This window comes from Schistocerca piceifrons, chromosome 9 (genome assembly GCF_021461385.2).
Source record: "Schistocerca piceifrons isolate TAMUIC-IGC-003096 chromosome 9, iqSchPice1.1, whole genome shotgun sequence".
NCBI classification, from domain to species: Eukaryota; Metazoa; Arthropoda; class Insecta; order Orthoptera; family Acrididae; genus Schistocerca; species Schistocerca piceifrons.
The window spans coordinates 87,930,320-88,507,035 of NC_060146.1; the positions used below are offsets into that span (position 1 = coordinate 87,930,320).

The 576,716-nt window shown below is 42.2% G+C and overlaps 2 protein-coding genes and 1 non-coding gene across 5 annotated transcripts; 1 reads left to right on the forward strand and 2 right to left on the reverse strand.

The window, feature by feature from the left end:
* The first annotated feature begins 103,799 nt into the window (after positions 1–103,799).
* Trnal-caa lies at positions 103,800–103,874 on the forward strand. The gene has a single exon. It is a non-coding gene; the product is annotated as a tRNA-Leu (tRNA).
* Positions 103,875–112,734: 8,860 nt separating this feature from the next.
* LOC124717054 (4-coumarate--CoA ligase 2-like) lies at positions 112,735–381,847 on the reverse strand. Of its 2 annotated transcripts, none has more exons than XM_047243732.1 (11): positions 381,732–381,847; positions 270,312–270,425; positions 257,589–257,725; positions 244,649–244,856; positions 223,559–223,945; positions 213,729–213,892; positions 182,935–183,109; positions 169,433–169,605; positions 148,715–148,870; positions 120,658–120,834; positions 112,735–113,027 (listed from the first exon to the last, which is right to left on the reverse strand). In XM_047243732.1, the coding sequence occupies exons 2-11, from the start codon at positions 270,409–270,411 to the stop codon at positions 112,920–112,922; spliced, it is 1,785 nt and encodes a 594-aa protein (XP_047099688.1). In that variant the 5' UTR covers positions 270,412–270,425; positions 381,732–381,847; the 3' UTR covers positions 112,735–112,919. The 2 variants fall into 2 exon arrangements, with proteins under 2 accessions (XP_047099688.1, XP_047099691.1); XM_047243735.1 differs by lacking the exon at positions 381,732–381,847 and adding an exon at positions 324,058–324,078 and having other exon boundaries at positions 270,312–270,423.
* A 67,620-nt stretch (positions 381,848–449,467) lies between these two features.
* On the reverse strand, positions 449,468–477,095 carry LOC124717117 (NPC intracellular cholesterol transporter 2 homolog a-like). 2 transcript variants are annotated; one of them, XM_047243839.1, is made up of 4 exons: positions 476,825–477,095; positions 475,291–475,404; positions 453,060–453,235; positions 449,468–450,040 (listed from the first exon to the last, which is right to left on the reverse strand). In XM_047243839.1, the coding sequence occupies exons 1-4, from the start codon at positions 476,901–476,903 to the stop codon at positions 449,957–449,959; spliced, it is 453 nt and encodes a 150-aa protein (XP_047099795.1). In that variant the 5' UTR covers positions 476,904–477,095; the 3' UTR covers positions 449,468–449,956. The 2 variants fall into 2 exon arrangements, with proteins under 2 accessions (XP_047099795.1, XP_047099796.1); XM_047243840.1 differs by lacking the exon at positions 476,825–477,095 and adding an exon at positions 476,618–476,779.
* Positions 477,096–576,716: the final 99,621 nt, after the last annotated feature.

Sequence of the window (576,716 nt, forward strand, 5' to 3'; positions counted from 1 at the left end):
TAAGTTCACACCCTTCTTAATTGCTCTGTCTTCTTTCTAAGGTTATTTTTGTCAAAATAAACTGGAGATTCTTCACTAAATAATTACTTTCCTTCCGGGAAGGAAACACGAAAGATATTCAATGACTTTGTTCATTTCCATTAGAGTTATGAAGAAATAAAAATAATATGTTGTTATAAGTATTAATATTTCTCATTATTTTTCTTAGAAATCATTTTCTGGGACTCTTGACAGGCTAATTTTAAATTGCACAACAACATCAACATCATCTTTGCGATCCTGTCGATTTGCGCTTCATTGTTTGTCCACTGGGCATTTACGAAAGAGAACAACCTTACAACGTTGGAATTGTAGACGAGAATTGCAAAATAATATTCTGCTGGTTGCATTTACTCCTAGTAAAATTCTTCATTACGCTGTGGTATGAAATTAAGCATGTGGCAAATGCTATTTGAAGCCAGAATCATCTTCTTTTTCTTGCATGAATTCTGTGAAATTTTGCAGCTGATCAAAGAATTCGTAGCGACGTCGGGCGTCAGCCGAAACAGGTGCCAGTGAACCAGCGGCCGGCTCTTGTCAACAGGGTTCATGAGGGTGTTTTTGATCCATCCTTGCAACTACAAAAATGAGTGGTTTTTTTCACCACACGCGTTTCGCTTTATTGAGGTAAAGCATCATCAGTGGTCTGTAATTAAGTTTACTTAAATTTTGATTTGCTTTTTAGATCGAAGGGTTCGCGCTGTGAGAAACTTTCTCCTTTCTGCAGCGAGCGTTCCATGGATTTAATAATTTGCTTTGACTTTTTTAGTATTCCTGTTACTATTACCGTTTTCCTCTCTTAGTTGCCAAAAAGTGGTATTATTTGATGCACTGGAAATGTTTCATAATGTTTTTCCTGCTGTTATGTAAGCTTAAAATAAACTTCTCGTCTACATAAAGTGCTGAACAGAATTACACTATGTGATCAAAAGTATCCGGACACCCCCAAGAACATACGTTTTTCATATTAACTGCATTGTGCTGCCACCCACTGCCAGGTACTCTATATTAGCGACCTCAGTACTGACTAGACACCGTGAGAGAGCAGAATAGGGCGCTCAGCGTAATTTCCGGACTTCGAACGTGGTCAGGTGATTCGGCGTCACTTGTGTCATACGTCTGTACGCGAGATTTCCACACACCTAAACATCCCTAGGTCCGCTGTTTCTGATGTGATAGTAAATTGGAAACGTGAAGGGACACGTACAGCACAAAAGCGTACAGACCGACCTCGCCTGTTGACTGACAGAGACCGCCGACAGTTGAAGCGGGCCGTAATGTGTAATAGGCAGACATCTATCCAGACCATCACACAGGTATTACAATCTGTATCAGGATCCACTGCAAGTACTATGACAGTTAGACGGGAGGTGAGAAAACTTGGATTTCATAGTCGAGCGGCTGCTCATAAGCCACACATCACTCTGGTAAGTACCGAATGACGCCTCGCTTGGTGTAACGAGCGCAAACATTGGACGATTGAACAGTGGAAGAACGTTGTGTGGAGGGACGAATCACGGTACCCAATGTGGCAATCCGATGGCAGGGTGTGGGTATGGCGAATGCCCGGTGAACGTCTGCCAGCTTGTGTAATCCCAACAGTAAAATTCAGAGGTGGTGGTGTTGTGCTGTGGTCGTATTTTTCATGGAGGGGGCTTGCACGCCTTGTTGTTTTATGTGGCACTATTGCAGCAAAGGCCTAAATTGGTGTTTTAAGCACCTTGTTGCTTCTCACTGTTGAAGCGCAATTCGGGGATGGCGATTGCTTCTGTTCAAGCTTCACTCAGTTCTTCTTCCAATCGCAAATGGTTGCTTTACCAACACCCAGTTCCGTTGCCGGTTTAGATACATTCTCACCAATATCTATCTGCTTCAAACCATTCAGTTTTTCTTTGAGAGTTAACGTTGTATGTTTCCGTTTACTCATGTCAAAAACGAATACAATTCAACTGTCACGCGTGCAAGTGATTGATAATTAACGTAACCAGGTGCTTTGCGAGCCCACTGGCAGTGCACTGACCGCAGGCACTATGGAGGTCTCAAAAATGAACAACAACATGGGCAGCGAATGAGATTGAGCCATTGTTCCCACACTTGCTACCATGGTGTACCTACTTATCTGCTTGGTATAATTCATTCTAGAAACTCGTCACCATAATTCCAGTTAATCCGAACAAGTCGGTAATCCAAACAAGGTCCGGTCCCAATTAGTTCAGATTAACGGGGCTCTACTGTATTAATGTAGCCCAAAACCTGATCACCACTAAATATAATCCAAAGACAAAGGTGACAACTCCAATAAATGAAAGGACAATGTACCTATACCTCGTAACATCCAAAGGAGTACAATCGGCTATCAGTAAACTAAAGAGTAAAATGTCCTGCAGATTTAATGGTATCCCTCACAAAATTATTAAATATAGTATTGATAATGTTGTCTCTAACTTGTGGACATAATCAATGACTCCATCGAAACTGGTGCATTATCAAGTAAACTTAAGCAGTCAACAGAAACACCAGTTTATAAAATGGTGACAAGTTTGACATTAAAAATGTCTCTCTCTATCATTATTGTGACAAATAAATAAAAACATGTATAGCTGTCCTTAAGTTTTTATTTTATTTTGTTGGTACCAGTTTCAATGCTTCATTATCTGTATTTTTGAAAATAATTGAAAGAATAATGTATGACAGATTGCTAGACTTCCTAAACAAAAATAAAATTCTTCTAAATGCACAGAATGTTTTCAGAAAAGGCAAGTCTGCAGAGATAGCTCTCTTCTGTTTCCTAAAACTTGTTTACAAAGTTATTGAGGACAAGGAACTGATCTGTGGGTTGTTTTTGAACCTTTCCAAAGTGGTTGACCTTATAAATCATAATCTACCAATGTTAAAACTGAATAATTATGGTGTCCGTGGTATTTCCTACGAGTGGTTCAAGTTATATTTAACCAAAAGGAAACAAAGAGTGCAAATTACTCAGGATAGAAATGTGTACAATTCTGAATGTAAAAAAGTTAATTATGGAGTGCCTCAGGGCTCGGTATTAGGACCATCATTATTCTGTATTTTTATTAATGACCTATCCTCAACAGTGTTCAACAGCTGATACCATATTATTTGCTGATGATACCAGCTTCATTATAAAAGGGAAGAATGATTACGAGATGCAGCAAAAAATCGACAAAATAGCAGAACTGGCAGAAAAATGGTTGAAAGATAACTGTCTAGTTGTCAATGACAAGAAAACTGTATGGATGAACTTCAACCATATAAGGAACAAAAATAGGAATAATGTAAAATTCACATTATTGAATAGCCAAATCCAGCAAAGAACGACATAACATTTTTAGGATTATGGGTGGCTGAGCATCTAAGATGGGAAAAACATGTAGAATTGCTTAACAAAAAATTAAGTGAGCACTGTTAGATATTAAGAGTTTAAAGATTGCTGCAATACCGAAACAGTGTTAAGTGCTTATTACACATGCATGCGTAGTCTACTGAACTATGGAATAGTGTTCTGGGGAAATACCTGTTTTGCAAAGCAGTCTTTTAGGCTCTAAAAGAAAGCTTTAAGATTAGTAAGTGATTTTGCTTACAGAGCACCATGTAGAGGTATCTTTAAGGAATAAAAAATCATAACTTTACCATCTATATTTATATTTGAAAGCATATGCTTCATTAAAAACCATGAAGTTTCACCTTTGAGATCCACCATTATCAAACAAGGAACAAGGACGAATATCATAAGGATGTGCACAGAATTCAATATATCGGGACAGTGCTGTTTACAAACTAAAAATTCTGTACAATGCATTGCCAGGTTGCAGCAAAGAAATACTAAACAGTAATACATTCAGAAAAGAACTAAAAAATCTACTAATAAACAACAGATTCTACAGCATTAACAAATACCTGGAATTTTGCTCAGATCTGTAGATCTACTTCATAACTCTCTAAACAAAAGTTCATAATTATCAACCGTACCTAGATAAAACCAAACTCCTTTCATTCATATATGTATGTAATTATACACCTAGCTTTTGTGCCGTATGTTACCATGCCTAGTTAATTGAAGTAGTGGTATTTAATAGCTTTAGTAAAATCAACCAAGGGGTTTCGCAAGCTTTTCTTCTATCTGTATGTACATGAGCAGAATAATGTTTTGTTATAAAGATGTGTTGATATCAATGATAAGATTTTGTACATGATGTAAATATGTAATATTTTATACCATTTTGTACTTTGACAAGTCCAATATAATGAATGTGATAATACGGGCACTAAATAAATAAATATTTTTGGTGAAATTTTCTTATATTTCAATAAACTGAGAATTTTCAAAGTTTCTTTTGATTTTCCAGATTATTTTTGATGTTTCTTTTCTTTGTTGTCTGAATTGTTCAAGGTCTTCCTGTTTTTTCAAACATCTCCATTTACCCCATTTTTGAGCTCTTTGTATTAGTGCGTCTTCACACTCATCATTCCACCATGTCTTCTTTTTATTCTTGGCTTATCCTAAAGTTTTCTTTGCTGCTTGAGTTATTTGCATATGGTGTTCACACCAATCATCTACTTTACTTGTCTCAATTTCTTCTCTAAATTTTGTCTATATTTTCTTTTGTAATATTAGCTGTAGTGGTGTTGTATCTGATAACTTTCTTGGTTGCCTTTTTTGTTTTAGATGGGAAAAATTTTATTTTAATCTTAGAGAGAGAATGATCTGAATCACATTCCCCATTTCTGATTATTTTAACATTCATAATTTACATTATATATCGTTCAAATAGCTTTGGGCACTATCGGACTTAACTTCTAAGGTCATCAATCCCCTACATGATATACCTTTTCAATATAGCTGTGTGATCCACTTGAAATTCTCCTAGGTTTGGATTTGGATGTCTCCAAGTTTTGACTTTTCTTGGTAGTTTGTGAAAATGTGTGGACATGAGTTTTAACTGGAACATTTTATACATATTGATCAGTCTTTCACCATTTCTGTTTGTTCTTGAGTGTGCTGGATATTCACCTACAATAGTCATAAATTTCTTTTCCCTCCCAATTTGTGCATTGAAGTCGCCAAGACGTATTTTAACGTTCTTTTTAGGTATGATAGAAATTTCAGATTCTAAAAGATCCCAGAATTGATTTACTTTCTCCAGATTTCTTTTGTTGTCTGTATTTATAGGTGCATGACAATTTATGAGGGTGTAACATTTATTCTTGCACTTGATTGTTAACATGGACACACTTTCTGAATTTGATCTAAATTCTGTTACACTGTCTACAATTCTTTTGTTTGCATAAAATGCTGTTTGAGACATCAGTATGTTTTCCATTATTCTCACTGCTGGTTTTCCTGTATAAAGTCTATAATGTCATGTATCAACTACATTGTCAGCTAATAATCATGTTTCCTGGACTGATATAGCTTGTATATCATTCTTCTGAAGAAAGCCTTCTTAGTAAATAAATGTTTATATACATTCAGTGAATTCTAATCTACTTGCCCTCTCTTGTAACACATAATATAATTAGAATACTAAGACAAATGTATGTACCATTACCGTACGTAATTGCTATCTATAGTAATCTGCTCACCTGTGTATGACGTTTGCAAAAGGCATCAGCTTGATGGCCTACACGTGAAAAATTTAAATAAATAAATAAATAAAAATCAAAAAATGAAATTCATTTGGCTGTCAAGAGAGCAATGTGTGATGCCTTCAGTGACTACTGTAGCAGAATATTGTCAAATGACATTTCATAAAATCCAAAGAAATTCTGGTCATGTGTAAAGGATCTTCATTGCACCAAAATTAGCGTCCACTCCCTAGTGAATGAGACAGGAACTGAAATCGAGGATAGCAAGGCAAAAGCAGAAGTGCTTAATTCAGTTTTCAAATGTTCCTTTACAAAATTAAACCCAGGAGAATTGCCCCAATATAATCTTCATACTACAGAAAAGAAGAATGAAGCAATCATTTGTGTCAATGATGTTGAGAAACTGCTGAAATTGTTAAAACTGAACAAAGCTCCAGGCCCCAATGGCATCCATCAGATTCTATGCTGTATTTTCAACTGAGTTAGTTCCTCTTCTAATTATAATCTATCATAGATCCTCAAACTGCAACCTGTGCCCAGTACTCAGAAAAAGGCACAGGTCACACCCATCTACAAGAACAGTAATAGAAGTGATCCACAAAACTACCATCCAGTATCCTTGATATCAGTTTATTGTAGAATTTTAGAACATATATTAGTTCTAACGTAATGCAGTATCTTGAACAGAGTGACCTCCTCAAAGCTAACCAATACAGATTTCAAAAACAACTCGCAGTTTTCCCACATGGCATACTGAAAGCTTTGAATCAAGGCAACCAGACAGATGCAGTGTTCTTTAATTTCTGAAAAGCATTTGACTCAGTACTGCACCTATGATTATTGTCAAAAGTACAATCATATGGGGTATCAAGTGAAATTTGTGACTGGGTTGTAGAAGTAGCTTCGGGTGTGTCCCAGGGAAGTGTGCTGGGATCCTTGCTGTTCATTTTGTTTATTAATGACCTTGCAGACAATATTAACAGTAAAATTAGGAACTTTGCAGATGATGCAGTAATAGAAGTGATCCACAAAACTACCATACAGTATCCTTGATATCAGTTTATTGTAGAATTTTAGAACATATTTTAGTTCAAACATAATGCAGTATCTTGAACAGAGTGACCTCCTCAAAGCTAACTAATACAGATTTCAAAAACAACTCGCACTTTTCTCACATGGCATACTGAAAGCTTTGAATCAAGGCAACCAGACAGATGCAGTGTTCCTTAATTTCTGAAAAGCATTTGACTCAGTACTGCACCTACGATTATTGTCATATCTTAGAGAAGCTGGATAAATATTCTTTCAGATCTTGATAAGAATTCAACATGGTGCAAAGATTGGCAACTTGCTCTAAATGTTCAGAAATTTAAAATTTCGCACTTAACAAAATGAAAAAAACATAGTATCCTAGGACTATAATATCAATGGGCCACTGTTGGAATTGACCATTCATACAAATACCTGGGTGTAACACTTTGTAGAGAGATGAAACAGAATGATCACATAGGTTTAGTCATGGGTGAAGCAGGTGGTTGACTTTGATTTATTTATTTTATTTATCCATCCGTTGACGACAAATATTGTATGGACGTTGTCAAGGGTACATGTAAGCCATTTCAAAGAAATGGGATACAAACAATATATATGTGTAAAAAAGTACAAAACAAATTAATACAATGAAGTTAATAATAATGCAATGAAATTAATATAGCCTATATACATCCCTGCTTGTTAATTTAAATGCATAGTCTGTTTTTCATAATGCTTTAGTTTTGTCCTCCCTAAACGGCAAGTCCTTATATACACAACACTGCTGAAGTATATATTTACATCACACAACAGCTGTCCTTTAAGTATGTAAATGTAATGAATGATTAGGTACAGATAGAGTATTTTCCATTAAGCCTTTATAAATATCATCAGAAAAAATTTATTGACCTACATAGTCATTTACAGAATAAAAACATTGTTCTACTAGAAATTTTTTAAATTCTGTTTTAAATTTATCATCTTCTAACTGCCTGATCTTGACTGGCAGTGCATTGTACAGTTTTGCACTTATATGGCTCACATGCCTTTGTGTATTCTTTCTTTTTGTTCGCTGAGTATGGAGTGCTGTGCTATCGCGGGTATTGTAGTTATAAAAGTCGGCATTTGTCTGAAAATCTGCAATGTGGGTCCTGACATACAATACATATTTGTATATGTATAATGATGGTATAGTAAGTATTCTAAGCTTTTTGAATATGGGTTTGCAGTGTGTCTGTGGATGACTGTGATTTATTATTCGGATGGCCCTCTTCTGCAACAAAAAAATTTGTTTTAGATGCCCTGTTGTGGAACACCAAAATATTATTCTGTATGTGGCAAGAGATTGAAAATAGCCAAAATATGCCATTCTGGCACCCTCTGAGGTACAAACATTTGCAATAATTCTGAGGCTAAAACAGGCTGAATTAAGTTTCTGTGCAAGCTTTATTACGTGGTCATTAAATTTAAGTTTTCATCCACATGAATCCCCAGCAATTTTGTGGATGTCACTCTGTCTAAGGCTTTGTCATCCCCCACCAGATCGAGATTTACATTTTGACATCTTTTCCCAAACGGCATATAATTTGTTTTATTTACATTCAATGTCAACCTGTTTGCATTGAAGCAAGAGTGGATGTAATTTAGTACTTTATCAGCAGTTGTTGGTAGCAATTGCTTTGGTGCACTTATTATCACATTAGTATCATCTGCAAATACGAGGGCGGTTCAGAAAGTAACCTCCGATTAGTCACAGTACGGGTTGTGGGGGGAGTAGCAACGCCATCTGTGCGTTCACGCACTCAACAGGTCAGTCGGCATCAAGCCGTTGTCGAGTGAACGTCGTACCTGCGCTAGTTTAGTTTTTGTGGCAGTTTGAAATGTGTGCTGCAATAGAAAACCCCGCCAAATGTGAAGTGCGTGCTGTCATAAGGTTTTTTACAGCCAAAGGATATTCTGCAGCAGCTATTCATCGTGAGCTTTGTGCCGTGTACGGACCAAGAGTTATGAGTGAAGGAGTTGTCCGTGAATGGGTACGTTTATTTAAAAGTGGACGAGAAAACGTTCATGATGAAGAGAGGAGTGGTAGACCATCATTGGTGACTGACGAACTCGTTCAGACAGTTGATGCAAAAGTTCGTGAAAATCGACGTTTCTCAATGTTGGAGTTGTCTACTGGTTTTCCACAGATTCCTAAGACTCTCTTGTACGAGACAGTGACAGCAAGATTGGGTTACCGTAAGTTCTGTGCACGATGGGTGCCCAAAATTCTTACCGACCACCACAAAACTCAAAGAATGGCCTCTGCATTAGACTTTCTGTCACGTTATGAGGACGAAGGAGAACCATTGTTAAACAGAATCGTGACCAGTGACGAAACCTGGATTAAGTACGTGAACCCTGAGACAAAAGAACAATCAAAGATGTGGGCACATTCAAATTCGCCTACCAAACCAAGAAAAGCCTCGCAAGATTTTTCTGCCAGAAAACTGATGGCAACGGTGTTTTGGGATGCCAAAGGGCTGTTGTTGGTTGAATTCATGGAACGTGGTACGACCATTAATCAAGACGTGTACTGTGAAACAATAAAAAAGTTACGACGGGCTATACAGAACAAACACCGTGGTATGCTGACTTCCGGTATCGTTTTTTTGCACGATAACGCCCGTCCTCACTCTGCTCGCGGAACAACGGCCCTTCTTGAGTCCTTCAAGTGGGACGTTATCAACCATCCACCTTACAGCCCAGACCTGGCGCCAAGTGATTATCACCTCTTCATGCATTTGAAGAAATGGCTCGGGTCACAGCAGTTTGATGACGACGAACAGCTCAAAGATGCGGTCACAGGCTGACTCCAGGCACAAGCGGGTGATTTTTATGCAGAAGGAATTTCAAAGCTTGTGAAGAGATACGATAAGTGCCTCAATCGCTATGGAGACTATGTAGAAAAATAGTGCAAAGATGTAGTTGTAAGATGTATATATTAAAATATTTTTATTTAACTTGGTGTATTTTTTTAAATCAACCGGAGGTTACTTTCTGAACGGCCCTCGTATTATTGCTTTGGCTGCATCATCTGAGGTGTGAAAATCATTTATATAGACAAGAAACAATACGGGCCCTAGGATGCTGCCTTGTGTACTCCTATTTCTACAATTTTTGCCTCTGATACTGAATTTATTTTGTGGTTGGAGTAAGTTGATGTCAGTCCTACAACCTGTGTTCTGTTTTTTAGGTATGATTCAAACCATTTTTTTCCTATCCCATGTATACCAAACATTTCCAATTTTTCTAAAAGAATGTCCTGGTTCACAGTGTCAAAAGCTTTGGAGAGGTCTAAATTTACTCCTACTACACTGTAATCTTTTTCTAGATTTTTGATTATTTGTTCAATGTAGCACATTACTGCTGTTTTGGTATTTTTACGTGCTTGAAAGCCATGCTGATTTCTGTTTAGTAAATTATGGTCACTTAGATATTTGTTGATTTGGTGCTTCATCAGTTTTTCTAATATTTTTGAAAATGCTGGGAGGAGAGATATTGGGTGATAGTTTACCTTATACTTGTCGCTGTTTTTAAATAATGGTTTCACTTTTGAAATTTTCAGCCATTCTGGAAAAGCTCCTTCACTGAATGATATATTGGCTATGTGTGCAAAGGGCTTTGTGATTTGTGGTGCTGTCCTTGTTGTGATTGACACAGGCACCTCATCTATGCCAGCTGACATTTTGGGTTTCGGCTATGTATCACTTTCAACACTTCATCCTCATTTGTTGGATCTACCCTCATCCTACAAGCTGTTTTTGGATATTCAGGTTTTTCTTTGTTTGTAAATTTTAAGCTTACTGAAGTTGTTGTATTTATGAAACAATTGTTAATATAATTTGGCAAATCTTGTTTATTAATATTGACATTTTTAAAATTTTTGAGGCTAGTGACCTGGTTTTCACAACTCTTCCCCGTTTCAGTCTTCACAATACCCCATATGGCTTTTGATTTGTTTTCAGACTGTCTTATAAAACTATCATTACTCATGAATTTTGTTTTAGCAATTACTTTTCTATATACCCTCTTGTAATTCCTGACATATTCTATGAATTGTGGGTCTGTGGATGTTTTCTTTTTAGAAATTAGTCTCTTTGGAGTTCCACAGGAAGTTTTGATGCCAGCTGTGATCCAAGAACTTGGCTTTGTATTGCCATGTGACCTGATTTTTGACAGCTATTTTGGAAAACACATTTCAAAATATCCCATGAAAATGGAAGAAAATGTGTTATGTGCATCATTTGTATTTTTTAGGGATAGTACTTTTGCCCAGGCCTCATTAGTTGGCGTATTTATGAATTCTACACAGTTTTCTGCAGAAAATTTTTTTATACATGTAGTGTGTTTTTTTCTCTTTCAGTGGTCTTGAAGGAATGTTAAGGACAAGAGCATTGTGGTCTGATAATCCCAAATCAGTATTTGTTACTTCAACTTCTGTACATCCTACATTTGAAAATATATTATCAATAAGACTGACTGTATTATTTGTTATTCTTGTGGGTGTGTGTATGTGTGGAAGCAAGTTGAAACTACATAACAGATTTAGGAACTGGTCTTTTAGCCTACTTTCACTCATAAGATTAATATTGAAGTCACCACACACAACTGCAGTGGCTCTATCAGTGAACAGAGTGTTAAGCAATATTTCTAATTGGTGAAAGAATATGTCTGCATGGTAGAATACTGGGGAAGTGCAATCAGTCTGCAAAAGAGATTGCTTACATATCACTCATGTATCCCATCCTAGAATATTGCTCTAGTATGTGGGACCCATACCAGATAGGACTAACAGGGATATTGAACACATACAGAGAAGGGCAGCATGAATGGTAACAGGTTTGTTTATTCCACGAGAGAGTGTCACAGAGATACTGAAGGAGCTGAACTGGCAGATTCTTTGAAGACAGACATAAACTATCCTAAGAAAGTCCATTAACAAAGTTTGATGATGTTGATGATGATGATTTGGTTTGTGGGGCACTCAACTGTGTGGTTATCAGTGACTGTACAAATTCCCAACCTTTTCTCAGTCCAGTCTTACCACTTTCGTGAATGATGATGAAATGATGAGGACAACACAAACACCCACAAACAAAGTTTGAAGAACCAGCTTTAAATGATTACCCTAGGGGTATACTACAATCCTAGAACCAGCTTTAAATTATTACTCTAGAGATATAGTACAACCCCCTATGTATCACTCACGTAGAGATTGTGAGGGTAAAATTAGAATAATTACTGCATACACAGAGGTGTTCAAACATTCATTCTCCCTGTACTCCATATGTGAATGAAACAGGAAGAAATACTAATAACACATACAATGCCGTGCACTTCACTGTGGTTTGCACAGTATATATGATTAGTTGTTTTGGAGATGTATCATCTGTATGTGATATTTCTAGATGAGTAAAGTACCCTGTAATGATATGATTTTGCAGCTATTAATAGACTTTTTTATTGTGTGTGCTTTCAGTAATGTAATTTGCTTTGTTCTATTTTTTCATGTCAGTTTCTCATTTAGATTTTGTGTTGTTATATCACCTAAACATTTAAATTTATCAAAAATTTTGATTTCTGCTATTGCAATTTATTTATCAGGTGGTTGATGAATTAGCATAATATCTGTTTTTTCAAACAATATTCTACAGACAATTTTTTGTGCTAATTCTTGTAGCATTTTAGCCTCTTATCTTATTTCTTGAACATTGTTGATTAGGAGAGCAAGATCATCTGTAAATACTAAGCAGTTTGAAATTATGTCAGGGAACTCCCATTATTATGTTGTTTGGTTTATCCTCCTTGTACATTCTCTTCTGTGGCTTCTCAGAGTCTACAAATGTTATTTATTGTTCTGTTTCCTGTAAGAAGGCATGATTAATTTTAAACTAATGATGTCCTCTGGATAGCTTCTCCATGGTGTAAAGCCTCCTTGGTATCCCCTAATTCCCACTCCAGTTGTTCCTTGACTCTTCCACATAGGAGCTTGAATAAAATCTTTTGTGTACAGTGCAGAAGAGACATTCTTCCGTAATTGTCAGCATTGCTCTTATTCCTCTTCTTGTATAGTAGGGTAGATGATCGCCATGGTCCACTGTTCAGGGAATTGTTCAGTTACCCAAATCTTTGTTAGCACCTTGTGTAAGCAGGTCTTAACTGTGTCACTTAAAAATGTCTGCTTATTTGAATAAAACCTGATCTCTACTTGTCTCACAATTTTTTTCTCTCTCTTTAGGGTGCTTTTTCTACTTGTTTGCAAGTTGTGGGTGAGGGTGGGGTTATGATTTATTGGGTTTGGTCATTTTTCTTTTTAATATTTTCATTTCAGCATTTTCTTCATTACTGTGTGTCATTCTTCCAACATCACTTTTCAGCATTAGCATAAGGGACCATTTTTTTGTAGCTGTTTCCCAAAGGTTTTGTTGTTGTTCCTGGAACAGCTGAGGTAATTACCTGCTTTAGTTTATTACACCTTTATGAAATCCTTTTTAGTTTAATTTATGCATCTGACAGCATTATCTTCTGTTCAAAAAAAAATTAATCATGCTTCCTTGTCTTTCTTCATGGAATCTGTGATACTATGGTGTCCAGAATGCATGTTTTCTTTGTGGGTTCATGGGACATTGAATCTCAGCTTATTAATTTAGTGGTTTATGTTATTTGTTGATGTCTATCACTTTTATCTAGCTGATGTGTCTCATAGTTCATATTTGTTTTATTGCTTTTTTGAATTTTTTGAATGGAGTGATTTTCATTTTAATTTATGTCCCCCCATTTTAAGCTTATTTAGCTTCCTCTCAAAGTATGCTGATTCAGATATGAAGCTGTGTTCTCTGCACTGTTCTACAAGTTTTTGGCCATTGCTCTTTGTAAAATTACCTGCACCCCATTTTACAATAATTGTATCTTCATGTTTCATTTCTGTTCGCAAATGGGCATTGAACCTCCCACTACCATTTTTACATTTCTGTTACTTATTCTGTCCACTGTTTCTTCAAGAAGGTCTCAAAACTATCTACCTCTTCCCATGTTATTGTTAGAAAAATGTTTACAGGAGCATGAACATTTATTAATGAGCAAGTTTTATTTATTGCATTAAAAGTTAAAGTCACAAAAAAATTCTTTGTGACATTGCTTGAAAATCAATTACTGAATCTTTTTCACATTTACATTTACTACAAATCTTGTTTCAAATTGAGGACATTGCTTCATGACCTAATGCCCCAGTTTCCCATTATAAATTCTGTATCCTTGTTGTTCACACATGTCTTTTATGGTGTTTCTCATTTCCTGGAGCCCCACTTTTAAATTTTTTTGTTTATCTTATCATCTGTGGAAAATCATGAGGTTTCCAGTCTTAAGTAGTGAATTTATTGGCATATCGCCACATGGTTTATTTTGTTTATGTTTAATCTCCATTTTGTGCATTAATTTGCATCTGGGAGATTGCAAACCCTTCAATTCATTGCTGTCTTCTAGTTGGTTATCCTCTTGATCTGTCACAGGCTTTACGTACCTTTTTGGACAGGACAGTGATATTCTTATCATAACAGAACTTTCCACATTTTACCTCCAAGGTAATTTACCTTAATTGGATCAAGCTTAGATTTGTAATTCCAGTTGTTAATTGTAGAGCATATGTTTGGTCCTGAAGAGCTATTTTATTTCATTAAAGTCCACTGGCAAATCAGTGAGGAATCGTATGTGCACCACCTAGGACATGCTTTCTGCTATGACAGTGTAGTGGCGATGGCGATGGTGATGATTATTATAACACGAATATCAAACAAAATGTATCTATTTAACATCATCAACACCAAAATTAGAGGCTAAAATGCACAAAGTAATGCTGTCTAGGGAAAGTTACAAACAAAATAAGAAAACCAAAAACTTCTAGCAGTTCAAAAAACTAGACTCCCAGAAGAAAATGTAACTGATGCTTGTAACTACAGACTTTGTAAAGGCAAAGAAGCAATCAGTATTATGAAAAGGATGTCATTATTTGGTACAATTTTTTATATTCATAAAAATATAATATAGAATGTAAGGAATGGGATGTCATTTAAATCTACCTCAGAAAGACTATCTGTCCTATCAACAAACTGCAAAAACTAAAAGCTCTCACTTGTTAATACAGACAGACTTTCCACCAGAATCAAAAAGGCTCGTATCATAGCACAAAACAGGTGAATATATCCTAGGCAGAGTAGGGATGTAAAAGAAGGAACCTAATTTTTCAACTTATCTGGTAGCTGCAAAGACATTTAAATGCAAATATCATGACATAATCACACTTTCAATCCTATGCCAAATAAGAAATTTCACCCCCCCCCCCCCCCACCCTCAAAAACCTTTTTAGCTATTACATGTCCGCTCTTCAGCCAAATGATATTATATATTGCTTACTATGGCCGGTGAATCTTCTGGGCTATAGGCACAAGATTAGGGACTTCAGCAAGATGCATGTGTGCCAACACCTTGCAGCTATGACAGCTCACTGTGTTGGAGAAGTAAGATTAACTCATAAAAAAGCCTGAATACATCAAGATGTTTTGATTTAAATGTGTTTGAAGATGCTAGATAAGTCAAAATGGTAGTTCCCTTCTTTGACATCCATACCTCTGTCCAGTACATATTCACCTTTTTTGTGCTATGATGCAGCATTTTTCATTCTGGTTCCTAACTCTACCATAATGATGACTTTAGACCATCATAGCTTGGCAACTAATGTTGTTTTTTGTTGTCTCAGGTGACGACTGATCCCGGTGCAGGTTTCTTTAGTGTCTTTCGAATCGTGTCATTTATATTGTGGCAATGGATAAAGATTTCACAAAACAATAGGACAGCAATTAATTGTATGTATTTGCCTACCTTCTTACAAAATTTGAACCAGTTTGAACAAGCCTGAAACACAGAAGTGGTGTGCATAGAAAAACATACAAAACGTGTTCTTTGCACATAAGATCCACATTAAGCTAGGTTTTTGAAAGTGAGTTTTCAATTTTATCATAAGAATGCATTTTTTTTTATTTATTTGATTCACTTTTAACTGTTTCCATGCATGTGTGCTACATTCAGCTTGACTTTAAAACACTGTGTCTTGACTATGAAGAAACATTAGGCTGAACAACAAATTTGAAGTGAAAGTGTGTAAATTGCATGATTTTGAATTAGTTCTGTTTATTTCAGTATAAAATGATACAAAATCACCATCTTCATAAACATTTAGCTCTAGTTTTTTTAAAAGTAATCTACATTTTTGTATAAATAACTCACTAACTAAATATGCTTTCATGTTCCAAGATTCAGCATAACAAATTTTAAATGAACAATTACTTGCATATAGAGTGAATTTTGAATTGTCTTTGTGATATTCATGATCAGCACATTAGAATTGATAGGAATTGGCTATTTTCATTCAATTTACATTTTCCTTTGTTAGTAGATAAAATATTTTATTTTTATTTTATTCATTTACCTACCTTTGTGCATTTACCTACCATTGTACAAAATTTGAATCAAATCATACAACTACAGAAATGGTGCGCTTCAGAAATATATGCCTCCCCCCCCCCCCCAAAAAAAACCATGTTTTTTGTTTTTTGCACAGTAAATACGAACAGTGCATATACAAATGGTGTCATTAGTGAGAATTAATTTTAGCCAAATTAAAATCTTTCCCAAAAGGAATTAATCAATTTGCAAGATCTGTCTGTGCACCAGCACCGGTTCATCATTCAAAGTTTGCCTAATCTGTAACATAGCTACAGTAAGACAGAAGTTCAAATGGCAGTACAAATGGCTGCTGGTCCAGGCTAAACCAAAAAAATTTCTCTCTATGTTCCTAGCTCAAAGAAGAACTGAGCACCAAGAACCCCCCCCCCCCCCCCCCCCAAAAAAAAAATCACGAATCTGTGTGTGGCTTTTACATACAAGTTTGTTACACTGCTTCTACACTGTGTCGATTTTCAATTCAATCATTACAGTTTATTGAACAAACAATCCATGGAACATAAAACTAACTACCTAACTGTAACAAAAAAATTAATTCAAAAGTACAAATTAAAAAAGCAAGTTTTTCAAATATTTTAGATAGGACTGGGAGGATTGAGATAGGATGATAATTTCCCATGATTTCTCTTGATCCCTTCTTGAAGAGTAGTTTGACTTCAGCATATTTCAGTACCTCTGGGAAATAGCCCTCTTCAGAACATTGATTTATTATCTGAGCTAGTGGATTTGCAATTCTATTGTGTACCACTTTAATAACTTAGGTGGGTATTCCATCCCAACCTGTAGATTTTTTTGTTTCTTAATGTTAGAATAGCATTTTCTACATCCTCCACAGAAACTTTTGAAAATTTTGTAAAGTTTTCAGAGTTTTCACCTAGGCCAAAGGGATTTACTTGGTTGAGATAATCTGTTACATCTACATCAGATTTTGCTACATTTATATGGAATTCATTAAAGTAAACTGGTATTTCAGTTGAACGTACAATATTATTTCCTTCTATGTCAATTTTTGAAATTTCTTGGTTACAGGCTTTAACTCCTAACTCAGATTTAATGACTGACCACACAGTCTTTGTCTTATTTTTATGTTTTAAAATTAGCCTGTTATTTGCTAGTTGTTTTGCTGTCTTGAAAACTCTTTTAAATATAGTTTTGTAGAGTCTAATATATTTAATGAAATCAATATCTTTATTATATTTTAGTTCTCTGTGCAGTTGCCTTTTCCTTACACTGGAAATTTGTATGCCCTGGGTAATTCACTTTACTGTATTTGTTATTTTACTGCTGCAGAGTCTAGGTGGAAATGTTTCATTAAAGTCTCCAAGAAAACTATTTAGAAATTTCTCACAGTTTTTGTCACTTGAGTTACAATAATCAAAAGGCCACATTTTATGTCTTAGCTTTTCACTAAATGTTAACAAGTTTTCTTTGTTAAAGTTCCTGCTCATATGGGTTCACATACGTGAAATGTTCCTGTCTGTCTGTGGCAGCTCAATGAACAATGCACAATGATCTGAAATACCTAGATCTAGACAAAATTTATAAACATCTTCATATACATAATTAGTTGGAACATTATCAGTGCATGTTGCTGATTGTCCGTTATCTCCGGTAGATTCAAAAAAATTCAATTTGTTATCATATTTCTTTACTAAGTCAGTGAATCTTGAAGTGTGTCTACTATCACATGTGATATCAATATTAAAATCAGCAGCTGTTACAACTTTTTTCTTTTTTTCTCTACAAAGGTCTTCCAGCATAATTTGAAGCTTAGATAAGAATAATTCTGTTGTTGACGTCCCTGGAATTCTGTATATTGAGATTATTATAACATTTTCTAGTGAGTCCACTATTTCTATACAACAGCTCTCGAACACACATTCTTCATTTAAATAATTAAAACAGTTTCTGGTCTCATAATTTATATCACCATGTAGAAGTATACATGAGCCTCCACGTGACTTGTTTCTTCTAGCTAATCTGAAGTTCCCTATTTTGTTCGGAATTTTAATTGTGTCCTTAGTAAACTAGTGCTCATTTAAACAAACAACTTTAATATTTGCACATTCTGACAGGGTGATTTCCAGTTAATATATTTTGGAGCTTTTATTGTTAGAAGCATCAGTGTTTAGGCCATTTGTATTCCAGTGGATAACATACCTACTTTGACCATCACTTACAGGCTTTAGCAGATTTCTTGTCAGATAATAGGTTGGTTCTGTCTTTCTTAATGCTGCACAAGTTTTTTCACCCTCATTACTACTTATAAGCTTCCCTTTTTTTTATTATCTGGCAAGTATCTATGAACATCTTACTGAATAATTTTGAACCCAACCTATTCAGATGTAGACCATCTTTGGCTTTCGCTGAACATCTTACTGAATATTTTTAATGCCAACCTATTCCAATGTAGACAATCTTTGGCTAAAATCGATCTTCTACAAACTCTGGCAAACAAAAAAAATTTCAGTAGGGTGGAAGATAGCTTGATACACCCACTACATAAGAAACATGATAACCAAGAGCTTAACTAGTACAGAGTAATTTCTTTGCTACCAGTTTTATACAAAATATCGAAGAGTCTACCACACAGAGTAGAGATAACCCTGGACAGTAATTTAGGTGAATGTCAAGGTGGTTTTTGGGAAGGCTGACCATATTCTGAACAAATATTTAATCTAGTAAGTCATTCACTGAAGATTACTGAATTCCATATATACTTTAGTAATGTCTGTTGGTTTCAAAAATGGCCTTTGATTCTGTTGACAAACAAACTACAGATAAAATAATCAGAGAGTTTGATGTAAAATCTGAATTAGCAAATTTCATTTGTGAAACACATACAGACACAGTATCTGAAGTGGATTTATGTGAAAAATTCTCAGGCCTGAGAAATAAACACAGGTGTGCACACAAGTTGTGGTCTATCACCAATTCTTTTTAATTGTATTACAGAAATAATAGTGAGAATCTGGAAGGAAAAACTGAATAAACATGCAGTTTTGCCAAAAAGATTTTCAAGAGTAAACAAAAATCTTGGAATAAATTGCCCCACATTTGTAGATGATTTTGCTATACTTTCTGAAAATGTGGTATTTGCTATAATACAATTTAATATTTTAGAAGAAACAGATAGTAGAACTGGCTTATGAGCAATATTTTTAAGAAACATTAAAAATGCACTGAAATTTTTAAAAACAGATATTGGCACAAATAGAGACGGTTAAAAAAATAAATTACGTGAGGAGGCAATGCAAGAAAATGATTTGGAAAATGCTGCAAAAGAAGAAATGCTACATAACTTGGGAAGGGAATGTAGTATCCTTAAAGACATTTATTAACAGCTCTGCAGCCGGATCATGCTGACTTCTTACCACAATATTTTGGCTGGCAACAGTTCAGCCATCTTCAAGTTTCTGCCACTGAAGACTGCTAATTCACAGTGTTGCCATTATAGCAAAAATCGGTGCAAAGATGCATGTGCGTTGGCAGCTCTCATATGAGCGTCCTCTACCAAAGACCATGCAGTCATGATTTATATGATCTTTCCTACAACTAGCATCAGATCTTGTACATCGTGATGGTGGTTTTCTGATGGAAAAGGTTTGGAACCCACTGATCTTTCTAATTTCTTCTGAGAGGAAACATTTTATTCATAATGACACATCTGGCAACATCTGGCGTTTGTTTTTAGTACTGCATATATGCATTCTGTTAGAGGGCAGACATGTAGTTTCACCATTACATATGCAACTGTGTGCCACAGATGGAACAGTACTTGCAGATGGTGTGGACTTCGATAGAGTATGCTCCTGTGAGGGTCGCCAATGTGCATTGTTTTGCATATGCCAATATTTGCTATAAAGCCGGCACTGTGAACTTGTAGTATTATAAAGAAAATATTAGGCACACAAAAATCTGTGGAAAGTTGGAAATTACAAAGCAATGATGAGATTTATTGAAACATAAAAACTGATCAGAAGAAATGACAAAAAGAAGATTGGAGTTTCTTGGACATTTATACCGAAAACAAAACATCAGATTAACCAAAAAGATTTTCAAATATTTGTGGGATAAGAAGCCACTACATGTTGAATGTGTAAATTAAAAAAAAAAAGGATTTAGAAAAGATAATATAAAAGCATAATGAACACAGGAGGGTCATTCCATACTAAGTCATCCAGGACCCTACATCCACCTGTCACAGATATTTATGAATATTTATATTTGAATTGTATGTATAAAGACAAGAAAATATTCCACATTTCATCCAAATCTAACAAGCAGTTTCTGAGTTATAACCATTTAAAGGTTTAGGCTAATTGTATTTCTGAGGGCAATTAAGACGTAACTAAAGCATGCATGCTTTTACCAAATTTGAAGCAAAATCATTAGTTTTGAAGCTAGAGCCTTGAAATTTTCACTGTTTTGTTCTAAATTAAACACTGAAACTTATAGATCTACAAAATTCTGATTTATAATGTTCATTGGTATTGAAAAACTCTACTGAAAATCAAAATATTGTTAATTTCAAAATTGTGACATAGATGTAGAAAATTATGAATAGCTAAAATCTCTCTCCAAATAATCCAATACAACCATTTATTTTTAAAAACAACATAAAATTACCTTTCAAATGGTGCAAAGAACTTGGTGAGGTTCTGAGCTGTAAAAATTTTATAACAAATTGAAGTCAAATTTTGTAATTTACTTTGTAAAATACATGTTTGATTCAATAATTAAATATTTGAAGTCAACACAACTGTGAAAATAGCAGATCAACTCATGTTTTATGTATCAATTATTTTAAAATAAAAGATACATACATTGAGAATTTTACAAAGTAGGTTTGCTTACATTTGTATACATGAGTTGGCAAATATTCATTTTCAAACAAATCCTTTGTACAACAAGTTTTTGATGACGTTAAAGTTTAATAATTATTCGGCTGAAGTATTATACTAAATTTATATGAAGCAGTATGTACAATAATTACATTTAAATGTCCATTAAGGGGTTTTTTACAACAAAGCATTGAAATTGCTCCATTTTTTGATGATTTTCTTTCGGGAATTAGCATCAGTCTTATGTGATCTGCTGAACTGAGATGCTACCTCTGGAGGAGCTATTACGCATAGAAGATGGGCAGGTGAAACAGGACATCTGTCCTCTTTTTGAGGCTGAAAGAAAGTTTCTGCTGATCTGTGAGGGTGCATAAAAAGAATGTCATAGTCCCCTTCTTCTGCATTGAAACCCATAACTATTCCTATCCACCAGTTTTGCTCATAAATGAATGCAATGAAAGAATGTAGGTTACATTTAATAATTAGGATAGTCATAAAAATATTTTGTTTCAACAAAATTTCCGAGTCTGAACTCACTCATTTGGCTGTAATTTCTTCACAAGAAGCTGGCTTAAAATAATGGAAACTTCATGTACCCAGTATCGTTTGACACATTCGAAATCTAGTTTCAAGCATTGTTCTTTTAGTTTCAATTTTTCTTCCTTTAAAAAGAATAAATATATTTTTGAGAATAAACTTTTGCAAAAATTTTACATTTGTTCAGTGTCTATTATCTTCTCACTTTGCCTGCTGCTCTGCAATTATTTTTTTTTGGTAACAGTTCTCTTGACTGTACCCCCAATCTCATCACATGTTCTTTTACTATGACTCATAGCATGAAAGGACTAGCTTGCATTTAATTTAAAATCTTTATACTGAAAACACAAATTCATCATGCTTTTGAAGTTTTTGTTCTGAGCACTGCAACCATCTGTAATATACTCAACTGAATAAATAAATGGTACATCATGCTTTAGATCATCTGAAATGAAACACAATGATGTTTCTTTTATGGTGGAATCTTCATTTTTAGAAAAAATCACTACTGGATGAACTGAGCAGCTCAAGTGACCCCAGTGGTAGGATTGCACTTCATTTTGCAGCATTAAATGCCAGATTTTCTTTTCTCTGTATCATGTAAGAGTTTTGAGTTTTTGTGATGTAAGAATGAGGTATCAAAGTATAGTACTTACTTTATAGTAAAGTCAGCAAACTCCTTGCAACATAGTAGCATTGTTTGTAAAGTGATTCTGACATCACTTGAAACCAACTGTGAAAATTTAATGTCTTCATCTTCATCACAGTCTTCTAGTATTTCTCTTAGATATAGCTGCAGTGATTGACTTGTTTTTGGTCACACATCACAACATCTTAACATACAGTCCCTGTTTTGTCTGGTATAGTGTGTATTGATTCTTTATCATGCTGGTTCAGAGCATTTCTCAAAAGCTCATTGTTTTGGTGGCACAAGCAGACACATGCACTGTGAGTTACAGGTGAACCAACAAGCACACACTATTTCGATCCCAAGGTGCAAAATTTGGAAAATTCAGTTTTAATATTTGGGTGTTTTCCGTTAAACGCAATAAATAGTTCTTCTAAGCTGCATAAAAGAATTCTTTTCTGCTTGTAAGTAATTTTTTTGTCCTCAGTAGCTGCCAACATGTAAGAAAATTTATCATCTTCATAAAACAGTTGTCTATTGTTTCTTGGGGAAGGGTTCTGCTATGTTTGGGTTCTGTCAGAGCCAAAATACCTTTCTCGCTAGTGAGCATTCTGGCTTTTCACACAAAATCTTCTGATACATTATATTTTTCCACTGCTTTTCTGCAACACCAAGACTTTGGAGTGATTGTTAATATCTGTATTTTTTCCCATTTGGTAAAATTTCCTTGAATTTTTCCTTTATAGCATCCATAAATGATCAAGATCCTCAGATTTTTTCTTCAATTCATTACCTTGAGTTGTACTGTCAGACTCACTTGAATCATTGAATTCTTGTACTTTCAAAACAAATGACAACTTTTTTTAAGCTGGTCCTTTGCCTTTTTAAACTTCTTTTTAGTATATTTTTTCTTCGATTGGGTAGATTATGACTGAAGTTTAAGTGGTGTCACATCCAGCCCTAAAAGAATTTCATTCAACTTTTCTCTCTCTACTACTCTTTTTGCATTGGTTAATTCACTCTCATTTGCTTCATCACTTTAAAGTAGAGCAATATCTTCATGATCTAAAGCAGGTGTTGCCTCATTCAATAGTTTTCTACATGTACTGCACAACAACTTTCCTGGCACTAAAATAATGTTCTTATTTTCCTTAACATACTTTGCTTTTTCCAGAGTAATTATTCTCAAACCTTTCTTCTTTGTTGACGTTACAGAATGTTTCTTAAATGGATCACAACAAGATTTTTGGTTCTTTATAAAAACTTTAAAAAATAACACAAATGATGGCAACAAATATCATCTGTTTCACTGTACTGTTTATTAGTATGCCGAACTAAAATTTCTACCTCTTCTTTAGACAAGTTTTCCAAAATTAAATACATTTCTTTGCTTTTTGTCAGTGAAGTATTTTCATGTGAAAAATTTAGAAATGAACCTACTGAACACTTAAAATTAGTTTCATCTTTACTTGAACTTGTTCTTATCTCCATGGTAAGAAAGAAAAACACACACACACACAAAGCAATAGTTTTAAAAATAAAGTTATAACAGTGTTTATATAGAAATTATTCAGAATGTCACAAAACACTAGGCAGTTAACTTGAACAGAGCCAAATGCACACTGATAGACTTACACTACAGGCAGGCTGTGGGGGGAGGGGGGTTTCATGTCCTGACTTGAATTTCATGTCTTGATGGAAAACAGCAGGTAGACGGCAGACGGGTGAATTTTTCTTGTGCATACTTGCATAGTAGTACTGCCTTATCTGAACTTCAACACACTTCTCAAGACTCAAAAAATGTTGTATGTTTCTTGACTTTAACTTCAGGTAAATAAAACAAAAAAGATGAATAAAATTACAACTACAGTAAAATCTTGGTCTCAATTTAAAAATACATAACAAAAAATGTACCAATAAATTACTATTTTAAGTAGCTGATCTTCCAAATTATAGTTTTAAAACCTTCTACATAACCGCTACTATGACCATATTGAATCTTAAAACAGCTTTTCTACACGTTTTGAATAGATAAAACTTGTTTTGACTTAAAAGTAAGGTTAAAATGTTACAACTCAGAACCCCACCAAGTTTTTGCACCATTTGAAAGGTAATTTTATGCTGTTTCCAAAAATATGTGGTTGTATTGGGTTATTTGGAGAGAGTATTTAGCTATTCATAATTTTCTATGCCTACATCACAATTTTGAAATTAACAATATTTTGAGTGTCAGTTTCAATATGAATGAACATTATAGATCGGAATTTGGTAGATCTGTCAGTTTCAGTGTTTAATTTAGATCATCATCATCATCATCTTGGACAATTTCCAGCCTCTGGCCAGGTCTGTATGGAACATACTGTTTTGCCACCCCCTGTCCATCTCCACCTTGGTCCAGTCTTCTTTCTTCTGGAGGCATTCCTCTACCCCTTTCAACTATCTGTCTCTCAGTCTTCCTCTTGGTCTCTTTCATCTTGTGTATCCTCCTGGATATCCTCTTCTCCTCCTTTCTCTTAACGTGTCTGTGGTGTGCGTACTGTAAGACCTTCGGTACACACACCATCAGATTATTTGACTTGTCGCTCTAACAAAGTAGGCGAGTGTCAGCAATATGTTTTGTGGTCTTATCGTGGCATGTTTATCTTCTGCCATTAGGTCAGACAATAGACATGCCACTTGCCCGCTTAGAGTAGCAGATTGACAGTGACCAACTTTAAACAGAACTTGATTAATTTTCACACACATTTATTAAAATAGTAACAAGCGTAGACGTTATGTAACTTAATTCTGGATGCTATTTACAATTGACAATCTGAAGTTCCCTTGGTCTTGGTACGTTAATCTTATTCTCACATATCTCTGATACTTCACAAAAGTGTCTATACATTTATCTTCATGGCTATGTACAGGAATATGGTAATCTTATTAGGCACAGACTGAAACTTGACTACAGACTGGTACAGACTAATGTAGACTGGTACAGACAGGTGCAGATAATTGCAGACTGAGTAATCGGAGGTCTGTACACTCGTTGCAATACCTCGCAGGTTCGTGTATCACTGCGCGAGTGTGATCCGCAAGGAGAAAAGGTTCTACATTAGCAGCAATCTCATTGGCTGCGTTACATATTAATACACGGATCAGCGGAAGCAGAATTTGGTCTATCTCTAAGGCAGCGCCATCTCATAGCGTGGAGATGGACGAGCGCTGCGCCTGCACTATTGTGCTTAGCAGGGCGCGCTCTAGCGGGAAAGTTGTGTACGCGCTGACTACGCGGAACTATGTACACAACAGTGTCCATACAATCTCAGCCTAGATTTCTCTATCTCCTCCTGTAATGGTTCCACCCTCATTATTTCTCTGATCCTCTCATTTCTTAACCTGTCTATCTTTGTCACTCCAATACTGTTTATCAAGAATTGCATCTCACTACTTTGCTTTTCTCTCTTCCTTTCATAACCCGGGTTATTTTTTTATTTCAGAGATATGAGATCATCTTTGGTTTTTTTAAAATGGAACCCTATGTTAAATTTTAGCATAACATGATGGGTTTAAAAAGACGGTTTCAGATATGTGTATATCATAATATTTAGGTGAATAGTTTTTGAGACACAGATATGGTCTCGTATCATGTTCATCCTTCAAAGCAGTGTTGAATGTGACCTTTCCTGTTGTGTAGAGTTCACGGTAAACATTGCAAGTCCATTCTTATACAAACATGCCCATTTACTCCACTAAAGTAATACATACTGTGATATTTTGTGCAAAAATTAATGGATAATGTCACGTAAATATTATTCAGTTATTTGAGAACTATGATACCAAAATAGAAGACAACATACAGTATTAAAATACTTCAAGAAGAAGGAAAGTAACGCCTTCCCTGTTAATTTCCTCAGTGGTCAACAGAAAAGGTCACATTGGACAAAGCTGCTTCGAAGGATGAATACAATACGGAAACATCTGTGTCTCAAAAATTATTCATCTAAATATTATGATATACACATACTTGATAACGTCTTTTTAAGCCCATCATGTTATGCTAAAATTTAACATAGGATTCCATTTAAAAAAAACCAAAGATGGCCTCATATCTCTGTAATAAAAAATGGCACAAACATGAAATGTGATGTATTCAAGTAGCCTCTGCCCCTGCAATTCACTGTCCAAACAGCATCTTTCTATCTATTACGGTTGGGGAGATACAAACGATTTTGCTTCAAATTCTGTAAAAGCATGCATTATGTCTTAATCACCCTTGGAAATACAATTAGCCTAACACTTTAAACAGTGATAAAACTACTTGATAGAATTGGATGAAACTTTGGATATTTTCTTATCTTTATGCATACGTTTCGTATATAAATTATGGAACAAATCCAAAAACCTTGGGTTTTATATCTACTTTTGGCTGGATTATTTGATGTGGAATGACTCAGAATTGAAATTGGTGTGTAGTTATCGGTTGACCCATTCAAGAACGGAGAGGGGAAATCACAAACATTTAGTGTTTCTGTTTCTTACTGCACCAACTTGATTCATTAATTGAAAGTAGTCCCTCTTATAACAATAATGGAATTATGCATATGCTAAGGGTGTCAGCCACTAGCTCAGTTGAAATGATTTACTAGTACAGGGAATTTTTCCAGACAGGTTAATATACAAAATTATTAAACCACATCAAAACAAAAGTGATAAGACAGACTTAAACAATTATCGTCCAATTTCCTCCTTGACATCTTTTCCCAAAATATTCGAAACAGTAATGTACTCAAGAGTAGTCAGTCACACACTTAAGCGGAAACAATTTACTTCACATCTGTCAGTTTGGACTCCATAAAGGTTGCTTGACTCAAGAGTGCTATTTATATATTCACTCAACAAATAGTACGATCCTTAAGTAATTGTATTTTCTGTGGTCTCTCCAAAGCCTTTGATTGTTTAGATTATGCTATTCCCTTAGAAAAACCTCTTCTTTTATGGAATTGATGAGTTTACACACTGCTGGTTGGAATAATACTTGACAAACAGAAAGCAAAGGGTTGTCCTGAATAATTGAGACAATGTTGAAAAGGTAGAAAATTTTAGTGACTGGGATAAAATCAAAAAGACTGTCCCACAGTGTTCATTTTGGGGTTGACTCCTTTCCTTATACATGTGAATGACCTTCCTCTTAACAGTCAGCAAGTGAAATTCATACTTTTTGCAGACTATACTAGTTTTGTAATAAATCCCATCAGAGAAAGCAACAGAGGAGTGTGTAAACGATATTTTCCAAAGAATTATCAAATGGTTCTCTGAAAATTAATAACCCACAAATGTTGAAAAAAAAAATTACGCTACAGTCAGTTTTGTACAACAAATAGTAATACCAGCAACTGACATGGCACATGATCACGAGTCAGTAAGTAAGGCATAATGCTTCAGTTTTTGATTGTACATATTGATGAAACTTAACTGGAAGTAGCATATTACTGAGCTTCTCACATAATTAAGTTCAGTTACTCTTGCTCTTCGTATAATAACTAACCCTGGAAACAAACTTATAAACCTCCTGAGATATTTTGCATATTTCCACTCCATAATGTCATACTGAATAATGAATAATTTTCAGGGGTAAGTCATAACCTAGAATGAAAAGTATTGATTGCATATGAGTGAGCAGTACGTGGTGTTCATCTACGGACATCATGTAGGTATCTCTTCAAAAAGCTACGCATTTCAACTGCACCACTACAATACATATTTTCGCTAATGAAATTTGTCTTAATAATTCATCACAATTTGAGAAGAATAGTGATGTACATACTTAAAATACTAGAGGGAAAAATGACCTTTATTACCCTTTATTACAGCTGTCAGTGGTTCAGAGAGGCGTTCAATATGCAGGAATAAAAATTTTTGGTCTGTATCTATCTACCACTATATCAGTTGAAAGCCATGAAGTGAGATTTAGAAAATTTATTGATATGGCTTAATGGAAGGAAGTCAAGAGGAAACAGTCTCATATCAAAATAATCCCATTCCCAATCATCACCTTGGATGTGTTTCCAGAAATACTGTGCATATGTGCCCCATTATCTACATATTTACCAGGGAATTTGAATGACTCAATGTCAGTGTTGCTTTCTCAAGTGACGCTAACAGACACAAAATTGTTACTTAAAGTTTTCTTCCAACCACATGATAGTGACACTGAATACATTTCCAAATTACAAAATCCAATTCCATATTCTTTTGCTATGCTATGACCCTGTAACTAGGAACAGGGAAATTTCACAAAAACAATAATGCGGAAAACAACGTGAAATTAGAGATTCTGAGAGAAATAACACAAAATTGATGATGTTTATGAGTTGTTGCAAAATTTGTAATTTTTTTGTATACAGACATTATAAATCTGATGACTCTAGTTCACTATTATCCATAAATGATAGTTATTGAATATTAAAACTGTATTTTGACTTATAATGCTCTCAAGGCTGAGATTTGTGTATAATCTTAAACTGCCAGTTCATTTCCTGTGCAACGAATTTTGATATGACAAAAAGGAGCCATAATTAGGAAAAATAACATGTAATTTGGCAAAAGACCCACCAAATTTGCCAAAATATTTCAAATTTGACAAAAAACAGTGAATTTGACAAACTCCAATTTAGCAAAATAAACATCATCAAATGATTTGATTAAAAAAAGGCATTGAATGTGGCAAAGGAGTAGCAATGAATCTGGTTAAAAAGCACCGGAAATGCAAAAAATGAAACACAATTTGGCAAAAAACACCGATTTTGGAAAGAAAATGAGTTTAGTAAAAAAACATCAAATTTGAAAAAAGATACAATGACTTTAGCTGAAAATGATACCACCTGTGGCAAAAAGAGACAGAATTTGACAAAAAATACACCAATTTTTGGTAAAAAATAACACCTAATGTGAAGAAACACCAAATTTGGCCATAAAATAAAACACTTTTTTCCTGTAACAAAGATAAATACATCTACATCTATATTCTGCAAACCATTGTTAAGTGCATGGCAAAGAATACACTGTATCAACTGTATTACAATTACTTGTGATTCCATTCACATATGCAGTTCAGGAAGAATGACTGTTTGTCTTTCTGTACTCTATCATCGGGTTTGATCTCTCAGTTAATACTAGTCCTTGGGATTTTATTGGTAGGCTTTTATGGTTTGATTCACTTATGTCTTCAAGCATCTGTCAGTGAAGGTCTTCAGAATTTTCACAGTACTTTTCTGTGAGTCAGACAAGCTTATGAAAAAAAGGATTCTGACATATCCTATTAATCCTATTTGGTGTGGGTCCCATGCACATGAGCAATATTCTAGACGGGGTTACGTAAGCTTTTTGTGTGCTTTCTTCTCTGTTCACTGACTATATTTTGCCAGTATGCTATCAATGAACCAAATTCTGCTGCCTGTTTTACCAACAACCAAATTTATGAGATCATTACATTTTTTATCTCCACTAATTGCACCCAGGTAAATCATTTATTTCATACATGACAAGAGATTTGAATGGTTCAGGGGAAAAAATAAAGCCATTCACCTTTCTCTTCGAAGAGTTTAAAGTACTATTCATTTCTCCATCAAGGACATCTTTTAGAGATACAAAACAGAAGCAAAAACAGCTTAGACATTGGTTTATTTGCCACTAATGTTTTGGTATACTGGAAAAGAAGCAGTTAAATCAACTGGTCCAATGTAAGACCATACAAGTCATTTACATAACAGATGGTTGTGTAAATACTGAAATAACCAGCCATTATCTCTTTGTCACTAATCTGTCTTTCTAGGTGTAAGACAATAATTCGGTATTGTTTAATAAAGTGGACTGTGCAGATGATATGTCCATATAGGAAAATGAAGATGGTATGCTACAAAATGACACTAAAAAGCTGATATAAACTGGACTGGTGGCAGATGCCACTATGAAATTAAGGTGGGCAAGGGTTACTGAAGGTCTCATCCAGGCCACAGACAGACACTATCCCCCACATCCAGTCTACAAACAGATATCCCATGCCATTTCGCCACACACTCTCAACCTTCCCACCACCCTCAAGAACAAGTTACAAAAGAGTATCCCCTTTATCACCCAATACCACCCCCCACCAGGCCAACTGAACCATATCCTTTGCCAGGCTTTGATTACAGTAATCTATTCTCCGACACCCTCCAATCAACAATTTCCAGGTCCCCCTCCCCTCCTCCTTCTTATTACCTTCTCCCTATTCATGACTTCTCACCCTCATTATGTGCCACCCTCTGCCAACACACCCAGCCATCTTTTTCTGTCCCTGCTCATCTCCTTTTCTACTCACCATCATCCTACCCGCCTCCCACCTGACACCATCTTCCTGCCCCACAGCCTCTTGATGCTGCACCGGGTTGCCGTCTTGTCATGCCTCCACCTATTCCCTGCACGATCTGCCAGGCAGCCCTCTTCCCTCCTCTTCCCATACCTTTCCACGCCTTCTCCTTCCCCTTTGGAATTGATGGTTTTCTTCATGTGACACCTGAATTCTGGTCCGAGCTGCCAGATATGGTGTGTGTGTGTGTGTGTGTGTGTGTGTGTGTGTGTGTGTGTGTGTGTGTGTGTTTTCCTTTTCTAAAAAAGTCTTTGGCTGAAAGCTAAATGTGTAACAGTCTTTTAGTTTAGCCTGTGTGGAACACAGAGTATGGTGAGTAGCAATCTATCCTTGTCCTTATGTCCTTGATAATTGAACCTGGAGTTTCCATTGTTTGATCTTTACAGAAAGCTCTATAGATGTATAAGATTTCTGACATATAATCAGATAGACTGTTTTGAGGACAACAAAGACAGTACAGGTTGAGTGGTTCAAAAATGGCCTATTTGCTGTAATACTGGAATATGAAGGTGCTTGTGAATTTTGAAGAACTTTGACATGCAGTTTATGTTTCCTATGAAACCCACAGGGAAACTGTGAACATGAATTTCAACATATACACTCCTGGAAATTGAAATAAGAACACCGTGAATTCATTGTCCCAGGAAGGGGAAACTTTATTGACACATTCCTGGGGTCAGATACATCACATGATCACACTGACAGAACCACAGGCACATAGACAGAGGCAACAGAGCATGCACAATGTCGGCACTAGTACAGTGTATATCCACCTTTCGCAGCAATGCAGGCTGCTATTCTCCCATGGAGACGATCGTAGAGATGCTGGATGTAGTCCTGTGGAACGGCTTGCCATGCCATTTCCACCTGGCGCCTCAGTTGGACCAGCGTTCGTGCTGGACGTGCAGACCGCGTGAGACGATGCTTCATCCAGTCCCAAACATGCTCAATGGGGGACAGATCCGGAGATCTTGCTGGCCAGGGTAGTTGACTTACACCTTCTAGAGCACGTTGGGTGGCACGGGATACATGCGGACGCGCATTGTCCTGTTGGAACAGCAAGTTCCCTTGCCGGTCTAGGAATGGTAGAACGATGGGTTCGATGACGGTTTGGATGTACCGTGCACTATTCAGTGTCCCCTCGACGATCACCAGTGGTGTACGGCCAGTGTAGGAGATCGCTCCCCACACCATGATGCCGGGTGTTGGCCCTGTGTGCCTCGGTCGTATGCAGTCCTGATTGTGGCGCTCACCTGCACGGCGCCAAACACGCATACGACCATCATTGGCACCAAGGCAGAAGCGACTCTTATCGCTGAAGACGACACGTTTCCATTCGTCCCTCCATTCACGCCTGTCGCGACACCACTGGAGGCGGGCTGCACGATGTTGGGGCGTGAGCGGAAGACGGCCTAACGGTGTGCGGGACCGTAGCCCAGCTTCATGGAGACGGTTGCGAATGGTCCTCGCCGATACCCCAGGAGCAACAGTGTCCCTAATTTGCTGGGAAGTGGCGGTGCGGTCCCCTACGGCACTGCGTAGGATCCTACGGTCTTGGCGTGCATCCGTGCGTCGCTGCGGTCCGGTCCCAGGTCGACGGGCACATGCACCTTCCGCCGACCACTGGCGACAACATCGATGTACTGCGGAGACCTCACGCCCCACGTGTTGAGCAATTCGGCAGTACGTCCACCCGGCCTCCCGCATGCCCACTATATGCCCTCGCTCAAAGTCCGTCAACTGCACATACAGTTCACGTCCATGCTGTCGCGGCATGCTACCAGTGTTAAAGACTGCGATGGAGCTCCGTATGCCACGGCAAACTGGCTGACACTGACGGCGGCGGTGCACAAATGCTGCGCAGCTAGCGCCATTCGACGGCCAACACCGCGGTTCCTGGTGTGTCCGCTGTGCCGTGCGTGTGATCATTGCTTGTACAGCCCTCTCGCAGTGTCCGGAGCAAGTATGGTGGGTCTGACACACCGGTGTCAATGTGTTCTTTTTTCCATTTCCAGGAGTGTACTTCTGATACACAAGCACACTTTGTGATGAGCTCTCAGCCCAACTGGGAAGGCTGCCCCAGAATAGGATAAAGAAGAAATTTAAAAAGCTGGCGAGAGGGAAAAACGAAAGGATGTGGGTTTTAAGAGAGAGGGTAAGGAGTCATTCCAATCCCGGGAGCGGAAAGAGTTACCTTAGGGCGGAAAAGGACAGGTATACACTCTCACACACACACACACACACACACACACACACACACATATCCATCCGCACATACACAGACACAAGCAGACATTTGTAAAGGCAAAGAGTTTGGGGAGAGATGTCAGTCAAGGCGGAAGTACAGAGGCAAAGATGTTGTTGAATGACAGGTGACGTATGAGTGGCGGCAACTTGAAATTAGTGGAGGTGAGGCCTGGTGGATAACGGGAAGAGAGGATATACTGAAGGGCAAGTTCCCACCTCCGGAGTTCTGACAGGTTGGTGTTAGTGGGAAGTATCCAGATAACCCGGATGGTGTAACACTGAGCCAAGATGTGCTGGCCGTGCACCAAGGCATGTTTAGCCACAGGGTGATCCTCATTACTAACAAACACCGTCTGCCTGTGTCCATTCATGTGAATGGACAGTTTGTTGCTGGTCATTCCGACATAGAAGGTTTGACAGTGTAGGCAGATCAGTTGGTAAATCACGTTGGTGCTTTAACACTTGGCTCTGCCTCTGATCGTGTACACCTTCCGGGTTACAGGACTGGAGTAGGTGGTGGTGGGAGGGTGCATGGGACAGGTTTTACACCGGGGGCGGTTACAAGGGTAGGAGCCAGAGGGTAGGGATGGTGGTTTGGGGATTTCATAGGGGTGAACCAGGGGGTTACGAAGGTTAGGTGGACGGCGGAAAGACATTCTTGGTGGAGTGGGGAGGATTTCATGAACCACCATGATAAAGAGACAAGAGCTTAAAATGTTTTTTGACTCTGCTAGAGGGCAAAACAAGAATTTCAAATTTTTCATCTCATGCACTATGTGGTTCATAACAAAATCCATTTTCTGACAAATACCAGTAACACCTTTCCAGGACGAGACCATTCATACGATTTGCAACCAAATATGGAAACCCCAGAAGAAAGGCATTATGCAGTTACAGTATCTAGCATCATATGAAAGCCTGACAAAGGTGCTTCAACACACCAGACAGGAGAATTTGAGCTACCTTCTTTGTCCTACTCAAGCAATTTTCAGAGGTGTTAATGATATTGTTGAAATTTTCCCTTAAAATTGGGTATTACAAATACCTCTATCTTCCACACGTCTCCTGCATATTCCCGGTGAAAAGTGTCAGGGTACTATGTCTTTCATGAAGATATGTGGTTGGTCGGGAGAGAAGTTTTCCCATGGTTTGCCATATGGTTGATAACTTGCAAGATAACAGAGTTTCCATGGTTGTAGTAATAATAAATAATGTAAAAAATGATGATAATCTTACGGTCATAATCATACATATAAAATCTAAAGTAGCTAACATGTCTAGTTCTCTTTCTGTTTCAGGAGATTTACCTGTTTTCTTTTGGCTTTGTTTCATATTATTCACATTAGACACACTAAGCACCATTTCATTTGATCCACTACAAATAAGACTCCAAAATTCCATTTGTTTTGAAGTAATAACTGCGTAAGAAGTATCTACTACAGTTTAAAATAAAAAAATTCATTTTGTAGTCCTCCATGATAAAAGTGACTTATCTGTCTTCTATCTCCACCCCCTCTCCTGATCCTTCATTCAAGTAGGCACTCCAGCAGATACTGAGATAATTCAGAGAGGCTCTGCTATGATGGTTAGGGGTTTGTATAGCCAAGTAAGACATTGTTCTCGCAAAATTTTGTTGGGTAAATTTAAAGGCCCAGTATTTGAGAAACACTGTACAATGGTCCTGTTGCCACCATTGTACACATTTTGTAAGGACAGTGAGATTCAGGTGAGAAAAATTAGGGTGCTTAGAGAGGTAATGTAAGGAACTGGTCAGGGCATGTAGGACCGCTTCTGTGCAAGTTGAGTCACAGTGGTGTGGCGAGATCATGGGAACAGGCCATTGGTAGCTTATACAAACATCAGAAATTAAAATGTTTTATTAACATTAGTGTGTCTACATTTGCAGCATCTCACTGGAGGTGGCAACCGTGCCCCATCACAGCACACGGTGACAAGCTGACTGCTACTGAGCCGTGACTTTGACGTCCAGGCATGCTGCCTCCAAACCTTATGCAGCAGCATGCGACTACATTAGTGGGACATGGCCGCTCACAGATCGAGCTAGCAGCACTGTAGACTGTCAGATGGCTTGCAGCAGATGCAAGTCTTGTGAAGTGGAACTCATCCCAACAAATGTCAGCACCTGTTAATTTTTTTTTCCTTCTAAGCATTCCTGTACCATTCAACTGATTGTGATGAAACTTTGGTGTGTTGCTATGTGAAAGCCTATGAAGGTTTCTGTGGGGTAAGATCAATCTCCTACACATAGGGATCCAGGTAAAAAGGGATGACATAGAAGGCTTTATTGGGGAATGTTTCGGGTAATTTCAATCAATTTTTTTATGTAAGTGACCCATTCTTTGAAAGGAAAAAAAGAAGAGGAAGAAAAAAAGAGAAAGGAAGTGGGTCATATACCCCAACAATCCTTAGAGGTGGGCACGGAGAAAAGAACACATGACATGTAAAAATATTCAATAATGAACAATATTAGTATTATATCTATAGTGTTCAGGGTTTCTAGACATACTGGTGATGTTCTTAATGACGTTTCACTAATAGAGTTTGGGGTAGTGGGGAGAGAGGGTGTGCAGAGACAGTGCAGCATATGTGTGTAATACCTGAAGCAATTTTTACCAAGATTAGTGCACATATCACTCACTATCTGGAAATTCTACTGTGATAGTAAAGCACCCTTATGGCTGAGTATTTGAGATGAGAAGGAGTGATTAAAGCACAACTCAGAAATGTTGGAAGCAATACCAACCATATTTAGTTTATATATGACTCAATATTTGTGCAGAAATAGTGTGAGAGTAAAATACCCCTACTACCCCTAAGTGTGTTTCTGAGCCAAACCTCATGCAACACAGCTCAAAACAACAGGTACATTTAACATCACATCTAGAGTCATACAATACAAAACAGAGGAGACTCAGACAATTCTCAGTGACAGTCCTCTTTTGGGAAACAATGATCAGATAGTGGCAGAATTGAGTTCCCTCAGGATTCAAATGGAACCGTAGGGAGTATATATATATATATATATATATATATATATATATATATATATATATACTTTTAACAAATTACACAAATATTTCATCCACACATCTAGCAAATTTCTCCCTACAGTATATATATATATATATATATATATATATATATATATATATATATATATATATATATATATATATATATATATATATATATACACACCTGTGTGTGTGTGTGTGTGTGTGTTAAATATATGTGAGATGCACAAGCAGACGAAGTTGTGGGCAAAAAAACCCTCAAGCTTTTTACACAGTTAATTATACCTTCCATGCTCAAGAGCAGTACAGCTGAAAGATTTGTTTGTTTTTGCAGAAGGCAGAGAGACCAAAAATATTTAATATACAAAAGCAATTAAATAAACTTTTTGTAGTCTAATTTAATATACAAAAAACATTGTTTTTCATTTACTCTGTATATTTAATTGTGTCTGCATTGTATATGTGTATCTACTTGGAAAGAAAGAGAGGCATTGCCACATGTGCAAGGCACAACTATAATAGCATTACAATTTTTGACTGATGTTGAATTTGAAATAATTGTTTGCCTTGCAAACTCATTTTTAACAACATTTTTAAAATTTAGAAATGCCAATGAAGATGACTACACAAAAGAAGTAAGCTGAAAATTACAACATGTCTTTTCTGATTCAGATAGTGTTTATTTTTGGCATTAATCATTAATCTTAGTGGAAAATAGTGAAATGGACACAATTATTATAAACTTGAGCCAAATCTTAACCTCTGTTGTCCACAGTTTATTTTTCTCAAAATGAATGTTTATCTGGTCTGGCCAACTTTGGGCACTGGAGTAAAACACTCTGTATAGCAGTTTTTGAAAAGCTCTTTAATACTTGTGATACACAATTTGTGAAAGTTAAAAACAGGAGCAGAAAAAGTACTGAACTTTTACAGAAATACAGTTGATAGTAAATTAATATTTATTTTTTTCCTGCAACACAGTCAGTTAACCCTGTATCGGCAATATTGCTCTGGAGATGCACTAATTTTTGTGGTGGCATATTGCACCACTGCCATAATGGGATAGCTTGCACTGTCTGTCAGATGGCACTTCTGCACCCACAGCAAGTCTAGAACCATCTGCCACTCCTCATCACCTTACATCAGCATCTGTGTGATTCAGGAAAAGAAATATTTTATAAAATACCAACCATGCACCACCTGCAGACAGTCTTTGTGTCCACTTCACATTGCACTAATGCTTCTGGTTGCCTCATATTACTTTGAACTTGTAACTTGTAAGACCAAGAAACAACATCATGCAATTACTGATCCAAGACTGATGACTGGCCTGATTCATTACAAGTGTATAGAACACACATGCTACAGCTAACTGCTAACAACTTCACTCAGTCACCACTTGGATATGAGCTTTACAATTACTATGCTGTCATGTAAGCATAATTGTGGTTTTCAATTAATTAATTCTTATGAAGATATACTTACATAAAGTATTCTAGGAAAATCACTTTATCATAAGTTCCAAATCATGTTTTGTTGTTATTCATCTCACAAATGTTGCCACAAATAATATTCTACAGTATACACACATTCTGTGCTAAAGTCAGCATAAGAAATAGCATTTAAATTAAAAAATAATTAAGAATAATTGTTGTGATATGACTGTTTGAAATTACTCATTCATTAATTTACAAGTTAAAAAGATAAACCAGCCAACATCAGAATTATACAGTATGACAAGTTTTCTTTGGTTTTATGAAGTACTGTACTGCACCAAACTATTTTGTGAAACTTTAACTTTTAACTGTAATTTGAATTATGTAACTGACCTAATAAAATCTTGTAAAATTCTGTTACACCTTACGTATGTTCACATGACAGAGTGTGCATGGAGGGAGTCAGATGTAGCCAGTGGCGAAAAATCACTCGATACAGTAACAACCGTAAATTATCTGGAAGTATCCACTTGGAGTGACTTGAAGTGCAACAGTCACTTAATATTTATTGTGTAATAAAAGTATGCTTGGTTGATGTTCACTGAAGAAACCCTGAGGAAGTGCAATCCATTTGTACAAGACCTGACTTACATAACACTCCTTAACCCAATCCTTGAGTGCTGAGTTGCAGCATAGAGAGGTTTACTGTTACAGCTCTGATAGTGGGTGTTCTTTAAAAAGGCAGGCAACATATTATTTCCTCACACACATATATCTTTTGAAACAATAATGATAGGACAATCAAAGAAATCTGAGATTATACAGAGGCTTACCAATGGCTGTTCTTCCACACACTTTTTGTGAAAGAATCAGGAAAAGATTGACATGACAGTGATGATCGTACAGCCCCTCACTGTTAGGTGGCTTGTAAAGTCTGATGTGTACTCAGTAACACACTGTACACGAGTGTTTAAAGAATGGGATATACAGGCTACTGGTTCTCCCAATATTATTGCCTAATGCAATTTGTTCTACAAAAATAGGACTCATTTTCCAATCAACACATTGCTTTGAACAATCAAAATTAAAAATAAAGCTTTAAATGCTTCAGTGTTATTATTTTGGTTCCAGAATATGTCCATTAGTTCAGTATTGTTCCAGTGGCTGTAAAAAGTATAGCCACTAATAAAAGTACAGTGTAAGAGGAAGCTGACAGATTTATCAGTAGAGAAGCTAGCTACTTCTACCAAATCAAAAACTTTTATAATGGTGTTTTTGACAAATATGTTATTAAGAGTATTACATAGTACAGTGTTCAGTGTAATATTTGTGTTACATTGAGGACCATATCAGTTAGGTTCTACAGAGTGAATTTTAAATTTAGTCTTGCCAATTGTAAAAAATATGTATTCTACATTTTGCTTTTGTAGTACAGTTCATATTATGGAAGATGTTCTCACTGCAGATCTATGGAACAAATAATGTACATAATCTAACAACTCTTTCATATCTATGGGCATGTATGTATTGGGGGGGGGGGGGGGGCACCAAACAGTGAGATCATTGGTTCCACGATCTAAGGCAACAGTAACTAGGGAGGAACAACACAAACAGCATAGTCTAGGCAATGGGAAAGGACTAAGGGCAACAAAAGAAATGCTGGGGTGGCAGGAAGAGTAAAGTCCTGGAAGATAGGCTGGGAGGGCATGGATAGGGGGGGGGGGGGGGGGCGGAGGGGTCGAGTGCATGAGATGCCCCAAGGGCGCTATTCACAATGGGGATGCTGCACCACCACCAACCTGACCCGATCCACCAAACCATACCACAATTGAGACACAAACAGGACAACAAGACAGAAAGAAGACACAAGAAGAGTGAAAACAATAATGGGCCAAAACACCAGACAAAATGTAGCGAAAAGGGGAGTAAAACCTGTCCAGTGTGGAGACAACACTGAAGGCCTCCCAAGCCAATGTCAATGCTAACTGAGGGATTATAATTACAGAAGGAAATTCAGGTATTTAAATCTGGGAGGACAAACCACCTTTCCAAAGAAAACTGAGGACATATAAAACCATGCAAGGGTTGTCCACTAACACCAGGGACAAGAAAGGTGGGAAGGCATATTTAGTGTGAAGGGCCAAAAGGCCATGGTGGTCCAGCAAACTGTGGAATATCATCAGGGCAGCCCCACAACTACAAAAGGGAGGGGGTTGGAACCTTGGGAGATACTGTCATTGTGCAGGACTGAGATATTGAAGCAACTGATTACATATGGGATCAGGATGGCGACTGAATCGTGGGAAGAGGAGAGGACTGGAAGCAGTCCCCATTCAGTAAAATATTCATTGTAGGATTTCACTCACAAGGAGTAAACTGCAAGTGGTTAGCTTCAGCCCATTGTCTCCAGAGGAGGAAGATAGCTGGATAGGAGGCTGACACTAATGTTGCAAAATGGGTCACAATGTGTTCCTTGAGAATTGGTGGATCTATATTAATGCCACCCAGAAGGGAAGCCCCAGGATGGAAGACTGTCATTGCCAATCTCAGAGTATGGACAATAGCCCACATCCATGATGAAGGGACAGAAGAACCTAAGGAGGACACAAAAGTGTTCCCAACACACCCACGTGCTCTGTCTGATTCAGTAACAGGCTTTGGTGCAAAAATGTCTGACAGCAGTAAAGCCGATGGATGACAGGTACCACTTCAGGTAGCAAGGCTCAATGGCAATTACGGATGGTGATGGCAATGGAAATGGCAATGGCTGTGGCTGTATTTCACCATGGGACCAACCAATGGCAGAAGGGGCCTGTTGAGTGGTCAGCAATGCTGGCAGTGCGAATAATTATATCAGACATGCCCACCGTGTTCCGACAGAAAGCGAGGAACCCACACCAGTGTGTGTGTGTGAGATTCAGAAAAGAGATATTCCTAGAGAATGACACAAGCTATTGAGTAAAAGGAAATAAGAGTTTGCAACTCCAGAGGGTGACAATAGTATCTGTCACAATTACGTTGAATAAGCACAGAAGGGGGATATGAATGGCAGGCGAATGGGCCAAAGCCGATCATGATGCCAGGTCACCATCCATCACCAACAATTACGGGGTGACATCCATAAATATGAGGTCTGTCCCACATTGGAAAGGTGGAGTTGGCACCTCCAGATGCACCAGAGAGGCCTTGTCCTGGGTCTTCTTCTTCTTCTTCTTCTTCTTCTTCTCCTTCTCCTTCATCTCCTCCTCCTCCTCCTCATTCTCGTCATCATCCTTCATAAACTAGATAATCCGGCAAGCATGGAGAGTGATGATCATGACAATTAACACATATGGGCAATGGAACACAGGGGTTCCCCTAATGGAGTGGGTGTCCACATTCAGTGCAGAGATGGTCTGCTGTACAGCAGGAAGACATGACCTAACACAAATATCAAAAACACCTCATGGGTGGCAGGATGTATGGCTTCACTCTACATCTACATCATTGTCTATGTTTATAGAGATACTCCGCAAGCCACCGTATGGTGCATGGCAGAGGGTACCATGTACCATGACTTGCTAATTCCTTTCTTGTTCCACTCACAAATAGAGCGAAGGAAAAACCACTGTCTATATGCCTCTGTTGTTGTTGTTGTTGTCTTCAGTCCAGAGACCGGTTTGATGCAGCTCTTCATGCTACCCTATCCTGTGCAAGCCTCTTCATCTCCAAACAACTTACATCTTTCTGAATCTTCATCTCTTGGTCTCCATCTATGATTTTTACCCTCCACACTTCCCTCCAATACTAAATTGGTGATCCTTTGCTGCCTCAGAACATTTCCTGTCTTTTAGTCAGGTTGTGCTACAAATTCCTCTTCTCCCCTTTTCTATTCAGTACCTCCTCATTAGTTATGTGATCTACCCATCTGATCTTTAGCATTCTTCTGTAGCACCACATTTTGAAAGCTTCTATTCTCTTTATGTCTAAACTATTTATTGCCCGTGTTTCACTTCCATACATGGCTAAACTCCATACAAATACTTTCAGAAAAGACTTCCTGACACTTAAATCTATACTTGATGTCAACAAATTTCTCTTCTTCAGAAACGCTTTTCTTACCATAGCCAGTCTACATTTTATATCCTCTCTAGTTCAACCATCATCAGTTATTTTGCTCCCCAAATAGCAAAACCTGTCTACTAATTTAAGTGTCTCATTTCCTAATTTACTTCCATCATCATCTGATTAAGTTTGACTAAATTCAATTATCCTCATTTTTCTTTTATTGATGTTCATCTTTTATCCTTCTTTCAAGACACTGTCTATTCAATTCAACTGCTCTTCCAGGTCCTTTGCTGTCTCTCACAGAAATTGCAATGTCGTTGGCTAACCTAAAAGTTCTTATTTCTCCTCCATGGATTTTAATTCCTACTCCAAATTTCTGTTTTGTTTCCTTTACTGCTTGCTCAATATAAAGATTGAATAACTTTGAGGATAGGCTACAACCCTGTCTCACTCCCTTCCCAACCACTGCTTCCCTTTCATGCCTCTCGATTCTTATAACTGCCATCTGGTTTCTGTAAAACTTGTACATAGCATGTCGCTCCCTGTAATTTACCCCTGCCACCTGCAGAATTCGAAAGAGAGTATTCCAGTCAACATTGTCAAAAGCTTTCTCTAAGTCTGCAAATGCTAGAAAAGTAGGTTTGCCTTTCCTTAACCTATCTTCTTATATAAACTGTATGATCTGTATTGCCTCGCATGTTCCAATGTTTCTACATAATCAAAACTGATCTTCTATAAGGTCAGCTTCTACCAATTTTTCCATTAATCTGTAATGAATTCGAGTTAGTATTCTGCAGCCATGATTTATTAAACTGATAGTTCAGTAAGTATCAACCCAATCTACATCTGCTTTCTTTGGGATTGGAATTATTATATTCTTCTTGAAGTCTGAGGGTATTTCGCCTGTCTCATACAGCTTGCTCACCAGATGGTAGAGTTTTGTCATGACTGGCTCTCCCAAGGCAATCAGTTGTTCTAGCAGAATGTTGTCTACTTCTGTGGCCTTTTTTTTGACTTGGGTATTTCAGTGCTCTGTCAAATTCTTCATGCAGCATCATATCTCCTGTTTCATCTTCATCTATGTCCTCTTCCATTTCCATAATATTGCCCTCAAGTACATTGCCCTTGTATAGACCCTCTATATACTCCTTCCACCTTCCTGCTTTTCCTTCTTTGCTTAGGACTGGTAGTGATATATGTCCTTTAGCCCTTTTGGACTTCCTGTCAATCTCATTTTTGGACCATTTGTGTTTACTGCATTTTTATACTTTCTCCTTTCATCAATTAAATTCAATATCTCTTCTGTTACCCAAGGATTTCTACTAGCCCTCGTCTTTTTATCTATTTACTCCTCTGCTGCCTTCACTATTTCAGCTCTCAAAGCTACCCATTCTTCTTCAATTGTATTTCTTTCCCCTATATTTTGAGAACGAAAGTTGCTACTCACCATATAGCGGAGACGGTGAGTCACAGATAGGCACAACAAAAAGATTTTCGCACTTAAAGTCATGTGTGTGAGTTGTGTTTGCATGAGTGTGTGTGTGTGTGTGTGTGTGTGTGTGTGTGTGTGTGTGTCTATTGTTGATAAAGGCCACTGTTGTTGTGCCTATCTGCATCTCCGCTGTATGGTGAGTACCAACTTTCCTCCTCAAAATATTGTTACATTCCATATATCTGTCAATCATTCCCTAATGATCTCCCTGAAACACGCTAAACTTTCTCAGTAATGAAAAGAATGTCACCTTCCTCCCAGGGATTCCCCTTTGACTTCCTGAAGCACTTATGTAACACTTACATGTTGTTCGAACCTACCAGTAACAAATCTAGTGGCCAGCCTGTGAACTGTTCTACATCTACATCTACATTTATACTCTGCAAGCCACCCAACGGTGTGTGGCAGAGGGCACTTTACATGCCACTGTCATTACCTCCCTTTTCTGTTCCAGTCGTGTATGGTTCACGGGAAGAACGAGTGTCGGAAAGCCTCCGTGTGCGCTCGAATCTCTCTACATCTACATTTATACTCCGCATGCCACCCAATGGTGTGTGGCGGAGGGCACTTTATGTGCCACTGTCATTACCTCCCTTTTCTGTTCCGATGTCTTCCTTCAATCCGGCCTGGTATGGATCCTGAACATTCAAGCATTATTCAAGAAGTGGTTGCACGAGTGTTCTATACACAGTCTCCTTTACAAGTGAATCACTCTTTTCTAAAATTTTCCCAATAAACCAAAGTTGACCATTCGTCTTCCCTACCACAATTCTCACATGCTCGTTCAAACTCATAGGCTTTGCAGTGTTATGCCCAGATATTTAAACAACTTGACACTGTCAAGCAGGACACTAGTAATACTGTATCCGAACATCACAGGTTTGATATTTCTACTAATCTGCTGTAACTTACATTTTTCCACATTCAAGACTAGCTGCTATTCGTCACACCAACTGGAAATTTTGTCTAAGTCATTTTGAAGCTTCCTATAGTCACTAAACTTTGACAAATTACTGTACACCACCGTATGCATAGCAAACAACCACAGATTGCTGTCTGCCAAGCCATTTACATATACCTGTATAGAAAACAACAGCAATCCTAACACATTTCCATAGGGCACTCCTGACAAAACCCTTGTCTCTCATGGACATTCACCGTCGGGACAACATACTGGGTTCTTTTACTTATAAGCCTTCGAGCCACTCACATATGCTTGCACCTTCATTAACAGCCCGCAATGGGGCACCATGAAAAACACTTTCTGGATTTATTTATTTGTATGGCTCACATGCAGTTTAAAATTACAGGTATATAACATTAGTGATACTTCATATAACAGAAATAAGAAAATACAAAACTACATATAAAACTAACTAAATGTCAATACCTAGGTTTCTAATCCATATAAGAGCCATATCATCAGTTTTCATGAGGGCGCTTCAGCTTCCCTGGTAGGAACGCAAGGGGCATTTATTTCTAATGTGCTTGATTGTCTGTTTCAAAGCCCCACAGTCACAAACTGGAGACTCTGTAGCACCCATTTGTAAGGATAGTCTGCACATCGTCCACACCCAGTGCAAGCTCTGTTCAATTTGACCTACAGTTTCTTGTAGAGTTCTGTGCCAGCAGTATCACAATTATGCTTTTGGAACCACTCACGCTCTTCAGGATTTTCAATAAGTTGACAGCTTTGGTTCCACAGGTCTCTCACACCAGTATTACTGGCATCTAGCTCTTCTGCTTGCCATAATGGTGGGTTTCTTGAATGGGGTCTATTTTGTCATAAACTTGGTATCTGTTCCTGTATGGGTAATTCCAGGTTCTCCTGTATCTTGCAGTATCCCATAAGCACGGCCTTACTTCTGCGGATTGCGGCTGGATAGATGTTACTTAGCAGAGAAAGCCAATAAATCGGTGTTTGTCGGATTGCCCCAGTTATTAACCAAATAGTGTGGTTCAACTGGATGTTGATTAAGTTAGTGTGGTAGCTGTTTAGCCGCACCGGGGCACAATACTCAGCTGCTGAGAAGACCAGTGCAATGGATGATGTGTGCAAGGTATCTACTGAAACTCCCCATGTCATTCTGTACAATTTTTGAATAATATTGTTATGTTTTCTATATGAGAGTGTGCAGTCAAGGGTGACATGAAGGTACTTGGGATACTTGTTATGGCAAAGAGTGTTTCCATTAAGTTTCACTCTGAGCTCCGCAATTAGCTTCTTTGTTTGTCATATGGAATGTACACACTTCACTTTCACTTGTACTGGGTTTAAGTTGCCACTTGCTAAAATAAGCACTCATAACGGCTAGATTTTCTGTGAGAATTGCCTCCACTCATCCTAGATCCTTAGTTTTTTGACCAAGAGCAATACTGTCTGCATAGCGGAATTTTGTTGGCCTGGTATTGGGGAGATCAGAGATAAATAGGTTGAATAATACAGGAGCTAAGATGGAGCCCTGTGGTAGACCATTACTTAATTTCCTCTCCTTGCTCACATTTTCTTCTAAGAAAACACGGAAATATCTATTGTTTATCATGGTTTCGATGAGAGTTACAGTTTTTTTGCCTCGGATTGTTTTTAGCAATTTGTATATCATCCCTTCTCTCCAGCCTGTGTCATAAGCCACAATTGGGAATGACGCTGCACACTGCAAGCTCTACTTAAATCCTGTGTGCAAAGCTAGCGGTCTTCACCATCTCTGCCAGCCACCTGCATGAACTGAGGATCACCTCAGAACCCATGCGACAGGCATCACTGGTGCTGACATAAGCCACAACATGCAGGTGACTGGCCGGCCGAAGTGGCTGTGCGGTTAAAGGCGCTGCAGTCTGGAACCGCGAGACCGCTACGGTCGCAGGTTCGAATCCTGGCTCGGGCATGGATGTTTGTGATGTCCTTAGGTTAGTTAGGTTTAACTAGTTCTAAGTTCTAGGGGACTAATGACCTCAGCAGTTGAGTCCCATAGTGCTCAGAGCCATTTGAACCAACCATGCAGGTGACTGCATCCTGCATGCTCAACAACCACAGGCAAGGCCACCTCCACATCTCGTATAAGGCCCTCCAACAGACATACCGAGTAACAGTAGAGCTCCCAATAACTACTAAACCCCTCCACCTGTGTGCCTGCTCAGACCCTATTAAAGGGCCCTGTCCACTCACAGTCTCCACACTGGCCCTCCACTTCAAGTGACACAAAGATATTACCGTCTGGCACTCACCCTGCTGTGAAAGCAGATCCACCATGTTGGTGCACTAGGAGGTGCCTTGGAAGCAGTGCCCATGGGGCAAGGAAACATACAGGTGGGGGGTGGGGGAGGAGGGAGGGGACATATCTGCTTGGTCATCATTCCTACTAAAACAATTCCACAAGGAAAAGAATAAAACCGGGAGAAAGGAAAAATCACAAGAATGACAGAAGGGCAACAAACACTACAATGGACAAAATAGGACAAGAAAACCAGAGAGACGCAAGAAACAGGTAGAGGGGATTAAAACAAGAGCAGATGACTGCAGTTGGCTGATCACGAGAATAAAAAGGATAAGCCAGTCACTCTGCAACAAATTAAAACCTCCAGCCTAAAAGTACTATGGAAAGAACACAGAGGGACAAGGACATGCACTAAAACATAGACAGAATGATAAACCCCCCTCACATATAAAACATAAAACTAAATCAGGCGTTGTTTGCTGAAATTAATTGTAATGAGTCTGGTCTGGTAACCAAAGATTATGTCGTGGGGCAGCCAAAGTAGGACAGCGCAACAGAATATGGGCCACTGTCAACCAGGCTCTGCGCCAACACTGAGGTGGGTCTTCACAGTGCAAGAGAGATCCGTGGATCACTCAAGCATGGCCAACGCGGAGCCGGCAGAGAACCACAGAGTCCCTGCAAGAGGACCACATGGAGCTGTGGCCTAGGTATACACCATGGTGGTGTACGCGATTGGATCCGGAGGCTATAGTTCACACAGAAAGGCCCACATGGAGGACTTCCACACATTTGTAATCTCCTTAATGGCATGCAGCTTAATGTGCATACTGAAGTTATGCCATTCCATCTCCCAAAGCCAAAAAACCTTGCAGCACAATAATGAATGCAGGTCACTTTCAGAGATGCCGATCTCCAGAAGCGGTTTCTGCATAGCCTGTTTGGTCAGGCTATCAGCAAGTTCATTGCCTGGGATTCCAAAGTATCCTGGGATCCAGACAAACACCACTGAATGACTGGTACCATTCCAGGGCATAGACAGACTCCTGGATGGTTGCTACCAAAGGATAGCAAGGGTAGCACTGGTTGATAGCTTGTAGGCTGCTCAAGAAGTCACTACATATAATAAATGACTCATCATAGCATGAACAGATGTGCTCAAGAGCACAAGATATAGCCACCAGCTCTGCAATGAGAACACTGCAGCCATCAGGCAAGGAGTGCCATGCAATATGTCCTCCATGAACATAAGCGAAGCCAATGTGACCATCAGCAAGCCGTTGGTGTAAACCACTTCAGAGCCCCGGGACATGTCCAGAATTGAGAGAAAGTGACAGTGGAGAGCCTAGGGAGGAACTAAGTCCTTAGGACCATGCAAAAGGTCCAAGCAAAGCTGTGGCCTAGGTATACACCATGGAGGTGTATGCGATTGGATCTGGAGGGGAGATGGTAAAGCAAAGGACTATAGTTCACACACAAAGGATCGGGCAGGAATCATGATCGTAGGCCCTGAGCAGGGCTGCTGATGTGGGAGATGAACTGCTGTGGCTGAGAAAAGGAGATGGTAATTGGAATGCTCAGGAGAGCTACGAATGTGTGTGATGTAACTGGCGAGCGGTTGTGCACACCTGATTTGCAATGGAGGGATTCCAGCCTTGTCCTAAAAGCTCCCGTCATTAGTCAAACTCCACAGTGATGCACTGGGCCTAGTAACTGCAATGCTGAGGGTGCCACAGAACCATAAATTAGACTCCCATAGTTAAGATGGGATTGAACAGGGGCTCTGTAGAGCTGCAGCATCATAGAGCGATCTGCATCCCAGTTGGTGTTGCTCAAGCAGTGGAGGGCATTAAGTTGGTACCAGCACTTCTGCTTAAGCTGATGAAGATGAGAAAGCCAAGTCAATTGGGCATCAAAAACCAGTCCTAAGAATCAATATGTCTCCACTACAGTGAGTGGATCATCATCAAGGTAAAGTTATGGTTCCCACACCGGTTCTGGTTCCAACGCCGACAGAAGTGCATGACGCATGACTTCACGGCTGGAAATCAGAAGCCATGGGCTACAGCCCATGACTGTACCTTGTGGATGGATCCCTGTAGGTGCCACTCAGCAACACCAGTACTGGAGGAGCATTAGGAAATGCAAAAGCCATCTGCAGACATAGAAGGTGAGACGGATGGACCTACAGCTGCTGCTAGACCGTTAATGGCCACTTAAACTAGAGATACACTCAATATGGGGCCCTGCAGGACCTCTTTCTCCTGGATATGGGGGAAACTATGGGAAACACCAACACGGAAAGTACGGAGAGAGAGAGGAAGTTTTGGATAAAAAACAGGAGCGGGCCCTGGAGACCCCGCTCATAGAATGTGGCAAGGATATTATGTTACCACGTTGTGTCGTAAGCTTTTCATAAATAGAAAAAGATGGCAACCAGGCATGGAGCCAGTAAGCCACGTGACTCCAGGAACCAACCGCCTACTCACCATACATTCTAGCAGCTTACAATGAATGTTGATGAGGCTGATGGGCCAATAGCTATCCACATCAAGTGGGTTTTTACCAGCTTTGAGCACTGGAACAATGATGCTCTCCTGCCATTGCGACAGGAATATGCCACCACTTCTGATGCAGTTGAAGATGATGAGGAGATGTCACTGGTAGTCTGACGAGAGATGTTTAATCATCTGAGTGTGGATCCCATCTGGCCCTGGAGCTGTGTTGGGTGTCAGGGCAATGTACAGTGGCATTGAAGAGCTCCCATTCAGTAAATGGAGAGTTATATGGTTCACTGAGGCATGCAGTGAACGAGAGGAGTTTCCCTTCCATTCACCGTTTAAGGGTACAAAAGGCTGGGGGATAATTGTCCGATGCAGGGGCCTGAGCATAGTGCTCACCAAAGTGCTCAGCAATTGCATTTGTGTCGGTAGATAACACTCCATTTATATGAATGCCAGGGACACCTGTTGGTGTCTGGTACCCAAAGACATGTCTGTTCTTCGTCCAGACTTATGAAGGTGACTTACGGTGCCCAATGCTCGAGACATACCTCTCTCAACACTCCTATTTCCACCTCTATATGAGCTGGTGGACAAGGGCATGGATCCATGTAAAAGCTATTCAGGGAAGGGTGCTGCTTATGTCACTGTAGAGCCTGCCTATGCTCTTTAATGGCCTCATGACCTCAGCAGTTTCCAGGGACCACCAAGGTACTGCCTGTCACTGAGGGTACCCTAAGGAAAAAGGGATCATGTTTTCCACCACAGAAACGATTGTTCTTGTGACTCACTCAACCACCACATTGATGTTACTATGTGGGGGAGATTCGACAGTGACAGCGTAGGTGAAATTCCCAGTCTGCCTTCTATAAAGCCCACCTGGGTAGGCATCTGGGGGAATGACACTGGGGCAGTGACAGGAAGATGGGAAAGTGGTTACTACCACACAAGTTATCGTGAGCTCTCCAGTGGACAAATGGGAGAAGTCCAGGGCTACAAAGTGAAAATCAATGGCCGAGTATGCACCATGAGCCACACTGAAATGTGAGGGGGCCCCAGTATTTAAGAGGCAGAGGTCGGGTTGAGACAGTAAATGTTCGACACCTCTACCTCGGCCAGTAAGCACGGTGCCACCCTACAAGGGGTTATGGCCTTTAAAATCTCCCAGAAGTAGGAAAGGTTTAGGGAGTTGATGAATCAGAGCAGCCAATATGTTCAGGGGTCCTGCACCATCTGGAGAAAGATATACTGTGCAGACAGTTATTTCCTGCATTGTCATTATCCTGACAGCCACGGCTTTGAGAGGAGTTCGAAGGGGCACAAGTTCACTACAGGCCGAGATGAAAACTCTATCTGACACTCTATTATACTGCTATGGCTTTTGTATTTCCCCTATAGCTGCAAAGAGCAGAGGTCCACATTATCGGGAACCAGGTTTCCTGGAGGGCAATGCAGAAAGCAGGTGTAAAGCTTAACAGTTGTAGCAGCTCAGGCAGGTGGTGGAAGAAACCACTGCAATTCCATCATGGGGATGGGAAGGCAAGAAGCAATCAAGGAGGCAGTTTACGTCTCAGGATCACCTGCTGCCACTGACTGAGTACCTGAACATTCTATATCCATTGTGTCTGAGGGTCAGGTGAGATCTGGGGCCTCAGCGGATGCCAGAATCTCCACCTCATCCTCAGACTCAGAACTTGTAGGTAGCGGTGGTGTGGGTTCCACTGAATTTATTTGTTCTTGGAGGTCTTCTTCTTTTTAGATTTCTCTCGCTGCTTCTTTAGTTTCTCTGGCTGGGAGGGCTTCACTGATTCAGTCTCAGGGACTGAGGAGGAGCTTGAAACCCTAAGACCAGCTGCCTGTGGCATTTCAACCACTGGTGGGTGTTCTCTTTCCCACTGGGAAGGGAGTGACTCAAGGGACCCCTTCCTAGTGAGAAGAACTGAGGAAGATTGACGGTTCTCCAACTGAGAAATGGGGACTGATGTCCCCAATGGTTGGGATGGCATTGCTCCTGAAGTTGGTGGTGTGGGATCAACAGGGATAGGAGTGCCCCCCACCATTAAGGGGGCAGGTGTAGTCTTGTGGCCCTGAGGGCCAACTATGAATGGCAGAATGGATGGGGCTGGAACCGTTGTAGCGGCAGCATAAGAGGATGTCATGCACACAGGATGTAGCCTTTCAAATTTCCTCTTAGCCTCAGCATACGTCAGTCTGTCCAAAATCTTGTATTCCATGATTTTTCTTTCTTTCTCTAGAATACTGCAGTCCAGTGAGCAAGGGGATGTTGCTTGCTGCAGTTGACACAGATAGGAGGTGGGAGCACATGGAGTATTGGGATGTGATTGATGTCCACAATCACAACATATGATACTGGAAGTACAGTGGGAAGACATATGCCCGAACTTCCAGCACTTAAAGCACCACATCGGGGGAGGGATATATGGCTTTACACCACAGTGGTATGCCAACACTTTCAGCTTCTCGGGTAATGTATCAACCTCAAAGGCCACGATGAAGGCACCGGTGGCCACCTGATTATCCTTCAGACTCCTATGGGCATGCTAGACGAAATGAATACCTCATTGCTCTAAGTCATCTGACTGCAGAAAAGAGTCCCAGTGAAATATAACACCCTGGGCCATTTTTAAGCTCTTATGGGGCGTGATGGAAACAGAAACATCCCCCAGCTTGTCGCAGAGGAGTAATGCCGGTGACTGGGCAGAGGATGCTGTTTTTATCAGAACTGACTCAGATCGCATTTTGGACAATCCCTCCACCTCCTTAAACTTGTCCTCCACAAAAAATGAGTCTTCATCGACATGAAGGATTCCCCATCAGCTCTCATACATATGAGGTACTGGGGTGAATAAGGTTCACTTCCACCTTTAGCCTGTCATTCCTCTCATTGAGTGGCCAGGGAGGGGAATGATTTGGGCTCATACTTCCTCACATTAACCCCTTGAGTACTGCAGGCGAGATAAGCCACAGCGCTCCACCTTGCCATGGGGCCTGCGGACGTTGTTTGCCGTAGAAGTGGGCTTTCCCGTGGGCCCTGCAGACAGCATTCGCCACGCAGCCTAGCTGGTACCTGAGTCCTAATGACAGCTTATACCGCAGCCGGTTCCACTGCCTGTGGGCCTGCAGATGTCAATAGCCACTCAGGGCAGCATGCCAGCTTGTTGCAAGTTCTTTCGTGCCGTGCACTCCCTGGGAAGGATGTACCCTATTTATTGTTCTGTGCCGCTGTCCCCGGTATCTGTGAAACACTCTACTATGGATTTTGCAGTTGCCGTTTGATATCCGTGCTAGCTGGTTCATGTGATCCTCTGTATTCTGCTTTTGTGGTGACGTTTAGCCATCTGCCGTTTCATCAGGATTTTTAGAGTTCTGCCACTTTTAAGTTCCACAGACAAATGGCACAATGGAGTCGTTGCATTGATGAAGAGATACTGGAGATACTGACAAGAAGTGACAGTGACAGTGAGTGTGGCATCTTCAATTAACGTAATGACGATGAAGATTCATCAGAAGAATCTCGTAGTAATACATCTCCACGTACTTCACCTAGTAGAGCTCGCCAGGACGGTTCTTCAGATTCTGAAAGTGAGGACAAATCAATCTATAAAATACCATGCCTTAGTGAGAATGAGAAATTTGATTGGCAAAAACGTGATTTCAGTCCAGCACTTCATGCATTTGATGAATCATCTTCAAGATATATTTGACAACTTGCACCTGATTCAAGCGTTCTACCATTTTTCATGCTATATCTATCAGAAGATCTGTTGAAATTTATAGTACTTGAAACGAACCAATTTTTCACTTTCACCATGGCAAATACGTCGGAATCAGTTCATTCTCGACTATCCACCTGGAAAGGTACAGGTTTTGAGGAAATGTATAGCTTCATTGGTGTTTGACTTCTCATGGCTCGTGTTAAAAAGTTGAGAATAAAGGAATATTGGTCCAGAGATGCACTTCTGAGTACTCCAATTTTTGGTGAAGTTATGTCCCGTGACCGTTTTATATTACTTTTGAGAATGTTGCATTTTAGTGACAACTCGGCCAATTGTGGACATGACAGTTTGTTTAAAATTTGGAAAATAATTGATACAGTTCTTGTGGCATTTTTCAAGCCACCATGTAAAACAAAGACTGTGACAACCACATTATAGCTGTTAATAAAACCATAGCATATGGATCACTATTAACAGCTATAATCTGTATGTCACATTCCTTTTTGACATGATTGTTTGAAAATGGGCTTTGCCTGAAACTAGTTGCTGCTTAAATAAATATCTTTTACCGCAACCCACGCTACAATTTTCTACTGATATTCAGTAACGGATTGCTGTCCTATCTTTTCCAGGACACTGGATTTGTAAAAAAATTCTAGGCCTACACTTGGAAAGGGCGTCTCGGCACATGTTGATCAGTTGCACACCGTTGCCCATTTCTGAAGCACAAAAGGTCATTAGGAATTAAAAGTGACATTTATTTAGGTAGTTTAGAAACTTGAGTATTCCCTTATCTAATTCTTATACAAAAGTTATAAATCATTGTTTATTTCTACTGTGCAATAACAATTGTGTCCCTAAAAAGAATTCATAAATGTTGAATTTTAGATTTTGAAGTTTCTTTGGGGATAATTTATTGTGTAAATGCTCTCAAAATATAGCAATTAGCTTCAAAAGTGTGTCTCAGCATCCAGACGGTTGTCTGTGGGCAAATTATTGCACTAGTACAGAAGAACATCAACGTTTGGTCATTACGGATTCTACAGTGTTTATATCGTAAGTTGTGTACAAAAATCTGATAATTAAGTATCAGTATGAAAAATAAAACACAGATGCATACTGAGAACTTATGATGATTCTCAAGAACTAATTGCAAATGAAAGAAAGCCATTCATGAGGAGTTACATGTTAGCAGCATAAGCAGTTTCAGTGTATGTTAGGTCTATAGAGCAATACATCTCCAGACTCAAAGCTATGGTATAAGTATCCAGATATCCTTCATTTATTTGTAATGTCAGCAACCACACTAACTGTGAGACTGTCACGACCGCTGTCGTTCCAGAAATACTCAGCCCAGGGTGAGGATGGCTGAGTGGAGAGCTCAGGCACACAAAATCGTCTGCAGAAGTGGCTGCCAGTGCAGGTAGATGAATCAGGCGGCCCCAAGGGCAGGCTTGACACAGCCGGCCGCACGCGCCGGTGCAGCACTCAAAGGGTTAAATTGAGACCTCAAACACTTAGAGACTGCTGGCAGCAAGAGATGACATTGTTTGCTTCGTAGTGTGCCCTGATGCCACCCACTCTGACCAGGCCCCTTCCCATGGGCACCAACCAGCCTCAGCAAAGGCCAGCTGGCAGGATGGCTATTTCCAGGAGTCCCAATGTCCCAGGGAGATGGGCATCTAATCTCTGGCATATGTGGGGAGTAAATGGTGCAAACATCAGCAGAGTGATCCCTGTGTAGTCAGGGGATTACCATCAATAGGGTACAGGGTGGCCCCACCACAATGGACTCACTACCGTGCTGGATATAAGGTGCAAACAAGTTCATGATCGTTGTTGGTGCAGAAAAAGAACACAACACAGTGGATGGAGGAAAATGCACTCGGGAAGGTGTCCTCACCCAAAAGCTGGAGAATGAGTGGAACCACAAATCCACGACAATAAAGTATGCTGAAGATCTCAGCGCATGATGGACATGATGCACCATGTAAGGCGCCCTTCCCCAATTGGCTCGCTCTTCAGGAAAATTTGGAGAGTGAAAGTCAAACCCTACAGGGGGCCATCGCAGAAAGGCCAAAACGTTTGAGACTCCTTTTAATTGCCTCTTATGATAGGCAGGAATACCTCAAGCCTATTCTAATTTGTGGTCTTGCGGTAGCGTTCTCGCTTCCCGATCATGGGATCCCGGGTTCAACTTCTGGCGGGGTCAGGGATTTCCCCTGCCTCAAGATGACTCGGTGTTGTTGTGTCATCTTCATCATCATCATTCATCCCCATTATGGTCAGAGGAAGGCAATGACAAACCACCTCCACTAGGACCTTACCTAGTCAGTGGTGTGGGACTCCCGCATCGTTCCCTATGTTCCTCAGAGTATGGGACCTCATCATCATCATTCTGACCCCCAAACCCGCAGGGTGAGCCTGTGGGCAAAACAACAAAACAAGTGACATCTGAGGTGTCCCAAGTGACGTGCCATATTCTCGACCACCACTACACCCCAAGGCAGCAGCCTAAAGGTGTCTGACCATAGTCAAAAGCACATTCAACTGTTCGCAAACTGTGACAAGGTCCTCCCTCATCCGCATACAGCGTGCACTCACCCTAGCCATCCTAGCAAGGCTAACTGAAGAACTTATATAAAAAAGCAGACAATTCTAGATATACAACTTGCTACCCTCCTGACATGTCACCAATGGATGCTGATGCATTAATGAGCTATGTAGTTGGCTGTTCAGTGAGCAACTATTGTGCTGCATACTGAATGAATTTACACTTACAAAAATGCAAGATTAAACATATTAAACAGAGAAACACCCACAAATTTTAATAAATGTACTACATGAAAAAACAGAAAAAGATAAACACTTAACTGGCCACTCTGTAGTAGCACTCGTATATCAGCCGAGAGCTGTAGCCTGACTGATGGCATACTAAATGAATAGGTAATTGCTTTCAAAAAACATTGCCCTTCTCCAGGAGAGCATCACCCTCAATTTCCAGAATAAAGGCACCAGTACCAATGTGTTCGTCCTTACAACCTTCCTGAACACGTCAAATAAAATGAATGCCCCCATCATTCCAGATGGGCCCGTAGCTCCTCGTCCATTTTAAGTAAGAGGTCACTTTGAAAAATGATTCCCTGAACTACATTCAAAGACTGGTGAGGGGTAACGAACATCAGGACACTGCCAAAATGGTCACAGCCATGAAGTGCCACAGACTTTGTGACAGAAGAATTTCTGGACAACACTGAATCCAACCACATCTTGCTCATAGTGTCCACTTTGCTGTACTTGCCTTCAATAGTTTCCACGAAAATTTCAATGGTTTCCATGAAAAATAACAGCTTGGTGGCAATGAAAGTGTCCCTGTCAGTCCTGGTGCAGGCCACACAGCAAGGAAAGGATTTCATCCCAAGCCGGTGAGCCTCGCCCTCCTCACATGGTGTTGCCGGAAAAGGGAAGGCCACAGGGTTGCAAGAAGCAGCATTAAAAGATCCATTGTCACGTGAAGATACCGCCATAGAAGAACAGTCAATTTTAAGTTTAATGCATACAACACATGTGTTCATCTTGATACCACCCACTCCAATTCAGTCCTCTCCCCATGGGCGCCACCTGGTCACAGCAAGGCCCATCTGGCATGACAGTCGTTGCTGGGAGTTCCAATGCTCCCAAATGACAAGCAACCACTCCTAGGCATACACGAGTAGGTATCAGCTCAATTATCAGAAGTATGATCCACATGTTGTCAGGGAGCTCAACCAAAGGAGACTGGCTACTGTGTTGGCTATCTAACATTAAAAGACAACAGTGTCAAGGAAAAGATGGAACAGGCAGTATGGCCACAAGCCAAAGGTGCTAAGCAAGATGTGATTCCCCATTGTCTCACACTATGCAGAGAAAATTTAGAAGGGGAGATCAAACTTCAAAGGAGGGCCAAAACACCAAAAAGGGAAGGTGATAAAGATAAGCAAGAGGAAGAAAAACTGGATGGAATACCACAAATTAGGAGGATAGTCAGGCCACCATAAGCAAGTACACAGAAAGGGGAAGAGGGGGGCAGAGGGCAAGGAGAGACAACAGGGAGGGAGGGAGGGACACTGGCAAGGGAATGCAAACCTGGAAGGAAGGAAGTGCCACAATAGCTCTGGGCCCTGTGCGTGCCATGCACAAACTCAGGAAATAGCTGCAAACCCCCTAGAGGTGGAGGTGGGGGGGGGGGGGGGGGGGTAGGTAACAGATCTTAGAAAAGGCGAACAGTGCAGGAACACACGTGGAGTTTTGCAGTTTCTCACAAACACTCACTGCTGCAAAACATATCTGCCCAATGTTAATGAGATTATATTGGCAGTATAAATCTCAAGTTGCAGAATTTTCCAATTACAAATAAAAGAGTTCTTATCATTTTTCTAAAATAACTTTTTCTCAGCCCATGATAAAATTATAAAATATAGCTTGGATTAGTTTGGAAGTTCACTCTCATGGTTAGAAGATACTACAAACACCATGACCGCACTGTGTGGTACAGGCACCTTACTGAAGTTTAGTACATTGTAAACAACATTCTGCACTGAACCAATACTAATATTTAAACTAGTGGCTATTTTATTCAGAGTTCTCACTCAAACAAGCACCTCCACTATTGCAATGTTCTCACCCATCGTCAGGTGGTGAGCCTGCCCTGGTCTTGGGCATCCTCCACAGGAGTTACACTGCTTTTAAGCTTCCTACACCGCTCATACACTAGCAGCAACAACGAACATGAATGAACACATTGCACTGCCATTCTATGATGAATTTTGATTGGTTTGATATCTTCAATACACACACACACACACACACACACACAGATTGTTGTCCAATCACAGCATCACAGCGCATGTTGATAATGGGGCAGCTATCCTCTTGTGAATGGTGCTGGCTTCCTGCATTGTAGCATCCTGTTGGTCGCTTTTTGAACCTCAAGGAACGTTACTGCCATCTTTCAAAATTTTATGGAAGTTTCAAGTTTTCCTTTTGAATCACCCTCATATTATGTGTTATATATAAGTTTCATCAAAAGGGAAATTAACGTCAGGAAATAAAATTACAAGGAGACAAATTACAATGGGTATATATAAAAGTACATACACCATTCTAGCTTCTGGAATTGTTAAGTTTCTTTGTCATTGGAGATGTTTGTTACATGAGCATTAGGCTGTGGTCAAAGGTAAATTTCTGCACTTAATGTTTATCACTAAGGCTGGAGACATTTAACACTCAAACAAAAATAAGCTCAGCACTCTGAATCATATCAAGCTTTATCATACAGAATTTCATCTTTCTCAACTAAGTGTGCTATTTGTCTGTATCAAACTTGTTTTTTGCCTCTTCATCCTAGTCATCTTCAAGAGTCTATAACACAAATAAAATTATTTAACATGAGATTCTCTGGAATGACGTGTTCAACTATTAGGCCTATCCTCTCAGGCCAACAGAAGCTGCATGTGAAGGCAGAAAATGTGTTTTAAGTAGTTCACTGGTAATAAATACATAACTGTGCATGCTTTATTAATATATGTGCAGGAATGATGAACGAAGCATGGACACAGGACATAAGCAAAGTGCGAAGACAACTGAGCATCTCATACTTTGACATCATGGCTTAGCGGTGTTTTGGATAGCAGAGACAAAGTGTCACTGTCCACAACATCAATGGCCAAGAAAACAATTGAAATGTTAAGTGTGATAAGTAACTTGAGTCTATGTACTCTTTGAGGGATATCATAAGATTAACTTCATATACATTTCCCAAATTGATGCGAGATATGTTCATCCAACTAGTTTTTTTTTTTTTTTTTTTTTTTTTTTTTTTTTTTTTTTTTAACATCAACAAATTATAGAAGAGTTCTTTCAAAGGCAGTTAAATCATTTTGTAGTGATTTGACATGGTTGTGAGCTGTCTTACAGCCTTTGACCCTCTGCGATCAGCAAAGAGTCCAAATGGTATAATTAGTGAAAATGAGTGGTAGGTCCACATCTTCAAGGGTGGTGAGTGGGGAGGGGGGGAGGGGAACATAGCAACCATCAAGAATGAATATGATAACTTTTATTATGAATGGCATCATGGTGACAGATCAACTGAGAAAGGAGAAGTTAGTTTATTTATTTATTTAGTGTATGGTATCTACAGAGTAAAATTGCATACATACTATTAATTAATATAATATATGAATCACAAATATATTATTAAATGATTAATTGCAAACAACAATATGTGAAATATTAGGGAGACAGCCACTGCAGCTATTACAAGTCCACATCTAAGCAGGTCACCCACTGAACAGCACGTGGAATAGCATCCATTCTCCTTCAAATCTCCCCGTAGGACATTCAAAGATCAGGTGAGGGATTGTTTGTTCTTCTGCACCACAGTCGCATCGTGGGTCATCAGTGAGTTTCCATTTGTGGAGAATGGCCTTACACCTGCTGTGGTTAGTCCTCACACAATTAAGTTTGCACCAAGTTCTTCTGGGCATTTGCATTCCTTCCACCGGTATCGAAGGATCAAAATCAGTGATGAGAGGATGGTGATTATTCAGCAACCAGTATTGCCTCCATTCCCTTGCTATGTCATACATTTCTGGGAATTTGAGGACTTTGTCTTGCCACATAAGTTTCCTGGATTTTAGGTGGGTAGTTGGTAGATGGTCCAATATTTTTGGATAGGTACATCTTCAGAGGCAGAGGGGTCATTAATTTTCTTCCATTCTTGGAAAGTCTGCTTGTTGCCTTCCGAGGGAGGGAGGAGCTATATTGCAAATGGCATGAAGCCAGGGAAGTGGTATTGATTGCAGAGTTTCTGAGACAATCCTCATGGTGGTATTAAGCTGGACAGCTATTTTCTTCATGTGTGTGCTCTTGTACCAGACTGGGACGCAGTATTCTGCCACTGAGTAAACAAGAGATTGTGCTGCAGTGTGTAGGGTGTTAGCTTGAGCTCCACAGGAGGTTCCAGTCAGCATTCTTAATATGTTATTTCGATTTTTTTATCTTTTGACTGGTTATTTCTAGGTGCTTTTTATAGGTTAGTGACCAGTCAAGAGTTATTCCTATATATTTTGGATGGCTGTTGTGCATCAATCACTCATTTCAGAATGTTACTTGTAACTCTCATCTTGCCTCATGATTGTTCAGGTGGAATATGCTTACCTCACTCTGTGCCGATGGAACGGCAAACAATCTACACACTAGGCGACCGAACTAGAATGAATTTCTCTCACTGTCAAGAAAATCTACAGAGGAAAAGGAGAAGTTAGTTACATATCGTAACAAGGGAATCCCACTTCACAAGGTACACCGCCTTGTCAACATAGTTATCGTGCAGGTGGAGAGATTCGCAAGTTCATAGAAAGCTGAGAGCTATGCATCTTGTAGCACAGCTAATGGTAGAGTCTTCCATGGCAGACAGGCCTCTGCAGATGAACCACATGAAGAGTATTCCACAACATCCCATCTCTTCCTTATCCACTCCCATTTCTTTTCCTGATTCCATAGATGATCCCCCCCCCCCCCCCCCCCCCCCCGGGACATGATCCATACTAAGGGATCTGTGGCACCTCGAAGGTGTGTCACTAACAGAGCCTCAGGGATACCTGGCAGCCTCTCTTGTAAATCAGCCTTGCACCTTATGGAGGTTACCTGTGTCATCTGAATAGAGCCCCAATTCTCACGTCGATACCTACAACACTAGAGGCAAAAATGACCTTTATTACACATTATTAAAGCTTTCAGTGACTCAGAAACAAGTTCAATGTGCAGCCACAAAATTTTTTGATCATTTGCCTAATGACATAAAATGTTTGGCAGGTAGTAAAGCAAGTTATAAATATAACTTCAGATCATTTCTGCTGGACAACTCCTGCATTTTCATTGACAAATTTCTATTTAAAAACTGGTAACCAGTAGATATCCCACATTCATTGTTAAGTACAGTTGATGAGTAGAACTAAAAAAAATCTCATTTCACTAATGTTAAACCCTGTAAACTGACTCATTCCACACAATTTTGACAAAAAAAGTCCAAATAATCTACAGAAAATGTAACTAACTAACCAACCAACCAAAATGGGGAACATGGAAAAGAAAACCAAACATCAGGCTGGAAACAATGGACATTGTTTCCACAGTTGGATCGGATGATACACCAATCCAAGTAGTTGAGAAGTTGGGCCAAATCAAGTTCAAATCCTTGTTTGGGTCTTGAAGGAGGAAACTTCTGAAATGACAACAAGAAAAGAAAGGTGAATAATGGCTTCCTAAACATAAATGGAGGGAACTAAAAGATCTTAAACCTAAGACCTCTAAAAGAAGACTGTCTCCGAGTGAAGGGGGTAATTAAACTCCTACCTCTAATACAGGGAGCAAGAGAACAAGTGAAAAGTCTAATAGTCCCACTTCTCAGGATAAATGGATCCAGATAAAGCCAAGGCAAGAAATAGGAAAACAGATGTATAGTATCGCAGCCCTGTTTTTCAGGATGGTGGTTATCCAGCAGGGATATCCACTGGTCAATGTACCCTTGCAGCTGGTGGAATTTATTCAGATGACTCTCTTTGAGAAGACTAGGGAGGATGCAAGTCCATGACCCAAATTCAAGAGTGTCTATCTGGACAAGGGTGCTATTATCTTTGTCTGTGAGGGCACAGAAACAGTCAATTGTGTTAAGGAGATGGTGTCCAAGATATCTCTGTGGGAGGAGGCAAAGCTGTGTGTCAAAACAGTGGCTGAGGTCTTCAATACTGCAAAGGTATCATTCTGCGTACAGAAGCTTCTTAAGGAACTACTCCTGAGTCTATCCAAGAAAGGACGAGTGCAGTACCAGAATGTCTTGACACAGAACTGGTGAGTACTTTACAGAAAGGGTATATTGGACTGCCAAACCCTCATGCTTGAAGTTGATGAAATATACCCGATGGCAATGTGAGAACAGGGCCTGAAACTGTACTTAGCATTCTGGCATGTTGCTGTCAGGATAACCAAGGATATCAGAAGTGACCATGGTGGGAAGTTGGAGGCAGCAAGTGTTTCAGAGAAACCTGTAAAATAGGAAAGGGGCAACTGCCACACTGAGTCACCTTTTAGGAAGACAGGAGGTGTACATGGCCCTGATTCAGGAACCCTATCTATATGAATGCCCCCTCAGATGAGCTGAAGGTGACCTGACTAGTGCTAGGAATCTAAAGATCTCCAAATCATGTGTTTATGTTAAGAACAGAATTAATTTCATTCATGTCAATGGTGGACTTGTGTTCCAGGGATTTATTGACCCTTAGGATGAACAACGTGAAGAAGGAAGCATGAAGGAAATTTTATTGGCCTCATCTTTCCTTCCCTACTAGGACAGTACTCTTCCTTCCCAGCAAGTGAGGAGACAGGTAAACAGCTGCTTACAATAGAATGAAATACTGCTGGTCAGTCGGGATGCCAACGTCCACAACCTGGAGTGGGCAAGCAGTGACACTGTCAGCAGAGGTGAGTACCTCTTGAATTTCTACTCAAAAGCAACCTGGAGGTCTCAAATAGCGCCACAGAACCTATGTTCAGGAACATGCGAAGGAAAGAAGTAATTGACACAGCTTTTGGATTCACTCTGATGGGTAGCTACGTCAAACAATGGCACATGGTGTTGGAGTCATCCTTATCTCACCACACATACAGGGTGGCAGTAATCACTGCCTGAGCCCTCATAGGCGAAAAACTATTCACCATATGGGTACCCATCTTTATAGGAATGACATGAAATATACATGCAGTTGCAAATATGAACATCAATCAGCTCTATAACGGAATGACAACAATGGAAATTTGTGTCAGACTGGGACGCGAACCCAGATTTATTGTGTATCATGAGCAATCACTTTACCATTAGACTATCCATGAAAGACTTGTGACCCAGACCCAAAATTCCATACATCATCAACCGTGTGTCTACAACCTGCACTTTTACACCCATTAGGTATATTCCTCCACAGGGGACACATTTTAATTGAAAGTCATTTGTCCAGTATCGGTGGATAAAAACAAAACAAGCTCTGTAATATCATATTACAGGAATGATGCTCAAACTGTCCACTGCAGGATTTGTGTTGCTAATAGTCCAATGTCTCTGCTTGCCATTAGGTGCCAGCACTGGTACAGCAATGTAGGGTTGAAACACAAGCATCAGTTGCACACAGTCCACCTGGGTCTGGACAAGGTGAGAAGGGCTTTACTTGTAAAGCTGTTTTATCAAAACAACAGCAACAGTGTTGCTGCTCTTCACGAGTACTGACACATTAAAAGAATATGAAGAGATCACCTTTCAATACCAGGGTTGAAGAACACAATTTGGAAGTTGGAACTGGCAGTTTGGCAATTGCTCCTAGCAGAGGCTGACAGCCAGTTGTGACACAAACTGTTGATGAAGTTACTGTTGCCATGGCTGAGAATGTCAGATGTAATGTATGATCTTCAAGCAGCACACGAGCTCTGTCACAATAGCTGAACATTCACGGTCCACAGTTTAAAGAGCACTGCGAACAACTGTGAAATGGTAGCTGTTGAAACTTCACATTACTCACCTGCTTTTGCCACATGATGCAGACATCTGTGTACACTTTGCTCTCACATTTCTGTCTCTCATTTCCGTCAAAGATTGAAGCTGACGACATGCAGCCTTGGAACATTTTGTGGAGTGATGAAGCACACTGTACACTCACTGAGGCAGTGAACATTCACAATTGTTGCATTTGGATATTGTCACCGTCAACCAACATTCGTGAAGTTCCCCTTCATAGTCACTATGTGGTGTGGCTTCATGGCACAGTTTATGAGTGGTCCATTCTCCTCTGAGGAACTTGGACCCCAAGAAGCGAGGACATGCAGAGGAGATCAGCACACAATACAGTGGTCTGCTTAGCCAACATGTGATCTCTGTTCTACAGGAGAGAGGTACTTTGGACTCAACTCATTTGGTGTGCAATGGAATTTCGATCACAATGTAATTTCCTTCACACATTGCTCATGAGGGCGCCCTGTTACTCTGTAACACATTTGGAGAACACCAAATCATTGGCCGACCATTCCAAACTGCGAAACCACTAAGATCACCAGGTTTGAACCTCTCACGTGGAAATTAAAATGTATTTCTTTCGGTGGTTTATATATTATTTCTCTGTGGCATGTCCTCACAAATGTTTTCACAGAGTTTCATTGTCCTACAATGACTCATTCTTCATGGAGGCTCTCTCAGGTAATGGAAGTTTAATTATAACCACCCTGTATTTTATGTTTGAAGTTCAATTAGGTGTTAAACACACCACAACCTATATGAATCCTATGAAAACAAGACTGGGGCTCTTATAGGAAAGACCTCAATGAATGCTTATCTGATGTCAGAACTCTGATAAGGGATTCAGAAGATGTTAAGGAAACTTCTGACAAAGTTATATCTGTCATTATGACCTCACATTTAGAAAAGTGCTCCAGAATTGCAATGAAAGCAGGTAAAAAGACTGTACAACCTTGCAAGAAGGAAAGAACAATGGGCAAGGTATCGGGAGACCCATGCCAAATACACCCTTGTGATTTAACGAGTGGAAGGTACTCTGAGAGGAAGTGAAAAGTACAGCCACCTGCACCAGACTTCACAAAACCCTCATCACAATACCAGCTAATCCATGAGGTATTCCAATGTATGAGAATGGTGAGTATAGGAGGACAGACTCATTTCCCTCACTGCACTCTGGCAGACAACGTAGACTGATATTCAGCCTTTGAAAGGCACTAGTTCACAGGTAATCAATGGGAGAACTGCGAATCTATAATATATGTAAATTTTTTTAAAAAATTAAAAATTAAGAAAAAATTAAAAATAATAAAATAAAATCCAGTGGGGTCATGGGAACATTTCAGTTGTTCAAGTCACCAGACTCAGACAGAATCCTTCCAGCTCTATTGTGACATTCAGGAGAGAGTTTACTTAGATTCATATGTAGACCATTTAGGGTTAGCCTAACAGCAGGAATAATTGCTAATTCTTGGAGAGAAGTGAGGGTTGTTTTCATTCCTAGAGCTAGAGAGAACTGATCATACCAAGGCCAAAGATATGAGACCAATCAGTCTGTCCTCCTTCCTTCTTAAGACATTAGAAAACCATGTTTTATGAGAAAGAAGTTAACTGAGGTTCCACAGACATGCATGTCAATCAGGCAAAGTATGTGAAACAGAGATTCACCAATTTGTTGCAATGGTGAAAAAAGCACTACACTTTCAGCAAAGACCTTCAAACCCATGGCTACAGCTTCAGAAGAGCATTGCATGGAGACTACCATATGTAGGTGGATTAAGACTATACTGAGCAGAATAAAGGTAGAAGCCACCATGATGAATGAAAAAATGGTGATAAATACCACCAGAGGGGTTTCATCCCCAGTGCTATGGAGCCTAGTGGTGAATGAACCTGTCCTGGAACAAAAGACTCGAGACTACTTTTTCCAAGGATATGAAGGCAGCTTAGTCATAGTAACACTTGGCAAATTTGCTAGTACTGTTAGAACAATGGCACAATGTGCATTGAAAATCTTGCAAAACTGGTGCAAGAAACAGGACATAAGGGTCAGTCCCAAGAAAACTGCTGTTGTATCATTTATAATGAAGCATATCCAGCACATGTACTGGAATCTTATCTTTTCAATGAAACTCTGCCTGCGTAGGGGGTAATTGAGTATCTAAGAATAAGCCTAGATGTGAAACTATCGTGGACTCCTCATATAAGAAATATATACTTCAAGGCAAAAAGTATGAGTGCTAGAAGAGCCTGTGTAAAGAACTGGGGTCTAGACCCAAGAGTACGTACTGGATACACACCACTGTAATAAGAACAATCATAACTTATGGGGCTACAGTATGGTGGCTACTAAGGAGCTTAACAGAGACAAGCCTACTTAGCCATAACAGGCGGAATTAGCAGCACACCCACTGCCAGGGTGGAGACCACACTGTACGTGCCCACATTACACCTGCACATCAAAATGGAGGCAGGGGCAGGGACACGGAGACCTAAAAACTGGAAATTACTGGATGAATTCAGGATTCCAGCATCCAACACCAAAACGGGAAATACAGAAATGGTCAGAGAAATGACAGCTGACTATACCACTTCCAGCTGCTGCCATAAACCTTTCAATGTAACAACTGCAATTAGGAAGCAGGGGAAGAATGAATCACTACACCATGCATGAGACAGTCTAATTTGCTGACAGGTTGACAACAGATTAAGGTGTTGGAGCTGGGGTGTACAGGGTACAGTCTGGAATAGAGTGTGCAGTCTGTTTAGGGAAGCTAACCACAGTATTCCAGACAGAAATATCCACTATCAGTGTGTGCGTGTGTGTGTGTGTGTGTGTGTGTGTGTGTGTGTGTGTGTGTGTGTGTGGGAGGGGGGGGGGGGGGGTGCTACAAAGATCCTGCGATGAGATCAGAGATCACTGCAGAATGCTACAAAACTCTCGAGAGACTATGAGAAACCAGCAGGATAAAACTATTGTGGAGCCCTGGTCACTCAGAGATCGGTGGCAATGAACAAGCTTATAGGTTGGCCGGAATAGGTGTGACGATTTCATTTATTGGTCCAAATCTGTCCTAACTGTCACTAAGCCCAATGGTTAAATCAGAAGGCAGCATGCAGAATACTGGACTATGACCCAAAAACAAAAAACATGGCAGCCTAAATATGCCATAAAGCCATGTTTTAAGTGAAGTTCTGTTATCCTGAGCTTGAACAGATGGACTAAAAACTCACAGTAGGGCTGACAGGCCATGGGAACTTCAAGAAACACCTACAGATGACACATATAAAGAAAGAACAACTTGGGTGTACTCTGTATGGTGAGGTTGAAGAAACCCTACCACGCCTAACCATCCAAAGTGAAGAATTGGAGATCAAAAGACACATAATAACTGGGTCATCGACTCCAGAAGAAATTGTGTCTGGTAAAGGAACTAGTAAAGGGTCTCCTACTACACTTTGCAGATAATGGTTAGCTTTACTGGAATCACAAGGAGTGAGACCACACAATAAACCCTGTTTCGGCAAGGGCAGTAGTGGTCCATAGCTGCTGTTGTTTTTATGCTCCTGTTCCAATCAAATGAATACTTATTTTGATGAGAGATCTGTTGTGATTCTTGGCAGCTGATTGAACTGTATTTCTATTAACTACTACACAGCACTGATTTTTACGCTTACATTTATTTTATGTCTTTTTCATGTGGATTGACTGAGGGATAATGGGAGCTGTAGAGGGCAAGAGTAGAGTGAGATGTTGGAGTGGATATGTGTATGAGGAGGGGCTGGGTGAGCGTCCGTGCACCAATTTTTTAATTTTATTTTATGGTGAACATTTGAATATTGTTCTTCAGTTATTGCTCCTTTGGTCATTGATCATATTTTGTTATTTGCTTACAGTCATTTGTATGAAATATTATTCCTGTAGAGTGAGCACTCACCTTCTTTTGTTGCTGTGATGTAAGACTGCTGTATCTTTTTATTCCACCAAGCACTGATTTTCAAGATCAACAGCAGAATACAGAATAAACTAAAAACTGTGACAGAAGAGAAAGATAAATACAAAAGTTCAGGAATACATTGAATAATATATAATAGTTGCAGTTCTAGATATATTGAGATGACAGCAAGAAATTTTAATATTAGGTATAGAGTAAATATAAATGCATTGAATAATGAATGTATTCACTCCACATACGCAGAACATTTAATAAAAGAAAATCACCACCACACTGGGATGGAAAGAAACACGGTAATCTAATGCCATAAAAACAAAACACAGGGAATGCTCACACTACAGGAAGAATATTTCACACAGAAGGCTAAAAATGAGAGTGATAATATTTAATTCAAAGTTTACCACAATAAAGCAGCTATGTGATGTCATTGACAGCTATTGGTATTTCATTAGGAGCACAATGCCATTTTCGAGGTGAAACTGCAGCGAGTAAGCACTGTGCAGGCAAATTTAAAACCTTGGTTTCCACAGAAACACACACACACACACACACACACACACACACACAGTAAACATTAGCCCCATCACAAACGAAAGATGACCGAAGTCAGAAATTATCAATAGTGAAATTAATAATCAGCAGGTGAGATAGCATAAACTCTCTCCCTCTGCTTTTTTGGCAAGCGCAAGAACAGGATTCCATGAAAATTACAAAAAAACCTGACATTTTTATTTAAAGATAACGTTCTAATTTAATTTGAACATATAACACTATACCAATGGCTGGAAGTGCTTGTCAGAATCTTGCTGGTGTTCTATTCCATAGGATGACTGTGTCAAGACAATATTCTGCAATGGCGGACTTGATAGGCTGTTTTAAGATTGTGTGCCCCTTATGCTCAGTACACTGGTCCTCCACAGTCCTGATAGTCCGACCAGTATATGAGATGACACAACTGTAAGGAATATGGTAGACACCCACCTCACACAAACCAGGATCATCCTTTATGGAATCTAAAAGACCTCAATCTTAGATGGTGATCACAAAATACACATCACATGGTCACAAAACACATATCATCATATTTTTGCAAAATATGGCCAATCCTGTTCAACATGCTGCCTGAATAAGGCAAAAACGCTGTAAACTTTGGTGCCTCCTCGGTATCATCATCACTCACCCGGTGCACAGTTGGTCGATAGTGCAATGCGAGTCTAATCTGTTTTTCACTTTAAACATTTTGACTTTGAGATGGGCTTACTCAGCTGACAAACTCTCAGGGTCTGAGATGACATAGGCCCTGTGAACCAAGGTATGAAGTAACCAGGGTCCGAGATGATGTGGGTCCTGTGAACGGAGGTACAAAGTACCCTTTCACATTAACTCTGATGGTGACACCTGTCAGCCTACAGATAAAAGTCAGTGTGAGTAGATTTCCTATAAACAGCATGTCCCTATGTACCATCAACATTCCTCCTCGCCAACACATCAAGGAAGGGAAGACAGCCATCCTTTCCCATCTCCATCGTGAAACAAATATTTGGGAATGCGTTTGAATGACTCTGATATTCTGATAAGTTTTGATTTGGTATGTCTCCTTACTTGTTTTTCTTTGTCTGATTCATTAAACTCATTGAGAACAGGTTCGGTGCTGATTTAACAAACTTAATTTGACATGACCAGAAGGACAAGCACACAGATGGAGTTACAATGGGAAGTCCATTGTCACCTATTATTACCAATTTGTTAATAGAAGATTTCAAGGAACTTGCCTCAGAATTGGCAGCTTTGAAACATGCAAGGTTTTTTTTTTCAGTGTAAATTTGAATGACTTTTTAGAACACCTGAATTCAATCTACCTAAATATTTGTTTCACAATGGAGGTGAAGAAGGATGGCTGTCTTCCCTCCCTTAATGTGTTGGGGTAAGGTGGATGGTATGTTGGGATGTGTTGTTTGCAGGAAGCCTACTCACACTGACTTGTCTCTGCAGGCTGACAGTTGTCACCATCCAATTCAATGTGAAGTGATATTTCGTACCTTGGTTCGTAGAGCCCACTTCATCTTGGACCCTGCCAGTTCGTCAGCTCTGTTAGCCCATCTCAAAGTCATCTTTTGCCAGAATAGTTATAGTGAAAGAGAAATCAGATGGGTGTTGCACTATCGACCAATTGTGTGTCGGATGAGGGATTACAATAATGAGGTGGCAACAAAATTTATGGCTTTTTTGCCTGCTGGGTATAAGTGGCACACATGTTTACAATAGTGTACCAAATCTGTCTTTGCAGAACATTGTCTTGAAACTAGTCATAACAATGGAATCTAACAACACCTAGTCTCTGGCAAGCACTGCCAGCCATTGGTATAGTACTATTAAGGTATATGTTGAAATTAAATTTACAAATAACATTATAAATAGAAATTATGGTATTTGTTTGCTTTTAGCAAGGAATACTGCTCTCACATTTGAAAAAAAAACAGAGGGACAACTCACTCACTGATTATTGATTTCACTGTCAATAATTTCTGAAATCAGTCACGTTTTGTGTGTGATGGCACTATGTTTAGTGTGTGTGTGTGTGTGTGTGTGTGTGTGTGTGTGTGTGTGTGTGTGTGTGTGTGTCTGTGTGTGTGTGTAATCTTTACAGAGTTTCTGTGGAAACCAAGGTTTTAAACTCGCTTACACAGTGCTTACTTGCTGCAATTTTGCCCTGAAAATGGCAGTGTGTGCTCCTGACAAAAATCAGCAGTTGTCGATGACATCACCTGGCTCCATTCCCGCAAGTTATTTTAGCACTGCATACACCAGGAGAAACTGAGGTTAAACCTTCCATCTACAGTGATATCTCAACATGTGATGTGTGCTACAGTACAGGTTATGTGCAGAGAAATGTTTGAATGTGACATACAAATGGGAAGAAACCTATATTATGTGCATCTAGTGTACACAGGACATCACATGGATCCATGAAAAAGTCATAAAATGAATGTAGGTACAAAAAACGCAATCACATAGTTGTGAATAAAAACAGATTTAAGTAAGCTGTGAAGAATTACTAAAAATTTCCTACCAAAATCAGTTTATATTTTTTTTATTTAATTGTCTTCATCACAAAGTTTTTTTGAACAAGATAACTGGTTTCGGCTAACAAATCTATGACAGAACTAAAGGAAGAAAGCATTACTGTCTACTACATTGCAAAGGTTAAAAAACAAAAACAAAACAGACATTATACTATAAAAACGATATACCTCTCCTTCTGCTGCACTGCAACAAGCCATAAAATTGTAAAAATAACATGAGTCAAAGTTGCAATTCAGGTTTCTATAAATAGAATGCAAATGCTATCTACAGGCTGCTGATGCATGCATGACGTACAGATAATTGTACAGAGTAATTAAAAGGAGATTCATTTTAGCAATGATTGCTACACTTCACTATCTTGCCACTAAAAACTAATAACTGTTTGTCAAAGGCCATTTTTAAAACACTATTTTTATAAATAAATTTAATTTTGACAAATTTTGGAAAACAGAAGAAGCAGTCTGGCCCACAAATTAATGCAAAGTGCATGTGCAAAAATGAAAACTGTGTGTTGTGTTGTTTTAGGTTGCAAAAACTACTAATGTAATACATGCCCATGTCAGGACTATAGAACACAAAGACAAAGAGAGGAGTTAAAAATGACTACACCTTAATCCGAATTGACGGAAGAGAAGGCAGCTAAAACCAGGGACATGGAGAAAGGTCTATAAAATATGACACAGAGAAATGGAGGTCTCGAACTAAGGACCAATATTGCTACGATGGGTAAAAAGTAAAATGCGGTTCACACCCCACTCATCGTTTGCTAAAACGGCCAATAACTCAGACAGAAAACACAAATGAGAATGTAAATGGTTAAAAGAAAAGGGCATTCCATCAGGAAATGGTGGACCATCAAAGATTGAGGACAATGGGCACGAAGTGATGGGGAAGCACCACTTAGCAAATGGTGGTGGCTAAATAGACAGTGTCCAATACACAACCTAGCTAAAATGATCTCCTCACAGCGAGAGGTCTGAGAGGAGGTCATACAAGCTGCTGGGAGAGGCTTAATAACCCAGAGCTTGTTCACATGAAGGGAGGATCAGTGGTGACACCAAAGTGACATCACCTGCTGACAGACGTCAACACAAAGACCATCGGAGGGAATGTAAGAACTAGCAGGTTGAGGTATGAGGACTGCAGCCTTGGCAGCAGCGTCAGTGTTTCCTGTCAAACTGACATGACCAAGAACCCACACAAGCATCACAGTGACTCCAGCAAGAGTAAACAAGTGACAGCTTTTCTGGACCTGTTGCACTAAGGGATGGACGGTGTACAACACACAGAGGCTTTGAAGGGCACTGAGAGAGTCAGAGCAGATTATGAAATTGAAAAGCCTGTGTCTCCAGATGTACTGCATAGCCTGATGCAGGGCGAACAGCTCTGCTGCAAATACTGAGCAGTGTTCCAGAAGCCGGTACTGAAAAACTTCAGTACCAATGTCTAAGGCATACGCGACACCACAGTCAGCCGAGTCTTCAGTGTATACAAAGGTACTACTCCCAAGTTCTGTGCGAAGGCTGTGAAACTGAAGGTGACAGAGTGAGGCACGAGTAGTGTCCTTAGGAAGCAAGCGAAGGCCAAGGTGAACATGGGCCCCGCATGAAGCAGAGGTGGTGAAAGTTTCACACCCATTGGGAATGTGACAGGTAGCGTGAAGTTATTCTTCCGGAGCAAGAGCTGAAAGCGAACTATAGGAGGTAACAGAGGAGAGGGATGCACCCCATATTGGCCATAAAAGGAGGAGGCACAGGATGGCTGGCCACATATGGCAGGCAAACTGCATGCATATTTGCTGAGAGAAAGTCACGGCAGTAGGACAGCGGTAATTTGCAGCTTCCACACATAGACTCTCAACCAGGCTAGTGAAAAAGGAGCCAATGGCCAACTGGATGCCACACTGGTTGATAGTATTGAGACAATGTATGACATGCATAAATGATACACCAATTGTCTAGTTTCGAACAAACAAATGACCGGTACAAATGGAGGAGGGTGGTTTGATCTGCTCCCCATGAAGTGCCACTGAGGACATGTAGGACATTGAGGAACCGCATACAGCGGGCTGCCAGGTATGACATGTGGCGGGACCAAGAAAGTTTCCCATTGAGCATAAACTCCAGGAATTTTGTAGTTTCAAGAAACGGAAGAGCAACAGGTTCATGATGTAAAGACGATGGAATAAACCAACTGTGCTACCAGAAATTCATACAAATGGTTTTGTCAGTGGAAAAGCAGAAACCACTGTTGGTGCTCCTTGAGTAAAGATGATCGAGACATCGCTGAAGATGTCACTGAATGAGACAAGTCTGTGGAGAACTGCAACAGATGCAAAAATCATCAATGAAAAGGGAGCCAGAGATACCCGGAGGGAGACAAGCTATTATAGAGTCAATAGCTACCACAAAGAGGATGACGCTTAGTGTGGAACCCTGAGGCACATAGTTTTCCTAGATAAAGGTGTCCGATAAGGCAGAACCCACACACACCTTGAAAACTCAGTATTTTAAAAATTCCTGCAGGAAACAGGGCCGGTGGCCACAGAAGCCCCACATGTAGAGAGTACAGAGAATACCAGTCCTCCAGCCGGTGCCGTAGGCTTTCTCCAAATCAAAAAACATGGGCACAGTCTGAGCTTTCCACAGAAAACCATTCATGACATGGGTGGACAAAGTGACAAGATGGTCAACTGCTGAACGGTGTGCTCGAAATCCACTGTCCAGTGGTTAGTAAATTGCAAGACTCGAGCCACCATACCAACCAGGCATGAATCATACGCTCCATCACCTCGCAAACACAGCTGGTGAGAAAAATGGGGCAGCAGCTAAAAGGAAGGTGTTTGTCCCTACCAGGCTTAGGTATGGGTATGACAGTGGCTTCACTCTAGCAATTGGGAAACGTGCCCTCTTCCCAGCTGTGGTTGTACGTGTTAAGCAGAAAGTGCTTGCCCGCAAGAAAAAAGTGCTGCAACATCTGAATATGAGCAGTGTCTGACCCTGGGGTGGAGTATCAGGATGAAGTGAGAGCATTATCTAGCTCCCTCATAGTAAAGGCGGCATTCTAGCACTCACGATTCTGAGAAGAGAAGGGTTTCGCCCGAGCCTCCTCTGCCCGTTTCCGATGGAGGAAGGAAGGGTGATAGTAGGAGGAGCCCAAAATCCCCTTCAAAATGGCAGTCCAAGGTGTTGGAGATAGCAATAGGGTCCACAATGACATCATCTGCTACTGTCAGGCTGGAAATTAGGGAATAGATCTCGGTCCCAGAGAGCCGTCGGTGGCAGGCCCACGTGACAGAGGAAGGGATGGAACTGTTAAAAGAACTAGTGAATGAAATCCAGCTAGCTTTTTTGCTATCCCAGTGCACGCAACAATGTCGTGCACACATCTGTTTATAATGAATGCAGTTTGCTATCATAGGACGACTGTTAAAAATGCAGAGAGCACGCCTCTGAGAGGGAATAGCATCATGCCACATCTCAGTCCATCAAGGGACCGGGTCACAGCATGGTAAAGTGGAATTGCGAGGAATGGGACGCTCTGTAGTGGTAAGGATAACGTTTGTAAGATATTCTACCTGGTCATCACAACTGGGAAAAGTTGTTCACTGAAGGTCGCCAGTGAGGAGTAAAGCCCCAGTTTGCCTTAGTAAGCTGCCATGTGAGAGTGCACGTAAGTGGGGTAGGAGTCAGCAAATGGATAGCACATGGGAAATGGTCACTCGAGTACACATCAGAGAGAACCCACCTGAGATGATGGGCAAGCTGGGCAGTGCACAAGGATGAGCCTAAATGGGAACAGGTGTGTGGAGTCTGAAAGGAATGTGGGTTCACCTGTGTTAGGGCAGATTGATTAAGATGGATTAAGAAGGTCAGCCAAGAGGGCACTTTGCAGACAGGTTCTGGGAGTACCCCAAAGGGGATGGTGTGCATTAATGTCACCAAGCAGCAGAAATGGGTGAGGTAGCTGCCGAATAACGTGGAGAAATTCTGCCCTGGAGACATCGACAGGGGTGTAAATGGTACAAAGGGAAAAGGTCAAGTGAGGAAGGAAAAGGCGAACTGCAACAGCTTGAAGATGGGTAGTCAAGGAGATGGGTTGAATATGAACATAACCCTGTATGAGCGGCATGACTCACGCATGTGATGGAATGCCAACCTCGGTGGGAAGCTCAAAACGGACCAGGACTAAATGCGAGCAAAGTGGTCATGAAGATGCAATTTTGTTTCCTGGAGACAGAGTACAGGAGGACACTGTGATTCTGAGAGCAGCCATACATCCTCTTTGTGGATTGTAGGCCACAAATGTACCATTGGAGGAGAGTCATGATGAGGAAACAATGGAGGGGTGTCACATTGGCAGTTGCCGAGTGACAGCCCTCAAAGACTTACAGCTACAGAGCACAGACAATGGAGGACCCTGCTCCATGACATCTACAGAGGTGTCGGCATTCTGTACATCTACAGAGTCCAGGGCAAAAAACCAGTTGGTGGTGCGCTATGGCGACATGGAGGTCGGCCAGGCAAAGGTATCACGTCACGACACGATCGAAGACGATCTTCGAATCGACAAAGGAGGAGACTTTTTCCCATTGTTTGACTGCCTGAAGTCTTCCTGGTTAGCAGAGGAAGACTCAGATGTTTGTTGGCTGGAGGGAGTATTCCTTCTGTCCTTCCTGGCCTGCAAGTTGTGTACCAGGTGACTTCACCTGATGAGGCGGAAGTTTGGTGGCCTGTTGCACAACTGGTGGAGAAGACAGGGATACTTCCATGATGCTGAGTGACTTCAAAACCGTGTGCTAAATTTTGAGGTTCCATGTCCACGTGGCCATGTCCTCTGTGGAGCGAGATGTAGCAAGAAGAGTACTGTAGGTGCCAGATGGTAGAATGCACTGATTCTGACTAGCCAACAACTTGCAAGCAGCCGAGTAAGGCCCTTTTTGCTTCAGAGAGATGCTTTGTAACAAAATTATGTTGGAATTTTTTATTTTCCTTGTTTGACAATAGTTACCTTTTGAAATACATTCTGTAATGAGTTAAAATAAATAATTCTTATGGTAGCAAGCAGGTTAACTGAAAATGAGTGGTGTGCACCTTTCTAAAGGCATTTAGAGCAATATTAAAAATCTTTATAAAATAGAGAATTAAATACATACACAATGTTAAATTTTCAGTTTTGAAATATTAGCCCTAGTTTAGTACTGTATTACTATATTACTATCATACTGTGTTAGTTATTTTCAAAAACTGAAGTATTTTTAGGGTGTAAGACCCTATTAAAACCTGCTATTTTCAAACATTTTGGCTGAAAGTATTAGGCACACTGTATTAACTTTATTAACTGTATTAAAGCATTAACTTTGAGATATTGTTTTTATTTAATTAACCCTGAACCTTATTCAAAGTAAGCTTAAATTAGCTATTTCACTTATTAATCAAAGTGCTATTACTGTGTGACAGCAATATTTTATGTTTTATTCTTTTAATGATAGTTTAGGATTTATTTAAATATAATCTCAGTCTTTTCAGAGCTATATATTCACTGCTCTGTAATAGTCTATAAGCATGATTATTACTGTAAATTAAATTAGCTTTTTACAAAAATACCGTGTGTGTTTATGTTATGTTTCTCTTTTCAAAGCCAAAAAATGTGTCGGGGTTGTCAAGTTTCCCAGAGTGTCAAGTTATCAAGAGTCCAGTTTTCGGTATTCTAATATTGATCATATGACTCTAAAATGCTTAAAAACTTTAAAACTCACTATTTTTCATCTAAAATTTAGGAAATTTCCCAGGGCATGACTCCCAGTATGCTGCATGTGCAAATACTGGCCAACAAATCTATCTCGCAATCTGTTATTTCTCAACTGAATTTTCCTCTGATACAAATTAACAATAAACATTAACAGTTTGTCACTCCTACTGAGGAATGATTTTGTTTTGTCTCAACTCGACAACAAGAACAGATGTTTAAGATTTCTGATGATCCCTGGCTACTGGCCTATATAGGTGCACAACAGATCCTCACTGTTACTGCCTAAATATGGGAACCAATTGTTTCACTTATGTGCCTTCCCATTTATGAAAACAATTTATGAGCATGTTCGATACAAAACATTGTCTCTTCAAGTTTGCCACAGTTACATGTGTTTTTCTCTGAATCTTTATTTATCTGAGACTTAAAATTACTAGGTACAAAGCATGGCATAGCATAAAAATTTACTTTAAGTAGATATTGATAAAAAAAGTCTCAACTCATGACAAAAATCCGGATAAGTGCTAGTGGAACTCGCGCACTGAAGGCTCCATACAAACTTTATTATGCTCATTCAACCTGGAAATTGAGGTTCTCAATGATTTTTGCCTGATGTCAATACAGGCTAGATATAAGTCTACCCACTCTTAAGTGGTGGGGGGAACCAGATAGGCAGTTGAATAAAAATGGTTGGCAGCAGCAACAGTAAATAAATTTTCAATACATGAAGTATACAGCCAAATGGTTGCATAAGTTTATTTTAAAAACTTTGGCCGGATTTTAATACTACTATGGGTATTTTCTTCAGCAGGTAAGTTGCCTACAACATTTGAAGCATATTATAAAACAAACATACTCTATACTTTACAACACTGAAATGGCATACACAGAATAAAAATGCTACTTACATAAAGTACATGATGTTAAAAATGTAAACACGCATGATGTTCTAAAAGGCTCAAGCCAAAACAGCAGAAAATATGGAATAAAGTCCTCCTTGGAAACAGTAAAGATTGTACATTGGTCCATGTTAATAGAGCAAACTTTGAATGGAACATGTGGCAGCTAGTCATCATGCCAGGTAAACCAGGTGTAGAGCATGCCACTTACCGGGCACTAGTAGAGTATAAATACTCCAGCACATGACATTTGCAGCTGTTACAGTAATACATTAGTATGTTAAATATTTCACATTTTTAGCAGATTAACTGTATGTGGTCTAAAAGAAAGGATGTATAAAGGGTATAAAAGGAAGACTTTTTTTTATAAAAATTACTACAACAATATGTAGCATAAAATCAATAAAATGGTTAATTACAAATACTTAATGAGAATAAAGAACGTACAGTGGCAGGATATTATGAAGCTGTTACAATATGCAAATAATGCAGAAAAATACTTTACAAAATCTGCAAAAAATAGTGTGGTGTACAGTGTCATCTGGTGTGCTTCCAGTAATGAAGTACAGGCTCCTTGATAGAATCGGAGAAACAATGATTCCAAAACGGAAGTGAATGGAAACATGAGCTAAAACAACACAGTTGCAAGCAATGGCTTAAAGGCATTAAATACTCTTATTTCCTAGTTGTAGTTGTTTGGTAAGATGTGGCCATCGTTACTGACCATATGTGAAAAGATATCAAGTTCTTCCAAGACATCTAGTTTCCACCCTTTCTTTCCACTACATAGAATTGTCATTTCATCTACTCTTTTCAGATTGTGACCCAATATTAATATAGGTTAGTGCATAAGTTCATACAGATTTTGTTTTGCATGTTGGTATTCATGTTGCTATGGGTTTATTTATTGATTGCAATTTTTTATTTCTAGGTCACTGTTGTTATTTGAGTTTACGTATTGTCATTTTGTCATTTGGAGATAGTAAGTGGAGCTTTGGCGTGGAGAAATTGGATTATTTCCGACATATTCTACAGTTTGACCTCAATAGAGGGGTGACAGTAGAGGACACAGCCAGAAACATCTGTGCCATGCGTGGGGGTAATGGTACTGGATGGAATACAGCAAGAAAATGATTTTCTTGTTTAAAAGAGGATTGTTTCGACATTAGTGGCACTCTAAGTTCAGGAAGACTTTCATGGTTTGAAGAAAATCATTTAAATGCATGAATCCACACTGATCCCCATCAGCGTACGCAAGAACTGGCAAATGTGATGAACTGTGATCATTCCACCACTGTGCGAAATTTTCCTGCAGTTGGGAAGGTTCAAAAATTGGCTGTATGGGTACTGCATTCTCTAAGGCAAAATCACAAAAATCAGTGGATGTCCATACGTTCATCTGCACTTTCTCATTGCCAATTACCTCATGAACAACACTGGCCACTCCTATTGCGTATTGTGACTGGTGATGAGACACTGTCTCTTTATGCTAACTTAAGGAAAAGAAAGGGACAGCTGAGCCCAAATAAAGCAGCAACTCCCCATAAAAAGACTTGCATACATCCACAGATAATGATGTTATGCATTTGGTGGAAGAATGACTGTGTGGTGTACTACAAATTGCTTCCCCAAGAAATAATCATCATTGCCAACATTTATTGTCAACAATCGAGACATCTTGCAGACACAATCCCAGTACAACAACCAGAAAGACTGCGTGAAGTGATGCTACTCCATGGTAACACCCACCTCATTCTGCTAGACCGACAAAGAACACTATAGAGGAGTTGGCTTTGGAAGTCATTCTGCATCCAAATTGTTCACTTGACCACGCACTCTCAGATTTTTATGTTTCCTGCTCTCTATCAAACAACCTTTGGGGAACTTCCTTTCCAGATGAAAATATGCTCTGAATATGGCTCAAAGGGTTCTTCGCTTCAAAACAACATGATTTCTACAGTCGTGGAATCGAAAGTTACCTCAACATTAAAAGAGTGTTGTAAATAGTGAAGGAGAATATATTACTGATGACTAAAGTCTCTGTTATGTGTATCTATTATGTTTATTAAACTTTTGGAAAAAATATGAACTTATGCACTGACCCAATAATGCTCCACGAAAGTAGAACTACGAACATTGTACCCTTCTTCCCTAGCTAGTTTTCCTAAAATCTTACATTAAAAACCCCACCATTTTGTGCAATTTAAAACACTGTGAACATATGGCAAGCAATTTTGTGAACTTGTGAGCTACCTAAAGGTTCATTTGAAGTTTTTAAATTATAGACTGAATTTTTCTGTAGACAATTATTTGTGGAAAAAACAACCTTGCATCCATATTTCTTAACTAACAGACAATGAATCCTATATCATATGTTACCCAGTATACTGGAATACCTTTTCTTTAACATTGTCCCAATTCAGGTAGTTACCTAGAATACTGTGATAACATTACCAGTCAAACTAAAGCAAAATAGAATCACTATCATAGGTAACTGAACAGAGATAATGCAAAAGGAAAATATATTCCAATACCTCATGTAATGTATCATATAGGATTCAGCATCTGTTCGTTAGGAAATGTGGATGCAAGGCTGTTTTCTATAAAAAATAAATCTACAAAAAATTTAATCTTTAATTTAAAAACTTCAAATGAATCTTTACATAGCTCACAAGTGTACAAAACTGTATGTGTTTTATATTGGACAAATTGATTGGGCTTTTAAAATGCTAGGAAAGAAGGGTAGCAATGCTCATAATTCTATCTTTGTGCAGCATTTATAGCATCCAGACACAATTCAAAAGAAGTAGATGAAATGATAATTCTATATAGAGAAAAGAAAGAGTGGAAACTTGATGATTTGGAAGAGCTTGAGATTTTCAGGTATACGGTCAGTAATGATGGCCTCCCCTTACATGAACAACTACTGTTAGGAAACAAAAGATTTGTTTTGATCCATGTTTTCATTCACTTCCATTTCAGCAACTTTATTTCTCCCTTTCCTTTATGGATTCTGTACTGTTACCAATTACATACCAGATGGCACTATGTATATATTTGCTCTGTTTTTGCATATTTAAATGTCTTGATAAAATCCTGCAGCAGTTAGTTCTCTATTCTCAGTATGTATTCGTAATTAATGATTTTGTTCATTTTATGTTAGGCCTACATATTTTCATTTTATTCCTTTTGTACCTTTTATGCATCCTTTATTTTACACTACATATAATTAATTTGTTTAGAACATCTAAATGCATATCATACTGATATATTAGCATAATGGTTGCGTATTTCATACAGCTGAGTGTTTATCACGTTATTAGCACCCAGTAACTGGTGCACTCTACCCCACTTTTATCCTGCATCACAACTACTTCTCACATGACCTGTCTAATGTCTGCCCTTTTACCAATCAATAATTTATGTAAGTATCAGTTTTATTCCATGCACTCCACTTCAATATGCCAGAGTCAAGAACTACAGTGAATTAAATAATATTCAGTAATTATAGCTTAGTTGGAAGTAAAACACCCTAGACATAGCCATAATCAAAGTAGGGAGTTACAGATAGATAAAAAACTGACTTTTTCCTTGTAGGTTGTGGTGCCAAGCTAGTCTGTAACAGACTAACGTTCAGGTAACACTGGAAGGTGACAATCTGATTGACATTTGGCAAAGTCAATGAAAAACTACAGCTGTAGTTCTAGCAGCGATTTCATATGCATATCGTGTGTCACTTTTTTTCAGTACAGAAGACATCTCGTGAATTTTCAGGATTATGACTGCAATTTTTCTGTACACACTCTGAAGTTACACAGTAGTAGTCATGTTAGGGTTTGGGACAATTACTTCAATTCACCGCTAAGAAACAGGCCTGTGATGCTCCATCAAGGGTACGTATGATCAACTCCTCACACATCCTCGTGTTGCCATCACACCTTCTGGTGAGTGCTGCCTACACCACAAAATACATAGATAACAACTTCTAATGATAATATTTATCTATGAGAAAAGTTATGACTCCAAAACAGAAACAGGTTTTACATAAGAGCTGATCACTTTAATATACTTCAGGTATCATTTAGATATTGCTCAAGAGGCAGAGAGGATAAATTTTTATCTGGCATATAATTATTAACAGTTTGCTTACAAACTATTTGTAGTTTCAAAGATAGTAAACAATCTTACAGTGCAGGAAAAGTAGTTCAGCCTTTCAACCCACTTTCAGTACGCTAGACGAGAGCCAAGTAACGAGTTTCCAGGTATTTACCTACTGGTGTTTTTTTGTGGCCTAGACTGTAGAAGGCCCTATTGTCACTGCAAGTGGTGCCGCTAAATGCAGTAATTCTTCACGCATTTCATCTGGGGACAGTTCCCCTAAACTAAGTAACACTTCACGCACTTGCCCTAGGACTCCCTCAGATCTGTGCTTTTACAATTCAAGTACGTTCTTTTGTGGTATTCCAGCAAGACTCAGTAAGAATTCACGCAGTTTTGCTTCAAACACTGCATGCAATGCCATTGTGTGTGGGGTTGCTGATTTATACTGCAGAAAGAGAACAGGGTCACCAAACGTTGTGCCCACTTCCATGCCCTGTGCCAGTATCGTCAGGTCGAGGAATGCCACGGTACGTCTGTAAGGTAGGTACAGAACATAGGTTTAAGTGATAAAATTGTTATCTGTACATAACAAACATCATCAGCATCATCATCTTCATCATCATCATCATCATTTAAGACTGATTATGCCTTTCAGCATACAGTCTGTAGCATAGCCCCCCTTATAAAATTCCTCCATGATCCCCTATTCAGTGCTAATATTGGTGCCTCTTCTGATGTTAAACCTATTACTTCAAAATCATTCCTAACCGAATCCAGGTACCTTCTCCTTGGTCTGCCCCGACTCCTCCTACCCTCTACTGCTGAACCCATGAGTCTCTTGGGTAACCTTGCTTCTCCCATGCGTGTAACATGACCCCACCATCTAAGCCTGTTCGCCCTGACTGCTACATCTATAGAGTTCGTTCACAGTTTTTCTTTGATTTCCTCATTGTGTACACCCTCCTGCCATTGATCCCATCTACTAGTACCTGCAATCATCCTAGCTACTTTCATATCCGTAACCTCAAACTTGTTGATAAGGTAACCTGAATCCACCCAGCTTTCGCTCCCATACAACAAAGTTGGTCGAAATATTGAACGGTGCACAGATAACTTAGTCTTGGTACTGACTTCCTTCTTGCAGAAGAGAGTAGATCATAGCTGAGTGCTCACTGCATTAGCTTTGCTACACCTCGCTTCCAGTTCTTTCACTATGTTGCCATCCTGTGAGAATATGCATCCTAAGTACTTGAAACCGTCCACCTGTTCTAACTTTGTTCCTCCTATTTGGCACTCAATCCGTTTATATTTCTTTCCCACTGACATTACTTTCGTTTTGGAGATGCTAATCTTCATACCATAGTCCTTACATTTCTGATCTAGCTCTGAAATATTACTCTGCAAACTTTCAATCAAATCTGCCATCACAACTAAGTTGTCCGCTTATGCAAGACTGCTTATTTTGTGTTCAAATGGCTGGTTCAAATGGCTCGGAGCACTATGGGACTTAACATCTATGGTCATCAGTCCCCTAGAACTTAGAACTACTTAAACCTAACTAACCTAAGGACATCACACAACACCCAGCCATCACGAGGCAGAGAAAACCCCTGACCCCGCTGGGAATCGAACCCGGGAACCCGGGCGTGGGAAGCGAGAACGCTACCGCACGACCACGAGATGCGGGCTATTTTGTGTTCACATATCTTAATCTCACCCAGCCAGTCTATTGTTTTCAACATATGATCCATAAATAATATGAACAACAGTGGAGACAGGTTGCAGCCTTGTCTTACCCCTGAAACTACTCTGAACCATGAACTCAATTTGCCATCAACTCTAACTGCTGCCTGACTATCCATGTAAAGACCTTTAATTGCTTGCAAAAGTTTGCCTCCTATTCCATTATCTCATAGAACAGACAATAACTTCCTCCTAGGAACCCGGTCATATGCCTTTTCTAGAACTATAAAGCATACATGCAATTCCCTGTTCCACTCATAACACTTCTCCATTATTTGCCGTAAGCTAAAGATCTGGTCCTGACAACCTCTAAGAGGCCTAAACCCACACTGATTTTCATCCAATTGGTCCTCAACTAATACTCGCACTTTCCTTTCAACAATACCTGAGAAGATTTCAGCCACAACACTGATTAAAGAGATACCTCTGTAGTTGTTACAATCTTTTCTGTTTCCATGTTTAAAGAGTGGTGTGATTACTGCTTTTGTCCAGTCTGATGGAACCTGTCCCGACTCCCAGGCCAATTCAATTATCCTGTGTAGCCATTTAAGACCTGACATTCCACTGTATTTGATGAGTTCTGACTTAATTTCATCCACCCCAGCTGCTTTATTGCACTGCAATCTATTGACCATTTTCTCCATTTCCTCAAATGTGATCCTATTTCCATCATCATTCCTATCCCATTCTACCTCGAAATCTGAAACATTACTGATCGCATTTTCACCTACATTGAGCAACTCTTCAAAATATTCCCTCCATCTGCCCAAGGCATCCACAGGATTCACCAGCAGTTTTCCTGACCTGTCCAAAATACTTGTCATTTCCTTCTTACCTCCCTTTCGAAGACTGCTAATTACACTCCAGAATGGTTTTCCAGCAGCTTGACCCATAGTCTCCAACCTGTTTCCAAAGTCTTCCCAAGATTTCTTCTTGGATGCTGCAATTATCTGTTTGGCTTTGTTTCTTTCTTCAACATAACTTTCTCTGTCTACCTGAGTTCTAGTATGTAGCCATTTTTGATACGCCTTCTTTTTCCTTTTACAGGCTGCCTTAACTGTGTCATTCCACCAAGCTATTTGCTTCATCCTACTTTTACACACTACTGTTCCAAGACATTCTTTAGCCACTTCTAGTACTGTGTCCCTGTACCTTGTCCATTCCTTTTCCAATGACTGTAATTGACTACATTCAACTAACTGGTACCTTTCTGAGATCACTGTTATGTACTTGTGCCTGATTTCCTTGTCCTGAAGTTTCTCCACTCTTATCCTCCTACATATGGATCTGACCTCCTGCACTTTTGGTCTCACAATCCCAATTTCACTACAGATTAAATAATGACCAGTGTCGTCAAAGAATCCCCTGAATACACGTGTGTCCCTCACAGCCTTCCTGAATTCCTGATCTGTTATTATATAGTCAATGACAGATCTGGTTCCCCTGCCTTCCAAAGTATACCGATGAATGTTCTTATGTTTAAAAAAGGAGTTTGTGATTACTAAGCCCATACTGGCACAGAAATCCAAGAGTTGTTTCCCGTTCCTGTTGGCCTCCATATCCTCTCCAAATTTACCCATAACCTTTTCATACCCTTCTGTTCGATTTCCAATCCTGGCGCTAAAATCACCCATGAGCAGAACACTGTCCTTGTCCTTTACTCTAACAACTACATCACTGAGTGCCTCATAAAAACTATGCATCTTATCTTGATCTGTCCCTTCACAATGCGAATATACTGACACAATCCTAATTTTCTTCCTAGACACTGTCAAATCTATCCACATCAGTCATTCATTTACATACCTTATTGCAACTACACTGGGTTCCATTTCTTTCCTGATGTAAAGCCCTACACCCCATTGTGCTATTCCTTCTTTGACTCCTGACAGGTAGACCTTGTAGTCTCCCACTTCCTCTTCTTTCTCACCCCTTACCCGAATGTCACTGACAGCTAAAACGTCCAGCCCCATCTTACTTGCAGCCTCTGCCAGCTCTACCTTCTTCCCAGGGTAGCCCCCATTGATATTAATAGCTCCCCATCTCCTTACCATTTGTTTGCCAGGTCGTATCTTAGGAGTCCCTGGTTTGTCAGTTAGAGGTAGGACTCCATCACCTCCAAAGGTCCGAGGCATTTTGCTCTGATTGTTGCCAGCATCATATTTAAAGCACCAAGGAAGCAGGTTGCTAGCCTTACTTGCCCCGAGTCCCATTGGGTTTTACCCCTAACGGCTGAGGGACTAACCGGTGGATTTGGTAGCCTGCCGTATGAGCACAAAGGTGACCACAACTCAGAATATGTCCGAGATGCCCAGCCTTATTCCAAAGTAACTGGTATCCCGACTGTCGGGACCACTTACTTGGCCACTCATATGTTGCCCGTGGTTCATGAACTAGGACATGACTACAGGAACCCACACCATGAACCACAATAACAAATAAATAAATTAATTAAAAAATCAACAAATCAGTTTGTGGGCATAATACACACTATCAACCAACAATTTCTGTAATCACATAAAAAATTGGAGTGTAAATCATGAATATAGAGCCAGTTTTGACACAGTCAAATATTTGATATAAGAAGAAAAGTGTTGAATGTGTTTGGAAGTTCCATAAATTTTTTTTAACATTTTTTTTTTTGCTCCAGATTTACAAGGCTTTCACAATTCAGGAGCTCAGGAGGAAACCAACTGGCTATAAAGTAATACCCTTGTAAAATTTAATGTATTAGTGTGAGAAAAAATTCTGAAGATGTCACCCAACATGATGTGCTTCACTTTTAATGACTGCTTCACAGCCTCTGCCACCTGGATTTTTCCTACAAACATCAGCTTTTCTCCCTAAAACATACCCCTCATTCCTGTAACCGTCCTGGCCTAAACCTTCACTACTCCCTGTTCTCCACCCACGCCCCCCCCCCCCCCCCACCTTTCCCTGCAAACACTCCAGTATTACACAAGCCTTCTATCCTGGCAACACATCAACACAGTTATTTCCCCTTCTCTACTTCTACCATCTGTCCTCTCCCTTACCCCCTCCCCCCACACATAGGCCTACATAGTCTCCTGACACTACACCTAGCAGCCCTATCCCCCATCACATCTACGCACACTCTTCCGTATGGCGCCAACATCTTCCCTCATTCCTATCCTCCTGCCCCTCTCCCTCCCTGCCCCATGCCTCTTCCTTAGCCCTACTACCCACGCAGTAAAATTGCTGCGTGCACCCGTGTCCATGTGCTTCATGCTTGTACAGTATAGAGTAGCATGGAGAGCTACATCAAACCAGGCTCTGGACTGAAGACCACAACAACAAGAACGGGCTATAAACAATAGGTGAGAAAAAGCAAACAGCATTCAGTCGTGCTCTCCTGGTTGTCTGTCTTTCAGAAAATCATCAAAGGAAGTTAGCAGTGTCATTTCTGCTTCACCATTTGTACAACTGAGAACAACACAGACAGCATCTGCTTTTGACATCTGCTGTTTTTCATGCATTAACTACCTTTGGTATTGACCATCAATTAACTGCTTGATGTAGATATAAGAGAAGAATGTAATGTTACTAAGAGAAAAATACTGATGTAACAGTTACTGTGACATCCTGGGCTGCCACAGCACAAAATTAAGAAAGAATTATGTTTGACAAGAAACTGCCAACAAACTTGACAATATAGTAAGTGTGGAGGAGAGAAATAATACAAATTCATTACTTGCTTCCTTCAAGGGGCAGCAGAGTAAAGAGGGCACAAGGTACAGAAAGGGTGAATGTGAAACAAGTACCTAAGACTAGCATAGCTGTGTCCAGCTTCTACGAATTGCAGCTGACATTGCTTGTTGCTAGCTAAAGAGGCCTCCTTCGCAATTTTTCCCTGAAGTGTTGTGAGTAGCCAGTGAAAACTGTCTACCAATACACATGTAAGGTTTTGGAACAGGAGCAAGGAAGGCTGGAAATGGAAATCAATGATAAATATACTACTATCACCACACACCTCACACTTGAATACAAATCTGTACATGTTTATTTGCTCTCCCCCACGGTGACAACTATGAGTTGAGGATAACACAGCAGCCGGTCGGTACCATTGGGCCTTCACAGCCTGTTCAGACAGTGACTTTTTTTTTACTTTTTTTTTTACAGCACTTCAGTGTCATCAACAGAGTGGAATTTTTTTAGAATTTTAAATACAACTGCACTTCAGCAATGATGCACATAAAAACTCGATAGGATTGGAATCTAACAGCCAACCAGTTGCAGAATTAAAGGTTTATTACATCTTTACCATCATCTTGACAAATATAAACATGTCTGCTTTGGAAGGGATATGGTTCTATGTACTTATGCCTGTTTTACATCATGTTAATATGTTTTATGGAGAGTGTTCGCTTCATATACTGTTACCCGACATGGTCCTCTACTTATGTACAATTCTTTTCATGCTACTTTATACATGCACACGTGAATAATTAGCACTGTTTACCTCAGCCTGTTTGTACTTTACACACCATTTGACTTAAACACCTCCCACCCCATCTCCCCATTTTGATATGCAGGTATGTACATTTTAATCGTAGGCAAGAGCCTTTCGGCTCCAATGTCCGTTATTGTCAATATGTGATTTTACAAGTAAGTATGCTCTTCTAAATAATTTTTGTAATTTATTGTTTATCAATTTTGTTTCCTTTTCTGGTTGACATCTGTAACTATTTTTTAGTAATTTGTTCAGTACATCCATATCTCCTCTGAAGAAGACAATCTTATATTTGTCGAAACTGTTGTAAAGAATTATTAACCCTTTAATTCTGCAACTGGCTGGCTGTTATATTCCAATCCAGTCAAATAACAGAGTGCTTGATAAATAAAATTATCCTTCCTGTATTCACAGTTTTGTTTTGTGTTTACAACAAGCATTTTACAGCTTGAAACCTATCTAACAACAGCATACATAAAATAGCATTCACCGTGTTTGCATTCTTTGACATCCGTACTCTTACATTTTCTTCCATTTCCTCCAATGTAGAGGCTTGTTTATGTTAACAGCAATGGTCAATAGTGATTGTGCCTTGGATGCTTGTTCAGTTGTATTTGCTTCAGCATGTCATGTCACTGTTAACAGCAGAGTGGACTTCAGTCACAATGCTGCTGAATAAGTGTTCTAGGAGACCAAACAGCAAAAGGTCCCCCTCCTGGGATACAGAAAGTGTACCCAATCTGTCTGTGTACAGAGTAAATTACGTGTGCAAGTGCAAAAAAGTGTTCTATACGTTGGTTGGTTGGTTGGTCAGTCGACTGGGAGATGGGACCAAATAGTGAGGCCATCATGATCTAAGGTAACAGAACCCACGGAAGGAACAAAACAGACAGCACAGTCCAGTCAAGGGGAAGGTAAAATGTTCAAACAAACAGGTAAAATGAATTTCAGGGCAGCAAGAGGAGGAAAGAACAGGAGGGGGAGGGGGATGGGTGCGGGGGACCAAGAGCAGGTGCGCCCCAGAGATGTTATGCATATTGGGGTGGCACCACCACCACCACTGCTGAAACTTCCAGATCCCCACACCATACCGTGATCAAGGCACAACCGGGACAACACCAGTGGAAGAAGACACAAGAGAAGTGGAAACAAAATGGCACAAAAGACCAGACAAAATGTAGGGAAAAGGGGTTAGGAACCTGACCAGCGTGGAAGCAAGGGCAAAGCTTCCATAACTAACACCAATGCTCAGTGAATGACTCCAATTTCAGAGGGAAATTCAGGTACTTAAACCTGGAAGAACAAAACACTTTTTGTGAAGAAAACTGAGGGCAGATGTAACCTGTGAGGGTCGTCTGCTAACACCCAATACAAGGAAAGTGGGAGGATGTATTTAGTGTGAATGACCAAAAGACAGGAGCAGTCCAACAAAATGTGGGTCACTGTGAGTGGGGCTCCACAAAAAGGGGTGCAGCTCATTGTGGAGTAAAGAAATATGGATCAACCTAATATGACCAATACAAAAACTGAAGAGGATGGTAGATTCCCATTTGGAGAGGCAGGGGGAAGAATGCCACGTGGTGACAGTCTCCCTGAATCCACAAAGTTTATAAGAGAGGGGGTTAAGTCCCCAAGAATTGGCCTACGACTTAGCAAAAAGGGATTTGACTTAAAGCTGCAAATCTGCCCCTGAAGGGGCACAGTGAACTGGGGTTATTTGAGTGCCCCTCCCCTCCTGCCCAGCCAGATGATCGGGAAGCTCATTACCCAGGATAACAAGGTGGCTGGGAACCCAGAGGAAATCAACTGAATAAACAGCATCCCCAAGACCACCAAGATGGAAGAGACCGAGGTCTGGTGGGAAAAACGTTCCAAATGTTTGTGTAGTGTGTATCTGACATGGAACATGGGAAACAACTCAATATCCACCAAGTGGGATGTGAGAAGCCACATAAAAACCACATTAAGGTTGGATGGCAAACCGACTCCTCCTCATTAATCTGCCATGTTGATTCGAGCCAGGACCAGCAAACCTCCCTGTCCCAGAAGCAGTCATGTTAATACACACAGCAACCCGAGCAGGTGAGCGACAATGAAATGCAAGCTGGCTTCTTTGTAACATCATAAAAGGCGAGATGGACTAGAAGCCTCCTTTAGTTACTTTGGACGAGTGGGTGGATGGAGAGGATTGCTATCGTGCCACGAAGTATTCTTAATTTCAAACAGGTAATCTTTGAAGAGTTCAACAATTTATTCTGCATATATCCCTTACTGAGAGATGTCTTATAGGGGCTTTACTTTTATGGCTCACTGCCGTAACTTCTTTTAGGAGACTGTTGCTATTGCAAACCGAGGAGGAGGAGATGGAAGATCCCATCAACAACGAGGTCATTAGAAATGGAGCGCAAGCTCACATTAGAGGACAGAGAAGAAACCATCGGCCATCTGATGGTGAGTCCAGAGAGCTAACCACTACACTATCCCACTTTATGTTATAGCAAACTGTCCCAATTACTCTCACATTACTGATCCTTGCCACCAGAGACAAATTCTGTTCTATGACTGTTTCTACTTGTTTACGAGTATAAAGAATATGTGTAGTTAGTTCAAGAATCACAAGAGGAAGAGGTATACTTGGAAAGATATGGGAAGATTTCAGATAGATTACATCACAGTCAGGTAGAAATTCTGAAATCAGATACCGGATTGTAAGGCATACCCAGTAATAGATATAAACTTTGATCACAATTTAGCAGTGATGAAGAGCAGACTGAAGTTTAAGAGACTAGTCAGGAAGAATTACTGCACAAAGAAGTGGGATACAGAAGTATTAAGGAATAAAGAGGTACACTAAGTTTTCCGAGGCTATAAGTACTGTGATAATAGCTCAATAGGCATTTCAGTTGAAGAGGAATGGACGTATCTAAAGAGGGCAATCACAGAAACTGGAAAGCAAAACATATGTACTAGGAAAGTAACTGTTAAAAAACCACAGATAACACAAGAAATACTTCAGCTGATCAAGGAAAGATGGCAGTATAAAAATATTCAGGGAAATTCAGGAATACAGATACGTGTGTCACTTAGGAATAAAAGAAATAGAAAGTGCAGCGAAGCTGACACAAAATGGCTGCATGAAAAATGTGAAGAAATCGAAAAGGAAATGAGTGCTTGAAGGACTGACTCAACATACAGAAAAATCAAAACAATCTTCAGTGAAATTAAAAGCTAGGGTGGCAACATTAAGAGTGCAATGGGAATTCTGCTGTTAAATGCAGAGGGGAGTGGATAGGTGGAAAGAGTAAATAGAAGGCCTATATCTTGGGGAAGACTTGCCTGATGATGTTGTGCAAGAAGAAACATGAGCTGATATAGAAGAGACAGGGGATCCAGTATTAGAATCAGAATTTAAAACAGCTTTGGAAGACTTAAGTGTAAATAAGGCATAAGGGATACATAACATTCCATCAGAATTTCTGAAATCATTGGGAGAAGTGGAAACAAAATGACTATTCATTTTGGGGTGCAGAGGGTGAGGTTTGGTGATATACCATCTGACTTTCAGAAAAGCATCATCCTCACAATTCTGAAGATCGCAAGAGCTGACAAGTATGAAAATTATCACATGATCAGTTTAACAGTGCATGCACCCAAGTTTCCTACAAGTATAATTTACAGAAGAATGGAAATAAGAATTAAGGATGTGTTAGATGACCATCAGTTGGTCTCGGGAAAGTTAAAGGCATCAGAGAGGCAGTTCTGACGTTGAAGTTTATAATGGAAGCAAGAGTAAAGAAAAATTTTGACTCATTTATAGGGTTTGGCAAGCTGGAAAAAGTGTCTGACAACGTCTAATGGTGCAAGATGTTTGAAACTCTGAGAACAATAGGGGTAATTTGTACAGAAAGAAGAGTAATATACAATATGTACATGAGCCAAGAGGAAACAATAAGAGTGGATGACCAAGAATGAAATGCTCAGATAAAAAAGGGTGAAAGTAGGGATGTAGTCTTTCACTTCTATTGTTCACTCTATAAATTGAAGAAGCAATGACAGAAATAAAAGAGAGGTTCATGAGCGAATTAAAATTCAAGGAGAAAGGATATTAGTGATACGATTCACTGATGACATTGCTATCCTCAAGGAAAGTGGAGGACTACAGGACATGCTGAGTGGAATAAACAGTCTAATATGTACACAATATGGACTGACAGCAAATCAAAGAAAGATGACAGTGATGAGAAGTAGCAAAAATGAAAACAGCGAAACTTATCAAGATTCGTGATAATGAGTTAGATGAAGTTAAGCCATTCTGCTACCTAGGTAGCAAAATAACCCACAATGGGTGGAGCAACAAGGACATAAAAAGTACACTAGTGCTCACAAAATGGGCATTCCTGGCCAAGAGAAGTCTGCTAGTTTCACACAAAGGTCTTAATTTCAGGAAGAAATTTCTGAGAATGTATGTGTGGAGCACAGGATTGTATGGTAGTGCAAAATGGACGGTAGGAAAACCGGGACAGAAGAGAATCAAAGCATTTGAGATGTGGTGCTACACAAAAATGTTGAAAATTAGGTGGACTTATCAGGTAAGGAATGAAGACGTTCTCTGGAGAAATGGTGAGGAAAGAAATATATGAGAAACATTGACAAGAAGAAGGGATAGGAGGTAGGGAATCTGATAAGACACTATGGAATAACTTACTCGGTATTAAAGGGAGCCTTAGAGGGTAAAAACTGTATAGGGAGACGCATGTTTGAAAATGTCCAGCAAATAATTGAGGACATATGTTGCAAGTGCTACTTTGGGATAAAGAGTTTGGCACAAGAGAGGAATTTGTGATGGGCTGCATGAAACCAGTCAGAAAACTGATGATTAAGCAGTATCTCACTCTGTTCCCTTCGTTACTCAGTTTTGTCAGAGATGAGTGCTACCCAACAACTTGTTCTGACTCTTTACAGTCACACACATATTAGCTCAGCAAAATCAACTGCAGACTGCTCTTGTTCTTCAATTACTTGGCACATAGAAAAAGACACTTAATATTTCAGTTCCTCAATGTTTATCTACACCAGATGTTCTCTTAAATGGAACATGTCTTCCTCAGAGATTGCTTTACTGTTGCACAGCAGTCGGCACTGTGACAATGAGGCCGTGCTGGTACACTCCAAGGCATATGGATATGGCTTCCATCTCTGCAACAGCTACAAACTGCTGCTAATCCCCTACTATTGCTCATACTTGTTGTGGCCCCTTATTTATAGGATATCAGTGGCCACTAGTTTCATTTTCACAGGGTGTCTTGTCACATAGCTCTTATTTTCTCTTACTGCTTTCATAATATCAGGAAACTACCATCCACGAATTGAGTGAGTTTCAAACAACCATGGCTTCACCGTTAGATACGTGTTTTGTCAGCTGCTTGTCCTTCCTTACTTTGTCCTCTGTTACTACAATAAGTGAAACATTTTCCCTTTGCATGTTGACCCTTGTATGCTCACTTGTGTCCTTTCTTTCTACTGGTCCTGTATAATGTGCAGCATTGTGGGATGTTCCTCACAAGACTTAAGTGGAAAACAAAGTTATTGCTTTTCAACCTAATGTAGACCTAAGACTATGCTACAAATTAACTAGTTACTACACCCAAGGTTTCTAAGGAAAAAAAAAGGGGGGGGGGCAAATCCAGTATAGTACTATAGCCCAGATATGTGCTCTTGTCCAATATGTGTTACCAGTATGCTTAAATTTTGATCGTTGTCGTTCTGTAAAAAACAGCTATATGCGAATCACATCTTCCTACAAGTAGTTTCTCAAAACTATTTTACGTGATATTTTGATATAAAGAGCTGAATGACGGATTATTAATAGATCTAAGCAGTACTGAGATCTCCAAATTATAATACTATTAGAGATGCAAGTCACTGATTATCAGAGTATATCAGGTACAATAACATTTGGAACAAAACGTCTGAAATAAACCACGAAGTTCTAGGTTAGTTTCAACTAATATTTTATAATGTAGTAGGCAGTCACAATTTCCTTCTGTATTTTAATATATATAGATACTACACAAGCAACCAAATAGTGCATGGTGGAGGGTACTTTGTACCACTACAAATAATTTTTTTTTTTTCCTGTTCCACTTGCAACCTGCATGAAGGAAGAAAGACTACCTACGTGCCTCTGTACAAGTTCTGATTTCTCATATCTTCTAAATTTTCTCAATATTGTTCTACAAAAGAACATTGTCTTCCCTCCAGGAATTCTCATATGAGTTTGCCAAGCATCTTCATAGCACTCACACATTGTTTGAACCGACTGGTAAACTATCTAGCAGCCCACTTCTGAGTCGCTTCATTGTGATGGTTTATTCTGACCTGGTGGGGATCACAAACACCTGAGCAGTACTTATGAATTGGTCACACAAGTGTTCTACATGGGTGGTCTAAGTGATCTTCCCCTAATTCCTAATCTTGCAAAACATATCCATCTCCCTGGAGGAAGGAACTAATGGACCTGAAATCTAGAAATAGTTTTTTATTCAAGTGCTGTTTTCTCTCATACTTCGTACATAGCATTCCATAATTTTACAAAGAGTATTGTCAGCCTTACGTATAGCATCATCACTGGGTTGGCTGCCTTGCGGCAGGTTTTGACTGAGTGGACCCCCCAGCTTCTCTGTCTTCTGCATTCCTCTTCATTCTTTGGTACCCTCCTTGTGGCCTGCTGACAGCATCCAGCATCTGGAACCTTCTTCTGCCCTTCCATCTTGTTCCTGGAAAGAAACCTGCAATTGCCTCTACTAGAATACAATCTCTTCTTAGATTGTGACCTATCCTGTTTATTTTCCTGCTCTTCACCATCAGCGGCATCGTCTGTTCTTCTCCAACTCTCCTCAGTACTTCTTCATTCCTGACTTTATCAGTCCAGCTGATCTACTCCATTCTATTCCATATCCCCATTTCACAAGCTTGTTCTCTTCTCATCCTGCTTTCCCAAAGTCCACATTTCTGCTCCATACAAGGCCACGTTACACATAACGGTAACATTAAAATTCTGTTTAACATGAACCTTAGTGTTAACCAGCATATGCATCCTTGAGTCGAAATATTATAATTAACTATAATTAGTTATAGAAGGAGAGGCTCATAAAATAATATTTTACTTTGTATTTTTTTAATATCTTAGGATTTCCAGTTTTCTGCCTGATGTCTAGTAGCAACCTGTTAAAGACTTTTGTATCAGAATGTAAAATTCCATTCTGAATCGTAGACAGGGATGCATAGTCTACATGGGCATTATTTTTACTTCTAGTATTTTGCAAGTTCATTTCAGTGAACATAGTATAATTACCCCTGTCATTAACAACAAATACTATGAGGGAGTGAATTTATTGACATGTAAGTGTAAGGCTCCCAAGGACCATGAAGAGATTTTTGTAAGACACTGAGCTATCGGTTTTACACAGTACTTTTTCTCACATGGCTAAAAAGTTCTGTTAATCTGCTATGTCAAATTTGTATAAAATCCCAAGCTTTTCATAACAGCCTCTATCACCATCGGCAGGGACTAAGTCTGACTGTCATAAAACTGGTGAGGCTCACACTTTTAAGCCCAGTGGATGGCACCTGATTGGCTAAATTACATCCTGATGACATCATGGAGGTGGTGTATGCTAAGGTGGCATTCTCTGCATTCATAGGCTAGATTTGTGTTGCTGTTCAGCATGGCACCATCACTCATATGGGATGATGAACAGAATAGGTACCCAGGTATATGAGTGGTTCGAAGACTTCTTAAGTAATAGAACCCAGTACATTGTCAACAATGGTGAATATTTACCAGAGACAGGGATATCATCAGGAGTGCCCCAGGGAAGTGTGATAGGACTGCTATTATTCTCTGTATATGTAAGTGATCTGGCAGACAGGGTGAGCAGCAAAATGCAGCTGTTTGTTGACAGTGCTGTGGTGTATGGGAAGATGTTTTCATTGAGTGACCTTACGGGGACACAAGACAACTTAGACAAAGTTTCTAGTTGGTGTGATGAATGGCAGTTATCTCTAATGTAGAAAAATGTATGTAATGCAGATGAGTAGGAAAAACAGTTGTGTAATGTTCGAACTACAGCATTACAGTTGTGTTGTTTAAATGTCTTGGTATACTGTACCAAAGCAATATGAAATGGAACAGACATGTAAGGGTAGAAGTACATAAGGTATTCATGGTCGACCTTGGTTTATTGGGAGAGTTTTGGAAAAGTGTAGTTCATCTGTAAAGAACTCTGCACATCAGACACTAGTGTAACATATACTTGACGACTGCTAGAGTGTTTGGGATTAAAGGAAAATGTCGAAACAATTCAGAGGTGGGCTGCTAAATTTGTTACTGGTAGTTTTGAACAATGTGCAAGCAATATAGGGATGCTTTGGGAACCAAAATGGGAATCCCTGGAGGGAAAACAATGTTCTTTTCAAAGCACACTGTTGAGAAAATTTAGAGAATTAGCATTTGAAGCTGACTGCAGAATGATTTTACTGCCACGAATTTACATTTCACACCACAAAGATCAGGCGAGAGAAATTAGGGCTCATACGGAGGCATTTAGACAGTCATTTACCCTTATCTCTATTTGTGAGTGGAACAGGAAAGGAAATGAATAAAATCTTCTCAGTTTTAAAATGACATCAATTTGAAAACGTCAAAGAAAGTGGTACAAGATACCCTCTGCCACACTCCACATGGTGGCTTGCACAGTATGTGTGTAGATGTAGAACTATGTAAAGTTTTCCTCTGAAATTTTTCTTTCTCAAGTGCATGTTTCTGCGCATTGATTTAGTTATACTACCTAATTTAAAATTGTTTAAAAATATAACATTTTATATTCATAACTTATTTGTGATATTTGATCTGTTCTTGTATCTAGCTAAGACTAAAAGCAATAGCAAATAAATAAATTGCTAAGTGTGTTACCAGTGTCTCTTGAAGTTGCAACCACACAGTCTAATTTCTACTGCTTCCCTACTCACAGACACCCAACAGTTGGAATCGTGGGTGTGAATCCTCATCTGTACAAACAATCTTGTCTTTATTCATTAAACTGTTCTTGGAAACTGCTGCTTTTACTGTTTCTGTACTTAAGGTGGCAATTTTCAACACAGCTATTAGCAACAATCCATATAGAGTGCCCTTCATAACAGATGCTGCACGTACAAGAGATATTATAAATTCCAGTACTGAGAGTATTTTTGACAGATCATGTTTCTTTAATTTTCCTGGTTGACCAGAAGACCATTCTGATTCCATGGCTAGTTTGGGCTCTACTTATCTTACTTGCTGTTGCACCACAGAATGGGAAGCGTTCTTCATGGTGGACCACGGTATCATGACAGATCTGACCTAATTAAACAGGCAGAATTTGCATTGGGTGGGGGTGGAGGTGGGTTACATTTTGCATGAGTAATGAAAAGGTGAGCAAGCATGGGCAAGGAAAGAACTAAGATAAATAGAAAATAAAGGGGTGAGAGTGAGGGCTTGGGGTAATGAGGTGTTCAAAGCCATACGAAATTATATCACAACATTAAGATATGACTTGGTCAACACATCGTAATGTATAACTGCAATTTTTGTAGCACTGTGCTATATGAATTAATAGCAACCCCACTTTCATCTGGTAATCTGTTAGATAGCCAATCTCAATGAATGCAAACATTATAAACAATCTCATGCTTGGCTGACACATACAACATTTCAGTAATACTACATGAAGATAAAAAACAAGTCATTAATTATACAAAACAGTAAACAATATCCAAACACTGGGAAAAGAAAGAAAGCCTTCACCTTACTGCAAAACCACAGGCCAGATCAGTTTCACAAAGACAGTATTACTGCACCCAACACCTAATGGCTGTCAATACCAGTCATTACAAAATGGTATCTACATTTACCTATTAGTGTTGGCATTCGCAATCACCAGTACCAGGAACAGTAAAATGGTGTCCGTCTGCCCTACGGTTCCACAATCAAACGAAGGCACCATTACCTTTTACCCTTGTTTCACATGCCTCCCTGTCCCCTGTCCCCCCCCCCCCCCTCCCCTCGTCCTCCCACAGCTTTAGTCTATTTTCTGTTTATGTTTTCCTTTGATCATGGATGGTCACTTACCTTTTAATCATGCACAATCAACTCCACCTTTTTCTTGCTCCCCTCCCCTCACTTGTGCATCCCACAAGTAATCACTGTAAAAATAAACTGGTGTGGTTTGTTAATCAGAGTGAGTGATTTGTATTTAATTGATAGAATAGATGATTTCTAATTAGATATGAAGAAGAATACTGTAATTTTAATGGTATTCATGGTGTATTCAAATGCGTGTCATTTTCTTATATTTAATGTTGTAGTTCATGATCTCCTTTAACACCTAGTGACCACTATTGCTGCTCTGCATTGCAATTTTGGTGTTTGTAAATTTTAAGATATTTTATTGTATTGTGACTTTGTTAGTGCAGTGGCATTATAGGTCAATAAAGATAGATTTGCAGAGGGCCCAATGCTCCTCCACAATCCTCCTACCCAATCTGGTGCATATTCATTCATGCTTCTTGCTATCCCGACTTACTCATTGAGTATAAATAATATTATATGGAATACATACCTGTATACAGCTGTGATAATTTAATAATATGTTTATGCACTATGAAGAAATTTCACTTTTGCCTTGTTATGTGTTTTTGCAACACCTCATAGATTTTAAATAGGTCTCCCTTCCATATTTAAGTTTGCCAATGCTAGAGATTGCTGTCTGTCATTTATATAAGGTGAGATTATTTTGTAATTCTCCCACTGTGTCACTCTTGTCCTCCTTACCTTCCTTTCACTTCCCAACCCATCATCCCTTGCTCATACCAAATGCGTTAATGATGAACTTTTGTTTGAATGGGATCTTTTGCACCTTTATGATTCTTAGTTTTCATAAAGGAAAAAAACCCTTTACCACAGTTTACTGTTTTTTTGTGGTTTTGTAGTTGATTTTGTTCACAACTGTCCATCAAAATTTGACACGAGATCCCAGCACCCCTACACTCATGCTACCTAGTTGTATGTCACGATAGCTAGTTTTGTAATGGCATAGCAATTGAGCACCAGTGTTACAATAGATAACACTTGACATGATATTCTGAAATAAGGTTTTTGTGTGGTGTGTAAAGTTATTTGTTGATGAACCTATATGTTTGCTCTTGATATGTCATAAATTGACATTTGTGAATGTATGGCAGCTGTGATATTTTTTGACAGGCATTGTGAAGATAGGCATTGCCTAAAATGCATTAATAAGAAAATTTAAATTGCAATTGGACTCTTGTTATTATCGACTTAAAATGGTTATAGGAACATACTCAGTTACTCATGTAATTGTTGCTGGCCTCTTGCGTGACTTCAGTTTGGAAATATAACCAAACAGAACCTAGAAACTGCAATAACTTGTAAGTATAATTAAATATCTTGCATCTCAAAAGAGTTGCTGTGTTCCAGTTACAACATTTAGACAAGTATCTACATCAATACTGGTTATCAAAATTTTATTTTACATTCCATCTCCTTTCCTTGTGCATTTATTATTTGAAAAAAAAAAAAAAAAAAAAAAAAAAAAAAAAAAAAAAAAAAAAAAAGAATAATTAAAGATACTCACAACTCAGAAACAGCAGTACTTCATTGTTGGAAAACCCATCTTTATTTGTCCTGTTTCAGGATCCTGCCATTGTTTCAGTTTTTGCCCTTTTTTTAATTGAATCATTTTACAATTTTTTGCTATCTGTAGTATATTTAGAAATATGTAGCAGAGATTCATACAGCCATTGAAATACTAAGAAGCATTTAGTCACAGCACTCCCAGAAATTCTATGGAATGAGTTAATACTGTGGTTAAGACCACTTTACAGAGATCTCTCAAAACAATCATATAAACTATCAAGCTGCAGTTTATCACTGTACTTGGTGAGATGCAAGGACTTTTGTAAGATTCTGGCATCCAGAACCTTTTTTATTGAAAATGTATGAGGGTAAGTCAATTATTATCCACAAAGTAGTTATAAAATTTTATTGTGATCAAATAAGAAACTTACAAGGATATTATTTTTTGACATAGTCTCCTTGAATTTTAATGCACTTGGTCCATTGTTGAATAAGCTTCCTGATGCCCTAATAAAAAAAGGTTCTCAGTTGAGCTGCAAGCCAGGAATGCACCGCTTCTTTCACTGCTTTGTCCGAGGCGAATCGACGACTCCTTAATGTCTGTTTGAGTGGACCAAACAATTGATAGTCAGAAGGGGCAAGATCAGGACTATATGGAGGATGATCCAGTACTTCAAATTTGAGTTTCTGGAGCGTTTCAGCAGTGTGTACAGCAGTAAGCGGACGGGCATTGTTGTGCAACAACGCAACACCTTTCGACAGCAATCCTCAGCGTTTGCTTCGAATTGCAGGCTTTAGCCTGGCAGTAAGCATCTCACTGTAATGTTCACTGTTTATTGTTGTTCCCCTTACCCCATAATCTTCCAGTACTGGACCTCATGTGTCCCAAAAAACTGTAAGCATCAGTTTTCCTGCAGACGTTGGGTCTTGAACTTTTTCTTGCACGCAAAATTTGGATGTTTCCATTCCATACTCTGCTGTCTACTCTACAGATCATAATGATGGACCCATGTTTTGTCACCAGTAATGATCCTGTCTAAGAAATTGTCCCCTTCATTACCATAGCCATCCAAATGTATTTTGCAGATGTCCAGGCACATTTGTTCATGCAACTGTATGAGTTGTTTTGGGACTCATGCACAAACTTTATGAAGCCCAAGTTTGCTGTGGATGATTTCGTAGGCAGAACCATGACTATTTTTCAGATGATGTGCCACTTAGTCAATAGTTAATTGTCTGTCTGAGAGAATCATTTCACATGAACATTCAATGGTTTCTTCATTTGTGGCGGTAAACAGTTGTCTGGATCCTTCATCGTGCTTAACACTAGTGCGAACATTTCTCATAAGAAATGGCTTTGGTATTTAAGCTACAATTATCATAACTTTTTCCTGATCAAAAATTGTCTAGTAACTGTATTCTAACTTCAGTAACACTCAAATATTTGTTTTCAGTAACATGTACCTGCACACTTGAAAACTTTTGAATGTTCAAAATTACATCAGTGACCATAGTCAAAATTTTTTACAGTAAAATGGCTATGAATTGCAGTGACACAATCCAGATTTGTGAGTGGTGTAATTTGTTTTTGTAATGGGTGTTTCAGAGTTTCTGAAGTGGAAATGGAAGTACAAAGAAGAGAAGACTGCGAGAAGTAGCTTTTTGTCTGTTTCATAGTTTAGAGGCCTACTGGAGAAACTCACCCAGTAAAAAAAAAAAAAAAAATAAATAAATAAATAAATAAAATAAAATAAAAAAAATAAAAAATAAAAAAAAAATCTATGGCGATGTGGAAATCCGAGTGTTGTTTATGTTGCTTATAGTTGGCCAAATTTAATTGAAATACCCAGCTGATAATTTCAACATAAACTGGAGTATGTGCATAGCTGTTTTTAATGGCTTTGCTGCTTCTCTCAGCTAAAGTATGAATATTCACCACCCTCCAGTACGCATGTTCGCAAGTCAGATATGGCAAAAGAAATCACTGACTCAAAGCATAATTTGCTTTGTAGACATAACTGGAAATTGCCTTTTTTGTTATAATTTTACATTTTTAGATTATAGTATTCCCTGAGAGTTTATCTTGCTGCCTTTCTTGTCCCTGACATGATTAGTGATGGATGTTTCGCCTCCAGGTCAGGCATAGACCATTAAGCGCACTGCTCTGCTGTCAATGTGTTAAGCAGGCATTTAGGAACCTTGAGTGTGAAGTATATGCATCTGTACTAGTCTTGGCTAAAATGATACAGCTAGAATGCTAATTACTGTTTGAGCAATCATCCTTTACAGAGTTAAATATCTTATGTTAAATATGTATCTAAAACTGAATTCCTGAATAACTATGTAGGCATTTAATCGTTTGGTTTTGTAAGACCTTTAAAAAAAATACTTCAGATCCAAAAATCGTTTGGAAATGGTAAGGAATAGCAAATATAAGTAAATATTTTTCCTCAGTAAGATTAAAGTGTAAAAATGCTGATACCTGTTTGTTACCATGAGATCACTGCTGGTCACAGCAGAGCAATCTGCTGTGACCACCAGCACCTTTATGCCATCCAACAGCTTAATACACAAAACAGGGCAGTGCAAGACTTGGTCTGTAATTCTCTTTGGTTGAAGCAACTAAAATTAAATTTCTGAGGTATGCTGGAACTGTGTTATTGGTATATTCCCCAGCATGATTTAAAATGTTTGCATTGAAATGGCACTGACAGTGCGTATATGTTTTGCAACTGCGAATAGATACTTAAAAATTTATGTGGGAATATATTTCAAGAAACCCTTTCAAACCAAAGCTAACGATTGTATTGACACACAAGTAAACCCACCTCAATGGCATTTGGGTTACACAAGCATTAGCTTTAGGTATAAAATAGGTAATTTACACAGAAAACTTTCCATACAAATTTTATTGTAAAGCACACTAAACTTAAGGGAAAGATGCAGGCATAGATGAGATAAACTTGGATACACAAGAACTGGTTTTGCTCAGATATACGGAAAATTAACTGTAGTATTATATGACGTATTTGGTACAGTTTCCTGTGATCCTTGCACGCATGAGGTGCAAATTTGTGGAGAGGAGAGATTGCACCTGTCATGTATTATGCACATTTTGTTGCAGTGCTGGGATGATGTCATCCAGATTTCAAAATTGGGGCCTCAAAATGAACCTCTCATCAGTTTTAATATTTAAAAATAAACACTCCTGAAAAAGGAAGCTGAATTAGGACTTTCAATTAAATTGCAAAAATTTTCTTTTTATGCACATTCACTGCCAGTGACACTTAAAAGCACAGGGTTAGTAGCTCTTATTGACCTTTGTGTCAGCCACAGTGAACATGTTGAAGATTTTAAAGTAACAGAGTAGTTGTTGACATTCTGATATTAATGGATAACAGCAGGAAATACAGCAATGAAATAATGTGAATTACTTAAATCAGGAATTAAACAAATCTACATAGCTTTGAGCACAGTTTTTCCACACTTCTTAGTCGTTGCCTATTTGTGTGCTATAACTAATACAGAAACCTTTTATTTTCTCGTCTTTGATCTGGGATGCATGTCACGTCCTACTCATTTTGCTAGAGCAACTCTAGGTTTACAAGATCCACATTTCAGAATTCTGATAATCGCTAGTCCTACCTCATGCTAAAAGTGTGGGTTGATAGCTATCTCTTCAAATATGATCTCAGCTGCCATTTTAGAAACTTTCTGTCAGTGATGAATGTATCACTAATGTATCTACCACACAAATATTCGTGATGGTATAGAACAGTGCAAGGCCATCTTCTGTAACACCTGCTGGGTGGACTAAACTGTGCACATCACATCCTGTGCATCAATTTTTTTGTAGGTGGTATCACAGTATGCTAGTATCTCAGGCTTGATTGTTGTGATGCTCAATGAAGCAGCATTTTGCCTTGAAGACACTAAACCAACAGCCTTCTTAAGTAAGATATCTAAGTAACATATCCAAAAACAAATAAGTTTTACATTTAGCTGTCAGGAACTCCTTTGGAATCTTTCCTTTTATTATTATTTTGTACATCTGTGGCCTTTTTGTGTTCTCTTTCCAGTTTGAAAACTACATCTGATTTGCTAATGAGGATATTTGTGGCTACAAACTAAAACAAAGAAAAAAATGTGCTTACAATACAACCTGCAAACCAAGATTAACCTACAAAACTTTACAAGCCTAGGAAATACCTTTTAGCTAATCCCTATCAATTGCTTGTAGAGAGAGATAGTAAATACTCTGGGAAAACAGCTCGGTAATTATGCTGATAATTGTTCACAGTCTCATAAAATCTTATATAACACAAATCATTTTTCACTCTTAAGAATGGCGAGTGGTACACACAGATCTAACATTACTGATATGTAATACAGGGTACCCAGGGCTTTGTACTGGAATGCTTTCTTTCGTTGATTTATGTAAATGACAAAATACTGCTCCCCAAATTCAAGGATGTTTCTGTATGCTGACACTACGTCCATTGCATCCAAGTGTAAAGATCATGAGCAACCACAAATACTTCCTTGGAACTTCTCTCAGCCTCATCATCTTGGGTCGCTCACGTTCATCTAGGTAACGTATCAGCCTTCTAATTGCTTGTCTGTCCCTCAAAACTCGATGACCATCTGAATTTTTAGTCACTTCTACATTATCTTGATGATCCAGTCTTGTAATATTTTCTTTTCATATTTCATCATCATTAGAATCAGATGTTTCTGTATCATTGTCAATATGTCAACTAATTTGGTAACATCACTCTTCAATGATTGCTTCAATATTTCATCCTTGAATTTTACAACTCGGCTAACAATATCTGAATGCCTATCTGGAAGGTATACACGATAGCCACAGTCATCATAGCCAACTATATAACCTTTCAAAGATTTGGTATCAAACTTTCTCCATTTCTGTGCTGTAATCCAGACAAAACATTCTGTCCCAAATACTTGTAGATGATTAAACTGACTCTTTCTTCTCAAACTCAAACACTCCCAGGCTGTGGCTAAGCCATGTCTCCGCAATATCCTTTCTTTCAGGAGTGCTAGTTCTGCAGGGTTCGCAGGAGAGCTTCTGTAAAGTTTGGAAGGTAGGAGACGAGATACTGGCAGAAGTAAAGGTGTGAGGATGGGGCGTGAGTCATGCTTGGGTAGCTCAGTTGGTAGAGCACTTGCCCGCAAAAGGCAAAGGTCCCGAGTTCGAGTCTCGGTCCGGCACACAGTTTCAATCTGCCAGGAAGTTTCAACTTCATGAATACATGCATGTCAGCTGGTGGTGGCTCTATAATGGTGTGGGGGCATGTGCAGTTGGCAGTTAGAGTAATATCAGACCCCCGATACACCTGCATATGACTCTGACAGGTGACATCTACACAAGCATTCTGTCTGATTACCTGTATACATGTCCATTGTGCATACCTACTGACTTGAGCAATTCCAGCAGGACAATGTGACAGCCCACACATCCAGAATTGATACAGAGTGGCTCCAGGAACACTCTTCTGAGTTCAAACATATCCGCTGGCCACCTAACTCCCCAGACATGAATATTATTGAGTATATCTGGGATACCTTGCAACATGCTGTTCAGAAGAGATCTCAACCACCCCGTACTCTTATGGATTTATGAACAGTCTTGGAGGATTCATCGTGTCAATTCCCACCAGCATTACTTCAGACATTAGTCGCGTCCATGCCACGTCATGTTGCAAAATGTTCAAATGTGTGTGAATTCCTAAGGGACCAAACTGCTTATGTCATTGATCCCTAGACTTTCACACTACATAAACTAACTTATACTAAGAACAACACACACACCCAGGACTCGAACCTCCGGCGGGACAGGTGTCATGTTGCTTCACTTCTCCGTGTCTGCGGTGGTCCTACACGATATTAGGCAGTTACTTTTGCTGTTTACTGTGGGAACACCATAAGGAACCCATATGTTGTGGGTGTCAAGAATGAATCATCTAGAAACTTTGCAGGTAAACATATGCACCACCATTCTTGGTTAGCAATACTCTTTATAAATAGTATAAAAAAATTTTCAGTTATTATTGTCATTTTCTTCATGTAGTTTGAGTCTTACTTTTTCCAGTTTGGATATTTTTCTTGCAATTACTTCTGGCTATTGCACATTTTTACATAATAGCGTTAATTGTTGTGGTTTTTGCAGCCTGACACCGATCTTTGTCTAATTTCGACAACTATTTTCACACGATGTCTATGAATGTTCTTGCGTGAGGTTGGCGACGAATGACTTTGCACAAAGCTGAAGGACCTGTGCGAGATGTTTGTCAACAAACCTTTAGGTGGGCAGAGTAGTTCTGCCCAGAATTTCAGCAGCAGGATGTGACCTTGATAGTAATGTGGACCTCTTAGTGTGGAGTCTCGTGGATTACTGGATTTAAAACTTCTATTTGTCTGAAGGTATTTATATTTTTGTAGCACTTCGCCAGCCGGGGTGGCCGAGTGGTTCTAGGCACTCCAGTCTGGACTGCTACGGATGCAGGTTCATATCCTGCTTCAGGCGTGGATGTGTGTATTGTCCTTAGGTTAGTTAGGTTTAAGTAGTTCTAAGTTCTAGGGGACTGATGACCTCAGAAGTTAAGTCCCATAGTGCTCAGAGCCATTTGAACTCTGGTGCTTACAAAAATATTTTCTCACACTCTACCTAATGCCTAACGCCTAATTTACGCCTATTTAGAAATTATTTATGGTTTGGCGTCTAATCTCTGTGTTACAGTTCTAGTTTCTCTATGAGGTTCCAATTTGTTCCTGATATCTGAATCTAATCAGACTCCTTATGCTCGTTATGTGTGGTGTCATGGTGTGGCATGTTAGTATGTCATGCTATTAGATCATGATTTATCCGTTTCACCTTTGCAAACTCTGCATAACAATGACGGTTCCTACATCTACAAATTTCAAGTACTTCTCATTTCTCTGTCTCTTCTTTTCCTCAGACTCCTGGTCAAGCCCTGTCTGAAACATACTTGACGGTTCTTCGATATTATTCAATGATGCCTGTAAGTGATTATGTGTCATATCTCTAAATACAGCTTACAACGGTTCTTCGATATTATTCAATGATGCCTATAAGTGATTATGTGTCATATCTCTAAATACAGCTTACGTGATGAAGTCCTAAACTTTTACCTATCTCATTCTATGCTCGGTTCGTTCTGTCTATACCATTTTGTTTGAGTGGTGGAATATCGTTCAAATATGGTTCAAATGACTCTGAGCACTACGGGACTTATCTGCTGTGGTCATCAGTCCCATAGAACTTAGAACTACTTAAACCTAACTAACCTAAGGACATCACACACTTCCATCCCCGAGGCAGAATTTAAAACCTGCGACCGTAGCGGTAGCGCGGTTACAGACTGTAGCGCCTAGAACCGCTCGGGCACCCCGGTCGGCTGGAATTCCGTTCCTTAGGTCTGGAAGGCTCTTGCTCTACCACCTATGTTTGGCACTATACAGCCCTGGTTCAAAGAGAAGTGTAGTACTTTCAAAGTGACGCTGCCTTTTCCCATGTTTATCACAGCTCGTCTTTCATTCAGAAAATCCTCACCAATCATCAATTCCACCGTTAATTTAGACATAATAACGAAATTGGCTACGATCTTTTGACCTTGGCGCGAAAAAGTTAACCTTATTTGTTTATTGACATCTGCAGCATGATTTTAATATTCTTAATTTTCAAGATCGGTAATTCTTTATTAGCATTGCACTGGTCAAATAAGTTTTCCAAAATCGCGGTTAGCTCGTTTTCTCTGTCTATGACTACATTATTTGGGATTTTTGCTAATGCTCTGTTCTTCGTCATCTCCCTGCATTAAAGCATCCTCTATTGAATCATGCGCGAGTCGTTTCAAGATCTTCACCTGTGAATTCGAAGCTTCTGTCAGATATGCCTCGACCACTATCTGTCTCTCTTTTACAACTTCTTCTCCACATTTAACTTCGTCTTCCCTCAGCTCAACTACATCCGCCTCTTCTTTCTTCGTGTAAACTCCCAAAAACCGCATCTAAATGCCCTTATTCTGTCACTGTAACTTCCATCATTGTACACTTTGGGACCTGTGCCCAATTGCAGCTTATCTTCAACTTCCGTCGACAGTGCATTATCCTCTATGAGTTCGTTTTCCTTGGTCTTAAACTCAGATAACTCTGTAGTTCTACTTACGTCGTCCCCATTCCTATCTTCTGTTGTGCCTGCCTCTGGCAGTTCGTTCTCTTTGTTAGTATCTTCCCAATTAATTTCTTCCCAACAAGATGTTTTTATTTTACTGCCTTTACCTGATCCCTGCTGTCTTGTTTCCTCATGACAAAATGTTTATTTCTCTCGACGGTACGTTATCCTCTTGGAATCGGCTCTCCCTAGTTTCTGCAATAAATAACTCTGTAATGCTAATTACTTTAGCTCTTAACTCGACTTCCGTTATGCTTGCCTCTTCTTGCTTTGGTAGTCCGTTTTCCGCGAAATTTTCCCAACTAATTCGTTTCCAACTTGATGTTTGTGGTATCTTGCCTTCTTTCGGTGCCTGCGGTTCTGTTCCTTCATCTTTCATCTCTCGTGTCAAAATTTATTTCTCTCGTTACGCTGCAGGAGCTTGCCTGGATAGGTGCGCTGTTCTCCTTGGCTTGGGCGCTCTGTCGTCAATGCGAACGTTTATCAGGGTTTGGTGGCCTTATCTCCACGTCTTCTTTCGGTCCTTTCTGTCTTTGTTCGACTTGTCGATACGTGTTTCGGTGCTGGTAATCTGTCCTCCAATACCCATTGCGATTACCGTTATTCCCGCTGTAATAGTATTTGCCATTCCTGGGTGGATAACTGTTGCCATTTCTTGTCCCGTATACATAACCGTTTCTGTGTTGGAATATTGTCACTTCTCGTTGCGCTGTTATCACGCGGTTCGTAATAGCTGACATTCCTTCGTGAGGTCTCCGCCGAATTTCGAAGTCTTTCAATCCAGTTTTCACCCGGGTTTCTCTTTTTTCTTGCCTCATCTTCCGGGAATATGAATTCTAGTTCTCTCAAAATTCCTTTGAAGGATTCCACATCATTGCATCCGCGCACTAACAATGACTGTATTATAGTGGCAGCCTCATGGTACACAATTTAATCACTTCTCCATCGCTGTACGGCACAACCAAACGTTGGTTTTTCTTTGCCATTGCTTCGAAAAATGTTACAGGGCTCTTCTCTCCTGAATTCTCGAAGTATGGATTTTGCAGTAGTTCATACTTCACTCAAATGGTTCAAATGGCTCTGAGCACTATGGGACTTAACAACTGAGCTCATCAGTCCCCTAGATTTAGAACTACTTAAACCTAGCTAACCTAAGGACATCACACACATCCATGCCCGAGGCAGGATTCGAACCTGCGACCGTAGCAGCAGCAGCGCGGTTCCGGACTGAAGCGCCTAGAACAGCTCGGCCACAACGGCCGGCATACTTAATCGATTTTGCACTTCACTCGACCAACAGCTTGAGAGAAACTTACCCCTGAAATCTTTACATGATTGACATGTAGCTGCTAGTTTGCATCGTTTCTGCTACTATTCCAGACAATTGGGCGCATATAAAGTATAGTTTGTGTGCTAATGTCCAATGTTCTGGTAGTCCTACTCTGAATTGATCAGTGAAGGTTCGTGGATGCAGTGAGTTTCCTTCACGGAAATGCTGAAACTTTCTTAGAGTGAGGAAATGATCGTTGTCGTACCTCGTCATGGTACCGTACGAAATTCGAGAGTCCTCGCCGCTTCTGTTTGCGATCAGTTCACGTGCCAGCCTTTCATGTTGTGGTAAATCCATTGGATATTGCCCACTGTAACGTATTGGCTCGGTGTCTTGCCTGGCTAATCTTGTCACTTCATCATATGGTCCGAATTGTTCCGAAAAGTATACCTGAGGTACCCGACGTCTTCGTGGTGCCGTTTGCTCTTCGTAAATTTAGAAACGTACCTGTAGCATCGCAGGTGGTCAGCTATCGCGTAACTTCTTCTCTGCCTGTGATTGTATTTGTGTGAAATCTTCCTTCATTCCTTGTGAAACTTCAGGCCTTTCTGGTGTTGTTATTGAGTCGGAAGTTGTTACAGATTCAGAGCTTGTATGATCTTGATCACTTCGCTCTTGTATAGTTCGCAACAGTTCTTCTCTGAGTTTTTCGAATTGATTCTTCGTTTTCGCTTCTATTATCAAGATGCGACTCTCGTACCTCATCAGAACTGCTTTCATGCTGCGTTCTTGCAACTTTTGTGTTAGCAGAAGAGCCAACACCGTGTTACGAGTGGAGGCCGAAATGCACTCGTTTTAGCTTAAGCAGGCTGGCGTGAGGAGGGAAGAACTATACTGACGTGAGGTCTGGAACATGACAAGGAATGAGAATTCAGAAAGCGGACGTAATTAGTTTGATACTTAACTTTAATCCATTAATGATGAACGTCGCTCTTGACGGTACAAAATTCACAATATTATCTGTTCAGAATACATTCATAGTAACTGAATATGGCGCCTTGCTAGGTCGTAGCAAATGACGTAGCTGAAGGCTATGCTAAACTGTCGTCTCTGCAATTGAGAGCGTCTGTAGACAGTGAACCATCGCTAGCAAAGTCGGCTGTACAACTGGGGCGGGTGCTAGGGAGTCTCTCTAGACTAGACCTGCCGTGTGGCGGCGCTCGGTCTGCAATAACTGGTAGTGACGACACGCGGGTCCGACGTATACTAACGGACCGCGGCCGATTTAAAGGCTACCACCTAGCAAGTGTGGTGTCTGGCGGTGACACCACAGCAACACACTATCTTCAACTATTTGTCACGCAGTGCCTGCTGCTTGGAGTGTAATTGCATTAACCTGTTTGGTTATCTTTACAATTTCACCGTGACTATTGTCACGTAATGCTTTGTTCTCATCACGTAATGTTTTGAAGTCGTCAAATATTGTTTTAATTTCACCCTGAGTGTCGTCATGCAACGTTTTTATTTCTGTCTGGGTGCCATCCCGCAATGTCGGCACATCTACTTGGACCTTGTCAATATCTGTTCTTAATTGTGTGTGACCTATTATTAGATTTTCGATCACATCTCCTCAGTGTGACGTAATTGTTCTTTGATCTCTATGTTTTGTTTTCCAATTCCATGCAGTAGTTTCGTTGTTTTTGCATTCTGGTCACGTATCTGTTGCAGTTGTTTCACTGTTCCCGCACTCTGCTTACTGTGCTCATGTATCTGTTGTTGCAGGTGTTTCGTCTGCTGTTTTACCGCTCTGTTTTGTATCGATATGGTGCTCGTTAGCCCGCATCTCGTGGTCGTGCGGTAGCGTTCTCGCTTCCCACGCCCGGGTTCCCGGGTTCGATTCCCGGCGGGGTCAGGGATTTTCTCTGCCTCGTGATGGCTGGGTGTTGTGTGATGTCCTTAGGTTAGTTAGGTTTAAGTAGTTCTAAGTTCTAGGAGACTGATGACCATAGATGTTAAGTGCCATAGTGCTCAGAGCCATTTGAACCATTTTTGGTGCTCGTTAATTGCTGGAGAATTTCCGATAAATTAACGGGTCCTACTACCTCTTTTTCCAGCGCGCTTTGTTCTGCGTTTACATTCTTGTGTCTGTCTGCAACTGACTGCAGTGAACCATGCGGTGACAAAATTCAACTTGCATTGTCTGTACTCGCTCCTGAGGGAGGCCTGATTACATGCACTATGGGTTCTACGTCTTCAAGACGTTCCCCATCTTCCTGCACCTCTGCAGTATGTTGGTCGCCGCTTACTGCGCCTTCTTGCTCGGCATTTACATCGTGCACCACCCCCTGTTCTATTTCTCGCGGCGTTGTGTTGTCTGTCGTGCTGTCTTGAGGTTCCTGTACATTATCTTACTGGGTGTCAATATCAGTCCGATCAAGCTATCCTTCTGCAATTGCTAATCTCTCTGACTCCCCTCTTTGCAATTTTAACTGTCGCGCCGTACTTATGTAATCATGCGATCATACGAACTTACTCGCTTCATAAAATTATTATCTTCATCTTTCTCTACTCTTCCTAGTTCCCTTGACAGAATAACAAGACTGTACGACCGTCACTTACCAGTTGGGACAGAACCAACTTATAAACACTGCGTCAGCCATTTCTGCTCTTGCAAAAAAACTTAAAACTAACAATGGTGTTACAACTATACTATGGGGATACGGCGTACATCTCTCAGTGCATTGCACGTCTCTGTCTCCCTACTGACTTGTCAGTAGCCACTGAAATTTACCATTGGTTCATACAACACAAAAAAATAATTACGAAATTTTTAAAGGATATTTTTCTATCCTACTACTTACATATGGTCAACGACCTTACCATGGTATTTTACCATCCTGGTAGGGTCACCATTGTCTAAAATCTGTGACACTGATTCTGATCTAACTTTCTACCACAGTTGTGCAAGGATGCTCTGTGAGTGTTTTAGGAATTTGTGTTAAACCTATGGTCTGCAAGATAGGAAGATAAAAGCAGAGTTCATAAGAGTGCATCAGTATAGACAGTGATGCAATCAGTCAATGATCCCAATGTCAGTTCCACTACACTCCCTGTAAAGGAAACATTATCGTTAACAGAAATTAGTGTATGGGTTCAGGCATAACTACATGTTCTATATGTTAGCAAAAATAAAAATCTTAGATTTTCGTTATTAAGGTTTATTTTTTCTTCTAAGTATGACTTTATGACACATCAGTCATAATTGTAATGCGTACAGGATGGTAAAATAGCGATATTGGGAGTTCACAGCTGTGAAGCGAAATTCCTAACTATTTTAAGGTTTTTTAATATCAAGATGATTGATGACCGTGTCTGGGGTCGATAAAATACATACAGATTAAATACAGTTTCAGCCAGAGATAGCAATTAAGCGAAAAAGAAACAACGAAAATAACCAAATAATGGATGGGGGTCGGTAAAGAACAATCAAAAAGAAGTACATAATTAAAACAATTCAGAAACTACAGAGTATAAAGCAATCTACAGTGGCTGATAAATTCTTTTCATTAAATCGGATATCTCGCGTTTCTGCTTCAATTAAGCCCAACAATCGTGTATATGTTTGACTATAGGTCATGGACAAAACAGGAGAGAGGCAACAGCGGTTCTGAATGTCAATTGAATATCACTTGCTGGCGTAGCACGAGCGCACGTGTTTACCTTTCGACGACTGTTTATATGCCTCCGTATGAGCCCTAATTTCTCATATTTGAGCTCCTTCGTAGTCAGCTTCAAATGGCGGATCTCTAAATTTTCTCAATACTGTTCCTCGAAAAGAATGTCGCCTTCCCTCCGGGGATTATCATTTGAGTTCCTAACAACTCTGTGTTGTTCGAACCTACCAGTAACAAATCTAGCAGCCCGTCTCTGAATTACTTCGATGTCTTCCTTTACTCCAACATGGTACGGTTCCCAAACACTCGAGCACCACTCAAGAGTAGGTCGCACTACCGTTCTATATGCCGTCTCCTTTACAGATGCAGAATTCTCTCAATAAACCGAAGTCGACCATTCGCCTTTCCCACCACAATCCTCACATGCTCATTCCATTTCATATCGCTATGAACGTTGAGCTCAGGTATTTAAACGACACGACGATGTCATGCAGGGCATTACTAATGCTGTATTCGAACATGACGAGTTTGTTTTTCCTACTCATCTGTATTAATTTACGTTCTTCTACACTTAGAGCTAACTGCTATTCATCACACCAAGTATAAATTTTGTCCAAGTGATCTTGTGTAATCCAACAGTCAATCATCTTCAACACCTTACCATACACCACAGCATCATCAACAAACAACCTCAAAATACTACCCACTCTGTCCGCCAAATGATTTATGCATATAGAGAACAACAGTGGTTCTATTCACACTTCCCTGAGGCACTACGACAAAACAGTACTGTATCTTAGTTGAACATTTCACGAAGAGAACTGCAGTTGGACTGCATCCTTTTTTTAACATTAATGCATGAAAGCAATTGTTTCTTAAAAGCGATATTGTGACGAAACTGTACCTTAGTTAGTAAAATGATGATACTAAATAATTTCTTAGGAGAACTAGTGTTTATTATTTCATATTTACAAAAAATAGATAGGTGTACAGTCTGGAGTAGAGAAAAATATTGCTGTTTCCCTGCGTAGCAACCAGAAATGACGGCAACAGAATGTGGGCGTCACGGCAGCTGCTTCTTCAAATACTGGTGGTGGTGCGTGTTGGTAGGGCTGGTGATCACCTCGTCTGCTGCTTGAGCACCCGCCGCAGGATCTTGCCAGATGGGTTTTTCGGTATGGCGTCGATAAAATGCACACCACCCGCTAGCTTCTTGTAGTCCGCGACCTGAAAATCAAACGAAAGACATCGCACTGAGACGCGAGCTGTTTTCATTCCTAGGATCTGTGCTGAGATAAAGTATTCGGCACCTCATACTTTTTAGTTAGGGTGATCGGATTAGGATTTTCGCATTCCGTCTTATACTGTGCCAACATTTTACAGTTACATTTCTTACTGTATTGCTGATCAATTAAATAAAGCTCATAGTTATACATATACTTGCATATAAATGGATGTGTGTGTGTGTGTGTGTGTGTGTGTGTGTGTGTGTGTGTGTGTTAGTGAGTGAAAGAGAGAGAGAGAGAGAGAGAGAGAGAGAGAGAGAGAGAGAGAGAGAGAGAGAGAATGAGTAAGTGAAGATGTATGTGATGAGTAAATGACCAAACATATGAGTGTGTAAGTGAATGAGTTAGGAGCTGAGTGGGTGAGAGAGGATGTGTGTGAATGAATGAGTGAGTATGGATGTCACTGAGAAACTGTGTGAGTGTGCAGGAGTGGGAGTGATGATGTTAGTGAGTGAAGATATGTGCTTGTGTGTGTGTGTGTGTGTGTGTGTGTGTGTGTGTGTGTGTGTGTGTGTGTGAGAGAGAGAGAGAGAGAGAGAGAGAGAGAGAGAGAGAGAGAGAGGGGGTGGGGGAGGGGAGTGAGACTGCACGCCGCTGACCATTAAAACTGTAAAACCATTAAGGAAGCAAGCAACAAACATCAAAGACTACTACAATCGTGGATATTCAAATAATCACCATTTCAGAGCAACTGAACAAAGTAGATAAGAGTAAAGTCTTCCACATTTTAGAAATGAGGAAATACATTCGACGACAAAAAAAGGACCAAAAGCAGCACAAAGGAGTTACAGAAATTAGCTACAAATTGATATTCATACAGGTATCAACGGAAAACGTAAGATTAGCAGCCAGTGGTCGAATGTGTAACGCCGCGTTGCAGTTTTCAAAATGTTCAAATGTGTGTGAAATCTTATGGGACTTAACTTCTAAGGTTATCAGTCCCTAAGCTTACACACTACTTAACCTAAATTATGCTAAAGACAAACACACACACCCACGCCCGAGGGAGGACTCGAACCTCTGCCGGGACCAGCCGCACAGTCTATGACAGCAACGCCCTAGACCGCTTGGTTAATCCCGCGCGGTGTTGCAGTGTCAGCAGACAGCTGTTGAGAATAGTAAACAGGGGATATGTCGATACCAGGGCACAAAATCCTTGCGAATTTCATAGCATGTACTCAGTTGCTGAGTAACTATGCCTTGCATCCAGCCACCTGAGCTGTCAGAATTTGAGAGAGGATGTGTCGTTGAGCTCAAAGAAGCCGGTTGGAGTAATCGGTGAATCGCTCGACATTTGAACAGGAGCTACGCCGCTATTCGACGATGTTGGTAGGAATGGGTGTACCATGGTCGAACATAGCATCAAGAAGGAGGCGGTCGACGTAACAGAATGTGAGGACTGTTCAATCGCCAGAGAGCTACTCAGAGTCCCGGATTCATCATTGTCATCGATCCGACGTGCAACTGGTACCTGAGTGACCACTAGGATCATTAATAGGCGGCACACAAACGCGGCTAAGCTCGCCGCTTGCACTGTCTGTCATTGACGTCTGAACATCAACAAGCCGGTTTGCAGTGCTGCTGGGAACATTCGGCCTGGAATCTCGTTGACTGGAGTAGAACTGTGTTCAGTAATGGGTCCCTCTTCGAACTGAGACCCGATAACCAGCAAAGATGTGTCTGGAGGTGCCCCCGAAAGCGACAGGATATCAACATGTATGTCACCCGCGATGCAGACCGACAACCAGGCAGGAGTGATGGTTTGGGGTGACATTTCATTTTTTAGCAGGACCCACTTAGTTGTCATCCGCGACTCCCTTACAGCACAATGGTACGGCCGCTATACTCTATACCCTTCATGGCAAGCCATGGGATTCATTTCAACACGATAATGTCCGTCCACACATGGCTAGAATTTCTGCTTCTTGTCTTAGTGCTTGCGAAACACTACCTTGACCGGCTAGGTTGTCGGATCTCTCCGCAGTTGAGAACATTTGCAGCATTATGCGCAGGACTATCTAACCCGCCAGTTTGGCAGAATTTGGCACGATATCCCCAGGAAGCGATCCAACAACTCTATCAGTCAATGCCAAGCTGAATAACTGCTTATCTAAGCCTAGAGATGGACACCACATTATTGACTTGCTGAATTTGTGAAGCCCTTACTCTTGAATAGCTCATGAAATTTTTCTGAAATTGTAATCATTCGTTTGTCTGTACATGTACGTCACATCTACCGAGTTGTCTGCATACCTACAGGCACGTCACATACCTTGAGTTACAAAATGGGTTTGTTTATAGCTAGCGAAGAATCCACAGCGTTACAGCGTATTGAGCACTGAGGACTGTGGCTGTTTCCCTTGTGTCAACAAAAACAAGGCGTAGGAGTGGCACCGCATCGGCTTCTCAGCCGAGTCACGGTTCTGCGTACGTGATCTAGATGGAAATTTCAGTGGATGGATGATGATGATGTTTGGTTTGTAGGATGATCAACTACGCGGTGATCAGCGCCCGTACAAAGTCCCAATCTTTACACAATCCAATCTTATTAGACCCTGTCACGAATGATGATGATGATTCAGTGGATGGAGGTTCCAATGAGAAAGTATGTGGTCAAATTGCATTATCCATTGCCATAGGGTCAGCAGCTCGTGGAATTGTGGTTCGCATTGCTGACTTTCGATCACTGGAACCCACATTCAATTACCAGCCGAATTGGGGATACTCTCTGCTCGGGATTGGGTGTGTGTGCTGCCCTCATCATCATTTCATCATCATCATCATCGATTCGTAAGTCGTCGAAGTGGTGTCAAATAAAAAGTTCTGCACCAGCCGGCAGAACTCCACAGAAGGGGACTCCTGGCCAAAAGTGCAATACGCACATTTCGTTGTCATATGATCCCAGCGCCTGGTGCTGGACCATACGCGAGCATATGACCCCTGTAACCCATCATGCACATACTACTTTCTCCAAAGACACGCAAGATAAGGTATGCTGTGGCTGAAATGCCAATTGAATGGGGCCCATATTTCAAATATAAGAATTGTACCTCCCAGACTGGTTGAAGCTTGCATGTGCCACTTTGGCATAATGTAGTGAGTCAGACATCTGAGGACATGAATGTAGTGTCCGTTTACTTACTCTTTGATTGCAAAGCTGTACCCTCAGCACGCGAGGTGATGCCCACCGTATTTTTCGAACGTCCTGGGTCCGATTCTTATCGAATTCCCTGAGCACGGAAAAATCGTTAAGAATAACGTTTGCTTTGAGACTCAGCAGCCTACACAAGTCCATCAAGAGCAAACGACCTGGGCTGCTCACGGAGGGAGTGATTCTGATCCACGACAATGCGCGTCCTCATGTCTCCGAGGTACACAGAGAGTAATGGCGAAGTTAAATTGAGAGCAGCTTGTGTATCCACCCTACAGCCCAAACATGTCACCCTGCGACTTGGTCAGCTAAAAAAAAACACATCTCAAAGGGAAGCGCCTTAACTTGGAAGACGAAGCGAAGGACACAGTGAATGATTCGCTTCTGTCACAACCACTGGAATTCTGGGAACAGGGAATCCTTTGGCTCGGGTAACAGTGGCATAGTTGTGCGTAGGCTTCTGATTACTTTTGACTAAAGGCTACAATTATACCCACAGTGTTGTTTAGTACTTTTTCTTTTGAACGCCCGTCATACATATGTAAGTTACTAAGACAATGTTTCGTACTGCAATCAGTAGGGATCGTAACCACACACTGGCAATTATCTCGCGGACACAGCTTGTTTCTTGATCTTTGTTTACTGGAAAGCTGTTGTGTTTGTCAACGTCAAACGTGTCAGGTTTTATTTTTAAACTGTGATTGCTGTGGCCGCCCACTTCAGACGTCGTAGCGCCTACTGCTTCGGCATCCCGCTTCACGGCCAACCAACACGGGATGCCTGCATCACAGGGCGTATATTCACCAGGGAAACCTACAGGGTGATCAAAAAGTCAGTATAAATTTGAAAACTTATAAACCAAATAATGTAGATAGAGGGGTAAAAATTGACATACATGCTTGGATTTTATTAGAACAGAAAAAAATAAAGTTCACAAAATGTCCGACATATGGCACAGGACAGCAAAACTGCTACCGTGACAGGTGAGAGGTACGCCGATATGTTACAGAATCGCATCATCCCCAGCCTGGCTGATAAACACCTGCTGGAATGTACGATGTTTATGCAGGATGGCGCTCCACCCCATATTGCTACATGCGTGAAAGATCTCTTGCGCGCGTAGTTTGGTGATGATCGTGTGTTCAGCCGCCACTTTCGTCATGCTTCACCTCCCAGATCCCCAGACCTTAGTACGTGCGATTATTGGATTTGGGGTTACCTGAAGTCGCAAGTGTATCGTGATCGACCGACATGTCTAGGGATGCTGAAAGACTACATCCGACGCCAATGCCTCACCATAACTCCGGACATGCTTTACAGTGCTGTTCACAACATTATTCCTCAGCTACAGCTATTATTGAGGAATGATGGTGGACATACTGGTCATTTCCTGTAAAGAACATCATCTTTGCTTTGTCATACTTTGTTATGCTAATTATTGCTATTCTGATCAGATGAAGCGCCATCTGTCAGACATTTTTGAACTTTTCTATTTTTTTGGTTCTAATAAAACCCCATGTCATTCCAAGCATGTGTGTCAATTTGTACCTCTCTATCTACATTATTCTGTGATTTATTCAGTTTTCAAATTTATACTGATTTTTTGATCACCCAGAATGTCGTCTGTTTGCCAACACAAATATTTACCAGCGGCAACAACACAGCACCGGGTCTCCATCAACGGCCGCCAGGGACCGCTTACCGTTCGCAGAGCCTGCAGAACAGCTTCACCAGAGGTCGCAGCTAACCCAGGAACGCGATCGGAAATAGTTCCGGCAGATACGTCCGCCAAACGGGCTTTACAGGATGGCGAACTGCCGGAAAAGGGCAGTTCGACGCACCGCTTGAAAGTATACAAGTTGCCACTCCGGCAGCCATGGCCAGACGGCTCTTCTAGCTGGTCGCTTTCTTGCAGATGAACTTGGTAAAGTCGACGAACATCTTAACGTTGTAGAATTGTTTGATAGTGATCTCTCCCCGTGAAGAGTCGGGTCTTTTCTATTATTATTTGCTATTTTATATTGGTGGCGATCCACAGCTGGGATCGAACCTGTTGTTCTTTTTGAGATTGTGTAAGTGTTTCGTTTTGGTGAGTCCAATAAATTGTGTTTCCCGCATTTCTATTCTGCTAGCGCAGATACTTCGGTGATCTCTCCTGTATCTATGATAACAGAATTTATATAATTTTTATGGATAAATAAATAACTAATCTCGTTTGGATAACTGCTCGGTGCAAATATTTTCCTCCGACGCTGTTTCAGTGACGTTTCCGTTTCTGCTGGTGCCGTCATCAGTAACCAAATCCAGATCCTCCCTACGAAAAGCGTGAACTAACTCAGAGGATACTTATTTTTAAGATATAAATGCATTTATTGTGCTAGATTATTATTAGCGTCATGGCATTTAGGCGAATAAGTTGCAACTGCACTTCACAGCAACATAACGTTTCACCAGAGCTCACTGTTGATAAATAAACAGTGTACTGACACAGATTTCGCTCCCTAGCCTGCCGAAGCGCCATCCTCCTCTCCTTCCGCACTGCATCATCGACAATGACATCCGAACAGTGTGGTTACATCGCCGACAACGTGGTAGCATCGCCGACAATGGCATCCGAACGATTCCAGGAAGCAGTGTTTATTCCGTCTCCTACAGTGCTCTTGTTTATAACAGTGTGTTCTACATCTACATCTACATCTATACTACACAAGCCACCCAACGGTGTGTGGCGGAGTGCACTTTACGTGCTACTGTCATTACCGCCCTTTCATGTTCCAGTCGCGTATGGTTCGCGGGAAGAACGACTGCCGGAAAGCCTCCGTGTGCGCTCGAGTTTCTCTAATTTTACATTCGTGATCTCCTCGGGAGGTGTAAGTAGGGGGAAGCAAAATATTCGATACCTCATCCAGTAACGCACCCTCTCGAAACCTGGACAGCAAGCTACACCGCGATGCAGAGCGCCTCTCTTGCAGAGTCTGCCACTTAAGTTTGCTAAACATTTCCGTAACGTTATCACGCTTACCAAATAACCCTGTGACGAAACGCGCCGCTCTTCTTTGGGTCTTCTCTATCTCCTCCGTCAACCCGATCTGGTACGGATCCCACACTGATGAGCAATACTCAAGTATAGGACGAACGAGTGTTTTGTAAGCCACCACCTTTGTTGATGGACTACATTTTCTAAGGGCTCTCCCAATGAATCTCAACCTGGTACCCGCCTTACCAACAATTAATTTTATATGATCATTCCACTTGTATTCCACGGCACTTGTGGCGTATTCGTTCGTCCAGTACTTTTGTGATGTTAATGTTACTATTGTCTTGCCCTCCCGGTTGGCCGTGCGGTCTAGCGCACGGCTTTCTGGGCGGAAAGGAGCGCTTGGTCCTGGGCACGAATCCGCCCGGCGGATTTGTGTCGAGGTCCGTTGAACCGGCCAGTCTGTGGATGGTTTTGGGCGGTTTTCCACCTGCCTCGGCGAATGCGGGCTCCCTTATTCCGCCTCAGTTACACTATGTCGGCGATTGCTGCACATTCTCCACGTACGCGTACACCACCATTACTCTACCACGCAAACATAGGGTTTACACTCGTCTGGTGTGAGTCGTTCCTTGGGGAGGGGGGGGGGGGGGTCCACCGGGGGCCGAACCCAGGGTTCGGTGTGGGGCGGCGGAGGGGCGAAGTGGACTGCGGTAGTCGTCGTGGGGTTGTGGACCACTGCGGCTGTGGCGGGGACGGAGCCTCTCCGTCGTTTCTAGGTCCCCGGTTAACATACAATACAGTACAATACAATTGTCTTCACAACGACGAACGACATGGTCCTACCAGGGGGAAAAGGAAATGCAACTAACGTCTGGGAGGGGAGTTCAAAAATGGCTCTGAGCACTATGGGACTCAACTGCTGTGGTCATAAGTCCCCTAGAACTTAGAACTACTTAAACCTAACTAACCTAAGGACAGCACACAACACCCAGCCATCACGAGGCAGAGAAAATCCCTGACCCCGCCGGGAATCGAACCCGGGAACCCGAGCGTGGGAAGCGAGAACGCTACCGCACGACCACGAGATGCGGGCTGGGAGGGGAGTGGAGGCGCCAAATGATATATCACTTCTGCGAAAAATGGTCTCGAAATGACCCTGCAGAGGGGAGGTCGTCAACACTTATTTTGGGAGGAGACACCACCTGTCACTCCAACGATCCTTGATGTGTGCCTGGTGGCAGCAAGAACAACTTGTTTTGGTCTTGGAGGAGACGTTACTGGGGTAACAATTGTAGAGGCAGACCAAACCTTGACAACAGCGAGCAGTTTGAAATGAATGTAAGTGGCAGCAGTCGTGCACAGATGTAGAGCCGTGTACGGGACACGCTAGTGGGGAGAGCTGTACAGAGCAGTCTCCAGACTGAAGACGGCGGGGCCTACCTTGGCATCAACAAACTTGGCGACGTCCTGCGGCGTGACCACCTGCTGGGCCTTCTTCTTGAGCACCACGTAGGCCCGGGGCACCTCGCCGCTCCTCTCGTCAGGCACGCCCACCACTGCCGCCTCCTCGACGGCAGGATGGCTGCGCAGGATCTCCTCCAGTTCCGCCGGCGGCACCTGTAGCATCCGTCAGTAGCGTACAGCACACCTCCCACAGGTACAAATACGAGGGTTGCCCATAAACTATTGCACCGCATTTTTTTTCTCAGCCGAAAACAATGTTTCGAATGCGAAACGTTACGTCTGTATTACACTACTGGCCATTAAAATTGCTACACCACGAAGATGGCGTGCTACAGATTCGAAATTTAATCGACAGGAAGAAGATGCTGTGATATGCAAATGATTAGCTTTTCAGAGCATTCACACAACGTTGGCGCCGGTTTCTCATACACAAACAGCAGTTGACCGGCGTTGCCTGGTGAAACGTTGTTGTGATGCCTCGTGTAAGGAGGAGAAATGCGTACCATCATGTTTCCGACTTTGATAAAGGTCGGATTGTAGCCTATCGCGATTACGGTTTATCCTAACGCGACATTGCTGCTCGCGTTGGTCGAGATCCAATGACTGTTAGCAGAATATGGAATCGGTGGGCTCAGGAGGATAATACGGAACGCCGTGCTGGATCCCAACGGCCTCGCATCACTAGCAGTCGAGATGACAGGCATCTTATCCGCATGGCTGTAACGGATCGTGCAGCCACGTCTCGATTCCTGAGTCAACAGATAGGGACGTTTGCAAGACAACAACCATCTGCACGAACAGTTCGACGGCGTTTGTAGCAGCATGGACTATCAGCTCGGAGACCGTCGCTGCGGTTACCCTTGGCGCTGCATCACAGGCATGAGCTCCTGCGATGATGTACTGTACGACGGACCTGGGTGCACGAATGGCAAAACGTCATTTTTTCAGGTGAATCCAGGTTCTGTTTACAGCATCATGATGGTCGCATCCGTGTTTGGTGACATCGCGGTGAACGCACACTGAAAGCATGTATTCGTCATCGCCATACTTTCGTATCACCCGGCGTGATGGTATGGGGTGCCACTGGTTACACGTCTCGGTCACCTCTTGTTCGCACTGAAGGTACTTTGAACAGTGGACGTTACATTTCAGATGTGTTACGACCCGTGGCTCTCCCCTTCATTCGATCCCTGCGAAACCCTACATTTCAGCAGGATAATGCACGACCGCATGTTGCAGGTCCTGTACGGGCCTTTCTGGATACAGAAAATGTTCGTTTGCTGCCCTGGCCAGTACATTCTCCAGATCTCTCACCTACTGAAAACGTCTGGCCAATGGTGGCCGAGCAACTGGCTCGTCACAATACGCCAGTCACTACTCTTGATGTACTGTGGTATCGTGTTGAAGCTGCATGGGCAGCTGTCCTGTACACGCCATCCAAGCTGTGTTTGACTCAATACCCAGGCGTATCGAGGCCGTTATTACGGCCAGAGTTGGTTGTTCTGGGTACTGATTCCTCAGGATCTATGCACCCAAATCGCGTGGAAATGTAATGACATGTCAGTTCTATTACACTTTATTTGTCCAATGAATACCTGTTTATCATCTGCATTTCTTCTTGGTTAAGCAATTGTAATGGCCAGTAGTGTATTTGAAGTTTCCTGAGTGAGCACGCCAAGTTTCCGTCTCTTCCGAAAGATAGCTTAGCTGCAGGACAGTTTCAAAATGGCGTCTGTGGGTGACGCAACGTGCCGTCATTGAATTTGTCACTGCAGAGGAGGAAACTGTGGGGAATATTCACAAACGCTTGTACAAAGTGAATGGAGCATCTGCTATTGACAGAAATACAGTTAGTAGCCGGGCACGGAGGGTGAGGCCATCAGAAGGCGGTTCGGCAGAGCTCCACATTTGCAGCGGTCGGGGAGACCATCCGCGTGTGTCACACCTGACGTGTTGCAGCGAGCTGATATTGTCATTCGCGAGGACAGACGTATTCGTGTAAGACATTTTGAGGACGAGAGGAGGTGATTCACACAGTGAAGCACTGGCTCCGCCAGCAGTGCAAGGATTGGTACCGACAGGGCATGCACGCCCTTGTTTCACGCTGGAGGAAGGTCATAGAACGCGATGGAGATTATGTGGAAAAATAGGTTGTGTAGATGAAACACCATTGTTTCGTGTGCGTAGTTCTCAATATGCTCAATAAAGAATTGCTGAAGAAAAAAAACTGCGGTGCATTACTTTCTGGGCATCCCTCGTGCTGATCTATACTGTTGCCTATTACACTGTCCAGTCACATTAATGTGACAACCCGAGGTTTTCCTGAATAACCACATCTTGCAGTGCGGACCGCTGCGAAACGCTCAGGACGAGACTCAGTGACGTTCTGGAAACTGCCTACAGGGACGCGGGGCCATCCGACTCCAGTGGCACGGCCGGCTGCTTTACATATCTTTGGCTGTGCGTTCATGGCGCGATTGACGTGGTCCCACACATTCTCGCTTGGTTTATATCGATGAAGTTTGGTGACCAGCGGAGTATAGTTAACTGATCCTGGGACTCTTCAAATGACGCAGGTACGCTCCGAGCTGTGTTACATTTTCCTGCTGGAAGTGTGGTAGGTCCGCTGTTGTTTTCTATCTACATAAATGACCTTTTGGATAAGGTGGATAGCAATGTGCGGCTGTTTGCTGATGATGCTGTGGTGTACGGGAAGGTGTCGTCGTTGAGTGACTGTAGGAGGATACAAAGATGACTTGCACAGGATTTGTGATTTGTGTAAAGCATGGCAGCTAACTCTTAGATAAGTGTGATGAATAGCAAAAAGAATCCCGTAATGTTTGAATACTCCATTAGTAGTGTAGCGCTTGACACAGTCACGTCGATTAAATATTTGGGCGTAACATTGCAGAGCGATATGAAGTGGGACAAGCATGTAATGGCAGTTATGAGGAAGTCGGATAGTCGTAGAATTTTGGGAAGATGTGGTTCATCTGTAAAGGAGACCGCTTATAAAACACTAATACGAGTTATTCTTGAGTACTGCTCGAGCGTTTGGGATCCCTATCAGGTCTAATTGAGGAGGACATAGAAGCAATTCAGAGGCGGGATGCTAGATTTGTTACTGGTAGGTTTAATCATCACGCGAGTGTTACGGAAATGATTCAGGAACTCGGGTGGGAGTATCTGGAGGAAAGGAGGTGTTCTTTTCGTGAATCGCTACTGAGGAAATTTAGAGAACCAGCATTTGAGGCCGACTGCAGTAAAATTTTACTGCCGCCAACTTATATTTCGCGGAAAGACCACAAAGATAAGATAAGAGAGATTAGGGCTCGTTCAGAGGCATATAGGCAGTCATTTTTCCCTCGTTGTGTTTGGGAGTGGAAAAAAATGGTTCAAATGGCTCTGAGCACTATGGGACTCAACTGCTGAGGTCATTAGTCCCCTAGAACTTAGAACTAGTTAAACCTAACTAACCTAAGGACATCACAAACATCCATGCCCGAGGCAGGATTCGAACCTGCGACCGTAGCGGTCTTGCGGTTCCAGACTGTAGCGCCTTTAACCGCACGGCCACTTCGGCCGGCTTGGGAGTGGAACAGGGAGAGAAGATGCTAATTGTGGTACGAGGTACCCTCCGCCACGCACCGTTTGCTGGATTGCGGAGTATGTATGTAGATGTAGATGGTAGGTGCCATCGTGCCAAGGAAAAACAATATTGCATGTGGCGGTGGAAATTGTCCCCAAGGATAGATGTGTTGATCCACTGTCCCTTCGAGAATCAGTCGTTCCACGCCATTCTACATCTAGATCTACATCGTAATCCGCAAGCCACCTAATGGTTCCACTCGCGAATAATGCATGGGAAGAATGATTGTTGGTAAGCCTCTGTGTTGTCTCTAATTTCTAGAATTTTCTCCTCGTGGTCAATACGCGAGATGTATGTGTGTGTGTGGAGGGTGGGGGCGGGGGGGGGGGGGAAGTTATATGTCGTCCAACTCCTCCCGAAAATTGCTGTCCCGAAATTCAATAGTAAATCTCTACGTCATTCACAACTGCCAGTGGAGTATGTATAGCTTCTCCGTAACGCTCTCTCGCCAGCTAAGCGATCCGTGACGAAACGCGCCGCTCTTCGCTGGATCTTCTCTATCTCCTCTATCAGTCCTATCTGATAGGGATACCAGATAGATGAACAATACTCAAGAATCGAGCGAATAAGCGCCTTGTAAGCCGCTTCTTTCGTGGATGAGTTTCATTTCCTTAAGATTCTTCCGATGAATCTGAGTCTGCTGTCTGCTTTTCGCACTGTTTTATATGGTCATTCCACTTACGGTCGCCCTGGATAGTTAGGCCTAGATATTTTAGGGCAGACGCTGTCTCCAGCTGTTCGTCATCAATAGTGTATCTGTACAGTAAAGGATTTCTTTTCCTATGTATGTACAATATGTTACATTTATTGACGGTCAGGGTCAACTGCCAGAGCCTGCACCATTCATCAGTTCTCTGGAGGTCGTTCTGCAAATTCTTACTATCTTCTGGCGTTGCTGCTTCGGTATAGACAACTGCATCATCTGCGAATAGCCTTAAAGAGAATCCGGTGCCTTCTACTAGATCATTTATATACCCTGTAAACATCAATGGTCCTATCACACTTCCCTGTGATGCCCCGCATACCACCTTTACATCTGTCGACTTTGTTCCGTTAAGAGCGACGTGTTGAGTTCCATCTGCAGAAAGTCTTGAATCCAGTCGCAGATCTGCTCCGATACTCCGTAAGCTCGTATTTGTTTTCATTAAACGGCAATGCGGGACGGTGTCAGATGCCTCACTGAGATCAAGGAACACGGCATCAGCCTGAGCGCCGTTGTCCACTGCGCTGTGGATCTCATGGAGGAACAGAGCGAGCTGAGCTTAGCTGGATCTCTGTTTGCGGAATCCGTGTTGATTTTCATAGAGGAGATGTTCATTTTCAAAAAGGTCATAATTCTTGAGCATAAAACATGTTCCATAATTCTACAACAGATTGACGTCAACGATATAGGTCTATAACTGGGTGAATCTGTCTTACGGCCCTTCTTAAAAACGGAGGTGACCTGCGTTTTTTTTTTCCATCCGTTAGGTACGAGTACCTTTAGTTGCTCAAGCGATCTACGACAAATTACTGCTAGAAGGGGAGCAAGTTCTTTCGCATCATGTTTATAGAATCTTATAGGTACCTCATCTGGTCCTGACGCCTTTCCACAACTAAGCGATTGTAGCTGCTTTTCAGTTCCGCGATCGGTTGTCTCAATGTCGGCCATCTCGACGCTCGCACGACGATTGAAAGGAGGGACAGTGTTACGATCTTCCGCGGTGAAACAACTTTTGAAGACCGAATTCAGTATCCCGGCCTTCTCTCTGTGATCTTCCGTTTCGGTGCCGGTGAGGCCGCTGAGAGAATGAATAGATGATTTTGACCCACTTACTGATTTTACACACGACCAAAATCTCTTAGGGTTTTTACTCAGGTCGGGTGACAACGTCTTAGTTTCAAAATCATTTAACGCTTTTCTCATTGCTCTCCTTACGCTCATTTGAGCTTCGTTCAGCTTTTGTTTGTCAGCTAGGTTCTTACTTCTCTTGAATCTGAAACGAAGTGCTCTTTCTTTACGTAGCGCTTTTGTAACAAGACTATTAAAACATGGTGGATCTTTCCCCTTAAAACCTTACCCGGAACATACTTGTTAGGGTATTATGAACGATTCTTTTGAATTTTTTTCCATTTGTTCTCCATATCTTCGTCCTCGTCACCGAATATTTGATGCTGACTGCTGAGATATTCTGAAGTTTGTATCCTGTCACCCTTTCTGAGCAAATATATCTTCCTACATTTCTTAGTATTCCTTGTAGGACCCGTCGTCATAGGCGCTGCCACAGCCTTGTGATCGCTGATACCTTCCTCTACGTTAACTGATTCGATAAATTCAGGTCTGTTTGTTGCCAGGAGGTCTAAGACGTTACTTTCTCGAGCTGGTCTCTATTTGCTCAAGGTAATTTTCGGACAAGACATCTAGAACAATGCCAATCTGGCACAGGCTTTTATGGCAAAACACTCCCAATCCTATAGCTAGCAAGTTGAGGTCAACCCCTATTACAACGGCATCATGAGGAAAATTACTAATGATATTCTGCAAGTTCAATCTGAACCGCTCTACAACTACAGATCCTGACCCAGGTGGTCTTTAAGAACGTTCTTTGATAGGTTAATTCACGTTCGGAATCCGTGATAATCTCGCTAGATTTTATCAAATTTTTATTGCAATAAACGCGCCGTCACGATTGGCGACTAACCTAGCCTTACGTTAAACATTCCAATCTGAAGTTAGGATTTAGTTGTCATTGACGTCTGGTTTCTACCACCTTTCTGTTCCCAATACTATCTGTGCATTATAGCCTTCAATAAGCGATATTAGTTCTGGGACCTTTCCTTGGATGCTCCTGCAGTTTACTAAAATCATATTAATCTTTGCTAATATGGTTGGAACTTTACAGCTCGCACAAAATAGATACGTGTTTCAAAGTTTTGCTGACCTTCAAAGTAGTCACCAGCATTGTGTTTAACCCGTTGCCAGCGATGTGGAAGTCGTAGGATACTCTTAGCAGTGCCAGTTGTGTTGACGAATTTGTTGCAGTTCTGAAGGGAATGCTTCAGTTTAGAAATCGAGTTGAACTCTCGAGGGCTTAAGTCAGGGAAGTGCAGTAGGTGGTATAGCACTTAGCAGCCCCATCAGTCAAACAATTCAGTAACAGCTTGCACTGTACGTGCTTGAGCATTCTCCTGCAAAATGATAGATCCTGCAGAAAGTGTCATCACTTCTGTCTCTAAGCTGGTCGTTGGTTGTGTTCCAAAAATGAACAGCATAGAGACAGAAGCGGTGACACTTTCTGCATGACCTGACCATCATTCTGCAGGACAGTGCTCAGGCACTTACAGTGAAAGCTATTATTGATTTGTTTGACTGATGGGGCAGCTAAGTGCTATACTGCACTCCCCTGACTTAAGCCCTCGTGACTTCAGCTGGATTTCTAAACTGAAGGAAACACTTCACGGCATTCGCTTCAGAACTGCTACACATTCGTCGTGCAATAGACCGCGCCGCTCGAACTGTCAACACAACTGGTACTGCTAAGAGTATCCTACGACTTCCACATCGCTGTCAACGGGTTATACACAATGCTGGTGACTACTTTGAAGGTCAGTAAAGCTTTGAAACACGTCTCCATTTTGTACAAGCTGTAAATAAATAGTTGCCACTATTAAAGTTCCAACCCTCGTATCTCTGACCTGCGAGGACCAAGGTTATCTGAGGCCGATGTGGCTGATTTAACAGGCAAATCGTCTTTGATCCCAAGAGAGGTGTTCTCTAACCTAAAAAAGCCCATGTGGACACCACACGTACTCCGCTACCCTAGTATCCGCTTCCTGTGTGTAGTGCACGCCTGACCTATTAAGGGGAACCCTACAATTATGCACCCGATAGCTGAGAGACATTCGTATCCGATACCGTCGCAGAGCGGTCTGAACTTTTGGTTTAGACCTTCCACCCTGCTCCAAACCAGAGGACCGCAATCAAACCTGGGTACGGTGCTACAAATAGACAGCTTAGCCTGCGACCCGCGTGCTTGCTAGTTGCCTTCACCAAATCAGCCAGCCGCCGAAAGGAGCCGAGGATGGCCTCAGAACCCAAGCGGCAGGCGTCATTCGTGCCGACATGTGCCACTACATGCAGCCGGTTGCACCCAGAGCACTGGCAATAACGTCTGCTGAAAGGCCGTTTATGTGGCACTGTTGAAGCCCCTTGGGTGATCAGTTCGTCGACAGCTGCTCGTCTATTTCCCCATACACATCACTGCAGCTATTTTGTCATCTATGGCCTGTGGTTCACCACAGTTGCCTCAGCTATGGTTTTGAATAGCGCCATTTTGCCATGCACAGTATGCTTTAACCACTGCAGCAGGCAAACAGTTTATGTACCTTGCCGTTTTGGAAATGCTTCCACCCTTGTCCCTAAATCCACTGATCTTGCCCTTTTGGACGCCAGATAATTCGCTCCATTTCGACTGCGCTGCATTCCGCGCCCCCCAAGATGCTTTATACGGGGTGAAAAGTATTTAAACCGACAAACTCTGGGAGTTTGTAGGGGACATCAAAACAAATATTTTTCCCTAATGTCATTTTTTTCCTATGAGGATTATTTAAACCGGTGGAGGCCGTATTACGCTCTTCAGTTGTTAGAGGTCGTATTAAGCTCTTCAGTTGTAGGCAACTGCTGTCCACCAGTGTAGTAGTGGATTGTCTCTGCTTACTAGTCGAGCGATACACCTGGAGTGAGTACACTGATATGGTTGGTGCGTACTACGTAGCGCACCACAACGGACGAGCTGCACAGCGGGTTTATCAACAACAATACCCTAATCGCCGTATCCCGCATCATACGACCTTTGATGCTGTGCACCAACGTCCGCGTGAGACCGGGTCATTTAGCAGATTACCTGGACCGGGACGCCGTCGCACGGTAACACGCTGCAATTTGAGCATGTGGAGCGGGAGCCTTCAATCAGCATTCGTAAAATTGCACGTAACATGGGGACGAATCAGCCGAATGTAATAACAGTCCTTCGAGAGCAATTGTTATGTCCATTGCACTTACACAACCTGGAACCAGTTGATTATCCACCCAGTTTTCGCAGTGGTACCTGGAACAGTGTGAAATGCATCCTACATTTCGATCCTTTGTGTTGTTTACCGATGAAGCAACGTTCGGACGTGATGGAGTCTTCAACATTTACAATTCGTATGTTTGGAGTGGGGATAACCCACATGCCACAGCTACTAGCGCTCATCAAGTGCGGTTCTTCGTTAATGTGTGGGTCGGTGTTGCTGGGGACTGTTTAATTGGGCCGTATCTGCTACCTAGGCTATTAAATGGCAGGCAGTATTACAATTTTCTCGCCAGAGCATTGCCAGAATTTCTAAAAGACGTCCCGCTCCCTAAAAGACAACGCATGTGGTTCCAATATGACGGGGCGCCGGCACATTTCAGTAGTCGTGTGCGTCGATTCCTGGACCCACGGTTCCCAAAAAAGTAGATTGGCATAGGTGGTCCTGTACCATGACCTGATCGATCCCCAGATATGTCCCCTCTGGACTTTTTTGTGTGGGGAGAGATGCGCAACCTTGTTTCTGCAACTCCTGTTGCGTCAGAAGAGGATCTGGTTGCCCAGATAGTAGCAGCAGCAGGAACAATTCAGGATACTCCTGGGGTTTTTGCCCGCGTCGGACAGAACATGATCCGACGGTGTAACCTTTGTTTACGTGTCAATGGACGCATTTTTGAAAATCTACTGTGATTGACATTGGGTTGTGTTAATCTGTTGTCTTTTGGTCATTAAAAAAATGGAAAAGTGTTTGTTGATTTGCCGCCAGAGAAATCTTCCTCTACTGGTTTAAATACTCATCATAGGAAAAAATGACGTTAGGGAAAATATCTGTTTTGGTGTCCCCTACAACCTTCCAAAGTTTGTCGGTTTAAATACTTTTCACTCTGTATAACTTCCACTGCTAGTGGTGACACCCGCGGTCAGCGAGTGGTTATTGTATATTAACGCCGAACATAGGTGGTGGTCACGTTAATGTGACAGCACTCTGTAAAGCCGCAACTCCGTGGCACGCAACAAATGACACATTGACATCAATGCTTGGATATGCACAGGATTAGTATTCTAGCACAACGACACAAGCAAGTAGGATTTACGCCATCTTAATTCGGTACGTAACGACAAATTTCGTAGCGTGTTTCTCATCCAGAAATCGCATTTGAATGTGGGTTGTATGTGGCAAGATGGTGTATAAAAGAGAAATGCCTACGAGCACGAAGTGGAATTCGCCAGCGGCAGGATCACAGACTATCACCTGCGATATTTCTGCTCGTTGGTTGAGTGCCCATTAGTGCCGTGTGAATAAGGAAGCCATAGACTGAGGAAGGTCGCGTCCAGCGACATGCAACATCTCAGCAGCCCACTGCGACTAGCGCCCGAGAGCACAGACAGACACACTGGTGGGCTGAAACGTTATTATCACTGTCGACGGCGATACTGAATAGCGTCCGGCACGTGGTACGGTACGGTAAAGAAAGTACTTAAGCGGAGTAGAGGTAAATGGAAAACCATTCGAGTAGGGATACGAGGCGCAAATGGGGAATTTATTCATTCCTTTTCTTCACATTACAGCCTGTTGTGTAGAAAGCTGACATAGGCCATGCAGTAACATTTTTGTAGATGGTACTAAATATATGTATTAACTATTTGTTTATGGCACTTACAATTATTTAAAAAAATGCTAATTCTGCAAAAATGATACTAGTACAGTTATTCTCTACCGTCACAGAACTTCAGTTTAAAAAATCTTAACTACAAAGGGCGTTCAAAAAGTTTTGCACAGCCGTCTCTAATTTTTTTATTTTTTGCAGGAGGAGAATGAAATTTTTTGTGAAAATACTTGGAACGTTTAACTATAAGTTGGTATATAAAAGTATTTTCTTTTATTTACAGATGAGCGATAATGGATCGTGTAGTAGATGTCAGGTTGCGACAATGGTCGGTGATGGAGTTCCTCTTCAAGACTGGCGATGACTCTGCCGCATCGATTCACAGCAAGTTGCTCCCTGTTTATGGGGAGGACACAGTGGATCGCAGCAGTATCCAGCGATGGTTGCAGAGGTTTAAATAAGATGTTTCTCTCTACTGGACAATCCACGATGCGGTAGACCATCGACGGCAGTGAGTGATGTGAGTAAGGAGACCATAGATCAGATAATTTAAAATGACATATTTGACGACACGATAGCTTGCTGAAATGGTTCGTTTGTCATTGGCTAGTGTGGTATCACTGGTACAGTAAATAGGGTACAGAAAAATCTATGCACGTTGGGTGCCTAGATTATTGACTAGAGAAATGAAAACTATGAGGAAGAATGTGTGCGAGTGTCTCATGAAGACCTTTACTGAAGAGTGGAAACAGTGTTTTGATGGCTTCATTAGCCAGGACGAAACATTGTTGTTTTTGTCCGAACGTGAGAACAAAACTCAATCCATGGAGTGGCGTCATCCGGGTTCCCCTCGGAAGAAGAAACCAAGACTTTCACGAACAGCAGGCCGAAAAGTGATGGCCTCCTTCTTCTGGGATCGGTATGGTGTCCTTTTCATTGACTTTTTGGAACCTGGCTCCACAATTAACCAGGACCGTTACTGTTTGTCACTGGACAAGCTGCGACGTGCCATCAAGACCTACAGACCACAGCTTTGGGGTCAGCTCATCAGACAACACCATGACAATGCCAAACCCCGTACAGCCCTTATGACGCAGGAGAAAAATCAGCAAAATGGGTTGGAAAATTGTCCTCATCCTCTCTACAGTCCGGACTTGGCTCCGTCTGATTTTTACCTCTTTGGTCGTCTGAAGGCCCACCTGCGGGGTAAAACATCTGATAGTGAGAAAGACCTTATTTCCTGTGTTAAGGGATGGTGTAAAAGTCAATCCCCAGAGGTTTACCAAAGTGCATTTACATCATGGAAAGAACGTTGGGCCAGATGTATCGCAGCTGATGGAGACTATATTGAGTAGGCTCACTGTATAGCTAAATGTTCGAAGTATGTTCACAAAAAATTTCATTGTTCTCCTGCAAAAAAATAAAAAAATTAGAGACGACTGTGCAAAACTTTGGAACGCCCTTTGTATTAATACTACTTTAGTGCTACAACTCTGTTCTATTGGAAATGGAAATGTCGTGTGGCTAGGGCCTCCCGTCGGGTAGACCGTTCGCCTGGTGCAGGTCTTTCGATTTGACGCCACTTCGGCGACCTGCGCGTCGATGGGGATGAAATGATGATGATTAGGACAACACAACACCCAGTTCCTGAGCGGAGAAAATCTCCGACCCTGCCGGGAATCGAACCCGGGCCCTTAGGATTGACAGTCTGTCACGCTGACCACTCAGCTACCGGGGCGGACACTCTGTTCTATTGATTAAGGTGCATCTATACTGAGGTAACGAAAGTCGTGGGATACCTTTTAACCTCATGTTGGACCTCCTTCTGCCTGGCGTAGTGCTGCAGCTCGATCAGATCTCCGTAACTCTGAGAGAGTGTTGCTTGTGCAGGATGTTGTATACAAACTGATTTCTCGATTATTTCACATAAATGTTCGATGGGATTGATGTCGGGCGATCTGTCTGGCCGAATCATTCGCTCCAATTGTCCAGAATGTTCTTCAGTTGTGAACAGTTGTGGCCCGACGACATACTTGGGAACATGAAGTCCATGAATGGCTGCAAGTGATCTCCAAGCAGATGAACATAACCATTTCCTGTTAACTATCGGTTCAGTTGGACCATTCCATGTAAACACAGCTCACAGCATTACGGAGCCACCACCAACTTGCACAGTGCTTTGTTGACAACTTAGGTCCATGGCTTCGTTGGTTTTGCGCCACGTTCGAACCCTACCATCAGCTCTTACCAACTGATTACGTGACGGGTTTCCAATCATCTAGGGTCCAACCGATATGGTCACAACACCGGGAGAGGCGAGGCAGGCGATGACGTTATGTTGACAAAAGCACTCGTATCTCTCATCTGCTGCGATAGCCCATTAACGTCAGATTTCACCGCACTGTCCCAAAGGATACAATCTTCGTACGTCTCACATTGACGTGTTGCTTGTCTGTTATCACTGACAACTCTACGCAAAGACAGCTGCTCTCATTCAGTGAAGGCCGCCAGCCACTGCGTTGTCCATGCACTCTTGACACTGTGTATCTCTGTATACTGAATTCTCTAACAATTTCCGAAATCATGAGGTTACCTTCCATTCAGAAGGCTGTTGCACTCAGCGTCTGTTATTGACTTGTAAAAAACAGATTTCAGCTATCAGTCGTCCTTTTTAAATTTTATTGGCAGTTCTAGATTTCAGCTAGGAACTAGCCATTCTCAATGCACTATCATTTTTGATCAATGCATGTAATGCCTTTCGGTCGGGCTTCATCCACAGGCATTACGTGCATTGGTCAAAAATGATAGTGCATTGAGAATGGCTAGTTCCTAGCCGAAATCTAGAAATGCCAATAAAATTTAAAAAGGACAACTGATAGCTGAAATCTATTATTTACAATTTCCGAAATGCGTCTGTCTCCAAATGCCGGCCCTTATGACTGAGCGGTTCTAGGCGCTTCAGTCCGGAACCGCACTGCTGCTACGGTCGCAGGTTCGAATCCTGCCTCGGGCATGGATGTACGTGATGTCCATAGGTTAGTTAGGTTTAATTAGTTCTAAGTCTAGGGGACTGATGACCTCAGATATTAAGTCCCATAGTGTTTAGAGCCATTTGGACCATTTGTCTCCAAACATCACTACACCAATGCAGTGACGTTTTATACCTTGTGCACGCGGTGCTACCGCTATCTTTATATGTGCGTATCGCTACACCATGACCTTTGTCACCTAAGTGATCCTCACAGGAGCCTTAACAGAACTTGCTACCTATTACGACGGCAATAATCTCAAACCAAACCCTAGTAAATCTCAAGTATCCGCCTTCCATCTTAGGAACAAACAAGCCAAACGGAAACTCCGAGTCATGTGGCAAGGGGAAGAGCTGAAACATACAAACAGCCCAAAATACCTGGGAGTAACATAGTAACATTGGACAGAGCACTTACTTTTAAGCAGCACTGCCACAACACTAAAAAAAAGGTCTTTGCCAGGAACAACATACTGCGGAAGCTAACAGGTTCATCGTGGGGAGCTCAACCACATGTTTTGCGCACCATGGGTCTGGTGCTGAGTATCTCAGCAGCGGAATATGCGGCGCCAGTTTGGAGGAACTCTGCCCACGCTAAGCAAGTTGACGTCGCCGTAAACAAAACTGTACGTCTTGCCACAGGATGCCTCAAACCAACTCCCACAGACATCATTTACCCCGTCATAGGCATAGCACCACCCACTACCCGCAGACAAGTAGCCGCCGAGATCGAAAGATCAAAACAAAAGAATGATCCTCGACACCCGATGCATATGCACCGAAAACAACGTGTCCGGCTGAAAACCCGCAGGAGTTTCATTGAAACTACTGAAGAGCTCGCCACCAAGCCCGTCGCAAGGCGGCTATCTCTCTGGGAAGAAATGGTGCCACACTCCACAATGGAACTACTTGAGGAGGGATCTGCAGGATTTCAACTACCTTTTACAGCTTGGAGGTCATTAAACCGGCTGCGCACTGGAGTAACTGGGTGCAAATCAAACCTGTTTAAATGGGGCTACAGTGATAGCGATAGATGTGAATGCGGAGCAATACAGGACTTGGACCACCTACTGATCTGCCCAGATATGACTACAACATGCACTAAAGATGATATTTTGAAAGTTAATGACAAAGCAATCTACGTTTCTAATTACTGGAAAGGGAAGATATAATTGGTGCATCCGGACACGGAAGAAGAAGAAGAACCTAAGTGTAAACTGTTGCTATCTGTTTCCGCTGCTGGATCCGCCCTCATAATGCCCCTGGCCAAAAGCCATTGTCTGCTGGATTCCTTGGACTTCGGGGCAGCACGCCAGCAGCGTTGCCACTTAACAATCAATTCAGTTGTTCACTGTAACGTCTTAGAATTCACATTTCCGTCATCATCTGCACCAGAGGAATCTAGATTCTTGAGAAACCATTTAATTCAGAGGTCGCCGACCTCAGTTGCCTCCTCTCCATCTGTAGAGTATCTCGTCTAGCCGGAATGGCAACGTACTGCCGGGCGCTTGAGTGACTCGTGAAGTCTTCCTTGGCTTTCCAAGATACTGCGGCTGTGGTATCGTCCAAGGTGCGCGAGGTTGACGCTCTGCTCAGTGCAGCACTGGTACCCAGCGTCGTTAATGCCTAATGGGAACGAGTCGACGCGGCGCATCTTGGAAGATATGCAGCCGTAGTATCCACGGAGGCCGAGGAAGAGGTAAACGAGGCATTCAACCATAAGCCATCGTGCGGCAATCGATGCCAGACAACATTCTCTGCAGATGGAGAGAATTCAGGTCGGCGACCACCGAATGAAATAGTTTCCCAAGAATCTACATTGCGCTGGTGCAAGTGATAATGGAAGTGCGGCCTTTACCAAGTAACAGTGATGGGTGGAATTATTTGTTATAGTGGAAATGCTACTGACGTGATGCCCGACATCCAAGGAACTCAGCAGACTGTGGCTGTTGATCGCCGTAGTATGAGGGCGAATCAAGTAGTGTAGACAACCACCTACGAGTTAAATGCACCAAAATTAATGAACAAATAGAGAACAAATTCTGTAGTGTTTGTAGTAGATTAGTAGCTGGGTAATTGATCAAGGGTATTAATATAGCTTTGTAGTAGTAGAAGTAGTTCCAGTTTTTCTATCCTTTTTTAAAATTAAGTATCAGAAATAAATAATTAATACATAATTTATTGCTATACGAGGAAATGTGATTTGCATGGCCTATTTCAGCTTTACAGATAATAGGCTGTAACTATGAAGAATAAATAAATTAATAAATAAAGTCTGACGATCATTACCCGCGACAAAAAAATGTTTCAAATGGCTCTGAGCACTGTGGGACTTAACTTCTAAGGTCATCAGTCCCCTAGAACTACTTAAACCTAACTAACCTAAGGACATCACACACATCCATGCATGAGGCAGGATTCGAACCTGCAACCCTAGCGGTCGCGCGGTTCCAGACTGTAGCGCCTAGAACCGGTCGGCCACACCGGCCGACTTACTCGCTACACTTTCGTACGGCCACAGTCCTACGATTGTGCTCTGGAGTGCCCACATTGCCGCAGGCACAGCTGCCATTACTCTGCCTTTTGATTTTGGACAGGTATGTAGCATATGGGCCAGAGCCAGTCAAGTAATATATAAGACCACTCATTTTCAGTCTTCTGCTGACGTAAGGAGAAATTCGTATGTCGTCCTCCCGGTGCCTGAAGAATCCCATTCATTTTCCCACAACTGAAATATGCGATCTTGTATTAAGTTTCCAGTACTGCCCTCAGTTCTATCTTTCGTATTATCCTTGATTGCCTTTTCTTAACCAATAAAATGCTCCCCTTTCCCGAACTCCACTGGGCATAGTTTCAGAGTTATTGACACTGCATCATTCACGGTAGTCCAAAAGGAGCCCATTAATCTTAGTAGTACCCCGAGCCGTGGTAAAATTTGCTGTTTTGAAGAGCGCGCCGCAGCGCGTAGTGTAAAGCAGTCGCCCTCCGTTTCTGGCGGTGGCGCCGCCGTGGCAATCGCAACTTTGGTGTCTCCTTCTGGCGGGAAAGGGGAAAAGTTGCCTGTTCACGTGCATTTAAGGGGCGCTATGAGCTCGGCAGTTGGTCAGTCGGGGTGAGGCTAGGTCAGTCTCGCGTCACCAGTTGCTGGTCTGTCTCTCGTTCGTATTTGTGCGGCAGTTAGTGTCTGTCTGTCGTCGGAGTGCTAGTATGTCTGTCGTTTGGATCAAACTTTAAGCCAGAAAATGAGAGTCTTGCCACTCCGCCAGTAACACAACTCAGCTAGTGGTCGCCCGGTCCGGGTTGAGTTCCTGCATCTGAGTCTGCGCGTTAGGCCGCCAGTCTGCTCGAGTTGCTCGGACAACGGTCATTGGCGGTTGGATTGGTCGGTTGGTCGGTCGCGCACTGAGACACGAGATGACTTGTCCGCCTTGAGCGTCGGCGCATGTGAGGTCGCCACGTGAGTCCAGTGGGCAGCGCCGTATAGGAAGGCGTAGTGGCTTCGCGGTTCACAAGAGAGCAACAGGAGTGAAACCACGACATCGGGCTGGCCGGGGCGAGCTACGACGCCGTTAGACGGGAGATCGGCGCGCCTTCCTGCGTCCGTTGAAGCGGCTGGCAGCGGACGGTTCGGGAGAGCGTTGGGGGTGCTGCGCCAGGTCTTCATCAGAAATCGTAATTTATTAGAAGTGATTGGAGATATGCTGTTTCATTTACTTGTTAAATTCTACTTGTTTTCTTGGTGAAGTCACAAGCCGCTTTGTTTTGGGGTCGTCCCACCATTCTTGTCAGTTTGTCCACCCGCGGGAAGGTGGTTATTTGTGAATTGGGTGGTCCGTTTTTCCCTTGGGGAGTTGGGGAGGGTTAGAGAAATCTGCGGTTCGGGTTGTTCAGTAATCCCCATACGTTAACAGCTGCCTCTGTCGTGTTTGTCAGATTCGGTGTTAACGAATTTATAGAATTAAGGTGTAAAGGCCGAATTCCTGAAATATGTTTTTATCTTGCCTATCATCTTGCGAGGTGCTATATGTGTGATGTAGAGCACGTTGTACATTTTATGTTCCTGAATTTCATGGGTTTTATTTAAATAGTCATTTTTATAAAGTTGCCACCCTTCCACCGTAAGAGTCCTTTTAAAAACAAATTGCACTTTCGGTGGCAAATAATTTCTTAGGGTGTGTGTGTACGATTTCCATCCCTCTTACGGGGTGCATAGTTAATGTGTTTGTGTGAGTTGTAAAAATTTTCAGTTTAAAGTAATCTGATGTGTTGCAGATTTGCACCAGTGTAGTCTTTCAGAGGTTATTGTGAGCGGTGGTGACTACGGCCGTGCTGAAAGGGAGCGGCAAGCTTCTCAGCCCGAAGACTCATACTGTCAGTATTCTTCTTCCTGCCTCTAAATAAAATTGTAACTTGACATTTCGAGGGTGCTTTTCTGCTTATAAATTTTAAATCTGTTTTTGAAAAGGCTTTTATGAATAAAATTCCCATTTGTTAAAGGTAATTTCATTTTCATGAGTTACTCCCTGGCAACTACTTCCACGCTCACCTAGTGTGATTAAAGGTGTTAATGTTCTTGATGAATCGCTAGAAAAATTTTGAAAGTAAATTCATGGTTCATATCCCTCATTGAACTTTCCTGACTAATGAAGCTGGCTTCACAGGCTGCAAACTATGAGCCCAAACGCTCGCCCCATATTATACAACTCATGCTACTGTGGATTGGTGGAATGCTCTTACTGCGTTCAAGGGAAGTCGAAATTGCCTATTTGCGATGGTTATAACTGAAGACATGCGCTGAAAAACGGGATAACCCTCAAATGTAAAAGCTCAGAGATAAGTGTTGCCATCTATTGCTGATTACGGGAACTATCAAAATTCACTTACCTCTAAGTGTTTACATTAACATCTGTCTCACCCATAAATATCATTTAGGGATGAGAACAATGTCAACTCGGGGTCGGACGTGTTGTTACGGATCTGGCAGTGTTAGTTGCAGCGGATGGCCGGATGCCCTTCCTGCCCCACCCCGAACCCCCTTGTATGTAAGTAGTGTACCCCAGCTGTCTACGTCCAGTGTAAGCCATGAATGAGTGTAACGTTTGTAAATGCCTGTGAGTAGGAACGTGGGGAACAGACCGGTATTCACCTAGCAGGATGTGGAAAACCGGCCCTCGTCGTTAACCCGCCGGGCGGATTCGATTCGGGGCCAGTGCGGCTACCCGAGTCGTCTCGCTGAGCATTATCGCTCTCGGCTACCCTGGCGGGTGACGATATTGTTTTATAAATTCCCTTAAATACGTCGTTACTATGCTACTGTACTAGATATCTCGCTACTGTAATGTTTACATGTGCCGGGGATAAATAATTAATAGAAATGGGGAAATACCCTGACATAACCGACTTTGGAAAAGGGCAAATTTTATGGCTCAGCACCTCGGAATGAACATCTGGGAGACGGCTTGGCTGGCCAGCTGCTCACGTCCTACATTGTTCACTGCACATTGTTGAAGATGAGGCTCCACTGCAGGGGACACCTCCGCGTCCCCGTGTTGACCCAACGACATCGTCAGTTGCGACTGTAGTGAGATCTACATCAGCATCTACATCCATACTCCGCAAGCCACCTGACGGTGTGTGGCGGAGGGTACCTTGAGTACCTCTATCGGTTCTCCCTTCTATTCCAGTCTCGTACTGTTCGTGGAAAGAAGGATTATCGGTATGCTTCTGTGTGGGCTCTGATCTCTCTGATTTTATCCTCATGGTCTCTTCGCGAGATATACGTAGGAGGGAGCAATATACTGCTTGACTCCTCGGTGAAGGTATGTTCTCGAAACCTTAACAAAAACCCGTACCGAGCTACAGAGCGTCTCTCCTGCAGAGTCTTCCACTACAGTTTATCTATCATATCCGTAACGCTTTCGCGATTACTAAATGATCCTGTAACGAAGCGCGCTGCTCTCCGTTGGATCTTCTCTATCTCTTCTATCAGCCGTATCTGGTACGGATCCCACACTGCTCAGCAGTATTCAAGCAGTGGGCGAACAAGCGTACTGTAACCTACTTCCTTTGTTTTCGGATTGCATTTCCTTAGGATTCTTGCAATGAATCTCAGTCTGGCATCTGCTTTACCGACGATCAACTATATATATGACCATTCCATTTTAAATCACTCCTAATGCGTACTCCCAGATAATTTATGGAATTAACTGCTTCCAGTTGCTGACCTGCTATATTGTAGCTAAATGGTAAGGGATCTTTCTTTCTATATATTCGCAGCACATTACACTTGTTTACATTGAGACTCAATTGGCATTCCCTCCACCATGCGTCAATTCGCTGCAGAACCTCCTGCATTTCAGTACAATTTTCCATTGTTACAACTTCTCGATATACCACAGCATCACCCGCAAAAAGCCTCAGTGAACTTCAGATGTCATCCACAAGGTCATTTATGTATATTGTGAATAGCAACGGTCCTACGACACTCCCCTGCGGCACGTCTGAAATCACTCTTACATCGGAAGGCTTCTCTCCATTGAGAATGACATGCTGCGTTCTGTTATCTAGGAACTCTTCAATCCAATCACACAATTGGTCTGATAGTCCATGTGCTCTCACTTTGTTCATTAAACGACTGTGGGGAACTGTATCGAACGCCTTGCGGAAGTCAAGAAACACGGCATCTACCTGGGAACCCATACCTATGGCCCTCTGAGTCTCGTGGACGAATACCGCGAGATCATCGGTACTGGCTTGTGGATCAACGGATACGCGTTGGCTGGTCGGATGAATCACGTACTTTGTTACACGACGTCGATGGACGTGTCCAGACATTTCGTCAAAGAGTTGAACAGCTGCTCAAAATATTCACGGCGCCACGGACGACGGCCCTTCTGGGGTAGTAAGCTCACCAGACAGAAAGTAAGTCACCTCTAGAAAAATCATTACAAGCAGCATTTAATACCGTGTAATTCTGACTCTGGACTTGATAACCGCCTGGATTCAGTTAGGAATTGAATCCAAAAGGTTGTGCATGTACGTTGAATTCAGGTTAAGCCACTCGCTGAGGATTTGATCCCGCATTTCCACCAGATTTTTGTTTGGCGGTAGAGTGGTGGGGGGGGGGGGGGGGAGAATGTTGATGTCGGCGTTTTACTTGCTCTTCTGACGAGTCGCACAGATTGTTGATGTGGTTCAAGGCAAGTGATTCTGCAGACCAGTCGAAATGCAATAGGACGGGGGAACGTTCAGAAAACCAGTCACATATTCTTACAGGCCGATAAACTCTGGTGTTGTCGTCTCTATGTGCCTCTGTGAGCAATGGTTTCTTGCTATATAACCGATTCTTCATTGTTAGTTACAAGCAGTTCCCGTTGCAATGCGACCGCAACTCGTGGTCTAGTGTCTAGCGTCGCTACGTCTGGATCACGTAGTCCCGGCTTCAATTCTCGGCCGGGTTGGAGATTTTCTCTGCGTGGGGACTGGGTGTTTGTGTTGTCCTCATCATTTCATCATCAGTGACAGTGGCTAGATTGGACTGTGAAAAAAAACAGGACTTTATACGGGCGCTGATGACCGCACAGTTGAGCGCCCCACAAACCAAACATCATCATCATCCCGAAGCAATGCTCTAACCTAACAAGTGGGGATGGACTTACATTCACTGCCTGCAGCAATTCTTGTCGTGTTTGGAAGCCAGTGTTACTCACAAGCCGTGAAATGCATCTCCAGTCCCTCTCAGTCAGGATCTTTTTCCGACCACAATTGTGACGTCATGTTTCGTAGCCTTATGTATTACACACCTGCTTGTAGACACACTGAATACTCCGCCGCGAAACACAAACGAATCCAGCAACTTCGCTCCATGTATGACCATGGGAACAGCCAAAACCAATTGCCACTTTTTGCCAGTCTGTCACGTCCTTACGTTTACCCATGTATACGTACAATGTCCACTTGAAATGTATGTGTCTCAATGACTGCAAATGCCTTACGCTCACGTAGAGGCCGTCCGCATGTGGTTAGGCACGTAAGTCGATCACTGCATCATCTGTGAACGATTCATCAGTGCTTACGACCTTAGTCGTTTCTGCGCCCAAAAGCAAAAGAAAACTTCGGTAAGAAATTTTTTGTCTGGCGAGCCTATTACGCTATGGGGGACATTCATCTGGGGTTCCATGGGACCTGTGGTAGTAATCGAAGGCAGCGTGGCAGTTGCGTACTACGTGAACATTACTATGGATCACTTGCATCCCTTTGTCCATTGCCGACCAGTGTGACCGAGCGGCTCTAGGCGCTACAGTCTGGAACCGCGCGATCGCTACGGTCGCAGGTTCGAATCCTGCCTCGGGCATCGATGTGTGTGATGTCCTTAGGTTAGTTAGGTTTAAGTAGTTCTAAGTTCTAGGGGACTGATGACCTCAGAAGTTAAGTCCCATAGTGCTCAGAGCCATTTGAACCAACCTTTGTGCATTATGTCTTACAGAAGACGATGGAATCTTCCAGCAGGATAACAACCCACCTTATGAAGCCACAATCTTGCTACAATGGTCTGGTGAACATGGTAGTAAACTCGCGTTAACATCGTGGTCACCATATTTCCCTTACAGCAGACCAGTGGGCCACATATGGGGCGATATTGGTAGCTAACTCCACGCCCACGAACAACTAACAAATAGTTTAACAGGAACTGCGTGACGTGAGCGTACACATCTGGTCGTACACGCCTCAACATGCATACCAACGTCTTGTAGGATCCACACCACGCAATCTCGCTTTTATATTGCGTTCGAGAGGCGCACCAACAAGCTGTATGTAGGTGGTCGTAATGTTTTGGTGCTTAACTGTATTTTCGCTCGGTAGCATACAACTGTACAGACACGTCGCATCCAATGAGTCTGGAAAATTGCTTATCTGCAGTAAAACATGTATCAACTCTGTCATTGCTACGATTTTATGAGCACCACAGGCTGTCAACACGGAAACAATCTGCCTGGCTTCATTTGACACAGCGGCAGAAAGTGCGCCCAACGATAACGCTGGACAGAGAAGTGGCAGCACATCCCTTTGTCAGTCGAGTCCAAGTTCTGCTTTCAGCTGGAAGTAATGCCTGAGTTCACGAAACGCGTTGAGGAACTGTTGTGTACATAGATCCGCGTAGTCAGTGCGTACACAACTTTCCCACTAGAGCGCGCCCCACTAAGCACAACAGAGCAGGCGCAGCGCTCGTCCGTCTCCGCACTACGAGATGGCGCTGCCTTAGAGACGGACCAAATTCTGCTTCCGCCGATCCGCGTATTAATATCTAACGCAGCCAATGAGATTGCTGCTAACGTAGTACCTTTTCTCCTCCCAGATCACACTCGCGCAGTGATACCTGAACGCGTGAGGTATTATAACGAGTCTACAGACCTCCGATTAGTCAATCTGCATTAGTCTGTACGAGTCTGCATTTGTCTGTACCAGTCTATAGTCAAGTTTCAGTCTGCGCCTAATAAGATTATCATATTCCTGTATATAGCCATGGAGATAAATGCATAGACGCTTTTGTCAAGTATCAGAGATATATGTGAGAATAAGGTTAATGTACCAATACCAAAGGCACTTCAGATTGTCAATTGTAAATAGCATCCAGAACCAAGTTAAGTAATTTTTATGCTTGTTATTATTTTAATAAATGTGTGTGAAAATTAATCAAGTTTTGTTTAAAGTTGGTCACCATAAATCTGCTACTCTAAGTGTGCAAGTGTCATTTCTATCGTCTGACCTAACGGCAGAAGATAAACACACCACAATAATACCACGAGACATATTAGTGACACTCGCCTACTTCGTTAGAGCGACAAGCCAAATAATCTGATGGTGTGTGTACCGAAAGTCTTACAGTACGCACTCCACAGGAACCGAGTGCAGAATGACTAGCATGGGTGACGTCAAGAAGAGATCAGCTGCGCAGCTCGGGACAAGCGTATGCACACTGATGGTGGTGGTGGTTAGTGATTAACGTCCCGTCGACAACGAGGTCATTAGAGACGGAGCACAAGCTCGGGTTAGGGAAGAATTGGGAAGGAAATCGGCCGTGCCCTTTCAAAGGAACCATCCCGGCATTTGCCTGAAACAATTTAGGGAAATCACGGAAAACCTAAATCAGGATGGCTGGAGACGGGATTGAACCGCCGTCCTCCCGAATGCGAGTCCAGTGTGCTAACCACTGCGCCACCTCGCTCTGTATGCACACTGAACAACACCAAACACTGACTAGGAGTACTCACCTTGAATCACTACGAGGTAGCGCGGTTACTCCTCCAAGTTCTCCGTCACATTCAGAGTGACGATCACCGTAATCACTGTCTGCGCTACCTATGTATTTCGTCGTCGAAAGAGATTTCTTGCTGCTTGTATTCTCGATCAATTTTTTTAACGTGTTCGCACAATGAAATCCAATTTTATTTAGCCGTTAAATTATATTTCTCCTCCGACAAATGTTTCACATACAGGGTTAGTCAGTAGGAAAGATACATGCTTTGAGGGGTGATACTTGTGGTGATTCTGAACAAAAGCCGGCCGGGGTGGCCGAGCGGTTCTGGACGCTTCAGTCTGGAACCGCACTACCGCTAAGGTCGCAGGTTCGAATCCTGCCTCGGTCATGGATGTGAGTGATGTCCTTAAGTTGGTTAGGTTTAAGCAGTTCTAAGTTCTAGGGATCTGATGACCTCAGATGTTAAGACCCATAGTGTTCAGAGCCATTTCTGAACAAAAACTCCAAAATAAACATATGCCCTTTTCTTAACCGTTTCCGGGTAAACCAATGAAAACAAGTAGGAACGGGAAACGTGTAGCGTCGTCCTTACTAACCGTGTCAGTACGCAGTTCACTTATGCATGGTGCAGTTGCTTACCTCAGGTCTCAGTCTAACAGTGCTTGTCGTAGTGCGTGGTACTACAATGTTGTTTTAGCAACGAATGCAGTAAAAATGCCACAGATCTGTACACATGCAGAGTATGCTGACAAGCTGTTTATCTATGGTTTGTCCAATGGGAATTCCAGAGCTGCTGTGCGAGAATACCAACAACGACTTCCGAATCGCAGAGTGCCAGATAGCAGGGTGTTTAGCAGGGGGTTTCACGGATTCCGTGAGCGTGGTACGCTTCCCAGCGTTAATGTTGTGTCTGAACGTCCCGTACAACAAACTCTTAATGAAGTTGACAATATTCTTCAAGCAGTGCAACGCAACCCTACTACTAGCTCCAGAAGAATTGCTGCCCAACTTGGTATTCCACAAACACGAGTGATACGCACAGTGTATCACTTTCATGGGCAGAGTGCACAACAACATCTGCACGAAGGAGATGCTGCCGCCCGGCAAGAATTCTGTCAATGGATGATTGCCTATGAGTGATTAATTCCATGTATTCTATTCACTGATGAGTCAAAATTTACCCGCAACGGAATCAACAACACGCGCAACTCTCATGCATGGGCAAATGAAAATGTGCACGCTACTGTGGAAACGAATTTTCAATGACGTTTCTGAGTCCACGTGTGGTGCGGTATTATTGATGACCAACTCATCGGTCCAGTTGTTTTAGGTTGTCTTACTGGTACACGGAATCTTGAGTTTCTTCGAAATGTGTTACCAGAATATGTGGAGGAAGTCCCTTTGGCAACACGGGTTCACCATGACGGAGCTCCTACACATTCCTACGGCCAGTGACACAGTATCTCGACACTACATATCCTGGTCGTTGGATCGGTCCCCGTGCAGTCATTGCTTGGACACCGAGGTCACCCGATCTTACCCCATTGGATTACTGTTTGTGGGTGTGGCTAAAGAGCGACGTCTACAAAGGCAGAGTGGACACAAGGGAGGAACTTCTCGCTCGTATTTTACATGCTTGTGCCCACGTAAAGGAGTGCAAAACTGAGCTCCGATCGGCGACACAACACCTGTCTACAAGGGCAGCAACATGCATTGAAGCTGACGGTAGACTGTTTGAACTTCTTCTGTGAGGAAACGTACACAATTAAACAATCCATAACATAACAGTATCTTAATTTACCGTCACCTGCACCTTTCCCATTCCTAGCTGTTTTCATTGGTTTACCCGGAGACGGTTAAGAAAAGGCATATGTTTATTAGAAGATTTTTGTTCAGAATCACCAGTAGTATCGCCCGTCAAAGCATATACCTCTCCTCTTGACTCACCCTGTATGTTACGTCGCAGAAAACATTCTTAGAAGCTACCTGACCTTTCACAATAGAGCAAATATTCGCTACTGGGTTTAATTTCGGGTGGTAAGGAGGAAGGCGTAAAGCAATGTGACCAGGAAGGAATACTCGATGTTCCTTGGCTTGGTTCTTCGAACAGGCCCGAACAGAACAGGTTTCAGCATATCATCCAAGAATGGGATACGTTCCTTTGTCATCCACTTACTGACATCATCATTAATTCAGTTAGACGTTGGAGCTTTGTTTATATTTAACGTTGTGATAAACAACATTGTCGAAGATTAATATAGAGTTAGATTTTAAATTGGGAATCACCTTTTCTGTCAACAACTTTTCACAATTTTGTTGGTTCATGTGGCGGGGTAGTCTCCGATAGCTTGATCTGACTTCCGAATGACAAACGCATTAGCAATAAGGCCATTTGCATCATCTGCACGAGTTATTATTAAGCGTTGTCCTTTGATACTGGCTTGAGGAGACAGTGACTTGTATTACCGTCCCATTATTTCCCGTTTACATGTGATGACAAAATGAAAGTTTCATCAACGTAAACAATGTCTCTGTCTTCCGCCCTAATTTTTTAATTGCTTGCCGGCCTGTGTAAACGAGCGGTTCTAGGCGCTTCAGTCTGGAACCGCGCGACCGCTACGGTCGCAGGTTCGAATCCTGCCTCGGGCATGGACGTGTGTGATGTCCTTAGGTTAGTTATGTTTAAGTAGTTCTGAGTTCTAGAGGACTGATGACCTCAGATGTTCAGTCCTATAGTGCTCAGAGCCATTTGAACCATTTTTTTAATTGCTTCAAATTCGCACTTCATTTTTCTCGCATGTCATTTCTCTCTAACGGTATGATCCTGCTTGATTTTTTTTAGCGGAAAACCAAATTACACTAGTGATGCTACTTTAAAAATATACAGCTTCTTTCGACTTCTGTTTCTTTCTTTTCTCTGTAAGCACCCGTTTTTCGGTTAAATAAAAATTGTATGCACTTTATCTAACAATGGCCTCAACAAATATATCAATATTAATAACTTGAATAGAACGTATTAAGGCGGCCGCGGTAGCCGAGCGGTTCTAAGCGCTGCAGCCGGAATCTCGCTGCTGCTACGGTCGCAGGTTCGAATCCTACGTCGAGCATGGATGTGTGTGATGTCCTTAGGTTTAAGTAGTTCTAAGTCTAGGGCGACTGATGACCTCAGATGTTGAGTCCCATAGTGCTCAGAGCCATTTGAACCATTTTGAACAGCGTATTAACGTTCCACAATAATATTTATTAGTTCATTATGAACCGGCTTTCGGCTTCTTAGGCCATCGTCAGATAACTTAATGTTGAACAGATAGTCCACACAGCTTCAGCGACAATTCATAGCTGTACAAAGAATGGTGTACAAAGATATCTGAGATTTTTACAGCTATGAATTCTCGCCGACTTTGTGTGGACTATCTGTTCAACATTAAGTTATCTGACGACAGCCTAAGAAGCCGAAAGCCGGTTCATAAGGAACTATAAATATTATTGTGGAACATTAATACGTTGTATTCAAGTTATTAATATGTTTATATTCCATAAATATATCAGTGTCTATGGCTGTTTTGCATTTAGAGTTACAAATTTCCTTCCTCCACTAGATACCGAAGCCTGATTTCCGTTTCAATTTTCTGAATAATCCTCTGTGAAACGCCAGTGGCCACTTGGGCTGTCTGTCGAACTCAGTGGACACACCTTCCACAAACGTTAAAACGTAATGTACAATCTCCCGTGACTGAGTATTCAGTTTCCTGCCTTTCAGTTTTGGAGTACTAATAGGCGACATAATATGAGTCTGAAGTCACTGCGCACTTGTAATACAAACTTGGAAAAACACGTGACGGAGCACGTGGCAAATGGAAGGCAGCAACACGTATTAATGTCGAAGAGTACCTCTGCGCTCGCGCAGTGGCCACCCAGGAGTTAACACTGTAACGCTCGCGTAGCTTTCAGATATCTGGCGCGGAGTGTACGTTTAACACCTAACTGTTGCGTAAGCCATCTGACAGATTTTTTAGGGGCAAGCAGTAATTTGCTGCGAAATGGCTGTAAACATTTACAGAGCTCGATCTGAATCACAACTAGACAGAACATCACTCGTCTGAACATTTCAATGCAGTATTTCAGGAACTGTTCATGAAAAGTTTCACGAGTCTTCTTCAATTAACCATTGCGAATGTAAGCTTGAACTACACTTACTTGCTTAAGCAACGTCGAAGAGACGCTCACAGCACTTTCAAGCTATAACGGAAACTCTGACAATCAAGCGTGACCGCAAGATCAGGCGATCGGGAATCAGGAGAACCTGGACGTGATGGTACGGTCTGGCCGCTTCTATCTCGGATACACTGAGGAAGGGATGTGGAGTAGAGATCGATTTACGAGTAACAGGTGAGAGAATTAACTGAGACAGTAGACAAGATATAATGATTGTTATAATACCTGGAAACCTTTGACTTTGATCAGCTCCTTTATCCTGTCAACAATGTAAAAGTCGGAGTCTGCGTCGTAGTAACCGATGTCCCCGGTTCGTAACCAGCCGTCGGCACTGAGGGTCTCCGCAGTCGCTTTTGCGTTGTTGTAGTATCCCAGCATCACCTGAAACACACGTGCGTCCAGCGGATAATAAATGATAGCAAGTGGAGCAATGTAATTCAAAAGGTAAAATCGTCACGCACAATACATTTATCATTCAAACACTATTCTTGCAATTACACGTGTGAGTTAATTTTCTTTTAATCGACTTTTCTATCTGTCCATTATCCATACATGGTTAATGACTTTGCAAAAATGAGTTGTGCTTGAATAAACACTTATAAATAATAATATTTCCCAGTTCTATCATGGGGAAAGAGGAAGTTGAACTCCTATTCTTTACCTACATGTATATCTTACCAAAGATATTTGGCAGTTCTTCACAAACTGTGATGATTGACCGAAGTGCACTGGCAGAAGAACCCAAACACATCCAGGCTAGACACAGTAAGGAGAATAATGGAACAATCTTTAAAACTGATTCGCAGCAAACATTCTAATTCATAATATTACAAAGAGAAGTAATATTATTCCATTGCAAAATAATAAAAATGACTTACAGGTACCGAATCAGAGATTATGAACACATTATTGAAACTCCGTGGCACTATACTCAGAAAACTTTTATATTAACTCAATCAAAAAGCTTCATTCCGGCTATGGAAGTAGAAATTTGTTATCAGTGTGTTGATCTGCAAACGGTATTGCTACCCTACTTTTCTTCCTCTCATTCCTTCGCTCAGCACTGCAGGATGGAAGTATCGTATTGGTCATACTGTTAAGGTAAAAATGTGTTAATTCTACACACGCCTGTGGTATGAATATTGTATACAGTCGTTAACTAAACCTCTCGCAGAAGCCTCTAGAGGCACATTATGATTATTAAATTAATCTGAATAAGTACTTTGTAGCGGTATTTATGGTTAAAAGTAATTATAAATTTTGAATAAACTGTGAAATTCATAATTACAGTACCAGAAATAAACGTACTTTCCATGTAGAATATGCACCCCCATAGTCTGCTATGAATGTATTCAACATATTACTGATAGACATCAGGCAGGAAGTTGGACGTCCTCAGGTGTTCGGAAAGTGGGTGAAACAGTACCTTTTAGGACACAGCCTATTTATCAAAATTTTTCGCCTGGAGGGATGTAAATTAACGTTAGTATTCATGATAAACAGATTTTAACGTTCCGAACACACATGCTGCTGCTAGCGCCCTCCGTAAAGCTAGATAAATAAGTTATTAGTATGAAGTATTGAATGAAAACAGCACTGGGGTAGCGTAAGCGGTGATTCATTTTCTACTTACACACATCTGTAAGCGTATTGTCATATCGATGGCTTAGTTGTGGAGTATCTTTGCGGGCAGCCGCGCCTGTAGTGAGTCGAGCACGGGACACGAAACTGTTATGTTGTGTAGTGTGTAGCTCTGCATGTAGAAGCATTGATAGTATTCAGGTTGAAGTGTTGCTACAAGTGCTATTACAGTAAAGTGATGACATATGGAAATGGTTCAGAGGAAAGTGCGTCAGGAAGTAATTGAAAATGAGCAGTGGCGTTAATAACGTATTTATGTATCCTCTCGTTGCGTGTCGCATAGCATCGATCATCCGCTCAGTGTTCGGTCTCCAAGGATGAACAAATGTGAATCAGTAATACTATTTACCATAAAAGAGTGCAATCAAGTGCCAGTGATTTGTAGCGAGCGTGAGAACGTGCGTTCGATCATCGCGTTCCGCATTATCAACAATCAGCCGCGCCGCGACGGTTACGCGCACGCTCGTACAAGTGAGGACTGAGAACTGAAAAATTAACTTTACGAACAGTGTTGTATCATTACTAGTGACAAGGAGGACTATTACCAGGTATCTGTATGTGTGACGAGCGTAAGAACTTTCGTTCGATCATGCGGCTTCCGTATCATCAACAATCACCCGCGTCGTGTCGGTTATGCGTACGCTCGTCTGAATTATATTTTGGACAATTAATCATCAAGATTGTTAATTGGGATGACATTTACGATTTAGAATGTAAACAGTGCAACCTGTGGTTTCCATATAGTCTCAGAATATAGATGTTCATACCAGACATAGGACAGTGTTGTGTTTAAACGTTGAGTGGCTCCCCTAAACCCGCTTGCATTTCTTCGATAGATAATTTCAGGCAAGCCAACAGCAGTGTGGAGCAGAACAGTACGACCGCAGCGGGATTACCAGGTACGTGGTGTGGACAGGGCGAACGGCCACGAAACGTGTAAGGTACCCCCCCCCCCCCCACACACCCGCCCATTCGTACTCCCGGGCGTGTAACACATCTTACGATAAGAGCGTTAATTTTTAACTTTTTTGGTAAATTCTGAAGATGAACCAATTACTATGTAAGGATAAATATTCCATAAGACATGTAATATATTAAAAGCCAAAGAGTTAATACTAAAGGCAGTGGAGAAACATTGCAAGCGAGGAGTTAAAAAGACATTCTCTGTGACACTTTCATTCTTCTCAAAATAAAATATTGTGAAAAGAGGACTTCCTCTAGCGGTATATCACTTCTGCTGTTACCGGTGACACGATAGGAGTATGTTTCCAGGTTCGGCTATACTACACTGAAGAGCCAAATAAACTTGTACACCTGCCTAATATCGTGTTGGGCCACGGCGAACACACAGAAGTGCCGCAACACGACGTAGCATGGACTCGACTAAAGTCTGAAGTAGTGCTGAAGGGAATTAACACCATGAATCCTGCAGGGCTGTCTCTTCTGAACAGCACGTTGCAAGGCATCCCACATATGCTCAATAATGTTCATGTCTGGGGAGTTCGGTGGCCAGTGGAAGTGTTCAAACTCAGAAGAGTGTACCTTGAGTCACTCTGTAGCAATTCTGAACGTGTGGAGCTCGCATTGTCTTGCTGGAATTGCCCAATACACAATGGACATGAATGGAGGCAGGTGACCAGACAGGATGCTTACGTATGTGTCACCTGTCAGAGTCGTGCTTAGGAGTATCAGGAGTCCCATATCACTCCAACTGCACACGCCCCACACCATTACAAAGCCTCCACAGGCTCCAACAATTCCCTGTTGACATGCAGGGTCCATTTATTCATGAGATTGTCTTCATACCCTTACACGTCCATCCGCTCAGTACAATTTGCAATGAGATTCGTCGGACCAGGCAACATGTTTCCAATCACCAACAGTCGGTGATGACGGGCTCAGGCGAGGCGTAAAGCTTTGCGTCGTGCAGTCATCAAGGGTACAGGAGTGGCCTTCGGCTCAAAAGCCCATATGGATGACGTTTCTTTTTATGGTTCGTTCTCTGAAACTTGTTGATGGCCCAGCATTGAAATTTGCAGCAATTTGCGGAAGGATTGCACTTCTGTCACGTTCAACGACTCTCTCCAGTTGCCTTTGGTCGTGTTCGTGCAGGATCTTTTTCCGGCCGCAGCGATGTCGGAGATCTGATGTTTTACCGGATTCCTGATTTCCACGGTACACTGGTGAAATGATGGCACGGGAAAATCCCCACTTCATCTCTACCTCGGAGATGCTGTGTCCCATCGCTCGGGTACCGACTATAACACCACATTCAAACTGACTTAAATCTTGGTAACCTTCGTTGTAGCAGTAGTAACCGATCTAACAACTGCGCTAGACACTTGTCTGATGTAGACGTTGTCCACCGCAGCACCGTATTCTGTCTGTTTACATAGCTCTGTATTAGAATACGCATGCCTGCACGAGTTTCTTTGGTGCTTCAGTGTATTTACTGACTAATAAGCGTACTTTTGTTCAAAGGGTGTCTGCTTTGTAGACTCCTATAGTTTATCATTTGTTGTGGCATAGACCCGTGGTCTAGGGGTAGCCGACACGGTAGCTCAGCGTGTTCGGTGAGAGGGTTAGTTGCCCTCTGTAATAAAAAAACTGAGTTAATCGGTCAATAACGAACTTAAACGGTTGTCTTACTACGTCCGCCCCGAGCAGATGCAACGAACGAAAGTGAACAAAATGAGATTTAAAATAAATAAATAAATAAAAAAAAGGGTAGCGTCTTTGATTCATAATCAAAACGTCTTCGGTCCCGGGTTCGATCCACGCCACTGCCTAAATTTTGATAAATAATCAGCATTGGCGGCCGAAGACTTCCGGCATAAGAAGTCAGCCCCATTCTGCCAACGGCCTTGTCAAAGAGGGCGGAGGAGCGGATAGAGGTTCAGGGCACTCTCTTGTCCTAGGGGTGGGAAATTGCCCCTAAAGGCGAAAGTATCAGTAATGATCAACGACATGAGGATGCAGAAGGCAATGGAAACCACTGCATTAAAGACACGTAACGTGTATCCACAGGACATGTGGCCTGTAATTGAAGAATTGTCATGATGGTCTCTCCATTGGCAAAAGATTCCGGAATAGTCCCCCATTCGGATATCCGGGAGGGGACTGCCAAGGGGGAGGTTACCATGAGAAAAAGATTGAATAAACAACGAAAGGATAACGTTCCACGAATCGGGGCGTGGAATGTCAGAAGCTTGAACGTGGTAGGGAAACTAGAAAATCTGAAAAGGGAAATGCAAAGGCTCAGTCTAGATATAGTAGGGGTCAGTGAAGTGAAGTGGAAGGAAAACAAGGATTTCTGGTCAGATGAGTATCGGGTAATATCAACAGCAGCAGAAAATGGTATAACAGGTGTAGGATTCGTTATGAATAGGAAGGTAGGGCAGAGGGTGTGTTACTGTGAACAGTTCAGTGACCGGGTTGTTCTAATCAGAATCGACAGCAGACCAACACCGACAACGATAGTTCAGGTATACATGCCGACGTCGCTAACTGAAGATGAACAGATAGAGAAAGTGTATGAGGATATTGAAAGGGTAATGCAGTATGTAAAGGGGGACGAAAATCTAATAGTCATGGGGACTGGAATGCAGTTGTAGGGGAAGGAGTAGAAGAAAGGGTTACAGGAGAATGTGGGCTTGGGACAAGGAATGAAAGAGGAGAAAGACTAATTGAGTTCTGTAACAAGTTTCAGCTAGTAATAGCGAATACCCTGTTCAAGAATCACAAGAGGAGGAGGTATACTTGGAAAAGGCTGGGAGATACGGAAAGATTTCAATTAGATTACATCATGGTCAGACAGAGATTCCGAAATCAGATACTGGATTGTAAGGCGTACCCAGGAGCAGATATAGACTCAGATCGCAATGTAGTAGTGATGAAGAGTAGGCTGAAGTTCAAGACATTAGTCAGGAAGAATCAATACGCAAAGAAGTGGGATACGGAAGTACTAAGGAATGACGAGATACGTTTGAAGTTCTCTAACGCTATGGATACAGCAATAAGGAATAGCGCAGTAGGCAGTACAGTTGAAGAGGAATGGGCATCTCTAAAAAGGGCCATCACAGAAGTTGGGAAGGAAAACATAGGTACAAAGAAGGTAGCTGCGAAGAAACCATGGGTAACAGAAGAAATACTTCAGTTGATAGATGAAAGGAGGAAGTACAAACATGTTCCGGGAAAATCAGGAATACAGAAATACAAGTCGCTGAGGAATGAAATAAATAGGAAGTGCAGGGAAGCTAAGACGAAATGGCTGCAGGAAAAATGCGAAGACATCGAAAAAGATTGATTGTCGGAAGGACAGACTCAGCATACAGGAAAGTCAAAACAACCTTTGGTGACATTAAAAGCAACGGTGGTAACATTAAGAGTGCAACGGAAATTCCACTGTTAAATGCAGAGGAGAGAGCAGATAGGTGGAAATAATACATTGAAAGCCTCTATGAGGGTGAAGATTTGTCTGATGTGATAGAAGAAGAAACAGGAGTCGATTTAGAAGAGATAGGGGATCCAGTATTAGAATCGGAATTTAAAAGAGCTTTGGAGGACCTACGGTCAAATAAGGCAGAAGGGATAGATAACATTCCACCAGAATTTCTAAAATCATTTTGGGAAGTGGCAACAAAACGACTATTCACGTTGGTGTGTAGAATATATGAGGCTGGCGATATACCATCTGACTTTCGGAGAAGCATCATCCACACAATTCCGAAGACGACAAGAGCTGACAAGTGCGAGAATTATCGCACAATCAGTTTAACAGCACATGCATCGAAGCTGCTTACAAGAATAATATACAGAAGAATGGAAAAGAAAATTGAGAATGCGCTAGGTGACGATCAGTTTGGCTTTAGGAAAAGTAAAGGGACGAGAGAGGCAATTCTGACGTTACGGTAGCGTTCTCGCTTCCCACGCCCGGGTTCCCGCGTTCGATTCCCGGCGGGGTCAGGGATTTTCTCTGCCTCGTGATGGCTGGGTGTTGTGTGCTGTCCTTAGGTTAGTTAGGTTTAAGTAGTTCTAAGTTCTAGGGGACTGATGACCATAGCTGTTAAGTCCCATAGTGCTCAGAGCCATTTTTTGACGTTACGGCTAATAATGGAAGCAAGGCTAAAGAAAAATCAAGACACTTTCATAGGATTTGTCGACCTGGAAAAAGCGTCCGACAATATAAAATAGTGCAAGCTGTTCGAGATTCTGAAAAAAGTAGGGGTAAGCTATAGGGAGAGACGGGTCATATGCAATATGTACAACAACCAAGAGGGAATAATAATAATGGACGATCAAGAACGAAGTGCTCGTATTAAGAAGGGTGTAAGACAAGGCTGTAGCCATTCGCCCCTACTCTTCAATCTGTACATCGAGGAAGCATTGATGGAAATAAAAGAAAGGTTCAGGAGTGGAGTTTAAATACAAGGTGAAAGGATATCAATGATACGATTCGCCGATGACATTGCTATCCTGAATGAGAGCGAAGAAGAATTAAATGATCTGCTGAACGGAATGAACACTCTAATGAGTACACAGTATGGTTTGAGAGTAAATCGGAGAAAGACGAAGGTAATGAGAAGTATTAGAAATGAGAACAGCGAGAAACTTAACATCTGGATTGACGGTCACGAAGTCAATGAAGTTAAGGAATTCTGCTACCTAGGCAGTAAAATAACCAATGACGGACGGAGCAAGGAGGACATCAAAAGCAGACTCGCTATGGCAAAAAAGGCATTTCTGGCCAAGAGAAGTCTACTAATATCAAATACCGGCCTTAATTTGAGGAAGAAAGTTCTGAGGATGTACGTCTGGAGTACAGCATTGTATGGTAGTGAAACATGGACTGTGGGAAAACCGGAACAGAAGAGAATTTGAGATGTGGTGCTATAGACGAATGCTGAAAATTAGGTGGAGTGATAAGGTAAGGAATGAGGAGGATCTACGCAGAATCGGAGAGGAAAGGAATATGTGGAAAACACTGATAAGGAGAAGGGACAGGATGATAGGTCATCTGCTAAGACGTGAGGGAATGACTTCCATGGTACTAGAGGGAGCTGTAGAGAGCAAAAACTGTAGAGGAAGACAGAGATTGGAATACGTCAAGCAAATAATTGAGGACGTAGGTTGCAAGTGCTACTCTGAGATGAAGAGGTTAGCACAGAAAGGAATTCGTGGCGGGCCGCATCAAACCCGTCAGTAGACTGATGACCAAAAAAAAAAAAAAAAAAAAACGACACAACAAGTCGCTGGAAGTCCCCTGCAGAAGTATTGTGCGATGCTGCCTCTATAGCCGTCCACAATACTGCGGAAGTGTTGTCGGTGCAGAATTTTGTGCACTAAATGACCTCTCGATTATGTTCCATAAATGTTCGACGGGATTGATGTCGGGCGACTGGGTGGCCGAATCTTTCGCTCAAATTGTGCGTAATGTTCTTCAAACCACTAGCTACCGACTACGGCCTGGTGACATGACATCGTTATGCGGGGACATGAAGTCCGTGAATGGCCGGAAATGGTCTCCAATCAACCGAATGATCGGTTCAGTTGGACCACAGGACCGTCCGTTCCAACTCGTACTCGTAAATACAGTCCACGTCATTATGGAGCCACCATCAGCTTGTACAGTGCCTTCTTGACAATTTGGGTGTCTTGGTGTGGTCTGCGCCACACTCGAACCGTACCATCAGCTCTTACCAGCTGAAATCGGGACTCATCTGACCAGTCTAAGGTTTTCCATCTGCCGAGTGTCCGACCGATATGGTTACGAGACCAGGAGAAGCGCTGCAGGTGACGTCGCTATCAGGAAGAGCAGCGTACTGTCCAAACGGTACGTTCGTCATACGTCCCACGCTGAGTTGTGAGGTTATTTCACGCTGTGCTGCTTGTCTGTTAGCACTGACAACATTACGCAAACGCCGCTGCTTTCCGTCATTAAGTGAAGGCCTCCGGACACTATGTTGTCCGTGGAGAGAGGCCAAGCCTGAAATTTGGCATTCTCGGCTCACTCTTGACTCATGGATCTCGGAATATCGAATTCCCTAACGATTTCCGTAATGGAAATTCCGCATACAGAGTCTGCTCCTTCCTGTCGTGCACCCATAATTACGTCGGAAACCTTTTCATTATACCTTCTGTAGGCCATAATACCGCGATCTGCATATGTGCATACCGCTATCCCATGACTTTTGACACCTCAGTGCATGGTAGTACCGTATGGCACAAAATGCAAACTTAAAATACGAGGTTCGTAAAGAAGATGGTTCAGATGGCTCCGAGCACTGTGGGACTTAACATCTGAGGTCATCAGTCCCCTAGAACTCAGAACTAATTAAACCTAACTAACCTAAGGAGATCACACACATCCATGTCCGAGGCAGGGGGCTGAGGCGTATCGGTTTGGGGGACCCTTGCCGCTCGCGTGGGCGCTACGATGGGTGCCGCCTCCGTGCGCGCGGAGCTGCGGGGGAGGCGGCGACGGCCGGGCGCGCTGTATTCTGCGGCGCTACAGCGTATCGCTTTGCTGCCGCTGATATATATATATATATATATATATATATATATATATATATATATATATATATATGTGTGTGTGTGGTGGGGGGGGGGGGGGGGGGGCTAGACGAGCGGTGTCCTGCAACCGTAGCTGTAGCGCGGTTCCGAACTGAAGCGCCTAGAACCTCTCTGCCATACCGGGCGGATAGTTGAACATTATTGAGTATATTTGGGATGCCTTGCAACGTGCTTGTCTGAAGAGATCTCCAACCCCTCGTACTCAGCCCTGCAATATTCATGGTGTCAATTCGCTCCAGCACTTCTTCAGACATTAGCGGAATCCATGCCACGTCGTGTTGCAGCACTTCTGCGTGCTCGTGGAGGCCCTACAAGATATTAGGGAGGTGTACCAGTTTCTTTGGCTCTTCAGTGTGAATATTTTCTGGATCTTTTCCTTTATATGTACAGTGTAATCTTGCTTTCCGCCAGATTTCGAGATTCTAGAGCAATAGAAGCTCTCTTTACGCTATGACTTTGCAAGTATCAAAATACGTGACATAAATGACCGTGTCTAATGATCTCATTGATTTGGAGCCTTCACTTTTTTCACCGCCAAGGGATTATAGACCTTAATACGTGACGTAAATTTCAACTTGATACGTCTACTCGTTCCTGAGACAAAAGGTTTGCAACAGTCGAACAGGTACACAGACAGACAGATGGACAGCAAGGTGATCCTATGAGTCCAGTATTTACCGACTGACGATGGAACCCTAGAAATGAAAAACTCATTACATATGGAATGTGAAAGAGAGCGAGCGGGGTGGTGCAGTGGTCAGCACACTGGCCTCGCATTCGGGAGGACGAAGGTTCAATCCCGCGTCCGGCCGTCCTGAGCAAGGCTTTCTGTTAATTGTGTGGACGCTAGCGTGACAGAGAGAGAGTGAGTCATACCATGAGCTGACATGTGTAAAGTGCAGCTGGCCAGTTTATGGTACTGGCAAAACAAGACATACCTTATAATCATTCAATTATTTAGAGAGGTGGTTATTTTGATATTTGTGGGTTTTATACATTTGTTCGTTTAATAAATTTCTCATGAAAGGTGTTACGTTGTGATTGGTTCACAATAAAAGACGCGGGATCGCGCGCTTTAATTCTGATATTGGATTGGCGACGATGTTCCTCACCCATTTAGAGGGCAGTACGCTCGCGCGTATTTAGTGGACTAAAAAGCTGCTTTGTGAAGTGTAGATGAAGTTCGGAGCTCATACATCATCATGTTCGCACGTCTACGTAGGGAGCTCTGAATAAATGTAATTATTTTGCAGAATTATGAGTAAAACTTGACCCTGGAATGTCGGAAAGTGAACGCGAACGTGTGAGAAGAAAACGAGGAATTTCGATTTTTGTTTGTAAACTGTGACTTTTGAGTTAACAAAAATCCGCGTGGCGTGTTGTGCAAGTCGGGACCGAGAACTGAATGTTGAAAGGGATCGAGTTGTGCAATATTTGAATGAGCTCTCTGTCACAGACAATCCGTTTTGTAATCTGTAATTCAAGAACAATCGCATTTATTATTGTTATAATACCGCCAACCGGTCTCAACCCGACTCAGGGGTCATCTTCTGGGCCTTTACACCATTGGTCGACTGCTGGTGGTGTCACTCCTGTCTACATAACGGCAGAAAACTATCGTCAGTTTAGCAATAGTGGTGTCACTCCTGTCTACATAACGGCAGGAAACTATCAACAGTTTATCAATAGTTTCCTGCCGTTATGTAGACAGGAGTGACACCACTATTGATAAACTGACGATAGTTTCCTGCGGTTATGTAGACAGGAGTGACTCCACCAGCAGTCGACCAATGGTGTAAACGCCCAGAAGAAGACCCCTGCGTCGGGTTGAAACCGGTTGGCGGTATTATAACAATAATAAATGCGATTAAGACTGTTCTTGAATTATTGATTATCATACTAATCGCTGCTTCTCTCCACAACCATATTGTCCAAAAATCGTTTTGTAATCTTCCTGGTAACAAGTTTGGTTAGACACCATAACCTGGCTATTACGAGTGATTGTATGTGAGCGTAGCAACTCTAGCTTAAGATTAGCACTGGCTGGGCCGAGTTCTTGTATGAAACGTGACAATATACTGAAGACTTCACTCACGTACTATGTATCACTTAAAAAAAAGAAGCTCGGCAGTTCTGAAACTAGCAAACATTACAAGTTCGTTTGTGTGGTCATCGTTTGTTGCACTTTCTAGGCACTAAGAGAGCGACTGGCCCGACTACAACTTTTCCAGACGAGATAAACTGTTCGTTTTGTAAAAGGACAAATAGGAGACGCGTGTGGGCCGGAACGCAAGAGAGGAAATTCTGCACAAGGAGAGTAGACTACTCTGCCAGATGAACAATAATATCGCCGTTGCAATTAAACCAAAACAACAGTGCGCCTGCAGGCTAGAGAAAATAAAGTTTTTTGATTGTGATGCTCGCTGATCCAATCGACAATGCCCTGGGAATATTTAAGAAGCAAGACAATTACTTACCACTGTTAGTAATGGGAGTAGACTAGCATTAGTCATAAAAGGCTCCTACGTAGTACACTGAGGCGACAAAAGTCTGATGCCTCCTAATATCGTATCGGACCTCCTTCTGTCTGGCGTAGTTCACCAACTAGACAGGGCACGAACTCAACAAGCAGAGGGTGGCGCACGAAATGTGTTACCGATCGTTTCTTTCACAATTTACGACGCACATTACACATCCCGCTGAGATCTCTACAGCAGTACCAGCAGAGCTTGGAAAAACAAATGAGTTATGAAATGACGTGTAATTCACGATACTGTCGCTAGGAGACTAATAAGCAGCAATGGCTGACAATGGAAGACTGACGGCACAGCAACGATCGGCAATTGTGTTACTTTTTCATGAAACGCAAAGCCTTGTTGTGACTCAGAGGCGTTTTCTAGGACAGTTTACAACACGATGAGTCCCTTGCAAGAAGACCATCCACAGGTTGTACGATAAATTTGTACAGGAAGGAACAGTATTGGAAGCGAAGCGACCTCGGCCTAAGCCTGTTTGTTCGCCGGAGAATACTGAAGCGGTACGAGTTGCAGTACAGAGAAGTCCCGGGAAATCGTGTAGAAAGGGTGCAGTGCAACTGGGAACATCCAGACGCTCCGTTCAACGCATTTTAAAAGTGACCTCCATATGTACCCATACTAGATGACCTGTGCACAGAAGCTCACTGAAGAACACAAGCAGCAGAGACTACTGTTTGCTCAGTGGGCGGAGGATAGGGAAGAAACCCTCAACAACGTTTGGTTTTCAGACGAGACACATTTTCATTTAGAGGGTGTGGTTAACAAACAAAATGTACGCTTTTTGATCACTGAAAACCCACAAGTGCTTCATGAACGACAACATTATGCTCCGAGGATTACAGCGTGGGCAACAATTTCCAGTCACGGACTTATTGGACCCTTTTTCTTCGAAGAAACTGTGAACAGCGAGTGTTATTTGAGCATGCTTCGCAATAGCTTCATTCCACAGCTTATTGCTACTGCTTTGCTCTTCAACACGCAGTGGTTCACGCAAGATGGAGTAGGGCCACATACTGCAAACACTGTTTTGGAGTTTTTACACAAGCATTTCGACATGCGAATCATTTCACTCAGGTTTCCAGGTCGCTTCAATGACGGACAAAATTGGCCCCCCAATAGTCCAGACCTCAATCCATGTGCCTTTTTTCTTTGGGGGTACCTACAGGAAAAAATTTGCCCGAAACGTCCACGTGATTTAATGGAGCTCAGAAGAGTTATTCTTCAAGCTTGCAGTGAAATTACATGTGCCGTAGGGTAATCACTAACTTCAGTGTTCGTTTGAAGGAAGTTAGGAAACGATATGGTGGACATATTGAGCATGTGCTGAGTTAGAACATATCTCCATGGACGGCTCTTCATTGTAGCATGTAGTGTTGGCAGAAGAGCCAACACTGTGTTGCTAGAGGAGGCCGAAATGCACGCTTTTAAGCTCACGCAGATTGGCGTGAGGTCTGGAACAGTTAAGGGAATTAATAGTAGCAAATAAAGTACGAAGTGGATGTAATACTTAACTTTAATCCATAATTGTAGAACATCTCTCGTTACTGTACAAGCTTCACAATATTAATTATCAAAGGCTATGGGGCCTTGCTAGGTCGTAGCAAACGACGTAGCTGAAGGCTATGCTACCTATCGTCTCGGCAAATGAGAGCGTATTTGTCAGTAAACCATGGCTAGCAACGTCGGCTGTACAACTGGGGCGAGTGCTAGTAAGTCTCTCTAGACCTGCCGTGTGGTGGCGCTCGGTATGCAATCACTGAAAGTGGCGACACGCGGGTCCGGCATATACTAATGGACCGCGGCCGATTTAAAGGCTACCACCTAGCAAGTGTGGTGTCTGGCGGTGACACCACATAGTATATGTTCCTTTCAGATTGTATTGACAATAAAGTTTACATTCAAAACAAAAGGGTAACGCATTTCGTGCGCCACCCTGTAGTTGGAAGTCCCTTGCAGAAATACTGAGCCGTGCTGCCTCTATACCTGTCAGTTGTGTTGCCAGTGCAGCACACACTGCAAAAACTGACTTCTCAATTATGTCTCATGAATGTACAATGGGATTCATGCCGTGTGATCTGGATGGCCAAATCATTCGCTGGAATCGTCCAGAACGTTCTTCAGTCTAATCACGAACAATTGTGGCCCGGTGACAAGTTTGGCAACATGAAGTCCATGAATGGCGGCAAATGGTCTCCTAACACCCAAACATCAGCATTTCCAGTTAATGATCGGTTCTGTTTGGCCGCAGAGCCCAGTCAGTTCCACATAAACACAGCTCACACCACTACGGAGCCACCACCAACTTGCATCTACATCTACATGATTACTCTGTAATTAACATTTAAGTGCTTGGCAGAGGATTCATCGAACCACAATCATACTATCTCTCTACCATTCCACTCCCGAACAGCGCGCGGGAGAAACGAACACCTAAACCTTTCTGTTCGAGCTCTGATTTCTCTTATTTTATTTTGATGATCATTCCTACCTATGTAGGTTGGGCTCAACAAAAGATATTCGCATTCGGAAGAGAAAGTTGGTGACTGAAATTTCGTAAATACACTCCTGGAAATGGAAAAAAGAACACATTGACACCGGTGTGTCAGACCCACCATACTTGCTCCGGACACTGCGAGAGGGCTGTACAAGCAATGATCACACGCACGGCACAGCGGACACACCAGGAACCGCGGTGTTGGCCGTCGAATGGCGCTAGCTGCGCAGCATTTGTGCACCGCCGCCGTCAGTGTCAGCCAGTTTGCCGTGGCATACGGAGCTCCATCGCAGTCTTTAACACTGGTAGCATGCCGCGACAGCGTGGACGTGAACCGTATGTGCAGTTGACGGACTTTGAGCGAGGGCGTATAGTGGGCATGCGGGAGGCCGGGTGGACGTACCGCCGAATTGCTCAACACGTGGGGCGTGAGGTCTCCACAGTACATCGATGTTGTCGCCAGTGGTCGGCGGAAGGTGCACGTGCCCGTCGACCCGGGATCGGACCGCAGCGACGCACGGATGCACGCCAAGACCGTAGGATCCTACGCAGTGCCGTAGGGGACCGCACCGCCACTTCCCAGCAAATTAGGGATACTGTTGTTCCTGGGGTATCGGCGAGGACCATTCGCAACCGTCTCCATGAAGCTGGGCTACGGTCCCGCACACCGTTAGGCCGTCTTCCGCTCACGCCCCAACATCGTGCAGCCCGCCTCCAGTGGTGTCGCGACAGGCGTGAATGGAGGGACGAATGGAGACTTGTCGTCTTCAGCGATGAGAGTCGCTTCTGCCTTGGTGCCAATGATGGTCGTATGCGTGTTTGGCGCCGTGCAGGTGAGCGCCACAATCAGGACTGCATACGACCGAGGCACACAGGGCCAACACCCGGCATCATGGTGTGGGGAGCGATCTCCTACACTGGCCGTACACCACTGGTGATCGTCGAGGGGACACTGAATAGTGCACGGTACATCCAAACCGTCATCGAACCCATCGTTCTACCATTCCTAGACCGGCAAGGGAACTTGCTGTTCCAACAGGACAATGCACGTCCGCATGTATCCCGTGCCACCCAACGTGCTCTAGAAGGTGTAAGTCAACTACCCTGGCCAGCAAGATCTCCGGACCTGTCCCCCATTGAGCATGTTTGGGACTGGATGAAGCGTCGTCTCACGCAGTCTGCACGTCCAGCACGAACGCTGGTCCAACTGAGGCGCCAGGTGGAAATGGCATGGCAAGCCGTTCCACAGGACTACATCCAGCATCTCTACGATCGTCTCCATGGGAGAATAGCAGCCTGCATTGCTGCGAAAGGTGGATATACACTGTACTAGTGCCGACATTGTGCATGCTCTGTTGCCTGTGTCTATGTGCCTGTGGTTCTGTCAGTGTGATCATGTGATGTATCTGACCCCAGGAATGTGTCAATAAAGTTTCCCCTTCCTGGGACAATGAATTCACGGTGTTCTTATTTCAATTTCCAGGAGTGTAGATCTCGCCGCGACGGAAAACGTCTTTGCTTTAATGACTTCCATCCCAACTCGCATATCATATCTGCCACACTCTCTCCCCTATTACGTGATAATACAAAACGAGCTGCCCTTTTTTGCACCCTTTCGATGTCCTCTGTCAATCCCACCTGGTAAGGATCCCACACCGGGCAGCAATATTCTAACAGAGGACGAACGAGTGTAGTGTAAGCTGCCTCTTTAGTGGACTTGTTGCATCTTCTAAGTGTACTGCCAATGAAACGCAACCTTCTACATCTACATCCATACTCCGCAAGCCACCTGACGGTGTTTGGCGGAGGGTACCCTGAGTACCTCTATCGGTTCTCCCTTCTATTCCAGTCTCGTATTGTTCGTGGAAAGAAGGATCGTCGGTATGCTTCTGTGTGGGCTCTAATTTCTCTGATTTTATCCTCATGATCTCTTCGCGAGATATACGTAGGAGGGAGCAATATACTGCTTGACTCTTTGGTGAAGGTATGTTCTCGAAACTTTAACAAAAGCCCGTACCGAGCTACTGAGCGTCTCTCCTGCAGGGTCTTCCACTGGAGTTTATCTATCATCTCCGTAACGCTTTCGCGATTACTAAATACCTTTGGCTCGCCTTGCCCACAATATTATCTATGCGGTCTTTCCAACTGAAGTTGTTCGTTATTTTAACACCCAGGTACTTAGTTGAATTGACAGCCTTGAGAATTGTACTATTTATCGAGTAATCGAATGCCAACGGATTTCTTTTGGAACTCATGTGGATCACCTCACACTTTTTGTAGTGGACTGACAAGACAGCCAATCCACAGTGACGGGTAACCGAAAGGCACGCGCTTAAACTCACGCAGGCTGGCGTGAGGTCTGAAACAGGATACGTAATGAATGCTATAAAGAAAAGTACGTAGCTGCTGGAATACTTAACTTTAATCCACAATTGGTGAACATTGGTCTTGTTACTGTACATGCTTCATTAGATACATAGCAAAGGATAAGTGACGCCTTGCTAGGTCGTAGCAATTGACTTAGCAGAAGGCTATGCTAACTATCGTCTCGGCAAATGAGAGCGTAATTCTCAGTGAACCTTTCCTAGCAAAGTCGGCTGTACAACTGGGGCGAGTGCTAGGACGTCTCTCTAGACCTGCCGTGTGGCGGCGCTCGGTCTGCAATCACTGATAGTGGGGACACGCGGGTCCGACGTATACTAATGGACCGCGGCCGATTTAAAAGCTACCACCTAGCAAGTGTGGTGTCTGGCGGTGACACCACACTTTTTGTTATTTAGCGTCAACTACCACCTGCCACACCATACAGCAATCTTTTCTAAATCGCTTTGCAACTGATACTGGTCTTCGGATGACCTTGCTAGACGGTAAAGTATAGCATCATCTGCGAACAACCTAAGAGAACTTCTCAGATTGTCACCCAGGTCATTTATATAGATCAGGAACAGCAGAGGTCCCAGGACGCTTCCCTGGGGAACACCTGATATCACTTCAGTTTTACTCGATGATTTGCCGTCTATTACTACGAACTGCGACCTTCGTGACAGGAAATCACGATCCAGTCGCACAACTGAGACGATACCCAATGGGCCACAGTACCTTGTTGACAAATTGGGTCGTTGGCATCGTGGGGCCCACGCCGTGCTCGTACCTTACCATCATCTCTTACCAACTGAAGTCGGCACTGACCAGACCACGGTTTTCCAGTCGTCTAGGGTGCAACCGATATGGTTATGAGGGTAGAAGAGGGGCTACAGGCGATGTCGTGTAGCAAAGGCACTCGCATTGGTCGTCTGCTGCCGTAGCTCATTAACGCAAAATTTCGGCCCCTTGTCTTACGTCCCACACTGATTTCTGGGCTATTTCACACAGTGCTGCTTATCTGTAAGCATTGACAACTCTACGCAAAAGGCACGGCTCTCGATCGTTAAGTGAAGGTCGTCGGTCACTGCGTTGCCCGTGGTGAGAGGTAATGCCTGAAATTTGGTATTCTCAGCACACTCTTGACACTGTGGATCTAGAAATATTGAATACCCTAACCATTTCCAAAATGGAATGTCCTATGCGTTTAGCTCCAACAATGATTCCGCGTTGAAAGTGTGGTGTCACCGACAGACACCACTCTTGCTAGGTGGTAGCCTTTAAATCGGCCGCGGTCCGTTAGTATACGTCGGACCCGCGTGTCGCCACTGTCAGTGATTGAAGACCGAGCGCCGCCACACGGCAGGTCTAGAGAGACTTCCTAGCACTCGCCCCAGTTGTACAGCCGACTTTGCTAGCGATGGTTCACTGACTACTTACGCTCTCATTTGCAGAGACGACAGTTTAGCATAGCCTTCAGCTACGTTATTTGCTACGACCTAGCAAGGCGCCATATTCCGTTACTATTCTGAACAGATAATATTGTGAATCATGTACCGTCAAGAGCGACGTTCATCATTAATGGATTAAAGTTAAGTATCAAACTAATTACGTCCGCTTACTGAATTCTAATTCCTTGTCATGTTCCAGACCTCACCTCAGTATAGTTCTTCCCTTCTCACGCCAGCCTGCGTGACCTAAAACGCGTGCATTTCGGCCTCCTCTCGTAACACGGTGTTGGTTCTTCTGCCAACACAACACGAAGTCTATTAGTTACCGTCGTGCGGCCATAATCACGTCGGAAACCTTTACGCCAGTCGATTGCCCTTTTATACCTTGTGTAATCGATACTACCGCCATCTGTATATGTGCGTATTGCTATCCCATGACTTTTGTCACCTGAGAGTATACTTATCAGAAGTGCCCCGCAGTAACCATTTCTGCCTGTTGATGCATGACTCAATCGTTACACTTCCCTACTCCCTGATTTTCGGGATTTTGTTGCATTGCGTCATAATTTTATGTAACAAAAATCTCTATATACAGGGTGATTATTATCAAAGTTAACCTTTCAAAATGCTGTAGAAATAACACCCTGGCCAGAATGACGTCAAACTGCAACGGAATTTTATCGGAGAAGGGGGAAAACATATGGCAGAAGAAACAAAATGGTGTGAAAATTGACCAATTGATGGCGCTGGATGTGTCAGAATTCGTAAATGAAAACACCTGTCATGCGCACGAACCAGTGATGTTGGTATAAACACACCGGGTACACGGCTTTTCCTCCTTTCGCGTCTGCGACCTTTGCCATGACTGTCCGAATGCAGGATCGCGCTCAGCTTGTAAAGCTGTGTTATAAGAATGATGACTGTGCGTGCGTTGCTCTGCAGAAGTTACGGACAGTGAAGGGTTTGAAAAAAAGGCGTTGATGCGATGACTGCCATGGATCTGGAGAAAATAACTCGGAAATTCGAAAAGACGGGTTCTTTTGGTGTGCAACCTGATAGAGGGAGGAAACGAATTGATTCGATGTTAGTGAAAGCAGTGACCACAGCATTGCGGGAGGAGACCAGTGGTGTGTGCAAACGTGGAGTCCACGGAGAATTGCCCGAACATTGGACATAACTCGTGAGCACAGTGCATAAAATCCTACGAAGCATGCTTCTTTGCTATCCATTCAAAATTAGCTACGTGCACGAGTTGCTTCCTGTTGACCTGCGAGCACCGGCCGCGGTGGTCTCGCGGTTATAGGCGCGTCAGTCCGGAACCGCGCGACTGCTACGGTCGCAGGTTCGAATCCTGCCTCGGGCATGGATGTGTGTGATGTCCTTAGGTTAGTTAGGTTTAAGTAGTTCTAAGTTCTAGGGGACTGATGACCTAAGATGTTAAGTCCCATAGTGCTCAGAGCCATTTGACTAACTGACTGACTGACTTATCATTGCCCAGCCCAAACCGCTAAGGATAGAAAATTGAAATTTGGAGAAGATGTTGATCTTGTACCGTAGACCACTTGAAAAGTGGCCTTCGCCCAAAAAACTTTTCATGCCCAATTTCACCCCCTTTTGGGTGGAATTCCGAAAAATCCTTTAAGAAAGGAGAACGTCACTACTAAACCACTTTTCAAGTTAGAATTACAAAGATTGGTATTTGGTTTCTCGGTCACAAACAAAGAAATTCGTGTTTCAGAATTCTTGGAAATTTAACCCCTTTAAGATGAAATAGCGGCTGAATTTTTTAAAAATAAATCATTATTGAACAAGTACTAAAGCATTTTTGAAGCCACATCTATGAAAAAGGGTATTTGACTTCTCGGTTTCACATAAAAGAACAGGTTGAAATTGTAGAAAAATTCAACATAATGGGGGTGAAATAGGGGCTAAAATGTTTTACGAAAATATCTCATTAGGAAAGCATTTTTAAAGCTAAATCTATGAATCTATTAATTTGGCTCCTTGGTTAGAAATAAAAAATGACGTGTTTCAGTGTTTTTGGAAATTTAGCCCATAAGGGGGTGAAACAGGGCATGACTGATCCACTGCCTTATCATCGCACAGCCCAAAACTGCTGAGGTTGAAATTTTTAAGAGGCTGTTGATATTATACTGTAGGCATCGTATAGTAAGGTATTGTTCGAAATTCCATTCCTAAGGGGGTGAAGTAGGGGCTAAAAGGTTTTCTGAAAATACGTCGCTATTAAGGCAATTTTGAAGTTAGAAATACGATAGTTGTGTTAGGTTCCCTTGCCAGAATTTTTTTTAGAAAAAACACGGTTCATCATTTCTGGAAATTATACCACTAAAGGAGTACAATAGAGGGTGAAAGTTTGTCTTGAAAATAAGTTATTAAAATACTACTATAGCGTTTTTAAAGCTACATCTATGAAAAGTGGTATTGGACTTCTCGGCTGGAAGTAAAAACATACATTTTTCAGTCTGTTAAGAAATTCAGCCCTTAAGGGGTGAAGTACATGATGAAAATTTTTATGAAAATATTTCTTTATATTAAAATACTTTTAAAGCTAAATTTATGAAAATTTGTACCTGACTTCTAAAGTTAATATGTGTTAGGAAATGAAAGTTTTTATGGAAATATCACCAGAAGAACTCAACACGCAGGGTTAACAAAGAGCTGCGAACCCAACTAAGAGAATCGTTTCTGGTCAGAAGTACATTCGGAAATAACCATGCTTCTATGCCTTAATCAGCATGAAAAGTTTAGAAGATATTGCAGTTTGTGAACAACATAAAAACTCGATTAAAAAGCGCAAAAAGACAACTGTGCTAACCACACAGTGTAGAAGGCGCTGAGCTAGTGCAAAATAAATCTGACATACCTGAGGTCCCTTGGTGACTATTTCTCCAGGCTGGTTAGGTCCCAGAACGCGCGAGGTTTCAACGTCGACGACTTTGACGCTGGTGTTGGGTAAGGGCTTACCCACAGTCGTCTGCTTCTTGGTCGTCCTCTCAGAGTTGAGCACACACGGGGCCGCTTCTGTCAGGCCGTAAGCTGCCTCCAGCACACACAAATGAAACATTACAAACACATAAGCCTGGTATTCGGATGGGAGTGCAATATCCAAGCAAGGCAAAAAAAGGTAATCCAGGAGAAAGGAAGGATAATGCGAAATGGAGGAAGCGCTGTGAATGATCTATGATTGGTCCACGCACTGGCAGCTGCGAGCGAAAGTAAATAAATGCAACCCAGCAGCGAGTGAAGAAAACCTGTGAAGTCACGATCGCACATGAAATCTTTTTTATTTGGATGCATTACTAGTTTCGGCTAACAGTCGAGCCATCTTCAGATCATAAAACCTAGATTAGTTTGGTGTCATTACTGTTTATCACATTGTTGAAATCTTTCTTAAATGTAAGACGTTACGGCAAAGTATATATGATCACCTGCGCTACGACATGACGTAAATATTGATTGTGTCAGTTATGAAGTTTTAACGACATAGCATCTTTGGTAAGACGATGTCTTTTACATTTTAGTGGATAGTTCCACATACAAATATTGTTCTTTTTTTTCACTGTCATTTCTCGCCATTAATGTACACTTCCAGTTTTACGACCATCGTTCCGTGACACTAGTCAAGATGATGAAAAGCTGTATGGATAGTGTGGTGTGCGTACTGTAAGACCTTCGGAACACACACCATCGGATTATTTGACTTGTCGCTCTAACGAAGTGGGCGAGTGTCAGCAATAAGCAATATGTCTCGTGGTCTTATCGTGGCGCGTTTATCTTCTGCCGTTACGTCAGACGATAGACATGCCACTGGCATGCTTAGAGTAGCAAATTGACGGTGACCAACTCTAAATAGAACTTGATTAATTTTCAAACACATTTATTAAAATAATAACAAGCATAAAAATAACTTAACTTGGTTCTGGATGCTATTTACAATTGAAAATCTGAAGTTCCTTTGGTCTTGGTATGTTAATCTTATTCTCACATATCTCTGATACTTGACAAAGTGTCTATTCATTTATCTTCATGCCTATGTACAGGAATATGGTAATCTTATTAGGCGCAGACTGGAACTTGACTATAGACTAATGCAGACTAATGCAGACTAAGGCAGACTGACTAATCGGAGGTCTATACACTCGTTATAATAACTCGCGCATTCAGGTATCACTGCACGAGTGTGATCCACGAGGAGAAAAGGTTTTACGTTAGCAGCAATCTCATTGACTGCGAGACATATTAATACGCGGATCGGCGGAAGCAGAATTTGGTCCGTCTCTAAGACAGCGCCATCTTGTAGTGCGGGGACGGACGACGGCTGCAGCTGCACTGTTGTGCTTAGCGGGGCGCGCTCTAGTGGGAAAGTTGTGTATGCGCTGACTACGCGGAACTATGTACACAACAGATGTTGTCATTTCAAGGAAGATTTTATGATGTGTGGAGCTGTAATGGCACCAACACTAATGAAGAATATTTTATGATCTGAAGATGACTAGACTGTTAGCCAAAACTAGTAACCCATTTGAATAAAGAAGATATCATATGCGATATTGATTTCGTGGGTTTTCAGTCCCTCACATAAGTAAAAAATTTACAACAAATCGCAGATCATGTTGTGTGGTGTCCTTAGGTTAGTTAGGTTTGAGTAGTTCTAAGTTCTCTCCCATAGTGCTCAGAGCCATTTGAACCATTTTTTGAAATCGCAGATCCCTGTTTGACAATGTTAACGTACTTGGGTTTGTTACTGTTCGATTACGCTATTGGTGAAAATTCACCAAAAACAGTAACTGTCGCAAAGTACCCAGGAGGCATCCTAGAGTGGAATGATGACATAAGACAAACTGCAGGAAAAGCAGATGACGAACTGACATTCACTGGAAGAATCTTAAGGAAATGCAGTGTGTCCAAGGAGGAATGGTTTCTTCTTTCAGACATTTGTATTCAAGATAATGAAACAAAATTTATTTTATAGGTTGACTCTTACACATAAGATTACAGCAACCAGCCACTTTATACAATGATATTTATTTATTTAAACAGTGCCATTACCGGTTTCGAACCTATAGGTTCATCTTCAAATGGATAGTTCACATTTTGCATTGGATTTCATGTTTTGTTTCTCCATTTACGTGAAATCTAATGTAAAACGTGAACTAGCTGCCTGAAGATGAACCTATCAGTTCGAAACTGGCAATGGCACTATTTAAATAAATAAGCAGCATTGTAAAAAGTGTCTGGTTACTGTAATCTTCTGTGTAAGAGTCAACCTATATTTTGTACACAGCCACAGGCTCAAACTGTCAGTTTTGGACAAAATAGCATAAAATTTATTTTACAAGATTTTTCTATATCTTAGCTGTTTTTCTACATAGTCAGTGAGCAAATATAAACATTTGTTGTAGCCTACTAGAAGCTTCCCTGCGCCTTCTGCAAACTCAGTTGCCGCCAAGTTGCTGAAATGGTCACTAATTTTCTACTTAATCTTGGTGGCATCTCCACAGTGCTTTCCGACCAAACAAAAATCATTACATTTGGAAAGAAGGTTGCTAGCCACTCGGGGTCACTTTGAGACAATAAGACGGATGTAAAGACAATGGTATTACAGACACTGGCTGTGAGCAGGCATTGATTGAAATCAACGGGAAAAGTTGAAATTTTACGCCAGACCAGGATTAGAACCAGTGTCTCCTGCTTATTGGACAGATGCTCTGACCACTGAGTCATCCCGACACAGCAGTCATTACAGCTGTACGCGTTCCATCAGATGGAAATTTTCAACTTCTAATGTGGTGCCCCTTGCCCATTATCCTCGATACTCACGGCATTTCGCTGATTCCTGTAAGAGTTTGAGTCTGCTGTGCATCTGCACTGAAGAGATTATAGGCCATTTCGCGTTAACCATATATACAGGGTGTCTCATTTATCTTGCTCACCCAAAAGAACTTTTTTGTTGCGTTAAATAAAAAATGGTTTCAACCAGTTCGTGGTGAGGGTAGAGAGAATGTGCAGGGCACTCTCACTTCCGATTCGGTGTAGGGAATACGATCTACAGCGATTTGACTACATACATTGTGACAAAATGGTGGGCAGCAATTTATAGTCTTGTTTGTGTGCTCTAGGGAAAGAAATACAGTAAGCTTTACCTGCATTCAAAGGAACAGGGTGTCGACTTAAACGACTGCAGTAAAAGCACACTGTTGGTGGGGCGACAAAGCGCGTTTGTTCTGGAGAACGGTGACGACACATTTCCAGACGGACTGTGCCGCGGTCGCATTGTGCAGAAACACATTAAGCTTTGGCGCCAGATGTCCAGGTATACGGCCTAGCGCCGAAAAGTCGCTGACAGCACATTGTAGGCCTTTTTAGCGAGCAAGCGGCCAAAAGAAATGTAAACGTTCTGCAAATGTCCGTGGGACAGGGAAACTGGGGCCCAGATGTCCAGACTTTGTTTCAAAACATGTTTTGTCAATGCAAGTTTATGACCGTTCTTTCCAAACTTTGAAATGGAGGCAACAGGGGAGATAACAAGCTATTTATGGAGGGCTGTGCTTCCACCCTGTATTGAGTTAGCAAAAGACATGGCAAACATGTGGGAAAGAGGCTGCAAAGCTGAATTTTCTTTCTGTTTTCTACCAATTAACTTTAAGTCTCTGATTGGTCAAATCGGTATGCAGTGCAAAGACCATTCACCGAGCTTAGAATGACAGGTTCCAGCTCGTGATTGGCTTGTGTGAAAATGGGGGAGGTCAAAAAAGAGAAATGTGCTTTTGGAACCGACCTGACGAGGAAACCGAGAGAAAGGAAGATCGGCACTCTTGTACAAGTCTCTTGTACTGGCGCTACGCTAGTAAAGAACTGCAGGTCTCTACCTAAATAGTGAGACTTGTGTTCTTTGCTAGTGTGCGACTTAGAGCCTGTGCCAGTCACCCTCTGAACCGTCAGAGGTACTGCTTATATCATCATGGTCACAACGAGTGATGTGTGGGTGTACTTATTTGTCTTGAGTCGGCTGTCGAAACATTTGACGTATTCCGACATGCACAGCCGTGGCACGGAGTCAAATTGGTTTGGCAGACCAGCAAACGGGTCAACCTGCACACTGGAATCCATTGCGGTTTCAGAGGCTCTTAGGGAAGTACCTGTGTTCTGAATTATCCGAACACAAGACCGCGTACTTGCATTTTTCGGGAACGCGCATTTAATAACAGATTGCCGCCGTCCATGACTTCAGTCGCCGAATGCATCGTAGTGTGCCGTCTTGACCAGTAGGATGGTAAAGTATTCGCTGCTGTGACGTAGGGCTATAATATCTATTTCTCAGCACCCTGTTTTTTCGAACCATATTTTTCCTTTTTTTTGGTATGGTAGAATATAGATGCTTGGTGGTGGCGTAGTTTGATGCCATAACCTGGATTCTCATATATGAAGTAAGATAGAGCGAGTAGTGTTCTGGTTAGTGTCGTGTGTCGATCACCAGCAGATCACTTTGTCCATTATAGATGCTATTTTAGTAAGGCTTTTGTTAAATAAATATTTTTGTATGATGTTTCTTTAATAATTTTGTTGTCTTATCTTGCTTAGGATCAATAAATCGATTGTGAATTAGACTACAATTTCTCCCTGAGTTCTGATTAATAGTTCCTTCGCATTTTTATGGCAGTCTAGATCAGAAACATAAGGAGTAGCTTTTTCATTTGGTGTCCACTGTGTGTCGATCTTTTACCTCATTAACAGTAATCTTCTTTCAGGTATACGTTTAATGTTTTATGTATCCCCACAGATGTGGAAGATACGGGGTCAACTTTAATTTTCTTAGATGGAACCATGTACATTTGATTCAAGATCACACTTATTCCCTCCAAGAGCTATTCAAGAATGTATGACACTGTACCATTTTTGTCAATAAATGGTAGATGTGCAAACGATAGAGAGTACCCGGGTTGTGAGCAAACGGAGCTGTTTACTGTCTTGATTGTAAAACATTATGTGCCCAGTGAGTTGCTGTGGTAGAGGTGTGGGTTTTGTTTATTATTTCCCATGTATGGCCGCACTGGGTAGCCGTGCGGTCTAGGGCGCCTTGTCACGGCGCGCGCAGCTTCCCTCGTCGGAGGTTCGAGTCCTACCTCAGGCATGGATGTGTGTGTTGTCCTTAGCGTTAGTTTAAGTTAGGTTAAGTAGTGCGTAAGCTTAGGGACTGATGACCTCAGCAGTTTGGCACCATAAGACCTTACCACAAATTCCGTCATGTAAACACAGGTACTCCTCTCCAGAGTATGCACCTCATTTCTTGTTGCTTTAGCGTACAGTGCACTGCATACCAGTGTAGTGGTGGATCAGAGTGATGTAGTAACTGCATGGCGACAGTACACAGTGTGCATACAATTTTTGCTGTGTGAAGGTGTATGATGTACACGTATGACCATAACTTTGAAATGCTGCTAATCTACGGAGAGAGTACGGTGACAGAAAATAATGTATTAACTTGCATTTTTATGTTAAGTACTGTTAGATACATGGTGATTATTGTGTTATTATTTCTATCTTGTACTCTACTGTACGTACCTGTACTGAAATTTGCTATAGGCGGGCGAAATTTTGTTCTGGCACAACTACTGTACTAACAAGCCATAAACTTCTTGCTGGATGTCTGATCGTTTTCTTTCCGGCCTACGTAAAACTGGAAGTTTAAATGCAGGACCTCGAAACCGTAGCAGAAAACGAACAAACGAAACTGCTCAGGAAGGTGCGCTCGCTGCCGTAGCCGTGAATCGCGACAAACTCAGTACGAAGTAGGTGTCTCGAAAACAAGTATACGTCGCATTTTGCACCGTCACAAATTCCATCCTAACCATGCTCATTTAAACTAAGAACGTTATGGGAATGACTTCAACAACAGCTTGCACCATCACAAATTCCATCCTAACCAAGCTCATTTAAACCAAGAACGTCATGGGAATGACTTCAACAACAGCTTTCAATTTTGTCAGTTGGTTCGGCGACAAGTTCTGACTAATCCGAATTTCTTCTCAGATGTTCTTTTTACCGAGGTTTCATTCTCCCACAAAGGAATTGTCAATATGAGAAATACGCATTACTGGTCCATCAACAATTCACCATGGCTCCGACAGATAGAGCATCAGCGTCCGTTGAACGTTAATGTTTGGTACGGAATTATTATAGAAACCATTCTTGAACCTTTCTTTGTAAATAGCAACCAAAATAGCAGACAGTATGCACAATTTTTATGACACAAACTTCCTGTTCTCTTGGACGCCGTACCTCTGATCACATGGTATCAGCATGATGGATGCCCTTGCACATAACGCCTTACGACCACGAATTCCGCACCATAAATACCCTGGTAGGGTTATTGGACGTGGTGGGCCAGTTAGTTGGCCTGCCCGATCTCCGGACCATACACAGCTGGATTTTTTCCTGTGGGGAGCAGTCAAGGATGCTGTTTACCAAAATGTTCCAACAACAATTGAGGTCATACAGCAACTCATTATTGATGTTTGTACAGCCATCACAGAGGCAGTAACAGCACCATTTGGGGTGTCCTTCGTCCACAATGTGACCCTTTGTATGAATGCTAATGGTAGCTGATGTAAACGCTCAATTTTCATTTAGTGGTAGTATCACAGTAAAAGTTACTACAAAGGGCCATGTTACTGCTGCATTGTCATACTGTAAAATAACAATATCCAGTTACTATGTAGTACAGTGCTGTTGCATTCACTGTTTACTGGTAACCTGCTAAATGTTCAAACGCGCCTTGAAGAGGTTAAATCATTTAGTGAATGAAATGCACTGAAGTGATATTTAAGTTTGGGAAGTTATGTATTATCTATCATTTTCACAACTACTAGTTTCGTGGATAAAATGGTACAGTGTGATACATTTCTAAATAGACCTTGGAGAGGGTAAGTGTATTCTTGAATAAAATGTACATTCTTCCATTTAAAAAATTTAACATCTAACCCATATCTCCTACACCTGTGGGGATACATAAAAGGTATACGTTAGCAAGAACTACCCAATGGTGTTAAGAAAATTGGTAGAGACAATTTAATGCATCAGATAAAAGGTATTTTGGGTGAGCAGGATAAATGGGACGCTCTGTATATGTCGCGTCTGTTCTTTTAGACCTGCCAAGAAGAACAGACAACATTTTTGATCCAGGAGCCATCATGAATTAAGACACAAAGAAATTACAGACATTGGCTGGAAGTAGGCATTGACTGAGTGGGGAAAACCGAAATTTTGTGTCGGACTCGAAACTGGGTCTCCTACTTAGTAGGCAAATGCTCTGCCCACTAAGTCACCCAGACACAGTTGCCATTTTAACAGCTCCGACTACCCTAGCACGCCTTCTGTCAGACCACAAACTCTGGGCTTATCCACACACCACTAATGTAGTGCTGTTTGCCTGTTATGCTCATTACTCGCGGCATTTCACCAATACCCATAACAGTACGAGCCTGGCTTGCATCTGCACTGAAAAGATCATTAGCCATCTCACCTTAACTGCGGAAGCGTCTGAAAAGACAGACACCACATACAATAAGACTGATGTTTAAAAACTTCCCATTTAGACTGCTGAAGTGGAAGCAGAATGCGTGAGAACGCTATCGTGAAGAAGCACAGTGCCGCTGGACAACAATGCCAGCTGGTTGTTCTGAATGGCGCAATGCAGTCAGTGAAGGGTAGACGACAGTAGGGCCCCACATTTATAATCTCCCCTCTGAGTGTAAAGTCGATGAGTGGGGCACCCTTATGATCCCAAAACATTATGCTTGTAGCTCTTTGGTGCTCAGATTTTTTTTCTTTTTTCCTTTTGGGATCATGAATGATTCACCCAACACAGTGCAGATTTGTTTGTGGACTGTTATACGAAACCCAGGTCTTGTCGCCAGAAATAGGGTGGTTCAAAAATTCCTCGCCATCCTTGTCACACCAGGTGAGAAAAGTCAATGCAACTGCTGAGAATTATTCCGGGTTGTATGGCCGTGGTCCATGGAACTCTTCAGTCCCTGACGTTTCGTCCAAGGCTTCGTTGGACATCTTCGGAGGTGCTCCTGGTTATGAAAGACTCAGCACAACCAGGCGCACCTCCGAAGATGTCCAACGTAGCCTTGGACGAAACGTCAGGGGTTGAAGAGTTCCATGGACCACCGTCAATGCAACTACCATTCGTTGGCTTTTGCGTTCATCTGTCAAAAGTCGACGAATGTACCAGGCACACACTTTTGTGCAGCCCAGTTCACCGCTTACAATTTGATCATGAACTTACTTTAGCAGGCGTTACCACTTGTCAGCAGTTGCCTGTTCTCAGACTTCCAGACCTGCCACTCTTCTTCCGATAGACCTCTCCCTTCCATGGCTTTGGCTGTAGGCCGCTCACCCTCCCCCCACGTCGCTCTCGACTTCCCCCCTGCTCTTTCTCCAAGATGGAGACCAGTTGAGTGAACACTCTGGCCAATGTCGTTCCTCCACCCATTGGTCATGTCCATGCCATCTCAATGCTATACTGTCAATCCTGTTTGTGACTGGTTCCATCGCATGCATCTCCATTCTGGCATATTCATCCTTCAGTCGATCCAAGCCGGTCGTTCTCATGCGCCACCACAACCCATCTACTTCGACAGCCACAATTTTCTCCCTTTGTTTCTCGTTCAGTGTCCAGCACTCTGAGCCAAACGTCATAATGGTTTCAACGACAGCACGAAGCAACTACTTTCTTTGTTCGTCTGAACATGTGCTGACTCCAAAAGATACAGTACCATTTAACGATCCAACAGCTGCACTCACTTGACTTAGTCTGTGGGGTGCGTCAACTTCGCAACAGTCAGTCTCATCGATTAGTGAACCCAGAAACTTGAACACGCACATTTCTTACTGAGCGAAACTCAAAATCCAAATACTTACTTTGCCCACTTTCAGCAACAAGATATTCCACTTCATCCTTTATCATTTAGTACATGACATCATCTTTATCCAGAGACATAAGAACTGAATGTGAAACGAAATTTCGGGAAAGCACACGCTCAGTTCACCAATAATGGTATTGTCTGTTGAATTTGAGTTTGTCTGTCACAGCTGCAGGCTGTCATCATGAGTATTCGTTCATACGCCATTACGCATCATGTACCATTCTAGGACTGAAGCTTCATTCATCACATTGGCATAAATTTCGGTTAATTGCTTTATTTTCTTTTCCTTTTTATTTAGGAACCACATTACACGGCAAACGTGGATGGCTGGATTGTTAATTTTGTCACACATTGTAAAATCTGACTGATAGTCAATAAAGAACCGTTCCCGCTTGCTGTTAGCATTATTTGTGCATAAATGAAAAAAACATTGTACAACAGAGAATTACTGAATGAGGCCATGTAGCTGTTAAGATCCTGACCTCATATACTGGAGGACGGAGCTGCTCTGTCCAGCCATCCCAATGTGGGTTTTCTGTGGTTCTCCTGGACCGATAAGACAAATGCCGGTGATTCCCTAACATAGGCCATGGATGAACACTTACCTTGTCCCCACAGACGTCCCATCCTTGTAAAGCACGTTATGTAAGCTGTGTGTTGTACTGGGAGATTCAGAAGCCCCTCCCACTGGGTTTTATGTAACCAGCAACGTCTTCAAACACCACACACGAGATTATCATGTTCCCTCGTTTGCTACATGCAAACCTCGTATTAGTCTTACAGAGAAAAATGAACAGGCTTTTCTGTAGGAAATTTAATTGAACTGGGACACGTTTTCGAGAGGTTGTAATCTTCGAATGATTCAATGTACAATAGTGACATTCAAACGCATTATTCTTGAATAACTCTAAAGCCGTGGCCTCCAGCAAAAACGTATCCAGTCCAAAATTTAACTACATTAAATTTCCTACATGAAAGTCCTGTCCATATTTTTCTTTAGAACTAATAATTTGTGTGTACCGAGCGAGAGGATAGGAAGATCGTGTGAGTAGTATTTGAAAGTGTTGAAAGCTGCCGGCCAGGGTGGCAGAGCGGTTCTAGGCGCTACAGTATGGAACCGCGTGACCACTACGGTCGCAGTTTCGAATCCTGCCTCGGGCATTGATGTCTGTGATGCCCTTAGGTTAGTTAGGTTTAAGTAGTTCTAAGTTCTAGGGGACCGATGACCTCAGAAGTTAAGTCCCATAGTGCTCAGAGCCATTTGAACCATTTTTTGTTGCAAGCTGAATGAAACCCAGCGGTAGGGGCATCTGAATATCCTGTATTACGGCCTACTGATTGGCACTATATTACCTTTACAATTCATCTATAGTTGTGAGATGTTCCTTGGACGAATAAAGATAAGTAAAGAAATCATACTGGCGCCAACGATTGCGAAGGTCTGTGAATCCTACACGACACGAAATTACCTTGCATTCGGTAGCCATTTGACATATTCTTCAATGCAACTGCAGTCACACTTTCCGCATGATTTAAGGTACAGGGACATCGGTGACCAGCTATAGCAGTTTATTGAACGATATTGGCCACACTATGCATTTATGCACACATATGAGACTAGAAAAAGAGGGAGTGCATTATGCCTTCTTCAGCCCCTCTAATTCCACTTATCAAATGACTATGTTACCACCTGAAACTTCTATAGTTGTTAGAAATTATCAAGGAAATAAATGTAAGCTGTAGCGAAATATGGATAACACAGTATAAGACAAAAAAATAAATAAAAAGGACTAATCACGAAGGAATTTTCCGAATGTTGCGGAAATCGGTAGGTGTAACGTACATTTAGAGACAAAGCAATGACTACAATTTCAGAGAAATTTGCTAACTTACTCTAGAGAAAGAGCTTCACAAATTGAGCGAGCCAGTAACGCGTTAGTCCACCTCTGGCCCTTACCAAACAATTACTAGGCTTTGCACTGATTGAGAGAGTTGATAGATGTATTCCTGAGAGATATCGGGCCAAATTCTGTCCAAATGGCGCGTTAAATCGTCAAAATCCGAAGCTTGTTGGAAGGCGCTGTCCATAATGCTCCAAACGTTATGAACTGGGGAGATATCCAACGACCTTGCTTCCAGAATGAGATTTTCGCTCTGCAGCGGAGTGTGCGCTGATATGAAACTTTCTGGCAGACTGAAACTGTGCGCCGGATCGAAACTCGACCTCGAGACCTTTGCCTTTTGCGGGCAAGTGCTCTTCCATCGGAGCTACCCAAGCACGATTCACGATCCGTCCTCACAGCTTCAATTCTGCCAGTATCTCGTCTCGGCAGTATCCTTTCTTCCGGGAGTGGTAGTTCTGCAATGTTCGCAGAAGAGCTTCTGTGAAATCTGGAAGGTAGGAAACGAGGCACTGGCAGAATTGAAGCTGTGAGGACGGATCGTGAGCCGTGCTTGGGTAGCTCAGATGGCAGAGCACTTGTCCGCAAAAGGCGAAGGTCCGGAGTTCGAGTCTTGGTTCTGAGCACATTTTTAGTCTTCCAGGAAGTTTCAACGACCTTGCTGGCCAAGGTAGGGTTTGGCAAGCACGAAGATAAGTAGTGGAAACTCTCTCCGCGTGTGCATGGGCATTATCTTGCTGAAATGTAAGCCCAGGGTGCCCTGCCATGAAGGGCAACTAAACAGATTGAAGAATATCGTCGACGTACGGCTGTGCTGTAAAGGTGCCACTCATAACAACCAAAAGGATCCTGATACAGAATGAAATAACACCCCAGATCACGACTGTTTGTTGTCGGATCATAGGGCGTCCAACTGTCATGTTGGTGTCCCACCGCTGTCCAGTGCGTTCAAAAAATGGTTCAAATGGCTCTGAGTACTATGGGACTTAACTTCTAAGGTCATCAGTCCCCTAGAACTCAGAACTACTTAAACCTAACTAACCTAAGGATATCACACACATCCATGCCCGAGGCAGGATTCGAACCTGCGACCGAAGCGGTCGCGCGGTTCCAGACTGTAGCGCCTAGAACCGCTCGGCCATCTCCAGTGCGTCTCCAGACACTCAAGTCCCGGTCGGGGCACACATTTTCATCTGTCCCCGTTGACGTATGTCAACGCCTGTAAGCAGCTAAGGGTGTTCATTTCATTGTCATTTCATTCTAACGAGCTGCATGGTCACCGATGGTATCTGTTCTTTCGGATATGTCCGAAAGAACAGATACCATCTTAGTATATTATTTATGCGCCTGTCCGCGAGGCATACTTATTGTCGAACTGAGACATGTAATGAAATTCACAAAGACTTTGTGGCCTGGGGTTGACATGCCCCCTGTCTACTATCCCTGTCAGCTGTTCGGTGAAACTGCACTATAACGTCACAAAGTCTCCATCGGCCACCAAAGATTACAATTTTGTTTTTTCCATTGATATGCGTATGAATATCAATTTGTGACCAATTTGAGTAACTCCTTCATGACACATCTTTTTTTTTTTTTTTTTTTAGAGAAGATACATTATGCACAACAACCAACAGTAGCAACAAGAACGGAAGACCAAGAACGAAATGCTGGAATTAAAAAAACGTGTAACAGATCCAGTCTTTAAGTCATACTGCTCAATCTATTCATCGAAGAAGCACTGCTGGTAGTAAAAGTTAGGTTCAGGAGAGGGATTAACATTCAGTGTGAAACGATAAGATCTGCTGATAACATTGCCATCCCCAGTGTAAGCGAGGGAGAACCGCAGGGCTAGTTGAATGGGATGAACAATCTGGTGAGTACACAATATAGTTTGAGAGTAAGCCAATGAAAGAGTAATGTAATGAGGAGACAACGTTAACATCAAAACTGGGGAACACAAAGCAGGTAAAGTGAAGGAATTCTGCGACCTTGGAAGTAAAGTAACTCATGACGAACAAAGGAAGGCGGAAGTAAAAAGTAGAGTAACACTAGGAATAGAGCACTGCTGGCTAAAATACGTCTACTAGTTTGAAAAATGGGTCTTAATCCGAGGAAAAATGGACTTTTGGAGTACGGTATTATATGGTAGTAATGCAGGGGACTGTAAAAAAAAACAGGACATAAGAGAATCGAAGATCTGGGATGTGGTGTCATAAAGTGATGTTAAATTACGTCTCCACAGAATATGGGAAGGGAGAAACATATGGAAAACAATGACGAGAAGAAGTACTTATAGTAAGACATCAGGTAACAACCTTCATGGTACTAAAGGGAGCTGCAGAGAGTAAAAGCTGTAGGGGAAGACACAGATTGGAATAAATCCAGGAAATAAATGAGGGCGTAGGTTTCCAAGTGGAACTCTAACGTCAAGAGGTTGGTGCAGGAGAGGAATTAGTGGCGGCCCGCATCAAACTAGTCATGAACTAGTGACTCAAAATGTTAAGTGCTGGAGAGACTTGGTCTCTGCTCACCCTGGACGAAGCTCGTGGCAGGCGACGCCCTCTCCAGGAAGCGGTCGATGTCCATCTGACCTGCTGGAGCCGCTCCAGACACCACGAAGCGCACCGACTCGAGGTGGCGACGCTGCACCATGGGGTGTCCCCCCAAGAACAGCACCATGGGCGGCACCAGGAATAGCAGCTGAGGCTGCAACCACAACACGCTAGCTGAGCACGGCGGACAACCTTCACTTGCAAATCAGGGATTTCTCACTGTTCTCGTTTCATTACCACTCCTTAGGTCTCTAGCCACTGTACGACCAGAAGAACAGAGTTTAGTCTCCCGTCGACAGTGCGACCATTAGAGACAGGGCACGAGGCCAGGATACGAAACTATGGGAAGGAGATCAAAAAATGGCTCTGAGCACTATGGGACTTAACTGCTGAGGTCATCAGTCCCCTAGAACTTAGAACTACTTAAACCTAACTAACCTAAGGACATCACACACATCCATGCAAGAGGCAGGATTCGAACCTGCGACCGTAGCGGTCGCGCGGTTCCAGACTGTAGCGCCTAGAACCGCTCGGCCATTTCGGCCGACGGAAGGAGATCGTCCGTGACCCTTTTCAAGGGAACCATCCTGGCATTTGCCTGAAACGGTTTACAGAGATAACGGAAAACATAAATCTGGATTTCTGGATGCGGATTTGAACCGATGTCCCCCAGAATGCGAGTCCAGTTGTAACGGTACCACCGACCACGGCAATCGATGCTAACGTTATACCTCTGCGAGGAATTTTTTGAGGAAGTTGACCGTGAGATAACCTAATGGAAACAGAACAATCAAAGTGGGATTCGTTTCCGAACACGCTAGCAGAGTATAAACAGGTGGGTCGGGAACAGACGTTCTCCCAGCACAAAGGCAAGTTGTAACGTTACATATTAAAACCGGCTGTAGCCATTGTTGTGTCAAGCAAAATGATAAAACAGAAGGCAGTGCTAAGTCTAATCTGACCTTCCTTGACAGACACACACAACTATTTCCTTATATCTATTCATACTACAACACTATAACCTAACCTTGCAGATAAATGTACTATGAACAAACAAATGGCCAATGACATAGTAAACAGTAACATATGCCCCTCAACAACACCTATCTTAAATGAACTGCGTGTAACAGTTTATAAAACCAGTTACCGACACATATGAAATTAGTAGCAATACTGATCAGGGAAAAACTTGAAATGAGTTTGAATTTAAATCAGGGGGTCTGCTAATGATCATAATCTATAGCTTCATTATGCCTGTGCATTAACCAACTTTAACACAGTATATAGTTCTTTCTTAAACTCGGTTTGGAACAACTAAACAAAATGCAAATCTAACTACACTGGCTCTGAAGGAGCCTTTGCATTGCTTCATTAACTAGCCTAGTACATGAAGACACTTCAACTTTCATGTTTTGAAGAACCTTGCTCATTAATAGAACTACACCAGTATGTATGAGAAATGGTAAGTATTCTTATCATCAGTTACTAATTAAGTAAAACACAACAAACTGTAACGCTTTAAATAACAAATGTGATTTCATAAGCAATCTTTTGACCTACAGCCGGCCTACAGCGGTTCTAGGTGCTTCAGTCTGAAGCCGCACTGCTGCTACCGTCGCAGGTTCGAATCCTGCCCCGGGCATGGATGTGTGTGATGTCCTTTGGTTAGTTAGGTTTAAGTAGTTCTAAGTCTTGGGGACTGAAGACCTCAGATGTTAAGTCCCATAGTGCTTAGAGCGCTTTCAACGATTTTTGACCTACTCAGAAACATAATTGGCTGTGCAAATAACAACACAACATTAAATTCAAGTTCAGCCACTTTCTCATAATCAATTAGGACACTCGAAATTAAATTCACTAGGATAGGATTCCTATCCAGGTTTGTGATTTGGGATAATGACTGGTTAAGATAGATTATTATTAAAATCAACCAAATTTCACAAATACCTGGTCCATTTACAGAGTGCCAAATACAAACAGTTTAGGTTCAAATGGTTCAAATGGCTCTGAGCACTATGCGACTTAACTTCTGAGATCATCAGTCGCCTAGAACTTAAAACTAATTAAACCTAACTAACCTAAGGACATCACACACACCCATGCCCGAGGCAGGATTCGAACCTGCGACCGTAACGGTCGCTCGGCTCCAGACTGTCGCGCCTAGAACCGCACGGCCACTCCGGCCGGCACAAACAGTTTAGTGGAAAGTTGGTGGCACTGGTGGCGAAATTTGCAGTGGGTATTATCCTGGCGGCGATGCAGTCATGGGTGTACTGTTGGCTTCGCCCTGTTACTGATCTCCTTGGCGTCGATATTATATTTGTATAGGGCCAAAAAACATGCCACGATAATGGTACCACCAATGCAGCATCCGAGGTCCATAAATACTGCCCTTAAGCTCTTCTGGCCTCAAAACGGCAGGAATATCAGCCACAATTATCCGCTCCTGCTAACGAGATGTAGCCCACAGTATTGCTCAGCCCAGACTCATCCGTCACAAAGATCGAGTTGCCACTTGCGCGCCAACCACACGTTTTCCACTCCACCAGGCTACTTCCGTAGCTGCAGGGCGTCCCTACATCTCTTACTTTCAACCCTATGTTCCCTAACTATGGACAGAGTCATTTACAGCACATTATATAGCTTATCATTTCAGTAGTTATTTAAATTCACAAGCATAATTTAAACAAAATTTTACATAAGTGAAACATGTATAGATAGTCAAAGAATTTCCATGACAGATACAACATTATACATACGCAGTACTACAAATTGACATATAAATATCGATGCAGGTACAAAATAGCTCAAAAATAGGTGTTACACAGTGTGCTGACTACTGAGTCACCTCGATCGGTGTTTGTTATCCTTAATAGACGGGAGTTCGATTCTCTAACGAATTAGGAAGTGAAAGGGTGGGGTAAGGTTACTGGTAAGTAAGTTGTTTATTTCTAGTAAATAGCCTCACCCCCCCCCCCTTTTTAACCTAGAATCGTTAAAGAATCGAACTCCCACATATAAAAAAAGACAGCTTCAAACGTCTGATTACTTAATGCGTTAAATATTTAACGTTAATTATATAAAACCTTTATGGTTGAAGTCACAAAATCCTAGTTACACTGGTGTTATTAGTTTCGTATTACTTACCAACAGCCGAACGAACAAGTTTAGAAAAGGTCTAAAACTACTGGGTGATTCAAAAAGAAACAACAGATTTCAATTATTAATTGCACACAAACTGTAAGAGACAGAAACGCATTGCACATGTCACTGCATAGAGGAAGTTTCAATGTTTTTGAGACGGCTCCGCTGCTGTTCGTTAATAGCACTGTGGCGACTTCACTACGAGGGAAATCATTTTGTGTGTTGGAATTTGCGCGACGTCAATCCATTGTTTACGTGCATTCCGCCGTCGATTCAGCAAGAAGCCGCCTCTGCAAAAGTAGATTTACGACTGGCACACGAAATTCTTCGAAGTTGATTGTTTACGCAAAGGGCAGAGCACTTGGCCACGCACGTCTGATGAAAATGTCGAGTATCCACAGAGCGTTCACACAGAGCGCTCGGAAGTCCACAAGACGGCACGCCAGGGACTTCATCTTCCCCAGACCAGGGTGTGGCGTGTTCTGAAAGGACGCCTGCATGTGAAGCCTTACAAGTTGCAGTTACTGCAGCAACTGCGTCCCGGCGACCGTAACGAAAGGTACGAATTTCGCATTTCAGTTCTCCAGGATACGGCAGATGACACTATCCGAACGACTCATCTTTTCGGACTAATCGAAGTTTTATCTATAGGGTAAAGTAAACAGCCATAGTGTAAGAATTTGGAAGTCGCAAAATCCTGGTATGGTCGCCGAACATGAAAGAGAGTCATCGAGCCGCGCGGAGTGGTCGCACGGTTGGAGACGCCACGTCACAGACTGCGCGGCCCCTCCCGCTGGAGGTTCGAGTCATTCCTCGGGCATGGATGTGTGTTGTGTTCTTAGCATAAGCTAGTTTCAGTTAGTTTAAGTAGTTTGTTAGTGGAGGGACCGAGGACCTCAGCAGTTTAGTCCCTTAGGAATTCACACGCAAAAAGACTCACCGCAACTGAAGAATTTTGTCCTGCTGGAATTGCCCAAGTCCGTCGGAATGCACAATGGACATTAATGGGTGCAGGTGTTCAGACAGGTTGCTTACGTGCGTGTCACCAGTCAGAGTCGTATCTAGATGTATCAGCGGTTCCATGTCACTCCAACTCAGCACGCTACACACTATTAGAGCCTCCATCAGCTTAAACAGTCCCCTGCTGACTTACAGTGTCCATGGATAAATGAGTTTGTCTCTATACGCGTACAAGTCCATCTGCTGGATACAATTTGAAACGAGACTCGTCCGACCTGGCAACATATTTCCAGTCATCAACAGTCCAATGTCGGTGTTGACGGGCCCAGGCGAGGGTTGAAGCTTTGAGTCGTGCAGTCATCAAGGGTACACGAGTTGGCTTTCGGCTCCGAAAGCCCATATCGATGATGATTCTTTGAACGGTTCGCACGCTGTTACTTGTTGATGGCCCAGCATTGAAATCTGCAGAAATTTGTGGAAAGGTTGCACTTCTGTCACATTGAACGATTCTCTTCAGTTGCCGTTGGTCGTGTTCGTGCAGGATCTTTTTCCGGAAGCAGCGATGTCGGAGACGTGATGTTTACCGGATTCCTGATATTCACGGTACACTTGTGAAAGGGTCGTGCAGGAAAATCCCTACTTCATGGCTACCTCGGAGGTGCTGTGTCCCATCGTTCGTGCGCCAACTATAATAGCAAGTTCAAACTCATTTAAATCTTAATATTCTGCCACTGTAGCATCAGTAACCGGTCTAACAACTGTACCAGACACTTGTTATCTTATATAGGCGTTGCCGACCGCATCTCTGTATTTGAATACGCATGCATATACCAGTTTCTTTGGCGATTCAATGTATATACCAAATAATTTGACATTCGCATTTCGATTTCGTTACGAATAGATTTTACCGTAGTGTAACTGGAAGCGGGCAGGCGTGGTTCTGTGTCCTACAGACACGTGTATTCAGATGCGGAAGTTCAGCAGACGTAGCCACATTCCTGACAACCAACAGGACATGTTGCAGCTTTGACACTGCTCCGTTTACCTAATTGCTTTCTTAGTCTCTCCATCTCCTTCTTCATATCAGCCATACCCTGGAAGGATATTCCCTGAGGCCTGCATCTTATCCAAAACCACTGCATTCAAGAGAAGATGAAAGCTTTATCTATCATCGGTGCAGATTCCCTCTCTGCACATCAAAACTGTTTTCTTCCTGTCAAATACGGAACAAGTATCTCTGTCACACTATAAACTATCTGTTAGTTTCTCATTCTATTTCTATTTTCGTCTTACCATCTCATCTGCTAATCTTACCCTACTTTTTCTTGCTTTTTCCTCTGACCAGTCAACTCCTTCTCCACATTGATTTCTTCTGCACTGTTGTTATATTGTTATATGTCGCTACTCACATTCGACGACAATATAAGGAGAAAATTTCTGATTGTTTAAAGGGCTGAAATTTCGTAAACTGCATATATTCATTACTATGCATATCATCATTATTATTGTTACTTTCATTACAATTATATATTGTTCATGTGCCGCACGAACTGTTGTGTTTGCTTACTGAGGAAGTCTGGGTAGATGTAACACAGTGCGTGAAGGCCCTAATCTTTACATAAATAAGTAAATATATAAATGTGTAGTTAAAAGAAGTGCTTGAAGAGTGAGGCACCCATTAACGACGTGCAGCTGACGCATTTCATCTCACGTTAGGAGGCATTAAGCAAAAAGAAAAAGAAACAGAAGTGGTTTGTTTCATAGCGAGCGGTAATACCCACTGTTTACACAGAGAGCAGATCTTATACAGATTTTCGATGTAGGGTAGGTTTGCCATAAATGGATGGACCGTTGCTGTATTTTTGTTTGTGCGATGACTGCTGCTATCCAAATGTGCTGAAGCGATTTAAATCCTGAGAAACAAGCCACCATCTTAATTTGAAATCTGTAGGTTACAGTGAAGACATGATGTAAATGCATGAAACAAATTGTTTTATGTGATATAGAGTCGGGTGATAGCAGTGATTGTTCCAGGTGTACTTGTCTTATACCATTGGTAAGTTAATCACATCTACTTGTATTATTTGCAGTAATTTCCTATCTAATGGCGTGCATGGCAGATCTTACGGCGTTGACACCATGAACGGACCACTGGGCCCATTCACAAAACACCGTAAAAGTACTTTAGGATATCCTCTGTACAAACTGTATTAGGATATACCGTATTTAATTCACTGGCAAGAAATACGTGCAAGGGGCTATTGCTGTTCCTCTGGTAAGAACGTAAATATAATTTAAAGTGCAAATATTACATTTTGCAAACAATAACTGCAACTAAATATTTAAATATTGATGATAAATTATTCTAGCATGTTAAATTTATTCTAACAAACTGAGTTAAAAACAGTGGTTATTTATATTTAGTCCTATAATATTGCTATCACATGTACTCCTTTTTTTAATGGGATTCACTCTGATCCATCGAATGAAGAGTTACCAGAAGTGAGACAGACAGCACCAAAAACACCAACAGAGGTGGAAGGGGTGTTAGGTTTAACAGCATGTTTGGAAACCTCAGCAGGATCGCCAACAACCGAAAAAGTCATCGGAAAAAATAGGCTGGATTCAGTCATTTGACTGTTTTTTTCCCTATCCCAAAAGCTGCCGTATCACTGAATGTCAGGTCAAGAAAAATCACACAAAAAGCTTTAATACTGACAAATTATCCCTACAGAGATCAATTAGGACGAAGAGCTAAACCACCCCGTAACCTACAGAGAAACCGATATAGGCATGCATATACAAATACAGAGATATGTAAACAGGCAGAATACGGCGCTGCGGTCGGCAACGCCTATATACAACACGTGTCTGGCGCGATTGTTAGATCGGTTGCTGTTGCTACAGCGGCAGGTTATCAAGATTTAAGAGAGTTTTAACGTGGGGTTCAAGCTGGTGGAGGCTCTGTAATGGAGTGGGGCGCGTGCTGTTGGACCCCTGACATGTCTAGATACAACTCTGACAGGTGACACGTAAGCAAACATCCTGCCTGAGCACCTGCATCCATTCATATCCATTGTGCATTCCGACGGACTTGGGAAATTCTGGCAGGACAATGCGACGCTCCACATGTCCAGAATTGCTACAGAACACGATCGATGGGACACAGCATCTCCGAGGTAGCCATGAAGTGGGGATTTTCCCGTATGACCATTTCACGAGTGTACCGCGAATATCAGGAATCCGGTAGACCATGAGGTCTCCGACATCACTGCAGCCGGAAAAAGATCCTGCTCGAACACGACCAAAGGCAACTGGAGAGAATCGTTGAACGTGACAGAAGTGCAACCCTTCCGCAAATTGCTACAGATTTCAATGCTCGGCCATCAACAAGTGTCAGAGAGCGAACCATAAAAAGAAAGATCATCGATATGGGCTTTCGGAGCCGAAGTACCACTCGTGTACCCTTGATGACTGCATGACACAAAGCTTTACGCCTCGCCTTGGCCCGTCAACACCGACATTGGACTGTTGATGACTGGAAACATGTTGTCTGGTCAGACGAGTCTCGTTTCAAATTGTATCTAACGGATGGACGTGTACGGGCATGGAAACAACCTCATGAATCATGGATCCTGCATGTCAGCAGGGGACTGTTCAAGCTGGTGGAGGCTCTGTAATGGTGTACAGTTGACCCCCTGACACGTCTAGATACAACTCTGACAGGTGACATGTAAGTAAGCATCCTGCCTGAGCATTTGCATCCATTCATGTCCATTGGGCATTCCGACGGACTTGGGCAATTACGGCAAGACAATGCGACACGCCACATGTCCAGAACTGCTACAGAGTGGCTCCAGGAACATTCTTCTGAGTTTAAACACTCCTGCTGTCCACCAAATTCCTGGGATATGAAAATTATTGAGCATATCTGGGATGCCTTGCAACGTGCTGTTCAGAAATCATATCCACCCCTTCGTACTGTTACGGATTTATGGGCAGCCATGCAGGATTCATGCTGTCATTTCCCTCCAGCACCACTTCAGACATTAGTCTAGTCTATGCCACGTCGTGTTGCGGCACTTCTGCGTGCTCGCGGGCGCCCTACACGATATCAGGCGGGTGTACCAGTCTCTTTGGCTCTTCAGTATATATGTGCAGCCGTGCTACCTGAACGACTTCCGCCTACAGAATCGGAACAAAAATTCTATACATAACTTGTAATTAATGTTCCGTATTTATAAATCTAGAACACAAATCTTCCCATAAGTCATTACATGATAATATTATTAATATTTCCTTACATTCGCCTCAATTTGTAGAGTTCGTTTCGTCATGTCCTAGTAGTAGAACAAACCAGTCTATTGAATTACTCATTTCCTGCTCTTACATCACAGTATTTTGGGTTAAGATGTTAACAATTAATGTATCATTCTGTTTGCAGGTGCCAGAAAAATGTAGTCTTTCTGGTTGTAAAACCAACTACAAATTCAGCATTGAAGAGGTTTATAGTCCATTATTTAGATTCCCAACTGAAGAGACAATCAAAAAACGCTGGATAAAAAACATCCCCAGAAGTAACTGCAACCTATGCAACAGAAGTGTTGTTTGTATTAAACATTTTGAGGAACGTGATGTGTCGAAAATGGAGGACCCTGATGGTAGCTGTCACAAGTTTCCTCATCAGAGGTCACTGCTTTTATCAGGAGCTGTCCCAAAATTATTCGCAGGATTACCGCCATATTGAAACAAAGCTCAGCCTCCAGCAAGATGTGTCCCAGAGATAAGAAAGAAATGTACACGTAAAGAAGAGGAGGAGAAGAATAAAGTGTCGTCAAAGCAGGTATTATACCAAGTTTTCAATGTTTGTGCGCTGAGCATCAGGACAGAATAAACATTGTAGGTAAGTGGAGAGTAACAGTTAAAGACAATAACATATTCTTTTATGCTGTAGATTTTTCCGTAGTCATGCCCGATATCAAAGTGAGTATAGAAATTAATGACAAACTCATTTTAAATGCATATTTGTGAACGATTTCATTCTGTCATGAGATGAGCTTAGTTGCATTTTACCGTCCACGCTTAGAGTAACAAGATAGTCACAAATACAAATATATATATATATATATATATATATATATATATATATATATATATTAGTAGGTATATGAAGTGTGATAGCTGCGCACCCTCTATCAGTTCTGTTTTAAATGCAGTAAAGAATATTACAAAGAAGCTTACACGGCATTCACCACGTGATATGAGCTCCTGTACCACTCTCTTGTTTCTGTTGAAACAGATGGATTTGTTGACAATGAATAAGCGGGCGTATTCAGTTGGTACGATGTTGAATGCATTTATCATGTACAACCAGTCTGGGGCGTGCTACTACACAGCACTCCTGTCAAGTGAATCACTAAGGATGCGGTCACAGTGGCTCCGATATCGGTAAATTCCGACGACGACCGACGTCGGCCGGAGACGGCCGATTTTTTCAAATCAGTATGCCCCTAGAAGCGCGATCCTATCTCCCGAACGCACAGACTTCTGACACCAATCAGTGAAATTAAAATCAGTTTGGTTTCTTCGGTCAAATCGACCGACGGTTTCGCACACGAAATATGGAGCGTAAGAAACTGATAAGTGTAGTCCATGAAGAGTGAGTTTGTGGCAGCCTGGAGATGAAAATATAATCGGGATTATAACCTCAAAAATTAATTTGTTCAAGTGAAGAGGGCGGCGTATCTTATATGCTTATAGCTACTGTACTGGATCTTCTGTGTGCTAGGTTGTCATTAGTTGTCTACAAATTATTATTACTGTTAATATGAGGTGGTTGGCAAATGTGGTGTACGGCATGTGTTTTAGGTTTTCAGAGTAGCTTACGCTACACTTTATGCTTGTCGTTCACACGTGTTGCTAAATGACAGTCACTGAAAATCAGTTGACGTACGTCAGCACAACTTGAAATACGTGTAGCGAAACAGTGTGTTTGTAATTTGCATTTTAAAGTCATCACGAATTATGTCGAGTATGTAACAGAACGCTTCTACCCTCACCTCATATATTCGTAAAACTTGCCTTGTTATTCCATATTCGTAATACTTGCCTGGTTATTCCATATTCGTAGAACTGTCTGGTTATAGGACATAGTGTATAGTACTCACCATGTTCTTTACGAGACAGGAAAGCTTTTTTAGATGTGAGATTGTAACCTGGAAAAATAATTTTTTCTTTTGCTTACATTTACTGTAGTGCTTCAAATGGCTCTGAGCACTATGCGACTTAACGTCTGAGGTCATCAGTCGCCTAGAACTTAGAACTAATTAAACCTAACTAACCTAAGGACATCACACACATCCATGCCCGAGGCAGGATTCGTACCTGCGACCGTAGCGGTCGCTCGTTTCCAGACTGTAGCGCCTAGAACCGCACGGCCACTACGGCCAGCTTACTGTAGTGGATCTTTTTGTGTTGTGGTATGTGAACATCAGCTGTCTACAGATTACATTATTACTCCGTACTGGCGATGTTTTAATAGCAGTAGAGCGGCGATCGTGTTATGTGAAGTGGTATGAAATAATGATGTACGTACGTGTTTCCACGTTTTAGTCCTTTTGGTTTTGACAGTATCTTAAACTAAACTTTTTGTTTGTTTTTCGCACGTATACTGAATGACAGTCATTGAAGGTTATTTGACATATGCCTGCACAACGTTAAATACATTCAGCAAAACAGATTTCGAGTAAGCCCCTACTTGTAGAGGCGTGATTCGAGGTCTGTTAAAAAAATCCAGTTCTCACATTAGAGATGCAGTTCTGGTTCAATTAAAACCAGAAGTGACACTTTGATATTTGGCATCTGTCGATTACATCTTTCTAATAATTAGGCCTATACCACATTCTGGAAAGCACAGTCCCAAAGTTTTTGTATGAATGTTAGACGTTATTTACAGAGCTCTAAATACTAATTTAAAATCTAATGTTTTCACTCTTGCACACAAATACCTGTTCTACAAAATTTTAAATTTTTTCTAAACCATATTTTGAAGTAGAACAAGTGCACTAAAAGACACTGAAATGTTGATTTTCAGTCTGAAATAATACTGCCACCAGGAATATTGTTACTTCCTTTCTCAAATCCACTGCGTAAGTGTTTAGAGAGCTGTGAAGCGTATTAGAATCTGATTATCTGACTATCCAGCCAATATTGCATTAATTTTCACCGTTTTCAGAATAAAGTGAACTGCTGTGAAACCACAAACCTACCATTAAATAATTAGATAATACTTGCTTCCTTACAAACAAATGTTATCCATGCATCGTATAACAGAAACAGGTACTTTCGTCAAGTAAATTAACCATTATGTGCTCAAAACCTCATTGGCATAAATTTTACAGACCGACGTCGCACATGCTGCCATTGTAGCATAATGAGCCACACTCTGAACAACGTGTTTTGGAGAGATCATTAGTGCAGTGTATCACTAAAACTACAGGTTTTCGTAAGATTAGAGATTAGATTAGATTAGATTAATACTTGTTCCATAGATCATGAATACGACACTTCGTAATGATGTGGAACGTGTCAGGTTAATAAAAGATGTCTGTACAAGATATTACATTACACAAAATATTGCATTACACTAATGTTTAAGTTTTTTTTTTGCCTTAATTCATATCTAAAAATTCAGCCAATGAGTAGAAGGAGTTGTCACCTAGAAATTCTTTTAATTTATTTTTAAATGTTAGTTGGCTATCTGTCAGGCTTTCGATGCTGTTTGGTAGGTGATCAAAGACTTTTGTGGCAGCATAATTTACCCCTTTCCTTGCCAAAATCAGATTTAACCCTGCATAGTGAAGATCATCCTTTCTCCTGGTGTTATAGCTATGCACACTGCTATTACTTTTGAGCTGGGTTGGACTATTAACAACAAATTTCATAAGTGAATATATATACTGTGAGGTTACTGTGAGGATCCCTCGATCCTTAAATAGATGTCTGCAGGATGACCGTGGGTGGGATCTAGCAATTATTCTGATTACACGTTTTTGAGCAATGAATACTTTTCTACTCAACGATGAATTACGCCAGAATATGATGCCATACGAAGGCAGTGAATGAAAGTAGGCATAGTAAGCTAATTTACTGAGATTCTTATCACCAACATTTGCAATAACCCTAATAGCATACGTAGCTGAACCCAGACGTTTCAGCAGACAATCAATGTGTTGCTTCCAGTTTAACCTCTCATCAACGTACACACCTAAAAATTTTGAAAATTCTACCTTAGCTACAGACTTCTGTTCAAAGTCTATATTTATTACTGGAGTTGTGGCATTTACTGTACGGAACTGTGTATACTGCGTTTTATCAAAATTTAAAGAGAGTCCGTTTGCTGAGAACCAATTAATAAATTTGTGAAAAACATCATTAATACACGCGTATGAATATGAAAACATCAATTACGGCCTGTTAGTTTCTAAGATTGTGGTCCCTTCTGACGCTATTCGCTGGTGAGCGAAGGAAAGTGGCATCACAGAGTTAAAGCGCTTTTAACTTTTGTGGCATGATGTTTTTCCCTTCATCTCGTATATTCGTAAAACGTGTCTTGTAATTCCAGTAATTGAGGACAGAGTGTACAGTAGCCACCACGATCGTTTCGAGACAGATGCAGCTCGTTTACAGGTACCTCACACTGGCAAAACCCGCACTGCAGCGCTCGTCTCCAAGCACAGAGGCGCCTTGGTATCTGCCCCGTCCTTGGGAGGTTAAAAGGCAGCCTGCGTCATACATAAAATAGATTCTAACCTAAGCCAACCTAACCTTACGTCCTCGATCCCGCCAAAAACTGACGAGTGAGATCTGACGCGCCATGACGAAGCTGTGGCCGATTTTATCGTGTGACCTCTGGCGACGGCCTCTGACGACCTTTGTCGCAGCCACTCCAACCGCAGCCTAAATTTACCACACGTGAAACATATTCAGTAGCTCTCATCTTCACTGAAGATATGTCCAACTAATGAAACACAAAATGCCCATTTTCTTAACACTGGCCGGCCGAAGTGGCCGTGCGGTTAAAGGCGCTGCAGTCTGGAGCCGCAAGACCGCTACGGTCGCAGGTTCGAATCCTGCCTCGGGCATGGATGTTTGTGATGTCCTTAGGTAAGTTAGGTTTAACTAGTTCTAAGTTCTAGGGGACTAATGACCTCAGTAGTTGAGTCCCATAGTGCTCAGAGCCATTTGAACCATTTTTGAATCTTAACACTGTTGTGGATAAATAAGATAAGAGGGAAAAATTTGTAATTCTACAACTGGATGAAATTTTCCTTAAACCCTTTATACAGTTTAAGGGTGGACACTTCATGGATTTGCAGGAAATAATACCCCATCTGAGCCAAAAACTGTGCTTGCCTTTTTTACATCTTCTTTATATGGCAGTTTCAAAGTTCACTTGATTCCTGTCAAACAGTTGTCAGTCTCACATCTTCACAAGTTAACACTTAATGTGTTGCATTTCCTTTCTCCTAGTGGTTTGACTGTTATTATATCTGATAACAACAGAATCAATAGGAATATGTTTTCACTCTTTGTAAAAAATTCCAGCAGTCCATATTCCTTCCTGTCATGTGGTTCTCTTGTGTTTCTAATGTTTGACACTGTTCATTTATTAAAAAGTATTTGGAACAACTGGCTGAACCAGAGGGTAAGTGACAGAACCCTTCAGTTTCTCCATTTTCATTCAACATCCAATGACCTGTTAATGGCCAAATTTTCAGATATTAAGAATCTATGCAGAAAAGAACTGAACAAGCTCCTTGGTTGATTTATAAATCAGTGTATCCCAGTGGCTTATAGAGACACAATATCAACCTTGTATGCCATATTTTTAATGACAAAACATTTGCAGGCTTGAAAGCTGAAAATGGTGAAAATTCAGGAACTGTACATTTTGTTGAAATTTTTCTCCATTGGTGGAATAATATTAATGTTAAGAACTGCACAAAGAGAATTCACAAACAAAATGAATTGTCTCTTCGTTTCGTTAATGCTTCTGATGACAGGCTTCAGTTTCTTGACAAATTTTTGGCATGGTTAGACAGAAGGGGTTTGAGCACTACCAACTGTCCAACTACAGAGACACATCAAGCACTGTATGATAGTTCTTCTGTTACTTCAGAAAGTGCCAATGTTCTTTCAGTAGTGTAGTGTGAGGTACCTCCTGACAGGAAAACTACAGACTGATAACTTGGAGTCATAGCTTAGTGGGTATCGTCAATTATCAGGTGGGAACTGCAATGTTTCTGTACCCTAGGTATCTGAGTCTGGAAAGAAGATGCTTATCATGAGTGTATTGGGAATAAACTCTGCAGAATAAGGCCCAGTAAAATTTTCTCGAGAAGTAATGAATGATGTGAGCATCTCACATGTAATGTTTCTGGATGTTGACATGACTCCATTTGTGAGTGTGTTGAACAATTTAAGCATAGAAAAAGTTGAAGTGGACCAGCCTGCATTTTGTGGTCATGCAGTATACAAAACAGCACAATTGCTCAGTTGTAAAACATGCAGTTATGAGCTTTTATTATCCAAAGAGCATGAAACAAAATTCTCTCTTGTAAAAATCAAAAGCAGCAACTACAGAATCTGGCTAACCAACGAGTTGATTGATGCATTCCTCCTAGAATATTTGTAGCAGACTACTGTTTCTGTGGGAAACCACTTACTGATGTCTACAAAAAATTGGTAACATATTGCTAAACAGTTACATCAAACTCCAAAATGATCATTTAATATCTTCCAAGAAGGAAATTAATAGAAAATTAAACACATAGCTTTTGACACAAAATTGTAAAACTACCTATATATTTTGACTGGAAAGGAAGCGTCTTTTAATTTCAAGAACTTTATGTTGTCACTGTCTTGCACATACCCATATTTTTTATTGTTTATCGTATTTCCAATTTAGTTTTTTGCTGTGTGGTTTTCCTTGCCCATTGGAATGTACCATGTAAAATGTGTACCAAAGAAATGTTTGTCATTATTAATCTATTACTGGAAATGTAAATTAGTATTTGTCCCTCCTTTTAACTTTGCTCTGTAATCCAAGTTAACAAAACAGCGGCAACAGCATTATTACTTGTACATGTTTGCATATCCACCACACACCACATTTCCCATGCACTGTTTGAACTTGCATATGGTCACGCCCCACACATAAAACATAGAGAATTTTTTTATCCAATACTGTTCCAAATTGTAGACCTTTACAAGTTGTTTAAGGAAAAAGGACATCACATCAAGCTGATAAATCATTTTCATTGCAGCAGTATTTCAAATTGTGCCATAGATGTCACAGAACAAGCTTTGGTATGCTTGCAGCATGTTCTACAGTTTGTAACAGTGTATTATAGACTAAAATTATTGGTTTCATATAATGACCACAGGTTTTAAAAACTATTTCTGTCACCTACTGAGTTCTGGCAGAGCACAAGGCGACTACTTTTTTTCTATCCATGACCTGAATCCTTTAAATCTGTGATTGGCAAGTGTTGGGACGTGACCACTAAGAAATAATCTATAATACGTCCACACATTTAAGTTTTAAAAAATAATGACTCAGTCATACAGGTCCTACACACAGGTACTTCACTCTGTCTAGGAAACACTGGAAAAATAATTTAAACATTGTATATGATCTGCGATTTAAAAAAAGAGCCATTTAAAATATTGATGAACAATATATAAAATATATTCTTACTGCATTATAGTCATATAACAAGATGTAAAACATAATGTAGTGCAGATGCTAGAAACTGTTATGTTAGTTTGTCATTACCTAGGAACGAACATGATTATACATTTCAGGTAATGTTAGACTGAAATAATGGCAAGTCAGGAAATAGTGTTAACTGCTTGCTTGCTGAACATATCCGTAAATCTCTGGTAAGAAACGTCGTAATATGCTGCAGCGAAGTTTCGAGAGACTATTTTCTTTATTGGAATGATATCCACCAAAAAGAAACTGATTACGAATTAGTAGACAAGCTGTCAAGTTGTCTGCTCACAGCGAAATCTAAACTGCAACCTTGGCCTAGGCGGCCTGCTGACGTCACAGGCTACAACGTTGACAGCTAGACGGCTCCAGCGTCTAACACGGGCGGCCGTGAGTCATTCCCCGTCACTCGCCATCTACATGGTCCAGTCACATTGTCATCAAAGCAGGCTTATGCTAGGTCACTGAGACCTGCTAGACAGCCCCAGCATCTAACACGGGCAGCCGTGAGTCATTCCCCGTCACTCGCCGTCCGGTCACATTGTCATCAAAGCAGGCGTGCGCTAGACCACTAAGATCTGCTAGACGGCACTGGCGTCTAACATGGGAGGCCATGAGTCATTCCCCGTCACTCGCTGTCTACACTGTCCAATCACATTGTCATCGAAGCGGCACACACTTGGTCACTAAGATCTGCTAGATGGCCCCGGCATCTAAGATGGGAGGCCGTGAGTCATTCCTTGTCACTCGCCGTCTACACGGACCAGTCAAATTGTCATTGAAGTGGGCGCGCGTTTGGCCACTAAGATCTGCTAGACGGCCCCAGTGTCTAACACGGGCAGCTGTGTGTCATTCCCCATCACTCACCGTCTACATGGCCCGGTCACATTGTCATCAAAGTGGGCGTGTGTTTGGCCACTAAGATTTGCTAGACAGTCCCAGTGTCTAACATGGATGGCCATGAGTCATTCCCCGTCACTCGCCGTCTACACGGTCCGGTCACATTGTCATTGAAGCGGGCACATGCTTGGCCACTAAGATCTGCTAGACGGCCACGGCGTCTAACACGGGCGACCATGAGTCATTCCCCATCACACGGTGTCTACACTGTCCCGTCACATTGTCATCGAAGTGGGGGTGTCCTTGGCCACTAAGATCTGCTAGACGGCTCCAGCATCTCACACAGGAGGCCGTGAGTCATTCCCCATCACCTTGTCATCAAAGCAGGCGTACGCTAGGCCACTGAGACCTGCTAGACAGCCCCAGCATCTGACACGGGTGGCCGTGAGTCATTCCCTGTCACTTACTGTCTAGACAGTCCGGTCACATTGTCATCAAAGCAGGCGTGCGCTAGACCACTAAGATCTGCTAGACAGCACTGGCGTCTAACTTGGGAGGCCATGAGTCATTCCCGGTCACTCGCCGTCTACACGGTCCAGTCACATTGTCATTGAAGCGGGCACATGCTTGGCCACTAAGATCTGCTAGACGACCCCGGCATCTAGGACGGGAGGCCATGAGTCATTCTCCATCACTCGCCGTCCACACGGTCCAGTCAAATTGTTATTGAAGTGGGCGCGCTTTTGGCCACTATGATCTGCTAGACGACCCCAGTGTATAATACGGGCGGCTGTGTGTCATTCCCCATCACTCGCTGTCTACATTGTCTGGTCACATTGTCATCGAAGTGGGCGTGTGTTTAACCACTAAGATTTGCTAGACGGTCCCAGTGTCTAACATGGATGGCCATGAGTCATTCCCCGTCACTCGCCGTCTAGACAGTCCAGTCACATTGTCATCAAAGCAGGCATGCGCTAGACCACTAAGATCTGCTAGATGGCACTGGTGTCTAATATGGGAGGCCATGAGTCACTCCCTGTCACTCGCTGTCTACACTGTCCACTCACATTGTCATCGAAGTGGGCGCGCTTTTGGCCACTAAGATCTGCTAGACGGTCCCAATATCTAATATGGGCAGCTGCGAGTCATTCCCCGTCGCTCGCCGTCTACACGGTCCGGTCACATTGGCATCAAAGCTGGCGCGCACTTGGCCACTAAGATCTGCCAGCCACGTGGCCCATTACACGTCGCTAGGCAAACTGGAAGGTAAACCACGGGACAACGCAGCGCGTGCAGCCAAGGACATATATAGGACACTGCAGCGTGAGTCACAGCACTTGACACTACAGGTCTTACGAGCTTCAGCGACCTTCTCCGGCGGGGACGAAGTTGCTATTTCGTACGAGTTTAATTGTGCTTAACGGCCCAATCTAAAACAGTGAAGCTCTCGATATCACATCACAAAGTTAAGATCTTTATTGGGTATCTTTTGATTGGCATTTGGTTTTGGAGGACTTGGGATCAAGTAAAGCAGAAGGGAAGGATAATACTCTATCGGAATTTCTAAAATCATTCGGGTAGGTTGCAACGAAACGACTATTCGCTTTGGTGTGTAGAATATATGAGACTGGCAATGTACCATAAAACTTTCAGAAAAGAACATCATCCACACAATTCTGAAGATTGCAAAAGGCTACAAGTCCGAGAATTATAGCGAAGTCAGATGAAGAACTCATGCAGCCAAGTTGCTGACAAGAATAATATACAGAAGAATAGAAAAGATAACTGAAGATCTGTTACAAGACGATCAGTTTGGCTTTAGTATAGGTAAAGACACCAGACAGGCAGGTCTAACCTTGCGGTTTACAACAGAAGCTACAATGAAGAAAAACCAGGACAGGTTCATAGGATTTGTCGATCTGGAAAAAGTGTTCGACTATGTCAAATGCAGCAAAAAGTTCGAAAATGTGAGGAAAGTGGGGTGTAGGAAAAGGTGGGTAATACACAATGTGAGTATTTACAAGAACCAAGAGGAAACAATAAGAGTGGAAGACTAAGAACGAAGTGTTGGCATGAAAAGGGATGTCTAACAGAGACGTAGTCTTTCACCCCAACAGTTCAATCTGTACATCGAAGAAGCAATGAGGGAAATAAAAGAATGGTTTGAGAGTGGGATTAAAATTCAAGACCAAAATGTGTCAGTGATAAGATTCGCTGACGACATTGCTATTCTGTGTGAAACTGAACAGGAATTACAGGATGGGTTGTATGGAATGAAAAATAAAATAAGTACAGAATATGGATTGAAAGTAATTCGAAGAAAGACGAAAGTAATGAGAAGTAGCTGAAATGAGAAGAACTAGAAACTTAACATAAGAATTGGGGATTACGAAGTAGACGAAGTTAAGCAATTCTGTTACCTAGGCAGCAAAATAACCCACAACGGACAGAGCAAGGAGGACATAAGAAGTAAACTAGCACTGGCAAAAACGGCATGCTTGGTCAAACATAGGCCTTAATTGAGCAAGTCCTTTCTGAGAACGTACGGTTGGAGTGCAGCATAGTATGGCAGTGAGACATGTACTGTGGGAAAATTGGGACAGAAGAGAATAGAGCATTTGAGATGTGGTGCTACGGAAGAATGTTGAAAGTTGGGTAGACTGATAGGGTAAGGGCAGTTAAGCGCTGCCGGGCGTGGCCGGCACTTGGATGGGTGACCATCCGGGCCGCTATGCGCTGTTGTCATTTTTCGGGGTGCACTCAGCCTCGTGTTGCCAATTGAGAAGCTATTCGACCGAATAGTAGCGGCTCCGGTCAAAGAAAACCATCATAACGACTGGGAGAGCGGTGTGCTGACCACACGCCCCTCTCATTCGCATCCTCACCTGAGGATGACACGGAGGTCGGATGGTCCCGATGGGTCACTTGTGGCCTGACGACGGAGTGGTTTTCGATAGGGTAAGGAATGAGGAGGTTCTCCGCAGAATCGGCGAGGGAAGGAACAGGTGGAAACGCTGACAAGAAGAATGTGCAGGACCACAGGATATTTGTTGAGACATGAGGGAATGACTTCTATGGAACTAGGAGGAACGGTGGAGGGCAAAAACTGCACTTGAAGACACAGGCTGGAATAGATTCAGCATGTACCCATGCGTTCGCCACGTATTTCACGCAAAGCAACTACTATGACGTCGCAGCTTCGTTAGTACGTTGCGAGACGTGTGTTTCTCGTGGGATCCAGCAGCGTGAGGACTATGGTAGACGGTCAAGCCTGTACACTCCGCAGCGTCGCCCGCGCGGTTTCCACACGGCTATTCAAGCAGTGGAAGCGGCTGTGCCATTACCGGAAGTAGTGCTGGTCCCCTTGGACAATTCTCACCTACGTTAATTCCGCCAAGGTGTGCACAGTTCGTGCGTCCTCCCTCCCTCCCACACCACAGCCTTGTGAGCGCCACCCCGGGCGAGGCACGAGCTTGTAGCGCTCTACCTGCTGACGCCTCCCAGTGCCAGGCTACCCGCGGGGTCGGTGACCGCCAGCCACTGGCGTGGCTTCCGGCTGATTCAGAGACACCAATCCACTACGCTGCAACTCAAACCACGAGCCTCAGCCGAAGTTCAAAAACTGGCAGTGCCTGGAAGATGAAGGGGCACAGTTGCCTTCGGCACTACACACTGGGCAACGTAACCAGAGTCACTTTTTGAAATCCCATAATAGTCTCCGATAGCGATACAAAGGTTTGAAATTTGGCTCAAAGGTGCCTCTCAAATCTGCCTATGACCTTCTTCTGTAATTTCACTTCATCCGTCCATGCTACGAGGGACGATACGAAGACAAAATATATGTATATTGACAGACTTTGAGTACGGAATTGTGGTTAGTGATAAAAGTATGGGCCATTAATTCCATTTCGGAAATCGTTCGGAAATTTAATGCTGGTACTGCGAACGAGCAGGCCGTTGTGACCGAGCGGTTCTAGGCGTTTCACTCCGGAACCGCGCTTCTGTTACGGTCGTAGGTTGGGGCATGAACGTGTGTGATGTCCTTAGGTTCGTTAGGTTTAAGCAGTTCTAAGTCTAGGGGACTGATGACCTCAGATGTTAAGTCCCATAGTGCTCAGAGCCATTTGAACCATTTTTTACTGCGAACGACTGAAAGCAAGGGGAAACTGTAGTGGCGTGGCAAGACATCCAAGCCACTCGGAGGTAGCCGAAAGGCACGCGTTAAGCTCACGCAGATTGGCGTGAGGTCTGGAACAAGGTAAAGTAATTATCCTATAAAGAAAAGAACGTAGTTCTTGGAATACTTAACTTTAATCCACAATTGGAGAACATTGCTCTTGTTTAGACATTATTACACTGAATATAAACGGGTAATGGCGCCTTGCTAGGTCGTAGCAAATGACGTAGCTGAGGGCTATGCTAACTATCGTCTCGGCAAATGAGAGCGTATTTGTCAGTGAACCATTGCTATTAACGTCGGCTGTACAACTGGGGCGAGTGCTAGTAAGTCTATCTAGACCTGCCGTGTGGCGGCGCTCGGTCTGCAATCACTGACAGTGGCGACACGCGGGTCCGACGTATACTAACGGACCGCGGCCGATTTAAAGGCTACCACCTAGCAAGTGTGGTGTCTGGCGGTGACACCACAGAAACTACAGTCGTAATATTTACCGAATACATGTAGCTTTACTGTATGGTTTAATGATGATGGCATCCTCTTGGGTAAAATATTCTGGAGGTAAAATAGTCACCGATTCGGATCTCCGGGCCGGGACTACTCAGGAGGAGGTAGTTATCAGGAAAAACAAAACTGGTGTTCTAAGGTTCAGAGCGTGGAATGTCAGATATCTTAATCGGGCCGTTAGGTTAGAAAATTTAAAAAGGGAAATGCATAGGTTAAAGTTAGATATAGTGGGAATTAGTGAAGTTTGGTGGCAGGAGGAAGAGGCTTCTGGTCATGTGAATACAGGGTTATAAATACAATATGAAATGGGGGTGATGCAAGAGTAGCTTTAATAATGAATGAAAAAATAGGTACGCGAATAAGCTACTATGAATAACATAGTGAACGCGTTATTGTAGCCAAGATAGGCGGGAAGCCCACACCCACCACAGTAGCACAAGTTTATATGCCAACCAGCTCCGCAGATGACGAGGAGAATGAGGGAATGTATGATGAGATAAAACGAATTATTCAGATAGTTAAGGGAGACGAAACTTTAATAGTCATGGGTGACTGGAAAAGGAAGAGAAGGAAAAGTAGTAGCTGAATATGGACTGGGGGAAAGAAATTAAAGGCGAAGTTCTCTGGTAGAATTTTGCGCAGAGCATAATTTAATGATAGCCAACACATGGTTTAAGAATCATGAAAGAATATTGTATATGTGAAAGAGACCTGGAAACACCGGAAGGTTTCAGACTGATTATATAATTGTAAGACAGAGATTTCAGAACCAGGTTTTAAATTGTAAGACATTTCCAGGGGCAGATGTGGACTCTAACCACAATTTACTGCTTATGGCCTGCAGATTAAAAATTAAGAAACTGCAAAAAGGCAGGATTTTAAGGAGATTAGACCTGGATAAACTGAACGAAACACAGGTTGTAGGCGTTTCAGAGGGAGCATTAGGGAACGATTGACAAGAACAAGGGAAAGGAATACAGTAGAAGAAGAATGGGTAGCTTTGAGAGATAAACTAGTGAAGTCAGCAGAGAATCAAGAGGTAAAAAGGTGAGGATTAGTAGAAAACCTTGGGTAGCACAAGAGATGGAAGGAGAAAATAAAAAAAGCAATAAATGAAGCCGGCTAAAGGCAAATCGTCTAAAAAATGAGATCGACAGGAAGTGCAAAAAGGCTAAGCAGAAATGGCTAGAGGACAAATGTAAGGATGTAGAAGCATATATCACTAGGGGTAAGGAAGATGCCGCCTCAAAGAAAATTAGAGAGACCTTTGGAGAAAAGAGAACCACCTGTAAGAATATCAAGAGCTCAGATGGAAAACCAGTCCTGAGCTAAGAAGGGAAAGCAGAAAGGTGGAAGGAGTATGTAGAGGGCCTATACAAGGGATATATACTTCAAGGCAGTATTATGGAAATTGAGGAGGACGTAAATGAAGATGATAAGGAAGATAGTGCGTGAAGAATTTGACAGAGCTCTGAAAGACTTAAGTAGACTACGTTCCGTTAGAGCTACTGATAGCCTTGGCAGAGCCAGCCATGACAAAACTCTTCCATCTGGTGAGCAAGATGTATGAGACTGGCGAAATACCTTCAGACTTCAAGAAGAATATAATAATGCCATTTCCAAACAAAGCTGGCACTGTCAGATGTGAAAATTACCGAATTATCAGTTTAATAAGTCACGGTTGAAAAATACTAACACGAAGCCTTTACAGAAGAATGGCAAAACTGGTAGAAGCCGACCTTGGGAATATCAGTAACGATTCACGAGAAATGTAGGAACATGCGAAGCAATACCATCTCATAGAATATAGGTCAAGGAAAGGCAAAACTACGTTTGTAACATTTGTAAACTTAGAGAAAGCTTTTGACAATTTTGACTGGAATACTCTCTTTCAAATTCTTAAGGTAGGAGGGAGCGAAAGTACATTTACAATTTGTACAGAAACTACAGGGCAGTTATAAGAGTGGAGGGGCACGAAAGGGAAGCAGATGTTGAAAAAGGAGTGATTCAAATGGTTCAATTGGCTCAAAGCACTATGGGACTTAACATCAGTCCCCTAGACTTAAAGTGGTTCAAATGGCTCTGAGCACTATGGGACTCAACTTCTCAGGTCATTAGTGCCCTAGAACTTAGAACTAGTTAAACCTAACTAACCTAAGGACATCACACACATCCATGCCCGAGGCACGATTCGAACCAGCGACCGTAGCGGTCTCGCGGTTCCAGACTGCAGCGCCTAGAACCGCACGGCCACTTCGGTCGGCCCCCTAGACTTAGAAATACTTAAACCTAACTAACCTAAGGACATCACACACATCAATGCCCGAGGCAGGATTTGAACATGCGACCGTAGCAGCAGCGGGCTCCGGACTGAAGCTCCTAGAACCGCTCGAACACAGCGGCCGGCGAAAAAGGAGTGAGACAGGGCTGTAGCCTATCCTTGATGTTATTCAATCTGGTATTGAACAATTAGTAAAGGAAACAAAAGATAAATTTGGAGTAGGAATTAATGTTTGGGGAGAAGAAATAAAAATTTAGATCCTTGCTGATGATATTGCAATTCTGTCAGAGACAGCAAAGGACTTGGAAGAGCAGCTGAACGGAATGAACAGTATCTTGAAAGGAGGATATAAGATGAACATCAACAAAAGCAAAACAGGGATAATGGAATGTTATCGAATTAAATCTGACGGAAATAGATTAGGAAAAAAGACACTTAAAGTAGTAGATTAGTTTTGCTATTTGGGAAGCAAATTAACTGATGCTGGTCCTAGTAGAGAGGATATAAAATGTAGACTGGCAATGGCAAGAAAGCGTATCTGAAGAAGAGAAATTTGTTAGGATCGAGTATAGATTTAAGTGTCAGAAAGTCCTTTCTGAAACTATTTGTATGGAGTATAACCATGTGTGGAACTGAAACATGGACAATAAACGGTTTAGACAAGGAGAGAATAGAAGCTTTTGAAGAAGATTAGATGGATAGATCACGTAACTAATGAGGAGGTACTGAATGGAATTGGGGAGAAGAGGAATTTGTGGCACAACTTGACTAGAAGAAGGGATCGGTTGGTAGGACACGTTCTGAGGCATCAAGGGATCACCAATTTAGTATTAGCGTGGATGGTAAAATCCGTAGAGGGAGAGCAAGAGAGGAATACAGTAAGCAGATTCAGACGGATGTAGGTTACAGTAGTTACTCGGAGATGAAGAGGCTTGCACAGGATAGAGTAATGTGGAGAGCTACATCAAACCAGTCTTTGGACTGAAGACCACAACGAGAACATATCAGCAGTATGGTTCAATATTTCTGCAGGGAACTTGTAATGACTTGTTGAGTCCATGCCACATCGAGCCGCTGCTCTACGCTGAGCAAATGGGGGTCCGACACGATATTAGGCGGTATCCCACCTCAGTGTATTGCCAACAATAAATATACGAACAGCTGTGTTCTCATCTCTGATTTATTCCAGAGGCAACCGCGTTTCGACATTCCATTATGCCACCACCAGGGCCTCTATGGTAACATAGTGACTGAACTTACGTTCCCAGACAAAAAACATACAAAAGCGAACGATTATCCACACCATCATATGTAACATTGCAGTACGCTCGCAAGCAGCGATGGTCCCGACCACAATGCTCCAAATCTTCTCAACGAGGAGAAATCTGGCGACCTTGCTGACCAAGGTAGGATTCGACAAGCACGAGACAAGCAGTAAAAACTCTCGCCGTGTGCGGGCGGGCATTATCTTGCTGAAATGAAAGCTCGAGGGGCAACAGAACATGCCGTAGAATATCGTGGACGTACCGCTGAGCTGTAAGGGTGCCGCGGTTCATAACTGAAGGGGACCATCACACCTGTTTCTCAGGCTATAATGGCGGGCACGGCGACATTCAGGTTGGTATCCCGCCACTGTCTGGTGGGCCCTCAGACACGTCTCCGCGTTCGAAGTAGGATCCCAGTAAATGTGATTCCAGGCCGAAGAGGTCTGGAGACGCCCAGGATAGAGGCGGGCCACCAACCCGACTGTCGCCCGCCATACAGCCCAAGAACAAGCAGTGACGGTCTGGGGTGCCCTTTCTCTTCGTAGTAGGACTCCCTTTGGTTGACCTGTGTCAACAATATTCTACGGCCCAGTTCCTGCCTTTCATGGCAGGCCATCATGGGTTTATTTTTCAGCAAGGTAATGGCCGCCCGCACACAAGAGTTTCTACTCTTCGCCTTCATATTTGCCAAAGCCTAATACGTCCAGCAAGGTCGCTGGATGTCTCCCCAATGAAGAGCGTTTGGAGCATCATGGGCAGGACTATATAAGGCTCCAAATGAACAGAATTAGCCACGATATCCCTTAGAAGGAGCATCAAGAAACTCTATCAATCAATGCCAAGCTGAATAACTGCTTACAAACGGCCAGAGATGGACGAACGTATTACTGACTAGCTCAATTTGTGAAGTTCTTTCTCTGGAATAAATCACCAAAGTTTTCTGAAATTTTAATTATTTGTTTGTCCATGTACATCACATGCACCTATTTCCAATCCCTTCAGGTAATTCTTTGGAGGTGCTTCGTTTTTTTGCCTTAGAGTATATTTATGTGGGCTGCGTCACCCGACATGTACAATCGTCCAGTCTTCTAGTCACGATAAGTGCGAGCAGACCAAAGCCCGTAAGCAGTCTTCGACAGCCATCGCTCGTCCACCTGCTCAGTATTTCTTTATTGGACTTAGAAGAATTTCTTGGATTTGTCTGTCACCAAATTAGTACTTTGATTCAGAGTGATTACTTGTCAGACGTTTTACTTAACGTCACATGTCATCCAAATGAGAGTTAACCCTAGGACGCTCAAGCCTTTTATTCTAACTTGGATGCCTAGGAGGGGGGGGGGGGGGGGGGGGTCGCCCACAGTTATTAAATAAGTTTACTGACGAAAAATTACAACTTTCAAAATGGTTTATGTATTTTAACTAAGGTATCGGTTTAATAATGTTGTTAATTGATATAAATATTGGATTGAGTGAATAAAAAATTGACATATTACAATACAATATACAGATGTGTTCGTATACAATAGACTACTCTGGGGCAAGAGACACACTTCACAATTTTTTCTGAATGTGTGTTACACACATGTTTATGACACTGTCCACAATACTGTTTTGGTTTACTTAGATTGATGTACTTCTGCTTCTTTGTTTTAGCATTTGTTACACAAATATGGCACCGACCTTCCCCTGCAGGAGGCTGACGTGCTCCTGTTGTCACTTCTTTGATTTTCTTTTGTAGAATAGTCTCCGTTCATTGAACAATTTGGTTAGAACCCTCTTGCATTGGCACTTCTTTCTTCTACCTGCAATTGCACTAGTTCCAATCCAGCTTGCAGAAGATAAAGTTTCCGTTTGTTGTGTTTCTCTTCATTCCATTTTGGATGTTGCTGGATGAATATGGTGGTTGCATTATTAGCACAATTGTCGATGAGAGAGTAAAATACAGATAGAGCCCATCTCTTGGTTCCCCTCTTGCAGGTGTACATACGCGCCATTTGATCAATGGTATCAATTCCACCTTTAGTGGAATTATAATATGCATTTATCTCGGTTTTATTCTGCTCTCCTCCAACAGTGCCTTTATCTTGGTCCATTGTTGTCAACATCAGTAAGTTTTTACTTGGTTTCGTTTTTGCTGTGTAGGGCACCAAAGTCACTGGAGGCCTACGTGTTGGGAACTGCACTAACTCACTGCAAGTTTATAAGATAAATAACTGGTGACTGCCATCAACGATCACTTCCTCTGAAAGTAAACCGATTGTTGTGAATATCAAGAATACCAACCAACAAGAAACTAACTTGCACTGTTGTAGAGATGAAAAATACGAAATCCTACTAAGACAATTTTCTATAGCATGGAAGCCTAAGGGGGGCGGGGAGGGGGGGGGTGTTAGACCCATAATAAGTTTATTTATTTTTTCTTTCAAAGCAGGAATTTTCTATAAAAAAATGTTACTAACGTTTCATAAAATAGCCAACAAACAATAACTCAAAGGAGGGAATATGTAGTATGAAAGTTACTTGGGCAAAAGCCGGGGACATAAAAAAATTATGGGTTCAAGAAAACCCCCCTTAGGCGTCCTAGGGTTAAGTGTTGTGTATTACCGATTCCGCTATAAAAAAGTGAACTATGACCAATCACTTAGTAGATGAGTTAGTCTTCTCCCTTAGTACGACTGATACGTTAACCATCACGTTCATGTCACCAAGGCCGGAATAACCAAATTCGAGACGAGCAGGAGGAGAGGTCCTGGAAAGTGGTGGCAGGGGTGAGAAGTCAAGCCGCGACTTCAGTGTTGTGGCCAGGTGAGCTAGGTTTCTCAGTTAAGGATCCATGGCGTGAACAGCCTGACTGTGGAGATCTCACAGATTCTCGATTGGGTTTAAATCCGTGGAGTCTGGTGGCCAGGGTAATACAGTAAAACCGTCCTTGTTCTCTTCAAACCACACACGTACACTACGAGCTGTGTGACATGTTGCATTGTCCTACTGGTAGGAGGCACCGTGACGAGAAAAAAGAAACTACACATAGGGATGGACATGGTCTCCAAGGACAGATGCTTACTTGTGATGATCCGTTGTGCATTCCAGAATGTTAGGTAATCGCACAAATACATTCCTCAGACCATAATACTCCCTCTTTCGGCGTGGACCCTTTCCACAATTGTCGCAGGAGTTACCTTTCACATGTTTCACACTGTACACTCCAACAGTCATCTATCGATGGAGCATAAAACGTGATTCATCTCAAAAGACCACCTTTCGTCATTCAGTCGACGTCCAGTTGCGGCATTGGGTTGCAAATTCCAACACAGCAGTCATTCTGGCTGCATGAACTGGGCGCTTGCTGGGCAGCAACGATCGCTCAACGAACATTGAAGAGACACTATCGGTAGTTCCATAGTTCATCTGCCTGGTCAATTCTCATCTGTTGAACATCTATTCACCAATACATATCTCTCAAGCCATCATGAATGACCAGTGGTGCACCACAGTTGCTTCAGTGCCAGATTGGGTAGCGCAATTTTGCCATACTTTAACAATAGTGGCAAACGAACAGTTTATAAACTTAGCCATTTCGGAAGTGCCGATGTCCTTTTGTATGTCAGATAAATTGTTTCCACATTACGAAAACGACTGCACAGTTTCCACAATCCCCTGAGACCATTTATCTACCCTCCACTGCTAGTGGTGCACAGGCGTAAGCTGGCGCCAGCACATCACGTGGCAAAAAAATTGCAAGGAGATCGATTGAGGCTAAAGACAGACTCGCAAGAAAAGGGCCGCCAACGCCCTCTTGGTCGCCAGTATTTAGATTGGCCCCGCAGACTGCAGGGTCCAGTCACTTCCAGTCTGTCACAACCCACACATTCAGTTTGAGTCAGTCATCCAGAGTCAATGAGTCGAGTCATGAGTCTCAGCCCAGTGGGAGTCGCAGTCACAATTAGCTCAGCCTCTGGCTCAGAGTCAGTCAGTACCTAACGACCAGATTAGTCTACATAGCGGACTTGTACTTAACCAGCATGCACAAAGAGCTTGTACAACAACACCTGGACTAAGTTCACGTTCTTATGAATAAAGGACCCTGTTAATTCATGCATGCAGTTCGTGTGATAGAAAGAGGACACAGGGCATCAAGCAAACATCCTCTCCTTGCTTCCCATGGTACAAGTCTACAGTGACAACGAGACGACACAAAAAGTGGTCTGTGAGTGGTTACCGCACGTTGACGTAGAACAAAGGCTGTGGTCACATTAATGTGACTGGACGACGTAAACTGATGAGCCAAAACATTATGACCAGCTGTTTAATAGCTTGTTGGGCCATCTTCGTGACGCAGTATATCACCGATTCTGCGTCTCATCAATTTCCAGATCGTCTGTAGATTTGCGGAGCTATGTGCACCAGTTGTCTACGGAAAAGTCATGTAGTTCCCACAAATGACTGGTCACTGATTCGTATACACGGTGGCGGCTCTTGATAGCGACCCAATTGGGAAATGTCGGATTCAGATCAGATGAATTTGATGGCGAATACATTACCGTGATTTCACTACCATGCTCCTAGAACCACTGTAGCACGATCCTGGCTTCGAGACACAGACAACTGTACTGCTGAAAAATAACATCATCGTCATGGTGCACACGAAACATGAATGAATGCAGTGGTTCACAGCTGCCAGCTTGTCTTCAATTAGAACTATAGGTCCCACGCAAGCGCAGGAGAATGTCTTTAGTAGCATAACATTGAGCCCGCTGGCCTGCGTCAGTGGGACGCTGCACGTTTCGAAGCACCCGTTCACTTGGATGATTGGATTTGCGGAAACGACCATCGACCTGGTGCAGCAAAAACGTGATTCATCCGACGAGACGACATGTTTCCAGTGATACATGGTCCAATCTCGATGATCCGGAGCCCACTGCAATCGTAACTGACGATGTCGTTGAGACAACGTGTGAGCACGCAGAGATGGTCTGCTGTCGAGCTCCTTGTTCAACAATGTACCCTGCATGCTGTACTTCGAAACACTTGTGCGTCCAACGGCATTGTGCTCTTTCGCCAGAGGTGCCACATATCGGCATCTATCCTACTTTACAGAGCAGACAAGCCTCCAAACCCTTCGTTCTGTGAAGAGTCGTGGACGTCCAACCACTTACCGCCTATTGGTAGTTTCACTGTCCTTCTACCCCTTTCTGTAGATGCTCACTACATTAGCAAAAAATGGTTCAAATGGCTCTGAGCACTATGGGACTAAACGTCTGACGTCATCAGTCCCCTAGAACTTAGAACTACTTAAACCTATCTAACCTAAGGACATCACACACATCCATGCCCGAGGCAGGATTCGAACCTGCGATCGGAGCGGTCACGCGGCTCCAGACTGAAGCGCCTAGAACCGCTCCGCCACACCAGCCGGCAACTACATTAGCAAGTGAACATTCGACCAGCTTCGCCGTTTTCGAGATACTCGTTTACAGGCTCTGCAAAATAATAATCGAGCCTGTGGCGAAGTCACTTATCTCCGTCGATTTCTCCATTTGCAGCGCATATCGTCCCCCATCCGTCTCTGCTGGATTTACATACTTTTCTTACTGCGACAGGAGCCCACAACGCCACAAGGAGGCATCCAACATTGCAGTGGGCAGTGGTTCATAACGTTTTGGCTTATTGTGTATAATCAATATTACATGTGTTGAGTGTTGTAGTATTCTCAGGTCCAGCAAATCTCATTGCTAAAGTGTACCCTACAACAGAGACAGCACCGATCCTGGGAGTTAGCTTACTAGCATTATGAAGCGCAGCGTGTAGAATGGTTGGACCCACCTTGTGCTTGGCCAGAACATCCAGGTAGAGCTGCGGCTCGAATTTCGGCAGCGTGACGAGTTTGGCGCCCAGCGAGAACTTTTGGAGCATCACCACGGACAGCCCGTAGATGTGGAACATGGGCAGCACCACTGGGATGGCGTCGTCGGGACCGCACACGCCATCTGCAAGGTCACCACGGATTGTCCAGAAAGCAGGCCGCCAGGCCTTACTGCAACAACACTCACTACTCCGTGTCACAAATATGCTGTCACAACAAAAATTAGTACAGCCTTTGAGAGGTTTCCAATTCACTCAAGATTCATTGTTACAAGAGTGGTTATGGAGTACATGAAATGATTACATTTATAGGCTGAGCTAACTGTGACTGCGACTCCCACTGGGCTGCGACTGATGACTCCACTTGTTGATTCCCTGGATGACTGACTGGAACTGACTAGGTGGGCGTGTGACAAACTGGAACTGACTGGGCGCTGCAATCCGCGGCGGCGATCTAAATATTTGCGGCCGAGAGGGCGTTGGTGCCGCGTTTCTTGCGAGTCTGTCTTTGGCCTCAATCGATCTCATCACAATCTCTTTGCCGCATGGAATGCTGGCGCCAGATTACACCTGTGTATCACTAGCAGTGGAGGGTAGATAAATGGTCTCAGGGGGTTGTGGAAACTGTGCAGTCGTTTCGTAATGTGGAAACAATTTATCTGACATCCTAAAGGACAAGAAGTTGTGAGGTATCAGGTATTGATCGATGCTGAAACACCCATATTATATGCAGCGTAGCCTCCACAGGCGGAAATACAGGTCCCGACTCTGGCATCCAGATTATCCCCTGGGATATGTTATTTCACACCTGCTCGATCACTTCACATAGTACTGGAAGAGTTGTCGGTTGACGAGTCACATAGGTCACTTCTCATCCCATCATATCCGACACGTATTCGATTGGAGACAAGTCCGGAGATTGCACTGGCCGGGGAAGTTACTGCACGTCTTGTAGAGCACATTGGGTTTCACAGACAGTGTGGATGAGCATTATCCTGTTGGAACATCACACCACCTTCCTATTGCAAGAATGATAAACGAATGGATCTAACAACACTTTTCACGTATTGAGCGCTGGTTAGCGTCCCATCCAGAAACATCAAAACTGAAGGAGAGTTTTAGATTGGTTCATATGGTTCAAATGGCTCTGAGCACTATGGAACTTAACATCTATGGTCACCAGTCCCCTAGAACGTAGAACTACTTAAACCTAACTAACCTAAGGACATCACACACATCCATGCCCGAGGCAGGATTCGAACCTGCGACCGTAGCGGTCACGCGGTTCCAGACTGAAGCGCCTAGAAACGCAAGCCCACAGGCCAGCCAGTTTTAGATTCACATCCCGGGCCATAAGGCCTGAGGTGGAGCCAGTGTGTGTTGGATGGATGGACTCTACGAGACAGCGCTCAACAGGTCTACGCCGTATACCCAAACTACCATCACCAGTGTGCGGGCAGAATCTATTTTAATCGCTGAAGACAACGGCGCGCCATTCCATCTCCCAAGTGAACCTGTGATGGCGCCCATCGAGCCACGCACGTCTATGTTGTGGAAGACGGGCTAGAGGTATCCGTGTACTCCCACTGCTAACAACCAGTTCCCAACAGTCGCAAACCTCGTTGGATACTCGGAAAACTAGTATTTATTTTTTCACTTACGGTGTCAAATTCCTTACTGAAATTTAAGAATATGTCATCCATCTGAGCTCCGTTGTCTACAGCGCTATGTACAATATGGATCAAAAGTATCCGGACACCTGGCGCCCTCCATCGCTAATGCGGGAATTCGATATGGTGTTGGTACACCCTTAGCCTTTATAGCAATTTGCGGCTGACGCCGTTCTCTGCAAAATGATAGCAGCACCAGAAGACTGTAGAGGATCGGTGACACGTGCAGACACTGTCAATTTATGCCGAATGCAAGTGGGCGTAACCGCACATGAATACATGAAGAAATACTTTGCTGTCGGATTACATCATTTGCGACAAATCACTAGAAATAGTAACTACTGTAAAATGTCTGGCAGTAACCATCTGCATTGACCTAAAGTGGAATGACCACATAAAACAAGTTCTAGGGAAAGCAACATTTGCTTACAAAATATAAATAAAGAAATAGAAATTCGTATTTGTTGAAAAGGAGTTTTACTTTAAATACTATCCCACAAACCCATAAAACGTGAAATAAAAGCAAGTCCTGATTGAGACCTGAGGTTCCACTGTCACCAGCAGATGGGTGCACTGTAGAAAACGTGGATAGTTGGAGTTCTTTGAAGAACGAATATCTTCTCTATAAAAGTCTTCAGGTCCAGATTGTATACCGTTTAGGTTCCTTTCAGATTACGCTGATACAATAGCTCCCTACTTAGCAATCATATACAACCGCTCGCTCACCGAAGATCTGTACCTGCAGATTGGAAAATTGCGCAGGTCGCACCAGTGTTTAAGAAGGGTAGTAGGAGTAATCCATCGAACTACAGACCTATATCATCGACGTCGGTTTGCAGTAGGGTTTTGGAGCATATACTGTATTCAAACATTATGAATCACCTCGAAGGGAACGATCTATTGATACGTAATCAGCATGGTTTCAGAAAACATCGTTCTTGTGCAACGCTAGCTCTTTATTCGCACGTAGTAATGGCCGCTATCGACAGGGGATCTCAAGTTGATACCGTATTTCTAGATTTCCGGAAAGCTTTTGACACCGTTCCTCACAAGCGACTTCTAATCAAGCTGCGGGCCTATGGGGTATCGTCTCAGTTGTGCGACTGGATTCGTGATTTCCTGTCAGGACGGTCGCAGTTCGTAGTAATAGACGGCAAATCATCGAGTAAAACTGAAGTGATATCAGGTGTTCCCCAGGGAAGCGTCCTGGGACCTCCGTTGTTCCTGATCTATATAAATGACCTGTTTGACAATCTGAGCAGTTCTCCTAGGTTACTCGCAGATGATGCTGTAATTTACCGTCTAGTAAGGTCATCCGAAGACCAGTATCAGTTGCAAAGCGATTTAGAAAAGATTGCTGTATGGTGTGGCAGGTGACAGTTGACGCTAAATAACGAAAGGTGTGAGGTGATCCACATGAGTTCCAAAAGAAATCCGTTGGAATTCGATTACTCGATAAATAGTACAATTCTCAAGGCTGTCAATTCAACTAAGTACCTGGGTGTGGCTCTGGCTCTGAGCACTATGGGACTTGACATCTATGGTAATCAGTCCCCTAGAACTTAGAACTACTTAAACCTAACTAACCTAAGGACGGCACACAACACCCAGTCATCACGAGGCAGAGAAAATCCCTGACCCCGCCGGGAATCGAACCCGGGAACCCAGGCGTGGTCCTGGGTGTAAAAATTACGAACAACTTCAGTTGGAAAGACCACATAGATAATATTGTGGGGAAGGCGAGCCAAAGGTTGCGTTTCATTGGCAGGACTCTTAGAAGATGCAACAAGTCCACTAAAGAGACAGCTTACACTACACTCGTTCGTCCTCTGTTAGAATATTGCTGCGTGGTGTGGGATCCTTACCAGGTGGGATTGACGGAGGACATCGAAAGGGTGCAAAAAAGGGCAGCTCGTTTTGTATTATCAAGTAATTGGGGAGAGAGTGTGGCAGATATGATACGCGAGTTGGGATGGAAGTCATTAAAGCAAAGACGTTTTTCGTCGCGGCGAGATCTATTTACGAAATTTCAGTCACCAACTTTCTCTTCCGAATGCGAAAATATTTTGTTGAGCCAACCTACATAGGTAGGAATGATCATCAAAATAAAATAAGAGAAATCAGAGCTCGAACAGAAAGTTTTAGGTTTTCGTTTTTCCCGCGGGCTGTTCGGGAGTGGAATGGTAGGGAGATAGTATGTTTGTGGTTCGATGAACCCTCTGCCAAGCACTTAAATGTGAATTGCAGAGTAATCATGTAGATGTAGATGTAGAAAAACCAACATGGACAGAGATTTTGAGAAACTTACGAATTCCGACTAATAGAAGACTTGCGCGTTTCGTCACAGGAACTTTTTAGTCAGTGCGAGAGCCTTACGGAGACGGCCTAAAAACTCCAGTGGCAGACATTACAAGAGAGGCATTGTGCATCCCCACGCTCTCTTGGCAAGCAGGAACACAGCCCCAGCTATGGTGCCCCCTGCTGGCGGGTCTTTAACTGTCACGTGGTATCACGTCGCAAAAGTGCAAGTAAGGAAAGGATTGCTTATGCGAAGGATAACGTCATTTCATCCAAGCGGTAGACAAAATACACGTAATCTCGTCCTATGTGAGCTGGCTTCAGTTGCACAAAAACACTACCAGAAGCTGTCCCGTATTTCTCTTCGCTGCATCACCATCTCTCATCGCCCGTAGGACGTGAAACTCGAATTTCCCTTCTTGCTTTGCAGCGATGTAATGACTAACAAGCAATCTGATCAGATACAGGACATCTTGAAACGAATGGTAAAACCGATGACATGAGAAAAAATACAACGAGTCTCCAGAAGTCAGGAGATAAGAGCCATGTGGTACTCACTGGTGTCGAGGTCAGAGAGCAAGGAGGGGCGTTCAATACATAACACGTTCTCGGCCAATTTAGCTTGAACTTTCTTCTGAGACGTCACTTCAGCGCCCATAGTTTCATGAACTTCCGATATGTGGCAGCACTATATCTAGCCTTCGAAAAGGCTTCTGTAACGGAGGAGCATTCCAAGCAGAGAGCTGTCATTGAGTTTCTTTTGGTGGAAAGCCAGCCCATCGCAGATATCCATAGGCACTTGCAGAATGTCTATGGAGAGCTGACAGTGAACAAAAGCACGGTGAGTCGTTGGACCCTCACGTCTGTCATTATCGCAACAAGGTCGTGCAGAACTTTGCAATGTCTCTCTTGCTGGCCAGCCGCATACACCTGCGACTTCTGCAATGCTGGAACACGGAGACACTCTCTCTCGAGGTGATCGACGGATCACAGTCAGACACCTCGCTGCTCAACTAGACGTCGCTGTCGGTAGCGCTGACACACTCGTCCAGCGGTTGACCTACTCAAAGGTGTGTGCCCGCCTAACAGGAGACTATACAGAGCAACAAAAGACCATCTTCGCGGATCTGGATGCGTGTTATGAATCTGTTCTTGACAATTTTTGTCGAACGTCATTGCAAGCGATGAAACATGTGTTCATCACTTCGAACCAGAAACAAAACAGCAACATTTGGTGTGGCGACACACCACCTCTCCATCGAGGAAAAAGATCAAAACCACACACTCAACCAGTAAAACCATGGCGACGGTCTGGTGGGACTCTGAAGCTGTTACTCTGTTTGATGTCCTCCCTCACTATTCAACGATGAAGTGTGAAGTGTATTGTGCTACCACCAGGAAAATCAAGAAACGACTTTAGCATGTTCGTCGCCACAAAAATGTAGGCGAACTTCTTCTTCTCCATGAAAACGCAAGGCCTTACACAAGCTTCCTCATTCCTTATCTTATCAGTCCAACTAATTTTCAACATTCGTCTGTAGCACCACATCTCAAATGCTTCGATTCTCTTCTGCTCTGGTTTTCCTACAGTCTATGTTTCACATAAGTACAATGCTGTGCTCCAAACGTACACTCTCAGAAATTTTATCCTCAAATTAAGGCCTATATTTGATACTAGTAGACTTCTCTTGGAAAGGAATGCCCCTTTTGCCAGTGCTAGTCTTCTTTTGATGTCCTCTTTGCCACGTCCGTCAATGGTTATTTTTCTGCGTAGGCAGTAGAATTCCTTAACTTCATCTACTTCGTGACCCCTCAATTCTGACGGTAAGTTTCTTGCTGTTCTCATTTCTGCTACTTCTGTCTGTCTTCGATTTACTCTCAATCGATACCCTTTACTCATTAGATTGTTCGTTCCATTCAGCAGATCATATAATTCTTCTTCAATTTCACTCAGGACAGCAATGTCACCAGTGAATCTTATCACTGATATCTTTTCACCTTGATTTTTAATTCCACTCCTGAACCTTTCTTTTATTTGCTTCTTCGATGTACAAGTTGAACAGTAGGGGCGAAAGACTACATTCCTGTGTCATACCCTTTTTAGAAGAACCTTCGTTTTTGGTCGTTCACTTTTGTTATTCCCTCTTGGCTCTTGTACATATTGCATATTACTTGTCTCTCCCTATAGTTTACTCCCATTTGTGTCAGAATTCCGAAATCTTGCACCATTTTACATTGCCGAGCGCTTTTTCCGGGTCGATAAATTCTATGAACCTGTCTTCATTTTACTTTAGTCTTGCTACCATTATCAATCGAAACGTCAGAATTTTTCTCTGGTGCCATTACCTTTTCTAATGCCAAACTGATCGTCATGTAACACATCCTCAGTATTCTTTCCCATTTTTCTGTATATCACTCTTGTCAGCAACTTGGATGCATGACCTGTTAAACTGGCTGTGCGATAATTTTCGCACTTGTCAGATTTTGCAATCTTCGGAATTGTGTAGATGATATTTTTCCGAAAGTCAGATGGTATGTCGCCAGACACATACATTCCACATACCAACGTGAATAGTTTTTGTTCCACTTCCCCCAACGATTTTAGAAATTCTGGTGGAATCTTATCTATCCTTTCCGACTTATTTGATCTTAAGGCTACAAAGCTCTTTTAAATTCTAATTCTAATACTGGATCCCCCATCTCTTCTAAATCGACTCCTTCTATCACATCAGACAAATCTTCCCCCTCATAGAGGCATTCAATGTACTCTTTTCACCTATCCACTCTCTCCCTTGCATTTACAGTGGAATTTTCGTTGCACTCTTAATGTTACTACCCTTGCTTTTAAGTTCACCGAAGGTTATTTTGACTTTCCTATATCCTCAGTCAGTCCTTCTAACAATCATTTCTATTTTCATTTACTCACATTTTTCACGCAGCCATTTCATCTTAGATTCCCTGCACTTCCTATTTATTTGATTCCTCAGCGACTTCCATTTCTGTATTCCTTAATTTCCCTGAACATTTTTGTACTTCCTTCTTTCATCGATCAACTGAAGTACTTCTTCTGTTATCCATGGTTTCTTCGCAGTTACTTTCTTTGCACCTATGTTTTTCTTTCCAACTTCTGCGATTGCCCTTTGTAGAGGTCCATTCCTCTTCAACTGTACTGGCTACTGAGCTACTCCTTATTGGTGTATCTATAGCCTTAGAGAACTTTAAACACATCTCGTCATTCCTGAGTAGTTCTGACACCGTATATATTCTTTCTGACTGGTCTCTTAAACTTCAGCATACTCTTCATCACTACTACATTGTGATCTATATTTGCACCTGGGTATGCCTTAGAATCCAGTTCCTGACTTTGAAAATTCTGCCTGACGACGATGTAATCTAACTGAAATCTTCCCGTATCACCCGGCCTCTTCCAAGTATACCTCCTCCTCTTGTGATTCTTGACCAATGTATTCGCTGTTACTAGCTGAAATTTATTACAGAACTCAATTAGTCTTTCTTGTCTCTCATTCCTCTTCCCTAGCCCATATTCTCCTTGTTGTGTACATAGTTCCACGTAGTCAGCGGGTACACAACTTTCCCACTAGAACGCGCCCCGCTTAGCACAACAGTGCAGGCGCAGCGCTCGTCCGTCTCCACACTACGAGATGGCGCTGCCATAGAGACGGACCAATTTCTGCTTCCGCCGACCCGCATATTAATGTGTAATGCAGCCAGTGAGATTGCTGCTAACATAGAACCTTTTCTCCTCGTGGATCACACTCGCACAATGATACATGAACGCGCAAGGTATTATAACGAGTGTACAGACCTCTGATGAGTCAGTCTGCATTTGTCTGCAACAGTCTGTACGAGTTCTACATTTGTTTGTACCAGTCTATAGTCAAGTTTCAGTCTGCGCCTGATAAGATTACCATCTTCCTGTACATGGCATGAAGATAAATGTATAGACACTTTTGCAAAGTATCAGATTAACATACCAATACCCAAAGGAACTTCAGATTGTCAATTGCAAATAGCATCCAGAACCAAGTTAAGTAATTTTTATGCTCGTTATTATTTTAATGAATGTGTGTGAAAATTGATCAAGTTCTGTTTAAAGTTGGTCACTGTCAATCTACTACTCTAAGCGTGCAAGTGGCTTTTCTATCGTCTCACCTAACGGCAGAAGATAAACACGTCACGATAAGACCACGAGACACATTGCTGAGACTCGCCTACTTCGTTAGAGAGACAAGTCAAATAATCTGATGGTGTGTGTACCGAAGGTCTTACAGTACGCACACCACACTTCTGTAACCTTTTCTTCTTCTCCTACAACAGCATTCCAGCCCCCAATGACTATTAGATTTTCATCTCCCTTTACACTCCCAGAGATCCGAATGGGGGACTATTCAGTTTTCTCACATGCTTTCTCTATCTCTTCATCTCTTCATCTTCATCTTTTCATCTTCACCTTGCGACGTCAACTATCGTTGTCGGTGTTGGTTCACTGTCGATTCTGATAACAATTATATCAGTGAACTTAGGCAACGTAGTCTATAGAGAACAGCGACCTGACACTATATGTAAGTTAGACTGAACAGTCAGACAAATATTATTGCGATCTTGACTGTTCATTCTAACTTAACTATCACTTAACTGTTCACAGTAACACACTCTCTGCCCCACCTTCCTATTCATAACGAATCCTACATCTGTTAGTCCATTTTTCACTGTTGTTGATTTTACCCTATACTCATCTGACCAGAAATCCTTATCTTCTTTCCATTTCACTTCACTGACCACTATCATATCTAGGTTCAGCCTTACATTTCCCTTTCCTGATTTTCTAGCTTCCCTACCACGCTGAAACATTTGACATTCCACGACCTGACTCATAGAACGCAATCCTTTCATTGGTTATTTAATTTTTTTCGCATGGCCACCTCCCCTTCGGCAGTCCACTCCCAGAGATCCGAATGGGGGACTATTCTGGAATCATTTGCCAATGGAGAGATCATCATGTCACTTTTTCAATTACAGGCTACATGTCCTGAGGATACCCGTTTTGTGTTTCTAATGCAGTGATTTCATTGACTTCTGCATACTCATGTCATTGAACATTATTGATTCTTCCGCCTTTAGGGGCAATTTCCCAACCCAAGGACATGAGAGTGCCCTGAACTTCTCCTCAGTCTTCTTTATCAAGGCTGAGGATGACTTCTTATGACAGATATCTTCGGCCGCCATTGTCGGTTATTAACCAAAATTTAAACAGCAATGGGTTTGGAACCTGGGACCGAGAGCGTTTTAATTACTAATAAAGACGCTACCCCTAGGCCATTGGCACTACTGGAGTAGGGCACGAGCGACATCTCAGGAGTGGGGGACCCACCCACGTCAAGGTCACAGAGTTGGCTGGCAGGTTCTCTGGCCTACTGGAGGTTGATCACAATGTTGCACCTGGACAGGGCAAGCACAAATTTCCACTGGAGCAGGGCACGGTGAAAACCTCACGAGGTAGGGACAGTGTGGCAGTCACCAGTGTCGAGGTCAGAGAGGAGGTTGGCAAGCTCCCTATACTGCTGGAGGTTGGCCAAAATGTTACGACTGGACAGCATGACGTCCACGGGCAGAGTAGGGAATAAAAACATCTCGGGAGACAGGGGAAGTGTGGTACTCACCGGAGTCGAGTTCAGAGTACTGGATGGCAGGTTCTCTGGCCTGCTGGACGGTGGCCAAAATGTTACGACTGGACAGCATGACGTCTAGGGGCAGAGTAGGGAATAAAAACATCTCGGGAAATAGGGGCAGTGTGGTACTCACCAGAGTCGATTTCAGAGTACTGGATGGCAGGTTCTCTGGCCTGCTGGAGGTTGGCCACGATGTTACGGTTGGAGAGCATGACGCCCTTTGGCAGCCCTGTCGTGCCGCTGGAGTAGGGCATGATGAACACCTGGTCTGGGGAGGTGAGGGCGCCCGGCAGCTCTCCCTCGGGCGCGGCCCGCTGCACCAGCTGCTGGAAGTCCGCCGCGCCCTCGGGGGTGGCGCCGGGATCTAGGGCAGTGCTGGAGGCGGCCGCCGGCACAGTCACCAGCAGGCGTGGCGGGGGCAGGCCCGCCTCCTGGAAGGCGCGCACCACCGTGCCGTGGAGCGCCGGAGTCGTCACCGCTGCCGAGGGCCGGCAGTCGCGCAGCTGTTTGGACAGCTCCTCTGTGGGCAGGTTAGGTCACTCGTCGAGACAGATTGACAAAAGCTGTTAAGCACCTGGAAATTACTGTCTTAGTGCAGGTTAGTAGATACGTATATTATGAAATGGGGCAATGATCTTTGATGGCTAGAATGCCTACCACAATGCAGATTAAGTGTTTTACCAGAGCTGAGTGGTTATGTGTTGGATGCTTATTCTGCACTGGCTTTTATACTCGTTGCTGATATTACAGAGTTGTTTCTGGGAACTGGCCAAGTCTGAGCTGTTGTAACTACAACCAACTGCAGGAATGCCTTGGGCTGCGAATCGGAGCCGCCAGGCGGGGAATCCGCCGGCGGTGGAGCACGCACCACCGGGTAAACACAAGGACGAGTCGGACGACAGATCAACGACAATAACCGACCACGACCGATTATGACTGACACAACAAGGAAGAGATAAACAAAGGAGGCTTGTAGAAACCACAACACCAAACACCAACAGTAAATCCACTCGGAACCAGAGCCAGGCAAAAGTCAACAGCGAGCAACGACAAGAACGCAGTACCGCCGAGATAGAAACTCAATCCAGAGCGAGTACCAGACTGACTGGATAGGTTTTTTTTTTTTTTTTCTTTATTGTGATTTCATTCCCCTGCCCCATATGGGCAGGGGAGGGCTGTCAGCAGCAAAATCCGCCGCTCTTCAGCCGAGTGACACGACAACTAAAACAAGAATAAAATAATACATACATAAGGAGGTAAAAAAGGGGAACATAAAACAGAGTAAGGGGAGAAAATGGAGGTAAAAATACACTGACATGTAGACGTTCATTGGGGACAGGTAAAAAAGTCACCAGAAAGTTAAAAAACGCAGTTGGCGATTCTTAAAACACAGAGAAGACACTGGATGCGCATGCACAGGTTAAAAGTTGGCCGCAGTATTAAAAACACTCCGAAACAACACACTTAAAACCCACTTGGAGCACACACGACGAAGAATGAAACTACCAGGTGGGACCTGCCGAGGGAAAGGGGAGAGAGGATGGAAAATGAGGGGAGAGCATGGGGCAGCTGGGGAAGCGGCGGGATGAAGAGAGGAGGGGCAACCGTGGGTTCACGAAGAGGCAGGAGACACATGGGGCGGGAGAGGAAAAGGGAAGACAGGGCAGGAGCGAGCGCAGAGACACTAAAAGAAGGCACAAGAGATGGAGGGGGAGTAAGTGGACTAGGGCGGAGCGGGTCCCTATATACGAAACCGGAGGGAGCGGCTATTGGCCGCTGTCTGCACGTGGTGTAGCGGTGGCGCCCTCGCTGCGCGAGAGCCGCTGCCCGGAATAGCCGCTGCGGACGCGGAGCCCTCTATGGGCTGACCACGTCCATTTGTTCTGGCGCGTGTTCGACTTCCGCGGCGTCAGGTACTAGATGAGCCATTACCTGGATTTGTTGGCCAAGTATAATGTGGACCTGCCATTCTCCACAACCGGTTTATGCTGACAAAACTGTAGTGTGGGCTGTGTTCAAATAAAGGAGCATTCAATAAGAAATGCAACACTATCTTTCCGTTCAATTTCTATTGAAAAAATGCGGAATTTGTTATAGGACATCGTCAAACATTGCCACTTTATCCCCTACAGTTACCTGACGTTCCGATAGGTGGTGGCGCTGTATGTCGGTTTCAAAACAGAGTCTGCAACGGAGATGCGTTTCAAGTATAGAGCTGTCATTAAGTTTCTTTTGGTGGAAAACCAGAGCACTGCAGGTATTCATAGGCGCTTGCAGATATCTGGTAGTGAACAAAAGCACGGTGAGTCGTTGGGCGAGGTGACCCGTACCATCTACCACGTGCCGGCCGGCCATACACAACTGTGACTCAGGAAATTGAAGAAACGAATTCAGCGCATTCGTCGGCGCAAAATTTCAAACGAAATTTTCGTTCTCCCTGACAACACGAGGCCTCACGGAAGTCTGCACACCCGAGAGGAGCTCAGGAAACTTCATTGGACTGTTCTTCCTCATCCACCCTACAGCCCGGGTCTCGCACCTTCCGTCATCCACATGTGTGGAGCAATGCAGGATGCATACCGCGGGAAGCAGGATGTCGACGAGGGCGATGTGATTGATGCAGCAAGATGCTGGCTCCGAGGTCAACCATTGGAGTAGTACCGTGCGGGCGTACAGACCGTCCCAGTAATGTGACGTAAGGCAGTCGCGTTTAACGGAGATTTTGTTGAACAACAGGGTTTTTTAAGTAAAAGAGAGGGGAATAATGTGGTCTATTGGAATCCTACGTAAGACCAACCGTATTTCAGAAAAAAATACTTTGCATGAATTTTGGACCACCTTCGTAATATTGTTACAATGCACACAAGCAAAAAACAGCAGAACTATTATCTGACTAATAGCAACGTTGTACATACTCGTAATGTATGTAAATAAGCAAGACTGGTATGATGTGGTTCAAAATGGTTCAAACGGGTCTGAGCACTATGGGACTTAACATCTGAGGTCATCAGTCCCCTAGAACTTAGAACTACTTAAACCTAACCAACGTAAGGACATCACACACATCCACGCCCGAGTCAGGATTCGAACCTGCGACCGTAGTGGTCGCGCTGTTCCAGACTGAAGCACCTAGAACCGGTCGGCCACACCGGCCGGCTGCTATGATCTGTATTGGCTCGAATGGTCACCTGCATTAGTGTTGCCACCCTGAGATTACACAATCTCGACTGCCAGGGTATATGATGAGCAATCTCTGCACCGGATGGTTGATAAACACTGCGATGCACAGCGGAAACTGCTGTGTCCTTCTGTCAGACTTGACAAAGTACAAAAGCGGCACCATTGTGGGTTCAGCTCACGGGTGGGTGATCGAAATGGTGTATGCCCCCCGATATGTGGGCCGTTCTCATATAACAGTGGTCCGAGATGTGAGCGAAACCAGAAGTATCGTCGAAGTCAGGCCACACCAAAGGAGGACTGCTCTACTGCGCATCCAGCACACTGTAGGGATGGGAAAATCCGACCGGTTAAAACCGATGCCGGGATTTAGTCCTGAACATCCGGTACTGTTCGATATTTCTTTGGTCTCGGTTATAAATGGGTTTTTATTTTCCACTAATAGCCGGGTAAAAAACCGAAATACCGATTAGCCATAAAATTTTTCGTATTTAAATAAACGTTTTTTAAAGAATGATTGTTATTATAGAAAATGATAAAAGTGATCAATGCTGTTTTTATAACTAAGCCGATACGAACGAGCGACAAACCCATGGTGCAAGGACTCGTACAGCACTGCTCAGACAGTATTGTACATGTAAGCATCTGGTGTGGCCAATTAGACGGCATGTGTGTACATACAGTGTACTAGACTTGTCATATATTGTCTGTTTGGTAGTTTCTCTCTGTCGTCATCGGACATCAGTTGTATTACAGAGTGGCGCCGTCCCCAGTCTGGAAGCATTGCATAAAGTGCTGTACCAGTGAAGTACAACACTCCATTTGCTTTAAAAGATTAAAAATGGGAGAACCTACAATGAACTAAGGAGAAAACGTAACAGGGCATTCATAGTTACAAACAAATATATATATATATATATATATATATATATATATATATAACGCAGTTGATCTGCTGTCGCCGGCCGCAGTGGCCATGCGGTTCTGGGCGCTACAGTCTGGAACCGCGCGACCGCTACGGTCGCAGGTTGGAATCCTGCCTCGGGCATAGATGTGTGTGATGTCCTTAGGTTAGTTATGTTTAGTTAATTCTAAGTTCTAGGCGACTGATGACCAAAGAAGTTAAGTCCCATAGTGCTCAGAGCCATTTGATCTTCTGTCTGTGTCTATATAACATGCTTTTCTCTGCTTGAAGCCCTTGGAAACGGACAAATTAACATGAAAAATATAGTCCTTCGTAGTCAATTTCCAGGCTTTAGCACTGACTATTCGTAATGTTCAAATAGTGGTATGATCCCCGATTACAACATGATTTCTGAGCAGAGCTTGAAAAAATTATGATCAGTAGGAGAACGATGGTAATTTTTTTTTTTTAGTTGTCAACGGTTTATCACTTTTCGAGAAAAGCATCGAACCGTGGATGGACAGTTTTCGTTTACTTTTTTCCAATGTTCGATTTCTACGTTTAGCCGGCCGAAGTGGCCGTGCGGTTAAAGGCGCTGCAGTTTGGAACCGCAAGACCTCTACGGTCGCAGGTTCGAATCCTGCCTCGGGCATGGATGTTTGTGATGTCCTTAGGTTAGTTAGGTTTAACTAGTTCTAAGTTCTAGGGGACTAATGACCTCAGCAGTTGAGTCCCATAGTGCTCAGAGCCATTTGAACCATTTCTACGTTTATTACAAGATATAATAGGAGCAAAAGACCGAAAATAGATTATTTCATAAACCGGTTATTTTGAGCGGGTTTGAGCGGTTTTAAAGTGACTTTGAAAAACCTGTACAATGGAAAACCGGTTGTTTCAGCGATAACCGCCATTTGTAGCACTCTGTAACATCCTCAACCTGCACGTGGCATCTGGGCAAATGTAATGGAGTCACTACAACACGCCATGTTATCCCAAGCTATTGGTCGAAGACTTGTAGAATGCATGTTACTGATTCATCACCACACGCCTAGCCTGGCAATAACAAAATGACACAACGGCTGCATTTAAGATGTGGTATGAGTGAGTTTCTACAGGGTGACAATTATTGAACTATATAAAAAAAACGTAAATTAGTTACAAACTGCGGTGTGCAGACGCTTTATTCAACATGTGAAGGTCTCTATAGATATTCGAATTTAGGTTACGACATGTTCGGTATGCCTGCCATCAATGGCGATGATGTGGTACAGACGAATAGCGAAATTCTTCATGAGCTGCTGAAGTGTCGGAACATCGATGCTGTCAATGACCTGAGCCGTTTTTAGCTCATCAGTGGTTCTGGGGGTATTGCCGTGCACCTTCTCTGTAATATAGCCTCACGAAAACGAGTCATTTGTGTTCAGGTCCGGAGAATATAGCGGGCAATCGTGCCCCATGTCAGTGACCTCTGGGTACCCCAGAGCCGGAATGCGGTCCCCAAAGTGCTCCTCCAGGACATCAAACACTCTCCTGCTTCGATGGGGTCGAGCTCCGTCTTGCGTGAACCACATCTTGTCGAAATCACGTTTAATTTTGGATAACGGTGACGAAATCATCTTCCGAAACCTTCACGTACCGTTCGGCAGTCACCATGCCATCAAGGGATATCGCACCGATTATTCCGTGACTGGACATTGCCCACCACACAGTCAGCCGTTGAGGGTGGAGAGACTTCTCGATCGCGAAATACTATTTCTCCGACCCCCAAATGCTCCAATTTTGCTTATTGACGAACTCATCCAAATGAAAGTGGGTGTGGTGTCACCGCCAGACACCACACTTGCTAGGTGGTAGCCTTTAAATCGGCCGCGGTCCATTAGTATACGTCGGACTCGCGTGTCGCCACTATCAGTGATTGCAGACCGAGCGCTGCCACACGGCAGGTCTAGAGAGACTTCCTAGCACTCGCCCCAGTTGTACAACCGACTTTGGTAGCGATGGTTCACTGACAAAATACGCTCTCATTTGCCGAGACGATAGTTTAGCATAGCCTTCAGCTACGTCATTTGCTACGACCTTGCAAGGCGCCATATTCAGTTACCATTGATATTGTGAATCATGTACCGTCAAGAGCGACGTTCATCATTAATGGATTAAAGTTAAGTATTCCACCAGCTACCTCTGTTTTTCTAAACTCTAATTTCCTTGTCCTGTTCCAGACGTCACGCCAGCCTGCGTGAGCTAAAACGCGTGCATTTTGGCGTCCTCTAGTAACACGGTGTTGGCTCTCCTGCCAACCACAACAGTAGGCTTCGTCGCTAAACCAAACCACACATGCGCATACTAATTCCCATCACGCCCTGTGGCCAACGGTGCCATTTGAACATCGTAACGCAAACCGTACACAAGTTATGACGACTTTATTTCATACAGTCCAATAACTTACACCAAGTACACTACTCTGGATCAACACTGACTATGGATGGCAGTGCCTAGGAAAGGGGACCCGTTCTGCCAACGTTGAGGGAGACAAAGATGTTATTTCTAGCAGCGCCATGATACGAGCAAACATCTTGTTACCTCTGGTAGAGATTCAGGGAAGTCTGACGTCTGTCTCGTTCCTCCCAAACATCCTTTCCATCATATGTTTCCCACGGACACATACGTCCTTTACTATGACATTTTCTCCACTTCCACAATCTTTTCCATCTTTCGCAGCCGGTATTATCAGGAACACATATGAGCCTCACCTCCATAGAACGGAAAGAAATGATGTAACCAACATGACGTCGTAAATGCATTCCGTTAGAATTTTATTTATGTTCCTATCACTTTTATAAATCAAATGCTGAAGAGTGGTAACTACGCTGCTACCAACCTGTCGCCTACAGGAGGAATGTAAATGACGAGAAAATAAACTACTCATGGAATGGAAACGGTGAGTAAATAAAAAAAAAGCTTTTGGGCTAGGAAACGAAATAATAACGAATGTATACATTGTTTTTCTTAGTCCAAGTATCTCCTACTTCACACGGTAGTGAAAACAGTTTGTAAGAGAATATTATCTCCTGATTAGAAAAAAATGATTCAACATTCAAGCAAGACATGAATTTCAGATCACTATAGCTAATAAAATTGATGACCGTGACAGACAGATTGGTGGAACATAGTGTACTCTCCAAGCTGTTGCGCTTCAGTCCGGAAGCGCGCGACTGCTACGGTCGCAGGTTCGAATCCTGCCTCGGGCATGGATGTGGGTGATGTCATTTGGTTCGTTAGGTTTAAGTAGTTCTAAGTTCTAGGGGGCTGATGACCTCAGATGTTAAGTCCCATAGTGCTCAGAGCCATTTGAACCAAACTGTTGCATCGCGACTCCGTTGGGTGTGATGAACCGTTCTTGCGACGCTCGGCAGAACGATATCTACATCTACATCTACATCCACACTCCGTAAGCCACCTGACGGTGTGTGGCGGAGGGTACCTTGAGTACCTCTATCGGTTCTCCCTTCTATTCCAGTCTCGTATTGTTCGTGGAAAGAAGGATTGTCGGTATGCCTCTGTGTGGGCTCTAATCTCTCTGATTTTATCCTCATGGTCTCTTCGCGAGATATACGTAGTAGGGAACAATATACTGCTTGACTCCTCGGTGAAGGTATGTTCTCGAAACTTCAACAAAACCCCGTACCGAGCTACTGAGCGTCTCTCCTGCAGGGCCTTCCACTGGAGTTTATCTATCATCTCCGTAACTCTTTCGCGATTACTAAATGATCCTGTAACAAAGCGCGCTGCTCTCCGTCGGATCTTCTCTATCTCTTCTATCAACCCTATCTGGTACGGATCCCACACTGCTGAGCAGTATCCAAGCAGTGGGCGAACAAGCGTACTGTAACCCACTTCCTTTGTTTTCGGATTGCATTTCCTTAGGATTCTTCCAATGAATCTCAGTCTGGCATCTGCTTTACCGACGATCAACTTTATTTGATCATTCCATTTTAAATCACTCCTAATGCGTACTCCCAGACAATTTATGGAATTAACTGCTTCCAGTTGTTGACCTGCTAATGTTGTTGTTGTTGTCGTGGTCTTCAGTCCTGAGACTGGTTTGATGCAGCTCTCCATGCTACTCAATCCTGTGCAAGCTTCTTCATCTCCCAGTACCTACTGCAACCTGCATCCTTCTGAATCTGCTTAGTGTATTCATCTCTTGGTCACCCTCTACGATTTTTACCCTCCACGCTGCCTTCCAATACTAAATTGGTGATTTCTCAATGTCTCAGAACATGCCCTACCAACCGATCCCTTCTTCTAGTCAAGTTGTGCCACAAGCTCCTCTTCTCCCCAATTCAATTCAATACCTCCTCATTAGTTATGTGATCTAAGGTAAATGATAAGGGATCTTTCTTTGTATGTATTCGCAGCACATTACACTAGTCTACATTGAGATTCAGTTGCCATTCCCTGCGCCATGCGTCAGTTCGCTGCTGATCCTCCTGCATTTCAGTACAACCTCTCGATATACCACAGCAACATCCGCAAAAAGCCTCAGTGAACTTCCGATGTCATCCACAAGGTCATTTATGTATATTGTGAATAGCAACGGTCCTACGACACTTCCCTGCGGCACACGTGAAATCACTCTTCGGAAGACTAATCTCCATTGAGAATGACACGCTGCGTTCTCTTATCTAGGAACTGTTCAATCCAATCACACAATTGGTCTGATAGTCCATATGGAATCCACTTTGTTCATTAAACGACTGTGGGGAACTGTATCGAACGCCTTGCGGAAGTCAAGAAACATGGCATCTATTCAGAGGGATGCGAGCGTGTGGCTGAAGCCCAGACACCATCTCAAAAGAACGAAAGAGCCGCGATTCAGAAAGCTGCAGAGGCGACATAAGCCGGCGAGCATCTCTGCAGAGTGAAGTCTGGCAGTACTGCAGCTCATGGTAGACTCGTTCAGGTACTGGCTAAATGGGGAAAACTAAGAAAGTGAAATGATCGCCCAACGGCGATGCCCACCTGCTACAGGTTGTTGTGTCTTCCGAGGCAAGGATGCGGCTGTTGGATAAATAGAGGACAGAAGACTCTCAAGAAATAATCCCCCCTTCCCCTCTCACTCTCACATGTTCTCAAATGCTCTGCGCACGACCGTATCGAGATGTGCATATGATGAAGATCGCCACCATCTTAATCAGATGCTGACCGAGGTGGAGGCTACTGCACTGCCAGATCAAGTATCGAGTCATCTGCCGAGGACTTCGTCTCCAGTAGCAGCAGGCATTCACCTGAGATAGAGACCGAATGCAGACAACTTGGCATTTTCGCATTACTGGGTCTCTCTCTCTCTCTGGATGACCTGCTGGCAACCACTTCCCTAATGTGGCGCTTGTTTGAGCCTGGGCTACGTTTTCAAACTGGGCTACAGTCTCTCTATTGATGTATGTCAATTTGGAAACTTCCATCGTTACTGATCGCCGCCCAGTGAGGGCACACGGCTATTGCTTTGTCTGTACTGTATGTGTCGCATTGAACACTATCTATCCTAGTATGTTACTTGGCCACCATAAGTTTGTCAGGCTACTAAGAGTCGCGTCTGACTCACTTTGGAGGCAGCTTCTCAGACAATGATGCCCTTTATCATTGGTGCTCCTGTTCTGGATCCCGAGTGGGCATTTGTTGATCCTACCACTTGGTATGCTGACCGCTGCTGACATCTTCGAGGGGCGATAGCCTCCGACCTGCTGTAATTTCGCCTATGTACTAAAATGAAGAAAGGACTGTCGTAGCCATTGATGTTTTATTAAATTAACGGCTCACAAGCGGTTCCAGCCACCACACTCTCCATAACCAACATTCCAGCGAGGGCATGGAACCTTCTCCTGACCTTCAAATGGTAGATTCCGCTGTCCTGGGATGAACTCAGGATCCCAACTAAGCAGAACAGCCGGCCGCGGAGGCCGAGCGGTTCTAGGTGCTCTAGTTCGGAACCGCGCGACTGCTCCGGTCGCAGGTTCGAATCCTACCTCGGGCATGGATGTGTGTGATGTCCTTAGTTAGGGGACTGATGACCACAGATCTTAAGTCCCGTAGTGCTCAGAGCCATTTGAACCATTTTTTAAGCAGAACAGGTAAATAGTTCGATTACATAATCCCTAGTTTTACAGAATCTAGCATGCCATTTTTAACAGGTGTGGCACGTACAGAAAACAAAGTGGTGTACATCGAAAAAGTGGGACAGGAACATTATTCCTCAGAATACAAATAAACACTGCCTGACATAAAATGTGAAGCAGCGAGGCGACGTGGTGGGTTGTCAATGTAGCACTGTAGACACACGCACAATAAGCGGATACGTAAGTGATTAGAGTTGCAATTCACCGTGATAGGTAGAACGACCATGAAGTAGTGTGATTCATGTTTAGTGTTGTTAGCAGGCCTGATAGGGTGCAGGAGGGACGTAGACAGCATCAGGTGTTCAGAAGTCACTGGGAAGGGGACGCCGCGTACCCCTATGAGACAGCGCTATCAGCATTTGACAGCATGAAAAGAGCCTCATTATGGGCTTGTGTTTGGCCGGCATTTCGAATCACGCAGTATCCAGAATTGCTGCGCATTTGGATGTGGTCCTATATTCGATTGCCTGGAAATACGAAGGCAGTCATATTCGGCAAGGTTCTGCCCACCGCAAGAGAGGACTGTCATATTGTGCACCAATCAAATCGTAACCTCTTCACATCTGTGCCAGCCAACCAGCCATCCAGCAACACTCTCTATCATTCCACATCATTGGTCAGGGACTAACAGCAGCTGGATTAGTGAATTACCGTCTCGCATGTAAACTACCGTTAGCATCATAACACAAACGGCTGCATTTTGGAATGGTGCTATGACTGGGAAGAGTTGGATGATTATGAACGGAACTACACAGTGTTCAGCGATGACCTGTTGCTGTGTGATCGTCAGCGAGTATTGTGACCACATGGGGAGAGGTCCCATTGTTCCAATGTTTTGGAAAGGCACACCTGTGTTATTCCTGGCGTCATGGTGTAGAAAGCCACCGAGTGTGACTTCAGGTCGCGGCTGGTAGGGACTGAGGAAACTCTAAAGGTTGTTGTTGTTGTGGTCTTCAGTCCTGAGACTGGTTTGATGCAGCTCTCCATGCTACTCTATCCTGTGCACGCTTCTTCATCTCCCAGTACCTACCGCAACCTACATCCTTCTGAATCTGCTTAGGGTATTCATCTCTTCGTCTCCCTCTACGATTTTTACCCTCCACGCTGCCCTCAAATGCTAAATTAGTGATCCCCTGATGCCTCAGAACATGTCCTACCAACCGATCCCCTCTTCTAGTCCAGATGTGCCACAAACTCCTCCCCAATTCTGTTCAATACCTGCTCATTAGTTATGTGATCTACCCATCTAATCTTCAGCATTCTTCTGTAGCACCACATTTCGAAAGCTTCTATTCTCTTCTTGTCCAAACTATTTATCGTCCATATTTCACTTCCATACATGGCTACACTCCATACAAATACTTTCAGAAACGACTTCCTGACACTTAAATCTATACTCGGTTTTAACAAATTTCTCTTCTTCAGAAACAATTTCCTTGCCATTGCCAGTCTACATTTTATATCCTCTCTACTTCGATCATCATCAGTTACTTTGCTCCCTAAATAGCAAAACTTCTTTACTACTTTAAGTGCCTCATTTCCTAATCTAATTCCCTCAGCATCACCCGACTTAATTCGACTACACTTCATTATCCTCGTTTTGCTTTTGTTGATGTTCGTCTTATATCCTCCTTTCAAGACACTGTCCATTCCGTTCAACTGCTTTTCCAAGTCCTTTGCTGTCTGTGACAGAATTGCAATGTCATCGGCGAACCTTAAAGTTTTTATTCCTTCTCCATGTATTTTAATACCTACTCCGAATTTTTCTTTTGTTTCCTTTACTGCTTGCTCAATATACAGATTGAATAACATAGGGGAGAGGCTACAACCCTGTCTCACTCCCTTCCCAACCACTGCTTCCCTTTCATGCCCCTCGACTCTTATAACTGCGAGCTGGTTTCTGTGCAAATTGTAAATAGCCTTTCGCTCCCCGTATTTTACCCCTGCCACCTTTAGAATTTGAAAGAGAGTATTCCAGTTAACATTGTCAAAAGCTTTCTCTAAGTCTACAAACGCTATAAACGTAGGTTTGCCTTTCCTTCATCTATTTTCTAAGATAAGTCGTAGGGTCAGTATTGCCTTACGTGTTCCAACATTTCTATGGAAACCAAACTGATCTTCCCCGAGGTCGGCTTCTACCAGTTTCTCCATTAGTCTGTAAAGAATTCGCGTTCGTATTTTGCAGCTGTGACTTATTAAACTGATAGTTCGGTAATTTTCACATCTCTCAACACCTGCTTTCTTTGGGATTGGAATTATTATATTCTTCTTGAAGTCTGGGGGTATTTCGCCTGTCTCTTACATCTTCCTCACCAGATGATAGAGTTTTGTCAGTACTGGCTCTCCCAAGGCTGTCAGTAGTTCTAATGGAATGTTGTCTACTCCCGGGGCCTTGTTTCGACTCAGGTCTTTCAGTGCTCTGTCAAACTCTTCACGCAGTATCGTATCTCCCATTTCATCTTCATCTACATCCTCTTCCATTTCCATAATATTGTCCTCAAGTACATCGCCCTTGTATAGACCGTCTGTACACTCCTTCCACCTTTCTGCATTCCCTTCTTTACTTAGAACTGGGTTTCCATCTGAGCTCTTGATAGTCGTACAAGTGGCTCTCTGTTCTCCAAAGGTCTCTTTAATTATCTTGTAGGCCGTATCTACCTTACCCGTAGTGAGATAAGCCTCTACATCCTTACATTTGTCCTCTAGCCATCCCTGCTTAGCTATTTTACATTTCCTGTCGATCTCATTTTTGAGACGTTTGTATTCCTTTTTGCCTGCTTCATTTACTGCGTTTTTATATTTTCTCCTTTCATCAATTAAATTCAATATATCTTCTGTTACCCAAGGATTTCTACTAGCCCTTGTCTTTTACCTACTTGATCTTCTGCTGCCTTCACTACTTCAACCCTCAGAGCTACCCAATCTTCTTCTACTGTACTTTTTTCCCCCATTCCTGTCAATTGTTCCCTTATGCTCTCCTTGAAACTCTGTACAACCTCTGGTTTAGTCAGTTTATCCAGGTCCCATCTCCTTAAACTCCCACCTTTTTGCAGTTTCTTCAGTTTTAATCTACAGTTCATAACCAATAGATTATGGCCAGAGTCCACATCTGCCCCTGGAAATGACTTACAATTTAAAACCTGGTTCCTAAATCTCTGTCTTACCATTATATAATCTATCTGATACCTTCTAGTATCTCCAGGATTCTTCCATGTATATAATCGTCTTACATGATTCTTGAACCAAGTATTAGCTATGATTAAGTTATGCTCTGTGCAGAATTCTACCAGACGGCTTCCTCTTTCATCTCTTACCCCAATCCATATTCACCTACTATGTTTCCTTCTCTCCCTTTTCCTACTCTCGAATTCCAGTCACCCATGGCTATTAAATTTTCGTCTCCCTTCACTACCTGAATAATTTCTTTTACAACGTACAAGGAGAAACGGTATATCATGGACATCCTGCGTCCCCACGTGTTCCCTCTTACGTATCCTGGTGTCATTTTTCAACAGGATAACCCTCGCTCGCACATGGAAGATGTTTCTACGAGCTGGATGCATGAAACTGAGTTACACCCGTGGCCAGGAAAGGCCCCAGATTTGTCCCCGACAGAGCATACTGTATGTGACACGAGCTTGGACGTCAGTTCCGTCCCACTTCCACTAACCACGATACCGAGGACTAGTTACAGCAGTTGTCTGCGTGCAGAGAGAACACAACGATTTCATGTCGACCTTCCCAACAGAATGAGTGTATGCATGCAGTCTAGATGGGTTGCAACGTCGTACTGATAAATGCGGAAATACTGTCAAATCCTTGCTAAATCTATCTGGAGTTTTTAATTGCTACAATAACATCACATACCCTCTCAAAGTTTCTTTTCGTTTCCTCTTCCCCATCTCGATACTTCACTTTTTTTCAAGCCGTATAAATTACCTGGAGGTAACGTTAGAAAATGTCTATGTTGCACTGTCACTGGAGCGAGAGACAAACATTAAAATTCTACAAGAATCCATTCAGAGTGTTTAAAGATCCGATGGTCAAATAATCCTAGCTGTGAGGAAACCTGATGCCGGACTGATTATCGTGAAAGGATTCCTACAAAAGTGTAATTATTTCGTGAAACAGGTTCTTTACCAGTTTGTAACTGTTGTTAACATCAATTTATCCACATTGAGCTCTCTGTGGACTGAATTGCACGAAGAAATACGGCAACCGGCCACTTTTTCCGTCTGCTATATTAATTGAAGCAATTAACTATTGCTGATTGATCTCTGACTTTTTACAAGGTACCACATCTTCGAAAACATTCTCTGTCTCTCCACATTTTTCATTAATTAAAAAGTTATTAAAAATTTGTATTGGTAAATGAACATTTAAATTTTCCTTGAAATTAGCCCCACTTTTATGTCGAATGTTGATAAGAAAAATACCGCTCAGAAAAGGAAATTGTTTGGAAGAATATTCGAATCATCGGCAAATCGCGTGAAGCCATGTGACGCAATCAGTGAAATGCATAGCGTGCGACACAGGCAGGCCGAACTGCGGGAAAGGACTCGAAGGTCGTGTCGAAAACAATCACAACGACCTCGGACGTCGCGAGCGGTGGATGTAAGCATGAACGTTGGGGAACGATACGCGAGTGCTGTAGACGCACTGAAATAGTGAAAAGTTTTCAGATACAATATGGAGGGCATACGACTGGTGTGACTACCGAGTAATACAATTCTCAAACAAGTTTTATTATAACAATCTACCGAATACAGTGAAATAATGTGTTGCAATCAATGGTACTATTGTACGGCAACAGTTGGTGGCGAATAATAAAGAGAAAATAGTAAGTGATAACTGAGATGGAATAACTATAGGTCTCTTATTTCATTTGATCATTTACATACGAATCAACGTCAGGAAATGGTGGAACACTCAAGCAGAACTCAACATGCATCCAGGCAGTTTAATTTGCGTTGTTGGTAGTACACTTATAGAAGTAGTTAGTGATAGTGACTGTGACAACTGCTTCATTTGATGGCTCTGACAGTATGGAGTATGGCAGTACCGTTCATATAGGCACAGTACTTCGGACTTGTGATGTGAAAGGTACACATGTACTTGGCGATAATCATAGCAAGAACCTCTTTAATTTGCGTCCAAAAATGGGATGTAGCATATAGTCTAGGTAGGTACCAGCGAAAGTTTTTGAGTTAGTGATGGCACGGATGTAAACATGTTTGGTGACACTGCTTGTAACTCATATTAAATTTGGCAACTATGACAAGGTAGAAGTGTGTATTCTGGATACATACTGTCAATTTACATGGTGGGGGTGATGCAGATGCAGAAATTCTTACTGGTAGTGATGGTGATCCCACTGTATTTGACACTCATGTCAGGACAGGGTCACATAGTCTGGATACATAGTGACAGTCCCTGGGGGTTGGTAGTCACACAGATACAGAATCATTTGCTGATAGTGATAGCATTCTTCAATTAATTTAAGGTGTTATATGATGTGTACATACTTGTGGAGTATGTGTAGTTGGTAATGGTTGAGACAGAAATGCGCTGGGTGACAGTGATGGTGATGTTCACTTAATTTGCTATAACATCTAGACAGAATGGTTTAGTCTTGGTGCATTCCACTGGTGTACCTATGGGTATTGGTAGTATAGATAAAGTACTTTGTGACAGTGCTTAGGATACCCACTAAATTTGGCAAATGTGATGGGATTGAGAGGTAAAGTCTGGGTACTTGGGATTGATGGTGACAAATACACAGATCAATTTGGTGATAGTGAACAGGATACTCACTTCATTTGGGTACCTTGACAGGGCAGAGTGTTAGACTCTTGGTATATATGTCAGTGTACTTGGAGTTGGTGCTAATATGGATGTAGAAGCATTATAAACTGAAGAGTCAAAGAAACTGGTACACCTGCCTAATATCGTGTAGGGCCCTCACGGCCACGTAGAAGTGCCGCAACACGATGCGGCATGCACTCGACTAATGTCTGAAACAGTGATGGAAGGAACTGATACAATGAATCCTGCAGGGTTGTCCATAAATCTGTGGAGATCTCAGCTGAATGGCATGTTACAAGGCATACCAGATATTTTCAATAATGCTCGTGTCCGCGGAGTTTTGTGACCAGTGGAGGTGTTTAAATTCAGAAGAGTGTTCCTGGAGCCATACTGTAGCAATTCAGGACGTATGTGGTGCCGCATTGTCCTGCTGGAAATGCCCAAGTCTCTCAGAATGCACAATGGACGTGAAAGGATGCAGGTGATCAGACAGGACGCTTGTACGTGTTACTAGTCAGAGTCTTATCTAGATGTATCAGGGGTCCCATATCACTCCAACTGCACATGCCCCACACCTTTACAGAGCCTCCAACAGCTTGAACATTCCCCACTGACATGCAGGTTCCATGGAATCATGAGGTTGTCTCTGTACTCGTACACGTCCATCCGTTCGATGCAATTAGAAATGAGACTCTTCCGGCCAGGCAACATGCTTACAGTCATCAACAATCCAGTGTCGGTGTTGATGGCCCCAGCAAGGCGTAAAGCTTTGTGTCGTGCAGTCGTGCAGGGTACTCGAGTGGGCCTTCAGACTGGAAAGCCCATATCGATGATGTTTCGTTGAATGGTCTGCACGCTGACACTTGCTGATGGCCCAGAACTGAAATCTGCAGCAATTTGCGGAAGGGTTCCACTTTTGTCACGGTGAATGATTCTCTTCATTCATCGTTGGTCCCGTTCTTGCAGGGTCTTTTTCTGGACGCAGCGATGATGTTTAACCGGACTCCGGATGTCACTGTACACTCGTGAAATGGTCGTACGGGAGAATCCCTACTTCATCTCTACCTCGGAGATGCTGCGTCCCATCGCACCAAGTTGAAACTCACTTAAATCTTGATAATCTGCTATTGTAGCAGCAGTAACCGATCTAAAAACTGTGCCAGGCACCTGTCTTACGCCAGGCGTTCATCTACATCTACATCTGCATTTACACTCCGCAAGCCACCCAACGGCGTGTGGTGGGGGGCACTTTACGTGCCACGGTCATTACCTCCCTTCCCTGTACCAGTCGCGTATGGTTCGCAGGAAGAACGACTGCCGGAAAGACTCCGTGCGCGCTCGAATCTCTCTAATTTTATATTCGTGATGTCCTCGGGAGGTATAAGTAGGGGGAAGCAATATATTCGATGCCTCATCCAGAAACGCACCCTCTCGAAATCTGACGAGCAAGCTACACCGCGATGCAGAGCGTCTCTCTTGCAGAGTCTGCCACTTGAGTTTGCTAAACTTCTCCGCAACGCTATCACGCTTACCAAATAACGACGTGACAAAACGCGCCACTCTTCCTTGGATCTTCTCTATTTCCTCCGTCAACCCGATCTGGTACGGATCCCACACTGATGAGCGATACTCAAGTATAGGTCGCTCGAGTGTTTTGTAAGCCACCTCCTTTGCTGATGGACTACATTTCCTAAGGTCTTTCCCAATGAATCTCAACCTGATACCCGCCTTAGGAGGAGGAGATTAGTGTTTAACGTCCCATCGACAACGAGGTCATTAGAGACGGAGCGCAAGCTCGGGTGAGGGAAGTATGGGGAAGGAAATCGGCCGTGCCCCTTCAAAGGAACCATCCCGGCATTTGCCTGAAGTGATATAGGGAAATCACGGAAAACCTAAATCAGGATGGCCGGACGCGGGATTGAACCGTCGTCCTTCCGAATGCGAGTCCAGTGTGCTAACCACTGCGCCACCTCGCTCGGTTGGTACTCGCCTTACCAACAATTAATTTTATATGATCATTCCACTTCAAATCGTTCCGCACGCATAATCCCAGATATTTTACAGAAGTAACTGCTACCAGTGTTTGTTCCGCTATCATATAATCATACAATAAAGGATCCTTCTTTCAATGTATTCGCAATACATTACATTTGTAAGGGGTCAGTTGCCACTTCCTGTACCAAGTGAGTATCCGCTGCAGATCTTCCTGCCATTTCGCTGCAATTTTCTAATGCTGCAACTTCTCTGTAAGCTACAGCATCATCCGCGAAAAGCCGCATCGAACTTCCGACATTATCTACTAGGTCATTTATATATATTGTGAAAAGCAATGGTCCCATTACACTCCCCTGTGGCACGCAAGAGGTTACTTTAACGTCTATAGACGTCTCTCCATTGAGAACAACATGCTGTGTTCTGTTTGCTAAAAACTCTTCAATCCAGCCACACAGCTGGTCTGATATTCCGTAGGCTCTTACTTTGTTTATCAGGCGACAGTGCGGAACTGTATCGAACACCTTCCGGAAGTCGAGGAAAAGAGCATATACCTGGGAGCCTGTCTCTAATATTTTCTAACTCTCATGAACAAATAAAGCGAGTTGGGTCTCACACGATCACTGTTTCCGAAATCCATGTTGATTCCTACAGAGTAGATTCTGGGTTTCCAGAAATGACATGATACGCGAGAACATGTTCTAAAATTCTACAACAGATCGATGTCAGAGATATAGGTCTATATTTTTGCGCATCTGCTCGACGACCCTTCTTGAAGACTGGGACTACCTGTGCTCTTTTCCAATCATTTAGATCCTTCCGTTCCTCTAGAGATCTGCGGTACACGGCTGTTAGTAGGGAGGCAAGTTTTTTCGCGTACTCTGTGTAGAATCGAATTGGTATCCCGTCAGGTCCAGTGGACTTTCCTCTGTTGAGGACCGCAGCCGAGCGCAGCACCGTATTCTGTGTGTTTACATATTTCTGTGTTTGAATACACCAGTTTCTAAGGCGCTTCAGTGTATGATAATGGTGGAGACACATACGTAATTTGACAATCGTGATATAACAAGTTCGTGGGGGTACATACTGAAGATGCAGTTGTAGTCGGTGATAGTAGAGGTGTAGATGTACTGTAATATAGTGATGGAAACACTAGATTAATTTGGTGACCATGTTGTTGTTGTGGTCTTCAGTCCTGAGACTGGTTTGATGCATCTCTCCATGCTACTCTATCCTGTGCAAGCTTCTTCATCTCCCAGTACCTACTGCAGCCTACATCCTACTGAATCTGTTTAGTGTATTCATCTCTTGGTCTCCCTCTACGATTTTTACCCTCCACGCTGCCCTCCAATAATAAATTGGTGATCCCTTGATGCCTCAGAACATGTCCTACCAACCGATCCCTTGTTCTTGTCAAGTTGTGCCACAAACTCCTCCCCAATCCTATTCAGTACCTCCTCATTAGTTATGTGTTCTACCCATCTAATCTTCAGCATTCTTCTATACCACCACATTTCGAAAGCTTCTATTCTCTTCTTGTCTAAACTATTTATCGTCCACGTTTCACTTCCATACAAGGCCACACTCCATACAAAAACTTTCAGAAACGACTTCCTGACAAATCTATGCTCGATGTTAACAAATTTCTCTTCTTCAGAAACGCTTTCCTTGCCATTGCCAGTCTACATTTTATATCCTCTCTCTATCGACCATCATCAGTTATTTTGCTCCCCAAATAGCAAAACTCCTTTACTACTTTATGTGTCTAATTTCCTAATCTAATTCCCTCAGCATCACCTGATTTAATTTGACTACATTCCATTATCCTCGATTTGCTTTTCTACATCTACATCTACATTGATACTCCGCAAGCCACCCAACGGTGTGTGGCGGAGGGCACTTTACGTGCCACTGTCATTACCTCCCTTTCCTGTTCCAGTCGCGTATGGTTCGCGGGAAGAACGACTGTCTGAAAGCCTCCGTGCGCGCTCTAATCTCTCTAATTTTACATTCGTGATCTCCTCGGGAGGTATAAGTAGGGGGAAGCAATATATTCGATACCTCATCCAGAAACGCACCCTCTCGAAACCTGGACAGCAAGCTACACCGCGATGCAGAGCGCCTCTCTTGCAGAGTCTGCCACTTGAGTTTATTAAACATCTCCGTAACGCTATCACGGTTACCAAATAACCCGGTGACGAAACGCGCCGCTCTTCTTTGGATCTTTTCTATCTCCTCCGTCAACCCGACCTGGTACGGATCCCACACTGATGAGCAATACTCAAGTATAGGTCGAACGAGTGTTTTGTAAGCCACCTCCTTTGTTGATGGACTACATTTTCTAAGCACTCTCCCAATGAATCTCAACCTGGTACCCGCCTTACCAACAATTAATTTTATATGATCATTCCACTTCAAATCGTTCCGTACGCATACTCCCAGATATTTTACAGAAGTAACTGCTACCAGTGTTTGTTCCGCTATCATATAATCTTATATCCTCCTTTCAAGACACTGTCCATTCCGTTCAACTGCTCTTGCAAGTCCTTTGCTGTCTCCGACAGAATTACAATGTCATCGGCGAACCTTAAAGTTTTTATTTTTTCTTCATGGATTTTAATACCTACTCCAAATTTTTCTTTTGTTTCTTTTACTGCTTGCTCAATATACAGATTGAACAACATCGGGGAGAGGCTACAACCCTGTGTCACTCCCTTCCCAACCACTGCTTCCCTCTCATGTCCCTTGACCCTTATAACTGCCATCTGGTTTCTGTACAAATTGTAAATAGCCTTTCGCTCTCTGTATTTTATCCCTGCCACCTTCAGAATTTGAAAGAGAGTATTCCAGTCAACATTGTCAAAAGCTTTCTCTAAGTCTACAAATGCTAGAACGTAGGTTTGCCTTTTCTTAATCTAGCTTCTAAAATAAGTCGTAGAGTCAGTATTGCCTCACGTGTTCCCTTATTTCTACGGAATCCAAACTGATCTCCCCCGAGGTCAGCTTCTACCAGTTTTTCCATTCGTGTTGTAAAGAATTCGCGTTAGTATTTTGCATGATGGGACATAATGGTGTACTCGTCGACGGTGGTCGTACAGCGTTAGTGATGGTGGCAAACGCTTAATTTGGCAGCGACGACAGGGCGCAGTGGCGCAGCCTGGGTACGTACCGGCAGTGTACTTGGGGTTGGTGGTGGTGACGACGACCCCCGCCTCGTTGGCGCCCAGGACGACGATGGGGAACTCCGGGCAGTTGGGCAGGAAGACGGAGAGCACGTGGCCGGGGCCCAGGCCCGTCCCCACCAGCGCGCCGGCGAAGTTCCTGGCCGCGGTGCGCGCCTCCGCGTACGTGTAGCGGCGACCCGTCAGCCCGCACTCCTGCACAGCGACGGGACCACGAGCTGGCAGGTTGCTCTTAAATCATGAACTACTGGTAATTAGATCAAAAGCTCGGTCTTCAAGTAACGTTCTAGTGTGTGTATTGCGTAACTGGGGACCTAGAAACAACGGGAGGCTTCGTCCTACCATAGTCCTCAGTGGTTCACGACCTCACAACAGGCCACAGCAGTCCACCCACCCCACCGCCGCCCCACACCTAACCCAGGGTTATTGTGCGGTTCGGCCCCCAGTGGACCCCTCGACCACCCTCCCCCCTGGGAACGTCTCGTACCAGGCGAGTGTAACCCCAAATGTTTGTGTGTGTTGTGTACATAGTTCCGCGTAGTCAGCGCGTACACAACTTTCCCAATAGAGCGCGCCCCGCTAAGCACAACAGCGCAGGCGCAGCGCTCATCCGTCTCCGCTCTACGAGATGGCGCTGTCGTAGAGACGGACCAAATTCTGCTTCCGCCGATCCGCGTATTAATATGTAACGCAGCCAATGAGATTGCTGCTAACGTAGAACCTTTTGTCCTCGCGGATCACACTCGCGCAGTGATACTGAACGCGAGAGGTATTATAACGAGTGTACAGACCTCCGATTAGTCAGTCTGCATCAGTCTGCATTAGTTTGCATTTGTCTGTACCAGTCTATAGTCAAGTTTCAGTCTGCGCCTAATAAGATTACCATATTCCTGTACATAGCCATGAAGATAAATGTGTAGACACTTTTGTCAAGTATCAGCGGTATGTGAGAATAAGATTAACGTACCAAGACCAAAGGAACTACAGATTGTCAGTTGTAAACAGCATCCAGAATCAAGTTACGTAATGTCTATATTTTTTATTATTTTACTAAATGTATTTCCAAATTAATCAAGTTCTGTTTAAAGTTGGTCACTGTCAATCTGCTACTCTAAGCGTGCAAGTGGCATTTCTATCGTCTGACCTAACGCCAGAAGATAAACACGCCACGATAAGACCACGAGACATATTGCTGACACTCGCCTACTTCGTTAGACCGACAAGTCAAATAATCTGATGGTGTGTGTACCGAAGGTCTTACAGTACGCACACCACAGTGTGATAGAGTAACTATGGTGTACGCTTACGTGGAGACAGTGTTTGCGCAGCAATCGCCGAAATGGTGTAACTGAGGCGGAAGAAGGGGAATAGCCCGCATTCGCCGTAGCATATGGAAAACCGCCTAAAAATCATCCACAGGCTGGCCGGCACACCGGACCTCGACACTAATCCGCCGGGCGGACTGGTGCCGGGGACCGGCACGCCTTCCCGCTCGGGAAGCAGTGGGTTAAGTCGTCGGCACATCCGAACGTTGAGCGTTGAGCGTGCCGAGTTTCTGACGTCATAGCGTGGAATAGTACATTCGGGAGTCTTTCCGAACGTGCAGAGCAATATCTGGCATTTCAGATATTCTGAGCGTGCGTCTGAGCGTTGACCAATCAGATGGCACAACGCCACCTACGTCACATGCACGCCGTCCCTCTTCAGTACAGAGTTGTGAGGCGCCATATTGTCGTTCATTTCAAGCCTATATGTATATATGCCGTTTCTGAGCACCAGCAAATTGAGAATCACTGGAAAACCCGTTGTTAGTTGTGTGATTCGTTCCAATAAAATTAAGAGAAACATCATATACGTGGCGAAAGAATTATTGTAACCTCCGTATTATGAGAGTAGGCTGTTTGAAGGCTATACTGAAGATCCACCAAAAACGCATTGTTCTTGGTACAATTTGTTACAATTAAATTTCAATTAGTAACGTAATTATCCACGATTAAAGGTTTTAGCAAGCGGTAACACAATCTGAGTAAGTACTCAGAAGGAGTTCGGGGTTTAGCGTAATGGGCAGCGTCTCTCTCCCAGAACAACATTTTGTTGGAGCGGTGGTTCGCGTCTTAACACTTCCAAATTTTTTTCCTACCATTCGCGTCCTGATACTTTATTATTAGTTTAATATAAGTATATACTATAATATTTGATGTTATGTAAATATAAGTTCACCTTGTTTAGAGGGGTGTATTTGTTCGATTGTCTTAATCTACAGGACTGCTTGTGCTACTTGTATAAAGTTATTTTGTTCCTTTTTCTTTTACACTTCGTAATTTACATGTTGCAAAGATTCTGCTACTGGATAGGAACAGTGATCAAGTAAGCCTGACCTTGGGGGTTTTACTAAAATCTGGGAATGATGAAATAATGTTTATCGTATGCAGAGAAGTATTCCAAATTTGTACCGCGCTGTTTGTAATGGAACTTTTATAAGGCTGTGTCCTTATTGATTGGACATGGTACTTCCCTTTTCGTGGACGATGGAGGAAATGTGCGTTTTAATAGAGCTAGCGTGGGAATTTTACGCACGCCCGTTGAGTAAACAGTGTGATTTACGAACTACTAGAAACATCCCTCAACTGCCGCTGGAGTGCACTGCGATCGCGTACATCACGTTGGGGCGCACGTACCGTATGCACAAGTTGCATCGTTCCTGAGCGTTCAGCAGCACGTTGAACTTGGCACGCTCAGCGTTAACGTTCGACAGCACGGTCTGTGTGCCGACGGCTTAAGACCGCGCGGCTAGCTGGGCGGTCTAACATTTTAGTAATACGTTGATGCTGTGTTCCTTGCATTCCGGAAAGCATTGTTCACATATCCACACCGTTTAGTGAATAAAATACCCCGGGGCGCAGTAAACACTGCGCAGAAGCAAACGCGTTGCTGCCACTGTGTGCATGACGTCAGAGAGGAATACTTCACGTCCACATTTATACACATTTTTTTCGTCACTGGATCGCTTAGTTGTCGCGAGTGCGATGAGAGATGCTCAACAGAATCTAGTGGCAGAATTGAAATATCGAAAGATCAGTTTCCAAGAACAGTCAGATAACAAACATATTAGGTTCTCCCACATTTACATTTCGCGTAACAACCGCGACCAGAAAATTTGAAAAAATCTGAGATCATATAGAGGGTTCCCGACAATCATTCTTCCCACGTGCCATCCGCGAATGGAACAGAGAAGAGGGTCAGTTACAGCTATGACAAGTTTCCTTCGCCGTTTGCGGAGTATGATGTAGATGTACCAAGTGATCAAAAAGTCAGTATAAATTTGAAAACTTAATAAACCACGGAATAATGTAGATAGAGAGGTAAAAATTGACACACATGCTTGGAATGACATAGGGCTTTATTAGAACAGAAAAAAAACAAAGTATTGCTAGAAACGTGAAAGATCTCTTACGCGCGTCGTTTGGTGATGATCGTGTGCTCAGCTGCCGCTTTCGTCATGCTTGGCCTCCCAGGTCCCCAGACCTCAGTCCGTGCGATTATTGGCTTTGGGGTTACCTAAAGTCGCAAGTGTACCGTGATCGACCGACATCTCTAGGGATGCTGAAAGACAACATCCGACGCCAATGCCTCACCATAACTCCGGACATGCTTTACAGTGCTGTTCACAACATTATTCCTCGACTACAGCTATTGTAGAGGAATGATGGTGCACATATTGAGCATTTCCTGTAAAGAACATCATCTTTGCTTTGTCTTACTTTGTTATGCTAATTATTGCTATTCTGATCAGATGAACATTTTTTGAACTTTTGTATTTTTTGGTTCTAATAAAACCCCATGTCATTCCAAGCATGTGTGTCAATTTGTACCTCTCATCTACATTTTGCCGTGATTTATTCAGTTTTCAAATTTATACTGACCTTTTGATCACCCGGTAGAACAATGATGTCTCGCAAAGCCTTACGGTTATTAGCCTGTGCTCTGTCACTGAAGATGTGATCATCGAGGGACTTAAAAGCCAGTTTTGTCTTCCTCTTTGTTCGTTAATCAGCGGCTTGTGCGTCCAAACGTGCGCCACGAGGGGGCATTGCCCACTCTTTGGAATCCGAAAGCGATGTACACTCTAAGGGAGACAAAAAAAAAGGAACCGCACCATTCGCATCATGGCGGAATTATCCGAACTGAATGGAAACCGGTAGATACGAAGTACATGTACAGCAAACAAACTGTTTAGATTTCAGAAAAATTTGATCTCTTATCCAAGAGAAAGAGCTTCACGAAGTGAGCATGTCGGTAACACACTGGTTCACATCTGGCCCTTATGCGAGCAGCTACTCGGCTTGCCATTGATTGACAGAGTTGCTGGACGTCCTCTTGAGGGAGATCGTACCAAATTCTGTCCAATTGGCGCAGTAAAGCGCAAAATCCGGAGCTGAACTGAGGACCCTGCTCACACTGCTCCAAACGTTTTTAACTGGGGAGAGATCCGGCAGCCATGCCTGCCAAAGAAGGATTTGGGAAGCATGCAGACAAGCAGAAGAAAGTCTAACCGTCTGCGGACGGACATTATCTTGCTGAAATGTAAGCCCAGGATGGCTTACTATGAACTCTTACGGGAATCGGCGAAATGCTGCGAGTAACGAACAGTACATCAGTAGTGTGTCGATAAGTTGACAGTTTCGGTCTGACGTGAGGCTAACAGCTGTGTACCGCAAGTCTCTAGAGGAACGGAAGGTTCCAAATGATTGGAAAAGAGCACAGGTAGTCCCAGTCAAGAAGGGTTGTCGAGCGGATGCGCAAAACTATAGATCTGTATCTCTGACGAGAATTTTATAACATGTTTTTTGCTCGAGTATCATGTCGTTTTGGGAACCCCAGAATCTACTCTGTAGGAATCAACATGGATTCCGGAAACAGAGGTCGTGTGAGACCCAACTCGCTTTGTTTGTTCATGAGACCCAGAAAATATTAGATACAGGCTCCCAGGTAGATGCTATTTTCCTTGACTTCCGGAAGGCGTTGTATACGGTTCCGCACTGTCGCCTGATAAACAAAGTAAGAGCCTACGGAATATCGGACCAGCTGTGTGGCTGGATTGAAGAGTTTTTAGCAAACAGAACGCACCATGTTGTTCTCAATGGAGAGACGTCTACAGACGTTAAAGTAACCTCTGGCGTGCCACAGGGGAGTGTTATGGGACCATTGCTTTTCACAATATATACAAATGACCTAGTAGATAATGTCGGAAGTTCGATGCGGCTTTTCGCGGATGATGCTGTCGTATACAGAGAAGTTGCAGCATTAGAAAATTGTAGCGAAATGCAGGAAGATCTGCAGCGGATAGGCACTTGGTGCAGGAAGTGGCAACTGACCCTTAACATAGACAAATGTAATGTATTGCGAATACATAGAAAGAAGGATCCTTTATTGTATGATTATACGATAGCGGAACAAACACTGGTAGCAGTTACTTCTGTAAAATATCTGGGAGTATGCGTGCGGAACGATTTGAAGTGGAATGATCATATAAAATTAATTGTTGCTAAGGCGGGTACCAGATTGAGATTCATTGGGAGAGTCCTTAGAAAATGTAGTCCATCAACAAAGGAGGTGGCTTACAAAACACTCGTTCGACCTATACTTGAGTATTGCTCGTCAGTGTGTGATCCGTACCAGATCGGGTTGACGGAGGAGATAGAGAAGATCCAAAGAAGAGCGGCGCGTTTCGACACAGGGTTATTTGGTAACCGTGATAGCGTTACGGAGTTGTTTAGCAAACTCAAGTGGCAGACTCTGCAAGAGAGACGCTCTGCATCGCGGTGTAGCTTGCTGTCCAGGTTTCGAGAGGGTGCGTTTCTGGATGAGGTATCGAATATATTGCTTCCCCCTACTTATACCTCCCGATGAGATCACGAATGTAAAATTAGAGAGATTCGAGCGCGCATGGAGGCTTTCAGACAGTCGTTCTTCCCGCGAACCATACGTGACTGAAACAGAAAAGGGAGGTAATGACAGTGGCACGTGAAGTGCCCTCCACCACACACCGTTGGGTGGCTTGCGGAGTATGGATGTAGATGTAGATGTAGATGTAGGGCAGTCGACGCATCTGCAATGACCACTGCGTCTGGGTGGCTCAGAGATCTGAGCATCTGCCCGACAAGCAGCAGGCTGGCACAAAATTTCAACTGTCACTTTGACTTCAGTCAATGCCCGCTTGCAGCTAATGTCTGTACTTCCGTTATGTCTTACATCTAGAGATCTTTGTGAGTCTAGTACACTGCAGACCTAGCACTGCTGAGTGACACGCGGGATATTGTGGCTTTAACAATAGGTCTGTAACACTGGTTTGCTTGATCTTCTGGATGCTGGTGGGAAGTTAAACCGTTTCCTTGACGCGAGTTTGGTTTTGGCACAGTCCTGCGGTCAAAGTGGATGCAACTCTTTCCAGAATTTTGTTTAAGTAGAGTCTACAAGCTTTCCTCCAGCGCTTCGTCGTGTAGTGATTAATGGCCTTTAGAAAGAGGCTTTTCCTGTCCTCAGTCGATCGCATTCCAGTGCCAATTCCCTGCATGAAAATGGCATCCCTAAATCCCTGCACAGCTTAAGCACAGCAATATTTTAGCATTTCTTTAGGAGAGAGGGAGGAAAATTCGAATTTCTGATTCGAAACGACGTCCTCTACATGAATTTAAGCATCCTCAAACTATTCACTTTATGGGATGGAACACAACACAACATGCACGCGTAGAGTTACGATTTCTGCGGTCCTGTCGCCATGGGTGGACACTAACAGTCACACTGGGGAGACGGGCACCATCTTCGCTCAGTGCAAGCTGTTACCAGTCGCATCTGCCGGTTACTTTGAGACTGAGGTGGTTCGAATGCTGGACATTGGTTACTCTTACCGCAACAAATCACAAAAGTAGTGTTCGGAAAACATTTTGTTTAACATTAATTATGCCAGTCAATATTAGGGTATACATTATATGCATATAATGCAGTAAATCCATTAACATGATCAATAACGAGGTTTTGTAAGCAAGTAATGTCATAAAAAAATGGCTCTGAGCACTATACGACTTAACTTCTGAGGTCATCAGTCGCCTATAACTTAGAACTAATTAAACCTAACTAACCTAAGGACATCACACACATCAATGCCCGAGGCAGGATTCGAACCTGCGACCGTAGCGGTCGCTCGGCTCCGGACTGTAGCGCCCAGAACCGCACGGCCACACCAGCCGGCAGTAATGTCATAGATGGTACCAAATTCTGATAAATGTTTTTAAAAGTACATTTTCCATTTCCAGGAGTTCTCATCTATGGCATTTTTGTTGTTTTCGTTGACATCCATCAGACTTTTTCTGTCTCTCTGATTTTTTTTTCTTTTGGGGATTTTTAATGTTCAGTGTCAGATTAACGTTATTGGTATATGAATAAAAATATCTTTAGTGAATATTTTCTCTTTCTGTTTCGCTGCTCAGTGCATATCCTGGATTTAGTCATATGAAGATGTCATTTCAGTTCATTAAAGCAAAAAAGTAATCTAGGTCTACATAATTGTATTAATGGTATAAGATGTAATTTGTATGTGGTAATGAAACCTGCAGTTATCAAGATAGTATACTCTTAAGAAACTCTATTCAATTGATAACTACGGGGTACTTTCAATAAGTAATGGAACACTTTTTTTTTTTTTGAAAGCAGACTGGTTTTGTTCTCGATTCCAATACACCTTATTATTCCCCGCTATTTTGGCTACAAAAAGCTAGTCTTCAACACAATATTCGTTCAGAGCAAGAGCCTTACGCCAGCTTACCGGGATGGCCCTTACTTCCGCATGCTACCACTCCAATGGTCGACGTGGGAGCCATTGCCTTGCTTCATCGATAACCTCCCGATCATCCACGTACTGCTTGCCACGGAGTACGTCCTTCATTGGGCCGCACGGATGGAAGTCGCAAGGTGCGGGAATCTGGCTGTGGGGTGGATGACAAAGAGCAGTCCAATGAAGTCATGTGAGCTCCTCTTAGGTGCTTAGGCATGTATGAGGCCTTGCCTTATGGAAAAGGAAAAGGCAGTGTGCATTTCTGTGGAGACGAATACGCTGAAGTTGTTTCTTCAATTTCCTGAGGGTAGCACAGTACACTTCAGAGTTGATGGTTGCACCGTAAAGGAGGACGTCAGATCTAATAACCCCCTTCAGAGTCGCAGAAGACCATCCCATGACGTCATCGGCGAGGATGCGGCTTTGAACATTTTCTTTGAAGGAGAGGTGACGCGGCGCTACTCTGTGGATTACATTTTTGTTTCCGGTTCGGAGTGGTGAACACGTGTTTCATCGCCTGTGACGATGTTCGACGAAAAATTGTTACGATCAGCCTCATAACGCGCAGCCAATTCCGCACATATGGTCTTTCGTTGCTCCCTACGGTCTTCTGTTCGGCGCGCACAAGGCCTGAGTACCTCATCTGGTGACCGAGTGTGGAGGCACTTCCAACATAGACGTCCAGATGATCAGAAAGGTGTGTGATTGTGATTCGTCGATCACCTCGAAGGAGAGTGTCCGCACGTTCCTGCACTGCAACAGTCACAGATGTGTGCGGCCAGCCGGAAGGATGTCATCGGGTAGGTTTGCGCGACCTTGTTGCATGATGACAGACGCCTCGCCCAACGACTCACCGTGGTTTTGTTCACTGCCAGGTTTCCGTAGGCATTCTGAAAGCGCCTATGAATATCTGCGATGTTTTGGTTTTACCCCAAAAGAAACTCAGTGACATCTCTCGGCCTGGAACGCATCTCCGTTACAAGCGGCCTTTTGAAGGCCACGCATATCGCCGCCACCCATCGGAACTTCATGAACTTAGTGTCTGAAACAGGGCTATTCCATCATGTCCCACAACAAATTCCGGATTTTTTTTTTCGGAAATCGGTCCAGAAAAAAAAGTGTTGTATTATTTATTGAACGACCCTCATACAAATTCACCGAGAGACAATAAAATTTGTGTGTACGCTGCATTACGTGAGCTAAAACATACTGGAAGAGTTGCATCAAAAATGCTAATTTTATGGTTTTGCACCCTCGTCGATAAATTTCTGTGCCCAAACCACCTCCTCCCATGCACCTCCTTCATTATGCTGATGACACCATTTACCTCGCTCTCTATCCCATGCTCTAGAAATCCCAACGATCCCTTCAAACCCACCTCAATGAGTGTACCTGCTGGCGTAACCAATGGCTCCTTAGGATTAATCCTTCCAAAATACAGGCAGTGTTTACCTACTGGTGTAACCAATGGCTCCTTAAGATTAATTCTTCCAAAATCCAGGCAGTAATCGTAGGCCGCATTATCTGCACCTTTCGTCTTCACGACTTCTACCATTTATGAGCATCACATCCAGCTAACTAACACACTAAAATAACTTGGACTAACTTTCGGCTAACAAGTAATCTGAATACCTCATCTACTAGCCACCCAGCAGAAAGCCCACAAGAGACTAAAACTACTAACCAACCGAGTATGGTGACTACACGCCTCCACTATCTTTCATGTGTACGAATTCCTGATCTGTCCCATCCTTTACTACCCAAATCTACATCTACATTTACACTCTCGCAAGCCACCCAACGGTGTGTGGTGGAGGGCACTTTGCGTGACACTGTCATTACCTCCCTTTCCTGTTTCACTCGCGTATGGTTCGCGGGAAGAACGACTGCCGGAAAGCCTCCGTGCGCGTTCGAATCTCTCTAATTTTACATTCGTGATCTCCTCGGGAGGTATAAGTAGGGGGAAGCAATATATTCGATACCTCATCCAGAAACGCACCCTCTCGAAACCCGGACAGCAAGCTACACCGCGATGCAGAGCACCTCTCTTGCAGAGTCTGCCACTTGAGTTTGCTAAACATCTCCGTAACGCTATCACGCTTAACAAATAACCCTGTGACGAAACGCGCCGCTCTTCTTTGGATCTTCTCTATCTCCTCTGTCAACCCGACCTGGTACGGATCCCACACTGATAAGCAATACTCAAGTATTGGTCGAACGTGTGTTTTGTAAGCCACCTCCTTTGTTGATGGACTACATTTTCTAAGGACTCTCTCAATGAATGTCAACCTGGCACCTGCCTTACCAACAGTATATCATCATTCCACTTCAAATCGTTCCGTACGCATACTCCCATACTCCCAGATATTTGACGGAAGTAACTGCTACCAGTGTTTGTTCCGCTATCATATAATCATACAATAAAGGATCCTTCTATGTATTCGCAATACATTACATTTGTCTATGTTAAGGGTCAGTTGCCACTCCATGCACCAAGTGCCTATCCGCTGCAGATCTTCCTGCATTTCACTGCAATTTTCTAATGCTGCAACTTCTCTGTATACTACAGCATCATCTGCGAAAAGCCACATGTTGAATGGATATCCACCCTCCCAAGCTCTACAAGAGTCTCCAGATCCTTGCCATGCTCTGCGCCTCACTTTCTGCATCCGCTTACCCTATCGCAACAGGATCTTTTACCAACTCATCAAATTCCCACCTCTCCTCACTCTCAATGATCACCTCTGAATAACCTACACCATCGGTAAAATCTACTCCGACAATCCTATTGTGTCCACTCTCCCTTCCAATCCTAGTGTGCTGCCAGGCCTCCACCCACACATCCCACCAACTCTTCACCTGCACACCGTTCACGTCCTCTCCCAAAGAAATATCAACTGTCTCTCTCTACTGGACCACCAACTCCACCCCGACATATACCTGTCCTACCGACTCTGAATCCACCCTACCTTATCCACCACCCCCAGGGCTCCCTCTCTTCCTTTCCCCCTACCACATCTCATCCTTCTCCCATTCTCTATCGCTTCCCACACCCTTCTACTTTCCGATCTATAGCTCCCAATATCAGTTGACCCTCTCTCTTTGTCCCCCACAGCCACACCTGTCTTGTCACCACCTCTTACCAGTTCTCCGTCCTCATCACTCTATACCCACTCTTCTTTTCATCTACAATCCATCGTCCCAGCACAGGTCCTTTTCCAGTTTTAGTGAAAGTGCACAGTGCTCCGTTGTTAACGGTCCATGTACCTTTCGTCGTGTTCAGTGTTTTTCAAGTGTTTAGTGTTCTTCAGGTGTTTATCAAGCGTTTATAGCTGTGCTGTTTGTCCACATTTTTACCACTGTTTTCAAACCATTCATGAAGGCAGCATTATTTTATTTGTACAGACAGTTGGTTAAAAGAAACAAAAGGAACAGAAAAACGTAGAACAGAAGGAAGTTTCAACCAGTTAGCTTATTATTACCAAATGGTGATAATTACGCCTTTTCTAGTTAGTATACAATGCAACGACAAACAGAACAAACACAATAATCGAAGTATTGAATTGTTGATAGCGTGATATGTGTGACATGTTTACAGCTGTAGTTTTCCAAATTATCACAATGTTAACAAAAGAATAAAGGGTTTTCACATTAAAAGCATTTTATAAAAGTGATGTTATTGCAGTTGTTAATGAATGGGGAAGACGCTTTAGATCAGAACCACCGTTTAGATGAACAGTATGCGACATACGAGATAGATTTGAAGAACATGGATTTGTTATGGATGCACCAAGACCTGGCCGCCCAACAAGTCACAAATGAGGAAAATGAACTGCGGATATGTTTAGCTATGATCCAAAGTCCACGAAAATCAACCTTACGATTAGCAACTCAGCTTGATTTATCATGAAGGTCAGTGCAAATGATATCACACAAACAGAAGTTTAAAGTTTACAGTCCACGTTTACGACATGCGTTACTTAAAGATAATCCAATTCGACGTCTTCAGTTTTGTGAATTGATGCTTGACAAACAAAAACAAGATCCTAACCTATTCAACAAAATTGTGTGATCTAACGAGATTTGTTTTAATCTAAGCAGGCAAGTTGACAGTCATATCTGCACTTTTGTTAGAACAACCACTAAGTCAACCTAGTGTATGTTTTTGGAGGGCATTATCATCATTTGACGTACTTGGATCATATTTTTTTGAAGGGATAGTGACAGGAGATGACTGTGTGGATATGCTTTAGAAGTAGGTAGTATCAGGACTTCTAATGTGTGCTGAAAACTTTCAAGAAATTTACTTTCATTGCGATGGTGCTCCACCACATTATGTCACTGCCGTCCGCAATTATTTAAACGAAATTTTTCTAAGGAAAGTGATTGGTCGATGGACAGATATCACGTCCATGGGGTGACGTCATGGACTCTGTTTATTCTCAAGAGCCTCAGGCCATTGCTGAACCAAAAGACTGTATACACAATGCATTTCACGATTTGTACAGTGATACCATACTATACCATAGTGTTAGAAAGACACCTCAATTAATGAAGACAGAACACGGTTTGAACATAAAAAAATAATTGCAAGTGTTGTGTGTATTTGTAATGAAACATAAATTCAATCTTTTGTTTAATCAATGCCTAGAGTCCAGCGACTTTTGCGCCACCCGATATTTCTCTGACTGACGCCACCTTTTCAAATTATTTTAAATGCATAGTTCATGTATGTCCTTGTTTTTTGTTTTAGCATCTAAGGAGCGTTAAGTTCCACTGGCCAAAGAGTGGGTCATTTGTACCACTGACATCCCTACATGCCCCTCACTACATGAGGCATGAGGGAATGAAATAACAATAAAGGAAAAAGAATTTGGTGGGCAGCCATGCTCAGTAGTAAAAATTATACCCCTGTAGAACGTGAGACCACAGCTCCTGGCCACGGCCGACTTTCTTTTCCATTCCTCCCTAATCCAATGGGACCGATGACCTCACTGGTTGGTCCCCTCCCCCAAATCAACCAACCAAGTAACGATAGCTTCTAGAGAGGACGCTTGCAAGAGCATAATAAGAAGAGGCAGTCGGTTGAGACTTACTGTGGCGACCCTGTCAGGATAGCGGTCCAGGTTCTGCCACATGTACTGGAAGAGCGGCACGGCAGGCACCTCCACATCCGGGAATGGAGACCTCACCACGCTGGGCTCAGCGCTGGCTGCATAGCTCCTGCTGGTCGCTGCACACACACATAGACACACAGTGTAGCGTAAAACAATGCAGCCAACTAGACCAGCGTGCATGTTTTTTACAGGGTCAACACAACACTGAAAACATATGGATGCAACCGAGACGGACTTTGCGCCAATGACAACGACTGACGCAACCAATCTAAAAATCCTAGTGTGGTATTTTAGCCACTGTTGGGCGCTAATTAAATAGTTGACTTTCCCTCCTATCTTCTATTTTCGTTATTATCCGCAATAATTGAGGACTTGAAACTTGTGCATAATTAAATTCCGCAGATAACCCGCAATTAAAGTATATGGTAATCTATTAGACTTGTTAAAAATTAATTATAATATCATAATTAAAATCTCTTAAATAATGTTTGTAATAAATTCTATTTATTCAGCGTATTATGTGCAATACAGTACTTACAAAGAATAGAGAGGAAACCAATTTCACATCGCACCACACTACTTTGAAAAAAAAACACTCTTGAATTGATCTCTGTCTCAGTGAGGCAGCTTGTTTTTTACGTGTCGCACTAGTAATTTTACGCACACCAACCTGTCAGAATGGCGAGCGTCTTTTTGGTGTTCCAGGTAGTCCAGTAACTCGTCGGCCCACAGAAGTGCTAATGCATGACTGATTACTGTTTTGGAGTTAGAGGAATGTTGCCATCTTCGTCACTGTCATTCAACTCCTTGAACTTCCCTTGTATTCAATGTGTAATAGCACTGTCACTCAACATTTCATGACATGGCTGCATATGGCCCATATCAAATCATTCGGAAACATTTTCTTTGTCAATAACTTCACACCCTGGAGTACTTTTCAGAACAACAGCTAACGTTGATTATGAGGGGCGTTCTCCGTCATTGGAGTCACCGATTTCATCAATTTTAGGATTGTTTTTTCATGTCTTGGCTTATGATTGATTGTTGTACTTTAAGCCACGCCTTCGGCACTTCCTAAATTGCGTCTAGCGCTATCTATTGTTTCCAAAATGTTTGAAGATTACTGCCCTGAGCAATAAGTTTTTTAGCAGATTTCATCTATAAATTTTCTTCGCAGTAGCAATGACACATGATCCATTGTCTGGATTAATGCTGTCACATTAGAGGCTAAACATTTTACAAACATCATCCTGTGATCCGATGGTGCATTGTCCAGTAACACAGTACAGCCCTTGTAGATAGACCCTTTAGCGTTAGATCTTCTCGCACCTGTGGCACAAAGCAATTATGGAGTGACTTTCGAAATGTGGCCCATCCAATCCCCTTTCTGGTGAAAATGATGAGTAGGTAAATTGTACATTTCTTTTCCTTTGAATCAACACGGTTTTTACCATTATCTATTACACCTTGCTAAACATTATGTGAACCCGTACCATTAGCGCAATACAAGTATCATTTCCTTGCTTGATTCATAACCAGGTGCACTACAATCGATCTCTAAACCTAAACTCTTTCTTGGTAGACACTTCCAAAACACCCCGGTTTCGTCCTTGTTGTACATTTGCTCCAGCTCTAAAGTTTCTCGTGCAATAAACTCCCGGACATCATTACAAAATTCATTCAGAAGCAGCCGTATTATAGGCACTTAACTTTTCTTCTTGGACAGCAATCTGCCGGATATCACGACGTTGTTTAAATTTTGTCAGCCAGCAGGAAGACGCATTAAAATCTGCTTTAATCCCCAAGGATTTGAAGAAAAATTGGGCCCGTTTGCCACATATTGGGCCAGATACTTGGGTGCCCTCTGCTCTGTTTCTGCTGAAACTACTCCAACATGGCTTCATCCACTTCTGCCTAAGAAGACATTTTCATAGCCTTCTGCTTTGACACACTTTTAGATGATTCAGAACTGCTAGCAAACTGAATTATTTTGTCTTTGATTTTATTAATATCACGGATCATAGTTAAATGATGGATTATCCCCATGAAGCTAACAGGCTACTTGGAAAAAATCAACTGGAGTGCATATCAGAAAACTATTCGGTAAGTTCCTGGACATGGCAGGGCCTCACCTGTTGCTTGTAGTTGGAAGACCTGGGCATTTTAAGTGGATACTTTATTTTAATTGCTGCTGAACGATAGGGTTTATTCTTATAAAGAAATGTATATTCAAACGATGCGTAGAATTACTCAGGGTCCATAAACGTCGAGATTATGCAACAATTTGAGAATGAATTTACGTAGTTAAAATAGAACAGTGATAAGGAAGGAATTCGTGGCGGGCCGCATCAAACCAGTCAGAAGACTGATGACTCAAATAAATAAGTGAAGCGTTGTTACGGTACCCACCAGCACATGAAGAACATAGATTACGTTCTGTGGAGATATGTTGGGACACGTGAACAAAACTGACAGTGCGACTTATCTCAGAAGATAGATTGTAGGCAAACCTAGGTTTATAGTATTTGTACTGTGAGAGAAAGCTTTTGACAACGTTGACTGGAATAATCTGAAATTCTGAAAGAAGCAAGGACAAAATACACAGCCTGAAAAGTTATAAACAACATACATGGTGTGAAATAATAACCGCCACCAGTCACAACAGAAGGTGATTTTATTTAACACACGATCAGTTTCGGGATTCTGCCCATCTTCAGTTGGTTTAAATTCGTGTACATGTTTCCATAGTTCTGGAGATCACTGTTTAAATCAAAAACAAATTATGTGATGATGACTAAATACACACAAATCAAACATTTGGATGTGGCTAAGCCACATGTGCTATAAAATATTATACTACCTCGACATAACTGATGTATCCATATCATTTTCACATTACATTTATCACAATGTTTTACAAAACTATTTCATTCTTCACAAGTTAACTGTATGTTAGCCCCCATGCTTCCATATTATGTCTTTGATAAAATGGTGGCACTTTGGATGTTAGTAATTTCATTGGAAAACAGAGATTAATGTCAAAGAGGTTAGGTCAAAGAGGTAAACAGACGCTACGTATACAGATACATAACAGATATTACAAGTTATGAAAATGAAATTGTTACATGATTCTAGAACCACACTGTCATTTATAATATACAGTACGGTTGCTGGCAAAGTATGTGAGATTATACACACTGACATTTTTTTTTTAATTGCTAGTTGTGTGGGGGCTATAAGTTACAGTTTTTGATTTTTAAATACACACATCAAAAAAGTTTTGCATCACCCGGTTCCCAGAACTACTGAAGATAGACGTTGACTGTGGATATTGTATCACAGACACAGTCCCTTCGACTGTTTAGAGATGTCTCTAAACCCGCCCAAAGATGTAAACAACCATGCATGAGTAGCGCCTGTTAGACGAAGGGGGTCCGACAGCCAATCAGTTCCAGTCATTCCACCAGGAAGGAGGTACACGACTCGTGTTGTCTGTAGTTCAACCATGCCTAGACGGTCAATAACGCGATTCGATCGAGTCCGTATTGTTATTTTGTGCCAGGAAGGACTCTCAACAAGGGAAGTGTCCAGGCGTTTCGTAGTGAACCAAAGCGATGTTTTTCGGACATGGAGGAGATACAGAGAGACAGGAACTGTCGATGACATATCTCGCTCAGGCCCCCCAAGGGCAACTACTGCAGTGGATGACCGCTGCCTGCGGATTATGGCTCGGAGGAACCCTGACGGCAACGCCACCATGTTGAGTAACGCTTTTCGTGCAGCCACTGGACGTCGTGTTACGACTCAAACTGGGCGCAATAGTCTGCATGATGGGCAACTTCACTCACGACGTCCATGACGAGGTCCATCTTTGCAACCACGACTCGATGCAGCTCGGTACAGATGAGCCCAACAACATGCCGAATGGACCGCTCAGGATTGGCATCAAGTTCTCTTCACCGATGAGTGTCGCATATGTCTTCAACCAGACAATCATCGGAGACGTGTTTGAAGGAAACCCGGTCAGGCTGAACGCCTTAGACACACTGTCCAGCGAGTGCAGCAAGGTGGAGGTTCCCTGCTGTTTTGGAGTCTCATTATGTGGGGCCGACGTACGCCGCTGGTGGTCACGGAAGGCGCCGAAACGGCCGTACGACAAGTGAATGCTATCCTCCGACCGACAGTGCACCCATATCGGCAGCATATTGGCGAGCCATTCGTCTTCACGGCCGACAATTCGCGTCCCCATAGTGCACATCGTGTGAATGACTTCCTTCAGGATAACGACATCGCTCGACTAGAGTGGCCAGCACGTTCTCCAGACATTAAACATATCGAACGTGCCTGGGATAGATTGAAAAGGGCGGTTTATAGACGAAGTGACCCACCAACCACTGAGGGATCTACGCCGAATCGCCGTTGAGGAGTGGGACAATCTGGACCAAGAGTCCCTTGATGAACTTGTGGATGGTATGTAACGACGAGTACAGGCATACATCAATGCAAGGGGACGTGCAACTCGGTACGAGAGGTACCGGTATGTACAGCAATCTGGACCTCCACTTCTGAAGGTCCGCTGTATGGCGGTACAACATGCAGTGTGCGGTTTTCATGAGCAATAAAAATGGTGGAAATGTTATTTATGTTGATCTCTATTCCAATTTTCTGTACGGGTTCTGGAACTCTCGGAACCGAGGTGATGCAAAACTTTTTTGTTGTGTGTATTTCATTAAAGATGTGTAGAAAGACTTCTTTGCAGGGTCTAATTGTTCACTGAGAATTAGTCGTGGTGATCTGGAGCTATGGATGTAAATTTCGAGTTCTCTTCCAGAAGATTCATTTTCTTTCCTATGCTGACAGTGTGTAGAATCTGCAGGTTGACTTTGGTTAAGCGTTCATATTGTTTCAGATGTATCAAAATTATTTAGCCAGAAGGCATCTATGGATTTCCGGTTTCTTATAGTGGAACTTCTTCCTGTCTTGCCTATGTAGAATTTTGGCAGATGTCACATAAAAGTTTTTTAATACCTGATCTGCTGTGATACTGGTTATTCGTCTTGTTGCAGCGAAAGATGCGCTGTTATAGCTTATCGTTTTTTTTGAAGGATATTTGAATACCATTGTTACAAAATAGCTACTTGGTATGAAATCTTTGCTATAAACGTGATGCGAGCAAATGAGTGTGCTTGTTAAATTTTGTTGTTAAAGGTGAGAAATTATGTGACAGGATTAGTTCTCTCTCTACGTCATATAGGCCTAATTAACTCAAGAAATAGCCCGGCATACTTCATCAGCTGAAAGCTAAAAGACATTCTCAGTAGTTTTTAAAGTTCTGAAAAGAATTTCTCAATTACGAATAGCTGTGACCTTATAGAAGATACCGGAGATGTAGCGATAAACCTTTACACCAACCCACCTATTCATGACATAGTCCAGATAATTAAAAGCAACCTATTAAAACAAAAAAGTCATCCAAGGCTGAGACATATGAGGACGAGGAATTTATCAACATCTAATACAAATTTAAGTGTCAGGAAGTTTCCTCTGAAGGTATTTGTCTGGAGTATAGCCTTTTATGGACGTGAAACGTGTTCCATAACGAGTTCATTCAAGAAGAAGTTGGAAAGTTTTGAAACGTGGTTGAGCCGTGGCTGGCGCATGCTATGCGCTGGATTAAACCTTCGCTGCGATTCTGTGTTTAATCTCCAGCGGTTATCGCGATTATGCTGTTATCCTCTCCTTCAGTCGGTGGCAACAGCGGTGTGTACCGATATTCGCATCTTGGACTATCTTTGACCTGGCGCTTATAGTTTCCGGCTGGACGGTGTGCGACCATGCGGTTGGTTGGCATAGAGCAACAAGGAATTCTCCGCGAGACGAAGTTCGGTCGGGGCCACTGGCTGTCTCTACGCAGTGTCGGAGTGTGTGGGGCTGTTCCCATTGCTACTAGGTCCGTGGCTCACCGACCCTCGACACGGAAGTTGAGTTTTGATTTAATCTACCAGTAAGTCAAGACTGTTCACATTGTGTCGTTTGAAGTTCGTTGTCGGCTGTTGGCATATCCCCGCGAGCAACAACGTGGTTTTCAAGTGGGACAATTCTAGCCACCCTTCAGTGGAGTTTCACTGTATTTGGTTATTTGAATTGAAGTGTACCAGCGGAATATTCTGAATTGTAGCCGTTAACATTCCGGGTACCTGCCCTGGCCTTTAACGTAAATTTCAGGCAGTGTAGTTTCCTTATCGTGTTGTTGCTGTTCAGCATGGTGTGTAGTTTGACAGCTCCATGTATGATTGGTTGTGGACGCCAATATCTTCTATGTTGTTCCATTGAACTCCCTTTGTGCCCTCGTCGCATGAAGTGGAAGTTATCTTGTGGGTGGGTCCGTTGGCTGTCGATCGGTTGGGTTGTCGTCGTGTCGCGAATGGTTGGCCCGACTGTCTGTCTGACTTAAGCGAGCATTAGTGTTTGAATTCCAGGCCGACTAGAACATCTGAACGCCCTTGTGTGTACTGCTTTTTTTTTATTTGTTCTTGTTGTTTGTGCTTGTATGGCTTCTAGCCGATTTTTTTTTTAAATTAAGACTGATTTTCCCTTAAGGCGTAAGATTCTTTAAGCCTTCAGCCTAATTTAGAGAACTTTTCCACGTAAGACCTTTGGCGTTTTAATGGTGTTGAATTCTAAGTGTTGGGCCTTTAGCCGATTTTGAGTTTCAGTTGTTTTGCTCTTAAGGCCTTCAGCCTAAATTAAAGAACTGTTTCACGTAAGGATTTTGGTATTAAACAAATTAATATTATGGAGTTTAGGCCTTCAGCAGATTTGAATTTAACTTGTTCGCTCTTGAACTGTCTGATTCTTTGGGGCTTCAGCCTAACCAAAGAACTGTTTAAAGATAAGGCCTTGTCTTTTAAATTTCAGTTTTGGTTGAGTTTTGCCTAATTAAGAACTGTTTTACGTAAGGCCTTTGTTTTTTTTAATTAATGTTGATTAGCCTTAACTGTTGGGCTTTCAGCCGATTTTGAATTAAATTCTTTGCCCTGAAAATCTCAGATGCTTGCGTTTTAAGCTATTGGTCTTCATCCATTTTTAAATTAAAGTGGTAATTAAGTCCCAAAGAGTAAAGCTGTGTGTTTAAAAAACAAATTTTTTGGGCTCTTGTAATGTTTGATCAAATAATAAATCTGTATGTTGAAGTGTAACTGACAGCCCCATATTTTGGCTCCTTTCCACAATTTAAACTACCTGTCCTGTCCTGTGGGGTAAGGTGGGTGTCTCAGAAAAGAATTCTGAACATTAGATGGGTAGATCGACTAAGTAATGAGGAGGTACTGAGTAGCATTAGGAAAAAAAGAAATTTATGGCACAACTTGACTAAAAGTAAACATAGATTGACAGGACGTATCCGGAGGCATCAAATAATAGTCTATCGTGCAATGGAGGGAAGCGCGCCGCGTAAAATTGTAGAGGGAGAACAGGGCATGAACTTTCAACTAGATGAAGACTGCAGTAGTTATCCAGAGATGAAAGCTGCATGAAACCATTCCTCCGAATGAAGACCGGAACAACAACAACAACAACAACAAAAGAAGTCAGGCTGATTAGTGAATAAATTATGTCGAAACATAGTATACTATATGGTAAAACCCAACCTTACTTACAATACTTATAATACGCACTAAGACACAAAAAAATGCCACACCACGGAGGAACCATCCGAACGGGACTGAAATCGGTAGATGTAAAGACAAACAACTGATTACAACCTCAGAAACAGTGGATGATTTATTCAAGAGAAAGAGATACACAAATTGAGCAAGTCAGTAATGCGTTGGTCCATCTTTTGTCCTCAAGCAAGCATTTATTCGACTTAGCATTGGTTGACAGAGTTGTTGAATGTCCTTGTGAGGTATATCGTGCCTAATTCTGTCCAGTTGGCGCGTTAGATATCTAAATAGCGAGGTGGTTGTGGGATTAAAGGGACCAGACTGCTACGGTCATCGGTCAAATAGCGAGGTGGTTGGAGGGCTCTGCCCATAATGGTCCAAATGTTCTCAGCTGGGGAGAGGTCCAGAGACTTCCTGGCCTAAGTACGGTTCGGCAACCACGAAGACAAGCAGTAGAAACTCTCGCCATGTGCAGGCAGGCATTATCTTGCTGAAATGTACTCCCAAGATGGCTTCCCATCAAAGTGGGCCGTAGAATATCGTCGACGTACAGCAGTGCTGTAAGGGTCCCATGGATGACGACCAAATTGGTCCTGCTATAGAAAGAAACAGCACCCCAGGCCATCAGCCCTGGCTGCCCGCTATACGGGGGGCAACAGACAGGTAGGTATCCCGTCACTGTGTGGGGCGTCTCAGACGCATCTCCGCAGTTCGGAGCGGGATCTACATCTACATCTACACACATACTCCGCAATCCACCATACGGTGCCTGGCGGAGGGTACCTAGTGCCACAACCAGAACCTTCTCTCCCTGTTCCACTCCCAAAAAGGACGAGGGAAAAATGACTGCCTATATGCCTCTGTACGAGCCCTAATCTCTATTATCTTCGTGGTCTTTCCGCGAAATGTAAGTTGGTGGCAGCCTCAAATGCTGGTTCTCTAAATTTCCTCAGTAGCGATTCACGAAAAGAGCGCCTCGTTTCCTCTAGAGACTCCCACCCGAGTTCCTGAAGCATTTCCATAACACTCGTGTGATAATCAAACCTACCAGTAACAAATCTAGCAGCCCGCCTCTGAATTGCTTCTATGTCCCTCAATCCGACCTGATAGGGATCCCAAACGCTCTAGCAGTACTCAAAACTAGGTCGTATTAGTGTTTTATAAGCGGTCTCCTTTACAGATGAACCACATCTTCCCAAAATTCTACAAATAAACCGAAGATGACTATCCGCCTTCCACACAACTGCCATTACATGCTTGTCCCACTCCATATCGTTCTGCAATGTTACGCCCAAACATTTAATCGACGTGACTGTGTCAAGCGCTACACTACTAATGGAGTATTCAAACATTACAGGATTCTTTTTCCTATTCATCTGCATTAATTTACATTTATCGATATTTAGAGTTAGCTGGCATTCTTTTCACCAATCACAAATCCTGTGCAAGTCATCTTGTATCCTCCTAAAGTCACTCAACGACGACACCTTCCCGTACACCACAGCATCATCAGCAAACAGTCGCACATTGCTATCCACCCTATCCAAAAGATCATTTGTGTATTTATTCATCGGTGAAGACAATTCTGTTCCAGTCAATGAGATTCCAGGCCGAAGACGTCTCGTTCCAGACATCGGTTGCAGACCGGCTTGACTGTCGCCCGCCATATCGCCCGACGACCAGTACTGATGGGCTGGGGTGCCGTTTGGTTGTCTTCCGTGGCACTCTCACAGCACAGCGGGACGTCGACAGTATTGTATTCACCGTTTTATTGCCCGTCATGGGAAGCCATCGTGGGTCTACATTTCAGGAAAATAGCACCCACGGCAAGAGTTTGTATTGCTTGTCTTCGTGCTTGTCAAAGCCTAGCTTGGCCAGCAATGTCGACAGATCTCTCCGCAGTTGAAAACGTTTGGAACATTGTGGGCAAGGTCTTCCAACCAGCTCTGAATTCTGACCATCTAATGCGCCAACTGGATGGAATGTGGCACAATATACCTCAGGATGACATCCAACTCAGTCAGTCAACGCTAAACCGGATAACTGCTTACATCAGTATCAGAAGCTGCGACATCGTCGCGAAAGAACACAGTGACCCGTATGTGTAATAAGTTTCCTTTAATTTACGTCTATGGTCACAACCTTTTTGGTTTAACAGATTACCGGTTTCGGTCTTTAATGACCATCATCAGATCAGCAGCAAAAAATGGGAAAAATATAAATACACTCGCAAACTGTATACAGCTTAAGAACAATTACATAGAGCATATTGAAAAGAAGTACTGACAAAATTTACATTGTGCGCTTCAAATATGAAGAGGCATACCTGTTTCATAAAAACAAAGTCCTAATGTACTGCAGCCGTAGTGGCATCGTCAAATGTTAAATGCGGAATCAGCACCAGCATCGCCAAATACATATAAATCACATGCACGAGTCATGTTGTCAGTAAAACTACTTCGCTAATGTCGGCATACACTAGTTTTCAATAATTAATTGAAACAGCGAAAATAAAAGGGGGATACAATAGTCAGTCTGTAATAAGCTTATAAAGCATAAAAGATGTTACAGTAATAAGAAGCAATAAAAAGAACACGACAAAAGTAATATTGTTAAAAAGACGAAGAGTTAAAAAAAAACAGTGGTTGACATATGGTCTAGTGCCAATATCCTAGACAATGACATAAATATTGAACACCGTTGATATTGCACCGGGTAATATTAAACAGTATAAAACAAATCGCTAAAGGAGCCACAAATGAAAGAAAATATAGTTCTGTACATAATCAGACATAGCGACATCTGGTCAACTTACTACACAAACATCTTGCGGCTACTGTACGGCAGCTTGTTTTAAACAGAAGTACTACTGACAACATGACTCGTGCATGTGATGTGATTTATATGTATTTGACGATGCTGGTGCTGATTCCGCATTTAACATTTGACGATGCCACTATGGCTGCAGTACATTAGGACTTCGTTTGTATGAAACAGGTATGCCTCTTCATATTTAAAGAGCACAAATGTAAATTTTGTCAGTACTACTTTTCAATATGCTCTATGTATTGTTCTTAAGCTGTATACAGTTTGCGAGTGTATTTATATTTTTTCCATTTTTGCTGCAGATCTGATGATGGTCATTAAAGACCGAAACCGGTAATATGTTAAAAAAAAAAAAAGATTGCGATCATAGACGTAAATTAAAGGAAACTTACAAGGATCAGAGGTGGATCAACCTCTTATTGAGTTTTTCAATTTTTTAAGGTCTTTCTCTTGAATAAATCACCCAAATTTTCTAAAACTGTAACCATTTATTTGTTTGTACATGTACATCACATCTACTGATTTCGGTCCCATTCGGACAATTCGTCGGTTGTGTGTAGTTCTTTGTCTAACAGTGTATTTATCATGTTCAGATCCACTGATGAGTACTACTAATATTAATGATGAATGAAAACCACCACACTTGCATTAATACACATGTATTGCGTCATGAGCAGTTTCGATCTTTCAGGATACCATCAACTCTGCAACCTGCTGATGTTCTAAAATAATCAAACCTGAATGAGATTTTCACTCCGCAGCGGAGTGTGCGCTGATATGAAACTTCTTGGCAGTTTAAAACTGTGTGCCGGACCGAGACTCGAACTCGGGACCTTTGCCTTTCGCGGGCAAGTGCTCTACCAACTGAGCTACCCAAGCACGACTCACGCCCCGTCCTCACAGCTTTACTTCCGCCAGTACCTCGTCTCCAACCTTCCAAACTTTACAGAAGCTCTCCTGCGAACCTTGCAGAACTAGCACTCCTGAAAGAAAGGATATTGCGGAGACATGGCTTAGCCACAGCCCGAGGGATGTTTCCAGAATGAGATTTTCACTCTGCAGCGGAGTGTGCGCTGATATCAAACTTCGTGGCAGTTTAAAACTGTGTGCCGGACCGAGACTCGAACTCGGGACCTTTGCCTTTCGCGGGCAAGTACTCTACCAACTGAGCTACCCAAGCACGACTCACGCCCCGTCCTCACAGCTTTACTTCCGCCAGTACCTCGTCTCCAACCTTCCAAACTTTACAGAAGCTCTCCTGCGAACCTTGCAGAACTAGCACTCCTGAAAGAAAGGATATTGCGGAGACATGGCTTAGCCACAGCCCGAGGGATGTTTCCAGAATGAGATTTTCACTCTGCAGCGGAGTGTGCGCTGATATCAAACTTCGTGGCAGTTTAAAACTGTGTGCCGGACCGAGACTCGAACTCGGGACCTTTGCCTTTCGCGGGCAAGTGCTCTACCAACTGAGCTACCCAAGCACGACTCACGCCCCGTCCTCACAGCTTTACTTCCGCCAGTACCTCGTCTCCAACCTTCCAAACTTTACAGAAGCTCTCCTGCGAGCCTTGCAGAACTAGCACTCCTGAAAGAAAGGATATTGCGGAGACATGGCTTAGCCACAGCCCGGGGGATGTTTCCAGAATGAGATTTTCACTCTGCAGCGGAGTGTGCGCTGATATCAAACTTCGTGGCAGTTTAAAACTGTGTGCCGGACCGAGACTCGAACTCGAGACCTTTGCCTTTCGCCGGCAAGTGCTCTACCAACTGAGCTACCCAAGCACGACTCACGCCCTGTCCTCACAACTTTACTTCCACCAGTACATCGTCTCCAACCTTCCAAACTTAACAGAAGCTATCCTGCGAACCTAAGCCATGTCTTCGCAATATCCTTTCTTTCAGGAGTGCTAGTTCTGCAAGGTTCGCAGGAGAGCTTCTGTAAAGTTTGGAAGGTTGGAGACGAGGTACTGACGGAAGTAAAGCTCTGAGGACGGGGCGTGAGTCGTGCTTGGGTAGCTCAGTTGGTAGAGTACTTGCCCGCGAAAGGCAAAGGTCCCGAGTTCGAGTCTCGGTCCGGCACACAGTTTTAAACTGCCAGGAAGTTTCTAATCAAACCTGTCTTGTCGGAATAAATGTGTATTAGTACATGTGTGGTGGTTTTAACCAGTCATTAACATTACTCGACTTACTGTAAGCAGCACAGTTGGCTCACCTGTCAGTGGGTGCCTACCATTCTCCGGAGTGGCAGCCCTGTAGACGCAGGCTGCCGCCGGCCTCACAGCAACACACCGGGACAGGCTCCGACACAGCATGGCCGCTACGTCCTGTGGTAACACAAGGCAGGTACAGGAATACAAAAATCACTAAACAGGTAGAGGGTAGGTTCTGGGGACTCACGCAGTCGTCCACACCCACTGCAAAAACCCATTCCACTCTCCGCCACTACAGCTCCAAGGATCCCTCAGTCATTCCAACAACAAGTGAGCAAGCCCTTGTGCTGTGCACAGTAGAAAATGCTGTTTGTAGTGACATGTATAAATGTGACCTACAACCAATTGGGATCCTGTACTGTGAACATCCATGGCCTATGGAGAACTGCTTTTGATTAAAGCACCTATGTGTTTCAGGCGGGATCCCCCGTTTCGTTCGATGCTGAGGGGCTATCCAGTGGTGTGCGGACATTTGCCACGCCGGACATTTGGCACGATTTTACCTGCTCCGAAGGTTTGGGTCCCTTGTCTCCCCCTCGTCCTCCTCCTCCTCACTCACCGTCCGACCCGCAGTAAAGGTACTTATTGAGCCTTTCCGCTGGTTTTCTTAGGACCAGAATCTCTATGGATTTTCCGCCACATTTTTCGAGAGGGTATCGTTGTGGAAACTTTTAAATGCATCTCCCATTGAAATCCGCACAAAATTTCGAGCCTCAGTAAAACTTCGCCAATGTTGCAGATTTTGCATTCGTCTAAATTATACGTGCCTTTTTCGGTGCCCCTGCAGCAGCTTTCTGTCGTGTTTTGTGAACCATGGGGGATCAGTGTCGTCTGTTATTAATTTATTTGGTATGAATCTCTCGAGTGCTGTTGATACTATTTCTTTGAACTTAAGCCACATATGGTCTTCATTTACATGGTGTGGAAGGATTGGAGACTCTCTCTTAGAAAGACGTCAACCGAATTTTTAGTTGCTTTTATAAATAGATATATTTCGCGTTTAGTTTTAGTGAAATTGTTTGTTAAGGAATTGAGCCTCGCTACGACTGTTTGTTCACTAATCCCTGTATCCGTCGTGATGCTCAGGATTATTGTGGCTAAGAGGTCAGGTGTGTTTTCGTTACCATTTTCAATTTGAATGGTCTCGTGAACTAATTGTTCAAAATAATTTTAAAAAAAACCTTTAGAACAATTACGGAAATTGTTTTCCATCACAATAGGGTCTAAAAATGTATTTCTGTTAACATACGGAAGGTAGATTGAAGTCACTGCCAACTATAATTGTATGAGTAGGGTACCTACTTGCGATGAGACTCGAGTTCTCTTTCAGATATTGAGCAACTGTTTCATCTGAGACCGGGGGTCCGTAAAAGGAGCCAGTTATTAATTTATTCCGGCTGTCGAATATAACCTCTGTCCATAGTAAGTCACAGGAACTCCCTGCTTCAATGTTGCTTGTGAGCTGGAACACACATTACATTATTTTTCCTTAAGTTGTGCTTCTTGTTTCTGCTGTAGAGCAGATCATTACAATTACGGCTTTTCCCTCCAAAACCTAGAATGCTTCCTCTGTGATCCTGTAAATATCAGATCTAAACAATGTAGAACAACAGCGTACCTTATAAGCATAGCATTCTTTATTAATTCATTTCCTTATTTCAAACATTTTAAAATTCTACGTCGACTTTAGATGACATATCAATCATAGATGTTCTTATCTCTGTTTATGAACGTACTTTCAGGTATGTCTTGAACATTTTCCCGCTACACTTTATTAACTAATGTTTCGCCGCAAGGGATATCGGATTTTAGAGAGTAAATTAATATGGAGTATATGGTATAACAGGTGTAGGATTCGTTATGAATGGGAAGGCAGGGCAGAGGGTGTGTTACTGTGAACAGTTCAGTGGCCGGGTTGTTCTAATCAGAATCGACAGCAGACCAACACCAACAACGATAGTTCAGGTATACACGGCGACGTCGCAAGCTGAAGATGAACAGATAGAGAAAGTGTACAGGGTGTGGTAGATAAGTAATGAGACTCAGTCTAGAAAAACAAATTTATTGATCCAATTTGTACAAAACGTTAATATTCTTCAAAGTACTCGCCTTGGGTGTCGACACAACGTTGCCAGCGCGTTTTCCAAGCTTCATAGGCCACACTGCAGTCCGTTTGAGTTATCCCAGTTAGTGCCTTCGTGACAGCACGTTGGATGTTCGGAATATCGTCGAAACGATGACCCTTCAGGCATCTTTTGACCTCCGGAAATAGGAAGAAATCAGGAGGACAAGTCAGGGCTGTATGGTGGCTGTGGCAAAACTTCAACTCCAATTCGGGTCAAGTAGGAGGTCACGAGAAACGTTGTGTGCGCCGGAGCGTTGTCGTGGTGGAGACGCCAGCGTTGAGCAAGGTCCTGTCGCTTCCGTTTGACGGCTCTGTGCAATCGCTGAAGGACTTCTTTGTAGAATTCGGCATTGACAGTCTTCCCCTGAGGGACAAACTCTTTGTGAATTAACCCCCACTTGTCGAAAAACACAATCAGCATTGTCCTGATGCGGGACTTTGACATTCTTGCTTTCTTTGGCCGCGGGGATGCCGGTGTGTGCCACTCCGAGCTCTGGGCTTTCGTCTCCGGGTCGTACTGGAATGTCCACGATTCGTCGCCTGTTACTACATTGTCTAAAAAGTGTGGATTATTTTCCAAATCATTCAACATCTCACGGCAAACGTCCACTCGCTGTTGCTTTTGTTCGGCGGTGAGCACTCGGGGAACCAATTTTGCGCAAACTTTCCTCATCATCAATTCTTGCGTAACAATTTGGTGAACCGTAAATTTATTCACGGAGACCTCATCGGCGATCATTTTGAGACTTAAACGACGGTCGGAGTCCAGGAGTTCTTTCACTTTGGCCACCGTTTCATCCATACGACTCGTTAAAGGTCGTCCAGATCGTTCCATGTCTTCAACGGATTCCCTCCCGTTTTTAAATTCATTAAACCACCGGAACACTTGAGCTCTTGATAGGGAGTCTTCTTTGTAGGCCTCCGTAATTATAGCAAAAGTTTCCGAAGCAGTTTTGCCCAAGCGAAAGCAAAATTTGATTGCATACCGCTGTTCTATCGAGCGATCCATCTTCAGCGTTTTCACAAGTGTCACACAAACAACGTAATACGCGAAGCTCGACCCTCACTGCACCAGAGCTCCGACGCGACTGCGAACCGGTTCTATTGTTAGCTCAGCTCCCCCACCACGTGACGTACAGGTGGAGACCGCCCTCCGAGCGACTGGGGCGCCGCGCGGCGGCCAGTCTCATTACTTATCTATCACACCCTGTATGAGGATATTGAAAGGGTAATGCAGTATGTAAAGGGGGACGAAAATCTAATAGTCATGGGCGACTGGAAAGCAGTTGTAGGGCAAGGAGTAGAAGAAAAGGTTACAGGGGAATATGGGCTTGGGACAAGGAATGAAAGAGGAGAAAGACTAATTGAGTTCTGTAACAAGTTTCAGCTAGTAATAGCGAATACCCTGTTCAAGAATCACAAGAAGAGGAGGTATACTTGGAAAACGCCGGGAGATACGGGAAGATTTCAATTAGATTACATCATGGTCAGACAGACATTCCGAAATCAGATACTGGATTGTAAGGCGTACCCAGGAGCAGATATAGAGTCAGATCACAATATAGTAGTGATGAAGAGTAGGCTGGAGTTCAAGACATTAGTCAGGAAGAATCAATACGCAAAGAAGTGGGATACGGAAGTACTAAGGAATGACGAGATACGTTTGAAGTTCTCTAACGCCATAGATACAGCATAAGGTATAGCGCAGTAGGCAGTACAGTTGAAGAGGAATGGACATCTCTAAAAAGGGCCATCACAGAAGTTGGGAAGGAAAACATAGGTACAAAGAAGGTAGCTGCGAAGAAACCATGGGTAACAGAAGAAATACTTCAGTTGATAGATGAAAGGAGGAAGTACAAACATGTTCCGGGAAAATCAGGAATACAGAAATACAAGTCGCTGAGGAATGAAATAAATAGGAAGTGCAGGGAAGCTAAGACGAAATGGCTGCAGGAAGAATGTGAAGACATCGAAAAAGATATGATTGTCGGAAGGACAGACTCAGCATACATTAAAGTCAAAACAGCCTTTGGTGACATTAATAGCAACGGTGGTAACATTAAGAGTGCAACGGGAATTTCACTGTTAAATGCAGAGGAGAGAGAGCAGATAGGTGGAATGAATATACTGAAAGCCTCTACGAAGGTGAAGATTTGTCTGATGTGATAGAAGAAGAAACAGGAGTCGATTTAGAAGAGATAGGGGATCCAGTATTAGAATCGGAATTTAAAAGAACTTTGGAGGACTTACGGTCAAATAAGGCACAAGGGATAGATAACATTCCATCAGAAATTCTAAAATCATTGGTGGAAGTGGCAACAAAACGGCTATTCACGTTGGTGTGTAGAATATATGAGTCTGGCGATATACCATCTGACTTTCGGAAAAGCATCATCCACACAATTCCGAAGACGGCATGAGCTGACAAGTGCGAGAATTATCGCACAATCAGCTTAACAGCTCATGCATCGAAGCTGCTTACAAGAATAATATACAGAAGAATGGAAAAGAAAATTGAGAATGCGCTAGGTGACGATCAGTTTGGCTTTAGGAAAAGTAAAGGGACGAGAGAGGCAATTCTGACGTTACGGCTAATAATGGAAGCAAGGCTAAAGAAAAATCAAGACACTTTCATAGGATTTGTCGACCTGGAAAAAGCGTTCGACAATATAAAATGGTGCAAGCTGTTCGAGATTCTGAAAAATGTAGGGGTAAGCTATAGGGTCATACAATATGTACAACAACCAAGAGGGAATAATAAGAGTGGACGATCAAGAACGAAGTGCTCGTATTAAGAAGGGTGTAAGACAAGGCTGTAGCCTTTCGCCCCTACTCTTCAATCTGTACATCGAGGAAGCAATGATGGAAATAAAAGAAAGGTTCAGGAGTGGAATTAAAATACAAGGTGAAAGGATATCAATGATACGATTCGCTGATGACATTGCTATCCTGAGTGAAAGTGAAGAAGAATTAAATGATCTGCTGAACGGAATGAACAGTCTAATGAGTACACAGTATGGTTTGAGAATAAATCAGAGAAAGACGAAGGTAATGAGAAGTAGTAGAAATGAGAACAGCGAGAAACTTAACATCAGGATTGATGGTCACGAAGTCAATGAAGTTGAGGAATTCTGCTACCTAGGCAGTAAAATAACCAATGACGGACGGAGCAAGGAGGACATCAAAAGCAGACTCGCTATGGCAAAAATGGCATTTCTGGCCAAGAGAAGTCTACTAATATCAAATACCGGCCTTAATTTGAGGAAGAAATTTCTGAGGATGTACGTCTGGAGTACAGCATTGTATGGTAGTGAAACATGGACTGTGGGAAAACCGGAACAGAAGAGAGTCGAAGCATTTGAGATGTGGTGCTATAGACGAATGTTGAAAATTAGGTGGACTGATAAGGTAAGGAATGAGGAGGTTCTACGCAGAATCGGAGAGGAAAGAAATATGTGGAAAACACTGATAAGGAGAAGGGACAGGATGATAGGACATCTGCTAAGACATGAGGGAATGACTTCCAAGGTACTAGAGAGAGCTGTAGAGGGCAAAAACTGTAGAGAAAGACAGGGATTGGAATATGTCAAGCAAATAATTGAGGACGTAGGTTGCAAGTGCTACTCTGAGATGAAGAGGTTAGCACAGGAAAGGAATTCGTGGCGGGCCGCATCAAACCAGTCAGTAGATTGATGACCAAAAAAAAAAAATGTCGTTCTTCTTTTCAAACATTCACATACCCATTTCTTCTTTCCTAACCGTCTTTTGGGCATGCAGTTGTAGTAATTAAAGTGGGCACAAACGCAGTGATCAAAAAGAAATGATTAACGTACATTCGCATTCTCTTTACATCGTTCCTTTCATGTTGCCCTCATGGCGATGGACTGTTTCTATCACAATCAGTAAGCATGAAAGGAAGCTACCGTACAGACACAGGGATCTATATTTATACTTGGCAGAACTAATTACATACTGACATAATCGTCGGAATTGCTTTCGTTTCCTAAAAGTTATAAATATTTCGATTTCGGAAAACAAGCTCTGTATTTCGCCAAGATGTCGAAGAAGAAGATCCCTTAAGTACTGGTTGTATGGAGTAAGATGTGGAGACGGCGGTTTGAAAGCGGACAGAAGAAGTACGAGGAAGGGCGTCCCTTACCTGAGGGATCGCTACTCAAGCTACCTGGCGAAGGGGCAAGTGTGGCAAATGTCCGGCGTGGCAAATGTCCGGCATTCATCCCAGTACAGTTGGAGTTTAGGTGGAGTACCAAGTGGGTTGACTGGGACTTTGGATTGAGGATGGAGGTCAGTTGTGCAAATCCACTGTGCCAGGGTGGCGTAGTGGTCAGCGAAACTTTATAGTGAGCAAGTTCCGTTTCGAGCGCCGAGCGGGAAGATTATTGTTTATTCCACGTGCCTCAGCGCCGCTTGTTTGAAGTTTTCCTCGTTAGTGTTGCTCTGTCTGCCGAGTGAGTTGTAGCGCCTCCGCTCCGCCTTGCTGCCTCTTTAGTGTACGTCTACTTGCAGCGGCGTCGGCCGCTCCGCTATGGCTATCGTCGTTTCCAGATGTATTCCACGGAAAGGTACCGTGAGCTTTACTTTCGGTAAAACAACGTGACACGTGCCGCCAGGGTCTCTAAAAATCGATTGGCTTACTGATGTTCGAGTGTCCAGCCTCCCGACGGAAGTTGATAACTGTCTAAAGGACATATTGATTCCTTGTGGTAACGTGTAAAACGTCCGCCGTGAACGTTGGTCTACTCGACACAAATTACAGTGTATAGTGGAATTGGTTCCGTGGAAATGCGTGTCAAACGCAATATTCCATCACATTTACAAGTGTGTGGTTATCGCGTCCGTGTCATGTATACTGGTCAAGAGGGAACCTGCTTCCTATGTAATGAAAGTGGACACGTTCGGTTTAATTGCCCGCTGAGGGATTTTATATTAAAGCCGTACTTAGTGCAGCGTCGCAAATTGACGGTTGCTGATCTTGTTCCTTCCACTCCCGCCATCAAACCTACTTCTTCTTTGGATCATAATGAACAAGAAGTCAATTCTGATAATCGTGTAAATGAATTTCCGCCTTTACCTCCGCGACACGTTTATTGCCCCCAGGATAGAACCCGTAACGATGACTGAGCTGTGCTTCGGCTCACATTGGTGCTGTTGTAGGTTTCCGTCCTCTGTTGGAGGCCAGATTGTATCGTTTAGTTGTCATGGTTACCGTTGTTTGTATTCTTCTTGTGTTGACGGGCGCCACTTGGTTTCGCAATCGTTGCTAGTGGCAGCAGCGGCGTTATCGATATGTAGTAACTGTGACACTATCTTTGGGGTGACGTCGTTGTTCTTCCGGGTCGTGTGAGTGAGCAGTTCGGTTGGGGACTCCGGAGGAGCCAAGAGGGCAGTGCGAGAACACGCTGAGACCGCTGGCGGCACACATGCACTGCCGGATGGAAGGGCTGTGGTCGCGAGGGTACACGACCTAGTCGTCAACCGGATCCAACAAGCCTTGAGTGGATTTTAACCCTAACAGTGAAACCTCCACCATTGTGAGATCTCGCGATTCTCCAGTGACTTGGGTTCGTGCTGCTGCTCGCAGAGTCGCCGAGACGAAGAGCTGCCCCCTCGTCTTTGTCTCATCCGTTAGAGTGAGACGATGAAGAGTCCTCCTGCTCCTTCGTCTTCAGCCGCCAACGGTTTCCTGAATTTGCCGCATACAGCAACTTCCGAGAAGAATAAAATTAACATTGGCAGTTCCACAGAATGCTTCCGCCTTAGTGACTGGACCTGCATTACATGACCCTACTTCTGAGGGGCAGGGAGCTCTGCCTATGACCCCTCCCGCACCTCCATCTGCAGAGGCTGCCCTGCCACGTAGCCGACAGCGTATACAACCTGACCGTGTGGTGTTACGTAAGAAATACAAGAAAAAAAGGTTGTGATGACGGGGATTCTGGTCCCCTGATGTCTGATTTCTCTGTGGATTCCGCAATGAACCAAGACTCTCAGCTGTCTACCTAATTCTGCTCAGGCTTCCCGTACATGCCTGTACAGCTGTGATGGAGGACCCAAGCCTACACATTCCTTTCCTTAAATATTAATCGTGTGGAATCAGAATTGTGATTGGCTTCGCTGCGTCAGCTCACTTATGATTCATGTGCGAACGTAGTCTTCTCACAGGAGGTGTTATTCAGGCATTTTTCCTCAGCTGGTTTTCGTATGATCTTTAATGTAGCACCCGAATTTTCTACGGTGACAGCCTTATTTTTTCGTGAAGGCATTCCTACTGCTCAGGTGGAAATGTGCTGAGGCACAGGTTTTCAACGTTTTAATCTTACCGTGGTTCTTTTATATGCTCCTTCTTACTCTGGTCGCGCAGTAGATCGTCCGCGTCTTTACGAAGAGGATATTGTTTATCTGTTGCATAAGAGGCGTCCGGGTATTCTGTTGGGAGGTGATTTTAACTGTGTGTTGCACCATGCAGATCAATCTACAAATTTTAATTTCTGTCACGAATTACATGAACTGGTCCGCTCCTTACGGCTGCAAGATGTCTGGATATGTAAATACTCGACATTAGTTAAATATACCTACTTTACTGCGACTTCTTGTAGCAGGTTAGAGAGATTTTACTTGTCAGACGCGATTGTATTCTTAATGTTGGAATCATCTCAGCTTCCTTTACGGATCACTGTGCTGTGACTACAACCCTCAATCTAGAACGAAAATCAGTCAAATTGTTTCGCACTCCGCGGATGTTAACGCCACTCACCTAGCTGACCCCTCTCTCGATGACCTGATGCGAGTCGTATGGGAGCGTACTCTACAGCCCACTGGGGAGTACTCTTCCATCCCTGACTGGTGGACACAGCTGGCAAAACCGAGGCTCAGGCAAACTTTGATACATTCCTGTGCTGCCAAAGCGCGAGACTTTCGGAGAACTTACGAATATTACTATTCCATCCTGCGTGAACTTTATGATGCTGCGGATCACGCCCCTCTGTGAATTGCGGATGTTAGGAGTGTAAAGGCGAAATTGTTGACCTTCAAAAGAATACAAGCCTCGATCATTGGTGACGGAAGACCTGACTTCCTTATATCATTTGCTTCGGCATCAGACCCGTCGCCCGCGCGCTTGTATTCATTCTCTCACCACAAATAATGGACGTACCGTATGGGAGCAGGTTGATACAGCGCGTGTCTTACACCAGTTCTACGTAGACATCTACGACTTCGATGAGCCGAGTGCAACCTTGTACGACTCACTAGTCAGCATCTTGGATACGGCACATGCACCTGAAGATAATGAAACGCTCTTAGCTGCATTTCAGCCTGAGGAGGTTTACAAACTTATTGTGAGATCGCCTTCGCAAAGGTCTCCGGGTCTGGATGGACTTCCCAAGGAATTTTACGTGCGCTTTTGGCCGTTGTTGTGTGCTACCTTTACGTTTCTTTTGAATGACCTCTTTCAAAGAGGGAAACATTGTTTTAATCACGAACGCCCTGGACCGGCTTCCCCTGGTAGCTTTCGCACAGTTACTTTGTTAAACTTTGATTATAACATCGTGTTCGCGGCTCATGGTAAAGCTGTAGCGTTCCGCGCACGGGGTCACGGGTTCGATTCCTGGCGGGGTCGGAGATTTTCTCTGTCTCGAGATGACTGGGGGTTGTGTGGGTTCCCGCGCACGGGGTCACGGGCTCGATTCCTGGCGGAGTCGGAGATTTTCTCCGTCTCGAGATGACTGGGTGTTGTGTGGCTTCCATCATCATTTCATCCTCATTCACTCGCAAATCGCCGTAGTGGCGTTAGCGTTCTCGCTTCCCGCGCACGGGGTCACGGGTTCGATTCCTGGCGGGGTCGGGGATTTTCTCTGTCTCGAGATGACTGGGTGCTCTGTGTCCTTCATCATCATTTAGTCCTCATTCACTCGCAAATCGCCGTAGTGGCGTTAAAGAACTTGTGAAGCGGCGGCCGAACCGGCCACCAATGCCATACGCTCATTATTATTACTATAAGACCGTGGACAGGATAGTTAATAGTAGGATGTCGGCTCTGTTGGAGATGATTGTTGCAAAACATCAAGGCTGCATACCTGGTTGTATCATTCTTGCCCCTGTAGTTGAGTGTCGTTCATCAAGACTGCGTACCTGGTTGTATCACTCTTACCCCTGTAGTTGAGTGTCTTGATGTGGTTTGGGTTGCTGCTGTAACGTCCGTCTCTTGTGCCCTTGCTTTCCTAGACTTTGATAAGGAATTTGATGGTGTTAATCACGACGTTTTGCTTCGGATTCTGGAGGCAGTTGGTTCCACTGTTGACACACGGCAAATGCTCTTAAACTATTTACGGGTATTTCAGCTTCGGTGGTTGTTAATGGCCAACTGACGCCCCCCGATAAATATCTGTCGGGAAGTGCCACAAGGAGCCTCTCTAGACTCCTACCTTGGATGCTAGCATCCCAGCTGAAAGGCTCGACGCTTTCCGGTGAGGCTATACCTGTTCGTGCATACGCGGATGACGTGATGGTTGTACTCCGCAATTCTGCGGAGATACCTCCACTGAAGGGTGCAATCGATGGTTATTGTCGTATCTCAGGTGCCCTCCTTAATGAACGTAAATGCAGGCTTCTTACTTTGCGAGGTTTTGATGACGCCGTTGTTCCATGGGCTACTGCGGTGGATCGGCATACGTCTCTCGGTATCATACTGATCGTTGTTCACTCATAATGGCGACGCTCAACTGGAGGTCTGTTACGGAAGAAATTCAGGGAGGGACACTAGAAGATGAAAGGCGCTCTCTTAGTCTGCTCCAGAAAGTCCGAACACTGGATACATATGTCTTATGCAAAGTTTATTAAATGGCCCAAGTTTATGCGCTTCCCTCAATGATTGCAAAGAAACTACAGCAATTGTCTGGTCGTTTCTTATCGAAAAGACATATCTTTCGCTTACGGTCGTCAGGAAGCCTCATTGCTTTGGTGGGCTGGGCCTGGCTGACATACGAAGGAAGGCGCAGATGCTATGTATGCGACGTACTGTTTTGGTGACGACTCAAGAAACTCACACGTTCACGTCTCGTTTATTCTCTGTGTCCGTCATGCTAGTCTTGAACCCCATATTGATGTTGGCCGCATAAATTACGAGTTAAAACACATTCGTGACTTCTGTCTTGCGGTGAGCTATTCAGGGGCTGACATTTTATGGAGACCCGCCCTCACCATGAAATTCCTACTGGCTCGTTGGAAAGCAGCCACTTGCCCGAACCTCGTTGAAAGAGGATCGCCGCGAACACACTGGACGATTATTTAGTGCAATATCAGTCTTCAGATTTTGCCTGTTCGCCTAGCGTCCTCTTGGTATAAGGTAGTAAATGACTTGATTCCAACGAACGAGCGACTTTTCCGCATTGGACTTAGCGACTCGGATTTATGTAGTCGTTGTACGTCTACAGATACGATACAACATCGCTTTAGTTGTGGAGATCACATGGCAAACTGGTCTTGGACGAGGGCACAATTGGCCTTCCTTACTCGATCTTCTGAGACTTTATACACTACGGGCATCATATTGTGCTCAGATTCTCCCTACTTTTCACGGTCTAAAATCCATACCGTTATGTGGTTGCCGGGACACTTCATTCATTATGTTGTAGAAGGCGAGGGGGAAGATCACATAAACTTCACGCAGTACATGATCACGGCCTATCGGACATGCTTGCGAATGTCTCCATATCGAGACCTATTCGCCACCATGTTGAATCTTGTTTATCGTCGGCAAGATGTTGGTTAATTTCATTTTTCTGATTATCGGTGTTTTCTTTGTTATGTATGTTTCCCATCTGCTTTGCTTCGGCTTGTTCTCTCCTGGTTTACTTGCTCGTTTTGTTTTGTGTTCTATTGTACAATGTGTATAGATGAAGTATGTATACATATGAGCGTCTACAATACTTGAAATCAGCTTTGAATTTTTCTTAGTTCGCTATTTCGAAAATAATATTTCACGACCCGTCTTGAAACATGGACCAAGGAAAAAAAAGTGAGCAGGATATCTGGCTTCGAATCCGAGCCTTGGTACGGACCTTTATTCATCGCTTCAGTCTGCATGTATACGTATAGTGTTACTTTTCTTTGGTTAGTGTTTTGCATGTTGTTTGGGTTATCGCCCGGAATATGTCACTAGGTTTAACGGCAATACGCGTCTTTTCTGTGAAAATACGGCTACTTGCAGGTCATTTACATAATTAAATATTTTTTTTATTTTAATCTTGATCAACAACAAAAATTCGTTGAATGTAACCAGACCACATACAAATATCATGCGGTCGGAGTATGATGTGCAGTAAATGGAATTGTTCGCCAGAAATGACATGAATTTCTATCGAAAATTTTCATAATCTACCAGGAATCTCTCAAGGAACGTGGTCAAAAAATTTTAAGGCTGCTTACTTGCTCCTTTCTACGTAAGAGTAACGTTAAGTTGAGGACAATGGATTGAACATAATGTCTGAGGCTGTTGTTAGTAAGGTTCAGTTCTTAAACAATATCCTACATGAAGTTCGAGATGCAAACAGATATTGCCCTTACTGCAAGTTTCTGTGCAATAAATACTTCGTGTCTACGCATGGCATTTCCCCAGAGAGTATTTCCATAAAAAATTAATTAAGTATGAAAAGTAAGCTGATTTTCGAATGCTGCCATCGTGAAAATTAGTAATTACTGCGGAATGAAACTGTTGGAGAATAACTGGAATATGTGATTTCGAACTCTAGTTCTACTCTTTGTGCACACATAGGAATTTCGGACAAACAACATTTTATATTTGTTTCCTCCATGTTGTGTTGTTATTTATGATGATATATCTGTAGAGCTGAATGAACTCTATTCTTTTTTTCCGAAGTGAAAGACCATTTACCGAAAACCAATCCGTAATGTTCCTTCAATTATTAGAAATTTGTTAGGTTAGGCAGCAAAAAGCTCTATTTCTGTTTTAATAGTGCAGGGTGGAGCAGAGGAACCGCATGTTTTTCACTACTGAATGACTGGGGCAAGGTTTGATGAAAATAATAAAAACGAGCATTAATTGATAGATTTTTAAATGCAGTTTTGAAATATACATAGTTTAATTAGGTTCGAAAAATAATCTCTACGAGATGACGTCATTCTTGTTGGGTACAAATTTGGATCCTCTCCAAAAAGTTACGCATGGCTCTCTCCAACATTTCGTTCGGCAGAGCTTCAATTTCCTGACGAATGGAATTCTTCCGGTCATCGATTGTGTGGGGATTGTTAATGTACACTTTTGATTTTAAATATCCCCACGAAAAGAAGTCGCATATCGACAAATCGGATGAGGGAGAAGGCCAGAAAACGTCACCATACCTCCAAACATTTATCGCACCACTTCCATGGATGCTATCGCTGTGTGAGCTGGGGCACCGTCCTGCTGAAACCATATTTCTCTCATGTTCATTTGACGTCTTTCAATTTATAGACGAAGAAAGTTGTTTAACATTTTAACGTAGCGTGTTGATGTCACAGTAACTGCAGTTCCTTCCTCTTCCAAAAAATAGGATCAAATAATCCCCATCTTTGAAATGCAGGTTACTTTTAAGCTTTGGAGAGGTCTTTGGTGTAGTTCTTGTGGATTCTCCGGCGCCCAATACCGACAATTTTGAACATTGAAGTAGCCGTCTACATGAAAATGTGCTTCATCACTCATGAACACTGTAGCATCTGCATCTTCCGTATAAATTTCGTCCGTTACGCGACGAAACTCTCTGCGCTGCACAAAATTCCCTTCACTAAGCTGCTGTAGGATCATTATCTTGTACGGGTGAAACTTTAGATCATCATGTAAGATGCGGTGAAGCGAACGGCGTGACATACCCAGCGCTACTGTCTGTCGTCTAGCCGATCGTTTTGGACTAGCAAGGCCATTCTCACTCGGTCTACATTTTGGGTACCTCGACGACCAACTCTAAAATTTTGACGGAAAAGACGCTGCACTGTGAATACGGAATCATTGTTTCTAAGGTACAGCTTGACAACGAACACACGATGCTCTACGCTCCAACGCTCCATAGCGGCCAGCCGCGGTGGTCTCGCGGTTAAGGCGCTCAGTCCGGAACCGCGCGACTGCTACGGTCGCAGGTTCGAATCCTGCCTCGGGCATGGATGTGTGTGATGTCCTTAGGTTAGTTAGGTTTAAGTAGTTCTAAGTTCTAGGGGAAGAGCCATTTGAACTATTTTTAGACAAAACAATGAGGACATAAAAGCAGCAAAGAGAAGACTGCAAGTATCAAACACAGATCTTAATTGGTGGAAGAAATATCTGACAATGTATGTTTGGAGCACAGCATTGTATAGTGCGAATCTTGGAATGTAGATAAGCTAGAGAAGATGACAACTGAATCGTTTGAGATGTGATGGTATGGAAGGACGTTAAAAATTAGATGGACTGAAGTGAGGAGGTTCTGCGCAGAATCGACGAGGAGAAACGAGGAAAACACTGACAAGAAGAAAGGAAATGATGAGAGGACATGAGTTGAGATATCAAAAAATAACTTCCATGGTGCTAAGGGAGCTGTAAAGGGTAAAAAATGTAGAGGAATCCAGAGAATGGCACACATCCAAGAAGTGGTGAGGATTTAGCAAGTGCTACACTGAAATGAAGGGGTTGGCATAGGAGTCACAAGACAAGTGACCTATATAAGTGCTCAATCTAGATGTTTCGTTTCAACTAACGTGAGTATGAAGTTAAAATTAAACTACTGGTACGGAACACTACATTACTAAATTCAAACGACACAAAACAAAATATTTACAGTGTAAAAAAATCATTATTATAATAATCGTTCCAGTAGAGCTGTGGCTATATTTTACAGTATCTGTTTAGTTCGATGTACCAAAATGGTACTGAAACAGAGGATGACAGACTAAAGGCCGAAATACTAAATGTCTTTTTCCAAAGCTGTTTCACAGAGGAAGACTGCACTGTAGTTCCTTCTCTAGATTGTCGCACAGATGACAAAATGGTAGATATCGAAATAGACGACAGAGGGATAGAGAAACAATTAAAATCGCTCAAAAGAGGAAAGGCCGCTGGATCTGATGGGATACCAGTTCGAGTTTACACAGAGTACGCGAAGGAACTGCCCGTCCCCCCTCCCCTTCTTGCAGCGGTGTACTGTAGGTCTCTAGAAGAGCGTAGCGTTCCATAGGATTGGAAAAGGGCACAGGTCATCCCCGTTTTCAAGAAGGGATGTCGAACAGATGTGCAGAACTATAGACCTATATCTCTAACGTCGATCAGTTGTAGAATTTTGGAACACGTATTATGTTCGAGTATAATGACTTTTCTGGAGACTAGAAATCTACTCTGTAGGAATCAGCATGGGTTTCTAAAAAGACGATCGTGTGAAATCCAGCTCGCGTTATTCGTCCACGAGACTCAGAGAGCCATAGACACGGGTTCTCAGGTAGATGCCGTGTTTCTTGACTTCCGCATGGCGTTCGATACAGTTCCCCACAGTCTTTTAATGAACAAAGTAAGAGCATACGGACTATCAGACCAATTGTGTGATAGTATTTAAGAGTTCCTAGATAACAGAACGCAGCATTTCATTCTGAATGGAGAGAAGTCTTCCGAAGTAAGAGTGATTTCAGGTGTGCCGCAGGGGAGTGTCGTAGGACCGTTCCTATTCACAATATACATAAATTACCTTGTGGATGACATTGGAAGTTCACTGAGGCTTTTTGCGGATGATGCTGTGGTATATCGAGAGATTGTAACAGTGGAGAACTGTACTGGAATGCAGGAGGATCTGCAGCGAATTGACGCATGGTGCAGGGAATGGCAATTGAATCTCAATGTAGACAAGTGTACTGTGCTGCGAATACATAGAAATAAAGATCCCTTATCATTTAGCTGCAATATAGCAGGTCAGCAACTGGAAGCAGTTAATTCCATAAATTATCTGGGAGTACGCATTAGGAGTGATTTAAAATGGAATGATCATATAAAGTTGATCGTCGGTAAAGCAGATGCCAAAGTGAGGTTCATTGGAATAATCCTAAGGAAATGCAATCCAAAAACAAAGGAAGTAGATTACAGCACGCTTGTTCGCCCACTGCTCGAATACTGCTCAGCAGTGTGGGATCCGTGCCAGATAGGGTTGATAGAAGAGATAGAGAAGATCCAACGGAGAGAGGCGCGCTTCGTTACAGGATCATTTAGTAATCGCGAAAGCGTTACGGAGATGATAGATAAACTCCAGTGGAAGACTCTGCAGGAGAGACGCTCAGTAGCTCGGTACGGGCTTTTGTTGAAGTTTCGAGAACATGCTTTCACCGGGGAGTCAAGCAGTATATTGCTGCCTCCTACGTATACCTCGCGAAGAGACCATGAGGATAAAATCAGAGAGATTAGAGCCCGGACAGAGGCATACCGACAATCCTTCTTTCCACGAACAATACGAGACTGGAACAGGAGGGAGAACCGATAGTGGTACTCAAGGTACCCTCCGCTCAGGTAGCTTGTGGAGTATGAAAATAGATTTAGATGTAAATGTAGATGCAATTTTCCTTCGGACAAGCATGCATGTCCAAAGAAACAGACACTGCTGACCATTGAAAGCCAAATGAAATGATGAACTGCTTTCGAAAATTGTGAGTACGATTGTACAACGGCTATATTATTTACTAGCAAAATATGAAAATGTGTACGGGACTGCCACGCGAAGTCAGATTTACTGTTTTTCGGAGGCGGTCGCCTTGACATGCATATATCTTCAAACGCACGCTGAATCGAACCATCGAGACACTGTAAAATACAGTCCTCCTGTATTTTATGCCAAAGCAAGGCAGACTGACGAGTGAAACAATGTCACTCCGTGTGCGGGAATCGCATGATTTGTATGCGACCGCTATGGGACGTAGACGCTTGGACATAGGGAAGTTTGAGTCGATCCCGGAGGTGTGCTGCTCGGATGTTCGAGGTGGTTAACACCGCCCGCATAAAGCATTAAACCGGGGTTCGAGTCCCGGTCTAGCATAAATGTTCGTATGTTACTAGTAACTCGTACAGCCGTTGTACAACTGTATTCACAGTTAGCGAATGTATTTCATAATAATCACTCCTACTGAATATGCCTAAAACTTTAGTCTAATTATGTTTGAATAAAACAAAAATAAAGCAGTTACATACTAGGAGCTAGGAGTAACAATGATTCTTACCTACACGTTAGCTAGCGTTGACCTAGCGGCGGAGGAGGCCCTGCTGCAAATGCTGTATTGACAACACAGAGATCAACGTCTGTTTCTCATCCGCTTGTCTTTACATAACATTTAATTGACTGAAAGAAGACTTTCGCTTGCCTATCACAGGACGCGGAATGCCACTCGTCAGCTGATCGCCACACTGATAACGTCCTCAAGTACTTGCTGATAAGTAAGCACTGGTCTGTCACTGTCTTTATAAATAGCATCTTTTCTCACCGGGTGTACCGAAGGAAGGATTCTTTCTCGTCTCGCGAGATCCTAATGGCGGAAGGTGACTTTATCCGCGAACTAACTGCGCTGTCATTAGGAAATGCACGATAATCGAATATATTTGTAAGGCAAACGCGACTGCCAATGGGAATATTTGGGAATGAAACTGTAACGCATACAGAGATGGTGACGGGTGATAATGCACCAGTGAGAATTAAAAGTGCAGTACCACAGAGATGGCATGTCGGAAGAAAACACTTATGTGTAAGCTGTTTTCTTTCTTTGGTGAGGATTAGCAAGTTACAGTAGCAGTATACATGTAATTCTCCGTAAGAGATGCAGATATCTCCTCAGTACATGAAAGAAAATATAATTTAAATCAAATGTTTTATTTCTCAAGCTGGGTAGGAACTAAGGATACAGGGTACTTACAAATGGTGGAAAAATCGGATTTTTTATGACTTTATTAAATTCTATAGTCTTCCCTAATTACATTGATATATACATTATAGAGTTTCAAATGAAAAATGACCTATATATACCAAATTTTAAAGTTACGGTCATGTATGCCGCCACGCCCCCTTTATTTCTGTTACAGAAACCAGTATTATTTCGAAAAGATCTGTGAACTTTCTGTTTCTAGCGATTATACGTACGATACATTGTGCATGTTGGTAACAGTGAAGGTTTATAATGTCTGTAAATGATTATCTTTGCAGGAATTTACTTTTGTTTCACTGAAGCAGTTTGTTCACGTGAATGTTTGTTACCCAAGTGCTACTTATATTTGTGGAAATACATATCCTTTAGTGTGCAATAAATACTAACTATACCACGCATCGAGAAATTCAATAAAAGGAAATTCCGTAGCAACCAGTTCACAAACAAAGCAAGCCGCACTGCTAAAAGTAACCTATGTATCAGGTCTTCAGGGAAGAGACTCCCACATGGCACACCTCCTGGTGATGTAAATTTTTGTGTTAACAATACCGCTGTTTCTAGTTGATTTGTTGTTGATGATGTGAGAATCTTATCTTCTTTGATAAAGGAAGTGGCGAAATGTAAACAATGTGATGGTGCAGGCTGTCTGGAAATAACTGAACAACAAAGTAGCAGGAAATGTTTAGCGTCAAAATTAGATGTTCTGTGTAAATCCTGCAATAAATCTGCCTCGAAAATGACCTCTAACATTGTGCATAATTCATATGATGTCAATGTGAAGTTAGTATATGCAATTATGCAATGCGTGCAATAGTAAAAAAGCCTGCTCAAACGTTTTTTGGTTTGATGGCCCTTCCTCCAATAGGTTCAGCAGGTACATAAAAATACTATTAGGTACCTTGACGGTTGTGTCTAAAGCTTCTATAAAACGTGCAGTAGAAGAAACTGTAAATATTAGTGGAACCAGGGACATTGCTGTTACATATCATGGGACATGGTAACGTTGAGGACATCGTTCCTTGAATGGCGTTGTAAGTGCTACTTCTCTGGAGAATGGAAAAGTTGTTGATGTTGAGTGCTTATCTAAGTACTGCCACACCTGCCATGGTAACGCTGAAGGACATATTGAACATCAGTGTTCTAAGAATTATGATGGCTACAGTGGAGGTGTGGAGTGTGATGGAGCTGCAAAAATATTTCAGAGGTCGGTGCCCGTTTATAATATTACATACACGAAGTACCTAGGCGATGGGGTCTCTAAAGCTTTCAATAAAATTAATGAATTCAATGTTTATGGTGATACCTTGGTAACAAAACTGGTGTTAAGGACACGTGCAAAAGAGGATGGGTGCTAAATTGAGGAAGCTACAAAGAGAAATGAAAGGAAAGTTTCTATCTGATGGAAAATCTCTGTCTGGCCGAGGCGGATTGACAGAAACTAAAATAGACCTTCTTCAGAGTTATTATGTACTGGTCATTAGACAAACTGCACCTCTCAATGATCTTACAGCGATGAGAAAAGCTGTATGGGATACATGCTTTCATAAGTTGTCCAAAGATGACCACCATGTTCACGGACTTTGCCCTAAAGGAGCAGATTCTTTGTGTAGTTACCAAAAAGCAAAAGAAAGTGGTCAAATTTACCATCATAATCATTCTCTTCCCGAGCCTGTTATGAATGTAATAAAACCAATTTTTAGAGACCTGAGTGACCGTGTTTTGCTTAATAAATGTCTTCATGGGGGCACTCAGAATACAAATGAAAGTTTCAACCATTGTATATCGGAAAGATTACCCAAGAATGTTTTTGTAGGACTACATACATTAAAAGTTGGTGTAATAGATACAGTGATATGTTTCAATGATGGAGTGATAGAAAGGTTGGAAGTCCTGAGAAATTTAGGCATAAAATGTGGCTCTAATTTGGAAGATCAGTTGCTTGCGTGTGACAGACAATGGGTACATGAAAATGAAAGATTCGCTCTTCAAATTACCAAAGAAGCAAGAAGTGCTAAAAAGAATGCCAAGAGGAAGCTTGAAGAGTAAGAAATGCTGCAGGATGAAGACTATGCTTCAGGAATGTTCTGAGGCACAGTTTAATTGGACTCTTATCTTCATTTCCAATTTCCCACAAGTTGTACTTTTCAGAATTCAGGTACAAATATTTCCTAAAATTTATAGAGCACTGCCCTAATTTTTTCTGTATCTTCAAATAGTCCATACTTATGTAGTAGACCTAAGCTTTATTGAAGAATCAACTAAATTATAGAAAAAATAGAATTTTTACTAGGAAAAAAACTATAAAAATTAAAATTTAAGTTGTGATATATTTTTAGCCTTGTAATATACATAATAGGTGGAATTAAATAGGTCTAGTACCTCAGCCATCATGCGATGCATATCTGATAAAAATTTGGTCTGCTTCAAATGTATAACATTGGATTAAATGGTTCCTCAATTTGAGGAAGCAATTTGGAAAAAAAAATTGCATCAATTTCTTTGTAATTTTTTAATAACCGTAAGCAGGTTCGAGAATATTCAAAATACTTCTAATTTGTTTAGAAAGTGTGCTACATTACCCGATATTAACAAAAAATCTGTAAAACATATATATTATAAACAGTGCCTGAAAGAAATAGGTGTTGATTTTTACATAATATTGAGCTGGAAAAGTACCCTGTATCCTTAAGAGTTTGGATGTTACTTATAGTTCTTTTAGGGTTCCCCACCACAGTTGGTAGAAATGGAACCCGTATACTTCGTTGTCTGTCTATCTGTCCGTCCTTCAGCGTCCATTTTTCTCAGGAACGACTAGATGTGTCAAGTTGAAATTTATATCAAATGCTAAGGTATATGGTCTCTTGACGGTGTAAAAAAATTTAGCTTCTATGTCAATGCAATCGACAGCTACTGCCATTTATGTCAGCCATTTTGATCTCGAATCATGACAATTGGTAAGGAGCAAGGTTTCACAGCACAAGTAAAGCAAAAAAATTCGAAAACTGTTAATTTGTAATTACATCACTTTTATCCTGTCTGTCACCTCTTAGGAGCTATTTTTCTCAGGATAGGATGTCGGTATCAAGTTGAAATTTATGTCAAGTACTAGGGCCTACAGTCCTTGGTGACGTAAAAAATTTAAGCTTCTAAAACTATGCGTTCAAAAAATACGGCCATTTGTGTCACATACTATGATACTCGCAAATTCACTCGCCAAAACCTATAAACGAACAGTCCGTGTACGGGGCAATTCAGCTGGCCCTACCCATATGCTTTATGCAACCCGCAACACCTTCAAATATGACAAACAAGGTTATCATATTCTCTCGCTTGCTACTTGCAAATTAGTAGTCCTACAGAAGAAATGAGCAGAAAATTTAATGCAGTTAAATTTTGCGCTGAGATATGTTTCCACTAGAGGCTGTAGGTCTCAAATTATTCGAGAAAAGCGTGCAAAAAGACGCGTTTTTCTACAGAGATTCGAAATCGACCTTCATTGAAAACGTACCTGAATACAAAATTTAACCACTTTAAATTTTCTACAGATGTGACATCTGCGACGTTTTAAACACTTACCAATGTTCATCAGTTTACTCCTACTGAGTATTGAAGGGGCGGACTGTATTTACTTTCTTACGATTGTGATTCAGGATCACGTTTCGTTTTTTGTTCAGTATTGTTTGACTACAGACGTCCATGTGCTCAGTCTAACAAGCAGGCTGTAACCATTTTTGACCGCTTTCTGTTGGCATGCCGCGTAGTAATTATGGCCTTGATACAGGCAATTACATCGCCTAATCTTTCCGTGCTCTAAGCATGGTGTGTTGCACTTTAATAGTATAATTTTACGATCACTTGCGCTAGCTCCAGACTTTGGGTTGAACGCCGCTGTATTTTAATCCTAAAAGTTTTTTTTTTGGCGTTCAGGCTAACTTCTTTGTATAATGTTTAAAAAATTTTAATTTTCTTTAGTATTTCCGTTGGCGCTTACTTAGCTATGCTCAAAGGTACTTGGAGTTTTGGGATGATGTAATGCATTTATCGTAAATATGATATATAGGATGTCTTAACTAAGGCAGAAATCACCAAGATTAGCATTTTAAAACTTTTATATTTGGTAATTAATTGAAACCTCAGCTGCCGAAAGGTGTTATTGATATACCTCGATGGGGACAGCTAAAAATGTGTGCCCCGACCGGAACTCGAACCCGGGATCTCGTGCTTACATGGCAGACGCTCTATCTATCTGATCCACCGAGGACACAGATGAATAGCGCCACTGCACGCTTCCTGTGAGACCCACATTCCCAACTGTCCACAATCTACATACGAAATGTACCTAATAGATATTTGCCAATCCACTCATTACTCGTGCACACTTAGGTGACGATTCTCGTAAGAGTTGGAGTAACCTATGGCTCAGATGGATAGAGCGTCTGCCATGTAAGCAGGAAATCCCAGGTTCGAATCCCAGTCGGGGAACATATTTTCAGCTGTACCATCGAGGTATATCAACAACACCTTTCGACAGATGAGGGTTTCAATTAATTATCATTTATTGTACAGAAGCTGCGCGGTCGTCATTGGTATCTGATTTTTCGAGAACAGCTACTATCTTCCTATTTTTATATTTGGTATGATGGTTGGTTTTAAATTACGTATTTGACTTGACGGTAGAAATTATGCACTGCAGCTATGCCTGTCGTACTTGTTGACAGTTCATCTCATGCACTGGTTGTTGACAGTCAGTCTTGTGGCGCCCTTGTAGGCATGACATATGATCATATGGATGCAGTGTTGTGGCGATTTGTGTACATAGTAATTTTTACTTTTGACGAGCCAGCATGTCATTCATGTCATACGTTGTGAATCTGAAGATTTAATGTAAAGATCTTGTGTGCACCTGGCACAAGATTTTCATAATAATCTGTACGAAGGTATGTTGTCATTGATTCCTCTATGGGTTAATCTGGCATTACTTATTAAACAGTTTGTAGCACATTTTGTATTGTTATCACGCATCTGATGATGGTAACACGGTTTACTGAAACCAGTCATACGCAAAACAGTGTTTTATTGAGATCTTGGCTAAGAAGTTGTTCTTCAGTTATTCCGGAGTCAAGGTAGCCCCTGAGGGGCGGCAACCCACATTACATCCAAGGCGTACCAAAAGCACCATGGTAAACACCGGCTATTTACATACAAGATAATGGAAACCGACATTCCGAACTCAACTTCCTGCAGGGGGAGCTCGAGCCACGGTCTGCAGGAAGCATCACTACGCCAAAACCTGATTGGCTGGACACAGTTATTTAGGGGCTAGAACCAGCCTCAAAGTTCAGTTCACTCTGGATGCCGACCTCGTCTGCTTCGACTGCTGAAGATTACGTCTTCGTCTGTGAATTGGACTGTTACTAGTGTGTGTGTGTGTGTGTGTGTGTGTGTGTGTGTGTGTGTGTGTGTTATCACAAACCTTTGTGGAAATTTAGAAGTGAACTTTTGTTTGCCTCAGTTACGAGGCTTTTACTGGAAACGTTATTGTTACCTATCGTTTGTTGTTCAGTCATCAACCCTGTGAACTTACATCAATAAAAATTGTGTTTGCGAAAAATTGCGAATTGTCAGTGACAACATCTCCTAAGAAATTTAAAATGTTCTTTGATTTAAGAGGTAAAAAGTAAAGTCGTGTGCCATGATTGGCTTGGAGATACCGAGGGGAAGATTCAGCCATCTAATTGAAAAGGCTTTTCCTATCCTTCAAGAGCCCTCAGCTCGTGGTCTAGTTGCTAGCATTGCTGGCTCTGGATCACGGGGTCCCTAGTTTGATTTCTGGCCGAGTTGGGGATTTTCTCTGCCCCGGGGACTGCGTGTTTGTGTTGTCCTCATCATTTCATGTTATCATCATCATTCCTGACAATGGCTAGATTGGACGGTGTAAAAAAATTGGACTGTGTAAAAATTGGGACTTTGTTCGGCGCCCCACAAACCAAACATCATTATCATCATGACCATCAATAGTGTCACATGACTTCATGAGACATTGACGAAGGGTTTGGAGTCTAATCCAGGAGACTGTTGCAAATTCTAATTATCAGGAACTTTACGTCATCATCCCTCGTGCCATTACCGGAAAGGGAAATGGAAAATTCCTAACAGCGCGTGGCACAGCAAGGCGGGTACCCATCCGAGTGACATCTGCGCCCGGTATTGATTAATTTCGGTGATTTGGCGGTAACCGTTCTACTGAACGAGACAAAGCCGTCGTCACTCACAGGTATGACACCCGTATACAACTTCTATGGTTGTAAAACTAAAATCGAAGATGTCTATTGAAAAACTGATAGAGGTTGTAAAGAAAGAGGGACATTGTATTTTGTTGGGGACTATCATATAGTGTGTCTTACTGAAAGAGCCGCGTCTATTTATTTTCCAAATTGCGATCTGGTATTTTGGAAAAAAAAATTGCTTGCAGCGAAATGAGTATAGGATATTGGGACTGCTGAGGAGCTAGACGTAATTATTTCGAGTTGGAACAGGACAATGCACTGGCGTGGGGCCAAATCCGACTTTGCTTTCCAGATAGCGACGTAGAATGTCATTTTTTACGTAAGTGATAAAAAAACTTCACAAGGTTTGACTGGAAACATAACCTACGTTATGCTAACGCTAGGTATGTTATGCAGCGTCATACTTGGGTGCTTCATGTTAAATCAGACATCCGTTGCTTCTCTGAATAAATGTGAAAGCAGTTGCACTCTAGAGGTGCTATCAGTTTTAAAGTTGAATACAAATCTATGCGCTCCGCGCACAGTAGATTGCTTCTCTCTGAAGCCACCACCTAGATAGGAAAAGTGAAAATATTTCTCGTGAAACACGCATCAGAAAAGGTATCCGCGTCTCTGATCATTACAGGTTGACATTCATACTTTAGAGCGGCAAACTCGTTTTATTTCGGATAATCGTCCACTGGCATCCGGTATCGTGGTCACTGGACTTCAATACAGTTTAATTAAAACATTACTTCGTTCGCTTCGCTGCTATTGTGCAATTATTATTTAGTATCAATGCATCGAACGTCATATTGGCATGAATAGAAATTATGTAACAGTACCCTTACTCGAGTTTCGTGTATTAGGAAAGATTGCGCAGGGGGCTCCTCATTTAGAAGTCCCATTCCAATGTCGGCTGTCTCAAGAAAGAACTCGGGTACTTGTTATATCCAAGCGTGATACGACATGCCAAACGACTACCCCAGCAGTTAGGCCATGCCTCCCTTATGCCTTGCCACCTCAAAGATACTCGTTTCACCAAGACTCATCTCACCTCATGACGAGTTACTGTTCGAAGACGCACATACTGACACATACCATGCCCCACCCGTCGCCCACTCTTTTGGGCACGGTAGCTCCCGATAGTTTTGTGGGTAAACGCCGTGTGATCAGCCAAAGGACATCGGCGGTATCACTCAGGGTTCGCCTTCCACTTCACAGCACCTCGTTAAACGGTGCTTCTAATGACAGCCCCAGAGTTTACGAGAGTGAGTTGATAAGTCTGGTAAAATGCAAGAAATTTTTTTTGTTTCGTAAGCAGCTCTCCTTACTTCTCGACGTAGTCTGCTTTGAGGGATATACAATTCGCCTAGCGATCCTGAAGCTTCTTCATGCCATCAGTAAAATAGGTTCTGTCAAACTCTGCAGAATACTTATTGACTGTAAGTATTACTGCCTCGTTTGCCGGCCGGAGTGGCCGAGCGGTTCTAGGCGCTACTGTCTGGAACCGTGAGCCCACTAAGGTCACAGGTTCCAATCCTGCCTCGGGCATGGATGTGTGTGATGTCCTTAGGTTACTTAGGTTTAAGTGGTTCTAAGTTCTAGGGGACTGATGACTTCAGAATTTAAGTCCCATAGTGCTCAGAGCCATTTGAACCATTATTGCCTCGTTTGATAAAAAGCCAAAGTTCCAAGTTATGAAACAGGAAGAACTCACCAGGGGGTAAGTGCGGTCAATAGGTTGGATGAGGAACCAATTAAAATCCCAGTTCATGCACTTTCGCTATTATTATCGCTGATGTGTGAGATGATAAAAGAGCATTTCTTTGCACCCCTCCCCTGGTCTTTTTCAGCCAACGAAAGTTTCAATCGATCCAATAATGAAGCCCAATGAAGTCCAGAAACGGTTCTGCTTTCTTCTAACAATTCTATGATGTTTATTAATTGGGAATCCCAAAAAGGTAGTGTAGATCCCCTTACCAGTTGACAAAATGGTCTTTGGCGTCTTCGATGTACTTTCACCAGCCTTTGTCCATTGTTTCGACTATTTTAACTCTGGTGTGTAATGATGGATCCAGATTTCACCGGCCGGCCGGGGTGGCCGAGCGGTACTAGGCGCTACAGTCTGGAACCACGTGACCGCTACGGTCGCAGGTTCGAATCCTGCCTCGGGCATTGATGTGTGTGATGTCCTTAGGTTAGTTAGGTTTAAGTAGTTCTAAGTTCTAGGGGACTGATGATCTCAGAAGTTAAAGTCCCATAGTGCTCAGAGCCATTTGAACCATTATTGCCTCGTTTGATTAAAATTTGTTCCCAACAAGCCAAAGTTCCAAGTTATGAAACAGGAAGAACTCACCAGGGGGTAAGTGCGGTCAATAGGTTGGACGAGCAACCAATTAAAAGCCCAGTTCATGCACTTTCGCTGTTATTATCACTGATGTGTGAGATGATGAAAGAGCATTTCTTTGCACCCCTCCCTTGGTCTTTTCAGCCAATGAAAGTTTCAATCGATCCAACAATGAAGCCCAATGAAGTCCACAAACGGTTCTGCTTTTTTCTAACAATTCTATGATGTTTAATCCTTGGGAATCCCAAAAAGGTAGTGTACATCCCCTTACCAGTTGACAAAATGGTCTTTGGCGTCTTCGGTGTACTTTCACCAGCCTTTTTCCATTGTTTCGACTGTTATTTTAACTCTGGTGTGTAATGATGGATCCAGATTTCATCGGCTGGCCGGTGTGGCCGAGCGGTACTAGGCGCTACAGTCTGGAACCGCGTGACCGCTACGGTCGCAGGATCGAATCCTGCCTCGGGCATGGATGTGTGTGATGTCTTTAGGTTAGTTAGGTCTAAGTAGTTTTAAGTTTAGGGGACTGATGATCTCAGAAATTAAAGTCCCATAGTGCTCAGAACCATCTGAACTTTTTTGAACCCAGATTTCATTAACAGTTACGAATTGGTGAAAAAAACTCTTGCGTACTGCAATTAAACATCGCCAGACATTGTGTTGAAATGTTGTGTCGGATGCGCTTTTGGTCGAGGGTGAGTAATCGCACCACGCACGCAGCTTCTCCGTAGCCAATTCCCCGTGCAGGATATTATGCACTCGCTCAGTCGATATGCCTACAGTCTCAGCAATATCAGAAATTTTTATTCAGCAGTCTTGCATTTACGTATCATCGATTTTCTTAGTGGTTTCCATTGTGGTGAATTCAACCAGACGGCCGGAGCGCGCTTCGTTTTTGGTGCTTGTCAGATCACGTATTAATGTCATAAATCAAGAAGTCAGTGGTCTTCAACGATGGTCTATGGTCCGCGTGCACTTCATCCAGTTCTGTTTTGATTTGTGCGGCAGCCCAACCCTTCGAATGAAAATGTTTAATGACAGCGCGAAACTCGGTTTTCTCCATTTTCAATCGCAGTCGACTCGCTGACGAATCCAGACAAATGGTTCAAATGACTCTGAGCACTAGGGGACTTAACATCTATGGTCATCAGTCCCCTAGAACTTAGGACTACTTATACCTAACTAACCTAGGGACATCACACAATACCCAGTCATCACGAGGCAGAGAATCCAGACGATGAACTGTTCGCTGTAGATTGTTGGAATTCTTTATACGATCGTTGGAACAATCAGGCTTAGCAGCCATTAAGGCGCAACAGAAATCTTCCATTCTTTCATGAAATATCCCTAACATCGGTTTGCTGCAGAATTCTTGGACATATTGTCAGTTCTAATAAATTTTGTTGGGACAGAGAAGCTTACGCACAAGAAATGAGCATGGTTTCAGAAAGCATCGCTCGTGTGCAACTCAGCTTGCCCTTTCCTCACATGATATAAAGTGAACTATGGATGAAGGGCAACAGGCAGTTTCTTTATTTCTAGATTTCCGGAAATCCTTTGACACGGTGCAGCATTCAGGCTGTTATAGCAGGTACAATCATCTGCATCTACATCTACATGATTACTCTGCAATTCACATTTAAGTGCTTGGCAGAGGGTTCATCGAACCACAATCATACTATCTCTCTACCATTCCACTCCCGAACAGCGCGCGGGAGAAACGAACACCTGAACCTTTCTGTTCGAGCTCTGATTTTTCTTATTTTATTTTGATGATCATTCCTACCTATGTAGGTTGGGCTCAACAAAATATTTTCGCATTCGGAAGAGAAAGTTGGTGACTGAAATTTCGTAAATAGATCTCGCCGCGACGAAAAACGTCTTTGCTTTAATGCCTTCCATCCCAACTCGCGTATCATACCTGCCACCCTCTCTTCCCTATTACGTGATAATACAAAACGAGCTGCCGTTTTTTGCACCCTTTCGATGTCCTCCGTCAATCCCACTGGTAAGGATCCCACACCGCGCAGCAATATTCTAACAGAGGACGAACGATTGTAGTGTAAGCTGTCTCTTTAGTGGACTTGTTGCATCTTCTAAGTGTCCTGCCAATGAAACGCAACTTTTGGCTCGCCTTCCCCACAATATTATCTATGTGGTCTTTCCAACTGAAGTTGTTCGTAATTTTAACACCCAGGTACTTAGTCGAATTGACAGCCTTGAGAATTGTACTAATTATCGAGTAATCGAATTCAAACGGATTTCTTTTGGAACTCATGTGGATCACCTCACACTTTTCGTTATTTAGCGTCAACTGCCACCTGCCACACCATACAGTAATCTTTTCTAAATCGCTTTGCAACTGATACTGGTCTTCGGATGACCTTACTAGACGGTAAATTACAGCATCATCTGCGAACAATTATTTCGAGTTGGAACAGGACAATGCACTGGTGTGGGGCCGAATTCGACTTCGCTTTCCAGAATGCGACGTAGCTTCCCATTTTTGGCGTAAGTAATGAAAAAACCAACTTCACAAGATTTCACTGGAAACATAACCTACGTTATGCTAGCGCTAGGTATGTTATGCTGTGTCATACTCGGGTGCTTCATGTTAAATCCGGACATCCGTTGCCTCTCTGAATAATTGTGAAAGCAGTTGCACTTAGTGTGTGACTCTAGAGGTGCAACCAGTATTAAAGTTGATCACACATCTGTGCAGTCCGCGCACAGTAGATTGCTCCTCTCTGAAGCCAGCACCTACATAGGGAAAGTGAAAATATTTCTCTTGAAACACGCATCGAAAAGGTATCCGCGTCTCTGATCATTCCAAGTTGAAATTCGCTTTAGTTCGGATAATCGTCCACTGGCATCCGGTATCGTGGTCACTGGATTTCAATACAGTTTAATTAAGACAGTACTTCGTTGGCTTCGCTGCTATTGTCAATTATTATTTAGTATCAATGCATCGAACGTCATATTGGCATGAATAGAAATTATGTAACAGTACCCTTACTCGAGTTTCGTGTATTAGGAAAGATTGCGCAGGGGGCTCCTCATTTAGAAGTCGTATTCCAATGTCGGCTGTCTCAAGAAAGAACTCGGGTACTTGTTATATCCAAGCGTGGTACGACATGTCAAACGACTACCCCAGCAGTTAGGCCATGCCTCCCTTATGCCTTGCCACCTCAAAGATACTCGTTTCAGCAAGATTCATCTCACCTCATGACGAGTTACTGTTCGAAGACGCACATACTGACACATACCATGCCCCACCCGTCGCCCACGCTTTTGGGCACGGTAGCTCCCGATAGTTTTGTGGGTAAACGCCGTGTGATCAGCCAAAGGACTTCGGCAGTATCACTCAGGGTTCGGATTCCGGTTCACAGCACCTCGTTAAACGGTGCCTCTAATGGCTGCCCCAGTGTTTACGAGAGTGAGTTAAGTCTGGTAAAATGCAAGAAAAAGTTTTTGTCTCGTACAGAGTTCACCTTATTTCTCGACGCAGTCTGCTTTGAGGGATATACAATTGGCCCAGCGATCCTGGAGCTTCTTCATGCCATCAGTAAAATAGGTTCTGTCAAACTCTGCAGAATACTTATTGACTGTAAGTATTACTGCCTCGTTTGCCGGCTGGAGTGGCCGAGCGGTTCTAGCCGCTACTGTCTGGAACCATGCGCCCACTAAGGTCACAGGTTCCAATCCTGCCTCGGGCATGGATGTGTGTGATGTCCTTAGGTTACTTAGGTTTAAGTGGTTCTAAGTTCTAGGGGACTGATGACTTCAGAATTTAAGTCCCATAGTGCTCAGAGCCATTTTAACCATTATTGCCTCGTTTGATTAAAATTTGTTCCCAACATGCCAAAGTTCCAAGTTATGAAACAGGAATAACTCACCAGGGGGTAAGTACGGTCAAAAGGTTGGATGAGGAACCAATTAAAAGCCCAGTTCATGCACTTTCGCTATTATTATCGCTGATGTGTGAGATGATGCAAGAGCATTTCTTTGTACCCCTGCCTTGGTCTTTTTCAGCCAACGAAAGTTTCAATCGATCCAACAATGAAGCCCAATGAAGTTCAGAAACGGTTCTGCTTTTTTCTAACAATTCTATGATGTTTAATCCTTGGGAATCCCAAAAAGGTAGTGTACATCCCCTTACCAGTTGACAAAACGGTCTTTGGCGTCTTCGGTGTACTTTCACCAGCCTTTTTCCATTGTTTCGACTGTTATTTTAACTCTGGTGTGTAATGATGGATCCAGATTTCATCGGCCGGCCGGTGTGGCCGAGCGGTTCTAGGCGCTACAGTCTGGTACCGCGTGACCGCTATGGTCGCAGGTTCGAATCTTGCCTCGGGCATGGATGTGTGTAATGTCCTTAGTTTAGTTAGGTTTAAGTAGTTCTAAGTTCTAGGGGACTGATGATCTCATAAGTTAAAGTCCCATAGTGCTCAGAGCCATTTGAACCATTTTGAACCCAGATTTCATCAACAATTACGAATCGGTGAAATAACTCTTGCGTACTGCAATTAAACACCGCCAGACATTGTGTTGAAATGTTGTCTCGAATGCGCTTTTGATAGAGTGTGAGTAATCGCACCACGCACACAGCTTCTCCGTAGCCAATTCTCCATGCAGAATATTATGCAATCGCTCAATCGAGATGCCTACAATCTCAGCAATATCAGAAATTTTTATTCAGCAGTCTTGCATTACCGTATCATCGATTTTGTTAGTGGTTTCCATTGTGGTGAATTCAATCAGACGGCCGGAGCGCGCTTCGTTTTTGGTGCTTGTCCGACCACGTATTAATGTCATAAAGCAAAAAGTCAATGATCTTCAACGATGGTCTATGGTCTGTGTGCACTTAATCCAGTTCTGTTTTGATTTGTGCGGTAGCCCAACCCATGGAATGAAAATGTTTAATGACAGCGCGAAACTCGGTTTTCTCCATTTTCAGTCGCAGTTGACTCACTGACGAATCCAGACAATGAACTGTTCGCTGTACATTGTTGAAATTCTTTGTACGATCGTTGGAATAATCAGGCTTAGCAACCACGAAGGCGCAACAGAAATCTTCCATTCTTTCATGGAATATCCGTAACATCGGTTTGCTGCAGAATTCTTGAACATATTGTCAGTTCCAATAAATTTTGTTGGGACAGAGAAGCTTATGCACAAGAAATGAGCATGGTTTCAGAAAGCATCGCTCGTGTGCAACTCATCTTGCCCTTTCCTCGCATGATATAAAGCGAACTATGGATGAAGGGCAACAGGCAGTTTCTTTATTTCTAGATTTCTGGACATCCTTTGACACGGTGGAGCATTCAGGCTGTTAAAGCAGGCACAATCATACGAAATAGGTTCAGAGATATGTGAGTAGCTCGAAGTCTTCTTAAGTTATAGAACCAAGTACGTCGTACGTATCTTCAGGAGTGCCCCAGAGAAGTGTGATCGGACTGCTGTTATTATCTATGATCGTGAATTCGAACTTGAGCGACGGTAGGAGGATACAGCCGACTTGAAGAAGATTTCTGGTTGGAGTGATGAATGGCAGCTGGTACTAAATATACAAACATGTAAGTTAATGAGGATGAGTACGCAAGACAAACCCATAATTTTCGGATACAGCACATATTCGTCGTTCGCGTATGTTTTCTTCGTATTTCGGATAGCTATTTTCACTGTTTTTCCTATGTTCCTTGCTTTCACTAACGTGTGCTGCCATCTCCACATGCTTTGTGGCATCACAACCAGACCTGGATTTTTCCCCGTGACAAGAGAAATAATTACTAAATGACAGCGCCTGGTACGCTTAAGTGAAACAAGATTTAAATTTTCTCATTGAAACATCGATGTAATGCAGCGATGCATGAATCTTGCAACTAGCACTGAGATAAAAATTAGGCAGAGATACTATCGTTAGAATATCATAAAAGGACATGTCCTACTGTGAGAAGGTCTCTTGGCCTCTTGTTCTCTTACGATTAGGTGATGTTGGGAATATGAGTTGTGTTCACGTGTGTAGACTGAATGATCATTGAAGTATAAAAAAATAAACTGAGTATTATGGCTACACTACCAAAAGAAAAAAAAACTGAAGAAATGAAACACTGAAACTTTTCGTTTGGTTCGTGATTATTTCAAAAGCCGTTTGTGTGAAACAAGATTTAAATTTTCTCATTGAAACATCGATGTAATGCAGCGATGCATGAATCTTGCAACTAGCACTGAGATAAAAATTAGGCAGAGATACTATCGTTAGAATATCATAAAAGGACATGTCCTACTGTGAGAAGGTCTCTTGGCCTTGCTTTGCTCTTTACATTTCATTAGAACCTGCAGTCATTTTTTTTCTCGATGTCTGATAAATTTTCTGAATGCAATTATTACCAAAGTAAGCGTCATGTCTTTTCACTGTCAGTGAAATACCAAACGAATTATTGTTTCCAAACTGACTGTGGGGGCGTAGCTATTTTGCAGTTTTAAAGTTAATGAAAGTTCAAAGTATTATTATCGCTCTCGATTCTTACGAAAGGAGAGAGATTAAACCAAAGATAAAAAAAGGCCCTAGTGTTCTGATAAAGTTATAGCTTTTCCACTTCCATAGCAGATTTCGGTTTTTCTCATCATACATGTTATCAGTAACGCTGATAACATCCTCATTGATTGATTTACTTTTATTGTCAACCAATCCGTCCCCTTGCTCCTCGGCTATGGTTTCTGTGTCTAAAGACACAATTTTCTCCTTATCTTTTTAATGGAATTACACATGACACAACGTGTCACACAGCTCGTAGTGTACGTGCATGGGTCAAAGAGCCCAGCATTAGTTTACCGTACTGCCCTAGCCACCAAACCCCCCGAATTTAAGCGCAATCTATAATCTGCGGGACCACCTCGATCGAGCTGTAATCGCCATGGGCCCTCAGCCGAGAAACCTAACGTAGCTGGCCACGCCACTGTGGTCAACATGGCTCCACGTACTTGTCAGTTCCTTCTGGAACCTGATTCAATCTGTTCCTGCACGTTTCGCGGGGGGGCCGGGTTGCAAAAGGTGGTTATTCGCAATTCTGACAGGTGATCACGTTAACGTGACGGTAAAGTGAAGTATGTTGTTGTTGTTGTTGTTGTTGTTGTGGTCTTCAGTCCTGAGACTGGTTTGATGCAGTTCTCCATGCTACTCTATACTGTGCAAGCTGCTTCATCTCCCAGTACCTACAGCAGCCGACATCCTTCTGAATCTGCTTAGTGTATTCATCTCTTGGTCTCCCTCTACGATTTTTACCCTCCACGCTGCCCTCCAATACTAAATTGGTGATCCCTTGATGCCTCAGAACATGTCCTACCAACCGATTCCTTCTTCTAGTCAAGCTGTGCCACAAATCTTCTCTCCAATTCTATTCAATACCTCCTCCTTAGATATGTGATGTACCCATCTAATCTTCAGCATTGCCTAAGACAGGAATAATCTGCAAACTGAAACAGAAACGGACATATCAACACAGTAACAGTTGCTAGCTGAAAGATCTTCTTAAAAAAAGCTCCATCAGAAGTACAGATTCACATCATCTCAATTACCTATCCAGAGCTATAAAACACTGAGCTGAGGTAATGGAGTTGTAGAGAGACCCAAATCGTCAGCTTCTGAAAGACCTCGAAAGCAGGATATTCTCGTGTCAATAATGCAACAGAGCAAAGCGGAAACTTCGCTCAAAAATACACTGCTGGCCATTAAAATTGCTACACCAAGATGAAATGCAGATGATAATCGGGTATTCATTGGACAAATATATTATACTAGAATTGACATGTGAATACATTTTCACGCAATTTGGGAGCATAGATCCTGAGAAATCAGTACCCAGAACAACCACCTATGGCCGTAATAACGGCCTTGATACGCCTGGGCAGGGAGTCAAACAGAGCTTGGATGGTGTGTACAGGTACAGCTGCCCATGCAGCTTCAACACGATACCACAGTTCATAAAGAATAGTGACTGGCGTATCGTGACGAGCCAGTTGATCGGCCACCATTGACCAGACGTTTTCAATTGGTGAGAGATCTGGAGAATGTGCTGGCCATGGCAGCAGTCGAATATTTTCTGTATCCAGAAAGGCCCGTACAGGACCTGCAACATGCAGTCGTGCATTATCCTGCTGAAATGTAGAGTTTCGTAGGGATCGAATGAAGGGTAGAGCCACGGGTCGTAACACATCTGAAATGTAACGTCCACTGTTCAAAGTGCCGTCAATGAGAACAAGAGGTGACCGAGACGTGTAACCAATGGCACCCCGTACCATCACGCCGGGTGATATGCCAGTATGGCGATGAACAATACACGCTTCCAATGTGCATTCACCGCGATGTCGCCAAACACGGATGCGACCATCATGGTGCTGTAAACTGAACCTGGATTCATCCGAAAAAATAACGTTTTGCCATTCGTGCACTCAGGTTCGTCGTTGAGTACACCATCGCAGGCGCTCCTGTCTGTGACGCAGCGTCTAGGGTAACTGCAGCCATGGTCTCCGAGCTGATAGTCCACGCTGCTGCAAACGTCGTCGAACTGTTCGTGAAGATGGTTGTTGTCTTGCAAACGTCCCCATCCGCTACAGCCATGCGAATAAGATGCCTGTCATCTCGACTGCTAGTGATACGAGGCCGTTGGGATCCAGCACGGCGTTCCATATTACCCTCCTGAACCCACCGATTCCAAATTCTGCTAACAGTCATTGGATCTCGACCAACGCGAGCAGCAATGTCGCGATACGATAAACCGCAATCGCGAGAGGCTGCTATCCGGAAACGTGATGGTACGCATTTCTCCTCCTTACACGAGGCATCACAACAACGTTTCACCAGGTAACGCCGGTCAACTGCTGTTTGGTTATGAGAAATTGGTTGGAAGCTTTCCTCATGTCGGCACGTTGTAGGTGTCGCCACCGGCGCCAAGCTTGTGTGAATGCTCTGAAAAGCCGATCATTTGCATATCACAGCATCTTCCTCCTGTCGGTTAAATTTCGCGTCTGTAGCACGTTATCTTCGTGGTGTAGCATTTTTAATGGCCAGTAGTGTATTATTTCTACAGTGTGTAATGTCAATTATTGCTGTAATTATTGATTAATAAGTATGATGTTAGATATAATTGTATCTTGCCTTTTGCGTTATGAAATAAATTCATTATTTAACATTGATTATTATCAGCCACGATAGTTAGGTATCAGTAACGAAATCGAAATCAGCCGCAACGATTTTCCAACGTTGCACATTCCAACTTGTGGGCGCCCTGAGGGGAACGCAACAGAACTGCATTTTGACGCTACTCTGGCGCCAACTGAGTGGGCTGTGCCCCTGATACTACGCAGCCTTCTCCATGTGATGCATTTGGTCTAGTATAAACCACCTCCCGCTTCTCCCCAACACCGTGAAGAAAGTCAGCAAACGAAAAGATGAACATTTCTGTGTAGTGTCCTTCTTCCAAGAGGATAATCCACGAGCAAACAGCAACGATCTCGTGAAAACTACTGTAAGTGGGTACATAGTCCACCAACGTATGAGGACAGTGCCTTAAGCAGCTGATGCACAAAATCGTAGGGGCCTGGCAACAACAGCCGAAACAAGGCGAGTTCCCCACTGCAACAACCACTGCTTATTGTCAAGGACAGTTCAGGACGCCACTACACCGAACTGGAGCGTAAATATGTTGTTCTTTGGCTACCTGCAAATAAGTTTTTGCATACTAAGCCCCGTTCGGACTTCTTAAGAAATGTTTCTCCAGGATGCAGCAACGGACTGGACGGAACGACCTGCTAACAACAAACCGACTCAGCACGGTTGAGATCATCGGTGTCTGCAAATGCGGGAAGGGGAGGTGGGGGGAGGGGCGGAAGGGCGCTTGCCCACTCCTGGAATCTGGGGGTACAGACTTCTTCTTTAATTGCCGAATCCTTACGAGTCTTTAGCAGTGATTATCTTGGGCTACACTAAACTGCAGATTTAACACTTTCGGGTGCGATGGGGAACACTGGATTTAACAGTCACTATATACCTGGGATTCTTTCGTTGTCACGTTGCTCAGGAGAAATTATGCTGATTCCTGGGTACGGCGGAGGTTTCTGCGCTGTTCTGCAATCAAGGTGTCTGCAAACCTCAGCACAACAGGGCCACAGTCGTGTTCAATCTTTTCTCCGGTCGGTGTGGCCGTGCGGTTCTAGGCGCTTTAGTCTGGAACCGCGTGACCTTTACAGTCGTAGGTTCGAATCCTGCCTCGGGCATGGATGTGTGTGATGTCCCTAGGTTAGTTAGGTTTAAGTAGTTCTAAGTTCTAGGTGACAGATGACCATAGATGTTAAGTTCCATAGTGCTCAGAGCCATTTGAACCATTTTTTTTTCTCCCTCTCTCTCTCGTGGTCGTACAGCCCTTTCAGCGTTGAAGGAAGGGACTGGTCTAAGACCCTGACGCGCAGATAACTGGGCAGGAGTATACACGTGCCCATCTTCCGTCAGCAGTTCCTTTAAGAACGCCCCCTCATCTTGCTGCCCGACGGAATCACAACAGTAGTTCACCATTTTTCTGTGAACAAAACAAACTACTGTTGGCTTGCTGGTTCTACGTTCAGTTTTACAGCGCAAAGTTATTGTTGTAGACTCTGACGAATACATTGTGTTGGTGTATTTTTTTACTTAATCTGTGGACATAAACATCAGTTGAAAAAAGAAAATGCCATTTTTCAGCGCTAGAAGAATGAGGAAAGAGCGTCATATTTCAAGATCGAAGAGGCATCTGACCCAGGAATTGAGGCATTCTGAACACAATAGTTTTAGTTCTATACCGGCCCTAGGCACCACTTCATTTAACCAGCTGAAAAAATTTAGACTGAAAAATATATTTTCTTCGACCTGAGTCTTAAGAGTTAACACTAAAAAATAGAAAGCATGAGTGTAATCCCATAAATCCATTATGACGTGAAGTGTAAGCGGCGAAAGTTTTGTAGATGACTTTAAGATTTAAAAGATTTTCTTCTTCGTTATTTTTATGGGTCTCCAAAAGCATTTTTTCCAGCGTTCTTTCTTTTTTGTTAAAGATTTCTAATTTTCAGTTTCCACCTAACGTTACTGGAAAACGAATGTTGTTTGTGAATATTTTTAAGATTCATATTGCACATCTTACTATTTATCTTGCAGTTAATCTTATGGGGACGTACTGGAGATCTATAAACATAAATACAGACACTAACCAAGCCTGCAGGTTGCGTCGTTGTATTTGGCCAGAAACGGCAGCTGGATAACGTCTTCAGTGCGTTGCAAGTGTCACTCGTGGTTATAAAAGCGTTCTTTCTAGTTGTGAGTGCATTATGTCGTAGGTAAGTGAATTCGAACGTGGTGAATCCAAACGTGGGCTAACTGTTGGTTCTTGCATGGAGGCAGCGGAGTGGGTGAGGGGGGTTGCGGGGAGATGCTTCCGTAACCGAGTGAACCGAAGTGTTTCATGTTTCAAGAAAAACCGTATCCAAGATTTATACCGCATACAAGGAAACCGGAAAAAAATCATGCGCTACGTCACCATGCGGGCGAAAGTGTGTGTTCAGTGATAGTAACGGACAGTCGCTGATGAGGATTGTGACGAAAAACAAGATGCCGGCAGCTGCAAAAGTCGCTGCAGAACTGAACGTGACGCTAGCGCAATCTCACAGCAGCAAAACAACACGAAGTGAGCTCCATAAACTTAATTGCACGGTGAGTTGGAATTCCAAAACCACTCATCAGTGATACAAACACACGTACCAGGGAAACGTGCTCCCGAAGCCACAGGACCTGCGCTGTGGACCGACGGAAGGAAGGCATTTGGTCGGATGAGTCTTGTTTTGTACTGTTTACAACTTCTGGCAGCTTGCTTCCCAAGAGTGAAACATGACGAGGTTCGGTTACGAATTGGGAAGTCACATCGTGGTATTGCCTGGCCCCCCTGGTTACTCCTCAATGACACATTATTGCCAAAGATTAGGTGTCCAGTTCAGCTGATCAGATCGATCACATGATCAAATTTTGTTCCCCAGTGGCGATTCTCTGTTACAAGACACCAGCTCCCCTGCTTACATAACATCGTCAAGGACTGGTTTTGCGAACACAAGGATGAACTGCCGCTTCTCCCCTGGCCACCACAGTCCGGGGGTCCCGATGTTATTGAGCCATTGGGGACAAGGGTGCGTGATCACTATCCAACTCCGTCATCACCATGTAAAGTTGCAGCTATTTTGTATATATATGACATTTCCAGGGGCAGATGTGGACTCTGACCACGATCTATTGGTTATGAACTGTAAATTAAAACTGAAGAAACTGCAAAAAGGTGGGAATATAAGGAGATGAGCCCTGGATAAACTGACCAAACCAGAGGTTGTACAGAGTTTCAGGGAGAGCATAAGGGAACAATTGACAGGAATGGGCAGCTTTGAGGGATGAAGTAGTGAAGGCAGCAGAGGATCAAGTAGGTAAAAAGAGGAGGGCTAGTAGAAATCCTTGGGTGACACAAGAAATATTGAATTTAATTGACGAAAGGAGAAAATATAAAAATGCAATAAATGAGGCAGGCCAAAAGGAATACAAACGTCTCAAAAATGAGATCGACAGGAAGTGGAAAATGGCTAGGCAGGCATGACTAGAGGACAAATGTAAGGATGTGGAGGCTTATCTCACTAGGGGTAAGATAGATACTGGCTACAGGAAAATTAAAGAGACCTTTCGAGAAAAGAGAACCACTTGTATGAATATCAAGAGCTCAGATGGAAACCCAGTTCTAAGCAAAGAAGGGAAAGGAGAAAGGTGCAAGGAGTATATAGAGGGTCTATACAAGGGCGATGTACTTAGGACAATATTATAGAAATGGAAGAGGATGTAGATGAAGATGAAATTGGAGATACGATACTGCGTGAAGAGTTTGATAGAGCACTGAAAGACCTAACTCGAAACAAGGCCCCGGGAGTAGACTACATTCCATTAGAACTACTGACAGCCTTGGGAGAGCCAGTCCTGACAAAACTCTACCATCTGGTCAGAAAAATGTATGAGACAGACGAAATATACTCAGACTTCAAGAAGAATATAATAATTCCAATCCCAAAGAAAGCAGGCGTTGACAGATGTGAAAGTTACCGAACTATCTGTTTAATAAGTCACAGCTGCAAAATACTAACGCGAATTCTGTACAGACGAATCGAAAAACTGGTAGAAGCCGACCTCGGGGAGGATCAGTTTGGATTCCGTATAAATGTTGGAACACGTGAGCCAATACTGACTCTACGACTTATTTTAGAAGATAGATTAAGAAAAGACACACCTACGTTTCTAGCATTTGTAGACTTACAGAATTCTTTTGACAATGTTGACTGGAATACTTTCTTCCAAATTCTGAAGGTGGCAGGGGTAAAATACAGGGAGCGAAAGGCTATTTACAATTTGTACAGAAACCAGATGGCAGTTATAAGAGTCGAGAGACATGAAAGGGAAGCAGTGGTTGGGAAGGGAGTGAGATAGGCTTGTAGCCTCTCCCCGATGTTGTTCAATCTGTATATTGAGCAAGCAGTAAAGGAAACAAAAATTCGGAGTAGGTATTAAAATCCATGGAGAAGAAATAAAAACTTTAAGGTTCGCCGATGACATTGTAATTCTGTCAGAGACAGTAAAGGACTTGGAAGAGCATTCGAACGGAATGGACAGTGTCTTGAAAGGAGGATATAAGATGAACATCAACAAAAGCAAAACGAGGATAATGGAATGTAGTCGAATTAAGTCGGGTGATGCTGAGGGACTTAGATTAGGAAATGAGACACTTGAATTAGTAAAGGAGTTTTGCTGTTTGGGGAGCAATATAACTGATGATGGTCCAAGTAGAGAGAATATAAAATGTAGACTGGCAATGGCAAGGAAAGCGTTTCTGAAGAAAAGGAATTTTGTTAACATCGAGTATAGATTTTGAGTGTCAGGAAGTCGTTTCAGTAAGTATTTGTATGAAGTGTAGCCATGTATGGAAGTGAAACATGGACGATAAATAGTTTGGACAAGAAGAGAATAGAAGCTTTCGAAATGTGGTGCTACAGAAGAATGCTGAAGATTAGATGGGTAGATCACAAACTAATGAGGAGGTACTGAATAGAACTGGGTAGAAGAGGAGTTAGTGGCACAACTTGACTAGAAGAAGGGATCGGTTGTTAGAAGATGTTCTGAGGCATCAAGGGATCACCAAACTGGGAGATGAAGAAGGTTGCAGAGGATTGAGTAGCATGGAGAGCTGCATCAAACCAGTCTCAGGCCTGAAGACCACAACAACGACAATATATATATATATATATATATATATATATATATATATATATATATATATATATATATATATATATAATGTGTGTGTGTGTGTGAGTGTGTTTGTGTGTGTAAATTAACATGAGTAAGCACTTGAAATCAGCAAAGAGCGTGGAATTATATAAATGTGATCATTATACTCCCAAGGCGCAAGCTGTTCAATACAGGATAAATTAAACACCTTTCAACCGTCAAGTTTTCAGTCGGCAGATGAAGGTTGAAGGTAACGCTATAGCAAGCAGAAATCTACAAATATCAGAGTTACTGGCCCGTGTTTTGATCAGAACAGAGGTATAATCCTCCTACATGTCAGTCAGAGGCCTTAAGATGGCGTAGTAAATCGCTGAAACTGGTAGCCAAATAAAACAAGTTTGGAATCTAGACGGCTGTGTTTAAATTTACGTACTTTAATTTTTTCTGTTTGCTGTCTCTCTACTCAGATTACATATAACACTTTTGTGAGCACCAACTCTGTTTAATGCATGTTAAGTGTTGGGCCATCCAAAGATATTAGCAGTGGACACAAAATTGCATCCTGTGGGACACCATTATCTTTAAATGCTTTCGGCCATAACTATTCCACCACTTGCGCACTTGGCGGTACCTTTGTCTGTGATGTAGATTCGCAAACTAGGTTGTGTCCTTTAAAATCCCTTTGGAAGTGATTCTGCCTGAACGTCTCATTTTACTTCGTTGTACAGAAAACTGAATTCCCCTTGAGGTCTGAGTTGATACGTGAGCCTGAACAACCAGCTCATCCATGTTACCGCGTTATCAGGGCGCCGCTGGTGTTCTTATCAATAAACCACAGTGCCAAACACACTGCGATACGTTGTCAGGTGGCGTGTGTCATGTTAGCAGATGCACCGCTGACTGCCATTATCGCTTTGATGTATTACCTGCCGCCGGCCGTTGTGGCCGTGCGTTTCTAGGCGCTTCAGTCTGGAACCGCGTGACCGCTACGGTCGCTGGGCCGAATCCCGCCTCGGGCATGGATGTGTGTGATGTCCTTAGGTTAGTTAGGTTTAAGTTGTTCTAAGTTCTAGGGGACTGATGACCTCAAAAGTTAAGTCCCATAGTTCTCAGAGCCATATGAACCTATTGCAAGACTTGCTCCATTCTAAATACCGATCAGGAAACACTGAGCAATACATACACCCGTGTCCATACAGACAAGTGCACTTGTGTCTTTAAGTATCCACCGATGAAAATAAAATGTCTGACAGCGGAAGTGTTAGCAAACGTAGATGAATGGTTTCTCTCCGAAACAACTTTCCGTAGCAGAGATAAATTGTTGAATAAAAATCGTTAGTCATTGACATAGGAAAAAACCACTTTTTCACCATTATCCATACGATTTTGAAATGCATCCCTGTTGGTTTTTGAACATTTTTGAACACATTCTAAGTTGATTTCTGAACGAATTATAAGTTGATTTTGAATGCTTGCATAGCGTGCGGGATGTCTCTGCCAGGAGAATCCATGTCACAATAAGAAATAAAAAACTTTCCTGCAACAAAAGGGGACGGAACTATACGAGATGATCCAAATAAACCCGAACGGGTGAACACTAATCGCTGTTTGTTTACGTCGTTGACTGGGTGTGCGACTGATAAGCGTTGTTATAATTACTAGCGAAATTCATAGCTACAAACTACCAAAGAGGAAATAAACGACTAACAGGTACATCAGGTAAGAAAGATTACATAATATCTCATCGGTGTATCCAAGAAAATAAAATTTTGACAGAAAATGTTTGCCAGATCGCTACACTACTAGGGACCAGTTGTACAGTCCCCGGTTAGCAGCCGCTTAAGCTCTATTCGGAATACACGTTGCACCAACACGTAATAGCGCCTAACCGGAGAATAAACGCGGATAACTAAACCGATGATTGTGGCAGGGTTAGCGAAGTTGATCGGAGAATAAGTTTTGACAATGGCAGGAATAATTATAGAATTAGTGATGACAAGACCATTCGTTAGAACGAGAAAGGAGAAGAAATGAGGACATTACACAAATTATATGGAAGAATATAACGATTCCAAATTTATATAAAAACTACTACTACTACTTTTCGATCTCATGCTTGAAAAACTAGAGCACATGAATGAAATGTGAAGCTGTTTCCTAACAAAAAACTTTTTCTTGTAGCAAGGATGAATAGGGATTTTATATTGGTATTTCGTGAATTACGTTCTGTAGTTTTATTCATGTAAATGAGGTAGAGAAAAACATTCGTGCCAAAAAAGTCCCGCTTATTTGGCGTTTGTTACAATTGCTGCAATATTAGAATGCGCTATTTCGTTTTATCTAGCACACAGCGACAAAATAGACGTAATTAAATCGAGAAACCGCACCACTTTTGGATACTATTCGTAGTAACAGCTTTTTCAGTATTAGACAACGACATTTTGATTTTTCATGCAGCAAAACGTTTGATGAACTTTGATGAGGTAATACATTCTTAAGCACGTCAAGTAAAGCTGTAGCAAGATTAGAGAGGAAAAAATACTGGGACCTAAGGATTGAAGAAATGTGTACTGTCTTGTTTGTCTGTTGTCTTTATGGGATTTAAGTTTTCTGTATTTATTTTTATGTCACACAAAAGAGAAAGTTATTACTAATAGGCAATAAATAGTGCTAATTTTTTGAAGACTTCTTATTCTTCCAAATAACCCCACCCAGTATTAATTGTGACGTTTCTTTGCGGATGGATGGGAGGGGGAAAAAGGAGTGACATGCGATAGATGAACGCTGTGTGAAGAGGTGTGGCACTGCACTTTCGCACACTTAACGCCAAATAATATGTCTTATATTTCCTGGAACATATACACACCTGGAAATTGAAATAAGAACACCGTGAATTTATTGTCCCAGGAAGGGGAAACTTAATTGACACATTCCTGGGGTCAGATACATCACATGATCACACTGACAGAACCACAGGCACATAGACACAGGCAACAGAGCATGCACAATGTCGGCACTAGTACAGTGTATATCCACCTTTCGCAGCAATGCAGGCTGCTATTCTCCCATGGAGACGATCGTAGAGATGCTGGATGTAGTCCTGTGGAACGGCTTGCCATGCCATTTCCACCTGGCGCCTCAGTTGGACCAGCGTTCGTGCTGGACGTGCAGACCGCGTGAGACGACGCTTCATCCAGTCCCAAACATGCTCAATGGGGGACAGATCCGGAGATCTTGCTGGCCAGGGTAGTTGACTTACACCTTCTAGAGCACGTTGGGTGGCACGGGATACATGCGGACGTGCATTGTCCTGTTGGAACAGCAAGTTCCCTTGCCGGTCTAGGAATGGTAGAACGATGGGTTCGATGACGGTTTGGATGTACCGTGCACTATTCAGTGTCCCCTCGACGATCACCAGTGGTGTACGGCCAGTGTAGGAGATCGCTCCCCACACCATGATGCCGGGTGTTGGCCCTGTGTGCCTCGGTCGTATGCAGTCCTGATTGTGGCGCTCACCTGCACGGCGCCAAACACGCATACGACCATCATTGGCACCAAGGCAGGAGCGACTCTCATCGCTGAAGACGACACGCCTCCATTCGTCCCTCCATTCACGCCTGTCGCGACACCACTGGAGGCGGGCTGCACGATGTTGGGGCGTGAGCGGAAGACGGCCTAACGGTGTGCGGGACCGTAGCCCAGCTTCATGGAGACGGTTGCGAATGGTCCTCGCCGATACCCCAGAAGCAACAGTGTCCCTAATTTGATGGGAAGTGCCGGTGCGGTCCCCTACGGCACTGCGTAGGATCCTACGGTCTTGGCGTGCATCCGTGCGTCGCTGCGGTCCGGTCCCAGGTCGACGGGCACGTGCACCTTCCGCCGACCACTGGCGACAACATCGATGTACTGTGGAGACCTCACGCCCCACGTGTTGAGCAATTCGGCGGTACGTCCACCCGGCCTCCCGCATGCCCACTATACGCCCTCGCTCAAAGTCCGTCAACTGCACATACGGTTCACGTCCACGCTGTCGCGGCATGCTACCAGTGTTAAAGACTGCGATGGAGCTCCGTATGCCACGGCAAACTGGCTGACACTGACGGCGGCGGTGCACAAATGCTGCGCAGCTAGCGCGATTCGACGGCCAACACCGCGGTTCCTGGTGTGTCCGCTGTGCCGTGCGTGTGATCATTTCTTGTACAGCCCTCTCGCGGTGTCCGGAGCAAGTATGGTGGGTCTGACACACCGGTGTCAATGTGTTCTTTTTTCCATTTCCAGGAGTGTATGTTTTATGTATCAAACTCCTCAGAAAGATGTGCGCTACAAGATGAACATATTTTTGAAAAATTGATTTTTTGAAGTTTTGACATCCTATTTCAAACGTTAGAGTTGGAGGGGGCGAGCGGGGGGGCTCCAGTATTAAGTTTTTGCCCCACTTCGGAAATAGATTAGAGTCAACATCTGGCTGTCATCACACAGAAAAGAATCATCTCGAAAGTGGAATAAGGATGAAGAGAGACGTGTGTAGCCACTGCAGTTTGGTACTGCTCACAGTACTGTTTTATGTGCACGGGGAGAGTTTCGGACCACGAGCACTGCTGCTCGAAGGAGAGAGCTGGTGGACCGTAGTCAACAACAGCAGCGGCAGATGACCGCCAATTGTGCAATACGCGATAACTGAGCCACATCAATCAGCGGGTGCAAGTGCAACTTCATGTAACAGGACTGCAAGGCACACGACCTCAGCTCCACAATAGCACCGCGACTCCACGGGGATGGTCTGTCTGTCCGACAACCAGGAAGTCGTGCTGCTTTGACAGCCGAGCATCGGTGGCACCGTTCGTGATTGTGCCAAGAGCATAGGGGCTGCACCAACTACGAGTGGGGTAGCGTGCTCTTCTGATGAGAGCAGATTCTGTCTGAATAGCGATTCTGGACGTATTTACATATGGCGAGAGGTGAAAAAAGTAATACACCCAGCAACGTTGTCGAACATGATCGTTTTGGCGGTTCAGGTGTTACGATGGTGGGAGGCATAATCTTGCATGAGCGTACTGATCTCCAGACCTCTGAACGTCGCACAGTAACAGTGTACTTCTTCCCCATGTGCGTCTCTTCAGCGGTGCATCGACAGTGACTTCATTTTTATGGATAACAATGTGCAGCGATATTCGGCGAATGAATCGGCCTGCACGTGCGGGCTGCATTGGGGGAGACGTGCACCAACCACCGTTCAAAAATGGTTCAAATGTCTCTGAGCACTATAGGACTTCACATTTGAGGTCATCAGTCCCCTAGACTTAGAACTACTTTACCTAACCTAAGGATATCACACACATCCATGCCCGAAGCAGAATTCGAACCTGCGACTGTAGCGGTCGCGCGGTTACAGACCGACGAGCCTAGAGCCGCTCGACCACCTCGGCCGGCGCGAAATTTAACAGACAGGAAGAAGATGCTGTGATATGCAAATGATTAGCTTTTCAGAGCACTCACACAAGGTTGGCGCCGGTGGCGACACCTACAACGTGCTCACATGAGGAAAGTTTCCAACCGATTTCTCGTACACAAACAGTAGTTGACCGGTGTTGCCTGGTGAAACGTTGTTGGGATGCCTCGTGTAAGGAGGAGAACTGCGTACCATCACGTTTCCGACTTTGATAACGGTCGGATTGAAGCCTATCGCGATTGCGCTTTATCGTATCGCGACATTGCTGCTCGCGTTGGTCGAGATCCAATGACTGTTAGCAAAATATGGAATCGGTGGGTTCAGGAGGCTAATACGGAACGCCGTGCTGGATCCCAACGGGCACGTATCACTAGCAGTCGAGATGACAGGTATCTTATCCGCATGGCTGTAACGGTTCGTGCAGCCACGTCTCGATCCCTGAGTCAACAGATTGGGACGTTCGCAAAACAACAACCATCTAAACGAACAGTTCGACGATGTTTGCAGCAGCATGGACTATTAGCTCGGAGACCGTGGCTGCGGTTACCCTTGACGCTGCATCACAGACAGGAGCGCCTGCGACGGTGTAAACCACCAACCTGGGTGCACGAATGGCAAAACGTCATTTTTTCGGATAAATTCAGGTTCTGTTTACAGAATGGTCGCATCCGTGTTTGGCGACATCGCGTCGAACGCACATTGGAAGCGTGTATTCGTCATCGCCCTACTGACTTATTACCTGGCGTGATGGCACGGGGTGCCATTGGTTACACGCCGCGGTCACCTCTTGTTCGCATTGACGTCACTTTGAACAGTGGACGTTACATTTCAGATGTGTTACGACCCGTGGCCCTACCCTTCATTCGATCCCTGCGAAACTCTACATTTCAGCAGGATAGTGCACGACCGCATGTTGCAGGTCCTGTACGGGCCTTTCTAGATTAGAAACTGTTCGACTGATGCCCTGGCCAGCACATTCTCCAAATCTCTCAGCAATTGAAAACGTCTGGTCAATGGTGGCCGAGCAATTTGGTCGTCACAATACGCCAGTCACTAGTCTTGATTAACTGTGGTATCGTGTTGAAGCTGCATGGACAGCTGTACCTGTACACGCCATCCAAGATCTGTTTGACTCAATGCCCAGGCGTATGAAGGCCGTTATTACGGCCAGAGGTGGTTGTTCTGGGTACTGATTTCTCAGGATCTATGCACCCAAATTGGGTGAAAATGAAATCACATGTCAGTTCTAGTATAATATATTTGTCCAATGAATACCCGTTTATCATCTGCATTTCTTCTTGGTGTGGCAGTTTTAATGGCCAGTAGTGTAGTAACGAGGTAACAGCGCCGCAAACCACTGTCCCGCTTTGAGGAAGGAAGGAAGATTAGACGTGGAGGTTGTTAGAAACGGAGCAGAATCACGGGGAAGAAAACTGCTGTTCCCTTTCAAGGAACCATCCCGGCATTTGCCTGGGGAGAAATCGCGTAAAACTTCAGTCTGAACGGCCGGACGCAGGTCTGAACCGCCGCCCTCCCTAATGCTAACCACTGCACCACCTCGCTCTGTCCCGCCGTTAGAAGAAGAGGAAAGATCGCCCAAACGTGTGCCCTGCTGTGGCAAATGTAAACCAACACGTAACTCAGATACAGTTCGTGTGTTTACTATCGTGAGCCCCATATCAAAAGCTTTCAGTGCTGACCTTGAGTTTCGACATACACTATTCTGCGATTCTGGACAGACAATATTGCACAGTGAATTTCATCTGGAGTATTCACAGTACAGGTATGTCATATAAGGCATTTCATGTTTTCGGCACCCATATGTGCTCCCTTGTACATCTCTAGTTTCTGAAGAAAAGGATTAACTGTCGTACTTCGGTCATCTGAAAATGAAATATCTACTATTTGACGTCAGTGAAGTGGAAGGTCATCAGCATATGGCGTGCCGAAGAAAATAAGCTGATAATGACGCCAGAACACGCTAGCGGACGCCGCATTCAGCAACTCGTACTGCATGACCGTAGGTCAGCAACGCAGCGTTCCGGAACGCAGCCAATCAGCGACGGGTATACGTCGTTGTGTGTTTGAGTCCACCTTGTTCCAGCTAATACCTGTTGTCCTAGACAGCCAGGCTCCAGCTTCAGTTGGCCCAAGATTATTATTGAAGTTGAACAGTCGCCTTTGTTTATTATCTGAAACAAGAAGCTAAACTGACACTGTCTGCTGATGATACAATCCAGTAAAAAAAAAATTCCAACAGAAAATTATGCAAATAATGTCCTTGGAAAAGTTATTGATTGGGTTTCTGGGCTTGCCCTGAACTTTGAAAAAACACAGTACATCCAATTTTCTACTGCAAGGGGTACAGTTCCTGCAATAAATATAACACATCAACAGCTAGGGTAGAGCATACTAAGTTTTTGGGTGTACATATAGATGACTCTAATTGGAAAATTCATATTTTGGATCTCCTTAAGCGACTAGGTTCAGTAACTTTTGCAATCATAATAATTGCTAATTTTGAGGATACAGAAATTAGCAAGCTAACATACTTTGCATACTTTCACTCTCTGATGTCATACGGTAATTTTGAGGTAACTCAACACTTAGGCAAAAAGTATTCACTGCTCAAAAGAAAATGGACCCAAAACGGAAATATCATCTTTCGGTTCATAGTTATTTAGCACAACTTCTAGAATTCTCATTGTTAAGAAACTGTTGTGTTGTTGACTTGCTTATTCTGAGTATATAAAAATTATTTTAAGTTATTTCAGAAAAAAATCAGTTCCTTCTGCTGCCGTCTGTCTAACCGGATTAGTTGTATGACTAGAGTCATATATGAAAAGCACCAAGTTTGCTTGATGTAAGTTAAATGGAAGGCCATTCACGTATATAAAATAGACGTAAAGCCCATTATTGTATTGCACAATTGCTGAAAGGCAGTAAGTATCCGAGAAGACGATCACGAAACGTTTTAAAGTCAAACGATCACATAAAACTAATTATAGGAAAAGCTGATGTTGGACTGAGATCTATTGTAAGAGTCCTCAGGATGTGTAGTTCACTAATGAAGGGGGTAGCTTACAAAACCCACGTTCGAGCATTACCTGAGTATTGTTCGTCTGTCTGGGACGCTTAACAGATAGGATAGACAAAGGAAATATAGAAGAACCAAAGAAAGGGTGAATAGTCTTTCAGACCATGATGCACAAATTTTAACACTAAAAGGCTTTTGTACTCAAACAAATCTTGCATATAATTACAAACTATGTAGGAAAGTTAATACAACAGCAATAGAGAGTTTTTTAAACCTTGTCAAAGAACATGAGTGGCAGGATGTTTATAGTGCCGATAACATAGATGATAATTATAATGCTTTCCTTAACACATTTATAACGCTCTTTGAGAGTTGATTTCTATTAGAACGTTCTAAACGGGGTACCAGCAGTAATAGGCAGCCCGAGTGGCTGACTAGTGGGATAAGGATATCACCTAGAACAAAGTGGAAATTATATCAAAATGTTAGAGATAGTCACAGTAGCCCATTACAAACAGTACTGTAAGCTGCTAAAAAATGTTATTAGGAAGGCAAAGTGTATTTGGTATGCAAATAGAATAGCTAATTCACAGGATAAAATTAAAACCATATGGTCAGTTGTGAAGCAAGTGGCTGGTCAGCAGCACAAGGTCGACGATGTAAAGTCAGTTCGTATTAAAAATATTTCTGTTACTGATAAATCAGGTATATGTACAGTACTTAACAACCATTTTGTGAGCATTGGTGGTGAATTAAATAAAAATTTAGTTTCTACCGGGAATCATTTAACTTTCTTGTCAAATGCCTTTCCGAGATTGATGTCTGGTATACACGTCTGTGATACAGACAAGGAGGAGATTGAGTCAATAATTAAATCACTGAAGACTAAGGATTCTCATGGATAAGATGGTGTGCCTAGCAGATTATTAAAGTACTGTGCTGCACATGTTAGCCCTGTATTTAGCCATATTCGTAATTTTTCCTTTAGGAATGGTCTGTTTCCTGAACGATTAAAGTACTCAGTAGTAAAGCCGCTTTATAAAAAGGGAGAAAAGGACAACGTAGACAATTTTAGACCTAATCTATGCTATCAGTTTTTGCTAAAGTTGTTGAGAAGGCTGTGTATGTAAGGATAATTGATTATTTAATATCACACGATTTGCTATCAAATGTACAGTTTTGTTTTAGAAGCCGTCTGACAACTGAAAATGCTATATTCTCTTTTCTCTGTGAAGTACTGGATGGGTTAAACAGAAGGTTTTGAACGCTAGGCATATTTTTTGATTTAACTAAAGCGTTTGATTGTGTTGATCACAAGATATTGCTCCAGAAGTTGGACCATTACGGAATACGGGGAATAGCTCACAATTGGTTCACCTCTTACTTTAGCAAGACAGCAAAATGACATTATTCACAATGTTGAGAATGGATGTGATGTGGGGTCTGAGTGGGGTACAGTCATGTGGGGGGGGGGGGGGGGCAGGGATCAATGTTGGAACCACTCCTGTTCCTTACTTACACAAACGATATGCCCTCTAGTATTATGGGTAACTCTAAAATATTTCTGTTTGCTGATGTAGTAGTAAGCGATGTTGTTTGCAGCATTGACCTAGTTTAAAATAGTGCAGTTCATCACCTAAATTCACGGCTTGTAGAAGGTAAACTAACGCTAAATCGCAGTAAGAGTCAGTTTTTACAGTTTCTAACATACAATTCAATAAAACCTGACCTTTTAATTTCACATAACGGGCATTGAACCGTTCAAATTTCTACTTGTTCAGATAGATAGTAAACTGTCGTGGAAAGCCCACGTTCAGGATCTTGATCAAAGACTTAATGCTGCCATTTTTACTACTCGAATGGTATCTGAAGTGAGTGATCAAAGGCCGGCCGCGGTGGTCTAGCGGTTCTGGCGCTGCAGTCCGGAACCGCGGGACTGCTACGGTCGCAGGTTCGAATCCTGCCTCGGACATGGGTGTGTGTGATGTCCTTAGGTTAGTTAGGTTTAAGTAGTTCTAAGTTCTAGGGGACTTATGACCTAAGATGTTGAGTCCCATAGTGCTCAGAGCCATTTTTTGAGTGATCAAAAAATGGTTCAAATGGCTCTGAGCACTATGGGACTTAACATCTGAGGTCATCAGTCCCCTAGACTTAGGTTTAAGTAGTTCTAACTAAGCTAAGGACATCACACACATCCATGCCCAAAGCAGGATTCGAACCTGTGACCTTAGCAGTAGCGTGGTTCCGGACTGAAGCGCCTGCGACCGCTCGGCCACAACGACCGGCGAAGTGAGCGATCGTTCGACACGAAAATTTGTCTACTTTGCTTATTTTCATTCGCTTATGTCGTATGGTATTATATTTTGGGATAACTCTTCCCATTCTAAAAGTATGTATTTGGCTCAGAAACGGGCTGTTCGGACATTAAGTGGTGTAAGTTCACGAACCTCTTGTCGACCCTATTCACGAGTCTGGGTATTTTGACATTGGCCTCTCAATATATATATATATATATATATATATATATATATATATATATATATTAGCTTATTCTCAAGAATAAGCAGCTTTGACTCAGTTAATACTCGGCAGAAATCAAACCTGCAATTGGATCGATCGTCCTTAACACTTGTGCAGAAAGGTGTGCAGCATACTGCTGCATATATTTTGAATAATCTACCGCTCGAATTCAAAAATCTTCGCAGTAATACACTGAAGAGTTTCCTCATGGGTCACTCTTGTCGAGGACTTCCTTGAAAAATTAAGCTGATTCTTGTTGTGGTGTTTATTGCTTTTACTTAAACTTATGGATTGACTTTTTTCGGGTTCATAAAGATTTTATTTTTATCTGTTATTAGTTTTATGTTGCCAGCCGGAGTGGCCGGGCGGTTCTTGGCGCTTCAGTCTGGAACTGCGCGACCGCTACGGTCGCAGGTTCGAATCCTGCCTCGGACATGGATGTGTGTGATGTCCTTTGATTTAGTTAGGTTTAGGTAGTTCTAAGTTCTAGGGGACTGATGACCTCAGATGTTAAGTCTCATAGTGCTCAGAGCCATTTGAACCATTTTTTGAGCTTTTATGTTGTAATTTCATGTACTGACAAGTTCCATGACCTTGGAGAATTTCTCCTCAGTATGGTCCTACGGAACTTGACGTGCAAGTAAATAAATAAATAAATGGCAGCACGTTTCGTCACAGATTCGTTTAGTAGGCGCGAAAGCGTCACGGAGTTGCTTAGCCACGTCCACTCAAAGATGCTACTCGAGGAGGCTCGTGCAGCAATTTTGGTTTAGAGTTACAATTCCCAGAACGTACATTCCTAGAAGAGTCAACAGATATATTAGTTTCTGCCACGTATATGCCGCGGAAAGACCACGAAGTTTACATGAGAGAGATTGCAGAGTGCAGGAATATATACCAAGCTCGGTTTTGCGACATATCTTTCACAACTAGAACAGGAAAGGAAGAAGACAGTACCCAATGCCACGTGTCATAAATGGTCTGCATAGTATAGACCAGACGTAGATGTAGGGAATAGTAGCGGGCCCAAAATTGAGTCCTGTGGAAACCAACCTGCGAATTTCTTTTCTCCGCAGTCAGCTAAATTTTCTGCACTTTTTGAATAATTTAGGACCAGTTTTTGCATTCTTCTGTTAAGAGGATGCTTTTGTCGATTTGACTGACTCCGAGTAGACCAAATGTGCTTTAAATTGTTTCAAAAAAGTGTTGACAGTTCCTTATGTTGCTGTCTATCTAAGCTCATCAATTATAGCACTAGTGTTGTCTGCAAGGAGTACCAACTCTGATATATATCAAGTGGAAGATCATCCACATAACTAAAGTAATACATAATAGCGATCCAAAAACTGGAATTTGAGGGACTCTATTTGTGATTTTTTCCCCTCCCTGGTCACCAAACTCTTCTCTCATTTCAGAGTTGTTCAAATGGCTCTGAGCACTATGCGACTTAAATTCTGAGGCCATCAGTCGCCTAGGACTTAGAACTACTTAAACATAACTAACCTAAGGACATCACATACATCCATGCCCGAGGCAGGATTCGAACCTGCGACCGTAGCGGTCGCTCGGTTCCAGACTGTAGCGCCTAGAACCGCTCGACCACTCCGGCCGGCCTCTGAGTTGCTCAACGTCACATTTTACACACTTTCTTTTTTTTAAGAATTTGGTTTTTTCGGTTTGATCTGCTCTGAGCAGACAAGAAAGAAAAAGAAGACAAACATTGAAGACTGAATACTTACAAACACTATCGCCTAGACAGCGCAGGAGGGTTGCCAGCAAGAAGTACGGGCGGTATACGGATGTCACGGCCAAAGGCGTTTCGCTTCACGGCGCACGAGGAACAGAGCGATCCGCAGCCTGGACGTCGAACACGCCAACTGCGCACGAGGGCCAAGACGAACTGTGTGTGGGACATCGCGTGTCATGACCGGCAATTACAGTAATCGCTTCCGCAGGAATTTGCTTTGAACGCACGGAGGTCAGCCGCAGCCTAGGAAAACACGAATTGCCGGAGGCAGTCGTTACGTATCCGCTACTCAGCTACTGTCCACAAAGGACGGGGCAGTGCGTGTGGCCAGGGGTCTTACGGACAGAGCACGGCAGGTTATCGAAATAGTTAATGAGGTATCGACAGTTAGAGCAGCATGAAACACGTCTCATTGGTAGAGGTAATTCTCTGGCAACAAAGACAATGCATAAGCATGGTACGCCACATGTACAATATCGCCATCACCCATACTTGCTCGTACTCTAGAGGGCGCGATTGTCAACATCAGGAAGACATGAAGTTTTCATTATCAGCTCCAAAAAGGAATTATGTAAGTGTTCACCGACAATGCGACACACTTTTTCTCATCGACGGAGGACTTGGCGGGAGACCTTGGTCGTAGAAGTCTGCATTTTGGCTGTTCGGGAACACCTCTGGGTCGAAAATCACCATGTCTTCACATGACAAACACTTGCCACCCAATGATTTCTTCATTCGAGAAAAGAACGACAAGTCAGTGGATGAAATATCAGTAGGGGGTAGGTGGAGTGGAAGGGGGGCAAAAAATTGATAGCCCAAAGAAGCAGCGGTATGACCTGCGGCATTGTCGTGGAGCAAAATCACCCTTGGGACAAATTCCTCCGACCCTCCGCCATGACTGCCTCCTGGTTACCTCTTGGAATGCAACGTTTATAACGTGATTAACATTAGGTAAATAAACGAAAATTTAGTTACTGAAGTGTATGATGAACTTTAAACAATATTCAGTATGTAGTATGTAACGCGACTTCTTTTGATAACCCAGTGTTGCAGAAATGATCCTCAGGAAATATCATAAAATTTGGTTAATTAATTATGACAGAAATTTTAGCTTATGAAACCTATCACGAGTTTGACAGACTATTTTGTATTACAATTTGGTCATGGTGGGCCGCTACGTTCTTAGTCTACGCAATGTGAATTACGAGGTCCGACCTCAGCAGGCGAAAACGACGAAAACGTGGGCCACGGGCAATAGTATCGAGATAGCAAAAGGGTTAAATTGGTTTTACAAAACTGTAATATCCGTGGATGCGACATACAACAGCACACTTTAAAAATCCGTGTAATTTAAACTATTCCACACGTAATAATGTCGTGTGAGTAGGTCCTCCCGTCGGGTAGACCGTTCGCCGGATGCAAGTCTTTCGATTTGACGCCACTTCGGCGACTTGCGCGTCGATGGGGATGAAATAATGATGATTAGGACAACACAACACCCAGTCCCTGAGCGGAGAAAATCTCCGACCCAGCCGGGAATCGAACCCGGGCCCTTAGGATTGACAGTCTGTCGCACTGACCACTTTTTTTTTCTTTTTTTTAAATTTTGTTCGTTGTTGATCGTTGTGTTTGATCGTTGCGGACGTCGCAAGACATCCTGTTCAAGTTCGGTGATTGATCCTTCCACTCAGTTTTTTATTACAGAGGCCAACCGGCTCTCTGACCGAACACGCTGAGCTACCGTGCCAGCGTCTCAGCTACTGGGGCGGACATTCCACACATGAACTCGATACTTGGCTTATTACACACTATACAGGGCATACCATAAATGTTGCGACAAATTTCGAGGGGTTGTAGACTGTGTCAAGGAACAAATCGAGAATACGAACCCGAGTCTGGAAACGTCATCCAACGACGTTACAGAGTCTCGAAGTTATAGGCACTGAAAAACACTGGAGATTTTAGAGAGTTCCATGAGAAAAATAAACTGCAGATGGAAACCCGTGTCCGAAAGCGTCATCCACCAACAGAGCATCGCATTCATGGAAGACTGGGTGGGCCTTTCTATGCAGCAGGTAGCTCCATCTTCTCCGTTGGCGATCGTTATGAGTCGCCTACGGTCCGTCAGCGAAGGGGCGGAATGGCGCAACACACCTTCTTCAGGGGGTGCTCCATAGTGGCAGGCGCCGGTGAACTTCGACGCTCTGTAGCGCCGTTAGATGAAGTTTCTGGACACGGGTTCCTATCCTCAATTTGTTCGTCAAGTCATCCTCTACAACCCCTTGAAGTTCGTTGTAACATTTCTCGGACACCCTGTATAGCACTGAAAGGCCTAAATGGGAACAAGGGCCCTACAGCACGCTATTGAGATACTTGGGAGAGGCCGCCATGACAAAATTATTCAATCTGGTATGCAAGATACTTGTGACATGCAAAACATCCTTAGATTTAACCCGGCTTGGTGATTTCCCTAAATCACTCCAGGCAAATGCCGGGATGGTTCCTCTGAAAGGGCACGGCCGACTTCCTTCCCCATCCTTCCCTAATTCGATGAGACCGATGACCACGCTGTCTGGTCTCCTTCCCCAAAAACAACCAACAACCCGGCGTGAATGAGGTGAGAAACTGTTACACCAGCTAGGAGGTGGGTACGAGATACCTGAAACTCTGATGACGAGTTTTTGCTTCTGTAATCGTGTATCAAGTAATTTTTTACTTGGGATATTAACAATGGTGTCCATTAAACGAGATGAGTCAGTAAAATACTATGTTTAAGATATAGTACGTTTTTCTTTGGGTGAAATAATGAAATGTCTATAGTTTCTCTGAAAATGAACAGGTTTCAGAAGTCAAACATTTTTTCGTACAAAATTCGAACAAAATTACAGTCTCTTTGATTAATTAACATAATGAAATCATCTTCTAATTATAAAACAGGAAAAAATCGGTCTCATGAGCTCAATTAGCGCAGCACCGACATTACACCTACAAATCAGCGCATTCTCCGCACATAAAAATCGTGTGCTCCATACATATTGCCTTGTCACACTTCGAACAAAAATGTTTCGTTTTCCTGTCTTTTTTTTTTCAGCACAGTCACCACATCTGACATATCTACCAGTTTTTTTTTTTTTACCTGCTTTTGAAGTTTTTCCCAGTTGATCAGCAATCCTCTTTCTGGGAGACGTAGGTTTTCTTGTCTAATGAGGAGACTGTCATTCATCAGATTCAAACCTAAATTACGAGAGAAATCTCGGCGCTTCATACGTGTTTTGTCACCTTTGTTATTTTCTCCGTAGACTGTGAAGGCATTTATGGCAGACATATTGAGTATACCATAAAAAATTGTCATAGGCCAACGTTTTCTGTTGCGGGCAACATCATAAGTGGCACTCACTTCATCTGCGACAACGACACCGACTTTATTTGCATTGTAATAAGTAATCATTTCCGGTTGTCTTTTATCACCTGTGGATTGGTCTATGTTCCCATCATGATGTAAACTTGACATAGCCAGCACAACTTCATTTTTTTTTTTTTTTAGGTACGTAGGACACTAGCGTAACGTCATTCTGGAACCCAGCTTGAGAATTACATACTTCTCTTCCTTTTCTGAAAATCTCAGGTAAACGTGTCTTGTTTTTACGAACTGTGCCGGCAGAAGTGAATGAATGTTCTTTCAAGAGATGGATTATAAGGGGGTAACTAGTTAACTAATTATCAAACGTCAAATTCCTGTTTGTTTTCGTTACTGGCTCCACTAAACGGTTTATATCATATGCTTCATTACTAAGCTGGTAAGGTCCTGGTGGTTGTTTTCCCGAATATACTTCCAGTTTGAGCATATAGAATGTCTTCGCATCTACAAGAGCATATATTTTTACGCCGTATTTGGCTGGTTTGTTTGGCATTTGTACACGGAAAGGACATCTCCCTCGGAAAGATAACAGCATCGAATCAATAGTAAGGTCCTCAGACGGCATATAGTGTTGTTGAATATTTTCAACGAAATTATCAAAAATATCTCTTACAGCAGCCAGGCTGTCAGCCTTTTTTCTTTCGTTCCAGATGTCCTTATCATCGAATCTCAAACAATTTTGGAGAAAGTAAAACCTCTCCAGTGGCATTGTAGTCCGAAAGATTGCAACTCCAGTGCAATATGTACGCCACAAATCGTTCAAGTTTTTCTATTTGAGCGCTTTACGCCCGCTGTATACAAAAATCCCATAAATGCCTTCAAATCCTCCAAAGCTGCATCGTTCATGTGGTACTGCTCTTTATTTTATGGATATCTTCCCCTGATATTTCTTATTTGATTATTTGTATGTGTAAGCATAGTATTCAACGTACCGTTTGTTATAAAAAGACTCCAGCACTCAGTCTCTGTTTTGGCATGTTTTGCAGCACCTTTTACGCCTGTAGAATTGGTAATAATATTCTCTGAACGAATGCGAACACTTTGACTAGGACAATTCTTCATATTTGGACGTATAAAATATTCGACGTACCTCAGGTGACTGACTAGGAGCCGCTAACGTAGATTTTGGCTCTTCAGAATCGTACAAAATACTCTCTTGCTCTGAATAATTTTCTTCACTTCTTTGAGAAACTTTATCAATCTCTTCTTCGCTCTCCGAGCCACAGGAACTAGCATTTGAACAGTATTCTAAAACGTCTTCTAGTAGTTCTTGTAGCCGACGTTCATTTTCTTCATAAGACATCTTGAGAAATATAAAATCTAAAAATAAATCAGAGAATGCTATAAATAACTATACAGGGCTATTACAAATGATTGAAGCGATTTCATAAATTCACTGTAGCTCCATTCATTGACAGATGGTCACGACACACTACAGATACGAAGAAAGCCTCATAAAGTTTTGTTCGGCTGAAGCCGCACTTCAGATTTCTGCCGCCAGAGCGCTCGAGAGCGCAGTGAGACAAAATGGCGACAGGAGCCGAGAAAGCGTATGTCGTGCTTGAAATGCACTCACATCAGTCAGTCATAACAGTGCAACGACACTTCAGGACGAAGTTCAACAAAGTTCCACCAACTGCTAACTCCATTCGGCGATGGTATGCGCAGTTTAAAGCTTCTGGATGCCTCTGTAAGGGGAAATCAACGGGTCGGCCTGCAGTGAGCGAAGAAACAGTTGAACGCGTGCGGGCAAGTTTCACGCGTAGCCCGTGGAAGTCGACGAATAAAGCAAGCAGGGAGCTAAACGTACCACAGCCGACGGTTTGGAAAATCTTACGGAAAAGGCTAAAGCAGAAGCCTTACCGTTTAGAATTGCTACAAGCCCTGACACCCGATGACAAAGTCAAACGCTTTGAATTTTCGGCGCGGTTGCAACAGCTCATGAAAGTGGATGCGTTCAGTGCGAAACTTGTTTTCAGTGATGAAGCAACATTTTTTCTTAATGGTGAAGTGAACAGACACAATGTGCGAATCTGGGCGGTAGAGAATCCTCGCGCATTTGTGCAGCAAATTCGCAATTCACCAAAAGCTAACGTGTTTTGTGCAATCTCACAGTTTAAAGTTTACGGCCCCTTTTTCTTCTGCGAAAAAAACGTTACAGAACACGTGTATCTGGACATGCTGGAAAATTGGCTCATGCCACAACTGGAGACCGACAGCACCGACTTCATCTTTCAACAGGATGGTGCTCCACCGCACTTCCATCATGATTTTCGGAATTTCTTAAACAGGAGATTGGAAAACCGATGGATCGGTCGTGGTGGAGATCATGATCAGCAATTCATGTCATGTCATGGCCCCCATGCGATTTCTTTCTGTGGGGTTATGTGAAAGATTCAGTGTTTAAACCTCCTCTACCAAGAAACGTGCCAGAACTGCGAGCTCGCATCAACAATGCTTTCGAACTCATTGATGGGGACATGCTGCGCCAAGTGTGGGAGGAACTTGATTATCGGCTTGATGTCTGCCGAATCACTAAAGGGGCACATATCGAACATTTGTGAATGCCTAAAAAAACTTTCTGAGTTTTTGTATGTGTGTGCAAAGCATTGTGAAAATATCTCAAATATAAAGTTATTGTAGAGCTGTGAAATCGCTTCAATCATTTGTAATAACCCTGTATATCTCAGAAACTTGTTGGCAGCTCAGAAATGTAACACCGACTACGAGGTCAGGTGTGACGTACCCTAACCACCTTTGCATAGGTGTATCTCCCTCTGACGATGGTGCAACAATAAACTCAACACTGCATCCTGCCCCCCTCTCCCTTACCTCCAGCTACTGTGACAGCAAGATTTGTGTGGCAACAATGACGTTCAACAATCAGCGCCTCAAAATACCTTGGGTATGACATACCCGACCTCACTCACGCCGTTAAGGAAGAACGTAACAATTCCAGTTCCAGACAAGACGAACAGAAACCATCAGTTTCATACATCACAGTTGGAAAATACTGACACGAATTATTTAGAAAGGAATGGAACAACCGGCAGAGGCCGGCCTTCAGGAAGATCAGTTTGTGTTTTGGAGAAATGTAGGAACACATGAGGCAACACCGACACTACAAATTATTTCAGAAGACAGCTTAAAGAAAAGAAAACCTACGTTTCGAACATTTGTAGACTTACAGAAAGCTTTTCAAAAAGATGATTGGTTTACTCGCTTTGAAATTGTGAAGGTAGGGGGGATAAAAATGCAAGAACCGAAATATTATTTATAACTTGTGCAGAAACCAGATTGCATCTGTAACAAAATGGTTCAAATGGCTCTGAGCACTATGGGACTTAACATCTGAGGCCATCAGTCCCCTAGAACTTAGAACTACTTAAACCTAACTAACCTAAGGACATCACCCACATCCATGCCCGAGGCAGGATTCGAACCTGCGACCGTAGCAGCCGCGCGGTTCCAGACTGAAGCGCCTAGAACCGCCTGGCCACATCGGCCGGCCACCTGTAACAGATGGAGGACATGAGAAGGAAGGCGTGGTTGAGAGTGGATGAGACAGGGTTGTAGCCTGTCACAGTGCTATCTCATCTGTACAATGAGCGAGCTGCGAAGCAAACCAAGAAGAAATTTGGAAAGGGAATTAAAGTTCAGGGAGAAGAAAGAAAAACTTTGCAGTCTGCCGACGTCATTCTGTCAGAGGCGGTTAAGGAGACGGAAGAGCAGCTCAACGGAACTGATAATGTCTTGAAGTCAGGTTATGTAACGAATATCAATCAAAGTAAAACGAGGATCATTGAATGTAATCGAATTAATTAGGTGATGCTGAAGGAGTTACATTAGGAAATGAGACACGAGCAGTGAATGACTTTTGTTATTTCACCAGGAAAAGAACTCTTGATGAATGAAGGAGAGAAGACGCAGACTGGCATTTAATTTGGGACATAGTGGAATATTCCTACTTCAGCGCCAATAGTTTCATGAAGTTCCGCTACACATGGAATCTGTAACGGAGACGCGTTCTAAGCAGTGAGCTGTCATTGATTTTCTTTTGGTTGAAAATCATAGCATCGCAGATATACACAGGAGCTTGCAGAATGTCTACGCAGACATGGCTATGAACGAAAGCACGCTGAGTCGTTGGGCGAGGCGTCTGCCATCATCGTAACAAGGTCGCTCAAACCTCTCAGATATCACACCCGCCGGCCAGCCCAAAGCAGCTGTGACACTTGCAATGTTGGGACTTGTGGACAGTCTCATTCGAGGTGATCGACGCATCACAATCAGAAACCTTGGTATTCAACTGTACCTCTTTGATGGCAGTGCTGACACAGTCGTCCACCAGTTGGGGCACTCAATGGTCTGTTCCCGCTTGGTGTTTCGCCATCTAACCGGAAACAATAAAGACCAGCGAAGTGCTATGTGTGCGGAATTGCTTGCGCGTTACGAGCCGTTCTTTGTCGAACATAGTCACACGCGATGAAACACGAGTTCATCGGACCGGAAACAAAACAGCAGTCCATGGAGTGGCGCCACACACCTCTGCTCCGAAGAAAAAATTTAAAGCCGCTCCTTCGGCCGGTAAAGTTATGGCGACTGTCTTCTGGGACTCTGAAGGGATTATTCTGTCTGGTGTCCTCCCTCATGGGGCAACGATCAACTCTGGTGTGTACTGCGCTGTCCTGAGGAACGTCTTCAAGCGTGTCTGTCGCCACAAAAATAGAAACGAACTTCTCCTTCTCCATAACAATGCAAGGCCTCACACAAGCCTGTGCATCCGAGAGGAGCTCAGAGACTTCACTGGACTGTTCTTCATCATCCATCCTACAGCCCGGATTTCGCACCTTCCGTCTTCTGTCAGTTTGGCTCAGTGGAGATGCACTCCACGGCAAGCAGTACGTGGATGAAACTTCCTGGCGGATTAAAACTATGTGCCGGACCGAGACTCGAACTCGGGACCTTTGCCTTTCGCGGGCAAGTGCTCTACCAACTGTTGGTAGAGCACTTGCCCGCGAAAGGCAAAGGTCCCGAGTTCGAGTCTCAGTCCGGCACACAGTTTTAATCTGTCAGGAAGTTTCGTATCAGCGCACACTCCGCTGCAGAGTGAAAATCTCATTCCAGTACGTGGACGATGAGAGGTTATTGATGCAGCAAGACATTAGCTTCGATGTCGACCAATAAAGTGGTAGCTTGCAGGCATACAAGCCCTCCTAGTAAGGTGCCGTAAGGCTGTCGCACGAATGGAGATTATGTTGAAAAATGGGGTTTTGTAGCCAAAAGAGAGGGGAATAATATGCTGCACTGGAATCCCGAATAAAACCAACCTGCTTTCAGAAAAAATGTGTTGCATTACTTATTGAACGTCCCAGGAACTGTTTTTTTTTTTTTTTTTTTTTTAAATTGTCCAGAGTGTAGCCTGATACGGAAGTGAAATGTAAGCGATAAACAGTTCAGGAAGAAGAGAACAGAGGGTTTTGAAATGTTGTGCTACAGAAGAATGCTAAAGAGTAGATGGGTAGTTCGAATAACAAATGAATGGGATAGAGGGGAAGAAAATATGACACAAATTGACAAACAGTCAGGGTCGGTTGATAGGACATCAAGGAATTGTCTGTTTGGTAGTGGAAGCTAGCGTCAGGGATAAAAATTGTAGGAGTAGTACGCAGCTCGAATGCAGTAAGCAGGTTCGTAGGAACGTAGGTTGCGGTAGTTGCACACAGATGAAGACGCTTGCAGAGGACAGATTAGGAAGGACAATTCTATCAAACCCATCTTTGGGCTGAATATCACAACAACAGCAATCAAAAATTTAAAAAAAAAATCTTATCGATTCTGTATCCATGCTCACCGTATAATTAACTTCTTGCTCCTATTTGCCTTGTTACTGGCAGAGAGCAGTAGCTGGCACTAATATGAGAGGCGACAGTCGGGTGCAGCTAAACGACGTGCAGCTCGCGAGGTGGTAGCGTGTGGGGACGTTGTCTGACCATCAGGGGACACAGAAACCCCTGCTGTTCACTCCTGTCAACGAAGGAAAATTAGGGGGGAAAATCGTCGAGTCGCAAATTTTTTATACAGCGGCAGGATTACGTGTCATGAACAACATACTAAAAATCCCCACAAGTGGGGTGTGGACGTCGGGGAAAGGTTGGCGGGCATATACACTATGTGATCAAAAGTATCCGGACACATCCAAAAACATACTTTTTCATATTACGTCATTGTGCTGCCACCTACTGCCAGGTACTCCGTATCAGCGACCTCAGTAGTCATTAGACATCATGAAAGAGCCGAATGGGGTGCTCCGCAGAACTCACGGACTTTGAACGCGGTCAGGTGATAGGGTGTCACCTGCGTCATACGTCTGTACGCGAGATTTCCACGCTCCTAAACATCCCTAGGTCCACTGTTTTCAATGTGATAGTGAAGTGGAAACTGTTGACTGACAGAGACCGCCCGACAGTTGAAGAGGGTCGTAATGTGTAATAGGCAGACATTTATCCAGACCATCACACAGGAATTCCACACTGCATCAGGATCCACTGCAAGTACTAGGACAGTTAGGTGCGAGGTGAGAAAACTTGGATATCGTGGTCAAGCGGCTGCTCATAAGCCACACATCACGCCGGTAAATTCCAAACGACGCCTCGCTTGGTGTAAGGAGCGTAAATATTGAACAGTGCAAAAACGTTGTGCGGACTGACGAATCACGGTACACAATGTGGCGATCCGATGGCAGGGTGTGGGTATGGCGAAGGCCCAGTGAACATCTGGCAGCGTGTGTAGCGCCAACAGTAAAAATTCGGAGGTGGTGGTGTTACGGTGTGGTCGTGTTTTTCACGGAGGGGGCTTGCACCCCTTGTTGTTTTGCGTGGCACTATCAGAGCACAGGCCTACATTGATGTTTTAAGCACCTTCTTGCTTTCCACTGTTGAAGAGCAATTCGGGCATGGTGGCTGCATCTTTGAACACGATCGAGCACTCGTTAATGCGCGGCCTGGGGCGGAGTGGTTCCACGACAATAACATCCCTGTAACGGACTGGCCTGCACAGAGTCCTGATCTGAATCCTATAGAAGACGTTTGGGATGTTTTGGAACGGCGACTTCGTGCCAGGCCTCACCGACCGACATCGATACCTCTTCTCAGTGCAGCACTCCGTAAAGAATGGGCTGCCATTCCCCAAGAAACCTTCCAGCACCTGATGGAACGTATGCCTGCGAGAGTGGAAGCTGTCACCAAGGATAAGTGTGGGCCAACGCTATATTGAATTCCAGGGTTACCGATGGAGGGCGCCAAGCGTCCGGATACTTTTGATCATATAGTGTGTTACTTTTTTCTGTTTTACATGTATAACTCAACCTGCGGCTTCTAGCGAAAATGTGTCCCGGTATAAGATTAAACTACATTACATATCCCACAAAAAGAGCTCCTATTCATTTTTCTCTAGGACCTGTGCTGTGGAACAATCTCAGATTATTAGCAGTGGTGTTTTAATGGTATAAAATACTGTTTACTCTTAAATGAAGTGGGTTATGGACAAATATTAAATGTGTTTGCACATGTAAGTGCAGTGTAGCCTTTTAAGTGATTATTTGTGTTCTGGGGGTGGAAGGTGGTAGTGTTGGTAGAGGGCAGAAGGGCGAAGGATGGTAGGCCACTGGGCTATAGGCGTGCTCTTCCATCTTCCATAGATCTGCAAACTGAAGAACAGACACTTGATTCCTCGCTCGACCTAGGCCTGTACATCACAAGAAGCAACTACAGCATGTTTCACAAAGTTATATCTACACTCTACACTGCGCCTCATCAACCCTAACGATGCAGTGCACAGACATGCCCATGTATGTTCATTTTCCACAAAGTGCGTGAACACTAAATGGAATACTGATATCAGTTACTAATAATACTAACCCAAGAAATGTATATCTGTGTAAATCTCTGCAGACTGGTCTTAGTCATCACTGTAGCGTTCTTCCAGGAAAGACAGTTTTCCCTACATTGGGCGCTGCACGCTTCTCAGTTGACAGACAGACAACACCTCCCAGGCATTTCATGTCCAGCTCTGTTATACGAGTAGACGAAATAGCTTCACTGAGCACGTGTTTATACAGGGTGTAAAGCGCTTAAGTAGCGATATTTCCATGGTGGCTGAGAATGATGTACTAAACAACATTACATCGCTGTACATACATACAGAGTGTGTAAATGCGTGTAAGTGATGTGGCAACTGGGCATCAAAATGAAAGCAGACAGATGCACACTAACACAAAGAAGCTCCCCATACTGTTGTAAGGCAGCACCCAACATTATACTAGAAATAGTGATGTAACTTCCAGAAAACCATCTGAAGATGAACCTGAAAAGGTCCTAAAACCAGTTCATGGAATAATAAATAACTATTCAAAAAAAAATTACTGAGTGCAGTTTTATGTATCTACATTCAATTAACAGTTAGGTTAGGTTAGTGTTTTTCTAACGTCCCGTCGACAACGAGGTCATTAGAGATGGAGCGCAAGCTCGGGTTAGGGAAGGATGGGGAAGGAAATCGGCCGTGCCCTATCAAAGGAACCATCCCAGCATTTGCCTGAAACGATTTACGGAAATCGCGGAAAATCTAAATCAGGATGGCTGGAGACGCAATTAACAGTGATGGGTTGTAAAATATTCATAATGGATAAGCTTAACATTACATCAGTTTTTTTAGGTATTATAGCTATTGTAAGTTGTATGTTTTTCAGTTGGATAGTAACTCCAAATGCATGTTTTAAGACCAAGCCATTAATGTTTATTTTCTGTTGGACAGCAGTACAGGTGTTGAAGTACGGACGCGTGGGAACAAAACGGTCAATCTGTACAGACATTGTCAACTTACCGATGTAGTTATGACTGTACAGAAAACATCAGTTCGTAAAGTTTTTGACGTGCCGCAGAGAAAAAAGAGCTAACACACCGATGTGTATACATAATAAGGTACACGTGTAAATAAATCTACACTTCTACCCATTACACCCTGTATAGTGGAGTTTGAAATAACCTTTTGGCATTGTTGGCCGGGAGGCCCCATTCGGGGGAGTTTGGCCACTGTATTGCAAGTTATTTTTACATTCACTTTAATGAGTACTTATTAGCACTTGTTAAATGAGCTATTATGTAAAGAAGTTCAAACGTTCAACAACTAAAGCTGTCAACTATCTAATACACTGAAGGGCCTGTTCCAAGTGTAACATGCTGTCAATATTTATTCGAAAATGTCCATTTCATTGTTTTCACTGTACTGGCTGGAATATTTTTCTCTGCGTGAGAGTTATCACATGCATCACCTTTGTCTGAGCTTTTCCATCATCTGAAGAGTCCCAGGGGCAAATAAACTGTCTACCTCTTCATAGAAATAGATCACCTATGTGTTATGAAACTTCAGATGTTTTAACACAAATCATCCAATGTGATGTCCCATTCCATCAGACATTTTCACACAAATCTTGCAAAATATACAGTGGATGTGTGGTAAGTGGCTCAGCTCAGTCCAGCCCACTCTGTGTGTGCCAGTAATTTCTGAATGGTAGAGATTTACGCTGTCTACCAGTAATGCAGTTAGTGGTGAGAGAAGTGCGCTAACTTTCTGGCCATTCACTAATTCACCACCAAATGAGTACAACACAGTTATAGGCTTTGCAGTACGCTGTCAACAATAGGCAGTAACAGGGTGCCACATTTACCAGTACAGTACCTTTTCCACCAACACTACAAAGGTCACTGACAACACCACACTTACAAATTATACACGACCCAGCCATTGTTTAGGGAATGCATTTTTCATAAAAGCTTTGTTAACAACCGAAAAATGAGAACTCGTTTAATAAACGGAAAATAGCTACACTACATAAACACGAGCTCAGTGAAGTTATTTTGTCTGCTCACATAAAAGAGCTGGACAGGAAACGTTGGTCAGAAAGCGAAAATGAAAAGCGAGCAGCGCTCGTGGTGTGTGTGTGGGGCGGGAGGGGGGGGGGGAGGGGGAGTAGTGTTTCCTGCCTGAAAGGATACAACAGCTGCTGTACAAGTGGACTAAGAATCAGTTTTCCTTCTAGCAGTGCAGAGCAGTGCACAGAGGTTTGCGGAGGTACCGCCCATGTGCGTTTCTTGAGTTAGTGTTATAAGTAGTCCGTATCTGTACTCTGTGCACTGTTAATGCACTTTATATGAACATCCACCCCCCCCCCCCTCCTCTGGACATTTTTGCGCACTGCATCACCAGTGATTAGTAAGGCGCACTGCAGAGGGTCGGTACCTATATCCCTGTCGAATATCCTATAGTTGCTCCTTGCGACATACTGGGATCGGTAGAGTAGTGAATCGCATTCTTGCTCTTCAGCTTGCAGACCCATGGAAGAGTTGAGTGCACAACCGCAGTCTTGCGACCAACCTTTCTCTCACGTTTCTAACCTCCACCTAAGACCCGTCCAACTTGCTATACCCCCAGAGCAATTTATCCCTTAATACGGGTCTACGGCACTCACACGTGGCACACACGTTGAATATTTGATCATAAGCCGCTTCATTTAGCACTAAACTTGCAACTTGAAAACTACCAATCCCAGATAAATGTGAATGGAATCTTTTTGTAGGAAATGTAATGTAGTTCAATACTGTAGTGGGGCCGGCCGCGGTGGGCGAGCGGTTCTAGGCGTTTCAGTTCGGAACAGCGCGACTGCTACGGTCGCAGGTTCGAATCCTGCCTCGGGCATGGATGTGTGTGATGTCCTTAGGTTAGTTAGGTTTAAGTAGTTCTAAGTTCTAGGGGACTGATGACCTCAGAAGTTAAGTCCCATAGTGCTCAGAGCCACTGTAGTGGGAAACATTTTCGCTAGAAGCCACAGATTTGTTCATAAACCATTTAAATATTTTCAACAATTCGCGGCCCTGTCAGCAATTGTATAAATATTAATTTTAATTTTAAAAACCAACAGCATCAGTTGCAAAGTTTACCTAGATTTACCTAGGTTTCAGTCGGGATAACCCAACCTTCTTCAGAATAAAAGTAACTACCGTTTGTCCATAGTGGAATGGTAAATCTAGGTAAACTTTGCAACTAAGGCTGTTGGTTTTTAAAATTAAAATAACTTCATTTAACACTAAACTGTATTTTTATACCATTAAAACACCACTATTAATAATCTGTGATTCTTCCTCCCCTTGCAACTTGCAAACTACCAATCCTAGATAAATGAAATGTGAATGGGATATTTTTGTACGAAATGTAATGTAATTTAATACTGTCCTGGGAAACATTTTCGCTAGAAGCCACAGATTCGAGCTATTCTAGAAAAACACAAAGGTGTCCCTTAAATGCCCCTTCCCCACCCACCACCCCTAAGCTCACACCCCACTGATGGGGATTTTTAGTATGTTGTTCATAACACTGCTTCCTATCACTCTACAAAAATTTTCGACTACACAATATTTTCCCCTATTCGACTTTTTTAGGTCTTCATTGACCGAACTAACTGGCGGAATATGATTGCCACGAAGTTGGCCAGCTGTCTTAAGGACAGAGGGTAACATGAAGGGCTACTACGAGTGGTTCTTCCTGGGCGAGTGGTCGTTTTGACCCGCGTGTGGTGTGATATTGCCGCCAAACTCAGAGGCCGCAAATAATAATAATAACAATATTTATTTGCCTGTAAAACTTTGTAATCTTGTACATCGCCAGTTTTTGTATATTTACAAAAATATCATGTCATACATACACTCCTGGAAATGGAAAAAAGAACACATTGACACCGATGTGTCAGACCCACCATACTTGCTCCGGACACTGCGAGAGGGCTGTACAAGCAATGATCACACGCACGGCACAGCGGACACACCAGGAACCGCGGTGTTGGCCGTCGAATGGCGCTAGCTGCGCAGCATTTGTGCACCGCCGCCGTCAGTGTCAGCCAGTTTGCCGTGGCATACGGAGCTCCATCGCAGTCTTTAACACTGGTAGCATGCCGCGACAGCGTGGACGTGAACCGTATGTGCAGTTGACGGACTTTGAGCGAGGGCGTATAGTGGGCATGCGGGAGGCCGGGTGGACGTACCGCCGAATTGCTCAACACGTGGGGCGTGAGGTCTCCACAGTACATCGATGTTGTCGCCAGTGGTCGGCGGAAGGTGTACGTGCCCATCGACCTGGGACCGGACCGCAGCGACGCACGGATGCACGCCAAGACCGTAGGATCCTACGCAGTGCCGTAGGGGACCGCACCGCCACTTCCCAGCAAATTAGGGACACTGTTGCTCCTGGGGTATCGGCGAGGACCATTCGCAACCGTCTCCATGAAGCTGGGCTACGGTCCCGCACACCGTTAGGCCGTCTTCCGCTCACGCCCCAACATCGTGCAGCCCGCCTCCAGTGGTGTCGCGACAGGCGTGAATGGAGGGATGAATGGAGACGTGTCGTCTTCAGCGATGAGAGTCGCTTCTGCCTTGGTGCCAATGATGGTCGTATGCGTGTTTGGCGCCGTGCAGGTGAGCGCCACAATCAGGACTGCATACGACCGAGGCACACAGGGCCAACACCCGGCATCATGGTGTGGGGAGCGATCTCCTACACTGGCCGTACACCACTGGTGATCGTCGAGGGGACACTGAATAGTGCACGGTACATCCAAACCGCCATCGAACCCATCGTTCTACCATTCCTAGACCGGCAAGGGAACTTGCTGTTCCAACAGGACAATGCACGTCCGCATGCATCCCGTGCCACCCAACGTGCTCTAGAAGGTGTAAGTCAACTACCCTGGCCAGCAAGATCTCCGGATCTGTCCCCCATTGAGCATGTTTGGGACTGGATGAAGCGTCGTCTCACGCGGTCTGCACGTCCAGCACGAACGCTGGTCCAACTGAGGCGCCAGGTGGAAATGGCATGGCAAGCCGTTCCACAGGACTACATCCAGCATCTCTACGATCGTCTCCATGGGAGAATAGCAGCCTGCATTGCTGCGAAAGGTGGATATACACTGTACTAGTGCCGACATTGTGCATGCTCTGTTGCCTGTGTCTATGTGCCTGTGGTTCTGTCAGTGTGATCATGTGATGTATCTGACCCCAGGAATGTGTCAATAAAGTTTCCCCTTCCTGGGACAATGAATTCACGGTGTTCTTATTTCAATTTCCAGGAGTGTATAATGAATATATACAACTAGTAGCACTTTACACGGTTACATAAACATTTACGGCCATTACTGAGGTATTCAAAACTAGAATTATCGATGATGACGCTCAGAAAACTTTGAGTGAGTATAAACATTTCTCAGTTAACAACTGTTTCAATTTTCCTTCAAAAAGCTTTCCATCAAGCTGTTTTATATTACTTGGCAATATTTTATAGAATTGTGTTTCAGCTTCAAGTGGACTGTGATCTGTAACTCTTTTATTAGTCGGTGCCCTTTGATAATCATATCCGCTTAGTGTACTGTAACTATCAATCTCTCGTTTCCTTACACTCAATACATCATTCTCTTTTACTATTATAATCGTCTCAAGGCCATACAATGAACAGATATTCAGTAAATTATAATTTTTAAAGTAGTCACTACAGGACTGGCGTTTGCTTATATGGGCAATTATCCCAACTGCTCTCTTTTGAAACATGAGTATTCTGTCCATGTATACTGTGGGTGCCCCAACCCATATTTCAACCCCATGTTGAAAACTCGAGTTACTTAATCCATAATACTCTTCTTTAAGGACAGGAGGATTTATTATATTTAAAAGACGTTTCAGTAAATAAATATTGCAGCTAATGTTTTACAGATGTGAGGTGTTTGTCAATCACAATGCCTAAAATCTTATGTTTATCGAATGTTTCAGCTGTGGACAGTGATTCAGTACGAGACTGGTTACAATTTGACAAGAACTTCATTACCACAGTCTTGTAATTATTCCTTGTAGGTTTTTTCAGTGTTAGATACGAGTATTCTATGATCAGTTCAGAGTTCTTTTATTGATCACTACATCCCCAGCTAATAAGTGATGTATCATAACTATAATTCACTAGCTTTGCGTTTTTTGGCTGTGTCACGTCATTAACGCATTCAACAAACGACATGAGAATATTTCCCTTGGGGAATCCACAGTTGGGAGTTTTATATGCTAATTTTACTCTCAGAATTTTACTTTCATTTTTATAGCACAGTTTAGTATAATGCCTTCTATTATTGTTTCGCAACCGCAGCATAAGTAAAATACTGACATACATACCGAAGAGGCAATGGCTCTGCAGGGAAGAGTGGAACGAGGCAGGAAAGCACATCTGAACACCCATAGTGTACATATAATGGTGCTTTTAGATACTGACCATGGAAGACAAGAATGTAATAAATTGATTTAAGCCAGCCGGTGTGGCCGAGCGGTTCTAGGCGCTTCAGTCTGGAACCGCGCGACCGCTATGGTCACAGGTTCGAATCCTGCCTCGGATATGGATGTGTGTGATGCCCTTAGGTTGGTTAGGTTTAAGTAGTTTTGAGTTCTAGGGGACTGATGACCTCAGATGTTAAGTCCCATAGTGCTCAGAGCCAATTAATTTAAAAGTTAATAACTTGTAAACTCTTTAAGTGACTTTAAAGAACAAAATTTCACCGGATAATGCACCAACAGTAAAAAGCTTCAGAATTCCTATTAAAGCAATACAATTTGAATTACGAACTGGAACACTGAATGAGACTTAAAAAAGGTATTTCGGTGCAAAATGAACTGCATAACAACAAGCACATGGGCAGTATTTTAGATAATAGACTTCAGTAACTCTCTTTAAACGTTTATTTCCCAGTATTTTTATTATAGATTATGTGAATACTATTGACTATTTGCTGAAAAAGATGTAAATAACTCAAAATCTAAGGTCCCCCAGCAAAAAACTATGCCACCAATGAAAATATGATGAAATTCTACTCCCCATTCCTGGGTAATACTTGTAGTAGCGATTAGTTAAACGTAACTTTTATTTGCCTATAAATTTCTTGAGCAACAAGCAAAAGTCATTACGCCTGAGCCGGCCGAAGTGGCCGTGCAGTTAAAGGCGCTGCAGTCTGGAACCGCAAGACCGCTACGGTCGCAGGTTCGAATCCTGCCTCGGGCATGGATGTTTGTGATGTCCTTAGGTTAGTTAGGTTTAACTAGTTCTAAGTTCTAGGGGACTAATGACCTCAGCAGTTGAGTCCCATAGTGCTCAGAGCCATTTGAACCATTACGCCTGATTTTGTGATAATCAGACAATGAAACAGATATTTTTAATAGCTTAAAGCGGTCTAGCACTAGTCATGTATTTATATATGTAGCTTGTATAATATACACAGTATGTACTGTTTTCTGAGTTTTGCAAAAGATATAAGAATAGCCGCCGTGATGGCCTAGGGGCAGTTTACATAGAGAGGCAGGCGAATACGAACGTGTCCTGGTGAGCGGCAAGTCAGTCGTAATCGAAACGTTTAAAGATTTCTGAGTGACAAGAATTCAGTAACTTGAGACGTTTTTGGCAGTAGAGCTCGTGTGCTTTAATTCCAAACAGCAGAGCAGTTAAGGACTTGTGAATGTTTCGCATAGCTTCATTGACTTAAGAGAAGTTAAAGTTAATTTTGAACAGGAACGTGGTGTGCAGATTTAGTGCATTCTTGATTGAGCTAATTATTCAATCTGTCATTGCTCTTTAATGGTACTAAGCAAGAGGCGAATAACCATTTTCGTTACTAAGCGATACCCAGCTTCTGGTAAAGGTATATACTCGTCTCAGCAACCATAATTGTGACTGAAATTAAGGAAGTTACCACAAACAGTAATAGGGTAATGCGACAGGTGTGTGTGGTTATCCGCTAGACACGTACGAATCCAGCGAACTTAAGAAATTGGTCATACACTTAATTAATTGCTTTGGCACATAGGGACAGTGTGAGTCGAAACATTACTATGGCGCAACTTTAAACAACAATGTTTATTTCACTCAAATGCTCATCTAAATTCTTTAGTCACTTAACAGTTAGTAACTGATAAGTCACTTTCCATGACCAATAGACATTTCTTGATAGATGCTTGTAGCATAGATGCTTGTAGCACGAAGATGAAGAACGCAGCGGCTGATCCCGGCGGAGGTTCGAGTCCTCCCTAGAGCATGGTTGTGTGTGTTTGTCCTTATTTAGGTTAAGTAGTATGTAAGCTTAGGGACTGATGACCTTAGCAGTTAAGTCCCATAAGATTTCACACACTTTTTTTTTTTTTTAAGAACGCAAGAGCAGAGAAGGATGTGAGACGACGCCAGTCAATAGTACACTGACTAGGAGTCACCACGAAGGAGCGGCCTCTATATGAAGAGAATATAAGCGCCACTCCTGCCAGCTTCGGCCGCTCAGTGCCAGACCGGCAGCAGCAGGCCAGGACAGTCAGAAGACGGACACTAGGAGAGCACTACAACAGCAGTTATTAGTGAGCCATATCCATTGCTTGAATGGACATTGCATATAGCGACGGACACTGACTGTCTGCATATCGCCCATCGCTTGCGACACGTTCTTGTAATACAAAGTTAAGTATTGTCAATCTACTTTTTTGTAATAAGAACCGTTAATGTGATTTTCTTGAATTGTTGTATAGCTATCTGAGAAAGCAGCATCCTTCAGGCACCCTGTAAGAATCGAGTGGACAGGACCCCACAACCAGTATAGCTGTTAAAGAAAATATATGGGCATTTGTCTATAATAAACTTTAGTGTTGCTTAGCCTTTTCTCCGTATTTTCACCTGTATGTACGTTCGGCGCTTACACTGAACACACCTCTTCCTCCTCCTCTTCTCTGTATCCAGCTCTTCCTCCATCTGTCTGTCCACCTCATCCTCCCACCTTTAGCTTCTCCTCCCCCCTCTCTTCAACTCTTCACTCTCTCTTTGTCCATTTCCTCCACCCTCCCACTCTGACCATATCTTCAACCCCTCTCTCTCGAACCATATCCTCCTCCTCCTCTTTCTTTCCAGCCCCATCTCCCCCTCTTCCTTTTCCATCTGCCCACTACCCCTCTAAACCTTCCACTTGCTTCATGCGTTTCCCACTCCTCCCCTCTATCTGTCCATTTCCTCCGCCCTCTCTCTCTGTCCAACCCCTCCTCTATCCACCTCAACCTGTCCCTACCCATTCTCGTCATAGTCTGTAGTCCTTGCAATACAGCTCAATAAAGGAGCCCAATACAACTCCCACAACACACCTGTCATGCAGGGCAGGCCACACATCAGACCCTCAGAAATGTTTTATATTCCCTGATATACAGGCTGCTATGCAAAGCAGGTCGATAAAGCAGGATCATACTACAACACAATATGCCTGTCACGCAGGGCAGCCAACACATCAGGGTCTGGGAAAATTTTCTTATCCCTGACATGCAGGCTGTTCTGCAAAGCAGGTTGATTATGCAGGCCAATACTGTCCCCACACAATGTGCTTGTCATAAAGGGTGGCCTATATGTCAGAAGCTGGCAAAAACACGTTATCGCCTGAATTTCCACTTTTATTAGATTTAGGAGGCAATAAACCCCATAGTACTGGAACTCATAAGGTCTGCTGTTTCTGTGCCAGATCATGCTGAAATCGATTCCAGTGTACGGGAGAAGATCCCAGACAGACAGACACACACACACACACACACACACACACACACACACACACACACACACACTGCCCTACATGTACAACAGATCTTTTACCCTTATCCGAATGCCACTGCCAAGCACTCTGAAACGCCAGACACATGAGTGACACATCATAGTGATATGTCGCATCGTCACGTTATCACTTCAAAGGTTGCAAGTGTGTGGGAAAACTGCAGCGATCAGGTGTTGATAGTTAACTGCATGGAATCCCAGGCAATCTGATGAATTGCATGCGATTTGTGTATGTAGTATGGCTCCCTGGTTGGTTAGCAACAATGTATGGCCATATGGCTGGGCCTCATTTGTCTGGTTATTAAGCTGGATTGTATACTTTTATTTCTTTTTGCCTTGCCCACATTCACTAAGATCGTTACATTAGAATTTATAATTATTCGCTCTGAGCAAAGTGAAATTGAGGTAAGAGTTGCAATTTATATTAAGAAGTAACACAAAATGCGCCCTCTTGTATTTGCAGTGAGTTGTACCTTGAAGTTTTTGTTGTAGAAGTAGGATTGATTGGAGGTTCACAGTAATAGTGACGATACACTGGGCTCCACCTGATGATTTTCATTTACTTATGAAACAATTACTTGCAATATTAAAGTTCTTAACTCCGAAAAAATCATGGGATATTGTAATATTAAGTGGACATCTTAATTTGAATATTTAGGGCAAATATATCGTACAGCTGTGCTCAATTCCCTTGTAAATTCATATAATATAACTCTCCAACATACAATTCATGACAAGAGATTAATCAGCTGTGCTGTTACTGACAACATCTGTATAAATACCTTGCTGTTAAACCAAAAGACTAATGGATGAAAAAAGGATTACATTAGCACACTGGAAAGACCTATAGGACCCACTTAGCGCCAGTGAAAAATGTAATATTTTCTGTAAAGGTTTATTTTCTATAGGAGAACTCGATACAGTAGCATTCATTTTACTGGTTGAAATTGCTTTCGAAATCGTAAGGTCGACGCAAGCGACCAATTGCTGCTATATCGTTTGCAACAGACTGCTACGATCCTTCACTCATATATGCGGCCCTTAATTCCTTGAATTCATAAAGCGGAGCTGGGCTGCACTAATTCGTTTTGGCTACTCTAGCGGTGTGCTATGGCACTACGATGCAGAGGTTTCAGTATGTACCAGAAATGCAAATTGTATCTCCATACAGACAAAAAATTAATAAAGTAACTTATTTTTTGCAGTCATAATTAAAATTTTATGTATACCTCTTGCGTATGTAATGGCCAACAGATGAGAGACGTTAGTAGTACTGGTGGTGGTGGTTAGTGTTTAACGTCCCGTCGACAACGAGGTCATTAGAGACGGAGCGCAAGCTCGGGTTAGGGAAGGATGGGGAAGGAAATCGGCCGTGCCCTTTCAATGGAACCATCCCGGAATTTGCCTGAAACGATTTAGGTAAATAACGGAAAACCTAAATCAGGATGGCCGGAGACGGGATTGAACCTTCGTCCTCCCGAATGCGAGTCCAGTGAGTAGTACTGGTACGACAGCCCTGACCCAAATTTTTGACTTATAGCAGTATGACCAAAAATCGCATAAAATCCAAAACAGTTCAAAATCGATAGATTCGATCACCCCAAAGCAAAAGAATAGTAATTCAGGACTTTTTCACATCGCCTCTGATCTGATTTCATTTTAAAAAATGTCACAAAATTGTAACGAACTGTATCCTAGCGATACGCCTCATCATGCCGATTGGTCTACACATACTGAAAACAAGCTTCGGGCCTTGAAACCTCTCCCCACAGCTTGGACGACCTCTTCACGCCCTTATCGATGGGAGGAGGTCGTTTTGGCCTGGTTACGGATTGGACACTGCCGGTTCAGCCACCGCCATCTGCTGACGGCTGCTCCGGCGCCATTCTGCCCATGTGGGCAATTGCTGACGCTACGCAATTAACGCCCTGCCCGAATTTTAAAACACTGTGCATTGATCTTGGCCTGCCATGTACTCTGCATGAAATTTTAGCAGATGACCCAGGAGCAGCTGCTCGCGTTCTTCGTTTTATCCACGACAGACCTGTCTAAGGACATTTGATTACGCTGTTTTCTTTTAATCCCTTGCCTGTTAATGTGCCTTTTATAGTGTTGTCCTTTTTAGGTGCTGTTTTAACCTTGTGCCTCGCAGTGCATTCATAACTTAGTCTGGGCGCTAATGACCATTGTAGTTGTGCGCCCTAAAACTACAAAAAAGTCATTTTTCGAACGTAGTTGAATGATAGATCTAAGATACCGAAAACACATTTTTCAGACGCCTGCACCGTAGCGCAAATCCAGGGAACTATTTGAAAAAATAAGAAATGAGACCAAAAGAAAAAATCAACCCATCTAAAAATCTGTTTTTCTTCTAGTTTTGAATCAGTTTACGCGAAAAAATCATTTTTCAGAATCCCTCGTTTTTGAGAGCGTTTTGAAAATATTAAAAAAAGTTACCAATCGGTGACAAAGCGTTACGTCTGATAACTGTTGTATATAATAAAATAAGTTTCCCAGATGTAGAGGAAATTGATATCACATAAATTGAGTGCAGCACCTTACTAACTACACAAGTTTTCGATATTAAAAAGTGATTTAAAGCGTATCGAAGAAAATTAAAGCTTATCTTATAAGCCAGTGAATAAGTTGCAACCCTTAACATCTGAGATTATTAATAAAGATCTTGTTCTAAACGTTCGTACTGATGTTCAGGGATTTTTTTTAATAAGCTACTCAACAAGAAACTGGAATAAAGTTTGAAAAACACAGTTTATTTAATGCAAAAAACTGTAAACTTTTTTAATCTCTAGCCGGCTGGTGTGGCCGTGCGGTTCTAGGCGCGTCAGTGTGGAACCGTGTGACCGCTACGGTCGCAGGTTCGAATCCTGCCTCGGGTATGGATGTGTGTGATGTCCTTAGGTTGGTTAGGTTTAAGTAGTTCTAAGTTCTAGGGGACTGATGACCAAAGATGTTAAGTCCCATAGTGCTCAGAGCCATTTTTTTTTAATCTCTGTTGGATTCATCATCATTATCGTCATCAATATCACTCTCCAGATCAATACCAAGACCTGTTGAAGTGAATCGAGGGACAAGAGCGTAAAAAGTGAATAGCAGACCTCAACATGGGAGCATAATAAAAGCCGGAAAGTTCTTTGCGTTTCTGGAAGTGTAGATGACATCGAAAGTGGCTGAAAAACATTTTCGTAACAACATGACAAAATGTACGTACATTTTTAGTATCAGACATATTGTAATAGTAGTATACGGTATTTTTGATGTGGGATCCTGGCGAAGGTGTGACGTTTTTGACAGTTATTTGTCTGCCTAGTCGTGTAGAAGATCATCCAGTCTAACGATTTATAAGGTTTTGGCCGTAAATCGACGAGACATGGTTTTGATCGTGGGATCTCGTACTACAGCAGACTGCCGCTGGAGAAGAAAGTGGCCTTTGATAAAACAGCTCGTTAAAACTGCACTTACGGTGTCCGCGGTCTTTCCGTTATGTGCTGCTACTGGTAACGTTTGCCGTGATGAATGACGAGAAGTGTTCTCGACGAATCATTAACAGCATGTGAGCAGCCATTCACACTCTTCGTTAGCGTTTTCCTATGTTTCGTAAATGTTGTTAGCTGGTATTTTGTGTTATCTGTAGCAATTTGATGAGAGCTATAAGGTCTCGACGTAATCACAACTCAGAAATCGCGACATATTACGGAAAAATAACAGAATATAGTATTTGTGACAATCAAAATTATTAATTTATTTGCTGCTCATTTCACCTGTAGATGTAAGCTATGCTGTTATATACCAAACTCAGCACAAAGTCGGAAATCGTGACGTATTCGGAAAAAAGAACATGATCTGACTGAGCGATTCTTATTGGCTACCGTATACTATCATTCGATTGGCTACGAGCAGCAACAACGAATTGCCAACAGCAGTATGCAACGGATGAGTCGTGGACACTTAACACCACTTTAGGGAAGTGCTATCAGGTACTGATGTGGAACTGAGAAAATAAAGAGAGTTCCAACTGAAGTCCGGAGAGGGAAGTAACAAAAAGAATAGGTGAGCATCCACACCGGCATAATGGATGGCATCTGCTATGGTGTCCAGAAATAGCCAAAAGTAATTAGCGCTGAAGGCCTCCGTAGCCGATGTTGCCGGCACAGTAGCTCGATCGAAGCTGACGTTTCGAACACTGGTCGTGGATGGAATTCTCGCCACCAGTGTTTGTCCATCAAGATGAGACTCGAGGGACAAGAGTTACTAATCACGAAACTTAGCGCTAATATCCTTGATTTAATTCCAAACTTCTCCATAGTGTCTCAAGAAGTGAGAGCGTATTATACTGTAGATTGCGATCCGTCCATCGGACTGGGAGGTTAAATTCGGCGACTGCCTTAGTGCTTTTCGAGACGAGTAGGTAGCATTTGAGACGTGGTGCTACAGAAGAGTGTTGAAAGTAAGGTCCGCAGAATAGGCGAGGGACAGGATGGCAGGGCATCTGTTAAGACATTACGGAATAATTTTAAAATTTTCCCTTCGTACTGAATGTTCAAACAAATTTAATTCTTGCAGTCAATCACTGTTTAATTCATTGCACCATATTGGGACTGGGCACCTGCCATCGAAGACTGATCGATGGGTACCCTGAAGGTGAAGAAAGACAGCAAAGGATCCATTTCACAGTCATGCACTTGTTTTACAAGCCATTCGCAGAACTTAATCCGGCGCGCAGGATCACCAGGTCGCAGTTCGTGTACTACCGATACTTTATAGGGCTTTTAGCACATTCGACTCACATTCGGGAGGACGACGGTTCAATCTTGCGTCCGGCCATCGTGATTTAGGTTTTCCGTGATTTCCCTAGATCACTTCAGGTAAATGCCAGGATCGTTCCTTTGAAAGGGCACGGCCGATTTCCTTCCCCACCCTTCCCTAATCAGAGCTTGTGCTCTGTCTCTAATGGCCTCGTTGTCGACGGGACGTTAAACACTAATCTTCTGCTCCTGCTCCTCCTATAGGGCCTTAGCCCAAGGAGCTTAGCACGTCTTTGTGGAGTGCGCGATGTTCATGTTTGCTGCGAAAGACGTCTAAGAGACTTTCAGGGGAATTTTACAGGTGGTAATGAGAAGTAGTAGAAATGAGAACAGCGAGAAACTTAACATCAGGATTGATGGTCACGAAGTGAATGAAGATAAGGAATTCTGCTACCTGGGCAGTAAAATAACCAATGACGGACGGAGCAAGGAGGACATCAAAATCAGACTCGCTATGGTAACAAAGGCATTTCTGGCCAAGAGAAGTCTACTAATATCAAATACCGGCCTTAATTTGAGGAAGAAATTTCTGAGGATGTACGTCTGGATTACAGCATTGTATGGTAGTGAAACATGAACGGTGGGAAAACCGAAACAGAAGAGAATCGAAGCATTTGAGATGTGGTGCTATAGACGAATGTTGAAAATTAGGTGGACTGATAAGGTAAGGAATGAGGAGGTTCTACGCAGAATCGGAAAGAAATATGTGGAAAACACTGATAAGGAGAAGGGACAGGATGATAGGACATCTGCTAAGACATGAGGGAATGACTTCCATGGTACTAGAGGGAGCTGTAGAGGGCAAAAACTGTAGAGGAAGACAGAGATTGGAATACGTCAAGCAAATAATTGAGGACGTAGGTTGCTAGTGCTACTTTGAGACGAAGAGGTTAGCACAGGAAAGGAATTCGTGGCGGGCCTCCCGTTTTACGACATTTATTCACTAATTTGTGAACTGCATCACGACTCGGAACTCGAAAACCTCGAATTTACAACTGAATATCGTTTAAAAAATACAAAGCGTCTTGTTTAAAATACCTAAGTTAATAATTTCTTCTTGTACCTGCAGAAGTACTTCAAAACAACCAGAAATCTTTCTACTTTAAAATGTCTCCTCACGTAAGGTTCACGTAAACTGTGTAAATTAGAATGTATTTTTATTTGATGACAAGACAAGCCGAAACATTCCTGATCCTTTTGGAAGACCGCTGCTGGTACGATCACTTCTAACACCACTCCAGTCTGTTTCAAGTTCTTAAATTGCGCCTTCCGGAACCTGTACAGAAAATTGGAATAGAGATCAACATAAACATAATTTCCACCCTTTTTATTGCTCATAAAAACCACACATTGCATGTTGCACCTCCATACAGCGAGACCTTCAGAGGTGGTGGTCCAGATTTCTGTACACACCGGTACCTCTAATACCCAGTAGCACGTCGTCTTGCAGTGATACATGCCTGTATTCGTCGTGGCATACTATCGACAAGTTCATCAAGGCACTGCTTGTCCAAATTGTCCCACTCCTCAACGGCGATTCGGCGTAGATACCTCAGAGTGGTCGGTTGGTCACGTCGTCCATAAACAGTCCTTTTCAATCTATCTCAGGCATGTTCGATAGGGCTCTTGTCTGGAGAAGATGCTGGCCACTCTAATCGAGCGATGTCATTATCCTGAAGGAAGTCATTTACAAGATGTGCACGATGGATGCGCGAACTGTTGTCCATGAGGACGAATGCCTCGCCAATACGCTGCCGATATGGTTGCACTATCGGTCCGAGGATGGCATTCACGTATCGTGCAGCCGTTACGGCGTCTTCCATTACCACCAGCGGCGTGCGTCGGCCCCGTCTTCCTGCACTCGCTGGTCAGTGTGTCTAAGGCGTTCAGCCTGACCGGGTTGCCTCCAAACACGTCTCCGACGATTGTCTGGTTGAAGGCATATGCGGCACTCATCGGTAAAGAGAACGTGATGCCAATACTGAGCGTTCCATTGGGCATGTTGTTGGGCCCATCTGTACCGCACTGCATGGTGTCGTGATTGCAAAGATCGACCTCGCAATGGACGTCGGGAGTGAAGTTGCGCATCAGGCAGCCTATTGCGCACAGTTTGAGTCGTAACACGACGTCCTATGGCTGCACGAAAAGCATTATTCAACATGGTCGTGTTGCTGTCAGGGTTCCTCCGAGCCATAATCCGTAGGTAGCGGTCATCCACTGCAGTAGTAACTCCTGAGCGGCCTGAGCGAGTCATGTCATCGACAGTTCCTGTCTCTCTGTATCTCCTCCATGTCCGAACAACATCGCTTTGGTTCACTCCCAGACGCCTGAACACTTCCCTTGTTGAGAGTCCTTCCTGGCACAAAATAACAATGCGGACGCGATCGAACCGCGGTATTGACCGTCTAGGCATGGTTGAACTACAGACAACACGAGCCGTGTACCTCCTTCCTGGTGGAATGACTGGAACTGATCGGCTGTCGGACCCCCTCCGTCTACTAGGCGCTGCTAATGCATGGTTGTTTACATCTTTGGGCGGATTTAGTTACATCTGTAAACAGTCAAAGGGACCGTGTCTGTGATACAATATCCACATTCAACGTCTACGTTCAGGAGCTCTGGGAACCGCGGTGATGCAAAACCAATGGCCGAGCGGTTCTAGGCGCTTCAGTCTGGAAAAGCGCGACCGCTACGGTTGCCTCGGGCATGGATGTGTGTGATGTCCTTAGGTTAGTTAGGTTTAAGTAGTTCTAAGTTCTAGGGGACTGATGACCTCAGATGTTAAGTCCCATAGTGCTCAGAGCCATTTGAACCATTTGATACAAAACTTTTTTTGATGTGTGTACATTTCATGGTGTAAAACGTAAGTCACTGTTTTTAGTTATAACCATATTACGTGCTTCATTGACTTAAGCTTTTTTAAAAGTGCATAAAATAATGAATAAAATGATAACACACTCGAATCGTAAAATAAAGTTAATGCAGGATGTCGACGCATCGCGCACGTAAAGAGGGCGCTGTAGATTGGTATGACATACGTTGAAGCCAGCGGTGTTGTAACTGTAAACCGCAGCCTCAGTGCCAAGTCATTTGACATGAATAGTCCACTTGGGATTATGTACAAATGTAAGTGGTTTTAATGTTTCGGATTACTTTTGCTGGTATGTATTTTATGGGTGACTCGCATTTAAACCTCACAGGTCTATGTACTTAATAAGGCGTCCACGTTGCCTCGTAAATGGTTCCTTATACGTCTTTTAGTACTGAAGATGGCTACAAAAATCTGGATATGAATGAGTGCTGTATCCTTTATTACTTGAAGTAAATACGGTCGCTGAGCACAACTGCTTCTTCATGGAATCAAACCTGACCATAAGACTCTACGTTACTTGGCGCTGGAGGGAGGTATAAGAGGAGGAAAAACTGTAGGTGGAGACAAAGATTAGAATATGCAAAACAAATTATGGACAACGTTGGGCGATGTAGTCAGCAGAGTTTAAAAAATTGGCGCACAACAACAGTAGATGGAAAAGGGCATTATAAAACCACTCTAAAGATTGATAACACAAAAAAGAGGAACAGTGTCCCCGTCCCCTGCAGCCAGTCAACTATTATTGAGATCTCGCATTAAAGTGTTTTATGCCACACAAACGACTTTGTTTTCAGACATTGTTCTCAGTAGATATCTTATCTGACCTTCTAGCGACACACCCCACTCCACAACCACATCTGAGATTACGCATTGTGTAACACGTATCAAGACATCCGCACAGATTATATGGTACAGTACAGTTGGCGCAAAAAAACCTTCGGGTCAACTTCCAGGCGTCCATCACACGTTGTCGCTACCGTCTTCTGCCCTCCAAAGACTGTCAGTGGCGAGAGAACACCTCGGTGCGGTTCTGATTGTTGGTACAAGGGGCCCATTGTTTTCGGTGCCTCGTTACAACGTTAATAATAATATAATTGTGATTTATTCTGTTTGTTACACCAATCGACTTTGTTTCTGCAGACAGCGATGGTTTTATATCAGTTCTTACTGAGGGCACACTTTCATTACGGACACAGTTACTACGTATCAGAGTTAGGCAGTACGTTCCAAAGGTTCGAGACTATGCAGCGTTGTGTTTCGAGTGCAGAGGAACAGTCGCAAATCGTGATCGTATGAATGAAAGGCCACTCTGGGTTACCTGAAAATGAACAAGTAGATGCCCCGGCAAAGCAGGCATCTCTACATGGATAATTACTGGGGAGTTCATGTTAGCCCCAGCCTATACATTACTGATTGAAGCGGATCAATCACTGTTAAAACTGCGGCGAATATTCCTCTGCATGAAATCCTTCCTGCAGATCGGCCGTCGACGAAAAAATCATTTAATTAACATTCTGCTATGTGTGTGGGAGATATTGGCTAAATTGGTAGCATCCACCCGTCGCGGCTGAATATAGAGATGCAGGCACTGAGGCACAAGGTTTGGAAAAGTCCTCTTCTACCGCACTACAACAGGCCATACGAAACATAGACTCTGAAGATTTATGCCAGGACCAGTTTAACGTTTTAAAACCAGGACCCAACTAACGCAGCGGCGCTGGAATTCCTCTCTCCTTGCTCACACGACAAGAACTATACAACCGGGACCCACACTTCACTATTAAGACAGCCGAGCTGATTGCATTTTGGAACCCTACTGTTCGCACAGCCGACCACAGCAGATACAATAGTCATAATCTCTGAAGATATGTCAGCCCTACAGCTGATCAGACACCGTCATTACAGTTGTACCAACCCCATAGTTGCAGCGTTGTGTTTCGAGTGCAGAGGAACAGTCGCAAATCGTGATCGTATGAATGAAAGGCCACTCTGGGTTACCCGAAAATGAACAAGTAGATGCCCCAACAAAGCAGGCATCTCTACATGGAGCTGTAAAATTTGATAAGCAGCCTCTCTCAGATATGATACCCGTGCTCAGAAAGCGGTTGTCCTTCGACTGGCAAGAGGAATGGTGGCAGACACCTGAAATTAAGGGCAGTAACTCGCACAAGTTCATCCCATGATTCCCAAATAAGGACAAACATCTAGGAGCTTCACAACAATTATGGCACGGCTGAAATTTAATCATTGGAAGTTCAACAAACCTTTGTCGGCTCAACTTAAGCGCCAACCGTCTTTGTGTTTGCGGGGAGGAAGATGATTCAAACTTAGTGTCCTCGGAACACGTATCACTTAAACGTACTTGTAAGTAATCTTCGAACTCTTGTTCGCCAGTTCCCAAGTAGCCTCCAAATCTTGTTAGCATCGAACGATAGAGCCACTTACAAACTACTGTACGAGTTCGTCAACAGTGCCAGTGTCAGCCCCTTGAAGTACTAATCTAATGCTCTTCGTAATTAGAACGCCGGAGGAAAACCGAAGCTCCATTACCTGACTACATTCCCAGGTGCTCTTCAGTGGAATACGGAACTAGCAGGCTCTAAATGTATGCCACAACGTACTACTTACATGTATGTGTCTGAATACTGGTGTATCTATACATTTGGCTGTAGTACCCAAAAATAGCTCTTGTATGGTGTTCCCATGTTCCGTCTAGATAATACTTACAGGCCCGCACAAACATTAAATTCCTTATCCGCAGCTTTTGAAACAATTATTAGAGGAAATACAAAAGAACATATTGCACTAATTTTTATACATAGTCATAAATATGGACTGAATTAGTAAAATTCTAAACGTGTATCAACAGCGATTTTTGCAGCATACAACCTCCGTGTATCCTGTGTTACATTTTCGTCTTGTTTACTCGTTTCAGTATTTACGGATGTAAACTTTGTTTTATGTCGGAATCTATCCTTTCTTAAGACTATGTAACTTCATACCAGCGCACGACTTACATTAATGTATACCCTGAACTGACAAAACATACCATAACATAACATTTCCAATGTTGAGGTGCCTGTATGGACAAAATTGTTTCTGTGAAAATACTTCCACAACAGTGAAGGAGTCTGTATTACGCAATCACCAAAACGTACAACGCATAGTATTGAAACACTCCTCAGATTCTCAAAACAGTCGTTAATTTGTGTTCGGATCCTGTGCAGTGTGCCGACAATAGTGGCACAACTGTCACCAATAGCGTGTTAAAACATTCTCTTCCAGATCGGGTACAGTGGCATATCACGCACGGTCACACAGAATGATGTGCTTTCTCATAGGCACTTACAATTAAGTGAAAAAAAATGTTTATTGATTGGCGAGTCCATGGCGTGTTGTGTGCACCACGACGAAATAGTGGATAGAATTGGAAGGAAAATCAGCATTGGCCGTATTTTGTTGTTTTATTGTCAGTAAAATCGATTTTCGGTCAATTAGTGACCATCCTCAGTGCTAGAAGTCAAAAATTTTCACATAACGATCAGAGAGTATAAAACCGAAAATCACAACTACACTTACGTATGAACATAACAGTTGGTAGGAACATACCTGTAATATTCAATTAAAATTGGTAGGCACTGGTATCAAGCTATAACCACAAGCTTAGAGCGATCACATAAACTGAAGCCGCTGTTTACATCCACCTGTACAGCAGACCTCGGTGTGACAGGGCTTGGAACGCCCTCTATGTGACATGTGTCACATGAAGGCTTAATATTACTGGTTTTGCAAAATATTAACACAGAATACTTCTTGTGCATTTGTGACTCATGACGTAATTCAAATTTAAAATGTACGTAAAACACATAGCAGACGAAGGGGGAAGAAACCATCAAAAATACTCTGGCGTATTGTTTTTTAAATCACGAACGTTGTACTTCTAACTTCCCACGCCAGATGGTGGGTACTATGTTTTTACAAAAAACTGTGTTATTCATATATTATTCATTTCCTTTTCTTTTTCTCTTCTACTTGCCCTGCACTCTGACAACTTATTATCGATCTGTTTTATGTTTTGTAAGTTGGTTTTTTTAAAAAAACAATACGCCAGTGTATGTTAGATGTTTCCTTCCCCCTTCGTCTGCTACGTTTTTTATGTACATTTTAAATTTGAATTACTTCATGAGCCACAAATGCACAAGAAGTATTTTGTGTTAATATCTTGCAAAACCAGTAATATTAAGTCTTCACGTGACACATGTCACATAGAGGGCGTTCCAAGCCCTGTCACACCGAGGTCTGTTGTACAGGTGCATGTAAACAGGGGCCTCAGTTTATGTGATCGTTCTAAGCTTGTGGTTATAGCTTGATACCAGTGCCTACCAATTTTAATTGTATATTGCAGGTATGTTCCTACCAACTATTACGTTCACACGCAGGTGTAGTTATGATTTTCGGTTTTATACTCTCTGATCGTTATGTGAAAATTTTTAACTTCTAGCACTGGGGATGGTCACTAAGTGACCGAAAATCGATTCTGCTGACAATAAAACAACAAAATACGGCCAATGCTGATTTTCCTTCCAATTCTATCTAAAAGAATGTCATGGGGTAGTGATATGCACCTATACAAATGGCGACAGTATCATGTGCACAAGGTATTGAAGACAGTGCACTGGGGGAGCTGTCGTTTGTACTCAGGTGATGCTTGTGAAAAGGTTTCCGACGTGATTACGGCCGCAAGACGGAAATTAACATACTTTGAACGCGGAACGGTAGCTGGACCCTGATGCATCGGCTATTCCATTTCTAAAATCCTTAGGGAATTCAGTATTCTGAGATCCACAGTGTCAAGAGTGTGCCGACAATACAAAATTTCAGGCATTATCTCTTACCACAGACAAGCGGCGTTTGCGTAGAGTTGTCACTGCTAATAGAGAAGCAACACAACCTGAAATAACCGCCGAAATCAATGTGAGACATACTATGAATGTATCCGTTAGAATAGTGCGGTGAAATTTGACGTTAATGGGCCATGGCAGCAGACGACCGACGCGAATGCCTTTGCTAATAGCACGACATCGCCTTGGCACCGCTCCTGGCTTGCAGCCATACCAGTTGGACCCTAGACGACTGGAAAATCGTGGCCAGCGCAGATGAGTCCCCATTTCAGCTGATAAGACCTGATGGCGGGGTTCGAATGTGACGCGGACCCCACTTAGCCATAGACTCGTCAACAAAAAATGGTTCAATTGGCTCTGAGCACTATGGGACTTAACTTCTGAGGTCATCAGTCCCCTAGAACTTAGAACTACTTAAACCTAACTAACCTAAGGACATCACCCACATCCATGCCCGAGGCAGGACTCGAACCTGCGAGCGTAGCGGCCGCGCGGTTCCAGACTGAAGCTCGGCCACAGCGCCCGGCGCCCTCCGTTTCTGGCGGTGGCGCCGCTGTGGCAATCACAGCTTTGGTGTCTCCCTCTGGTGGGAAAGGCGAAAGGTTGCCTGCTCGCGTGCATTTAAGGGCCGCTATGAGCTCGCCAGTCGGTCAGTCAGTCAGTCTGGGGAAGTCTGGAGTCAGTCTGGGGTCAGTCTCTCGTCCCCAGTTTGCTAGTCTGTCTCTTGTCCGAATTTGTGGTGCAGTGAGAGAACTCAACGAGTGGTCGCCCGGTCGGGGGCTTAGTTCCTGCACCTGAGTCTGCGCGTTAGGCTGCCAGTCTGCTCGAGTTGCTCGGGCAACGGTCATTGGCGGTTGGATCGGTCGGTTGGTCGGTCGCGCACTGAGACACAAGATAACTTGTCCGTCTTGAGCGCCTGCGCATGTAGAATGGAATGACGACAGTGAAAATCTGTGCCAGGCTGGGACTCGTTACGTAATAAGTCTCCATTTACTTTGACGAAAGTAAGAACATTGGCTCAACCTACCTCAAAACTAAAGCAGCCGCTAGCGAGTACCAAACGGAAACGAACACTTTTTTTTAAATTGGGGTTTAACGACCGCCGTGACTTAAGTCAGTGGGCTATAGGCAGTCGCGCGTCCCTAATTTAGGGCCAGTGACACCAGGAAAGGCAAAGAGCCAGTTTCTTTAGGGAAAAAAAACATACAAGCCTCACAGGGATTCGAACCCGGACCCCTCTCGGACTAACGATCAGAAACCAGTCGCTTATACCAATGTGCCACCGGGGCCGCTAATAAAAGTTGTAGAACTTTCGATAGAAAATCCAAACAAAGCGTCTTTTATAAGACATTCGTTGTTCTCAACCAGTTTTAAAGGAATAGAAAAAAAAATGGTTCAAATGGCTCTGAGCACTATGGGACTGAACATCTGTGGTCATCAGTCCCCTAGAACTTAGAGCTACTTAAACCTAACTAACCTAAGGACATCACACACATCCATGCCCGAGGCAGGATTCGAACCTGCGACCGTAGCAGTCGCGCGGTTCCGGAATGAGCGCCTAGAACCGCTAGACTACCACGGCCGGCGTAAAGGAATAGAAGACAAGGCACGAAACCTGAGGGTCTTCCACAGAAAATGAGGACGTCTGGCTACCTAAGTTAATAACTATTATAGGAGATTTCCATTGATGTGCAGTTGGTTTTTGGTGGTGGCAGGGAGGGGTGGATGTCGGGGGGACCGATGGTAGTAAAAATGAGGGGGCGTCATTTTTCAGTTCTCGCCTAGGGTGGCAAAAAACCTATCATCAGCCCTACACATAGAATAATTTTTTCGTTTCTGCGACACACACAGACATCTAGGCTCTCAATAAATGATGCGCATTATGGTTGTGCTCATTTCGACTATTGTCAAGCACTGTTGGGTAGTCACTTTGTCGACCGATCTGTTGTCGGGGGACTTGCTTCACCTCGTCGTTCCATGCGAAGGAAGGAAGGAAGATTGGATTTCAGGTCCCATCGACATGGAGGTCATTAGAGACGGAACATTAGCTCAGATTGTGTCACGGACGCTTTCAAACAAAGCATCCCGATATCTGCCTGCAGCGATTTAGAGAAATAACGGAAAACCTAAATCTGGATGGCTGGACGCGGGTTTGAACCATCGTCCTCCTAAATGCGAGTCCAGAGTGCTAACCATTGCGGCTCCTCGCTCGTTGGCCTTGTATCCGAATCCGCGGTCTGTGGACTTTTATTCTGGCCCATTCTTTGTTATTTAAATGGGGATGAACGATTAGAGGTTCGGCCACCAATCGTTGTAGCGAATGTCCACGGTACGTCTTCCTGGGTGTTTCGCACAGTTTTCTGGCGCTGCGACTTCTCTGTATACAACAGAATCACCCGCGACCAGCCTCACAGGTGAGGCGTGTGGCCGACACCTTCCAGTCGGCGCCATATCAGTGGGTAAACAGACCCGGGTCGGTACATGGAGTACGTTCAACGTCTCATTCCCGACCTTGGCGTTGGGCCTCGGATAAGTGATAACGAGATGTGCTGCGCTGTTTCAGATAGGAATACCGCTAAGGCATGCAGCCACGGAGACCAGGGCTAGTACTGAAGCTTCTATACATAGCCGCTGCAGCAATTACGAAGAAACTGGTATAGTAATGCGTATTGAAATATAGATATATGCAAATAGGCAGAATACGGCACCCCGATCGACAAGGCCTATACAGGGTGTTACAAAAAGGTACGGCCAAACTTTCAGGAAACATTACTCACACACAAATAAAGAAAAGATGTTATGTGGACATGTGTCCGGAAACGCTTAGTTTCCATGTTAGAGCTCATTTTAGTTTCGTCATTACGTACTGTACTTCCTCGATTCACAATCAACATGTGTGGGCTGACGAGAATCCGCATGCAATTGTGCAATCACGTCATCAACACAGATTTTCTGTGAACGTTTGGGCAGGCATTGTTGGTGATGTCTTGATTGGGCCCCATGTTCTTCCACCTACGCTCAATGGAGCACGTTATCATGATTTCATACGGGATACTCTACCTGTGCTGCTAGAACATGTGCCTTTACAAGTACGACATAACATGTGGTTCATGCACGATGGAGCTCCTGCACATTTCAGTCGAAGTGTTCGTACGCTTCTCAACAACAGATTCGGTGATCGATGGACTGGTAGAGGCGGACCAATCCCATGGCCTCCACGTTCTCCCGACCTCAACCCTCTTGACTTTCATTTATGGGGGCATTTGAAAGCTCTCGTCTACGCAACCCCGGTACCAAATGTAGACTCTTCGTGCTCATATTTTGGACGGCTGTGATACAATACGCCATTCTCCAGGGCTGCATCAGCGCATCAGGGATTCCACGCGACGGAGGGTGGATGCATGTATCCTCGCTAACGGAGGACATTTTGAACATTTCCTGTAACAAAGTGTTTGAAGTCACGCTGGTACATTCTGTTGCTGTGTGTTTCCATTCCATGATTAATGTGATTTGAAGAGAAGTAATAAAATGAGCTCTAACATGGAAAGTAAGCGTTTCCGGACACATGTCCAAATAACATATTTTCCTTCTTTGTGTGTGAGGAATGTTTCCTGAAAGTTTGGCCGTACCTTTTTGTAACACCCTGTATGTAATCAGAATACGGCGCTGCGATCGACAACACCTATATGACAATAAGTGTCTGCCGCAGTTCTTAGAGCGGTTACTGCTGTTACAGTGGAAGGTTATCAAGGTTTAAGTGGCTTCGAATGCGGTGTTATAGTCGGCGCACGAGCGATGGGACACAGCACCTCCCAGGTAACGATGAAGTGGCGATTTTCCCGTACGACCATTTCACAAGTGTATGAATATCAGGAATATGGCGAAACGCCAAATCTCCGACATCGTTGCGGCCGGAGAAAGATCCTGCAAGAACGGGACCAATGACGACTGAAGAGAATCGTTCAACGTGACAGAAATGCAGCCCTTCCGAAAATTGCTGCAGATTTCAGTGCTGGGCCATCAGCAAGTGTCACCGTGCGAACCATTCAACGGCACATTATTGATATGGGCTTTCGGAGCCGAAGGCCCACTCGAGTACCCTTGATGACTGCGCGACACAAGGCCTTACTCCTAGCCTGGGCCCGTCAACACCGACATAGGACTGTTGATGACTGGAAACATGCTGCCGTGTCGTACGAGTCTCGTTTCAAATTGTATCGAGCGCATAGACGTGTACGGGTATCGAGACAACCTCATGAATCCATAGACCCTGCATGTCACTGGGGGACTGCTCAAGCTGGAGGAGGCTGTGTAATGGTGTGGGCCGTGTGCAGTTGAAGCGATATGGGACTCGTGATACATCTGGATACGACTCTGACAGGTGACACGCACGTAAGCATCCTGTCTGATCACCTGCATCCATTCATGTCCATTGTGAATTCCGACGGACTTGCACAGTTCCAGCAGGACAATGCGACACCGCACATGCCCAGAATTGCTACACTCTTCTTAGTTTAAACACTTTCCCTGACCACCAAGCTCTCCAGACGTGAAAATTATTGAGCATATCTGGGATGCCTTGCAACGTGCTGTTCAGAAGAGCTCTCCACCCCCTCGTACTCTTACGGGTTTGTAGACAGCCCTGCAGGATTCACGGTGTCAATTTCCTCCAGCACTACTTCAGACATTTTTTGAGTCCATACCATTTCGTGTTGCGGCACCAATGCGTGCTCACGGGGACCCTACACGATGTTAGGCAGGTGTACCACTTTCTTTGGCTCTTCAGCGTATAAGGGTACTTCGTTTCATTACAATTAACTGCTGTTTAACGTTATCCTCTTGTGGTAACTTCCCACCGAAATGATGTGCCACGATCAACAAACGTTTAATGCCCACGCTCACTTTCCCTATCACAACTAGAGGCAAACTGCTTATCTCTTGTCTTGTAAACTTGTCTCGTAGCCGTCGTCCCCAACTGGTTTCTTTTCTGCTGTCGACAGTCTATGATATGAACGCAACAAATAGTGAATAACGAAGTGGGAAATGAGAAAGAATTCAGTGCATTTACAAAAGGAAATTGCGAGATATTGGGATGGCACTTCATTTTTATTTCTGTTTGCACAACCATAAAATCAAGAAAATTCTTCTGGGAGACATACTACCAGTTTTCACGGCAAAAATTCTAGATTCTAATTATTTCTACATCACCGCAAAAAATTGCAACAAAATGGTCCACACGATTTTAGAATTCACGCAGAATTAACATACGTTCGCACAAGTACGTCATCCGTGGCAGTTTTAATAGACTTTTCCGTCTCTACACTACGACATATTTTACACACGGATTCACGCACTGCCTTCTTCGATACCGATCACATACTAATTGTCAGCCGTCTTACCAGTTTGGCCCCTTACCTCCCAGAGCGATGACTATCAATATTAACTGAAATCTCTATTTAGTTTTTAAGTGTGGACTGAAAGTTACTCAAGTTATCAGTAACAAGATATTGTAAATAATGTCAGAATCACGGTTGGATGTGTAATTAACATTTAAACAGTAAATACTGTATAAATGATGAAAGTTGCGGTACTTCGCGCCATGCCTCGCAGGTGAGTCCCTGCTGTCTCTGCGGTTTCCAGCACGATAAGGCTCTTAACCATCTCACCGTTCTCACGCTCTGAGACCACCTGTCGTGTGACGTGACGTGTATGCTTCTCGCTACCTCACAGAGACGTGAATCTTCCTATGACGATAATGAGGTCCCATACTCCGAGGAGTGTAGGCTGGTATTACACTATCAAATTTCTTTGCCAAATATCTTTGTCCAATATCTTTGTCAAAGATATTTGATGGTGTAATAGGGAACTTTGTCAAATGTCGTCCAATATTTGATCAAATCTAGCGCCTCGCCGTGGATTTGATCAAAGAAGTCGCTTGTCTTCTGTTCACTCAATGTGACATGTTACCACATGGAGCGCTAGCATCGCTGCATTCTGTCGTCTGTAGTGTTTTTTTAAACATTGCCAGTAAATAAAATTGGTGTGTGCCGACAACTACAAAATTAATAGAGATGTATGAAGCTGATGCGCGTTTACAATGAGACATGCTGAATACAAAAATAGATTACGAAGATTGGAGACCTGACCTAACCTGACCTAACCTAACCTAACCTAACCCTCTCCTATAGCAAGGAATCGGAGTGTTACAGTGAGCCTGTCTTCTGCAAATGTAGCAGTTCTTAAGTGAATATTGTGCTTTGTGATATGAGGATACACTTCACTGAGCACATACAGAAATGTATTCCCATCCATTCCTAAGTAATTGATATACGACTTAACGTCCTCCACTATAAGCTCGCCTAACAAGTTTTGTTGAATGCTTTTATCGTTGTAAAACCCACGGCATCACCCAGGTATGTTTCCTTTCCCCCCCCCCGCTTCTCTTCTGCATGCGCACACAGTGCAATTAAGGTACATGCATCTACTGTGGTTAATGACAAGTTGTTGTTGTCCGCCATCTTGAACTTTGACGAAAAATATGATGACAGTGTAATACCCCTTCTAGCGCTACGTCAAAGATCTTTGTCAAATATATTTGACGGAATATTTGATCACATCTTTGATCAAATCTTTGACAAAGAAATTTGATAGTGTAATACCGGCCGTACTGGACGTTGCGGGAAACCCGCACCGCCGACGAGGCAAGCTCCTAGCGGAGGTGGTTTGTCATTGCCTTCCTCCAACCGTAATATGGATGAACGATGATGATGATGAAGACGGCGCAACAACACCCAGTTATCTCAAGGCAGAGAAAATCTCTGACCCCGCCGGGAATCGAAACTGGGAAGCGAGAACGCTACCGCAAGACCACGAGCTCCTGACGAGTCTTCCTATACTGAAGATAACGTAAGAATAAAAACGTAGTGAAATGTAGGCGGAGATGTGGCATAAACGCCACACCACCTAAACGAAAAATATCCGCATTCTAAACGGTGCGTCTTGAGACGGCTGGTGCATTTGTCGAGGGATGAGCAGGTGGGTGAGGAGGGGGGGAGGGGGGGGGGTAGTAGTGCGGTAATACGACTTATTATTCGCGGGTTTCGCCGTAATTCCCTACAGGGGACGCACTGGTAACCCTCACTGGGTTTCTAGCACAGTTGTGTGTGAGCGTTTTCCTGCATTACCAAACCGACTACGCCTTTGCGATTGCGGATGAGTCCTGCCAACAGCTTCCTTCTTTTAGTCGTGCCACGTGTTTCTACGACGCTGTGCTAGCAAAGTCTTAGTGGAGCTGTTTTCCTATTATCATGACGAGACTGGTTATCAAGTGTCACGTGTCTGTCTGTATCGCGGGGATATTTTTTATTTATTTGATCTTTACGTACGCACATTAGCTATTTCAAAGTGAACTGAGCCGTTTTTCCTGTGCCTGAGATAGCCGGCCGGAGTGGCCGTGCCGTTCTAGGCGCTACAGTCTGGAACCGAGCGACCGCTACGGTCGCAGGTTCGAATCCTGCCTTGGGCATGGATGTGTGTGATGTCCTTAGGTTAGTTAGGTTTAATTAGTTCTAAGTTCTAGGCGACTGATGACCTCAGAAGTTAAGCCGCATAGTGCTCAGAGCCGTTTGAACTATTTTTTTGAACCTATGCCTGAGATAATTTTGTTGCTGTTGCTGTTGTGGCCTTCAGTCTGGCCACCAGTTCAATACCACTGCTTTAATATGCACTGGTCTAAACAGTGCAAATCCTTTGCGTAACTGCTGCATATCTAAAACCACTTGAACCTGCTTACTGTATTCAACATTTGGTCTCCATCTAAAACTACTACACCCTACACACCCCTCCATCATCGGATGCACTATTTCTTGATACCTCAGTATATGTCCTGTCGGCAAATCCCTTCCTTTTGCCAAGTTGTATTTTAAAACTACTACACCCTACACACCCCTCCATCATCGGATGCACTATTCCTTGATACCTCAGTATATGTACTGTCGGCAAATCCCTTCCTTTTGCCAAGTTGTATTTTAAAACTAATACACCCTATACACCCCTCCATCATCGGATGCACTATTTCTTGATACCTCAGTATATGTCCTGTCGGCAACTCCCTTCCTTTTGCCAAGTTGTATTTTAAAACTACTACACCCTACACACCCCTCCATCATCGGATGCACTATTTCTTGATATCTCAGTATATGTCCTGTTGGCAAATCCCTTCCTTTTGCCAAGTTGTATTTTAAAACTACTACACCCTACACACCCCTCCATCATCGGATGCACTATTTCTTGATACCTCAGTATATGTCCTGTCGGCAACTCCCTTCCTTTTGCCAAGTTGTATTTTAAAACTACTACACCCTACACACCCCTCCATCATCGAATGCACTATTTCTTGATACTTCAGTATATGTCCTGTCGGCAAATCCCTTCCTTTTGCCAAGTTGTATTTTAAAACTACTACAACCTACATACCCCTCCATCATCGGATGCACTATTTCTTGATAACTCAGTATATGTCCTGTCGGCAACTCCCTTCCTTTTGCCAAGTTGTATTTTAAAACTGTTTTCTCTGCTGTTATTCGACCTACCCATGTACGTTTCGACACTCGTCTGTAGCACCATACATCAAAAACTTTTATTCCCTAATTGCCTATACTGTTTATCGTCAAATGTCACTTCCATATGTGGCTGCACTCCATAAAAACAACTGCAAGGAAGACTTCTCGAACTTAAATTTATATTCAGTGCTTACGTATTACTCTTCCATAGAAGTACTTTTCTTGTTATTGCCAATCTGATTTATATCCTGTCTGCCCTGTCCATTATAATACATCGACTGATTTTAGTGACCTCTACAACTCATAACACCTCTTTTGCTTTAGTTGACATTTATCTGATAATGCTTTTTGAAGACATTACTCATGTCGTCAAACTAATCTTCTAAGTCCTTTACTGACTTCGAAATAACTACAATATTTTCGTCAAATGTTACTGAGGTTCAGTTCATTTTCCACGTATCTGCTTAGTTTCCTTTGCTGCTAGCTCAAAGTACTTACTTTCCGTGTCCGGAAATAGACTTCAGACTTCCAAAAATCAGCAGCCAATACGGCCTTGTCATTTGCCTCCCATAAGTCATTCATTGTGCAGGGCTGGTCTAAATATGCAGGTGTTGATGATCGTGGACAGAACCACACAGACAGAGATTGTTCTCATTCTCTTTTAGAAAACCCCATTGCTGCAGGTTTGTCTTGCATTTTGGCACTTCTTCCCTCATACGGTTTAGGGTTTTCCAGACTGTATGGTAGGTCTCCACCAGGCGCCAGTTCTTCTTTTACATCTTTATGGGGATTTCTCAGGTCGATTTCCCACCTTTTCAGACGATTCTCTGCAGTCGACCCTACCAGGGCTCGAGTACGTGACAGGAAACTCTTCCTCGAACAAAGCCGTCGGTCAGCAGGCTGGTGTCCATATAAAGGGTGACGCATGTCCTTTTTTTGCTTGGTTTTTTCGGCTTCGGCAGCGATGTCACGTCGTATTTTGGGCTGTGCGATCCCCATGGTTAAGTACATCTTGTGCACTGGGGTTTGCCTCATGCATCCGGTAACAATCCGTGCCATTTCATTCACCGCGACATCAACTTTTCTCGCGTGTGTTGATGCAGACCATACTGGAGCGGCGTATTCCGCGGCTGACACACTGAGCGCAAGGGCCGAAGTTCTCACGACTTTTGGGTTTGCACCCAGGATCCGCTGGTTAGTTTCCTGATGATGTTTCTAGTTGAGACTTTTTCCCTTGTGGCATTACAATGATGTTTATAGGTCAGTGTGCGATCCAACGTGACACTAAGATATTTGGGCGATTTACAATTCTCGAGACGTTCACCTCCCCATGTTACATTTAATTCACGATTTGCCTCCCTGTTCTTTAAATGGAATGTTCAAAGTACTGATTTAATAAAATGGAGGATAAACTGTTAGAACTGCAGTACGCCGGCCGGTGTGGCCGTGCGGCTCTAGGCGCTTCAGTCTGGAACCGCGTGACCGCTACGGTCGCAGGTTCAAATCCTGCCTCGGGCATGGATGTGTGTGATATTCTTAGGTTAGTTAGGTTTAAGTAGTTCTAAGTTCTAGGGGACTGATGACCACAGATGTTAAGTCCCATAGTGCTCAGAGCCATTTGAACCATTTGAAGAACTGCAGTACGATTTGTGTGGAAATTATAGACAACGTTCTGCTCACTGTATTTTATCTGTGACACACTCAAGATTTATTTGTACGACCATAATGTAGTTGTGCAGCACCTTTCCTGCCATTAAGTAGTGTTGTCATTTCTTCACACAACGTTCCACTTATCAAAACTCTCTTTGTTGTGATATTAAAGTATCCCCCAGTTGGATTCTTCTTGTTATTTCGTTTTTCCTTTTTCGAGAAAAGTTGTATTATCTGGTCCATAACTAGGCCATTTTAAGTGTGTCCCGTTTCATGGTATGGTACTACTAAAATATAACTTTTCAGCTCTTAATTATAGTTTTGACATAGTAATTAAGTCAGAGATAGCTAATGACTTAAATCGGTCCACGGAGTGGGTAGTGTCTTAGAAAGAGGTTATAAGATGAGCACTGTCAACAATAAAACAAGGGTAATGGAATAGAGTCGAAATGAATCAGACAATGCTGTGGGAAATATAGGAAATTAGACACTAAACTTAGGAGAAGATTGTTGTAATTCTGGAACAAAATTACTTCTAATGACAGACCAAGAGAGTCCGTAAATTGTAGACTGGTAATAGCAAGCAGCGTTTTACTGAAGGACATAAGTTTGTTAGCATCGAATATTGATTTAAGTGTTAGGTTTTCTGAAGGTGTTCGCCCGGAGTGTAACTTAGTATTAAAGCATTACATGCACGATGAACAGTTCAGACATTTATTGCTATTCATGTATTTGCCATCTTGTATGAGGATTGCCATGTAGCGTCTGTCGCAAACGGAGCTAACTACTACGTGAAGAAGGTATAAAATAATTTAATACTACAGTCTCTCTTGTTACATGAATTGCCGCTTAACATATTACGGATCTTCTTCAAGATGTGCATTACAAATTATTTGTATGAAATTAACATGGATCTGCGTGCCATTTATAACTGCACTGCTTACCAGCAGACTCAGATCCGTATGTCCAGAGTAGTTACAGCTAAGTGCTCGTGTTAGCTGCATCGTCCATCACTAATTCCCTGAAGCGCAAGAAATCCTAATCTTTATTATCTAATGATACCATGTAACTAATTTGTAACACTCTGATCCATAATATAGAAATGGAAGTACGTATGTGTGTATGTTAGACATCTCCTCCTAAATCACAGCACGGATTTCAATCAAACTAGGTACCTTACTGCGAGACAACAATGGCAGTAGGGGGAAGAACCACCTAATGGTCGTAAACAATGACATAGGTGGAAAACTGCCGTATCACGTACGACGTTTTAATTTATTACTTGTGCAATACGTTTCGCAGGCAATAACCACATATATGCACCAACAAATACACCTAGAAAATTATATCTCGGTACTACACGTAGATATGACGACATAAACACCGAGATGCATAGAAAACTGCCGCATTGTGGATGAGTTTAACTTTATTAGTTCTTTGCTCCTAGTTCTATTCGCAACATATTTCGCAGACAGTATTCATGTACGCCGCTGAATGTACCTACGAAATTCTATCATTCTGTGACACATAGCTGAGGAGATATGACGTCATAAATAGTGAGGTGCGTGAAAAAGTAACGCATGACGTTTAAATTTATTACTTCTTTACTACTAAAGCTGTTCGCAACGTATTTCGCAAATAGTATCCACATATGCCGCTGAATATACCTCCACAGATATATCATTTACGAAACATAATTCAAGAGAGGTGGCGCCATAAACACTGAGTTAAATAAACATCATAGAAAATTTGCATGTTGTGTGCTACGTTTCTTAATTTGGATTGTATACTTGTACATTTGTACATTATGCATATTTCTTTGTACATTGGTTTCAGAATTGCATAGATGTTGTTACGAATACATGAAAATGAAATTGCTTCATTACACCGCAAACAATTTTTTGTTTTCGTTTCTAACAGAAAATTTACAAAATGAACAGCCGGGCAATGACGGGTTTGTCAGCTAGTAATCATCATAAAATTGTTCCCAATATATAATCCGTCCATTTTTTAATCCAATTGATAAATGAAGTAATGCTACGTCAAACTAATTTTATATCCGGATCGTCAAGGTAGAAAAAGATTCTAATCAACTATTACCTATCTGAGTATCACTCAATGATATCAGCACAAGAAAGGTGTAAATCTAGAGCAAAACTACACACCTTTCTCCATATCTCTTACGAGCTGCTTCTCCAGTTTAATACTACCGAAAATTATTCAACCTTTGTAGTCCTGTCTTCCTCAGTTGCGTGTAATATTATGGTATATTGATAATTTTTACTTATGGACCGTCTGACAGCAACTGAATAAAACACAATTTTAGTGCCATACGCGTTTAGCCTTCTGCAAGGCATCATCAGTGGCAGGTTCCGTGGACAATTTCTTACATGTTACGCTCCCGTTGCATTTTTGGTGTTGTTCTTCTTCTTATGAACGCCAATTTGCGGTTTTTTCCCACATTCCACAGCACTATGAACTGAACGCTTATTTTAATGCAATTTTTTGGTTTCTATTGCATTGAAACAAGCGTTCAGTTCATAGTGCCGTGGAATGTGGGGAAAAAGACCTCAAATTGGCATACATAAGAACAACACCAAAAATACAACGGGAGAGCAATATGTAAGAAACTGTCCACGCAACCTGCCTCTGATGATGCCTTGCACAAAATAAAGGCGAAACGCGTACGGCACTAAAATTGTGTTTTATTCAGTTGCTGTCACACGGTCCATAAGTAAAAATTATCAATATACCGTAATACTACCGAAAATTATCTTTAAAGCGACTTCAACAAGTTCCAGTACAAACTACTGTTACATCAGTTAGTTTCTTCGAGAAAGCACGGTGTGTCAGATGAGTCTCTGTTTACCCACATGCTTGACATGCCCCAGCAGATTTCTGTCGTTGTGTCGCTTTCAATCCATGTCAGTCTGTCCTGTGTAACTCTCTCCATTCCTATGCAACTTACAACCAAGCCAGCGTGCTTACTGTTCTCCAGTCCAGGTCTCCCACTACAGTTTTTGCCATACAATTCCGTCGCTTGCCAAACTGGTGACTCCTTGATTCCTCATGATGAATCCTATATACAGATTCCTTCTTTTAGTAAGGTTGTGCCATAAATTTCTTTTCTCCCCAGTCCGGTTCTGTATGTCGTCATTAATTACTGGTTCTACGCATCTAATCTTCAGCATTCTTCTGTCGCAGTATATTTCAGAAACTTCTCTTGCCCTTTTCTCTGGACTCTTTATTGTCCACGTTTCACTTCTGTGAAAGGCTATACTGTTGTGGATTGGCAAGACAGCCAACCCACGATGAGGAAGCCGAAAGGCACGCGTTTAAGCTCACGCAGGCTGGCGTGAGGTTTGGAACAGGACACGGAAATGAGACTAGTAAAAAACGTAGGTAGCTTCTGGAATACTTAACTTTAATCCATAACTGGTGAACATCGCTCTTGACGGTACATGTTTTACAGCATCAAATGGCTCTGAGCACTATGGGACTCAACATCTTAGGTCATAAGTCCTTTACAGCATCAATAGTAACTGGTAATGGCGCCTTACTAGGTCGTAGCAAATGACGTAGCTGAAGGCTAAGCTAACTATCGTCTCGGCAAATGAGAGCGTAATTTGTCAGTGAACCATCGCTAGCAAAGTCAGCTGTACAACTGGGGCGAGTGCTAGGAAGTCTCTCTAGACCTGCCGTGTGGCGGCGCTCGGTCTGCAATCACTGATAGTGGCGACACGCGGGTCCGACGTATACTAACGGACCGCGGCCGATTTAAAGGCTACCACCTAGCAAGTGTGGTGTCTGGCGGTGACACCACATATACATTCGACAAATACCGTTAGAAACGACTTCCTAACACTTAAATATCAGGTTGCTGCAAAAGTTCACAGCGTTTTTTCTTTTCACATGTCGGAATTCTGGCGCTATGGGTTTATTTATCGATATTTTTATTTGTAGTTCACTGTTGCTATTTGAGTCTACTCATTTGCAGATAATGGGTGGATCTGAGAAAGCTACAAGTGGAGATATCGGATCATTTCCGACATGTTCCCCAGAGGTGCGACAGCAGCGAAGGCAGCCAGAAACATTTACGCCCTGTATGGGGATAATGTCATTGGACAGAGCATGGCAGGAAAATGGTTTTCTCGTTTTGAGGATGATCGTTTTGATATTAGTGACTCTCCACGTTCAGCAAGACCTTCGGGGTTTGAGGAATATCGTTTAAACGGACTGTTGCACAATGATGCACGTCAGTTACTCGGCGACTGGCAAATGTGATGAGTTGTCATCATTCCGCTTTCCTGCGACATTTGCATGCAGTGGGGAGGGTTCAAAAGTCGGGTGAATAGGTACCACATGCTCTAAGCCAGTATCACAGAAGCCAGCGGGAGGCCATGTCTGCTTCTCTGCATGCTCGTCCCTAATTGGCTCGTGAACAATACAGACCATTCCTGCCCTGTATCGTTATTGGTGACGAGAAATGGTGTCTTTATGCTAACATAACGAAAACAAAGGAGTGGTTGAGGCCATTCAAGGCAGCGACTCTCCGTATAAAGATCTGCTCGCATCCACAAAAGATAACGTTATGCATCTGGTAGAACAGCGAGAGTTTGGTATAGGCCCTACTACGATATAGAGGGTCTATACAAGGGCAATGTACTTGAGGACAATATTATGGAAATGGAAGATGATGTAGATGAAGATGAAATGGGAGATGCGATACTGTGTGAAGAGTTTGACAGAGCACTGAAAGACCCGAGTCGAAACAAGGCCCCGGGAGTAGACTACTTTCCATTAGAACTACTGACGGCCTTGGGAGAGCCAGTCATGACAAAACTCTACCATCTGGTGAGCAAGATGTATGAGACAGGTGAAATACCCTCAGACTTCAAGAAGAGTATAATAATTCCAATCCCAAAGAAAGCAGGTGTTCACAGATGTGAAAATTACCGAACTATCAGTTTAATAAGTCACAGCTGCAAAATACTAACGCGAATTCTTTACAGACGAATGGAATAACTGGTAGGAACCGACCTCGGGGAAGATCAGTTTGGATTCCGTAGAAATGTTGGAACACGTGAGGCAATACTGACCCTACGACTTATCTTAGTAGAAAGATTGAGGAAAGGCAAACCTACGTTTCTAGCATTTGTAGACTTGGAAAAAGCTTTTGACAATGTTGACTGGAATACTCTCTTTCAAATTCTAAATGTGGTAGGGGTAAAATACAGGGAGCGTAAGGCTATTTACAGTTTGTACAGAAACCAGATAGCAGTTCTAAGAGTCGAGGGGCACGAAAGGGAAGCATTGATTGGGAAGGGAGTGAGACAGGGTTGTAGCCTCTCCTCGATGTTATTCAACCTGTATATTGAGCAAAGGAAACAAAAGAAAAATTCGGAGTAGGTATTAAAATCCATGGAGAAGAAATAAAAACGTTGAGGTTCGCCGATGCCATTGTAATTCTGTCAGAGACAGCAAAGAACTTGGAAGAGCAGTTGAACGGAATGGACAGTGTCTTGAAAGGAGGATATAAGATGAGCATCAACAAAAGCAAAACGAGGATAATGGAATGTAGTCGAATTAAGTGGCCTGATGCTGAAGGAATTAGATTAGGAAATGAGATACTTAAAGTAGTAAAGGAGTTTTGCTTTTTGGGGAGCAAAATAACTGATGATGGTCGAAGTAGAGAGGATATAAAATGTAGACTGGCAATGGCAAGGAAAGCGTTTCTGAAGAAGAGAAATTTGTTAACATCGAGTATAGATTTAAGTGTCAGGAGGTAGTTTCTGAAAGTATTTGTATGGAGTGTAGCCATGTATGGAAGTGAAACATGGACGATAAATAGTTTGGACAAGAAGAGAATAGAAGCTTTCGAAATGAAAGAAAGAAAAAAGTGGTCATTTTTTTTTAATCTCATTTTGGTCTATATTGTTCGTTGTATATGTTCGAGGCGGACGTCGCATGACATCCGTTCAAGTTGTTCCTTCAGCCGTTCACTCATTTTCTCATTTTTTTTTTTTTTTTTTTTTTTTTGTTACAGAGGGTAGCTAAACCTCCGACCGAATAGGCTGAGCTACCGTACCGGCGACCACTCAGCTACCGGCGGCGGACGCCACCAGAATAAGATAAGGATATTAATAAATTAAAATAGTACTAGCATACTATAAACGATGAACTTCTCTGATAGGCTCGATAATGCGGAACGCTGACTGTGCACGACTGCAGAGCCAAAGTTACTGCCTCTGGTCTAAGACAGTAGCATTGCAGTAAGAGAGCGCTTGGCGCACAGTTGTAGGTAGCTGTCTGTGAGAGAAAGAGGATGGAATAGGAGTTTTGGCGGTGTGCTGTGTGAAGCCACCAAGTGTTAGATTAATTTAGGTATGTCAATATGGTTGAACTTGGAAGCAGAAGTCTTCATACAAGCAAGGTAGAGATGTTAAATAATTATTATTTCTGTTTTTGCCAGCGCGTTAGTATAGATGAGTTGGCTGATAATTTGTGATTGTTGAGTGACCCCAGAAAGTACGTAAACCGTTTTTTAAAAAGGCTAGTTAGGTATTTCAATTTCACTTTCGTATTGTTTTTAATAATTTTAACAGAGCTGTATGTAATTTGATGATTTGCATTTATGTTGGATTAGTGAAGTTAGATAATACTTGCTGTTTAAATCTAATTGTTTGTGAATCCATTATTAGTAACGTAATTTCAATTGTCAGATGTTTTTGAAAAGCCAAAATTTACCTGCAGTATAATTTTGCTAAAAAAAAAACTCAGTGTTAGTAACTCACCACCATCAGGATCGCCTCCCTGTCCAGGTTACATATTTTTTTAAAGAAGTTGGGTTTTCGTAAATGTTTTCGTTTATCAGTCAAAAGACTTTCATGTGCATCTCAAAGTATTAGGGCCAGCATTGCACACTGATGAGCCTGTAGCTAGCATTTACATTTTTTTTTTTTATGAGGGACCAGAATATATCGCGTTCCACCGTTGCTGCTCTACAGGTAAGACAATTTAATTTATTTGTTAGGTCCACAGGGACCAAAGTTATCAGTTCTGAACAGCGCCAGATGATTCAGTGTCTAAGGGGTTGTATGTATTTTGCAGTGACTGTATTTCTTTATTGGGATTGGGAGTTGCAGTGTCCAATCAATTCGTGTAAAGTTTTGCCAACAATAACACAGAGTTAAGCACACCACTTGTGCTTACAACACGCAACACAATTCGAGTTCAGTACTTATTCCACTTACCAGACAACCAACGTAATCGTAAAGTTATTTTCTTTTATATATATATATATATATATATATATATATATATATATTTCTCTCCACCTCTCTGCGGAAATAATAGTAGTTAGATATTTTTTGGCACAACGCAATTTACTAACTTGTACAAAATTCCTTCCACAGTTCATCGGCATTCTTATGCTCCACCTTGTTTTCTTTCATTGAATTGAGTGTTGAAATTTTGTCTTTGGGTTTGTACTCTGTATTTAATATGACGCCGCGCAAAAGTGTCAAGTTTCCGGCGCGTAATCTGACAATTAGAGATACCGAAATAGACGATTTTCCTATTATTGACAACAGTGTTGAGAATGACAGTAACCACACTATAATCATCTTGTGGTGCAGTTCTTCTTGTTGTCTCCGTGCTTGCTAAGAAAATGGGATGAGAAGTTCCGCCTTATGCAAGACACCAAAAGAAAAAAGGTGTCTTGCATAAGGCGGAACTTCTCATCCCAGTAACCACACTGCTTCGCAACAGTTGCAAAGCACCACAGAAGACGTGAGTTCCGCTTCCCAGAGTAATGTACAGTTTCCTGACGGTATGATATTCCCTGATTTACCATCTGCTCAGACTGTCGATTCCGGCATAGCGGAATGCTTTAAGACATGAATGTAGTGAAACATATAAAAAGCTTACAGATGAAATACAGTCAGTTAATGAAAGAATAGATCAACAAGACACTCGGTCAGATGCACGTCTTAAAGTGCATGTTGGCGCTTGTATAGCTTCCGTTACAGAAGTTGCCACGTCGCAACCCCACATTCTATTGAAAATTTTATCGACAACACCGAGCAATATTTTACTGAGGAATTAACCATGACCTCTATTAAGCACCATGAAATTGTCAGTTTTTCCTCCAACGCTACCGTCAGCAACAGCAGTTTGATAATCACCGGAAACATTAATGAACCAATTGTGCCTACCAAATCTGATGAAGCTTTCTCACGTCAGAAATTTCATTACATTTCATTGATACCAACGACAATACCGTCTGGAGTGACTCACATGACCGCTCTGTTGAGCCACTCACGCAGTCTGTAACAGTTAATTGTGAAGTTACCAAGCCACATATTAAGCATGATAACACTGACAGTAAAGAAGTTTTCTGTCAGCCGATAAATGGCACACACAACGGCGCCTGTTGTCATGAAAACCTTCCCGTTCACACCACTGCTTTCCGCCTCATTGTGTGCAAACACTTCTGCTTCAGTCAACCTTTGTGCTGACGAATGCTATTTCCCACCGATCGATTTGCAAACCAGATCCATACAGCAAAATCAATTTTCAACGAATAACTTTTATTTCCCCCAGATTAATGATGCGAACAATCAAACATCAGACGGTACATTCAGTCTCAACACAGAACAGAGTTGTTTCCTTCCGTGACGCATACCAGAAATATTAGATTGTCATTGCGTCACAACGCTAAATTTTTTGAAGAACAAGACGATTTCCCTTACACTCAATCTTTGAATTGTGCAACTAATACAACGCAAAATCAAACTACGTATACCAGTCACAGCCCACTGAAATACTTAGCAGTCCATTCTCAGAATCAAAATTTTTCTAACAACACTTCTGTTCGGTCTACTATTGCTGCGGATTTCTATGAAATCACGCAATATATCACCATTCCGTTTATCTCTTTCAAAGCAGCTACGTATAATCATGACAACCTACAGTCAGAACGATATAAAGTCCATTACTACAGAAAATAAAACACAGCAACTTCGTGGAAGTCACATTCAGAATTTCAGCAAGGATGCAGATTTTATTTTGAGCAAACAATTTTACTATCGACGATAAGCCAGCTCAATCTGATGTCACAGCCCGTAGGAATGATGGCCACAACAGTTCGAATTTATTTCACAACCCACTTCTAATACTAACGAACAGCACATTCGCTCTGGTTACGTTAGAGAACTACAACTGGCAGCAGCTTTCATAAAAAAAATTATCTTCTGGCACAGATGACCTTAAACTGTCAAGTAACATTTGTGATATTTCAGATAAGATTTGTGAAACCGCTTAGAATAATACTTTCAGCACCAGTACAGAAAAGCCTATGCCACGGAAGTGGCGTTTTGGGAGACATATTCGGAAGACCAGTATATATGCAGAGATCATTTGGTGTGAAAGAATTTTATTATTTAAGATCAATCAGTTCTATCTAACGAGACAGCCCGTCTGGATAATGCCAAAATCGGTAACAAATTATTTTCTCTACAGTCTACGCAAGAGGAAGAACATATTTTATATTCAATTCACCGTTTATTTAATACAAGCAAACACACAGATTCCGTTATGTCGACCGCACACAGTCATCCTACACAAACTGAAAACATCTCTGATAACCCTGAGACTCCTCCAATGTTACAAATTATTCAAGGTCAAGGTCAATCGGTAGTACAGCCTATTGAAAACATAGAGGCCACAAGCAGACAAACTATGATATCTGCAGCAGGTAAGCGCCATGCAGTCCTTGAAACCAGCAGCGGCCGCACATCGGCACGCCACAGCTTACTTCAAAGCAATGTAGAGCTACGCCGACCAAAACAAAACTCTTCTCAGCATATATCAAGCCCACCGATATCAAAGTTACTTCCTTTTTCTCGCAATGCCACTCTGATTTAACAGCAGTGCCTAGAACCTACGAGATTAATCGCCAAATCATCAACAGCAAATCAGTCCACAATAAAATCACCAGAGCTGAATACCGTCAGCACCAAACTGTCAAGCAGATGTATTTGAAAAATTTGATTTCCAATATTAAGCAAATCTACATTCATCTCAAAAATATTATGCCAAGCCAAACACAGAGCTGGATCAATTATATTGCACTACGTAAATACAACATATCAGATTCTGTTATCACTGAAGTTACTTTTTTCACCTTTTTGATTTCCTGGACTACGACGTTACACACGATTTTGACACTGATACACTAAATTTGTCTATATTTTTACGTGTTTTGTAGCTCTGTAACGCCTGAATGATACGTACTGAATTTCCATTTCCACCATATAGCAATAATGAGAAACCACTGAAATACCAATAAGGTAAGTTTTGGCGCCAAGGATACGACAGCGATTATGAACGAAATTATACGCACGCTTATTTCAGTAGAAGAATTTGAAAAGGAAATTTTACGGCATTTATTCTACGAAACTGCAACAGCCTTGCCGCAGTGGATGCACTTCCTCTGATCAGATAGAATATTTAATGTTGACGTAGGTAGAAATGGTCATGTTCCACTACCTAACCTTTGCTACCTTCTCATGCACTCAATTACCCGGTCTTCTACCCCTTTTCATGGTATTGGAGAAATTTACTACTGGTTTTTATACTTAAGTGACTATATATGTCGTTTGGTTCTCAGAAGAATCTCTACTATGAAGAGCAGTGATGATGCTGGTCATCACATTACTGACATTATGTTAATCGCCAACTATGGTTGTTGGACATTTGTTGCCGAATACCTCTTGTACCTCGGCACATGACTGAGGAAAATAATATGCTCAGATGTCTTGGTACACTGAATGCAATCCATATTGATTGTTGAACCTGCACAAAGCAAAAAGAAATGGACTTTATGATGCAGTCACTCAACATGCTCATAGGCTTCAGCCATGACTCTTCCTTTCCCTTGCCTAATCCTATGCCATTATCTTGATGCACAGGATTGTATATTCATTCTGCTTTACATGATTCATTTTTCAGCAACCTTGTTCACAAGACAATTTACTCATATTATAACCAGATTATGATTCATTCAAATTTGTTAAACCCCGCTGGAGAGTTGTGAAAGGAATCTACTGGGGCACACTTGTGTGTGGCACCAGAATAAGATAAGAATATTAATAAATTAAAATGGAACTAGTATGCTACAAACAATGAATGTCTCTGATAGGCTCAATAATGCGTATCGCTGACTGTGCCTGACCAAAGAGCCAAAGCTACTGCTTCTGGCCTGAGATAATATTGGAGTAAGAGTAGGTAGCTGCCTGTGAGGGAAAGACGATGGAGTAGGCAGTTTTTGTGGTGTGCTGTGTGAAGCCACCACGTGCTAGATTAATTTAGGTATGTCATTATTGTTTAACTCGGAAGCAGAAGTCTTCATGCAAGCAAAATAAAGATATTAAATAATTATGATTTCTGTTTTTGACAGCACATTAGTATAGATGAGTTGGCTAATAATTTTAATTGTCGAGTAACTCCAGAATGTATGTAAACGTTTTGATAAAAGGGCTAGTTAGATATTTCACTTTTGTAATGTTTTTAATATTTTTTAACAGAGCTGTATGTAATTTGATGATTTGCGTTATGTTGGATTAGTGAAACTAGATAATACTTGCTGTTTAAATATCATTGTTTGTGAATCAATTGTGAGTAATGTAATTTAAAGTGTCAGAGGTTTTTGAAAAGCCAAACTTAACTTGCAATAAAAGTTTGCTAAAAAAAACTCAGTTTTAGTCATTCACCACAATCAGTACCGCCTTCCTGTTTAGGTCATATATTTTTTAAAGAAGTTGGATTTTCTTAAATGTTGTCGTTTATCAGCCAAAAGAATTTCATGTGCATTTCAAAGTGCTACGGTCAGCATTGCACACTGCTCAGCCTGTGGCTAGCATTTCTATATATAAGAGAGACCAGAAAACGTCGCATTCCACCGTTGCTGCTTTGCTCTAGAGGTAAGACAGTTTAATTTATTTGTTAGATGCACAGGTACCAAAGTTATCAGTTTTTAACAGGGCAATGTGTTTTGCATTGACTGTATTTCTTTATTGGTATTGGGAGTTGCATTGCCCGAAGTTTTGCTAACAACAACACAGAGTAAACACACCACTTGCACTTACAACACGCAACACGACAATTCGAGTTCAGTACTTATTCCACAGATCACACATTCAATCAACGTGATCGTAAAGTTATTGTCATTTTTTACAGAACTTTACACTGTTAGCACGACAACTCTATGCAAACTCTGCTGCTCTCGGTCGTTAAGTGAAGGCTGTCGGCCACTGGATTGTCCATGGGGAGAGACAATGCGTTAAATGTGGTATTCTCGCCACACTCTTGACACCGTGGGTCTCGGAATATTGAATTCCACTACGAATCCCGAAATGGAATGTCCCATGCGCCTAGCTCCAACTAGCACTCAGGTTTCAAAATCTGTTAATTCCAGTCGTGTGGTGCGGTCATAATCACGTCGGAAACCTTTTCGCTTGAATCACCTGAGTACAGTTGACAGCTGTGACAATGCACTGCCCTTTTATACCATGTCTACGCGATACTACAGCCGTCTGTATATGTAAATAACGCTATCTCACTACCTTTATCACCTCAGTTTAATTCCGGAGATATGATGCTTTCTATGTGGGAGTTCGATTGTGTAAATAATCAGGATAGTGGCGATTACTGGTAGTTATTATCCATGAAAATTTTTTAGCAAATTACTGTAGTTTGTTTATTTGTGTTGTGAACATAGTCCCTCGTAGTCAGCGCGTACACAACTTTCCCACTAGAGCGTGCCCTGCTAAGCACAACAGCGCAGGCGCAGTGCTCGTCCGTCTCCGCACTACGAGATGGCGCTGCCTTAGAGACGGACCAAATTCTGCTTCCGCCGATCCGCATATTAATATGTAACGCAGCCTATGAGATCGCTGCTAACGTAGAACCTTTTCTCCTCGCGGATCACACTCGTGCAGTGATACATGAACGTGCGAGGTATTATAACGAGTGTACAGACCTTCGATTAGTCAGTCTGCATTAGTCTGCATTTGTCTGCATCAGTCTGTACCAGTCTGCATTAGTTTGTACCAGTCTATAGTCAAGTTTCAGTCTGCGCCTAATAAGATTACCATATTCCTGTACATAGCCATGAAGATAAATGAATAGACACTTTGTCAAGTATCAGAGATATGTGAGAATAAGATTAACGTACCAAGACCAAAGGAACCTCAGATTTTCAATTGTAAACAGCATCCAGAATCAAGTTACATAATGTCTATGCTTTTTATTGTTTTAATAAATGTGCGTGAAAATTAATCAAGTTCTGTTTAAAGTTGGCCACCGTCAATCTGCTACTCTAAGCGTGCAAGTGGCATTTCTATCGTCTGACCTAACTGCGGAGGTTAAACACGCCACGATGAGACCACGAGACATATTTCTGACGCTCGCCTACTTCGTTAGAGCGACAAGTCAAATAATCTGATGATGTGTGTACCGAAGGTCTTACAGTATGCACACCACAATTTGTCATTGTTCAATTTACTTACCGACTGTCGGACACACACTGCCCTAAAACCTGCTTCCAGGTAGCTGAGCTGCCAGTGTTTACTCTCCAGCAGTGTCAGCCGTCCTGACCGACAACAGCATTTCGCTCATCGAGCAGTCATCATTTACGAGCGATTGGACTCACAGTAGTCAGCCGTAACTTTAGGGTGAGACTGACCTTTCGTTGAGAGGAACTCGTCCGAGAGCTGTTGGCGACTGCTAGGTGAAGTGGTGCTGCCCGGCGCTGCCCTGTGGGAGGGACAGGTGTGTGTCAGCTCTGCGCGCTCGCCCACTGCCGACTCCGGACTGCCGACAGCTAGAGAGCCCCCACATCGCGTTGGATCAGCTGCCGCGCGTCAGAAGTGCAAGGTCCGGGCAGCCGCAACCACTGCGGTACTTCCTGTGTACCGACGCGGCGTGCGCTCACAGCTTCTGGTGCTCTAACCAGGGGAGACCGTGTGGGGTCCTGCGCACTCGTCTCATATAGGGTGCCTAAGGGATACTGCGTTCTCGGAATGCTATACAACAACTGAAGCAAATCACATTAATAGTTTTTATTATAATTAAGAAGACCGAACTATCAGTTTAATAAGTCACAGCTGCAAAATACTAACGCGAATTCTTTACAGACGAATGGAAAAACTGGTAGAAGCCGACCACGGGGAAGATCAGTTTGGATTCCGAAGAAATGTTGCAACACTTGAGGCAGTACTGACCCTACGACTTATCTTACAAGGGAACCTCCCCATCGCACCCCCCTCAGATTTAGTTATAAGTTGGCACAGTGGATAGGCCTTGAAAAACTGAACACAGATCACTCGAGAAAACAGGAAGAAGTTGTGTGGAACTATGAAAAAAATAAGCAAAATATACAAACTGAGTAGTCTATGCGCAAGATATGCAACATCAAGAACAGTGTGAGCTCAGGAGCGCCGTGGTTCCGTGGTTAGCGTGAGCAGCTACGGAACCAGAGATTCTTGGTTCAAGTCTTCCTTCCAGGGCAAAGTTTAATTTTTTATACAGCCTATACAGGACAGAAGGATCAGGCATTGTATAATTTTAGTGTGGGAGTAGACGTGATTACTGTTCCTCTAGGTTGTACACCTCTTGTGCAACCGTTAGATGTGTTTGGTTTTCGGCAAGTGAAATACAGTGTGAAAAGGTTCTATGATTTTGCGAAGCTGCACAGAGCAGTATTGTTTACGTGATGGTGTGTCAATTATCAAAGTTCAGGCACTCACACACAATCAACTTCGCTCTCCAAAATTCCAGGACATGTTCAGATTTGCTTGGACATATGCAGGATTTGACGGTCTACACACGGAAAAATTTGAAAACGTTAAAAACATGTTTTTTGACAGAGCACATGGAAAATTGTGCGACTGTGAAACTGTTGCATTCATTTGTTGCAGTTTATGTGACAAACTCTTATGTTTTCATCACTTTTTTGGGAGTGATTATTGTGGTGTCACAGCCAGACACCACACTTGCTAGGTGGTAGCTTTTAAATCGGCCGCGGTCCATTAGTATACGTCGGACCCGGGTGTCGCCACTGTCAGTGATAGCAGACCGAGCGCCACCACACGGCAGGTCTAGAGAGACGTACTGGCACTCGGCCCAGTTGTACAGCCGACGTTAATAGCAATGGTTCACTGACAATTATGCTCTCATTTGCCGAGACTATAGTTAGCATAGCCTTCAGCTACGTCATTTGCTACGACCTAGCAAGGCGCCATTTATCCTTTGCTATGTATCTAATGAAGCATGTACAGTAACGAGAGATGTTCACCAATTGTGGATTAAAGTTAAGTATTCAAGCAACTACGTACTTTAATTACTAGACTCAACTCCTTTAACTGTTCCAGACCTCACGACAGTTTGCGTGAGCTTAACAGCGTGCATTTCGGCCTCCTCAAGCAACACGGTGTTGGCACTTATGCCAACACCTCAATTATCACATCCACAAGAAAACCTAAATCGGGCAAGGTAGAAGAATCTTTTTACCCACTCGCCAAGTGGGCAAGTTAAGTGGGTCGACAACATATTCCTGTCATGTGACGCACATGCCGTACAGAATACATCAGACGTGTTTTCCTGTGGAGGACTCGGTTGACCTATGACCTTGCGATCAAATGTTTTCGGTTCCCATTGGAGAGGCCCGTCCTTTCGTCTACTAATCGCACGGTTTTGCGGTGCGGTCGAAAAACACAGACACTAAACTTGTTACAGTGAACAGAGACGTCAATGAACGAACGGACAGATCATAACTTTGCGAAAATAAAAAAGGTAAACTTTTCACTCGAGGGAAGACTTGAGCCAAGGACCTCTCGATCTGCAGCTGCTCACGCTAGCCACGGGACCATGGAGCCCATGAGCTCATACTCTCCTTGATGTTGCAAATCTTGCGCATGGACTACTCAGTTTGTATATTTTGCTTATTTTTTCATAGTTCCACACAACTTCTTCCTGTTTTCTCGATTGATCTGTGTTCAGTTTTTCAAGGCCTATCCACTGTGCCAACTTATAACTAAATCTGATGGGGGTGCGATGGGGAGGTTCCCTTGTTAGAAGAAAGGTTAAGGAAAGGCAAACCTACGTTTCTAGCATTTGTAGACTCAGAGAAAGCTTTTGACAATGTTGACTGGAATACTCTCTTTCATACAGGGAGCGAAAATTGCACAGACAGCAGATGGCAGTTATAAGAGTCGAGGGGTATGAAAGGGAAGCAGTGATTGGGAAGGGAGTGAGACAGGGTTGTAGCCTATCCCCGATTTTATTCAATCTGTATATTGAGCAAGCAATAAAGGAAACAAAAGAAAAGTTCGGAGTAGGTATTAAAATCCATGAAGAAGAAATAAAAACTTTGAGGTTCGCCGATGACATTGTAATTCTGTCAGAGACAGCAAAGGACTTGGAAGAGCAGTTGAACGGAATGGAGGGTATAAGATGAACGTCAACAAAAGCAAAACGAGGATAATGGAATGTAGTCGAATTAAGTCGGGTGATGCTGAGGGTATTAGATTAGGAAATGAGACACTTAAAGTAGTAAAGGAGTTTTGCTATTTGGGGAGCAAAATAACTGATGATGGTCGAAGTAGAGAGGATATAAAATGTAGACTGGCAATGGCAAGGAAAGCGTTTCTAAAGAAGAGAAATTTGTTAACGTCGAGTATAGATTTAAGTGTCAGGAAGTCTGAAAGTATTTGTATGGAGTGTAGCCATGTATGGAAGTGAAACGTGGACGATAAATAGTTTAGACAAGAAGAGAATAGAAGCTTTCGAAATGTTGTGCTACAGAAGAATGCTGAAGATTAGATGGGTAGATCACATAACTAATGAGGAGGTATTGAATAGAATTGGGGAGAAGGGGAGTTTGTGGCACAACTTGACTAGAAGAAGGGATCGGTTGGTAGGACATGTTCTGAGGCATCGATGGATCACCAATTTAGTACTGGAGGGCAGTGTGGAGGGTAAAAATCGTAGAGGGAGACCAAGAGATGAATACACTAAGCAGATTCAGAAGGATGTAGGCTGCAGTAAGTACTGGGAGATGATGAAGCTTGCACAGGATAGAGTAGCATGGAGAGCTATATCAAACCAGTCTCAGGACTGAAGACTACATGTCGGCCGCGGTGGTCTAGCGGTTCTAGGCGCTCAGTCCGGAACCGCGCGACTGCTACGGTCGCAGGTTCGAATCCTGCCTCGGGCATGGATGTGTGTGATGTACTTAGGTTAGTTAGGTTTAAGTAGTTCTAAGTTCTAGGGGACTGATGCCCACAGATGTTAAGTCCCATAGTGCTCAGAGCCATTTGAACCATTTTTTTGAAGACCACAACAACAACAACAACAAGAAGATTGACAATACTTAATTTTGAATTTACAACGGTGTCGCAAGCGGTGGGCGACATGCGAACAGTCAATGTCTTTTGTTACATGCAAGGTCTATGTAAGCAATGGATATCGCTTGTGGTTACTGCGGAACAGACCTGACTCAGTGTCCCGCCGATCTGCACGAACTTCCTCATAAACAAAGCCAAACGCGATGATTGGTCAGTAGCCGTAGCACAGACGCACTAGGTCTTACTTATGTATTAGATATCTTATGAAGAATTTACATCAAATGAAACTTTAAGATATTCGAATGTATTAAAAGTCATCAAAGTTTCCTTTAATCACACTTAAGCTATGTAATTTTTATTTTTAAAAATTGTGTATAGTCACAGTCTCTGGACTGATGTTCTCTGATTGTCGCGCTGTTAATACGCACCATGAAAATGGCAGAGACTGCTTCCTGCTCCGTATTGAAACACACTTAAAAACTGCCCAGAAATAGGTGGGTTATTCTTAATGTTTTTCATTCATTTACAGAAAAAAATCGACTTTGAAGCTTTCTGAGGGACTGCATTTCGTACATTCAACATCTCAGCGCGTCAGCAATCGTTGGTTAATATATTAAAAAACTAAAAACCCGCCTCGATTGCGGAAAAAGCACCTAGTGTTAAGTGTTAACCATGGATTCGGCGTAGATAACTACAACTTCTTCAGAACAACAATAAAACTCACAAGTGCCTACGAAGACCTTTGTCAATGATTAAAAGAACACCATAGGTATACATTTATAAACGAAAAAAAAGGAAAACACAAACAGTACATATGTACAAAGTCAAAACCACTACTTAACTTAATGGTGTACGCTCCACCTCACACCGGCCCATGTTCGATGGGCCATGACCCGCCATAAACTGCAGCTACAAATGGTCGCTCACTTACACGCCTGACCCACTACCTATGCACATGAGCAAGACAAGGGAAGTTACTTGAATGCGCATGCGCATACGAATACGAGAAAGTTCCTACATACGCAGCATAGCCTTGTGCAAACGTCTCATGCGCCGAACCCTCCAGTTAACATCGAGTTACTTCATGCCAAGGTTAAGGGCTTAAAACTGGATGTTTTCGAGGAAATGCAGATCTTTAAGCATCTGCAACATGCCCAAGACAATATCCTTAATGACGAACTCCTACTAAGAAATAGAAAATTTTTGGAAGGTTACGTGCCTTTACTTTGTTCTTCATACTTGTAAATCTGACGATCTGGGGATTTTCACATGCGTGCGCTGATTGGCGAGCTGTTCATCTTCTTTCTTTTTATCCTCATTTTCGTTTTACGATGAAGGTGATTTTAGCCCGTTGAACACCTCACGTTTTATCCCTATATCTTTACTACCACGACGTCTTTAGATTATGTCCCCTCAGCGCCCCCCCCCCCTCCCCCCCAGGCTTTAGGTATAGTTTTTAAGAGATCCTCCTGTTGTCATCGGTAGCTTCATATATAAGTTCCTTTACTAGCATAAGCAACCGTATGCGGTTATTTTTAGGTTTCATCTTCTATTTAGCTCGTCTCTTGTTCTATCCATTCCATTTTTTGTTATACGTTGATTCACAGTTGGGAATATATGGGCTATTTAGCCCCGACCCATGTATTAACTTTCTCGTATTCGTATGCGCACGCGCATTCAAGTGACTTCCTTTGTCTTGCGCATGTACATAGGTATCGGGTCAGGCTTGTATGTGAGCGACCATTTGTAGCTGCAGTTTATGGCGGGTCATGGCCCATCGAACATAGGCCGGTGTGAGGTGGAGCGTACACCATTGAGTTAAGTAGTGGTTTTGACTTCGTACATATGTACTGTTTGTGTTTTCCTTTTCTTTTTCGTTTATAAATGTATAGCTATGGTGTTCTTTTAATCATTGACAAAAGTCTTCTTAGGCACTTGTGAGTTTTATTGTTGTTCTGAAGAAGGTGTAGTTATCTACGCCGAATCCTGGGTTAACACTTAACATTAGGTGCTTTTTTCGCAATCGAGGCGGGTTTTTAGTTTTTTAATAGATTTCGTACAGTTGATGTATAAATGCAGATTGGTTGTATAGCGGACTCGGTAGCGTAGTAGATTGATAACCTCTTGCAGTTCATGAATCGCTAGTTCAAGGCTCACCTTGTTTATCCTTTTTTTGTCGTTCAATTTCAAATAACTACATCTCGTAACTGTAATCGTAATTTTTGTGAATAATGCACGTCTTCTTGTTTCAGATTACATATTGCACGCGAAATTCCAGTTTTCATTGCGCGATTCCTGTAGTTCATATGAGTCTGTGTTTCCATGTTTTTCTTCACTTAGACCTATTCTTAATCGTTACACTGCTTCTCGAATTAAAGTAAATCACTTTTCTCTTTGCACTTTCGTTTTCTTTACCCTCGCCGTATTTTCTCTTTGTAAGTTTAATGAGATTGTGTGAACGTTTTGGAATATTAACTATTATCGAATTGTTTTTATTTGTTATTGGATTAACACTGGCACATGCACACAAACATTTGGCTTTGTAGAACATAGAATCTACAGTTTCCGGTCCCAGAACATAAGTAGAAAATTCTTCAATTTTCTTGAATATTCTATCTTGTTATTCGCAGACCCTCTGTCTCTTTCGCACATCTTCTGTCTCGTTCACTCATCTCCGATACATACTCTCACATTCTGTCGTTCAAAGCGTTTTGAAGCATTCTCGGCCTTTTCATGAGAAAACAATGTGTTGAAAATATATTTCGTCTCATCACACATTTTCACCACTCACAATGTTAACATGCACAGCCATAGAGAAACGGAACATGCCAACATTATAGGAAACGTTTGCTTACATGAAGTGTTCAAGATACTCTCTTGGTTACGTTTGGTTTGTACAGTGGTTTTCAACTTGAGTGTAATTACACGCTGCAGCCATACATGTGCGTATGCAGACGGTATTGCAATTGTGGTAAGAGATATAAACATCCTTAAAGAAATGTGTGAAATAATGGAAGCACAAGGAGAAAGATCTTGATTTACGATAAACCAAAAAAAGACAAAATACAAGGTAATTTTCAGATCTAAGGCAAGAAGAGGCTCCCTACACTACGCTTGTCCGCCCTCTTTTAGAATACTACTGTGCGGTGTGGGATCCTTACCAGATAGGGCTGACGGAGTACACCGAGAAAGTTCAGAGAAGGGCAACACGTTTTGTATTATCGTGAAATAGAAGAGAGAGTGTCACTCAAATGGTACAGGATTGGGGATGGACATCATTACAACAAAGGCGTTTTTCGTTGCGGCAGAATCTACTCACCAACTTTCTCCTCTGAATGATAAAATATTTTGTTGATGCCGATCTACATATGGAGAAACGATCATCATCATAAAACAAGGGAAACAAGAGCGGGCACAGAATGATATAGATGTTCGTTTTTTCCGCACACTGTACGAGATTGGAATAATAAGAGAATTATTGTGAAGGTGGTTCAGTGAACCCGCCGCCGGGCACAGTTTTCCATGTGCTCTGTCAAAACATATGTTTTTAACGTTTTCAAATTTTTCCGTGTGTAGACCGTCAAATCCTGCATATGTCCAAGCAAATCTGAACATGTCCTGGAATTTTGGAGAGCGGAGTTGATTGTGTGTGAGTGCCTGAACTTTGATAATTGACACACCATCACGTAAACAATACTGCTCTGCGCAGCTTCGCAAAATCATAGAATCTTTTCACAATGTATTTCACTCGCCGAAAACCAAACACATCTAACGGTTGCACAAGAGATGTACAACCTGGTGGAAAATGTGATTTGCAGAGTATCCATCTAGATGTCCATGTAGTAGTACGCCACATGAATTGGTTTCGTCTAATAAATGTTTTAAAGGTTTCAGCTACTTCTATTATTTAGATATCCTCTTAATCAGCGACCATAATATAATGTATTAGAGAAAGGATAGAAGCAGGAGACAGAGCCTATTATGCAAACTTACATGTATTCAAGAATACCGTAATTACAAGAGCAACCAACTTAAGAGCATACTTGTGCGACCATAGTATTCAGAAATGTGGACGATGACAGAAACGCATATGAAGAATCTAAGGGCATTTTAAATGAATGTCCTGAGTAAAATTTGTGACCCATGTGAGAGGCAGAGGATTGTGAAGTTTTTTAAATCCCAACGAATATGCTGGTTAGAACATACGAAGAGGGTGACTGATAACATGATGCCAAAACGAACAATGAAAGGCAGATTGTGGTCCACGAGAAGGTAGAGCCGACCAAGAGCTAGATGGCTGGACAATGTGTTGGCTGACTATACCAAGATGGAGATTCGAGGATGGAAGAGAAAAGGAGAGAACAGAGATGTGTGGAAGAAGACTTTTGAGGAAGTCAAGGCCGATCAAGAGCTGTAGTGTCAAAGAAGAAGACGAAGGAGAAGGAGAGGGACGAAATATATTTTTCTAGTGGACAAAAGAGAAGGGTTCAGTTACTTTTAAAAGATCATTGCTATTATCACTATTTCGTAACACTGTAATAGTGACTGCATAAGTTACCATTCATTTTATTTATTTCAGATACTAACGTAATGTGTGACGCTATGTGGCGGTGGTCACAGCTCATTAAGTGAAAGTACGAACAACATCTTCCTCACATAGTCCACCATTAGACACGTACTTCGCACTTTGTACTATGCATCTACGACAGTAAAACGGAGACATGCTTAAATACTTCATAGGAATGACTTCTCCGAGCTGTAGATAGTTCCCACAACATGCTAGAAATTCTTCACCATGCACTTCGCAGCAGTGAACAAACTAAGCGACACGACAACGCAGTAGTAACTACGTAATGGCCACTGCACTACTGTATGGCTTACGCTGTTTTGTCACAGGGTGGGTCAAATAGAAGTGGTCCGGACGAGTGGATGGCACAGGGAACAGCATCGCTTCCTCACCAGTCTGTCTACAACGGATGTTCGGGATGGCTTTAGTCCCCAATACATTTTATCATTGACACACGCAAATTCGTGTGTCGGAAGTTTTAAATATCCGGTTACACATGTCAGGAATGGCTTTATCCGGCTTAAATAGAACCTTAATCTTTTGACTTGAAGCACCTGAAGACGCTAATTTAATTTGCGAAAGCGGTCCTTTTTGCATCCCGCCTGGAAGGCGGCGCGTGGGTCCACTCGTATAAACGGAATGGGTAGGCCGAATGTAGGAAGTGAGCAGGAGGAGGAGGTGAGATTCTCGGTACAGCTTTTTACGTGAAAGTACATCTAATTATTAGTCAATGACATACGTAGCTTTACAACTGAAGGGCCCGTAGGTGCAAAACCGTATTCCCGTCGTAAGTAGTACATAGTCTCAATAGCAAGCTGAGGTTGAAGCTATGTTCTCAGGCCGTCTGCTCTTGATCAAATGGGGAGAATCTGGAGCGCAGCTCGTAGAGCTCTCCCGCTCCGGCTAGAGTGCGCTGTCGTCGGTGTCTCGTAGTAGTGCCAACTTCACAACTTGTATTTACGCCTTGGTATCGTAGCTATCGATACCACAGTCTTGTTGTCCAATAAAGACCTACCAAATCAACCCGACACCTACCGCAAGAGACCGGCATATCACGTCGATCATGCAGACGAATAATCCACCAGGACCTGCACGTGTATCCCTATCGAGTGTGTGTTGTTCATGCAGTAAAACCATCAGATGCTCCTCAGCGCCTCCAGTTTTGTGAGTGGCCGTTCACTGAGACAACAGCGAATGACATGGACAGGGATCTGTTCTTTATGTCTGATGAAGCCTGGCTTCACCTAAGTAGTTATGTCAACTCAGAGACTCACAACTTTCGGGAAGCGGAGAATCCGCACAACTTCCACGAAACGCCATTACGTAACCGGAAGGTTGGGGTCTGGTGTGCCGCGTTATTGGTCCTATCCTCTTTCATCAACCACTGACTTCCGGACGTTATTTTTTTTATTAGTACTTGTTCCATAGATAATGAATACGACACTTCGTAATGCTGTGGAACGTGTCAGGCTAATAAAAGGTGTCTGTACAAGATATTACATTACACAAAATATTACATGACACTTAATATTTTTAATTTTTTTTTGGTTGGAGAATGGGGAAATTACCCACTTACTATACCCAAAAATTCATCTAATGAGTAGAAGGAGTTGCCATTCAGAAATTCTTTTAAATTTCCTTTTAAATGCTATATGGCTATCTGTCAGACTTTTTATGTATTAGGTAAGTGACCAAAGACTTTTGTGGCAGCATAATTTACCCCCTTCTGAGCCAAAGTTAGATTTAACCTTGAGTAGTGAAGATCATCCTTTCTCGTAGTGTTGTAGCCAGGTACACTGCTGTTACTTCTGAATTCGTTCGGATTGTTAATAACAAATTTCATAAGTGACTATATATAGTCTATTGTGAGGCTACAGTGAAGATCCCTAGCTCTTTAAATAACTGTCCACAGGATGATCTTGGGTGAGCTCCAGCAATTATTCTGATTACACGCTTTTGAGCAAAGAACACTCTTTTACTCAGTGATGAGTTACCCCAGAATATGATGCCATACGAAAGCAGAGAATGAAAATAGACGTGGTAAGCTAATTTACTGAGATGTACAGCGCCAAAATTTGCAATGGCCCTAATAGTATAAGTAGCTGAACTCAAACGTTTCACCAGATCTGCAGTGTGTTTTTCCAGTTTAACCCCTCATCAGTGCATACACCTAGAAATTTTGAATATTCTACATTAGCTACCGATTTCTGGTCGAAGTCTATATTTATTAATGGTGTCATTCCATTTACTGTGTGGAACTGTATGTACTGTGTTTTGTCAAAGGTTAATGAGAGCCCATTTGCAGAGAACCACTTATTGATTTTCTGATAAACATCGTTTACAATTTCATCAGTTAATTCTTGTCTGTTGGGTGTGACAGCTATACTTGTATCATCGGCAAAAAGTACTAGCTTTGCATCTTCGTGAATATAGAATGGCAAGTCATTAATATATATTAAGAACAGCAGAGGACCCAAGACCGAACCTTGCGACACCCCATTCTTGATTGTTCCCCAGTTTGAGGAATCACCAGTTTTGCATATTATGTGAACTGCTTATTTCAACTTTCTGCACTCTTCCAGTTAGGTATGATGTAAACCATTTGAGCGCTGCCCCATTCATACCACAGTACTTGAGCTTATCTAGAAGTATTCCATGATTTACACAATCAAAAGACTTTGAGAGATCACAAAAAATCCCAACAGGTGACTTCCGGTTACTTAGAGCATTTAATATTTCATTAGTGAAAGTATATATAGCGTTTTTCACCGAAAAACCTTTCTCGAAACCAAACTGACATTTTGTTAAAACTTTATTTTTACAAAGGTGTGAAGCTACTGTACAATACATTACTTTTTCGAGAATTTTGGATAAGGCAGTCAGAAGAGAGATTGAACGGTAGTTGTTGACATCAGACGTATCCCCTTGTATATGCAGTGGTTTAACAATGGCATACTTCAGTCTATCTGTGAAAATACCCTGCTTCAGGGAGCTATTACATATGTGGCTAAGAATCCCACTTATCTCTTGGGAACGAGCTTTTATTATCCTGCTGGAAATGCCATCAATTCCATGTGAGCTTTTATTCTTGAGAGAGTTTATTATCTTTACTTTATTACTCTGCCAACATTTTGAAACCATTTGTGGGAGCATTAACGGAGGAGGGGTGACCTGCAGTTACTTCCAACAGACTGAAACATCTGCTCATACTGCCGGCCGAACCCTGGAGCACATTTACACAGTCTTCATGCCTGAGGGAGTTGTCAGCAGAGGTCAGACTGGTCGCGGCCCTAGCTGGCCATCTAGGTCACCTGATCTGTCACTGTACGATTACTTTGTGCGGGGAGCCGCCAAGTGTAACGTGTATCGTGACAACCCTCATCGTCTTTAAGAATTGCAGCAAAACATTTCGGATGGGACTGCAGCAATCCCAACAGTCCAACTTCGATCCGCCTTCTGTAACTTGCTGACCAAGGCCCAGGGAGATGAATGGTGGTCACTCTCAACATGTTCTATAGTGAGGTTAGTACTGTATTTCCTTTTCTCTGCCGTGTTCCTTTGTACCCTGAAATTCTGTTCACCAGGTCACTTTTCTTTGCCCAACCCTGTATTATTATTATTAGACGCTTTGGTCACAGAGAAGGCACTGATGGCCTGAAGTTTTCCATTTTCTGTCAGTTTAGAAGTAAGGAGACCACAAATCAAGCGATTTACAAACATAAATTGCATAGTGCATATATTTCAACTTAATAATAAATCCGTCCGAATAGGCCTTGAAAGGCCGAACGGTACCGACCGACCGCTGTTTCATCCTCAGCCCACAGGCGTCACTGAATGCGGATATGGAGGGGCATGTGGTCAGCACACCGCTTTTTCGGCCGTATGCCCGTTTACGAGACCGGAGCCGCTACTTCTCGATCAAGTAGCTCCTGAGTTTGTCTCACAAGGACTGAGTGCAGCCCGCTTGCCAACAGCGCTGGGCAGATGGGATGGTCAACCATCCAAGTGCTAGCCCAGCCCGACAGCACTTCGGTGATCTGACGGGAACCGGTGTTACCACTGCTCAAGGCCACTGGCATATTTCAACTTGGTTGACTGTAAATGGGGTGTGCAGTGTGATGAAGCAAGTGCCACTACAAATTGGTATGGTTCAAAGGAAGGTTGTATTGTTACCAGTGAGTGGTGAAACGTTAGCTTTCTTTTTTGAGTTGCACGTTGCACAAAGATGCAATGAAAATTGCTTCATCATTCTATAAAAAAAAGAGTATTGGAAATAATCAGTAGCAGTTGCCTCGTTGATTCCATAGTCCATGTTTTTATAAAACACCTACAAAAACTAAATATCATTTATCTTTCATTGTTTAAAAAACTGTAAGTGTTCAAAGAAAAAATAGTTTTATTAGGTGCTAAAGTCGATAATGTTGTTAGCCAGTAGCTAACATCTAATTGCGCTCAGGGGTAATTGTGTCAGGAAGGTTGGAAACCGCTGAGTTATAATGTACAGTAAGTTCTAATTCTTAGGTTTACTACCAATGTTTGTTGTTCCAGTTGAACGAAGGTAACATGTGATTTACTTCATTTGCTTGTGTTGAGATGCGACTAACCTCATTCCTCTACTAGCATCAAGCACGTGGCCTCAACTGTTTAGTGTTCGTCACGGGCTATGGAAGCACGTACGATTAAGTGTTTAGTGTTCATTACTGACAGTGCAAGCGTGTAGCATCAGCAGTTTAGTGTTCATCACGGACTTAGTTCCCGGTACAGTCCAATGGAGTTGGCAGATGCCTATTTACTGTACGGATTAGCAGACGGTAATGGTCAATGTTTGTATCGGTGGGAATTTCCAGAACGACAGGACCCCGACAGGAGGAGTTTGAAGCAGCTGATCGTTGTTTTCTACATATTATGGACTATCGGACGTTTAGGCCTATTAATCGTGACTGGGACATGCCTGGAGGGACGAGGACACCTAGCTGTCGGAGAAACTTCTGCTTGAAACTGACGACAATCTTAGCGTCGGCGAAAGACAATTATCTGCAGCAAGTAATGGTGACCACATGACCGTCTGAAGAGTGCTACTTGAGGAACTGGAGAAGAGCTCTTAACCCAGGAGCCAGAAGCCATTCCTTCCGACATCATCCACGATTTGTAGCCAGGCGCAGTCGGTATAAAAGAAAGGATATTAATGATAAATTAAAACAACACAAATATGTCTTCCTCACTTCACAAGCATCGGTCCAAGGCGCAAATGAAGAAGGAGGGCGGAAATTTGTGCTGTATTTTGTCACGTCTTATCTTGCGTCGTACATCCGCTAGCTCTCTTTGATTCCAGCTGTTTTTAGTCTTTATGGAATGCTCTCTACCAATTTCTGAAGGTGGCAGGGGTAAAATACAGGGAGCGAAAGGCTATTTATACACTCCTGGAAATTGAAATAAGAACACCGTGAATTCATTGTCCCAGGAAGGGGAAACTTTATTGACACATTCCTGGGGTCAGATACATCACATGATCACACTGACAGAACCACAGGCACATAGACACAGGCAACAGAGCATGCACAATGTCGGCACTAGTACAGTGTATATCCACCTTTCGCAGCAATGCAGGCTGCTATTCTCCCATGGAGACCATCGTAGAGATGCTGGATGTAGTCCTGTGGAACGGCTTGCCATGCCATTTCCACCTGGCGCCTCAGTTGGACCAGCGTTCGTGCTGGACGTGCAGACCGCGTGAGACGACGCTTCATCCAGTCCCAAACATGCTCAATGGGGGACAGATCCGGAGATCTTGCTGGCCAGGGTAGTTGACTTACACCTTCTAGAGCACGTTGGGTGGCACGGGATACATGCGGACGTGCATTGTCCTGTTGGAACAGCAAGTTCCCTTGCCGGTCTAGGAATGGTAGAACGATGGGTTCGATGACGGTTTGGATGTACCGTGCACTATTCAGTGTCCCCTCGACGATCACCAGTGGTGTACGGCCAGTGTAGGAGATCGCTCCCCACACCATGATGCCGGGTGTTGGCCCTGTGTGCCTCGGTCGTATGCAGTCCTGATTGTGGCGCTCACCTGCACGGCGCCAAACACGCATACGATCATCATTGGCACCAAGGCAGAAGCGACTCTCATCGCTGAAGACGACACGTCTCCATTCGTCCCTCCATTCACGCCTGTCGCGACACCACTGGAGGCGGGCTGCACGATGTTGGGGCGTGAGCGGAAGACGGCCTAACGGTGTGCGGGACCGTAGCCCAGCTTCATGGAGACGGTTGCGAATGGTCCTCGCCGATACCCCAGGAGCAACAGTGTCCCTAATTTGCTGGGAAGTGGCGGTGCGGTCTCCTACGGCACTGCGTAGGATCCTACGGTCTTGGCGGGCATCCGTGCGTCGCTGCGGTCCGGTCCCAGGTCGACGGGCACGTGCACCTTCCGCCGACCACTGGCGACAACATCGATGTACTGTGGAGACCTCACGCCCCACGTGTTGAGCAATTCGGCGGTACGTCCACCCGGCCTCCCGCATGCCCACTATACGCCCTCGCTCAAAGTCCGTCAACTGCACATACGGTTCACGTCCACGCTGTCGCGGCATGCTACCAGTGCTAAAGACTGCGATGGAGCTCCGTATGCCACGGCAAACTGGCTAACACTGACGGCGGCGGTGCACAAATGCTGCGCAGCTAGCGTCATTCGACGGCCAACACCGCGGTTCGTGGTGTGTCCGCTGTGCCGTGCGTGTGATCGTTGCTTGTACAGCCCTCTCGCAGTGTCCGGAGCAAGTATGGTGGGTCTGACACACCGGTGTCAATGTGTTCTTTTTTCCATTTCCAGGAGTGTAATTTGTACAGAAACCAGATGGCAGTTATAAGAGTCTAGGGACATGAAAGGGAAGCAGTGGTTGGGAAGGGAGTGAGACAGGGTTGTAGCCTCTCCCCGATGTTATTCAATCTGTTTATTGAGCAAGCAGTAAAGGAAACGAAACAAAAGAAAAGTCCGCAGATCGTGGTCGTGCGGTAGCGTTCTCGCTTCCCGCGCCCGGGTTCCCGGGTTCGATTCCCGGCGGGGTAAGGGATTTTCTCTGCCTCGTGATGACTGGGTGTTGTGTGATGTCCTTAGGTTAGTTAGGTTTAAGTAGTTCTAAGTTCTAGGGGACTGATGACCATAGATGTTAAGTCCCATAGTACTCAGAGCCATTTGAACCAATTTGGACTTGGAAGAGCAGTTGAACGGAATGGACAATGTCTTGAAAGGAAGATATAAGATGAACATCGACAAAAGCAAAACGAGGATAATGAAATGTAGCCGAATTAAGTCGGGTGATCTAGGGAAATTAGATTAGGAAATGAGACACTTAAAGTAGTAAAGAAGTATTGCTATTTGGGGAGCAAAATAACTGATGATGGTCGAAGTAGAGAGGATATAAAATGTAGACTGGCAATGGCAAGGAAAGCGTTTCTAAAGAAGAGAAATTTGTTAACGTCGAGTATAAATTTAAGTGTCAGGAAGTCTGAAAGTATTTGTATGGAGTGTAGCCATGTATGGAAGTGAAACGTGGACGATAAATAGTTTGGACAAGAAGAGAATAGAAACATTCGAAATGTGGTGCTACAGAAGAATGCTGAAGATTAGATGGGTAGATCACATAACTAATGAGGAGGTATTGAATAGAATTGGGGAGAAGAGTTTGTGGCACAATTTGACTAGAAGAAGGGATCGGTTGGTAGTGCATATTCTGAGGCATCAATGGTTCACCAATTTAGTACTGGAGGGCAGCGTGGAGCGTAAAAATCGTAGAGGGAGACCAAAAGATGAATACACTAAGCAGATTCAGAAGGACGTAGGTTGCGGTAGTTACTTGGAGATGAAGAAGCTTGCACAGGATAGAGTAGCATGGAGAGCTGCATCAAACCAGTCTCAGGACTGAAGACCACAACAACATCATGAGTATATTTCGGGAACAATATCATTAGATCTCCAGATACTGCTAAGCTTCATATGACGGACAACAATACAGGATGTTTCAAAAAAAGCATCACTCATACCTACAGTATACAGTATTTTCAAGAGGCGACTATTGGGAAGGCGTAAGTGGAGTTGTTTCTGTGTCAGGAGGCACTCTCCCACTTCGCTCCTTACCTTTTTTCCTCGGAAGAATGGTAGGGACCTGTGGTCGCCGGTAGGCGCAGTGAAAGAAGATTCAGAATTAGTTATTTATTTCCAAAAAAATACGGGTAGCGTCCTGACGCGTGGTTGGCATCGTCTGTCAACGCCTGCTAAGGAATCGTGTCGTAAGCGGCTTTCAGCCCGCTCAAGACAGCTAGCTGACACCGCACGCTTCGTTCCAGCCGGCTGCTGCGCTGCCCCGGCTCCTACTGTACCGCGACGCCGTAGCAGTGAGTGTGGATTTCGCTTGTATTGGACTTTCACACGCCGACAAGGGAGGTGCTCTGTCCCCTGCGGCTCACCACCCTTCTTCGTCATCCGTTGTACGGCAATGATGGTTGCCGTGTAGCCGTGAAGTTCGACGATATTGGCCTGCCGTCCAGATAGGCCCTATTCAGCCCGCCAGCATGTCAGGAACGCTGCTGTCCCGGTCTTCGTGGGACGGAAACACCTGTAAGTCCTCCCATCTGCGACAGAGGCAGACTGTGGCGTTGAACTCTGTGACTGATGATTATGGTGAGGTAGTCATCTCTCCCACTGGCGGCTGTTGTTGTCCGTAGCGTGCAGGAAATCTACAACAGACTTGTGTCACTACGCTACGATCAGTAAATCGAGTGCGACCGTCATGTACGCCATCGATCCGTCTGGCCAGCTGCCTTACGAGCTAAACTGCTGGGGTATTTATGAACCGAAGTAATGGCTAATGTTTACCCGATATCATTCGTCATAACGCATAGGGCCCGCTGTTACGAAGGCTTTTTTTTTGTTATGGTTTTTTAGGGCGCAAAACTGCTACGGTCATTAGCGCCCAGTCCGTGACTTAGGAAAAAGCTAAAAAAACGAAACTGGATACTAGCAGCAATGGGAGCAAAACTAAAAAAAGTGGGGAAACCAAAAACAGAAGGAAATCTTAAAAAAACACTATAGAAGGGGGGTTGTTTGTACTCAAAAAGAGCTTCAAATGACTGACGTCATCTCACTGGCACTAATTAACTCGAGAACGCGATCGGCTGAGCGCGTGTCATCTGCTAAAATGGAAGATATATCAGGCGACAGCTGTAGACGGGCGCGTAACGGAGTAAAAGGTGTCTCACCGTCCACAGTTGAGAGTAGTGGGGACAGAGTGGGGGAGGATCGCCGCTTAAAAGACGTCGATGGCTAAAATGACAGTGCCTATCCGGAGTCTAGTTAATATTACCTTCTCCCGTCGACGAGTTCGGGAGGAAGAGGCCCAAGCACAGGGAAGAGCTTTCACGTCCCGCAATTTATTATTGGGAAGTGTCGACCAATGTGCATGCCATAAAAGAGCAACACGACGACATAAAACACTCCGTAGATCGGCGAAGGGAATCATGCGAATAGCTGGTCGAAGAAGAGAGACTGCAGCCTTGGCCGCTATATCGGCCGCCTGATTTCCACAGATACCAACATGTCCTGGGATCCAGAGGAACGCCACAGAGACGCCCCCCAAGTGGAGCAAGTGGAGGCAGTCCTGAATCCGGTGGACCAGAGCGTGTACAGGGTAGAGAGCTTTGAGAAGAGAGCTGAGAGAGTCTGAGCAGATAACATACTGTAGCCGTTGATGGCGACGGATGTATTGGACAGCCTGGAGAACAGCGTAAAGCTCCGCAGTAAAAACCGAACACTGGTCGGGAAGCCGAAATCGATTTGGGTTGTCGCCAACAATATAGGGACTCCCAACACCAAACGAAGTTTTTGAGCCATCAGTGTAAATAAATGTGGCATCCTTCATTTGTGCGCATAGAGCTGCAAATGCCCGACGATAAACAAGAAAAGGGGTACCATCTTTGGGAAACTGACAAAGGTCGCGGAGCAGGCAGGTCCGGGGCCGGAGCCAAGGCGGTGCTGTACCCCAAGTTGTCAAGAAAGTCTTAGGAAAGTGGAAGGAAAGAGAATGTAACAGTTGACGGAAGCGGACTCCCGGTAGTAGTAGGGACGAAGGGCGGCCTGCATAACCTAAATCCAAGGAGGCGTCGAAAAAAATATGGGCCGGATTAGCAGGCATGGAAGACAGATGGCTAGCATAACGACTCAGAAGGATAGCTCGCCGATTGGACAGCGGAGGTTCAGCAGTCTCAGCATAAAGGCTTTCCACAGGGCTGGTGTAAAAAGCTCCAGACACTAAACGTAATCCACTGTGGTGGATAGAGTCGAGACGCCGAAGAATAGACGGCCGAGCAGAGGTGTAAACTATGCTTCCATAGTGCAATTTCGAGCGGTTTTGCTTCTGCTGTGCTTACTTAATGAGTTCGTTATAACATAGACCTGGTTCGTAAAAGCAGTTGCATTTGCCTTACCCTTTCCTTCGTCACATAACGAAGGTGACGCGACCGTATCTGGGAGATTTGATCCACTACATTCTGCTGAAGTCTGCCGCCTGGCTCGCCAGAAACGCGCATGTTGTGTTTTGCCCTGACCCAATCTCGGTGGCAAAATGTTTGCATTGCGGGTGCCTCGTGTCAGCATTGCCGTAGTGTAGCGAGGTAGCTTCGCTCTGGGAATTTGAAAAATGCTACCCATTTTCCTGTCCTATACAAGGTTGTCATGCAACATATTGGTCAAAACTAGGAGATAAGTTACTATAACGTCTGAATGCCAGTACCTGTTGAGATATGGGGCATTTTACTTTCGGCGAGAAATGTGTGACGTCTGGCGCTGTAGGCGGTCTTATTGTTGCAATAAGCTGTGCGATGTTCTATTGGCACTACTGGAGAACGCAACCCTCACAGAAGGACAATGAGTGCGGCTTGTACACGACGGGGCACCAACCCATTTTCTGCAGATTATGCGACAGTATGTGGTATCGTCTAGATATTGCGTTCCCACACCAAAGTCAATGCATATCGATATCACAGACCTCAACGACGGCTCGCTGCAATTCGCAATGATGCATGCGTGGCGCTCCTGCAGACCACGCCTCCGCTGCCAGCGTACCAGCACCCTCACGGCGAGATCAATACAGTGTCGAGCCAGGTCGAGTTCGTGGTCTCATCTGAAGGAGGCAGCATCATAGAGTAGGACCGACGATTTGTTATAGTTTCAGATGTACTGTTGTAACTGACGAACATTACACCTCAAGAGAACAGTTTATTACTTAGTGCATAAAGTGATGTTTTCATAGTCAGTCGCAGTCGTAAATTATCCAGTACTCCCGTGGCAAAGAAGTCCGTTAAAGTAAATTTTTTATTCATTTATACACTACTAGCCATTAAAATTACTACACCACGAAGATGACGTGCTACAGACGCGAAATTTAACCGACAGGAAGAAGATGCTGTGAAATGCAAATGATTAGCTTTTCACAGCATTCACACAAGGTTGGCGCCGGAGGCGACACCTACAACGTGCTGACATGAGGAAAGTTTCCAAACGATTTCTCATACACAAACAGCAGTTGACCGGCGTTGTCTGGTGAAACGTTGTTGTGATGCCTCGTGTAAGGAGGAGAAATGCGTACCATCACGTTTCCGACTTTGATAACGGTCGGATTGTAGCCTATCGCGATTGCGGTTTATCGTATCGCGACACTGCTGCTCGCGTTGGTCGAGATCCAATGACTGTTAGCAGAATATGGAATCGGTGGGTTCAGGAGGGTAATACGGAACGCCGTGCTGGATCCCAACGGCCTCGTATCACTAGCAGTCGAGATGACAGGCATCTTATCCGCATGGCTGTAACGGATCGTGCAGCCGTGTCTCGATCCCTGAGTCAACAGTTGGGGACGTTTGCACGACAACAACCATCTGCACGAACAGTTCGACGACATTTGTAGCAGCATGGACTATCAGCTCGGAGACCGTGGCTACGGTTACACTTGACGCTGCATCACAGACAGGAGCGCCTGCGATGGTGTACTTGACGACGAATCCAGGTTCTGTTTAAGGCAGCACGATGGTCGCATCCGTGCTTGGCGACATCGCGGTGAACGCACATTGGAAGCGTGTATTCGTCATCGCCATACTGGCGTATCACCCGGCGTGATGGTATGGGGTGCCATTGGTTACACGTCTCGGTCACCTCTTGTTCGCATTGGCGGCACTTTGAACAGTGGTTGGTTGGTTGGTTGGTTGGGGAAAGAGACCAGACGGCATGGTCATCGGTCTCATCGAATTAGGGGAGGATGGGGAAGGAAGTCGGCCGTGCCCTTTCAGAGGAACCATCCCGGCATTTGCCTGGAGCGATTTAGGGAAATCACGGAAAACCTAAATCAGGATTGCCGGACGCGGGATTGAACCGTCGTCCTCCCGAATGCGAGTCCAGTGTCTAACCACTGCGCCACCTCGCTCGGTTGAACAGTGGACGTTACATTTCAGATGTTTTACGACCCGTGGCTCTACCCTTCATTCGATCCCTGCGAAACCCTACATTTCAGCAGGATAATGCACGACCGCATGTTGCAGGTCCTGTACGGGCCTTTCTGGATACAGAAAATGTTCGACTTCTGCCCTGGCCAGCACATTCTCCAGATGTCTCACCAATTGAAAACGTCTGGTCAATGGTCGCCGAGCAGCTGGCTCGTCACAATACGCCAGTCACTAGTCTTGATTAACTGTGGTATCGTGTTGAAGCTGCATGGACAGCTGTACCTGTACACGCCATCCAAGCTCTGATTGACTCAATGCCCAGGCGTATCAAGGCCGTTATTACGGCCAGAGGTGGTTGTTCTGGGTACTGATTTCGCAGGATCTCTGCACCCAAATTGCGTGAAAATGTAATCACATGTCAGTTCTAGTATAATATATTTGTCCAATGAATACCCGTTTATCATTTGCATTTCTTCTTGGTGTAGCAATTTTAATGCCAGTAGTGTATAATGAAGTGTTGTAGTTTGGTAAGCCTTCTGCCAGACCAATCAAAGAACCTACAGTCATGGTTGGGCAAAAGCAGTTTCCTCTGGTCGCAAAACAGCACATCAGCATAGCTTTTCATGGGTGATGGCTTGGTCAAGAAGGCTCAATAGCGTGGCGTCCCCTTTCAGCGAACCTTGTTCCATTGGTTTCTGGCTATGAGGCCTAACCCATCGTCAATGTGCAGACAGTACAGGAGAATGTGAGCAATGCATGTGACACAATCCGGATGGAAGCAGAAAGAGTGCATGATTCACTGCGAGAAAAGACTGAAGGTGTGTCAGAATGCGTGCACGTCACATGCAGAACTCTTTACAGTTTCTGCTTCCACGTAGCAGACAGCTGGAAATTAAAGGACCGATTGTATTGGTTTCTGGACATATCATTATAAAACCTTTTGTTCTACTTTTACCAGTACTTCATCCTGTTGAAATATATGGTACTTCTTTTAAACAACATGATTGTAGGTTGAGATGTAATCATCCAAACTTCCTGTATAGTTTACTTGGAAAAGCCACACAGCCACACAGCATTGACTTAGATGCTTAATGCCTCGACTTACTTCCTGTTTTACTGCCTTGGCCGACCTGGGTGGCCGAGCGGTTCTAGGCGCTTCAGTCTGGAACCGCGCGACCTCTACGGTCGCAGGTTCGAATCCTCCCTCGGGCCTGGATGTGTGTGATGTCCTTAGGTTAGTTAGGTTTAAGTAGTTCTAAGTTCTAGGGGGCTGATGACCTCAGATGTTAAGTCCTATAATGCTCAGAGGCAATTTCTTACTGCCTTACGATTCACCCATTCTCTCAATAAACGTGTTTCTCGATACTTCTTCAGAGAATGTCATAATTTGGAGACAATTCCTCGTAGAGACTAAACTCAAGATGTAACCAGTCCTTAGACTACACACAACATGTACATCCACACATATACGTAATTTTAAGTTCTGTCTGGGACAATAGACAACCCAATGCAATAGTCCGACCAAGGTTCTTGGGATATTTCCTTTCGTCACATGGATAATTCTGGAACTAAAGATTCCTTCCCAAACATTCCCAATTTGGATTACCTTTTGCTACACTTCCAGCCCGTTGGTGTACTTGGCTGGAAAGATGAAGTCCTACTCTCTCGAGTTGGCAATGAACTGTAAAAAGAATTAATTTTTTGATTTTACCGCGGACAACAGTTAAATATTGAGACCTGTTAGAAACTGTACAGAAGCCGGCTTCTGCCGTTCTTTTCTTGCCCCGTTACGTCAGCCTCTCTACACAACCTGGTGTTGAGAATGAGGGCTGTTTATGGGTGCCACGCGCAGTGCTGGCCAGTAATACTCTGTTATCTGGCAGATCTTATCACTGCCGGCAGCCAAGGCTACGTGGCTAACAGCTGCAGGCTGGCGGTATCTTGCCTCTCCATTCGCTCCTGTGGTTTAGATGACAGTTCGCCGAATACAACTACGACTGATTATTACACCTGGTGTTCTACTCTTCAAGGTGCCCTTCTGATAAGTTAACACCGTGTATGTCGGAAGTAGACATGAACGTAGACTGGTATTGTTACTGCTCGAACTTTGCTTCAGGGCTAATCGCTTGCTGTGTATTCACTGGCATGTTCTTATAGTGTCGTAGCAGACCAGAACGGAAACAAAATTGAATAGATCGTTACCAAAACCCTTAATTGTCTGAGGGTTGGCCACAGCCCACACTCCAATTCTGTTATAACAATGTAATGGATCTATTTTGTGTGCTGTGAGCGACGAGTGGGTGCTATTCTGTCATTCTGCGCAACGGATTAATCTTAGATGTACCCTTTACCCTGTGGCTCCTGCAAGATGCGATTTCCACCCCCACACTATTACAGAAGTCAGACAGACGCTCCTAACATTCCAAAGAGAAATGCCTGAAAAACATTCAGCAGTAAATATCTTCTATAGTCGTCCGCTGTAGGGAAATGACACAAAAATTCACAAAATTTCTTACGTAACTAGTGTGACATTTGGGTACTGGAGTAGTGCTACTTAGTGTAAGAAAAACATGAAACTAACGAAAATTATTTTTTTTTTTTTTTGCAAAAATTCTGACAAAACACAATGGCACTTTTAGTTATGAACTGAACAAGTTATTTCCGGGTTCTTTTCGGAATGTGAAGTTACCTCTTAAGGACAGGATTCGTGTGGTGTCACCGCCAGACACCACACTTGCTAGGTGGTAGCCTTTAAATCGGCCGCGGTCCGTTAGTATACGTCTGACCCGCGTGTCGCCACTGTCAGTGATCGCAGACCGAGCGCCACCACACGGCAGGTCTAGAGAGACGTACTAGCACTCGCCCCAGTTGTACAGCCGACTTTGCAAGGAACGGTTCACTGACAAATACGCTCTCATTTGCCGAGACGATAGTTAGCATAGTCTTCAGCTACATTTGCTACGACCTAGCAAGGCGCCGTATTCAATTGATATTGAGATTCTACTAATGTATCATCAAGAGCGATGTTCTACAAATGTGGATTAAAGTTAAGTATTCCAGATGCTACGTACTTTTCTTTATAGCATTCATTACGTATCCTGTTTCAGACCTCACACCAACCTGCGTGAGTTTAAGCGTGTGCCTTTCGGCTTCCTCTCATTGCGTCTAGGCTGTCTTGTCTAGACACAACAATTCGCTAATGAAATTTCTGCACAAATTTTAAGATTGTTATTGACTTGGCAGAATGGCTGAGAGCCGCGCCTACTCAACTTGAATAATTATCCGTTACATTGTTGCTAGGTACGGTCAAGGCTGTTGCGTGTGAAATGCAGTGAAGTGTACTGTTGTGGAGGAAATATGGGGCTCGCAAGAGCTGTAGCGCAGAATACCGTAAGCTGTGATGACTGCTGTCTGCACCGCTCGCTGCTGACAAATAAGAAAACTCTCGATCTATCTGGATTGACCTTCGCCAATCAAACTCTCCCTACGCCTTGATGAAGTCAATGACTCCTATTCGCCCCCAAGTCTAACTATTGGCGTGGTACACCAGTCAGATAACCAGTCCACCGCACAATAAGTGTGGCAGCCAACACAGTGAACAACGATTAATCGCAAGGACTTAATACAGAGTCGCACTCCAATTGGCTCTCGACAGAGGTGCTCTCCCAGTGAAGTACAGAGGAGAGATTTGTTCCTCGCTCTTTGAGTACACGTACGAGCGCACACGCTCTCGTTACGTGTTCTCGCTCCAAGAGCAACAACAGAACGGCCTCTCTCCACGCCAGGCATGAAGGGGTGTATCTTTTGGTCTCTTACATTACTCCTTCAGCTCAAGGCGTCAGGAATATCGTGTGCCAATCAGCATTGCTCTTCTAAAACGGGAGAATGACGTTTCGTTTAAGGCGACCAGTCCGGAAATCTGTAGCATCGACGTTTGGCGTTTGCTGTCTCCCTGTGAAAACTTCTGAAACTGTGTGCTATGTTTGTAAATAATGCGTAGGCTGGGCGCTCCCACGCAATGTAGTGGAATTTGCTTTTAAGCTGAACACGAGGTCGTTCTCCCTTTCACTCGGGCAAACGCTGTCCGCTCTACGGGCGGTCGCTGACCAATGTAGATAGATTTACTCGTCCTCTGAAGGGACTGGCCTCCTGGCGTGTGGTTTGCCTCTCCCGAACTAAAAGCTTTTGTGACCGTCGTGTCTTGAATGTGTGTGTGTACGCCAGCCTCGAGTATTTCAACCTCAGTGCGCACTTGCAATTTACTTGTTATTTGCATATCGTTTACATGAATTCATACAACGTTGACTTTATCTTATCGAGTTTGGGTTCGAAAGAAGCGTCTTGATGTGCGGAATATGATTGTGAGCAATGAAGGTCAGGAGACCACGACGTCTTACAGTATTAGCTTAGTACTCTAATTATATCACATGCGACCATTCCAAATTAGACAAAAAACAAGATAATCATAGTGCCAGAAACGCAAAGAAGTAATAATCACCACCAAGTGGATAATGTAATATGTACATCATTGAGAAGTACTAACACATCAAAACCGTGAAACTCAGTCAATTGCTAGGAACATCTAAAAATTACGTATTCTGTTTTAATGAACATATAGTGAAAACGTGTTATACCAAGTCGCTCATTTTTGTTGCTAGGCAAAAATACAGAAAACAATGTTCAGAATAATATAAGAAATGCTATTATTCATCTTTATAGGCCACATATGTCTCAGAGTTTGCTGATATTCGAAGTAATTATGTGTGTTTTACGAAATGATGAACCCGAACACACGGAAACAAAATCATCATTCTCTATAAGTCCAATCTTCATCCGACTAAACTTCTAGGTGTTATTTTATATGACCAACATGTTTCGAGGCTACATTACGCCATCTTCAGGCTCCCTGGCCGACATGTAGGAAGAATCTCACCTCTTGTCCATTCAAAATAGGGGCCAGCATTCAGTGACATCATAGATGCCTTCGATCGTCACATGTCGAAGATATCACTGGATGTACTAAAAATAAAAAAAAAGATATTGGCCCCCATTTTGACTGGACCAGAGGTGGGATTCATTCTACGTGGCAGTCAGGGGGCCTGAAGATGGCGTAATGGAGCACCGAAACTGGTTGGTCAAACGAAATAACAACTGGAAATTTAGACGGCTGAAAGTGTTTTCATTCGATATTAGAAAGATACAGGCTGTAAAAAACAAAGTTACTGTAAATGTTAACTGACAGTTATGTTAAAGTGTATGTCAAAAACATGGTATGAAAACAGTGCTTTCTCCATATTGGATGTAAATCAAATCTTATTACTGTTTCCTGGCTGAGATGTATGTGTGGAACAAATAGTGATGTTTATACCGTTCCTGTAGGTAAGTCAATCTGACTTGACGAAATACTTTTCAACTGTAATTACTGAAAACTGTAAACTCAACAATGACTTAATTGTATGAAAGTATATATAAGAGCGTGAGATGGGGAGTTTGAGATTCACTATTGACCTGTTATTTGCGAAGGACCACTTGTGTCACTCTGCGTAATAAAGTGGCAAGAAAGCATATAACGGTGTATGAGACATGGTACATACGGAAAAGCAGGATTCGGTGCGGACAGGGCTGTAATCAGTTACCGTTGTTTGCTGTTTTTTTTTTGTTAAATCACATACACTTTATTTGGAAACAATTGCAAATAAAGTTGACAATAAGGAACAATTATCAAATTTGACTGTTAAGACACAGTGTCTAATTAAAAAAATTCTTAAGCAAGTTGCACTCACGGCTAAAGGCCTTATTGACCAGAAATTCAAATTATTTGTCGGCTGAAGCCCTCAATAGTAATAACTCAAAAACCAATTTGACGGCTGAAGGCCTGAATAGCAAATTCTTAAGAAACAATTAAACTTCTTAAAGAGATATTAAATATTTTTAAAGAAGACAATCATCAGATTTTCACTATTAAGAGACAATATCTAATTAAAAATTCTTAAGATCAATTGCTTTCACGGCTGAAGGCCTTATTGACAAGAAACTCAAATTATTTGACAGCTGAAGACCCCAATAGAAATAACTCAAAAAAGCAGTTGGATGGCTGAAGGCCTGTATAGTAAATTTTTGAGAAGCAATTAAACTTCCTCGAGAGATATTTAAAGAACAATCATCAACATTTCAGTGTTAACATATTTTGTCTAATTAAAATTTCTTAACACAAGTTACACTCACAGCTGAAGGCCTTATTAACAAGAAATTCAAACTCTTTGTTGGCTGAAGGCCCAAACAGTAATAATTCAAAATTAAAATATTGTTTTTTTTTTTTAAATCATCACAATCTGACCAAATCAAGACAGAAGTGAGCCTCTGACAGTGTTCCAAGGATCGACCTGGGAAAGTCGCTCAACTTCATAAACGATGAGACAAGTAGCCAAGAGTTGTTATTCACTTAACCGGATGGCAACTCAAACTAGTGACAGTTTAAACGCAGACCAACATTCTTGCAAAGTCTACCTAATGTCTAATAACCAACACAACGATAGAGTAACCCAGGCAAGGCGGAACCGGCGGACAGCACTGCGTCTTCAGAATCCAGTGTTTAGAACATCCAGAAACAGAAGGAACCACTCCGACCAAACTTGTCCAAAAGAAGCAGAATACCCAAACCACAATAAAGGAGGCTGTCGCACTACACGCCTTACCGGAAGGCAGTGGCAAGGCGAGGAAAGGTACGCTGCCAAGAAAATACGCTAATCTCCAGGGCAGGTAACTGGGGCGTTAGCGGCCACTAGGCGGAAAAATACCGCTGGTTGAACTTCACCAATAATAACACAAGGAATTCAGTGATTAATAAGAAGAAGTGGAGGACAGCTAATTGATTTCTCCAACTCCAAACACTCCACATATTGCTCTTCGTCTCAGCGACCCCGCGAGCAGCAACACGTGAACAAACGGCGCGATCTCGAAATAGTGGAGGTTTCACTGCTGGGTTAATGTCCACTCAACTAAAACGTCCTGGGTCTGGTGGACAACGAAGTTGTAGCCCTTGCAACTACAGCCGGCGTGCCACCAGCAGTCCTGGTCTGTCCTCGCACTGCCGGACCTCACTGCTGCTCCGTCCCAACCGAACTCCCCAACACACTCTGACCCGGAAAACAGTTGACGTCCCTCCAAAGACAAGTACCACTGTACTAGATATCGATAACCGCTGCTGCTGCCACTCACAGACATAAAACACTAGCAAACGTAGTGGCGCCAGTAAACACAAGAAGAGATCGAGACGCCACTATCCCTATTACATGATGCCAACCTACCAACGGCACCAACGTGAGCCGCAACACGGCTCAGTGTACCTGTTATTTCAGATCGCATTGCACGCTGATGGTAATTCTACCGATCCTGTTCTTGTTGACATCACGAGAACATCGAATATGAAATTTTTAGTGTCTGATGTGTTAAAGTCTGTACCAGTTGAAGCCACTCATGTGAACTGAATAATTTAGACGAGACTAATTTCCAGCAAGTTTACGAAGTACAGTATGTGATCAAAAGTATCCTGACACCTGGCTAAAATGATTTAGAAGTTCGTGGCGCCCTCCATCGGTAATGCTGGAATTTAGTATGGTGTTGACCCACCCCTTAGCCTTAATGACAGCTTCCACTCTCACAGGCATACGTTCAATCAAGGTGCTGGAAGGTTTCTTAGGAAATGGCAGCCCATTCTTGACGGAGTGATGCACTTGTTATGTGTGCTTCACTGTTTTTTTTAGACTAATTTGTGCCTGATTTTATTCTGAGAAGCTCAGTAATGTATGTAAATACCGTAAATGTAAATGTGATTCAAAAAGTACTTGAAGTCAAGTGCAGCTGGACAGCAAGAAATTCTTTAGCGCGCAATCCCCGCAACGATAGTAGGTGTGAATCTTTGAATTTGGACTCTAAAATAAAAAGACAATTTATTTATTAAAAAAAAGAGGATTGTTAATCTGTATCTTGTGGAAAGAAGGGAGAGGTATCGATGTCAGTCAATGAGGCCTGGCACGAAGTCGGCGATTCAAAACGACCCAAAGGTGTTCCGTAGGATTCAGGTCAGCACTCTGTGTAGGCCAGTACATTACAGGGATTTTATTGTCGTGTAACCACTCAGGGCAGGCCGTCATTATGAACAGGTTCAAAATGGTTCAAATGGCTCTGAGCACTATGCAACTTAACTGCTGAGGTCATCAGTCGCCTAGAACTTAGAACTACTTAAACCTAACTAACCTAAGGACATCACACACATCCATGCCCGAGGCAGGATTCGAACCTGCGACCGTAGCGGTCACGCGGTTCCAGACTGTAGTGCCTAGAACCGCACGGCCACTCTGGCCGGCTATGAACAGGTGCTCGTTTGTGTTGAAAGATGCAATCACCATCCCCGAATTGCTCTTCAACAATGGGAAACAAGAAGGTGCTTCTCAATGTAGACCTGTGCTGTGACAGTGCCACGCTAAACAACAAGTGGTGCAAGCCCCCTCCATGAAGAACACGACCACACCATAACTCCACCGCCACAACACACGCTGGCAGATGACTTTCACCGGGCATTCGCCATACCCACACCCTGTCATCGGATCGCCACATTGTGTACCATGATTCACACTCCACACAACGTTTTTCCACTGGTCAATCGTCCAATGTTTACGCTCCTTACACCAAGTGAGGGGTCTTTTGGCATTTATGGCATGATGTGTGGCTCATGAGCAGCCACTCGACCATGAAATCCAAGTATTCTCACCCTCTGCCTAACTGTCATAATATTTGCAGTGGATGCTGATGCAGTTTGGAATTCCTGTGTGATGATGTGGTCTGCCTGTTACACGTTATGACCCTCTTCTACTGTCGGAGGTCTCTGTCAGTCAACAGACGAGGTTGGCCTGTACTCTTTGGTGCTGTACGTGTTCCTTCACGTTTCCATTTCACTATCATATCGGAAATATGTTTAGGAGTGTGGAAATCTCGCGTACAGACGTATGACGCAAGTGACAGCCAATCACCTGACCACGTTCGAGTTCCGCGGAGCTCCCCATTGTGCTGGTTCAAATGGTTCAAAATGGCTCTGAGCACTATAGGACTTAACTGCTGAGGTCATCAGTCCCCTAGAACTTAGAACTACTTAAACCTAACTAACCTAAGGACATCACACACATCCATGCCCGAGGCAGGATTCGAACCTGCGACCGTAGCGGTTGCGCGGTTCCAGACTGTAGCGCCTAGAACCGCTCGGCCACTCCGGCCGGCCCATTGTGCTGTCTCACGATGTCTAATGACTACTGAGGTCGCAGATATGGAGTACCTGCCAGTAGGTAGGGCAGCACAATGCCCCTAATATGAAAAACGTATGTTTCTCGGGGTGTCCGGATACTTTTGGTCTCATAGTATGAGAAAGGCAATAAGACTGATTTTCATCTAGCACAGTTTTTATTTTTTTATTTTTTTTCGAACAATATTGTCCCCTTCGAAGCAGTTCCCTTCGGCAGCTACACACCGGCTGTGTCGTTGCTACCAGTCTTGGTGAAAGCGCTGAGAGGCTTCGACTGGTAGGTGATATTCTTTTGAATGTTCTCTGGAGTCCCTAAATGGCGTCCTTTTAAGACTTTTTCAATTTCAGGAGACGAAAAAGGTCACGACTGAGATGAATAGCGGGACTGTGGAACAACAGGAATGCCTTTTGAGGTCAAAAATTCCGTGACAGAGGTGGCCATGAGACATGGGGCGTTGTCATGAACTGGGAATTTCCAAATGGGAAGAATGGGGTTGCCACGGCCTGTGAAATCGCCACAGAACACCGAAGCAGTAAGGCAGTCATTTCTGCGATGTCTTCGGCTTTCTAATGGTTCTGGGAATGAACTGTTCCCGGCCAGTTCCATTTCTGCCCGTACAAGTTTGCTGTGGTGCAAAAACTCACAGAGCGCGATTTTGTTCGTATTCAGCCACATTAATATGATCACCTGTCAAAAACCTGAATAACCACATTTTGCAGCGCGACACGTGCAGGAAAAATCAGAGACGTTCTGGGCAGTACCGACAGGTATGTGGAGGCATGCCGACTCAAGTACCGTGGTCGATTGCACTTTACAGGAAGTTTGGTGGCCAGGGATGTACGGTAAACTCATCCTGGTGCACTTCAAACCACACACATTCGCTGCAACCATTGTTCCAACTTTACTTTATGATTGTGAAGTCTGGAGTGCGGCTGCAGATGCTCACATAAGAAAACAACAAATAGTTCAAAACAAGGCTCACAGGATAATAACTGATGCATCCTGGTTCGTCCCCAACACACTTTTATACAAAGACACAAACATGGCCACCATCTCATCAGTCATTCAAAAGAAAACCCAACGATTCTACACAAACTCATAAAATTTACCTCAGCAAATCATTTCGACTTTGGGCACTGATCCTTTGTAGATCAACTACAACCATCCAAAAAAGATTATCACCCGTTATTTCAGGGCTTAAATCACTCAGTCACACACACACACACACACACACACACACACACACACACACAAAGACAAATAAACAACAAACAAAACAAAAACACATGTGATCATCAACCCCACATGTTTCTAAATCTGAACTCGGGACAGAAGGCCAGCTGGAGAGGCCGAGCGGTTCTAGGCGCGCGACCGCTACGGTCGCAGGTTCGAATCGTGCCTCGGGCATGGATGTGTGTGATGTCCTTAGGTTAGTTAGGTTTAAGTAGTTCTAGAGCACTGATGACCTCAGAAGTTAAGTCCCATAGTCCTCAGAGCCATTTGAACCTCAGACAGAAGGTTGGGTTGGGTTGGGTTGTTTGGGGGAAGAGACCAAACTGCGAGGTCATCGGTCTCATCGGATTGGGGAAGAATAGGGAAGGAAGTCTGCCGTGCCCTTTCAAAGGAACCATCCCGGCATTTGCCTGGAGTGATTTAGGGAAATCACGTAAAACCTAAATCAGGATGGCCGGACGCGGGATTGAAGCGTCGTCCTCCCGATCAGACAGAAGGCATTAACGCAAAGACCACTGGTCCTCGAAAACTAAATCGACAAGACCCCAGGCATGGTACGCAGTTGGTCGGTCAGTACACTGCAAGCTGTATGAGATGTTGCACTGTCCTGCTAGCAGATGCCATCACTCCGATGGAAAACAAGCTGCGTTTAGGGGTGAACATAGTTCCCAAAAATAGAGGCATACTTGTGCGGTCCTTCCAGTTTTCCCGGCGTATTGAATGTTGTATGAGGTTTCAGGATTAAAGCCGGATCGTGTTGACTTCTTGCGATAATACTTCGGCTGGCAACCATTCAGCCATCTTCAGGTGTCCGCCACGGGAGATTGCTAGTTCACGGTGCCGGCTTCATAGCAAAAACTGGCGCGGAGATGCATGCGCATGGCGACAGTCACAGGAACGTCCTCTATCGAAGTCCGTGCCATCCGCAAAATCCGTTCCATCTGTAGCGCGCAGCGCAGGCGTAAAGGTGGAACTATGAGGGTTGCCCAGGAAGTAATGCACCGCATTTTTTTCTTCCATAATTCCTTATTGAACGGATTGAGAATTACACACACGAAAGAGTGGTGTTTTATCTACAAAACCTATTTTTCCACGTAATCTCCATCCTGTTCTAAGGCCTTCCTCCAGCGCCAAACAAGCGGGTGTATGTGCTGACCGTAACGCCCCTTGCCCTGGTGGCGGAGCCAGTGCTTCACTGTGTGAATCACCTCCTCATCGTCAGAAAAATGTCTTCCACGAATGCGTCTGTCCTCGCGAATGTCAACATCAACTCGCTGCAACATGTCAGGTTGACAGCCGTGGATGGTCTCCCCGAATGCTGCGAATCGTGGAGCTCCGCCGAACCGCCTTCTGATGACCTCACCCTCCGTGCCGTCATTGAATTTCTCACTACACAGAAAGAAACTGTGGGGAATATTCACAAACGCTTGTGCAAAGTCTATGGAGCATCTGATGTCGACAGAAGTACAGTTAGTAGCGACTAACTAAACTCCTGTCGACAGCAGATGCTCCATAGACTTCGCACACGCGTTTGTGAATATTCCCCACAGTTTCTTTCTGTGTAGTGAGAAATTCAATGACGGACTTTGCTTCTAACGTACATCACCCACAGACGCCATTTTGAAACTCTCTTGCAGCTACGCTATGTGTCGGAAACTTGGACCGCTCACTCAGGAGACTTGAAATAAAACATACGTAACGTTTCGCATTCGTAGCATTGTTTTCGGCTCAGGAAAAAACTGCGATGCATTACTTTCTGGGCAACCCTCGAACATGTCCGCCCTATGTCGGGACGCGCGCTCCAGGCGCTTTAAAATAAATAAATAAATAAATATGTCGGATGTCGCCAGACGAAACATTATGAAAAATTTGGAAATTTGTGGTAAATTCTTATGGGACGAAACTGCTGAGGTCATCGGTCCCTAAGCTTACGCACTACTTAATCTAACTTAAACTAACGTACGTTAAGGGCAACACACACACCCATGCCGGAGGAAGGACTCGTTAAAGGATTTCAAAAAAATGGTTCAAATGGCTCTGAGCACTATGGGACTTAACATCTGAGGTCATCAGTCCCCTATAACTTAGAACTACTTAAACCTAACTAACCTAAGGACGACACACACATCCATGCCCGAGGCAGGATTCGAACCTGCGACCGTAGCTGTCGCGCGGTTCCAGACTGAAGCGCCTAGAACCGCTCGGCCACTCCGGCCGGCTAAAGGATTTCGATTACGTGCAATGTTGACCAGCTATTCACAATTACATTTTTTTGTTCATGTATTGTTGTAAAGATGTCGTGTTCATAAATAAATTTTTTAAAAATGCGCGTCCCTCGGGCGTAAAAAAAAGAAAAAAGAAGAAGGAAAGAAAAAACTCCGACAGGTGGAGTCGCGTGGACCGTGACAAGACGCCCTAGGCCGCGCGGCTACTCCGCGCGTCGAAACACTATTAACAAAATGTTTTATCTCAGAAGAAATTAAAGAGATCAACGCGTCCCAAGCCTTGTCCAATTGAAAGCCGTCACCACGATATATAAGCTCTTGTGCTGGCTATATTTCCAGAGATTCTTTAGTTACTGAATCTCGAATCGATTTCGCAGGGGCTAACATTTTTGTGGCAGAATAATCCATAGCGTGTCCTGCGGTAACACAATGCACAGTTATGGCTGACGTACTGGGCTGCAAAAGGCGGGTGTGGCGCTCGTGTTCAACGCATCTTTCATGTAGCGTCCGTATCGTCTGACCTATGTACGCTTGCTTTGCCACACTGGCAAGGAATTTTGTTAATTCCCGCCTTGCACACTCCCAGATCGTCTTCTACCGAACCGTGGCCGGAAGATTACTTGAACTTGATGCTTCCTTAGGATCCTGCCTATTTTAGACGAAAGGTTGCCAACTTATAGAAGGAAAGCTCTCGACTTGAGCAGCTCCTTATCTTCTTGATGTTGTGGGTGGTCACGTTTCTTCCTGCCCAGCGCTGTGCTAACCCGGTGTGGAGAGTAACCATTAGACAGGTCTGCAAAAAAATATTTTTTGAAAGTTGTTTGAAATTTGATAACTGACTTTTATGTACATTTCAGCGCTGATGTCAAAAACGCAATCCTTTTTTTCTATCACGTCAGGTTTTCTAAAAAAAAAAAGAGAGGAGTGTTTCTGGATATAATAACAAAATTTAAGCAATTTATCACATTTTTTCCAACGTTATAAAATTTTATCTTGTTTGTAAATCATGTTCTAAACTACATTTCCGGATGTGGGCTCGTTGAGGATCATCTCTTTTTATCAAACAGCAGTAGTCCGCTATCATGTTAACGTTCCATCTCCCTTGATATCTTCTTTCCGTTTCTTTGATGTCTTGGTGGAATCTTTCATCCTGCTCATCACTTACATCACCAAGGTTTGCAGGGAAGTAGTCAAGATGTGAGTGGAGAAAATGAGCTATAATGCCCATGTTACATACAGCCCAGCCTCTTAAAGTTGTCGAGCATGTCTGCGACAATTACCTTGTAGTTTGGATCTCTTTTGTTTCCTGGGAAAGTGTTGCTTTGTGTCTCTACTGTCCCATTCACAGAGAAAGCAAGGGAACTTTGTATAGCCACTTTGTTGAGCAAGCAGCATTGAAATCACTTTTAAATCACCACATAGTGTCCATTTGTGGTCTGAATAGCAGAGTTTGCTTAAAACCAGTTCAAGGTTTTCGTAACATTCTTTTAAGTGAACCAAGTGTCCAACTGGTATAGAAGCATACTTATTACCATTGTGTAGAAGTACTGCTTTAAGGGTTCTTTTTGAAGAATCAATAAAAAAGTCTCACTCATCAGGAGGATATTCTATTTTGAAATGTGTCATAAGTCCAGGAACATCACTGCAAACACAGGGTCACCTTCTTCAGAGAGGAAAGATACAAACTCCTTTTCCCTCGATCGATACCAAGAAAAGGATGTACCTGGAGCCAACATATGTTTATCTTTCAACCTAGATCCTAAAACCTCTGCCGATTCTCTAGAAAGGCCTAGGTCTCTAACTAAATCGTTCAGTTGTGAGAATAAAACGGGATCGGTTGTGCCAGGTGTTCACTATCACCTTGCTAGGCCAATGGCTCGTGATCATCTAGATCATCCAAAGAATCTGGAGGAGAGGGTATTGGTACTTCAGGTCCATTGACGAATGGCTGATTGAATGTTAGGGTAAGAAATATCCTATTTGTTTTTCAAATTGAAACCTCGTACGTTGCAAGAACAGAAATAGCAGTCATCACTATGATTTTTGGGCTCCCTCGAAACCATTGGTATTCCAAAACGTAAGGACTGCTTTTTACGTTGAAACCATTGCCTCAATTCTTCAACGCACACTGAACAAACTTTGTGTGGGGCCCAAGGCTTATCTTGATCACCTAACTTTATACCAAAATATACTTTTTCAACAAAATCGGAAACGTTTCTTTGTGGCTTTTTAACGGTATAGTTTCCACAAATGTAGCAGAAGCAATGTGGTGAGTTTATACATCCTCTGGTAGCCATTGTTCATTAAACAACTTCACAATACAAGAAAACTGTCACTACTTTAAAGCACCAGTAACAACAAGATGTGAACAGCACAGAGTGAAGAGGTACTGTGGACTGAAGGACAACAGCAGAAGCTCACTGCTTGGTGATGGCGGGGGAAGGGGCAGTGCGACAGACAGGCACTGACATGATGATACTGCTGGTTTCTCCTAATTACTCTTTATTTTACGTGTATCTAGTATAAAAACGGCTAAATAACAGTATATGGAGATCCTAAAAACCAAAATTCAAATTCACTAGAGTGCTGAAATATCGAAAATAGCTAAAACTGGACACGCAGTTTGTGAAATAACTGTACGTGATGGATTTTTTTCACTATTTTTCCCGAAATCAGCGTTGAAAACACTACAAAAATCACTTAATAAATTTGAAACAATTTTTATGTCGCAGACCTGTGTTATCTTTGTTCACCGACTGTATATGTTGTACCTCCTTTGTAAGGCCGTCTCCATCATCAGACACAAAATGTGCCCGTTGCAGCAACGTTCTAAGGACGCCGGTAGTTGGGTGATGGCAGCTCGAAGCCTGCAGGTAGAGATCTGTGTGTGTGTGGGCTTACGGTAGACGGAATGCCCTGACAACCCACCCAATTTCCTACGAACCAAGACTATCAATTTCTGTCGTGAATTGGAAGTTCTTGTGGACTGAATTCAGATGTTGCAAGAAATGTGACGGTTCTTCATTACCATGGGACCACACTACGAATGTGTTACCTACATCGCCAGAAGACTCTCGGTTTACGTTCTGCCGAATCAAGAGTCATTTCTTCAAAGTCTTCCATAAAAAAAGTTTGCTGCCAGAGAAGAGAGCGCACTGCCCATGGCAACACCGTCAGTTTGCTCAAACCATTCGTTGTTAAATAAAAAGTAGGTTGAGGAAAGCACATGATTTAAAAAATGCTGTTGTATCGGCCGTGAACGTCTTGCTGATGAGTGGCAAAGAGTCCGTAAGAGGAACCTTAGTGAAAAGTGAGATGACATCGAAGCTCACTAGTAAGTCAGTTTCATTGAGTTGATGTAGCTTCAGTCTATTGATAAAGCCAGCAGAGTTGCGAACATGACCGCACTTCCCCACAACAGGTCTCAGTACAGAGGCAAGATGTATAGCCAAATCATACGTGGGGGCGTCAATATTACTTACTATCCACCATAACGGAATCTTCCACGAATGTTCGGAAGACCATATAATCTGCGTGATACAGAATTATGATGTGTAATCTTTTGGCCACTTCTCGTGCAATAGAAGAAGAATTCAGCAGCACTGACGTTTTTCTCATAGTTCGGTGGCTTCCCGATTATACGGCCTTCCGAAGGTTCGTAAAAGGGATAGAGACAGCCTTACAGAGGAACTAGGTCTACAGCCGGTGATCGAAGATTATGTTACTCTCCACGCCAGATTAGCACAGCTATAAGCAGGAAGGATCGTGACCACCCACGACATCAGGAAGGTAAGGAACTGTTCAAATCGAGAGTGTTCCTTCTATAAGTTGGCAACCTTTGGTCTAACACAGGCAGGTTTCTAAGGAAGCATCAAGTTGCAGTAATGTCCCGGCCACCGGCGAAGATTGGTGCTCTTCTCGGTTCGGTAAAGGACGATCTGGGAGTGTGGAAGGTCGTAATTTGCAAAATTCCTTGTCAGTGTGGCAAAGCTTACATTGGTCAAGCGATATGCACAGTACATGAAAGGTGCGTCGAGCATGAGCGCCATACTCGCCGATCGCAGACCAATACGTTAGCTGTAGCTGAGCACTGTGTTACCACAGGACACTCAGTGGATTATTCTACCACAAAAATCTTAGCCCCTACGACATCGATTCGAGATTCAGCAACTAAAGAATCTGTGGAAATATATCTAGCACAAGCTCTTATAAATCGTGACGGCGGCTTTCAGCTGGACAAGGCTTGGGACCTGTTGGTCTCTTTAATTTCTTCTAAGAGAAAACATTTTATTCATAATGATATGTCTGGCGACATCTAGCTTTCTTTTTTTCTTTTTGTGCCGGGAGCGCGCGTTTCGACAGAGGGCGGACGTGTAGTTCCACCTTTACGCTTGCTCTGTGCGCCACAGATGGAACAGTATTTGCAGAGGACGCGGACTTCGATAGAGGACGCTCCTGTGACGGCCGTGAATGCGCATGCGTCTGTGCACAATTTTTGTGATGAAGCCGACACCGTGAACTAGCCTTTCCACATGCAGAAGGTTAGAATCCCTCATTCCACACGGAATGAATTTGTCGACTGGGCTACTCTCAGCACACATTCTCTGGCTGGAAGCTCAGTGGCCCTACCCCGCGCTGTCTCGCCGCCCCCGCCGCCGCTGCCGTCGTCGAGCTCATCCCCAAAGAAACATGGACACACCAACTACAAGCTTTGTCTACAATTCCCCTTCTCCTGTCCCCACCATCACTGTATGGAGTACCTCCTCCGGCCCCCCTCCTCATGCTCAGCCTCCCCTCGTTACTGATTCCTCCCCTTCCATCTCCTCCCCCACTGTATCCCTACCTTTATCAGTCCAATCCTGCTCCCACTCCCGTCTCTGTCACCCATTCCCATTAGTTTTCCCCCTCCTCAGTCGCCCTACAACCCCGACACTTCCTTCACCCAGCACCCAGCCCAGTCATACGCCGCCGGGACTTAGTGGCTGCCCCAGGCGATTCACTGACACCCCCTAATGTTTGTACTTCTGCACCCCAAGCAGAGCCTGCCTCCCATCACCTCCTACTCTAACCCTCACCCTTCTTCCCAGGCTACCCTCACCAAAGAACCTCCCTAAACAACCTAGTGTCGACCCCACTCCACCTCCACCAAAATAACACCGCCCATCCACACCCCACCTGACCCCACCATGGATACAATCCTATTCCCACATCCCAAAGCCACACCATGCTCACCTTCATCCTCTCCTGTCCCAATCTCAAGTTCCTTCATGCCCATACCCTAACCTTAGAAATCAGCAAATACTTCCCCAATGCCCCCATTTCCCAACACTCCCCACAAGGGCTCCCTTCTTATCAAGTCCTCCAATCGTTCCCTCAGCACTGACCTCCTCAAAAATGTTTCCCATGTCACCTATGCCCCTGTCCCACCCTTGCACCCTTCCTTACCCCCTCCTCTCCCTGCCAGCCCCAATCCTCTCACCATCCTCCAATCATGCTCGTGATCACAAAGCTCAGTCCACGGTCACGGAGTCGGAAGTGTTCGCAGAACTGAATGGCCAATCTTCTCATCGAAATCTGTTCCGCCTGCCGCATCTATAATGACTCCAGACCCACCTTTCTTATGGGTGCCTTCACTGAATCCCCATCCTCCATCAAGCACCTACTCACAAAGAGGCCCCTTATTCATAACCATCACTGCCCTGTTGACCATTCCCACTCCCCTCCTCTGTCCAACTGGTGCCAAAACTGCTTGGTCTATAATGATCACCTTACCTCTGCCTGTAAAAGTCCTATCTGCCCCCACTTCAAAGCCTCTCATTTCCCCAAACAGTGCCCCAACCTCGGCTCCCCTCCTTTTTGCAACGTATATAATGAAGCCCACCCTACATATTACATGAAATGTAAGGCAAAAACCCCTCCCACCAAACCAGAGCCCACCATCCTCGTTCTTCCAATTGATCAACCCCTCCACCCCAACAATTCCTTCCACCCACCTTTCACAGCCAAAGGCATCATTCAGTTCCTTAGCATTATCCCTCAAAACATTCACCCCTTCCAATGCTCACACACCCTCCAGCAGATCTCACTCCCCACCTGTTCCATTTTCCACCTGAACAACTACGCCACCTACTCCCACAACTTGGCCACTTCGTCTTTACCTGCCTTGTCATGTCTAAACTTCTCTTGCACCTTCCTTCCTCTCTCTCCATCCTGATACAACAACAGTACCACCCCCTTTACCAAAACATCCGCTGCTCCTATTCATGCACACCATATCCTAGCACCAGGTTGATACCTTCATCCTCAATGAAACTTTTCTCTAACCTCACCACACTGTCCACACCTCTCCCTATGTCCTTCAACATATCGATAATACCTGCCCCTTAACATGAGGTGGTGTCACTATTCGCCACTTATGCATATCTCCATCTGGCCACAACCCCTGCTCAATGATCCTACTAAGCACCTTATCCTCAGCATCTTTTTCCCCACTCTCAACATCATCCATGTCACCACATATGTCCCTCCTGCTGTTCTTGTCCCGTATGACTTCCTCCCCACACTGGCTGCACCTTCTCCACCTATGTGATTGCTACAGACCCAGTCCTTCTTACCATCTGCTTTGCCCCTTGTCCTCCCCCAGCTCCCCATCCAGTCGCCCCTCCGAAGGTCATTCATGACTACTACTATGCCAACTGGAATTCCTATCATAAATCCGTCAACACCCAGGCAAGAAGCGACTGCCTCCCCTTCCACCATCCTAATGACATCACTCACACCTCATTCTTCCTCCAGAAGACCGTCTCTGATGCTGTGGCAGCCCACGTTCCCACAAAACCTATCTACCCCCATCATACTACCCTTCCTCCACAGCCTGTACTCCTTCTCCATGGATCCCACAGCTCTACCACGCCTTCCTCTGCACTCACGATGGAGACACACTCCTCCACCACCAGCAATTACAAAGACATATTTGAAACCTTCTGACAGCAAAGAATCGCGAGGACTGTTGCTATACATGCACATGACTCAACACCACTCTCCTTGTCAACTTGGTCTGCCTTCCCCTGCCTTCCCACCTTCCCTGACGACCTCTGTAAAGATAACCATTGTGCTTCCAACCTCTCCAAAGTCTTCTCCACATCCGATAACCCTCACTTTGATTAGTCACTCTTACCCAATGTCCCTGGCTGCACTGACACCACTGTCCTACTGCTTGCTCCCAGCCTCTAGTACATGGACCAGTTACCACCCTCAGAACTGAACATTCTTATCACAACACAAAACATTAAACTCATCCTCTGCTCCAAACACAACGCTGCCCCTGGTCACGATTGCATCACCTACTGCCCCCTCAAGGAATGCCCTCCCTCCTTCCTCGCCGCCCTTGTCACCCTGTACAACACCATCCTCTCCACTGGCGTTTACCCCGACTTGTGGAAGATGTCCCACATCCTGTTGTTCCTTAAACCCAGCAAATGTGCTTCCCACACCTCCTTCCACCTCTTCTTATGCCTCAACTCCGTGTTCAGTAAGCTCTTCAAGTCCATCCTCTCCTGCCATACCTTTCACCACTTAACACCACTTCCTCAGTCTTACCTTGTGTGGTTTCTGGCCCTCCTTCTCTGCCAATGACCAGCTACTTAACGTTACCCATCTCCTCTCACGCAGCTTATCTCCTGTGGGTCTGCTATTTTTATTTCCCTCGACCTCCAGAACGCCTATGACAACTAAGGTCCTCCAGGCTCATCTTCAAGCTCCAGACCTATACCCTTCCTATCAACTTGACCTGTCTCATTGCTCCAATCCTCTTCCACCGTCCTTCCTAAGCCACCACCCAGAATACCAATTCCCGTACCTTCCACCTTACTGGAGGTGTGCCCCAGGGCTCCATCCTTTATCCTCACCTACATCTCCTGTACTCATATGCCCAAACCACCCCCACCCCTCCATCTTCCTCAGCATGCTGATGACACCGCCTTCCTTGCCCTCTATCCTACCCTCCCAGTGCTTCCTCCAAACCCACCTAAACCAGTTTACCGATTGGTGCAACCAGTGGCTCCTTTGAATCAATCCTTCCAAAACCCAGGCAACCATTACAGGACACAAAATCCTCTCCTTCCGGGTCCATGATTTCTACCTCACCATCTATGACTGACCTATCCTACTTACCCGATGGTGCCTTCCAGAATGAGGAGTCACGCAGGGGGATGCCACAAAAAGATTCCCCAAACCACAACGCTCCCTCCTGGTTGCAGTGTGTTTGCTTCCAGACATTTCGCTCCATATACGCCAACGGCCATCTGTTTAATGGTGCATGAATCGTGATTCATCTGAAAACGTGACCTGTCGACATTTAGTGGTCGTCCAGTTGTACTGGCGTGCAAATTCCAGCTTCCATCGCCGATGAACAGCATTCAGTTTGGGTGCATTATTAAGGAGACATTGTTGTTAGCCCTACTGTCGTCTACAACCTGTGGTGCTCACAGTTACCTCGGCACCAGTTTTTATCCACGGTATACATTAACCACAGCGGCATGCAAACAGTTAACAAACTTAATCATTTCAGAAACGTTTCCACCCTTGAACCGAAAGCCAATGATAATGCCCTTTTTGAAGTCAGATCAATCGCTCTGTTTCCATAAACTCAAGACAATTACTGCACTGTTGTCTGAGTCCCCCTAACACACTTTATATACCCTCCACTACTAGTGCTGCCACGTGCCGACTGTGCGTGGTTATTGGCTGTTGATGTCGAACTTAGGCGGTGATCACATTAATGTGACTTGGCTCAGTACACCGAACGAGGTGGCGCAGTGGTTAGCTCACTGGACTCGCATTCGGGAGGACGACGGTTCAATCCCGCGTCCGGCCATCCTGATTTAGATTTTCCGTGATTTCTCTAAATCGCTCCAGCAAATGCTGAGATGGTTCTTTTGAAAGGGCACGGTCGACTTCCTTCCCCATCCCTCCCTAACCCGATGAGACTGATGACCTTGCTGTTTGGTCTCTTCCCCCAAACAACCCAACCCTCAGCTGGGTACGTGTAAAGAGTGGTCTCACAATGTCCAGGTTTCCTTTTCTGACGAGTCACACTTTCATGTAACACTGGTATTTAAGCGCTCTAAAGAGATGCGAAGAATGTGAATTATTTCGAGATGTGTCGCTGATGAATACTTTCACCAGCAGCAGTTCATGCATCTAAGTACGTACCTCCACAGTCTCTCGCTGCAATTACCACCGTAACAATCTAAATCGTTTGCTATATTAACTATCCTTTGAACTGAGTGACATTTACCACTTCTTTCTCGAGGAAAAAGACGCACCATCCATCTCCATGATAAAGAATGCAGCATATTGCAATCACCTTTTTATCCAAAGATTGCAGGCTACAGTTCTTTTTCAAGATCATCAATTTAGAAATGAAAGAAACTGTCTTCCTTTCCAGGAGATGTATTGTAAAAACCTTTACACAAATATATACAGGGTGACAATTATTGAACTAAATGAAATAAAATCGTCACAACTTCTGGACAGTTTGCGTTGGACGTTCAAACTGCACGGTTGACCACGGAGCACGATGGGAATTAGTGTACGCATGCGCGCGCGCCTTGTCGTCTTTAGCCACATGCGTGGCAAATGTCACAGTACAGCGTCCCAGAGCGTATAGAGCTTCTGAAGGCCTACCGTGCGAGCAATAACAGCCTAACTGCAGCTCCAAGAAAGTTTGCGACTGAGTTAAAGCTGCAGACAACCAGTGTGTTAACAATCAAGAATTTGATTCACGACTTTGAGAGAATGGATAGTGTTTGTGATGACAGTGTTGGCAATGTCAGTCATCCAAAAAGGGAGGAAACGCCTGAAAACATTGAGAAGAGAAGCGCTGTGTTTCAAATCAGCCCCAGGAAATGGATCAGACGAGCTGCACAACAGGTGGGAATCAACTGGGAGACACTGTGACAAATCGTTGTTGAAGACCTGCATCTCTTCACATACAAAATTCAGACCTATCAGCCATTAAGCCCCAAGGCCATGGAACAGCGGTTGTATTTCGCCAGCACTGTTGTCCACAGAATTGACAAACAAGTTTGGTTTGGTTTAGCGATGAAGCCCACTTTCATTTGGATGGGTTCATCCATTAGCAAAATTGACGCATTTGGTGTTGTGTCTAGGCAAGACAGCCTAGACACAATGCGAGGAAGCCGAAAGGCACGCGCTAAGCTCACGCAGATGGGCGTGAGGTCTGAAACAGGATACGTAATGAATGCTATAAAGAAAAGTACGTAGCTTCTGGAATACTTAACTTTAATCCTTCCTTGTGGTACATCGCTCTTGATGAGACAAGTGTAACTCTTTAGATACAAGCTATGTAAGGCTACTGGCGCCTTGCTAGGTCGTAGCCATTGACTTAGCTGAAGGCTATTCTAACTATCTGCGCTGCAAATGAGCGAGGCTTCGTCAGTGTGCATCGCTAGCTACGTCGTCCATACAACTGGGGCGAGTGCTAGTGCATCTCTCTAGACCTGCCGTGTGGTGGTGCTCAGTCTGCTATCACTGAAAGTGGCGACACGCGGGTCCGACATGTACTAATGGACCGCGGCCGATTTAAAGCTACCACCTAGCAAGTGTGGTGTCTGGCAGTGACACCACATTTGGGATACTGAGAAACCGCATTTTGCAATCGACAAGTCTCTTCACCCTCAACAGGTGACTGTGTGGTGTGCAATGTCCTGTCATGGAATAATCAGTGTGATATTCCTTGATGGCCCGGTGACGACTGAACAGTACATGAAGTTTTTGGAAGATGATTTCATCCCCATTATCCAAAATGACCCTGATTTTAAAAAGGTGTTGTTCATGCAAGACAGAGCTCGACCCCATCGAAGCAGGAGTGTTTGATGTCCAGGAGGAGTACTTTGGGGGACCACATTCTGGCTCTGGGGTACCCAAATGCCACTGGCATGGGCCTTGATTGGCCACCATATTCTCCAGATATGAACACACAAGACTCGTTTTTGGGGGTAATATTAAAGACAATAACTCTAAAACCATTGCTGAACTGAAAGCAGCCATTCAGATGGTGACTGACTGCATTGATGTTCTAACACTTCTGCAGGTCATGCATAATATTGCTATTCGTCTTCACCACATCATTGCCAATGATCGCAGGCACATTGAACATGTCATAACCTAAATCTGAGTGTCTATATTCATGTTTATATGTTGAATAAAGTGTGTGCACATCATAGTTTATGGCTAATTTACGTTTTTTTCATATAGTTCACATAATTGTCACCCTGTATATTGATGTCTGACATACTTGCAATATGCCCAACCAGAATCACAGACAGAAAGAGACATATAATTGAAGATTGAAATATCTGATGTCAGCGTAAAGAAACATTAAAATACAGACATATGTTCATTGTTCTTTTTGTACATATCTCATTTTGGTGCGGGCATGTTTATACTGCATAAATGCCATGTGCAGTCTTCTGATATTTACTAAATGACATATACTTTGTGGTTCAACCAAAATAAGGTCTATCACCACACTCTTACCATTGCCTATATTGTCATAAACTCCCAATGTTTCCAATTCCTCCTTACAACAAGTAAAATATTTCTCCTCTTCCTCATCTACCACTGAATTACTATAGCCATCATTCTTTCTAATATTGGAAACATCATCAGCATTCCCTCTCCCTACTCTTTCAACAGAGCTTTTACACCAAATTACATTTAAATCATTTTCAAATAAAAATTGCTTACATGGTTGCTCCATCAGCTCTTCAGTTCCTGAATCATCACATAAATCAGTTATCTGTTCATTTTCTGATAAGTTTCTATTCAGTCATAAAATTCTGCTAAGCTAATTATTTCTCCACGTTCCTCCCTAATGTATGTGTGTTCATTTTCCTTACCTGTATTTTGTGGTGGTATTGATTGAGTAGTTTCATTTTCAACTGGCATTATGTTAATGGGCTACTATACATTTTTAGTGTAATTACTGATTACTTCACTTGTCTCTTTATGTTCTATGTTACTATTGTTGGTACATTTATTATTTAGTTCATTCTCCCCAAACTTCCAGACAAACAATGGGGCGTCCATTAGCTTTTTCTCCCTTGTCTCCTCATACCATTGTGTCCATACCAATTTCTGTTTCTGTGGTCAAAGCCTCTATCCCCATTTCTGTCCCATTTATTTTCTTGGTATCCCCTTGAATGAAATTTGTTACCATTATAATCATTGTGATGCCTACTGTCTTGGTTAGTACCTAACCATTATGATTTCCCCTCTTCTGTAAATAACTATGGTTGTTGTGATGTTGTCTGCCCATACTTTTTTTTCCATATTTCAGTCAAATTTGACCACATATTTTAAGAACTGATCTGTTGCATCATCTGGCTCACACACTAAGTTATTTCCATATTTCAGCTGGAAACCACCTTTTCAGCACATTTGCCTGCATAAATTCATATGGTTTGTTTAAATGCACAACTTCTTTATCTCATTTTTGCAAAACTGTTTCATACTACCACATTCTTCCTGTAATTTGGTCCATTCAAAAATTCATTTTTTACCCTGGCCTGTTCAGTTTCTATTTGAACTTATTTGAGAGACCCCTTTTCAAATTCTGAATAAGACATATCCACACAAAAATTTTATTAGCCTATGACAATGGTTACCTTCTAAATCTATTTTAACGAACTTGTTTTTCATACTAACAATATTAGGAAAAGGATAGACTGCTACTCATCATAAAGCTGACAGTATGAGTTGAAGACAGGCACAACAAAAAAACTGTTACACATTTATCTTTCAGCCAAAGCCTTCTTCAGAAAAGGAAAAAAAACACACACACACTTTCATGCAAGCAAACACACCTCATTCACACATGACCGCCATCTCTGTGAGCTCGGACTGGAATGCATAATTTTGTTGAATGAAAGTAATGGTATGGAGTGGGGTATGGAAGGGGGAGGTATAATAGAGTTACGAGTGTGGGGAGAGAAGAGCGCCGTTTGGTGAAGTGTGCAGGGATTAGATGGAGGCACGCCAAGAGTGCCAGCCACTGCAGTGAGAGGCTATGGGGCAGTGAGTTGATAGTGGGGAGGGGGTGAGGGGAGGGACAGGTAAAAGTGTGACAATATTTTCATTGTGCCTGTCTGCAACTCAACATGCCATCTTTATAGTCGTGAGTAATAAACTATCCTTTTCTTATTATTTCTGATATGCCAATTTGGAGTTTCAATTGTTTGATTTTGTCTTACACCTTTCTTCCACCCCACAACTCTATGATAGTTTTCTTTGTTACTGTTCTCTAAATTACTACTCCTCTCAGTGTCCATGCTCTCTCTTTGATCCTGTGTTTTTTTCACTGCCTTCCAAACTGCACCCCCACCCCATCCCCTACCACCCCTACCTACCACTCTTCTCTCCCCCCACCTGTACCCTACTATCCCTTCGCTGCCCCCCCCCCCCCCCCCTCTGGTCCCCTGCCCCTCCTCCCCACTACAGATTGCCACTTTTGCTCAAAGTGACAGTTGCATTCCAGTCCAAGTTGCTGGAGATGGCATCCTGGTGTGCTTGAGGTGTGCTTGCTTGCATGAGTATATGTGTATTTTCCTTTCTGAAGAACACTTTGGTGAAAAGCTATTTTCGTTTGGCCTGTCTGCAACTCAACCTGACATCTTTACTGTGAGCAGCAATATTGTTGATACTCCAAACTGTTTAATTTGTTTAATTTCCATACTGTCATTCACATTAAGTACAAAATTGTCTTTACAATGTCATGGAAAATAAACTGGGTGCAAACTATCCTCATCTGACAAGTTTTTCACTCGAATGTTAGACAACACACTGCATGAAATTTTAAAAATATTTTTTACTACATCACTGTCTAAAACTTCAACTTTTCTGTGACTACAACTGTGGTATTTTCTAAATATGTTATTCTGTGGTTTTTTATTAGTTCATTTGATTTTATAGTTTCACTGGTTGTTTTAGCCTTTTCATCTACTCTACTTTCAACACATGCCAATTTTGTGTCAACATTGGTTTCCACATTTGATATACAAGACTTAAAATTTGTATCAACATTTTTAATCTCAAAACAAACATTTTCACAGGAATTTTTATTCTTTCTCTATTGGAATTTACTTTGTTTTTTATTTGCCTGATTTCACTATTCAGCTTTGATTTTACATCTTCCATTTTTGTTTCGACACTCCCTGTTCTTTTTCCAGGTTTACTAACCTTGCTGTGTGCTGTCTTTACATATTGACTCAAATTTGAGACATTTGTGTTCAGATGTCATTTAGACTGTTCAACAGATTGTTCGATAAACATAACTAATTGTTTGATTACTTCTGAATGTTCATCATTTATTTGTTCCATTACTTTTAAACAATTTTTTGTTTCTTTATTTTTGACATGAATATCTTTCAGAAACTGGTTCACTGATTCACCCAGTAATAACATCATTCTTTTTCTGTCTTAATCTCTCTGTTCTGCTTGATCAAATGATTCATCCTCCTTCTTGATTGCTATGTCCAAATATCCTATGTTTGACACTTCCTCACTACCCCCATTAGCACTGATACATCTTTCCAATAACTGTTCTTCACAGACAAATAGAAAAATAAAAAAATAAAGTAAAATAATCACTTTTTAGTGTATTCAACTTTCATGTGTCCAATAACTGCCACTGACATTGCCAGTCCCTCTTGTTGTCCAATTCATGTCCTGTGTTTGCAAACACGTTTTTCAAGTTTCCAAAATATTGTTAATTTTATTCATGCAACACATGTATAGTTTCAGCAGATATTTGTTGTTATTTATGTTCTGGATGATGCTCACAGTTCTAACATGCTTCCTTGCTTTGTTTACTACAGTAATTGTAGTGTTAAAATTTTACAAACTTTTCAAAGCTTCACTTTGCATATGCGTAAGTGCACTTTAGAATGAGCAGGTGCAGGTATAAATACAAAGTTCATGGTTTATACTTAAATTACAGTACATATTTGTAGATCAATGCATTGATGTTTGGCTCACAGCTCTACTACAATTGTTCATCTATTTGCGAGAGAAAGTCAGCTTTTAATTTTATATACAACAAAATTATAGAGATATTACAGCAACTTTGTCTCCACATCAGTTTCAATAAACATTAGACATGTTACAACAAGTTCAAAGCAGACAACTTCACAACTTAATTCTTCATACCACATGACAACTCACATTATTGCTCAAAAATATTGCAATTACATATGGAATTTTTACATCCAGAGAAACTTACATATGATTAATTATTAATGTAAAAATTTCTTTTAAGTTAGTTTTCAAAACAGTTATGGAAAAATTAATTGCAAACATAATAATTATAAATGTCAGTGGTTTCAAATGCAATTACAACTTTGAAATACAGTTGAACTTTCTTATGATGTCAGTTACAACAACTCATCTATAACATATTGATTTCTGTGGTACAGTTACATTCCTCATAAGGAATGTACTTCTCATCCTTACTTAATACGACAAATGTCTATGCATGTATACCTTGTATATAATGTCATTTTCAGCCCCAGTCAGCAATTAGAGTTTCCAAGATTCAATGTATTGTAGAAGGAAATATGTTGTTATAATGTAGCAACCTGGCATATTCTTCTCTCTGCCTTTTTGTCAACTATAGATAATTGCTCTTTCATAAACAATAGATATAGTATAGACTCCTCGTCTCATTATTACCCGAGCGCAGTGGTCACAATCACAGAATTTGTGATTTCAGTTTCCATAATAATTTGCTATGAAGTGCGAGTATTTCAGAACAAATGGCCAGTGACAGAAAACTTTTAACAGTGGAAGAAAAAGTGAAAGTGATCAACAAAATCGAGAATGAAGCTAAAAAGGTTGACGTGTGTTGTCAGTTTGGCCTCATAAATTCCACAGTCCAATTAATTTGGAAGAATAAGGATAAAATTGTTACTGTATTTGAACAAAATGAATCTGAAATTAAATGGTTATGGAAAGCTGAAAAGAGCAATATGGATGAAGCACTGCTTAAGAAAAAATTGCTCATTACAGGAAAATCAAAAATTTCTAAGTGTTTCAAGCATGTAAAAAAATCTGCCAGTGCACTACAATGTTAATAAAAAGTTCTGCATGACCTCCGAACTCTTTGAAGTTGAAATAAGGCATTAGGATTGGGAGTTCAGCAGTCAGAAAAGGAACAACTGTCCAGCACATCCTGCATTCTATGCTATTGAGTATATTAAGCTTGTTTTTCTTCCTGCAAATACAAGAAGCTTATTGCTGCCCTTGGACCAAGGAGTAAGTAGAAATCTGTAATGCCACTATTGTAAAGTCATATTACTGAAAATGATACAATGCATTGAGAAAAAGGAGGATTATTCTATGATGGATGCAATCAGATGCTCCAAAGCTTGGATCTGGGTCACAGCCCAAACCATCAAGAACTGTTTCTGTGATGCAGGCATCACAACTGAAGGAATAAATGCCACCAAAAATGAAGACATTTCTGATGACTCTGGTGACTTGCCGCTGCTGCATTGCTGCCAGAAATCAACTGTGATATTTTCAATCATTGTGACTAAGAAATGTATGCAATAATAAAGGATAACCTTGTTACAACCAAAGTACAGACTGAAGACAAAATTGCAAATGAAATTAAGAATCAGGGCCACAGTTACCATGAAGAGAGTGAGGGAGATAAAGAAGAAGAGGAAGATGAGAGAAATAAAGTGCCTATCCCTACTGCGAGTGACACTTCAGAAGTCATTAGAATTGTGAACATGTTCTATGAAGCTAGGGAAAGGTGCAGTGAAATTGTTAATTAAATAATGAACGTGGACCATAATTTATAAAGTGTGTATTGGGCAAATAGACAGCAGAGTAACATGACTGATTACTACATTCCTAAGTAAAGAAGTTTGGTGAGTACTCAACATACTGCTGTATATACTGTATTTGTGTAAGCTTAAGAGAGTAAAATAAAACAATTTGCCACCACAATAGATTGAAAATAAGAATCTCAGTTACAACGACATTTGTTTATGGCAACATAATTTTTAATGTCCTTTGAATGTTGTTAGAGCCAGGTTCCACTGTACATCAGAAATTAGGAAGTAATTATGTTATTTGAAGGATAAAGATTTTTACATTAAATTAATATTTTCTGTTTATAAATAAATAAGACTATTTTAATTACATTGTCAAAATTACAATTTGTATACAGTTTGATCTTGTAAATTTTTGTATAATATTCTACAACACGTAGTGAAAGGAGTTGCACTGGCAAGTGCCATTACACTGTTGGTCGGCATATTAAATAAACACCTGGCAGTAGGTTATTCATCTGTCCTCTGACAGCAAGCAAAATAGTTCCACTACAGTAGCACTGCTGGTGGTGATTTAGGCGTGGTGGGCAGTGATGCAGGTCCTGTGTGATTCTACAGAGCCATTCACAGGCTAGTTTATAACAGTTGTCATATTGAAATGCTATATACACCAGCTGATGTATTTTGTTTACAAGGGGCTTATGCCAGTCAGTGTACTGATGCCATCAGTGAATGCCTGATGATAAGGCAACCTACTAGCTTGGCTGCTTTGCAGAGTAGTTGCCACCCTAACATAAGCATGAGGACATGGCAGTGAAAACCCAATCTCTTCCGCTGTGCAGCAGTATTGCTCTAGGAACAAAGCTGCCCTTGTCTCGTCCATTAGCAACACTGTCATGTGGCTGTGGCACGGTCTAAACCCTTCTATTACTTCCCCTGCATAGTCACAAGTGGAACCACTTTTTGATTTCAACACTCAATTGGGTAACATTGCCACCTTTTAATGGAGACGGTTGCATGTGAAACCACTCACATACATGCAGCATTTGCCATTGGCACACTGCTAAGAAACACTGCCAAGCGGCTATATCTGAAGGGCCCTTAAAGTGTATACTTCTACAGCAGCACTCCAACCTTGTGTGTTTAGAACTGCATACTGGTTCACATTGCCCATTATATCATACATGTAGGATATTCATGGCATGACTCCATGCATGCACACTAGACAGCAACAACACATGAAACTCAAAGAGGAAGGTATGATTTCTTGTTAAGTCATTCATTTCAATAAAAAAATTTCCATGTTCTCAAGATCCCTACTTATTAAGTAATTGTTGTCCTTTTATGTAGCTACCACATATTTGCATTCTGAGTTATGGGCTCAACCATTTGTTTTATATTTTGACACCTGTTTTCACAATCATTTCTTTATCTAAATTTGCATTTATACAGCATTTTGCATGCGTAGGAGACTGTTTTTTCAGGAGCTATTAACCTCACAGTGTCTGCAACCCTCAGGATTAGAGTGAAACAATGATGACTGCGAAAAGCCAGATGTTCAGTCCAGACCTGGCTGGGAAGAAGGGAGAAAGGCAGGGACATACATTCCCTATTAATGTAGAATTGGAGGGCCAAGGATCTGCAAGAATTTTGGAACTTCTTGCGAATGGACATGGCTTGTTTTGACAAGCTGCTGTTGATACAGGAAGGAGTTTGCTCAAGTGATGCAGTAATGTAGGAGGCAATTTCAGCTAGGCAGAAGTAAGAATTCATTTCATTATCAGACTCTCTCACTGACTACTGACAATTTCTCCTTGCTAGCACACTGAGATAAAGCAAACGAGGCAATGAAATGAAATATGAACTTTTGTCAGTAAAGGCACCACATATACAAATCAAAATGAGACTGTAAAGTTATAAGCATGTTTACTCAATAAAAACAATTGCCAATGTACCTTCTTATGTTATAGCACGTTGTGATTTTTATATTCCTGGGTTAGGACACTTAATGCTTATTTGGTCCATTCCATTTCTAGAATACTAAACAGTCGGTACAAAGGCTGCCTTTCAAAAACACCCTGTATGAAAGAAAGTCTGTGGGCAAAATTATTGCTTTCATTTAATGACCACAATTTTATGGGTCATCAGTCTTCTGACTCATTTGTCACAGCCTGCAATAAATTCCTCTCCTGTGCCAACCTTTTCATCTCAGAGTAGCCCTTGCAACCTATGTTGTCAATTATTTGCTGAATATATTCCAATCTCTGTCTTCTCCTACAGGTTTTACTCTCCGCAACTCCCTCTAATATCACGGAAGTTATTCCCTGATATCTTAACAGGTCTCGTAACATCCTGTCCCTTCTTTTTGTCAGTATTTTCCATGTATTCCTTTCTTCACTGATTCTGTGGAGAAACTGCTCATTCCTTACCGTATCAGTCCACCTAATTTTCAACATTCTTCTGTAGCAAGACATCTAAAATGCTTCAGTTCTCTTCTGTTCCAGTTTTCCCACAATCCATGTTATACTACCATTCAGTCATTTGCTCCAGACATACATTTTCATTCCCAGAAATTTCTTCTTCAAATTAAGGCCTATGTTTGATACTAGTAGACTTCTCTTGGCCAGGAGTGATCTTTTAGCTAGTGCCACTCTGCTTTTTGCATCATCCTTGTTCCGTCCATCATGGTTTATTTTGCTGCCTAAATAGTAGAACTGCTCGACTTTGTCTACTTTGTGATCCACAATTCTCGCTGTTCTGATTTCTGCTACTTTTCATTACTTCTGTCTTTCTTCGATTCACTCTCAGACCATATTCTGTGCCCAGTAGACTGCCCATTTCATGAACAGATCCTGTTACTCTTCTTCTCTGTCACTCAGAATGGCAATGTCATCAGAGAGTCTTATCAGTGATATCCATTCAACCTGAATTTTAATCCTGCACTTGAATCATTCTTTTATTTCCGTCATTGCTTCTTCGATGTATAGATTCAACAGTAGGGGCTAAAGGCAACATCCCTTTCTTCGTTCTTGGTCTCTCACTGTTATTGTTCCCTCTTGGTTCTTGTACTGTTATATATTACCAGTATTTTCCTACAGCTTACTCCTCTATTTTTTCAGAACTTTAAACTTTTTGCACCATTCTACATTGTCAAACACTTTTTCCTGATTGACAAATCCTATGAACATGTTTTGGTTTTTCTTCAGTGTTGTTTCCACTGTTAACTGCAACATTAGAACTGCCTCTCTGGTGCCTTGAACTTTCCTTAAGTCAAACTAATCATCATCTAACAGATCCCCTATTTTCTTTTCCATTATTCTGTATAATATTTTTGTCAGCAACTTGGAGGCATGAGATGTTAAGCTGATTATGCAACAATTTTCACACTTTTCAGCTCTTGCTACCTTTGCAATTATGTGGGTGATGTTTTCCCAAAAATCTCACCAAGAAATGTGCAAAAGCTCCAACAAGAAAAGCTTAAGTTAACTGCAGGCCGCAGATGTCACAAATAACAATGAGAGGCATCATCAGCCTAAGGCTAGGCTGCCTCCTCTCATTTTTAATTCATTTCTTCCTGTTGATATGCTGATTTGGGAAATAATTAAATCATGCTTGCGATATTAAACTGCTTCACAGAGATCAATGAATGGTTATGTAATCCATCAACAGTTTCATGTCATCTCCTTCTTTCAATTTATTTCAGATTCAAGTGCATATAATGCATACTTTTAGCATGCATTATATGCCAACTGCATGCTAGTTTCATGGTTTCCGTGTAAGTTGCAGGGACTAGTGGAAGAAGGAAGTTGGTCACAATTTACCTGGTGGCTGCCCTGAAGGGAAGATTCCTATTGCAGTGAGGGTTCACTGGCATGATGTCAGCTACATTAGTTGAGCGGTGTCAGGGTGGCACTGGTAATGGGGCACCTCGCTGGTACTAGGGAATAGTGCCTGTGGATATGAGGTTCTCTCAGGAAACATAGCAATGGACAATGTTGATGTTGCAACAAGGTCATACAATGTTTCTCAGAGGATGTTTTCTACGTTGCAAGAGAAGCAGTTGCCACTTTGGATTATGTTTGTTTTCAGCTTCGTAAGGCTTGAAGGCACCAGTCTGGCACTGAGCCTTGGACTTTTATTTTTTCTGCCCGTTGATGCAGTCAGAAAATCCTCTAGGTAGGAGATGTAACTATGTTATTAAGCTTTCCACTGGCCAGAAGCTTCAGAGATAGGCCTCCGACTGGCAGAGGGAGATGCGCAAAATTAAAATACTGAACTCTGAAGCAGAGAAGGAGAGTCTCAGGTGATTATGTGGTAGGCACTATAGGAATGATGTCTCACATCTCAGTGATCATTAAGCACTCTTCCCACTCACCCTGGACTTTGAAAAATTTTACATTGAACAGTCGTGGAGACAGAAGGATTTCGGGGACGAGGGCCATCTGGCTGTCCCACAACTGACGTCTGGGGTTCATCCAGCAGCAGAGACACACGTCTTTCAGTTGCATGCAATCAGTAAGATGTATCTGTTGCATTTGGTTTTGGGACCGAGACTCTGATGAAGTTTAAGAACTACTGGACCAGCAATTGTATTAAATCTGAAATTGTCACTCCGTACATGTAAATGCTCGTGTAGCTCACCAGTGATTTATTGGGCAAAGTATGGTGTCTGAGACTGCGTTTACACTGAGGTCAGATTCATGTAACCACTCAATTAACTATCAAAAAATGATAAATTATATGTTTGTCTTTTAATTCCAGAATAGTATTATCCATTTGCTCTCCTGTTAGCAAACTTGGTATGCCACCCTTCTGTTCTACTAATTAACTTGTATCAGCATTTATATGTGGTATAATCTCTTTAGTCCATTAGATTTCACGATTTAAAATTTATTGCAGCTTGTTGATCTTATGTGAATACCAGTTAAGAAAATAAATGGTGAAATTTCATGGTATCTTGAATTTCATTTTGGTATTCATAAATTCTATCTAATTTCACATTAGGTATTCCAAATGTAGAGATACTGACACCTAACCCAAATACTGGGACCCATTTTGATATCATTTAAATAAGTTTCATTAAAATAATTAGTATTTTTATCGTGTAACAAATTTTAATAGGTAGTTGGGTTCTGGGGAGCTTTCTGTTTCATGCAGGTCAAAAGATAGCAGACACGTTTTATTGAATTTTAGAGTTTAGTTGGTATCTTGCAACAATAACAACAGAGTACCTCCTTTGGGCATGTGCTCGTTACTGAAGTCTGGTCCATGTTAAGTGGATTCACAGCAGTTTAAACATCACACTCGTGAGCAACAGATCAGAGTGATTTGGCACAAGAGATATCACTGCAGTTGGTCATTGACCTTGCCCCTTCCACACACGAGTGATTTGTCCAGCAATTTCAACTGGTATTACGAACACCAATATGTTGAAAAGTTCAACTATGGAAAATGAACTCCATGTTTAGCAGCAATGGAAATTGATCTCTGTATCCCCACAAATATCTGCAAAACACTTATCATATTTTTTTAAGGGACACAAATTGTAGGAATTTTAATTTATTAAACTTGTTTTTTGATTTGATTACATAGTAAGACAGAGATTTCTTAACCATATTTTAAACTGTAAGACGTATCCTGGGGCAGATATGGCCCCTGATCATCATCTGTGGGTTATGAGCTGCAGATTAAAACTGAAGGCATTGCTTTTAGAGATGAAGCAGAGGATCAAAAAGGTGAAAAACAACGTGTAGTAGAAATCCTTCGACAACACTGAAGATATTGACTTTAATTGAGGGAAGGAGAAAATATAACTATGCAGCAGATGAATCAGGCAAAAGGCAATACAGATGTATAAAAAATAAAATTGACATCAAATGCAAAACAGCTAAGCACAGACTGCTAAAGAGCAAATGCACAATTAGGGAAAAGGCAGATACTGTCCAATTAAAGAGACCTTTGGAGAATATCAAGAGCTCAGACAGACATCCATTACTAAGTAAAGAAGGGGAAGATGGAAGGGGTATACTGAGTGGTTACACAAGAAAAACAAAACTGAAGACAGTATTACAGAAAGGGGAGAAGAAATAGATGATCAGATGGGTAGAAAAATTTTACAGAGCACTGAAAAACCTAAATTGAAACAAAGTACTGGAGTAGACAACATCCCCTAGAATTACTGATATGCTTAGGTGACCAAACCATCACAAAACTATTCTACCTGATGTGAAAGATGTATGAGACAGACAGGAGTGCCCTCAGCCAGCAAGTGCTGGCATGTATGAATTTTACCAAACTATTAGTTCAGTAGTTCATGGCTTCAAAATATTAATGGGAATTATTTACAGAAGAATGGGAAAACTGGTGGAAGCAGACCTCTAGAAAAGTCAGTTTGGGTTCCAGAGAAATGTAAGAGGCAATATCAACTCTATAACTTCTATTAGAACATAGGTTAGTGGAAGGTAACCCTACATTTATAACATTTTTAGACATAGAGAAAGAGTTGATATTGTTGACTGGAAAATACTCTTTGAAATTTGATGGTAGCAGGGGTAAAATACAGGGTTCAAAAGATTGTTTACAACTTGTGCAGAAACCACATAGCACTTTTAAAAGTCAAAGTGCATGAAAGAAAAATAGTGGTCAAGAAGGGAGTGAGACAATGTTGTGGCCTATCCCCAATGTTATTCAATCTGTACTTTCAATAAGTAGTAAAGGAAACCAAACAAAACACTGGACAAAGAATTAAAGTTCAAGGAGAAAAAATAAAAATTGTGAGGTTTGATGATGACACTGTAATTCTGACAGAGACAGCAGAGGACTTGGAAGAACAGTTAAGCGGAATGGACAGTGTCTTGAAAGAAGGATAAAAGATTAACATAAACAAAAGCAAAAGAAAGGTAATAGAATGTAATTGAGTTTAATCAAGTAATGCTGACGCAGCAAACAAGACACTAAGAGTAGTAGATAAATTTTGCTATTAGGGCAACTGATGATGGCTCAAGAAAAGTGGATATGAAATGTAGGGTGGCAATGGCAAGAAAAGCTTTTCTAAAGAAGAGAAATTTGTTAACCCTGAATATAGATTTAATTGTCAGAAGGTCTTTTCTGAAGGTATTTGTCTGGAGGGTAGCCTTGTATGTAAGTGGAACATGGACAATAAACAATTCAGAAAAGAAGAGAATACAAGATTTTGATATGTGGTGCTTCAGAAGAATGCTGAATATTAGATGGGTAGATTGCATAAAAAATGAGCTGGTACTGAAGAGGATTTGGGAGACAAGAAATTTGTGTTATAAACTAACTACAAGAAGGTATCGGACATGTACTGAGACATCAAGGATCATCAGTATAGCGTTGGAGTAAGTGTGGGGTGTAAAAATAGTAGAGGGAAACCAAGAGACAACAGTTGCAAATGCATGTAGGATGCAGTAATTATTTGGAGAGGAAGAGGCTTATACAGGATAGAGTACCATGTAGAGCTGCATCAACCGGTCTTTGGACAGCACACAACATGTGACAACAGCACTTAACATTTTCAGAATATATAAATCTAAGACACACATCAAAAATTTACGAAATACGCAAGTACTATCTTTGTCACTTACCTTCCACAAATTTTTTTGGCATTGTCCTAGCATATTGGTTTGCTGCAGTTGTGCCATGGGTACTTTGTCCTACTCTTCAGTTTAAGATTTTAACAGTAGCATGTTTTAGAAATTAAAAAAAAAAAACGAAAAAAAACACATACACTTACTGTTTAGGTCTCTCTGGTTAATCGCCAATTTTTGGACTTCTCCTCAATCAGAACAATAGTTTGTATGAAAGATCCTTCACCTCGGTGATGTATTTCAGGGTACACCAGCAGCTTTGCAAGAGTTCTCATAAAGCCAAGACTTGTCATTTTCTGGATGTGAGAGTAGTTTTAATGAAGAATGAAAGCATTGCCACCACACCCCACACCAACATTGGTAAAATTTATTTCCGTAGGCCATATATGAGTTCTGCTAAAGGTGCAATTCACATTTTTCTAATTTAGCTCCTTTACACCACCCTTAATTACATTATAAAATGAAATTATTTCTGACTTACATGTGTCTGGATCATCTGTCATGGAGTGGTACATAGAAGTTGCCAAAATCACTTATTATATAAACTGAAGATGGAGAGGGGATGAAAGGAAAGCAAAGGGAAGGAACTATTGATGTCAGCTGCATCAGCCCTTTATGCGGTATCAGCGACCACAAGTGAAAATGTGTGCTGGATTGTGATTCAAACCCAGGATCTCCTGCTTACCTGGCAGTTGTGTTAACGACTTCGCCACCTGGACACAGTGCTTACTGCAATTGCACAGACTATTCGGTACGCCATCTGGCTGACCCATATTCCCATTTATCTGCAGTCCCTCTCCATGTCCTATATGCTTGCTACTTTGAGATTCCCACAGGATGTCACACGTAATGGTGCATCCACAATGGTGTTGGTACATTAATTGCCTATTGAGACAAATCAATTATATGAATGTATGGTGGCTGTTCTTTCGGACAAATAACAGACACCTCACATTCATATAACTGATTTGCCTCGATGGGCAATGAATCTACCATCATTGTGGATGCACAATTACATGTAACCTCCTAAGGGAATCTCAAAGTAGCAAGCATATAGGACATGGAGAGGAACTGCAGACAAATTGGTATGTGGGTCAGCCATATGGCATACTGAATAGTCTGTGCAATTGCAATAAACACTGTGTCCAGGCGGTGCAGTCATTAACACAACTGCCAGGTAAGCAGGAGATCCTGGGTTTGAATCACAATGCAGCACACATTTTCACTTGTGGCTGCCAATTCTGCATAAAGGACTGATGCAGATGACATCAATAGTTCCCCTCCCCCCCACTCAACATCAGTTTACATAATATGTATCACAGATATGGATTTCGTATGGCATCTGTTGTTTCAGACATGTCCAAAAGAACAGACACCACGAATTCATATAAAAACACTTATTTTGACTTCTTCAGTATGTGAGAAACTAAATCTTTGTTCTCTGTGGACCCATACATCTAAGATCTCTGTGTGTGTTTCTTACTTACATGCAACTGTGATCAGAGCTCTTCTTTTATTTTCTTTCATAGTTACAACAAACATGAGTTCTGTTTTCAAAAGCTTCTTGGCAAGTTCAACAGTGGTAAACCAGTTGTTTTCTTTGATATTTTGGCATGTCTTTTGGACTATTCTGGTAAGCTTCAGTGCACATTGTGTGGGGATACACACATTCTGCATTCTTCTCCTCCATAGAGATGTTGTCCATCATGGCCTTTCCATAAATAGATGAAGATGTTACACAAGTGATGGGTCCTGAAGTCTAATACACAAATACTTCACTGGTTTCATTGGCAAGTTAATCCAAAATCTTGATGCGGAAAGCAAAGCACTTTATCAACATATACAATGCAGCCTTGAGAGTAACACTGCTGACAGTTACCAATAAATATGCTAAAATATTTGACCCTGCATCATTTGTGTCTCCCATTTTATTTTCTTCACAGTCACCTGGATTATCAAATCAAAGAGCTGTCAACAGAAACAAAAATCTTCCCGAAGTCATAGTACTGCTAAAAGATATTACACCGAAGGGCCAAAGAAACTGATCCACTTGCCTAATATTGTGTAGGGCCCCGCAAGCATGCAGAAGTGCCGCAACACAACGTGACATGCACTTAACTACTGTCTGAAGTAGTGCTGGAGGGAATTTACACCATGAATCCTACAGGGCTGTCCATAAATCCGTAAGAGTACGAGGGAGTAGAGATCTCTTCTGAACAGCACATTGCAAGGTATGCCAGATATGCTCAATAATGTTCATGTCTGGGGAGTTTGGTGGCCAGCAGATGTTTTAAACTCAGAAGAGTGTTCCTGGAGGCACTCTGTAGCAATTCTGGATGTGTCAGTTGTCGCATTGTCCTGCTGGAATTGCCCAAGTCCGTTGGAGTGCACAATGGATGCAGGTGATCATACAGGATTATTAAGTACATGTAACCTGTCAGATTCATATCTAGCCATATCAGGAGTCCCATATCACTCCAACTGCACACGCCCCAAGCCTCCACCAGCTTGAACAGTCCCTAGCTGACATGCAGGGTCCATGAATTCATGATGTTGTCTCCATGCCCATACACATCCATCCGCTTTACAATGTGAAATGAGACTTGTCTGACCAGGCAACATGTTTCCAGTCATTAACAGTCCACTGTTGGTGTTGATGGGCCCAGGCGAGGTGAAGAGCTTTGTGCCATGCAGTCATCAAGGGTACACGAGTGGTCCTTCGGCTTTGAAAGCCCATATCGATGATGTTTCATCGAATAGTTTGCACGTTGACACTTGTTGATGGCCTAGCATTTAAATCTGCAGCAATTTACGGAAGAGTTGAGCTTCTGTCATGCTGATCGATTCTCTTCAGTTGTCGTTGGTCCCGTTCTTGCACGATTTTTTTCCAGTTGCAGCAATATCGGAGATTTGCTGTTTTACCAGATTCCTGATGTTCATGGTACACTCATCAAATGGTCGTACAGGAAAATTCCCGCTTCATCGCTGCCTCGGAGATCCTGTGTCCCATTCCTCGTGCATCATCTATAATACCATGTTAAAACTCACTTAAATCATAACCTACTATTGTGGCAGTACTAACCGATCTAACAACTGCACCAGACACTTGTCGTCTTACATAGGCATTGCTGATCACAGCGTGGTATTCTGCCTGCTTACATATCTCTGTATTTCAAATGGCTCTGAGCACTATGGGACTCAACTGCTGAGGTCATTAGTCCCCTAGAACCTAGAACTAGTTAAACCTAACTAACCTAAGGACATCACAAACATCCATGCCCGAGGCAGGATTCGAACCTGCGACCGTAGCGGTCTTGCGGTTCCGGACTGCAGCGCCTTTAACCGCACGGCCACTTCGGCTGGCTCTCTGCATTTGAATATGCATGCCTATACCAGTTTCCTTGGCACCTCAGTGTGTCTGCTTCCCTGCATTGAGAAAAAATTATCTATGGATTCATTGTCAAATTTGAAGATTGCTGTGAATACAAGTAAGCCCATGAAAGCTTTTAGTTCAAGAACATCAATAAAATGTATGAAAGATAGAGTTGATACCACAGTTCATCAAGAGTAGTGACTGGCGTATTGTGATGAGCCAGTTGCTCGCCCACCATTGACCAGACGTTTTCAATTCGTGAGAGATCTGGAGAATGTGCTGGCCAGGGCAGCAGTCGAACATTTTCTGTATCCAGAAAGGCCCGAACAGGACCTGCAACATGCGGTCGTGCATTATCCTGCTGAAATGCAGGGATTGAACGAGGGGTAGAGCCACAGGTCGTAACACGTCTGAATTGTAACGTCCACTGTTCAAAGTGACATCAATGCAAACAAGAGATGACAGAGACATGTAACCAATGGTACCCCATACCATCACAGCGGGTGATACGCCAGTATGGCGATGACGAATACACGCTTCCAATGTGCGTTCACCACGATGTGCGACCATCATGATGCTGTAAACAGAACCTGGATTCATCCGAAAAAAATGACGTTTTGCCATTCGTGCACCCAGGTTAACCATTTGAACACCATCGCAGGCACTCCTGTCTGTGATGCAGCGTCAAGGGTAACTGTAGCCATGGTCTCCGAGCTGATAGTCCATGCTGCTGCAAATGTCTTCGAACTGTTCTTGCGGATGGTTGTTGTCTTGCAAACGTCCCCATCTGTTGACTCAGTGATCGAGACGTGGCTGCACTATCCATCACATCCAAGCTGATAAGATGCCTGTCATCCCGACTGCTAGTGATACGAGGCCGTTGGGATCCAGTACGACATTCCGTATTGCCCTCCTGAACCCACCGATTCCATATTCTGCTAATGATCATTGGATCTCGACCAACGCAAGGAGCAATGTCGCGATTCAATAAACCGAAACCGCAATAGGCTACAATCCGACCTTTATCAAAGTCGGAAACGTGATGGTACGCAGTTCTCCTCCTTACACGAGGCATCACAACAACATTTCACCAGGGATCGCTGGTCAACTGCTGTTTGTGTATGAGAAATCTGTTTGAAACTTTCCTCATGTCAGCACGTTGCAGGTGTCGCCACTGGCGCCAAATTTGTGTGAATGCTCTGAAAAGCTAATCATTTGCATATCACATCATCATCTTCCTGTCAGTTAAATTTCGCATCTGTAGCACCTCATCTTCATGGTGTAGCAATTTTAATGGCCAGTAGTGTAATTTATTAAACAAAAATTCTATTTGGGTTTGAAAGCTGAATTTTATGCAAACCAGATTTGTCAGTTTCTTTTTGCATTATGATGGATGGCAATGACATCCAGGTGGGAGCTAATTTACTTCAGGAAAAAATAGTTGATGGTTACCTCGAACAAAGATACATAGCTTTTGTCGGCAGAACTTCACAGTAATAAGAAAAAAGTTATATTATTCCAGAAAAGAATTCTTAGCTATGTAGTGGACTTTCAACAGCTTTAAGAACTATTTATATGGAACAAAGTCATAGTTCATTCAGGTCACAAAGCACTGATTCACCCACAAGGGTATAAACTGTATCAGAGTAGTGGGCATTATCTCTTGAACAATTTGACTATACTATTAAATACAAGAAACCTGTGGTGGTGAATAAGAAAATAGTAGTATGGACTGTGAAAAGGAATTCAAAATTGTGTACTTGAAAGGCTTTACAGAAATGACATAAGGAGAAATCAGAGCTATTGCCATTATTGGAAATTAGTAAAAACAACACAGGAACAAAGGGAGAGGAAAAGGTCGATCAGTACAACAAAGTGTACAAATGAATTCTTTTTGGAAGAACTAGAGTCGATAGTGACAATCTGAAATTATGTTGGTCTCATCAATATCTAGAAGTTTTTACTATGTACATGAAAGACCCAGTGAGTGTAGAGCTTTAAAATGTATTCAAAGACCCAGTGATTGTAGGGCTTTAAAATGTATTCAAAGGAGTCAGGAATATGCGTATTTTCATAATTTGCGAGAAGGGCAAGGAAAAATTTGCAGCTGGTGCCAGAGTGTTAAAATTCGTAATGCAACATGCAGAGTGCTCGTGCAGAACATCATACCAAAGAAACAAATGGATCTTGTAGCAGTGGATATCCAAGGACTATGAGCAAAAACTAGAGGCAGCTTCTGTTACATTTATGTATGTTGTACATTTATTTTCAAAGTTTGTAAAGCTGTTCTCAATCAAGAAGGCGTCAAGTAAGATCACCATTTCAAAAATTGTGGGAGACTATTTTCCAAATGTTGGTGTACCTAAGACAATCCTGTCTGACAGTGGAACACAATTCACCTAAAAATCTGGATATTTTTTTTTTTCCCCCAAGAGAGAAGAAATCAGTCACACACTAATTTCTGTCTACCACCCTCCATCTGAGAGAAATTGACACATTGTGTAAAACTTATTGTAGTAAACGTCATTTGAACAACCTTTGTGTGTTTTGGCAAGCACTCAGTGGTGTTGGGTGAGAATTTGGAGTGGTTGGGAGCCTCCAGCAGAAGTTGAACTGGATACCAAGTCAGCCACACAGGTGTTAGAATTTACGAGGTGCATTCAAGTTCTAAGGCCTCCGATTTTTTTTCTTATTAACTACTCACCCGAAATCGATGAAACTGGCGTTACTTCTCGACGTAATCGCCCTGCAGACGTACACATTTTTCACAACGTTGATGCCATGATTACATGGCAGCGGCGAAGGCTTCTTTAGGAGTCTGTTTTGACCACTGGAAAATCGCTGAGGCAATAGCAGCACGGCTGGTGAATGTGTGGCCACGGAGAGTGTCTTTCATTGTTGGAAAAAGCCAAGTCATTAGGAGCCAGGTCAGGTGAGTAGGGAGCATGAGGAATCACTTCAAAGTTGTTATCACGAAGAAACTGTTGCGTAACGTTAGCTCGATGTGCGGGAGCGTTGTCTTGGTGAAACAGCACGCGCGTAGCCCTTCCCGGACATTTTTATTGCTGTGCAGGAAGGAATTTGTTCTCCAAAACATTTTCGTAGGATGCACCTGTTACCGTAGTGCCCTTTGGAATGCAATGGGTAAGGATTACGCCCTCACTGTCGCAGAACATGGATACCATTTTTTCAGCACTGGCGGTTACCTGAAATTTTTTTGGTGGTGGTGAATCTGTGTGCTTCCATTGAGCTGACTGGCGCTTTGTTTCTGGATTGAAAAATGGCATCCACGTCTCATCCATTGTCACAACCAACGAAAAGAAAGTCCCATTCATGCTGTCGCACCCACGAACGCACTTTCGACACATCCGTAACTCCATCACCACGTGTCTCCTTCAACTGTCGATGAATTTCAATTGGTTTCACACCACGCAAATTCAGAAAACAAATGATTGCACGCTGTTCAAGTAAGGAAAACGTCACCATTTTAAGTATTTAAAACCGTTCTCATTCTCGCCGCTGGCGGTAAAATTCCATCTGCCGTACGGTGCTGCCATCTCTGGGACGTATTGACAATGAACACGGCCTAATTTTAAAACAATGCGTATGTTTCTCTCTCTTCCCTGTCCGGAGAAAAAAAATAATAAATCGGAGGCCTTAGAACTTGAATGCACCTCGTAAGAGCAGCATATGTAGACGTAAATTTTCACACTACTTTCAAGGGCTGTAAATTTGTTTAAGTGGCAGTTGTATTTCTTGATGAAGTACTGCATGCAGTGAAGCAGCATTACTAATGAACTTTATTGTATAGCCAAGACTTTGTTGTTATTGGTTATGCTTTCATAGTGGCATATTTAGTTGGAGACTGTCAAGTCTTATTCACTATTCACACTATCGTAACTGCACCCAGCCACAATTCTATTGCCTTCACTTCACAGTGTAACTTTTTAGTTACTTGATGCATGGCCATTGTATCTTTAGCATTTTAATGTAACTTTGCCATTGTGTAGGCCTCATTTATTTACTTATTTGTTTCCACCAATTTACCATTTACTTCATAATATTTATTTTTGTAATGTATGTTTAGCCTTGTATGTGTTGTTGGTTCTTACCTGCTACAACCTATTTTAGCGAGCTGGTGCTGTTATTAGGACATATGCATAGCTGTGTACAACCCCCTCCTAAGAATGTAGAGCCATACTATGTCTTCTTGATCGTTGACTAGCCTGAACCGCAGTTAAGTTTTATATTTCTAAAGGGGTGGAAGCTACAATCTTCTCATGTAAAGAGTGGCAAAGCTTTTTTTTAAAAAAATAATACAGATAATGTAAACACACAGATAATTTGCAATTTATGTGTCACATAAAACAACTAGTACAAGGCAAATTTACAGATGTCCCTCCAGAATCCCATTTCCTACATTTTGGCACAATCCCTTACTTTCCAATGATCTTTAATACACTGAGTGAATTCCGTTCACACTTAGGGTTACTAGACATATGTAGAATTCCTACACTTTAACTTTCTCTTTGACAAGTGAAAGAATATTTACATTCTGTGGAAAATATAAGCCAAATGTGATTAAAATGCACAAGCAGAGGCAGTAGAAACCTTAACCCTTTAAGCATGACACATACCATTTGATGGACCAATGAACCTGTGCCCTCACTACGAGTTCAGTCATACAACAGCCGCCGATACCTGTTCATAAACGAAAGTGATAGTCTGACAGCCTGCACATCCTACTCCACATTTGTCCTGGTTGATTGTTCTGTAGGAAGCACGTGGATTTGTAATAAGCCATTTTGCTGTCCGTGTTACTCAGTGTGTTGTGTGCAGTGGTTTCTTTACAAAGTTATGTCTGCAATTGTTCAGAGTGCCAAAATAATTTCGTACGTATGACCAGGAGCTATTTAACGAACTTAGTAAACATGATAGCAAGGATTTGACTGATCTTTGTTTGGCAGTTGAAGATTGTCAACCCAAAGAAGGAAACCGCTTCACCTAATGCTCAGTCTCTACAAGTATTACACATAAAAACCACAAGCTGTCCTATTACACTGATATTTTGTTTCTTCACATTCATTCTAATTTTTCTCATGGCAAAATGTGCAATTTTGTTCACGGCTGTTTCTAGAATAAGAAATTTATATTATAAGCACATTTTTGTGTGGCTCTGGAAATTTGAGGTCAAGCACTCACCTTGTAATAGAAGAGGAATGGAAACTGCCAGAAACAGTAAGAATGAAGAAAATGTCTCGGCTGGGATATATACTGCACAGAAATTATCCACAATGAAGACACATCAAAGGAATGATTGCAAGGAAAAGAGAGAGAGAGAGAGAGAGAGAGAGAGAGAGAGAGAGAGAGAGAGAGAGAGAGAGAGAGAGGGGGGGGGGGGGGGGGGGTGGGGGAGCTGGAACAGATTACCAGAACCGGCACAGTACAAAGGAAAGCATACTTCCTATTAAGACAGATATACCAAAGAAGAAAGATATTCAACAGAAGCTCAGTTCACAAATTCAATATTAAGAATAAGAACACTTTAAAGGATCTCACACTGGCCCAAAAGAGTGTTCACTCTTCAGAAACACACAATTTCAAGAACTTGCTTGTAACTGTAAAACATTTGATGAGGTGTGGGTAAAAATTCTTTATGTAACTTTTGAACACGGGTTATTTGACATTTGTTAGCAATCATAAGCAGAAATGTTCATCTTCAAACTTTTACAAAGTTTTCTAGCAATGATAAAACTGTTTAATAGTAGTTTGTGGGTCCTAATAGTGATCAAAAGCTTTCATTCCACTGTGGAGTTTCCTAACAGAACTAGTTACCATGCAGATCAACAATGAGGAGCCAGATGGCTAAATGTCAAGCGACTGATTTTGAGGACTGCAGTTCAGTCACCACTCAATCCTAAGATTTTTCTGTCCCTGAACTACTTTTTCCACTTCCACCAATGATTTGTTAATATGAAAATGCCGAGACACACAGTGGTTTTGAGTCCACATAAAATTGTATCTCCCCCTAAAAGCTGAAGGATAACTCGGTTCAAGGGCCAGAGGAAGCAAAGGGCACACTACTTACCCTTACAAGCGTATGGCTACTGTTATCAGCTAAGTAAAAACTTTTTTTTTTATTTGTACAACACTCTTGAGGGCTGCTTCACTAATGTGTAGAATAAATGATAAACCTCCACACATTAAATCTCCTATACAACATGTGTGCTGTATTGTGCTTATGGGGCAACTTCTGCATTTAGAGCCCACTACAATGAGAGCTGGTAAACCTAGATAGTTGCATCCAAGTACAGAATGTAGCCCATATCACAGAGCAGTTATGTTGCTTGCTCTGGTCAGTTGCATCTTGTGCCAAAGGTTAGTGTAGAGGAAATTTTCTACATTTCAAATGTTATACAATTTTGAGAAACATTACATTTATTCTCATTTACAAGAAAAATAGTTTTCTAAAATGTACACTTTAACATGTGGAATATCAATATTATAAAGTTTGTTTATACATGTACAGACAACAAGAAGTATCATCACTGACACAGTAAGAAATTTGATAAATCACAGACTTTCAGGCTAAAACATTTTATTTCCAAACTATATTAAGAGGAATTATACAAAAAATATATTATTCTGAATAAAATCATTGTATGCCCGATAAAATTCCAGTTCACTCCTCCTGTCACTGGGCAATTGTGGCATTAACTACAGCATGTTCCTATGAAAGATTTTAAGTGGGAAAAACAGGTTACCATCATCGTCGTCTCAACACATACGTCTGCTTGATGAAGGAGGGTAACTGGAATAATGATGACAGGTGTCCTAAAGAATTTATCTTCCATGTGAGCTTGGGCGAACATCACAGCCAAATTTTAGCCACTGTAACCACACGTAGCCTCACTTAATCCTACTGGGGATCAGGGCACAGCAAATTACTTTGCCATTACTGTCCTCAAGCTGCCATTTCACCTCAACAGACACCTGCAAAAATGATTTCACGAAGTGAACAAACCAGTAATAAGAACATGGTGTTGATGAAGTGGGGCAGCAAAACGCAACACATTTATCTGTATTGCCGCCCCCCCCCCCTCCCCCCCCCCCCCCTCCAAAAAAAGTAAGTACAAATAAAATAAAAAAACTCTGGGTTTCAAAAATTATGTAAATGGTGATAGTGTTAAATAGTGTTAACATGGACATACTATATCAAGATTTGTAATACCCTTTCTCAAATCTTACATGTGTGCTTAAAAACAACAAAGAATAAAATATCTCTCAGAATAAAACATTTCTTAAAATCAATCAATCAATCAATCCATCCATCCATCTATCCATCCCTCCCTCCAATTTTAGATAACGTAAACTGTCAGGCCCAAAACTTCATCATACTCAGTACAAGGGACTTAATGTACAGTAGACAAACATGGGTGGGTGATGTCATAAAGATGTGCCAGTCCCTCTCAAACACACTACAAACAGCATAGGTTAAAAATCAGCAAAATATTTTGAAGCTTTTCCACACTAGTCTCATCAGTTAAAATAGAGGGCAGGCTTTTTCCCCATCTTATAGATTATAAAATACTGTCTATTAATTATTTTTGAGAACATTTCTCATGGTGAATATTGGTAGTATTGATGAAACATGTGACCACATTCAAATCACATTACACCATGAAGGCAGGCAGTGAATGGAGCAGATACCATGGATCAACAAAAGTAAGTTGATGTTCGTGGATCCACAATATCTGCTCCATTCCTTGCCACCGCCTGCCATCATGGTGTAATATGCCTGAACATGAACACATTTTGATCAAAACCAGTTACCATTGCCTATAAACCTTTTACTGGAGCCAAGACTGATTTTAATTCACTTTTAAAACACTCCATTACATTGTAGTATACAGGGTAAATAAGCAAAGTGAAGGGTCCTACTGCTGGAGTACATAAACCTCTGTTAAATGGCAATGCTCTATTCTGAATGATGATGGTGTTGCTGGTACAAGTTTGACAGAGCCGAACAGTTTCTTTTACTGACCACTTCATATGGTCCCCCACCACCAGCCACTCCCAGAGTTGCACAACATTGACCTGACAGCAAGGTAACTAGCCGTAGGGGGATTGTTACATAGCAACTTCTGCACTCCCCTTTTGTTGATGTATCTGCACTCAGGTTTCTGCATCTACACGACTACTCTACAGTTCACCCTGAAGTGGCTGGCAGAGTGGCTGGTCATAAATGCCCTGTGACCAGCCTAATTCCATTATGGCAGACAACATTAAACATTTTTGAACATCGTCATCTGGCTGACTCATACATGTCATTATTTCAGTTAGGAATGTACAAATGTTTGGCAAAACTGGAGCACAGAACTAATTGCCAAGTCCTGGAAGTAACACATTCTGAAATGCCAAGAGTTACAAGAAATTAAAATCCAGTCAATATATCCAAAATTTGTGGGAATTAACACAGCCTTTGAAAATGACAATTCAGTAAATTTCACTAAACAATACAAGCACATGGGGCAAAGTATCAGCCATCTCCTTAAAAGAGTACATTGATCAATTTGAAGCACTGTAGAGATTGCAGACCTGGTACAATGTAATAATGTGACTCTGCACTGCTGACATAAATCATAGCAGTGAAGTAGTATGTATGCATGTATGTACCAGCAAGCTGTATGGCACGAGTGCTGTAAGACAGGTCAACGTGAAGACGCGACAGAATGAACGCGCGCACCACACCATGAAGGAAGTTGCCCAAATAGTTTGTGTATACCTGCCCACTGTTCAAGGAATGGTACACCATTCTCACCCGTGTAAGAACAGTGGCCAAGAAAAGATCCTAACTAACAGGGGCTGGAAACGAGTTCACACAGTCTCTATGACAATTAGTTTCAAATTCAACAAGAACGGCTGCTGACAGTGACTGCAAGTCCATCTCAACCAGTTTCCGAGCCAATATTGTGGAGGGAACTGCATGCAATAGACATCTGGAGTCTGGTACCTTGTGAAAATCCATTGTTAAGAGCAACCCGAAAAGCTGGACGTCTTCAGTGGGCACACAATACAGAAACTAGACTGTTACTGGTGGTGGGGGGAGGGCACAAGTAGTGTGTCTCTCAATTTACAAATTTCCCTCTTTTCAAATTATTCAATGCATCGCATGCACGGTGGCCCAGTGAGGTTTTCAACCTGTAATATGTGTGGTAAGAGTTTTTCAGGGCAGAGATGGTTCTGTGTAGCTTTGAGGGTGTTTTTCGTACTATCGGCTGGGACCACTCATTCAGGTTACTATGAACAGCTACCAGGATGTTTATTTGAACATCCTCTGTGACCACAAGTTGCCATTCCTTATATAAATTCATGTTGGGCATGCAGTGGACATTCCCATTTTCTGTACAAGGCAGCCATGTTCACAGGGCTGTATGCACACGTTCCTGACAAACACCCTAGCACCCTTTTACACCTCGACTGACCCACTAAACCACCTGATATTAGTCCCTTAGAAAATGCCCGAGATATTTGGAAGAGCAGGTGAAATCTAGTACTCAACGTTCCTGCAGTTCAGTAGTTCTACAGAATCTGATCATCAACGAGCGGTTTCAGCTGAATATGGCTCGCCTAAAGAAACTTGTGGACACTCTTTGTTGTCGATATAAGCCCATTATCAAGGTTAGAGATGGTGTTATACAAAACTAGTGTGATTCGTGTTTTTTTTTTTTTTTTTTTTTTTTTTTTTTTTTTTTTTTTTTTTTTTTTTTTTTTTTTTGGGAGAGTTACAAATATTGCCAAAACATTTTTGCAGCTATATTTACAAATTAAATTAGCACTAAGAGATAAAGATAGTCATATAAAAAGGTCATACTAGTAAAAACGTGGAAGGATTGTAAGCGTTCAACACGAAAACATTTGTGTTAACGTGCTTGAATGTATTCCCTTAAGTAACATATGACGCTACTTACAGACAAATTACCACTAATATACATACTATACTGTCACTGACCTGCGGGTACGTCCGCTTAATAGGCAGTTTCTCGAAATACGTGTAAGTACCTCCCTTATGTAGAGGACATGTTAAACCACAGTTCTGGCAAGCATCAGGATTTGGTATGTGGAATGGAATAGGGATTCCACCCAGTATTCCATGCACAATAGCCTTTACATCACTTGTGTCTTCAGCTGTGGAAAAAAATCAGTTACATATCAAGAAACAGTTTACTAAAGTACATGTAATGATGCTCTGAACTTTGATGACAACTATAGTTCAGAAGCTTGACAGTTAACTTTTAAAAATTGCTGTGAATTCACATACATACAGAAATTCTAATATCTTTTATTTTTACAGCTTCATTTTTAAGACTAGTCCATAACGAGGAACAAACAGGACACTGTTAATAGCTCTATCACTTCTGCAGAAGCTGACAGAAGCAATTCAATTATTTACATACTAGGGCAAACTTAACTTTTTATTTTCTTAATTTTATTCAACTAAACAGTGTTACACAAGACAGGAAAACACACACATAACTTATGCAAACACAACATAACATTAAAACTAGCAACAATGAAATAGTAGAATGGAAAAAGAACCACAAACAAGACTACTACTACTACTACTAGTAGTAGTAGTAGTAGTAGTAGTAGTACAGATTTTATAATCATCTCATATAATCTCACTGTGGATAATCATGAAAATGAATGTATTTGTGCAGTTTGTATTTGCACATATCTTTTTGTAGAGATACAATGTGTTTACAGTCCGGTCAATTTTATCTTACTTGTAGCCAGCCAGCCAGTCTACAAAAGCAAGCTATGAAACAGCAGTCAAAATTGCTTGAGTTAATAAACTTTTCAGCGATCATGAGTTCATTAAATGGTGCATTGTTGAGGCATCAGAACTTTTAATGCTACTGGAAGTAGCAAAGTTTTCCAAAATTAGTATTTTGTGACATACAATAACTCACTGCACAGCTTTATGGCAGCAGATGACTACAAACAGTTGATTGACAGTGCCAGCAAGCTCGCTGCATTCTTGATTGCTTTGGACATGTTGATCAGCATACTGGACATGGCACAACTTGTGATTTATGATTGCGGAGTCAACAGTAGTTTGTACGTGAAGGAAGAACTGCTAGATTTGGTGCCAATGAAAGACACAATTAGAGGGATTGACTTGCTGAAAGCTGTTAAAGAGACAATTCATGCCATTGATCTGAATTTGAATGTGTCGGTCTCAGTTACTAATGATGGAGCAGCAATACGAGGGACACAAAATGGGCTGGTAGCATTGTAGCACAAAAGACTACGACGATCAACAGATGGGTTGTATGGAGTTCATTGTTTTATACATCAAAAAGCACTTTGTGCTAAATTTGCACGTATAGAAGATGTCATGAAACTAGTGGTCTGTACAGAAAGTTGTTCAAAGTTTTATCGGTTATTACATAGTCAGTTTCAACAGTTTTTGATGGAACTGCAGAAACAGTATGGAGACGTGATTTACTAAGTCGAGTGACACACATGGAATGATTTTTCGAGTTAAGACTTATGAAGGAAAAAGGAAAGCAGGAACCAATGCTAGAAGATCTGAGATGAAATGCAGATCTTGCATTTTTAATTGACTTGATTACACACTTGAACTCAATCAGTAAGACGCTGAATGGTGACAAGCAATTACCATATGATTTAATGGGAAAGGTGGATGCATTTAAAATGAAAATCACATTGTGGAATGGATGTCTACGGACTGACTGATTAAGAGGGTTTAAGGGACCAAACGATGAGGGCATCAGTCCTGCAATTTCGAAGTTACTCACAGAAGAAAGAGTGTCCGCTAAAAGTGGACAGATCCAGTCAGGGGAGTCAAATTATACAATAATGAAATTAAAACACACACACACTAAAAGGCACAAAACGTGAGATCAAACCTAAAAACTGGGAAAAAGGGTGGTCTTTCCATGGTTGTCATGGGGTCCTAGACATGCAGAGAGGTCCCAACTACAACCAACCTGCCCCTGCTCCAAGAGAAAAGTAAACCATTACATCTGGAATTAAAAACCACTTTCACGGAGAAAACATCTTTGAATCATCTGCTAATATTAAAATTAATAAATCAGAAAGACTATACTTAGCACAAAGGGCCGAAAGAAGGGGACATTCCACCAATGTGTGGGATACCGTCAGTCTGGCTCCACAACCACATTGTTGGGGTCGATCGTTGTGCAGGAGGAAACAATGGATGAGCCCGATATGACCAATGCTTAGATGGCATAAAGCAGTGGTCTCCTTCCGAGAGGAATGGAAGGAAGAGCACCAAACTGCAGTAGACTCCATGGTAGTGCAGAATTTATTAACATGAGCAGTGGCACACAAGATGTCATTCCGCTTTCGGGCAAAGAGAGAGTTGATGTATATCCACACATCTGCAGCTAGAATCATGAAAGGAAATGGAGGGGTTACGTATCTGCTTCTCTAGCCAAACAGCCAGCCAGTTCATTCCCTCAGATGCCCACATGACTTGGGACCCAGAGAAGGACAACAGAACAGGTGGCATGGCCAAGGTCAGACAGAAGGTCATGCATAGCGAAGATCAAAGGCTGATGAGCATCGGTCGATAGCCTGCAGGCTGCTCATTGAGTCTGAACAAATTGAAACACTGCGGACGGAGGCCTGAGAAGCAAAATGGAGGGCCTTGTGAATGGCTAGAAGCTCTGCTGTGAACACATTACATGAACCCAGCAATAAATGGTGTTCTAACCCAGTAGGAGCGTATCCCACCTTATCGATTGTCTTAGAAGCATCAGTGTAGATGATGGTGGCACCCTTGAACTTTGCAAGGAAAGCACACACAAGGTGCCAGAAAGCCATAGGGCTGTGAGGGATTTTCAACGGGACTAGTGCGAAAGGCACCAATAGCCATATGCAGCACCCCACAATGGTGAACAAGGTCAAGTAGTTACAAAGTAGAAGGAGCCACTGAGCCATAAACCTGACTACCATAATCTGGTCTGGACAATAGCAGAGGACGGTAAAGATGGAGAAGAGTGGCATGATCTGCAACCCATGATGTGTGGGCCAGGAGATGGAGAGCATTAAGCTTCCGCATGCATGCAGTCTTTAGGTAACTAATGTGTGGCAGTCACGTCAGCTTTTTATTCAAAATAAGGCCCAAGTAATGGGACTGTGCTACAACATCGAGGAGCTGGTCGCCTAAATAAAGTTCTGGATCTGGGTGTACTGTGGGTCGATGACAAAAATGCATATCCTGTGTTTTGGAGGGAGAAAACTGGGAGCAACGAGAGGTGGCCCATGCAGAGGCACCTCGGAGCCAGTGCTCAGCAGATGCTACCGAGAGGGAGCTGCACCATATGCAAAAATCGTCAGTGTACAACACCGGGGTAACCAGAGACCCAACAGAGGTTTGAAGCCCACTGATGACTATGAGGAAGTGTGTGACAGGACAGAATCCTGTGGGATACCATTCCTCTGAATCCTAGGGGCACTGAGTGAAATGCCAACTTGAACCCTGAAGAGCCAGTGAGATAAAAACTCTCATATAAAAATCTGAATGGGGCCACAGAAGCCCCAGTCATGGAGGGTAACTAAAATGTGATGGTGCCAAGCAATGTCGTATGCCTTATGTTGGTCAAAACAGACTGCAACAAGATGCTGGCAGTTAGTGAAAGGCTGTTGGGTGGCCGTTTCCAATCTGAGTAGATGGTTAGTTGGAGATCGTCCTCCCCAGAAGCCACTCTGATACAGGGACAAAAAGTCCCGAGATTCGTGTATCCAACATAATCTAAACCATCCACTCTAGCAGTTTATTATGTACATTTGTCAAGTTAATCGAGCAGTAGCTGTCAAGAGACATTTGGTTCTTCCCAGGCTTAAGGACGAGGATAACTATACTGTCTTGCCATTGTGGCGGAAAAGCATCCGTGAGCCAAATGCAGCTGAAGACCCTGAGGAGATGTCGCCTCTGGGGAACGTCCAAGTGTTCCATCATTGGTTGTGGATGGAATCCAGGCCTGGGTCTATGTCTCATGAAGAGGTAAGAGCCTGCAAGAATTCCCATTCAGTGAAGGTGTGGGCTGAAACAGAGGGGAGGGGGGGGGGGGTCTGCTTTAACTCTGCATTTCTGCCAGAGAAAGGTAGTAGGACAGGAAGAGGATGCTGATGCTGTCACAAAGTGTGTCACGAGGTGTTCTGCAAGGACCAATAGATCACTGCAGAGAGCACCTTGGAGGTTAAGACCCTGGACAGTTGACTGTCATTGGCAACCCAGAAGGCTACGGAGCTTGAACCAAACCTGCAATGAAGAGGCATACGTCACCAGGGAGGAAATACAATGTTCCTTTCTACTCTGCTAAATATGGTACGGAGCCTTAGCATGGAGACGTTTAAGTGAAGAGGTCTATGAAGGGTGTTGTTTAAATCACTGCAGTGTCCGTCAGTGGTCCTGGACATCAACTGGTATATTCTTGGCCAAGAGGGGGACCTGTAGATAGGGGGACAGCAGTGCCAGCAGCATGAAGGATAGGACAAAGAAGACCACCCATTTCCCTAATCTCTCTGGTGTTAAAAAAAGTGTGTACAATTTGTTTTGGTGTTGGAAGAAATACAGGAACAGTTTTCCAAATCTTTTTCAGAACACTGTCAACCTTGCATCTGTTTTTCAGATGTTTTCAAACCAGTTTGTGATATTAGTTGAATGTGCACTTGTCCATCTGCAGCCAAAGGAATATCTTTTTTTAATCAACTTGTGTGTGTGACATTTGCACCAATATCAATTTTATTCTGGCTTCAGCAAAGCAAAAGCAATTAAATAATGATGAGAATTTTGTTTTGTTTTTGATTCATTTTGTTAAAAATTGTAGCCACGGCACAATCAGTAGAGAATTTTTTCTTTCACATGTAATTGTGATAATATTAGTCCATCCCTCAGAGCATGCTATAGAGACTATTTGTTTTTGCCTCTTTCTGTATCTCAGTTGAAACACTGTAAGAATTTTATAAGGAACAATGTGGCTTGCACAATATTACTGGTGCAATGCAGTTGCAAACTTTTTTTTTTTCCTCTTTTCTTCCAGGTGTATGCTCTTGTGCCAACAGTCAGTAACAGTATAACACTTCTCTTCATGAGACAGCTTAAGTTTTTCAAATTTTCTTATATAGCAAAACATGGTAGCAAGCTGTTCTGCTGTCTAAGTGGTACATTTACAGTTCACTCACTCAGACAACATATCAGAATGGTGGCACAAGTGTGCAAACAGAGTACAGACAGTGATCTGCATGCCAGGGCACCATCTGCATGCGGAGTTTCTGGCCGCTCCTGGTGTAGAAGAACCATGGCTCAAGTTAAAAGAATAGTTGGCCATGCACTTCACAGCTATGTACTGAGTAGAATAGTTCATGATGGGAGGTATACAGCCATTGTAAAAAATTTCTAAATCAGTGGTAGTGAGCCTGGTCCCCACTGCACATTAGTGGGTTTTACATCTTTCACAGTGGGCAATAGCAGATATAAAAATATTTTCATTAGTATTTCATAAAATTTTGATAAAGTAGTTAGTAGGTCATTATAATAATAATAATAATAATAATACGACTTAACTTGCTGTAGCTCCACCACATAAATTTTATAACACTAAAGTTACTTCTCTACATTAAAAATTGTCATTACTGTGGAACCGATGGGCAATTACACTATTTTTATTACTAACAACACTATTTTTATTACTAACAGAGAAGCGAAAGTGGGTAGTACATAAAAAAGGTTGATTACATGTGTTCTAAAGATGCAGACTACTGAATAGTATGTGCAAAAAGCGTAGGGTTATAGATAGAGTGGTGCAGAATGAAACACGTTTGGCTTTGAAGCCTCCAACAACTGCCACAGCAGAATACTATCTAAAGATTTCTCACAAAACCCAAAGAAATTCTGGACAAAGTCAGTGTCTAGACACTCATCGTAAGACAGGAACTAATTCCTGTTTCCAAATGTTCTTTCACAAAGAGTACTGACCCACTTTACTGGTAATTCCTGCATCACTGAAGTTATGGGTGAAACAAATGATAGTGTCAGTAGTGTTGAGAAACAGCTGCAAACACTGAAATTGAACAAAACTCTAGGACACACAGAAATCCATATCAAATTCTATGCTGAATTTGCAATCCAGTTGTTCCTCTATTAATTATAATATACTGTGGACGCACCTGTCTACAAGAAGGGTAGCAGACGTGACCCACAGAACTATTGTCAATATCCATTTGCTGTAGAGTCTTGAATCATCTGTATGATGAGTAGCAATCTATCCTACAGCTATGTTGTTGAAATTTGAGACTAAACTGAGGGTCTCTTGGTAGGGAGAATGCATGTTATCTTGGATGGAGAGTCCTGAGAGATGTAGATGTAATTTCAGATGTGCACAGGGAAGTGTGTGGGTATCCTTACTGTTCATGTTGTATGTTAATGATCTTTGCAGGCTTGTGGAATTTTTGTAGATGGAGTTATCTGTAATAATGTCCTGCCAGAAAAAAGTTGCACAAATATTCAGTCAGATTTTGAATTGAAGCCAAGGTGGGCAATTCACTTTGAATATTCAGAAGCATAAAATTTTGCAGTTCACAAAACTAAAAATGTAGTGTCCTTTGACTACAATATCAACAGATTAGGACTGGATTCTGCCAACTCATACAAATACCTTTGTCTTTATGCAGATGTGAAATGGTACAATCACATAGGCTCAACTGTAGGTAAAGCTGGTGGCAGACTTTGGCTTATTGGTAGAAAACTAGGTACATGCCATCAGTCTACAGAGAAGTTTACTTACTCATGTAACCCAACCTAGACTACTGCTGAAGTAGTGGGACCCATACCAATAAGAGGAAGAGGGGATGTTGAAAATGTACAAAGAAGAGCAGCATAAATGGTCACAGATATGCAATACCTGCATTTCGACAGATGCCATCCCTTCCACATTAAAAATCCCCCCCACATAAAGCCTGGCCATCTGAGGAAAGTGTATCTGCAGTGACAAGAATTCCCTAACCTCATAAGCTAGAAGTCTTACAAAGGCCTTCACAGTCAGGCATAATCCCCCAGACCTAATCCACAAACAGATTTCCCTTGTTCCCTTGCCATACCCCCCCCCCCCCACACACACACACACACACACACACACACACACACACACACACACACACACACACACACACACACACACACAACACCCCCAAGAACCAGCTACAAAGGAGTACCCCTTTCGTCACACAGTACCACTCCAGAGTGGAACAATTGAACCAGATCCTTTGTCAGGGCTTCCATTAGCTATACCCATGCCCTGAAATCATGCTACCCATGATCCTTCCCATACCTACTGAAGTAGTGTTCCGTCACACAACTAACCTCCACAACATGCTGGTCAATCCCTATACCACTCCCAATCCAATCTCTTGCCACAGGGATCATATCCCCACAGAAGACCCAGCTGCAAGATGTGCCCACTACTTCTGCCACCCTCTGGATTACTGCTTTTATTCAATGTGACAGTTGCATTCTGCTTATAGCAGCTGGAGATAGATATAGAGAGAGAGAGAGAGAGAGAGAGAGAGAGAGAGAGAGAGAGAGAGAGAGAGAGAGAGAGAGTGTGTGTGTGTGTGTGTGTGTGTGTGTGTGTGTGTGTGTGTGTGTGTGTGTGTGTGTGCGCGCGCGCGCGCGCGCGCGCATGCATGTGTCTTTCTGAAGAAGGCTTTGGCCAAAAGCTCAATGTGTAACAGTCTTTTCCTTGTCCCTGTCTGCACCTCAACCAGTCAAATTCACACATTTATGGTCCAATTTACTACCCCTGATACCATCAGATGTTGTTACTACTAATTATTTTCATATTAATTAATACACTGAAGCGACTTTTATTAAAAAGTACATTCATCCCAATATAAATCTGTAAATGGAAAAAATGACTGCCTCAGTGACACATATGATAAGAGCACTTTCAATGAAGTATTAGATGCAAATAGAAATAAATGTATCAACAGCTCATACAATAAAAGAAATATCCAGATGCACTATGCTTTGATACAGAGTCAAAAATATTCAGAGTCCACATATTGGTTTTACCAGAACCAGAACAATAGTGAAAAAACAATGTGTTTCATGTGCAAGTCAAGAAATTTTTGTCTTAATAAAAAAAGAAACAGAATAATTAAAATGCTGTAAGTGACCAAGCCAAGCAAAGTAACAACAATGCTATTTACCATCCTACTTAAAGCAGATGGCAGTTGCCAGTGTGCGGGCTGGACTGCTCCCATCAGAAATACACAAATGGCAACTGAACTTGCATTGTCGGCTCCTACCGTGTTGTCACTTTCACTGTGTAAAGCATTGTGCCTGCCAATCCTCTAATAGGAAACTTTTACAAATGCAAAAAATTTATCTACGCCTGATGAAAGAAAGAATGAAGCACCCGGAATGGAAGGATAAAATGAAATGAAACTTCATGGGTTGACGGGATATGTGATGTTACTTCAGTGATTAGGAAATCGATTCAAATTTTTAAATAACTCAGCAGTAAGAGCTCACTTATCAATATGGCATTGCACTACCACCCTAGATGCATGCACCAATTTAGTTGGTAAGGCTGCCAAAGCAGATGCCTCCTATCTACGCCTAATGAAAGAAAGAATGAAGCACCCGGAAGGGAAGGATAAAATGAAATGAAACTTCATGGGTTGACAGGATATGTGATGTTACTTCAGTGATTAGGAAATCGATTCAAATTTTTAAATAACTCAGCAGTAAGAGCTCACTTATCAATATGGCATTGCACTACCACCCTAGATGCATGCACCAATTTAGTAGGTAAGGCTGCCAAAGCAGATGCCTCCTCTCCAGAGGCAAGTTGGCCTGCAACTGCTGGCACAGGGACGAGTTGATGTCCGAGCTGGTAACACACATGTTATGTCTAGGACAGGTCTTGGGACCTCGCTGGCTTGAGCGTACCTTACCATCAAACAGACAGTTCATACACAAGCATGGCATGTGTGGATGAGCTCTGACCTGCTGGAAAATAGCACCATGGCATTGTTTTATTTTTTTAACAGGCAGAAACAAGCAGGGTCACATGCGCCCATTTCAGAAACATAGAACATGACGACGAAAAAAGGAGTTAAAAATGACTACACGTTAAGCCCAATCGACAGAAGGGATGACAACTAAAAACAGGGACTTAGAGCAAGATAAATAAAATGCGCCATAAAGAAATGGAGGTCCTAACCTAAAGATTTTTTTTTAAAAAAGGGGCAGGAAATGGCCAACCATTAAATGTTGAGGGCAATGAGCACAAAGTGGTGGGGGATCACCACTCAACAAATGGCAATAGCTAAAAAGACAGTGCCCAATACACAAACTAGTTAAAATGATCTCCTCGCTGTGAGAGCGCCAAGAGGAGGTCATCCAAGCCGCTGGCAGAAGCTTAATAACACCGAGATTTTTCCCATGAAGTGAGGAGTAGTGGTGATGCCAAAGTGACACCACCTGCTGACAGATAGCAACAGATATCATCGGAGGGAATGTAAGAACTAGCAGGCTGAGGTATGAGAACTGCACCCTTGGCAGCAGCATTAGCAGCCTCGTTTCCTGTCAGACTGACGTGGTCAGGAACTCACAAACATCACAGTGGCTCCATCAAGAGTGGGTAAGTGACAGCTTTCCTGGACCTGTTGCGCTACGGGATGGACAGTGTACGGCATACAGAAGCACTGAAGGGCACAGAGAGTCTGAGCAGGTGACAACTGAAAAGCCTGTATCTCCCAATGTACTGAGTGGCCTGATAGAGGGCAAAGAGCTCCGCTGTAAATACTGAACAGTGTTCCGGAAGGCAATATGGACAAACGTCAGTGCCAATGACCAAGGTACACCCAACACTATTGTCAGCCCGAGAACCATCAGCGTACTCAAAAGCACTATTGCGAAGTTTTGTGTGAAGGTCAAGAGACTTAGGGTGGCAGAGCGAGGCTGCAGTACTGCCCTTAGGAAACGAATGAAGGCAAAGGCGAACACAGGCCACCACATGATGCCAAGGTGCTGAAGGGTTCACACCCACTGGCAAAGCGGCATGTCGCATGAAGTTAAGCTGCCGCAGAAAAAGTCAAAATCGAACTCCAGGAGGTAACAGAAGAGGGACACACCTGATACTGGCAGTCAAACGAGTCATTGAAGGAGGAGGCGTAGGATGGGTGCCCAGGCAGGGCAGACGAACAGCATGCTGAGGAGAAACTCGCAGCAGTATGGCAGAAGTAGTTCGACAGCTTCTGCATACAGACTCTCAACCTGGCTAGGGTAAAAGGCACCAGTGGCCAAACGGATGCCACGATGGTGGATGGTATTGAGATGGCTTAAGAGGGATGGACATGCAGATGCATAAACAAAACACCCATAACATAGTTTCGAACAGACAAGGGACTGGTAGAAACAGAGGAGAGTGGTCCAGTCCGCTCCCCAGGTAGTATTGCAGAGGACAGGTAGGGCAGTGAGGGACTACGTACAGCAGTTGGCCAGGTAAGACAAGTACAACATGTGGGAGGATCAAGAAAGTTTCCTATTGAGCATGAGCCCTAGGAATTTCGTAGTTTCAAAAAATGGAATTTTCTGGTCGTAAGTACCATTAATGTCAATACTAAAATTAAGCCTACAAACCACAGAAAACACAAGGTCCGTCGACAAGTGCAGTAGCAGCAACACTCTTAACTGGTATGCGGTTCTTCTTGTCTTCAGCTGTTGTAGCGAACACGATGTTCTCGATGGTTTTATAAACTGTGTGTTTAGAACAGTTTTGTTCTATTAATAGACTTATAGCTTGAACTCGCTGACCTCCTGCAGCCGCGTCTGGCTTACGCAATTGTGGCGGCGCGCCAGCGAACTCGCACATCTAGAACACCCAGTGTACACATCCGGGATAACGTTCCGCTGGCACTGTGAAAATATTCTAAGTCCAAGCTACTGCATATAATATATAAGGGAGCGAGAGCCGCGCAGAGGCTCATTTGCGCTGCTGCTGCTGCACAGGCAACTGCATTGAACGCCGCCACGATGCCTTACAGGAGAATGTCGCCGCCGTTCTAAACACACAGTTTATAAAACCATCGAGAACATCGAGTTCGCCACAACATCTGGAAACAAGAAGAACCGCATACCAGTTAAGAGTGTTGCTGCTACTGCACTGGTCGATGGACCTTGTGTTTTCTGCGGTTGTAGACTTAATTTTAGTATTGATCATGGTAATGGTTGGCTCACTGTAGCCATTGTACGTGGAGGTACAGGAGTTCCTAACATACCTGGACTTGAAAGTTTTGGAAGGAAACAACTGTGCTACCACAAATTCATACAACCCATTATGTTAGTGGAAAAGAGTAAACTACTGTTGATACTCTCCTAGTAAAGATGATCGAGAATGCTGAAAATGCCACTCCAGGAGACAAGTGCGTGGAGAACAGCAATAGATGGCAAAACCGTCAACAAAAAGGGAGCCAGAGATGTCCAGCAGGAGACAGGCCATAATACGGTTGATGGCGACAGCAAAGAGAATGATGCTCAGGAGGAAGCCCTGAGGCACACTGTTTTCCTTGATAAAGGTATCCAACAAGGCAGAACCCACACATACTTTTGAAAACTTGGTCTTTTAAAAATTCCTGAAGAAATCGGGGTATGTACTCATGGAAGCCCCACATGTAGAGAGTACGGAGGATAGCAGTCCTCCAGCAGGTGGTGTAGGCTTTCTCCAAATCAAAATACACAGCCCTAGTCTGGTATTTCTGCAGATAATCATTCATGCATGGGTTGACAAAGTCACAAGTTGGTCAACTGCGAAATCCACACTGTGCAGTGGTTAGTACATTGAGAGACTCGAGCCACCATACCAGCCGGGCATGAATTATACGTTCCATCATCTTGCAAACACAGCTGGTGAGAGAAATGGGGTGATAACTAAAAGGAATGTGTTTGTCCTTATTGGGCTTAGGTACGGGTGTGGCAGTGGCTTCACATCAGCATCTGATAAACGTGCCCTCTGCCCAGATGCAATTGTATGTATGAAGGAGAAAGTGTTTGCCCTCAAGAGAAAGGTTCTGCAACATCTGAATGTGAACATCGTCGAGCCTTGAGGCGGAGTATGGGGATGAAGTGAGAGCACGTTATAGGTCCCACATAGTAAAGACGCCACTGTAGCACTGTAAATTCTGAGAAGAGAAGGGTATCGCCCCAGCCTCCTCCACTCGTTTCCGATTGAGGAAACCCTAATAATACTGGGAGGAGCTCGAAATCTCCGCAAAATAGTGGCCCAATTGGAAATAGCAATAGGATCCATTATGACATTATGTGCTACAGCCACGCCAGAAATCGGGCGGATGGGCCTTGGTCCCAGAGAGCCGTCAGAAAAGGGAGTGCAATTGTTGAAAGGACTACTAAATGAAATCCAGCTAGCTTTTTTCCTATCTCATAGAACGTGACTGCACTGTGCATGAAAATGCTTATAACAAATGGAGCTTGCCATCCTAGAATGTTGGTTAAAATCGCAGAGAGAACATCTCTGCACAGGAACTGTACCACGGCATGCCTCAGTCCACCATGGGTCAAAATACAGAGCAGTAAAGAGGAAGTGTGAGGAATGGAACGTTCTGTGGCCGTAAGGATAATGTTTGAAAGATATTCTACCTGATCACCATGAGTGGATGCTGTTCGTCAAAGGTCGCCAGAGATGAATGAAGATTCCAGTTGGCCTTAGAAGGCTGCAATCTGGGTGTGCATGAAGGTGGGGTAGGACTCAGCAAATGGATAGCACATGGGAAATTATCGCTAGAATATGTGTCGGAGAGAATGGACAAATCTAGACGATGAGCAAGCTGGGTAGTGCAGAAGGAGAGGTCCAAATGGAAATATGCGAGTGTGGCGTCTGAAAGGAATGTGGGTGCTTCCATGTTAAGGCAGATTAAGTTAAATGCACTGAGAAGGTCAGTCAAGACGAGAGCCCCAAAGGGGATGGTGTGCACTAAAGCCACTGAGCAGCAGAAATGGGTGAGGGAGTTGCCCAATAAGCTGGAGGAAGTCTGCCCTGGTGACACCGAATGACAGAGGGGTGTAAATGGTACAAAGGGAAAAGGTGAAGTGAGGAAGGAAAATGCGGACTGCAACAGCTTTAAGTCATGTAGTCAGGGAGATGGGTTTGACTATGATCATCATCTCAGAAGAGCAGCACGACCCCCCCACGAGATGGCGTGCCATCCCTGAGCAAAAAGGTTAAAGAGGGCCAGAAAGAAATGCAAGAGCTCAAAGCGGTTGTGAGGACACAATTTTGTTTCCTGGAGGCAGAGGCCAAGTGGACGTGAGGCATCAGAATTCTCCCTCTGTCAGTCGGCAGAGTCCAGGGCAGGAATTGATTGATTTCCTGGAGACTTTCCGGTTGGCAGAGTAAGACTCAGATGTTTGTTGGGCAATTTGACAACCATGGCGCTGAATTTGAAGTTACATGTCTGTGTGGCCTTTCCTTCATGGAGTGAGATGTAGCAAGAACAGTAATGCAAGTGCCGGATGGCAGAACACAGCGTTTTCAACTTGCGAGCGATCGCGTATGGCACTTTTCCTTCACCCGGATCTCTCTGACGGTCTGCTCATCGAGATACACAGACAATATCGGGCGGAGGCTGCACGGTCGCCTTTGCAATTGATACTGCGGGGAGAAGGAGGCAGATGATTGCCCTCATGAGCATCCTCATCTTCACCACAGGTTACATGTTTGGTCGGGTGTCAACAGGATATTCGAGTGTAGTTTTAACGATAACACTGGCAGCACATGGGAGTCAGAATGTAGAAACGGACTGTGATAGCTTTATAGCCTTCTTTGATGGAAGCATCACTCTCTCAAAAGTGAGAAAAAGAGTTTCATCACCCGATGGATGGCAGTGACAGCCTAATCAGGGAGGTACATTTGGACTTCTGCCTTGGTCAAACCATCGAGCTGCCTAGTGTAAATAACACCACACAAAGAATTCAGTGTTTGATGGGCCTCCACATGAACAGGACATGACAGGGCCATCATTTGTATCAACACCTTTCTGAATAATATACGGATTTACCATAGCAAAGAACTGACTGTCTTCCGTACGGAAAACCACGAAGAACCATGTTGCAGCTGGGAGGGTCTTTGAACCATGAGCTTCATTCCATTATTTAGTAGATGTTGGCTGTAAAGGTGATAATTGGCTCCTTGTGAGGAAATCTCCCACGATTGCCCGCATCTCCAATGGCGTGCTCCTTCCAACTGGGGGTACCCCCTCAGTGGGGTGCGCACCCACCTTAGGTGACTGTTCAAGCCTCAGGGTCATACCTCCCGAACATCTCACAGTGTCAAATTGGCAATTTGGGAAGGTAGAGCTAAGACAATCACCCCTCCTTGGGCGTGGCCCATACCAGGGGATACATTCGAACCCTACCTGTCGACTCAGGGCTGGGAATTACGGGTTAGCCAGTCACCTGTTATGGATCAAATGGGTGGGCTGGCCTTCAGGAGTGCACAGGGAGAAAGAAGAAAAAGGGGAACCTCAAACAAAGTGGATGAAGGATAGAAGGGGAATGAAGAAAGAAAAAAAGGAATGAAAAACAGTGGAGAGACTGTTCTGATGTCGACTACCGAAAATACAGAAATACACAACATTCCCAAAAACATCCCAGGCATGTTCCTAGGAGGAGGAAAAAGAATAGCAAGAGGATAGACATGCAGCACGGAAGGGGAAAGGTGCTGCAAAGCCTGGGGCTTCATGGTAGCCAAGCACGAACATGCCAGAGCGGCGAGCCCCCTAGGGGGACCACGGCGCTGTGGCACGAGAGTTTACAAATGAGGATACAGGATGCCCGTGACACACAGTTGTGCCATCAGTCTTCCCTCAATCACTACCAGATGTGATCTGAAGTTGTATCTGAAGGCTCCCCACACCATGTCAGCAGGAATAACACCACAGCGCCTCTCAAAAACACTGGAAGAATGGTACCTCTCCCCATGTCGCCACCATACTCGCCAATGACAGTCATCCCAGGTAGAGCTGTGATTCGTTGCTGAACACAATGTGACACCATTCATTGGCAATCCGATCACAGCATGGCTCCAAACGTAGCAATTTGTCTTGTGATGTTAATAGCAGTCTACATGTGGGACGGTAATTACCTCATCTGCTGTTGACCAACTGTGTGGGATGACAATGAATGTTGAAGGGTTTCCATTACTTGTTCCCAGATGACAGGAATGGATGTGAAGGGGTTACAATGTGTGTGGTGCACAATAATAAGGCAATCCTCCCTTGTAGTGGTCAGAAGTGGTCAACTGGAAGCTTGATGAGAAGTATGTATGTCTTCACATTCCCCACACAGTCCACCGTCGGTCCACTGTCACCTCCAAATGCCACAAAAAATCTCTATATTGCATGACTACCAGCTGGTCAAATGGATACTCGCAATGAGATCCCCCTTTATATTGCATCAGATGCTGATAATGCTCTTGCATACGAATATGAATAATGTCTATGGGCTTCGCAGGGATCAATCAACATCAGATTCTGTTTATGAGTTTATATACCCCACCAGGCCTGGAAGTAACACTTAGCATGAATAACATTAATGGCATAATCTATATCACTTCGGGCAGGGGGGTTACCTTCATAGTCGCTGATGTTATTGAATTTAGCATATGTTAAAATTCAGGAGTAAGTAAGAAACATGTATTTCTTTGTTTTCTCCCAAAAAATTCCTGCCCAGAGATACAGGCCCCTAAAGATGACACTGTGGACACAATTTTAAAGATGCAAATTTCAGAAACAGTTCTAGATATTTTGTTAGAGTTTTTTTTTATTTTTTTTTTTATTTGAAAGATAATAAATTGCTTTGCGATTACATTTGACATATTTGCCAAAGTTCTTTTACTATCACCTTTTGCTTTTTTTTTATTTTTTTTTTTGTAATTTACAGAAAAAATTTTTTTTTCCAAAAATGTCAATCCAGAAAACATTTTTCTGTTGTGATGTCTAAAGCTTTCCCAGCGTACTGATTGTTCTATAAAAACACGGGAGAACTGCAGGCAGTTCTCCCTTGTTTTTATGGAACAATTTTTCTTTTGATTAGTACCATATAGTACTACATTCTCTGTAAAGGAAACCTTCCACTTTTAAGCTGGACAGGTTTTTAATTTAATTTTTTAATTTCTTTGTTACAATGTTTATTTCTCAGTTATTTCTTTTCACTTTCATTGCTGCAGTTATTTCTTACAGGTTGTTGTAATTTCTTATCAGTTTCTTTCTTGTGGTTGTTCACTGCAGGTTCCTGTATTGTAGTTGTTCAGTGCTAGTTTGTTTACTGAAGAGGTTTCTAAGAAATCTGAGACCATCCAGTGACTTCTGTGTTTTCATGAAGTGTGATATATAAGACAAACAAAAAAGACTTTGTTCAGTTTGGGAATAAGTGTTCTCATTTGAAGACTGTTTCGAAGGGAAGATGTTTCCAGTGACGACTTTGTGTGTTCTAAATGTTTGGACAGAATAACGACAATGATAGTATCTGAACAAGGAGAAGCCTCACATGGTGCAGATGATGCAAATTTTGCATCAACAGAGGAAGAATGAAATACCGTGAATCAACTAAAGAGGTAGGTGTTAGTCCTGTTAAGAAACCGTGGTCAGTGACGTGAAGTCATAAGCTCTATGCATCGAAAAGTGCAGAAAAGTTACTAAAGCTATGGATGAATATACTGCAGCAAAACCAGCCACACTCTTCAAAGTAGAAAGTCCATCTTCAGAAGTAAATGAACCAAAGCACTTTTGCACATCTTGCCAGGAATTTTTCACAAATATCATTTCAGCTGTTGAATATTGTGCACCCTACAGTGCAAGTTTTAACTATTATTCCAGAGACATTTTCAAAGAAAACAATTTTGAACCACGTTCCATCAGTATCAAAGTACATGGTAGACAAATCAAGAAATGTGAGGTCTGTAAAAGAAGTCTTTGAAAGACCAGATCCCTATTATGGTCATCCTGTAGAAGCAGCTCAAGTTCAAATAGTGCAGTCATTTTATCTGGAAGATAAATGGGACTGTTCTCGCCAGAGTGCCAACAAAAATGACACTGTAATTGCAACAGTTGAAGGTCAAAAAGTTGTGAAAGTGAAGAGGTACACGACTCGCAGTATTAAAGAAACTTTTGCAATTTATAAGAGCAACTAGACAACTTCCCATATTCGAAGATCAAAATTTTACGCACTACGGACTAAGTGGGTAGTTCCACACCCACCTAGATATGTCTATGTGTGTACTGCATGAATTTTGAACTTTGTGTGGTAACTTTGAAGAACTTGCTGGAGCATGCGACATATGACACCTTGGTTTTGAGTGTGAAGTCACTAGTAGTCTGTGACGTAAAGCAAGAGACTTGTTTGTTTGAAGAATGTGGTGATTGACCTGGAAAGAAAGGACTGTCTTTATGGACACTTGGCCTGGAATACATAGCAGATAACTCTGCAGAAATTACATATGCGACGTGGGAGAAAAATAAACTAATTATGAAAACTGTTGCCTTTGACAATTTCATTGGTGAACTTGGCAAATGGTCATCGAAAGCAGTAACACACCAGCATCTAAAGAAATTGCAACAACAACGACAACGCATTACAGAAGTGAAAGAGTGTGTACAGGCTGAAGAACTATGTTTAGTGCTTCGCTGTGATTTCACTGAGAACTGGTCTGTAATTCTCCCACAAGAAGTACAAGGGTAGAGCAATGACCATGTTTCAATTTTTACGCGAGCGACATATTTTCAAAACAAGACCAGAAGTGTTGCAGTCCTAAGTGATGACACAGGACATGACTCAGCACATCCTTTGCTACCAATGCGCAAAATTCTTCAACTGAAAACAGGGGCAGAGAAGTTCATTACTTCTGATGGTGCTCCTAATCATTTTAAAAATTGTTACTAACTGTTTGAATTGAGTAAGTCGCTTGTGCCAACTGACTGGGTATACAGTGCTACCGGTCACGGGAATTGGCCTTGTGATGTAGGAGGCCTGCTGAAGCACCATGCTACAAAACAATCTTTCCAGGCCAAATACAGCTGCGATTTAGAATACCGAGGATTTTATGAGAGTCATGAAATCTTGTACATTCACAGCACCTCATTCTTTGGTCCAAAGAGGAAATTGAAGAATTTCATGAGCAGAATGGTCCAAACAAACTACCCATGAAAGGAATTCAGAAGACACATTTTTGGACTCAAAGTGATGGGCGAACTAATATAGCACGCACTTTAAGGATACAGGGTACTTATAAATGGCGGAAAATTCGATATTTTTTATGACTTTTTTAAATTCTATAGTCTTCCTGATTACATTGATATATAAATTATATCGTTTCAAATGAAAAATTACCTTTATGGTCATGTATGCTACCATGCCCCTTTATTTCTGTTACAGAAACGAGTATTATTTCGAAAAGAACTGTGTTTCCAGTGACTACACTTGCGATACATTGAATATGTTAGTAACAGTGCAGGTTTCTAGTGTCTGTAAATGACTATCTCTGCTAGTATTTACTTTTCTTTCACTGAAGCAGTTTGTTCACATGTTACTGAATGTTTGTTGCCCAAGTGCTACATATATTTGTAGAACTACATATCTTTTAGTGTGCAATAAATACGAACTATGACACGCATCAAGAAATTCAATAAAAGGAAATTCCATGGTACTCAGTTCACGAACAAAGCATGCCACACTGTTTAAAGAAACCTATGTATCAGTTCTTCAGGGAAGAAACTCCTGCATGGCACACCTCTTGGCGATTCAAATTTTTATGTTAACAATGACGGTGTTTGTAGTGGATTTCTTGTTGATGATGGGGGCATCTTATCTTCTTTGATAAAGGAAGTGGCAAAATGTAAACAATGTGATGGTGTACGCTGCCTGGAAATAACTGAACAACAAAGTAGCAGGAAGGGTCTAGCGCCAAAATTAGTTGTTCTGTGTAGATCCTGCAATAAATTTACCTCAAAAATGACTTCGAACATTGTGCATAATTCATATGATGTGAATTTGGAGTTAGTATATGAAATGCGTGCAACAGAAAAAGGAAAAAAGGCTGCTCAAATGTTTTGTGGTTTGATGGACCTTTCTCTTCCTCCCAGTAGGTTCAGGAAGTACATAAAAATACTTTTAGGTGCCTTGACAGTTATGTCTAAAGTGTCTACGAAACATGCAGTAGTAGAAACTGTAAATATTAGTGGAACCAGAGACATTGCTGTCGCAGTTGATGGGACATGGCAATGTCGAGGATATCGTTCCTTGAATGGTGTTTAAGTGCTACTTCTCTGGAGAATGGAAAAGTTGTTGATGTTGAGTGCCTGTCTAAGTACTGCCACATCTGCCATGGTAACACTGAAGGATGTATTGAACATCAGTGTTCTAAGAATTATGATGTCTACAGTGGAGGTATGGAGTGTGATGGAGCTCTAGAAATATTTCAGAGGTTGGTGCCTGTTTATAACGTTAGATATACGAAGTACCTAGGCGATGGAGACTCGAAAGCTTTCAACAAAATTAATGAGTTCAGTGTTTATGGTGATACCATGGTAACAAAACTGGAGTGTTGTGGACATGTGCAAAAGAGGATGGATGCTAGATTGAGGAAGCTACGAACAGAAATGAAAGGAAAGTTGCTATCCGATGGAAAATCTCTGTCTGGCCGAGGCAGACTGACAGAAACTGAAATACATCTTCTTCAGATTTATTATGGACTGGCTATTAGATGGACTGCACCTCTGAATGATGTTACAGCGATGGGAAAATCTGTATGGGCCACATACTTTCATAAGTTGTCCACAGATGACCACCACGTTCACAACTTTGCCCTAAAGGAGCAGATTCTTGGTGCGGTTACCAAAAAGCAAAAGAAAGTGGTCAAATGTACCATCATAATCATTCTCTTTCTGAGTCTGTTCTGAATGAGATAAAACCAATTTTTAGAGACCTGAGTCATCCTGTTTTGCTTAGTAAACGTCTTCATGGGGGCACTCAAGAGTACAAGTGAAACTTTCAACCATTGTATATAGGAAGGATTACCCAAGAATGTTTTTGTAGGACTACATACATTAAAAGTTGGTGTACTAGATACAGTGATATGTTTCAGTGATGGAGTGATAGGAAGGTTGGAAGTCCTGAGAAATTTAGGCATAAAATGTGGCTGTAATTTGGAAGATCAGTTGCTTGCGTGTGACAGACAATGGGTGCATGAAAATGAAAGATTCGCTCTTCAAGTTACCAAAGAAGCAAGATGTGCTAAAAGGAATGCCAAGAGGCAGCTTGAATATGAAGAAATGCTGCAGGATGAAGACTGCGCTTCAGGAATGTTCCGAGGCACATTTTAATTGGACTCATAACTTAATTCACAATTTCCCCCAAGTTGTACTTTTAAGAATTCAGGTACAAATACTTCCTAAAGTTTATAAAGCATTGCTCTAATTTTTTTCTGTGACTTGCAATAGTCCATACTTATGTAGTAGACCTAAGCTTCATTGCAGAATCAACTAAATTATAGAAAAAATAACATTTTTATTAGGAAAAAAAATTATAAAAACTAAAATGTAAGATGTTTAGAAAGTGTGCTGCATTACCTGATATCAACAAAAAAATCTGTAAAACATATACATTGTAAACAGTGCCTGAAAGAAATAGGTGTTTATTTTTACATAATATTGAGCCGCAAAATTACCCTGTATCCTTAACGAGAAACAATGAAGAAATTTCATTCATTCGGTCAACACCTCAGAAACAGCAGGATAATATTCAGATTCACAGCCTCAGGAGGAGGATGTTTGTGACGTGTGTGTATGACTGTGACTGGTGGATTGCAGAGATTATAGACACTAGTTATGAGTTAAACGAAACTGTAGTGAACATGATGCTATGACATGGACCAGCTGCTGGATATAGGTTTCCAGCTGAAGGACAGCAAGAACACCATCAGTGCTCACTTCCTGTTCACAATGTTTTGAAGATTGTAAGTGCTCCAGTTCCTATTGGTTCAACAGGAAGGCATCACTCTATATCAAAGTAAGATACTGTGGCTAATTTCAGTACAAAACAAAGTGCACAGAAGTTGTAAAAATCGAAACCTTTAAGCCTTTGGACCTTTCATATACATTTTGGATAATAATAATAATAATAATAATAATAATAATAATAATAAAAAAATAAAAAATAAATCAAAATTTTATGGATCAGCATTTCTGAAAAAAATTCCCATAAATTATAAAAAGTTCAGAACGCTATAGTACAAGAACTTTGACAGATAAGTCCAAATGGAGGATTTCTTTGTAATCATAAAGCAATTAACTTTCAAATAAAAAAAGCCAACAAAATATCTAGAACTGTTCCAGTGATAAAGCATTTTAAATTTTTTTCCAAAATTCACCCCTTCAAAATGGTATGGGCAGTGTCATCTTTGGAGGGCTGTATCTTGCAGCAGAAATTTTTTGGAGACAGCAAAAAAATACATGTTCCTTACTTAGTCCTTCATTTTAACATACGCTAAATTAAATAACACTGGATACTATGAAGGTACGATTTTTTTTTTTAGCCTGCCTGAATTGATATGGACTGTCTAGTGCACTCTGGTGGCTATTACACCTATCAGAGAGAATTGCAACTCTCATCATTTACATACCAGCCAATGGAGCTTATGTATATGAAACAACTAACCATGTCTTCTGGGTGCTTACTTTTTTCTTGTCAGGCAGCTATTTCAAAAGCAATCATACATTCCACCTTTATAAAAATTAAGAACATATTTTTGACATGCTCAGAGAACTATGAGGATTTATAACAGATTTTTTACATTATATTTGTAGGAGACAGAGACTTTAATGTGGTTTTCTATTACAGCAGAGAGCAAGGTGCTCTGATAGCTCCCTGCAGACAGTACTTGTTGCCGACCTTCAAGTCGGACACCAACAAATTTAATTCATACTATAGGAGAAAGACAGATTCGTGAAATATTAGCAGCCCCCTTGCATACTCTGTCAGAGTAAACCTGTGAGAGGCTGTCGCACACCTGTATACAAAAAAAAAATCTGTGCTACCATCAATATATATATCTCACACACACACACAAAACCCTCCACAATTTGACATCACAGAATTGAAGGCCCCTACTTACAAACAGAAAATGATATTGTGATGCCAACATTGGTTCCACGTTTCAGGTCACATTCAGCGGCAGAAGCTGCACACCCAGACACTGTCACATTGACACAGCTTCCTACGTCCGAATCTGTAACAGCAACAAACATGGCAATCCTACTACGTAAAATGTAGCAAAAAACACACGCATGTAACTTATTTTAAGATGTTAAGATACAAGCAACATTTCTAGCATTTGTAGGCTTAGAGAAAGCTTTTGACAATGTTGACTGGAATACTCTCTTTCAAATTCTGAAGGTGGCAGGGGTAAAATACAGGGAGCTAAAGGCTGTTTACAATTTGTACAGAAAGCAAATGGCAGTTATAAGAGTCGAGGGGCACGAAATGGAAGCAGTGATTGGGAAGGGAATGAGACAGGGTTGTAGCCTCTCCCCAATGTTATTCAATCCGTATATTGAGCAAGCAGTGAAGGAAACAAAAGAAAAATTCAGAGCAGGTATTAAAATCCATGGAGAAGAAATAAAAACTGAGGTTCGTCGATGACATTGTAATTCTGTCAGAGACAGCAAAGGACTTGGAAGAGCAGTTGAACGGAATGGATAGTGTCTTGAAAGGATGATATAAGATGAACACCAACAAAAGCAAAACGAGGATAATGGAATGTAGGCAAATTAAGTTAATGAAATCAGCTTCCTTAAAATCTCTGACAACTATACATTACAATCACTAAAAAACAAGGCTGTCACAGTGTTCTGTATTTGTGCTCAACATGTTTATGTCCTACACAAAAGGATGTGGTAAAGTAAATACCAGCTCATTCCTCATTATTTCAACTGGTCTTAAGTTTCATTACACGAAAAAATTCTTAGTAGAAAAAGAAAACAGTGACCTAAAGTAAATGTAATTTTATCATCTTAGTCAGCTTTAAGATACACCCACAGAGCTACACATATTTGTTACACCATAAAATGCACTCTCACTATGGGTTCATTTGAAGTAAACTTTTCGGGACGATTGACCACAGCATCATGGTTACCTGCAACGTCCCATATTTAAAAATGGATGAAATACATTAAAAGTTAACTAATTCGATTTTTAAGATCAGTAAACTTGTACAGTACATTTCTTTTCATAACTTACGATTATAATAAACATCAGAAAACAAACAAAGCATCTACTGCGAAAGAGAAGAACAAGTTTAAAATTGTACATGTAACATCCTTAAGATTTTCAAACAGGTATATTTAGTCTGTATATGACAAATGTATAGCAAACAATTTAGTCACACACTGCTGGTGTGTGTCAACACCTGCAAAAACGTGAAAGCGAATCAAACAATATACCTTGGCTGAACGGCATGTCACCAATGATACACTGAAGCACCAAGTATTAAATAATAAGATATTCGAGAAAGAATATTAGTTTAAACTCAGTATTACTGGTGCTTCAAATTCAGTAGGGATGAGAATCTTCATAGCGAACTTCTGAGCTTCTACATGGAAAAAGCCATACACCTTACGCTGTACGATTTTAATTTGAAGAGCACTCACCACAAAACTGGACGTTTGCTGCAACAGATGATAAGCAAAAAGCTAAAGAGAACAGCAAACAACACGTTAGAGTTTTCATGTTCGAACTAGTTTTCCACTCTTCTGAGAGTCTGGGTGACTACTAAATGCTATCGGCAAGTGACTGTGAGTGGCTTCAGTCACTTGGGGAGGAATGACACATTCGTAGATAAAGAAAATTTGCTGTACTTTACACACTTGTTGGACTCATAATTTAAATATATGCGTCACGTGCTGATCTATCACATGTGTGTACTGTGCCTGCAGGGCAGGAAACCTAGGCGTTACAAAACTTTTTTTGTGTATCGTCGGAAGACCAATAAATGTATTTAGAAACCAAAAGGAGGGTTTCTAATGACACAAAAATTTCTTTTATTTCGCTAAAGTACTGTAAACTCTTCGCTTATTTAGTAACAGATAACTGAAACTTCAGCTTTTCGTTGTCGTAAGTTCGTTCGTTTTATTTGTGATTAGCGCGCTGTTTAAAAGTTCGAACTATGAGTTACGAAAGCTGAGTTTTAAGTTTTGGGGATCTCTTAACAAAAATATAGTAAGTTGTCTCAAAATTACAGTCAGCATGTAAATTGTTATCGAATGTACATTTAATAACCCTTCTGAACATCATTACGCAAAGTTTATATTTCGAGTTGCTTATCGGTAGCCTACACAATTAACTCAAATCTATAACGCTATCACGGTAACACTGAACTGTACAGTTCTGTCACCTGAAAGACTTTTGAAAAACATTTTCTGTACCGTCAATCTCTGGTGTAGTTTGAGTGAAAATTTCTGGTAGTGCTTTTATTTCCATTCTATCATGTCATATGACATAATATTTTGTGGTAACCAGCCTTTAGCCAAAAAATATTTCCTGCACAGAAGAGAGCGCTGAGAAATATGAGCGGTATTCATCCAAGATATTCTTGCAGAAATCTGTTCCGTAAGTTGCAAATATTAACTGACACCTCTCAATACACAGTTTCTTTGACGATTTTTGTTACTAATAACCAGCCTCTTTTTAAAACTAACAGTTAATGTTATGATCATGGTACTACTTCAAAAAGGTGTTCATTATTCTGCCACATTTTTTAACTTTCTTCCTTCAGATATTAAAGTTCACATGAATGTCTTACCTAATTTTAAAAGTAAATTAAGAGAATACGTAATGGAAAATTCCTTCTACTCTTATGATGAGTACCTGCAGATAATACAATGATTGTTTTTTTTGTAAATTGTAACGTCAATGGTATTTATATTCTCAAAACTTTGTTTTAGTGTGTTTTGCTATAACTCATCTTTAACTGTCTAAGTTGGACAATGTACTATATTTTCTTGTTTCTTTGATTTGATTTTAACTGTCAAGAATACTCATCTTTCTATGGTGCATTTTATATACATGTATTATATTTGTGTTATGTAACCTTGAGTCGTTCCACATCCATGTGATTTATCACAATACGGATTAATGGAATATGAAATAAATAAATAAATAACGTAAAGAATGCAGCTAAAAATCGCACCAATCATTGCTTAGTACGCCTAATATGGCTTTTGATTTCGTAGCCATTCAAGGACTAGCGCATTATGTTGAAAAGAAAAAGGAGCACCTTTAACGAGTGAGCATACGAATTACGTATCACAAATCTGTCATTGTAAGGTATGATTTAATTTGACATGGTCGGTAATGTTTAAGTTACGTGGGTAGGCCTATTGTTTTTACGCAAATCAGGAATTATATTACATTTTCAAAATCATCAGTATTCCCTGTTTCACTGTCTATCCTTTGGACTAATAAAAATTAATATTTCTTTGGGAACAAAACTCTAGGAGTAACATGTGGCAAAAACTACAAGTATTATGTCTCACACAGTAATAACTAGCAAACTACCTTTGATAGAAATAGTATTCTTTACAATTAAATGCGAAACAGTCCGCAGTTTTCTTTAAAAAAAGTTCATTTCAGGATAATTACCACACCTTAAATTACACTCTGAAGGTTAATGATAAACAATTTGTACGTATCACACACACCACTTAAACTGGATACGGTCTCAAACGCAACGTTATTTTGATAGAAGCTAGGCTGACCAGTCGTCCCGGTTTTGACAGGACAGCCCTGGTTTTCACACGCATGACCTGGTGTCCTGAGATAATCGTTCAGGACACATAATTGTCCCGGTTTTTAATCGATAAACGAAATACTTGCAACAAAATTTCTCATTTAATGAAATATTTGTGAAAAACAAGTTTCCTAGAAGTAGAACGTTTAAAAATATATTTTTTCTCAATAATCCCACTAGGCCCGCCACATTTGGTTTAAATCGTCTTTTCCCTAAATAAAGAGTAAGAGATATGTTGAAAAGAAAAGCGGGTATCACCTACTCCCGTCTCTTAACTTGCCGACCTCCACGTTATGGCCCTCGAGACAAAAAAACCAAAACCAAAGGAGGTATAAAGAAGCATGACTTAACCATTTTTCCTACTGGGACTGCAGCCACATGGAACTTACTTTTGTGAAGAATGTAAGCGATGCGGCGCGTGTTAACAGTGCTTATTGAATATTGTTTGACATGTTTGCAAGCTTGCCCGTAACAGTCTCCAGTCAAACGAAATCTTAAACTTTAGTATGAAATGTTTAATTTGTATCTCAGTATCTCATTACTGATTAGTAACATTGCACAGTTTTTAGGATTAATAAATTATACCTAAGTAGCTAGTAAGTGTCTAAACGTAGCAGAAAATATATCCAGGCTGTTTCTATAAAAAAGCGACTATCAGTCTTTATTTCTGAAGAAAAGGATTTTATTTATGTGTAACGTATCTACATGTTCCTTTCCAGTTCACAAAATGAAGATACATTCCTGCTATTCAGCTGCTGTATAGCCATAGGCCTGTCATCGATTTGAAAATCACGAAAGCTGACAAGAACGGTACGTGTAAGTGTACAAAATAAAAACATAAGTCTCCCGATTTTTTCTCCTTGAAATCTGGTTTGCCTGTCTAAGCATGAAATTGTCTCCTAGTTCAATTTTTTTTTTTTTTTTTAAACCCTTGTCAGAGTTTGAATGTGAGAGAATGGTGATCAAGCGGACAGCAGTAAGGCAGTCGTCGCCAGACACATATTGTGTTAGCGGAAACGGCTTTCCGTAATTAGATTGACGCGCTTCCCTCGATGGGTTGCGCAACTTCAGCAGTTGCTAAACGGAAAAAGCCAGCACTCATTCATCGTCATCTGACTACATGGACACTCACTCTTGACTCACAGCTAGGAATACACTGGTTTTGGCTTATGTCGTGCTTTTTTTTTCTTCAACGTCAATTTAACTTGAGTGTTAAAATCGATCAAAATAACTAGTTTTGAAATAACTGAATTTCGTTTTTTATTCCTATTATTTCCTTAAGTAATGTAGAAATAGAACGAAGATTCCTTATGCCATGTCGTTTGTTTGCTCGTTGCTGTCGGCAGTGTTATTAAATGAGTGAAGATCGTTTTTCTCATTTTCTGTAATAACACAATATTTCAAAGCGATGGAAATTTTACGAATTTTTTAAAAACAGGTTTATCTAGATACCAAAAATTTTAGGACGGCTGTGATGACCAATAGATATTTCGATTTTCTTACCCAGTTATTAGTGACCGATAAGAAACGCGTGTTATAACCGAAACCAAATAAATATACTGAAAAACACCAGTTATTCCAAACTAAAATAACGGTATCGGTTTTTCCTGTCTCTAGTTACCCACAACTGGATTTTGTTTCGTTTCCCAATCATGTCACAATCAGGCGATACATGATTATGAGAAACTGAGAGTATCCTATTGGGATTTATTCAGGGTAATTGATCGATGAGTGGGTACGGAACAAAAACCGTCTAATGAACTTACGGCCAGAAATGCATGGTTTCCATGCTAGGGACCATTTAGGGAGCCCTGCAGAAATTTGTATGCGTGTACTTAAGACAATCATTCCGGCAGTAAACAGTAACAGAACACTTAATAAAGAAATACACGATCACAACACTAGAGGTAGCGGGAGACCCCACAACATCTTTCATAGAACAACACTTTATGAGAATAGCTCTCGCTATGCAGGTATAAAACTACTGAATTGCTTCTTCCTAATATCTCCAAATTGCTCATTGCAGAACTAAAAAAGAAATTAAAATTACAGCTCCTAAACAATCCTGTGTATTCAGTAGATGAGTTTCTAGATTTAGTACACTCATCTGACAGAAGACCATCTATTTACAAACATATGAGTCTCATACCTTAGACTGTGTCACAAATTGTAAATATTTGAATCTCAGTTCTGAAGACTGTGTCACAAACTGTAAATTCCTTAATCTATGTATTGCAACGTTCTGTCAACTAAATTTAGAAAAAGTTGTGTAGATAGTAAAGCCAGGCAATAATATGTAACTCTAGTAAGTAAGGTTCTAACTTACTGGAATATAAAAAGACTTTTTTTTGTAATCAGTTCATGTTGGATCAAAATAAATAAACATTGTTACAGAGACTGCAGTCTAATACACACTGTATCATGTGGCCGCATTTACAGTATCTGTTGAAAAGAGTTTCCATGTGTCTCAATGCATGCATGTACACGCCGTAGTGTGTTCTGTCTTACACGTTCACATCGGCCAGGCTGCATCTGAACAGTGTCAAAGGAAGCATGAATTTTTTGCTCCAGTGTCTCTTCATCTGGAATGGGCTCTGCATACATGATAGTTTTGAGATGGCTGTATAACGAGGAATCCCATGAGTTGAGATCCAGTGAATGAACAGGCCATGCAACTGGACCCCCTCGTGCAATCCATCGACCGGGGAAGTCACAACTGATATGTGTCTGGACGATAACGAAGAAGTGGGCTGGAGGACCATCGTATAGTAGCCACATAACCCTTCGAATCATCAGTGGCATGTCTTTCAGCAGGGGAGGCAAAGTCACCCTCAAGAAATGCCAATTGTTCTGGCCTGTTAGGCAACGTGGAAGGAAGACTGGTTCCAAAATACAGTCGCCTACTATCTCGGCCCACCTTCCAGCTACACCAGTGCTGATGATTCACTGCCACCATACCACAGGGGTTCTGCATACTAACCCACAGATGATGGATACAAAAGTTGAAGATACCACTCCACATAAAGGTGGCCTAATCTGTGGATAGGATGGATGATACAAATACTGCAATCATTGTTGCCTGGTGAACAAAACAGTGACAAAACTGCTCTTGATGTAGAAAGTCTATTGCTAGCAAGCCCTGCACGTTCTGTAAATGATAAGAATAGTAACAATCATCACGAGAATGTTCCACACGGTTGTCTGGCTTATCCTGTACTGACGGGCCAACTGGCTGGTACAGACATGGCTGTCACCTTCCACAGTATCAATTTCATTTTCCTCCAAGACTGGTGTCTGAACATTTCAGGTACATCCTTCATGATTTCCTGCTTCCTGAAATGACCCTGTCTCAGAAAAATGATGAAACACTGTTGTAAATATTGAATGCTGTGGTTGTTGTCAGTGGGGATAGGTCTCCTGATACAACCTCACTCCTGCTGGCCATTGCCATTTGCCTTTCTGTAAGTAAACACCGTGTTGGCAAGCTCTCGATTCAAACACGGAACCATTGTGTACAATGCTCTATCACATCCACTACAAGTTGAATCAGCAAGAGAAGTGAATTGGACACAACATTACAAATTACTATGGTAGGAGAGGGTGATAGGGCATGACATATGAAACCATGTATACCATGTATACTGTAAGTGTGCCTGCATGACATAACACATATTTCAGTAATACCAAATTTATATAGACTGTCAATAGTATTGTTATAATTTTTATAATAATATTATTTACCCTATGATCATTTTATAAAATGGTGTAGGCAGGTCATTCCTAAAGACGTTTACAATCTGGTCCACAGAATGGAGGTAACAGCAAATATGGGTACTGCATCCTAAACTTATTTATTTATTTATTTATCCATCTTTAAGCATTTACATGCAATCAATGTCGTCATGAGTAATGAACAATTTACATATTAAGAAATATAACTATTGTGAGGTATCACACAAAGCTAAAGTATACATTTTAAAAGAACATACATAATAAAGGAATACATTTGATACATAAAGATATCCCACATAACTAAAGTGTGCATTTTAAAGAATGTGCATAATAAAAAAATACATTTCATACATAATGATTTCTCCACATGTTTAACAATTAAATGTGGAACTCCAGAGACAAAAAAAGCTTAGGAAGAGGTTCAAACAGAGTTGCAAGTTGTTTCGTAAGTCAGGTCTATTTTTGAAGAGTTTTCAAATTCTTTAACACTGTAAAAAGCTTTGTCTTTTAGCCATTTTTTAGTCTTACTTTTAAATATATTAAGAGAGGCACAATGTGCCTGCACAGGTAATGTATTGAAAAGCCTTATTCCCATGTATTCATAACTGTCTTGTGTTTTCTTGAGTCGAGTTGTTGGTATGTCTATCTTAATCGTTTGACGAGCGTTATGATTATGAACAGACTGCCTAAGGTTGTAACTGTTAAAGTTTTCTTTTATGTACAAAAGGCAGCTGTATATAAAAAGAGAAGGGACTGTCATTATCTGCAATTCTTTGAAGTATGATTTACATGATATGTTATTTTTGGTAATCCCAGAGATGCTCCTGATGGCTTTCTTCTGCCAAATAAAAATTTTCCTTGACCATGGAGAATTACCCCATAGAAGAATACCATAGCTAATATGGCAATGAAAGAATGCATAATAGGAATTAATCAGTAGGCTTTCAGAAACACAGGTGTGTAATTTTTTCAGTAGATAGATAACTCGCGAAATCTTTCGAGATATGTTGTCTATGTGACTCTGCCAGGTTAATTTCGTATCTAAGTATATGCCAAGAAGTTTGGTAGAAGTGTACTCAACATCAGCATTGGATAAGCTGAAGGATATATTTACTGTCTTTTCATAGTTAATAGGTAACTCATTTGCTTCGAACCACATATTGGATAATCTGAGAAAATCTTTACTTTGCTCCTTCAGTTTATTTATGTCCTTCCCTGAATTGATGAAAGTTGTATCACCTGCGTAAAGCACAGATTTTCATGGCATATTGCTGGGCAGGTCATTTATAAATATTATAAACAGTAATGGCCCAAGCACTGATCCTTGGGGTACACCATTAGTGACATTCCGTAGCTGTGACTTTTGACCGTTGTAGCTTACAGTTTGCTTTCTATTACTGAGATATGATTTAATGAAGGAGAGTTCCAGATCCCTAATGCCATAACACCATAGTTTCTCCAGCAGTGTCGTGTGGTTTACAGAATCAAATGCTTTGCTTAGTGTGGCTTCAGCAGATAATTTGGATTCAAAAGAAGATTGCACAATAGAAACAACATTTTCAACAGCTTTAATTGTTGATAACTGGGCCCTAAAACCATATTGAGACTTAGTCAGTACATTGTTTTTTGACAAATGCATGTTAATTTTCTTTTGTATACAATATTCGATTATTTTTGAAAAAATAGGCATGAGAGAAATTGGACGATAATTATTAGTGCAGTTTTTATCACCCTTTTTGTGTAATGGAATTACTACTGTCTTCTTTAGACATTCTGGAAAAATACCACTGTCAAATACCCAGTTTATGAGGGTGCAGAGAGGGAATGATATCAAGTCGATTATTTTTTTAATCAGAAAATAAGAGAGGCTATAAATATCTTCTGATCTGGAGTCACTTAACTTTGTCACTGGTTTAATTACATCACTTATTTCCACATGTCCCCAATTACAGGTTGGTACAGTATCAGCAAAGTTTTGTAAAAACTGGTTTATATAAGTAGATTGTGAATTTGATTTTGAACTCTTCTTATGAGGAGGTGAGGGATTAGGGTTTGCTGCATTGATAAAAAAGAGGTTAAATTCATCTGGGGTGACATTAACATCAGTTGTAACTTTTATACTATGACTACCTGTACCTAATTCTGCTTTAATGACCCTCCACGCAGCCTTACACTTATTATTGGAGTTTTTAATGAAGATATCATTTGCTCTACATTTTGCTAATCTGATTTGTAATCTGTAGTGTCTCTTGAGGCTAACATACATTGCATTGTCAACACTACCATTTTTACCTTATCATAGCATATCAAAACCATTAATCTTAGCTTCTGTAAATATGGTGTGAACCACCTATGTGGAGTAGTTCTACCATGCTTTCTTGCCATAGTTTTGTTTCGTTTGGTAACCATTTTACAGGAGGTATTGAAAATTTCAGATAGAGTACTAACAAACCTGCTACAAGCCTCCTCAACATTGTTGTAAGCATATATTATATTATTCCAGTTTAGTACCTTCAGCTTATCCCTGAAGCTATTTATGCTTTTATCATTTAATAACCTGACATACCGGGTTGGTTCACAATCCCCCATTGTTTCGTTAATTGTTAGTTTTACCCATATACCTTTGTGATCTGTCAGATGGTCGACATTAAGGAGTCCCAATTCAAAATCATCTTTATGATATTTGTGATAAAATTGTCGAGACAAGAAAGTTGTCTTGTGGGACTATAATTTGCACAGAAGAGATTATGGGATCTTAGCATGTTAAGCAAATTAGTATTTTTGTGTGTTTTTCTCCTTACATCAAAATTTAAATCTCCTAAAATTACTGTCTTGTGTTTGGTATATTTTTCTGTACGGTGAATAAGTTTATCTAAACACTACAAATTGATCGGAGTACATATTCAATGAAACTCTTATTTTATAATTCTTGTAGTTATTTCATTACTTCTACAGTCATAGGCCTATATATGTAATGCCTAGATTAGTCATATGGTGGTTTCAATTTCAATTACAAACCTAAATTACATTTACACCTGTTACCGGTTTTGAGGTTTAACCCTTTAAAGGCCAAATTAGTTTCTACATCCTATATTGCTGGAATTACATTATTTTTACACTGTTAGTTGACTCTGTAGTGTGTAAACCAAAATTTGTAATTTACTCCTGCTTTCTGTAATTTCATTATTACTTTGATTGAAATCAAAATGAAATAAATTCAGGGAACTATTTTATGAAGAAAGGTAGTTGGATCTGAAAAATTAGGAAGATTTCAGTAATATTGTGTTAGTAAGATTCAGTTACATATTCAGACATTGAGATCTATGACAGGGGTGGCCAAGATTTTGGCTCACAGGCTGTGGCCAGGCCTGAGTGCCAAAGCACCAGCCTTGCTTTACATTTCCCCCTCCGTCATGCTCCGCTGTCTGTGTGAGGAGGGGGCATCCAGTTGGCTGTACATATGGCGAATACTGTCCTGGGGTATGTTATGCCGTGCCTGCTTGACCTGTTCATGTAGTTCTGTAAGAGCTGTTGGTGAACAAGTCATATGAGTCACTTCTTGTCCCATCATATCCCACATGTGCTTCATTGGAGAAAAGTCTGGAGATTGTGTTGGCCAGGTAAGTAGGTGCATGTCTTGCAGAGTGTATTAAGTTTCACGGGCAGTGTGTGGGTGACCATTATCCTGTTGTACCAGTGCATCACCTCTCTGTTGCAAGAATGGCAAAAGAACTGGTCTAACAACATTCTGCATGTACTAAGTGATTATTACCATCCCCTTCAGAACCAGCAAAGGTGGATTGTAGGTCATTGCACCCCAGACCCTAAGGCTGAGGGTGGGTCCAATGTGTCTTTCATGAATCCACATTATGAGGCAGTGCTCACCAGGTCTATGCCGTAAGTACAAATGACCACCACTTGCATGCAAGCAGAATCTACTTTCATTGCTGAAGACAGCGGTACACCATTTCATATTCCAAGTGATCCTATGATGGCATCAGTTGAGCGTGCATGTTGATGCTGTGGCATGAGTGGAAGATGGACTAGAGGTGTGTGTTCCCATAGACCCAATGAGATTCAATCTCAGGACCTTTGTCTTTCACTGGGAAATGCTCTACAAACTGAGGTACCTAAGCACAACTCATGACCTGTACTCAAAGCTTCACTTCAGCCAGTACCTTAGCTCCTATCTTCCAAACTTTACAGATGCTCTCCTCTGAAACTTGCAAGACCACCACTCCTGGAAGAAAGCATATTGTGAAGACATGACTTAGCGACAGCCAGGGGGGTGATTACAGATTGAAAACATCCGTATTCAGTTTTAATCTTCCAGGAAGTTTCAAATCAGCACACACTCCACTGCAGAGTGAAAATTTCATTCTGGAAACATCCCCAAGGCTGTAACCAAGCCATGTCTCTGCAGTATCCTTTCTTCCAGGAGTGCTTGTCTGGCAGCAGTTTATGTTGACATGTCTGGGCTCACAAGCGCTCTTATCTGTGCTCTGATAGTTGTACGATCTGCTGCTGCTGCCGCCGTTATAATACAATGATCCTGGTGGGTGTCTGTTCTTTGTGGACGTCCAGAACTTCATCTACAGCTGTTAGAATATCCACGTCACCACTGATACCAGAACATTTGCACAACTGATGCAGCAAGTGGCAGTTCTCTGAGAGGACCATCCTGCTACTCAGAAGGCCACAGTTTGATCCCTTCTGAACTCACTCAGTTGGCTATAGGAAGCACGAGCTCATCTCAGTGGTGTGGTTGCCTGTTTGCTTCCCACATCTGCACCACACTGAGGCTACTGGCTGTGGGTATTCCCTATTAAAGGGTAGACACAGATGGCACTCTTGTGGCTATGCAATTGTACTATATGTTGGTGAATCTTTTGGTGAACAATGTTGAAACCATTATAAATACCTCTACTATCTTCCATACAGCATATGCTGTCATCGAATCAAAATCAACATTGTCCAGTTGTACCAATTTTTTTTCCTGGTAGTTTATTTCAAAGAAAGGCTGGCCATGTAATGACACTTTTTTCAAAGGCTACATGTGCTCTTTCCTGTCACTTGTTGCTTCCCAACATCAGGAATTTTACTGTCACCTTGTTTGTTGTCTTTTGAAAGAAGTACACTGATATTTCATCTAACTGCTTTAGAAGAGTATGGTGTAAGAGACGCTTGGTTACAATGAGCGCCATTATTACAGTTCCACAAAATGAGTGCAACTTCTTGGCTTTGCAACACAGTAGCATCAGCACGCCGACAACATGCAGTTACAGCCCACATTATCCCTGGGAGAATAGAAAATGTTGCATAGAAACACGTACAATTGGTCGCAGGTTTGTCTGGCTAATGAGAGAGTGTCATAGAGATGCTTGAGAAACTTAAAGGGCAGCTGCCTGAAAATATACACAGACTATTTCAAGAAGTCTTATTTACAAAGTTTCAAGAACCATCTTTAAACAGTGAATCTATGAATGCACTACAACCTCCTACATAATCCTCCCACAGGGATCATTAGAACAGTCTTAGGGGAATTACAATATGCACAGAACTGCTTAAACAATTGTTCTTGCCACAGTCCATACATAAATAGAACAAGAAGAAACCTTTATAGCTGCTAGAATCTGAAGTACCCTCTACAATGCTTGAAAGTGGTCTGCAGAGTATTGATGTTGAAGAGAATTGCTCTACGCATGTTAGTTGTAAGGGAAAACCATCTGATCACTGAAAATTGTGTCAAAACATATACAGGGTGTCCCAGTAGGAATGGTCAATATTTAGATACATGATACGAACGATCATACAAAGCAAAATAGTCTAGTAAACATGAGCTCTAAAATGCTTAGCTTAAGAGGTATGAGCACTTGTTCAGCAGAAGAGACATGTTTCACAGTATTGAAGATGAAGAAGTGCTTTTAGGTCTTAAGGTATGCAGTTTAGATCCTATGTTTACTAGAATTTTTTGTTTTGAATTATTTTTCTGTCATATTCTCTGAATATTGACCATATTTAAAATTGTATTACAAATCAAAGTCATTGATATGGTCTGTAATTCTATATAAGTTCTAGATTTGCATATTTTACTGTTTGTGTCACTTCTTCTGTGTAACCTTTCATTGTTGTATCAATAGCCATTTGTTTTGTGATATATTGTGAAATTTCGAACATTTGTGAGTGCCGCAATAAACTAGCACTGACATCATGAATTGTAGGCTTAAACTAAATTGTGCTCTTTTAAAATTTTTGAGGTCAGCAGGCCCATCCTCATCCAAAACAGTCTTTCTCTAACTTCATTGTGCAGTTACATCAGAAATAGGTTAGTTTCAGAATTTTCAGATGCTTACAAAACTCTATTTTCTTAAGTTAGTGATATGAGTGTTTTGGTTAGTACATAACTGCAGAAAATCAGTGGTCGTGATTCTCAGTTCAGTGATGTATACATCATCCCTGAATTTCATTGCATATTAATACAAATAAACATGCATTTTTGAGAATTTTTGGAAACTAGGCACCATTATCCTTTGCAAAGTCTACGAGCAATTTGTAACAAATCAGCATTTGTGATTTAGTTACCGTAGCAGATTTCCTAACTGATATATTGTGTTAAATCTAGTTTTCCCTTAAAGAGGAGTAGCCCTCTGTATTATCTGCAATTATCATAAATTAATTCTGTTTTTGAGTTTGCTAACAACTATTATTAACATCAAAGTGTTTTAGTAAACTAGTAATTTTTACCCCAAGTTTTTATATTGCCTTAACAGAAATCTTGCATTGTGTATCTGCTTCAATTCTTGAAGGGAATTACCAACTTTTTAACTCAACAGAATAAGAGAAAATAAGCAGGTTTAGTTTAAAGTTATTTGTTACCTGCTTTGTAATTCATTGCACTAGCCAAAATGCAGCCCCACTGTGAATGGCATTCTCAAACATAGGATGAGTTGATTAATGTACATAAGCAGCTGGAAATTGTTCTGACTACCATGAAGCAATTGGCAGCTGCTGCAAGTCAGTGTGTGTTGGGAAGAGTTCCCAAGAGTCGTGTACGTTTGATACCTGTATCAGAGGTATCTCAAGTACTATCCTATCCTATAGATCTGTAATTATTTGTCCACTTGGCTGTGAGTGCCATGTCAATGATAGATCTAGGCATCCTGTACAAGGTGGACGGGGACCAGGGAGGACTCAGGGTGTTTTACCGATCTCCCAACCAACAAGTTTGAGTGCTGTCTTCCACTGAAACTGAAAATGAGGCAGTGGGACACACTTCACCCATTTTGGGGAAACCTGTTTTGTCTGGAGGAGGGACACACAAAAAGGTAGGAGTCTATTAATCATACAATATGGGAAAGGACACCAGGTGTGTACAGTGTGTATGCCTGGGGGTCTCACTCAACATGTTCAAGAGGCTATTCCGTGAGCCATTGGGGGAACAGTGCACAACCAAGTTCAGATTGTGGTGCACGTTGGAACAAATGATGCCTGTCATCTGGGCTTCAAGGTCATTCCAGCAACTGGCTGGAGAGGTTGAGAAGACCAGCCTTGCACATGGAGTTTCAACGAAGCTCATAATTTGCAGCATTGTTCACAGAACTGCTCATGGCCTTTTGGTTCGGAGCTGAGTGGAAGGACTGAACCAGAGACTTCAAAGGTTCTGTGACAAGCTAGGCTGTGACTTCCTGGACTTGGGCCATAGGATTAACTGTAAGGTCTCCCTAAATAGGTCAGTTGTGCACTAAGCATCAGGGGTTGCTGCTCGGATAGCTGACTGAATGCGGAGTACATACAAGGGTTTTTTAGAGTAGGTGACTCTCCATCCAGTCTAATAACAATAGCTGTAGGAGACCCACAAGTATCAGTGTAATACCGAAAGAAATGCCTCCCATAGGTGAGAGTGTAAAATCCAAATGACAAACTGCCGAAGCATTCACAACAAAGTGCCAGAGTTTGAAAAGCAGTGAAGCTCATGTAATACTAGGTACAGAAAGCTGGTTGAAACCTGAAATTGATAACAGTGAAATATTTGGGGAAAATTTCAGTGTATATCCAAAGGGTAGGCAAATGGGAAATGGAGGTGGTGCATTTGTTGCAGTAGACAAGACACTCAAATCCACGGAGATAAAAGTAAATGATGATTACATCTTTCTAATGTCCATCAGACTCATCTCCTGAAGTAATGGAAAACTTTATGAAATGCCTCAGTTCACTTGTATGTAAGTTCCCCAATCATAATGTAATCATCAGTGGAGACTTTAAACATCCAACAATTAATTGGGAAAATTATAGTTTCGTTAGTGGTGGGCGTGATAAGACATCCTATGAAACTTTACTAAATGTCTCCTCTGAAAAATACCCAGAATAGATAGTTAGGAATCCCACCAATGAAGGAAATGTATTGGATCTAATGGCAACAAATAGACCTGATGGCTTTGATGATGTCCACATCAAAACTGGTATCAGTGACCATGATGTGGCTGTGGTAACAATGATTACCAAAATATAAATGACAACTAAAACAAGCAGAAATGTATATATTTTCATAAATTAGATAAAAAATCTGTACTGTCATATCTCAGTGGAAACTTGAAACTTTCATCACGGGTTAGGATCACATAGAGGAACTCTAGCTCAAGTTTAAAAGAATCGTTGGCCACGCAGTGGATATATATGTGCCCAGTAGAACACTTCACAATGGGAGGGAACCTCCATGGTATACAGCCACTGCAAAGAAACTTCTAAAGAAATGGAAACTACTGCATAACAGGTGTAATACAAAGTGTAGGGTTGCAGACAGAGAGATGCTGAATGAAAAGCATTTGGCTGTCAAGAGAGCAATGCATGATGCCTTCAGTGACTACCTTAGTATAATATTGTCAAATTACATTTCACAAAATCCAAAGAAGTTTGTCTCAAATGTAAAGGCTGTTAGTGGCAACAAAGGTAGTGTCAGCCTGTAGTGAATGACACTGGAACTGAAATTGAGGATAGCAAAGCAAAAGCTGAAATGCTTAACTCCATTTTCAAATGTTGCTTTACAAAGAAAAGCCCAGGAGATTTGCCGCAATTTAATCCTTGTAACACTGAAAAGATGAATGAAATAAGTACTAGTGTCAGTGGTGTTAAGAAACAGCTAAAATAAATTAAAATTGGACAAAGCTCTAGGCCCCGATGGAATCCCTGTCAGATTCCATAGTGAATTTGCAGCTGAGTTAACCCCACTTCTAACTATAATCTATTGTAGATCCCTTGAACAAAAAGTGATGCCCATTTCGTGGAAAAAGACACAGGTCACACCCATCTACAAGAAGCGTAGTATAAGTGTTCCACAAAACTACCATTCAGTACCTTCGACATTGATTTCTTGTAGAATCTTAGGGCATATTCTGAGCTCAAACACAAGTACCTTGAACAGAATGACTCCCTCAGTGCCAACCAGCATTGATTTTGGAAACATCGATCATGTGAAACACAGCTTGCACTTTTCCCACATGATATACTGAAAACTTTGGATCAAGGCAACCAAGTAGATGCAGTGTTTCTTGATTTTTGAAAACCATTTGATTCAGTACTGCACCTATGCTTATAGTCAAAAGTATGATCATATAGGGTATCAAATGAAATTTGTGACTGGATTGAGGACTTTTTGGTAGGGAGGACAATTCTTGTTACCTTGGTGGAGAGTCATCATCAGATGTAGAAGTAACTTCAGGTGTGCCCCAGGGAAGTGTGTTGAGACCCTTGCTGTTCATGTTGTATATTAATGACCTTGAAGACGATATTAATAGTAAAATCAGGCTTTTTGCAGATGATGGAGCCATCTATAATAAAGTACCATCTGAGAGAAGCTGCATAAATATTCAGTCAGATCTTGGTAGACTTTGGTTTATTGGTAGAATACTGGTGAAGTGCAATCAGTCTACAAAAGAGATTGCTTACAAATCACTCATGCAACCAGCTCCAGAATATTGCTCAAATGTGTGGAATGCATACCAGATGGGACTAACAGAGGATATTGTATGTGCACAGAGAAGGGCAGCACATATGATCACAGGTTTGTTTAATCCATGGGAGGGTGTCATGGAGATCCTAAAAGAACTGAACTGTCAAACCCTTGAAGACAGACATAAACTATCCCGAGAAAATCTATTAACAAAGTTTGAAGAACTGGCTTTAAATGATTACTCTAGGGACATACTACAACTCCTATGTATTGCTCACATTGGGATTGTGAGGATAGGATTAGAATAATTAGTGGACACACAGAGGCATTAAAACAACTATTCTTGCCACACTCCATATCTGAATGGAATGGGAAGAAACCTTAATAACTGGTACTATGGGATGTACACTCTGCCATGCACCTCACAGTGGTTTGCAGACTATAACCTTAGATGTAGATGTAGATTACTTCTGTGTGTTGGTGTGACCAGTGCAGCTTCCCAGTATAAAGGTATAGATGTTTTGTCATGTGAGCAGTTCTACACCATTGGTAAAGATGGAGATATTTCATCAGCATACTCCCAGAGGAATGTAACTGGTATACAGTCTGGACCTGAAAGCTTTCCTGTGTTAGGAGACAAGTTTCTTCACTCCACTGAGGGAATCTACTTCAGAATAACTCATGTTGACAGTTTTTCCTGGTTCATATCCTAGAGCATTTAAGTTTTATTTTTGTATTATTATTGATATAGAATTTCAGAAAACTAATGACAATACCATTGCTATCCCCCAGTGAAGGTACTGTATGTGTCTTGTGAAACATCTGTGCTCACATGTCTGATGTAAATTAATATTTTTTAGTTTACACGCTGTATTGTTCTCTATATTAATAATAATAATAATAATAATAAGTTTCTTAAAAGTATAACTGCACTGAGGGAATCTATTTCCAATTTACTCAAGTTGACAGTTTTTCCTGATTCAAATTCTGGAGCATTCTAGTTTTTTTTTTTTTATTTTTATTTATTTACTTTCTTATAGAATCACAGAAAATTAATGACAGTAACATCGCTATTCACCAGTGAAGGTACTGATTGCATCTTGTGAAACATTCATGTTCCCATGTGTGATGTAAATTAATCATATATTTTAGTTTACACATTGTACTGTATAGTAAAGAATTTCGTACGAGTGATAAGAAATAGTTTTGGAACAGGAAATGATTCGCTGAAATATTAATACATAACTTGATGAACTGAGGGTGTCCATGATTACTGACTGAGCCAAAATATCATTCTTATTCACAGCAAAAAGTTGTGAGATGACTCTATTTGGAATATCTTGTAATATAGTAAATAATCTTCTCATAACCAAAATTTCACTATATCCTTTATTAAATTATAGTCTCCTTACTTCTCACTTTTCCATTACATGACTTTTTAACAACAATTATTTTAAGCTGTCTTTAACAGCAACTGCATAACAACTGCTTAAACAGAATATTGACATAGTAGTAGTAACAACTGAGTAAAAACTAACTGCTTTGGCCTAATATTGGTCCTCATATAGAGTCTTGACAATCCACTGCATTTTCAGTCTTTTTACAATTAATTTCTTACATTAATTGCAATCAAACACTTACAATCAGTAATCAATTTCACATGTGACATCAAGCTCAAGAAGAAATGTAAACATGTTTTCAAGCTACAATCTTCTTAGTTGTAAAGCTTTTGTACACTAAAATTTGTAAAATAAATTCCTTAAGCAATTAATATTACAATAAGTATATTTTCATTAAAAATAAATTAGTAGTTCAACTTTCCATAATAGTGCTACTGTAATGCCAAAACTTTATCACTCTATACAAGAAATGCTTCTAGAACTGAAGACTAGAAAACTGAAAAATGTTTACAATATTAACAATTAATTATGTAATTACATAGGATTTTATGAAATTACTTGAATTTGTAGACTGATTATTATTCCGAGTGCCATTATACAACAATTATTGTAAGTAGAAAATTATGACATGTTATTATGTTTAAATAGCAAAATTATAGTGTATCCATATGTTTATTAATGAGACATATTTTATATTCCAATTGGTGAATCTTGTTCTGTTACATTACATTACTGCTGGTCTACTTTACATATAACTAGAATATCACTGCGATTATTTCCAGATTTCAAGACAGAATTTCACTGTGGGAAAAAACCTTGTACTAAAGTGGGTAGTAAATTTTGAGCATCTGTAAATCATCAACAGTGTAGGATATTTTCCATTATTTTAAATCCGACATACTTTCTTCATTTCTTCAGCAGTGGTTAGTGGTGACCTATTCTGAGCACCATGGAGCATCTGTTCTGCCCCTTTTTAATTTACTTGGTATAAAACTCTTAATTGCCACCAACACTATTTCTTTGTATTTGAACTGTATTTGGTCAATTCTTATGTAGTTAACATGGAAGGAATGGAGACTGTCTCTTAGAAAAGGAACAAGCAAATCTTTTGTAAATATACACGGACAGCAAAAAAACTTAGTATATCCTTTTGGAGGTTACCAGTTCACTCAAGATTTATTGTAACAACATATGAGGTACATGAAATGATTACATTTACAGATGATTACATTTACAGATCAATAACACAAGCAATTCTGGGGTACCAGGTATCAACTATGCTGAAATATCCATATTAGTACATGGTGTAGCCTCCAGTGGCAAAAATGTAACTGCTGACTTTGTTATCCAGTAGACCATATGGATGGTGAATACTGTCCTGGGATACGTAATGCCAAACATGCCTTACCTGTTCACGTCTTTCTGTAAGATTTGTAGGTTGACAAGCAGCACAAGTGATTTCTCATCCCATCATGTCCCTCATGTGTTTGACTGGAGAAAAACCTGGAGATTGTGCTGGCCAGAGAATTTGCTATACATCTTGCAGAGCATGTTGAGTTTCACAGGCAGTGTGTGGGTGAGCATTACCCTGCTGGAACAACACATCACCTTCCTGTTGCAAAAACAGCAAAAGAACAGGTCTAACAACATTCTGCTCATACTGAGTGCTTGTTGCCGTCCCCTCTGTAAACACGAAAAGTGAACGAGAGTAGTAGCTGATCACACACCAGACCATAAGGCCCGGGGTGGTTCCAGTGTGTTTTGGTTGAATGCACTCTATGAGACTCTGCTCACCAGCTCTACATCACTCATGCAAATGACCATCAGTAGAGTGTAGGCATAATCTGTTTTCATCACTGAAGACCACTGTATGCCAATCCATCTTCCAAATGATCCTCCGATGGCACCATTCAAGCCTTACACATTGATGCTGCGGTGTGACTGGAAGACAGGCAAGAGTGTATGCACCCATAGTCCCACTGCTAATAACCGGTTCACAACAGTTTGCGTTGACATGTCTGGGCTTAAAAGCCCTCTTATCCGTGCTGTGGTAGCTGTATGATCTGCTGCTGCTGCCCTTACAATGTGACACCCAGAAACTTGTCTAAAGGTGTGAGACTATTCATGCAACCACTGACACCAGCACCATTGCACAACTGATGCAACATTTGGCAGCTCTGTGAGAGGCCATCTTGCTACTTCGAAATCCACAATTCGACACCTTCTGAACTCTCTCAATTGGCTGGAGGAAGTACGAGTGCACATCCGTGGCCTGGTTGGCTGCTTGCTTCACATGTTTGCACCGCTCTGAGCCTTCTAGCTGTGAGCATTCCCTATTAATGTATAGGCACAGATGGCGCTCTGGTAGCTAAATCATTACATTATCTGTTGGCAGACAATGTTGAAACCATTATCGGTACATCTATTATCCTGCAGTTGGTATATGCCATCATCGGATCAAAATTGACGTCGTCTATCCAGCTACACATTTTTTTTTTCCTGGCAGTGTGTGTGTGTGTGTGTGTGTGTGTGTGTGTGTGTGTGTGTGTTTGTGTTTGCATTTATTTTTGGTGGATTTGAGTGTTACGGTATTCAGTCTCATTACAACTTGAAGATTACCTACCTGTGGTTGTTAGTTATGGACTTGGTACCTCATGGAGGGAATTCCATTGAAATGCTGTAGAATTGGTTTAGTGGGAAATGCACCAGTAATGTACACCACACAACATTTAATTAATGGGGCTAGCTCCACATTTATTATCTCTATTGGCAATATGGTGGCCAGTTTCAACTCTCATACAATATTTATTCACAATCAGGCACTTTCAACATTTCATTAGTCAGTACGACAGTGGCAGATTACCTACAGTACACTTTCACAACTGAGTTCAGTCACATTAAAAGCACGATATTGGTTTCAGTTTACACTGTCATTTAATGTGCCAGATTTCCAGATATATATTGCCAATACACAGTTCTTCATAATGTTGACAGGAAGACATGGCCAGAATAAAATATTATTCATAAGATAAGACCTGTTATAGAGATATTGTCCATATAACTGTTAACCACAGAATTTATAATACAGAGATGTTGCTTATGTGACTTCTCATTATGGACTGAAAGACTTTAGGGTGGGGCAGACTATTTAAAGGCTTGTGTATGAATATTTTTGGATTTTCTAAATTACTTATTTGTTTGTAAAATTGTTGGGTTAACATTTATTAATTTGGGTGAACTGTATGTTTCAACAATAACTTGGTTTGCAAAAGAAATTGTTAGGTAATAAAGTAAAAAATATTACAGAACGATATGGTTACATCTACACCGTGAATTACCTACATATGAGTACAGTTGATATATTTGAAATTATGTTAAATTCTTATTTAATTACTAGAAGGTGCCATTCAGTGAATCTAACAGTTATAATGGCTCATTCATTTTTATTTGCCATTGACCACATGTGCAACAGATTAGGCTTCATATCTCATACATACTATCAATATACTTAATTACATACACAATTACAAAAATATAACATACATTTTGAATTTTAACATATGTTCACAATCTGTACATCAGTAAATTCTGATGTACTATAAAATGGATTTCAAGCCAATCATCTACACAATTTTTTTTAATGATTTGTGAGACATGGACCATGCCCAGGATCACGATTTGTTAAATATTTTTAAGGAATTGATTCTAATGGAGTGGGCTGCTTTTACCAGTATGTGTCTTGGAATATCAATTTTAATTTTCCACCTTATGTTGTGCTGGTGTATATCTTCTCTTACTTGAAATTCTCTTGCATTCAGTTTAATGTATAGCAAAGACACATATATGTACAGATCAACATCAGTAAGTATATTATTAAGTTTTCTAAAAAAGAAGTCAGCAGTGATCTCTTGGTCCAGCCCTACACATTTCTGTTATGATATTTCTTGTATCTTCAGTATATCTTTAATGTGTGTAGAGTACTCCAAAGCCAACACTCCATAAGAAATGTAAGACTGGAACAGTCTAAAATAGGTCAAGCTTAAATATTCTGAAGTAACTAAATCTCTCTGTTTCCACATAATGCATGTTACTCTTGATTTTTTTTCTCCAGATATAACTGATGTGTTCAGCCTAGGTCAACTTGAAGTCAATATTGAATCATAGAAGTTTAACTATTTTATTTTGTTTATCATTTGATAGTCCTAACAGAAGATGATGGGTCTTGTCAGGGTTACACAGAAGTTTGTTAGAGGAGAACCACTTCACTGCAGCGTCTAGAGATCCCAGTAACATTTGATGTAATACTGAGCTGTCTTGATCAGTTGCAATTAATGTTGTGTTATCACCATAGCAGATCACAGACTGGGGAACATAATGTAGCAAAAGGTTGCCTGCAATCGTGAAAAAGAATGCCTCAAAAACTAATCCCTGTGGCACACTTGTCACAACAATTTTCATCATAAAATGTCTGTTTCTCATTGAGATATATTGTTTTCTGTTACTTAAGCATGAAGCTATTACTTTTATTGATATGTTATGTACCCCCAAAAGTTTAAGCTTCTAAAGCAAAATTTTATAAGGAATACAATCAAAGATTTTACTTAGGTCATGTAGAACAAGTGAGGCCTTATTCTTATTTTCAAAAGCAGCAATTATATGTGTTATAGTGCTAAGAACTGTTGAAATTGTGTTTTTTACCCACCTGTAACGAAACTGATTGCCTGAAATAAGGTTATTTTCTTCAAAATAATCACTTAGTTGTATATCTAAAAACAAAGATGTTGAGACTTACCAAACAAAAGCGCTGGCAGGTCGATAGACACACAAACATACACACAAAATTCAAGCTTTCACAACAAATGGTTGCTTCATCAGGAAAGAGGGAAGGAGAGGGAAAGACAAAAGGATGTGGGTTTTAAGGAAGAGGGTAAGGAGTCATTCCAATCCCGGGAGCAGAAAGACTTACCTTAGGGGGAAAAAAGGACAGGTATACACTCACACACACACACACACACATATCCATCCGCACATACACAGACACAAGCAAGTCTTTTTGCTCCCGGGATTGGAATGACACCTTACCCTCTCCCTTAAAACCCACATCCTTTCATCTTTCCCTCTCCTTCCCTCTTTCCTGATGAAGCAACCGTTTGTTGCGAAAGCTTGAATTTTGTGTGTATGTTTGTGTTTGTTTGTGTGCCTATCGACCTGCCAGCGCTTTTGTTTGGTAAGTCTCATCACCTTTGCTTTTAGATATATTTTTCCCACGTGGAATGTTTCCCTCTATTATATTCATAATCACTTAGTTGATTGTATATACTAAGTGTTTAAAATATTTTGCAAATTATTTTGGGAAAGATTTTTGTCTCCTTTTTTAAAAATTTGTGTAACTTATGAAATTTTTAATGAGAAACAGAAAACATATGCTAAAAATGTCTGCTACAGGTTCACAGATCAAATGTGTTGTGTCTAGGGATCCTGCAAACTCGCTTCACTAGACAAACAATCAAACAACTCATATTAATGAGTTTTATTACTACAAGACAGTTACAATACTTAACTTCGATAGATGTGTCACAAGCAAAGGGCAACATACCAAATAATCAGTCTTCTTCAGAACATACAAACAAAAGTCAGTGCTGTGTAGAGATAGCTAATGATAGAGCCTAATGCATAGGCTAACAAAGTGGCTAACATTGAAGCTGCTATCAAAGTGGGCTGTGGGCTGCCACCAGTCAGCTGTGGCGCTTATGTCCTCTTCACGTAAAGGCTGCTGCTGTTGTGTTGTCATCCTGGAGGGAGCTCAGTCAGCGTGTGATTGGATGACCTCTTGTTATAGGCTTCTCTTCCTTGTTGTTCCCAACTGGTGTGCTGCTGCTGACTTTACACCGTAACATTCCTCTCCCTCAAAAAGACGGACCGTCATCGTATATGGAGCATGACAACAGGCAGGAGTGTGGATGCTCTGATGGACTGGAAGCTGTGGCTGCAGGGGATGTCAGACTTCTGGTTGTACCTGACAGCTCAGGGTTCAAATGTTAACAGGTTGTCGCTATTTTATTTGTACAACCTCATCGCCAATGTTGTTGTGTCTAGGAATCCTGCATACTCACTTCACTAGACAAACAATCAAACAACTCATATTAATGAGTTTTATTATAAGAAAATTACAATACATAACTTTGATAGATGTATCGCAAGCAAAGGGTGACATACAAAATAATCTGTCTTCCTCAGCATATACAAACACAAGTCGGTGCTGTGTAGAAATAGCTAATGATAGATTCTATGATGCGTATGCTAACAAAGTAGCTAATGTTGAAGCTGTTACCGAAGTGGGCTTCTGGTGGAAACGTCCCACAGAAAACACCCAGAAGGGTATGTGTCCACCTCTTGAAATAATGTAGAAAGCATAGGTCATTGTGCCATGGGAGGGTCCAGCTCCATTGGTAGGACGAGAGGAGGTGGAGGAGGTGAAGGCTCCATTTCCGTGAGGTTGTTCTGCGGTGCTGTGAAGATCCCTCTTAGCAGCTGCTGTGGTGACGCTGTCCTTGGGATCTGTGAATCTGGAGGAGGAGGTACAGAAGGATCATGGTGCACATGATAGTGGCAAATTTGATTCCGATGTCTGTGCTCCAATCCGTCTGGACCTGAAATAAGATACATGCATGCGCTAAGTCGATGAAGGATCTCGCCTTGTGCCCACCATCTGATGTCGCTAAAAACCCTGAAAAACAAAATATCGTGCAGTGCATAGCGATACTTGTGGCCTTCCTTTGGCACCAGATGCTGTGAAGCAATTCTGTCAATGATGGTCCATCTTGTGGATGCAAACAATAGAAGGTGATACAAAGTTTGGCCATCTGCTGCGTGAAGGTTCTGACAAAACATTCCACTTCGTTGTTTGACTGTGGATGGAATGGTGCTCTAGTTAGGTGGTGTATGCCATTGTATTCAAAGAATGTTTCAAATTCATTCGACGTGAACTGAGGGCCATTGTCTCACACTATGATGCTTCAGGAAAACCTTCAAGACAAGAAATAGAGCACAATGCCTGAACTGTGCTATGTGATGTTGTTGAGTTTGTTGACACAGCAAAAATAAACTTGCTATAAGAGTCTACCACAATAAACCAACAAATGTTCCAAAAAGCTCCCTCAAAGTATGTGCACACGTTACCATGATGATTGCGACTTAGACCAAGCAGAGTGGAGTGGACTGATTTTCCACACGTGAGTGACACTGTGATGTCATCTGTTCTATTTGGGTGTCCATACCCTGCCAGTCCGCCCTGATAGCTGAGTGGTCAGCACAGCGGCCTGTCACACCAAGGGGCCTGGGTTCGATCCCCAGCTGGGTCAGAGATTTTCTCCACTCAGGGACTGGGTGTTGTGTAGTCCTCATTATCATTTCATCATCACCAGTTGAAGGCAATGGGAATCACTTCCCTAGATGCTCATGTGGTGGACCTCTCTGACAAGGCTTCTCCCAAGACAAGACCACAAAGTTTTTTATACCCTGCCAATTACAGTGCTGACACATTAACTGTTTTGTATGTGGAATTTTCCTATAGTTCAGAGGAAAGGATTGAAGCAATTCAGAATCCTGAGGATCAGTGTGATGACAAGATGCAGCAGAAGCATTAAAGTCTGTATCAGGACCAATCAAAAGATGTGAAAATGTGTTAGCATTACCATTCTGAGCTGTTGGATGATACACAATCTCGTACTGGTATTGAGACAACAACAAAGCCCATCTTTGCAATTTTAGGCAGTTCATACAGTGACCGGCTTCATCGGATGAAACAAGGACTGCAATGGATTGTGATCTGTTACTAAGTAGAATTTCCTGCCATACAAATAATGGCAGAATTTTGTGACACCATACACAATAGCCAATGCGTTTTTCTCTATTTGTGAATAGTTACACTGAGCTTTGGACAATGCTTTAAATGTGAAAGCAATAGGCCTTTCTTTATCACCAAATCTGCGTGAAAGCACTGCACTGATTCCATAAGAGGAAGTGTCAACATGCAACACAACTGGTTTGTCAGGATCAAAGCAAACCAAGCATTGAGCACTGAATAATGCATTTTTGAGTTTTTGAAAAGCTTCTTGGCACTCATCTGTCCAGACAAAGCAGACATCCTTGTGATGCAAGTGATGCAATGGAGCTGCAATTCGTGCAGCATTTGGTATGAATTGAATATAATAGTTCATTTTCCCTAAGACTGACTGCAAATATATGACATAGTGAGAAACTGGCAAGTCACGTATGGCTAACAAATGTGACTGAAGAGATGTACACCTTGACTGTTTATGACAAGACCAAGATACTGCAACTCAGGTTTAAAAAAATTACACTTGTCCAGTCTACACTTTAGTCCTGAGTCAGATAACACACAAAACAAAGAACGCAAATTTGTGATGTGTTCTTCAGGTGCATGACCTGCTACAACAATATTGTCAAATAGTTTGAACGGTTTGGTACTTGAGCAGTCAGCTGTTCCAAATACCATTGGAAAATGGCAGGTGCAGAAGAGCTGCCAAAAGGCAAACACAAATATTTAAACAAGCTCAAATGAGTGTTCACAACACACATGGTTTGAGATTCTTCATCTAGTGGTATTTGAAGATATGCATCGTGCAAATTGATTTTGGAAAAGTAGCGGCCAGCACCTAATTTGTACATGAGATCCTCTGGGTGTGGCAATGGATAAGTATCAATCACAGTTCGTGGGTTGATTGTAGACTTAAAATCAACTCAGAGGCAAATGCGACCTGAAGGTTTTGGGAGCAGAACCAGTGGATTTGACCACTGACTAGCTCGTAAGGGTGCAATAGCTCTGCTATCTTGCAATTCCTTAAGTCACCAGCCACTTTGTCCCATAATGCAATGGGAACAGTTCTGGCCTGGAAAAATTTAGGCTGAGAATTGTCTTTAACAGTAATAAGTGCAACAAAATTTCTAGACTTGCCTAAAACATCAGAAAAGAATTCAGGGAATTCTTTTAGCAACTGTCTTTGGCATTGAATGCAGTCACTGACAACACGTTGTCCTGAATCTGAAAGCCAAACAAAGCAAGCAAATCAAGGGCAAATATGTTCTCAAAATCATGTGATTGTAGCACAGGGAAAGTCATAGTTCACATATATGAGTGATACATGGTAGGCAAAGTACATTTTCCAAAAACGGGAGTGTCTCATCCACTATAAGCTGTCAGGTGCATGCTAGTATCAGACAGGTGTGGGGTGGGGGCTAACAGTTCATATGTGTTATGATTCAGGAATGTAACAGAGGCGCTCTGGTCCAACTGAAATTTCACATGTTTCCCACTAAGATGCAAATGAACAAAAAGTTTGTTGGACTGACAGAGCACAGAAGAAACTGTTTGCTTGCTAGTTTTGCTACTGCCTGCAGCAGGCTTTGAATACACTGCATTGATTACACGGACCTTGTGACTAGATTTTTGTAGTGAGCAGAATTCTTATGTTTGTTTTGTTGCAACATACAGATTGTACATGGCCTTTCTTGCCACAAGCATAACACTGGGCTTGTCTGGATGGGCAATCTTGGTGTTTGTGCCATGAATAACATCAAAGGTGTGACTTAATTCTATTCACTGATGTAGCTGCCTGTTTAGAGAACTGTTTACATGGCTTGGTGCATGCATGCTGTTGCTGCCTACTGGGCCAGTCTGAGCAAGGAATGACTCAACCCGACAAATTGGTGGCTGCTCAAATTTATTGGGCACTATGGCACCTGAATCATACTGATCTATAATTTGCACTATGTGCTGAAATGGTGGATCTGACTGTTTCAGAATCTGTTCCCTAATTTTGACATCAGTTACCTTGTACATGATCGCATCACACAACGTAACATCTGAATATAAAGCACCACAAGCACATTTGAATTTGCATTTCCTCATCATACCCTGCAAGTCTGTTACCCACTCGTGATAAGTTTGTTCTGACCATTTCTTGCAGTGAAAGAACTGGTACTTAGCTGCCTCCGCATTAAACTGTTGGACATAATATTAGAGGACCTATGACCTGTTCATAAGAAAGTTCACTCAGAGTGGCATTAGGAAACACTTTCTGAATGAGGTGATACACTGCACTTCCTACTGTTGACAAAAAGTAATGTAGTTCCAGAGTGCGTGATACTTTGTGAGCAATGATGTGGGCTTCATAGTGTTTCAACCACTCAAGTCATTCCTCTTGTTTTTTGTTAAACTTCTCGAAAAGGCAGTTTGGCACTTGGAGCTACAGTTGTCACATGTTGGTTTGTTGGGCACATGGTGTTGGCCACTTGGTTGGCTAGTAACTGCTGTACCATGTTTAGAAGGGTTGCAATCTGCTGTGTCTGAAACTGAAACATTTGTGTTAGTTGTGTTGCATGTATCGCTTGCAGCTGAGGTGCCTGAGCAGGGGGTGGGATAGGTCGGTTGCTCATTTTGGAACAGATAAATGTAAGAAACAGGCAATGCAAGCAATAAAAATAAGCACACAAGCAAAGAAAATTTCTGCAATGCCCACCTGAAGACACTGAGTAGAAAAATCACTATAAGAGACACTGTTAAAACGTGTAAACACACTCTTGCCAAGAAAAGACAAGATAGAATTAAGGCATCAACAAAATACAAAAGCCCATGACAAAACAAAACAGAGACAACTGGTGGCACCTGACAGCTCAGGGTTCAAATGTTAACAGGTTGTCACTATTTTATTTGTACATCCTCATCGCCAATGTTGTTGTGTCTAGGAATCCTGCATACTCACTTCACTAGACAAACAATCAAACAACTCATATTAATGAGTTTTATTATAAGACAATTACAATACTTAACTTTGATAGATGTATCGCAAGCAAAGGGTGACATACAAAATAATCTGTCTTCCTCAGAATAAACAAATACAAGTCAGTGCTGTGTAGAAATAGCTAATGATAGAGGCTACGATGCATATACTAACAAAGTGGCTAACATAGAAGCTGTTACCGAAGTGGGCTGCCATCAGTCGGGTGCAGCGCTTGTGTCCTCTTCATGTAGGGGCCACTACTGTCATGTTGTTGTCCTGTAGAATGTCAGTCAGAGTGCGATTGGCTGACCTTTTCTCATAGCCTTCTCTTCCCTGTTGTTCCTGACTGGTGTGCTGGCGCTGACTTTACAGTGTAACAAAATGAATTGTTCTCTTTTTAATGTAGATCAGGGGTTCCCAACAAAATTTTATCGAGGACCCCCTCATCGAGCATGATTGGTACCTTGTCATATAACAGTATCAAGTACCTAAAAAAAGCCAAATTAAGAGTCTTTTTATACATTTTCTATTTTTGGTACTTATAAAAAACATTGACATATTCGTTATTGAAAAAATATTGAGCAGCCAAAACAAAAAATCTGTTATCATACGAAATATATTTTTTATTCTAATAGCATCTTGCGGACCCCTCTGGCATAGCTCATGGACCCCTGGGGGTCCGCGGACCACCTGTTGGAAACCATTGATGTAGATGGACAGCCAGTAATAAATTAACCATGTTTTAGCAATGGAGAATTTTTTTGTGCTGTTATGACATCAGAGGATGTAATAAATTTCCACTTAAGACTGCTTTACTGGCAGCTGCTTGCCAAGTACTTCACCTGCAGACGCATCAGCCAAGCTGATTCTGTTTCTAATTTCTTTCACTGAACAAACAAAGAACACATTCAGTTGGTCTGGTTCAGGTGATACTTTTTGTGTGTGGGTTGCAGAATGTTATTATTTGATAACCTGCCATGCAACATTTCACTTGTTTGGAACAATTTCTATAAACTTTTCACAAGCTAAATTTTTTGCATGAAGAAGCTTAAGTTATAAAAAAATTGTTTTAGATACTTCCTATAATCTATATCAGCCTACTTAATGTCTACCTTATGGTTATTTTTATATACTCACAGTAACAACATCAGTTCCCTAATGCTTTCAGCTTCTTTATTTTACCAGTTTGGTGACTTTGTTTTTTGCTTATGTTTGAAATTATTCTTTCTTGGAGGTGAACAAGTACATCACACATCAATATATTTGCCAAAGAATCTGTCAAACATACTTTCAACATTAGTTTGTCCAAACAGTGTTTCATACAAAAAATCGTATTTTATATAACTTAGTCTATCAACAAACAAATCCACAAACTCATCTTTCTGACCCCTCACCTAAGTCACTGAATTTTCTTCATGGTTAGTACAGGATGTTCATAAAGTCCGGGAACACTTTCAATTATTTCTGCTTAAGAACTAAACATTGTACAGATGTCATACATATTGCATTTTGAAGAGAAAATCTGGAAAGTTTTTTACAAACATTTTACATGTGAACCATGAGTGACCTGGTAGACATCAATACAGTAATCAAATTCTATTTATGCAGCAGCTCGATGTTCAGATACCCACGAACTTCACAATGAAAATGGGGTGGAGCCCCATCCTGCTGAAAGATGAATGGAGAGTCCGACTGCATTTGAGGCATCACCCATTGCTGCAACATGTCCAAGTAGGAATATCCAGTGACAGTGCTTTTGGTGAAGAAGAATGGCCCATACAGTTTTCAACATGACAAGGCACAAAAAACATTTACCTTTGGGGAATCACATTCAAATTTAATCTATTCGTGTGGATACTTTGTACCCCAGAGTAGACAATTATGCCTGTTCACCTTCCCATTATTGGCTTCGTCATAAAAATTAAACAATCAACAATGCCATCCCCATCATCATTAAATTGTTGCAACTGCGAACAAAACTCAAAATATTTGCCTTTGCTGTCATCATTGAGCTTCTGCACTAGCTCCAATTTGAATGGTTTCATAGACAGCCTCTGTCGTAGGATTTTCCACACTGTCATTGGAGCATTTTGAGTTCACGGGATGCACGATGCGCCAATTTCTTTGGGCTCCTTATGAATGAGTCTCATATGTGCTCCACATTCACGTCACTCACACTGGGACATCTGCTTCTCTTTGCCAAGCACAAGCAACTCATCATAATGAATTTGTTGTGCCAGTGGTAAATGGCCTTCCTTGATGGTTGCATCTTACCGTACTTGGTTCTAATCATCTGTTGAACAGCTGTAGCACACTTGTTTTTTTGTTTTTGTCAAACTTCAACACACAGAATGCTCACTCTGCACTTGTACTTGCAATGTTTGCAAGTAGTGCTGACTCTCAGAAAATTAGCAGACTACGCTGTGGCAGTATACATGGGGGGGGGGGGGGAGAACAAAAAAAAAACAAAAAAAAACACCCTTTCAGGGTTTCTCTTCAAAACGACATATGTATGATATCTGTACAATGTTTGGTTCTTGTGCAATAAATAATTAAAAGTGTTTCCGGACTTTATGTACACCCTGTATTATTGGTGTGAGATGGCAGTTTGCTGTAGAGTGTCAGGAGCAAGGTTCATGGTAGAAAACACATCCGTCTGTATGATTAACATTAAAAATCTCACTAGAGAAGTCAACAATAATCGTATCAAAGCAGGCTTCTTTAGGAGTAGCACTTTTGTTTATACAGAATAAATTAAATGAGGTTAAGATATTGGTAAAAGATCTTGTTAGTACTGGATGTTTCCAAACTTCAATACTGATTATGCGATTATTTTAATAGTTTCATGAAAATTATAGTAAGTTGCTTTAAAGTATGGATTCCAGCCTTTCTAATCTGTCAATGTCTTTAAAATTACTGATTAGCTCAGTATAGTTCCTCCTGATGTCCATATTCACAGCTGCAAATACGTTTCATGCCCTCCTAACATGCTTTAGTAAAATTTGTAATCATTGGTTATTCTGCATTAACCCAATTTCCAGCAAATCTAAATATATAACTGTAATCAGCATACTGACAATTAGCACCTGAATAATAAAATTGACTGAGATTTGGGCCAAAGGTGATTTTTACAAATGATTCATGCATGTTAAAGTTAGTATTGGGTTTTTCTGAGCTTCAGTATTGATTAGGAAAATTTAAGCAAGTTGCTGTAAAGTCTGAATTCCAGTCTTTCTAATGGTATGTGTCAATGTCTCTAAAATTACTGATTAGTTTAGTCAAAATCCTCCTAATGTGCTTTAGTAAAATTTTCAATCATTGGTTATTCTTCTTTAACCCGGTTTTCAGCAAATCTAAATGTGATATTTTATTTAGCATACTGACAATTAGCACCTAAATAATAAAACTGAATAAGATATGGTTTAAATGTCAGTTTTACAGATTTGGTTGCACATTACATATACCCAATGTGTATGACTAGATTTAGATGAAATTTAAGGAAAAAATATGTATTTATTAGTAGGAGTGCAATAATAGCAAATTGAATAGTTCCAGCTTGGTATGTTGTACAACCTTGTGGTCCTAACTCCTGTACCTGCCATGACACTCTCTGTTTGTTGCTAAGAGGTCTAGTATGTTGTAGCCATTTACACTTCATGTGAGCCTTTGAAATAATTGCTCAAAATAATTTTCAGAGAAAGAATTTAGCGCAGTTATGACTGATGTTTTTCCTTCTACCACTGACTTTATAAATGTATTTTTGCAACATATCAAGGACACATTGCAGTCACCAGTACCTATAACTGTTTGAGTTTGGCACCTATTTGAAATGAGTCTTAAACTTTCCCAGAACCCTGTAGCAGTTGACAGTTCCATCACTGAAGCCATTTGCAAATCTCACAACTATTTACTGCATCCCTTTGTAGTGCTGTCATCACATATCAAGTTCTTTCATGCAATGAAAGACAAGACAATACCTCTTTCTGCATGAAATAAAATGTGGGAAAAAGTCACTCAATAATTCCCATTTTTGAACCAACAAACATGGAATCTTGTGAAAAGAACAGCCACAGTAGTAGCTTGTACACCCCAAAAATGATGAAAAGTCCCATTCTTGATCTCAACGCCTGAATTACAGTTTCATTGGCTAACTCAAAACTGTTATTTCAGCTCCCTGAGATTTAACTTTCTTCCCTTTTTTTTGTTTGTTTTTTCCCTTGGTTTCCTTTACTGCTTGCTTAATGTACAAATTGAATAACATCAGCTATAGGCCACAAACTTGTCTCACTCTCTTCTCAGATACTGCCTCCCTTTCATGTTCTTCATCTCTTTACTGTATACAGCCTTTGGTTTTTGTATTTTACCCTCGCTACCTTCAGAATTTTAGTGTATTCTAGTCATCATTACCAGAACTTCTCCCTGAATCTATGAACGGTATAAATGTAGGTTTTCCATTCTGCAGCCTATCTTCTTAGATAAAACAGAGGACCAATATTGACTTACATGTTTCTACATTTCTCTGGAATCCAAACTGAAGTTCTCCAAGAATGGCTTCTACCAGTCTTTCTGTTTTTGTGTAAACAGTTGTGTTATTATTTTGCAACATAATAAGCTGATGGTTTGATAATATTTGCACCTGTTGGCACGTGATTTCTTTATAATTTGGATTGTTATATTATTTTTGAAGTCTTAGAGGCTCTCTCATATTGTCACAGAAGAGGCTGAGTAGCACCATGGTGTATTGGTGATGATACTAAACTGTTGCATGGAGGGTCATGAGTTCAAAACTCACATGGAATGTACAACCTTAATTTCTATGTTCAGTTCTAGTACATTCTAGAAGTATCCACAAATATCAAGATCATTGCACTGGACTGTTCTGTAGCTGTATATATACTGTATGTGTTCTGGCCGGAGGCAGTGCGCTCCACGCTCATGTATGTGCAAGTGCTGAATAAACCTTCATTAAGTGAAGTTAGTGTTTGTCATTCATCTACTTAGACCTTCTTCAACATGACATTATTCTGGTGCAGGCAGCGGGTATTGGACCCTGTGATAGTGCCCATTATCGATGACACAGTGGCTCCCATCAGACCACGACGGAGCTGCCATTTATATGGCGAGAAACCCAAGTTCGAGCCATATTCATCAGGTCGCACTCTATCGGAGACAGAAGAAGAAGAGGACAGTTCGATGACAGCAACTGTGTGCCATCACATGAGACATCCTTCTTGGTTCTCTGGTGATGATGGCCAAGATCCAAACAAGTGGCTAAAGGTGTATAAGTGTATAGCCAAATTTAACGGGATGACACCGTGTGTTTGGCTAACATATTTTTCTACTTAGAGGGCACCGCCAAGCAGTGGTATGAGAACAACGAGGAGAAATTCACAAGCTGGGAAGTATTCCAGGTGGAACTGTGCAAGTATTTCTGTGTCACACAACAACAGAAGTGCAAGGCTGAAGATAAATTAAAGCGCAGGGCACAGCGTCCAGGAGAAACTACAGCATCCTACAGTCAAGGTGTCTTGGAGTTGTGTGAAATAGTGGATCCTAGAATGAAGGAGGAAGATACGGTTGCACATCTCATGAAGGATGTTGCTGAGGACATGTATCAAGCCCCACTCCTGAAGGAGGTTTTGACAGCAGATGACTTCACAAAATGGTGCCAGTATATCGAGATGATGCATCAAAAAAAGAATTACACACAAGAAGTTTGAATGGCTTCCAAATGACATGTTGATGTCTGTGATGGAGGAAGCAACTGATTTCACAAGTGTTCTTCGTCAGATATTGAGAGAGGAAGTTCAGAAGCACTCGGATTGCATGCTGAGCAAAAAATCGAGATGCCTCAAGAGGTCATAAGGGAGGAAGTGGAACAGACATTGAACCCAATCTCTCGTCCTTCATTTCCCTTTAGAATGGTCAAAGAGTTGAGATGCAGGTGAAGTTACATTCCTACAATGCCGCATGAGGAACCTGTTTGGGCACCAAGGAGGATTGACGTCTGGAGGACCCAGGATAACCAACCAGTATGTTTCCACTGTGGATGACCGGGATATGTGGTGTGGTATGGTCAAGAAGGGTGGCGGATATTTGATGATAACTGCACCAGAAGACAGCAGACTGATCTTAGCTGATGCCAACTCCGGGACGACAAAGATGAACAAGAAGATGTGGGTGCAGGATGACTTAGGTCACCATTGCCACGAGCTAGCCGCTGGATAGGATGCTTCCGAACACGCTGATCAAGGTCCCCATTGCCGTTTAGAAGCTCCAGCTGATCACTTAGCCACCACAACCTGGAAAACTAAAGGGTGCGACCTTCCTTGGAGGTGAGGCCACAGCAAAGAAAATCCTCTGCTATCAATCACTACAAAAATGATTGGAAACTACATCGATATCCTCATCGATCGCCAACCATCCCAAGATCTTGTTGACTTTGGAGCATCATATTCTGTCATTTTGATGGAGTACCATTGCCAGTTGCAGAAAACCATATTCATCGACAACAAAACATCTCTGCTGAGGGTGGCTAATGGGAAATATGTAAAACCTACAGGAAGATGTGTCATTCACGTCGGTATAAGTGGCCATACACAGCCATTAGAATTCATCACCTTACAAGAGTGTAGTCATGACGTTATTCTCAGGTGGGACTTTTTGAAAGCTTCTCAGACAGTTATAGATTGTGGTTTCTCGAAGATTATGCTAGACAAGATGAGATACTATGGATAGGAAGATGCATGTCTGAGTGTGTGGAGACTATGTGTGCTGGATGAAGTGATCATTCCTGCAGTCAGCGCTAGAAAGGTAACTGTCACGTGTCATGCCAATCACCCCATGGATCTTATAGTGGACTGTAAGAGAAGCATACCACTGAAGAATAACTTGGTCATCCCAGCCTCTGTCACCTTGTTTAAGAATGGATTCGGTGAATTGTGGATAGTTAACTGTCACCAAGAACCACAGATTCTTCCAAGATGCATGTGCATAGCAAATGCTGAGCAGTTAATTGAAGAACAGCTGAGCATCATAGAAACCTCCCATGCTGAGTCTATGGGCAAAATTAGTGCTGCCACTATGAGACAAGATCTTCTAGCTCGACTGTCACCAGATCTCACCAAGGAACAACAGAAGAAACTACTTGCCATTCTTCAAGAGTTCTCAGAATGCTTCAATCCACTGGTGAAGAGCAAATTAGACAAATTGATGGTAAAGCACCAGATTAGCACTGGAGACCATCAACCAATAAGCCAGAGAGCAGACCATGTGTCAGCAAATGAACATTGAATAATTCAGGATGAGGTAGAGAAAGTGATGAAGAATGACATCATTCAGCCTTCAGAGAGCTCATGGTCGTCACCAGTGGTCCTCGTCAGGAAAAGGGATGGCAGTTGGCACTTTTGTGTTGATTACAGGAAGCTTAATAAGATATCCCTCTTCCACGAATTGATGATGCACTAGATTGTCTGAAGGGGGCTAAGTTTTTCTCAACCATGGAAATGTACTTGGGATACTGGCAAATCAAAGTAGATGAGGCTGATCATGAGAAAACTGCATTCATCAGCCCTGAGTGCCTGTATGAGTTTAAGGTAATGCCGTTTGGCTTGTGTAATGCACCAGCAACTTTGGAATGGATGATGGATAATATTCTAAGGCGCCTATAGTAGACAATGTATCTTTGTTATTTAGACGACATTATAGTGTTTTTGGTCACTTACAAAAGCTGAGAGAAACTACTCAACTACAGAAAAAGAATGTCTTGCTGTGATCTAGGCCATGTGCAAATTTCAACAGTATCTCTATGGAAGGCCATTCACAGTTGTTACAGACCATCATTCACTTTGTTGGTTGACAGGTCTTAAGGATCCAACAGGGTGACTCACCAGGTGGGCACTACATCTTTAAGAGTATGACATGATCATAGTGTGCAAAAGTAGAAAAAAACACTAAGATGCTGACTGTCTCTCAAGAAACCCTGTGCAAGACTATCAAGACTTTGATGAAGATAGTGACTGTCTCGCTGCACTCCATGATCTCTCTGCCAAGTAGAAGAAGGACGCCAAGATATCTCAACTTATTCTTGCCTTAAATCGGTCAGAGGATGTGAAAGGACAATTTAAGGTAGTTAATGGATTACTTTGCAAGAAAAACTTTGATCTATCTGGAAAGAAGTGGCTACCAGTGATTCCTAAACACATGCCCTTAGATGTTCTACAGGAATTCCATGACACACCTGAGGCCCAACATCTAGGATTTATTAAGACATATGATAGAATCTGCAAGAGATTTTTCTGGTCAGGTTTATTTAGGAGTGTCCGTCACTATGTGTCGCACTGTTGAGAGCGCTAGGGGAGAAAGGCAAATCCTCAGAAACCACCTGGCTGACTCATACCAATTCCACCAGCCAAAACGCCTTTCCAGCATGTTGGGATTAACCTCCTTGGTTGATTTCCAATGTCTGCTAGTGGAAATAGATGGGTTAATATTTGCACCAATTATCTGGCATGCTATGCCATTACAAAAACTGAAAACAGTCGAGGCATTCGAGGTAGCCAAATTCATTGTGGAAGACATTGTATTAAAATACGGTGCCCAAGGTCATTAATTACAGATTGTGGGAAAGTTTTTCAATCGAATCTTGTGACAGAGATAAACCGTCGGTTTAACATTACTCATCACATGACAACTGCCTACCATCTGCAAACTAACGGGCTTACTGAACGCCTTAATAATACCTTGGCCAACATGCTATCAGTGTTCATCAATGTTGAGCAGAGCAACTGGGGTGAGGTGCTACGTTTCATGACGTTTGCCTACAACATTGCCAAACAAGACATCATGGGATATACGCCCTTTTTCCTGGTGCATGGGAATGAGGCAACTACGACAATGGATACTGTGTTTTCATTACATCCTGATGACGTGGACAAAGACTACATCAGTCAAGTGTTAACCAGAGCTGAGGAAGCTCAGCAGTTAACTTGACTCCACATGCTGCAGGCGCTGAAGGTATGACGCGAGCCACCGCCCTGCTGTTTACCAGCCTGGTGACCTCGTTTGGCTCTTCACTCCTGTTCGGAAGATTGGTCTCTCTGAGAAGCTACTCAGGCACTACTTTGGACCTTGTAAGGTTGTAAGACAGTTGTCTGATGTTACTTATGATGTTGAAGATTTCGTCTCCAACACAAGATGACGAAAGACCAGAGATACGGTCCACGTCCTTCGAATGAAGCCCTACAAGGGTCCTGCTACCCAGGGTAAATTTGAAGCTCCAGTGACAGGCAACAAGCAGAAAGGTGATGAAGAGCATAGCGGCAAAAGAAGTTCTAAGAAGGTCATCGCCAGGGCAAGCATCAGTCATCGGGAGTCGGAGTACGCAGGACCGATGACTCATTCCTGGACTAGGAGGACGTAACACCGAGATGCTGTTCCCTCAAGGAGGGAACAATGTCACAGAAGAAGCTGAGTAGCCCTGTGGTGTAGTGGTTATGTTACTAAACTGTTGCATGGAGGGTTGTGAGTTCAAAACTCGCCTGCACTGTACAATTTTAATTTCTGTATTTGGTTCGAGTACATTCTAGAAGTATCCACAAATGTCAAGCATCATTGTACTGGAATGTCCTGTAGCTGTATATATACTGTATGTGTTCTGGCCAGAGACATTTTGCTCTGCGCTCTTGTATATGCAAGTGCTGAATAAACCTTTGTTAAGTGAAGTTAGCATTCGTCGTTCATCTACTTAGACCTACTTCTACGTGACAATATACTGTTTCTTACATACCAGGTTGAACAGTTTTGTCACAGTTGGTCCTCCATACGACCACACTAATTCTGAGGGAATGTCATGTAATCCAGATATCTTATTTTGACTTAGCTCTTTTAGTGTTTTGTCAAGCTCTTTTCACAGTATCATACGTCCTATCTCATCTTCATCTATGTCCTCTTCCTTTTCTGTGATATTGCCTTCAAGTTTGTTTCTTTTGTAAGGCTTTTCTGTCTATTCCTCCCAGTTTTCAGTCTTTCCTTCTCTACTCAGTGCTAGCTTACCACCTGAGATCTTTATATTTATACAGCTGCCTCTCTTTCCTCCACATATTTATTTAATTTCGCTATAGGTGGTATCTGTCTTTCCCATAGTCATGCAGGCTTCTACAGCTTTGCATTTATCCTGCTATTACTGCTTTGCATTTTGCACTGCCATACATTATCATTTTTTAGAAGACTGTTTTCCCTTTTGCCTGCATCATTTGCTGTGTTTTTGTATTTTTTTTCCCTTTATGAATTAAATCCATAATCTTTTGTGTTATCCAAGGAGTCTTATTGGAGTTTGTTTTGCCTAGTTATTCCTCTGCTGACTTCATCACTCGGAGGTACCCATTTGTCTTTTGTCATGTTGTTGTTGTTGTGGTTGTTGTTGTGGTCTTCAGTCCTGAGACTGGTTCGATGCAGCTCTCCATGCTACTCCATCCTGTGCAAGCTTCTTCATCTCCCAGTACCTACTGCAGCCTACATCCTTCTGAATCTGCTTAGTGTATTCATCTCTTGGTCTCCCTCTATGATTTTTACCCTCCATGCTGCCCTCCAATACTAAATTGGTGATCCCTTGATGCCTCAGAACATGTCCTACTAACCGGTCCCATCTTTTTGTCAAGTTGTGCCACAAACTCCTCTTCCCCCCAATTCTATTCAATACCTCCTCATTGGTTATGTGATCTACCCATCTAATCTTCAGCATTCTTCTGTAGCACCACATTTCGAAAGCTTCTATTCTCCTCCTGTCCGAACTATTTATCGTCCATGTTTCACTTCCATATATGGCTACACTCCATACAAATACTTTCAGAAACGACTTCCTGACACTTAAATCTATACTCGATGTTAACAAATTTCTCTTCTTCAGAAACGCTTTCCTTGCCATTGCCAGTCTACATTTGATATCTTCTCTACTTCGACCATCATCAGTTATTTTGCTCCCCAAATAGCAAAACTCCTTTACTACTTTAAGTGTCTCATTTCCTAATCTAATTCCCTCAGCATCACCCAACTTTATTCGACTACATTCCATTATCCTCATTTTGCTTTTGTTGATGTTCATCTTATACCCTCCTTTCAAGACACTGTCCATTCCATTCAACTGCTCTTCTAAGTCCTTTGCTGTCTCTGACAGAATTACAATGTCATCGGTGAACCTTAAAGTTTTTATTTCTTCTCCATGGATTTTAATACCTACTCCGAACTTTTCTTTTGTTTCCTTTACTGCTTGCTCAATATACGGATTGAATAGCATCAGGAAGAGGCTACAACCCTGTCTCACTCCCTTCCCAACCACTGCTTCCTTTTCATGTACCTCGACTCTTATAACTGCCATCTGGTTTCTGTACAAATTGTAAATAGCCTTTCGCTCTCTGTATTTTACCCATGCCACCTTCAGAATTTGAAAGAGAGTATTCCAGTTAACATTGCCAAAAGATTTCTCTAAGTCTACAAATGCTAGAAGCATAGGTTTTCCTTTCCTTAATCTTTCTTCTAAGATAAGTCATAGGGTCAGTATTGCCTCACGTGTTCCAACATTTCTATGGAATCCAAACTGATCTTTCCCGTGGTCGGCTTTTACCAGATTTTCCATTCGTCTGTAAAGAATTCGTGTTTGTATTTTGCAGCTGTGACTTATTAAACTGATAGTTTGGTAATTTTCACATCTGTCTGCACCTGCTTTCTTTGGGATTGGAATTATTATATTCTTCTTGAAGTCTGAGGGTATTTTGCCTGTCTCATATATCTTGCACACAAGATGGTAGAGTATTGTCAGGACTGGCTTTCCCAATGCTGTCAGTAGTTCTAATGGAATGTTGTCTACTCCTGGGGCCTTGTTTCGGCTCAGGTCTTTCAGTGCTCTATCAAACTCTATAGACTCTCTATATACTCCTCCCACCTTTCTGCTTTCCCTTTTTGCTTAGAACTGGGTTTCCATCTGAGCTCTTGATATTCATGCAAGTGGTTCTTTTTCTCCAAAGGTCTCTTTAATTTTCCTGTAGGCAGTCTTTATCTTACCCCTTGTGAGATAAGCCTCTACATCCTTACATTTGTCCTCTAACCATCCCTGCTTAGCCATTTTGCACTTCCTGTCGATCTCATTTTTGAGACGTTTGTATTCCTTTTTGCCTGCTTCACTTACTGCATTTTTGTATTTTCTCCTTTCATCAATTAAATTCAGAATCTCTTCTGTTAGCCAAGGATTTCTACTAGCCCTCGTATTTTTACCTACTTGATCCTCTGCTGCCTTTACTATTTCATTCCTCAAAGCTACCCAGTCTTCTTCTAGTGCATTTCTTTCTCCCATTCCTGACAATTGTTCCCTTATGCTCTCCCTGAAAGTCTGTACTACCTCTGCTTCTTTCAGTTTATCCAGGTCCCACCTCCTTAAATGCCCACCTTCTTGCAGTTTCTTCAGTTTTAATCTACAGTTCATAACCAATAGATTGTGGTCAGAGTCCACATCTGCCCCTGGAAATGTCTTACAATTTAAAACCTGGTTCCTAAATCTCTGTCTTACCATTATATAATCTATCTGAAACCTTCTAGTATCTACAGGGTTCTTCCATGTATACAACCTTCTTTTATGATTCTTGAACCAAGTGTTAGCTATGATTAAGTTATGCTCCATGCAAAATGCTACCAGGCAGCTTCCCCTTTCATTTCTTAGCCCCAATCCATATTCACCTACTATGTTTCCTTCTCTTCCTTCTCCTACTGTCGAGTTCCAGTCACCCATGACTATTAAATTTTCGTCTCCCTTCACTATCTGAATAATTTCTTTTATCTCATCCTATGTTTCATCAATTTCTTCATCATCTGCAGAGCTAGTTGGCATATAAACTTGTACTACTGTAGTAGGCGTGGGCTTCATGTGTATCTTGGCCACAATAATGCGTTCATTATGCTGTTTGTAGTAGCTTACCCGCACACCTATTTCTTTATTCATTATTAAACCTACTCCTGCATTACCCCTATTTTATTTTGTATTTATAACCCTGTATTCACCTGACCGAAAGTCTTGTTTCTCCTGCCACTGAACTTCACTAATTCCCACTATATATAACTTTAACCTATCCATTTCCCTTTTAAAATTTTCTAACCTACCTGCTCGATTAAGGGATCTGACATTCCATGCTCCGATCCATAGAACACCAGTTTTCTTTCTCCTGATAATGACGTCCTCTTGAGTACTCCTTTCAATTATATCTTTCAGTCCTTGGAAAAGGCACCCTCTGAAACTCTCAAATCTCTGCGTGTTTCAACTTAGCCAGGTCCCACCTCCTTAATTTTCTACCTTTATGCAAATTCTTTAGCTTCAGTGTAAAGTTCAGAACCAAAAATTATAGCCAGAGTCCAAATTTGCACCTGGACATGTTTTTAAATATTTGTCTTACCATTATATAGTTTAAATGATTAAAGGAAAATCTCATATGAAGATGTGAAACAAATACTAACAAAGAGATAGAGGGGCTGGCCAGTACTTACCTCAGCTCAGTACAGCCGATAGATAACACAAAACAGAACAGAAAATTTACATTCCTAGCTTTCGGAACTTTGTTCCTTCATCAGGGAGGAGAGAGGGGAAAGAAAGGGAAGAAGGGAAAGTGGATTCAGTTACTCACAACCCAGGTTATGAAGCAACAGGGAAAGGTAAACAGGGAGGGTAGCAAGGATGGAGGCATGGTTGTCAGAGGGAAGCCAGAGATATTCTACTGTTAAGTACTGTGCCAGCTTCAAACCAAAGAGGATACATACAGAAGGAAAGAGGTATATAGTATATGTAGGATGAAAATATGCGTGAATGGCTCAAGAGGAGAGGGAAAAAGAAAAATACTGAAGAGTAAATGGGAGTGAGGTTGGTTAACGTAGGTTCAGTCCGGGGGGATGGTGGGATGAAAGGATGTGTTGGAGAGCAAGTTCCCATCTCCGCAGTTCCGAGGGACTGGTGTTGGGTGGGAGAAGCCAAATGGCATGTACGTTGTAGCAGGTTCCTAGGTCCCTAGAATTATGCTGGACAGCATGCTCTGCTACTGGGTATTGGATATCTCCTAGGCAAACAGTTCGTCTGTGCCCGTTCATGCGCTCAGCCAGTTTAGTTGTCGTCATGCCGATGTAAAAGGCTGTGCAGTGCAGGCATGTCAGCTGATAAATGACATGTGTTGTTTCACATCTGGCCCTGCCCTGAATTGTGTATGTTTTATCAGTAGTGGGGCTGGAGTAGATGGTTGTGGGGGGATGCATGGGGCAGGTTTTGCAGTAGGGTCGGTTACAGGGGTAGGAACCGCTGGGTAGAGAAGGTGGTCTTGGAATATTGTAGGGTTTGACAAGGATGTTACGGAGGTTAGGGGGGCAACGAAAGGCAACTCTGGGTGGTGTGGGGAGAATTTTGTCAAGGGATGATCTCATTTCGGGGTTTGACTTGAGAAAGTCATATCCCTGGCAAAGTAATTTGTTGATGTATTCGAGGCCAGGATAATATTGGGTGACAAGGGGGATAATTCTGCGTGGTCTGGGGGTAGGAACATTGTTGTTGGTCGGGGAGCCATTCATGCATCTTTTCATCCTGCATAGTTGTATTTTTATACTATATACCTCTTTACTTCTGTATGCATCCTCTTTGGTTTGAAGCTGGCACAGTACTTAACAGTAGAATATCTCTGGCTTCCCTCTGACAGCCACGCCTCCATACTTGCTACCCTCCCTGTTTACCTTTCCCTGTTGCTTCATAACCTGGGTTGTGAGTAACTGAATCCACTTTCCCTTCTTCCCTTTTTTCCCCCTCTCTCCTCCCTGATGAAGGAACAAAGTTCCAAAAGCTAGGAATGTAAATTTTCTGTTCTGTTTTTTGTGTATCTATCGGCTGTACTGAGTTGAGGTAAGTACTGGCTACCCCTCTATCTCTTTGTTAGCATTATACAGTTTATATTGACATGGGAGCTTCTTTCATACACACATCAAAAAAAGTTTTGCATCACTTCGGTTCCACGATTACCGGAACCTTTACAGAAAATTGAAATAGAGATCAACATTAGCATCATTTCCACCCTTTGTATTGCTCATGAAAACCACACATTGCGTGTTGTACCACCATACAGTGAGAGCTTCAGAGGTGGTGGTCCAGATTGCTGTATACACCAATACCTCTAATACCCAGTAGCACATCCTCTTACACTAATGCATTCCCGTATTCATTGTGGCAACTATCCACAAGTTCATCAAGGCACTGTTGGTCCAGATTGTCCCACTCCTCAATGGCGATTTGGAGTAGATCCCTCAGAGTGGTTGGTGAGTCACATCATCCATAAACAGCCCTTTTCAATCTATCCCAGGAATGCTCGATAGGGATCATGTCTGGAGAACATGAGAACATGCTGGCCACTCTAGTCGAGTGATGTCATTATCCTGAAGGAAGTCATTCACAAGATATGCACAATGGGGGCACGAATTGTCGTACATGAACACAAATGCCTCACCAATATGCTGCCAATATGGTTGCACTATCGGTCAGATGATGGCATTCATGTATTGTACAGTCATTATGGCGCCTACCATGACCACCAGTGGCATACGTCGACCCCACATAATGCCACCCCAAAACAGCACGGAACCTCCACCTTGCTGCACTTGCTGGACAGTGTGTCTAAGGCGTTCAGCCTGACTGGGTTGCCTCCAAACACGTCTTCGACGATTGTCTGGTTGAAAGCATATGCAACACTCATTGGTGAAGAGAATGTGATGCCAATCCTAAATGGTCCATTTGGCATGTTGTTGGGCCCATCTGTGCCGTGCTGCATGGCGTTGTGGTTGCAAAGATAGACCTCACCATGGATGTTCATAGTGAAGTTGTGCATCATGCAGCCTATTGTGCAGTTTGAGCCATAACACAATGTCCTGTGGCTGTACAAAAAGCATTATTCAACATGTTGGCATTGCTGTTAGGGTTCCTCTGAGCCATAATCCATAGGTAGTGGTCATTCACTGCCCTTGGGCAGCCTGAGCGAGGTGTGTCATCAGAAGTTCCTGTCTCTCTGTGTCTCCTCCATGTCTGAACAACATCACTTTGGTTCACTCTAAGATGCCTGGACACCTTCCTTGTTGAGAGCCCTTCCTGGCACAACGTAATAATGCAGACATTACCGAACCATGCTATTGACCGTCTAGGCATGATTGAACTACAGACAACATGAGTCGTGTACCTCCTTCCTGGCAGAATGACTGGAACTCATCGGCTGTGGGACCCCCACTGTCTAATAGGCACTGCTCATGCATGGTTGTTTACATCTTTGGGTGGGTTTAGTAACATCTCTGAACAGTCAAAGGGGCTGTGTCTGTGATACAATATCCACAGTCAACGTCTATCTTCAGGAGTTCTGGGAACCAAGAGATGTAAAACTTTTTTGATATATGTATTTATTAAATCACATGTTTCCAATGATTACAATGTGCTCATTGCACAATTACACCAGGCAGCATCCCCTTTCATTATTTTACCCCAGTCCATGTATGCTTACAATTTTTTGCTTCTTTTAGTTTTCCTATTGCAAAATTACACTTCCTTACCACATTTAAATTTTTGTCCCCTTTTACGATTTGTTGTTGTTGTTGTGGTCTTCAGTCCTGAGACTGGTTTGATGCAGCTCTCCATGCAACCCTATCCTGTGCAAGCTCCTTCATCTCCCAGTACTTACTGCAACCTACATCCTTCTGAATCTGCTTAGTGTATTCATCTCTTGGTCTCCCTCTATGATTTTTACCCTCCACGCTGCCCTCCAATGCTAAATTTGTGATCCCTTGATGCCTCAGAACATGTCCTACTAACCGGTCCCATCTTTTTGTCAAGTTGTGCCACAAACTCCTCTTCCCCCCAATTCTATTCAATACCTCCTCATTAGTTATGTGATATACCCATCTAATCTTCAGCATTCTTCTGTAGCACCACATTTCGAAAGCTTCTATTCTCCTCCTGTCTGAACTATTTATCGTCCATGTTTCACTTCCATACATGGCTACACTCCATACAAATACTTTCAGAAATGACTTCCTGACACTTAAATCTATACTCGATGTTAACAAATTTCTCTTCTTCAGAAATGCTTTCCTTGCCATTGCCAGTCTACATTTGATATCTTCTCTACTTCGACCATCATCAGTTATTTTGCTCCCCAAATAGCAAAACTCCTTTACTACTTTAAGTGTCTCATTTCCTAATCTAATTCCCTCAGCATCACCCGACTTTATTCGACTACATTCCATTATCCTTGTGTAACTGATTTAATTAGAGGGTGTAATGTAGCAGAAGAGGACAGTATAAAACTAAAAGAATGGTACCACAAGTTTTGGAATTTGTGATGCTGTCAAGTGATCTTTATTGTGAGGTCATATACATCCAGAACTTTCGATTATATTATGATACACTTGCTATATCTATGAAAACTAATTAAATTATAATGAAATTAAGTGCCTAATATACAATTATGATGAATTTATGGAAGCACTGTCTCCAAACCCAATGTATGTTAAACCAAATGTAAACAAGCATTGAAAATATTCTTTGTAAGAATAGTATACAAAAGAGCAGTAGTAATAACAACAGAATTCAATATAAAGACAATGAAACCATGATGAGCAGTACTAATAACAACATAACTTAATGTAAAGACAATGAAACCACGATGGGCTCAAAATTCATGTTGTAATAATGAAGCAGTTAATGGAAATAGTCCATGTATTGTTATCGGTGAGTATTTCATGAAATTTGGATGTAAAAACCAATTTATTTCAACATACTTATTATATGAGGCCAGTTTCCACCATTTTTCAAGGTAAAATCTGTAACCAGTACTACAAAAGCACATAAATTTCAATTGTAATTTTAATTATGTACAGTTTGAACAATACATAGATATGCTGGGTATTTGTTGTATGTCATATAAAGATCAGTAGTGGTAGCCATGTTATGCCAGTTAGTATTGTGTCAGTCTGGAGTCAGTATTATGTTAATCCTGGATGAGATTTTCTGTATGTCTTTGTAGAAGTAAACATGTGAATTAATAATTACAATGTGCCAGCTTCCTCATTTTAATAATCAGTGTACCACAAAAACTGTCTTGATATGCTGAAACTGAATACCAGATGTGCTTCACAAGGAATATTTATACATTTTGCTGGAGAGTTACACCATCCATTTAATGAAAAGCAGATACAAAAGTTAAGTATCCAAGATAAGGGAATGTTCTATTTTGGAGAGGAAGCAACTGCTGCTTCTTCAGTTATGTATTTACTGTTTACTTCAACTGGTAACTTAATATTTAACTTCAGAATAAAATTTTCACTTTACAGCAGGGTATGTGCTGATATGAAACATCCTGGCAGATTAAAACAGTGCACTGGATCGAGACATGAACTTGAGCCCTTTGCCTTTCAGGAGCAAGAGTTCTACCAACTGAGCTACCTGAACACGACTCATAACTTGTCCCCACAGTTTTACTTCCAGTACCTCATTCCCTACCTTCTAAGTTTCACAGAAGTTCTCCAGCAAAACTTGCAGGACTAGCATTCCTTGAAGAAAGGATATTGTGGAGATTTGGCTTAGCCACAGCCTAGGGGATCTTTTCAGGATGAAATTTTCACTCTACGATGGAGTGTGCACTGACATGAAACATGTTTATGATACTATTTTCCAAAGAAACAGAGGCCTATTCACAACACACCGCCACTTGTTATGTAAGTTTAAAATGAACTCTGGTATTTCCAATGTATCTAAAAGGAATTTTCAATCACTGTATCTGGAAGAAGTGCTAATAGCATTGTGCCACAAATAAGCTATCTCATGGCACATTTGAATTCTTGCATCAGCACAGGTCATGCAGTCCAGGTGTGCCAGAATGCTGCAACAGTATTGGTGAGCTGGTGGACACATTATCATACCAAGATTAGCTGTGGCAGTGTGGGACAGCAAAAAAATAGCAGTAAGTGTGGAAATGGAATGGCAATTTGAAGTGGGACCCAAAGCCGGGCCATGAATAGCGGCTGACAACAAGGCTTCAGTGTGGCGTCGATGCACTGGTCAAACTTGTTTCGCTTCGGCGTGGTTGGTCCTTGAGATGCCATAGTGAATGCAGTTCAGTGTAAATGAATGAGTCAGATGCAGTTGTTACCAGCAAGCAAAATTGAAAACACCCAGAAGGAATCTTGAGACTGCCAGCTGGAGTCAGAGCGGAAAGCATGGCAGTGCAGTGAGGCAGCCTGAGGCTGGTATGGGCCACCATCAACAGAAAGTGTTATATGGCTAGAGCAGTAGGTGGTGTTTGGCTCTGTATGTCCAGAAGGTGCAGCAGCTGGGAGCAAGGAAGTACTACCAGAGAAGGATTTTGGTTAAAATGGACAGATGGCAGTATAGAGTTGTGATTTGTGCCATCTGTCATGTTAACTGTAGTAACACGATTCACGTTTCTGTTGCACTTCACCTAGTGTAGACCGGGAACTGTCGGTTAGACCTGCCCGATGTGAACTGACTGGGCACGGCCCGTGCTGCCTGAGTTGTTGTTGTTCCGCCAGCAGAGGGCATGGCCAAATTCTCGTGTGCCCTCTGGTGGACGGGACTTTACTTGTGGCAATTACTGTCCATGACGCGCTGTGCTGATGTGTGCCTCCCGCGATCTTTCTGGTGGCTACTGCACTCCTCCTCCTTCAGGGGGTGGAAGCCACTGTGATCCACTGCGTCACAAGGTGGAGCGTCATGCAGTAGCGATGGCCTCCATGTTCATTGGAAGGCTGGAGTTGGGGGGATCTGCCAACCCTCGAGCCGGAACCTTCGAATACGGTTGGAAGTGACCCACATGAAGAGGACCCCATCGTCCCACCACCAGAGCCCAGGACAGAACGGGCGACAAGCTGTCAAACTCTGGATCCCGGTCCACCTCAAGAGGGGCAAGACCCAGTGCTGGGGACAATGGGGAAGGGACATCCACAGGTGAACCAGCCTCCTGAGAAACGGGGCCTAAGAGGGGGGCCGACTCTCGCCGTAACATATCTAATGATGGCGAGGCCGGTGCTGGAGCTACTGGAGGCCGACAAGGCTGAGAACCATCACAGTGTGACCGAGTCACAGGTGGGGAAGGGGCGGTAGCGTCCCCAGAGAGAACAACACGGGTGCTGGCAATGGGGAAGCCGGTGCCCAAGAGGTCGGAGTGTGGGTGCCCAAACGTGGACGTAGCTGATTTTGGTGATGATGTGCTCCCAGTCCCCCGCCTGCAAGGTATAGAGCCAACAGCCATTGCGGCGCAGGACCACCGCCGGTATCCGATATGGATTGCGACCAAAACCACGTGCCCAGACTGACAAACCCGGCGGAAAGCCGGGTACCCCATTTTGCGAAGCCTGGCGAGGACCAGGCTGGAGGAGGTGCAGCAGAGTCCTAGGTTGGCGGCCGCGGAGGAGCTCTGGGAGGCTGCGTTCTCCCATTGGTGTGGTCTGGTATGCCGTCAGGAAAAACGTCAATGCCTCCTCCGCGGGAAATTTGTGCACATACTTTCTCATATGCATCTTAAATATGCGCACCATGCGTTCGGCTTTCCCATTCAGTTGTGGATGAAAGGGGGGAGAGCAAACGTGCCCAATACCAAAGTGCCTACAAAAATCCTGGAAGGTCTACGAAATAAACTGAGGTCCATTGTCCGATACCAGGGGGACTGGCAGACCTTCCACAGAAAAGATTTTTGCTAGTGCCTGGATTGCAACTTCTGAAGTGGCTGAGGAGCAGTGAACCACATATGGGAATCAGGAATAATCATCAATGACAATGAGCGAAAAGCCATTGAGAAATGGGCCTGCAGAATCTATGTGAACACGTTCCCATGCCTGGGTTGCAGGCGTCCATGAAGAGAACGCTGACCTGGGAGACACCTGTTGGCTCGCACACTGGGAACAGGTGGCCACCAAGTGCTCAATTTCTCTGTCAATACCAGGCCAATAATCATGTCTGTGAGCCAAGGTTTTAGTACGGGAAACACCCCAGTGCCCCTCACGTAATAACGTGAGGACCTCCCTTCGCAAACTTGCAGGAACAACCACGTGAGGAGCTTTATCATTGGTAGCCAGAAGGAGAACTCCTTCCAAGACAGAGGCGGTCTCGTAGAACAAAATAATTACGAAGAGGGTCCCAGGCCTGACCTGGAGGTCAGGGCGACCACCCCTGCTGAATGAGGCAAACTACTTGCCAGAGAATTGGCTCAGCTGCCATTTTCCTGGCGACTCTAGAACTAGTGATCGAGAAGCCATCAACTGCTTGGTGGGACGCCACATCCAAATGAAGACACAATCTCCTCCCAATCGAACTTAGGATCTGGGCCCACCGGAAGACGGGAAAGAGTGTCATCGTTGGCATGCTGTCCGGTAGGGCAAAAATGAATGTCATAATGGTACTTAGCGAGGAACAAGGTCCAGTGCTGCAGTCTGTGAGCCGCCCTACCTGGGATCTGAGAGGCGGGGCCAAATAACGATATTAATGGCTTATGGTCAGTGGTTAACTGAAACTTCGTGCCATACAAGAAAGGGTGAAACTTGGTAACAGCGTAGACAATGGCCAAAGCCTCTTTTTCCACCTGGGAGTAATGGGCCTGCGTGGGACTAAGAGTTTTAGACACAAACGCCAGTAGCTGCTCGGAGACATCCGCGTTGCGATGGGCCATGACTGCCCCCACCCCATACTGCGAAGCATCTGTAGCCAGGACCAACGGCTTATTGGGGTCAAAAGTAGCCAAACAAGGCACTGACATGAGGAGGCCCTTCAACGAGGTGAATGCTCGCTCGCATGTAGGCGACGAATCAAAAGGAACACCCTTGCGCAGAAGGTAGTACAGGGGGCGGGCTATGGTGGAAGCCCTGGGAATAAACGGGTGGTAATAGACAATCTTGCCTAAAAAAGCTTGTATCTCCTTCAGCAAAGCAGGCCGCAGAAGGTCGACGATACCTTGGACAAACTTCCTAGTGGCTGGATGCCATGCCGAGAGATGGTGTAGCCCACATACTCAATGGACGGTTGGAAGAAGTTCGACTTACGCAGGTTACAAAGCAGGCCCACAGACCTGAATTTGAGAAAGAGGGTTCGAAGGTTGTGCAAGTGTTCCTTCGTGCTGTGGCCTGTGACAATTATGTCATCCAGGTAATTAATATAATGAGGGATTGCAAAGTGACGTTCTCAAGATAATGCTGAAATATCGCCGGGGCACTGGATATTCCGAAGGCCAAACAGGGTGTTGACGACTGCCAGCCGTTTGGAGTCCTCATCAAGTGGTATCTGATGATAACCCTCCGAAAGATCGATTTTCGAAAAATTTTGGCCTCCCGCCACGACGGAGAACAATTCATCAGAACGAGGCAAGGGATAGGTGTCCACCACCAATTGGGAATTAGTGATGGCCTTGAAATCGCCACACAGACGTAATTTTCCCGAGGGTTTCCTGACAATAACGAGGAGCAAAGCCCACTCACTAGAAGAAATGGGAAGAACGACCCCTAGGGCTGTCAGCCGGTCTGGCTCTGGTTTTACCTGAGGGCGGAGAGCCAAGGGGATCTGCCTCACGCATAGAAAACGCGGGCGAGCCGACGCCTTCAAAATCAAGTGAGCTTCAAAGTCTGAAACACGCCCCAGGCTCTCCTCAAAGATATCCTTAAAGTCAAAGATCAAAGATTCCAAAGATTGATAGGGAAGGTCTTTGGAGACCAACTGTATGGTGTCAGCGATAGAAAAACCGGAAGCTTGAAAGGCATCCAACCCAAAAAGGTTAGCGGAGCTCGCATCACTGACAACAATAAAAGTAAGAGGCCGAGTGACTGATTTGGAAGTAACGTCGGTAGTGAATTGACCCAGTAGGGGAATGAACTGGCTACCATAACCGCGTAGACGCCGGTAAACTGGCGCCAACGGGGGCGACCCAAGGTCGCAGTAAGTTTGTGCATTCAACAAGGAAACTGCCGCGACTCTATCTACTTGCAGTTGTAATCGGCGCGACCAAACTGACACCTCGATAAAGAGTTTGTGTGCTGATGCGTCGGGAGCCTGGCCCGATGAAACTTCCTGAACGTCAACGTCCATGTCCTCTGTACCTGCTTCCTTTGATTATTTTGAGGCTGAGCGGCAAACTTTAGCAATGTGGCCTTTTTTATTACATTTGCGACAAACGGCCCAACGCTGGGGACACTCTGACCGATCGTGATGTATATAGCATGACGCACAGGACGGTAACAGGGGCCGGCACCCGCAACTCTGTTTACGCGCCGTGCGGGAGCGGCCGTAACGGCCGGATTGTACGTCATCCACCCCGGACGCAATGGACACGGCCGCGCCGCCCTGAGCCGCTGCGACGTCACACCACGCTTCCAACTGTTGACCTGCGGCGTGAGACACTTCATACGATTGAGCAATGGACAGGACTTCCTCAAGGGAAGGGTCTTCGAACTGCAGGGACCGTTGCCGGACCTCCCGATCAGGGGCCGAACAAACAACGACGTCGCGCACCGTAATGTGGGCGTACGACTCTCGCGACTGCTCCGTGACAAAATGACACTTGCGACTAAGACCGTGCAGGGTAGCGGCCTATGCCCGGTAAGAATGATGGGGCTGCTTCTTGCATTGATAGAACTCGACCCTAGCCGCCACAACATGCGTGCGGCGGCGATAATATGAAGACAGCAATGAACACAATGCGTCAAAAGACAAGGACGAGGGTTCCTGCAATGGTGCTAGCTGCCGCAAAACTTGATACAGCGAGGGAGATATCCGAGACAAGAAAAGAGCAACACATACCTCCGCATCGGCAACATGAAACGCCTGGAAATGCTGCTGAGGGTGATGTTCATATGCGTCCCAATCCTCTGCCGTCTCGTCATACTAGGGAAAGGGAGGAGGGAACGGGGCTGGAGCAGACTGCGTGGAGAGCAACGCTAGATGCACTTGTTTCATGGTTGCCATGAGCTCCGTCTGCTGCTCAACTAAAACCCGTACTAAATCCTCCATGCCGTGGATGAATTGCGAAACTGGAACAACGACGCAGCATGTGAAAGAACGACCCTACTTGTCGCCAGTTGTGTAGTAACACAATCCACGTTTCCCTCGCACTTCACCTAGTGTAGACTGGGAACTGTCTGCTAGACCTGCCCGATGTGAACTCACTGGGCACGGCCCGTGCTGCCTGAGTTGTTGTTGTTCCGCTGGCAGAGGGCGCGGCCAAATTCTCGCATGCCCTCTGGTGGACGGGACTTTACTTGTGGCAATTACTGTCCGTGATGCACTGTGCCGATGTGCGTCTCCCGCGATCTTTCTGATGGCTACTGCATTAACTGTACAGCCTATAATGGAATTCTTGAATTGCCTAGGTTCTAAGTTCATGAAACAAGGGGAGGCCACTGTTGGGCCTGTGGTTTGTGAAGCAGTGCACTACACGATTGAATTTTTTTGTGGAAACACAGCAAGGCTGTTGTGAGGCCTGCATTTCATAAAGAAGCGATTTACCTGAGGAACTGTATTTTATGTTGTTTTCTTGCGTATCTTGTTATTTGAAGTATTGTTGGTTAATATGCCACTATAGATAGTGTATGTCTGTCTCTGTTGTGTGGTGTTTGCGTCAGGTGTCAGGCTTAGCTGGGTGTCCTTGTGCTTGTTGTTATTGCAGATTACCTTCAGTGCTGATCACTGTGGGGCTAAACATTATATTAGATACTGTATAGTGAGTTATGGTTTGCTGACTGTAGATTCATTTGTGCCCCCTTTAGAGGTTTTAATTATTGTTGTAGGGCAAAAGTAATTTTACGAAATATTACTTCATTATATCATGTGCCAAGTTAATTTATCAAACTTAGCACCAATTTCTGGTTGTGCTTCCATGCATGTACTTTAATTAATATTATGCTTTATGATATACGTATATAAGAAAAATTCCTCCTTTTGCAACTAAATTCATTTGCACACTGAACTCGCATTCGGGAGGACGGTGGTTCAATCCCGTCTCCAGCCATCCTGATTTAGGTTTTCCGTGATTTCCCTAAATCGCTTCAGGGAAATGCCGGGATGGTTCCTTTGAAAGGGCACGGCCGATTTCCTTCCCCATCCTTCCCTAACCCGAGCTTGTGCTCCATCTCTAATGACCTCGTTGTCGACGGGACGTTAAAAAACACTAACCTAACCTAACCTAAATCATTTGTGTGCACCTAACATGTTTGGCATCTTCTGCAGTTTAGAAATGGGTTTAATCCTTTTCTTTATCTACTATTTTTGGAGTTTCATTTCCTAATCTAATTCCTTCACAATCACTTAATTTAATTTGACTGCATACCATTAGCCATGTTTTTCTTTTCTTGATGCACAACTTATATACCCCTTTTCAAGAAATTGTCCATTCCAACTAACTGCTCTTCCAAATCTTTTGTTGTATCTGACAGAATTACCATGTCATGCACAAACCTCTAAGTTTTTATTTCTTGTTCCTGAACTTTAATTCCATTTCAAATTTATCTTTCATTTCTATTACTATTTGTTCAATGTATAGACTGAACAACATTGGGGATAGGCTATAGCTTTGTCTCACTCCCTTCTGAACTGCTGCTTCTCTTTGATGCCCTTTGACTCCTAAAACAAACATCTGGTTCCTGCACAAGTTGTAACACACTCCCTGTATTCTACTTGTTCTAACTTCAGAATTTCAAAGAGTGCATGTCAGTCAAAAGCTTTCTCTAAGCCTTTTTTTTCGATGATGATGATGATATTTGGATTGTGGGGCCCTCAACTGCACGGTTATCAGTGCTCGTACAGATGCCCGATCTTTGCTCAGTCCAGTCTCACCACTTTCATGAATGATGAAATGATAACAACACAAACACCTAGTCATCTCGAGGCAGGTGAAAATCCCTGACCCTGCCGGGAATAGAATCTGCGACCCAATGCTTGGGAAGTGAGAATGTGACTGTGAGACCACAAGTTGTGGATTCCCCCACCCCTCCCTCCTCCGAGTCATTGGTCTTCTGACTGGTTTGATGTGGTCTGCCATGAATTCTACATCTACATTGATACTCCGCAAGCCACCCAACGGTGTGTGGCGGAGAGCACTTTACGTGCCACTGTCATTACCTCCCTTTCCTGTTCCAGTCGCGTATGGTTCGCGGGAAGAACGACTGTCTGAAAGCCTCCGTGCGCGCTCTAATCTGTCTAATTTTACATTCGTGATCTCCTCGGGAGGTATAAGTAGGGGGAAGCAATATATTCGATACCTCATCCAGAAACGCACCCTCTCGAAACCTGGCGAGCAAGCTACACCGCGATGCAGAGCACCTCTCTTGCAGAGTCTGCCACTTGAGTTTATTAAACATCTCCGTAACGCTATCACGGTTACCAAATAACCCTGTGACGAAACGCGCCGCTCTTCTTTGGATCTTCTCTATCTCCTCGGTCAACCCGATCTGGTATGGATCCCACACTGATGAGCAATACCCAAGTATAGGTCAAACGAGTGTTTTGTAAGCCACCTCCTTTGTTGATGGACTACATTTTCTAAGCACTCTCCCAATGAATCTCAACCTGGTACCCACCTTACCAACAATTAATTTTATATGATCATTCCACTTCAAATCGTTCCGCACGCATACTCCCAGATATTTTACAGAAGTAACTGCTACCAGTGTTTGTTCCGCTATCATATAATCATACAATAAAGGATCCTTCTTTCTATGTATTCGCAATAAATTACATTTGTCTATGTTAAGGGTCAGTTGCCACTCCCTGCACCAAGTGCCTATCCGCTGCAGATCTTCCTGCATTTCGCTACAATTTTCTAATGCTGCAACTTCTCTGTATACTACAGCATCATCCGCGAAAAGCCACATGGAACTTCCGACACTATCTACTAGGTCATTTATATATATTGTGAAAAGCAATGGTCCCATAACACTCCCCTGTGGCACGCCAGAGGTTACTTTAACGTCTGTAGACGTCTCTCCATTGATAACAACATGCTGTGTTCTGTTTGCTAAAAACTCTTCAATCCAGCCACACAGCTGGTCTGATATTCCGTAGGCTCTTACTTTGTTTATCAGGCGACAGTGCGGAACTGTATTGAACACCTTCCGGAAGTCAAGAAAAATAGCATCTACCTGGGAGCCTGTATCTAATATTTTCTGGGTCTCATGAACAAATAAAGCGAGTTGGGTCTCACACGATCGCTGTTTCCGGAATCCATGTTGATTCCTACATAGTAGATTCTGGGTTTCCAGAAATGACATGATACGCGAGCAAAAAACATGTTCTAAAATTCTACAAGAGATCGACGTCAGAGATGTAGGTCTATAGTTTTGCGCATCTGCTCGACGACCCTTCTTGAAGACTGGGACTACCTGTGCTCTTTTCCAATCATTTGGAAACCTCCGTTCCTCTAGAGACTTGCGGTACACGGCTGTTAGAAGGGGGGCAAGTTCTTTCCTCTCCTTTGCCACCCTCTTGATCTTGGAGTAGCACTTGCAGCTTTTGTCCTCAATTATTTGCTGAATGTATTCCAGTCTCTGTCTTCCTCTACAATTTTTGCTCTCTAAGCTCCCTCTAGTACTGTGGAAGTTATTCCTTAACTTCATCTACTTCATTATCACCAATCCTGATTTTAGTTTCTCATGGTACTCATTTCTGCTACTTCTTGTTACTCTCAATCCATATTTTGTACTCATTAGACTGTTCATCCTATTCAGCAGATCCTGTAATTCTTCACTTTCAGTGAGGATATCAATGTCAACAGCAAATCTGATCATTGGTATCCTTTCACCTTGAATTTTAATTCCACCCTTGAACCTTTCTTTTATTTATGTCATTGCTTCTTCGATGTATAGATTGAACAATAGGAGTGAAAGACCACATCCCGTTCTTACACCCTTTTTAATCCGAGCCCTTCATACTTGGTTTTTGACTCTTATTATTCCCTCTTGGTTCATGTACATATTGTATATTACCAGTCTTTCCCTACAGCTTTTTCTCAGAATTTCAAACATCTGGCATCATTTTACTTTGTCAAATGCTTTTTTCAGGTTGACAAATCCTATGAAGGTGCCTTGATGTTTTTTTAGTTTTGCATCCATTATCAACTGAAACTTCAGAATTGCCTCTCAGGTGGCTTACCTTTCCTAAAGTCAAACTGATCTTCATCTAACACATTCAAAATTCTCTTTTCAGTTCTTCTGTGTATTATTCTTATCAACAACTTTGATGTATCAGCTGTTAAGCTGATTGCAGCAACCTCAGTGTGATAGTTGCTGGGTATTTAGCTTCACTGAAACAATCAAAACTCAGATACACAATAAAAAAAGACAAGCAACTTGTAGAAAATTAATTTGTATGCTGCATTAACCATAAATTATCACTACACTGCTTAGCATTATTTGTGCTTGTGCCAGTAAAATGTAAACTTGTAAAATGGAGTGGCAGCCATTACTCTGAAAATAACTACTGCTTCCTCAGCAACAAATGTGAGGTGTGATAGAAAACCAATGGTACTTTTTTTTCTTTTTTGTAGAATAATCTTCATTTATTCATCAACATCATCAACTTTGTTCCCTTCAAAGTTGGATCGATTTTTTTTTTTTTTTTTTTTTTTTTTTTTTAAGGCAGTTTCCATTGGGATGATTTGGCCTTAGTTTCAATGTTACACACATATACCCATGTTTCTTCACCTGTTATAATCTTGTTTAGAAGTCATGGATCATTGTCGACTTCATTTATCAATTCCTGAGCAATGTCTCTGTTTGCTGCTACATGTTTCATACCCAAAACATCTGAAAGAATTGCTTGGCATGAGCCAATCACACTGACTACAGAGGGGCTGAGCAGAGACTCCTCTTCATGAAGTCAGTATAGCAGTTGGGTACCTGTGAAGCATCTTTGATGTAAGTAAAACATTGTCTATGTTCAATTACTTATTAACCACGTTTACAGTCATCTTATTCCACACCAACCTTGTAGCTGATGCCTCATTCTGTTGCATTTTTGATTCCTGCTATCAGCTGCCAAGTCAGCTCCTTGTCTGCAGGCCCGGGCAAAGAATGAGTGACCTCATACCACACTGCCTGTGCAGCTATGGTCCAGCATACTAGCTACTGGAGTGTGATCGATCCCACACCAAATTCTATGTTGACCATTGATGATCCACCCATGATGTGATGTTGCTGGAAGCCATGTGGTTGGTCGATCTCCTTCCTACTGGCCAGGTAGGTTTCAGCATCCGGAGGCACACAAATTTTGAACAAGAACATGGATCACACAAGGCCTTGTTGCTGCTTTCCGTGCTGAAGTTTGATGCTGTTACCACCCTGTGATGAAGTGTTGCTGGAAGACAGTCAGCTTCTCCATCAACAATGGTAGGCGGTGAACAGTGTAGAGTTCATCAGGCGAACACTGTCATCTCAGGTACATCTTTGGCTGGTTCAGGGAGTGTTCAGGAGTATCTAGAACATAGATTCGCTACAGTATTGTAGTCAAGCAACAGAGTGCTGTTACTGTGAACACAATTGATCCCAATGATCAACTCCTTGAGAGCTGGAGAGCTTGAGTATATAAGGGGAGCTAATGTGAGGCTATGAGGTGATGCTCAGCTCGTAATGACTGCATGCGTCCTTCTTATTCTGTTATATTCACTTCACAGGCTCTGAACTGCTGTGTAGGTTCCATGACACTGGTTCTTATGAAATAGGTACAGTTTCTTTCAACATTTCTTATGAGCTAATGAATATGCATGTCATTTTTTCATAGGTTTTATGTCCTGTACTATTTCCTACTGAGCTCACCCTCTCTCAGTGTTGTATGTACTGAGGCCTTCCCCACTTGTGTCATACTGTTTATTTTCTAGTTCTCTCTCTGCCTCTGGTGTGACCACACTTTGCTTGTAGAAAGGCAATTGAGTTTTAATAAAATTTTATAATTTTCAATGCTTTACTTTTCTGTGCCACAACATGACATCTTCAGCAAACTCTCTGATGGTGATTTGGTGACTTTGCAGAACCATTTTTCTTTTATTTCTTCCATATTTTTGTCAGTAACTGATGTGCTAGGGTGTCCAGGATGGTCATCATCTTCTGAACCATCTTTGAAATGTTTATATGACTCATAAACCCTTCCTTTACTCACAGTAGATTTGCCAAAAATCACAGTCAGCATTTTGAATGTGGAACTGCACTTTACTCCATTTTTCAAGCAAAATTTAATGTATGTTCTTTGATCCACCTGTTACGTAAGTAAGAATTCGCCAAGCCCTCTAAAAGAGGTATAACATTGTCAGCTGTCAACAGTAAACTAAATATTCAAAATAGCTGAAAATGCAAACATACTTCTGTTGTTACATTGCCACGAGATTTAAAAGTGCCACTACGTCAGTACGCGAACACGGCGATAGAGGCGCTCCGCAGCCCGGCTGAGCGCGGGAGCGCCACCTGGCTATGAACGGCGCCGGCCGCATGTCACGGCACGGCAGTCTAATGACAGATACGGAGTTAATAGCATGTAACCCGCTATTGTTCCTACTTTTGTGTATCCACGCAATTTATTAGTGATTAAAGGTTATGACACTTTTTGGTGACGAGGTCGGATATTTTGTTTCCTGCGTTGTGGCATTGTGTGTTCGTGTCTGTGCCGACATGGAACAGCTTATGCCAGTGCTCATTGAACAACAAACACAGCTGACGGCTGCTATTCAGGCGTTGTCGACGTCGCTAACTCATCGCCTGTCTTCCTCTTCTCCACCTCCGTTCCCTCCTTACGACGAAGCCGCTGAAGACTGGGAGGATTATGAGAAGCGTTTGCGGCAACACTTCTTGGCTTTCGGCGTTGACAATGCTCCTATGTGTAAGTCGTTATTTCTATCTTGGATTTCCCCACGGATCTATCAGCAACTATCTCAGTTAGCCCCACTGCGGGAACCTGCCTCTCTGTCCTTCCAAGAAATGTGTGAATTATTGTCTAACTATTACCGAAAAAACACCCACGTCGTTGCCGCCCGCGTGGCGTTCTACCGGTGTCGTAAACAGCACCATCAATCTTACCGGGCTTGGGCGGCGGAACTACACGGTCTGAGTAGGAAATGTCAGTTTGTCACGGACACTCATGAGTCTTATGCTGATTCAATGGTTCGGGACGCTATTATACGGCTTGCTCCTGATAAAGAAGTTCGGTAACGTGCCTTACAACTGCCAAACACGTCGTTGTCGGAAGTTCTCAGCATCGCTCAATCTTTTGAAGTGTCTAACGCTGCTGGTGCGCAAATAGACGCGTGGTGTGATGTGGGCGCTATACAGACCACTTTCGACGCGGACAATTTGCCTGTTTCACAGGGGAACGACGATGTGGCGGCGGTTCACTCGCGTCAACAACGTCGCGTTGGGCCGCCACACTCGCAGCGAAAATAGCAACCACAGAAGCAGGTTCGTTCCGCACTTCCTTCTTGTCCACGTTGTTTCGTACAGCATGACAGGGCCGCGTGTCCAAAACGTTGGGCCACGTGTAATTCATGTAGGAAAAAAGGCCACATTGCTTCTGTGTGTCAGTCCCATAAAGTTCCTGTCGACGAGGACGAGGCATCGGACATGGATGTTAAGTGTGTGCTTTCTCAAACAAATAAGTTGTTTGTTACTGTTCGTGTTCTGGATAAAGACGTTCGCATGCAAGTGGACACTGGCTCTGCAGTAACTCTCATTAATTCTCGCACGTATTTGGAGTTGGGCTCCCCTCCCTTGTCTCCAGTTACGCGAAATCTGCGAACTTATAATAAGCAGAAAATTCCTATCGTTGGCCAGTTTGATGCTTCCACTGCCTACAAGTCTGTTGTTAGGCCCCTCACGTTTTATGTGGTGGATCATGCGGGCACGGAAAACCTGTTCGGTTATGATGCTTTCCAGTTGTTCGGGTTCTCCATTGATGATGATGTGCACCTCATATCTGAAGATATTCCGTATCAACAGCTGGATGGATTGTGTTCTGAATTCTCGTCCGTGTTCTCTGCTGGTCTGGGTCGGGCCAAGGATTTTGAAGCCCACATTACTCTTAAACCTACAGCTCGCCCTAAGTTTTTCCGGGCATGCCCTATTCCGATGGCGTTGCGTGCGCCTGTCAAGGCTGAGATACAGGTTAACAGCTTCAGGGATTCTCCTTCCTGTTACCTCCAGCGAATGGGCATCGCCAATCGTGGTGGTTTCTAAACCAAACGGAAGTCTGCGATTGTGCGGTGATTTTAAAGCCACTGTCAATGCTCAAAGCCTCATTGACACTTATCATCTTCCCCCTCCTGAGGAGTTATTTACCAAGCTCGCTGGGGGCCAATTTTTTTCCAAACTTGACTTATCGGAGGCGTACCATCAGTTGCCGTTGGAAGCGTCTTCCAAGGAATTTCTCGTCAACACTCCTTGTAGGTTGTATCAGTACCAGCGGTTACCATTTGGCGTCGCTAGCGCGCCGGCCATTTTTCAGCGGTTTTTGGACCAGCTCACGGCCTCCGTTCCCAGCTGCATCAACTACCTGGATGACATTGTTGTCACGGGGGCCTCCGCTGAGGAGCACCTTCGCAATTTGCGTTCACTGTTTCGGGTTCTGCATTCGGCTGGGTTGAAGTGCAATCTGGACAAGTCACAGTTCTTCCAACCCTCCATTGTTTATCTTGGTTTCCACTTGTCCTGTGAGGGCATACGTCCTCTACGACAGCACTTTGCGGCCATTACCGCTCTACCCCGGCCGTCTACAGTCAAAGAACTTCAGGCGTTTCTAGGCAAGATTGCTTATTATCACAAATTCATTCCCTCCGCGGCGGCGGTGGCTCATCCTCTGCATCAGCTGTTATGCAAAAACGTTCCTTTTTGCTGGTCCGACGAGTGTGAGCAGGCTTTTGTTCGCCTGAAGGCTCATTTGCAGTCGGCGCCTTGTCTTGCCACATTCCGTCTGGGCCAGCACTTGGTTCTGGCGACTGACACGTCACAGTATGGCCTAGGGGCTGTTCTCGCCCATCGGTATGAGGATGGGTCGGAACGAGCCATCGCCTACGCTTCCAAGACCCTCAACGATGCCCAACGGCATTACTCTCAAATCGAAAAGGAGGCGCTCGCTATCATTTATGCTCTAAAAAAGTTCAGCATTATTTTGTATGGTTATAAGTTTCACCTCAACACCGACCATAAGCCGCTGGTCTCTCTGTTCAGCCCCTCGGCGTCGCTTCCAGATAAGGCAGCTCACTGCCTGCAACGTTGGGCCTTATACTTGTCTCGTTTTCACTATGAAATTCACTATCGCCCCACGGCCCAGCACGCCAACGCTGATGCGTTGTCGCGTTTGCCGATGGGCCCCGACCCGGTTTTCGATCGAGATGAACTCCTCTGTTTCCACATTGATGAGGAAGAACGTCGTGCGGTCGAGGGTTTTCAACTTACAGGTTCGCAGGTTGCGTCGGCTATTGCGCGGGACCTGGTCCTGCGTCAGGTGATTGGTTTTGTTCAACGGGGTTGGCCGGACAGGACCAAGGCCCGGGCATCAGATCCCCTTCGCAACTACCATGCTTTGAGCCTTCGTCTGTCTGTTTGTGAGGGTGTTGTTCTTCTGGCCACGGATGGCGCATCTCCACGGGTCGTGGTGCCAGCCTCTCTTCACAAAGATGTTCTCAAACTATTGCATGAAGGTCATTGGGGGATTTCTCGGACTAAGTCCCTGGCCTGCAGGCACGTTTATTTGCCCGGTATTGATTCGGACATCGCCCACATGGTCCCTGCGTGTGGTCAGTGTGCTCAACAACTGGCTGCACCTCGTACTATGCCCTCTCCGTGGCCTGATCCGGTGCAGCCGTGGAGACGGGTGCACGCTGACTTTGCCAGCCCCTTCCTCGGCACTTATTGGCTACTGTTGATTGACGCCTTCTCGAAGTTTCCGTTTGTTGTTCGATGTTCGTCGCCCACCGCTGCGGTGACGACGCTGGCTTTGTCCAAAATCTTTGCGCTAGAAGGTCTTCCATCCACGATTGTCACGGACAATGGCCCTCAGTTCTCTTCGCAGGCCTTCCGTGATTTTTGTACTGGACAAGGGATTCATCATGTTACAGCACCGCCCTTCCATCCGCAATCGAATGGGGAGGTCGAGCACCTTGTCCGCACTTTCAAAAGCCAGATGAAAAAATTCCTTAGTGATTTTTCCACAGATGACGCTCTGTTGCAATTTCTGAGTTCTTATCGCTTCACGCCTCTGGGTCAGGCCTTGTACTGTGTCCCCTAGTGCGGGAAAATACCCGGTGGGCGCCGAGGTATGGGCATGAGGGTATGGATCTCGCCCTAAATGGATTCCAGGGGTGGTCCAGGCTCTTCGCGGCCGCCGGCTTTGTGAAATACGTACGGACGACGGCATGGTTGTTCACCATTACGACCAGATGCGCCCACGAGTGGTGGCCACGCCGGTGCCACCGCCCCTTCTTTCATCTCCACCAGCTCGAGAAGCCAGTCCTGTCACTGCTGCTGATCTTCCGGGCGTGTTGCTGCAGCCGATGTCGCTACCGCTTCCGAGTACGCCGGAACCGGCCCCAGTTGCGACGCCGCCTTCTCCGGGACCCATCTCGCTGGGGCACACCCCCAGGTCCACGACACCTATGGATGCTGCTCCGGAGTTTTTCCCCATCATCTCGTCCAGGAGGCGCGTTCCACGCGCAAGCTTCCGTCCTGGCCATTTTCGACCATACTCTCGTGTTTCTCAGCAGGATCTTCTCGGGGCCTCCCAAGAGGCCATGGATGTCTCCGCACTGTCCGTGTCTCCAAGGAAGTGAGTGAGTTTTTTTTTTAAAGGGGCGAAAAGTGTTGTGACATTGCCACGAGATTTAAAAGTGCCACTACGTCAGTACGCGAACACGGCGATAGAGGCGCTCCGCAGCCCGGCTGAGCGCGGGAGCGCCACCTGGCTATGAACGGCGCCGGCAGCATGTCACGGCACGGCAGTCTAATGACAGATACGGAGTTAATAGCATGTAACCCGCTATTGTTCCTACTTTTGTGTATCCACGCAATTTATTAGTGATTAAAGGTCATAACAATTTCAGGATTGTGTATGCCAACAGGATTAATAAACTTGAAAATTGGATGTATTAAGCCTGTGAAATTAAAAATTCCCATTACTTTTTAATCATACTGCATATTTACCTTCTTATAGTACTGACTGTGGCAAAGTAATCACTGATTTTGGCAATCAAGAAACTTAATTTAGTTAACATTCCTATTTTTGTTTGTTTCTTATTTGTTATGGTTAAAAATTGTTCTTGCATTATTCTTGGAAAGTTGTGCATGTGTTCCACTTTTTGAAGTGAGTGAATGTATTACTAACAAAAGAGAAATCGGGCTTGGAAATTTAATTAGTACACTGTATTAAGAAAAACTGCTCACTGCACGTCTTTGCACTTTTTGTCCTTATGCCAGTTAAATACAGCTGTGTACATTAGAAGGAAAGTGCTGTCTTAAAGGTGGAAAAATAGAGCTAATCACTTATTTTCCATTGGATGGGTCATATTCACTTCAGTATCATTGAATTTTTCTAAGAAAATCTGTACCTAAAGACACTTCTTTGTTTCACTACTTTTCCTGCAACTTTAAAATGAACATTGCTGTTTGCTTTCAGCAAACAGAGACTTTCAAACCTTCAACCTAGATATAAAGATAGTTTGTCAAAGGAATGGGTAGTGAGATGTTTTTAATTTTCTTCAGAATCAATATAAATATGTAGGTTTCTCCAGCCTATAATGGCACTGACCTGCAATTCACAGCCCCTCCTTTGTAGTGCCAGTGTCAATAACCACAAACTTGAAAATCTAAACATAAGTGGGATGGAGTTTGTTCATTTATGTACACAAAATATTTATATTGGTATTAACACACTTTATTTTTGAAAAGCTCATTTATTAGCTATGAAGACCATGTATTACAACAAAAAAAATTATTAGCACAAGTCTACAGGCCAGCTCTTGTGATTACAGTGGGAAGTAACTTGTTCTATTGTGGCACAAAATAATGTCCCTATTTATACAAAAATATCAGAGTTGTCATTTGACACAAGACAGTCCTTTAGTAACTTGTTAAAGATGATTAAAGTTCACTGGTTCATGTAATACATTTCAGAGCATGAATCACTGAGCCTAATGACAACACAATCCATTGTCAGAGTACTTGTTGATTACAGTACAGTTCAAAGTTTCATTAACTTACGTTGCAGAATTTATGGTTAACTAACTAAACATTAAAGTTTGTGAGTTTTGCAGAGACTCGAGCATGTATTCTCATGTGCAGAATATGCACAATAGAAACATGACTGGTTCTGTGAGAGGACATTCAGCATGCATGGTATTACTTTACTTTCAAACTGTGGGTGGACACTTTTGCATGGTGCTTGACTACTTAAAAAGTGGAGCAAGAACAAACTTATTTTTTAATGCACTTAATGCTTTGGAAAAGGCCTAGGTTTGAATTTACTGCTTTTGGTGGACACCAAGAACTAATGTGATTCTGATTTATAGAAAATGTTGCTAGGAAGAAATTTAAAAAAATACATGGACACTATATTTTGTCTGCATTGTGAATCCACTCATTTACATGCATGCGTGCCATATTCTAAATTAAAGTAAATTACATGGAATTATTAATTAATAAGATAATTAATCAATGATGTGTGCCAGATAGACAGAAAAATTAAGAAAATAAAAGTAAGTAGTCAAGGTCCAGAAACTAACAGTGGCTTTGATGATTTCTGTGACAGAAAATGGTACTGTTCTGAAACTTCAAGTTTAGTTATTATAGATGATAATTATCTTTTGCTAATTTAAAGTACTTTAAGAACTGTGCTTATTTTCAGGTGGTGTAGCTCATTTAATAGAATTTTATGGATTAGCTCATAAAGGTTTACAAATTTCAAATTATAGTGCAAAGTTCAGTTAACTCTAACTTTTAAGTGTCCTAATGGAAGCTAGTTACACAAATTGAATTAGACACCTGAAATGAGAATCTGAATATTAAACATAATAAAACTGGGTCCAAACAAGTAAATGAGATTTCCAAGAAATAGCTACATGTCACATCTTGAAAATAAAACGAAACTAACTGAAAAAATTGGTTATTTTGGGAGCACTCGCTTTTTTACAGAACACTTACACTGTGTTATACAGACAGATGTTGCCAAATAGCTGACTGTGTAACCCAATGTCTAGACAATTATTTGTTTAACTTTCATCATGAAACACAGACAGAAGGAGAATATACAGTTTTCCTAAAATATAAATTCACAATAGTATGTATGCAAATGAGATACATAACAAAACTGGCCACAGATAAGTTACAAAATGATACATACCTTATAGAGACATTACAAGGAGGACAAATGGGGTTTTGCTATCTCTGAAAGCAACAGATAGAGAAAAAAATTAGAAGAAAACACTTTTGCTTGTCATGACAAGTAAACACACAAAAAAGGAATTTCACATCTTCCAATCAATTCACTACTCACTTATCACAGACACATTCAAATCACTTGTTAAAATTTGGTCCATGTCTTTCCCTGGCTGTCTCATGCCCCATCACATACACCAGTGCCCTTGGAGGCAGTCACCCTCAATTTTGTACATGAAAAGGAAAACAAGCAAAACATCATACTTTAGCATATTAGGAATGATCATAACTAAATCTGCAAGAAAACACTTTATCCAGCCTAATAACCATTACACATAGGATACATAAACATATTCACACCTTAAAATGATACAGAAAATTACATAAAGCAATACAAAGACAGTGGAAACTGTGTCACTGTAACCAACAGACTGGTCCATATCACTTTGCAACACAACAAAGCATATATTTTTTACATACTAAAGAAAAAATTGAACAATTATCATAACCTTATTACATACTTACTAGTTATATTAAATTAAGGGAATGGAAGCTATATCAAACATTACATTATTTCACTCAAATCAGAATGTTACCTTTACTAAACTTGAAAATTAAATTCTCATGAAATTCCCAAAATCTCACTCATTCACTTGTGTGAATCCTAAAATTACTTTTGGTTTTCTTTCACCAGTTAATTAGCAAAAATATTTTTTCTTTTAGTGCATTATCATTACAAATTCAATATGCAGCAATATATATAGATTCCAATATAATGGAAGGAAACATTCCACGTGGGAAAAATTATATATAAAAACAAAGATGAGGTGACTTACCGAACAAAAGCGCTGGCAGGTCGATAGACACACAAACAAACACAAACATACACACAAAATTCAAGCTTTCGCAACAAACTGTTGCCTCATCAGGAAAGAGGGAAGGAGAGGGGAAGACGAAAGGAAGTGGGTTTTAAGGGAGAGGGTAAGGAGTCATTCCAATCCCGGGAGCGGAAAGACTTACCTTAGGGGGAAACAAGGACAGGTATACACTCGCACACACGCACATATCCATCCACACATACAGACACAAGCAGACATATTTGCTTGTGTCTGTATGTGTGGATGGATATGTGCGTGTGTGCGAGTGTATACCTGTCCTTGTTTCCCCCTAAGGTAAGTCTTTCCGCTCCCGGGATTGGAATGACTCCTTACCCTCTCCCTTAAAACCCACTTCCTTTCGTCTTCCCCTCTCCTTCCCTCTTTCCTGATGAGGCAACAGTTTGTTGCGAAAGCTTGAATTTTGTGTGTATGTTTGTGTTTGTTTGTGTGTCTATCGACCTGCCAGCGCTTTTGTTCGGTAAGTCACCTCATCTTTGTTTTTATATATAATATATATAGATTGCATTTTATTACAATATTACTCAGTAAACTTTTCATTTTCGGTGTCATACTTCATGTATCAAATACTAACAAAGATGCTCCATTATGCATTTGTTTCTGTGGGTTCCTATATATCCTTTCAATTCCAACCTTGTTATCTTGGGAATTAATTCTCAATAAAAACAAGTTACATTACCACAAACTCAGGCTCCGTAACCACATTTCTAATTACTTCTCATTATTATGTCATTAATTTATCAATGCATCATTATATCTTATATCCTTACTCCATTACTCAATTAATTAAGAAATAAATATCTGCTTTGCTCCTCACATACAAAAAAAGGGAAATCTACACAATAACACATCCACAATAACAAATCCTAGTATTATATGCAGACTTTACTCTCACTAGACAACAGACAAAATATCACTTGCTAAAATCATTACATCACTGTGTACCACCATGTTACTTTAATCTCAGATCTGAAGGGCAAAACAAATACAAATCATTCTTTACTGTTTCTTCATTCAACATACATCATTAGAGAAGATCAATTATTGACAAAATTATTCAATTGTATAGATAAAAAATCTACGAACCAAGTGGGGCCAGGAACACACACATAAAAGATGGTTGAAATTAGCAAGCTTTCCGAAAACCTACCCCTTTTCCTAGACCTCTCTTGTTCTTTTCCTTCACCCTTCTTCCTTCCCCTTCAACCTTTCTGCCTGTAGGAGTAACTGGCTCCAAAAGCCTGCCAATTACAACCGTCTTTTTTGGGTGTGTTCTGCTGCCACTTGGTGAGTAGATTTTTCATCTATCGAGTTTTATAACACATCATTGTAGGTAACTGTATCTCAACTTTTTTTTTTTCATTTTACTGATAACTGAAAGCCTGTAGCATGACACATGACACCACAGATGAATCTCATAACTGCACTCGGCACAAAACTCTTATATGTTACCATAAACAGACTACACCATGTATTCAAGAAGTGCTATCCTCCTTTATGTCTGCAGCTGCACAAATTATACTAACTTGATATATTAGCTGATTACTTTAGATCTTAAATATAATTTTCAAATACTTCCACATTTTTCACATATCCTGAAACCTGTTCAATTTCACATTTCCATTACTTTCTGGCTGAAAGAAATTTATTAGTGCTGAAATAAAATTGTTCTCTTTTACAAACTTAAAAAACAAAATAATGACACCACCTCATCAACCGAACCAAATTTTATATATGTATTGTATGCTGTCTGTGCTTCTATCCTCTTATAGCTTTATTACTTCTGATCATTAATCCAGTATAAGTGAATAGCACAAAACAATTTACTTGTACGTATTTTTATGTTGGAGATCACAGATAAATTGAAGGCCATCACTTACCAGCTTATAAGCTATTGACAGGATGGTAGAGGGGGTTGTGTGATACAGGAAAGAAGATGAATGAGGTCAACCAGCTTGGGGAAGCATTATCACCAATAATGAAGTATCTAAAGCACAATGAACCCCCTACTTACTTATAGGTTCATCATGAATTTGATCCCATGCCCTTGTATCTAATTTTGCATTATTGACTGCAGACAAACATCTGTCCTTCAAAACACTAACCAAACAAATGGAAAACACTACTACATTTCTGAACATTTGACACCCCAGGAAACACAAATGCATTGCACGTCATATTTACTTCTTTGACAATGGAAAATCCAGGATGGAGTGTAAAACTTTGTGAGAAGAAAAGCTGCTACTCACCATATAGCAGGGATGCTAAGTCACAGATAAGTAAAAGAAAAAGACTCTCACAATTAATGCTTTTGGCCACTAAGGCCTTCGTCAACGAGAGAGAGAGAGAGAGAGAGAGAGAGAGAGAGAGAGAGAGAGGGGGGGGGGGGGGGGGGGGGGGAAGGGAAGGGAAGGGAAGGGAAGGGACTGGATCAGTGAGGACAGTGACTGAATGAAGGATGATGCGAGGAGAGTTATAAGAAAATAGGATGTATTGCAGGGAAAGTTCCCACCTGTATAATTCAGAAAACCTGATGTTGGTGGTAAGGGTCCATATGGCACAGGCTGTGAAGCAGTCATTGAAATGATGGATATCATGTTTGGTAGCGTGTTCAGCAACAGGGTGGTCCACTTGCTTCCTGGCCACAGTTTGTTGGTGGCCTTTCATGCAGATAGACAGTTTGTTGGTTGTCATGCCTACATAGAATGCAGCACAGTGGTTGCAGCTTAGTTTGTAGATCACATGACTGGTTTCACAGGTAGCCCTGCCTCAGATGAGTAAGGTGATGTTAGTGATGACTGGAGTGGGGGTAAGATGTATGGGACAGGTCTTGCATCCAGGTCTAGAACAGGGGTATGAGCCATTGAGGTACGGGGTTGGGAGCAGGGGTTGTGTAAGGATGGATGAGTATATTGTGTTGGTTCGGTGGATGGCAGAATACCAATGTGGGAGGGATGGGAAGGATAGTGGGCAGGACATTTCTCATATCAGAGCACAACAAGAGGTAATCAATACCCTGTTGGAGAATGTAATTGAGTTACTCCAATCCTGGGTGGTACTGAGTTATGAGGAGAATGCTCCTTTGTGGCCTGGTGGGACTTTGGAAGGTGTGGAGACTGCAAAGATAAGGCACAGGAGATTTGTTTTTGAGCAAGGTTGGGAGGATAATTATGGTCAGTGAAGACTTCAGTGAGACTCTCAGTATATTTCGAGAGGGGCTGCTCGTCACTGCAGATGCGACAACCATAGGTAACTAGGCTGTATGGAAGGGACTTCTTGGTATTGAGTGGGTGGCAGCTGTTGAAGTGGAGACATTGCTGGTGGTTAGTAGGTTTGATATGGACAGAGTTACTGGGGTAGTCACCTTTGAGGTGGAGGTCAACTTCTAGGATGGTGGCTTGTTGGCTTGAGTACGACCAGGTGAAGCAAATGGGGGAGAAATAGTTGAGGTTCCGGAGGAATGTGGATAGGGTGTACTCACCTTCGATCCAGATAGCAAAGATGTCATCATTGAACATGAACCAGGTGAGGTGTTTAGGATTCTGGGTTTTTAGGAAGGATTCCTCTTGATGGTCCATGAATAGGTTGGCATAGGATGGTGCCATGCAGGTGCCCATAAATGTACCATAGATTTGTTTGTAGATATTACCTTCAAAAGTTAAGTAATTGTGGGTGAGGATATAATTGGTCATGGCTACTAGGAAGGAGGTTGTTGGTTTGGATTCTATCAGGCATTGGGAAAGGTAGTGTTCGATAGCAGTAAGGCCTTGGGCATTAGGAATGTTAGTGTACAGGGAGGTGGCTTCAATAGTGACGAGCAGGACACTGTGTGGTAAAGGGACAGGAACTGTGCAGATTCGACAGGGGAAATCGTTGGTATCTTTTATATAGGAGGGTAGGTTCCAGGTAATAGGTTGAAGGTGTTGGTCTATGAGAGCAGAGATTCTCTCAGAGGGGCACAGTAACTGGTCACAATGGGGCATCCTGGGTGGTTATGTTTATGGACTTTAGGAAGCACGTAGAACGTCAGAGTGCGGGGAGTGGTGGTCAACATCTAGGAAAGTGGCTTGTTGGCTTGAGTAGGACCAGGTGAGTAGAGAGATATATTCTGGTGGAGGTTCTGGGATGGGCCTAAGGATTTGAGCAGTGACTAGATATCCTGCTGGATTACTGGAATTGGGTCACTGTGGCAAGGTTTTTTGGTGGAAGTATCTGACATCTGGTGGAGTCCTCTTGCCAGGTAATCTTTATGGTTCAAAACAACAGTGGTGGAGCCTTTGTCCACCGGTAGGATTATAAGTTTAGGAACAGTTTTTAGATGGTGTGATGTGAAGGTCTATTGCAGCAAGTCATGATGTCACACAAATGCAGAATACTTTTCGATTGGTACCCCTGGGATTTGCAATGGTGTGATAGAGGCTAGCACAATTGGGGTAGTTTTAGGAATCTGGAACATTCTATAATAATAAGCACTGGAATAAATAACTTTTACTTAATTTTGTCCTGCTACTGCACTCCAGGAACATAACTAATAATCAACTATCTTTCTTGAATACAAATGACTCATTAACAAACATTAACTGGAGTATACAAAAAGCAAGATAACACAAATGTGGTATTATGTGCGTAATACATGTGTGAACTAGAGGCTGCAAACCTAGCAAGCTGAAGGCTATTCTAATCTGAATTCGCTCATGACCTATAGCTGACTCTGCCAGTGTGATCTGCAAGTCTATGTCCATGCCATATGGCGGCACTTCAAGTGCCAGCAAGTCCTGAGAGGTTGCAAGTGCTGGACCGCTATCAATTATCGCAACGTCTAGCATGGTGTCTGACATTGACACCACATGGTGGACTGTGGTTCTTTCTACAGATGTAAGGTTATTTTGCATGTTGAGGGATCTGTGGAATGATGGTGAGGAAAGTTTCGAGGTTAAGAAATTCTCGAAAGTTAACAGGGAGTGGTTTAGTGGCAATGGCGGTGGATCAGTGTTGGATGGAGGAGTTAACTTAGTTAGGCAAGGTTCAGTATCAGTATTTGGTTGAGTCTGATTGGTGGGGTTGGTGGTGAAAATGTGTTTCCCTATAGTGACCAAGAGAAGGAGAGAAGGTCTTTAGGAAGTCCTGCATGATTGAAATTGGGACTGGGGCAAAAGGTGAGGCCTTTGAAAAGGACTGATATTTCTGTGGAGCTAAGGCTTCTGCAGGAAAGGTTCATGACTGTGTTGCAGGTCTGTTTAGGTTCTGGATTATGTGTGGTGATGGGAGGGAATTTTGCAGGCTGGGGTAAGTGTAGTAGGTCTGCGAGACAGGGTTTGCCAGATATGAGGGGAGTATACCTCCTTCCTAGTAGTCACGACTAATCATATCCTCACCCACAACTACTTCTCTTTTGAAGGCAGTACCTACAAACTAATCGATGGTATGTCTATGGGCACCCATATGGAACCATCCTATGCCAACCCATTCATGGGCCATCATGAGGAAGCCTTCCTAAAAACCCAGAATCCTAGACACCTTACCTGGTTCAGATTCAATGATGACATCTTTGCTATCTGGATCAAAGGTGAGGACACCCTATCTACATTCCTCCAGAACCTCAACTATTTCTCCCCCATTTGCTTCACCTGGTCCTACTCAAGCCAACAAGCCACTTTCCTAGATGTTGACCTCCATCTCAGAGATGGCTACATCAGTACCTCCATCCATATCAAACCTACTAACCACCAGCAATATCTCCACTTCGACAGCTGCCATCCGTTTCATACCAAGAAGTCCCTTCTGTACAGACTAGCCACCCATGGTTGTCGCATCTGCAGTGATAAGCAGTTCCTCTCAAAATATACCGAGAGTCTCACTGAACCCTTCACTGACCGTAATTACCCTCCCATCATTGTACAAAAACAAATCTCCCATGCCTCTTCTTTCCAGCTTCGACCACCATTCAAAGTCCCACCATCCAATCACAGGGGAGCATTCCCCTCATAACTCAGTACCACCCAGGACTGGAGTAACTCAATTACATTCTGCGACAGGGCTTTGATTACCTCTCATTTGCCTGGAAATGAGAAATGTCCTGCCCACTGTCCTTCCCTTCCCTCACACAGTGGTATTCTGCCATCTACTGAACCTACACCATATACTCGTCCATCCTTACACAACCCCTGCTCCCAACCCCTTACGTCATGGCTCATACACCTGTAATAGACCTGGATGCAAGACCTGTCCCATACATCCTCCCCCCACCACCTACTCCAGTCCAGTCACTAACATCACCTTACTCATCCAAGGCAGGGCTCTCTGTGAAACCAGTGATGTGATCTTCAAGTTAAGCTGCAACCACTGTGCTGCATTCTATGTAGGCATGACAACCAACAAGCTGTCTATCTGCATGAAAGGCCACCGACAAACTGGGCCCAAGAAGTAAGTGGACCACCCTGTTGCTGAACACACTGCCAAACATGATATCCGTCATTTCAATAACTGCTTCACAGCCTGTGCCATATGGACCCTTCCCACCAACACCAGGTTTTCAGAATCACACAGGTGAGAACTTTCCCTGCAATACATCCTACTTTCTTATAACTCTCCTGGCATCAACCTTCATTCAGTCACTGTCCTCACCAATCCAGCCCCTTCCCTGTTCCCATTCCAGCACTACACAGCTGTCATTCCACCACCACACTCAGTCTTTTTATTTCTCTCCTTTCTACTACTTCTCCCCCCTCCCCCCCCTCCCTACCTCTCTCCTGCCCTCCATCTAACTTGCAGCACTTCACTGTTCACCACACCTACCATACCATCCCTCCCCCTCCCCACCCCGGCCTCGAAAGCATTAATTGTGAGAGTTTTTTTGTATTAAATGTTTCTTATTGTATTTACATTGAAAACTAATTCCTGATTCTTGATACTATAAACTGCTTCCTATACACTCTCACTAAATATTGTCCTTTGCATACAAGTATTGGAGCTTCCTTCTTTAACTTTGCCATTGAGAATTACTTTGTGGAAACTGGCCACTTTACTGTTTATCCCAAAAATTTTGCCTACACTCATCGTGCTGTTTACGTCCTCATTAAATTCTAATAATTTGTACATTGCTACCCTTGGAAACTTAGTAGCAGGTCTCTTTCTTTTTGTAACCCTCATTTTCTGCTCAACAGTACCACATTTCATGACAATATTATTTGCATTTGCTTTTACTAATTGTATTTAGTCTACATTACTACTCGTTGCCAAAGCTTTGCATTCTTTGTCAATGAGATTAGTAACTTTGTCAACATTTTCATTTAGTACCTGTACAAACTCAATTTCCATATCATTAAAACAATTTTCTAATAAACCCTCAGATCATCAACTTAAATAATAACTTTGTGAAACATTTCATTTAATATTGATATACTGTCTACCTCTTCATCATCATGTGCATCTATATTTATAGCAACATCCTCTGTAACTACCTCCCACCTTTTCAGAATCAACTGTCACAATTTGCTTTGCAGCGTAAATCATTTCAATACTATCATCAGAACAGAAATGCATTACTTTAGTTGACTCAGCCTCTCAAAATTCAACACCTTCCATCTCCTTATTACATTTGTTTTCAGTTGCATTTTCACTGTCTTGCCACTTCTGAATCCAAGCATCCGATTTGTATGATTAATATTAATTACATTGACATCTTCCTTCTTTTCTCCATTTTGAATCTTATCTACTAGTGTCATTTTTGGTACACATGCCCTCATGCATTTCCTTAAAATTATTTCCTTTAGTATCATGCACTGTACCAATAATAAAGCTGAACCCTTAGTCAGTTTTATTAACTGATGAAGAAGTACAGAGTAGCAGTGATAGTGTCTGATAAATGGAACAATGTGTTTGATTGCAGTAATATGGCGAAGTATATTTTAATGAAGCTGAAACGAAAGTTAGGTTTGGTGGCTGCCAATATTTTACATGGGCATATTTTAATGAGGCTGAGACAAAAGTATTGTTTGGCGGCTGCTAATATTTTGTGCTTTGTCAAAATCATGCCTAATTAATGTGAAAGAAGCCATTTAAAAATTATTTTATAATTTAAGAAAAAGGTGGTTATTAAATTGGATCATAAAAATTAGATTTAGACATACTCGTCCCAATTCTCAGTTATCTGATCTGGTCAACATAGGGACCACTCTATGTTGCTAAAATTCTTGGAAATACATCTATAGTTTAATGTCCTTTATGTTCCTCAGTCCTAGTAGTGGCTGCTGTTCTTACTGTCTGTAGTGTAGAAATTCAAACTGCAGATAAAATGAAGTCAGCACTGAACTTAATTTTGAGAGCCCATTTCCTACTTTGGAAGTGTATATTTGTGAATCATGCCTGTTCTGAACTGCATTAGATGCCTTTTAGCCAACTACACACTCATGCAGACCATGGTAGAGCAGTATGTTTACTTTCAGGTAATTATCAGACTGTGAGAGTTAATGGTGATTTTTGAGAATGACCTGCTAAAAAGAGTGCACATTATGTGTGCATTCAGTATGTCACAGATTCTTCATTTACCTTTCAGTTGCTGTGTGATGTTGCTTCTTAGTGGGTGCTACTGGAAGTGTAACAAACTGAAATTTGTTTTTGCACAAAAACTGAGTATATTCTGTCTCTGTGGACAGACATTCACTTGATAGAAAATATTTTGTATGGAAGTAATATCTCATTTTGCTTTATCGTGGTTAGTATCACGTCATTTCATGGTCTCCTTCATGGATTGTCACCAGATTCAGAATTTTCAGCATGACATATTTCTCTTTGGATGTTACAAATGAACTTCAATGTTCTGATGACTATCAGTTCATTTCCACTGTTCATACTGTGACGTACACAGTTCAACCTAGTGGAAAAGTTTGGATAACATATGAACTTTAGATAATGGGAGGCAGTTTGTACATTACATTCACCTTGCATACTGTCTGTGCAGGATTTCTTTTGATGATGGTTGGTTCTGGTGGATTCTGTAGTCCATATCACAGCATTTACTACTGAGACATTTAAAAACCTTGAAACCAGATTGTTGTTGATTATTTGAGCCAAAGGTATTTGAAGATCTATTTGGTTAAAATGTTGAAACCCATTCTGTTGTTGATGTCGGTCTTCAGTCCAGAGACTGGTTTGATGCAGCTCTCCATGCTACTCTATCCTTTGCAAGCTTCTTCATCTACAAGTAACTTCAGCAGCCTACATCCCTCTGAATCTGCTTACTGTATTCATCTCTTGGTTGCCCTCTATGATTTTTACCCTCCACACTGTCCTCCAGTACTGAATTGGTGATCCCTTGATGCCTCAGAACATTTCCTACCAACCAATCCCTTCTTCTAGTCAAATTGTGCCACAAATTCCTCTTCTCCCCAATTCTGTTCAGTACCTCCTCATTAGTTACATGATCTGCCCATCTAATCTTCAAAATTGTTCTGTAGCAGCACATCTTGAAAGCTTCTATTCTCTTCTTGTTTAAACTATTTATCATCCATGTTCACTTCCATACACGGGTACACTCCATACAAATAATTTCAGAAAAGACTTCCTGATACTTAAATCCATACTCAATGTCAACAAATTTCTCTTCTTCAGAAACGTTTTCCTTTCCATTGCCAGTCTACATTTTATATCCTCTCTACTTTGACCATCATCAGCTATTTTGCTTCCAAAATAGCAAAACTCTTTTGCTACTTTTAAGTGTCTCATTTCCTAATGTAATTCACTGAGCATCACCTGATTTAATTGGACTACAATGCATTATCTTTATTTTGCTTTTGTTGATGTTCATCTTATACCCCCATTTCAAGACACTGTCCTTTCCATTTAACTGTTCTTCTAAGTCCTTTGCTGTCTCCAACAGAGTTACAAGTCAACGTCAAACATCAGAGGTTTTATTTCTTCTCCATGGATTTTAATTCGTACTTCAAATTTTTCTTTTGTTTCCTTTACTGCTTGTTCAATATACAGATTGAATAACATTAGGGACAGGCTACAACCCTGTCTCACTCCCTTCCCAACCACTGCTTCCCTTTCATTCCTCTCGACTCTTATGATGCCATCTGGTTTTTGTACAAGTTGTATATAGCCTTTCAGTCCCTGTATTTTACACCTGCCACCTTCAGAATTTGAAAGAGAGTATTCCAGCTGACATTGTCAAAAGCTTTCCCTAAGTCTACAAATGCTAGAAACAAGGGTTTGCCTTTCCTTAACCTATCTTCTAAGATTAGTCGCAGGGTCAGTATTGCCTCATGTGTTCCATTTCTACGGAATTCAAACTGATCTTCCCCAAGGTCAGCTTCCACCAATTTTTCCATTTATCTTTAAAGAATTTGTGTTAGTATTTTTGGAGCCGTGACTTATTTAACTGATAGTTTGGTAATTTTCATACCTGTCAACACCTTTCTTCTTTAAGATTGGAATTATTATATTCTTCTTGAAGTCTGAGGGTGTTTCGCCTGTCTCATACATCTTGCTCACCAGATGGTAGAGTTTTGTCAGGGCTGGCCCTCCCAAATCTATCAGTAGTTCTAATGGAATGTTGTGTACCCCTTAGGCCTTGTTTCGACTTAGGTCTTTCAGTGTTCTGTAAAATACTTCACACAGTATCATATCTCCCAATTCATATTCATGAATGCCCTCTTCCATTGCCATAATATTGTCCTCAAGTACATCACACTTGTATAGACCCTCTATATACTCCTTCTACCTTTCTGCTTTCCCTTCTTTGTTTAGAACTGGTTTTCCATCTGAGCTCTTGATATTCATACAAGTGGTTCTCTTTCCTTCAAAGGTCTCTTTAATTTTCCTGTAGACAGTATCTATCTTACCCCTAGTGATATATGCTTCTACATCCCATTCTATACAAGCTGAAAGATAGATGTTAGAAACTACTCCATCTGTGATGTTTTCTGCTGCCAGGAATAACTAATTTTTTTTTACTTTTTCATTCTATGTTTACTGTAGTTACACATGTAATACGTGATGTATACAGGAATGATTCAAATTGTTATTTACAAGAAATTTCATGAAAATTTATGTTTCAGTTATCTGTATTTATCTTCATGATTTCAATGTTGCTATTAGTTTCACTAAAGTGCACGTCATTTATGTTGGCGGCCGAGTTTAGGTTAGTTCTGCGCATCTGACGTCACAAAACACAGTCGGCCAATGAACAGAGAACGACGTTGCCAGATCTCGACTGCAGTGCAGAGCACAGGCAAGTGTCTTCAGTTTTAGAAACTTTCAGTCATAAATAAAGTAATAGAACAAAAGCAATGTCTTGATAGCAGACTTTCCTTTATAGAAAGTTTGGAAAAAACATTCTTTATACTTCATATTCTATTAATTAATTAAACCAAACAAGCAATAAGACTCCTAATTCAGGTGATAGCAAGGAAAGGTGTTTGTATCAATCTCACAAACCGCTTTTTCGCAATAAAGAACAGCAGTAATTGTTTATTTCCTATTGTACTTTGACGAAGTGTGAGTAATTCATAGTCATACCAACAGTGTTTGTCAGTATTTTGCGTCATGTCTTAAGAGTCCTCATGAAGTTACATTGTGAAATGAGCTACGTTAGCGTAATGGTGAAGGTGTTGGGCTACTAAACAAATGGTTATGAGTTCAAACATTGTGCACTGCTTATAATTTTCTTTATTTAAAAACAATATCAAAGTAACTTACTTCACGAATTTTATTCGTTTGAATGCAATTTTTTTGAAATTTCTCGTGCTTTGTCTCTTCATTAACCCTTTTGCTGCTGCAGACATGTGATCCCTGCATTCCGCGCTGTGCACGAATTTTTCATCACTGCACTGCTCGCCTGTGCAGACACACGGTGTTCCCACTGCTTTGACGCACTTGTCATTCGATATCACAAAAACTATTTGGCCCAAAAATTTGATTTTTACACATCTTCTTGACTGATACCTTCCCCCCACAAATGACTTAATTTTGTTTGATGTTCAACACAGTTATTGTGCAGTATTAAATGTAGTAAACAATTGCACGAAATTTTGAAGAGTTTGCAGAGGTAGAAGTCCATAGCGTATACTTTCCGTATGGTCAATTTTAGTTGCCACAATATTGAGAACGAAATGTGGACAAGATACCTAAATTTCATATAAAATTTACTGTATAACAATATCTCATTTAATTAAGTACCACATATGTGTCGTATGTAATATTGAGAAATATTCCATCTTTCGCGACTGTAATAAAAGTTTTATTTACACCGGGCGCATTTGGCTTTATTTTAAAGCACTTCAATCAATGAAAGGTATGGCACATACACAATGGTACTCATGTTCTCTTTCTTGTTTTTGTTCCACAGTCGCAGTTTTACCAATGGTATTGAAATATATTCCTCTTCTGCAACTGTAATAAGCAACTTATTTAGACCAGATGCATTTCTCTCTTTTGAAGCATCTTCAGTGGACAGTATTTTGTCTCCTCCATTGCTAAGTCACCTTTTGTAGTTTTGTGCTGCGGTAACACAATATTCAACGTTTGTGTCGGCTGATCAGTGTTTTAGCCAATAAATGCTGTTTGTGTGTGCCACACACAAAAATTATATTTGACATAGCTCAGAGCACTTCACTGATAGACGGTATATTCGAGTCCTAATGTTTTTGTAAGTCCACAGTTTTGTTTAATGTATTTTGTCTACTTCCTTTTGATTGATTGAACTGCTTTAAAATAAAGCCAAACATGTCCGGTGTCGTGCAATGGTTTACTATATTTAATTCTGCATAATAACTGCGTTGAACATCAAAACAAAATTAAGTCATTTATGGGGGGAAGGCATCAGTCAAGAAGATGTGTAAAAATCAAATTTTTGGGCCAAATAGTTTTTGTGGAATCGAATGATAAGAGTGTCAAAGCAGTCGGAAAACCATGTGTCTGCACAGGTGAGCAGTGCAGTGACAAAATCGCACACAGCGCGGAATGCAGGGAGCACATCTTTGTAGCAGCAAAAGGGTTAATGCAGCCGTGGTAGCTTTACTCAAACTGCGCGCTCCCCCTAAACGTAAGCTTGCAAACTATGCTATACTATGGCACTGCTTCTCTTGGCGCGTGCAACTGGCAACGCCGAAATCTCCCGCGTCTGGGTGGGCATGCGCGAGCTGCCAAGATAAAAGAATTGAACTATAGAGGTTTGAGTAATTAAAAGTTATGGCTAAATGAAGTTATGACAATGTCATCTAATTAGAAAACTTTTTGAGCTAACGGGAAGCATAGGAGGTATTGTTACCACTCATCAGAAAATAGATATTCCTAACTTTCTGAGACTGGATCTTAGATTATCTGAGACTAATTAACTTAATAAGTGACATTAAAAGTTGAGACATTCATAATTTAAATTGTATGTTTTGCTGTAATTTGTACAAGGTAGATGATATATTTTTTTCTGAATCAGACAATAACTCTCACTAATTCATGTGCTAACTAAGATTTTTGAATAATTTAGGATCATGAAAGATTTATTTCAAGATACTATGTGCATAAACATGGGATTTCAGACTCCAGATGAATAATAATATTCCATTTATTTCTATGATTTATGAACCTGAAACATTTGTCATAAATCAGATAATAGTAAAGTCTTAAGAGTCCATGTGAAATAGTAGAATTTAACCTAGCAAATTTTTAAAATATCAAGTAGTTGCAGAAATCACATCGTATTCTTATACCTGTCTTTAAATAGTCACCTCTCCACCAAAATCACTAGTCTGCAACCTGCAAGCAGCTGGGTAACATCTGTATGTTAGATTGCATAAGGGTCTCGTTCAGCCAAGTGAACACAAAACAATTATGTCAGTTAAAGTGAAAGTCTGTACCTAGCTACCAAAAGAGTAAGTTGGTGCCTGTCTAATACGATACTAACATTTCTGTGAAAGTTTGTGTCTGAATGCCAGATGTGTAAAATCTATGTATTGTGTATGTATTATCTGAATCAAATCTGACTCAATAGTAAATAGGAATTTTTTAAGTGTTACTGTTCAAGCACTATTATTTTCTGGACAATATAGTTAATTTCAGTGATTGTACAACAAGTTAAATTGTGTGCACTGCTAACTGCACATTTATGTCACTACGCATTATGCGATTATGAAATTTAACAAATACTGTATCTCTGATAATGGCTGAATTAGTTCTCTTCCAGATATATTTATGAAGAAAGGGATGTGCTTCACTACCTGTATAAATGGTGATATGCAAAACTGGAACTAGCCATCAACAATATTACAGCAATAATAATGGGAGAAACCACTTCAAAATTCATCTGTTGTGTGGTCTACATCATTGGAAGTATCATTCATAGTATCATTTCAGAACATCAATATATGAGACTTCGAGAAACATAAAACCAAGTGCAACATCAACAGCAAAATAATCAAATAATATCAGGCTCCTCTTTCTTATCGTTTATGTTATATTTTCTATATTCCAGTCCATTTCAACACTACCTTTTAATCTCCAAGAGTCTGTTATTTTTGGTGGTGCCAGTGTCTTCCTCACAATTTCTTTTTCAGTATGTCTATTTAATGTATTTCATAACTAAATGGAAGTTTAATACTTTTCTACTGGCCATTTGCTTTTGTTTGTGAGCTGTAGTGTGTTATTTAAGATTGTTAGATAAACATTTTTTATGTGAGCATTTGTCACAATTCCATAGGCTTATTTCAACTTATTTACTTTTCTTTCTATAACACATTTTTAAAATATTTTTAACAAATTTTCTCCCAAGTATTTTAATTTTGTTATTTATCTGCTAAATGAATACACATCACTAAAAGTGTTAGAGAATTTAGTATGGTCATACAGAATTTTTAATATGTTTTGGCTGCTATCTCTCCTAGAAATTGACTTGCATTGCTACATTTATTACTTTTACTGAAATTATAAGGAAATCATAATTGTTGCCAGGGAGTCCACTTGTAACACCTTTTTCTTTTTTCTTGACATTATTGAGGAGATGGAATAGCTGAGCTGTTCTTGTCCAAATGGTTGAAACTTTCTCTGCTACTTACTCTTATATTTTCTGTTAATTTGACTTATGACTCTTTAGTACCAAATGAAACCATACATATTGGTTGACAACAAGAGAACTGATGCCCAAACCACAACCAACAACTTATAACAAACAAACTGTCAGTATCAGGAAGTGGAAGTCTAAGAAGAGTGTGTGACTCTGTTGAACACTAGACCTGCCTGTCAGTTATGCATTTTTGAGGTACAACAGCATGTCATTGACCAGTTAAACTCACCTGATCTCAACTGCAGTGTAGCTGCCAGTATGTTGCGCTCCTCTGTATGAGCTCTTATAACAAGTGGTGCTATGGTAGCCATGCTTTGAGGTAAGTTGGTACATCCACAAATCAGTAACAGACAAGTCAGGTAAAAGCTTAATATACTGCTGAGGCCCAGTGTCGACCAGTTTTGCAAGTGTACATTCATTACAGCAATTGCACAAAGTTAGAAATGTTTTAATCAGAATTCATGCAGCTCACAGAACCAGTACTTTTTACCTTCAACCAAAAATGCTGATATTCAAGAAAAAGTAACTTGTGCACAAATTTATACCACCAAGGTGCCAGAACTCTACTATGCTTTGTGACATATGATTATTGCTACCAGTCATTGGGACTTCCTGCCACAATTCTGTGATTGTTTAGCATTTGATAATCTGACATTCCCCATAAACCAAAGTTATAAAATAATCTCTCTGTCACAACAAAGTGGTCACCAGAGATGATAAAATCACAAAACTGAGACAGTAAATACTGGAAAGTTCCCAACTTACTGACATGAATTGTAGTAATGCATCTCATCTGGCATAAGCTTTATACATCTGACATCATTTAAGCCTGTATAAGTTGATGATGATGTTTGGTTTGTGGGGCACTCAACTGTGCAGTCATCAGTGCCTGAACAAAGTCCTAATTTTTTCACAGTCCAATTTTTTACACAGTCCAATCTAGCCACTGTCTCAAAAGATGATGAAATGATGAGAACAATACAAACACACAGTCCTCAGGCAGAGAAAATCCCCAACCTGGTACCCCATGATCCAGAGGCAGGAATGCTAGCCCCTAGAGCGTCATAAGTTTGGCAAAACCAAAAGAATTCACTTCTTATGTGACTTTTCTTACTGGGACATTACTGGATGAGTACACATAACAACTGAGCTTGTTATACCAAAACTATGGATCTGACATTAGCTCCAAATGCCAGCCACTTCCCTTTAACAGTAACACATCACTCCACATATCTGCCTGTCCTGGACATCAATGACATCCCACTGTCCACTTCAGGTATTGGTAATTCTTCTAATATAACAATATCTTACACTGAATGCTCCATGGTAGACACTCCCAGAATGGTATATGACAGAATGTTTCCTACCTCCTAACTATGACAATGTTTAAATTTATCCTGCCGTATTTTTCCTCTGCCTTGTACTCTTTCACCAGGTTATACCGAAGGGGTGTTCATTCTGCAACCTATGCGGTATTATTACTTAGGACTCAATGTAATTGCCCCAGAATTTGAAGCTTCTTGACGATGTGGGTTGAGCCCACATTGCCTGTGACTTCCTTCTTTGTGGCCAACACTGACCTGCTATGCAGCCATGGCAGTCTGTGCCCACTTCTGTCTCACGTGAATTCAGATCAATAAACTGAACTGAATTTCAAGTACTTTGTGATCCTACACTTCGATTACGATGCTGTTTTCACCAAACCTATCCTAAAAAAAAAAAAAAAAAAAAAAAATTAAAAAAAGTAAAAAAATTAAAAAAAATAAAATAAAAAAATAAAAATGTGCCATATATACCTAGATTTGATTCCTGCTGAGTATTTCTCTCCAGTATTTTGATTTATTGATATATTAATGAGGAGTGCAATGAGCATGCACAGAAGACAGACATGTTACTACCATGTTTCATGGTGGTAAAATTGTGATAGACATGTATACAGAAATCTAGCGAATTTTCCTATTGATACAATTAATTGCCTTTCTGACATTCATCCTCTTGTTTGGTCAAAGGGTTATCTGTAATTCCTGCTCTTTTTCTTTTTTCCTCATTTGACAACCTCTTCTTCTGTGTTTTTTGATCATTGACTGTTGTCTTACATGATAATTTACTCAATAACTCATCACTTGAGCAGAAAGTATTCACTGTTTTAAAAAAGTAATTAGAAAAATAAGAGTGTGCTGAAAAGTAATCCTTCCAGATTTTCTATGTGAAAACTCTTTAAAGTTTTAAATAAAACAAATGTTATTAACATTCTACATCTTTATTCATCAAGTTTACGTGTTTATTTCTCAAAGCAGTCACACTGGCAATAAACATATTTCTCTTGATGAGAGACCAGATTGTTGATACCAGCACTGTAGAATGGTTGATTTCATTGATGGTGCCACAGCCTCACTTCTGCATGCACTGCTTCATCACTATCAAAATGAAGTCCTTGGAGGTGTTCTCTAAGTTTTGGATACAGATGAAAATCAAATGGGGCCAAGTTGGGAATGTGTGAAGGATGACATATTTATTTATTTATTTATTTACTTAGCATCCTTGTATCTTATCATTAATAAAAATGATATAGGATTTGTCATACATTGTCTTACATAGAAAATAGGAAATGAAAAGATTTACAATTATATGTCCATAAATAAAATATTATTACATATAACACGAAACCATATGCATAACAACATTTATAATATGCTACACTAGAATAATAGATTAATACAATTTAGTTTTCAATGAGCATTTTGAATCATTACGATGAAGGAAATAAGTTACTCTATATTGAATGCTGGTGATTTAAGTATTCCCTGACACTATAAAAACTCTTGCTAATTAACATTTTTTTAAAGTTCTTTTTTGAATATGTGGAATTTTGGTATACTTTTAATTTCCTTTGGTAGTGCACTGAATAAGATTTTTGGCTGATAAAGAACACTTTTTTGATACATAGCTTTTGTGTGACTTTCTCTATGAAAGTCGTCTCTATTTCTCGTTTTGTAGTTATGAACTTGACTGTTTAACAAAGAATGTTCCGGTGTTCCTTCATAAAACATATACTTTCATAACTATAGATACATGGTAGAGTCATGATTTTTAGTTCCTTGAAAACTTTTTTACATCATTCTCTGTGCGTATACCTCTGATTATCCTTATTGCCCTCTTTTGAAGCTCAAACGAGTGTTTGGCCAAACTGGTATTCCCCCAAAATATGATACCATATCTTAGTGTGCTATGTATGAGTGCAAAGTATGAACATAACACTGCATCAGCACTACAGGAATTTTTTAGTATTCTAAGAACATAACAACGCTGACTTAAGTTTTCGTTTAACATTTCTGTGTGTTTCTCCCACATTAAATATTGATCTAGCAATAATCCCAAAAATTTAGTGTGGGGGTATTGCTCTATCTTACACTGCCCAAGTTTTACAGTTAGGTCAGATTTAACTTTGTTTGTTATCTGTCTGAAGTTCATCCAAACTGTTTTTTGTCATTAACAATTAATTTGTTGTTTGTAAACCACATGTTTGCTTCTTCTGTGGCTACTGTGACTCTCTCCAGTAAGTCAGTTTCATTCATAGCTTTGACAAATAGACTGGTGTCATCAGCAAACAATACTGCATCTGCTGTTGATAAATGGCTTGGCAAATCATTTATAAATATTAAGAACAGCAACGGCCCCAGTACAGAGCCCTACGGCACACCATACCTGACTCTTTGGTATGCCTATGAGTAGACTTTACCCACATGCTGTATCTCTACCTTCTGATACCTATTAGAAAGATAGGATTTGAACTAATCATGTGCTACTCCACGAACTGTGTAGCAATATAGTTTCCTGAGCAGTAAATTATGGTCAATGACATCAAAAGCTGTAGACAGGTCTATAAACAGGCCACAGTTTAATTTATTTTTGTCTACAGAATTTATGATCAGTTTTAAAAAGTTATAAATTGCTGTGTCAGTTGACCTATGTTTCCTAAAACCGTTTTACCCTTTAACTAGAATTTGATTTTTATTAAGAAAATGAGACAGTCTTTCATGCATTGCCCTTGCAATTACTTTTGAAAATCCAGACAACAATGATATAGACCGGTAATTGATAACATCAGACTGGTCACCCTTCTTGTAAATAGGCTTGACAATTGATTTCTTTAGTTTTTCTGGGAAGACTCCTGTGCTAAATGACATGTTAATCATGTCAGCAAGCGGGGAATCTATGTAACTTGCACTGTTCTTTATTACTTTGTCTGGAATCCCATCACAGCCACATGTCATTTTATTTTTTAACTGATTTAAGGCATTTTGTACCTCTAATGCAGTAACAGGGTATAGAAACATGGTTTTAACATTCATTGGTAATTGCACTCTGGAGGTGAAATCACATCTTCCTTGAATTAGTTTTGTTGCGATTTTGTGTAATGTGTGTTGAATATGTTGGCTACCTGTAGTAGGTCCTCAACTGTTTTCCCTTCACTTTTAATTACAAGAATGCTGTTTTTACTTTCTTGTTTACCTATGCTCCTGTTTATTATCTCCCAAGTTGATTTTATTTTGTTAGTACCTTTCCTGATATATGAGTCATTATTTAGTTTCTTAGCCACTATTATAACTTTTTTATATACTTTCCTGTAAATTTTCACATATGGTTTTAATGCAACAGTATTTTTTGCAGATTTGTTTAACTTTTGCAGAGTGTCTAGATTTGTTTATTCCCTGTGTTACCCATGTCTTTGTTTTGGTTTTAATTTTGACTTGTTTAATAGGAAATGCAATATCATAACAATGCCAATAATTTGCTAGAAATGACTGAAATATTTTATCTACATCACAGGTTGATTCTGTGTCCCAAGTTATATTTTTTAACATGTGATTAAAAACCCCTATGGTGTCTTCATTTACAAATTGTTTCTCTCTGTATTCTTCATATACCACTGGATCCTTAATAGATATATAATGATAACATGACTGCCTTATGAATCGAAAACCCCGTGTCTATTACTTAAGTGATACGTTCACATTTATTCTTATTGACAAATACTTGATCAATTATTGTTTCAGACCCATGTAAACATTTAGTGTCTTCTGTTACTGTTGCTGTCATATTATAAGATAACTACAGATCGGTCAGTTGTTATTGTTTACTGCAGTTAGTTTTAAAATTAACATTAAAATCTCCAAGGAAAATTTTATTTGTTAATTGCTGTTTGAGTTGATTTAGCAGCATTTCAAGGTTGTGGACAAAAGAAGTAAAATTCCCTGATGGTGATCTATATATGCACACAATAAACATTTTCAGTTTTTTTAACTCACATAATTGTTTCTCTCTGTATTCTTCATATACCACTGGATCCTTAATAGATATATAATGATAACATGACTGCCTTATGATTCAAAAACCCCGTGTCTATTACTTAAGTGATATGCCTAACCCCTGTACGTTCTGATAGAAGACTGTTAACTTATTTTTGTTTTTTGATTTTGGTGCACCATTTACCTTACTATTTGTGTGATGCTGCCTGCCAATAAAAAAATCCTGGAGATGTTTTGGTGGAGCAGATGGCAATGAACCCATGGTGTTGGGTTGTTGCATGTGGCAGCACTTGTGTGTGGTCTCACATTATCAAGCTGAAGAACAGGATCCTCCATACGTGGAGAAAAATTTGATTATAGCATTCTGTTCCTCTCACAGTGACATAGTTATGTTCACACCACCATGTTATACACTACAATTCAGAGCCCACTAGTGGCAGAAGGTTGAAAATAGGTGGACATGTAGTGTGTTCATAACTTTTGTTTTATTTAAAAAGCTTTAAGATTTGTGGAGTTCTCACATATACATATTGCAAACAACTGTTTAAATGATTAAAAATATTAACCAGAGTCTTGTGGTACATTTATTCACAAATGAAATTGGTTGTCAACAATCTCTGCAGTTTGAGAGTACCACAGTAGAGGTATTCACCTGCACAGCACTAAAAGAACAAGTTTAACTTTGCCATGTAAAGACGTAAACTACTCAAATGTAAAACCCTCAAACTGTACAAGCAAATGAAATGTCTGCCTGACAGAAGTTTTCAGATGTAGGCTAAAGGTGTTTCTCCTTAACAACTTCTTGTTCTGTACCATGGAGGAATTTTAGAACAGAAATAATTAGTCAATTACCAACGTGTAGATGCCCAGCACAGCCAGCCTCCTGCTCAATGACTATGATGCCTCCCCCTTCACCTTTCATCTCCCACTCCTCTCAAACTTGGGGCTGGAGTAAGTTGCACCCACTTTTTCAAATCAAAGAAAGTCATTAGTATGTCCCAGAGCTCAGTAATTAGTAATTAATTCTGAATTTTAAATAGAATGTTTACTTCAAGAAAGATTTGTCTTTCTACATTCACCCAAATGGTGGGCTAGTGATGATCTACTTGCTTGGCAATTCTTTTTAACTATGTCAGTAAACTGCTGGGAAAATGAATATACCTTTACAGCTATTGTCTAATTCATCATTTTCTTATGCAGTAAGCAAATTAAAGCCACTTTCCATTACTGTGGTACTGTGTCTCTGTTTTTGAGATTTCTTTATGAGTTATCTGTTGATCATGTATGATTTCTTGGTTGAAACTATTTTAAAAGTTGAGTAGTTTATCGCTAGCTTCACTTTTTAGGGTTTTAATTACTTGCTTCTCTCATCAGTAGTGAATTACGAGGGTTATTCCAAAAGTAAGGTCCGGTTATAAAAAAAAAATCAAAACTAAAATGTTTTTTCAAAACAATTGTTTTATTTACATTCCTTACATCTTTATCTATTTTTCTACATAACTTCCATACTTATTTAAACATTTGTCACATCGTTCAACAAGCTTTTGAATGCCCATGTTATAGAAATCGGCCGCCTGTGACGATAACCAGTCCTTAACTGCTTCTTTCACTTCATCATCTGTGTCGAAGCGCTTGCCGCCGAGAAACTCCTTTAAGTAACGGAACAGGTGGAAATCACTTGGCGCCAGGTCCGGACTGTAAGGAGGATGGTCCATCTGTTCCCATCCAAATTTCTTGATCAGAGCTTGCGTTTCATTTGCAGTGTGGGGTCTGGCATTGTCATGCAACAACAAGATTCCAGACGACAAAAGACCACGTCGCTTATTCTGGATTGCACGTCGAAGTTTAGTCAGGGTAGCGCAGTAGGCGGCTTTATTAATCGTTGTTCCTCTCTCCATAAAGTCGACTAACAATACTCCACGTCTATCCCAGAACACAGTCGCCATAACCTTACGTGCTGAGATTGTCTGCTTTGCCTTGACCTTGACTGGCGATGACGTGTGACGCCATTGCATTGACTGACGTTTAGACTCTGGAGTGATGTGAGAAACCCATGTCTCATCCCCTGTGACAACATTGTCTAAAAGACTGTCACCTTCCTTATGATATCGCTCCAAAAAATCAAGAGCAAAAGCCATTCTTTTCATTCGTTGGGGCTCAGTAAGCAGCCTGGGAACCCAACGGGCACACAATTTGTGAAACTTCAAATGTTCAGACACAATTCTGTACAAAGTTGTTCTACTCACATTCGGAAAATGCATGTCTACGTCTGTAATAGTGAATCGGCGATCTTCACGAATTTTTTTGTCAACCGCATTGACCAAATCGTCTGAAATCACTGATGGTCGGCCACACCGTGGTTCATCGTGCACATTATCCCGTCCTTCATTAAAAGCTCGCACCCACTTGCGCACTTTACTGTCGCTCATTATGTTAGGACCGTACACTTCAGTAATCTGCCGATGGATTTCCGCCGCTGAATTGTTTCTTGCAGACAAAAACCGTATCACTGCCCTTACTTCACAATCGGCGGGCTGGTCAATTGTCTTAAACATTGTAAAGTGACACTGTGAACTACACTCAGCAACAGTAACAAAGCGAATGGCGGCGTTTGACGCGCAAGGCTTGCCGGGAGTCGGCGCGCATGCGTGTTTTGTCATTGGCGCCAAATTTCAATAGTTACGGCGAATCGGACCTTACTTTTGGAATAACCCTCGTACATAGCTTCTTCTAGATCTTGATGAATCTCTGCAGATTCTTAGTTTAGACATGGGCAGTTTAGAAGCTGATGAAAGCACAGGGTGTTTCGAAACCACATGATTTTGGACTGTAATAATTACGAAACGTGGGACATGCTGGCAAGGAAATGTATGTTGTCTAAATAGGTGTAGCTTAGAGTTTCAGAGAATTGCCATTATATGTCAGTCGCTCTATCTTCTCAGTTTGCCGACAGTCAGAAGTAAGATAGTGTCCACTTAACAGAAGGTGTTTTGTGTGCTGTATTTTGCAAACAGTGAGCCTGTGATTTCTGTCCAGCATGCCTTTCGTTCACTTTTTGGTAGTGATCCACTTGCCACCAAAACCATTCATCACTGATATCACCAATCTGAAGAGACAGGATGCTTATGTGAAGGTGATCTTACAGTTCTGATGACGTGGTAGAAAGAATCTGGCAAGCACTTGAGTGGAGTCCATGAAAGACTAGTCATTGCACAAGCAGAGAACAGGCAGTGCCTCATACAACTGTCTGGTGAACATTAAGGCATCATTTGGTCTATAAACCATACAGACAACAATTAGTACAAGTTCTCTGGGCTGGTGATCAAAGGAAATGGGTTGACTTCAGCAATGGTCTGCTAGAGGACATAGAAGACAATACATTTTTGTCACAGTAATTTTCAGTGGTGAACCAACATTTCATGTCAGCAGTAAAGTAAACTGACATAACGAGTGCATATGGGGACACCAGAACCCTAACGATATTACTGAGCATGAAAACCAGTCATCTAAAGTGAATGTTTTTGTGCCATTTATTGTGAAAAAGTGTATGGTCCCTTCTTTTTTGAGGAAAGTGCAATGACTGGAATGAGGTGTCTTCAGATACTTCAGAATTGGCTTTTTCCACAACTTCATTTGATGAATTATTTTTCAATGGCATGGAGTTCCACCACACTGACACAACAAAGTGCATCAGTTTCCCAGTGACACTCTGCCTCAATGCTGAATGGGATGCATGGGACCCCAAGACACTGCCCTGCATTCTTGGCCTCCAAAGTCATGAAACGTGACCCCATGCAATTTTTTATTGTGGGGATATGTGAAGGAAGATGTGTTCATCTCCACTTTACCTCATGACAGAGAAGAAGTGAAGACCAGAATAGCAGCCATCATAACTTAAGTAAAAGCTGATACACTTTGTAAGGTCTATGCCAAATTTAGCTATCATCTAGATATTGTTTGTACTGATGCTAGTGGACACTAGACATAATAGCACAGTTAAGACTAAGATTTTATGTGTATTTTCCAATTCATCCCATGTTTGTAGTATGTTTTTGTCAATAAATATGGGATTTTGAAATCAGGAAATTGTTGTTGAAACACATTGTATTTTGCAAGTTGTGTAGTTCTCAGGAAGTGTTCTATTGTCATTTCTAAAGCAAATGCTTGGTGCTTGATAGCTTGTAAATATATTCTTCAACATCTTATGAAAGTTTATGGAATTACCTGACATATATCAGTTGAGACTTTTCCCAGAACATTCCCACACCTTTATGTAGCTGAACTTCTTCATGTATTCAATTTCATCATGCCTCTCTCCTTGTTAGTTTTATCCACCAAAGTCACACCCAGCAAGCAGCAAGGGGCAGGAGAGGCAAATTATCTCATCTGTCCCCCCCCCCCCCCCCCCTCCTCCCTGCCCACTCCACCTCAGAAAATAAATCTTTGCAGACTGAACTCACATGTTGCTTTCCCAAAGAGAATTATTTATCAATTAATGTCACTTTGAAGAAAATTACAACATATAATCATTATTGACTAAAGTGCCAAGTCTACACAGTGTAGATTTGTCATAAGGCTGTGAAACTATTTCTTTATTCTTCTTTATTTGCCATTACCATGTATACAACAGAATAGGCTTCATCTCTTGTACATAACTGACATCATACTGATGTAGGTAGTTACTGATACACTGAATTACATTCATAGTTACAGAAAGTTATCATACATTGTAACATATGTTCACAATCTGAAAATTAGAAAGTTCTGTTACATTATAAAATGGATTTTCAGCTAACCACTTATACAATTTTCTTTGAAATAATTTTGAAGACATGAATCAAAACAAGGCTGGTAATTTGTGAAATAGTTTTGTAGTGCTGACAATGGGGGAGTGGGCTACTTTTACCAGTCTTCCTCTTGGAATCCCCATTTTAATTTTCCCCTTGTGTTGAGCTTGTGAATATCTTCTCTTGCTTGCAATTATTTTACTTTCAGTTTAATACACAGCAATGTCACATTTCTGTACAGGTTTACAATTTTGAGTATCTTAAGTTTTCTAAACAGAAGTTGATGGTGCTCTCTTGGGGCAGCCCTATACAGTCAAAACAGCTAGATTTGAGTTCAAGTTATAAGAATGTGCACATGTATTGTTCAAAACCCCAATTACGTAAAAAAAAAAAAAAAATGTTAGTGTAACTCCTTTCACTGCTTGTATTGCACCCAGATCTCTCCAGTATTGTGTGTAATAATCTCTTGAATGAGTTAGATGGAAAATATCCATTGAGACGCAATGTATAGCACTTAAACATATTTCAAAAACTGATATATTTTCTATATTTTTCATCTGTCTGGAGGTTTGTTGTGTAAAATTAATGCCCCAAAATTTGCAAGAACTATGTCAACATCTACGTGCACCCGTCATCAAAATCTTACATTTTATACTACTATACAGTATTTACCAAATGATCAGTTTAGTAGATGCCACACACCTGTGCCAATATAATGTGAACATTAATAAAACTGACAAATTGCAAGGATAGATTCCCGAGTGGAAACGGAGAAAAAGAAAGGTCCTACGAACATGTGTCCAGAAATCCATCGTTACCATAGTAGATGGTGCTGACAAATTGAATTTCCTCTAACTAAGTGCTGGGTCTTCCTTGTCCTTTGTGAGCTGTTTGATTGGTGCAGAGCACTGCAAGCAGCAGAACAGCCTGGTATTCATGTTGGGAACAACCCAAGATGGTGTTAGTGCATGGTCAAGCAGATGCAAATGGTCAAGAGGCAGCACAGCTATACCAAAACACCCTCACAGACACCAATCACACCACACAACATTTCAAGCCCTTTATGGGCATTTATGTGATTAAGAGTCCTTTCAGACAGACAAAAGTGCAGGGAGGCGGAGACTGCACATCAGACAGACAAAAGTGCAGGGAGGTGGCAGACTGCACATAAACCAGATTTGGAGGATCAGGTTCTACTGGACATTGAGATGAACCCTAGTGCAAGCTCGAGGCGAGTGGCGAGCCAACATGATGTAACCCAAAGTATGGTTGTGTGTATCTTGCATGACAGGTATGTGTGAATGTGTTCATTGCATCCCATGGAGGCCACTTTGAACATCTGTTGTGACATGGATGCGATGCAGCTCTGTACTGTGCTCCGGGACAATTCGTTGTTGCACACAAAATGTTCATTTCCAAACAAATGTTTATACGACCTTTTTTCCTCCATTTCCAGTCAGGAATCTGTCCCTGCAATTTGTTGGTTTTATTAATGTTCACCCTGCATATTATTTATCAATACCTGGACATGTTTGATACTGATTGGCATATGATGTTTGGTTATAGCTTCATTTGATTTTAATTTGCTTGTCCTTGATTTTTAATGACTGAATACATGCACATTTTTAAATATGTGGCAAATTGTTTGGTGTCTCAGAGTATGAAAGTTAAGAAGTTTCGGAAATGACTCTGTGACTGTCTATAATTGTCAACTTCATAGCTTATTCTCAATACAAATATACATCAGCATTAAGCCATTTTCAAGTATTCTTTTTTAAAAAAATTTAGTAACTAATAAGTAAACTGATGACTTATTGTCGAACTTATAAAATATTAAACATGTTTACCTGAAAACAACTTAAGGCTAAAACTGTACAGTTGTACTGAGATGAACCAGTTATAGGTGGTCATATACTTATTTCAAAAAAGTTATAGTAACTGTGAATCATGATCAAAGAAAATTATTGGCTTAATAACTGTTTTACCATAATGAATGTATGTAAACACTGTTAATTCTGCATATTTTCATGTATGACTATTGATGATGGGTTTATTTTGAAATATGTCTAGTTGGTAATAAATAAAATATTAGTGCAGCTGTGTGGTGTCTCTGACAAGGGAACCTCCCCATCACACCCCCGTCAGATTTAGTTATAAGTTGGCACAGTGTATAGGCCTTGAAAAACTGAACACAGATCAATCGAGAAAACAGGAAGAAGTTGTGTGGAACTATGAAAAAATAAGCAAAATATACAAACTGAGTAGTCCATGTTCAAGATAAGCAACATCAATGCCAGTATGAAGTCAGGACCACCGTGGTCCCGTGGTTAGCATGAGCAGCTACGGAATGAGAGATCCTTGATTCAAGTCTTCCCTCGAGTGAAAAGTTTACTTTTTTTATTTTCGCAAAGCTATGATCTGTCCGTTCATTCACTGACGTCTCTGTTCACTGTAGTAAGTTTAGTGTCATGTTTTGCGACCGCACCGCAAAACCGTGCGATTAGTAGACGAAAGGATGTGCCTCTCCGATGGGAACTGAAAACATTTGATCGCAAGGTCATAGGTCAACCAATTCCTCCACAGGAAAACACATCTGATATATTCTATATGACACTGGTGATGGCATGTGCGTCACATGACAGGAATATGTTGTTGACCCACCTAACTTGTACACTTGGCGAATGGGTAAAAAGATTCTTCTACCTTGCCCGATTTAGGTTTTCTTGTGGATGTGATAATCACTCCCAAAAAAGTGATGAAAACATAAGAGTATGTCACATAAACTGAAAATAAAAAAATTAAAATTTTCACTCGAGGGAGGACTTGAAACAATGACCTTTCGCTCCGCAGCTGCTCACGCTAACCATGGGGTCACAGCAGCCCTGACTTCATACTGGCATTGATGTCGCTTATCTTGCTCATGGCTACTCAGTTTGTATATTTTGCTTATTTTTTCATAGTTCCACACATTTTCTTCCTGTTTTCTCGATTGATCTGTGTTTAGTTTTTCAAAGCCTATCCACTGTGCCAACTTATAACTAAATCTGAGGGGGGTGCGATGGGGAGGTTTCCTTGTGAGTATAATGTCATTCTAGAGATAGTTTTTGGTTGCAGGGCAACATGCTCAAAAAAGTTTATTATTAAAAATGCCCCTGTCAACAAAACAGTAAGAGGGGTGGATGTAAAGGGATTGGGGGCAGATGAGTCAGACCCTATGATATGATGAACCTGCCTGTTATATGGAGGCAGGATGGTGAAGGAGAAACACAGGGCATCAGAGAGAATAGATGGTCAAAGAATAATGCATTAGTAAGTGCTGTAGGAATTTGGTTTACCCTTCAGTTCTTCCTGGTTTATGTACAAGTTGTAGATAACCTTTTATTCCCTATATTTTATTCCCACTGTAATGCAAACAAAATAAGTTGCCCCACAGCTGTTCAGAGCTCATGGCAGGAGAAGGGGAAAAAATAGTGGTGAGGGCTCCATTGTCATTGTCCACCAGACAATATGGATGTGCATTTCAACATGTGAATTCAATGCGAAAATTTATATTTTGCTTAACTTGTAAGCTACAGCTAGCAAGTCTGCAACAATCATATTAACAGTATGGCTAATAATTCAACAATGTCAATAGTTTTTCACTTGAGTACCAAAAAATATATAGTTGCAAAAACAAAGTATCACCCAATGCAAAAAAAAAGGGGGCTAGTCATGCAGTTGGAGGGAACAATCAAAAAACCTAATAGGAGTAAAAAAATGTAGTGTAGCAGACAGTATCGTTTACTATGAAACTGGTACTGTAAAATAAGGAACAAGTGTCATGTGGATATTATGCGTCAGTCCCATGAAAACTTGTTTGTTGACATTACCTAAACACAGAATTTTCCTTCTCCTTCTTCCATGCCCTTCCTGAAGTAGTGAAGCCTTGGGAAATACTTGTAGCCACGCTTACCGTCTCCTCATTTATTTTCTTTATTGTGTATTGGAACTGCTAGCAGTTTACATAGCCTTCCCAAGCACAAAGTCTAGTGAGATTCTTGCTTCCTCGTTTGTCTCATCTGTCATTAACTTAATGGCATTGGAACCAATCTGATGACAAGTAAGTGACGCGCGTTAGCTTGGCTCGCAAGTTTACGTAAAATCTGGAGGTGTTTTTAAGCAGTTAGGCTAGTCTGCATATACTAAAGTCGTATATCTATTGCCAAGTGTCGTTTTTTGCATCTCATGCTGAGTACCAATTACACGGAATCGCACTTAAAATGGAAAATCTCCGAACAATGCGCAGTGCAGCCAATGGCCGGGCCAGTGACAGCGCAGGGGTGGAGTCTACACCTGGAGTTGCGGCCGCTTCGCCCGGCATTGCTGACATCGCCGTAATTGTGAAGGCTGAGGTGAGTGCCATGCTGCAGCCTAAGGAGACGCTCGGGCTCATTGTTCAAACCATCATTGATGCTGTCACTGCAGCAGTGACAGACAAAATACAGAAAACTCTGGAGGCGAATGCGAGCGCGATCCATGCACTGGACACATCGTTAAAAGCAAAGCACGACTAATCGAACAGAAATTGATCGACAAGTCAGACGAGCTCGAACAATATCAGAGACGCAATAATCTCAGACTATTCGGCATTCCAGAGAGTAGCAGAGAGAACACAGATAAACTAGTGATAAACCATGCCCAAGAAAAGCTAGGCGTGCAGGTGACTCTGAGTAACATTAGCAGAAGTTATAGAGTGGGTCGTAGGTCGCCAGATTCTACAAAACCAAGACCTATAATAGTGACATTTGTGTCCTATAGGAAAACATCTGAAATATTCAGAGCAAAGAAGAATCTCGCGAAGTCGGGTCTGACAGTACGCGAGGATCTCTGACCTCTGAAAGACTAAACATTTCGAAGAGCGCAATTTCGAAATTTGGTCTACGGAACGTGTGGACAAATGACGGCAGGATAATGGTTAAGACAGAAAACGGAAAGAGAACAATTTGCAGTGTTAATGAACTCGAAAGCCTGTGCTTTAGAAGCTAAATCATGTCAAATCTTGCTGCCACTAACCTGTGTGTTTATATTGTTCACATTGTCAACCACAACTTAACTAATGTACTACCAACTTTTTCGTTTCTCCACATAATTATTTTTATCTCTAATTGTTTTCTCACGTAATTTTGTTAATTGTTACATAAGTTAGTCTGACTTCTATTTTTAATTAGCAACCCACCATCATATCTTAGTTGTTATTCTCATAAATGCCATTAATACCACACTCTGATTACTCCCGTTCTGTTTAGCGAGATTCTTTCCCTTGCCAGCACACGGCTACTTTCAGGACCGTTGCAAACCTCACTGACCTTGGCCACAGGTCCCGTCGCCTCCCCGGGGACCTAGCCCCCCGCCCCTCCCGTCTGCATTTCCCTGCAGAAAACCGGGAGAACACTACCCCGCCCCCTCCTCCTCACGCTTTCCTCATCCCTCATGCCAGACCCTCTTGCCAGTGCTAACCACGACCCGCAACGATCCATTGGCAGCCTCCTCAGGCAATCAACACCTGAACGCACCAAGCTGCATATTGCACATGCAAATGTCCAACCTCAACCAGCTCACTTCGACGAGTTCAAATATATATTTAAAACTACTGATATACACGTAATACTTTTGTCAGAGACTTGGGTCAAACCAAGTATTCCCACAACTTCCTAGATGGCTATATCTTTCTCACGCAAGGGGCGTTCATATGCTCTGATTACCACCGACTGTCGTACATACATCCAACAATAATGTAGATAAACAAGAGGAATATATGTTAATAGAGAACAAATCCCTTAACAGAAAGTGCTTAATATGTGTCCTTTACGAACCTCCTAAAGTAGGTGGGTTCACCTGCTTCGAAACTGCCCCATCAAGTCTCGAATCGTCATATGAACATGCAATTATAGCAGGCGACACTAACATTAATTTTCTGTGCAATAGTCCTTCCAGTGGGAAATTTAAGAGGATGCTCCTTTCCTCAAATATGACGCTACTTCAGCTGGCACCTACTCATCACACCTTCATATACATATTCACAACGAAATCTCCAAACAGAATAATCCGCACCTCTCATATCTGCACCTGGCATGTCTGCCCATGACATTATTTTCATGACTTATTCACTAGAATGTCCTAGAAAGAAACAAAAAGTATCTACATACCGAGACTTCAAACTCAAATTTGCCTGAACTCGAAACTGAGGCACAAGAATTAGTTTGGGGGATGACCTCTGCTCCCCTCATGGACATAGACGAAAACTTCAGGATTTCACTAACAAAATTTCTCAACTATATGACAAATATGCTCCAATAAAGACCAGAAAAGTAAAAGGAAACCTGTACCTTGACTGACTGATGAACTAAAACAGTTCATGAATCTGAGAGACGCTGCATATTGAACATACAAGATACACCCTACACCTGAAAATCGTACTGTATACAAGCAGAAACGAAACATAGTCAATCGGTGAGAAACTCTAAGCTCAGGCATCCCCGTACGTTAACTGACAATAGATGTAGACCAGATATGCTGTGGAAAAATCTCCGTAGTCTCGGTTTAGGCAAAATAAAAGTTGCAGAAAATCCCATGGTCCCAGCTGAAGAACTAAACCGATTCTTCACATTACCTACAACCACAACTCAACTGCAAAAAAAACTGAATCATTGATTACTTCATGGGGATGAACGATTGTAGCAAAGAAAAATTATATCTACAGCACGTCACTTGCAATACTGTCAAGAAAGCCATCATGCAGATTAGATCAGCATCTACTGGACATGATGGCATCAATATCCAGATGGTAATAATTATTATTGATCCACTACTGCCCTTTATAACAGACATTTTCAACGATTCCTTAATCACAAATGTTCTCTTAGGCCTGGAAACTGGGACAAATTAAGCCACTGCCTAAAAAGGACATTGCCACAGTACCCTCTGCATCTGCATTCTTCCTGTGCTATCAAAAGCCTTAGAATATATTGTCCATGACTAGCTCACCAACTACCTAACAACCTACTAGAAGAATACCAACCAGGTTTCTGTAAACATCAAAGCACAACAGCTGCATTGATAAAGGTGACAGATGACCTGAAACTTGCCATGGACAGACAATAAGTGACTATCATTTGCTTCTTAAATTTCAGCAAAGCATTTGATACTGTCGACTTAAAACATCTTATTTACCAAACTTAGGGGTCTAAATTTCTCACCAAATGCAGTGCAATGGTTTAGCTCATCTATGACGTCTCGTCAGCAAAGCATCCAGTCCAGGAATATAAAATTAGAATGGCGGGAGGTAGTGTCAGGCGTTCCCCAAGGCTCAGTGTTAGCTCCTATACTCTGTATGTCAGTGATGTGTCATAGGTTCTGACCTATTGCAAATATCACATGTATGCTGATGACCTTCAGTTGTACCTAAGTGCATAAACAATCAGACTTAAGAAAGCTATTGAAAATTTCAATACTGACCTCGATGCACTATGAAAATGGGCACAGAACATAGGACTAAAACTCAACCCGTCTAAAATCCAAGCAGTACTTGTTGGTCACTAAGCTTGTTAGCGCAACAAAACATCGGGAATCCATACTATCTGTGGTGTGTGTACTGTAAGACATTCAGTACACACACCATCAGCTTATTTGACTTGTCGCTCTAACGAAGTAGGCGAGTGTCAGCAATATGTCTCGTGGTCTTATCGTAGCATGTTTATCTTCTGCCATTACGTCAGACGATAGAAATGCCACTTGCATGCTTAGAATAGCAGATTGACGATAACCAACTTTAAACAGAACTTGATTAATTTTCACGCACATTTATTAAAATAATAACAAGCATAAAAATTACTTAACTTGATTCTGGATGCTATTTACAACTGACAATCTGAAGTTCCTTTGGTATGGGTACGTTAATCTTATTCTCACATATATCTCTGATACTTGACAAAAGAGTCTACACATTTATCTTCATGGCTATGTACAGGAATATGGTAATCGTATTAGGTGCAGACTGAAACTTGACTATAGACTGGTACAGACAAATGCAAACTGGTACAGACTGGTGCAGACAAGTGCAGACTGGTACAGAAAAATGCAGACTGACTAATCGGAGGTCTGTACACTCATTATATTACCTTGCGCATTCATGTATCACTGCGCGAGTGTGATCCACGAGGAGAATAGGTTCTACGTTAGCTGCAACCTCATTGGCTGCATTACATATTAATACGCGGATCAACATAAGCAGAATTTGGTCCGTCTCTATGGCAGCGCCATCTTGTAGTGCGGAGACGGACGAGCGCTACGCCTGCACTGTTGTGCTTAGCGAGGCGTGCTCTAGTGGGAAAGTTGTGTAT

Coding starts and splice junctions, on each gene's coding strand:
- LOC124717054 (XM_047243732.1), bottom strand. CDS start 270,411: ATGCTGTGTCGGAGCCTGTCCCGGTGTGTTGCTGTGAGGCCGGCGGCA. Junction 244,857..257,588: donor ATCCTGACAGGGTCGCCACA/GTAAGTCTCAAC, acceptor GTCGCTGTGCAG/GAGTGCGGGCTGACGGGTCG. Junction 213,893..223,558: donor GTACTCTGAAATCGACTCTG/GTGAGTACCACA, acceptor GTGACCTTGCAG/ATGGCGTGTGCGGTCCCGAC.
- LOC124717117 (XM_047243839.1), bottom strand. CDS start 476,903: ATGAAAACTCTAACGTGTTGTTTGCTGTTCTCTTTAGCTTTTTGCTTA. Junction 453,236..475,290: donor CACAATATCATTTTCTGTTT/GTAAGTAGGGGC, acceptor TTTTTTCCACAG/CTGAAGACACAAGTGATGTA. Junction 450,041..453,059: donor TTAAGCGGACGTACCCGCAG/GTCAGTGACAGT, acceptor TCATTTTTGCAG/GTGTCTGTTGAGGTGAAATG.